The sequence below is a fragment of the Vulpes lagopus genome, chromosome 13 (genome assembly GCF_018345385.1).
Source record: "Vulpes lagopus strain Blue_001 chromosome 13, ASM1834538v1, whole genome shotgun sequence".
NCBI lineage: Eukaryota > Metazoa > Chordata > Mammalia > Carnivora > Canidae > Vulpes > Vulpes lagopus.
This window is the reverse complement of record NC_054836.1, coordinates 43,964,287-44,541,002: the sequence shown is the minus strand read 5'-3', so window position 1 is coordinate 44,541,002 and position 576,716 is coordinate 43,964,287. Positions and strand designations below refer to the sequence as shown.

Below are 576,716 nucleotides of genomic sequence, written 5' to 3'. Positions count from 1 at the left end.
GTCATAGAGAGAGGAGAGAGAGGCAGAGACACAGGCAGAGGGAGAAGCGGGCTCCATGCCGGGAACCCAATGCAGGACTCGATCCCGGGACTCCGGGATCGCGCCCTGGGCCAAAGGCAGGCGCCAAACCACCGAGCCACCCAGGGATCCCCCGCCTTAGTTCGTATTATAATATAGTTATCCATGGTTCTCTTCCTGGAGCAGGTACTCTAAATTCTTTTAGGCAGTTGGGTGGAGTGGGGGTGGAGGGGGATATCTAAGTTTCTTTCTAAGTCTTTTGGGCCTTGATTGTTTTCAGCTTGAAATAATTTGCATGCCAAAGTAGCACATTTTGGGGTGACCTGCCCTTGGCCCTTACACCAACTAGTCACATGGTTTCTCCAGGGTGAAGTAAGTAGACAGTCCCTCTCTTAGCCTTCCCTTCAAAGTGAAGTCTGTCTGCGAAAACCAAAAACAACTCTTCTTTTAAAACCAACTGAGTGGGCCTCTCTTAATCTCTTTTGGTACTCCTCACCACTTATTCTACAGATGAGAAAATGGGGCTCCAAGAGGGCTCTCACTTCCCTTCTCCCCTCAGTGATCATCTCTAGGGTGTCAGAAGAAATAGGTGAAGCCAAGGGCTAGGAGGATATGAAGTTGGTGGGGTATATGGCAAAGAAGCTACTTCCTTCAAAAATGAACCTGGTGGTGTGGAAAATTCTAGGCCTGTACTGAAACGGTGTTGCTAACAGAGGGATGTGTTTCCTGTAGCAACTGCCACTAGCTCCCTTGCCCTATGTTTCTCTCTGTGAGGTTGTCCCAGAGGAGGAAACATAAGGGTCCCCTAGACAGCAAAGGCCCTGGGGGCTGGGAGTGAGGGTTCCTGTTCTGCTCTTGGATTGTGGGAGCTGGGAACCCATGCTAAGTGGAGGAGGCCTGCTAATGGATGCTTCTGTCACAGGGCTTCTGGTGGGGTAGCAGGACTCTGTGGTAAATGAGGCCAGGGTGACTTGGCTGTATGCCCTGGGAGTAGGGCCCACTCTCCAGCCCAGGTGTAGAGGCCCCCGGTCACCCTTGGTGCATATGGCTCAGAGTTTTCTCAGTCCAGGGCGGACTCAGTGCTCATGACTTGTCTGCTTTCCACCTGCCTGTCGGTCTGGGTGGAGGCAAGACCTTCACACTTGTGAAATGGGGAGTGTGAGTCTCAGTTATGGAACTGTGGTGAGAATCAGGTGAAGTTATGCAAGAAAAAATTGCTTTAACTCTAAAATGCCATCAAAAAGCTTCTTGTTATTAGGAAGACTTCATACTGATTAAAAATCGTGCCCCCCTCTTGACAGCATTTACATTCCAACAAAGGGCAGATGTATTGTGAGCTTGAGGAATGAGGCCCACACGATGGGGTTCTGATTGTCAGCCAGCAACCCGAGTACACAGTGTTAGAGATGTGTGTCTGCAGAGAGTTTGCATTTGTAGTGAGAAACCCTGAGCTTTGGAGTCACACAAATACTTATTGTGCTGGCTAGGCAAGTCAGTTAGCTTTTCTGAGCCTCAGTTTTCTTCTTAGAACGAATGGAGTAGTATCACCTTCCTTGTGGGTGGATCACATCCTGGACAGTGATGTGCCATGCCTGGTGCCTGTCTGTCACACTGTGTGTCTTTGCTCACTGTTCCTTTCCTTCACCTGAAATTATGCTGTGGCTAGAGCTGGCTCTGGCCAGGAATGGATGAGGGTTGGTGGTATGGTCTTGAGGGTTTGCGGGTGTGCTCTGGAGCAGGTTCAGCGATAGGTCAGCCTGTACTGGTGTGGGAGTAGCCACCAGGAAGCCCTGTACAACCATGCTGGTCCCCGGCACCAGACAGGAACACGAGCTAAGTGTGCATTGGGCACTCTTCTGCCATCCTATGGACTGACACTCCTCCCTAGGCCACACGGTGTACCTGGAAAGTTTACCTAGCCTCCTTGGACCTGGAAAGAATCCACCTGAAGCCATGGGGAAATTGGAGTAGTTCCAGCATTGCAGGAATGTCTTTCTGAGCCAGGCCTGTGGATCTGTCCCGGGACATAGAAGGAAAAGGGGACCAGAATGGTTATTAGAGTTTGGAATAGAACTAGCTCTGGAATTAGTCACTTGGGGTTCACAATTTGAACCCCATCTTCCTTTGGTTGTGATGTTGGAGAGGTGGCATCACATGGTTGCAGTTCAGTGTCCTAAGCTACCTTGCTGGATTGGAACATTAAATGAGATAAAATGCAAGTAGAGCTCCTAGGCATTGTCTTAGGCCATTTGGGTTGCTGTAACAGAATACCACAGACTCGGTGGCTTAAACAGCAGAAATTGATTTCTCACGGTTCTGGAGGCTGGAAGGCACCAACAGATTTGGTGTCTGGGGAGGGCCTGCTTCCTGGTTCATAGATGGCCATATTCTCTCTGTGTCCTCACATGACAGAAAGGTCAAGAGACCTCTCCGGCATCTCTTTTATAAGGGTGCTAATCCTATTTATGAGGGCTCTACCCTCATGACCTTAATTACTGCCCAAAGGCCCCACCTCCTAATATCATCACATTGGGGGTTAGTGTTCAACATATAGATTTTGGGGGGCACAATCTACAGCACTATTATTATTGGAAGTTAATAAACATCTGCTGAATATAGCACTGAACCAGACTCTGTGGAAGGGCAGGGCAAACCATGGGGGAAAATGCCTAGTATGATAGAAAACACACACTGGACTCAGAATTGGGAGTTGGGGTTAGTTTTTTACTAACTTTGCTCTTTAATCCTGGATGAATCACTTACCATGGGCATCAGTTTCTCCATCTGTAAATGAACTGGTTGAGTAAGGAAATCTCTGTGGTTCCTGCCCCTTGGGAAGGAGGTGAGCCTTGAGTCCTAAGGGCCATCATAACTTTCCCAGAGTGGGAAGGTGCAGGGGAATGGCTAAATGAGGTGCACTGGGATTTCTGGTGAAAGATGCTTCACAGAGTTCAGTGCAAAGTAGAGGTAAATTGGATGTAAGACTAGCGAAGGGTTAAAATTATTCTTGGAGTAAGTAACCTAGATTGTGTGTATATAATTTGGTGTGGTAATTCTGATTCACAGTGAGTTTGATGACCACTGAGCTTAGACTCAAGGGAGGAAGCAAAGGCAAGTGACCATGATATCAAATCCTAGTGGGAAATGGAACAAATGGGTGGAGATTTCCAAGTGTGTGTTTGTCAGCAAGGTTAGGTCCATTCTGATGGTATAGGAAGCCTTCATGGCTTCAATTCACGTTCCTAGATTTGTTTATTATGAACAATAAATGTGATAATAGATAGTAGTTATGGGAGCATCTAGCATGGGTTCTGCTTAATAAATGCTTACTGGTTTTGAGAGGAGGTATGTACAGAGGTTAAGAGCATGGATTCTGGAACTTGACTACCTTGCTTTGAATTTTGGGTTCAGAGTTTTTTAGCTGTGTGATCTTGGACAAGTTACCATCCAAGAGCATCTCGATGTGCTCATCTGTTAAATGGAGATAATTATATTACCTGTCTCCTGGGGTGTTGGAAGATTAAATGAGTTAATGTACATCAAGCACTCCAAACAGCATGTGGTACATAGTAAGTTCTGTATAAATGTTTATTATAATATTTTTATGTTATTATTATATTCATAATATATATCCATAATGATAATATATTTCTACAATAATATTATTATCATGAGGTTAATGGTAATAACCAACTCTCAGGCCTGCTTGATCAAATACTTATATGTACTGTTCTTTGAAAAGCTGTAATTATGGAAAAGCTGTAATTATGACCTTGAGCTTCTGTTTTCTGATGTTCAGAATTGGCATTTCTTACCAAAGGCATTCACTTTTGTGTCCTTGGGCATTGGTGTCCTGATGCTGTGTAGTTATTCTCGAAGAATTTATGGTGGACCATCTTCTCAACCAATTTGTCATCTTTTAGGATTTAGTGTGTCACTTGTGATGGCTTTGCAACACAAGTCCCTAATTTCTAATTTCTAGGCCATTTTTTAGATGATTAGTTCTCCCAGGCCAGGATGGTAGGTAGAAAGGTAGATAATATAGGAGACCTGGGCTCTAGGCCCAGTGCTGGCTCATCCTGTCCCTGTGACTGTTGGAAAGATCATGAATTTCTTTGAACCTCAGTTTCCGCATTTGGAAACGGGCATAACAGTTCCTTCTTTGTTGTGTTGGGAGAGTTCAATAGGATGAAGAATGTAAGAACCTAGCTCGCTCTAGGTGCCCAATAATTGGTAGCTGTTGGTTGTGATGATGGAGAGGCCCTGCAATCAGGGAATGGGCAAGTCTCCCAGGCCCACAGCTGCTTTCCTGGATGGTGCTTGCCAGCCTGCCCCCTGGCTGCCTCCCACAGACCCCCACCAGACACTTATGTTGAGTGCTGGCAGGGCTGCAAGGCTGTCTTTGTTTTAGGATAGGATTTTTGACCAGGCTGGTATCTGGAATGCCTGCCTTACCCCAGCCCAGCGCTTCCAGCAGGGTCTGGGTAATTGGTGCCAGCTGCTCTGGGGAGAGCTGCTTGGCACTTCCTGTGCCATTTGGTGGGCAGGCTCTGGAGTGTGGTGGGAGCTTGGCCTGAGAACCAGGCCTTCCCCAAGGAGCCCTGGGGAAGTGGGGCTTGGAAGCAAAGTTACTGGAAGTTGGTTTTTATTTATGGAAGGGCAGTATCTGCTGGACAAAGGTCCAAACTACTCAAGACTCCATCCATGAAGATCAGTCCACACGTGCTGCTATGGAGATTTGTTTCTCTGGGAGGAAATCATGTTAATTGATTGGCTTTTCCTTTCTGCTTCTCTAGTGTGCTTTTTCTCTTCTTGATGATGGCATAGAGTGACTCAGGTGTGATTCCATGAGCTTGGAGAAGAACATAAGAGAAGGATTAGCTATCTTGGACTTGCATCATTACTAATCACCAGCATTTGTTTAGCATTTAAGAAAGGGCCTTTAAGGTTGTTTAATTCAGCTTTTGTAAGTGGGGTTGCAGATGGAGTAGTCCCTGATGAGTGAGGGTTTCAATGCAGGCCTTCAGGGTTCAGGTCTAGTCCTCTTTCCTATTTTATTATTTTTTGGGTTAAAATGCTGTGCTGGATCTGCTGAATTATATATTTTATTCATTAGACATATTGTCTATTGGAGATCGTCTCAAAGAATTATTGTAGTGTATAAAGTAGAAAGAATGTTCCTTCTTTATTTTTGGACAAATCAGAAGTTGAATTGATTAGCTCTGATATTCACCATTTATGAGATATTTGACCACTCTCTTTACCTTTCTGAATCTTGTGAAATAGGAATAATAATATCTATATATGATTATGACATTTATCAAGTTAGCAACTTGATAAGTTGCTAAGTTACCTAACTTGCTAACACTGCTCACTCTGCTCCTCTGTGCTTCTGTGGATCCACCCCAGGTGCTTATAAATCTTACTTCGTTTACCTTCTCTTTTCTCTTTCCTTAGTTCATGCCAAACCTGAAGGTATTTGGCTGACTTAGATGCTTACCTTGTGGTCACAAAGTATAGCTCATTGTGTCTAGTGACTCATCTTTCTTAAACCGTTGGAAGTTACTTTAGATTTTCAAGTTTTAAGTCAGTAAGTTTTGAAGGGGAATCCAACATCTCTTAAGGAGGGAACCAGCAGAAGTCTGTGCTAAAGCAGATCCTAACCATTTGCTGGGCCCCAGGGAAACCCAACCTTCCGATGAGATGCCTTTTCTTCCTTTCTCATCTGGGTCATTCATGAGGTCAACTGTTTAAGACAGTGAGAAAGGTTTAAAAGATGCAGAATTTAGGCCATTTGTGTAAGAATTTAAGCCTAGTCTTAGAGACAGTTTCAAAGAGGTTGTTTTTTTGGGGTGATAATGCAGTTATACAAGTTGTTATCCCCATGTTGCTGATGATAATAACAAGGTTTTGCTATTTGTTAAGCACTTTTCCAAGCACCATCTTATTTGGTTGGCCAGTAACCTTGCAGGAGAACTATGAGCAGCTCCATTTTGTAGGTGGAGAAACTGGGGCTTCAAGAAATTTGAGTGCCTTGTTTCAGAACAGTGACTCAAATCCAGTTTCTGCATTTCAGAAAGCTCAGGCATCTGAAGCAGAAATTTGGGAACCTAAGATTCCTTTTCCTGCGTCCTCATCCCCATCTCATCTAATTAGCCATCATGTCCTGTTGATTTTCTTCCCTAAACTCATTCTGGTTTTTTTTTTGTTGTTGTTGTTTGTTTTTTAAGTAGTCTTCATGCTCAGTGAGGGACTTGAATTCAGGACTCTGAGATCAAGAGTCATATACTCTGCTAACTGAACCAGCCAGGTGCCCCTCTAAACTCTTTCCTATTCATACTTTCCCTTCCATCTCCCCTGCCGTAGTTCAGACCTCCTCTTCTCCTACTGAGTTCCAATACTGCAATATTTCCAATTGGCCTCCCCTCCAAACTCTTCTCAACACAGCAGCTAGAATGTTCTTTTGGAGCATACAACTGATCTCTCTGCCCTTCAGTTTGAAACTGTCCAGTATGAGACTTATGGGGAAAAGGCAAAGTAGGAAGATCCTAACTTCACCTGTCCCATAGATACAACTAGAAAACACCCACATCAGTGTAAATAACCCAGAAAATGACCCAAAGATGGGCAGAACAGACTCTCCACAGCTAAATGTAGAGAAGAAGACACATCAGAGTGAGTAGAAAAGGCAGAGATGCAAATGGGAGCTCAGTAGGCCCACAGGGACTGTCTACAGGAGGGAGAGATGTTTCAGACTCAAAGAGAGGAAGGAAACAGACCCTCACATCAGCCCCAGGTACTAGGAACTTGCATGGAGAAGATAAATCTCCATAATATTTGACTTTGAAAACCAGAGGGGCGAAATTTCATTAATTGTTATAACCAGTGAGGCTTAACACCTGGAACTTTAAAAATCAGTAGACTGGGCTCTGGGAGAGCTGGAAGGGGGATAGGAAACTGAATCCCTGCCCTTAAAGAGACAGCACAATCGTCCTGCTGAGATACAGCATAGAAGCAGCAATTTGAAAAACACCTGGAGTATGCAGGGAGGAGATTTGTTTACTAATCTTAGAGCATGTGTTGGAGGGATCATTCAGAGACTCCTCTAGGAACAAAGGAGCTGGTGGGCACCGTTTTGCTCCCCTGCCCCTTGCCTAGACACACACAGACACCTGCAGGAACCAGTGTGATGCCAACACTCACTACCTAACTTGCTAACACTGCTCACTTTGCTCCTCTGTGCTTCTGTGAATCCACCCCTCTCACCTCCCCTATACATTTCCTGTCCCTGGACCTTTCTGGCACCATGCACTTTGCCCCCCATGCTCTCCTGAGGACTTGTCCCCTCCAGTCATGTGGCAGGAGTTTTCTAAAGCAGCTCTGGGTCTCCTTCTACAAAAGACCTATGCAAATCTTGTTAACACTGCATACCCTGCCCCCATGTTCTCCTGCAATCCTTTGCTCTCCAATACACTCTTGGCCAAAGCCCATTTAAAGTGGTGCCATAAGCCTAGCAGTGTGCAAGCAGCGTTGACAGGGGACAGTATAACTCCAAAGTGACTCCTGCCCTGGGGAGATAACCGTACACACCAGTCCATCTGTAGCCCCATCAGTGGGCTAGGGACAGACATCTGGTCAGACTACAGGTGCTGCCCCAAATGAAGGCTTCTTAAGAGACAACACAGGAAAAGTACCCTGTAGTTCAGTGCTACTGCATCTCTGGTGAATGCCTGGTCTGACTCAAGTCAAGCCCAAGCAGCCTCACAACTGGCCCACTAACAACATGGAGACAAAACCCTGCTGACATCAGGCAAAAAGAGACCTTGAAGTCAACTGGACTGAAGGCAAATGCAGCTCAGCGACAACAGTAGGGTGTACACAATGTGCATAAGAGACATCCCTGAAGCACCAGGTTCTGGTAAACAGGGAGACATTGCTTTGCAGGGCACCACAGGATCTCTTCTTTATCAGGCCACTACTGTAAGAGCAGAAGAAGTAGCTGACTTTCCTAACACAGAAACAGACGCACAGAATTAGACAAAATGAGGAGACAGAGGAATATGTCCAAAATGAAAGAATAGGACAAAATCATAGCAAGAGAGCTAAATGGAATGGAGATAAGTAACATGCCTGATAGAGAATTTAAAGCAAAAGTCATAAATATATTCACTGGACTTGACAAGAGTGGAGGACCTCAATGAGACCCTCAACAAAGTGATTGAAAACATAAAAAAGAACCAATCGGAGATGAAGAACTCAGTAACTGAAGTTAAAAATACACTATATAGAACAAATGGTAGAGGAAGCAGAAGAATGGATCAGCAACCTGGAGGATAGAGTAATGGAGAGAACAGGAGAGAGAAAAAAATAATAAAAAATGAAAATAGACTTAGGGACCTCAGTGACACTATCAAATGTAATAAAATTCACATTGTGGTATCCTAGAAGAAGAGAGAGAAAAGGGGACAGAAAATGTATTTGAAAAAATAAGAGCTGAAAATCTTCTGAATCTGGGGAAGGAACAGAAATCCAGATATGGGAGGCACAGAGAGACCCCAACAAAATCAACCCAAAGAGGTCAATACCAACACACAGTAATTAAAATGGCAAAAAGTAATGATAAAGAGAGAATTTTAAAGCAGCAAGAGAAAAGAAAACAGTTACATACAAGGGAAACCTTATAAGGCCATTAGTGGATTTTTTTTTTTTTTAGCAGAAATACTACATGCCAGAAAGGAATGCCATGATAGATTCAAAATGCTAAAAGTACCTGCAGCCAAGAATACTCTATCCAGCAAGGCTATCCTTCAGAATGGAAGGAGAGATAAAAAGTTTTCCAAACAAACAAAAGTTAGAGGGATTTCTGACCACTAAGCCAATCCTACAGGAAATGTTAAAGGGAAATTTTTGCGTGGGAAGGAAAGAACATAAATGGAAGTAAGAAAAGTAGTAAGCACAAAAGCAGTAAAATTAAGTTTATCTATATATATCAGTCAAGGGATTCATAAAATAAAGAGATGTAAAATAATGATATCATATATCTAAAATGACAGAGGAGGAGAATAAAGAATGAGTTCAAACTTAAGCAACCATCAACTTAAAATAGACTGCTATATGCATAAGATGTTATATATAAACTGAGTGGTAACCACAAATGAAAAACCAGTAATAGACTGGGAAAAAAATAAAGAGAAAGGAATCTCAAGAAAGCCAACAAATCATGACAGAAAAGAACAAGAGAAGAAAGGAACAGAGAACTACAAAAACAACCATAAAACAAGTAACAAAATGGCAAAAAATAAACACATATCTATAAATAATTACTTTAAATGTAAATGGACTAAATGCTCTAATAAAAGACATAAAGTGAATGAGTGGATAAAGAAGCAAGACTCAATTATATGGGAGACTCATTTCACATCTAAAGGCAGATACAGTTTGAAAGTGAAGGGATAGAAAAGCATTTATTCATGCAAATGGAAGTGAAAAAAAAAGCTGGGGTATCAATACTTAGACAAAATGGACTTTAAGATAAAGACTGTAACAAGAGACAAAGAAGGATACTATATAATCATAAAGGAGACAATCCAATAAAGAGATATAAAAATTGTAAATATTTATGCACTCAACATGGGAAGACCCAAATACATAATGAAGCTATTAATAAACATAAAGAAAGTAGTTGATTGCAATACAATAATAATAGGTGACTTTATAACCCCTGTTACATCAATGGATGGATCTTCCAAACAGAAAATCAACAAGGAAACAATGGCTTTGAATGACATTGGATTAAATGAATCTAACAGATATATTCAGAATATACCATCCTAAAACTGCAGAATACACAGTCTTTTCAGGTGCACATGAAACATTCTCCAGAATAGATCACATATTGTGCCACAAAACAAGTCTCAACATATTTAAAAAGATCAAAGTCATTCTATGCATCTTTTATGACCACAACACTATGAAATTAGAAATGAACCAAAATAAAAAATCTGGAAAGAACACAAATACATGAAGGTTAAATAACATGCTACTAAACAATGACTGGGTCAACCAAGAAATCAAAGAAGAAATAAAAAAATACATGAAGACAAGTGAAAATGAGAATACAACAGTCCAAAACCTTTGAGATGTAGCAAAAGCTGTTGTAAGAGGGAAGTTTATATTGATACAGACCTACCTATAGAAGTGAGAAAAATCTCAAATAAACGATCTAGCCTTATACCTAAAGGAGCTAGAAAAAGAAGAACAAACAAAACCCCAACTATCAGAAGGAAGGAAATGATAAAGATCAGAGTAGAAATGAATGAAATAGAAACTAAAGAAACCAATAGAATAGATCAGTGATACCAGGATCGGGTTTTTTTTGAAAAGATCAACAAAATTGATAAACCTTTAGCTCAACTCATTTAAAAAAAAAAAAAGTGAGAGAGTGTGAGAGAGAACTCAAATAAACAAAGACAGAAATAAAAGAGGAGAAATAACAACTGACACCACAGAAGTACAAAGGATCATAAGAGAATATTTTGAAAAATTATTTGCCAACATACTGGACAACCTAGAAGAAATGGGTAAGTTCCTAGAAACATATAAACTACCAAAACTGAAGCAGGAAGAAATAGAAAATTTGAACAGACTGATCACCAGCAATAAAATTGAAGCAGTAATAAAAAAACTCCTAACAAACAAAAGTCCAGTACCAGATGGCTTCACAGGTAAATTCTACCAAACATTTACAGAACAGTTAATACCTATTCTTTTCAAACTATTCTAAAAAATAGAAGAGGAAGGAAAGCTTCTAAATGTATATTGTGAGGCCAACATTAACCTGATATCAAAATGAGATAAAGACATTACAAAAAAGAGGAAGTACAGGCCAATATTTCTTATGAACATAGATGCAAAAAAAAAAAAAAAAAAACCTCAACCAAATATTGGGAAATCTAATTATACATTAAAAAATCATTCACTATGATCAAGTGATATTTATTCCCAAGATACAAGTGTGGCTCAATATTTGTAAATCAATCAACGTGATACATTGCACTAACAAGAAAAAGGATGAAAACATGATCATTTCAATAGATGCAGAAAAAGCATTTGATTAGGTACAACATTCATTCATTACACAAACCCTCAACGAAGTAGGTCTAGAGAGAATATACCTTAACGTTATAAAGGCCATATGTGAAAAACCCACAGCTAACATCATACTCAATGGTGAAAAAATGAGAGCTTTCCCACTAAGATCAGGATTAAGACAAGGATGCCCACTCTCACCACTTTTATTCAACTTAGTATTGAACTGAGTACTAGCCATAGCAATCAGACAAATAAAATAAAATAAAATAAAATAATAAAATAAAATAAAATAAAACACATCCAAATTAGTAAGGAAGAAGTAAAACTTTCACTTTCTGCAAATGACATGGCATTGTATATAGAAAATCCTAAAGACTCCACCAAAAAACTGCTAGAACTAATAAATGAATTCAGTTAGGCCTCTGAATGGACAATCAATATATAGAAATCCATTGCATTTTTATACACTAATAATGAAGAAGCCAAAGAGAAATTAAGAAAACAATCCCATGTACAATTGCACCAAAATAATATATACCTAGGAATAAACTTAACCAAGGAGATAAAAGACCTACACTCTTAAAACTATAAAACATTGATGAAAGATATTGAAGACAACACAAACAAATGGAAAGATATTCCATGCTCATGGATTTGAAGAACAAATATTAAAATGTCCATGCTACCCAGAACAATCTACAAATTTAATGCAATCCTATCAAAATACCAACAGCATTTTTCACAAAACCAGAACAAATAATTCTAAAATTTGTATGGAACTACAAAAGACCCTGACTAGCCAAAACAATCTTGAAAAAGAACAAAATTGGAGGCATCAAAATATCAGATTTCAAGATACAAGGCTATAGCAATCAAAGCAGTATGATACTGGTACAAAAATAGACACATAGATCAATAGAACAGAGAGCCCACGGACAAACCCATGTATATATGTCAATAATCTTTGACAAAGGAGACAAGAATATACAGTGGGAAAAAGACAGCCTCTTCAACAAATCGTGTTGGGAAAATTAGACAGCAACATGCAGAAGTATACTGGACCACTTTCTTAACCATACACAAAAATATACTCGAAATGGGTTAAGGACCTAAATGTGAGACCTGAAATCATAAAATCCTAGAAAAGAGCAAAGAATTTCTCTGACATCAGCTGTAGCAACATTTTTCTAGACAGGTCTCCTGAGGTAGTGGAAACAATAATAAAAAGAAGCTACTGTAACTATATCAAAATAAAAAACCTTCTGCACAGCAAAGGAAACATTAACAAAACTAAAAGACAACCTACTGAATGGGAGAAGATATTTGCAAATGACATATCTTATAAAGGATTAGTAACCAAAGCATATAAAGAATGTATACAACTCAATACCAAAAACCCCCCAAATAATCCAATTAAAAATGGGCAGAAGACATGGACAGACATTTCTCCAAAGAAGACATATAGATGACCAACAGACACATGAAAAGATGCTCAACGTCACTAATCATCAGGGAAATACAAATCAAAACCACAATGAGCTATCACCTCACACTTGTCAGAATGGCTGAAATCAAAATCACAAGAAACAGCAAATGTTGGTGAGGACGTAAAGAGAAAGAAACCCTTGTGGGAATGCAAACTAGTGTAGTCACTGTGGAAAACAGTGTGGAGGTTCCTCAAAAAATTAAAAATAGAACTACCATATGATCCAGTAATTCCACTACAGGATATTTACTCAAAAAATACGAAAACACTGATTCAAAAAGCTATAGGCAGCTCTGTGTTTATATCAGCATTGTTTACAATAGCCAAATTATGGAAACAGCCTAAGTCTCCCTCCTTGAATGGATAAAGAAGATGACACACACACACACACACACACACACACACTCACACTGGAATATTTACTCAGCCATAAAAAAGAATGGAATCTTGCCATTTCAACAACATGGAGGAGTCTAGAGAGTATAATGCTATATGAAATAAATCAGAGAAAGACAAATACCATATGATTTCACTCATATGAGAAGTTTAAGACACAAAACAAATGAACAAGGAAAAAAGACAAACCAAACAACCCAGACTCTTAACTATAGAGAACAAACTGATGGTCACCAGAGGGGAGTTGGGTGGGGGATGGGCAAAATAGATGTGAAGGAGATTAAGAGTACACTTATCATGATGAGCCATGAGAAATATATAATTTGTTGGATCACCATATTGTACGCCTGAAACTAATATAACACTGTGGATTAACTATACTGGAATAAAAATAAAAGCAAACAACAAATAAAATGAATTTGGGAACATAAAAATTAAACTATTCAGTAGTTTCCCATTGCTTGCTTGGATCAGGCCCACATTACCAAGTGGGCCTCATAGGCCTTCCAGGATCTGATTTTGCTTTTGTCTAGGCACATGTATTGTAGTGTCCCTGGCTGCACATGAATTGTAATCATTCATTTAGCCTTTCTTTATGGAGTGCCCACCACACAACAGCTATTGTGTTAGGCACTAGGGATATCATGTGAGTAAAACCGACAAACTGGCTGAGCCCACAGACATTAGTGGTATAACTGTGCTCTGTTCTCTTGATGGAGTGGCCAGGGTGCTATGACTGCCCAACAGTGGGATAGAACTTAATCTGGGGGATTGGGGTAGGGTTCCCTTATGGAGGTGGGAGGAGAGGTGTAGGAGCATCCAGTGGAGCAGATGGCCTGTGCAGAGGCCCTGTGGTTGTAGGGTGGGTAGAGGAAGAATGTGGCCGAGAAGAGGCTAGAGGTGGGCCGAGGCTTTTCTGGCCAGCTGAAGGGTTTTGGTCTTTTTCCCCAAGAGCAGTAGAAGGCAATTTTTTTTTTAAATTTTAAAAATTTTTAAAATTTATTTATTCATGAGAGACACAGAGAGATAGAGAGGCAGAGACATAGGCAGAGGGACCTGATGTGGGACTCCATCCCAGGACCCTAGGATCATGACCTGAGCCAAAGGCAGACGCTCAACCACTGAACCACCCAGGTGCCCTGCAACTGGTTTTATTTATTTATTTATCATTCATTCATTCATTCATTCATTCATTCATTCGAGACACAGAGAGAGAGAGAGGCAGAGACACAGGCAGAGGGAGAAGCAGGCTCCACGCAGGGAACCCAACGTGGGACTCAATCCCGGGTCTCCAGGATCATGCCCTGGGCTGAAGGCGGCGCTAAACCACTGAGCCACCTGGCTGCCCGCAAGTGGTGGTTTTAAGCAGAAGTGACAGGATCAGATTTGTGTTTGCAAACGGACACTTTGCCTGTACTGGGGTGAATCAGCCCGTTGACTGTTGATTGGCCCTGTTATTTTGCTGCACCTAGCTGCTACCGTGTGTGGGAGTTCCTCCTCTCTATCTTAGCCTTCCTGTATCCTTCTGAGTATTCATTCTCTCTTCGGAACAAACCGGACAAACTTTCAGGCTGCCAGAGAGGCAGGTGGTCTGTGGGGGCTGGAGGCTATCTTCATTTTCCTAATTACTTAATTAATTTTTTAACAAAATGAAGATAGGCTTATTAATTTTGTTTGGCTGTAAAGATAATTCAGATTCATTTTAGAAACTCAGGAAAGAAAACCTTATTATCCAGAGATGACCTTTATTAGCATTTAGGTGAGTCTGCTTCCATATTTTTGTTTGTCCTATTGTTCACTTAATATTCTATTTTATATTTAAATGGGATCCTACATGTTGTTCTATTACTTGCTTTTTAAAATCTAATTGTATGTATGGACACTGAAAATTACTCCACTTACTCTTTCTTTAACTTAGTGAGAAATGTGCTTATCTCAGTTTTCCTTTGTGGTACCCCACGAGCCAGGTGAAACTTACCTGAGCCTTTCACAGCACAGCCTGTTTGGACAGTGATGTCTTACCAGGTACACACACACACACACACACACACACACACACACACACTCTCTCTCTCTCTCCACATATACTTATTCTCTCCTCTGTCTCTAATTGAGCACTTGTGATTTGCCAAGGCACTGTTCTAAGGGCTTTGAAAGTACCTGCTCATTTAACTCCCCATTTTCTGATGAGGAAGGGAAACACAGATACTTGCCTGAGGAAGTGGAGAGACCAGGACTTGAGTCCAGGGTATCTGAAGCTACTGTGGTTACGTGTGAGCCTAACGATGCATGGGGGATGTCGGGGAAAGGGCTCTTCCTTTTTTTTTTATAATAAATTTATTTTTTATTGGTGTTCAATTTACCAACATACAGAATAACACCCAGTGCTCATCCCATCAAGTGCCCCCCTCAGTACCCGTCACCCATTCACCCCCACCCCCCGCCCTCCTCCCCTTCCACCACCCCTAGTTCGTTTCCCAGAGTTAGGAGTCTTTATGTTCTGTCTCCCTTTCTGATATTTTCCATACATTTCTTCTCCCTTCCCTTATATTCCCTTTCACTATCATTTATATTCCCCAAATGAATGGAAGGGCTCTTCCTATTCCTGTGGGGGCATATCTTTGGTAGAAATTCAAAGTACTTTTGGGCATCCAACATCTCCTCTTATCCCACAGAGAGGGTTTATGACCTTTAGGAGGGAGGTAAACTGGGTATTAAGAGCTTAGTATCAGAATGTGTCTTACAGTTTATTTCAACTGAAAGCTCATGGTTACCCATTGCTGCATTTATTCTTCTACAGACATTTGCTAGGTGCCCATTGACCGCAAGATATAAGGTGACATTAGGTGAAATGTCCTTAAATTAAAACCTTAAATTAAGGTGAAAAGCATGTGAGCTGGTAGACTGATATTTAAAAAATAATGTCCCTGGGCCTGGTGTTATTTATAAAAATGGGGGATTTATAAAAAATGGGGCTAACAGGGATAAGAAGGCCTCACTGCCTGCAGCAGTCAGCAAAGGCTTGGACTCCATTTTTTCCTGTCTTGTCTTAGCTTTTTTCCCCTCCCTTTCTTTCTGTTTTACTGAGGTGCAATTTCCATACCATAAAATTCCCCCATTTAAAAAATACAACTCATGATGTTTAATAAATTTACAGAGTTGTGTGGTCATCACCATGTATAACTACTGCATTGTTTTATTTTTAAAAATTTTTTAAAATTTTTAAAAATTATTTTATTTTTAATTATTTTATTTTATTTTTTTCTTTTTTTTTCATTGTTTTACTTTTGAATAGTGCTCATCGTATTGATATATCCATTTGTGTTTCCATTCACTAATTGATGGACACAGGTTATTTCTATTTTTTGGCTATTATGAATAATGCTGCTATAAACATTCATATACAGGTATTTGTGTGGATTTAGGTTTTCACTCTCTTGGGTAGGAGTGGAATTGCTGGGTTGTATGGTAAATTAATGTATAACTTTCAAGAAACTGCCAGACTGTTTTCCAAAGTGGCCGCCCCATTTTATAATCCTGACAGCAATATATGAGAGTCCTTGAGCAGAGTTTTAAAGAAGTAGGAATTAGCTAGATCAGTGTTTTTCAAATACTGCAGGGGCAGGGGTGGCTGCATAAGAACCAAATGGGGGAACTTGTTAAATATTTCTGGTACCAGGAATTGGAGATTCTGCTTCTATGGTTACAACAGTGGAGCCCAGGCATGTGCATTTTAGAATGCTTTCTAAGTAACTCTGATGTGTAGCTTTGTTTGGGAATCACTGAATTGGATGAGGTTGAGGATGGAATGGTCAGGGGAGAGATTTTGGGAACATTATAGGCAGAGGAAATGGCATGCAAAAAAACAGCATGTTATGTCATTTAATGGTTAGCAGTAGGAGTCTTGGGATTTCATATTCATTGTAGGAGAATTTATCTTGCATTCTGATTTTGCAATTGATTCTCTCTGGCTTGCTGTGCAATCACTGCTATTTGCTCTTCTTTTCTGGAGATTGGAAGTGTTTTAGGTTTTCTCTAATGGAAATGAAAATATTTAAACATTCTAGGGAGATGCAATATAGGTCCCTTAGTTAAACACCTTGAGGCTTCCGTTTATGTCTGTTTCAGTACAAGTTGTCTGGCTCCTTCTTCCCTCCTGGTCCCTGTTGATGGAAGCTGCGTTTGCTGACTGTGCCGACACTTGACCCTGGGTCTCTGGTGACTGTCAGTCTGAGCTCTATAGAAGTGGGAGATTAAGGCCCTCTGTGAATCAGGAGTTGGAGTTCTGTGGTAGGGCTGTTTGCAGAGTTGGATGCATGACGAGGGGAAACTTGTAGTAATTACCGAACAGATGCCCTTAATGAGGTCTCTGCTGGATTTCCAGCTGGCAGTGAGAGCTCTGCATTGGGATGGGAACATTGCAGTCACTGGATCATTATGTGACATCACATCCTCCCCTTGTTGTCATAGCAGCTGTAATCATCTCACTGAAAGTGTCCCTTAGGGTGAGGGCAAGCCACATCTTTTTCCATTAATGGGAATCCGTGGTGCTTTCTTCCATGCTAAGGAGAAAAAGAAGTAGCATGTTCATGCTCTTTGAAAGGAGAAAAAGATCCTGAAAAAAAAAAAAAAAGAAAGGAGAAAAAGCTTAACAATTTTCAGCATGATTTTACTACTATTGTTGTTATTATTTTTAACAATTATTGTGCAAGTTGTACATGTTGATTGTAGAAAAATTTATAAAATAAAGATTGGCAACGAGAACTAGAAATCCTACTTGTAATATCAATGTTTACAGACAATCACCATTAGTATTTTGGTAAATATTTTTTTTCTGCTTGAATTTTAACACTTGTGTCCATTTATTATTATTTTTTAAATATGAGACCATTACCCCACTGTCATTTACCTTTTCCCCCTACCTAACAATGTATAATTAATATAATTTCATGCAAAGTCTTCTTCAACAGTGTTTCTAAGGTCCTGCGGTTTATTTAGCTGGATGTTTATGTTCTTTCTGTTTTCTTGCTGTCATAAAAACTATTCCATGACTATCATAATTTCTACATCTTTGTAAGTTTTTTTTGCCTTAGGATAAATTCTTTGAAGTAAAGTTATTGAGTAGAAATATTTTTGAAGCTTTTGAAATATGAGTTTGCCTTTTGACCTTTACTTAGACTGGATTTCAACCTTTTTTTAAAAAGATTATTTATTTATTTATTTGAGAGAGAGAGAGAGAGTGTGTATGCAGGAGCAGGGAGGAGGAGCAGAGGGGGAGGGAGAAGCAGACTCCCCACTGCCTGCTGCTGCTGTGGGGCTCTATCCCAGGACCCTGAGATCATGACCTGAGCTGAAGGCAGATGCTTAACCAGCTGAATCCCCCAGGTGCCCTGGATCTCAACCTTTTAAAAAAGTTGTACTCTAATATGTCAAGGAATTAACTCTTCTGTTAATTTATTTGATTATTTGTGGGTTTAAACCCTTTTATCTCATGTTCTTTTATAAGCAGCATCTGTAATTCTTTTACAAATAAAAGAATTCATTTTACAAACAAATACGTATTCATTTTTCTATTGGGATGTTTTTTAATATAAAATTTTTATACATTAAGGCTATTAATTTAAGTGATTTTGCTTTAGGTAATTTTCACCACTTGTAAATATGCCTTTTAACTTTGACGTTCAGGCATTATATTTTAAAATAAACCAATAAATTTTTTCGTTTATGGTTCATGTTTAGGAAAACCTTCTACACTAAAGACATTATGAAAATCTGCATCCTTGTTTTCTTCTAGGACTGTACTTATAGTTTTATTTTTATAAAATCTTTCATTGAAATCTCTGAATTCATCTAATATATATCTTGTAATAAGATAGAGATATAATTTGTTTCCCTTCCAAATTATCCATTTTTTTCTGCACTGATGTAAAACATCAATTTCATAATATAAATGTGAGCCATACATACATACATATACATATTTGAGTCTCCTTTTGGAATTTCTATTTCCTTTTTCTTCCAGTCTTTTCCTAAACCAGTGTAATGCTTTTTAGTTATTGTAGCTTTGTGATACATTTTAAGATCCAATATGGCAAGGCTACACTCATTCATCTTTTTCAAAATGTTCTTGGCTATTATTACTTATTTTTTTCTTGATGGATTTTAAATTTCTAGTTTAAAAGTCTATTTAAAAGTCCTTAGGGGGAGTGCCTGGGTGGCTCAGTGGGTTGAGTGTCTAACTTTTGATTTCAGGTCAGATCTTGATCTCAGGGTCAGGTTTGAGCCCCGTGTTGGGCTCCATGCTGGGTGTGGAGCCTATGTAAACAAACAAATAAAAAAGTCCTTAGGATTTTTAATAGGATTGTAGTTAAGAGCATGACTTAGCAACTTCCTAGGTGGTCTGATTCTAAATAAAGTTTAAAAAATGTTCCATGGGGGACGCTTGGTTGGCTTAGCAGTTGAGCATCTGCCTTTGGCTCAGGGTGTGATCTCAGGATCCAGGATCCAGTCCCACATCAGGCTCCCTGCATGGTGCCTTTTTCTTCCTCTGCCTATGTCTCTGTTTCTCTCTCTCTGTGTCTCTCATGAATAAATAAATAAAATCTTTAAAAAAAATTGTTCCATGGGCACTGAGAAATAGAGCATATTTTGTTTTCATATATATTACAGAATATATTTATTAAACTAATTTAATTATATTGTAATTATATAATCCTAACAATTAATTATCCAGATTAGTAATTATGTTAATACCATTATTCAGACCCTTATCTATTTTTTTGGCTTCTTGACCTGATGAAGACTGCTTGTTTATTAAAGCTTTCTCATTAGTATATCTTGTTCTTGTGAATTTCTCTTTGTTTTTAGCTTTATATATATTTTGTTACACTGTAATTTGTTTTGTAGAATTAATGAGAATTACATATTCACCATCAATTTAACTCTTTTTCAATATAAATGATCCTCTGGATATGTACCACTAGGTGGTTTTACCATTTTCTTTCTTCAAATTTGCACTATCCTTTGTGTGTATATGTGTGAAAATATTATATTCTCACTACTAAAAATTTAAGTTAACCAGGCCTCTCCCATCTGCTTTTCCAAAACAGTAAACTCTCCCTGAATTTACATCTGACATCTTGGTGAACACCCTTTCCTCTATTGGGTTTGTGTGTACATAAACTCCATATTCACAATTGCTATGGGATCGTTCTCTACATACTGGTGTATAATCTACATTTTTTTTCCACTTAAAAATATGTTGTCTTTTGGTTGCAATGAACATTAAAAAAACCCATTTTTAAGTGAAGTTCTTCTTGGTGTGAAATGTTTATATTTTTCATCAGATCAAAAAATTACGCTTTTTTCTCATTTTTGTCCCTTCTCCTGTTTGTTTCACTCTGTATCATATTTTGTTTTTTGTTCCAATTTGATAGTTTTAACTTTTTAAATTGAGAGATTAATATAATTATTATTAAAATTGTTATATTTGCTCTTTCTGACATAGGTGTTCTACTGAATTATTATTAAAATTGTTATATTTGCTCTTTCTAACAAGGTGTTCTACTGAAAAAATGCCATGTGTCTTTTTTTCCCTTTTTTTTTGATATATGGACTGTATTTTCTTTACGTGTTATCTTTTCTAGTGTTTCTAGACATATGTTGTAGGGGTAGTTACCTTTCATTTTTCAAAGCTTCTTTAATCAGCTTTTTCATTTTCAGATTGTCAGAGTCAGGTGTGACATGGCATCTTTGGCGATAAGGAATTTATTATACTTTTACTCATTTTGCCCACTTTTTAGGCTATGTTGATACAATCTGGGGCTTAAAAATCCAGGTTGTTTTTTTTTAATATGATTCTTTTTAGCATTATAGGTTTTTCTGTTCAGATAAGTTTTATATTTTATTTTGTTTTTTTTTTAAACAATGTGATGGTTAATTTTATACATCAACTTGAATAGGCTAAAAGATGCTCTGATAGCTGGTAAATGTTATTTCTAGGTGTGTCTGTGAGGGTATTTACAGAAGAGATTAGCATTTGAATTCATAGGCTGGGTATAGATCACCCTTAGTGCTGGTGAGCACCACCTAATTTGTCCCAGATGAGGGAACTCCTCTCATCCCTTAATGTGTGAGTCAATTCCTATAATAAATCTCCTTCTACGTGTATCTGTATATATCTGGTTGATGCTGTATCTCCGGAGAACTCTATTACAAACAGCTTTATTGAGATGTAATATACCATACAATAACCTGCTTTAATATACAATTAAATTATTTTTAGTAAATTTACAGAATTGTGCCACTGTCAGGACAATCCAATTTTAGAACATTTACATCACCCCAAAAAGAACCCTTCCTTATATCCATTGACAGTCCCTGAATCCAGTTTTTTTTTCATTAAAAAAAACTTTTATTTATTTAATTTATTTATTCATGATAGACACACAGAGAGAGGCAGAGACATAGGCAGAGGAGAAGCAGGCTCCCTCTGGGGAGCCTGATGCCAGACTCGATCCCAGGATCCTGGGATCAGGACTTGAGCCAAAGGCAGATGCTCAACCAGGTGCCCCTGAATCCAGTTTTATAGCCAGTTTTCTGCAGTTTATCTCTTAACGAGTTTTATTATCACTGCCAGTTATTTTTGTGCTTTTCTGGAACTCTTAATCTTCACATTGTGGGATTGCAAATTCAAGAAACTTTCTAGAAGCTCCTGTGTCTCTTAAGAGCTCATGTATGTCAAAATACCTTTCTAACATGGCAGATAAATTGGTGGCATAAAGTTGCTGGGTGGTAACTTCTTTCTTCTTCAAAATTCTATAGGCTTGATTTAGCATGTCTTTGGATTTAGTCTACCGTTGAAGAAATCTGAAACCTGATTGATTTTTCATACTTTATAGGCAATCTGGTTTATTCCTGAGTGCTTATAGTTTTTCTTTTTTAACTAGAAAAATTTATCCTTATAGTTAAATAGTTTTGAAAGTATAGGAGTAGATGTGAGTCTCTCTTAATTGACTTTTAGAGAAAGTTGAAGGTCCGTTTGATCTGCCTATGCAGTTTTTCTTCAGGTTAGAAACAATTCCTTCTATTGCATCTTTGATGATTACTTGTCTTCCATCAGTTCTGAAATTTCCTTCAGGAACACCCTTTATCCCTGTATTGACTTCCATTCTCTATTTTCCACAATGAGAATCACTTTGATGTCCACGTTCTTTCCCTCTGACCTCTCTTTGCTTTGACCACCAAATGGATTTTGTGCCATTTTGTTCTTTAACTGTTTCCAGTGTGTATTGTTTCTGCTATTGAATTTTTATTTTCTCTAGAATCCTTTCTCTTCTGCATTTGTTTTCTTTGGAACCTTAATTGCATTTTAATTTCCATCTTCCCATGTTTATACTTTTTATTTATTTATTTTTTGCCATGTAGTCCAATCCTCTCCTCATGTGTGGGGCATGTTGGTGTCATTACTCCCTGCCCAGTTTCCTCTTCAGTTATCTGAGGAGTCCTGCTTCACTGCAATGGCATCTTCCGTCTCTTCCATTACCTGATTCTCTGGCACTCTGAATATGAACAGCTACAGTCATCAGTGTGCTTGCCATCGGGGCTCATCCTGATGGTATTATGGCCTTTATCTAAGAGGAATGTACTGTCCTGCTACCCGGGCTCTTCTTACCCTCATCAATGTTGTCTTTTCTAGAATTTGTGGTTTCTGATTAGATTTGGAAGGGTTAAGAGGTAGAGTTGGGGAAGACAATGAGGGAACAGAACCTGAGGCTGAGAGATGAAAGGAGAAGTTTGAAGCATCTTTATTTCTGTCAGTTTCTCTCTCTCTTTGGTCTTGTGGGCTGTTTCATTCATCAAAGCTAGGCTGCATCAAGAGCCTTAGCAGCTGTTGTTTTAATCCAGTGCCATCTATTTTATAATCCTCATCAGTTCTGGTATTGGGCTGTGGTCTGTTTTAGTTTTGTTATGACTTTTTATCTTTCTCTGTGCCTTCTTTGCTATTAATGAGAACTCAGGAGCATCTGCATTGTTGCTTTATACCATTTTGGGTCAGAAGCATCATCGCTGATTTTCTGAGACTTGTGCAAAAAATTTTGAATGCCTATTGGCAATTGGTGAAGATTTTGCAAAAGTGAGGTTTAGAGAGGATTAAAAAAATAACTATTCATATCTGAGTAGTGCCATATGTTGCTTATTATGGGAAAACTTGGCATGTATGCAGTTTTTAAGTGATGTGCGGTGTAGGAATTTTTTATTTTTTAAGAATGAGTCCAGGAGCAGAATAGTGAAAAACCGTTTTTATAAAAGCCACGATTTTTGTTCTTTCTGTGCTAATTAAAGCTTCATTTCCCAGTTTTGTTCTTTCTCTGCTGGTGGTCGTAGGTCATAATAAAAGTAACTGATGTTTGTTAAGTGGTTCTTGTGGACCAGGTGTCATATGAAGGCTTCACATGTAGTAGATCATTTAGTCTTCACAACAGCACTGTGAGATATTATCCTTTCCACAGAAAGGTTAAATGATTTGCTTAAGATACCAGCACTTACAAGGGGGCAGAGCCAGATTTGGAATCCAGCTTGTCTTGTTCAGGAGCCCCGAAAACCTAACTGTCACACAGCACCATCTCTCAAAATAGCTGTGTTTCCTGTACTTAACCACCCACCTCCTAGATTCTGAGGATCCATTTAACCCTAAGTCTGGGATTTAATGTCTGCTTGCTCAACTGTTTTAAGGGAAGAACTGAAGATGATGTTTGAGATGTTTAAACTTTTTCTCTTACTGCTTTTTGAGTCATGTTTAGATACCAGTTAGTACCTAGCTAAGACAAATGCTCATATAAGGCTGTTTGTGCTTGTTTTGCCAGTTCTGATACTTTCTTTCTTGTCTTTGCCTTCTTTTGCTTTCTATAAAGTGGGACTGAAAACAGTACCTATTTCTTAGGGTTATGGTAAAATGAAAGAGCTCATAAGTATAGAGTACTTATAATAGTGCTTGGTACATAGTAAATGATCAATACATTTAGCTATTGTTGATAGTATTATTGTAATAAAAGTTTTTGCTTTCATCATGGTCATTTATATTCCAAGTAAATGCAAATATGTTTGCATTTTCACAAATTGGATATCTTGCCACTTATAGCTAAGGTTTGTTATAACTCAGTGAGCTGTCATCGACAATTACAGGGTCTTACTAAGTGAGCGTGGTTAGGTATCATGTCATCATGTCAGTGAATTTGCTTGATGTTTTCACCCATTGCAAATGACTTCCTGTTTTAGACTTTAAGTTACACTAATGAACAAGTGATTTATCAGCTCTCTGTGGTCATGAGTTTGAGAATAGGTATATAAGTCCAGTGCAAGGGGAGCTCTGTACTCAATTTCATTGCCCATTCCAGGAGCTATTTGCAGGGGCAACCTAGGAAGACTTGTGGCTTTTGTTTTATTTTCCCTGACATTCCTGCCAACTTGCAGTAGAGAAGTCTTAGGCTAGAGGCCAGGATATAGAATGAGGGTTTGGAGAATTATCATATTAGAGATGGCTATAGTTAAATTGAGCTCTTTGCCTGCTGCTGGTATTTGTTTGTTTGATGCTCAACTCTTCAAATATATTTTCAGGTTTACTTGCTTTCTTACTTTTGGTTCAGCAAGAGTCATGGAGAAAGTACAAAGTGTGAGCCACAGAGAAAAAGGCCATTAGTATGAGTGGCTGTGCAGATTATGTGCCTACAAGAGGAGTTTGTGTGAGACCCGCTGACATTAGTGAGAGCTGGCATAGGCATGCTGCAGAGAAGTTTTTATTTAGAAGGTTTTTTTCTCACTTTAAACTCTGAAATACACGTCAAGGTGTAAAAGTTGCCATCTAATGAAATATATGAGGTTATTTTCTTTGCTAGAAGTAAAAGACGTGCTTAATGTGGAAGAGGAACAACTTTAAAAAAGATTTTGTGTATTTATCTTATTTTTTAATTTTTTGAATATTAGATGCTTTATTTTTTATTTAAATTCAATTAATTAACATATAATGTTTTACTGGTTTCAGAGGTAGAGGTCAGTGATTCAACAGTCTTTTTTTTTTTTTTTTTTTTTTTTTACGATAGTCACGCAGAGAGAGTGAGAGAGAGAGAGAGGCAGAGACACAGGCAGAGGGAGAAGCAGGCTCCATGCACCGGGAGCCCGACGTGGGATTCGATCCTGGGTCTCCAGGATCGCGCCCTGGGCCAAAGGCAGGCACCAAACCGCTGCACCACCCAGGGATCCCTCAACAGTCTTATATAATACCCAGTGCTCATTACATCATGTGCTCTCCTTAACGTCCATCACCTCATTATCCCATCCTCCACCCCCCCTCCAGTGACCCTCAGTTTGTTTCATTTCATTAAGAGTCTCTTATGGTTTACCTCCCTCTCTTATTTCATATTGCTTTATTTTTTCCTTTCTTCCCCTATGATATTCTTTTTTTTGTTTTTGTTTTGTTTTGTTTCTTAAATTCTACATATGAATGAGATCATATGATAATTGTCTTTCTCTGATTGACTTATTTCACTTAGCATAATATCCTCTAGTTCCATCCACATCGTTGAAAATGGCAAGAATTCATTTTTTTGATGGCTAAATAGTAGTCCATTGTATATCTATATACCACATCTTCTTTATCCATTCATCTGTTGATGGACATCTGGGCTCTTTCCATAGTTTGGCTATTTTAGAGAGAGAGAAAGTGTGAGCAGGGGGAGGGGCAGAGGGAGAGGGAGAGAATCCCGGGCAGATTCCCTGCTAAGTGAGGAGCATGGATATGCACTTGTAACTGTATGACTTTGAGCAATAATCTCCCTAACCTGGGCTTAAATTCTTCATCTATAAAATTGAGGAATTTAATTTGATCAGTGTTTTTTAGACAGTAGAATTCTGGGGCCTAGGAGAGGTGCTGTAGAAATCAAGCAAATGTTTGATTTAAACATCAGTTGTAAAATACATTTTTAACTTTTGAAAAAACTGTTACAAACATTCACTTGTTCTTTTTTTTTTAAGATTTTATTTATTTGAGAGAGAGAGAGAGAGAGAGAGTGAGAAAGAGCACGAGCAGAGAGGAGAGGGAGAAGCAGCTCCCCTTGAGCAGGGAGCCCCACTTGGGGCTTGATCCCAGGATCTGGGGTCATGACCTGAGCAGAAGGCAGACAGTTAATGGACAGAGCCACCCAGGCATCCCACATTCACTTATTCTATCAAATATACTAACTTTCTTGAACACATCAGCAATTGTAAACATGTTAATTTATGTTGTAAGATTAGCTCTTTTCGAGTAGGACTTGGAATAAAGCTTCTATTATTTCAATTTATTGAAATTTTCCTGACATTACAGGGTGGGGAGCAAAGCTTATTTAGTTTGTCATTGCTTATAAGTACCAATCTGAATTTTTTAGATCTCATGTAACCAGTAACAGTACATGACAGAGAAATGCATTGGATACTGATGCTGATATAATCCACAATGATCATCCTTAACTCCCAATTTGAAATTTTCATGTCCAGCAAAACAGTATCTAATTGATTTCATTGACCCAATTTATTAAAATTTATGAGTTTTCCCTTTTAAATAAAATTATAATAAGTAAATATCATTATATCCATATTGGGGTTCTGTGTAAAATTCCATTTGAATAAAAGGTTTACTGCTAAAAATGTTTGAGATATTGTACTGGATGTTTCAGTGTCCTTCTATTCCAAAACCCTCTTAAGATTTAACTTTAAGCTTTGCTGTCGTCCTTTGGTGTATGTTCATTAAGTACACAATCCTCCCTAACCCTCTTCTGTAATGAGAATAGTACTCAGGTCATGTTTTGAGATCTCTAGAAAAGAGACAGAAGCATAAATTGATATTATATTATTCCTCTTAAGAACCCAACAAAGTTGTAATACTAAGATTCAGTGTCTTTAGATTTCAGACACCATCACATATGACTTTTGTGATCTAGGCTTCCACCACAATTACAGTGTTGATGCAACTGATTTTGTTAATGATTCAAGTGACTTCATGCTGATTAGAGACACAGACATAGCTATCATGTCCCCCCAGATTGGTTGTACTTGTCTTTGTTTTTTTTTTTTAATTTTTTAATTTTTATTTATTTATTTTTATTAAAGATTTTATTTATTTATTCATGAGCAACAGAGAGAGAGAGAGAGGCAGAGACACAGGCAGAGGGAGAAGCAGGCTCCATGCAGGGAGTCTGACATGGGACTCGATCCCGGGTCTCTAGGATCATACCCCAGGCTTCAGGCAGTGCTAAACCGCTGTGCCACCAGGGCCACCCTGTACTTGTCTTTGAAAGGAAAATTTGAATCCCCTGGTTTTCAAGGATGTCCTCCTCTGACTATTATCCTGACCATCTGTTCTGGCGACTGAACCCTGAAGTGAATTCCATCGTACTAACAAACAAATGCAAGGACCCACAGAAGAACTCCAATGGGTTCTGTAATCAAGTACCAGTTCTTGTTCCTATAACTCTATGTCCACTGTGGCTAAGGAAATAGTTGTGGGATGACCTATATCCTCTGGTGTGGCCCCAACATACTTTCAGAAGTACTATAATTACAGGAGGTTCTTGGTTTATGTTTATACATTGGCTCAAAGTACAGGATCAAGACTTTATTAATTAATTTTTACGGACAGCTTTGCTTTCCTCTAATATGTTTTGCACAATGCTGGCTGTCTACTCCCCTGATTTATGGGACTCACTATGACATGCTATATACCGTCAACCTCTGAGTGGGTACACTTTTCCCTGTGTCTGTCCTTGCTGCCACTGCAACTGCTGTTCTTTTTTGCATCAAATGTTCTTTGAGAGCTGTGTTGGAAGAGTCACTTCCTGGGTGTGATCCAAGCTGAAGTAGATTTCTTAATTGCCAGGTGTTGAGACATTTCCTGCTTAATATCCTGAAAGACCCCCCCAACCACACCTCTATCTTGAAGCAGATGCTACAGAGGTTACTGATGAATTATTCCATATCTAATAATATGGGGTTATCTAAGCATATGGTAGATGCTTAATAAATACTTGTTGAGGGATCCCTGGGTGGCGCAGCGGTTTGGCGCCTGCCTTTGGCCCAGGGCGCGATTCTGGAGATCCGGGATCGAATCCCACGTCGGGCTCCCGGTGCATGGAGCCTGCTTCTCCCTCTGCCTATGTCTCTGCCTCTCTCTCTCACTGTGTTCCTATCATAAATAAATAAAAATTAAAAAAAAAATACTTGTTGAAATTATAGCTTGGACCTGCCCTCTTTTGCCCAATGTGCTGTCACATTTGACATGTATGCTCAATGAAAATAGCTTGGATGGGTGCTTGGGTGGCTCGGTTGGTTGTTTGACTATTTTTTTTCTTAAGTTTTATTTAGCTATTGAGAGAGACTGCATGCACATGTGCACATATGAGCAGGGGGAGGGGCAGAGGAAGAGGGAAAGAGAGAATCTCAAACAGACTCCACGCTGAGCACAGGGTCCCATCCTACAACCCTAAGACAAAATTAAGAATCTGGTGTGCTTGGATTGCTCAGTTGGTTAAGCTGCCAACTCTTGTTTTCAGCTCAGGTCATGATCTCAGGGTCCTGAGATGAAGCCCTGCGTGGGGCTCTTCACTCAGTGCAGATTCTCCTCGAGATTCTTTCTCTTTCTCTCTTTCTGCCCCTCCCCACCATGCTCACTCTGCTTATCTCTAAAAAACAAAACAAAACAAAACAAAACAAAACAAAACAAAAAACCAGCTTTGCATTTCTTTTTGTTTTCCTGCTCCTCATTTAATGTGGCCAAATGGCTGCATGAGCGCTTACTTCTTTGAGTCTCATTGACTAGAACTGGGTCACATGCATACTCATAGACCAGTCACTGGCTTCTTAGAAAGGTATTGTCATTATTGACTTAGACCAATCATGAATCAGTCCTTGCCTGGGTCCACTGCACCCAAATGTAATCAGGATTCTGTTTGCTAGGCTTTGAAGGGAGAATGGCTGTTGGTTAGAGACTCAAAAATGTCTGTCATAGACAACCTAACTAAATTTTTTTGTGGTTGAAAGTCAAGATTTTTCCTGTGTAATAAATCTTACTTCAGGCCGTGAACTTTGGTCATGAATCTTACTGTAGGCTTTGAGACTCTCTGATTTGTGCAAAAAAGTATTTGGAATTTTCAGAATTTACTTAAGTGGGAGAATTACATCTTCACTGGGTCAATGAGAAGCAACTTATCTTTTGCAATTTCCTTGTGAAACAGGTAGCTGTATGTGTATACAATCTGGTCTGGTGGGATGTTTTGAATGTTTGTCCTAGATGTGTGAGAATGTAATCATTTTTTGGTCTAGCTGCATCTCCCAGCAAAGGTCAGTCAAGCTGGGTTATGATCTTCCACTGAGTCTGGGCCTCATCCTGCTTGGATGTGCCCCTCCCTTATTCATTGCTGGTCCTGCTGTTCTTTCTAACCTGTAAGTCTCCATTCTCTTGGCTGAATCACATGGGGCAGAGAGAGCTACCCAGGTTTCATTGTGCATTGCTACACTCCCCAGTCTACTTACCCAAGCCAGTGAGCATCTTCATTTCTCAGGCAACGTCCCTCCCAGGCTGAGATGCTACAGGAGTGAATAGGTAAAACACTGTAGAGATCACTAATTGGCATTTGTTGCAGCTAAACCAGTGGAAGAAATGACAGGCTGCAGCACCCAGGCATTCTGCAGCAAGAAGACCCAGTTTATCTTGTCAAATTCTTCCTTCATTGTTCCATCCTTTATTTGCAATGGAAAGGCACCCTAGATGCCTCCCCAGTCATTCTTCAAGGTGGAGCTAGATAGACCACAAGAGGCTTTTCCTCTGATTGGTGTTCATTTCCTTGCAAGCATTTTTCCATCTACTGTTATCCTGTGGTGGAGGCCCTGTTGCCAAATAAGGGAGGCATGGTGCAAAACCTGTGACAGGTGTGCCAGCTTCTTCCTGTTTCCCTTATTTGTCAATAAGGTCTGTGAGGCCCTATTAATTCTCTAAATCATCACAGGTAACTTATTAAGTTCAACTAATATGATGCCATAACTTCCTCCAATATAATGGATTTCCTTCTGACTACCCATTTCACAGCATCATTTTTATTTCAGAAGTGATTCTGTTCCTGGGTAATTTATTTTTAAGCTTTTTCTTTAAAAATTGGTACCTTTTTAAAAAAAAGATTTGATTTATTTATTCATGAAAGACAGAGAGAGAGAGAGAGAGAGAGGCAGAGACACAGGCAGAGGGAGAAACAGGCTCCATGCAGGGAGCCTGATGTGGGACTCGATCCTGGGACTCCAGAATCATACCCTGGGCTGAAGGCAGGTGCTAAACCACTGAGCCACCCAGGTGTCCCTAAAAATTGGTACCTCTTATTGTTTATCTGTTCTAGACTATCATGGCATTCTATCCTCGTACCAACTCACTCCAAGGAAGGAAAGTATACCCAATTTAGCACAATATGTACTGAGCTTAAAATTCTTCCACAGGCATCATCTCTGCCTGCCAGGTGGATTAGATTGTCCAGCAGGCTTCCCACCTGGCAGGTCAGCATCATGGAAGGGACTTCTCAAAGTACATCTCCTTGGGAATTCATTCAAGCCCTGTTTGCGCCTCTAGTTTGGATGGGAAGAAACTGATACAGAGAGGTTAAGGGCCTTCTGCTAAATGGCAATGCGAGATTCCACCCACTCTAAAGCCTGTGCCCTCTGCACTGTGTATCCCCAAGTACCACAGGATTGTTGAACAGGAGTTCTAGGATCATGGCATCCAGCCTGGGGGCACCTCAGGTCTTGAAGCCAGGTAGCATCTTGGTCACTATTCCTAATTAGCTCCTTGTTTGTTTGTTTTTTTAAGACTTTATTTATTTATTCATGAGAGACACAGAGAGAAAGGCAGAGACACAGGCAGAGGGAGAAGCAGGCTCTGCAATGGGAGTCTGATGTGGAACTCAATCTCAGGACCCCAAGACCCTGGGATCATGATCTGAGCCAAAGGCAGACACTCAAGCACTGAGCCACCCAGGCATTCCCCTAATTAGCTCCTTGTATGTGGAGTTTCAGCTTGTCATTGTGTAAGATATTTTTCCTTAGGTCAGGCCACTGGAAACCTATCTCCTTTTCTAAAAGTCTTTGGGGCACCGTGATGGGTGGCGAGGTCATATTTGAAATTAGCTTGGCCTCCTGAGAGGTCTTTCATTTCTTTCCTTTCTTGATGTGCCGTTTATATATTCTTGCTTAATAATCCCAGGAGAAAGCATTTTCCTGGGCCTCATAATCTCTTACAGATTTTCCTTTCTTTTTTTATTACTCAAATGCTACTTTATTATTGTAAAAAGAACAAAAATTATAAAATACAGTTGCACAAAAAGAAAAATTAATTAAAATCACTTTAAGTTTTACCACCTGGAGATAAGTACTATTAGATTTTTGTAGTGCATTATTTTAGATATTTTTACATGCAAAATTTGCATATAAAATAGGATTGTTTTATATACTATATATATACTGTTTCGTGCTCTGCTTTTTAAACTTTTTAATTGGATAGCCTGCTTTTATTGCTTAACAATGTATCCTAAACTTCCTTTCATAGGAATGTATATAGATATATATAATCATTTTTAACAAGTACACATTATTCTAATATACATCTGTTATAGTTTAAGCAAGGCCTTGCTACTCAAAGTGTGGTTTGTGGGCCCATCAGGAAGCTTGCTAGTAATGCACAATTTTGCCCCTAGGCAGACCTACTGGCTCAGAATCTGCAGCTTAACAACCCCCATCCCAGGGCTTTAAATCAATTAAAGTGTGTGAAGCATGGGTTTAACAAAGTTATTATTGAACATTTAGGTTGCTTCCAACATTTTAACTCTAAACAACAATATGATAAACATTTAGCAGGCATTTTTAAGGACTGCAACTGTTCTAGCTGTTATGACAACCTGAGTTCAGCAATCTCGGGTTACTAGTGTTTTATAGCTCACTGCCTCTTTCAGATCTCATGGGGAAGAATTCACAAGGTATAAGTGGTTCTCTTCAAGTGAGAATAACTAATAGTTTGTTATCAGGGGTGCTAGCTGGTACTGCTCCCTCTCTTGCCCTCTCCCTAACCATCACTCAGGAGTCCTTCCACATGGCATGTGTTTGAGGATGGAGAGGAAGAGAAGGATGAGGGAGGTCTAGTTCAATGCTATTAATTAGTGAAAGGTTGCATATTATTTGAAATATTACCTATTATCCTAAGTGCATTTAAATACTAGACTCATTTTCCCCATTCCAGTGAAAAGCTGGAATTCAAATCATTGATATTAAAAAAAAAACTAATAAATTGCACTGTAGGCAATTTTTCCTCATTTTTTTCTCCAGCCTCTCTGTGGGACATTGAGTTCGTTTGTCACTATTTTATATGACTCCAGTCAACAAATATTTACTGTGTCCCAGCTGCTATAACTCTCTTTTGGAACAAGACAAGGTAGAAAGAAATAAATGTAGAGCCCTTGGTTTTTAAAAAAATTTCACAGTAGTATTTTTTGTATCCTTTATGTGCTGGGCTATCTATATATTAGTCAATCCTTCCATCATTCCAGAAAGAGAGATGTCATTAGTCTCATTTTCTAGTAGAGGAACTGAGACTGGAGAGGTTGGTGATTTGGCCATAGCCATCGGGTCAGCATTTGGCGGGGCCAGGGTTTAAAAGCAGGTCTGTCTTCAACTTCCACTCCTCACCCCATCACCAGGCCATGCTGAGCAAGGCACTTTCCTAATAAGCCTTTTGGAAAAACGTAGGCATGAATCATTTAGACACATCAAGACTCAACTGGATGTAAAATTCCCTACATCAGGTCTTACCCTAAGTACCTCAATGCTGTGTCTAGGAATGGATCTGCACAGCTTGGGGTCCTGACCTGTCGAGGCCTGTGTGGCCAGGTTGACAGCCCTGGAGGACCCTGCTCCTTTTCTCATTTTCCTAGACCACCATATCTGGTGTGCTTATCCAGATAGCATGCTAGCCTGACTTCTTTTACTGACAGGCACACTGCATCACCTTTAGGACATTTGTCTTCACTAAGCCATTCTGAACCTTTGTTTCCACTTCTGTATAACTGGGAGAATAATCCTTAATTTCACGGATGCAGATAAAATGCCTTGAGAGCTCCATAAATTGGAAGCATCATAATTGGTGTTTGTGGATCACCCCTGGTGGGCAGAGAAATGAAGCCTTGATCAGGAGAGAAAGAAGCAAAATCAGAAGGGTTTTCCTCCCATTGGGACATTATATCCCTTTCTAGTGACTGACAGGGGTGTGAGAAGAGACCCCACTTCAGGTTGGTTGGGGGTCTGGAATATTAGAGTGAGAGAGAGAGAGAGAGAGAGAGAGAGAGGGAGAAGGGGTTATTTTTTCTGTAGTTTGAGGGGAAAAGGCCCTTTGGTTTCCTTCTTCTTCTCCAGGCCATTCCAGCCTGCAGTGCTTGATGGACTCCCCCATTCCTGCCCCCAGGTTTAACTCTTAGCCAACCGTCTCTCTTTTATTTATTTATTTATTTATTTATTTATTTATTTATTTATTTATGATAGTCACAGAGAGAGAGAGAGAGAGAGAGGCAGAGACACAGGCAGAGGGAGAAGCAGGCTCCATGCACCGGGAGCCCGACATGGGATTCGATCCTGGGTCTCCAGGATCGCGCCCTGGGCCAAAGGCAGGCGCCAAACCGCTGCGCCACCCAGGGATCCCCAACCGTCTCTTTTTATTGGACTTGCCCTGAGTGTCCCATTCACTCCAAAGTGTTCGCTGCTCCCTGCATGCCAGACATTCCCAGAGTTTTCTCCTGAGCCCTGAGGTCACTCTGAAACTCCAAAGCAGCGCTCTCCACTGCCCACTTGACATCTCCACGGTGGTGTCTCCTACTGCACCCAGATCCAGCAAGCCCCAAACTGAAGACACCCTTAACTCCTCCCTCTGCCCTTAGATGAAGGAACCACAGCCTGTGATCTGGCCTGTGCACTCCTTTCCTTTCCGACCTCCTCTCAGCTCTGGGCCTGGTTCAGGGGGTGATTTGGGTGGGAAAGCCCTTGGGACCTGTAAGTCGGCCTGTAATTGACCAGGGCCTCTGAGCTGCGCTTGGCCAGGAGTGGGCGCGCAGGCTCCGCCCCCAGGGCCTCGCAGCCAATGACCGGGCTGCAGGGAGGGGGGAGCTGCGGGCCCCGCCTACCGCTGGTGGGGGCGGGGGACTAGCCCGCCACCCCTCCGTAGGTGGCCTGGAGGTCCAGGGTGCTTTCACCTGCCTTCCCCTCCTCCCTGCTCCCCTACAGCTGTGGGCAGACGGCTCTTTCAGCCTTTCCAGCTCCCTCCCCCCATTTACTCACAGGCATCTTAACTCATCCTCGCCCATTTAATCCCATTTTTGCACTGAAGACCGAGGCTAACACACCACTATTCGAGCTCATTCTTTGCTCAGAGCCTTTTCCCTTGTACCCTCTGCCTCGAATGTTCATCCTCAAGGCCAGCCCCATCTCTTCATTCAGGTCTCTGCAAAAGTGCCATATCCTCAGACAGGCCCGCCCTGACCATTCTATCTAAAGAAGTCCACCCCCCACAGGTGGCCACGGACCTGATCTATCACTTCACAGATTGTGATTCCTTCATACCCTTCTGAATTCTTTGTATTTTGTTGCTTACTGCTCTCTCTCAGGCATCATTTAGGAAGTAAGCTCCACAGGAGCCTGGGTGGCTCAGTTGGTTAAGCCTCTGACTTGATTTCAGGGTCCTAAGTACAGACCCTTGTTGGGCTCCATGTGGGGCATGAAGCCTACTTAAAAAAAAAAAGTAAGTAAGCTCTTGAAAGGACAGATATTTTTATCTGTCTTGTCTGCAAGTGGGTTCCAGCATGCCTGGCATATGGCAGATTCTCAAAAATGATTTCTTGATTTCTTGTTCTCCATCTTCTGCTTCTGCTTAGGGTGCCACTTGCTTACCCCACTCTTAACATTATCAGAAAGTTAGTATTCCTCCTTGATTCCTCTTCTAGAGATTTTTTCTCTTACATGTGTTTCAATCCCCCCCTTTCCATTTCTGCAGACTCTTTGCTGTCTGTGTTTCTCACCAAGATCATGGCTGTAACCTCCTAACTTGTCTACTGTGACAGATCTGTCTCTTGTACATTTTGGAGAGTGATCCTTTAAAATAAACACCACTGGGCAAGCCCTCTGGTGCCTGGCTTGGATCCTGATTTGAACAGAACAAATGTAAAAAGACAGTTTGGGGTTCTTTCTAAATTTTGTTGAAAAATACAGTACGTTCTTCTTAGATTACATATTTCAGATTCATGAAACTCAATTATCAACTACAGCAATGTTTTGGTTGCCACAATGTGGAGAGTATTGTCTTATATATTTGGGGCCACATGTATAAAAGTATGAAACATTGGGACTCCTGGGTGGCTCAGCGGTTGGGTGCCTGCCTTCGGCTCAGGGAGTGATCTCAGGATCCAAGATCGAGTCCCACATTGGGCTCCCTACATGGAGCCTGCCTCTCCCTCTGCCTATGTCTCTGCCTCTCTCTCTCTCTGTGTCTCTCATGAATAAATAAGTCTTAAAAAAAAAAAAAACAGTATGTAACATTTTTACTTACACACAAAACTTAAAAATAAAAAAATAATACTTTCAATAATTGAGCTCTTTTCATTCATAACCCTTAATTTTATACTTGTTGTTTGGGTGTAGTTGCCACACAATATTGTATTGGTTTTGGTTACACAACATGGTGATTTGACAATTTTGTACATTGTACAATGCTTGCTGTGATAGGTGGGTTTGCCGCCTGTCATCATACAAACCTATTACAGTGTTATTAGCTGTATTCCCTATGTTGTGCTTTTCATCCCTGTGACTTATTTATTGTACAGTTGGAAGTTTGTATTTCTTAATATGTATTTAGTTTTTTTTTTACAGTAAATAATGATTCTTTACAGTTTTTTTTTTTAAAGGACACTTTGGATATAATTGAGAAATTGAGCACAGACTGGGTATTAGATTTTTTTTTTTTAAGATTTTACTTATTCATGAGAGACAGAGAGAGAGAGAGAGAGAGAGAGAGAGAGGCAGAGACACAGGCAGAGGGAGAAGCGGGCTCCATGCAGGGACCCCGATGCGGGACTCGATCCCAGGATTCCAGGACCATGCCCCGGGCTGAAGGCAGGTGTTAAACCTCTGAGCCACCCAGGGATCCCCAGGGTATTAGATATTATTAAGGAGTTGTTAGTTTTGTTGTGTATTAACAATGCTGCTATAGTTACATTTTAAAAAGTTTTTATCTGTTACAGATAGGTATTGAAGATTTTATTGGTGAAATTATGCCTGCAGTTTGCTTCAAAATAATGCATGCCTTTGTTTCTCTTGTTCTTCTAGTTTGATAATATCTCTTTCTCTCTTGCCATTTCCCACCTCCTCTTGGAGGGGAGATTCTTCCAATGATTCTACGTATCCATTAGGAGCTTGCTCAAATACCACCTCTTTCATGCAGCCTTCCCTGATTGTTCTGCTAGAAGTGATATCTTTTTTTCTGCAGACACACATAACACCATACGTTCTTAATTTCTGACAGTATGATTCTGACCCATTTTTCAGTTATTTGGTTATGTATCTTTCTCTGTTAGTCGGATTCCTTTGGTTGTAAGTGACTCAGTTGAACTGACCTCAGTGAAAAACTTTACATATTGACTCACAAAACAGAAAATACCAAAGAGTAATCTAGATTTAGGCATAGTTGGATTCAGTGGCTTAAATTATATTCTCAGGCTTGGTCTCTATCTCTGTCCCTTTCTCTCTTGGTTCTACTTTTCTCTGCATTGGCTTTACCTTCAGGCTAACTGTGTCCTGGTGCTGGCTTTCAGTTACATTATCCTTAAGCAAAAGAGAAAGAACATTCTTCTCTTGCCCTCTTATTCCAGCCTAAAGTCTTATGATAGAGACTTCTTGGCCTGGATTGGATCATGTGCCTATCTCTGAATAGATCACTATATCTGGGGGACATTTGGATACAAGTGGCCAAGCTTAAATCAGGTCACCCACCCATAGAGCTGAAGGATGGATTGACTTCATTCATGCCTCAGAGACTGAGAGGAGTCCAGTGACTTGCTCATTAACCATTAGCAGCAATGTAATTATCTGGGGCTAAAGGGCAGTGAGACAGAACAAGGTACTGATAAAATGAGTTCCCTTGACTCTTATTTCTTCTTTGCTAATCTTGCCCTCTCTGGAGCGGTCCATCTTTTCTGTTTTGTTAACTGCTTGACTCCATTATTAATGTTAACATTTTAAAAATTAATTTCTGAGATATAATTGACATAACATTATATTAGTTTTGGGTGTGCAACATCCATTACTACTTTTAATTTTGTATATCTGAGGGACACCTGGGTGGCTCAGCAGTTGAGCATCCGCCTTCGGCTCAGAGTGTGATTCTGGGATCCAGGATCGAGTCCTGCATCGGTCTCCCTGCATGGAGCCTGCTTCTCCCTCTGCCTGTCTCTCTCTCTCTGTGTGTGTGTCTCTCATGAATAAATAAATAAAATCTCAAAAAAAATTCTTTTGTATATCTGAATGAGTTCATCACAAACTGGACTATTGCCCTTGCTTCTTGGCAAAGCTGTCCCAGATTCCAAAGGGAAATGTAATTTGGATTAAAGTACAATAGGGGATATTGTAGCGTAACTGGCAGAACAAAAAAGCATCTGTTTGGGGCATTTTGGAAAAGCCTACTTGAAAAGGAAGGGAGGGGTGCAAAAGGCTTCTAGACAGAACTTTTTAGAGCTATATGGTTGGGTTTTTTCTAGCTCCATGATAGGCCCACTCTGCTTCGTCAACTTTAAGACAGCTAGGAGAAGGATAGGATCAATGTAGGCACTGAATCCAGTGGATCTATTTGAATAATTATTGGTGGCCCTTATCAGCCTTCCGTGAGTATGACATGTGGACTGTACCCAACCAAAGTCCTGGATGGCATGGAGTACTTGCTTTTCTTTTCTTTTCTTTCTTGAGAGAGAGAGAGAGAGAGAGAGAGAAGGAAATGGAGGGGGTGAGGGGCAGAGGTAGAGCGTGCGAGAGAAATGGGGCTCAATCTCACAACCCTGAGATCATGACCGAGCTGAAATCAAGAGTCAGACGCTTAACCAACTGAGCCATCCAGGTGCCCCAAAGCATGGAATGTTTTCTGAATGAGAGCTCCTTCCCCAATGGGCACAATATGATGAGAGACCTGATAGCTTGGATCCATTTTGGAGAGAATCAGAAACTAGCTATGAAAGTAGGAGGGTATAAAAGGCATGGGTTTTTTAGTCAGGTGGACCTACATTCAAATCTCAGTGCTGTCACTTAGTAAATATTTGACTTTGGGTGTGTTAGTTAATCCCTCTGAGCCTCAGTGTGTTAATCTGTTAAAGAAAGGTAGTCATGAAAGGTCATTGAGATAATGTATATAAAGTGCTTGAAGATAGTAGGGGCTTGATAAATGTTGGCCTCTTTTCCTTTTTTTGATAAACAGGAACATCTTCAATGACTCCTGTTGTTTGCACATTAAGCCTTCAACTCTTCAGTGTTGAAGAGTTTTGGGGGTTCTCTATCTAGTGGTTCTCAATTGTTTGGAGTGTAGAGGTACTCTAGTGATCTGAAAAGCATTTACAGTCATCACTTTGCAAGCATCATAGTAAATAGTTTCACATCAGGCAAGAATTATCAGTGGATACCAAATCTAGAGGATAGGTGGGATTTTGAGGAAGAGCAGGATATTTGCCTGGTCCTAAAGCATCTTGCAAGAGAAGAAATAAAACAGTAGGGATATTGTGAAAAATATGACATTACCTTTGATTAGGTGACCAAAATTAAAATGGCTTGTGAGAGACAGATGGACATTGTGTGCCTCCAAATGTGAGACCTTGAGAAAGGAACACCGTCTATATGATGCGGCTGAGGATACAAAACCTCAGTCTAATCAAGGAAACATCAGATATACACAAAATGGTAGGCATTCTCTTATATATTAAAAAAAATTGTGGCAAGGGCAGGGCTGTATTCTTCAAAAATGTCAGTGTCATAAAGGATAAGGGAAGGCTATTGGAAATGTTCCAGATGCAAGAAGGCTAACAAGGTATTATGATAAATGCAATGCCTGACTCTAGAGTGGATCCTGTTCTTGAGGGGAAAAACAACATAAAGAATATTATGAGATCAATTGACAAAGTTGAAATATGGATTGTGGAGTAGATAAAAGTACTTTCAGTGTAAATTTATGAAGTTGATAACTATATTATGGTTATCCATGTTCTTAGGAAATACATCCTGAAGTATTGAGGGTAAAAGGCCATAGTGTATGTAACTTACTCCAAAATGGTTCAGACAAATAAATGTATATATACACCCACAGCTACACCCCCATCCCTATACGTAGTACCGTATATATGAATATACACATATGGAGTGGGGAGGGAGGAGGACAAAGAGAGAGAGAGAAAGAAGGAGAGAATAAAACAAATGGGGTAAAATGTTAATAGTAGATGACTCTGGGTAAAGTATTTATGGGTGTTCTTTGTACCATTTTTGCAATCTTGTGTAAACTTGACATTATTTCCAAAAAGTTAAAGATAGTATATCATGTCCTTCTCTCCTTCTCTGTCCCCAGAGACTTGGGTTGCTAGGGATGCTGGGGTGGTGGTCATGAATAGATGTGAAGTAAAAAACTTTCAAGGAGATTCTGGTACCTTCCCAACCATGCCTTATTGAAAGGAGGAAGCTGGATTCTGTAGTAGGAATCACATTTGACATCTTAATTCTTTAATTATGACTCAAAGGGGGTAAAACCAAGAACCACAATTTTTCAGCGTCTTGAATGAAGTGATTATTTGTGACTGAGGGCTAAAGAACCAGGAAGGCAAGGGAGAATGAAGGCCTAATAGGTCAAGGAAAGCCTTTATATGGAAATTTTCACCCACACACCTAGGTGTGCAAAACATAGTATTTTTTAAAAAATCTATTTAAACTTAATTTCAAGCTTCCATTCCAACTGGTTGGCAGGAAGTTCAGAGTCATTATTGGGGCTCTCCCTTCCTAGATTTTAAGAAGAAGAGCATCACTAGTTCACACTAGGGACCATGGAGCTGCCTGGTTCCCCACACGAAGGTCTGGTTGGTGGCTTTGCTGATTGTCCACCAGGTTCGGTACACAGAAATCTTTGGCCAGTTTGGAAACCTGCGTGCCAGGGGAGTTGCCATGCTGGGGTCCTCTTATAATCACCCCTCTGAGGTCCTACCACTACCTCCCGGTACACTGCCATATAGTGGGCTGTGAGCCACTGCCACTCATGGATCCCATTCCCAGTCTGGATCTTCTACATTTGGGAGACTGTCTCTCCTTTGCCTGCTTTAGAACCTTCAAAGTCTCTTAGAAGCCTCTGTGCCATCCTCCTGGACCACCTGCCCACCCAGCAGTGTGTAACATTTGTGGTGAATTTACGATTTTATACAAAGACAAGAAGGGGCCACAGACTTAGCTTCCTGGTTGCTTGTTTGGAATTGAGTGTGAGGTGGAGGCGGGGACCGCAGAAAATGCAAATTAATACAAAAATATACAAATGAACGTCAAAAACTATCCTGACATAACTTTTTATCTCCTATCTGTAGTCCAATTTAGAATCTGAAAAATTCAAAAATATTCTCATCAATATGGGCAAACCAGAGGAGGCCCTGCCTGGTCTTTGGCAGCTGTTTTCTCACGTGTAAAATCACTAGATGTCACATCTAAAAATCCCAGAGTGGCTGTAGATGTGAGCCACCTATCTCAGGGTCAGCACATAATTAAAAACAATTTTTTTTTTGGTGTTCAGAATGGAAGGCTGAGGATAATTTTAGTCCTTCAGTGTTTTTTTTTTTTTTTCTGCTTAAGAACAATACTTTAAAACCGGTGGCATGTTAAAAGAAAAATCTACAAAGTGTAGATGTTGAACTGATGCTGGAGCATAAATGATTTCAAAATAGTGAATGACATACACCCACTAAAATATCTGTCTAGGTTTTCTGATTCTGATGATTTCGCTGTCACATTAGTAGAGACTTAAGGGCAGGCTCAATGTAAAAGTCAAAGTTGAATTAATTCCTGGGTTTTGATCCAAGAAGCCAACACTGAACTCATAGAGCAGGGAGGGAACTTTCTGGCTTCTCTCAGTCTCTCAGGGTTGAAGAAGATGAGATCTCTCCATAGAGAAAACCCGCAGTGGGCTGTCCTCCATGGATTGACCACTGTGTTCACAAAACAAAGAATTGAGGGAAAAGTGACTTTTTTGTGTTTTATTGAGACCTTCTCTGTGCCAGTTGTTTTATATACATATCGTCCCATAATGCTTATGGCAGTCTTGAAAAGTAGAGATAATTACACATCTTCATTTTACAAATGGGAAAACCAGAAAAATCATATAACTTTTCCAAGACTGTGTAGCCAGTGATGGGTGGAGCCAGGCCTTCTGACTGTCCACTTATGATTGCTTTGTTCAGTTACTCTTCTTCTCTTCATTGCCTCCCTCCCTGACCCTGACTCTGGTTTTCACAGACTTCCAGCTTTGAGTCAGACTCGAAGCCCAAGTTCTCACCACTGAAGGATCTCTGGTGAGATGATCCTCATCAGTGGGCCTGGAAACAGGAAGATCCATGTGGTAGCTCCCTGAAGACTGGTTAGGCCTAGTCCTCAGGGTCTGATGACACTTTTTTGGGGAAGAGCCCAGTATTTAGGTGGAACAAAGAATATCCAGCTTGGGGGAAGATAGGCTGTGCTGTGGGTTTGTGTTGTATGTTTATGCAGTGACACAGGTGTGTGTAATGGAAGTTGTTGAAGAATGAGCTTGCAGAATAAATTGACTCATCCTCTTCATGGAGGCCAGAGGAGCTTGTTGCAGTGACAAGTGGCCTCTGTTGATGCTGTTCTCTCTCTAGATTAATTGGATCCACTTCAGCTACTGTAGCAAGGTCACAGAGGGTGAAAATGTGATGATGTTTGCTTTAGAAATTTCCCTTGGGGTGGATGAGAGAACAAATAAAATTCTTCCTTAAGAGCAGTGTTTTTGTTTGTTTGCTTGCTTTGCTTTTAAAAATTTCAGCCCAGTGTAGTGAGAAAACCATGAGATTTTAAGTCAAATCCAGATTCAAGTCCAAGAATGCCTCATCATCCTTACAAGGACACTTAGATGTTTGGGAACTTGTCCAAATTTTCCCAGCTGTTGAGAGGCAGAGTTCAAGTTGAATCCACTTGTTCTGACTCTAAGGCAGTATTCTGTCTAGAGCAGAGACTTGCCCCAGGCCCCAAGCACATGAGACATTTGTCTTGCACCTTCAGAGAAGTTATCTAGCCATGCTCACCTATGCTAGCGCATAGGTGGAATTTAATGAACTGCTGATGAAGTTGGGGTCTCAGTGCTGCCCCTGGCTAGCCTCAGACCACTATTCCTCCCTGCTGAGAATATGGGCAAGTGGTTTATCAAAACTTCCATTTGGAGGAGAAAATTGCTGATAGCATCTCTGGGTCTGGGGAGTTGGGAAACACACACCATTTGAAATGTTAAAAAAATCAGGACTTAAAAAATATTGTTTTCCTCTTGATAAATTTTTACTGACTGCCTACCATGTGCTGTGATTCATTGAGGTCCAAGCTGTGCAGTGAGATGGGGGGATCCTGCAGAGAACCTGCCATGTGCTGGGGGCATGGCAGATGTTACCTCCTTCAGTCCTTACAGTGGCTCCAAGTGGCAGGTCCTGTTGTTTCCAATTCACAGATGAGTAGACTCTTGAGGCTCCAAGAGGGTAACTGATTTGGGCCTAGCTGGTTTTTTAAAAGGCAAGAGTGGGAGCTGCTTCTGGAAGGAACTAAGCCTTTAGAAGGATTCTTAAGAGTATAAGGACAGATGTTTTTTGGCTTGAGTTAAAACAACAACAACAACAACAACAAAAACACCAAAAAACCCCACAACTACAGAAGGCTGCAAGCTTGTCCAAAATAAAGTTTCAGAAAGTTGGCTGCCTTGCCCACTGGGCTTCTTGGAGCTTCTATGTGTGAGCGAGTCCCCACTTAAATTCGTTGACCTGGCTACATTTTTTTTTTTTAACATGATGGTTCCTCAGGGACTCCAGAGTCTTGAATTCCCTTGGCTGGCACAAGGTGTGCTGGGCACGTGCACAGCTTGTTGAGAATCCTCCAGGGGTGTGCCCTTGCCTTTGTCCCTCTGTACATCAGCCATCCCCAGGCCATGCCACATGAAGGGCCCAGCTTTCATGGGTGAGAAGGGAAGCAGATGGCAAATGTGTTGGGAAGAGACTAACTGCTAGGCTTTGTGTTTTGAAGAGGCTGATTACCAGACAAGACAAGGGCTAATATTGATACCAGATTCAATATAGACTCCATTTCACCACACAGTTTGGAGTGTGTGTGATGGGCTGGCCCTTGTGCTAGTATATGAATGAATTCTGAGAAGTAGGTTTTATTATTCCCATTATATATAGATGAGGACGCATAGATTTTAAGTGGTTAGGGAACTTTCCAGAGATCCCCCAGCTCCGCAGAGGACACAGAGAGCAAATTTGAATTCGGAGGCGTTTGTCCTGTGTCTTTAGGGGACTTGTTAGTTCATCTGCTGCTTCTGGAAACTCTGCTAAGGGACCTGGTGTCTTTGAATTTACCCATCTGGCTCCTTGTAGATTGTCCAACTTGCCCGAGCAGGTAGATGGAATGGGCAGCAGGTAACGTGTTGTACTGGTCTCCATTGCTGCAGAAAGCCCTTGTGGTCTCTGCCTGTATCTCACAGTGGCATTGTCAGGATGCACTGAGGATATTTGGTTCTGCTCCCAGACACAGAATGTGGCCAAGGAAAGTCAGAGAGCACCCGGCAAAGCTTTGCTGGCGTCTTCTTGGCCAGGAGCAGCTCCTGAGCTGGGGCTCTAACCTCATCAGGAGCCAGTGCTGGGCTCAGGCAATTGAGTGGCATGTGAACTTGAGTGACATTTTCTGTCCTGCTGCCCAGGAGATAGCCAGCCACACCTCTTCTGTGTCATGATTATATTATGAATTGATAATAACAGTGGTAGTAATAATAATAGTGATGATAATAATAATAATAAAAGCACTCATAGAATGATTACAAGGTGCCAAGCACTGTTCTAAGCATTTTATAAATACTGATTTTAATTTTCGTAACAACACTTTAAAGTAGGTGCAATCATGATCCTTTTATAGATGAGAGTATTGAGGCAGAGATGTCACATAATTTGCCTGTGATCACACAGTAAATGAGGGAACTGGGATTTGAGTTTAAGGAGTTGGTTCCTGGCACATCGTTTAGGTGTACATAAGTCTGCATTGAGTCTCCATTCTCTTTCAGGCACCTTACCAGGCCTGGAATAGAGGTGAAGCAGACACAAGGCAGGTGGGGGTATTGCTGACACCCCAAATATCCCCGTTCCTCTTTTTCATTTGTTTTCCTCCTTGACCTTTTCTCTAACTTCTCTAAATTCTTATGTTTACTTTGTCTTTGTCCTCATTCTTTCCTCAGTTCTGCATTGGCACATGGTAGCTGGCTATTGAACTTTGGTTGGTGGGGTATGTGTGAATTCCCAGAAGTCAGGAACCATATACCTTACAATCCCAGTAGCTGCATGAAGCCGGATGCATAAAATATGTTTGTAGAACAGAGAGGTGGATGGATGGACTGATGGACTGATGAACTTCAGCCCTGCTACCCAGTGATCAACTTCAAAATGACCTTTCCTTGGTGACTGAGGGGATGGAGACTGGCTAAAAGCAGGTAGAGACAAAGCAAGAGGCTGAAGCCAGAGACTGGGCTGGAAGTAGAGAAAAGGGCAGCACTTACTGATTTGCAGCTCATAAACATTTTTATATACGTTGTCATATTTAATTCTCACAACAGCACACATTCGAGGTACAGCAGATGCTGTTACTTCATTGTACAAATGAGCAATCTGAGGCCAGGAGGAGCAGTGACTTGCCCGAAGTCACATTACTGTGTTTTCAGTGTTTCTCACTCCTCCATGGGACTGACCCAGAGAGCTGAGCAGCCCCGAGGCCGGCTGAGCCTGAGTGGGCAACAGGAATTCTTTGGCAAGGCTGGTAGAGATGTTGGCAGAGAGAACTGGCTGCTTGTGGGAGAAATACAGCTCCTGGTGAGTTGGCTCTGGTGCTCATGCCCTGGAGAAAGGGCAGCTAGGAGGTGGATGTTCAGGGCTTTGTCTCCAGACAGCTGGTGCTGCAGTCCCTCTCTTGGGCTTTCCACTCCAGTCACCTGGCAGGACAGTCATACTGCCAGGCCCACAGTGGGAGCCCCTTCTCTGGAACTCCAAACAGCTTTCGGAAAACTCCCTTAAACAAGCTATTTATACCTTACAACCACTTGAGTGAAACCTGGGAGATGTCTAGTTGTTCAAGTTTAGATCTCAGGTCTCTGAGCTGGATTCTTAAAAAAAAAAATTTTTTTTATTGGAGTTCAATTTGCCAACATATCACCCAGTGCTCATCCCGTCAAGTGCCCCTCTCAGTGCCCATCACCCAGTGACCCCATCCCCCCTGCCCACCTCCCTTTCCACTACCCCTTGTTCTAAGTTGGATTCTTGATGGGGACCCTACCTTATGTGAAGTGGCAAAACATGTTGAAACTAGTTTGGGAAATGTCTTTTGATTTCTTTCCCTCATCTTCTTCCTTGTGAATCACTCTGGGTCAGACTTTTACCAGCTTTTGCCTTCTGAATGGTTTCCCTTCCTCCTCCTCCTGCTCTTCTTCTTCTTCTTCTTTTTAAAACTTAGTTACATCATTTTATTCCACTTAGATTTTAAAGATTTTTAATTTATTTATTCATGAGAGACACACAGAGAGAGGCAGAGACATAAGCAGGGGGTGAAGCAGGCTCCCTGCAGGGAGCCTGATGTGGGACTTGATCCCAGGACCCCCAGGATCATGACCTGAACTCAACCACTCAGCCACCCAGGCATCCCGGTTTCCCTTCTTCTAAACCTGGTCCTCTCGTCCTCTACAACTGCCACAGTGCTCCATCCAAAGTGCAGGGATGGTTGTGTCATGTCTCTGCCTCAGCGTTTTATGTGCCCTATTTCCCTCATGAGGGATCACTCCCCATCATCTACCAGGCCCCTTGTGTATGTGATCTGGCCTCGCCTCTCCTATCCACACGTACTTAACTCTGGGCATAAAGCAGTACAAGCCACTTCTCTCCCAAGCTGCCATCTATTGTCCTGTGTCCGGGCTCTTGTTTCTGCCAGGGTGTTCTTTTTCCTCTTCCTGTGTATCCTTCAGGGCTCACTGTAAATGTACCATCCTTGGTGAAGCATTGCGAACCCTTTACTTCCTGGTTGGCCGACAAATAGACTTTCCTCCTCCGTTTCCATAGCATTCATAATATTTCCAATGTTGTATTTAAAATAATGCATTTGCTTGTGTCTAGCTGATGATTTTCTCAGGGGCAGGAGAGGGGGCCCGTTCAGCTCACTCTCCAGCTGGTACAAACCCTGGCTCCATCTGATGAATGTTTCATAGCTGATGACAGTGAAGACAGACGCCAGTGGGGCAGTCCCTTGTAGCTGCATTCTCTTTCCTTTTCTCGAGAGCAATGAAACCTCAAGGAACCCATAGAACTGATAATATTTCAGTAGATGAAGGTGTGCATGTGTGTGTATGTATGTGTGTGTGTATGTGCGTGAACGTGTCCATGCAATACTTTCTTTCCGAGATTTGGGTTTCAGGACCCTGGGATTCTACTTGTATTACTGTCTTGGGAGCTCATGGCCTCTTACTACAAAACTCCAGATTCCATTTATCAAATGCTTCTTATGTGCCAATCATGGAAAAACAGGTTCTCTCAAGCACTGCCCATGGTGACTCTAGGGAACAGGTATTATGCTCATTCAAAAGATGAGGAAACTGAGGCTTAGGGAAGTTAGATGACTTGGAAAGGTCACAGAAGTAGTATGTGGTAGCCCAGTGTTCAAAGGCTGGCTGCATTGGCCTCACCTGGAAGCTTGGGCAAAATGCAGATTCTTGGGTCTACACCAGCCTCACTGAATCAGAAACTCTGGCCAGGAGGCCTAGGAATTATCTTTTAATAAGGTCTCCAGGTAGTTCTTAAAAACTAAAGTTTAAGAACTTTGAGTCGGTCTAGCTATATTCAAGCTGAGCTCCATGCATCTCCAAGGCCTGTGCTCATTCTCCTGCTTCCTTAGTGAGAAGGGGGAAGGATGTGGGGCAAGACACTCTGACACAGAAAAAATCTGGGCAGTTTATTTTGGTGTCTTCCATCTGAGTGGCCTCGAGTCCCATGAATTTATTAATGCTCTTAACAGCTTTGCAAGGTGACGTCAGCCACCTTGGGGTCATGCCCTGGGCTCTCACCAACCTCTGGTACCACATGTTATCAATGTGGATGATTTCCAAAGCAGAGAGACTTGGGTTTCATAGCTCTTCTGGGAATAGGTTGGCAGTGGGGAAAGGTTCAGTGTTTGAGCCACTTTAGACTGGCTGCTTTCAACAGAGTCCTAAGAAGAAAGGGAAGTTGTTTCTTTGATATTTTTTTTTCCTAGTCAGATTTCAGGATGTGCCTTTGACTTTCTGGGGCAGCCATTATCTCCCAAGAGAATTTCCTCTGCAAAAAAGGCCTTGGAAGCATAGAGTTAATTGTAGGGTCCTGGAGCCCTCCTTAGAAGTAGACAACTCCTTTTAACATGGGTCTCTGAGGTCTCTTCAGCCTTCCCCTTGCTCACCTCTGCATGTGCATACACACATGCATGCATGTAGGTACATGTTCACACGTGACATACGCACAGATATGTGCACAACACACACAGTGACTCACACTCAAATGCATCCTTGGAGTCTAGTCCAGCCCAGATCCTCAGATATGGTCTCATTTAGGGCCAGCTGTGGTTCCTCTGTTTCTGTTCTGCCTTATACCCTTTCCCTAATTCCATACATTTTCTAAGTAGTGAGCTACGTGTGGTTTTCAAATGCTTCATGCTAGTTCCTCTCCATAGGATGGTGTTCTTAGGCTTGTATGCTTGGGAATTTGTTTTGTCTGCTTTCAAAGATCAGCCACTACCTCATCCAGGAGTCCTTCCTTGACCCACTGACCCTTTCCTGGGAGTAGACACTGCCTCTTCTGGATGCTCCTGTGTGTGTGTCTGTGCAGTGTTGTGTTTACCATGCAGCATTGCCCTTAATTATTTACACTTTGCCTCCCATGTGTGTCACCTCAGCGTCCAGTTCGATACCTGGCACATTGCTTGTGCCAGAAATGTTGGGTTTTTTTTATTTTTATTTTTATTTATTTATGATAGTCACAGAGAGAGAGAGAGGCAGAGACACAGGCAGAGGGAGAAGCAGGCTCCATGGACCGGGAGCCTGATGTGGGATTCGATCCCGGGTCTCCAGGATCGCGCCCTGGGCCAAAGGCAGGCGCCAAACCGCTGCGCCACCCAGGGATCCCAGAAATGTTGGTTTGAATGACATTGAAACTGTCTTTACATCAGTCCTGCAAATGAGCCATAGCAGAAATTTTTGGCTCCATTTTGTAGATGTAGAAACAGGTTTAGAGAGACTGCTTGATAAACACTGGGTCTTCTAGATGACATGTGATGGATGTGGGTCACAGGTGCTTCCCGCTTAACAGCAAAGTCCTCGGCTCTTGCTCTTGAGCTGAGCTGCCTCCTGGCCTTCCCTGAGCCTTATCCTTCCCCAGCTGCATAAACTCAGTTGTCTTTTAAAAGTCATCAAGACCCATTGGAAATCCATTATTTTCAGAAAGATGAGAAAATACTAAAAACAACAGCCCATTATAAGCAGATTCTTGTTCCAAGTCCAAGGTTTCATTCATTGCAGAGCATTTGCATGAAGAATGGCAGCTGTGTTCTCTGAAGTCTGGGTAATGCTGATCGGTTATCATGGGGTTTCAATTAAGGCTGCTTTGGCTGTGAATGGCATAGAAAAGCTATTTACAGAAACAGTAAAAAGGATCTTGTTATAAGGTTACCAATAAGATGGCCCTAAGGATTGTATTTAAATACTATTTTGGAGAGTCTGGATTCACTAGGTTTTTGGAAATGTGAATTCTATTTCTAGAGGTAACCTTAAATCTCAATAAGCTGTTCATAGGTTGTTGCAAACATTAAATATCATTCCCTATAAGATATATCATCTCTCACCAAGATGCCTATAATAGCCCCAGTTGGCCCTCCCATCCTCAACCCATTCCCCATATAGTCACCAGAATGATCTTGGAAAAACTCAATTCTGAATTTACCTTATCCATTCTTAAAGTCCTTTGATGGCTTTCCATCCAACAGGCTACTAAAGTGTGGTCTGTAGCTGGGTCCCTGTTTGTTATCAGTAAGCCATGACAAATGACACAAATTGAGAGCAAGCATTTAAAAACTTTTATAGTAACTGACATAATAATTTTATGTCTGTTTAGTAGTGAAAAAAAAACGGGGCTTGTATTTTGTATGTCTTTTAATTTTAATTTCTCAGTGATACATTTTTATGGGTTTTTACAAAAGTGTCGGCACATGACATATTGGAAATAGTCTGAGCAGCACTGGCCTGCTAGGCCTGAAGGCTCTGGCCCTGCCTGCCTCTCCAGTTTTGTTTCTTGGTCCTCTCACATCCTCCTTTGGCCTCCCCACATTCATTTTCCCTCCATGGTTCTTTGCGAACATGGTTCTTTGCGAACTCTGTTCCTGCTGCTGGGAATGCCTCTTCTCTGCCTGTCCTCACAATGGATTTAAGTTCTGCTTGGCCTTCAAGTATCAGCTCTCATACATCAATTTCCCAAAGAAGACTTTTTTTTCTTTTTCCCTCCAGACTCACTAGTCATATACTCTCGTTGCCCCTGGTTCTTCTTAGTACTTTACAAAACCATCATCAAAGGGAAGGAGCTATGCCTGTTTTGTGGCTTGTGTCCTATAATCATGAGATGTTGCACAGTGCCAGGCACAGAGTAGATACTCAGGAAACAGTTACTAAATAAATGAATGAAGAATCATTTGGAAACTGTGCTTGATACATGGTTTATATGATTGTATTAGCTATAATTTTAGAACGATGGCAGTTGCCTAAGAATAGGCAAGTCAGAGAGGAGGGGACACAGGCGATCTGTATAACACATAATTAGATTGTCACTCCCAAATAATTGGCAGTTGCCTAAAAGATTCATAATCCCTAAGTATCCACTTTATTTATAGGGAAACACAAAATGGAATCCTCCCTGGAGACATTAACCATCAATTGGGTTGTCTTTACAACCCTGGCACTGAGATCTGATTGATAAAATCAATCAGATGAGGTCTCAACTAGAAGAACTTCACCTTGGCTGGAGTGCTGAGAGGGAGGGATGTGGCAAGCATCAGGTGACACTCCTGGAGAGATGACTATGACCAACCTTTGTAAGCAAAAACAAGGAGTTTGGACTTTATTTTAATAGCAAGGGGGAGCTGCAAAATTTTAAGGGAGGTAGGGTAGAGAAAGGAGAATGGAGAAAAGGCAAGAGGTTATAAATATTTAATTATGCCCTTAGTATTAATGTGTGGACGGTTTAGTGTGTCTCTTCTGAGGCAGGCACCTCCTCTGTGCAGGTGCCTGCGAGAGAACAATTCACTGACATGGATGAATCTTGAGGCTACAGAGCAGTTAGTAGCGTGCAGTGGTGTTTGCAAGAGGGAGCATGGCATCGGAACAGGAAACCAGGAGCATCCTGGCAGTGGCGGGCTGGAAAGGGGCTGGCAGATGAGAACAGTTGGTGATGGATTTGATGTGGAAGGTGAGGGAAAAGGAAGAAAGGATGATGGATGCCCAGGTGCCTGGTCTGGAAAACTGGATAGATGAGTCAGCTTTTCCCGGAGCTGAAGCTTCAGGCTGCTTTTGCTATGTTTAGCTGAACACAGCTTCAAAGGTTCAGGCAGAGGTGGGTTGGAAGAGGGCCTAAGGGGCTTAGTCGTGGGCTGCCTGACTCAGGCCCAGCTCTGCCTGGACTGTGGACATGCCAGCTGTAGGTGAATGAATGCCAAGTATATCCAGCTCTGAGAGGTTGGGAACTGCAGAAGCCAGGGAACAGAAATAGGCTGCTGGGGAATCTGCTACTACAATTTAAAGAATTTAGCATTAGTCGTGTGTGTATGTGTGTGTGCATGTGTGTGCTGGTAATCCATCATTTTCTTTATCTGCATCATGCTTCACTAAAGCACTTGACTTAATCCGGCTTGACTTGTACAAATGTCACCATCTGGCACTAGATCATGCGCCTTTTCAATCAAAAGGAGTGGAATGATTCCATTCAGAAATGCAAGTCCATGACTGTACGCCTTCGTGGTATGTTACGGCCAAGAACTTGTAACCAGCCTTTGAGGTATTTTTTTAAGTAAAAAAGCTTATTTGGATTAACTATGAAACATTTCACGCAGGGAAAGGTCTCACAGTTTCAGGGGCTGTCCTCTGCCCTGGATCATTAAAACAAACCCCAGGCAGCTGGGCGTGCTTATGGAGGGACTTGGGGCATGTTGCTTCGGAGATGAGTCGTAAGAGGATGTGGCTATAGCATTATCAGTTGTATTCATCATCCTCTAGCATTTTGTTAATAGCCCTCAAAGCACTGGTCAGGGAGCACTGACATGGTTTAGTAGGAAGTGCACTAAGCAGGGGAGTTAGAGCCTGCAGCAGGATTTCTCCAAGTGTGGTCTGTGGACCGTACATATCAGAATCGACTGGGAAGGAGGCTGGGATTCAGAGTCAGTTGGTCTGATGGACCTAGGAAACTCTACTTTTTTTAAAAGATTTTATTTATTTATTCCTGAGAGACACAGAGGGAAGCAGAGACATAGAGGGAGAAGCAGGCTCCTCACAGATAGCTCCTCACTTGATTCCCGGACTGGGATCACTCCCTGAGCCAAAAGCAGACGCTCAACTGCTGAGCCACCCAGGCGTCCTGGAAACTCTGCTTTGAGCAGACTCACTCCTCAGGTGATTCTGACACACAGATAACTGGAGAATCACTCCAAAAAGCCCATCCTTTTGACTCAGACAGACCCTTGCTCCAGCTCTGCTCCTTATTGGCTGTGTGTGTGACCCAGGGTTACCACTCACTGTCAGCCTTTATCTATAAAATGGGGTAGTAGCAGTATCTACTCCATAGATCAGTAGTTGAAAGGAGTCAGTGAAGTACTAGACACAGAGGTTGGCAGGTGAGTGTCAGTAAATGGGAGCTTTTGTGTCATTATTCAGCTTCAGCCAGGTCAGCCGACCTGGGGCCGCTCATCTGTCTTAATACAGTGCTACAGAGTTGAAGATGCTGTGCATATGGTGGAGTGGTAGCAAACGCTCATTTGGCCTGTGTATGCTTCCATTTTTTTCTCTCTTATATAATTCAAAACTCCCTAAGTTTATATTTTGCATGTGCATTCTTTATTAAATGCATGCCTTGCTGCATGCATTTATCTTGTGCACTGTTTAGGATTGTATACATAAGACCAAAGAGACTACTTACAACTGACTTGAGGGATTTTCAGAGGCAATCCTTGAGCACATGTGATCTTTGTTTTCTGAGCTAACTCTAGAACCTCACCCCCACAGAAGGTGTGACTCCACTACTATCTTAAGACGCAATGATTGACTTATTTTTGTGCCTTTGACTTTTTTTTAATCTGCAAAATGGAAATAATCTCATGGATCGTTGGGTGGATACATGAGAGAGCAGTTGTGAGAAAGGCACTTAGTTCTTTAAAAGAAAAAGTTTTAAATTACTCCAAAGTAGAATTGATGAAAATAGCCACCAGTGTGGTGGGATGGCCCTATAAGAGCAACTCCAAGAAACTGAGGTTTTCTGTACCATATTTGATTCTGTTCCATAGCATGCCTGTTAAGAGTTTATTCAGATCTGGCTTAGACACTTCCAGTGATAAAGGGGAACTTGTTATCCTCCATGGCAGCCACTTCTTCCCAGATATCTTTGACTATTGGACATCTTTTTTTTTTTTTTTTTTTTTAAATAATGTTTTATAAAACATTTGACTCCCGAGAGAGAAGAGCTCTCTCTCATCCATTAGCACCTTAGAACATATATCCAATCCCTCTTCTGTTTGACAGCTGCATATATTTGAAGACTATGCTTCAAATGCTTCTCTTTTTTACCATAAACAATTCTGCTAAACTCCCACCTGCCATGTCTCATGCCTGTTCTTTGCATATGTAGTAGCATTTATGTACAATGCACAAAACCAAAAGGAAGCTTTTACAAAATCTTTTCTCTCCAAATATTCTGTTTGCCAAGCATTGGTGACATTCTGCCCATGAGTGTGGTTAGAAGTTAATTATGGTGCAACACTGGGTCAGAGAGTATTTGCTGCAGCAGAGGGTCCTGGCATGTCTATTTGATGAGAGGAAGTAAAGGTTGTTTGCAAGGGTGGAATTGTTCCTTTTGTAAGTCTTACCTGTCCTTCCAGTTCTCGATAGAGCTTACCTTCTCTCGGGGTCCTCTGTCAGTCTGTTGTGCCCTCTGGCTTTTTAATCTCTGTAATTCACTGGGTAGGTGCTGTTCCATGTTCTGAAAAATCCCTTCTGGGGCTGAACCAAGCTGTTGTTTCAATTTTACATGTTTTCATTCTCCCTATGTTTATTTCTCAACTCCCTTGCTAAATGAGCTATAAGCTCATTTAAGGCTAGGAGTCTGGCTTGCACATTTAAGTATTTCTAGTCCAGTGATTTTGCACATTCTTGGTGTTCAATGATGATAATATTGATTTGAAGAAGGTTTGGTCTTCTCTTCAATACTAAATTCTCTCCTTTGGGGACCTCAGCCATTTGATTTTATGAAGTGGTTCCTTTCTTTCTTTCTTTCTTTCTTTCTTTCTTTCTTTCTTTCTTTCTTTCTTTCTTTCTTTCTTCTTTTTGTCTTCCTTTTCTTTTTTAAAGGATTTTATTTATCTATTCACGAGAGATGCTCCCCACAGGGAGCATCCCCCACAGGGAGGCTCCCCACAGGGAGCCTGATGCAGGACTCAATCCCGGGGCCCCAGGATCACGACCTGAGTGGAAGGCAGACACTTAACCACTGAGCTACACAGGTGCCCTGAGCCGTGGTTTTTGTATGGAGCCCCTCATTATCTATATCAAATTCCAGACTCATGTCGCATTGCCAACTGATCTATTTATACACCCCAGAGGAATCTCAACTATAACATGTATAGTACTAATTATCTTTTACACCCTTACCCGGGCCACCCAACTCTGAATGGCAACATGTCTTATTTCAACTAACAGCCAATGCTTGCCTGTGTCCACATAATATATTCAGTTATTGAACTGAGCCAATTCAACTTTGGAAATGTCTGTGAAATCCATTTCCTCCTCTCTATCTCTGTGGGTACTTCCAGGGGGTGTATTTCATGCATGGATAGGAAAAGAGTTTTCTAGTCACATACACTATATTCATCAGGTTTCTTTATAGTAGAACATCATGAGCCTTTAATGTGCCCTGCATGTCTCTGGGATGGGGAGGTTATTTGGAGGGTTAGCTAGCATTATCTAACAAAGCACTTTCCTGTATGGAATACCAGCAAGATATTCCATAGAATATCCATTCCATAGAATGCCCATTGGAAAACAGTGCTTCAGACTGAGGGAGCTGGTGATTAGGTGAAAATACTAAATACCCACAAAGGAAAAAGGAACTAAATGGGATTCCATTTTCCATGTTCAACACCACGGCTTATGGATCCCTGCTCTTGGAATGCTGATTCAGAGCAGAGCCAGCCAGATCAGGGCAACTGGTTCTGGAATATTGAGAGCGCTCTGGAGGCCAGACTTCATGTGTGAGTTTGGTTGTATGGCATTCAAGTGTCCTGAAAACTTTAGGAACCAGCCCAAGGTCTTTCTTTCTTTCTTATTAGTTAACACTACTGCTTGTTCCAGGCCTAGTGACTGGGTCCCCGACTGCCTCTGTACTCCTTCCTTGGGCCCTATGTGGCTACTTTTACTTGTCATTGTCCTTTCTCTTCCCCCATCTCTGAACAGAGGAAAAACACAGCACTCACTCATTCATTCCACAAATTGTGGGGATTTTGCTTTCGTACCCTGCTTTTAGGCCTCTTCCTCCTACATTTCCATCATTTGTCAGAAGGCAGAAGGAGCTTGCTGAGAGCAGGAGCGTGATGTTATCTTGTTTTTGTAGAGGGAGTGTGTCTCATAGTAACTTTTGTAAAATCTGTCTCCTTGGAAACACACTGACACATAAATCCTCATCTTGAAAGGCTTTTGAGATATGCTTCATTCTATCACCAGTTCTGAAGACTCTTATGTCTAAGCGTCCTTCCTGATCAGGAACACTGATACTTTCTTGTCTTTTTGGTCAGGTCTGTAGGTCCCAGATTTCATGGTTTCTTTCTGGGAAAGAAGATGGTAAAGAAGAAAGCACTGATATAGTCCTAAAAGCTCAATAGACTTTGCTCTTCACAACTACTCTCAAATGCTGGTATTATTATCCCCCACGTATCCATGAAGAGGCACTAAAATTGGATAGATGAAAAAAAATTAAAAAAAAAATTGGATAGATAACCTCCCCCAGAAAAGAGGCAGGATTTGAACCTGCTGACCCTGACCTCCAGCTGTTTGATCCTTAGAAGTTCTCTTCCAGGCCCACCATGACCACCTCCCACCCCAACCAGGATGTTCTTGAAGACCTCAGTTTCCTTCAGGTCTGTGTGATGGGTGGGGGACTCTATTTTGGTATTTCTACCATCCAGTTTCAACCATTTTAAGTCCACCAGAGCCATTTCCCTTGACATGTGGGTCAAGGAAGGTGTGGATCATTAACAATCACAGATCATTTCCATATCTCATTTTAAACTAGTGTTACCAGCTCCCTCCTGCTCAAAAACATCACCACAAACAGGTGAACTGGGAAGGCTCAAAGGACTAATCTGAGTGTTCCCCATGCTCCCTGCCTTGTGAACAGTGTATGCATATCATCAGAGAAAGCTAGGCACTGCCAGTGTGTGGAGCCACCTCTTCCAGTGTTCATTTGTAGGAAGCTCTTTGTCTCAGAGCCATTTCCCTAAGAAATACATCATGCATATACTCATTACACAAGCGTGTAATGCTTGTGTGATCCAGATAAACCTATTTTTCATCCAGATAAGCCTCATTTTTCCTCCTCCTAACATTCTTCCTTTCAACCTCAGTTGCCTAAGAGATGGTCTCTCCACAGTTGTCCACCAGGAGAAACTCACTGGTGTTAGGCACTTTGGGAAGCCAGACCCCGAGTCATCCATCACCATCTTCCAGACACTTATCTCCATATGGCTCTTGTATCCTTTAACTGGACTCAGTGTCTCTCTCTTCTCCTCTTTCCCTTAAACCTTCCACAGGAGCCAATGGAACCCTCATTTTCCTACTCATAAAAGGCCCCTGTGTCCTCACTCTTTTCTCTGAGTGGCCACTTACCTTTTTGCTCCATCTAGGATTGGGCTGTCTTCAGAGGACACAGCTTCCACTGGATGTTTTATTATCCCATGCCCCACCAAGACCAGAGATGTGAATGTGAAGTTCTTCTCCCTCATTGCTGCTTCTGGCTACTGTTCTTGCCTCCTCCTGAGAAGCCACCAGGTCTTGGGAAGCTCCTGCCTCAGTCTGTACTACCCATGACTCCTTGTTATAATCTTGTGTAGATCATCTCTAGTCATTCCTTGAAGACTTTTTTTTTTAATGGAATAGTTGAATATTTATTTTATTTTGTATTTTATAGCTTATAAGATTTATGTTGTGTCTCAATCCTCATCAGAGCCCTCTAGATAAGGATATATGTAGTTTCTGATTTAAAAGCAAAGATAACAAGAGAAAATGCCTCCAGCAAATTACGGAAATAATCAAATAGTGGAACTTCGGATTCAGGTCTTCTAACTAAAGAGCCAATATGCCTTATGAGACCTGGGGCTATTTTTTTTTATTTTTAAAAAATGTTTTAAAGATTTTATTTATTTATTCGTGAGAGACACACAGAGAGGCAGAGACACAGGCAGAGGGAGAAGCAGGCTCCCTGCGGGGAGGCTGATGTGGGACTTGATCCCAGGACCTCAGGATCATGACCTGAGCTGAAGGCCAACACTCAACCACTGAGCCACACAGGTGCCTGGGGGGCTCTTCCATAGGTTGAATGTCTGATCTTTCTATTCCTCCATATTCCCTCACTATTAAACATAAATGAAACCCAGAGTCCTTGAAATAAATACTTGTCTTCCTTCTGCACTTCTGTTTTTTTTTTTAAAGATTTTATTTATTTATTCATGAGATACACACAGAGAGAGAGAGAGAGAGAGAGAGGCAGAGACATAGGCAGAGGGAGAAGCAGGCTCCATGAGAGAGAGAGAGAGAGAGGCAGAGACATAGGCAGAGGGAGAAGCAGGCTCCATGCAGGGAGCCTGATGTGGGACTCGATCACACAGGATCACACCCTGGGCCCAAGGCAGGCGCCAAACCACTGAGCCACCCAGGGGTCCCTCTTCTGTTGTTTGCTGTGGATGAAAGCTGTGATAGAGGGTGAGGGGGGAGAAGTGTATGAACTAACTTAGAAAATCTTGTCAAGAAGAGATTTCTTGAAAATTGCAGGTTTAGATCTGTCTTTTCACCATGTCATTACCTTAGTTACTATTTATTAAAATGGCATCGTGTTATTTCTGAAAATCTGACAAACTGTTTATTAACTCCAAATCCAGGATGATCCTGAAATTCTTCATTGTTTTTTTGCAAATATAACACAGGAATATTTTTCTCTGATGAGTGGGATCTACAAATTCTGTTATTTTCTTTTTTAAAGTTTATTTTTATTTTTTTTATTTTCCTGAAGACTTTTTTATTCCTGGTCTACTATTTTTACAATGTTGGGGGGTTTTGATACACAAGTAGATGATCCTTCTAATATTCTACTCTTTCTATTAATTTATTTCCTCATCTTGAATGATCTTGTCCTCTCTTGGCCACTCACTCCCATGGGCATACTCTAGGCTTTGTCATTACTAATCACTGTAGATCAGCCCTTCCCCCAAATCCCACTTACAACATCCTGCATATTGACTAATCCTTTCCTTTCTTCCAGACCACTCCTAGGAGCAAGCCTACCTCCAACAATTATTCAACCTCTTGGGAACTCCAAACTATTGACCCTATCTGCTTTTTGCTGGCCAGCACCTTGTCAGGTCCTCCATTACCTCCTTACTCATCTTGTTTCCATGTGCCACCATTGTAATCACTCTTTTGAATACCCTTTCTCCTCACCCTCTATTCTACTTGTTTGGTAATACCACATAGCCAGGGGAATCACTAACTTTGTCTACTCTCTGGCTGCGGAATGGTCAGAAAAAACATACAAACCATGCTGACTATCTTATTGAAAAATTCATGACCACTGAGTCTCATACTGGACCCTTGTACTACCTGGAAAATCTTAATACCTTTCTTCCCTTTGAGAGACAATTAGTTTATATCCTCTCTTGTCTTTTCAGAATTTTCACAAATCTTACCACCTCCTCATTCTCTGCTGATGCTCTTGCTTCTTATTTCCTTGAGAGAATAGAGGCAAACAGAAGAGAACTTCCACACGGTCCCATTGGCACATCTTATACTTTTCCTGTATCTGTACTCACATACTCTGCATTCATACTTCACACTTGCTCTTTCTCCCTGAATACTCTGTTGTGGTACAGTGGATAGACTGTGTCTAAGGCCAGTATCTCTATTATACAATGGATTCTACATTCTCTCACCTTCTCAAGAACTTTGCTTGCGATCATCCCCACTGCATCATCAATTTTTCTTTTTCTTCTGGATCATTCTCACTAGCATGCAAACATGCTTTCATAGCTTCTACCTGTTAAAAAAAAATCCTGTATGGACATAACATTCTCCTCCAGTAATTGCCCCGTTTCTTGGATCTCCTTGGTAGGAAAAATTTTCAACATAATTTTTACACATGAGGACTTAGTTTTTGCTCTTTGGTCTGTGCTAGGCCCAGTCTCCACCACAACTACAGTGGTATTGCTTTTGTCAAGATGGCCACTTCCACATTGACCTTCACATTGGCTAAATACAGCAGCCGTTATATTTGATCCTCAGTGGCATTTGACACAGTTGCCCATTCCCTCCTTCTTAAAACTCTCCTTTACTTGGCTTTGAGATATTAGCCTCTATTCTTCAGTGAAGACTCGTTCTCTTTTTGCTGTGCTGCCTCAGGGTTGAGTCTTGGGGTCTCTTCTCTACCTACATTTACTTTGTGAGTAAGCTAATCCAATCCATGGCTTTAAATACCAGTGATGTACTGCTCACTGTAGTCTGAAGTTCTCCCTTGAATTCCAGATTGCCGATTTGATATCACCACTTGGATTTTTAACAGGGAGCAAATGGCCAAAAACAAACTTCTGATCTCATCTTTCCCACCTTAGTCTGATTTTCCTCCAGTCTTTTCTACTCAGTTTATGGCATCCCCATCCTTTCAGTTGCTTGGGCTAAATGCTTTATAGTCATCCTTGACCTGTCTCCCTTATATTACACATCCATCCCATCAGCAAATGCGGTCATATTTACCTATAATCCTGAATCTGTTTCTCCCCACTTCCAGCTCTTCCTTTTGACCAAGCCATCATTTCCTCTTAACTGAACCATTGCAGTAGCTAACTATCTGGCCTCCCTGTTTCCACCTAACAAACCTTTAAATATTCTTCACACAGCAACCAGAATGATCCTTTTGAGACATATGTAAGATCCTATCCTTCTTTTGCTCAAGACCATCTGATGGCCTTCCATGGTCTAGAGGGCCCTATCTGGTCTTGTTCCCAGATTGTTCATTCAGTTCCAGACACAGGGGCTTCCTTGCTGTTTTTTTGCCCTTACTTTCCTTTCCCTGCAACCCCTGCCTCCACCCACTGCAAGTCTCTGTATTCTGATCTCTGTTCAGATATCTCTTTATTAGAGACTTTCCTGACCATGCTATTTAAAATAGTACTGTTTCTATGTATCTCTACCCCTTTAACTCTGCTTGATTTTTTATTATAATAAGTAATGCCATCTGATTTATTAAATATATCTTAGTTTGTTTTCTGCTTCCCCTCTCTTAACCTCCTCAAAAGCTATGATGTTTTTTGTTCACCGTTGAATCCTGAGCACCTAGAACAGTGTCTGGCACATAGTAAGTCTTCAATTGATATTTGTAGAATGAAGGCATACATATTCTACACTTACCCTAGATAATGATTCATTACCATCACTTTAAAAATTCATTACTATCATTCTTTAAAAATTATAAAATATTTTAGGCCTACAAAGTAGAGTGAATAATATAATGAGCATCCATATACCCACCATCCAGGTAAAGGAATAAAGTGCTACTCTGTCAGGGTGGGCTAGCTTATGCTGCTATAACAAACAGCTCTCAAATCTAAGTGGCTTAAAATGAAGAAACAAACAATGAACAAAAAGTTTTATCTCCCATTCATGCTTTATGTCCATATGTGGGTGAAAAAGGCCCTGTCCAGGATCCAGGTTGTGGGCATTGTTGTCAGTCATGCAAAGGGAAGGAAAGGTGACCAATTACATATTTATTCAAAGGTTTCCACCTACAAGGGACACTTCTGCATGCATTTGCCTGGCAGAAGGAAATCACACATATTTGCTTAACTTAAAGAGGTAGGGAAATGCACTTAAGGGAGGGGAACTGAGGGGATCCCTGGGTGGCGCAGCGGTTTAGCGCCTGCCTTTGACCCAGGGCGCGATCCTAGAGACCCGGGATCGAATTCCACGTCAGGCTCCCGGTGCATGGAGCCTGCTTCTCCCTCTGCCTGTGTCTCTGCCTCTCTCTCTCTCTGTGTGACTATCATAAATAAATTAAAAAAAAAAAAGGAGGGGAACTGAAATATTTTATTTTTATTTTTATTTTTATTTTTTTTTGGAACTGAAATATTTATGAGTAGATTTAGTGACTGTCACAGTTACACATTTTGTTAAAGCTCTCTGTGAACCATTCCTGGCCTCATTTCTCTCCCTATCTCTAGAGAACATCACTATACTTAATTTGGTGATATTTCATTGTGGTGTTAATTTTCATTTCCCTGATTATTAGTGAGGTTGAGCATCTTTTTTGTTTATTAACCATTTTGGTTTCCTCTTCTGTGAGTTGTCTATATGATTTGTCTAATTTAAAAAATTACTACACTATTTATTGGTTTTGTATCGATTTATTGGAGTTCTTTGTGTAGTTTGGATATAAGCACTTTTTGGTTATATGAATTATATTATTTTGCTTGATGGCTTACATTGCACTTTATTTATAGAATCTTTGAAACACAGAAGTTTTTAAATGCTTTATTATTTTAAAAAAAATCTTTTCTTTTTATGGTTTGTGCTTTTTGCATCTTGGTTGAGAAATTCCTTCCTACCCTGAAGAAAAAACATTTTCTTTAGAAAGTTTTGCTTTTCACACATAGGGCTTTATTTTACCTGGAGTGGAGAGTTGTAGATGGTATGAATTAGGACTTTATTTTTCTCCAGTATGGATAATAAACAATTTCAGCACTCACTAATTTGCAATGCTTTATCTGTCATATATCAAGTTTCTATACAGCAAATATTTGTATCAGGACTCTTTATTCTATTTTATTCTTTGTGTCTCCTCTTGGGCCGATAAAACATTCTTAATGGTTTCATAATTAACTGCTAATATCTGATAGAATGAGAATTATCTTTCCTCCCACCTCTGTTCCTCAAGATTGCTTTGGCTATTTTTGGACCATTGTTCTGTTTTAAAAATTTTAGAACATGCTTGTCAAGCTCTATGAAAAAATTCGTTGGAATTTTGATTTATTTGTTCAACAACAATTATGTATCACTTACTATATGCCAGGCACTGTTCTAAATGCTTTGCAAATACTTATTCAGTTAAAATGTATACTTTTATTTGGAGGGAACAGATATCTTTATGCTGCTGAGTTTTCCCATTTATAAACATAGCAAAACTCTGGACTTCTTAAATATCTTTTAATAAAATTTTGTAATTTTCTCCATAATAATCTTGATGTTTCAACTACATTTAGTTATTGACACCTTGTAAATTTTTAGTGCTGCTGTAGAAGATATCATTTGAAAAGTTATACTTTTGGGCAACCCGGGTGGCTCAGCGGTTTAGGACCTGCCTTCGGCCCAGGGAGTGATCCTGGGGTCCCTGGATCGAGTCCCACATCGGGCTCCCTGCATGGACCCTGCTTCTCCCTCTGCCTATGTCTTTGCCTCTCTCTCTGTGTCTCTCATGAATAAATAAATAAAATCTTTTTTAAAAAATGAAGAGTTATACTTTCTAATTATCCATTGCTAGTGTAAAGGAATCCAATATAGATTTTATTGTTAACCAGCAAGTTTGCTTAACTCTCTTACTAGTTCTAATTCTTTGTCTGTGAATTCTCTTGGATTTCCTAGGTGAAAATGATAACCTGTGCTGGTCAAGACTCCTGGTTGAGCAGAAGTGGTTATAGTGGGTATCCTTATCTCATCCCTGACTTTCAAGGGATTCCTTCTTATTTTTCACCATTGAGAACAGTGTTTGCTCTTGGTGACTGGTTGGTTCTCTTTGTCAGATTTTGGGAGTTTCCATCTATTTTTAGTTTGCTGAGAGATTTTTGTTTTGAATTTTATTTTTTTAAAATTACAGAATTTTTTCTGGTGTACAGTTCTAGATATTTTAACACATGCTTAAAATTGTGTAAGCACCACTCCAGTGAGGCTATAGAACAGTTCTATCACCCCAAAAAACCTTCCTGCTGACCTTTTATAGTTAAAACCTCTCTCCATCCTTAGCCTCTGGCAACCACTGATCTCTTCTCTGTCATATAATTTAATTGTTTCTGAGAATGTTACACAAATGAATCATATAGTACATAGCCTCTTGAGCCTGGCTTTTTTCATGCAGTATAATGCATGTGAGTTGCATCCAAGTTGTGTGTATCAGTAGCTTGCTGCTTTGTATGGCTGGGCAGTATTCCGTTGTATGGTTGTAGCAGTTGGTCCATTTACATGCTGAGGGGCATTTGGGTCATTTTGGTTTTTGATGGTTATGAATACAGTTGCCATAAACATTTGTATACATATTTTTGTGAGATGTAACTTTTTACTCCTTCAGGATAAATACTTACAGTAAGTGATGTATGACTTTATAAGAAACTGCCAAAATGTTCTCCAGAGTGGCTGCACCATTTTGTTTTCTCACCAGCAATATTTGAGACTTTCAGTGTTCTGGATCCTCACTAGCATTTGGTATTGTCAAAATTTTTTATTTTAGCCATCTTACTCATCCTAAGAAGTGTGTTGTGGCATCTCATAATGGTTTTAATTTGCATTTCCCTAATGGCTAATGATGTTAGTCATCTTTTTGTGTTTTGTAGTCTTGCTATATATCATTTTTGGTGAAATGTCTAAGTCTTTTGCCCAGTTTTTTATTGTGTTGTTCCTTTTATTACTGTTGAGTTTTTAAAGTTGTGGTAAAATTTATATAACATAAAAATTTACCATTTTAATCATTTTAAGTTTACAACTGAGTGTCATTAAGAACATTGAGTACATTAAATACATTAAGTACATTAATACATGTTAAGTACATTCAGAATGTACTGTCCATTTCCAGAACTTTTTCATCATCCCAGACAAATTTTTTTTTAATTTTTTATTTATTTGTGATAGTCACACACACAGAGAGAGAGAGAGGCAGAGACACAGGCAGAGGGAGAAGCAGGCTCCATGCACCAGAAGCCCGACGTGGGATTCGATCCCGGGTCTCCAGGATCGCGCCCTGGGCCAAAGGCAGGCGCCAAACCGCTGCACCACCAGGGATCCCCCAGACAGAAATTTTATTCATTAAATAATAACTCCCCATTCCCTGCTCCCCTACTATCCTAGCTCTGGGTCACCTCTATTCTATTTGCTATCTCTATGAATTTGCCTATTCTAGGTACCTCATATGAGTGGAATTATACGACATTTGTCCTTTTGTGTCTGGGCTTATTACTTAACATAATTTTCGAGGTATATGGTTTTCAAGGTATATACATGTGTACCCTGTACCAGAATTTCATTCCTTTTTATGAATCAATAATATTCTACTATATGGGTATACTGTATTCTGTTTATCCATCAACAGATGAATAATTGGGTTGTTTCCACCTTTTGGCTATTGGAAATATTGTTGCTGTGAACATTGATGTATAAGTATCTGAGTCCCTGCTTTAAGTTCTTATAGGTATATACCTTGGAGTGAAATTGCTGCCATGTGGTAATTCTACGTTTAACATTATGAGGAACTGCCAGACTTTTCCTTAGTGGTTGTACCATTTTGCATTCCCACCAACAACTTACTACTCAGTTTTGAGAGTTTTTTATATATTCTGAATACAGGCCTTCTGTTGGATATGTCATTTGCAAATATTTCCTTTTTAAAAAAATAAATGTAATGTTTCTCTAAGATTTATTTTAGAGAGAGAAAGTGAGAAAGGGAGAGAGAAAGAGAGGGCACACATGAGTGGAGGGGGCAAAGGGAGAGGGAGAGAATCTCAAACTGTCTCCCTGCTGAGTGAGGAGCCAGATGGGAATCTCAATTCCAGGACCCTGAGATCATGACCTGAGCTGAAATCAAGAGTCAGACACTTAGGGATGCCTGGGTGGCTCAGCGGTTAAGCATCTGCCTTTGGCTCAGGGCCTTATCCCAGAGTTCTGGATCGAGTCCCACATTGGGCTCTCTGCATGGAGCCTGCTTCTCCCACTGCCTGTGTCTCTGCCTCTCTCTCTCTCTTTCTCTCTCTCTCATGAATGAATAAATAAAATCTTAAAAAAAAAAAAAAAGAGTCAGACATTAACTGACTAAGCCACCAGAGGCCCATGTTGCCTGTACTTCTGGTGTCATAGCAAGAAATCATTGCCAAGACCAATTTCAAGAAGTTTTCCTCTATGATTTCTTCTGGGAGTTTTATGGTTTCAGGTCTTCCTATAAGTCTTCAATCCCTCATGTGTTGAGTTTTGTGTATGATTTAAGATAAGGATCCAGTTTCATTCTTTTGCCTGTGGATTTCTAGTTTTTCCAACACCATTTATTGAGTAGGCTGTCCTTTTTCCATTGCATATGCTTGGCACTCTTGTCAAAGATCAGTTGATTGTATATTCATGGATTTATTTCTGGGCTTACCATTCTGTTCCATTTGTCTATATGTTTGTCTTTATGTTAATGTTCTTTATCTCTGGTAATTTTCTTTTTATGAAGTCTATTTTGTCTGAGTAATACAACCACTCCTTTATTTTGATTAGGTTTTTCATGGTATATCTTCTCTTACCCTTTTAATTTTAGCTTTTCTGTAGCATTACATTTAAAATGAGTTTTTGTAGACCTCATATAGTTGGGCTCTTTTAAAAATCCATCCTGGGTGCCTGGGTGGCTCAGTTGGTAAAATGTCCGATTCTTGGTTTTGGCTCAGGTCATGATCTTGGGGTCCTAGGATTGAGCCTTGCCTCAGGCTGTGTGCTGAACATGAAGTCTGCTTGGAATTCTCTCTCTCCCTCTCCCTCTGCCCCTCCCCTTGCTTGTGCTCTCTTTCTATCTGTCTCTAAAATAAATAAATAAAATATTTAAATAAACTCCATTCTAACAATCTGTCTTTTAATCGGTATATTTAGACCATCTGCATTTAATATTTTATTGTTATGTTTGAATTTAAATCAATTTTATTATTTATTTTCTGTTTCCTCTGTTTTTCTTTTGTTTCCTGTTTTCTGTTTACTTTTGGGTTATTTGAACATTTTTTGGTATCTCATTTTGTTTTTTCTACATTGTTTCACTGAGACTATCTTTCCATTATTTCAAGAGTATTTGCCCTTCCTTGTTGGAGAGTTTTTATAACACTGCTTTAAAATTTTTGCCAGGTAATTCCAATATTTCATCCCTGCAGCATTGATATCTGTTAATTGTCTTTACTCATGTATGTTTCTTCATATCCAGATATACTTTTGAATTTTATCCTAAACATTTAGAATATGTGAGGTGAGACTTTGGGTCTTATTTAAATCATATGGAGAATTTTGATATTTTTGTTTTGGCAGCTGGAACCAAGTTGTGTTCAGACTGAAAGTTCTGACTTGCCTTCTGTGGGTTGTGATTAGAACATCAGTTCTATTTTAAAGACTTGACAGTGTTACTCAGATCTGTCCCATATGTACCACTCAGCAGTCAGTCTGGGTTGGGTACTAGTTCATCTTTTAGTTCAGCTTTTAAGGTCTATGCTATTCTGTTTAGAGTCAGATTCATACACGTACTGCTCAGAAGTGAGCCTAGAATAGGTCTTATAGCTTTCATTGTTTTGTTTCCCTGAACTTCTCCTTCTCCACAATTCTCCTCATACTTTATGATTCCTTTAGGCTCCCCTTTTAGGTCTCTGGCTAGAAAGCTGGAGTTTTATTTAAGCTCTACTACAACTACCACTCTACTACTCACTTTCCATGAATCCCAGGCCAAGGGGCAGGAAGATGGAGAGAGAAAAATAATGCAAGGGGAATTTATACCATTTTCTTGGGACCACAGATCCTTTGATCAGAGAAGATACTCAATCCTCCTTTAGAATTGTAGGGACTTGTGGGTGTCTAGGGGCTGACATGCAAGAGAATATACAAAATAAGAAAAAAAAAGTATGGATTTCTCCTACTCAGATATTAGAAGACTCATTTCCCACTCTTGTTCCAGTCTTGGAACTATTCACTTAGAGTTCTCTTTTTCTTTCTTTCTTTCTTTTTTTTCTTTTCTTTTTTTAGAGTTCTCTTTTTCATGGTGATGTCTAATCTCTATTCATTTTGATATCCACTTGACTGCCTTGAGGCAAGGCTAGAGGGCAATAAAAGAAAACTAGAAGAAAACCCAGAAAATTTACCACTGGTCTGGTGGCACTTTGAATTGTCTTTTCTTTTAACCTGCCTGCTACTGTTTACTTTCAGCATCCTCAAATAGGTGCTCCATGCATTTTGTTCAGGTTTCATAGCTGCATTCAGTGGGAGAGATAGGGTGGTGTGTGCTTATTCCATCTTACTTGGAAAGAGACATCATCTTTTTTGTTTTGCTTTTGTTTTCTTTTAATCATAAGAAAGCCTTGAGTTTTTCCAAAGACTTTCCCTACATCTGTTGAGATGATATTTTTGTTTTCTTATATAATCTCTTAGTAGTCCGAGAGAGAGATTATGAGATTACTACATTCTCTAATAGTATTCTTATACTTCTGTGATAAGCATGATTTGTTTAAGCTTTATAATAAATACATTTTTTGCTTTCAGTTTGCTAACTGGTGTCGGATCTGGTGTTTGTTTACTATTATTTCACTTCTGTTCATGTTCATATTAGTAACATCATAGAAATATTCAATTTTCCCATACTCTGTTTCTCTTTTAAATAATTATTCCTGCATGCCAGCCTTAAGATTTCATCAGCTCTTGTGAAGTGATAAGTTGGTCTTCACTTTACGAAAATCAGATTCTAAGTATTAAGGAACCGACTAAACCAGAAGACAGCCGTGCAGAGACGTGTCAGTGGTAACTAGCCCCCTTTTCTAGAGTTGTGTGACAGCTTCTTCCAGTATGAGTTTGCAGGTGATTCAGTGGGCTGTTCTTCCCTGAGCCATGCAGGGTGTGGAACCTGGGAGTTTGGAGTCCTGGATCTTCCTCCTGCATGGCTCTGAACCAGCTATGTACAAAGGCAATATCAGTGACTTATGCAGGAAAATGTGTGGACCAGGTTTACATAAGGTGGGAAGGACTGTTTTCAACGATATTTAAAATGTCATTTAACATTTAAACATTTAACATTTTAAATGTTAAATGTTGAGCCAGGACAGACTAGCTGAATGATTTTAGGTGGTCACCCTGTCTCCTTGAACTTCAGTGTCAAAGTGGGGGTCTCTGTGGCTCTAGAAGTTTGTTTTATTTATTTATTTATTTATTTATTTATTTATTTATTTAGGACTCTAGAAGTCTTTATGGCCAGCATGCCTTTGAGCCTAACTTGGGATTCACTGGCTGGAAAGGAAACTGGGTAGGCGTTGGGCGGTGGACGGTGGCGGAGGGAGTGTCAGAAGGGGCTATTAATGAAGCAGCCCAACAGGAGCAGGGCTGAACAGCAGCCTCAGAAGGGTGAAACATTTTAATTGGTACCTTCCACAGAACAGCAAATTGAGTGCTCGGATTTCCTCCCTGTATTCTTTCTCCCTTGGCTCCTGTCACCCTGGCTACCTAGGGGCCATCGCCATGGTGTTCAGGGACTCCCAGCGAGGCCTATGCAGAATCTGAGCTCTCCCTTCAAGGTGGATGCCAACTGCCTGGAGGGCCACCAGGGAGGGCCTAGAAACTTCCACTTAGCAACAGGTTTCCCTCCCAGGACCTGACAGGCCTGCAGAGGAATGCACTTCTTGCCTATTCTGGAGAAACTTCTGAGCTCTGGCCCTTTCAGCTCCCATTTCCTTTCAGCCCTCTTTTAAGCTTGGATTTCAGAAAGTTGTCAGGTGAAGGATGTTTCCTTGAGATCCTTCATTTGCTACCTCCACCTACAACTGAAAAAGTGATTGTGATGCAAAAAAGAGTTGAGCTGACTAGCTTAGATAATAAAGCTCTGATCACCTATCGTTGTGCTTAGAACAACTTTATATTGGGGCCAGATCTACCTTCAGCTATGTGGGATGCAAGTCACAGCTATGCCACACCCAGCTGTATAGTCTTGGGCAGCTCACTGGCCCTCTTTGGGCCTTGTGTTCTTCCAATACAGAGGGAAGGTTTTGATGTAGATTATTAATTGCCAACATCTTTTCCAGCTGGAATATCTAGAGGTCTGTGGTGCCATCTTTGCCAGTTGAACTGTGAAAACTTTGATATGGAAATACATGAAGCTATCCCAAGGAAGGTATAGAGGTCTGGTGGAAAGGGCAAAGGCTTTGAAGTCAGACAGACGTAGGATCAAACCACTACTGACCAGGAGGTTGGTGGTTGTCTAGTAGAACCATATGTGCCTTTGTGCAAGTTGGAAAATTATACCCCTTTTGAAATTACTTTTTTTTTTGTTCTCTAGAATTGTGCAGGGTGCAGCCTGTCCAGCTATACACAACTATTGTCTTTGTGTTTGGGCAATTTATTCAACCTCTTTGGACCTCTGTTTACTCATCTGGAAAAAGAGGATAGTGATGCCTGACTCACAGGGTAACGGTGAGGATAGAGATATGTATAAAATGCCCAGGAGTTGTACAGAGTAATTGCCCTGGAAGCACAAATTTCCTTTTTATTTTTCTAGGAACAATCTTCCTGAGATGTAGGATACATGACTCAAGGTACGTCCCCCATTCAAAAGAGCAGCCTAGTGTTGGCCTAGTGTTTCCAAGGTGGGTTTGGAGCTTGGAATCACATCCTGTCAGTTTGCCTCAGATTCTGCACTGTTTTGGGTATTCATTCCAAGATGCCTTGGGATGTTGCCTCTGTTTGCCCTGCAGGAGGGAAGGGGTGTGTGTGACAGGGTGATCACCTGGGGCATAGAACAGCGTCACTGTTGCCAGGCAGTGGGGAGGCTCAAGAGAGCCTCGGCCAGAAAGGAAGAGTGGCACAGACTGTGAGGAATTTTTCCTGGCCGGGGTTGGCTCTGGGAAGGGAGAGACACAGGCTGTTCATGCCTCATCCTGCTCTTCCTGGCAGGGTCACTGGGTCACCCACTGAATTGGGGGAGCTGAGATGGAGGCCACTGTAGCCCCTGGTTGAAAAGTTATGGATTTCTCCTAACAGAGGTATTGGGAAGAATATCAGCTCTGGTGTTAATTCCTCCTGCATTTCAATTTTGGGACTACCATGTTTGCCCCCATCCCCACCCCCAATTCATATGCTGAAGCCCTAATGGGATGGTATTTGGAGGAGGTGTGCCTTTGGGAAGTAATTAGGTCATGAGAGTGCAGACCTGATGATTGGATTAGTGTGTCCTTTAAAGAAGAAGAAAGAGAGCCGCTTAGCTAGGTGGGTTTTGGCCTACAGTCTCTTATGAGGTCACATTCAAGATGCTGGCTGGGATTATAGTCATCTGAAGCCTTCACTGGGGCTGGAGGATCTGCTTCAATGTGGCACACTCACATGACTGGCCAGTTGATGTTGGCTTTTGGCAGGAGGCCTCAATTCTCCACCATGTGGAGTTCTCCACAGGGCTGCTTAAGTCTCCTCACAGATTGACTGTGTGGTTCCTTCAGAGCAGGGGATCCATGAGAGAGGTGTGAGTAGCAGTGTTTATGACCAGAACTTGGAAGTCATACAGCAACCATTTACAATAATCTGTTCATCTTGTGGTTAGTCCTGACGTACTATGGAAAAGAAACACACGAGGGTGTGAGTACTAGGTAGTGAGGCTCATGGGAGCCATCGTGGAGGCCGATATCATGTTTCCACAACAGAATTAAGTGTTCTTGTGTTCAGCAGAAAGAACACCATTTATTTATGGTGTCTTTCTGTGCCCCTGCCACATGCTAGCCATGTGTTAGGTGTAAGGAATGTGGGTATGGACAAGACAGACAAGGTCCTTGCCTCATGGGGCCCACTGTCTAGCAGGGAGATAGATATTAATCCCTTAAATCATTATTCCATTACAGTTTTTATAAATGCTATGAAAGAAAGGAAGGAAAGGAAGGGAGTTCAATGAGAGCATATGATGAGGGGACCTCGTAGCCTGGGGCAGGGATGGAAGGTGGGTTTCCCTGAGAATGTTCTCTTCTCTGTGCTTCCAGGGCATTTTGCACTAAGGTCCACCATGGCACTTCTTCATCCAGTTTTTTTCTCCACCCCTAACTTCTCACCCAAAAGTGAGCTCCCCAGGAGCAAAGATGTCATCTTGATCCAGTTCAGTGTCCCAAGTGCCTGGCCCAGAGCTGAAGGCACACTTGGGGCTTAGCACGTGTGAATTAAGTTGACTGCACAGTCTGACACCTGCAGAGACCTCTTCTCCTCAGAGGCTGTGTTTGGGGCGAGGGAGAGGGCAAGTGTGGAAGAGGTAGGATCCTATTGAGGGTGAAATGGAGTGAATCTGCTGCCCTCCTGTGCAAGTACTACTCCTTAATGGCCTCTGCCCCCATGTGGCTGTTTTCCGTAGCAGAGTGAAAAGAGCCCCCAGAGCTGAATTCTGATGTGGAGGCTGTGATCTGAAGGGGCTCTGGCCAACATCTGTTGTAGTGCATTGGGTTTCCTTGGCTTCGACTCATCCACCAATGGAAACTGCCTGTTTTGGTAGCAGTGAGAACGATAGTCATTATCACATGGCTCAGGCTTATTGCGTGCTTATTATGTGCTGGGCACGGCAATGTGCATTCTCGCCGTCATGTTGTACCTCAGGGCCTTTGCATTAGCTGCCCCTTCAGCCTGCTGTGCTTTTCTCTGGACCTCCCCACTTCCTGTGGGTGCTTGCTCTGATCTCCTCATCAGAGGCCCTACCTGACCATCCTGTCTCAGGCTGCACCCCAGGCCCTCTTTATCTTCTCACCTGGCTGCCCTTCTAATCTTTATTGTACTAATCATATCTACTTATTTTAAATATGGACTCTGGGGGCACCTGGATGTTTCAGTTGATTAAGCATCCGACTCTTGCTTTCAGCTCAGGTCATGATCTCAGGGTCCTGGGATCAAACCCCACACCAGGGCTCCACACTTAGCAGAGAGTCTGCTTGAGATTCTCTCTCTCCCCCTCCCCCTCCCCCACTCACTCTCTCTAAAAATAAATAAATAAATCTTAAAGAAAATAAATATAAACTCCGGCATCTTAGTCTGCTTGGGTTTCTATAACAAAGATACCATAGACTAGGCTGGAGTGGGGGTTTTTAAACAACAGACATTTATTTCTCACAGTTCTGGAGGCCCGGAAGTCCAAGATCAAGGCACCAGTGGGTTCTTGATGAAGGCCCAGTTCCTGGTTAGTAGACAGCTGCCTTCTTATTGTATCTTCACATGGCTGAGAAAGAGAGGGGGCTATCTCTCTTCCTTTTCTAATAAGGGCACTAATCCCATCATGGGAGCTCTACTCTCATGACCCAATCACCTCCCAAAGACCCCACCTTTAAGTACCATCACATTAGGGCTTCAGTGTATGAATTTTGGGGAGACACAAACATTTGGTTCATGGCACAGAGAGATAAATAAGGGGGCCACAATGTTTGTCCAGAGGAGTATAAAACATTAAAATTCTCTGTTAGTTGAGATATAAAATTTCACAGTGTGAGCAGTAGTCCTGTTATACCCTCATCCCTTTAGGATTGATCAAGTGTTTTTTTTTATGAGGTAGCTCATTTAGCCCTTTCTTAAAACAACCCTGTGAAGAAGGCAGGACATGTCTCTTGCCTTTAAAGCTGTTTTCTAGAAGCAGCTCTGGCCCAGAGAGGCTGAATGAGGAAGTCAGGACCAGGCAGAGAGAGGCTGGTATCCTACATCAAGCCCTGGGATTCTAAATCCTGAGCTCTGTTGCTGTTCCGTGTTATCAGTGATAAACTACATGTCTGCAGTCCCATGAAAATGCCTCCCATGATGCAGCTTTGCTAACACCCTGCCTGAAGTGAGTAGACACAACTGTTTCTTCCGCTGTGTTTGTCTTCGGCCTCTTCCAAGGTTCCTCTCTGCAGCGCCATGCAGAGGCCCCTGAGGGAATGGTGAAGATGCAGAGGCAGTGGATTTTCTCAAATCTCATCATGAGATTAAATTTAGTTTCCCTAGAGAGTCCTACTCTGCTCTCCAATCTAAAATCTGCGTCCCCACTACCTTCCCATCTCTGAGAGTGCCCTGGACTTTCCTGTCATACTCACATTACAATCCTTAGCTAGGTTCCAAACCTCATTAGCAGAAAAACCTAAGACAGAGAAGGGGAAAACTACCATGCTTCCACCCTGCAGTCAGTGGGGCATGTGAGCTTGTGTGTGTGCTGGGAAGAGAAATTGGGAATTATATAGGAAAAAAAGTGGGGCAGCTGGAGGGGAGGCGGGTGGGGGGATGGGGTAACTGGGTGACAAGCATTAAGGAGGGCACATGACATGATGAGCACTGGGCATTATATGCAATTGATGAGTCACTAAATTCTACCCCCGAAACTAGTAATACAGTGTATGTTAACGAAACTGAATTTAAATAACAAAAATTTTTTTAAAAAGGGGAATTGTGTAGAAACTACAAAGGGAAACAGAGAGGAAAAACACATCAGTCCTGTCCCTTGAAGGTTTGGAATCTGCATTCCAGAAGCACTGAGGCTGCCTTTTCTCCCCTTAACACGACTTACTGCAGGGCCCTCTTAGCGGGAATGTTGTGGAAGTTTAATCCAGCCAGGTGGCGAGACATGATGAGCAACGCCCCCTCTCTGAAAATGGATAATCATCAGTTTGCCCCTAATGCTTCATCTCTTGCTCGTTCACCAGCAGATTGTGGTATATTTTAATAGTTTTTTTTCTTAATTAATAAAGCTGGCCACCGAAGGCCAGCTCCCTGGGAGAGTGCTCTTCATCTCCAGCTCATCCTCTTTGTGTCCTCCCAGAGACCACAACAGCATCCTCCTTGTCCCCTTCCCTAAGTCAGTTTTTCTAACATAAGATTAAAGGTCCTGTAGGTGCAGTTTCTGTCTGTCTCTTAGTTTTTTCCTTATTAGTAGTAAAGCGAAAGGACCAGAGGAAGCTTTTGACCTCCTATGATCCCGGAGTTACCTGGAACCAGAATCTAAAGATACCCATTCATGCATTTCTGCAGTAGATGGTTACTGAGAGTCATGTGTCATGCATGCACTTAGCTATGAAGATTAAAAAAAAAAGGCTATTAAGAGCGTGTCCCTACTTTCATGGAACACACATATCGTTGGAAAGGTGGACCCTAAAGAGGTAACACTAACACCATCATCTACCTTTCCCTGAGCATCTCATTGTGACTGTGCTAAGATGGTGCTGAGTGTTCCCCACATTTCATCTTCCACCTTGACAACCTTGAGAGGTTAAGCGTTGTGACTTAAGTGTGCACATGAGGAAAATGACTTGGAGAAGTGTTGGCACACAGCAGAGGAGCCAGGATTCCAGCTGAGGCCCGTCTGACTGGAAAGCCTGTGGTCTTTCCACCTGCCATGACAGGACGCTGGTGTCAAGAGGACAGGAGCAGGATCACAGAGGAACTTGTTCTTTGGGGGTGGTTGCATTGGCTCCCTGATGCATGAGTGGGTGTTCGTTAGTTGGAAAAAGTGGAGAAGAACATGAAGTCAAAGGGAGGCCGTGAATAAAGGCCTGGGGTTGAAGTGTCCAGAGTGGGACTCACAGGTAGAGAGCCGGTGTGCAGGGGTGTGTGGGCTGTGGTGGGAGCTGGAGCCACCTTGTGCAGGGCCTTGGCATCCGGGCACGGATGCTGTCCTGTGGAGCAGGCCGTGGGGAGACTGCAGATAATACTACAAGATAGGACAAAATGGAAGATTGAAAACCCAGATGCCTTCAAAGGCGTGGCAGGAACATAAGCCAGGCAGTGGACTGGTTCATATTTGTCAAGGCAGCTTTGTGCCAGGCACTACTCTGAGTCCTGGGGCTACAGAGAATAAGGCTGCTGGAAGCTGCCTTCCGGGAGCTTATACCCTCTTGTGTTTGGAGACGTGTTTTATGATGGAGACGTGTTTTAATTCCAGATACTGACAGATGCCTGAGAGAGGATGAGGGTCAGAGAAGGATCTGGGGCCATGCCATTTGGGTTGAGACCTGAAAGGTGAAGAGGCTGCTGTGCAAGGGATGAGATCTATAAGAAGCAGGGTATGTAGTGGTTCAGAGCAAGGCCTTGGAACTAGCCTGCACAGTGATGACTCTGGTTCTGCCATTTACCAGCTGTGTGGCTTTGAGGAGGTCACCTAGCTTCTCTCTGCCTCAGGAACATCATCTAATAAGTGGGGATAACTATAGCACTACCCCCAAGGGTGGGGAAGAGAACTGCCTGAGTTAGCACATGTAAAATGTTTCAACTGGCACCTGGAAGGGCCTGGAAGGGGAACCGATACTATGGGAATCCTTGTTACCAGTAGCACAGCATTCCAAGCAGGAAAAACACTAACATGGGAATAGGTTTGGTGGCTTTGGGAGCAAGAAAGGGGGCTTGGGTAGCTACGGCTTAGTCAACTAGCACAAGAGGAGATGAGGTCAGATCAGGGAGGGATGTGGAGGCAGCAGTTTGAACACAATGAGAAGCACTGGAGGCATTTAAGCAGAGAAGCCAGGCAGTCTGATGGACTCGTGGCAGGCAGAGAAGAGGCAAGAGTGGAGGGAGAGACCCCGGGATGATGTTGGGGTCATCGAAACAAAGGGCCAGAGTTTTAGGAGAGGAGCTAGAAGGACTGGAAGGAATTAGGATACATTTTAGAAATAAGTACTCTAGGGTTTATTGGCGGAAGAGCTATGGGTATGAAGGAAGGAATGGAAATAGGGGTAACTTCACATATTTTTGTCCTGATCACCTGTGTTGGGGAAAGGAGGGTGAGGGATGGTGGTGGCACTTATGGGAAATGCGTGGGGAAGAGGAAGTTTGTAGGAGAAACACAGTTTTCCTCTGGCATGTGTAGTTTGAGAGCCCTAATGCCCGTGTCTCAGGTAGGCAGCTGGGATGAAGCCCGACTGGTGAGAGCAGCGGGGATCCATGCAACTGTGGTGAACTCTTCCCAAGGGAATTCAATTTAAACACTTGCTTGCCAAGCTTAGGACACCTGCCTCCAATTTATGACCCCTCTCCGGCAAATGGTTCCCAAACATCCGTCCAGCTGAGAATATAAATTGCCAAGCTAAGAGCCAGCCTTTAACTAGTTGGCCATGGGGTTTTGGCGTCAGCAGAGGAGGAGAGCTCCCAGCCTCCTGCTGGTCTCTGCCCCAGGGTCTCTGTGGCTTCATGGCCGGGCCTGGCTTCCTCCACTCCTTCCTAGCCCTCCATTCAGCCACATAGTGTGCAGACCCTGCGCGAGCCCAGAGGGAAATCGCCTGGGCAGATGCGGGCTCTGCTATGGGGAGCTCAACCCAGTGGACATCTGAGTTCCTTGTCCAAGGGTACAGTGACCTGTGCCTAGTCTTATTTGTTTGATGCTTTTGATCTGCTCAGCCTGCAGCCAGTCAGTAATGGCGTGATGATCTATGCTGCTGGACAGAGCAATGCTGGACAGGCCGTGTGTGCCTGAGCCAGGCTCGGGAACTGAGTGTGCACGCTCGCTCTCATGAGCTCAAGGTCCTGCAAGGAGCTTGCATGAAAATGGAGCAGCTCCAGCGAGTCCTGGCTGGAGGTTGACTTCTTACCTTGGATCTGAGGAGCTCTTTGCTCATTTTGGGCTTTGTGCCCTCCCTGCTGGCCGCGTGCTCTGGATGGGGAGTGATTTGCTAGTTCAGCTCTGGTCTTTGTCGTGCCCGTGGAGGAGGCTGAGCTTCCCCCTCCCTCTGTGCTCAGACTCTCCCTCTTACATGCATACACTCTCAGTACCTGTCCTTCGGTAGGTTTCAAAGTCCTGCTGTGAACAGTTCTTTCTGATGAAACTGCTAAAAGAAACCAAGGGAATTGGACGTTAAACTCCATAGTGTGCATTTTCAGAACCATGCTGGGGCTTTCCAAAGTGCTCTTAGAAAGTGTGCTTGGCTGCTCCTTTTCAGAGTGGGTTATGTCCTTTAACACCTCGCCATTCAGAGTGGGGTTCCTGGACCAGCCCCATCAGTATCACCTGGGAGCTTGTCGGAAATGCAGAGTCTCGGGCCCCACGCCTGACCAACTGAAACAGAATCTGCATATTAACAAGCCTCAAGTGATTTGTATGCACAGTGGAATCTGAGGTGGGGTGCTTCAGACAGCAGCCTTCCCGAAAGTGTTCAGTCCGTTTGGACAGCTCCAGATTATAGTCTGGAAGATGGTTCCCAGGTGCCCTTTGTCTTCTGAGAAGCTGAGGATTTGGCTTGGCCTGAAGACCATTGTGGAGGTGAATGTCGTTAAGCAGTGGGGTGCTGAGGCATATTTAAAATAACACATATATTCTCTTCCTCTGGCCCTGATTTAAGTGACTTGACTTTTATGGGAGAAGGCGTCTAGTTATTTTTTGTCAAATGAGGAGGGAACTGGGTGACAGTGTGGGGGTGAGATGGCTCAAGGGGCTGAGGCTATGACAGTTGTCATCAAAGGCTGATTGAGCCCTTAGATGTCATCATTGCAAAGAAGAGCCCTCTAAGGTGTAGAACGGGTTAAAGGTGAAGGGGCCTATCTCCAGGGGTATGTGCTCCCATCCCTAGGGGCGATTCAGGTATGAAGTATGCCATCCATATGTCTGGGATGTTGTAGGGAATCCTAACAGGATGTGTGGGGTTGGACCTTTTAACATGCATTCCAGCCATGGCACCTGCAGAGAAGAGAAGGGTTCTCAGAACTGGGTTTCAAGCCCAGCATTGCCATTTACTAGCCCTGATTTGGGCAAGTTACTTGCCTTTTCTAAGCTTCAGTCCTCTCATCTATAAATAGGGGTAATAAGACTCACCTCATGGGATGGTGTGAAAATTAAATGAAAATTATGGATCTGAAGTTCCTGTGAGTGCCTGGCATGATGTAGGGTTTTCGTGTTCCTCCTCTCCTGTATACTTTTTTTTGCCTTGTCTGGAGTGAAGTGTAATTAGCCAACAGTTTGAGCAGCCAGCTTGATCCTGGATTTTAATCCCATACAGTTCTGATACTTGTTCTTCTATGAGCAAGGACCTTTCATTTAGCATTCAACAGAGTTTGGATCAGGTCATGTATTAATATCATGTTTCCCCAGCTAGGCCCCAGGCTCTGTGAGGTCAGGGCCTGGTACCTTGGCCAGGTGGTTTCCACAGAAATACGCATTACATTCACATTGCAACAACTCTACCAGTATCCACGTCAGGAAGCTCCGTGCCTGACCTTTGGGCCTCGGCTGGACTCCAGGACACCAGTAATGTCCATCCTTGCATTCAGCACAGTGACGAGAAAGAGTGGGTGCAGGGCAGACTCAACAGAGGTTAATCAATTGTTTGGTTTAAGTCACAGGAAGCCGCGAAAAGTCAGTTTGAAACCGACAACTTGGAAAGAAGGATCAGGAAATGGAAGCAAGGACGTGATCGAAATAAATAAATTTCACTTTTTTATTAATATCCCACTTTGTTCCATAGAAGGATTGGTACATGCAGCAAAATAGAAATAAAACATAATTTGTGGAATGAGGTAGGATAGAGGTAAATAAGCAAATATATAAAATCAGGACCAGGGAAGAAAGAAATACATTTCGTGAGTCTTCCCATATGACCTAAATTCCTCCAAATTAAAAAAAAGAAAGTAAAGGAAATATGTTTCCCAAGCTGTCTTCTCAGATTGGCAAAGGCTTGTGTGATTTCCCTTCTGTGTGTTTCGTCGCACCCTGGGCCGAGTGAGCCAGCGAGCCATGCTGCCTTCTGGCCGGCAAGCCCTGCCCTCTGTAAGGGTTTGGCTGTTACCCTAGGAGAGAAGGGCCTGCGAGGTGCACCATCCCTGCCACTCTCAAATTATCAGCCCTGATGAGTCATCACTACAAATTGGTTTTATTTTCTTTTGTGCAAGAACTTGATTCAGAGTCGACTTGACAGCCAAATTGGCCCGGAAGGTATAATGAGGCGATGCTGAGCATCTCTGAATATAGAAGGGGGAAAAGGAAGAGGCTGAGGGGTGGCGATGTCTTTTATGTCATTTGGACACAAATTCCAGCTGGATTGCAGAGCTCTGTTCTGTTTCAGGAACAGAAGAGCAGGGGTACATTCCTCTGCGAGCTTCTAACCTGAGGCTGAGTTGAGGGGAGACAAGGGCCTCCCCGACCAGGCCTGGGTGGTGGTAGGACTCAGCAAATAGTACTACCATTCAGGTGCTGACAGTGTTGGAAGTGCGAGGGAGAGCACCGGGGTTTAAGAGCGCTGGCTCTGGAGTAAGGTAGTGCTGGATTCAGTTTCCAGATCTGCTGCTCCCTGGTTGTTTCAGGCAATTAAGGTCTCAGAGACTCAGTTTCCACATCTGGAAAATGGGGAAATAATAGCAATATCCTCAGAGAGTTGCTGTGAAGATAAAATCAGGTAAGAAATGAGCAGCGCCTAGTCTGACCCTTAGTTATTATATAGCTCGCACTTCTCTTTTTAAGCAACCCCAATAACATATTTTATATAAGTGTTTAACTCAGTTATCTTTGTGAATTATACACTTTGTGGCCCTATTCTTTGATGTGCCATCCAAGCTGTCAGGGACTTTCCCACGTTGCCCTCTGGCCTCCCCCACCCCGGCCACCGCAGGCTTTGATAATACCTCAGACCCGGCATCAGAAGCCTCCTCCACACAGCACTTTTGTCAGCCTTCGTTGTTAATTAGAGTTACACATTTTTGTGCTTAAGGTGGATCCTGGGGGTGTCAGGCATTGGTATTTATCAAACCCAGTGGGGAAAAAGGAAGCCAGACCCTTTACGCCCCGCTGGACACACCACGATGCGGGACTTAAAGAGATTGACCGCATCCTCTTCCTGAGAACGCTGGGCTCGGAGCTGGAGAAAAGGATGTTTCCAACTCTGCTGCTTGGCTCTGGTCTGATCTTGGACAAGTCACTTGATCTCTTGGAATGTCAGTTTCCTCACCTGTTAAAGAGAATAGGCCTCCCGAGGCTCTTTTTATGAGTTGTAGTGCTTCTCATGCCAACATGAATTTGATTCTTGTTTCTATTCCCTTGTCACTATTTTCTACCTAAGGAGGCTGTGGGAGGGTTAGGGAGCCAGCTGGTAGCTGGGGCTCTTGCATGAACAAGGCAGTGAAGCTCTTTTGTACTTAGCGTCTCCCTATTCTGGATGCCATTGCTGTGGGTCCTGGCACCAGCACCCACCTCGCAAAAGGATCCCTCTCTGCTGGCAGTCTCTGGGTTTGTGGCAGGTATGAGGTCCTAGGCAGGTGACCTCCCCCACTCTCAGTAGGCCAGTATGTGGCTCTCACGGGGCCTAGAGGTGTGAGGGAGACGGGAAGGCCTCAATAAGACCCTTACCTGGATGCAGCCCTCTCTGAAGCATGGCTCCTCTCTGCCTACCCTTTTTGGAAAGCAAAAGAGGCTAAATGGAAATGGACTTTGGAGCCAGGTACAACTAGCTTTGGATTGGAGTTTTGCCACACAACTGTGTGGTCTTAGTAAAGGTACCTGACCCTTCTGAATTCCAGTGGCTTGAATATTTATCAAATGGGAATGGCAGTCTTGCTGGGGGCGAAGGCAGGGGCCAGGACTGGTTGTTCACAGCCTTACCTGGTATCTACAGTTTAGTCAGTGCTTGATAAATATTTCTGAAGGGCCGAATTGGTTCTTACAGAACATATAAGTGCTCACTCTGTGCTAGTGTCCTTGCACTGTCCCCTTCCACTTCTCCTTCCAGTTCTTGGCCCCCATTGCACTCTGCATGGTACATTGGTAGAAGATTGGTCATTGATTCATATGATAAATATTGTGTGCCAGGCGGTTAGGCCCTGTGGATGTAGTAGTTCTTTCATTGACAGAGAATCCATGCTCAGAGTTTGGATCACATCACCATGATCATGTGATCATGATCATGACCTTCTTCCCTGGTGCTGGTCCAGAGAACCCATTGTAGTGGAAGGAGAAAGGCAATGAGCCCAATGAATAAGGTACAGAGCATATGAAAGGTGACAGTGCTGGAGGGAGGAATAGAGAAGGCAAGGGGAATGGGGGCAGAGGAAGATGGGGAGTCGGGGATTGTGACCTTAGTAACGGAATGGTCATGGAAGGCCTTACTTAGAAGGTGACAGCTAAGCAAAGATGACGATCTTGGACCAAGTCTCTCTCCCCAGCATCCATCCAGTTGCTGTTGCTTGGGATTTCTCAAGCTGACGGCAGTGTGAGGTGAGGCCAAACAGCTGTGGGTTCATCTTTTATAGTAACTTAGGAAGGTGCCTAGAACCTCATTCCAAGCCTCTCTTCTCTGGGAGTCCCTTGTGCCTGGCCTTCCAGCCACCAGGCTTCTCAAAGGACTGACCTCACCTTGAGAGGGTCCCTGGGCTGGCCTCAGAGATTGTGGCAAAGCAGCAGACAGCCAGTGCATTGGGGAGATTTCCTTTCAGGAGGCCAGGCTCTGTTCCCAGCTTGCTTGCTTACTGTGTGTTCGCCCTGGCACCCAGCACCCCAGCTGCGTTTATCCTCACCCAGGTGCCACAGCTTTCAAAACAAGGGTGGCAGTGTTTTGGTGCTAGTTTTGGTTACAAAGCAGTGTGCACCTGCCCAGGTCACCACCACAACTGTTTGGACCACCCTCCCATCCTGTCCTGATGGCCTGGATTGTTTGTAGTTTAGCTCGGTCATCACCACCACCTTCATTGCCTGGGGTTGGGGTGCTCATTGTTCTGAGTTAACTTCCTGTCTCTCCTGCCTCCCTCTCACAGGTCTCCATGGCAAATCTTCCTTTAAGATTTGCTTCTGGCTATTTATTGGAAGAGGGTGGGCGGTGGAGGGTGTGCAATACAACAGACATATCAGGGGCACACTTTGTTTAGAACACTGCTTTTCACATGTGACTAGCTTCTGAGGCAATTGGTTAAAACCCAGACTCCTGTCCCCACTTGCAAGGATTCTAATTTAGTGTTTCTGGGCTGGATCATCATCATCATCATCATCATCATCATCATCATCATCAAATCAATTCCCTAGCTCATCAGGCTGGGATAAACCCAGATTGGAAGGCATAGCTTTCTTCCCTAATTTATTGGTATGTCAAGACTGAGTGAAATCTACTGTTGCAGTCCAGCCAGAGCCTTGCCCAGTGCTGAGCTCATAGTTGGTGCTCGGTGCACATGTGTTGGAGGTTGGAGGCAACCCTTTTATAAGAAATCCTTAAAAAAAAATCCTTCACAGTCTGAAGAATTGCTCACTAATGGGGCCCCATACTTATATTTGCAGTTTTAACAGTTGATATTTTTTTTTCTTAAAGCAGAGACATGTCCCTGTTCAGGATTTTAATGACAAAACAAAAGCGTCTTGAAAAGAAGATCTGAATAGGGGTAATTATTTTCGAAGGAATTTGAGCCACACCTTCCTTCCTGAATGTTGCTTTGATAAAGATGTATGAAGTTACACCATCTATCAGTACTTCTCAGCTGCTCAGTGGAATCACCTGGCGGCTTAACAGGTTTGATGCTTGGGTCCTATCCCCAAGGCTCTGTTTAATTGGTCTGGGGTGTGGCCTAGGCATCAGGATTTTAAGAAGTTCCCCAGGTAATTCTAACGTGTGGCCAGGACTGCAAATCCCTGACCTAGAAAGAGTGGAACTCCTTGGAGAGTAGAGTGAAAGATTTGTTTCTTGATTCTTACAGGGAGTGCTCTTGGACTAGAGATGGAAAGTCCCCTGGATTCTGTGATCCAAGACTACTCTAGAATCTGAATCTAAAACAAGTGATATAAATGAATAAATAGACATACACACATAATATCTAAATTTTTAATGTATATCAGATAATAGTCAATTGTTTTCTACCCCTTTAATAAAAACATTTTTCCTAATTATAAACATAGTGCATGATTATCATAAACTATTGCGTTTATGGAGAGAAGTATAAAGTAGGTTAAAAATTTTCCCAAATGCCAGCATACAGGAGAAATAATTACTAATATATCTGGTACACATCTTTCCACTTGTTTCTCTGTGTCTGTCAGCCTAGATGTACAGTTCAGTGTTGATGGAATAAATGGTATATAATGGTCTCTGTGTTTTGCCGAACTACATGATATGGATAATTTTCCTTAAATCGTCATAACCCCTTTTATGAGATTTTGCCAAATTCAAGGTCTAATTGCATCTGATAAATGGAACATCTCCTTTGTTGTTAAAATTTGTTGTATATATATATATTTAAAAATAAAGGGCAAACAGCAGCATATGAGAGCTCCTGCGCTGGTCAAGGAGCCTGAGTGTGTCTGAGCAGTCTCTGGAGCATACCTGGGTAGTTTGTGGGCTGGGGACAGAGGGAGCTTAGTAAGCTTGGCTATAACCGTTTTTCGTAGTGCTAGTCTCTGTTGAGTTTTAGTTTCATTCTTTAGGCTTTTACTCTTTTTTTTTTCCCAAAGATTTTACTTATTTATTCATGAGAGACAGAGAGAGAGAGAGACAGACAGAGAGAGGCAGAGACACAGGCAGAGGGAGAAGCAGGCTCCATGCAGGGAGCATGATTTGGGACTCGATCCTGGGTCTCCAGGATCACACCCTGGGCTGAAGGACATGCTAAACTACTGAGCCACTTGGGCTGCCCGAGAGAGACTCTTAAGTAGGCACAGAGCCCGAAGTGGGGCTTGATCTCACGACCCTGAGATCATGACCTGATCCAAAATCAAGAGTTGGATGTTTAACTGACTGGGCCATCCAGGCGTCCCCCAAATCTCTTGCTTTTTAAATGTTTTAGAACATTGTGGGGCCAAACAACATACTTGGGACTTAGGTTCTTGGTCTACTAAGCCATCTGTAGCAGTAGTATTGATTCAGTCTCTAGATTTAGTTCTAAAAATATATTTTTAAAGACTTATTTATTTTATGATAGACATAGAGAAGCAGAGACACAGGCAGAGGGAGAAGCAGGCTCCATGCTGGGAGCCCGACACGGGACTCGATCCCGGGACTCCAGGATCGCGCCCTGGGCCAAAGGCAGGCACCAAACCGCTGAGCCACCCTGGGATCCCTTCACCCCAGAATCTTAAAGGATGAATAGGAGTTGGCAGGTGAAGCAGTGGGAGGGGTGTCTGGGGAAGGGAGCAGAAGGAACAAGGGTAAGGAGGAGAGAGGATGAGTAGGGTGGGTTTGGGAATTCAGTTTAGAGCATGTGACTGAAGGGTGCTCTGGCAAATAGAATGAGCTGAGAAGAATAGATGGGATCAGGTGTTGGATACCAGGTCACGTTGGCTGGACTGTGTCTTGTAAATGTTGGCGCATCCCTGGAGACCTTTAAGTAAGGGAGTGTGGCACTGGGTCTGCGTTTAGAAAAATAATACCGCTGGCATAGTTCAGATTCCTTCTGGGTAGAGCCAACTCTCTGGGTACTTCACTGGCCTAGATCTTGCTTCCTGCCTCTCCTGGTGTGACTTGGATCTGGGTCAGCAGTCCCCATCCTTGGTTTGGGTGGCAGGGAGAGGAGGAAAAAGCTCTTGGGCCAGGAAATAGTCACTGCTGCTTGTAAAATGGTGACAGTATTGTCACTGCTCCTCTTCCTTCCCACAGGGAAAATGTTCACTCTCCAAGTTGAACATTTTAGTGGTTGCTGGTGTTTTCAGCAATGGCAGGGGTCTTCATTTTCCTGCTTTAACAGCAGCCCATCAATTTCTGCAGCAAGTATTTTGAGGGGGGTAAAAGCCTTGCTCTCTTTCTTTAGAGACCAATGGTGTCTAAAGAGGAAATAATTTGAACTCAAGGTCAGGGAAACTCATGTCTATACTATACTAACTAGGGTTGGCTTCTCCCTCCCTCTCTTGCCCTCTTTTCTTTTTGAAATGCTGGGGTGTGGGAGGTAACAGGAGCAGGATGCAATGTCACCTCCCTCTGCTGGTCGTTTTGTATAATATCTTGTTTGTGATCCACAAAGTGCAGACAATGGGCAATGCAAATGACGGAAAGGTAGACGGAGACTGGATCCGTTAACTTTTAAAATCTGCCCACGTGTAGTGAATTGTGAAGTCATTACCTTTGTGAGAGGGTGAAAGGTTTTTTTTTTTTTTTTTTTTTACTCCTTCCATTCTTTGCAAATTGATGTAATGTTTATGAAGTAGTTATTTCTTTTATCTGGCTATTGCAACTTGCCTACATTAAGGATTACTCCAGCAATCTCTTTTGTTCTGCCTATATAGTGAGTCAGTGGTCTTTTTTTTTTTTTTTTTGTAAGCTAAAGTGAACAGGTTTTTCCGATTAATTGCTTTGGGTGCTCTGTTCAAGTTGATCACAAATATTTGTGCCGGTTTACTATGAATATATCAAAAAACCAAGCTGTTATCATTATGGGCATTAAAAGTGATATTTGAAGTGAGTGAAACTTGTGTTTCTACTTAATGATTGATCTCTATTTTGAATCCCAAAGATGGTGTTTATAAATATAAGGGCTATTCATCATGACTCTACCCTGCTTGTTAGTATCTACATTTAAATATCCTCCTAATAAAAACTAACCTTGTTGTTGTCTTCTGAAATCCTGTCTTAGCTTTGCCCCTGTGCATCTAAGCAGACTGGATTTATGGGGTGGGTGCATTTAACGGCCTGATAAGAGGAAGCTTGAACATACACTGACTTGGAACTCAGGCATTCACCATACCCTCTTATGATGTGGGTATAAGCCAACGAATACCTATAGGCATAGTAAACTATATATTGTGTAGGTCCTCTCCAGCTTTATTCAGATGTACTCATCAAAATTATTAAGACGTTTCCCTAATTTAGACATTGAGAACAGCTCTAGAAATACAGAAAGAGAGGGAGTGAAGTTGCTTTTATTCTCTTACAAAGATCCTCAAACATAGTTTAATGTCAAATCCTCCAGAGGGTTAGCTATAGGTTGGGGATATTCTGTGGACTATGTGCTTTGTTCTTATTGCATTGTCTGCTTTTTTTTTCCAGTTGCAAATGAAGCTGGAGACAAGACTGCCAGACCACTTGCCCGCTTCTCTCGTGAGTAGAACTTGTATCACTCCTTTCCTGGGCTCCTTCAGAGGCCTTTTTGCCTGCATGGTACACCTTTGTAATGCTGCCAGGTGTCAGTAAAACAATGTCAATAAAAGAGTAATATAAGAGATATCTTCAACAGGTTAATATTTCATTTGAGCCCCATTGAGAATGAGCTATTCATTGCTATTGCCTTTTCAATCCTTAGAACTGTGTGTCATTCATCAAACTATGCTCCAGTGTTTTGCTATTCTGAGTGGGGTCCTGGGAGCTGGAGAGTTGACATCACCTGGGGATTTTTAGAAATGAAGAACCCCAGGCTTAAGGAATCAGAATCTGAATGCGACAAATCCCTGGTGATTTCTGTGCACATTTGAGTTCGCGAACTGCTCACTGGGAATCCCCTCAGCGAGCCCCACAGTAGAGGTGGGCTTTTTATGAAGATAGTGTGACAAAGAGTGTATGAAATGCTTGTAGTTGCCAAGGTCCACACATGTGTGAAAGCATCACACATGTGATGCTTTATGGGCTGCCTCCACTGGCTTTACCTCGTTTAGGTGACATTTTGAAGCTCAGATAGATTGAAAGATTGAATTGTTTTCCTTGGGCACAGGGATCCCGTAAGGGCCTTGGAGTTTCCCATCGATTTCTCTTGACTCTTTCATCTCCAGGTCTGGATCATAATGGGAGAATAGGAGCCAAACGCCCTCAGTGTTTTCTGTGCCAGTGTGACCAGCCAATTAATGCTCTCCCTAGAAGGAAAACCCAGATGCCAATAAGGGAGCAGAAATACAAGAGGTTGAGCAGGGCTGGGTGGGTATGCTCCCCACAGAGTAGAGAAATGGTGAACTGTCCATCAAAATAGATGGATTTTTCTTTCCAGCACTATCACTACTTGCTGCCTTTTGCTTAAAGTAGTTTTGCTGATGCTTTCTGGCTTCAGTTTTTCCATCTGAAAAATAGAGAATTCATACCCATCTTCTCTCCTTTATACAAAAAGTTACCTATTTTTTTTTTAAGTTACCTATTTTTGAAGTCATGGTACACAAGTGCTCAGTGACTGCATTGTTACAGAAGGTCGATCAAATAATGCAGATCAAGTCTTGAGTGTGGGTTCCGCCCATAGTAAGCCTTAATGCATAGAATAGAAAGTATAATTTCTCTATTTACAGGGCCTCCTTCTAGAATTATGCCTTCCAGCTCTTTTGGGGGAGGCTTCAAAACTTTGGGATTGATTCCTAGAAATGGTTTTTATAGAACTGTAATAATACATGATAATGCACAAGCATTAAGTGCTCACATTTTAGGAGCTGTGTAATAAAACCCTCGCTTCTCACGGCCCTCCTACCTGGAGCCATTACTTCCCAAAATAGGGATTTCGTCCCACACCTCAACGAGGAGATGAATATACTTTTAGTCCCTTTGTTTCTTATCTCCTGAGCAGTAGTCAGGCAAATTAATAAGCTGGAGTGGTAACCCAACCACGCTGTGTGCATTGTGCTGTGTGCGCCTCTGCGGGAGTGCCTGGTGCTTTTGATGCTCATTGCGACATGTGGGAAGGGGATGGGACAAGGGGCATCACCATGAAGTCAGAATGAAAGCTGGAGCAGCTGGTCCCTTCCCAGGCAGAAGAAGGTGACTTCGCTTGTAAATGACTTTCACAAAACTTCTGAGTTGTGTGTCTGGGTTGGAAGGATATGTCACTTGAAAGCTTATTCATAGCAGATAAGTGAGGACATGAGAGCAACAAAATATACAGGCTAAATGCAATTAGTGGCAAACCACTGAAGTTGGGCTGATTCTGGAACCAAAATAAAGGCAAAAGAATTTCTTGACTGTGCAATGTCCCGGGTAGGGGGGAGTCGGATGGTACCATTAGTTCCTAAATTGTTTTCCCCCCTATATTTTTTTGTAGCAAATACTAGAGAGAGAAAATTAGGTGGCCTTTAGAAGAAAAAAAAATATTTTCTTTTTTTTGGTGGAGATGATGGAGAATAAACCCAGAACCTCGTGTAGAAAAAAATAATTCTTAATGTAGCATTGTCTCATTGGTACTCTATTTATTTAACTATATCGAAAATGACCTTGAGGCTGTGGTATGGTGTGAATGAAATGTTCAATTTGGGGAGATTGGAAGGATTTGGATGACAGACTTTTCTTTGGAGGCTAGAAGATGAGGTTCTGCAACATTCTCTAAAGACACACATAGAGCCCTAATGTTGTGCACTGCCCAGCGTGGATGTAGGCCTGATGGGATGGGAAACAAGAACATAGGCTGTAAATGCTTTGAAAACTGTACCCACTGAGTTGGGGGGTGGGATGGTCTACAGAAAAGAGCTCAGGGCCAGAAGGGAAGGGCTGGACCTGTGGCCTTCCAAATCATACCCAGTTTCATTCCCTTTGGGGGTCTCACAGTCTGATTCCTGATGCTTCTGGAGTATGCTTCTCATTTCTCTATAGATTTTGCCTATGCTTGAATCAGTGTACTTTTCTCAGCTTCCCCATATTGCAAGAGATGAGCTGTGTTGATTAGATCAAGAAATCCTAAAGGAGAACAAAAGGGAAGTAGAGTGTAGGAATCATGAAAACATTTGGCTTTTCCAAGGGGTGGTTTCTGATTCCGCCTTAGCCAGCTGGTTTAATAGCCTCACAGGCCTTATTCTGATCACTTCTGCAATAAAACCAACCTGTGCTTGGCTTTCTTCTTGGAACCCCTATCTCTTAGTGGTTGACACTACTACCCAGAACTATTGAGCCTTCCTCAAAGAAATCAATACCAGAATCAATACCAGGTCAAGCTCAGTTACTGTCACCTTTAGATTGGAGACACTCGATGTGGCATCAAATAGTAGTGGTAGTGGACACTGCGGGGTGAATCTTGTGAGTCTCTGTATCCTATCAGGGCCCTTTTATCACCTTGTGCCCATCATTTTATGCTTAGAAGTGGTTTTTGATCAACCTGACCTTAACCAGAGCATTTGTTTAACAGCCATGGGCATGGAGAGTAGCCAGGAAGTCATTCCTCTAAGAGTGGAGGTGAGGAAGGAGAAGGAAGGAGAGGGAGGGAGGGAGGGGCATGAGATTCAGAGACAGTGGAGAATATTATCTTACCCTCCAACACCTACAGAAGAATGATGATGTCAAGAGAATGAGGAATTGAGAGTGACCCTGATCATAAGGTACTTTGTGAGCCCAAGATACATTGGCTTTGGACCCACAAATGGTCTAGAATGGCAGCTGTCATGTGGCTAGCTGTCCTGGGGCTGGAGCTCCTGTGTGTGGGGACTTCCCACCCCTGCATCAGCACCAGGGTTGAGGGGTGATGAGCCTGTAGAGCACCTCACCTCAGTACCGCCTGCAGAGCTGATAGCGGGTGCTCACATCAGCCTCATGCTATCTCTATTTTACAAATGAGGACTACTAAGTTGGGAGAAGACATCAAGAATTGCACACTGATGGAATTCTAGGTCTTCCAACTCCAAATCCTGGCTGTTCCCAGGTCTGAGGGCTGGAGAATTTCCTAGCTCTGTAGCTCAGGGATTTGGGGGTCTGCCAGCTTGGTAGTAGAGATGCTCAAGCTTCAGCTCAGGGCAGGGTTTGAGGATCTACACTGCAGTGACCTTCTCTAAGTTGATTCCATTTGGATTAGGAAGACCTTTCTTCAAACATCCCATTTTACCAGCTCACGGATGCCAGGAATTCCCTGAAATAAGTGAATCACTTGAAGACTTGAAATGCAAATTCCTTTTGGAGTGAGGACACAGGGATTCATTCTTACTATGATGAAAATGATTGATATCAGACCTTTTAATTTTCTCCCCAGACATCTGAAAATATATTCTCAATATGTAAAACAGAGGGGACAAAGGAGAGGCAGCCCAGGGAGGGTCTTTGTGCTGGCCCATGGAATGTACCCTGATTCTGGGAAGCCTTTGAAAGGTTTTCACAACTGGCACTCAGCCTTGTTTTAGAGCCGAAGGTGTGGCCTTTGGGGACCATGAAGAGGTGGCCTTGAGGTGAGGAACTCTTGGGGCCCCCCTGGGGTTGGAGCTCCTGACATCCCAGGACTTCTGGGATAAAGTCAGCTGGCTGTGGGGCTGGGTTCCCTGCTGGTCCAGATATCTGGGATGTTGACACGGCTGCCCTCCAGTGCCAGCTGGAAGAGTCCTCCTCCCTGGAGATGTCTGCTTTATGTGTGTGTCAGTCTCCCCATTAGAGAGTAGGCTCCTAGAGGCCAGGAACCCCACCCCACCTGCTTGAGTTATACTAACCATGCCTGGTGTAGGAGCAATGACTTGTTTAGGGAAGACAGCATAAACTTGTACCTGCCAGCCCCATTCCCCACTTTTCTCCCTCATCCTCACTTCATAAACGGGGGCAGGCTTTCCTGCTGCCAGAACACACACTCCAGAAACCACTCCTGAGTATGTCCTCAAGGGTCTCCGACTCACTCCTATCAGGGTGTTCAGAGGCCATTATGGACACAGGCTCTAGGTTAGGCTGGGGCTTGGGTTCTATGTCCAGGAGTGCTGAATTCTGTGTGAATTCAGCCTGGTAACTTACCCATCCAAGCCAAACCTTCTGCATCGGGATTCCAGGCCATTATTAGAGCTTGCTTCCAAATTGGTTGTGGGTGATGTCATGCAGGCGTGAGTGCTAAAACACTTAAAGACATGTGACGTGGTCACCGATCTGTTAGAACAAATATTGGTCATGGGTGATAGGAAGGACCAGGGTCCAGGAGGCCCCCAATGAGCCAGTCACTGGATGATGCTGGGGCAGCTGAGGTGGCTATAGCCCTGATTACCCAGGATAAATAATATGAAGCATGGTGTCTGCACACTGCTCAGTAAGTATGGGTGATGGTCACTGCATATATTATCACCTTTCCTGTCCCCTCCCTCCTTCCCTTCTTCCTCCCTCTCTTCTGTCCCTCTCTTCTCTCCCTCTTCATTCCCTCCCTCCTTACTTCCTTCTTTTTACATATTTTAATTAAGAACTTTTCCATGCCAAGCCCTAGAAACACACACATGAGTAATTTTGTCTTCAGAGAGCTCACAGTCTGACCAGATGATGCAGAAGTAAACGGCTCCAGTGCAGCGTGTGGAGGGAAATGCTAGAGGTTGCTACAAGGAGCCGCGTGAACCAGATGGGGAGACCTCATCTGACCTGGAGTGAAGTAGATTCAAGGGAGTCCCTCTGGAGGAGACCAGCATTAGCTGAGGCTTAGGGAGTGAGTGGAGGTTAACAGGTAGAAGAAGGTAACTTCTAATCTTAAACAAAAAAACCCTCAAGGTCCATCCTATGGTGATTATACTAAGTGAAATAAGTTGGGCAGAGAAAGAGAAATACTGTATAATTTCACTTCCATGTGAAATAATAATTACCACCCCCCCCAAAAAAAACCAAACTCAGAACAGATTGGTATTTGTCAGAAGTGGATAGGGGATGGGATGTGGGGAGTGGGTGAAGTGGGAGACGGTAGTCAAAAGTACAAACTTCCAGTTATAAATAAGCAATGGGGATGCAATGTGTAGCATGGTGACAATTGTTAATGATACTGTCTTGGATATTTGAAAATTAAGAAAGTACATCTTAAAAGTTCTCATCACGAGAAAAAAAATTTGCAGCTATGCATGGTGACAGATGTTAGCTAGATTTTTTTGATGATAATTTCACAATATATACAAATATTGAATCATTATGTTGTACACCTGAAACTAAGATAATGTTATCTTAAAAAAATTAATTGAAAAAAAAGGGCGGTACAATCTTTTAGAAATAAAGGCTGCATGCAGTGTTCAGCTGTGGCCACAGCATGGCAGCAGAAGTCCAGAATTTGGTGTGTATCTCAGCTTGCGGAGACTCAGGCAGGCATTCAGTGCAGTGGACTTTTGTGGAGACAGTCCAGGGCTTTGGAAGAGCCTATGCTTGGGAGGCGAGCAATGGTTGAAAAGAAAATAGTGGGATCAAAAGCAGTTAAGGAAATGGAGCCCCATTTGACCTCTTTTGCTTTTGGAAGTAAAAATCCAGGCAGCGTTGAAAACAGATTATCCTGTTGAAGAGCTGGAATAATTTGTGTGGATGGATTTTAAAGCCAAAGGAGAGTCCCCTGCTATTTTTGTACTGGGTGTATAATCTGGGTGAATGATCCCCTTCCCCGGGTAGAGAATGGGCAGAGGCAGTACAGTGAGGGTGAGCTCTGGGGTTGGGGTAGAGGGTCAGCCAGCACCTATTACATGATGATACCTACTGTGGAACCCCAGGGCAAACTCAAAATTATATCCAACAGAGTGCTGGAGTCTAGCCAGAGAACTTTTTGAAATTGCTTGTCATAGCAAGGAGGGTCTGTTGTAAGCATTAAGAGCTTGAGTTGGAGTTGGATGGGTTATGGAACCATGATGATGAAAATAAGGAAAAGAGAAAATGGGTGGGAGGAAGGGCTGAGAAATGCCCTAAACAGTGGGCTGTGGCTGATTCTGTGCTTTCAGGAGTGGGGCATGTAGTATGGATGAGCCAGAGCCATTTACAGAGCCCAGGATAGGGCAGGAACTAGATCTGGAGATTTTCTGATTTGTATTTTTTTTTTAAGATTTTATTTATTTATCATGAGAGACACAGACAGAGACATTGGCAGAGGGAGAGGCAGACTCCCTGTGGGGAGCCTGCTGTGGGACTCCATCTGAGGACCCCAGGATCACATCCTGAGCCAAAGGCAGACTCTCAACTGCTGAGTCACCTAGGTCTCCCTTTCTGATTTGTCTTAAACAACTCTTAACCTTTTCTAAAAAGTTCAGATCCTGTATAGAGCTCTAGGTCTAACCTCAATGGTATTTAATGACTGAACATCTTCATTTTCCACTTGTTACAGCAGAAACTGGAACTTTATCTTCAACAGTGGCAGCCCTAGAAATTCTGTGCATGAAGGGCTTAGGGGTAGCAATCTAGCTCAGTGGTCCTCAAAGTGGGGTCCCTGGAACTTGTTAGAAATACAAGTACTTGGACCCCTTACCAGATCTGCTGAATCAGAGACTCCTGGGGTGGGTCCTATCAAAAAATACTGGTGATTCTTATGTAGGCCAGTTTCCAAACCACTGCTTTAGTTGTGATGGTGGTGATGAGGGTAGAAGCAGAAGCCAGGGTGCAGTGAAGCACCCTGTTTATAGATCATAGAATAATAATACAATTAGCATTTTTCTATAGACACTTAAAATATATGTACATATTATATTTTTCTGTAGACACTTGTTTATATATATGCAAATGTTAATTACCCTTATCAAAGAATAGTGTCTTATTAATTTAATTTAATTTTAATTGGGAGGGATTGTAGGGGATGACTGAAAGTGATTATAGGAAAATAGTCTAATGATACCCCTTAATTCAACCCTTACAACTGGCATTGCCCTGTAACATCTCTTGAATATAATTCTCTTTTTCTCTTTCTAAGGTCATCTCCTGTCTACTCTTGGCCTTTCCCTATCACAATAACATCATTATAAGAGCTGCCTGGCTGGCTCACTTGCCTCTTGCTTGCACCTCCAAATCACCTGTACTGTCATCCTCAAACTCTAGCTTTTGTCATGACTTATTTGTGTTTCAGAACTATAGACAGTTACTCCCCAACTTTTGTTAACCTAAGATTTGTCTGCCTGACCACAAGGGATTCCACATTGTATCTTACTCCTTTTTCTCCATCGCTTTCCTCAAATCCAGTCATTATCAGCCAAGCAAACCTGTTTGGTTTAGTAAACAGATCCATCAATTCATGATCTTACATTTGAACAATTTCAAGTTAGACTAGAACTTAAAACAATCCAGTCCAAAGCTCACTACCTCTTGTAAAATCAGATAATCTTTAAAGCATTTCTGTCGCGGGTCATGAGCTCTCTGCAAGAACCTGTCTAGTGGGGAAAACTCAGCTTGGCCTGGAAGGGGTTGATGGTCACAGTCATAGTGAAGGACACATAATGAAGCATGTGTGTTTGGGGAACTGAGACTCACTTTGATTTTCTTGTTTTGAGTGTATATATTTGGGTCTTTGAATATAACCACTATATCACTTGGTCCGCAATATCTTAGCCATTGGTTCATCAGTGGATTGTTTGGTGATACTCTAAGTAGCTTCTAGGAGCCTGTGGATGATATGTAACTCAGATGTCAGCTGGAGGTCCATTGAGATTTAGGTAAATAGGCCCAAATTGCTATTGTATGCCCTTTGGAATTTCAGAGCACTCCTCAATGTTTCTGTGAATACTAGGGATGATCTAATATTCTCCTTGCCCTGATTTCCTACCTCTATTGATTGTTTCCTTCTATTTGCTTGTAGCTGTCTTCTGATCTGCTCTGACATAGACTCAGATGTGGAACAAAGCCCCTTCTCTTTTTTTGGAGTAACCAAAGGCTGTTGGTGAAAGCAGACCTTGAGTGAAGATTAGGGATCCATGAGAGATTATAATATGCAATTGCATGCAGACAATTTTAATTCATAGTTTTGTTCTCAGTAGCCCTTTCATCCATCTCACCAACAAAATTTTTTTTAAAGACCACTTTGCTCATGTAGCTCCTGGTCCACCACCCCTGGATCCTTCTTTGCCTACACTCCTCTACTTTTCCCCCTGTTTTTCCATTTCCCCCTTAGGAATTGAAAGACACTCCTCCCAGTTTCTCATACAGAGCAGCTCGATCATCACATTAATTGCATTGCTATCTACTGACACCTTTCCCTTCAGCATTTCACCTCTATTCCTTTAGACTTTTTTTCCCCTTTAAATGCAGACTAATTTCTTTTTCCTTCATGGGAATTGTAGTCCAGCTTATTGAGATAATAGCAAATATTTAGTCCTTACTACATGTGTACAAGCTTATACCACTTAAAAATATGAATAGAAATCTTTTTTTGTGTAATGTAACCTCAGGGAGGGCAAGGAAGACATGGGTTGGCTATTGTATGCCAAGCACCTCCTCTTTTCCTCTCTCAATGTATGCTCCTTTGAATAAAGTTTGGATGAAGTTTCTAGTTCCAGCAAAAGATGGACTAGGATAGTCTGGAAACCTCCCATTTTTCATAAGCATATAGAAATGCTGAGTAAAATATTTAAAAAAATACTTTAAAATGCATAGTTAAATTTGCAATAAAAAAGGGAACTCTGCAGGTGGAAATGAAGGAAGAATTTAATATTAGTACAGCAAGCTATAAACATGCCTGCTGATTCTGTAGCTATGCTGCGTGAGAGTGGTATTGCCAAGGCCATGGGATCTAGTACATGTGCTAAAGATTTCAGGCTTTGGGCTGTACAGAGTGAGGAGTTGGATCTGAGACTTCTGCTTGAACTTGGAGTCTTAAAAACTTAGATAAAATGGATCACTTTCTTGAAAAACACAAACTACTACAACTTACCAATTATGAAGTAGCTAATAGCTTTATAACTATTAAGAAAATTAAATTAATAATTAAAAATTCCCCCAAGGAAATCTCCAGACCCAGTAAGTTTAGCTGGAAAGATCTACCAAATTTTTAAAGGAAAGTTCGTACCAATTCTACATAATTTCTTCCAGAAAATAGGGAGGAGGAAACATTTCCCAATTCATTTTATGAAGTTAGTAGTATCCTGCCTGATACCCAAACCAGAGAAAGACAACAGACTCATATCCTCATGAATGCGAATCTAAAACTTTTTAAACATAATATTAGCAAAACAATTCAACAACATGTAAAAAAGAATAATGCACCATGCCAGGTAGGGTTGATCTCTTTCAGTATTGAAAATTAAAGTAATTCACCATATTAACAGGCAAAAGAAGAAAAAATCATATGAGCATATCAGTTGATGCAGAAAAAGCATTTGACAACATTCAACATTCATGATAAGAACTCTCAGGGAAATAGGAATATAGGGGAATGTCATCAATATGATAAAGAACATCTACAACAAAACCACGGCTAACTGTAGACTGATGCTTTACCCCTAAAATTGAGAATGAGATGAGCATATCTGCTTACATCCTTTTACTTAGTATTGTGCTGGGAGTTCTAGCCAGTGCAATAAGGGAAGAGAATGAAATAAAATGCATACAGATCAGAAAGGAAGAAATCAAACTGTCTCTGTTTGCAGAAGACATGATTGTCTATGTAGAAATTTATCAGGAATCTATTAAAAACCTTTTAGAATTAATAAGTGAGTTCAGCAAGGTTATAGGATATAAGATAAACATAAAAAATCAAAATAAAAAATACAGTGATGTTTTCAATTGCTCAGAAAAGGTGAAATGTGTAGGGGCGCCTGAGTGGCTCAGTTGGTTCAGCATCAGACTCTTGATGTCAGCTCAGGTAATGATCTCAGGGTTGTGAGATTGAGCCCCACATCAGGCTCAATTTTGGGTGTGGAGCCTGCTTCATATTCTCTTTCTTCTTCTGCCTTTGCCTTTCCCCCTGTTCCTTCTCTCTTTTCTAAAAAGAAAAAAAAAGGTGAAATACATAGATGTTAATCTAACAAAATATATATGACTTAAATGAGGAAAACTACACAAAGGTGATGAAAGAAGTAAAAGAAAATCTAAATAAATGGAAACAAATACTGTATTTGTCGATTGGAAGACTCAACATAGGGAAGATGTCAATTCTCCCTAAACTGATAAACAGATTTAACACAATTCCTATGAAAATCCCAATGAGAGTTTCTGTAAATATAGACAAGATTATTTTACAATTTATATGAAAATTCAAGGACCTAGAATAGCTGAAACAATTTTGGAAAAGAAGAACAAGGTGCAAGGAATCAGTCTATTTGATTTCAAAGCTTAGTGTATAGCTACAGTAATAAAGACTAGGTGGTACTGGTAAAAGGATAGATTCATAGGTCAATGGAACAGAATAGAGAAGCCAGAAATAGATTCATTCACACAAATATGTCCAACTGATTTTTGACAAAGGTACAACAGCAGTTTAATGGAGCTAATATAGCCTTTTAAACATATGGGGCTCATGTATTTGGACATCCACAGTCAAAAATACAAACCTCAACCTAAGTCTCAAACTTTATATAATAATTCACTTGAAATGGATTATGAACTTAAACATAAAACATACTGCTATGTAATTTTTAGAAAAAGAGATAGAAAAAAATCATGGGATTATAGTGCTAGGAAAGAAAGACTTATCACCATGATCCATAAAAGGAAAAAAAAATTGATACATTGGACTTCACCAACATTAGAAACCTTTGTTCTGCAAAAGACCTTGCCAAGATGTTGAAAAAACAGGCCAAAAAGTGGGAGAAAATATTTGCAAATAATTTTGCTATCCAAAAAAGTTCTAGTATTATAATATATGAAGAATTCTCAAAACTCAAACATAAAAAAGGAAACAACCCATTCAGAGTTGGCCAAAGACAGGACATTTTACCAAGGAAAATATACAGTTGACAAGTAAGTATTTGAAAAGATATTTAACTTTGTTAGTCATTAGGGAAATGCAAATTAAAACCACAATGAGAGGGATCCCTGGGTGGCGCAGCAGTTTAGCGCCTGCCTTTGGCCCAGGGCGCGATCCTGGAGACCCGGGATCGAATCCCACATCGGGCTCCCGGTGCATGGAGCCTGCTTCTCCCTCTGCCTGTGTGTCTCTGCCTCTCTCTCTCTCTGTGACTATCATACATAAATAAATAAAAATTAAAAAAAACCTTTAAAAAAAAACACAATGAGATACTGCTACCCATTTACCAGAATGGCTAATATAAAAAAAAAAAAATAGTGACCACACCAGATCCTGAGAAGGATGCAGAGGACCTGCATCATTCATATATTGCTGGTAGTAAGCCACTTTTTAAAAAGTTTGGCTGTATCAGAAAGGATGAATACCCACCATTTGCTTCAACGTGGATGGAGCTGCAGGGTATTACGCTGAGTGAAGTAAGTCAGTCAGAGAAGGACAAACATTATATGGTCTCATTCATTTGGGGAATATAAAAAATAATGAAAGGGTATAAAGGGGAAAGGAGAGAAAATGAGTGGGAAGTATCTAGTGAGGGTAACAGAACATGAGAGACTCCTAACTCTGGGAAACAAACAAGGGGTAGTGGAAAGGGAGGTGGACGGGGGGATGGGGTGACTGGGTGATGGGCACTGAGGGGGGCACTTGACGGGATGAGCACTGGGTGTTATGCTATATGTTGGTACATTGAACTCTAATAAAAAATATACCAAAAAGAAGTTTGGCTTTTTTTTTTTTTTTTTAACTAAACATGCAAGTACCATGTGAGTCAGGAATTGCACTTCTGGGCATTTATCTCAGAGCAATGAAGACTTATATTCTTAAAAAAATTTTTTTAAAAGATTCTATTTATTCACGAGAAACACACAGAGAGAGGCAGAGACATAGGCAGAGAGAGAAGCAGGCTCTCCACGGGGAGCTCAATGTGGGACTCTATCCTTGGATCCAGGATCATGCCCTGAGCCAAAGGCAGACTCTCAACCACTGAACCACCCAGGCATCCCTGAAGACTTATCACACAAAAACCTGTACATGTGAACTCACAACTATTAGGAGGGCTAGTACAAAAGAACAAAACCCAAGTGTTGGCAAAGATGTGGAGAAATTGGAACCCTTGTGCACTATTGGTGGGAATGTAAAGTGGTGCCACAGCCATAGGAAACAGTTTTGTAGTTCCTCAAAAAATTAAAAATAGAATTACCAAATGATTCAGCAGTTCTACTTCTGAGTATGTATATACCCCAAAGAATTGAAAGTAGTAGTTTAAACATATATTTGTACACTCCTGCTCATAGCAGCATTATTCGTGGTATAGCTGGAAGCAATCCAAGTGTCCATCAGTAGATGAATGGATGAACAAAATATCTACAGAATAAAATGCACATACAGTAGAATGTTACTCAGCTTTAAAAAGGAAGGAAATTCTGACATAAGCTACAACATGGATGAATCTTGAGGACATGATGCTAAGTGAAATAACCCAGGAACAGACAAATAAATACTGTAGAATTCTACGAACATGAAGTACCTAGAGTAGCCGTTCATGGAGATGGAAAGTAGAATCATAACCATGCCAGGGGCTGAGAGGAGGAGGCAATTACTTTCATGGGTACACAGCTCAGTTTTGCAAGATGAAAAGAGTTCTGGGGGCAGCCCGGGTGGCTCAGCTGTTTAGCGCTGCCTTCAGCCCAGGGCGTGATCCTGGAGACGTGGGATCGAGTCCCACGTGTGGCTCCCTGCATGGAGCCTGCTTCTCCCTCTGCCTGTGTCTCTGCCTCTCTCTCTCTCTCTTTCTCTCTCTCTGTCTCTGTCTCTCTCATGAATAAATAAAAATAAAAATCTTAAAAAAAAAGTTCTGGAGGTGGATACAACCTGAATGTATTTAATACCATGGAACCTGGTTACACGTAAAAATGGTTAAGATGGTAAATTTTATATCATATATATTTTACTACATTTTAAGAAGCCCTGTATATGAATAGTCATAGACGTTTTATTCATAATAGCCACAAATTGGAAAGAACTCAGATTTATTTATTCAGTGTATGGTTAAACAAACTGTGGTATATGCATACCATGGAATACTGCTCAGCAATAAAAAGAACAAGCTGATACATGCAACAACATGAGTTGTTGAACTATGCTGAGTGAAAAAGCCAATCCCAAGAGTTTATATGTATACTGTATGACTCCATGTACATAGCATTATTAAAATGACAAAATTATAGATAATGAAGAACAGATTAGTGGTTGTCAGGAGTTAAGGAGGGAGTGGGCTGGGAAGGAAAGTGGGTGTGACTATAGGCAGGTACCTGGAAGGATCGTTGTGTGATGGCAATGCTCTGCCTCAGTGTCACCATCCTGGGTGTGATATTGTACTATAATGTTACAAAATGTCGCCAATGGGGGAAACTGGGTAAAAAGTACATGAATTATCTCTTACAAGTGCATGTGAATTTATAATTTTCTCAGAGTAAAAGTTTAATTAAAAAAAAAAAAAGCACCTTTAAGATGACCCTTCATAGCCTACAGAGTTAAATCCAAATCTTTGGCACATCACACAAGGCCCTTCAAACTGGCGCAACATGACGTCTCCTATTAAGAGGCCACCATTTCAGCTTCAGAAAAATGAAATTAGTTGCCCTCTCATGCTGTTTCACTCCTCCATGCCTTTGCACGTGTGGCTCCTTCTGTGTCATAAGCCACCTTTTCTGAACAGCCTCGCCTGACCTCTGGAACAAAATGATCACTCCCTGCTTTGTTTCGCATCAGTATATTTCTACATAGTTGTATTATTGCTCGCTTTATACTGTATTATAAATATCTCTTTAATGACTATCTTCCTACTAGATTTTTGAGTTCCTCAAAAACAGAAACTGTGCCTTGCCAGTCAGTACATAATAAATGTTCAATAAATGCTGAATTGAGTTGAAAGCAGAGGGACTAGAACTGTTCCAGATCTGTAACAATTTTTCTTTTCTTTCTTTTCTTTCTTTTCTTTTCTTTTCTTTTCTTTTCTTTTCTTTTCTTTTCTTTCTTTCTTTTCTTTCTTCTTTTCTTTCTTTCTTTCTTTTCTTTTCTCTTTCTTTTCTTCTTTTATTTTTTTTTAGGATTTTATTAATTTATCTGAGAGAAAGAGTGAGAGAGCATGAGCAGGGGGAGGGGCAGAGGGAGAGGGAGAAGCAGACTCACTGCAGAGCAGAGAGCCTGACATGGGGCTTGATCCCAGGACCCTGAGATCATGACCTGAGCCAAAGGCAGACGCCTCACCAACTGAGCCACCCAAGCGCCCCCAGATCTGTAACAATCTCAAACAAAGGGATAAAACCACTTATCACTTAGACAGTTCTTAGAGATTCATATTTAATTACCTTACTAGAAAACAAGCCAGATAAATTGTAAATTATGGGACTTCCATGATTTACCAGTCATAACTTCCCGTGATAGCTTCTTTTCAACAAATATTTATGGAGCGCCTACTGTGTGCCAAGTACTATGCCCTGTCCCTCCTCCCCACACCCCCCCCCCACTGATAGGCAGGTAGACTAAGGAAGTGCAGTGGTTCCTGCCATAGTATGCATTAAGCCTTGACTAAGCCTTGGGTTGAAGCCCAGGCTGGACACATCCAGTTTTGTAGGCTATAACATGTGCAACTGTAGGAATCATCATCCTGTAGATTAAGCTATTAACAATTCCCCTACAAGTATGAAGTTTTGGGGAAATTCTCATATTTAGAGCTGCAGTTGTTGGAATTTATGAAGGAATTGCCTAGCTTCCAGGTCAGTAAATTTTATGAAGCCAAGTTCCCTAGTACAATAGGGCAGGATAAGGAAGAGAGGTCAAGGTGCGAAGCCATTTGGGTGAAAAACAGGAAAATCTATGCATGATACGATTGAAACCCATAGAAGGGAGAAAAGACTGAGAAATTTATTAGAGTTTCTTAACGTGTTCTCTACAGCCTCAGAAGCAGGTATCTTAGAAGTACATGAAAAAGTTAACTTTGAAAGGACATTTTGGGTACAGGAGTATAAAAATGAGTAGATCACGGTTCTTTCCCTAAAGGAGCTTATCACCAACAAATGATCCACTGTCTTTATTACCAACAATGGCTAGTTTGGGCCAGAATTTGAAGGAGCTCTTCCCTGTGACTAATATGTTACCCCAAAGTCTCTGTTTTTCTGGAACTCTTGATTAAAACACCAAATCTCAAAGCAATTACTTTCAAACACTTTTATTTTTTATCACAGTACACATACCATTTCAACATGTCTACGATGGATGTGGCACATTTTTCCAAGTGCTCAGAGCACTTTCATACATACTATATTACTAAATTCATTCCTACCAAGTTTTTATAATGAGATTAAAAATCCGTGCTGAAACTTCCCAAAGGAATACTAGGCAGATTTACAAATGAATCATCCAGCAGATGGTAAAACTTGGATTTTTGCATGCTTTGCAGACATTAGCATACTTCAAGGTAGTTATGCATTGAAAAATTTTCACTTAATTATGGAGGTGGGGCTGGTGTCTGAATTAGTGAAAGTCATAATTATGGAAAGCTTAAAAAATGCTATCTTTTAACACCCAAGTACCTAACTTACACTGACCATTAACAAAGTGTTTGTCAAGTAGATTTCACTCTCAATAGATAAACTTCTCTTTTAATTAGTATACTAAATGAATGCTGTCAAAGTTCTTGAAAACAGCCTCCCTTTAATCTTGTCTACATCATTACTCTGGTGAACAGACTCATTCTTCTGGTGTATGACAAAGAGTAATTGAAACCTTTCCTCTTGGAATTGATGGTCTCACTATATAGTGATCTACTGTACCATATGAATTTCTAAATAGGCTTTGAAAATTAGATGGGAGCTGTGCCCATCAATTGGGTAAAGACAGATGCAAGGCTTTACTCTGAAGCAGGTTGGGCACCATTTTTTGTGCTTACTCTTTTGGCTTGGGTTATGCATTGCTTATTATGATGACTGTCTGGATGTAAATGTCAATTTTACTCTCGGTTCTTTCTGCTGAATTTATCCGGCAGCGCAAGGAGACAGTGAGTGAAACCTAGAGTAACCTACATACCTTGCCTTTTGGAAAACAATAATCTCTGTATGAATTCTTTTGCGTTCCAGAATGACCAAACTAGGGTTAAGTCCAAAATAAAACTAAACAAAATATGAAGAAATAGGGAAGTGAAACACCATCATAAAGATGTTGGGAAGAGGTGGCTTTCTGAAAAATGATTTAATGTAGAAGGCAAAAGACAATATGTAAATCCTACTTTATATTCTCCATAAGAAGCAGGAAGACGTAGCCCTTATAACACAAGAGCAGAAAGCCATAAGAAAAGAAGCAGGTTGATTTTGAGTTAAGATGCAAAGAAAGTAAATATGCAACATGGGAATTAAAAGTCATGTTGAAATATAGAAATGACACTGAAAATAATTTAATCAATGATTGGAAGATAGACTTGAGAAACAGTGTCTTACACAATAGATAAAAATGATAAGCAATTGAAAATGGTGAGACAAGATAATAAGAGGCCAGAGAAGAACCAATACATGTAAATGAATCATAGATGTTCTGAGACTGAAGCCAAACAAAACAATTGGAACAGAAGCAGTAATCAAAGATAAATTTGAAGGCAATTTGCCTGAGTGGAAGAAAGTAGGGCTTGGGTTTCCATATTGACAGGGCTCATTGTGTTCCAGAAAAATACATTTAAAAATTGGTAAAAATAACTCACCATTATAAACATGCTAGTAAAATGTTTGAAATACAAAGGTAAAGAAAAATGTTTGTCTACAAAAGAAAGAAAAACTATTTCAGACTTGGCTCCTAATTCTCTTTTATAGTGCAAGATAGCAGAAGATAATTAAGAAATATCTTGAGCTTAATGTAAATTCAATAAATCTCTACTTAAATTGTTGTTCATGTGTATCTATCCCATTAACCATGTCATTCTGGAAAGAATTATTTGAGGGTGTTCTTCAGCCAATTGAAACATGAATCAAAATAAATTCTGTAGAACAGACTATTGCATAGAATATAACTCTTGAGCACTTGAAATGTGACTAATGCTAACTGAGATGAGATGCACTGTAAGTGTAAAATATCCCCTGGGTTTGGGGAAAGAAAAGAATAATACAAAATCTCATTAATATTTGTATATTAATTACATATTAAAAGGATAATATTTTGGACAAAATTTCTGCAAAGTTTTCAAAATCAAGAATTAGTATATTAAAAGTAACAAGAACAGTGCCTACATGACTGATTTAAAGATATTCAAGTCTTTATCGATACCTTTTTTTTTTTTATTTTTTTTTTTTTTTTATTTATGATAGTCACAGAGAGAGAGAGAGAGAGAGGCAGAGACACAGGCAGAGGGAGAAGCAGGCTCCATGCACCGGGAGCCCGATGTGGGATTCGATCCCTGGTCTCCAGGATAGCGCCCTGGGCCAAAGACAGGCACCAAACCGCTGCGCCACCCAGGGATCCCTCTTTATCGATACCTAATCTTTTTCACTGCCATTGTTTGTTCTTAGTGAGGATAAAACTTTTCATCTGGGTTTTATTAGGTAATTCTTGACCTCTGTGTTCCAGCTCCTGTTTTTCTACTGGATGGGAATTTCAAGACCCATATCCTCCCAGAAAAAGAGGATACCTACAAACCTGTGTCACAGATATTTTGAGAATCATTGATGGTTTCTAATAATTTTTTTTCACCTTTTTGGAGATTTAACTCCCTCTCCTTTTTTTTATTTTTAAGATTTTATTTATTTATTCATGAAAGAACACAGAGAGAGGCAGAGACATAGGCAGAGGGAGAAGCAGGCTCCTTGCAGGGAACCTGATGCGGGACTCAATCCTGGGACTCCAGGATCATGGCCTGAGCTGAAGTCAGATGCTTAACCACTGAGCCATTCAAGCATTCCTCCTCTGTGCTTTTGCAGGACTCTAATTTCTCAGGCTTTTGTCCGCATTATCTTTGTGTGTTTTTTTTTTCAAATCAGGAACTGAGTTGTTAAGTCACTTGTCAGATTTAAATAGAATTACCACGTGACCTTGAGCTCCTCCTGCCAGCGGTTTATCAGACTGCCACCATTAGACACACTTCAAAAATGAATCTGTAGCTATTTCTTATTTAGATCCTTCTCATCTCATTTTCTTGCTTTCTTAAGAAGTCTTTTCTCAATCCATTAAACTTACCTGCATTATTCATCTTTTCCTGCAGCCCAAACTTCCTTCTTTAAAGGAAGCTGCTAACTGCTTCCTGGAAGAGATTTTTTTTTTTCATGGAAGAGATTAAGCAACATCAAGGCTCTCCCTAGTTGCAGATAGAGTGTATCTTATTTCTTTTGTAAAAAAATGTTTGGTTCATAATAACAAATATGGAATATTATGCTTGATCTACAATATGCATCTGTTTATTTGCTCAAAAGTAAAGTACAAACAGTGTGACATATCACCTGGAGCCTTGATAAGGAGAATGAGAATTTCAGGTCAAAGCAATCTGTTGTTTTCTAACTGTGCGATCCAGTTTATTTGATCTCTTAGAGTCTTAATAGCCTAGTGTTCAATAATATTTCAAAAATATTTACTTTGAGGGGTTGATTTGACCATTGAATAAAGTAACACAGGTGAAGCCCTCTTTACCATGTCTAGCATGTAGGAACTGCTGAACAATGTATCATCTGAACCCGAGGACTTGTTTTCTTGATAAGCTCAGTGGTACAGATGCGGCTACCAGAATTTGTGAATCCAGAAGATTTATAATCAATCTGGAGGGTTCATGGGGTATACAAAAAGTTGTCTTTGTGAAGAGGAGGGAGAGGATTTATCGCAGGGACAGAGGAAAAATAACAGAAAAGGAGAATGTAATTAGCTTCAAATGAGAGACAGGAACAAGTCAAAGGAGACAGGAAAGCAGGGGTGGGGAGGGGACAGGAGGAGGCAGAAGCAGATGACACAGAGTGGGCTGAATGGAGCTGCTCATCTGCACCTGAGCCACATTATTTTTGGTACCCTGAAGGCTTAGTTTATCTATGATTTCCCTCATGGGGTTTTTGATATTATTGAGAGAGACCTGTGTGACTCTCTCTCTGTTTCCTTTTTTTTTGCTTCTGTTTAATCAGAAACATTTCATGCCTTCAAAATCAGCTTAAAATAAATCAGAGCAGTGGAATTTTTATTTTTCATTTTGTCAGGGCAGACCATCCCAGTGTCCCTGGAGGGTGCTCTGCCCATTTTGTGGAGACTCTGAAGAAGCATTCTTTCCTGCTCTCAGAGTTCAACTTCAAAAGGCCCACATCAAATTGCCTTGGGAAGAGCCATGGCAAGGGCCATTGTGATCCTTTTAAAGCAGGAATGAGTAGCAGATGGGATTCTGGTCATATAAACGAATAAAATCATATATATATATATATATATGATTTTATTTGTTTATTCATGAGAGACACAGAGAGAGGCAGAGACATAGGCAGAGGGAGAAGTAGGCTCCCTGTGGGGAGCCCAATGTGGGATTTGATCCCAGGACCCCAGGATCACAACCTGAGCCAAAGGCAGACACTCAACCACTGAGTCACCCAGGTGCCCCTCTGGTTGTATTTTTTTCTATACAAAAACTGTGTGGGAACTCTATGTATTGGGGACCTCTTGAACCCAACTTCACATCCTTTTGGCCCACTTTTTAGGTTCCAGTTGTACTGTTTTCTCTTGATTTATGTCCTGGAGATTCTCTGATGGTGTGGGAATTGTCCCACATTCATGCATAGTGGACCCAGAAAGCCTAGAGAGTTAATATCCTGTCGGGTTATACTTGTCCCTGGGATGAGCGCTTGCATTTAAATGTTCCTTCCATTCTTCAGGAGGATAATTCTGAGCATCACTCACAGCTCTTCTGAAGATTTGACAGCAATGATACAAGGGACAGGAGCAGGAATTAGGATTATTTTGTTATTATAAGGTACTAACACTGTGAGTGAAGTATTATGGTGGTATTTGAAAGTGGACTTGGATTAGCTGTAAATGTATGGTGTGAACTCTATGGCAACTACCAAACAAAAAAAAAAAAGAAAACAAACAAAAAAACTATAACCAATATGCTAAGAAAGAGAGAAAGTAGAATTAGAATCATCTAAGATGCCCACTAAAAAATGACATGAGGTAGAAAAACAGTGGAAGACAAAAATAGGAACAAAAAAGGGAAGAACAAACAGAAAACAGTGAATATGTTAGGTTTTAATCCAATTGTGTCAATAATCATTTAAAATATCAATGATCTAAAAAAAAAAAAATATCAATGATCTGAATGCACCAGTTAAAATACAGATTGTCAGACTGGGTCAGAAAATAAGAACCAAATAATTGCCTATAAGAAACCCACCTTAAATATAAAAACTCATATAGATTAAAAGTAAATTTATGGAGAATAACATACTGTGCTAACACTAATCAAAAGAAAGCAGTAATAACTATATTAATTTCAAACAGAACAGACTTCAAACAAGGAAAGTTATTAAGAATAAGAGGAAATTGCATAATGATAGAAGAGCCAATTCTCTGAGAAGAGTTAAGAATTTTTAATGTGTGTATGTCTAACAACAGTGTCAAACTAGTAGGAAAAAACTAATAGAATTGTAGAAAGAAATAGATGAATTCACTATCAGAGAGGAAGACCTCAACAGTCTTCTCTCAGAAATGGACAGATTCATCAGACAGAAAATCAGCAAGAACATAGTTGAACTCACCGCACCATCAATCTGGTGGAATTGAAAATCTGTCTCTAAATCACAGGCATATACTTTTTTATACTGAATTATGGACCCCTTTGAAGATTTAGTAAAAAAATCTGAAACCTCCCCTCAGAAACAAACCAGAGATTTATTTATCAAAAAGTTGCTATAAATAAAAATGAGTTTTTTTATACTCTAAAGATTTCATCACAAGACAATTTTAATAGTAATACTTATAAATGGATAGTTGTTTAGATGTTAAATAGGAAAAATAGCTGGAAATATTTTTTCCAAAGTATCATCATAAATCTTTAGAAAGACTTCTTTTTCTCTGGGATTGGGTAGTGAGAGGGAATATATCATAAAGTTATAGCAAGGAGTCTGGGATTCCTTATGTGCATCAAGAATGATCTATAAACTGAATATATACTAACTCTTGTATGTATATAAAACTCTTTATATATATATAGGTGATGTTTTAATGAATGAAATAAAATTCATTTAAAAAGGAAAAAAGCCTTTTTTTATTTTTTAAAGATTTTATTTATTTATTCATGAAAGAACACAGAGAGAGGCAGAGACATAGGCAGAGGGAGAAGCAGGCTCCTTGCAGGGAACCTGATGCGGGACTCAATCCTGGGACTCCAGGATCATGGCCTGAGCTGAAGTCAGATGCTTAACCCCTGAGCCATTCAAGCATTCATCCTCTGTGCTTTTGCAGGACTCTAATTTCTCAGGCTTTTGTCCGCATTATCTTTGTGTATTTTTTTTTTTTAAATCAGGAACTGAGTTGATAAGTCACTTGTCAGATTTAAATAGAATTACCACGTGACCTTGAGCTCCCCCTGCCAGCGGTTTATCAGACTGCCACCATTAGACACACTTCAAAAATGAATCTGTAGCTATTTCTTATTTAGATCCTTCTCATCTCATTTTCTTGCTTTCTTAAGAAGTCTTTTCTCAATCCATTAAACTTACCTTGCATTATTCATCTTTTCCTGCAGCCCAAACTTCCTTCTTTAAAGGAAGCTGCTAACTGCTTCCTGGAAGAGATTTTTTTTTTTTTTCATGGAAGAGATTAAGCAACATCAAGGCTCTCCCTAGTTGCAGATAGAGTGTATCTTATTTCTTTTGTAAAAAAATGTTTGGTTCATAATAACAAATATGGAATATTATGCTTGATCTACAATATGCATCTGTTTATTTGCTCAAAAGTAAAGTACAAACAGTGTGACATATCACCTGGAGCCTTGATAAGGAGAATGAGAATTTCAGGTCAAAGCAATCTGTTGTTTTCTAACTGTGCGATCCAGTTTATTTGATCTCTTAGAGTCTTAATAGCCTAGTGTTCAATAATATTTCAAAAATATTTACTTTGAGGGGTTGATTTGACCATTGAATAAAGTAACACAGGTGAAGCCCTCTTTACCATGTCTAGCATGTAGGAACTGCTGAACAATGTTTGTATCATCTGAACCCGAGGACTTGTTTTCTTGATAAGCTCAGTGGTACAGATGCGGCTACCAGAATTTGTGAATCCAGAAGATTTATAATCAATCTGGAGGGTTCATGGGGTATACAAAAAGTTGTCTTTGTGAAGAGGAGGGAGAGGATTTATCGCAGGGACAGAGGAAAAATAACAGAAAAGGAGAATGTAATTAGCTTCAAATGAGAGACAGGAACAAGTCAAAGGAGACAGGAAAGCAGGGGTGGGGAGGGGACAGGAGGAGGCAGAAGCAGATGACACAGAGTGGGCTGAATGGAGCTGCTCATCTGCACCTGAGCCACATTATTTTTGGTACCCTGAAGGCTTAGTTTATCTATGATTTCCCTCATGGGGTTTTTGATATTATTGAGAGAGACCTGTGTGACTCTCTCTCTGTTTCCTTTTTTTTTGCTTCTGTTTAATCAGAAACATTTCATGCCTTCAAAATCAGCTTAAAATAAATCAGAGCAGTGGAATTTTTATTTTTCATTTTGTCAGGGCAGACCATCCCAGTGTCCCTGGAGGGTGCTCTGCCCATTTTGTGGAGACTCTGAAGAAGCATTCTTTCCTGCTCTCAGAGTTCAACTTCAAAAGGCCCACATCAAATTGCCTTGGGAAGAGCCATGGCAAGGGCCATTGTGATCCTTTTAAAGCAGGAATGAGTAGCAGATGGGATTCTGGTCATATAAACGAATAAAATCATATATATATATATATATATGATTTTATTTGTTTATTCATGAGAGACACAGAGAGAGGCAGAGACATAGGCAGAGGGAGAAGTAGGCTCCCTGTGGGGAGCCCAATGTGGGATTTGATCCCAGGACCCCAGGATCACAACCTGAGCCAAAGGCAGACACTCAACCACTGAGTCACCCAGGTGCCCCTCTGGTTGTATTTTTTTCTATACAAAAACTGTGTGGGAACTCTATGTATTGGGGACCTCTTGAACCCAACTTCACATCCTTTTGGCCCACTTTTTAGGTTCCAGTTGTACTGTTTTCTCTTGATTTATGTCCTAGAGATTCTCTGATGGTGTGGGAATTGTCCCACATTCATGCATAGTGGACCCAGAAAGCCTAGAGAGTTAATATCCTGTCGGGTTATACTTGTCCCTGGGATGAGCGCTTGCATTTAAATGTTCCTTCCATTCTTCAGGAGGATAATTCTGAGCATCACTCACAGCTCTTCTGAAGATTTGACAGCAATGATACAAGGGACAGGAGCAGGAATTAGGATTATTTTGTTATTATAAGGTACTAACACTGTGAGTGAAGTATTATGGTGGTATTTGAAAGTGGACTTGGATTAGCTGTAAATGTATGGTGTGAACTCTATGGCAACTACCAAAAAAAAAAAAAAAAAGAAAACAAACAAACAAAAAAACTATAACCAATATGCTAAGAAAGAGAGAAAGTAGAATTAGAATCATCTAAGATGCTCACTAAAAAATGACATGAGGTAGAAAAACAGTGGAAGACAAAAATAGGAACAAAAAAGGGAAGAACAAACAGAAAACAGTGAATATGTTAGGTTTTAATCCAATTGTGTCAATAATCATTTAAAATATCAATGATCTGAATGCACCAGTTAAAATACAGATTGTCAGACTGGGTCAGAAAATAAGAACCAAATAATTGCCTATAAGAAACCCACCTTAAATATAAAAACTCATATAGATTAAAAGTAAATTTATGGAGAATAACATACTGTGCTAACACTAATCAAAAGAAAGCAGTAATAACTATATTAATTTCAAACAGAACAGACTTCAAACAAGGAAAGTTATTAAGAATAAGAGGAAATTGCATAATGATAGAAGAGCCAATTCTCTGAGAAGAGTTAAGAATTTTTAATGTGTGTATGTCTAACAACAGTGTCAAACTAGTAGGAAAAAACTAATAGAATTGTAGAAAGAAATAGATGAATTCACTATCAGAGAGGAAGACCTCAACAGTCTTCTCTCAGAAATGGACAGATTCATCAGACAGAAAATCAGCAAGAACATAGTTGAACTCACCGCACCATCAATCTGGTGGAATTGAAAATCTGTCTCTAAATCACAGGCATATACTTTTTTTATACTGAATTATGGACCCCTTTGAAGATTTAGTAAAAAATCTGAAACCTCCCCTCAGAAACAAACCAGAGATTTATTTATCAAAAAGTTGCTATAAATAAAAATGAGTTTTTTTATACTCTAAAGATTTCATCACAAGACAATTTTAATAGTAATACTTATAAATGGATAGTTGTTTAGATGTTAAATAGGAAAAATAGCTGGAAATATTTTTTCCAAAGTATCATCATAAATCTTTAGAAAGACTTCTTTTTCTCTGGGATTGGGTAGTGAGAGGGAATATATCATAAAGTTATAGCAAGGAGTCTGGGATTCCTTATGTGCATCAAGAATGATCTATAAACTGAATATATACTAACTCTTGTATGTATATAAAACTCTTTATATATATATAGGTGATGTTTTAATGAATGAAATAAAATTCATTTAAAAAGGAAAAAAGCCCACACCATAAATCAACTGGATATAATCAACATCTATAGACTGCTTCATCCAACAACATCAGAATACACATTTTTCTCAAGCTCAAATGGAATATTTGCCAAGATAGACCACATTCTGGGTCATAATGTATACCCTAACAAAATTAAAGAAAATAGAAATCATGCAATGTCTCTTCTCAGACCACAGTGGAATTAAAACAGAGATCAATAATAATCTCCATTTGAGACTCCTAATAGAAAAGAGCTTAGGTCACATGACCCTTCTGAGTCACTCACTGAAAATATGGTGAGAAAGCTATTATGAACTCATTAGTGCTTTTATATGAATTTGTAATTTATTGATCACATCTATATATACTAAAAACTAGTCATAAGTACGTGGTAAGGCTTTATTTCATGTACGGATGAGATGGGTGCATGGACCTTTTCATACTACCTTGCTATTCCTCACCAGTTCACTGCTCTATAGCATGCCAGTCTCCTTTCTCAAACACAGATGTGGCCTTAGTTCTTATTCATCTAAAGAAAACTTTCTAAATGACTAGCATTTTATTCAAGGCACTTTACAACTTGTCCAACCAGCCTTTGACCTTTGCTCTGGTCACCGTCCCTTCTTACTTTGCTCCAGCCTTTACAAGCTACTTTGGTATCCTCTGAGCCTTTGCATGTACTGTTTTCACTGAATGTTCCTTTCTCTGTTTTTCACCTGCTGAAGATCTGTCCCTGATTTATTTATTTATTTATTTATTTATTTATTTATTTAAGATTTTATTGATTTATTCATTCATGAGAGACACACAGAGAGAGAGAGGCAGAGACACAGGTAGAGGGAGAAGCAGGCTCCATGCAGGGAGCCTGATGTGGGACTCCATCCTGGGACTCCAGGATCACATCCTGGGCTGAAGGCAGCACTAAACCGCTGAGCCACCCAGGCTGCTCCGTCCCTGCTTTAGATCCCTATCAGATGTGATGTTGTCTGTGTATCTTTCCCCCGGGGCCCTGAAGCAGAGTGGGTGAGCTCTCTTCTGCCTCCTAGAGCACTTCATTTGCCCTTAGTATGGTGCATTGCCAATTTATTGTGATTGCTTATGGGTTAATATTTCTATTTCTAGGGCCCAGAATGGAACCTGGCATATGGAAGGAATTAAATATGTCTATATTGAATGAGTAAATAAAAGAATGAAGGGAAATGGGCAGAGAGCTTATTGAAAGGCCTCCATTTAGATCAAATTTAAGAAAACAGGCTGCTGCTATTGTTTTTCCTCCTAGAACCAGATCTTACTTAGTTAACATAGAACAGATCTTTATTAACGTAGAACCAGACCTTCATTAATATGACCAGATCTTATTAAGATATCTGCTTAGGACTTTAGAAAAGCTGTCCTGCGTTTCAGGAGTTAGAGGCATCTGTTTCCTGGCACTAGTATGCTTTAATTTTCTCTTGATTAATACAAAAGCAATTTGGATGTGGGACAGCCCAAGGGGAGCACTCAAAGGCATGGTCATTGAAAGAGTTGCTTGCTGACCCTTATGTGTGTTTTTAGTGAAGGTTCAGAGATGTTTGTGAGATGTGTGAAGTTCTTTTGATCTTAGGGATAAAGCTGTCCTTCAGGAGATTTCTTCTGTTGTGGGCTGTAGGTAGCTGGTTGGGGACTTGAGGAGGCATCCCCATGCGCATATAGATTTATTCTCTGCCCATCTATCACATGCATATGCATTAGCTGGCGGTGTCTTTTACCAGTTTGCACAAGACCCCCCAGACCCCATAAAGAACCTTTTGTAAGTTAGAAAAAGGTCCTCCCTCTGCATGGTTGGGGTAGAAAAGGCCAACCCCTTCTGGATGGACACAGCTCCATGGGTGTATGACTTGGCAACCCAACAGTATCTTTGTGCAAGAATATTCTCTTCCTGTGGGAAGAGAATAATAAGCACAAACCAGTGGTGATTGGATAATAGCAATAGTAATATTCCCAGGCTCTACTGTAAAAAGTTTTTTTTGCTCATAGACTTCTTTTATAATAGCTATTTATTTATAGTTTTTATTTATTTGCATTTTTAGAATAACTTTTTATTTTATTTTATTTTATTTTATTTTATTTTATTTTATTTTATTTTTTTTAATTTATGATAGTCATACAGAGAGAGAGAGAGGCAGAGACACAGGCAGAGGGAGAAGCAGGCTCCATACACCGGGAGCCTGACGTGGGATTCGATCCCGGGTCTCCAGGATCGCGCCCTGGGCCAAAGGCAGGCGCCAAACCACTGCGCCACCCAGGGATCCCAACTTTTTATTTTAGTATAGTCTTAGGTTTATGGAAAATTTGCAAAGATAGTATTGAGGGTTCCCAGATACCCCTTATCCAATTTCCCCTATTATGAATCTTATATTAATATGTTACATTTGTCAAAATTAATGAACTAATAGTGATGAATTATTAACTAAGGTACATACTTCATTCATGTTTCCTTAGTTTTTACCTAGTGTCCTTTTAAGTTTCATGATCCTATCAGGACACCATAATACATTTAGTCATCATGTCTTCTTAGGCTCCTCTGGGCTATGAAAGTTTCTCAGACTCATTGTTTTTTGATAACCTCAACAGTTTTGAGCAGTATTGGTCAGGTGTTTGGAGAATGTTCTTCATTTGGGATTTGTCTGATGTTTTCCCCATGACTAGACTGAGTGTTTGGATAGATTTTTTTTTTAAGAATGTCTTTTTTTTTTTAAATGTTTTAAAATTTTTATTTATTTATGATAGTCACAGAGAGAGAAAGAGAGAGAGAGGCAGAGACATAGGCAGAGGGAGAAGCAGGCTCCATGCACCGGGAGCCCGATGTGGGATTCGATCCTGGGTCTCCAGGATCGCGCCCTGGGCCAAAGGCAGGCGCCAAACCGCTGCGCCACCCAGGGATCCCTGGATAGATTTTAATTATTAGTTAGGTATGGTAGGGCCAACAGATCTGGAAATGACTGCCATTGAAAAGATAATTTTGTGATACTTGGAGATCCCCAAAGAGGGGCTACATGTCTCATCATGGAGGCCATCCTGAGAAGTTATACGGGAGATCTAGGGTGGAGGAAACTGTGGACAAGTGTCTTTATTGTGGCTTCTGTACAGAGTAATGTGGAAGGCAGGGTAAGTAGCCTCAGGATTGGCTAGTTTGAATAATTTCAGTGGGCTCTGGAACTTAGGGACTGTCCCTAGTTGTCTGGTACCTGCCCTGAGGTGAGGAAGGCAAGTGAATAATGGTCCAGAGTATGAAAGCTCAGTAAGGGACATAGTGGGGGTGGACTCTGGTTTGATTGGTTTGTATTTGAAAAGCAAGATGACTCAGATACATTATTATTGTCCATAACAAGGCATATCTGGTATATGCACCTAGGGAAGAGGTTAAAGCATCAGGTTAACAGAGGCTAGCAATACTTAGTACTTAATACACTGGGCTATGTGTTTTGGGAAGGAGGACCACAGGGGTGAAGTGCCATTCTCATCACATAGTATCAGGGGTACGTGATATCCATGTAACTCATTCCTGTTGATATTGCCCTTGACTACGTGGCTGATCAGGCCCTATTTTATGACACTATTACCACTTCATGTTTGCCTTTAGTGTTCATCTAATATATTTGAAGTGTTTATTGATTAGAATATCAGTAAACATGCAGTGTAATTTTCCTTGGGTCTTGATCTTCTAGAAGACTGAACTTGCCTAGAGTGAGTTCTGGGTTTTAGAGGTGGGGCCCTGTTTGAGGTGGGTGTCTCCATAGGATGGAGTCTTGAAACTCAGTCCTTGACCAAGCTGAGCTCATAAGGGAGACTTGTATCTGAACATCCATCTTCTTCTCTAAAACAGTAGTCCTTTGTATACTTCCAATAGCTAATTAAATATATCTGTAAATCTCTACAGCTCTATCAGGAGTTGGAATTGATCACCACTGAAACGAAATGAAATATATGTCCTTAATACTTGGCTGTGGATCAAAATATTCAGGGTATTAGCCTATTTTCTGCATATAAATTTAAAAACTCCTGGTTGCTCCATAAGTAGCCTGACCCATATCTTTTGGAACCCTTGGATGTTGGTGGAGATCCTGAGAAATATGTAGTTTTCCCCACTTTGCTTTGGAATATCCTGAGTTGGGCAAAGCAGGACATGTTGTTGGTTGGTAATTGACTGCACACATTTCTCCCCTCATACCTCAGGGTCCAAGTCACAGAACTGCCTGTGGAACTCCCTCATTGATGGGCTCACGGGAAACGCCAAGGAAAAGCCACGGCCAACGATTGTCCATGACCCTCGACCACCAGAAGAAATCCTAGCTGATGAATTGCCTCAGCTCGATAGCCCAGAAGCCTTGGTGAAGACATCCTTCAGGTTTGGTGGATGGCAATCAATTTGTTCCTTCTGATTTGCTGTGGAGTTATTTCAGTCCAGTTGGATGCATCGTCAGCGTGGCCTGCAAATTACCTCATTTCTCTGCACTGAGTAAATTAGAATTGATGAGGAGTGTTGGAATTGATGCTAGCTGGACTTCTGGCTGGATTTCTTGAATGTAGTGAAGATCTTACCAGTAGTTAAGTTGCTGTTGGTATTTAATTGGTATTGGCATTTAAGTGCTGAGGCGAAGGATTTACTGATGTTGGCAATTTGAATTGGATTAATGAGTCTTTTGCTTCAAAGGAGGATGACGCATGGAGATAAGTATACAGAGAAAAAGCATGTGTGGGAATGAATTCAGCCCCATGCCTTGAGAGTCTCTGGCTGGGGGAAGGTTTCTAGTCCTAAGAGATGTGAGAGCTGCTGCCTCCTGAAATGAACTGCAGATCTTCCTGTGTGCTTTCCCAGGTGGCTGCTGACTGTGTTCTTGTTCATCATTTGGTCTTCCGTCTTCTGTAGAGGCCGCTTACATTTTCTTCCTGTATGGTACTCTGCTTTGTCACGACTCTGGCACTTACCTTTCCGCCATGTCAAAGGAAAATCAATCTGAGTGTGGGACATGGTCTATAAAACTGATTTATTTCTTCTCCCTGAATGAGGCTTCCAAGTTCTCTTTTGAAATATACAGCAGTGCTGGTATCAGAAATTAAGGTTTAATTTTTTTTTTTGCCAGCCTGCCTTCCTCCCCTCTTTTCTCCCTGTTACCCTAGTTTTATGTCTTTCACTTTTCTTTCCATTATATAAGGCTTTTGTACTCTCCACATGGCTAGTAGAACATATAAACCTCACTTTTCTCCTCTCATAAACAACTCAGACAACTCTTGGCACCCATGAAAAACGTGCTCTCTTTTGCATCCAGGTGACGTGTGTAATCGCTCAGTAAAAGCCATTTCATTGTGTGAAGCTTCTTAGTGTAGACTGAATTATAGATGAGCTCTGAAAAGCAATGATGAATAGGGGTTTGGATTTCTTTATGGAATGTGACTGATGCAGTGGCAGGACAAGAATTGCAAAGCAAATGCTTTTCTTACGCCTACTAAAGGTTTGGTTATTGCACTGTGTGGTTTTACATAAAATAAAACCCACTCAGGTAGAGAGAAGTAACTTCCATGAACCTGTGTTTCTCTGCACTTGACTGTGGTGGGAGGAGGGAGTGCAAATGGCATTCTTGGGCTATATGTTCTCATTTTGGAGTGTCTCTGGTGGAGTCTACCCCTTCCCATGTAGTCTTCTTGTAGCTACTCCTTCCAGGCCAGACCAGCTTCATTGTCCTCTTAAATGAACAGCTAAAGAGGCATTCTCATGAGAAGAACATCTCATTTGCTTGCCAGTTTTATTACCATCATCTCTTCTCTTGGCATTCAGTGCTCTTTAATAGAGAAAATGTATTGATGGTCATGAACTTCATTTGATCTGCTAGTTGAATTATGTATCAATGTCTGGGTTCCAGAAAAAACATTAAATTATGTTTGTTAATATTGGGACTTATTTTTGGCTCCTTGTAACACTTGGTGCAGCAAGAGAAACATGGCAGGTGTAAATGTACCAACCTTTCAGCAATTGAAGCTAGAAATCCATTAGCGTTGATTATTCATTTATTTGTCTCCTTGTCTGAAGAAGATAAGTGATTTCAATGGCAATGTTAGGAGGGAAATATTCTCTAACGTGGTTGTCCTTAACTGTGGTGGTCACATCAGTTGTGGAGTTTGTTGTACATAAATTATCATAAGCAACGTATTAACATGTGGGGAACAGTTTATTTATCAAAAAATAAATTAGAGCAGAATCAAGGTGACCCATGTAATAAGTGCCACTTATTTTCTATATGCTTTTTGGATTGCAAAGAAAGAAATGAGTCATCGCTGAATTTAAATAATGCTGATAGGAATATATCACTTTTGTGTGTCCCCCTCCCCATTTCCCTTGAGTGAAAAATCACGAGAATTGCTGACTTCTCAGTGTTAGTGAATCTGGGAAATATAGGACAAATGGTGTGTTACACTCACACATTTTAACATTTCCAGGTTGCATCATAGATCAGCGCTCTCAGTCCCTGAGAGAAATCCTTTTACTAAGCAGTACAGTCTTCTACCAAGGTTAGGATGTTAGGTTCTTCTTTCTCACTCTGAAAATTGGAGCTGCTCACCCCCTGTAACGTGTGTGTGTGCACGCATGCGTGTAAATATACATTTGCACACACCTATACACACAATTAAGACATCTGGGCATGTGATTGTTAACATCTGTCTTTCTCAGTTAGGGTGGGTCTTGTTTGCTGAGGAGGAGCACATGGTTCTCATCAATTTGCATTGTCCGTCCTCATAGCTCCTCTGTAGGATTATTACTGCTGAGCACCATAGTGGCAACTTGGCTTACTCCCATCTCTTTCTCCTTGTTTCTACTTGGAGGGCATTAGGAATCCTGGGTTGTGAAATACGGTCATCAGCTTTTATTATCAAACAAGATCCAAACTGCAATACAGTAAGCCTAATGTGCCATATTATCAGAAGTCTAGACTTTTCTTGGGGGTTTGTCTCCCTAACTATACCCAGGGACTCCAGGCTCACTGACACTCAGCACTTAGCCTGCTCTGCCTCTGGCACCTGCCAGGGCAATGGGATCTCGCGCTGAGGGTGGACTTTCTGACCTAACTGAAGTTCTAAGTTCATGTCCAGTCCAGATCTCCTCTTTCTTGTGCTGCCTCCTCCTGCTGGCTTCTGTTGTCCTTTGCTGACATCTGGCTTCAGTTAGTGCTACCCCAGTTTCTCAGATATGTTCTAATGATGTTGCTCCTCAAAAGGAAGAGGTCAGATGCTTCCTATCACATTTCCTAGACATCTTTTCTAGCTCTCTGCAAGTAGGTGGCGACAATTACATACAAGTCACCCCCTGGACAAAGAATGCATACTTGTTTATATTTGTATAATATTTCCATTCAAGTAATTCCTTCTAGATCAAAAGGAGAGTCTGCCCTAAAGGAAATTCTATTCTCTATTTCCAAAGGTAGGAAGTGTCTATAAATTTGTAAATGGTTAAGTGTTTTTCAAAAAAGCTTCTAAAGTTTGTATTTTCAGTCTCCCTGAGGCTCCCTGTTACAATAACCATAGAATTCTGAGATTGCCAGGCATGACCCTAAAAACCCAAACATGATGCCCATTTTAGAAATGGAGAAACTGGCTCAGAAAGGAAGAGCCCATAGTTCTGATTGAATTCAAACACAAACGAAAAAGGACAATGGCTTGCCAATCAGTGGTCACCAATGGCAGAAGCAAGGGGTAGCTTGAGTAGACTCTAGGTCCTGTTTAGTCTTTAGCAGCCCCTGGAATCCCATCCCAAATAAACATGTAATCTATAAGCTCACAGAAAAAAAGCATGCTTGGGGGGACACCTGGCTGGCTCAGTCAGAAGAGCATACATCTCCTGACCTTGGGGTCATTGGTTAGAGCCTCACATTGAGTGTAGAGATTACTTAACAAATAAATAAACTTTGTTAAAAAACAAATGCATGTGGCTTTTATTGTAAGCGTGGCTTCAGGACAGCTCCTCGTCCAACCAAATGGCCCCTGGTGGCCAACACTCACTGTTTATGTCAGTTAGCAATAATGCAAGGGAGTGTAGCAGAAAATGAGAATGTGACACACAGATTTAAAAATAGAGATTTTACAAAATGAGAGGTACCACCTCTTTCCACTAAGGCTTGTAAGTCAACAGTTGAGGGTGTGCAAATGTCATCTCAATTCTGCATGTGTTCCCTGGCACGCTCCCCTCTAGTCCTCCTCTTTACTGGGCAATAGGGATGAGACAAATGTTCCATGTCTCAGAGCAGACAGCTGGGGAGTGTTTTGAGAGAAAGTGACCAATGGATGAGGGGAATGGGCTCCTCATTTTTGTTCAGGTTCAAATCCCAGCCTATATCACTGCAAGTTTTGTGTGGTTGTCCTATGGACTTTAGTTTTTACTCTTCATGAGTGCGATATTCTAAGCTTCCCAGGTAGGAAAATTCAGCTCCTGAAAGTGGCTGTACTGGCTTTAGTCTCCACTGAGTTACCAAGGCAAATTGTGTCATCTCTTTGAACCTCCATTCTCTTAACTGCCACACCTGAGGGTAGACAAGGGCAGTGGGGCTCATACATGGGGTGCATGACAGTCACTGGAGAGTTATGAAAACAGATTGTTGGGCTCCTCCACCTCAGGTCTGGGTGGGGTCCTAGAACATGCCTTTCTAACAAGGTGGTGCCAATGCTGCTGGTCCAGGGTCCACACTTAGAGAATCACTAGACCAGATGATATTGAATATTCCCTGGAACTCTGAAGTATTTTGCTGTGTTAATTTGAGTGGGTCAGTGATCTAATCTGGCCTCGTTTTCTCCATCTTTGAAATAGGGATAGAGGCGCCCACTTCCTAGGAATGGTGAGAGGGTTTAAAGGAGGTAATATAAAAGAATGAGACAAACACAGTATCTGGCACCCAGATAGGTGCTAGTCTCCTCTCCCTACCAGCTCTCATTGAAAGCCTTATGTGCCTTTGAGTAAATAGGATCAGACTTGGATTTTGTGACTCCAGATGCAGACGCCATGTTGCTCTGAAAGTTTGCTAAGCCTCTGGCCTGAAAAATCTGCTTTTAAGACCTGAGACTTTTGAAAAGAAGAAGGTGGGAACCATCACACACACACAGAAAACACACACACACACATACACACACACACACACACACACAAAACAAAACAAACCAAAAAAACTTCAGTGTTTGGAAAGTAGATACTCCTGGGGATTACACCCCAGATGCCTGTTTTCCTTCTTCCTCATGACTTGTCTCTTTAAGCCTGTTGTTCTGCCCAGGATTTTCTTAAAAGAGATGAGATAGAAAACGGAAACTGGAGCTTGAGGTAGACAGACAAGCCCAGCCAGTCTGATCAGTGATAGGACTCAGAGGGCCCAGAAAACAGGAAAGAGTTGGCTGCTGGCAGCCTTTTCTCTCCCCAGCCTCCAGTGTTCACACCAGTCCTTTTGCAATGGGGGGCAAAGAAACCAATGTTTATTGAACACCTGCTATGGCCAGGAACTGTACATTCATTTGCTCATTTAATCTCTCCCAAACCAGGGCAAGGCAAGTATTGTAATCCCAGTTGTACAGGTCAGGGAACAGGTTCAGAGAGATCAAACAGCTTATCCAAAGTTACTCAGCAGGTGGTAGAGCTAGGAATCTCAGCCCAGTCTACCTGGATCCAAAGCTATGACTTCTTCATCACGTTCTGCTCCTTGGCTTCAGGCTTTGTCATTGGTGAATAAGATAATGTGATTGATTCTACTAATTTGGATGTGGTGGCTGAGATATAAAGTTTGGTGCTTCTCCTGTGAGACATACCCTGTTCTTTTGTGCTAAATCCTTCTTCTAGTCCAAACTTATGTTTTTAATCTACCCATGCTTTTGGATAGAACCCCTTTAAGGGCAGCACTTCTCAAACTTTATGAATGAATTCTTTCAGGGATCCTATTAAATTCATATCCAGACTCAGTAGGTCTGGGTTGCAGCCTGGGAATCTGCACTTCAAACTAACTCTCAAGTGATGTGAGGGTCTGAGGACCACCCTCTGAGTAGAAGGTCCTGGGCTTGGCAATGCCACAGGTATGAGTTTGCAAATGCTCTTCTGACCCATGTGATTTGAGTCTCAGTTTCCTCATTTTACAAATGGAAACTGAATTGACAACGCAGGCCTTGGGGACTGTTGCTAGGATTAAGAGGACTAATGAATCTGACAGCCATTAATTCCTTCTCTCCTAGTTTTCAGCACCCTGTTTAGCAGTGGATTGATCCTCCACACCTTGACCCCTGCTTATATGACTAGATCGTGCAATGAACCCCAGGCTGGAACATGAGCCCTATGGGTGCTTTCTAAGCAAGACTGTCCCGGCCTGACCTCCTTAGATGCAAGCAGAAATTCTGAAGCCATCCAGTGCATATGGGCCATCTCAGTTACTTCCCTTGAGCCATGTGACTCTCAACATGGGTTGAGTTACCAAATTTTGATAATTTTGCATTTGGAAGAATAACATGTTTGTTCCCCCAGGGAATCACTGGGGGCTTGATGAGCTTCTCTTCCCACTTAGAATGGACTTATTTGGGCTTTGGCAAAAGTGTTCCTGATTCTATACATAGCTTACCAAGAATATGTTGCAGAGAGTAGAACTGCATTGAGCCAACGCCCTCAGCTATGGATGAGATTAAGGCCTTGTCAGATCCCATTTAACGGATTGTATTTTCCATGCAGAATTAAATCATTGAACTCATCCTCATTTTGGTTTTTGGCAGTCATTTTTCCACTAGGGGCTACTGCCAAGAAGCCAGTTTCTGACTTGATTACTTTCAGGAAATGTGCAATCTGGCTGATGATACGACATGGCGTGGGGTGGTGGCCCCTGCAGCTTCGGACCCCACCCCAGGATGAGTCATGGGTTAAAATTCCCAATTAGCTCATGGGAAGTCTGGTCACACATCTTTTTCTATCACCGTATGTTGGTCACCCACTGGGACTTTTGGGGACACCTACTTCCCTGACTTAATGCTGCCTCCTTGGAGTTGACATTTTTCCCTTCTGGTCTTTGCTAATCCCAATTATAGAGTCTTCCTCAAGTTTGTGAAGGGGAAAATGAAATAATGAATTCTGAGGGCTTTTTGTTGTTGTTGTTTTTAAACTCAGAGGAGTTTCTATTGCAAAGTTGGCTTCTCATAAAGGGAAATATTTAGACTTCTTTCGTTAGTAAGTTTTTATGGAGAGATTTTTTTTTTTTCACTGTTTGGAAATTGACAAAGCATGGAGCATGCAGACACTATTCCTCTTGCATTCTTCCTGTGCCTTCCATGGTATTTTGGGAAAGAGGAGATCTATCTTTGTGGCAGCCATGTGAAAGCACCTTTCACATCTCCAGCCACAGGGAGTGTACTTGGTCCAAGGTCCCAGCTTCTGTGTGAGAAAATTTGTTTTGGTGATGGCTGAGGCTGTGTTTCCCAAAGGTACTCTCAGCCAGTGACTGAGAGCATCAGAGATGCTAAGACTGGCCATTCCTGGGAGACATGGGACTTCTCTAATGGTGACATTGACTTGAAGAGTCCATGATGGCCTTGCTGAACTTTCTGTGGAGCTATGTGGTCTAAGATATTTCCATTCAACCTTCCTTCCTTTTCTCCTTCACTGGGAGTCAGACTTATATCCTGAGTCTCCCAGCCTCCCTGGCTTCTTCCCCATTTTCTTTTATAGATGTTACCCCTGATATATTTCTTGCACGTCTTGTCTTGTCTTGGAGCGTCTCAGAAGACCTGGGCTAACATGGTCCCCTGTCTCTCTGTGATCCTCTGCTGGTTTACCACTGCCAGCTCAGTGCTATGGGTACAGATCCAAGGCTACTGGCCTAGGAATCCTGGGTCAGTCTGTATTTGATTTTATATTTTATACTTGATGTTGTGCCTTTGCCATGGGCTCTGATGCTGGGGTACTTCTGATGCTGGGGAACTTCTGCCCTTGGCCACAGAGACCTGAAGTGTGCAAGGAATCCTTGAGGTTCCGTCTTAAATGCAGGAAGGCTCTCCACCCCTAGCCCTCCTCTGGAAGTGCTTTGAGATCCACCGAGGTCTGGTTGTGATTCTAATATGGTTCTGATCAGTTGGTCCAGCCTTCTGCCCTTGGCTACTTTGTCCCCATGTCAGCCTCACTGGTCAACTCTCCAATCACAGTCCCAGCTTATTTCTGAGGTTTGGCCTGAGGAGCTCAGGGGAACATCATGGCCTGGCCAAACCTCACAGAACCTAAGAGACAACTTTGGAAAGCTAAAACCTTGCCCCTCCTAACGTTACTGGCCACTAAGTGTACTTGGATATGGACCCTCTGGTTTATGGGAGGATGTCCTTCTAGAGAGAGAAGAGGACATATAGGCCTCACCTCTGCCTCCTTTTCTACACTGGTTTCCCTTTTCCCCATAATTCCCCAAGCCAGAAAAGCTGGACCCTGACTTGCTACTTCTCCTACTTTATATCCTCCTCCTTCTCAGTATCTGGCCATGGGCTAAGGCTTAATTTAATGGTAGATGAGGTCAAGAGACAGATTGGCTTACTGATATGGGACCCTACACTGAGAAATATCTCAAAAGCACCATATGTTTTCCCTTATAAACTTTCTGTGTGATGACTGACTTTACTGCTTTTTTTTTTTTTTTTTTTTTTGCAGTACAATTAAAGAACCTGAATAAAAATAAAGCAAAACTCTCTAAAACCATGCCCAATGATAATGAAAATAGGATGTCCCTTGATTGGTGATTGGTCTCTCTCCTCTGCAGTGGGGCCTCTTGCTTACCTCATAATAATGTGACCCTGTATTTTACTCTTTAGAAATTTTTGTTCCCACTTGTAGCATTAGGGCAAGGGTTCTGCTAGCAGGGATGGAACAGTTTCCTTCTTATTAGAATCTTTCTCATACTGGATGCTGTCTTCCCATTCAAATGCTCACTCTGCAGTCACATCTTGTACCATTCATTGGAGCCATATGGGGTGAATTGGATCAGTGCATATTCCACAGCCCTGGACCTCACATCAGTTGATGAATATATGAATGGGACTTGGTGTAATCATGCAACAGGTGACCTTGGATCATGGTGGACATAAAAGCGAAGTGAAAGGGACAGTTTGTGCCAAGGTCAGAGGCAGGGAGACATGCTGAAGGAACTGCTGGATTTGTGTCTAAGGCATGTGAAAGGGAAGTGGTATTGGAAAGGTAAAGTTGAAACCAAATATGGTAGGTTTACCATGGGAGTAAGTTTCAGTTGTATTCCATTCGCAGAGATCTTTGGAGCTCTTGTAAAATCTTTGGGGAAACAGAAAGAAGGTTGCATTTTCCATTAAGTTACAGAACTAGGAATTATATTTCCACGCCTCAGTCCCCTACACACAGAGATCAAAACAAAGGTTTCTGGCCTTCAGCAGGGGTGGAGTAGTGGAGCTAGAGAGTAGCATGGGGTCTGAACACCCATGGTGCCTGGAGGAAGTACATAGGCAATTTGGAGAAGAAACCTGTGAAAATATGTTTTCCACGTGGATTGGAACTGAGACCATTTTTTTTATTCCTTCTAAGTACAGTGGTAGCTAATGGCTATTGACTAGGCAGCCCCATAACTATCACCTAGCTGCTCTCCATTTATTGATTACTATTAAGTGCAGCCAGAAGTGAATTTGCTACAATAAATTACCTCCAGACCCTGGGTGTCAGCGTAGTTGGGGAACGATTGTTATTTGAACAAGAGCTGCAGACATGCTTGCCCTCATTCAGGAGAAGTGTTCATTCTGGCTCTGGTGATGGGGCTCAAATACTTGGAGGCAGGCATAGTGCAGATTGCCCAAGAGCATGATTTGAACACTGTCTGCAAAGTCAAAACCAGGAAGATGTGAATCAAATAACAGTCTTGGGTAATGGGTCCCGAACTTTGATCTGTTCATCATTTTCATTCTTTGAAAATGGTCCAAATGTAGAATTAGAAGAGTATATGAAGGGGGTTTGAATTATATTTATTAAATTATGTTTTTCTCTAATGTTTGGCTGATTATTCCATCCTTGAGTGTGACTGGCAATGTCAGGGTTTAGTTTTCATGGTGGTTAAGTTTCTAAGGGTAGCACTGAACAAGGCTGTCATGTCTAGTTCTAAGCTAACCGACAGGTCCCTTCTATTTAAGAAAAGTCATTGGATTTGTTTTTTTTAAAAAACTATTATGGCAGTTTTTAAACCTCCAGAAAAGTTGCAAGACTAGTAAAATGAACAACTGTCTAGCCTCTACTTAGAGTCGCATTCGCTTACTTGCTATCGATTATCTATCCTATCTCATCCCATCTTATATCATAATCTATCTTTTTTTCTGAATTTCTTGGCAAAAGTTGTAGACATCATGATCTTTCAGCTTCAACTTCAGTTTCTTTGGATTGAGACCATTTTCTTACATGGCCACAGAAGAATACTAAAACACAGGAAGCTTAGCATTAATATAATACCATTACTACATAATACTGAATATTCAGTACTACATAAGGCTGAATACTCAGCCCATTCTCTAGTTTCACCAAATGTTCCCATAATGTCTTTTATGGCAATCTTTCCTTCTGGCGCAGGACCCATTCCTGAAGCACACATTACACTGAGTTGTCACATCTCCTTCGTCTCCTTTAATTTGAAGCAGTTTCTCAGCCTTTCTTCGTCTTTCATGACGTTAACATTTTGAACCAAATAGGTCACATGTTTTGTTTTGTGGAATGTTCCTCAGTTAGAAATTGTCGGATCGTTGCCTTGTGGTCTGATTCAGGCTGTTCATGCTGATAATACTACGTAAGTGGTGTTGTGTCCACAATGCAGCATTCCACTGGAAGATTGCTAATTGTCCCTGTTACTGGTGATGTACTCTTGAGCATTTTCCACTATAAAGGTACCTTTTTCCCCTGTGTAAGTAATAAGTTGCCTGTGGGGTAGTAAGTAATAAGTTACCTGTGCAGGTAGCCTCTTTGCTAACAAACATTTATGCAGTGGTTTTAGCACCATTTGATGATTCTTGCCTGAATTAATGGTGACTTCTAACTCTGTCATCCCTTCACATCTGTTAAATGACATTTGACTGTTGACAAGACCTTTCCCTTCCCTTCTCTTTCTACATTTTAGTATCAGTACAGGTTCTGAATTCTTCTTTCATCTTAAGCCATGTGTCTTTATCCCACCTGGAATCTAGGGCTTTAATTATGAGAGAAAGTCCACAAAGGCCAAACAGAGGGGTAGTATGAGTTGTTTTGCAGTCTCAAATGCATTACCTCTAGTGGGCAGAAATAAGTTCTACCTGGAATATGAAGATGTATATAGGCAAATCCAGAGCGTAAACCTCTACCCTGCAGATAGGGGCTCTTTGGGGTCCTCTGATCTTGGTGGAAGGCAGTGTCCTTACATGGACCTATTGATGCCACAGGAACTATGGAAAATTACAGAGTGGAGAGAGTCATGTGGAGTGGGCTGGGAAAGGTGTTACTTAGCCAGAGAAAGGAGTTCAAACGTATTATCTAGACTTTAAGTAGGATCTCCAGTTCTTTCCTTCTCATCTCTTTTTACCATAATGCACCACTCTCTGCTTCCTGCTCCTGCTGGCCGGTATCTGATGCCTCTACCAAACACCAGTCCAAAGAGTTGCCTGTATCTTATCGGTAAGGTATAGTGGGAACACTTGAGGTCTGCTTTTAATCCAGCTTCTCCTTGCCTGCTGTGTGACCTTGAACATGCAGCTTAAACTGACGCTCAGTTTCTTCATCTGTTTAATGGGATTAGATATTCTTTTCCTCATGGGATACCTGTGGGGAGTCAAGAAGATTATGCATGTTGAGCAACGAGCACAGTTTCTGGCATCAGCAGGTGCTTGCTAATTAGTACATAATATGATTCAGCCTCCTGTTTAATGCTCTTGGAAGGTATATACTCTGCTCTAGTCCCTGTGTTGGGTGAAGCAGTGGACTTTATTTGACCTTAACAGCAATGTTCACATGTCCCTTAGCACTGAGTTGCTGTTCTGACACCTAGGAACTTTGAGGTACCCTCTGCCTCTCTTTCATTTCTAGAAGTGTGCTTAATAATAGCTAACCTAGCTCACAGTTGGAGAAACTAAGGCATGAAACAGTTAACTAATCCAAGCTCATACTACCAGTTGGTAAGTCTGGGATTCAAAGCCAGACAGTTTGGCTTCAGCATCTACATTTTGTATTATTTTATTATTTATTTATTTGAGAGGGGGAGTGAGACAGAGAGAGAGAGAGCACCCCACAAGTGGGGTGGGAAGGGGGAGGAACAGAAGGAGAGAGAGCCTGATGACGCAATGTGGGGCTTGATCCCAGGACCCTGGGATTGTGATCTGAGCCAAAGGCAGATGCTTAACCAACTGAGCTACCCAGGTACTCCCAGAACTCACATTTTAGTCACTAGGCCACACTGCTTTCTCAGTCTAGCATTGAGGAATGGGTCTGTGTCTTCTGGTTTTGTGGCTAATGTGAACCTACTTTCCAGTTAGGTTTCCCATGCATGCCTGCCTCCTTGTTACTCTGATGCAATGCTAGGTGCCAACATTAGCCTGCTTACATCATTTCCTGCCATTTCCTAGTACCTAGTGTGGATTTTCACCACACTACCAACTGACCTGCTGCCTTGGGCTTCATTCTTTGCCCCTTCCTCCTATTGTACTTTATTCAGCCTGTGAATCCAGCTTTAGCTGCTCATAATGGAGACCTAGAAAACCCTTCCTAAGACTTCCTGCTCTCCTGGTCATGAGCCTATACACTTGCTATCATAGGCCTCTACTACAGGCTATCACCAGCATCATCTCCCTGCAGTCTCACCAAAGCCCTTTCTCTCTCTAGGGACCATGGAACCATGGTGGTATGCTCTGTGCAGTATGGGGACCTGGTGGAGGAAGGTGGTATAGACCTGGGATTTGGAATCAGACAAAACTGAATTTCCCAGTTGTGTCACTTACCCCCTCAGGAAAGTTACTCTGCTTCTCTTGCCCTTAGTTTTCTTTTCTACAAAATGGAAATAGTAATAATGGAAGGGTGGAATGAGAAAGTATATGTAAAAACATCTAGTACAAAAACTGACATCTGAATATGGTTAGAATCCGGGGAATTGTATTGTGTCAATGTCAACTTCCTGGTTTTGATAAAGTACTGTAGTTATGTATGATGATGTCATTGGTAGAAGCTGGATGATGGGTACATAGGAATTCTCTGTACTATTTTTGCAGCTTGTTGTGGATCTGTAATAATTTTGTTTTAAAAGCAGGTTAAATAAACTTAGTATAGTCCTTAATATCTATTAGTTATATTTTAAAGATTACAAAATATCACCAGGAATTCTATTATTTGGTTTAAGCTGAACTTATTGAGGTGTGTGTGTGTGTTGTCTTTGTGTGTATATGGGAGAGAAAGGGTAGGGAGGGAGTAGGAAGGAGGGGAGGAGAGGGAAGGAGGAAAGGGAGGGAAAAAGAGGGAGAGGAGGGAAGAAGAGGAAGGGGAGGAGGGGAGGTGGGGTGTCTACCCAAGAGAAAGTAGAGCAAATGAGTTCTAAAATTCTATCCCTTTTCTAACTTATTGAACAAAATCAGTGCATCACAGCAACCACAAGTGGATTCCCTCCATGCTGTAATTTCATCTTCTCCCAGTTGAAAACCTTGCCTTTTTACCATACCCAGTGGTCTCTATTCTCTTCAGATTTATTATCTACCTTCTATTTCAGTGGTTCTTAATCCAGGCTGCACAAGATAGTCACAAGTGATTAAACCAGCCTCCCCGGGGTGGGGCCCAGGCAGCTGTAGGTTTTAAAAGCTTCTCTGGTTAAGCTGAGTTCAGCAAGCCTGAGAACCACTGCTCTGCCTGCTTTGGTCTTCCTTCCTCCCCTACATTCTCCCCGATCCATGTTGCCTTGGTGTATTAAAACATTCCACAGGGCACCATTCTTCCAATGGCCATTAAGACCTTTCCTGACCATAGTCACCAGATACAGACTTTGCTCTCTTCCTACAGTGTGTATCTGGAACAGGCGTCTAGCGTTTTGGAATGATCACAGAATGAGCTCTCCCACCCTCCGAGATGCCATATGTCCATGCCATTTTCGATAACTGAAGTGTCACCAAATGTTCCTTGTGTTGTCTTTCTCCAAAAGCCAATTCAACAGAATGCAGGCGAGTTGCATGTTTTCTTTTGGGAATGTGATATGTGGAAGTTTTCAGAAGCCTGCTAGGCACGGACTATTTTTACTTACTATTTCGGTGGCTGACATGTTTTCACCACCTTCAGGATAAACTGACTTTGAGACATTGCTTCACTTTCTTAGTCACCAGGCTCTCCTTTCTTCATCTTTCCAAAAGGAAATTTTGTCATAAAAATAATATACTTACCTTGTAGAACATTTGATAAATGGTAAAAGAAAAAAAAAATCCTGACTCTAATCCATGCTATCATTTTGGCATCCTTCCTGAAGTCTTTCTATCTATGCCTTATACTTATAGTTGTAATTATGATGTGGATATAATTTTGTATCCTATTTTTTTTTCACTGAACATTTTATCTTAAGCATTTTTCTATGTTGCCACATAATGTGTATAAGTGAATGTGTGTTGGGCAGTTGGGTTGTTACCAGTTTTTCATTCTTGGAAAGAAAGCTATGATAAAAATCTTTGTGCATCTAGATATTGCCATATATTAAGCTGAATCCTAAGGGTAGGTATCTAGAAGTGGAAACACCGACTCAAAGGGCAAATTGGTTCACAAAACCACATCAACAAAGAGCCCTGAGTAGCCTCTTCTGATGGGGCTTCTTCCAGCCATTCCCGTCAACACTGAACCCCTTAGATTGAGTGTGACAGTGCTCATTTTTCACAGCTTGGAATTGAGTATTATTATTATTCTCAAGGTAGCCTGCCCTTTCATTAAAGCCGTATGGTGCCTACGCTGACAGTTTCTGTATCTTTTGCTTACATACTCTTCATGGGAGTAATATAGTCACTCTTTGTTCTGCTCCTAGTAGATATCAATATTATCCCTCCTGTATGTATTAGCAAAGTAACGTTCAGAAAAAGTAAATGATTTGCCTGTGGGCACACATCTGAGAAAGAGCAGGGCCAAGACCCCAGAGCCTTTGCACTTCCCACTCGACTTGACTCCCTAGCTTGACTCCCTAGCGGGAAGCTGGAGCACAAACAATGGACTCATATATTGTTCTTAGGGTAAGGAGTTGGGGGCAAAGGAGAAAATATGACATGTACCTAGGAAAGACCTCATGAGTTCTTGCCCTCAGGGAACTTAGAGTTTAGTGGGGAAAATATAAAGGTAAATCACTGTATTTTTACAAACAGCTTTAATAAGATATAATTGGGATAGAAAAAAACCTGCACATATTTAAGTAACCAAATAGATGAATTTGACATTTGTATACACCTGTGCAACCAATTGAGTTTGAATGGTTCTGCCTGCCCCTTCGGATGACCATCAGTAAAGTGTGAGATTTTTGTTATTATGGTAGGGATCTTTCTGTATTTTAGCCTTTATTTATCCTTGGGAAATCCCACTGACTTTAGAACAAAGGTGGTCAATTTCACAGGCAAGGCAGGAGGGGAGCCTGGGAGTTTTGGAGAGTTTGGGAGTTGTCTTTGCCAGCCCCTGGCTTGCTCCAAGGACATTTCCTATTTCAGGCTCTTTATCACTGAGGACTTAATGTGGCTGACTCTTAGAATAGTGTGAACAACATCTCCCAGAGCTGGGTGGCGATTATACAAGCGTGTAAGGTGACCCCACATTGATGTGGCCCAGTGTGAAGTGTGTCTACTGGAAGTCAGCCAGGGCACTTTGGGAATATGAGCAGCTTTGCTGTGGCAGTTGAGTTGTATCTGTTGCCTGGACTCGGTTCTACAAAGCTGTGTGGCCTTGGGCATTGAGCTAGACTGTTGCTGAGCAGTTGCCACATCCTTCCAAGGGGTGATGATAGTTCTTGACCCACCCAGTAGCTTAGATCAACAACTCAGAGAAAAGGATTATCTCCTTGATTATGAGTGGAAGCTCATTTTCTAGACAGAAAGTAAGAGAAGCTTTTCCTTTACTTGGGCTTCCATTATCCATGCTGGGGAGTGGGTAGGGGAGACATGAGCTGTATTTGCCTGTTTATTTGTTTAAAGGAAGTTTTAAATATATATATATTATAATATTTATAATATATATATATTTAAAAGTGATGCGTATTCATAGAAAAGGAAAAGGGGAAAATATCACCCATAGTTCTTCTTTTCATATTTGTTAAAATTTGATTCATTTCCTCTACGGATATGTTTAACTTCTCTTTAATCACATAGTATCATATTCTAAAATTTAATGGTATAAACCCACCCAACATTTCCCCACATTTAAACTTTCATAAACGTCAAAGAACTTTCTCATTTAGTGGATATACCATAGTTTAGCCAACCATTTGTTGATCCTTGGATACTGAAGTTTTCCCACTGTTTTTGCAAATATAATATAAGCAAGTCAGTGACAGACGTCTTTTCATAAATGGATTTTAATAGATCTAGGGTAATTTACTTGGTTAGATCCTTGTATCCTAGGCAGAATTTGTGGAGTTCCCCAGATGAGCACTGTGTTTGTGATCAGAGGTGCTCTGGTTAATAGTATTGTTCTTCTTTGGATACTGTTCCAACCCTCCTTCACTCAGCATTGTATTATCAAACAGGTATTAACTGTAATCTCTTTGGTCTTAGAATGTTTTGCCTTGACCCTTTATTTAATTGATGCATAGAATTTATGTAATGTTGATATTCATGTTGTATATTGATAGAGGACATTGCAGGAAATCCTTTCTCAGCTGTACTCAGCATATTTTGTGTGCTCTGAAGTATTTAATTCAATTCCACATACATTTGTTGATCACTGAAGAGCGGCTGTGAGTCAGTTGAAGGAACTTTAACTGGGATTCAGAAAATCTAGGTTTGAAATCTGGCCCTGCCCTTTACTAGCGACCTTACACACAGCAACTGAGCTTTCTGAATCTTGTATTTTTGTTTCCCACCTGAAAAGTAGAAATGATATCTTTCTCAGTGGGTATTGTGAAGATGAATAGATGATGAGCTTAGTAAACTGTTTAGCATTATGTAAATGAAAGGTACAATTATTATCACATATATAGACTGTTCTGTTGGATAGTTATGGTGAGACTAAGATGAGCAGTTCATTCATTCATTCATTCATTCATTCATTCAAAACACTTTTTGAGTAACTACTACGCACAAGGCAATGACCTGGGTACTGAGCATACAGTGGTGAATAAGGTCCTGTAAGCCCTCGAGAAGTTTTAAATCTAGTAGTGGAGACAGCTGGGTTGTCCTGTATGATAGCCATTTACTACATGTGGCTAGTGCCACCAAGCAACAGCTTTTTAAATTTTATTTACTTTTAATCATTTAAATATAAGCTTTAAAACTGAGATCACTTCAGTTATGGAAAACTATTCTATTTGAGTTATATCTAGAACAGCTTGAGTATGTGAATCTACATTTTCAACTGTACATTTAATAAAGTCTAAATGCAAACAAGTATTTCCAATGAGTTGTTAGCTTCCATATTGAGATATGCTACAAGAGTAAATTATGCCTGATTTCTAGACTTAATATATATATATAAGATAAAATATTAATAATTTCAATATTGCTTATATGTCATAATATTTTGATACTTTAGGTTAAGACATATTATTAATTTACCTACTTTTACCTTAAATGTGGCTATTGGAAAATTAGATAAGTAGCTTGTGGCATATTTCTACTGGCAGCGCTGAAGTGGGTAAAGAGATACATGATCACAGTATGAAATCTAGTGCAGACAGCACAGAGGGGCCATTGCTATGGGAATTCTGGGGTTGGGACATGATGAATCATTCCACTGGCAGGGGGGTCAGCAGGGCTTCTTGGAACAATGTAATTTGACTGGGAATTGAAGACAAGATATATAGCTTTACGGTTAGTTTTTGTGAGGGTGTAGCAAGTTCCAGTGAAAGGAAGTAGCTTTCGCAAAGGAATAGTGGTCAGAGAGTTTGGAGCCTGGTATTAGGAAGTATAATGGCTTATCTTTTTTTTTTTTTCCTTCCTTTTAACTGCCGTTAGCTTTAGCTCTGCCTTATTTGAAGTCTGGTAGGTTCAAAGACTTTCCATGCCCAGGCTAGGCCCAGATATCCTGCAGTATCATCCTAATCCCCCAGAGGGCGATAGAAAACACAAGTGGGAATTTCCGTTGCTGCAAACCCTAGAGGTGGGGGTAGGGGAAGATTTTAAGATCCTAAAATGCAAAAGACAGCCCAATACAAGGAAGCATTGTTTTGCCCCAGATGCCAATGGCAACCCCATGAGAACCTCCTGATATAACCAACTGAACTGTTTTGGGAGCTTTTTCTACTTCCCCTAAAGTACCTACACATTTTCATTTCTCCCTATTTAAATTTTCTCCTCGGGAAAATCTGAGTAACTAAAAACCTAAAAGCCAAATGATAATCCGGTTCTCAGATTGGGGATACAGTTTATATTTATTAATTTTTACTGAAAATAGTGAGTACCAAAATGAAGTAGAAAAATCATGGTCCTAGGTGTCAAGAAACCTGTAGTTTCAACCTTTTCCTCTGCCACTAATCTGTTTCAGAATTATTGTGAAAACAAAGTAAATGGAGATAAATGAATGCGTAGAGTGATATAGTGCTATTAAACCTTAAGGCACTATTTTGAACAGTTAATAACTATTTTTATAATAATTAACAATTGTGATTATGGCTATAATTAATAATGCCCACACAATCATTCATAACCACCTAAAATCACCAACATTTATTATGTTATTACTTATTATATATATGTAAAGATTTTTTCTTATTTATTCATGAGAGACACACAGAGAGAGAGAGGCAGAAACATAGGCAGGGGGAGAAGCAGGATCCCTGATGTGGTACTCAGTCCCAGGACCCTGGGATCATGATCTGAGCCAAAAGGAGATGCTCAACCACTAAGCCATCCAGGCATCCCTATTATATTTTAAATTACAATCAAGAAGCAGTTATGAAAAAAACCCCCACTCCTTCAAACCTGTAAGAACTTTGCTTAGACAGGAGTCCCCACATCTGCCCCAGTCATGTCCTGTGTTAAGTGTGTATGTACTAGCTGGTGGGCAAGTGAAAGAGTTAGTGTGGGGAGGGGGTGAAAATGCATGGTTTGGGAGCTGTCAGGCAAATCTGAAGCATTGCTTTGGTGTTCTCCACTCAGTAAGTAGTGACATCCTGCGCAGTACCCCTGTAATTAGTTTCTCCTTTGCCATTCTCTCCAGCTATTAGTTTGGCTCAAGTCCTTGGCACCTCTCACCTTTCTATCATAATAGCCTCCCAACTGGCCTGTCTGCCTTTCGAATCTCCTCATCTAATCCATCCTACATTAAAAAACCTTCAGTGGCTCCTCATTGCCTTCAACATCTGTGCTCAACTGAGGCACTGGGAGACATTGTTGAATCAAAGTAATTTGTTAGTACTAATAATTAGAGAGCAGAAGTCTGTGAATAATTTATTCTCTTTTCGTTTTACTCTTTAAAAACCAATTAGAGCAAGGTTCACTGTATCATTGCTGTCTAGCGTGAGAGAATAAGGGTGGAATTAGAGCTAATGCATGGAAAAAAATCACAAATAACCCCCGGATATGCCTGCAGATGGTGTCATTCATCATTTATGTTGTGGGAGAAAAAGTAGCCTGAAGAATAAAATCCACATTCCTTTGCATATCCAAAATGGGATCCACGATATGGTCCTGATTTTGTTTTGATTTTTCCTTCCCAACACCTCACCATTCCTGTCTTCCCACCCTCTATGCTATGCTCTAGCCACATCAGTTGTACGACATTTGTTTCCTACCCAGCGTATGTTCTTTCTTCTGGTGGGAGCAGCATCCTGGCTCCGTTTGGGGAAACTCTGTCTCTGTACTTTGAGCCCACACAGCTTGGCTGGGGCTGCCTCACCTTCAACCTTCTGGATTGGGTCTTGTATCCCAGGCCTGGCTGGTGAAAATACAGGATTAGAGATGGGAGGATGCCTCTAGCTGTGTCAGTCAGAACCAACCTGTGGTTTTGCAGGAACTATTGTGAAACTGGTGCTGAGGTGGTAGGAGGTGTCTGGTCTTCCCAGGGGTGATGTAGCCCCCATAGGGTAAAGCCTACCTCAGTATGAAGCTGACGCGGAAGAGAGGAGCACCAAGAGATAGGTGGACACAAATTCTTAGTAGCATCGTTTGAGCCCCAGGGTCCATCTGAAGCTAGATAAAGCTTGGTTTTATGGGCTAGTACTGTGTCTGTCTCTTCCTCTCTCTCTCTCTCTCTCTTTTGAAGATTTTATTTATTTATGTATTTATTTATTTATAGAGGGAGCATGAGTGAGGGGTAGGGGCAGAGGGAGAGGAAGAGAGAGAATCTCAGGCAGACGACATGCTGAGCATGGAGCCTGATGCGGGGCTTGAACTCACAACTCTGAGATCATGACCTGAGCTGAAATCCAGAGTTGAACTCTTAATTATCTGACCAGGTACCCCTCAACCCAGCAGTATTCTATGTATCTGTCCAGGGCCAGGTCAGATATCCTCACTTCCTTTCCATCCTACCTGGGCAGGATGAGTCTTCTCCTTGTATTCCTATAGTTCAAGGTCACACATGTCATTGCACTTCATCTTTGGTTAGCTACATGTGTGCTGGAATTTCTGACTCCTTACTGTGGGATACTTATTTTCAAATACTTTATTATTTAAATTTATATTCCTAACAGTTTTTTTTCACAGCTTTTGTGAATATTTCAACAAATATTTGTTGATCTGAATTTAGTCTAAAAAGAGAAAAACTGAAAAGGAAGAAATAAAGAGAGAAAAGAAAAAAAGCGCATTTTACCGTTTGCAATGTGAGCCTTGGGCTTGAGCTGTGGGTAAAGGAAGATGGGAACAAGTTGTTGAATAACAAGTTAAACCTATTTAATCTCTTTTTCTGGGAACTGTTTGTACTTGACAGCTGCAAAATATATGGTAGCCTGTGGATGGGAGGGTTTTAGCATAGCACATGGGGGTGGCAAGAAGAGAATGAAGTGATGATTCTTTCTAAGTTACATAAAGTCATGGCCAGTGATACTATGTCCTGCACAGCTGCAAAGTCCTACCAGCTGATGGGATGGTAGCTTCTGGAAGGTCTCTAAAGACTCTTCCCTTCTGACTGTCCCCTAGTTCAGGATGTCCCCACTGGACTACTCCTATAGTCTTCTCACACATAGTTCATTCCGTATGTCAGGTTAGAATGACCCTGTAGATCCACTGGCGTGCCTGGGTGGCTCAGTTGGTTAAGAGTCTGCCCTCAGTTCAGGTCATGATCCCAGGGTCCCAGGACTGAGCCCTGCATCGGGCTCCCTGCTCAGCAGCTCCTCCCTCTCCCTCTGCTGCTCCTCACTGCCTATGCTCTCTCTCACTCTCTATCAAATAAATAAATAAACTCTTTAAAAAAAAAGCCTTAAGTACCTAAGATAGCTGTTTAAAATGTCACTTAGGATTTGCTATAGTATGGCCTGGACTTTCTTTCACAGACTCATTTCCCAGCAATTCCTTCCTTCCCTGTAGTATTCCAGATAAAGTGATGCATATGCCAGTCTGCTCTTGACCATGCCTTGCTGTTTTCTGTTTTGATAGCTCTCTTAGGGACATCTCTTCACCTGGAATATTCAGTTCCCAGCTCTGCAACCACCCCCATCCTTTGGAGCAACAGAGTAATAGCAGCTTTTCCCCTTTCCACATTCCAAGCTGCTCTAAAATGTTTTGGTCAGTAGAGTCATTTATATATATTCTGTATTAGGATAGTCTGGCTGCTCTGTAACCTACAAACCTCAAATTTCAGCAGCTTGACCCAATGAAACTCTATTTCTCATTTGGCCACCATCCTTTGCAGTTTGAGCATCTTTTGTCTGGCTACTTCCAATCAGAGACTCAGGAATCTGGGCATCTTCAGAAGTAGCTTTGCCATCTCAGAGGCCTTAGCTTCCAACTGCCTGTTTTTAGAGAGCAAGGGAGAAAGAGACACGATGGTGGATAGTATGAAACATTTTAGAGGCTAGAGTGGGAAGTGGTGTGTGTTATTTCTACCTACGTGCCACTGACCAGAAGTGTGTCATATGGCACCAGTCTAAAAGCAAGGATGTCTGGGAAATGCAGTTTTTTTTCTGTGGGCCCTGGAAGAGAAGATGGGATTGGTGAGCCTCTGGCCAGTCACTGCTGCCTCTTTACCGGAGAACTTTGTCTCATCATTTCCACACCCTGTGGCAGTTCTGAATACAGTACCCTGAACATATCAGACATCAGTGAGATTGACGTCCCAAGGACCTGTGTGTGGGCAGCACTGTATATACTGCTTTTTGCTCTTTTAATTTTGCTTCCTTGCTCCTGAGTTTTGTCCTAAGGGACAAAACCTGGAGTGCCTTACCCTTTTTGACCTTTCCCTCTATTTCTATCCCTCTTCCACCTCCTCCTTTTGCTAAAAAAAATTGAAGTACAGTCGACTTTTTTTTCCTTCTAGATCTTTCTATACTTCTCCTGCTTATGATCTAAAATTTTCCTATTTTCTTAGGGCACCTGGGTGGCTCAGTCAGTTAACTGTCTGCCTTTGGCTCAGATTATGATCCTAAGATCCTGGGATGGAGCCCTGAGTCCTGTTGGAGCTCCCTGATCAGCAGGGAGCCTGCTTCTCCCTTTGTCCAACCCCTGCTTGTGTTCTCTCTCTCTTTCTCTCTCTCAAATAAATAAATAAATAAAATCTTAAAATTTTGTTTTTCCTATTTGTTTTCTCTTAACTTATTTTTCATTCTCACTGAAAACCCAATTGTAAAAGGCCTAAATGTACAGAGTCAAGGATGGACATGTGTATGTTCTGGGGTGAGGGGAAAAGAAGGAAGCTATTCTATTTCCTTTTATTTATTATTATTTTTTTTTGGCAAGGGGAGGGGGTTGGAGGGGGTGTTATATAAACTTTTTATTTGGGAATAATTTTGAATTTACAGAAGAGTTACAAATATGATACTGAATGTCTCCATATACCTCTTGACTTGGTTTCCCCTAATCTTACATTTCTGTGGTACTTTTGTCAAAACTAAAAAACTAACATAGGTACATTTCTTTTAACTGAACTCCAAACTTTATTTGGATTTTGCCAGTTTTTCTCCCAACGTCCTTTTTTTTTTTTTTTTTTTTCTGGCTCAGAATCCCATCTAGGGTACTGCATTGCATTTGGTTTTCATGTCTTCTTAAGTCTTTTCTGGTCTGTAGCAATTTTTGTCTTTCTTTGATTTGGATGACTTTGACAGTTTTGAAGAATATTGGTGGGGCATTGTGTAGAATGTCCCTCAATTTGGGTTTGTTTGATGTTTTTTTAATGATTAAGTTGGAAGTTGGGGTTGTAGGTTATGGGCAGGAAAACCATAGAGATGAAGTTCTCTCTTCATCGCATCATATCCGGGGATACAGGATTCATTATGATAAACCCGACCACTTGTTTAAGGTAGTACTTGCCAGATTTTTTTTCACTGTAAAGTTACTATTTTCTCCTTTCCATAAAGTCATGGCCAGTGATACTATGTCCTGCACAGCTGCAAAGTTATTCATTGGATACAGGCCACTAAGTCCATCCCATACTCAAGGGGGATGGGATTAAGCTCCACTTCCAGAAAGGAAGAGTATCTACTTAATATTATTTGGAGCATCCTATTCTTATGCTTTCTCACTTAAATGCTTTCAAAGTCCCTAAATAGATTTGAATCTCAATGGCGGACGTAAATCATGGTCTCAAAAGCTATCTCCCTGACAACTAAATGAAGAGCCTTGCAAATTTTTATTCCACGGGTAAGAGAAAGGGTCCATCCCAAGGAATCAAAACAAAGCAAGCAAATGAACCTATTAGCATATAATCATTCTGTGAAGTAGCACACCTTGGAGTTGGCTAATAACTGCATAATGCTGCCTGACTCACTCACGGCCTTCATTATTCATGAATGCATATCCTTACTCTTGGGTAAAGTGGTGAGGCATCTAGGCTTTTCAAAATTACTCCCAACCTTTGTGGCAGGCCAAGGTGTTGAGGTGCTCTGTTAGTTGGCTAGGGAGTTAGGCAAGAAGGTGCATTTTGCTGCTGTAACAGCCACAGTCATGCCCCACCTGGGCAGCTAACAGCATCAAGCATGTTAGAGATGAACCTGTATAATGTCTGATGGAGGTGGAGTTTCTGGCTTCAAAGCCTGCTTTCTCAGCTGTCAGGAAAAGTATGAAGGGAATACTTTTGAAATAAAAATTGAAATGAATCACAGCTCTAATTGTTTTCCATTTATAATCATAGTTGGGTGAGATCATTTAGGCAGATCACTTTATTCTACATGTGAGGATCTACAGATGATGTGAAAAAGTAATGCAACTTAGTTAATAGAGTGAGGCCATTTTAAGACTTATCTGCTAATGCACGACCTCGGAGGGACATGCAGTTCTGAGAGACAGGGGCTGGAAGGGAATTATGGGGGTTTGGTATTAGGCAACCCTGAGTGTCAGTCCCGATGCCACCCCTCATTAGTCAGGTGACCTTTGCAACTTCATCTCTCTTGAGCCTCAGATTTCTCAGCTGCAAAATGGAATTAATGAAATTTTCTTTGGATGATTGTTGCAAGGATTAAATGAGATAATGTCTATTAGATACCTACCTGGTACTTAACAAATGGAGGTTGTGTCAGAATGCTTTTGGTGTAAGTAACAGAAAATCCAACCCAAAGTGGCCAAAGAATTAAAAAAATATGTTATTTTACGTAATATAAAAATAGAAGAGCCATAGTAGGATTGCTGCAGGATTTGTTGGTTCACATGCTCAATATTGTCATCCCAAGCCCAGATTCTTTCCATCTCTCTGCTCTGTCATCCTCAGCAGGATGTGTTAATCCTCAGACCAGCTCCCATCACAGTCATAATGTGGCAGCTGAAGTTCCAGGCATCACATTAATAGATGGCAAACCTCAGAGGAACATGAGGAGCCTCTTCCAGTGTCTTTCTTAAGGGTGAGAAACCATTTTCAAAAGCAACCCCATACCCACCCTTCCTTTCCCAGTCGACTAATCTTCATATCAACAGAGTTGATTAGAATTATATCACAGATTTGTGTCTAAATTGTGGGCTGCCCTAATCCACTTCTGGGCCAGTATAATTGGCTTAGACTAGTTAGGTCTGCCCCTCCTGAAGCAAAAGCTGGTTCTAATGCAATATAGCCACATTTACCTGAAAAAACAGATCTAGATTCTGTTGAGGAGGAACATATGAATATGTCAAAACTTTAGAAGATTCAGCAAACAAGGTTACTGAGATAATTCATGAGGCTGGTAATTGCTATTATTGATAAAGATGTAGATAGCTCTTCTTCCCTTTAAATTGACCATTTGGTTCCTTTAGTGCTGTAGAATATCAGACTTGACAGGAATCTCTCTGATGCATATCTAAAGAATGGTTATTCCCTCATCTTGAAGTCTTGAGTCTCTCCCTGAAGCAGGCTGAATGGCTTCTGGAGCACCAACCACAGAGCTGTATCTTAAAGTGCTTATTTACATCAAAATTAATTGAAATTAAGTAAAACTACAGGGATGCCTGGGTGGATCAGTGGTTGAGCTTGCCTTTGGCTCAGGGCATGATCCTGGAGACCGGGATCGAGTCCCACATCAGGCTCCCTGCATGGAGCCTGCTTCTCCCTCTGCCTATGTCTCTGCCTATCTGTCGGTGTCTCTCATAAATAAATAAATAAAACCTTAAAAAAAAAGAAATTAAGTAAAATTACAAATTTACCTCCTTAGTTGCACTAGGCACATTTCAAATGTTTAATAGCCACATGTAGCTAGTAGATATTATATTGGACAGCATAAATTATATGACATTGCCATCACTGTAGAAAGCCCTATGGTTCTTCAGATTTTTCCACTTTTAAAATTCTGAAGGAGTAAGAGACTCAGGACTACTGATGTCAATGTATGGATTTAGTAATTTGATGGTAAATTGATTGGTTGAAAAATAGAACAAATAAAAATGATTTATGGGTCAACATTTAGAAATTCTTATCATAAGTTGTCAGTTGATCTATATAAATTGGAATTAATGATTTTCAATGTGCCTACATTTGCAATATGAGTTTTAATTGATTAGTATTTAATATGTTTTGTGCCTACTCATTTATGCCCACAAACCTCAACTCTTGGGCATTCTGGGAATGATAATCTCTGGCTTTATCATTTTCTCTCTTGGCTTGGTCTGTGCAGCACTCTGCATTTCCCAGTTGTTGACATCAACCAGAAGATGGGGAAAAGAGAGTTGATTAAATTCAAATAGTGAAAAATTGGAGCTTGTCAGTGTCTTGGGTAAAGGTTCGGAGGGAAGACATTGGTCCAAATGAGTTTGGATAATCTGTTGATTTAATTATCTCCTAGTATTATTAATAATAGTACCTTATATTGGAATATCCCTTTCATATTTGTTATTCCATTTAATTTCACAACAAATCCATATAAGTTATTATATTATCCTCATTTTTAGACAAGAAAAGAGAGTAGATTACTACTGTGTAATGTGGTAGATTAGTTGAAGTTTAATTTTTTTAAAATAAGTATTTGAGCTGTGGACTGTGGGCCGCTGGGGTCGGTGAAGGATCTCAAGATGGCTGGGCAAAAACTTGCTCTAAAAACCATTGACTGGGTAGCTTTTGGGGAGATCATACCCCGAAACCAGAAGGCCATTGCCAACTCCCTGAAATCCTGGAATTAGATGCTTACCTCCAGGTTGGCTACTCTTCCTGAGAAACCACCTGCTATCGACTGGGCTTACTACAAGGCCAATGTGGCAAAGACTGGCTTGGTAGATGACTTTAAGAAGTTTAATGCCCTGAAGGTTCCTGTGCCAGAGGATAAATACACTGTCCAGGTGGATGCTGAGGAAAAAGAAGATGTGAAAAGCTGTACTGAGTTTTTGGCTCTCTCAAAGGCCAGGATTGAAGAATATGTAAAAGAGCTGGAGAAGATGAAGAACATAATTCCATTTGATCAGATGACCATTGAGGACCTGAATGAAGTCTTCCCAGAAACCAAATTAGACAAGAAGAAGTATCCCTATTGGCCTCACAAGCCAATTGAAAATTTATAAACTTGAGTTGAGGAGAAAGCCCCGGCCCTCATATTATAAACGTTGGACATTAAAAATAATGATATGGAAAAAAAAATAAATAAAAAATAAAATAAAATAAAATAAGTATTTGGGTCAATAAAACTCTCACTGAACATCTACGATATGTGTTTCAAATGATTATAAAACTAAAATTTGAACCCAGAACTTTTTTTTTTCAAAATTTATTGCTATTTATATTATCCTTGGCTACCTTTTTAGTTAGTAGCTTTTTAGTTAGTATCTTTTTAGTTAATATCTTTCTCCTTTGCCAGAGATATTTAAAAGTGACCATGCTAACTAAACTCTCATAGGAAGTTGTGAAATACAAAATTCGTAATTCAATTCATAAGTAATCATTGAGGGGCTTGGGGATCTTGACATGAAAGGTGTGCTAAATTATGATTATATAAAAAGGCATATAGGGCACCTGGGTGGCTCAGTCAGTTAAGCATCTACCTTTGGCTCAGGTCATGATCCCAAGGTCCTGGGATCAAGCCCTGCATCAAGCTCCCTGCTCAGTGGGGAGTCTGCTTCTCCCTCTCCCTCTGTCATTACCCCTGCTTATGTTCTCTGGAGCTCTCTCTCTGCCAAATGAATAAATAAAATCTTTTTAAAAAATAAAGAGGCATATAAATTATAATAGCATTTCTTTGATCCATGAAATATAAACACTTATGGATTGATACAAGCATCTTATTTATTGTAAGTAACCATTGCCGTTTGCATGCTGGGATGATGTCAAAGGGAGTGGAGAGTATGAGTAGGAGATTTTGAGTTGAATGGACAGATAACTCTGCCCTAATGTATTCCCTGTTAATGTTGTTTCCAACATTCTTTCAACCGATGTAGACAAAACCTGAATAATAGGTCGAGTGAATTGCATAACAAATATTGAAGTGGAGAATGATTATTGGCTCTTTTCATTATTTAATCTGATGATGAACAGCCTTGGTCACCCCCTGTCTGCTTCTTCTCCAGGGGCCAGAGGAGATACAACAGCTGGCAATGAGTCTATCCCTCACTTAGTTGATTATTCAATTTTAGAGCCTTTAGTTAACTGTGGTTGCTAATCAGCTTTTTTCCAGGCAGTCTTCACATTGCTTTTTAATAATGGTGACACCCAAGCAAAGCATGTGACAGGGATTAATTTGATTGTGTTGTCCAGAAAGTGGAACATGGGCTCAAAGAGTGCTGCAATTGCACGGTCCTTGAAGAACCAGGTGATGCTGACGTTTTTCCTAATGGAGAGTGAAGATGGAAAGTGCAAGGGCTGGAGGTGGACCCTGGTCTATTTTTAGATAGCTGGATTGCTTGCTATGCATCTTCGCTTGCAGTATGAAAGCTGCTTTCTGGAAGCAAACTTCCCTTCACAATACGTATTGTGTTTAGTATTTTGTAGGATCTTTATTGAACCAGACTCTTACTTTATAAAAATACTATGATATTCTTATGCTGCATCCTGGATTACTATATACAGGAATAAAATGAATGAATGAATGAATGAATGAATGGTTACATGATTCTGTTAGGGTGAACTACATGAAGAAAATACAGTGCTTTATAAATGTGGGGTTTAAAAGGAAAGTCTTCTGGATGTAATTGCTTCCTTCTTTTCTATTAAGGACTGCTAAATACACAACACCAAACTACTTCCAATTGAACAAGTAAACTTTGCACATCTTTTTCACATAAAGGTATCTTTTTTGAAGAAGGAGGCACAGCAATTTTAGATTCTCTTAGGCCCAGATACTTCCTCTGTTTAATTATGATTCAGTAGAGATTTATTTTTAAATTGAGATACAATTGGCATATATCCTTACATTAGTATCAGGTGTACAACATCATGATTAAATATTTCTACATGCATATTGTGAATGTAGCATATATTTACCCTAGATGCAAGGAACTGAGCAAAAGCTATGTCAACATGGATCAACATTTCAGCAACTTTGGCCTTGCAGCTATTGCTACATGCTTGTTTTGGCTCCTCTCTCTTTGTAACTAAATATACATTTTTGTCAGAAAGAGCCCTTTGATAAGTAAGATATAAAATCCAAGGGAGAAGTGACATAGGGTTATTTTGAACCAATTCATTCTTTCAGCAAATATTTTTGGGCATTTACTATATGGTGGACACTTCTGGGAACAGAGGAAGCAAAAATAAATGAATGAATTAGGGTAGTTATTGGGGTTAACCACAGAGGACTATACTGTCTTCAGAACCTCCCTTGAGATGCTTCAGTTTTTATCATCATTCTTACAAGTTTTTCAAACTATTCTTTCCAACAATTGCTATGAGAGGAGTTCTGGGAACAAATTATTCATGTTGCATCACATTTCCCTTGATGTCTTAGTGTGCCTTGTAGATTGGTATGTTGGGAAACAATACTCAAGACCCTTACCCCTTAAGGGTAAGTAGTAGCTGTGAACTACTACTACTCTCCTCCTCCTCCTCCTCCTTCTTATTCTTTTTTTGAGGATGTTTAGGTCTCTGTATTCAGGTCTGCTGTATGGCTTTACTTAGGAGTAAAGCATAATGAATTTTGCAATTTAGAAGTTCTCTCTCATCAGAGTGAAGAATGAAGTCCTTGCCTCTCTTCTTGCCTTCCTTTCTTTCCTCAACCTCTTTAGGCTCTTGCACTTTTTCCTCTAACCTTTTCATTGGGACTGCTCTTGTCTAGGTGTTCACTGATTCCCATGTTGCCAGATGTGATTGCTAGTTCTTTGCCTTCATCACACTTGGTCCATGCTACCGTGCTGCACACAGTTAATCATTTCCTTCTCAAAACAACTTTACTCCTGGCTCATGTGATTACCACATTCCTCTGGTTTGGTTTTTGTTTTCCTTTTAATACCTCATTGGCCATTTTTTTCCTGTTTTATATCCTGGCTCTTTATCTTCTACTTGACATCTCTGTTTTAGAGAATCCTGTGGCTTAGTCTTCATCTTTTTCTCTGTCCTTACTTTAGGTGATTTTATCTGTTCCAGGTCTTTATTTTAACACTTAGACTATGATGTACCTAGATGTGGTTTTCCTGAATGTGTTATTCTGGAATCTGTATATTTTTCTGGTTGCACTATGTGTAAGTACTGCATGCTAACAGATTTTTGCCAGTGGAGCTCCTTAATCTATAGATTTTTAATCTATAGTATTTTATTAAATTTGGGAAGTTCTGGCCACTTTCTATTATTTTCTTCTGGCCTAATTTCTTTCTCTTCTCCTAGGACTCCAACTACTTTTATGGGAGACCTTTTGAAATTTCCCACAGGTCCCCAAGCCTCTTTTAATTTTTTTCAGTATTTTTCTCTGTTCTTTACATTAGTTGATTTCTATGATGTCTATCTTCAGAATCACTGAAACTTCTTTGTCTCCCCCTACTATAAACTCCACGAAGTTGGGGTCCATGTCTTTCTTGTTCACTGCTGTCTCCACTGTCTACAACAATGCCTGGGAGTGCTAAATAAAGAATTGTTGAACGAATGAAGGGAAGAATGTTAAACAATTTAGAAGGTAATGTCTGTGGTTTAGAGACAAGGAGAAGCTGAACTTGGGCAATGGCAATTAGGAGGAAGAGAAGACAGACCCAGGAAGATACCTTATCATGAATCATATTATCAGATCAGTTTGAAATTCAATATAAGTAAATTATCCTAAGTCAGAGAGTGAATGAATTAGGCCTAATAGGCCTCATCGACTCTAATGAGATGGCTTCATTAGGGCTCCTGAGGGTCACTAATACATTAATGGGAACCCAAGGCTCAGCTCTGATGTACAAGTGACCAACCATTTGCTTTCTTCTATACTTTAAGGGTTTAAAGTTTTTATTTCATCCCTCCAGTGAATCAATCAACCAACCAACAAATTATTATCCTTACAGAGAATTTGATCCTGGGCCAGAGTCTAGAGAAACAAGAGGTGATTACATATATACCTGTTGTGAGACTAGTAGAGTCAGACGTTCAAAACAATCAGTGCCATGCAGCATAATAAAATGCTCTAATAAGGGGGTTGTGCCAGGAGCTCTCACTCTGAGCATGAGTATAAAAGACTCAGGGAGCATTCTGAAAGAAGATGCTTGAATTGTGACATTTGAAGGACAAATGAAAGCCTTTCAGACACCAAGAGGAAGTCTCGTGTGCAGATCCATGTGGGGAAATTTTTAAGAGGTTCAAACTGGTAGGAAAATACCAGTACCCTCTGGTGCAATGTAGCAGCTTTGATCTACGTAGATTTATCCTGACTTCCTCAATTTCAAGAGACTAAATGTGAAACAGGGCTTAGAACATAAAATGCCTGATAAAAGTTAGCAATAGTAATGTAACTCACATTTGTTAGTGTAATGGCGCCTGGGCAAAGCATGAGCTCAGGACATGCTTTTGTAGTTCCTGTTATCACTTGCCCAGTTGGGAAGTTGTAAGTGGAGAGAGGCTATAAATTTTCAAGGTCTTTGCTCTCCTCATTTGCCTTGATATGATGAACATGATGATGTTCTTTAAGTACTTCAATATCCCCTGCACCTGCAAAATATTAATATCTTAACCAAATTTGAAATATACTTTTTTTAATCTTCATTATTTACTTTCTATATTTTATAATGGAGAAATGTTAGTTCCCATTTCTTCCAGAAAAAAAATCTATAGTATTTTTTGCCTCTGAAGGTTGATAGCTAGCTTCTGTAGTGAGAGACAGAAATAGTTGTTTTGAATGTGGAAGAGACACGAGACATTGTTCTTGTTGGCTCTGCCTTTCCTATTTGCACATTTGACACTATGTTCTGAAGATAAAAACAATAATTAGAAAGAGAAATCTATGCTATTGAAAAAATAGTATAAGTAAGCAGTCAGATTGTTTTTTGTACTTGTGTAGTGGAACTGTTCTTCCATTATGATAAATCATGTGTTATCATTGTGTGAGGTATGTTGTTTCTAGGTAACAGAGAAGGGAAAACTTGGAAGCTCAGAATCACAAGTTTAGAATTCTCTAACTTTGTAAGGTACCATATAAGAGAACTTTAGGCCTAATTATATTGGAACAAAGTGTGCTCTACTTTAATCCTGAACTGAGATAACAGTCATTGGGAAAATTATTTCTGTCTTCACTCAGAAGAAGAAACATATAAGCCCATTAAAAACAATTTAAGGTCTTTGAAAGCAATAAAGAAGTAATACTATTGCAATATTATTTTTGTGTTATTTCAAGTTAATGGTGACCTGAAGAGAGTAAATGCAAAGGGTTTTGAATCTGATGAATATTAATTAACTGGAAGGCAAATAAAAAAGCTAGAATGATTCATTAGTGTTATTTTGTTCTTTTGATTAATCACTATCTTGGTAAGGAGAAACTTAAAAGTGATTATCTATTATATTTTAAGAAATTAAAAATAATTTGTTTTCCTGTTATGAAAGTGTTCTGTTACATGTTTATTAATATACTAAATCAGGGGCTCCTGGTTGGCTCAGATGGAAAAGCATGTGACTCTTGATCTCTCAGGGTTGTGAGTTCCAGCCCCATGTTGGATGTAGAGATTATTAAAAAAAGAAACTTAAAAAAACCCTAAATTTTGTAAACAAGTATATATTAATATATTGAAATTAATATAAAATCGAAAAGAAGAAAAATTTAAAAGTATAATTCTAATACCCAGATATAACTGTTGCAGTATCTTTTATATCTTTATACTTTTGGTGTATGTGTTTCTCAAAAACAAATAATTTTATAATTTAAAATTATAAACTATAATTAAATTATGAATTTGTAACTTAACTGATAATTACAAAGCAAATCATAATTTGCCTCCTCCATGAACAGTGTGTCAGGAGCATCTTTCTTTGTCCATAAATGTGTATTTTCATAAACTGCTCTCAACCATTTTTTTATTCTAGCACAATTGAGGGATTGAACACAGTCTTGAGAGTGATATTTAGTGTCAACTTTTTTTTAAGGGATGAGGAAATAGGATGCAGAGGAGAGAGCAAAGATGGTTAGTTATGTAAAAAAAAATGTGACAAATACTAATCTGCTACATCACTTTTAATGATAGTGTAAATTATGTTTTAAAAACAAGCCCCCAATTGTTGATCATTTAGATTATTTCTCATTTTAAACCACCACAACATTTAATATTGTGATAAACACTTTTTTTTTTTTAAATGTCTGACTGCTTCCCACATCTAATTATTTCCTAACAATGAATTTCTAGATGTAGAGGTACTTTACCAAAGAGCTTTTCCTACACTAGCCGTATATTGACTTTAGGGCATTGCTGTATTTTTCTTTGAAGTGTCATACAAATTGATATTATTCTTATAATAGTTTAAGAGATTGTCCATGTTCTGCCATTTAGGCCAAGATCATTTTAAAAAAAGCAATGCCAGTTTGATGATTGAGAAACAATATCATTGTTTCATTTACATTTTAAAGCTGAACATTTTTTTCTTTAAGATTTCTTTATTTGAGAGAGAGAGAGAGAGACAGTGACAGCACAAGTAGGGAGAGGGGCAGAGGGAGAGAAACCCAAGCTTATTCCCTGCTGAACATGGGGCCTGACATGGGACCTGATCACATGACCCATGAATTCATGACCTGAGCCAAAATCAAGAGTCAGAAGCCTGACCAACTGAGCCACCCAGGCACTCCAACACTTTTGTAATCATATAGACCATTTGAATTCCTTCTTTGTATATGTATCTGTCTTTTGGTAATATCTATTTATCTTATTGAATCAGGTCTAATTACTACATTATTCCATTTGTATCTCATACATGTTGTAATTTCTCTATAATATGTTGTATGCTTTTAATTTTATGTCACATGTTGACACAAGAATTCTTACAAAGTCAGATTTCTTAGTCCTTTATTTTTCATGCTTAGAAAAATAAATTTTCTGAACAAAACTTCTAGATAAAATTTCCACAATTTCATGTTATGTAAGCAGTTCCTTAAGCTGTAATTTAGCATTCATGTGGCTTCACTTTTTAAAAAAGATTTATTTCTTTTGAGAGAAAGAGAGAGAGAGAACAGGTAAGCAAGGGGAGGGGCAGAAGGAGAGAGAGAGAGAATCTCCTTGCTGAGCATGGAGCCTGACTCAAAACTCCATCCCAGGACTCTGAGATCATAACCTGAGCCAAAATCAAGAGTAGAATACTTAATTCACTGAACCACTCAGGCACCTCTCATGTGGCTTCATTTTCAAAATTTGTATCTTTAATACACTCATGTTTATTTTGGTGTCTTGCATAAGATAGGCAGGCACTAAATTACTTGTGGGTTTTTTTTTCCCCAAATTGCAATATAGTTAACAGAATACCAACTCTTAAAACTCTATCTCCTAAAAAAAAAAAAAAAAGAAAAGAAAGAAACGATCCCACTGTGCCATGCTTGCCTTGGAATGGACAACAATCCAGATGCTACAGACTCTGGCTGGAGTGAACCTGGCTGGCTACGTGGTGCAGGTTGTCATGGTCTCCCCTCCATAGCCATGAATGGGAGAACACAGGAAGCAGGACATGGGTGACATCCTCTACCAGATTGTGACCATCACTGACCAGAACTTGAATGAGGCACAAGCAAAGAAACATGCCTGAACTGTCACAGAATGAAACCCTTGCTCTTCAGCACCCTGTGTGAGATCAAAGAGAAAACAAGTCTCAGCAGCAGAGGAGCCCAGGAGGAGGACCCTCACGATCCCCAGCTAATGAGATTGGACAATATGCTTTAGGCAAAAGGGGTTTCAGGTCCTGAGAAAAGTAAAATATCAATGGCAGTAGCTGCAGCCAGGACTCCTGGGAGGTTCTTCAGATAACTCTATTAAACATTCAGATTACAGAACCAAATTGACCCAGATCATACAAATCTATCAGAGAACTGCAGAAATATGAACAAGTCTGCAGTCACCACTCTCAGTCTTGCACAAACCCTCTATTGCTCTTCTATTAGACTTCACTAACCAATTCTGAGGGCTGCGAAGAGTAGGTGTTAACACAAAGGGCAAAATAAGTAAGGTCGATGCAAAACTCTCCACACCCCCCCTCAAAAATAAAATTCTATCTCTACCAATGTTAAATGCCACATTTTTGTATGCTAAATTCTGAAGTCTGTTAGAGCTCTTTTTTAAAAAAGATTTTATTTACATATGAGAGAGAGAGAGAGAGAGAGAGAGAGAAAGAACATAAGCAGGGGGAGGAGCAGAGAGAGAGAAGACTCCCCAGAGAGCAGGGAGCCCAAAGTGGGGCTCCATCCCAGAACCCTGGGATTATGACCTGAGCTGAAGGCAGACACTTAACCCAGTGAGCCACCCAGGTGCCTCTATTTCAGTTCTCTTTTGATTTTCAATTCTAATTCATTAATTTGCCCATTTTTCTTTGTCTTTTTTCTTTTTGCATTAGCATCACATTGTTCTATTTACTGTAGCTTTATATAGAGTATCTACTAGGGTCTGGTCGGGTAAGTTTCTTCCTTTCATTACTATTCTTTTTCTCAGAAACATTTTAATCAATGTATACATTTAATATTTCAGGAAAAATTTAGAGTCTCTTTGACACACATCCCCCCAATCTTATTGAAATGGCACTAAATGTATAGATTATTTTAGGGATAATTTACATCTTTATAATACTGAATCTTTTAGTTCAGTAATTGATGTGCTCTCTGCTTATTCTAGTCCTCTTTTATATTCTTCAGGAAGGTTTTATCAATTAATATGGTTCTTGTCATGCTTATTTCTTATGCTTATTTCTAGGCATTTTATATTGTTGCTATTAGAAAACCCTACCTTCCTTCTGCATTATATTATCTTGATTATTTTTGTTTTATACTATTATTGCAATGTATTTTGTTACTTTGATGAGTTCTTATTTATTCTCTTTTGAGTTTTCCTGGTAGATGGTCATAGCATTTGCAGATCAAACCAGAAAGGCTGGGATGCTTGGTGGCTCAGTGGTTGAGCGGTTTCCTTCAGCTCAGGGCGTGATCCCAGAATCCAGGATCAAGTCCCACACTGAGCTCCCTGCGAGGAGCCTGCTTCTCCCTCTTCCTATGTCACTGCCTCTCTCTCTCTCTCTCTCTCTCTCTCTCTCTGTGTGTCTCTCATGATGAATAAATAAATAAATCTTTAAACAAAATCACCAAACCTGAAAAGTTTTCTTCTATTATATCTTTGATTATAACTCTTATTTCATTGGTTCTACTCTTTCTTTAGAACCTCCTATTATATTAAAGCACTTTCTTGGTGTTTTTCTTTGCATTCTGAGGAGCTCTTAAATTGGTTTTCCACATTAATTCCTGTGGAAGTTGGGGTTTTCCAAAGATAGAGAACAAATAGAATATATGTATAGATAGAGATTTATTATAAGGAACTGGTTCATGTGATTATGGAGGCTGATGTGTCCTAAGATCTGTAGTTGGCAAGTTGGTGACCCCAGAGAGTCAACAGTAGAGTTCTAGTCAAAATGCCAGCAGGCTTGAGACCCAGAAAAGCAATTTGAGTCTGGCAGAAAAGGACTGATGTCCCATCTTAAGGCAGTCAGGCAGAAGGTATTCCCTCTTACTCATGTTATGGTCAGTTTTAGGCTGTCATGGAAACTGGAGCATTTCTCATTACACTGTTGCTTTTCTGAAACCCCTCTGGCAGCTTCCAGTAGGAGCCTTAAATGAAGCAAATCTGGAGGTATGTTTAAGACTTTGGCTTAACCTGGGGATTTTCAATGTCATGCTGTATGTTTCCAGCTGACAGTTTTGGCTTAGTAGCTTGAGTGTTTGCAGTCTCCCTTTATTTTTTCCAGTTCCCGGAGAATCCTCTTGAACTTTTTGTAGACTTGGAATTTTAGTATAAACAGAGTATGTCCAAATATATGTATGAATCAGTGTGGAAAGCAGGGATTCAGTGAGAAAGGGACAGAGGAGAAAATAAAAACTTATTTTCAGCTTGCCATTGAAGCTGGCACCCTTTAGCTTCCCAGTCTCCATGTCCTGGGTACCCTCTCATACATTATCTGGCTTGGAATTTGGTACTACTCTTCATCCTGGAGGGGTCCTTCTAGTAGGAGTTCTGGGTAGGATCCAAAGTTAGTCATATCACCATAGCATCATAAATAGCATATAGCAACTGCAAAATGTTTTGACCTAGAGATACAAGAAAATGTCATGCATTGTTTTGTTTTTCTAAATGAAATCAAACTTTGCTTTAAACTTGACTAGCTATGGTTGGTGAGGAATTCTAATGTTCATTTTTATTGGGGTTCTCTTCTGTATGGAATCATGCAAGGATCTCAGTAATGATGTCTATCTTGAGAAATGAAGGAAGGACCTGACTTTAAGTCTGTGGTGATCACCATCATTGGTATCCTTCCATTTGTTCCTAGATGCTCCAGTGGAGACCTGGTCCTTTATGTCTGTCAGGCTTTGCTTTTATACTTGTCTGTGGTGGTGCCCCCAAGATGCCTCCTTACAGGCTTGACTATGGTGATGCTATGCAACTTTCCACTTCCTCTTCACTTACCCCCTACTTTCCAAACATACTCACATAACTTCCCAGGTTCTAGAAATCTAACCCTTAGGGAAAAGAGAAGTCTCTCTTCCTTTTGTTGCACCAGTGTGCATCTGTCCTCCCCTTGGAAATCTCTCTTTAAAGTATTGTCCTTCCCTGAAAGTAACAGAAACCAGCCTTCAAGGACATAGAGCTTTCCTCACTCTTGAGAGGAGAAGGGGGAGAATAGACCTAATTCTTTAGGCTAATGAGTTCACAACTACATCCTACCCCCAAATTAAAAACATGGAACCAATTTAATTTCTCAATGAAATTCATTGATTCATTGTATTCCAGAATTTCTGTAGTCATTTAGGAGAAGAAGATGAGCAGTGGATTTTGAACACTTTGACCACAACCTGCCATAAGAAATATACCTCTTGCCACACTGATCAAGAAAATAAGAGAGAAGACAAATGAGCAATATTAGGAAGGAGGAGGGGATATCACTATAGATCCTGGAACACATATGTATGTATATGCCCCCATGTGTATGCCCACATATGTAGTAAATTGACCATTTGTTATAAGTTTGAAAGACTTAAAGACACAGAGAGGTGAAGCAGTATTATACTGGAGTTGAAGGCTTAGGTTCTACTTATAGCTCTGATAATAATTTTGAGCACATCTCTCAACTGCAATGGGCCTCAGTTTTATTGTGAATAAATAACCACAGGCCCTGAGGCCCAAAAGGGATCATGTACACAGAATTCCCATACAAATTATGAAGTCCCATTTACATATGAGATAGTTTCTCTGTAGTTATTATTATCGGTGAAGTTTGGTCAATAGATGTTGGTCAAAGAGTTAGAAAGCCTAGTCAGCCAAACTTCTTGAAATTAGTATTTTTTTCTTGACCTTTAAAACAAAGTCTGTCTGAGGGATTGGACAGAAAGAAAAATTATCATGTCAAGAGAGGTATAAATTTCACGGATGTTTTCCCTCTGATGGGCTTCCAGATGCATACTGAGCAGGGTTTTGATTTCTACATCCTGCATCTGCATATTCCCAGGAGCAGAGAAGCAGAGGTTTTCACTTGCATAGTTGAGTAATAACTTGCAAGCAAAAATGCTTTTTCCCATATGGTTGAGGAAGTCACAGTGAGATGAGGAGTGTTAGCACTCCCTTGTAATGGCTTAGCTTATTGCCATGAAATAGGCCATAGGGTGCTGTTGATGAACTTGTCCAGAGAAGTGACTGAAGCTCTGGAAAGAAGTAACTATATGTTTGTAAGGATCTCAAGTTTTATAATTCTATAGTTTTGTAGTCCAAAGCAATAGCAAAAGAGGACACAAATCACCTAATAGGGATTATAGACTACAAGGGCTTTCAGACCAGCCTCTCTTGTTCTGGTTTCCTCTCACTCTTCTAGTGAACTACTCCCTCAGCTCCCAGCTTGGCTTTCCAAGGTTACTGCACCTTCTGTGTTTCCCACAGCTCATCATCATTCTCACCCCAGGTGGTGGAATTGGGAGAAGAAAGTACAGGTGGCAGAAAAACTCTGGCACCTTCTTTTTTGTTGTTTTACATATGTATGTGCCTATTATGAGCAGCCCCCCTGCCATTTGGGGAGGTCATTAAGGTGTTTACTTGGAATAAATCTGACAAACCCCTGCCTGCTTCTTAGTTATTATGATGCATCAGCTTTAATCTGAAGCAGCAAGGACACACTATTCCCATCCCTTGAGAATAGCAGGTGTACTGTCTTATGGGGTGTGATGAGCACATTAGGAGTGTCTTTGGCAATGTGGTAGGTACAGCTCTACTAGGAGAAAGAGAAGTACATCAAGTCTTCTACAAACTGAGTAGTGTATGAGCACCTCCTAGCAAACCTTGCTGCAGAAATAAAAGGGGGAAAGGGTTGACTGAGGTAATGCTATCAAAACATTACCTCAAGGTTCAAAACAACCTTTAGTTCCTCCCCAGAGATATGTCACATTTAAGGACAAAACTTTCTTGACTCACACTTCTATAATATTTTAGGGATTTTGAGGGCTTAGTCTAAGAATCTTCTTCTAACATGCCCTCATTCTCTCATTTTAAGACTCTAATTTCATGGGATTTTCTTGCACTTTTACTTGAGCAGATCTCTCACATCCATGCCATTTTGTCCCCTCTATATTGGTTCCTTAGTTATGTGTAGCTTTTCAAGATAAGTTTCTGACAAGTCATATCTTTCCACTGTGCAAAGCCTTCTGGAAGGTGTAGTTCTTTTGTCTGATGGCTATTCTAGCAGAATCTGCCCATGCACCTTTCATCTTATCTTCATAGAGTTGTGGACAAGGACGAATCTAAGGGACAAAAGAATTGGAGAAATATCCTATATTTATAACTGTATCCTATAATTATTAAGTTATCACATTGTTGTTGACTGGCCAGTTAGCGCATTGCCTGAACTCATTGGCTTTTTTTTTGGCTTATCTTCCTTTATTAGGAATACTTAGCCCCACAGAGTTTAGAAATTAGAAGATATAGTGAGCTCAGTATTGCAAATGTTGATTATGATTTTTTGTAGAAATTACACTTAAAAGACAACTAGTGGCCAATCTCATTTCTGAATATATACACAAAAGTCCCAAAACCATTATCAAATTGAGTCTTGAAATATCATAATCAAGTAAAGTCTAGGCCAGATAAATTGATTTCAAAAAGCAACATCCATTTCTTCCCCCCCCCAAGTTATTTTATTTTATTGTGTAAGAACACTTAACACAAGATCTACCCTCTTAGCAGATTTTTAAGTGTAATGTTGGCAATGTCCATTTCTGAGCAAATCTCTTACAAAAGTAGAAATAGAAGGACAATTGTTTTTAGAACACAAAGAATAATAATGAAGGAGATTTCTCACTATTGGAAAGATGCATTATGAAGCTGTAATGATTAAAACACTGTGTACAGATTCGAGCATAAACACAGATGAAGAAAAAAGAGTAAAAAGTCCAGAAATGGACCCAAGTGTATGTACAAGTTTTACATATAATAAAGAAGGTTTTTTAATTGATGTGTAAAGGATGGCTAATTCACTAAAATGTTGGACTATTAGTGAAACATTTGTTAAGAATGAAGTTGGATCACTTATGTCATTCATGCAATAAACTTTAGAAGGAAAAAATGTGAAAGGAAGAGGAAGAGGAAAGATGAAGTTAAAGAAGCATGAAAAAGAGGAAGTGGAGGAAAGTAACGTAAGCAAGTAACATCATTTTGAAGGTGAGGAAGGCTGAGTGGAGGGCTCTGCAGCAGCCTGCAGTGAGTGCCTGGAATTGGGGCAAAACTCATGAGAGGACATAACCTCCTTGAGGGAGACACAATCTTCAATACAGAGATTCCTTTATGATTCCCAGGGTGTTTAGAAAGTTTAGGTTCTGACAACTCCTCTTTGGGCAACAGAGAATTACCAGTTTTTTGGTTGAAAGGTAATATTGTAGCCACAAATGAGTTCAAGCAGTATTAAGTGAAGATACCAAAATGAGGTTGGGAGAACATCAAGGAAATCCAGCTTTTTAGAATTTTCCTGTGAAGTGGGCAGGCAGGTAACTTAGAAGTTTATTACCAGATCTTGTTTCATCTGCCTTTCTTCTGACCCTGTACCATTCATGTGCTGACCAACGGGGGTACACCCCGCCATTCCCAAGCTTCCTTGTTTTTATCTTGTCTTCTTAGCTCTGGAATCTTTTTCCTGGAGTTCTGGCTTCTGCTTGATTGTAGGTCAAAGGTCTCCTGGTCTGAACCTGATTTTCCCCAGTAGACTTTCACTTGATAGGCTCATGGCTCCCAACACTTCTGTGGCTCCAGAAGGACCCAACTCTCAACCGTGGGGTGCCACAATCTTGGGCTAATTGGTTGTGACTTGCCACCTCATTCCACTTCTATTTTCTGCACCATTTTGTATTATGAGGGCGAGATTCCAACAAATTTAATATAACCAGCACCTCACACTCACCTAATTCGGTGTCTTACAAGGCTATGAAGTTGCTGATAATTTTTAGAAGATTTCAGGGTCTATAATCAAATCTACTGTCCTTGATGTCTCCGAAACATCTTTATTGTCACTTCACACTTGCCTCTCTGCTCCAAGCTTAAAAATCTAAGGACTTTGAACTAGTGATATGTAATTTTAGTACTTTCTGGTTTCATCTGCTTACATTCTTCAGACTCTTAAGAGATTTCATCCTTTTGAGTCTGACTCAGAGAGTGCTCTTGAGTTTGCTGTGGGACCAAGAAGTGATGGGAAGAGCCCCTTACTCTCAGAAGCCTTGTTCTACCATCTGGTTACAAACCCTGTTTCCTGCTGTGGTGTGTGTGAAAGGCCTCACTACAAGTGTAATTTGTGTCAGTCCACTGCCTCCCAACAGCACCCTCCAGCTTTGTTTGCCTAATGAGAGTATGTTCGACGTGAGATGTTTTATTTCTAGCAAATGTGTAGTTGTGCTTCAGGCTGCTCTGGAGTTTTAGAAATTTCTCTGGGGATTTTAAGGAGATTTTTAGTTTCCTTTCAGGCAGTTAAAGTCATCTTCTAATAAGTTCAGTTGTTGTTTTCCCCACCTGTTTCTGAGATCTTAAAATGCAGTAGTTTGGAAAATACCACCCATCAATGGGGTTTAATCAGATGGCAGTCTCTGGAAGGCTGCTGGGTTGGTGGCAGAGGCACCATCTTGAGGGACGATGATTCATCAGCATCATTGTTATGGTGGTGTGTTGATTGAGGTTCATCTCTCACTTTAAATTGGGCAGAGAGATAGAGAGGGAAAGGGTGGGAAGGGTAAGAGATAATGATGGAAAGGGCCAGCAGAGTGGGACTTGGGGGCCAAATATGTAGCTGCAGTCTTCTTTTGGTCAATCAAGGGAAAGACCCCCTCTTCCTCAAGCGTCATGGTTTCTTCACGCAAGGCAGCAGGATTTTCTGATGAAAACAATGCTGATATATGTATCTTCCTATGTGCTAGGCATTGTCTTAAGCTCTGAATAGTAGATTTCATTTAGTAGAAAGTCTATGGGTTTTGAAGGCAGACACAGCTGGATTTATCACTTTTGTGTTGTGGTCCTGGGTAAATGACTTTTCTAAACCTCAGTTCCTTTACATATAACCTAACCCTGAAGGGTAGTAAAAAAAAACAAAAACAAAAACAAACAAACAAAAAAACCTGCTGTAACAATGGCCCATGATAGGCCCTGCCCTTCATGGCACTTTTGTTTCATGATCCTTCATTGATTTCTCCTGACCTGGGTTTGGCACACCACATCTCGGCCCCAAACATGGCCTTTTCGACCCCTGTAAATTATACTCCCTCTTCTTTACACATGATCTAAACATACTACACCCCTTTCCTAGTAGTGATTCTGTTTGCCCCCTGTCCTGTGCACATTCACGTGCCTGTCTTGCAAAGCCTTGCAGAGGGCACTGGTCAGCTCTCTGCGACTTCCTCTTAACAACCAGGCAGAGTTAAGTGGATAATGAATATACCTTGACAAGTATCACAAAGCTTAATGGGGATACTGAGTGAGAATGCATGCATACTTTCCCAGTCAGAAGTGGCTCTCTGGCTATTGCCTCAAGAATTGTGCTGAGCATTATATAATGTATAGAATTGTCGAACCATTATGTTGTACACCAGGAACTACTATAACATTGCTTGTCAACTATACTTAAAAAAAATGCCAGTACAATAAAAAAAGCCAATTCAGGCATATGTATGAGTATATTGGGAGGGACATATGTACCCATGGTGGTGAATTCGCATGCTTGATATTTATTTATTTAGAATGTTGCATGTGCTGGGCATTGTCCTAGGAGCTTGGCATAGAGCAGTGAACAAAACAGACAAAAATTCCCACTAATATTTAGCTCACATATACTCCTATAGCTAGGAATAAATAGGCAAGACAGAGTGTGTCCATGGAGAGGAGCTATAGAAGAGTCACATTGGGAAGCAAATGGGTGGAGAGTGCTGGGGTGAGGTGAGGGGTTCTAATTTCACTTAAGGCCTCCCTGAGAAGGCATTTTGCCCATTCTCCACACCCCTTCCCTCTGGCAACCATCAATTTGTTCTCTGTATTTATAGGTCCAATTCTGCTTTATATTTGTTTGTTAATTCATTTGTTTTATAACTACTTTTATTTAAAAAAAAATGGATTCAGAGGTATATACTATTTTGTAATAAGTTCCCTTGGCAGAGCAATAAGCTTCTATCCATCTCTCCTTGTATATAAATTCTCTGTTGTTATTAAAGCCTGTGTTATCCCTTTCTTCATATGGATATATTAGGATTTTAAAAACCTCTTCCTTATTATCAGATATTTAGGTTATTTCCTTTTTTTTTTTGGCTTTTGTGATCATAAACAACAGTATGAAGAGAATTCTTGTACATAAATATTTATGTGTTTGATAAATTTTGTACCCCAGTGATGCACTGTGGCTAGAATAGGATGAGAACTTGATAGATGTGCCCCAAGGCTGAGCTTCCACATCTCTCTCATTCCTTTGCTCCAACAATATTTGTGGCCAATTCCCTGCATGTTCCTTTGGCCAAGGGGCCTTATTTTACCTCAAATCCTGGAATGTGGACCAGATGAATCAGAATATATGGGTACCAGGGGTAAGGCTGAAATGAAGAGAAGGCACAAACATTGGAACAGAAGCATATGGTAGCCAGTGTACTGCACTGAGTGACTCAGATTCCATTTAAAATCTCCATGCTCTGGCACAACCCATAGGCCTGGTATTGTGGGCATGGGTTGATATCTGACAGAGGGGCCAGAGGGGCCAGAGGGTTGATATCTGACAATGTGGGATGCAGGAAGAAACCATGGCTAGATTTTCTAAATTATGAACATTTATATGCTATTATGAACATTTACATACTTATTAGCACAAGGAGGGAGCAATTTGATAAATGTTTGGAGCCACATGTTGATGTTTTTCATGGTACTAGGAATATCGTCAGTGTACAAAACATGTTTAGGGAAGGATTAAGGCTAAAGATCTTGCCTCTCTATAATTTTCTTCTAGAGTCATGACTTGGGCAAACCCTTGGAGCCTTCACTATCTCCTGGATTGATCCTCTAATTATCTTTTCTTTTTCTATTTTTGTTTATGTGTGTTTTTTTCTTTTTTACTCTACTCTGTAGAAGAGTCCTTCAACCTGTATTATGACACATTGACTGAATTTTTCATTACATTGACCATATCTTTAATTTCCAAGTTATTTCTTATTTCCTTATCTCACTGAAGGTAAATATAATAGTTTTGTTTTTTGTAGGCACATGTAGTTGGGTTTTGTTTTTTATTCATTATGATAGTGTCTTTCTTTGAATTGGTTTACTTGCCCCATTCACATTTAAAGTAATTATTGCTATAGTTGGAATTATTATCTACCATACTTACAACTGTTTTCTCAACCTTGTTCTTTGTTTCTTTTTTTGTCTTCTAATTTTTCTACCTTCTCTAGTTTTATTTATTTATTTACATTTATTTTTTAAAGATTTTATTTATTTATTTGAATTTTATTTATTTATTTACATTTATTTTTTAAATATTTTATTTATTTATTTGAGAAAGGGAGTGGGGGAGAGAGAGAGAGAGAGAGAGAAAGCATGAGCAGGGGGAGGGGCAGAAGCAGAAGCAGGCTTCCTGCTGAGCAGGGAGCCTGATTTGTGGCTCCATCCCAGGACCCTGGGATCATGACCTGAGCTGAAGGCAGATGCTTAACCTACTGAGCCACCCAGGCGCACTGAGCTATCCTTCTCCAGTTTTAATTGAACATTTTATATGATTGCATTTGTCTTGTCTTAGTGTATCAACTACATTTCTTTAAAAAAATTTTCTTAGTGGTTGCTCCAGAGTTTACAATATACATTTGCAATTAATTCAAGTCCACCTTTAAATAACTCTATGCTACATCACAGGTAGTGCAGGCTCCTTATACCAAAGAATTCTGAATTTTTCCCTCGCATTCTTTATAAGATCACTGTCATTCATTTTACTTAGCCATAAGGTATAATTATCAAGTACATGACTACTCTTACTATTTTGTACAAATTTTTATCTGTTAGATCAATTAAAAATGAGAAAAAATAGAATATTTTTAGATCCATTTATTCCTTCTGTAATGTGTTATTTTTTGATGTGTATATACAGCCAGGTTTCTGACCTATGTCATTTTTCTTTTCTCTGAAGAATGCCTTTCTTTTAACATTTCTTGCAAAGTAGGTCTATCGGTGACAGTCTGTCAATTATAGTTTGTCTCAGCAAATCTGTTTCTCCTTTACTTTTGAAGCATAACGTTGCTGGACACAGATTCTACGTTGGTGTTTTTGTTTTTTCATTTAGCACTTTAAATGAAAGTGCTCTACCTTCTTCTTGCTTTGCATTGTTTATAAAGAGAAGTCCAGTGTACATCTTATTGTTTCTCTGTGGTAGATGGGATACCCCTCCCTTGGTGTCTTTCAAAATTTCCCCTTTGTCTTTGATTTTCTAAGTGTAAGTGTAGATTTCGTATTTGATATGCTAAGTGTAGGTGTAGATTTGGGTATTTATACTGCTTGGTGTTCTCTGAGCATCCTGGACCTGTGGTTCAATGTTTTCTTGGTTAATTTTGGAAATTTTTCAACCATTATTACTTCAAATAATTTTGTTTCTCTATTTTCTTCCTGATATTTTCATTATGTATATGTTAGACCCTTTGCATTTGTCCCACAGTTCTTTGATATTCTGTTCTCTTTCTTTTATCTCTTTGCATCTAAGTTTTGGAAGTATTGATTGACATACATTCAAGATCATTAATTTTCTTTCTAGCTATTTTCAGTTTACTGGTAAGCTCATCAAAAGCATTCTTTATTTCTGTGACAGTGTTTTTAATTTATGACATTTCCTTTTTATACTTCATTGGAATTTCTGTCTCTAAGTTTACATTATCCACCTATTTTTGTATGTTGTCCATTTTTTCCATTGGAGTCCTTAGTATATTAATTATAGTTATTTTAAATTTCCTCTCTGATAATTCCAAAATCTGTGTTTGATTCTCATGTTTATTTTGTCTCTTCAGACTATGTTTTGCCTTTAGTACGGATTATATTTTTTTGTTAAAAGCCATATATTACGTATCAGGTAAAGAGAATAGAGGTAGATAAGCCTAATTCTTTAAGAATTAGATTATGTTTACCATAGCTGTGGTGTCAGAGGTAAAAATTTTCTGTAGTGTCTTTGTTTTTGTTGCTTGTTTTTGGGTTCTTCTGGAAGCTCCTTAAATGGGATCTGAGGCTTGTAGTTCTTTTAGCTGTAATCCCATTTCATTATAGAGGAGCCCTATTGATACGGTGTGTGTGTGTGTGTATTTGGGGGGGGGTAGGGAGGGGGGTTGGGTTGTTTTTAATTTAAAATTTTAATCTTGGGGGAATCCCTGGGTGGCACAGCGGTTTGGCGCCTGCCTTTGGCCCAGGGCGCGGTCCTGGAGACCCGGGATCGAGTCCCATGTCGGGCCCCCGGTGCATGGAGCCTGCTTCTCCCTCTGCCTGTATCTCTGCCCCTCTCTCTCTCTCTTTCTCTCTGTGACTATCATAAATAAATAAAAATTAAAAAAAATAAATAAAATTTTAATCTTGCAAAATCACTTTTTCTTCTCAGTCTCCTCCCTCTCACCCCTGATCTTCTATTTTAGAGACTGCCTTCAGATATCTGATACTCCTTTATTGACTGTTCATATTTAAGAAAAGGGCACTGAAATGCCACTTAAAAGCTCTATACACGGGTGGGTAGGGAGTGGTGGGATGATTCTTCTAGATGGTGAACTTTACCATGCATGATTGGTTGAATTGTTTGGGGGCAGAATCTGATATCGATGTATTTATTTTTTGTTTTCTTTTTATTCATCACCAGTATTCACGTCTTTATTTTATCTTGATATGAGACCTGAGAAATAGGAAATCCAACTTAGGAGAGAAGTCGAGAGCTGTGGGGGTAACATATCCTATATAGCTGCCTGAGAAAAAGGATACAAGTTTTTAAACCTTGTATGTCTGAAAATGTCTTTATTCTATTCTTATACTTGTTTGAAATTTTAGCTATGTTTAGTTTTAGGTTGAGGAAGATTTTTTTTCGAAACAATGAAGTCATTGTTTTATTGCCTTCAAGTTCTTGGGTTATAATTGAGAACTATGTGCTCTTGGATTCCAGTTCTTTTTATATGAACTGTGAGCTTAACCTCCTCCCTGAAGTTTTTAGTGTATTTTTTTTAGCCCTGGTAATCTGATATTTTATGATGATATACCTTGATATATGTCCTATTTCTCATTATGCTGGGCAATTTGAGGACCTTTTAATGTAGGAACTTGTGTTCAGTTCTGGGGAATATTAAGGAAATTATTCCTGTGATAATTTCTTTCCATTATTCTCTCTCCTTGATCTGGAAGTCTTTGTAGTCAGATGTTAAATATTCTAGATTATTCTCTTATTCTTATTTTCTATGATTTTCCATGTCTTTGTCATTTTGTTTTACTTTATATTGGATTTTTCCAACATTATCTTCTATCCATTGTGGTTGAATCTTTTTATTTTTTCATATATATATATATATATACATATATATATATATATATATTGCTTTTAATAGCTCTCTACTTTTGACTCTTATCATGTTGAAGGATTTTCTTTTTTTTTTTTAAGATTTTATTTATTTATTCATGAGAGATACAGAGAGAGAGAGTGAGGCAGAAACATAGGCAGAGGGAGAAGTAGGTTCCATGCAGGGATCTGACATGGGATTTGATCCTGGGTCTCCAGGATCATGCTCTGGGCTGAAGGCAGTGCTAAACCTCTGAGCTACCTGGGCTGCCCGACGGATTTTCTTTTTCTTTTTTTCTTTTTTTCCCCAGACGGATTTTCTTAAATACATGAAACCCATTGTCTGTTCATTCATATTTAAGAGCACTAAAAGCTAATTGCAAGCCCTCTCTATGTGATTGGTCTTTTAACCTTTGGGCTTTACTGTAGGGTAATTGGGCAGCTTTCTGGCTGGTCCCTTTCGGGAATCCCATGTTAGTATCTAGTGATATTTTCTCTGGAAAATATCTCTGGATATTTTCTCTTATTCAGTTTCTCAAGAATCTTCCAGCCTCCTGCCTGAGCAAGAATGGGTGGGAGATATCTCTCTGGCTGTCAGCACCACAGAGATAGAGAGTGGGCTAAGACCCCTATCCTCAGCTTCATGTTCATCCATACCTTCCACTGAACTTGACAGCTCAGGTTTTGGGTTTTGGGATTTTTGCAGGATGAATCAACTCATTCCTCTTGTAGAAGAGTGCTAGTATTTTGATTGTAGTATTCTTTAGTAGCATAGTCAGACTGTACCCTTGGCCCTTTCCTGCTTCCAGATATCTGTTGGAATCTTTTACCGTCTCATGTCTCCTTCACATTCTATTTGTCCATTTTTATGCTTATGGGTGGAGTATTGGGTGGGAGAGGCAAGCTGATAAAACCCTCAATGTAATTGATTATATTTAACCAGTATCCCCTGGACCTTTTAATACGAATAACTCTATGTACTTGTAAGTGGCAACTGAGTTTCAGCTGGCCTAGGCAGAAACTTCTCTCCTTATTGAATAGGCTATGGCTTTATGTAGGTTGTCATGTGCTCCTCAATCACTGGAGGAAATCCTTCAATCCTGACTTCTCTATGTGAAGTAGTCCCACTGCGGCAAAGGAAGGCCTGAAAGGTCTCCCATGGATGCATGTGCAGCGTGAAAAATGTCTACAACAAACAAGCTTCTCCAGGGCCTGCCTTTGGCAGCAGGTGAGGGGTCCATGCCTCTGGCAGTAATCTCTAGGAGACCACACCAAAAATACAATGGCTAAATAGCAGTCACCTCAAAAGTTGCTCTTTGCCCCTCTGTCTCTCTGTTGGTAGTGTGCTATGCTATAGAAGCAGTTGTCACTCCAGACCTCTCAGGAGTGGGTACAGTTTTTCCTGAAATGTTGCCTCCTGCCAGATAGGAAAGGAAGGAGGGAAAAGAGTTGACATTTACTGAGGTAGGCAGCATGCCAGGTGCTTTATGTAGGCTTGCTAACCTCATTCTTGTATAATAACCCTTTGAGAATAGTATTATTACCCTCATTTTGTAGAGGAGGAAGCTGAGATTCAGGAAGGTTAAATAGCTTGCCCAAGGGCATGGTAGCTAAGTGGCAGAATGGGTATTTGAACCCAAGTGTTTCAAGCTCAAAAACAGTAGACCCTCAGTAGACTACTGTAGATGAGGATGATAAAGGCCTCTGTTCCCAGGAAACTTCAAAGGAATCCTGCTCTGTGTTCAGTGCACACCCAGGATATGCTCAGTAAATGTGGTCTGAGGGAACAAATACAATGGAAGGGTTCTCTTGTTATTTAAGAGCTTGAAGAATACCTGGTATTATAGATCCTTGTCTAGAAGAATACAGGAATTTAGATACCCAACCAACTTTTAATTGTCTTTGACCAAGAAATATATCTTGGTTATTGGACCAAATTTTTATCATTATTTTCAAGTAATTCTCTCTATGGGAAGGAAATCCATTGTAAGAATAACGTTGTTGGTTGATGTCACGTACATATGCTTGAGAAGCAGGTTGATCTCTTTTTGTGACAGTTTTTAAAAGGTCATTTTAAAAAGTAGTAAGGAAAAACTATTCAAGGGCAAGAGAATTTGGATCTGGACTTTCTTAATTTCCAGCACAATGGTTTTATGTTTAGCCAGGGATCCCAGTGTGAGAAGTGACATCAAGTGAGGAAAGCATTCAGTTAATCCTATGTACTACGCCTTGTGGACATTACATTAGTTTGAATAAGGTAATGTTGAATCATATCAACCAACTCTTAAGGTTTTGAATCAGTTCATGTTTGTCTGATTCTTTTTCCCCAGCAAATATTCAAATATTGGGGAGAACATAGGAACACCAGATCTGGCCCCAGGTAGGATGTAGGTTGGGACTAAGTTGTTCACCAAAGAGAAGGTCAGGAGCAGGATAACAAGCATGTGTGTGTGTGTGTGTGTGTGTGTGTGTGTGTGCATGTATGTATCTGTATGCATGTGTGATAATCTCAGACATTGCTTTAGATACTATTTGGTCTTTTGGGATCACCTTTCTTATTCTGGCAAGTGGGTGAGGCATGGATAGATCAGTCTAGGTTAAAAGGGAAGGTCAATGTCTAGACTCTGTAAGGCATTATGCATTGCCTTAGCTAGGATCGAAGTATTTACACTGGCTTTCTGAAAAATTCAAATAAAACATCATCTTCACTTTTCCCTTAATTTAGTAGATATTGGCATTTGGGCATAAGTATGTAATTTAGGGAATAGTAGATTAATATGCCACTGGGCAGGAGTTAAATTTATGGAATTAGATGACTAATGGGAGCAACCAGAACTATGTATTTATTTTCCTATCAAACACAGCAGAATTTATATCACTGATTTCCTCAAACAAGAAGTTCTTTAGGAATGCCATAGTAAAGCAGCCTGCAGTTCAATGGGACATACAGAAATGCTGCTTCCCTCTCTCCCTTCCTTCCTTCTTTTTGTACTGTCCACTTAGCTGAGAAAAGGCCATGTTCCACTTGTTGTGCTAAGTACCTGGGAGTGGAGTGGAGTCTGAGGGGCCATCCCCTGGCACAGACTCATTCACCAAGGAGGCATATTTAAACAAGTGCATTTTGAGTACAACTGTTAGTGGGAGATGGAAAGTAGGGATGCACAATGTTAATTAAATTTATTGTGGTCATCATCTCATGCTATCTACAAATATCAAATCACTGTGTTGTACACCTAAAACAAATGTAATGTTATATGTCAGTTATATCTCAGCTCTAAAACAAAGCAAAATGAAGAAAGAAACACCAACAAAAACTCTAAACAAACAGAATGAAGATGCAGGAGGTAGCACAACTGCTTTGATGTTGGTGGTGATGATGGAGGATGGGGGAATGAGATGGGGAAGGGCCACAAAGAGCTCACTGGAGATGTACTACTGAGCTGGGCAGGTCAAAGGAAGACTCAGAATGAACCAGGGGGAAGGGTACCCAGGTCGAAGGTAGGTGTGAGGGCAGGGGAAGGCAGAGCAGGTATCTCTAGCCAGTGGAGTGAATATACTCAGAGGCACGCTGGATAGTATACTTCAGAAAAGGGGGAGATTCATGGGAGGGGGGAGGCTAGAACAGCAGGCTTACGAACATGGTCAGGACTCAGAAGGGATTTTGCAGACAACAGTGATCCAGAAGAGGTTTTGTGGTTTTTATCTTTTTAATCAGTCAATTTGGTATCTATCTAATCATATAAAATATAAGGAATCATATAAAACATGCAAAAGATTCCACAATACGTAAATGTTAGAGTCGAAAAAGACTCAAAGTGTCACTTATCCATGTTTCTCGTCCGGATGACAGCATTAACATGGTGGAGGTGAAACACACATGAACAAGCACACAGTGATTTAGGTGAAATTTTTAGAAGCAAAATCAGATGTAGTCCAGGCTTCTTTGTAAGGCCACAGATGACATTTCCTCCATTTGGGTGCTTTCTTCTATTGAAATCAAATGATCTGTGTATAACTTTTTTTTTTCTTTAAAGACATAAACCTTTTTTCTTTTGGTCTGGCTTATTTAATATATTTTACTTGTTTTTTTCATATTTATGTAAAAATATTTTAAAAGTTATTTTTTTGTTCTGTCCCTTCTGTGTATTTTCAAGAGCAATTATCACTGTTATAGCAATTTTTCAGAATAATTCAATGTTTCTCTCTGTCTCTTTTTTTAGTTCAAATATAGTAGAATAACATAAGATTATCATTTTAACTCTTTTAGAGTGTCATATTCTGTGGTATTAAGTACCTTCACCTTGTTGTGCAACTATCACTACTATCCATCTCCATATATATTTTCATGATCTGATCTTTCATTATCTTAAACTGAAACTCAGCCCTTCTCCCAGCCCCTGGCCTTACACTTCTCTATGAATCCCCAATATATTTTTTAAAGTTTTTATTTATTTATTCATGAGAGACACAGAGAGAAAGGCAGAGACATAGGCAGAAGGAGAAGCAGGCTCCCTGTGAGGGCCTGATGCGGCACTCAATCCCAGGACCCCAGGATCACAACCTGATCCAAAAGCAGACACTTAACCACTGAGCCATCCAAGTACTCCAAATCCCCAATAGTTTTAATAAAGAATTTTAAATATGTAATGAAAGTGATAAAATTGTACAGAGAACACTATATATGCACTACCTTGACTCTGTAGCTAACAATTGCTATATTTGCATTTCCATAGATCTGTCCATCTGTCTGTTTCTCTGTCATCCATCAATTCATGTTATTTTCCCTCCATGTTTTATTATGCATTCAAAGTAAGTTGTAGACATCAGTGTCTTTCCCCCTAAATACTGCAGCATGCACGTCTTACCAAGAGTTCAATATTTGTGTATGGCCATAAGTAGATGTTTTAAATTTCCACAGCAGGGACCAACTTCTTCAGATAGTTCAGTGATTTATAAAAAGAATTCTAGGCCCATGTAATAGGGGAGATAAAATGGGAGTGATCCTAGCGGAAATTACTCAAAGGTTTATAGCAGGCCCAAGATATATATAGATCTAGACTTACCCTAGAAAATCCTGATGGGTACTTAAACAGAGTAAAACAGCCAACCAAAAACTTAGTTCAACTAAATCTCTCCAACTTAATGAAGTAAAAGGAATTAAAGCTTTGGAATCAGAGAAATCTGGATCTTCATCCCAGATGTCTTATGTGTCCATCTTACAACCCATCCTGGTTCTACGTTGATTCATAATGGATTAGGTGTGGCTTATAGGGGCATAAGAAAAAATAGACATTAAAATCTATAAGCAGGGATTATGTTAAGATCATTTGAATTTGAGTTTCCTGGCAGCAAATACAATCATTTATATAATTCTCATTGTTCATGAGAAGAAAGGCTCTTCAAGGTCAAGTCACTTAACTTGTGTGAATCCCAGTTCTCTCATCTATGAAATGGGGAATGTAAATGCATATCCATCTCAGGATTGTGGTGAGAATTTCGTGGGTCATTGTCTTTAGAGGGCTTGGCACACTGCTGGCACATCTGTGCTCAACAGCTGTTAGTCCCTCTCCCCTTTCCTGCCATGTCACCTTGCCACTTGTGCTCCTACTAAAAGTGGAGTGTGAAGAGACCAGCAGAAGAGAGGTTTTAGTTAGAGACTCATAATTGAGGTTCTAGTGCCCATGGCAACTGTTTTCCCATTTACCCACATATTTCCCAGTCTTGTGTATTGTTTAATTGCTCATCTTTTCAATGTGGGCAGAAGTTTGCTGGGGTGCTTCATTGTTGTTGTTGTTGTTTTTAAGATGCACCAACAGGATAGAGTTTTATGACTAAACAAGCAAAAACAAGCAAAACATCGCTGTCAGTGTGGGATGCTTTATTTGATGGCTAAGAGCATTTTCACTTTCATTTACAGTTCTCCAAATGTTGGTATTGGAGTTGGAGGCATGATCTGCTGATCTTTGGGGGTTAGTCAGTGGGCAGCAAAGACTGTTGAATAGTTCACTGTAGCCAGATTATTAAATGATTCCTCCAGTTATTTAGGCATGTTGGCACTGGAGTTGGCTTGTCATTTGGCATTTCAGTTTGCTTCTTGGCACACTGGTCTTCTGACAGCCCCAAATCCCAGATTTACTCAACCTAGTTAATTCAGTAGCTTTATTTAAATGTTGTGATGGTTAATTTTATGTTTCAACCTGATTGGACTATGAGGTGGCCAGATGTCTGGCCGGTTATTATTCTGAGTTTGCCTGTGAAGATGTTTCTGGATGAGATTAGCATTTGAATCAGTAGATTGAGTAAAGTGGATTGCCTTCTATAATGTGGTGGCCTTCAATCCAGTAAATTCAAGAGCTGAGCATAAAGCCTGAGTAAGATGGAACTTCTCATGCCTCCTGTCCCAGGGGGCTAGGACATTGCCTTTTCTGGACTTTGAACTCAGACTGAAATATCTGTTTTTGGTTCTCAAGACTGCTGCCCTTCAGAATGGAACTTACACCATTGATTCACTTGGGTCTCCAATTTGCCACCTACATATCTAGGGACTTCTCAGCTTCTGTAATCTTGTGATCTAATGCCTTACAATAAATATACACACTCATAGTATATCATATCTTTACATATATCCATATATAGTTGATCCTTGAACCATGCAAGGTTTAGGACACTGATCCATGGCACCACCAAAAATCCACATATACGGGGCAGCCCGGGTGGCTCAGCAGTTTAGCACCACCTTCAGCCCAGGGCCTGATCCTGGACACCCAGGATCGAGTCCCATGTCCAGCTCCCTGCATGGAGCCTGCTTCTCCCTTTGCCTGTGTCTCTGCCTCTCTCTCTCTCTCTCTCTCTCTCTCTCCTTGTGTCTCTCATGAATAAATAAATAAATCTTTTTTTTTTAAAAAGAAAATCCACATATAATTTTAGACTCCTCCAAAACTTAGCTACTAATAGCCTACTATTGACTAGAAGACTTATCAATAATATAAACAGTCAACATACATTTTGTATATGTATTATATGCCATATTCTTAAAGTAAAGCAAACTAGAGAAAATGTTAAGAAAATCATAAGAGAATAATACATTGGTAGTACTGTACTGTATCAAAAACAATCTGGGGCAGCTCTGGTGGCTCAGTGGTTTAGCACCGCCTTCAGCCCAGGACCTGATCCTGGAGACCCGGGGTCGAGTCCCACGTTGGGCTCCCTGAATGGAGCCTGCTTCTCCCTCTGCCTGTGTCTCTGCCTCTCTCTCTCTGTGTGTCTCTCATGAATAAATAAATAAAATCTTAAAACAAACAAACAAAAACAATCTGTGCATCAGTGGACCTGCATAGTTCAAATCTGTGCTGTTCAGGGTCAACTGTATATACATATATATGATCATTTATATATCCTATTAGTTCTGTTTCTCTGAGAAGTCTTTATTAATACAGATTTGTCCTGTACAAGGCCATAAAGCAGAGCTTGGAATAGAATCATCACTTTTATAAAGACAGAACATGGGCTATTTGCATAAGACATAGTGGGATGTTATCCATATCATAGAAAAATAATAATTTTAAGTCATGAATTAATTGCTTTTTGTTATGTGATGGTATTCATTGTCTTATGTAATTCACACCACAGCCCCGTAAGGCAGTTTAGAGCCAGTGAACAGGAGCAGAGCCAAGATATACATGCAGGTGTATTTAATTCCCAAGTCTATGTTCTTTCTACCATAAGAGAATCCTAAGATGTCAGGAGGAATAAATAGTTTATTCTCTTGGCAGGATTTGATGCGCTATTTGGCTTTATAGCTTAGGATTAAAAATTTTTGAAGTTATTTAACATTTTCTATTTAACATTCTGTTGTCTGACTTCACCTTGTATGAGGGCTTGAAAAAAAAATCTTCCAAAACATTAATGCTTTCTTCTTGGTATTGATTGAAGTGCCTCACCTGCTCAGTGATTGAATGAATTCATGAGGTTAGAACTGGATTCTCAAAGTTATATTGGGAAAGCATCAGTCCCTACAGGTGAGTGGGCATGTCCATGGTCCATTAAGTCTGGGGAATACTGCATACTATACCTCATTTTGGAGGTTCATGATACACATTAGCATGATAAAGTTCTCAGATGTCCTCCAGTAAACCCTCTTCCTGTTTTGTAACCCAGCATTTCTAGATTTATTTGACCAAAGGCCATTTACGATGCCAGTTTAGAACTCCATGCAACATAGTATTATGGGAAATATTGGCCTAAGCATGGGATAGATGTTTGCACTGGGTACCTGTTGAGACTGGAGAGGGGCCAGGTGTGAAGGACCTTGTGCTATTCTATAGGCATTTTACTTACAGTCTTGTTTGTTGAAGTCTCATTTGGGGTGAAGACCTGGAGGACATATACATTTGCATATGCACCCTGTTCTAAAGTTTAAGAAGCAGAAACAGCAGCTTCCCTAGAAGCAGCAATCTGATTGCAAACTTAGTTGAACATCCATGCTAGAAGCAGCACATTGGGTGCATGAGAAGGATGACACAGAGCCACACATTGAAGCCTGCCAGTGGGCTGTAGAACTATGATAACAAATGCTTGTGTCTTGTTTGGTATTCCCTGACCCAGTGTGATTCTGGCCAAGCCACATAACCTCTGTAGCTGCTCATGGTGGCACAGCAGTGAAGGCCAGACCAGTCCTGCTGGGAGTGACACAGCTCCATTGCCATTGTCTGAGAGGAAGAGACTGTCAGTGAAGGAAGGACTTGATGTGGGCCCATAGATGGTGCTGGAACTGCCTGTCCTGGGAACATGGTTTTTGACTGTTGTCTGGCTTCAGCCTCATCAGAAATGCCACCGCTGTCTACTTGCTTTCCCAAGGAGATTTCCAATTTAAAGCACGCAGAAGGGGTCCCTGGGTGGTGCAGCGGTTTGGCGCCTGCCTTTGGCCCAGGGTGCGATCCTGGAGACCCCGGATCGAGTCCCACGTCGGGCTCCCAGGGCATGGAGCCTGCTTCTCCCTCTGCCTGTGTCTCTGCCTCTCTCTCTCTCTGTGTGACTATCATAAATAAGTAAAAATCAAAAAAAATTATTAAAGCACGCAGAAGTCTTTCTAAGCAGCAGGACTATTTTTTAAAAATATTTTATTTATTTATGAGAGACACAGAAAGAGTGGCAGAGACATAGGCAGAGGAAGAGGCAGGCTCCTTATGGGGTGCCCGAGTGAGGCTTAATCTCAGGACCCCAGGATCATGACCTGAGCCAAAAGCAGACACTTAACTACTGAGCCACCCGAGTGTCCCAGGACTATTTTTCTAAATAAAATAAAAGGGTGATTTCGGCAGGTAAACATTTCTCATATGTTCTGGAGGACAAACTAGCCCAGCCCTTGCCTTCAAAGAGTTTACTTAGTTTAGAGGGGGCAGAGTGCCTTTTAAAGAAAAAAGAACAATAAGTTAGTAGAAATCTATGTAGATCTTAGCTGGAGATGGTGGATGAATGAAAGGAGGAGTGTCCCAAATAGTGGGGGTGGAAGGTATGACTTGAGGCCAGATTGGGAAGGAACCAGTCATTTTATGAAAATCCCAAGTATTGTGGCTGGAGTTTAGATGAGATTGCAGGGCTGCTGAAAAGTGGGATCATGGCCAGATAGCCTCTGTGCCATCCTGCATACGTATCTGGGACTTTATCCTATGATTGATAGGGAGCCAGTGGAAGAATGAAAACAGGGGAGCCCCATCATCATACCTATACTGTAGACAGAACCCTTGGACTCCTCTCTGGGGAGATGCAAACAGATGAATAAATAATAAATAGGGCTCAGGACTCAGATTTAGTTGTTCGGTTGGCAGTCTTACCCACTTGGAGGTGGTCTCCTTATTTGTGTAATAATAACTGCTTCCCCTCTTTCACAGCAGTTTTGTAAGTTGTACTGAACTAAAACATGTGAACTTGTTTAGCACAAGAGAAAGAACTTCCTTGGCTTGAAGTAGTAGAAATGCACACACCCTCCACTCTCGTCAAGCGAAGTGTCATGCACTCCCTCGTCTGCCTTTGTGGTTCGGTCATTCTGACAAAAGCACAGTTTCCCTCCTCCATCATTCAAGAATAGGAAGAGTGGCACTAAAGCAGGATAAGGCACTGAGTTCTTGGTGTGGGGGTCTCAGGGGCCGTGTGCTGGACGTGACTTCGCATTTCTTCCCAGCTCTGTGTTCAGTGACATCATATGGGTAGCTTGAACCTGGCCACAGTGGGAGTATTTATACTGCAGAAATCAGCAAATGCTACAAAGAAGGGCTCACCCTGCACCAGATTCAACATTTATCAGCACATCATTATGATGGGGGAGACTTGCAAAAGCACGACAAGCAGAGATAAGCAGGGGGAAGAGATTCCTGCTGGTGGATTCCCTTTCCGTCTATTTCTGGGTCAGAGCGACACACTCAGCCTTCTTTGCCTTTTGGGCATTAGCCCTGAGATTAAGAGGTGAGCCAGAGAGTGTGCCTTCCTATGCCCCCAGCCCGTGGAGAGGGTGTACGGAAGGGCTCTTCTGTCCCTTGGGCCCACCCTACCAGCAGTGTCCAAAACATGTAAACTCACATCTAGCGCCTGTCACCCCAGGCACAGCTGGGCTGGCTGTTCAAAGCTCGCAGGACCTGGTGCAACAGTTCAACTATTCTGGCTTATTTTTACCCCTCACTAGATGAGTCACTAGATGATAAAGAAGAGGATGAATCTTTGATTGAGTCACTAGATGATAAAGAGGAGGATGAATCTTCTGTGTCAACTGTCAAGTTCTGGGTCTCAGGACCCCTTACCAACGAGACTCCTTGAAAAGAGGGTCCTTTGCCGATTGACAAGTTACATGAAGACAATGACACTTGGCTTGGCTCAAAGTTGGCATGAATGTCTGTAGAATGAGTTAGGGAGCAGTACTAGCAAATGGGGAACCCGGGCTCTGGAGAAATGCTACCACCTTTCTAAGCCGCTGAATTTTATCCTGGGGAGCCGAATTCACTGATGGCCCTTCAGCAAGACATTGGGTAGATTGGTCAGGGGTATAAATTATAATGACCTGAGCAAGAGATGCAGTTGACATTTTGCAGCAAACAGATGCAAAAGGCAACTGGATGTGGGAACGCTTACAACTGGCAAGCTTGCTTTGGGAGCCAGCTGGAGGAACCAATCCTAGTGCGGAGTTGAAAGTGTAGGAAATTGGGGATTAATGTTCTGCAGCAGATTCTCACCAAGGCCTCCCTCTTGTGATTGCAGAAGATGGGCTATTAACCGGGTGGGAAAGAAACCTGCTCTTCTTAAAGGCAGAACCCCCTTGGAGCCCGTATTTACCTTAAATAAAAGTGTGCATTTAAGATTTTCCCAATGATGTTTTTATTGAATTTTCTAGGTTATTCATGAAATGACTGCATTTTTGTGGGCATATTTTTGTTTCAAGAGGCAGTAAGGGTGACTCTCTTGTCCCAGTTTTCCCAAGACTTTTCTGCATCTCAACCGAAAGTTTTGCATCCTGGGAACCTTCTTAGTTCCAAGCACATAGGGGATGGCCGGTCATCCTAGAGGCAGCGATGGTGGAAGCTGTTGTTTGTGGTCAGACATCTGTACCAATTTGCTGGGTCACTTTGGGCAAGTTACTTGACCTCTCTAATCTTTCCTTCTCAGAACAATGGTGAAAATAAAGCTGGCTACTGAGGATGTTGTGTGGAATTCAGGAAAATAATAGTGTCATGTACACAGTAGACGTGCAACACATTTTTTTTTTTTTTACAAAAATACAGTTTTTCTATCATCCTGGCTTTTCCACTTTAGCTGCTTTTCTTTCTTTCTTTCTTTCTTCTTTCTTTCTTTCTTTCTTTCTTTCTTTCTTTCTTTCTTTCTTTCTTTCTTTCTTTCAGTGAACCCTTGATGGAAGTAAGTGAGAGACTTACCCTTTGCAAACCCTTCAGCACTTTTGCTTTAACCTCCAGTAGACTGTCTCCTTGGCCACACAGTGTGATCCGGAAGCGAGCTCCACATTTACTTTTGATTGTGTCCAGAGCTGATGGCTCGACATTTGCCTGGCAGCCCAGGCTAGCCAGGAATGCCTGTGTTTTTCATGGGAGGAGAGGGGACAGCCCTGGCTTCTCACTCCTGGTGTCAGATTCGGGTCACCTGGAAGTCAGCATCCGCCTAGAGCTCCCTGTTTCAGAAAGCTGTTTGGAAGCTCTGTGTTTAGTGGCCAGCAGGAGCACATTCAAGTACTGGCCTGGCGTCCAGCGGAGCAGGAGAGAAGGTCATGCAGCCTTAGATATGAAGATAGGGAGTAAGACAAAGGAAACATTTTTCGAAGCTTGCTTTCTAAAACTCAAAAGTGAAAGAACATGCAATTTTTTTTTTTAGAACATGCAATTTTTAAGAAACTCATTCCTCTTTTCTCATAAGGCCACACACAATATCTCATGAAAAAAGAAAGAAATGTACTCTGAAACTGTAAATACATTATTTTTCTCAGGTTGGTTTTGGGGTCTTGAGAATAAGAGCAGGCTTTTTTTGCCTACTTAGAAGGTAGGGATGAGCCTGAACGGATGTCAGTTTTGTTTCTTGGGCTCCGAACCTTGGAGTCATCCTTAATGCCTCTCTTTTCTCACTAGTCCAGAATATACTTCTCTCCATCTCCACTGCTACCACCCTGGCCAAGTTATCATCATGTTTTGCCTGAAAATCTGGATGTGGCCTCACACCTGGTCTCCCCACCCTACTCTCTGCCCTGCTACCCTCCATCCTCATGTCAACAGCCAAAATGGTTTTTGCAAAACGGAGGTCACATCATGCCTCTGCCCCACTCCGAATCTTGCAGTGAGTTCCCATTTCACTCTGTATAAAAGCCACAGTCCTTGTCATGACTGACACATGAGCTTTCTGCAGCTCCCTGCCTGCCCATCACCTCTCCAACCTCACTTTGTATGACTCTCCCCGTCTCTCGACTTTTCCTTGAGCTACCAGGCATACTTCTGATTACGGCCTGGCCCTCGCTGTTCCCCTCTCTGGCATACTCCTCCACTTTGCATGTCCTCTCATTTCCTTCCAGGCTCTGCTCATATCTCAACTTCCAGAGATGACACCACGGACTACCTTGGTCCCTGTACTGAGACCTGCCCTGGCCCCTCCTCATATTCCCAGCCCACCTACTCTGCTTTTCCTCCTCCCCACAAGTCTGGCTATCAACACAGCATCTCATTTTTATGTCTTTGCTTTAGTCTCTTATACCAAATGTTCATCAAGGTACGGGGGAAAGAGAACAAGCAGACCTGAGTTCAAATCCCATCCCTAGTAGCATTTATTCCCTGTCCGATTTGTAGAAGTTGCTTAACCTCTCAGAGGCTTAGTTTCCTTATCTGCAAAATAGTAATAATTCATTCACTCAGCAAGTAATCAGGGGTCCCACTGCTGTGAAAAGCACTGGGGAGGGAGAGGTGAATAGGTAAAACAGTCCTTGTTGAATGGTTGTAAAGAAGATTAAATGCACAAAAATGTATCCTATACTTGGTAGAGAATTTGGCATGTGTTTGGTGTTCACTAAATACATTCCCTTTTTGAAAACTTGAATTATATCTTTTATTAGTTATCTTCTCCTTTTAGTTCATACCATTTTCCTTTTGGGGTAAGAAGAGCAAACTATATTAAAATGCACACACACACACACACACCTCATTAAACCACAGGATTTTTGGGAAAGGAGCCTGGATGAGTTCCAGGAGAGTCCAAGAGTCTCCTTATATATGCAAATCAGAGTGTACACATTTCATTTAAATGGGTAGAAAGAAACTCTGTGGCTTTCATCAGATTCTCAGAGTGTCCTTGATCCATAAAAGTTTAAAACCACTCTAAAACCCCATGATTGGTTCACTATTCTGGGCTTCTCTAAACAAAGATTTGTAATGGAAACTCTGAAATGATGATTAATTCCAGGGTGGAAGGTGGCTTTTGTGTGGTATTGGTGCTGAGCCCCCAGCTTCCTGGGTGGTGAGAGGAAAGCCTGTGTATGTCAAGGTCATTGCCTTTTGAGTCCCTGGTGCCGCTGGAATTTAAAGGCTTGCTCGGACGCAGATGAAACCAGTCCTGACATGGCTGGGATGACAGTGTGAGAAGTGTAAGCACAGGTGTTATGAATGCTTCATTAATCTGGGTTGAGTAGAGATCACAGAGGGCAGAGCCCCTCGGGGTCTCTGCATAATTCCCTGTTCTGATTTGGGAAGCCCGAGAAAAGGACCGTCCCACAGGGAGATAAATGCAGAAGTGCTGCTGTTATGATTATTATTATTACTATCATTAGTATTTGTGTTATCAACGTCGAGCTTGCTGGCTCACTTAGCTCTGTGCCTTGTCAGCTCTGTGCGTTTCATCTCAGCCTCCCATCACTGTCTCTTCATTTGCATGTACCATTCCAGAAACACACTTGCTTTTCATTTCTTGCAACAGAGAAATTAGATGAGAGGAATGAGAGAAGTTTAAAAGACAAGAAAATGATGCCAAGAAAGTATTTGTCCTGCTGTAATGAAGCAAGCCAGTAACATTTTTACTGTGATCTCTGGAGGAAAGTGCTGCAGAGGCAAAAGCAAGACCACGGAGTGGGTGAGAGAGGTTTTCCTGGGTGTGTGATATGCAGGGTTTCCTTCTGGAGTCCCTCACAGTGTGTTCCCTTTTAGTCACTGGAAACCCTTGGGAAGAGAGCATGCCTTCTTGGGAAACCCGTATGGTACACGGCATGGCTGTGTCGTGTCTTTCTGAAGGTGAGGCTCTATTTGTAGACCTTCAGAGGAATGACTGACCCAGTTCCCATAATGCCAAGTATAGGCTCTTTTTCCCTCCAGCTTTACTGAGGGAAATATAATTGACAAATAAAAATTGTATGTATTTAAAGTGCACAATGTGATGTTTTGATACATGTATACATCGTGAAATGGTTACGACAATCAAGCTAATTAACGTACTCATCACTTCACTCACTTTTTGGGGGGCTGGTGAGAACACTTAGGATTTACCCTCTTAGGGCAACCCCGGTGGCTCAGCGGTTTAGCGAAGCCTTCAGCCCAGGGCATGATCCTGGAGACCCGGGATCGAGTCCCGCATCAGGCTCCTTGCATGGAGCCTGCTTCTCCCTCTGCCTGTGTCTCTGCCTCTCTCTCTGTGTGTGTGTGTGTGTGTTTCTCATGAATAAATAAATAAAATCTTTAAAAAAAATTTACCCTCTTAGCATAATTCATAAAAGCAGAGAGTCAAGCAGTGGCTGCCAGGATGGTGAGGAGGGCAGGGGAAGGGGGAGATGCTGGGCAGAGGGTACAAACTTTCAAAGTTTTAGGTAGGGAGGATGGACACATACTGCAGATCTAATGTGTAGCAGGGTGGTTAGGGTTAATTCTACCCTCTTGTATACTTGAAATTTGCTAGGACACTAACTGTTAACTTTCTCACTGCAGGGTCCTTCTCATTTCAGCACATTGCCACTGTCTGCAAGTGTGGTCTTGGGTCAGTGGTCACTTCTCTACTCTCCTACTCTCCTTATTCTGGTCTATAAAGCTACTTAAAGATGGCTTGAGGGCAGCCCAGGTGGCTCGGTGGTTTAGTGCCGCCTTCAGTCCAGGGCCTGATCCTGGGGACCTAGGATCGAGTACCACGTTGGGGTCCCTGCAAGGAGCCTGCTTCTCCCTCTGCCTGTGTCTCGGCCTCTCTCTCTCTCTCTCTCTCTCTGTCTCTCTCTCTCTGTATTTCTCATGAATAAATAAATAAAATATTAAAAAAAAAAAGATGGCTTGAAATGGTGTGCAACTGCAAAATCATCAAACCGTTGTCAGAAGGCTGTGGGTCAGAGGGCCATTTGTCAATCAGACACAGTTAAGCCTTCCAACTTACACAAAAATATCTGCTTTTGAGAGACACCACAGTGGGTGGGCCAGTGACAAATTTCAGTTTAAATCCTGTTCTGCCACTTACTAGATGACCTCGGGCAAGTTAAGTTTCCCCGTGAAGGTGTCATGGGTTGCCATGCTTACAAAGAGGGTGGTACATACTATGTACAACGAACAATAGCTATTATAATTATTACTCTCCTCCTCCTACTATTACTAACTCATACTGGTAGCAAATAATTACTTTGGGGGGACAGGAGAGATTGGAGGCGTCCTCTGGATACTACGCAGGGTTAAGAGCCTGCCCTTTCAGTAACAGTGAAGGCTCTGTACGCACATGGCCTTTTCGAGCTCTATTTTGACAACTGCACAATTACCCAGATAGCTGAAAACCATGTCAGCCACTGTCCCCACGCATTGTTGATGTTGGCCCTTTCCTTCCAGCTGCATGGGCTGGTCCTTGTCAGCACGGAACAGGAAGGGCATTCTCTCTCTCTCTCTCTCTCTTTCTCATGTCCCTTGGAGGCAGGCCAGAGTGGAATCCTGCTCCAAAATGTTACTTCCCTTCAAAGGTGAAAAGCATGAGTCACAGCTGGTCGTCCCCGTGGGTTCTTTTCACGCTGTCCCTGCCCCTCCTCTGCACCACGTCCCCCTGCACCATTTCACGGGTGATTAGGGACAGGCCAGAGTGCTCCGCTGGGAGCGAGGACACAGCTGGCGGGGCAAAGGGGTTTTCCTCCACGGAGCACCCCCCCAGCCACCCTCCCCCCGCAGCCACTCTCCCATCCAGCCACCCACCCCTCCAGCCACCCACCCCTCCAGCCACCACCCTCCAGCCACCCTCCCCTCCAGCCACCCACCCCTCTAGCCACCACCCTCCAGCCACCCTCCCATCCAGCCACCCAGCCACCCTCCCATCCAGCCACCCAGCCATCCACCCCTCCAGCCACCCACCCCTCCAGCCACCCTCCCCTCCAGCCACCACCCTCCAGCCACCCTCTCCTCCGGCCACCCTCCCCCTCAGCCACCCTCCCCCTCAGCCACCCTCCCCTCCAGCCACCCTCCTCCTCAGCCACCCTCCCCCCCAGCCATCCTCCCCTCCAGCCACCACCCTCCAGCCACCCTCCCCTCCAGCCACCCCCCTCCAGCCACCCTCCCCTCCAGCCACCCACACCTCAGCCACTCCCCCCCCTCCCCCAGCCCTGGCAACCTCCGGAGCCTCTGGGGCGCTATCAATTGCAGCGCTGAAAGCACCTTCTGACGGCTTGGTGATTGCGCTCCGTTGGCAGCAGCCAGACAAATGGAGCCTCCTGGTCCTGTGGGGTTCCGGCAGCCTTGGCCACCCGCCGCCACCGAGGAAGAAAAGCAGGTCCCGAATGTTTGCAGACCCCGGGCTCAGCCAACAGGCGCGAAATGATGCGGCGCCGGCCGCTGCCAAGATGCCCAGAGTCGTGCGTTCGCATGTACCGTTGGACAGCGAACTCTCATAAGCACCCAGATGGAAGCACCTGCTTAACTGGTTTAAAAAAAGAGAAAGAAAAGTCCAATCGTTATATTTTCAGAAGTTGTTTTTTGTTGTTGTTGTTGTTGTTTTTGGCCTTTAAATTTCCGTAGCTTTTTTTAGGAGTGGTTTTCTTTCCTTCCTTCTCTTCCCCTCCCCTTCCCCCAACCTCCTTTCCTTTAGGTTTTAGATGATTTATGATGATGCATTTATTAGTTGTGGTTTCCCCGGGGCTAGAGTGTAACCGTGGGCGGTTGGTTATCACTGCAATTTTAATCAAATTTATAATCAAACTGAATGATGTAAGTCCCCCTGCCAACATTCTGACGTACGCACATTTTCACCTTGATGAGACTGTTGTTCCTAAGAGCCAGAGTAATCAAGTAAAGCGCCCGAGATGACCGGTAGTAAATGACCACCCCTCTGTCAATAAACCCTTAACCAAGTTTGATTTTGCAATGGGAGGTGGAGGGATTTTCAGAGGGTCGTGCATGCGTTAAAATTTCCTCTCTGACCAGCGGGTTCTAGAAGGTGGTTAGAGATGGATAAATCCTGCAGTCAGTGAATAGGAAATGTGGTCCCAAGTCGCAGGCAATGGTAGTATCTTTAGGAATTGCTTGGAATTGATCCAGCCGAATGGTTTCTGATAGATTGAGTCATCTATAGAATAGCAGTATATGGGCAATGGATGCTGTGATCATTACAACTGGAACCTCCATAGCAAATGAGACTGATTTCTGCGCAGGATGGAGAGGGTACTCCTGCTATGTTGTCTGGATGGGTGAGGTGGGGACTGATTTTCACAATTCCCTTTTGTGACCAAGTTGGGCACAGGAAGTATGAAGTGGAATCTTTGTTACCTAGAGAGTGGGGTGGGAGGCTGTGTTTGGTTAACCCACAGTGAAAGCAGAATGGCTGCTAACAGGATCTTAACTGATGTGACTTGGAGCTATGTCCAAGGGCTCAGCACTCTTTCTTTTCGGTGTTTTGGCTTAAATTCTTAAGAGCTTCTGAAATCCCATTGAGGAGAATGATTTTCATTTCTTTACTTAGATTTAGCCCAGGCGGTGGAGAAGCTACAGAAGTATTCCTGTGGGAGTCCGCGCAGTTCCATGGTGGTACTGGTGGCACCCAGGGCTTGTAGAGCCTCTGGCTAAGATTTGCTGCGCATGCTAATTACTTTCAAATTGTGCCCATAAGTTTCCATTCCTCTTGGTAAATCAGATCCCACTCCCTGCTTATAGGAGTCTATTTATATCTCACAAGTAGAAATATAAGCGTTTACCAACTTCTGATGAGTCTATCAATCTCTATGTATGAGGGTTATGGGCCAGATCAGGGTGCCTTCAGGGTCTTTTTTATTAGCACGAATCTGTCAAAAGTGTATGGGTGGAAGGCATTCATGGACACATTATTCTTTTAATTCTCCTGAGTCTTAAAAATCCTTTCACTTCTGAGAATCAGAGGGAATAGAATGGGCCATTTAGGTGTCCTGGAGGACATTTTGAAAATGCTGCCAGGAGTATTTTCCCTAATTCTCCTTATGTTTTTAATCACACAAGAAGTAACATTTCCCTTATCTGGAGGTACAGCTGCTAGATAACCAAAAGTTAACCCTTTATGCACCAAAATATAACCCGACCAGCGCCTTACGGCCTTTCCCCAAATTAGCTTCTGGTCTAGTTGAAGATGTATTTGTTTCCATGTCTCAACTTTGCTCTTTGAATATAGTTCATATGGCAGGAATTGTTTTGGACCAAAAATGAAATAAATTTCATAGTCCTTCTCTGAGAAGCCCAGTTGGCCATGGGCTAGTTGGTCTGTTATGCCCTCAGGGACGGTGGTGGACAGGACACTTGGGATCTCTGCCCTCTGGGACACTAGTGTAGTGAATCCTGTAGTAACACTAACAACAAGGAAATTAATTCTTCATCACTGATTGAATTAGTTCAGTATTTTCACTGTGGGTTTTAGATGCTGGGACTCATAGGTCTAGAGTCTCTCCTCATTCGAGTTACTTTTTTTTTTTTTAGGAGAGATTTTATTTATTTATTTTAGAAAGAGAGAGAGAGAGAGAGAGAGAGAGAGAGCAGGGGAGGGGCAGAGGGAGAGAGAGGGAGAATCCTCAAGCAGTAGTTGGCTGATGCTAACCTATTTATAAATAGGCCCCACCCCTATTGTTTTCTGTACTGGACTCTGTTAATTGTCTTGTTAGCACTTTTCATGATTTATGATGATATATTTATTATCTGTTTCCCTAATTAGACTGACATTCCATGGTGCAGGCACTGGATTTTTTATTGACCACTGTGTACCTATCGTCACAGAGCGCCTAACACATAGTAAGCACTCAGTAAAGTTTGTTTTGTGGAACGCATGAATAAATTTTAAAAGTCCTAGCGTTTGTTTGTGGAATTGTGTCTATATCACCCCACCCACCCACCCCTCGTCCTGCTACAGAGACAAGAATCTGCAAATCTCTTTCCTCTCATGGCAATTTAAAGACAATTTTTGAAAAAAATTTTTATCATTCTTTATAAATTGTACTTGTTAAATCGCAATTCTGCTTTGTATCTGTTATACACATACTCAACAGATTTTAATGATTTCCTACTGACAAGAGTGTAAAAGAACTAAGCTTTCTGAGTATCTGAGTATCTGAGGCCCAATTTGCATATCCAGTCTTTGAGGGCTGGCCCTTTCTTGGGCCACCTACACCTGTCATACCAGATTCCTTGCCACTACCCTGTGCCACCACAAGCATTTTCACTTTCCTGGAGTTTCTCTTCTTTAGTTTTTCCCTTTAGGAAGCCTTTGCCAATGGCCTATACTTTTAGTGGGCATTCCTCCTTCTTTTCTTTTCTTTTCTTTTCTTTTCTTTTCTTTTCTTTTCGTTTCGTTTCGTTTCATTTCTTTCTTTCTTTCTTTCTTTCTTTCTTTCTTTCTTTCTTTCTTTCTTCCTTCCTTCCTTCCTTCCTTCCTTCCTTCCTTCCTTCCTTCCTTTCTTTCTTCTCTTCTCTTCTCTTCTCTTCTCTTCTCTTCTCTTCTCTTCTCTTCTCTTCTTCTTTTCTTTCTTTTCTTTTTTTGCATTCCTCCTTCTTATCTGTGAACAAACCATTGAACCAAATCCTCAGATGGGAGGTAGAACCATTCTTGAGATCCAGAAAGGAAGCTCAGGGATAATGGAGCTCTGGGACATGGCTTCTGGTCTCAGCTCTGCCACTGGGCCTTTTGCACTGGGCCTTATCTAACCTGGTTGGACTGCTTGTTCGTCTCAATATAATTAGCAACTTGGCTAAAAGGATTGCTAAGGTTCCTGTCAGCACCGAGGTTTTCCACATTCAAATTTGCTTTACAGCAATAGGAAGACAACCCACTGATTTATGTGCATTTGGGTCAGAATTTGGCTGACTGTGGCATCAGCAGTTTTACATGAACAAAATTTTCAATTTCATTAGTATAGCCAAGTTAATTCTGCTGGGTTGGCAGAGTGTTCTGAGAGGTAGAGTGGGCACTGGGGCCAGGAGTCAGGAATCCTGGTACTGTCATGCTACTTAGCCAGTAGCTGGAGGGTGACCAGTGGAAGGTACCCAGCAGACCTCTTGGACCTCATTTATGTGACTTCTAAGCTGGAGATAAAAATAATGTATTTTGTTCACTTCAGGATTGTTTTGAGGAACTAACTTCTATAGTAACGGCAGTGCTTTGGTAGGCCATTACTAAGCTGTTATTGAAACAAAATTATTGGGGTATCTATCAAGATAAAAAGTCTCCTTACATTTACCTTGGGTGCCCTGCCCACCTCAAAGTCCTATACCATTTCCTGTTTCCTTCCTTTCATGTTGTACTGGATGGATGAGATGGGGGAGGAGCTACTATGTTAGAAGAGCTTTCGTTGTTTAAGGCACTGGCCGTACATTTTTTTTTTTTTAAACTCTACAAAAATCCTCAATGTGAGTTCTATTAGTCAGGATTTTTATGGTTGTCAGTGACAGAAATCTGACTCAAGTTTGCCTAAGTGAAAAAAAAAAAACATGAGAGGACAGGATATTTATTTGGTTCATATAATTTAAAAAAATCCATGGGTAGCCTCTGGCTTCAGGCACTGTAAGATAAAGGGGCTCCAAAGATCCTTTAACATTCCTTTCTTTGTGTCTTCAGCTATTCTCTCTGTTTTTCTGTGTATCGGTGTCATTTTTCTGGTATATTCTCTCTACATGGTAAAAACCCCAAGCTTTATAATGTTATCTCCAAGGAAAAGCAAATAGACTCTCTCTCTTTCCCAGTGGTCATATCAAATCTCTCATAAGGAACCAGTATTAGATCTCCTGTTAGTTATCCTTTGACTGATCACTTTGTTCAGAGATACAGGGTGGAAGGCTCTGATTGACCAACTTAAGTTATGTTTATTATAGTCAAATCTAGCCAGTGGTCAGACTCTAGATTTTCCTATAGCTTTCTTGGGGGCCCATGAAAAGCTTGGTTATCTCAGGCGAGGCTGTGGCTGAGAACTGAAAAGTGATCCAGAGGTTGCTAATCCTAACTCAACCCATGGCCAGAGAAGAGAAGTATCTTATCCTAGGTCACATGTGATTCAGTGCTCCACTTAGTCATCCACTTTGCAAATGTCATCTCCATTAGAAGCATTACATGAGTTTGTCACAGCAACTGAAGGATCCTGCCAGAGAGATGGGCAAAAACTGAGTCACGTGAAGGTTACATGAGACCACCCCGAGCTGGGACTCCATCCCGTTTCTTCTCCTATCTACTCTCCCTACCTGACTTGGCCAAACTCTGGATAGTTGAGATGGTGGCTACTCAGAGCCCCATTTCAGATGGGCCAGAGAATGGAGGTCCCCTGGGCTTAGCAGTTCATCACCTCTTCTTGCATTTTCTTTTTTCTGGTAGAGGTGATTCCTGACACAGAGTCTGCCCCAAATTATAAGACCAAAATGAGAAGACATCAGAGAGAAAAGGCCCTGTGACTGTCACCAGAGAGGCCCCTTGCCAAAAAGGGAAGCCAGTGGGAGAGAAGAGCCTCTGTTGACAGTATATTGTAGGGCTGGCTCACATCTGGTGTGAGCAGGAAGGAGGGGCTCTGGTGCCTGGTGGTGTGACTTCCCATATCCTAAATGCTTCTCCAGAATTTCCCCCTCAACAGACTCTCTGGACGATGCTGCTGCCAAATCATGAAAAATGTAACAAGGACACTGATTTGCTTCATGAAGATCAAAGCAAACAGTCCTAATTTGGAAGCTGGAAGTTGGGTGTTCATGGGAGGCAATACTGTGCCTTTTCTGATTTTGTCTTTTTTCTTTGTGCAACTCTTCCTTCCTTGTAGGCTGAGGAGCCTGATATCGGATTCCCCTGATGGAGTCCTGGTTGTCAGTTGCCCCATGGTTGTTGCATATGCCCATGGCAGGTTCCCGGAGAGCTGACCTCAGTGTATGCTGTGTATTCAGGGCAGTGAGTACCCTCGACATGTGACCATGCCTTCCTCTACCTAGTGCAACTCCATTTCTCCATCATCTGGAGAGAGCCTGAGTTTCTTCCATGACCCCAAAGTCTGGCTAACCCTTTCAGCATTTTCTCCTGATTTTCTGAGTCATGCCATGTGAACCTGTTTTGAGCAGCTCCACACTCCACACTCCATACCTTCTCATGCTTGTGTTTCTTTTCATGCAGTGCTCTTTCTGGAATCACCTGCCTTCACCCATCTTCCATGTAAGCAACTTCTACTCATCCATTTTTTTAAAAAAGATTTTATTTATAAATAGAGACTGTGAGAGAGAGAGGATGAGTAGGGGGAGGGGCTGAAGGAGAAGTAGACTCTCCGCTGAGCAGGGAGCCCAATGTGGGGCTTAATCCCTGGACCTGAGCCGAAGGCAGATGCTTAACTGACTGAGCCACCCAGGGACCCCTCTACTCATCGATTTCAAGATCCAGTTTGAATGTCACCTCTGCTTTCCAAATTCCCCCACTGTATCAGTGACCTTTCTTCATCTGTGCTCCTGCAGCCCCACCCTCTTTGTTCTATTCCCTTTTATTTGTCTTTTTTTGGTGTCTGCAGGGAGGTGGTATAACAAAGGGAAAAGAACAGGAGCTTTGCACTCTGGTCTGGGTTTAAGACCTGGCTCTGCCGCTTATTAACCATGTGTCTTTGCAAAAGTGATCTGATCTTTGGGAGCCTCTTCTGTCTTTACTTGTAAATGGGCATGATGAACTCTTCTCAAGTGTTTTGTTGAGGCTGAAATGAAACAACCTGTGATGTGCTTAGGTGATGCTTGGCTTATAAGAGGGTTCAGTAATTGGTAAGGGTAGTGATTGTGGTTATTATGATTATTATTGGGTTATGAAATCTTAGAGATGAAAGGGGCCTGAGGGGTCATTCTTATGTCTACACAGCCTGACGCCTACTCCCTTGCCTGATAGTCACCTAGGTTCTTCTTGAACTCTGCCACAGACAGGGAGCTCACTCTCTCTGATCTTATGATACTTAATGCTGATGATGCAGGGGCTTGCTAGTACTTAGACTAAGTTACTCTATGTTTATTTGGGGAACAATTTTAAATTGGCAGTTATATCCATGTATAAATATGTGTGTGTATATATGCATATGTGTATTATATATTTATTATGTATGCATGTCTTATATATATTTAGTGATGTTTCACCATATAAGATTTCCTAAAAAGTCTTACTGAAAAAGCTGGGTAAAGAAGTCACAATGGAAATTAACCTCCCAAGCAAAGCTGTGAGTGGCTTTGCATTTTCTTAGATCTTTTGTCTCTCAGTGGGTCTGCGTCTATTGCTTGTCTCTGAGTGGACTGCCTGTGGAAACTGTGGCTTGTAATGTTGCTGCAACTGTCAAGCATATCTTGTCCTGTGATAGATGAAAAGAATGAAATCTGAGTGACATAGTAACATGGTGGATCTAAAAGGAGTAATACTTTTTTTGGCAGAGAGAAGACAAATTTTTCCTAATGTGGCTTAGAAACAACTCTGTATTAGGAGCAAGAAATCCTAAGATGGTCTATGGTACTTTGGACTCAGTGTTCTCATCTGTGAAGTGGGAATATTCATCACACAGAGATGGGATATACAGAAGGTAGAGGTGGACTCTGTCCCTGGAGACTAAGCACTACCCCCCGCTACTCCCCATTCAATCAGAGCAGTTCTTTCTTTAAGTTTTCAATATGAGGTGTGCGTTGGAGTCCCTTATAAAATGTTATTCTATATAAAAATATTCCGTCGCTTAAAACATTTGTAAACTTCTAAACCACATTATTTTTAAGGTCCCTCCAGCTCCAAAAACTATATGGCTCTAAAATAAAGAAAAAAGATATATCCTTACTTTCTGATTCATGTTCGCTTTTAAAAAGTCCAAAAAAAAAAAAAAAAGAAAAAGAAAAAGAAACAAAAATACTTCTAAGAAACCGTTTTCAATAATATTTTTGTCTTCCTTCTCTGATAGACTTAATTGCAGTGAAAGGCTATTCCTTTTCTTTTTCTTCAAAATTTGCTTTTCTCTGACTTAATCTAAATCCCACTCATACGAGGAAAAGGTGACAGGTATAGTGGAGGGCAGGAATACAAATATGCTTTATTATTGCATCCTTTCATCCCAGGCTGGCCCTCGGAGAAACCATACCATACCATAATTAAAATATGTTTCCAGCAATATGCATCTCCCTTTTCAGAATTCCTTTCTCCCCGTTCTCTCCAGATGACCTCATAGAATCATTAAGGTGGAACAGTTGTAAAAAAATCTTTATGCCTAAATTCTTTACTTTAACCATGTGGAAAATGGGACCCTATGAGGGGGACAGATTTGTGCTGGATAGGGTAATGAGCCATAACTCAAACGCTTGTCTTTTCCAGGGCAGTTCATTTTCTAGCAGGTCTGGATAACTACCTGTGCTTCAGCTCTCCTATTGTAAAATGGGGATGATAATAATAGTATTTGCCTCCTAGAGTTGTTGCTGGTATTATGTGAGGATAGAACCTTAGAGCAGTGCTTGGACTATAGGAGGTTTTGGATACCTGTTTGCTGTTCCTATCATTACTACACTTCCATATGCTGACAGCAGGCTGCCCAAGGTGCACAGAGTTGGAAACCTCATTTGGGTACCATGCTGCCTCCCATCTTGCATCCCCAAAACAAGCTGTTAAAATAATGTCTTTTTTTTTTTTTTAAACATCCAGTTTTAGCAGGTCACTGTTCCCTGTGGGGTGACATCGGGTAGGTAATTGGTTCTTTTTAGATAGATGAATTTCATGTTAACACATTGGCTGCTTAATCCTATCTTTGTCTGGTAGTAATGTGTTAACTGAGTGATAATGTACGTGCTTCCAGAAAATTAAGGACTGACTTTAATGAGGCGACTTCAGATTGTATGGCAGGTGAGCATGTATGTCCTTTTCCATCAGATGGGCCAGTCATCTCACCTTGGGAAGGTACCTTCTTCCACCGGAACGAAGAGGGTTAGTCTTGCCATCCTCATTACTCTCCCCTCTAATTTCTGGAAAATAAATGCCAACTACCAAATGGGTGATGATATAGAATTCAGACACTATCATTGTATTCTTTTATCAAGGTTGCATGAAGGTAACTTTGCTGGAGCAATCAAGAAAAACTAGCTCTTACCTTTACTTCTATCCTACTTTTGAGAAGCAGGTGTATGACTAATGGCTAGTCAAAGGAATAGGGTACCTGGCAAGCTACAGCCAGGCTTTGAAATGGCCCAGGGAGGTTCTAGGGCTTCCTCTAGATGGGAGTCCGTCTGCCAATTCTGTGATGTCAGGCAGACAGACTGACTTTCTTAATCCCACCTTCTTCCTCCTTTCCCAACTCCATACCTGGTCCCATTCTTCTAGAGCACTATGCTTTACTGACATCGCGAATGACCTGGGGTCGGGGGTGGGGGGTGGGGGTGGGGTGGGGGACACACAAGGAGTTGCCACTTTGTGGAGCTGAAACTTTTTTTTTTGGCCGATCTCAGCGTCTGCCCAGCCATCGCCCTGCAGGCACCTCTTGAGGAGTCTGGCACATTAATCGGTGCAAACTCCCAGCTCCTCGCCATGGGTGGGTGGGGGCGGGGCGGGAGGGAGAAACCAAGCCTCGCAGTAGCAAGATCAGGACTTTCCAGGTGTCTCGTGTGGCTCCTTTAGCTCCTACCAATTGCCTGAATGTCGCCAAGCGGAGCGGGCTCCCGGGCGGGCGCGGGGTGAGCCCTACCTGAGAGCTCGCAGCACCGGCTCCGCGGAGGCTCGGGCGCGCCTGGGCCGCGGCCCTCGGGTCCCGGACGGGGTCCGCGCCCCTCCCTGCGCGCCCGCGGGTGCCGCACCAGACGCCAGCCCCGGCGCGCTGACGGTCGACTTTTCTCAGTTGTCAGTTTTCTCGCTTGTCAGCAGAGCTGCTGGTAAGTGAAGGAAAACAGAGACGGGGCGCGAGGAGCGAGGCGCGGGCAGAGAGCGCGGGTGGGACGCGAGGAGCGAGCGGGGCCGGGGCGCGCGGGCGGAGCGGGGGCGCGGCCTCCGGGTCGGACACCCCCCCCGCCCGGCCCGGCTCCCCGGGGCGCTCCCCCCACCCCGTCCCTCCCCTTCTCACTGTCCCCCCGGCCCCACTCGGTCCCCCCCAGGGCGCTCCCCCCATCCCGTCTCTCCCCTTCTCACTGTCCCCCCGGCCCCACTCGGTCCCCCCCAGGGCGCTCCCCCCATCCCATCTCTCCCCTTCTCACTGTCCCCCCGGCCCCACTCGGTCCCCCCCAGGGCGCTCCCCCCATCCCATCTCTCCCCTTCTCACTGTCCCCCCCGCCCCACTCGGTCCCCCCCAGGGCGCTCCCCCCATCCCATCTCTCCCCTTCTCACTGTCCCCCCGGCCCCACTCGGTCCCCCCAGGGCGCTCCCCCCATCCCATCTCTCCCCTTCTCACTGTCCCCCCCGCCCCACTCGGTCCCCCCCAGGGCGCTCCCCCCATCCCATCTCTCCCCTTCTCACTGTCCCCCCGGCCCCACTCGGTCCCCCCCAGGGCGCTCCCCCCATCCCATCTCTCCCCTTCTCACTGTCCCCCCCGCCCCACTCGGGCTCCCCCAGGGCGCTCCCCCCATCCCATCTCTCCCCTTCTCACTGTCCCCCCCGCCCCACTCGGGCTCCCCCAGGGCGCTCCCCCCATCCCATCTCTCCCCTTCTCACTGTCCCCCCGGCCCCACTCGGTCCCCCCCAGGGCGCTCCCCCCATCCCCTCTCTCCCCTTCTCACTGTCCCCCCCGCCCCACTCGGGCTCCCCCAGGGCGCTCCCCCCATCCCATCTCTCCCCTTCTCACTGTCCCCCCCGCCCCACTCGGGCTCCCCCAGGGCGCTCCCCCCATCCCATCTCTCCCCTTCTCACTGTCCCCCCCGCCCCACTCTGTCCCCCCCAGGGCGCTCCCCCCATCCCATCTCTCCCCTTCTCACTGTCCCCCCCGCCCCACTCTGTCCCCCCCAGGGCGCTCCCCCCATCCCATCTCTCCCCTTCTCACTGTCCCCCCCGCCCCACTCGGTCCCCCCCAGGGCGCTCCCCCCATCCCATCTCTCCCCTTCTCACTGTCCCCCCCCGCCCCACTCGGTCCCCCCCAGGGCGCTTGCCCCCCTCCCACACCCCTTCTCACTGTCCCCCCCGCCCCACTCGGTCCCCCCCAAGGCGCTCCCCCCATCCCATCTCTCCCCTTCTCACTGTCCCCCCCCGCCCCACTCGGTCCCCCCCAGGGCGCTTGCCCCCCTCCCACACCCCTTCTCACTGTCCCCCCCCCCGCCCCACTCGGTCTCCCCCAGGGCGCTTGCCCCCCCCACCCCTTCTCACCCCCCGCCCCCCGCCGGGCCCGGCTCCCCCAGGGCGCTTCCCCCCTCCCCTTCTCATCCCCCCCTCCGCCCCACTCGGTCTCCCTTTCTCCCCCAAATCCTTCAGCTGCTACACAGATCGCTTCCGTGGCTTTGTTAAAAAAAAAAAAAAAAAAAAAAAATTCCGGATAGGTCCGAGGTGCTTTCTCCTCGAGCGGAGCGCAGTCCCCCTGGCTGGCCACTGGCTCGGGACCACGGCGGGTTCCCGCGGCGCCCCCCGGAGGCACCTGGGCCCGGTGGCCCGCGCCGCCCGCCCGCAGGGAGCGCGGGGTTGGGGGGCGCAGAAGGCGGAGCGCGCAGGGGCCAGGCTCCAGGGCGCCCCCACCCCAAGCCGGGCCGGGAGGCGGGGAGGGGAGGGGCAGCCCCAACTCCCTCAGCCTCACTCCCAGCGCTAACCTGCAGCTATGGAGTCGCCGACCAAGGAGATTGAAGAATTTGAGAGCAACTCTCTGAAATACCTGCAACCCGAACAGATCGAGAAAATCTGGCTTCGGCTCCGAGGGCTGTAAGTAAATCTAGTATTTACTTCTCTTTGCAATCGGTGTTTTACTCCCCAGCCACAGCCGTGACCGCTCACCTCCTTCCTGCATGCAGGGCCCTTTAAATACAGCCCCAGAAGTTCCACAACTGCTTCTCCCTTAATTACAGTCACTGCTACCTTTTTCCCCCCTAACTGAGACTTGTTTTCCTGAGTGCTTTAGAACGCCTTGCTGTTTCCAAAGCATACTTTCTTTGGGGGAAGAGGAAATGTCCTTAGATATCAGTTGTAGTAGTAGCTCAGTGCCCATGGAGATGTTTCTGGTCCTTTTTTGCCCAGGGAGAAAAGTCTGGGGACTCAGGCCACAGACTATTGATCAAAGAAAGATATTCTCTGCAAACATGCTTGCAAACGTCTCTGCAGGTGCTCTAAGAACTTACCAACAGTTCAAATTCAACATTCATTCTGGCTGCTGTGTTTTCCTCTCCCTTACCCCAGCCTAGTTCAACTTCTGATATTTTCTTAGGATTCTTTCTGTCCAGACATAATTACTGGAAGGAAGGGCTATTGTTGGAGAAAGTGGGGGTCAGAACCAATATTGGAATTTCCTAGCAATATTGGAATAGTGAATTAGCATATTTGCTTTCAGTATAGTGGCCAGAATTCTACTTGGACTGATGGACAGAGATCTCTGAATTTCATTCACTTCATTGGGTTCTGTCTGCTTTTGCGTGCTGAGGAGAGGTGAAAATACATGGTGTTTGGTGAAAAGATTTCATAAACAATAAACAGCTGGTCACCCCAGTCAGGAAGCTATAGTGATAGCTGTACATTTACAACTTGCTCCTCAGCTGCCCAGGCGTATCCCAAAGACACCTTTCATAACTACCAGATACTCATTTTATTAGACATTTGGCATCGAATATCTAGTGCAGTAAAAAAAAAAAAAAAAAAAGAAAAAAAACCCCACCACCAACAACAGTTTTTCTCTAAGTATATTCTCTAGACGTTCTGTTCCTTATGGACAGTGATAGGAATACTGGCTCCTTGGCAGTTTGTTTTGTTGTAGTTGTGTTTGAAAGCAGGAGAGCGCATGTGCACACAGGCACACGCACACACCCCAATACAAAATAAAAAGGCCACTGATAGAAGTTAGCTTCATCTTAGAGGAGACCGTATCCCGACTAGACTAGGATATTCAAAGTTCCTAAGGGGAAGCGATAGGTAGTCTATGTTTCTTTAAGGGATCCCCATTTAAAGTGCAATTTATAAAAGCCCTTCATCAATAATCCAAGTGAGTTTCATTGCCATTGATCTAAATGGGAAACCATGCCAAATAATATGATTTTTGAGTTGTCTGGCTGCTGTAGACAGAGGCGGTAAACTTATTTGGAGATCTTGTCTTTTTGGTTGGCAGGCTCTCCTGCCAGTTGAGATGCATGCTGGGCAGCACCTCTTTCAGAGCCGTGTTTATAGTAAACTCCTGTCATATGTAATGAACATTACATCTGATCATATTGCACACAGAAAAGTTGTTGTGTCTGCAAAGTCTGGGTCTGAGGTATGCAATGTCAAAGTGCTGCCAGGCCGGTCCCCCTGCCATCTCGGCCGGAGGGGCTCATCTGCACACACTCAGGAACTGCTTCTCTCTGACTGCTTTACAATTACAGCTGACTCCATGGAGCTACTCAGGCAAAGAGGAGTGTTTGGGTAAATCAGCCAGGCTGAGAATGTGTGTGAAAAAGCATTTAGTGCTTATAACACACTGTCTTGTAGCTTTCTGCTTCCTATCTCTTAGGATTCTCTCCCCAAGGTGTTGGGGTGTGATACAACCACACTTTGGGTTCTCCAGTCTCTCGCATCTACTCAGCATCCGGTGCCTTTGAACGTAAAAGGTGTGGGTTGATTCTTCTCCAAGCTTGTGTTTTTGAATTCCTCTCTTTACCCTTCCTACTGAAATGCCCTGCCTGACAGCAATCCTAGGAGATCTGTTGCTCCACTTTCTATTTTGAAAAGGACATGTTACTATCGTTATTATGACATATTTTTCTTTTTTTTTTTACTACTGTTAATGGTTCTTACTGCCTTTTAAAAAACCCAAAACAGTAGTGCTATGATAAGTTGCTAAAGACTCTGGAAACCAAAGGCATGCTTATTTATACCACTTGGAATAGCACTCTTGCAGTTCATAAAATAGAAACCCTTAGGAGGTGGAAGGGTATGTTTCTGTTTGTCCACACAACAGACTCAGTCTCTTGCAGTCAGTAAGAGAAAGGAAGCAGCTCTTTCAGCATTTTAGAAAGACTCAGTAGTCACAATTGGATTTTCATATCAATTTATAACCATGTGACCCCTTTATAGACAGGGCCTTATAGGCAACCACAGATAGTCAAGAATTCAGTTCTGCTTGATTGAGAGCCATCTAAGTCCAGGACTTGATCATCTCATACCCGGACTGTTTAATGGCATCAGTCTTCTTGTCAGTATCATCTCTATTCAATCTACTATTGAATTTTTCATCTCCTCTATCAGGATGTAAGTTGCTTGAGGACACTTTGTGTGTCTTACTTACTGCTGTACCCGCAGTGCATAGAGCAGGGTCTGGCACATAGTAGGTGTTCAATCAAAATGCGATGAAGGAAACATCAAGAACCAAATATGAGCTTTTTAATCATCAGAGTGGAGATAAATACAAATTTGGGTCAGTGTAGGCCACATGCCCTACCAACACACTATTCCATGAAGTAGATGGGAGGCACGTTTTCATCATTACCCAGGTTGGGCACAGAAATCTAAACTGAAGTAGGAACAGGATAAGATGTGGGAAAGCCACAACCCAAGGCTGAATCCCATTCTTTGGTTTACCTAGGTTCTCTTTTTCCCTCCCCATATATCCTCTCCCCTTTTGTGCACTGGCCAGGAGTTGTCTTTACCAGCAGTAAGAGGATTGTTGCCACTGTTATTATCTGCCAAGAACCTATAGCATAGCAGAATATAGGGGAGGATCCTCTGTGTGTTACAATCTCCACTCATACCCCTTCCATGCTTTGTTTTTTCTCTTGCACATCTCACTACCTAAATGCCATGTATTCTATTATTATGTTTATTGTCTGTCTCCTCCAACTACAATATAAACTTCATCGAGGACATAGTTTTTTGGTCTGTTTTGATCACTGATGTATCCCTACCACCTACAGTACCATCTGGTATATAGTAAATTATCAATACATATTTGAAACCTAGAGCTCATTCACATATTTCTCTGGGAAAAAAATTGGGAAGAACTCTTAATCTAGCCTTGTAACAACATCAAGATGCTAATAGCACATCGACTATCAGAAATGTGAATTTTAAACGCTGTCTGCCCCAATTGCAATTGCAAAACCCTGCAAGCATTGGTGTTTACTATAATGATGACTCTCATCTCCCTTGAGTGAAGTGCTGCACACCCCTGCACAGAGGCTGACTGTGATTCAAGGGTTGTGGTGTTCCTCAGCCTCCCTCTGCAGCCCTGCGACCCTCTCATACCCATGTTCATGTTCCTCTAAGCTGGGAGGAAACAAATACTGCACACCTGAGCTCTTTAATGAACTCTATCCAAGGGCATGCTATCTGCTTACATTTCTATGAGGAGCCTCTCTTTTTTTCTGTCGTACCCATTTCTGTTTCTGTAGACCTGGGTTATCTCCCAGTGCTGTTGTCATCTCTCTTTCTTCTGTAGAGTGAGTAAGATTTGTAAGAGCCCCTCCCAATGGCTGTTTTGTCAGGGAATCTTCCAATAAGGGAAAATATGACAAGCGTGGCATTTTGTTCCTCTGGTGATGGGTGGGAGGCAGGCGGGGAACTTCATAGGTTTGGGTCTTGACTTGTACCTTGGGTCCCAACCAAGAGTTTTCGTATTGCCAGCCTGTTCTATGATGATAAAAAGTGTTTCTGTAGCTTTTTTTCTTTTAATTTGAGACCAAGCGAGCAGGTTTCACTTACTCCTTGGCATTTATTGTCACAATTATAATTAGGCCGTCATTTTTATTTATTTGTTTATTTTTAAAGATTTTATTTATTGACTCATGAGAGACACACAGAGAGGCAGAGACACAGGCAGAGGTAGAAGCAGGCTCACCGCAGGGAGCCTGATGTGGGACTCGATCCCAGGATTCCGGAATCATGATTTGAGCCAAAGGCAGATGCTCAACCTCTGTGTCACATAGGTGCCCCAGTAATTATGCCATCATATATTTATTTTGCTCAACTATGAGATAGTCAGCATAATAAATTTCATGCTTATATAACACTCTATTTGAAGATGATTTTTCTTTTGCATTATCTAAAACAATATTATGATGTAAAAGGAGGTAAATGGCTGTCAAGGTAGCAGACTGGGACTATTTTGTTCCTGTCTGTTCAGTGAGCTTTCCTACTCCCCATTATGGTAATAGACCCTGCCTTCCTCCCTACCCTCTATCCCTAGCTTAGGGATGAGCTCAAGGTCCAGGACTAGCCAATCTTAAATTTTCACCTTTGTGGCAACAGTGGCAGGTCTCTGGTATGGCCCAGAAACCAAGCAGGAGTGGTAGTGTCCTTCATGGAGCTTGGTCTCTTGGCCCTTGGAAAATGCTGCTTTCCTTTCTGGGTTTCCCTGATTGCTGCCACTGGCTCTACTTCCAGACTTCATGAAGAAGACTTTTCTGTGAGAGGAGAGAGTAGACCCAACACCTAGAGAAAAGCAGAGGGGAGACCATGCAGTGGAAATCCCTGGTCTGCTTTCAGAGGCCCAGTTCCTGCACTTGTGTCTCTGATTCTGTGCTCTGCCAGCTACAGGACCAGTCGGGCTGTTTTTGCTTAGGTTGCTTTGAGTCTGGTTTCTCTCAGTCTTCACTAACACCCCATCGAAGCACGGAGAACTTAATTGACTCTTCCAAAGATGTGGGGGTAAAACCATAGGCAAAGAAGCGTGGGTCTTTGGTTTCATATTTCTTATTTAATTAAGCCCTCTTATGCTGTATTTTCTCTGTACTCATCAGACATTTTTAACAGTGCCATCAATGTTCAGGCAACATTAGTTTACTCAATTAACATTTACTGAGTGTCCATTATATGCCAGGCACTTTGATAAGCTCTGGGTGTGCAAGGGTAGATAAGATACCTGCCCTTCCGCACTTGGCAAGCTAGCAGGAGAGATTGAAAGGAAAAGCCGGAAGTGTTGACTATAGTTACAGAGGGATGCACAGGGAGCTCCTCCACCTGGGATGGCCAGAGATGGTGTTGCAGACTAGCAGTGAGCTACAGATTTATTATAGCAGAGTCCTCAAAATCACAAGGAAGAAACTTGCACAGATTCTTTTTACTCATATCAGCCTTCTGCAAAGATGCAAAAAAGTCTTTTGCAAAGATTCAAGGAAACAAGGAGTCTTCTAGTCAACCCAGAATAAATCATCCCAGAATTCTGAGCTGATTTTATGGAAAATTAGGAAAGTGCTTCTACTTACTAAGGATGTAGCCTGAGTCCCAGTGCTCTTCTCTATGCTCATCTCTCATTGGTAATTGACAAAAGGAGAGGGTGTGGTTGGGTCCATTTGCTGTTATCTAATGTTGAGCTATTGGACAGAAATCTCTCAGGTCACCTCAAAAGCAGTTGGCTCCCAGTTTGTTCTCTGGTCCATCAGGGACCTCATAGGGTTACCTTCCCTTAAAAATCAATTCCCAAGAACCTTACTTTCCTTGAAAGGTAGCTGTGACTTATCGAGTACAATATTGAGGGATAGATAAAAGCTAATGAATGGAGGTAACAGAGTGTACAAAGGTACAGAGGCATGGGAGACTTGGCACATCAAGGAGATAGTGTTGGAAAGAAAGGCATGGGCCAAGTATGATACATGGAATTTTTTAAAATTTGCTTTTTGTTTTATTCAAAACTATACGTATTTATAGTTTAAGGAGGTAAGTATTAGAATACATTTTACTATATTACACATACACGAAAATGTCCCATTCTCCATTCATCTTCCAGAGAATTGTTTTTATTTTGCTACATGTAATTTTAAGAAATTTACATTTTTATCTCTTACATTATAAGGAATTGTTAAAAGACTAAGCTGCAGAGTAAAAATTGAGACTTGAATTTTAGGATGGGCTATTCTGGAAGAAATGTGGAGGACAGACTGGTGATGGAATTTGAGGCCTGGAGACTGAAGAAGATTCGTGAATTTAGGGTAGTGCACTTAGTTTTGGAGTAGAGAGAGAGAAAGGAGCAGTTGTCTTCCACGTTTGTTTTGGCTTGGATGTCTTAGTGAGTTTGATGCCATTTGCCTTGTTAGGGGCCATGGAGAGAAGAGCAGGCTTGTATAAAGCAGGATGATAAACTTGGGTTTAGACATGTTGAAATGGAGCAGCCTCTGGAAAATCCATGTAGCTTTTAGTGATGGCAGTGTGGAACTATGGAGAGACCTTTGGCCTGGAGCAGTGGGTCTCAGAGTCATGGTTCCGAGGTAAAGCCTTGCAAACAGATGACTTAGGGAAGAGGAGCTTCACCTGAATCTCACTAATAAATCTCACTAATAAAGCAATGCCAAAAGAATAATCTAAAAAATTATTTATTTCCTCCAGATTACATATTTTAGTGTATTAATCAGTTCTTCCATTCTCTCATTTAATTGGAAATGTCAAGTGGCTCAGCATATTTTTGTTGGACTCCAATTATATACCAGATACTAGGAGCTTCAGAAGAGATATAGAAATATCAGGAGGAAAGCCTTGCTCTCAGGAAATTATGCTAGTTAAGGAGATAATTCTTTATACATGTTAAAAGTTAAAAAATAACAATAAAAGTATACACAATAATTAATTGCTAAATAATTAATTGCTAAATAGGGTTCAGAGAAGGAAGATATTTGTGTCTGAGGAATTGTTTTTGTCTTTATTTTCCTTTTTTTTTTAGAGTTTTTTTTTTAAAAGATATTATTTACTTATTTGAGAGAAAGAGAGACAGAGATAGTGAGAGAGAGCACGAGTGAAGAGAAGAGGGAGAAGCAGGCTCCCCACTGAACAAGAGGCCCACGCAGGGCTTGATCCCAGGACTCTGGGATCATGACCTGAGCAGAAGGCAGACACTTAACTGACTGAGCCACTCAAGTGCCTGTCTTTCTTTTCCTAATAAAAATCAAGTAAGTCTCACCTGACTACTTTCTTATTGGGTATTAAAGGGAAGAAAGGTGAATAGAAAAAAGGATAAATAGGTTCTTATATGTGGAATAAAATTTCCTTTACTTGAATACTAATGCAGTATCTTAATACACGATTGCTTGCTTAACATAATTGGGTTGTGCGACTTATTAGCTAATTACAACTTAATATTAATCAGTTAAGTATTTATTATTTTGACCAAGTTTTACAGCCTCTGTTGGCTGGGAAGCAGCCCTAAGCAGAGAGATTTCTGCATTTCTATCTCGATTTTCTGTCTAATTTTTCTTTGGCTCATGAAAGACTGCTTGGTTCCAGTTTTCCTATATAGGGGGAAAGTGCTCAATGACCTAACTCATGGATTTTCAATAAAAAAATAAGAAAAATAATTGTTGAACATGGGGCCCATAAAGTAGTCTGTGATGGCTTTGAGAAAGGCCATCACAGTTTCTCATAGGTAGTAAAAAATGAATTCTACAACAAATGAAATACTCTATTTCTGGAGAAAGTATACTGAGTCCATGTATAGCTTTGGTATTCTTCAGACTTATTGGAGTATATTCTTTTGACAGCTTTTATTAAAGAAAATAAACAAGGCTTCATGAGTGTAAGAAGGTTGGGAAATAATGAAAAGCTTAAGAGAATAATTCAATTGAGAAGACATAATTTATAATTATAGGTAATGAATTTTATTTATATATTTGGATGAATACACATACATCTATATGCGAGAGACCCATCCATCACTCATTCACTAAGCAAACATTTCCCTGGCACTTATCATGCACCAGGCACTAGAGAGTGGGTAGCAAGATAAAGGCTCCCTCCCTTATGGAACATTCAGTCTACTGGTAGAAGCAAATATTAAACATGTAATTCCACAAGTAATTATAGTGATGAGTGCCACAAAGAACTATAGGGTGCTGCAGAACCATATTATGGGAGGTCCAAATCTGGTCCAAGAGTCAGGAAAGGCTTCTCTCTAAAGAAGGGAGATTTAAGCTGAGCTATGAAGAACAAGTAGGTAGGTATTAGTTTAGTAAAGAGGTAAAGAAGAGTGTTCTCAGGTATTCAAAGCCTGGGAAAACGGCACGTGCAAAGAGCCAAATGAATGTGGAACCTCTGAAAAAAACCTGAAGGCCAAGTGGCTGTAGCCAAGACTGGAGACAGGAGGTTCAAGACACAGAGAGGGATCAGATCTTGCTTATTTTATTTTATCTTTTCTTTATCTAAGACAGCAGAAGAGATTTATTATACACTTTATTTTATATATACATGTGTATGTATATATATATGTTATACACATATTATTTATTATACACATGTTATATTCAGCCACAAATGAAAACAGAATTAGTCCCAGAAGTCACAGGTCCAGGGAAAGGACCAAAAGAGATTGTTTTGGTAGAGCAAAGTGGGTCTCTCAAAGGTGATCATTGTGATCAGATGGTGATGGATGCTCTAGATCCATTGAATAAAATTCTACAAAGTAGGCATGTGGTCCAACAATTGGTACTAGTTTCCCTGGCCTTTGGCTTTCCTTGTTTCTGCTCCTGTGACTTCCATGCATGCACAAGCTGGCAGTTTGCTTGGACCCCTGTCTCATCTTTCTTCAATGATGCTTTAGCCTACGCATTCACTTCTACTTGCCTCTTATGGTGTAGAGATTTCCAAGAAGATGGTGCTAAGGCCAAGAAGCTTCTTCTTTTAGACCAGGGTGTTTTAACAATGGGAAGCCATTGTAGGTCTGTAGGAATGCATTTGAGAGATTTTCAGGAGGTAGACTCAACAGGACTTGGACATGAAAAATGAGGAAGAGTGTGGAATCTAGGATAACTCCCAGATTTTTCGCTTCATTCCCAGATGCTCTTTACCTAGGTGAGGGCCATTGACAGGGAGCAAGATTACAGGTTTCATTGTGCATGGGAGCAGAATGAATGGAGATTAGAGATAAGGAGTTCAGTTTTGGACATATTGAATATGAGGGACCTATATGATGTCCTTGAGGAGATGAGGAGAAGGCATGAGCAGTTGGATAAATGGGTTGAGAGATGAAAGGAAAGTTCTGGATTGGAGGTATAATGGATAGCCTGACAAAGTAAGAAGAAAAAAATTATGTATATATGTATACATATAGACATACACATGTAGAGAGAACACAGTTTAGTGTGGTGCCCTAAATAGTCTGACAGAAGGTGCCAGAAGACTTAAGTTTATATGTTATTTTCTCATTGGCATTTTCTTGTCCAACATATGTGAAAGGCCAGCTAGCCATCAGTGTACCTAGCTTTGCTTGGAATCCTCATATTGGCCGCTTGATGCTACACCATAACATAGTTTTGGAGCAGAGACAGAAACCTGAAGGGTAGGCAGGATCATTCTCAGTATTCTAAAGGAAGAAAGAGATCATGACCCAAGAAACTAAATGGAATGAGGCCCCATTTTAGAACTTCTGGGAAAACAGCATGAGCCAGGCAGTGAGACTGAAAGCATGGGGCCCAGGCACTGCAGCAGGACCTGTTGAAGATTGGTCAGGTGGGGGCTCCCTGGAATCTGCAGGAGGCCTTCCTTTGTCTAGGCTTGCCCAGTGGTGCCCTGTGATGGGCATACCAGGTCTCGCTTGGGGCAGTGTGTAGGTCCTGCTGTTGCTCTCACTCTCCACACCACATCTGCCTTGTTCATGGCCCTTTCCCTGCTGGTTAAGGCCTTCCCCAAAGTTCCTCCCTCCCTTCCCTTTCCTTCTCTTCCAGAAGTCTATTGTAAGGACCCAATATTCAATATTGTGCTGAAGCATAGCTTTCCTTTCCCTTAAGGACACCAGAAGAGTGAAAACTTAAACAATCAACATAAGAATGCATTGAATATTTTGGCTGAATGTCACTATTAGATATCCAAAGAACATTAAGTTCTGTTTATCCAGATTCCAAACAACCAAAATGCTGAAATAACCAAGACTTTTCCTGCACTCTAGAGACACTGAGTAAATCCAGTAGTGAGAGATTAGTTTTTGGAAGCCACTTCCATGTGTGGTTTAGGAATAGTTCAAATTCAGGCTAATATCTGACCCCTTTTCCCTCTACTTCTCTGACTCTTGTCTGAGGATGTCTCTGATGGGTTTTATAATATCTTTAAATTGCCTCCCACAAAGTATTTTATATTTAGTATACTATCCCAGGTGGTCGCTATTTGGAAATCCAGTCTGCTAACTATGAGGAACCATAAACACTTTCATGAATAGACCCCCATTGTATTGCCTATTTGTGAAACAAAAGGATTAATTCTCATAAATGGAAGCCCCATAAATATTGTTTAGAATTGTCATTCTTTCTATAAAACTGTGGACTGAAATTAGTCATCATTAAAAAAAAATGAAGGAATTGTTCAAACCAGCCATTAGTGGGAGTCTTTGGATAGTTTCAGTAAAGGTAACTATCCGTAAGGAGAATTTGGTTTGAAGATTCAGCTGATTTCTGGAGACAGTAGAGCTCAAAATGGTCCCTGAGAGTGCATCTGCCGGTTAATCTTTTTTTCTTTTTTGTTCTGTAATTTGGATATTGGCCTCATTTTTACCACATTCAGATTGTTGAAATTTACAGAGTCTGTGTCTAGAGAAGAGTCTTACGTGGGTGATGTTACTGGGAGAGAAGGCTTTAGAGGAAATAGGAAGAACCTCTGCTCCCTGGGAGCAGGTGTATTGATTTAAAATTACCCTGCTTTCTGCCAGAAGGAGGTGTTGATAAGAGCTGGGAGGAAGGGCGTAAGAGAAGAGAGAGGGAAGGAATACTACTAGACTAGATGGGGGAAGGCTTAGAAAAATTAGACTGAAGTTAAACTTGGCAGAAGATAGAGTTTTTGTTCTGGCTAAATATACGTGGGGAAGAACGAAGTAGAGAGCTAGAGCAACGCTCTGGATAATTCAATTAAAAAATTCTACCCCTCCCCTAATTATAGGGATGTATCTGTGAAAAGTAAGATTTTTGTCTTAATCCTTTGGATTTATCCCCACTTGGGCAGTGTTGCAGATATTAAGAAATATTTTTGTTTTCAGCCTTTCTCCCTGATGTTTATCTAAATGGGAGCCAGGCTCCCAGGAAAGAGGTCACAAAAAGCTCTTCTATCCCTACCGCACGGTTTTGCTGTACTTCTGACACAGCAAGTGGTTGTAAATACATGAATAGAGGGATAAATAATTTATGCAGAGAAGTACTACCTGGACTTCTACAAGCAGAACATTTACTTTCTATTTTCTTTCGCTAAAAACCTTTTCCATATTTTGTTGTTGGTGCCAGGGATTAGCTCACTGCCTCGCTTTAAGCGAGAAGGAAAAATAATGCCTGGTCTGCTCAAAAAAGCCTTGCTTTCCAGAGGAAGATTTTGGCTTTCTTTGGGGAGGGGTTTCCATTTGGGTGCCTGTTGGACAGTAATTTGAGTGCTGGAATTTTTAACTCAGGCCCAGGAGAGAAGCAGGCATGAACAAGAGATTTGGATTTCTGGATTTCTGTGTCTGGCCAGCTGTCTGCAGGCAGACAAGGGGGCTGGGGAGGGAGACAAAGTAGAAACAGGGCTTTGGGGATGTGGGAGCCTGGGTCATGGTGTGCCCTGGCTGTGTGAATTGAGGTGGGCGGCATCCTGTGGGCTTGGTTAGTTTGTATTAAACCTTTGCAAAGATTTCTCCTCTTCTCAGTGCCCAGCCAGCTCTAGCCAGAAACATATTTGCTTCCAGGAATGAGTTAAACATTGTCTTATTTACAGCCCTGTTTCAGATTAGCATTCTCTCATCCTTTGGATTCACCATCTTTACCCCCAAACTTCACTTCATCATTTGAATTTGATCTCGTCACTTTGGGTTAGACATATCACAGTTTTGTGCTTTGGGGATTGCCGACTACGAATGTGATTTTCCTTTTCTAAGAAGGCTAAATGGGAGGGTGGGAGTCTGGGGGACACATTTTCCCCAGCTAAAAAAACAGGCAAAAAAAATTCTCTTAGAAGATTTAAACAAAAACAGTCCTTTCCTAATTCTTGGGTTATTCCAGGTGAAAGTGAGTTTATGTCATTTCGCTATTTTTTACTTTTTGTATTGCCTTGGATCTTTGGCCAAGCAGGAAAATAGAATCGTTGCCCACATGGATTTTCATTCTGTAGCTCATCAGTTAAGAAATATCTGAGCTACGAAGGGAAGAGAATCTCTCACTTACTCTAATATCTTTTCCCCCTCCCTAATACTCTGCCAGAAGGTGCCAGGAGACTGCCGTTTATACACATTTTCTTATTGGCATTTTCTTGTTCAAAATATGAGAAGCGCCATCATGCAGTCAATATATACATAGCTTTGCAGGCCTAGGTTTTAATGTATGTAACATGGAAATGAAATCACTGGTAGGAATAAGAGAATGTATACAAGGACCTTCCATTCTCAGCGACATAGAGTAGTTCATACAAGTGATTTAAGACGTGTTCAGAAGTTTCTAGAGATATCCCGTTCTGTTCAGTCTATACCCCATATGCCAATGAAAAACAAAACTAGAGGATCAGATGATCATTCAGGTCCTTACTCATTTCGTGGGTATTTGTGACATTCTATCTTAGTCTCCTGTCCCGAGAGGGAGCTACATGTGACCTGAACTCCTGAGAACATGTAGTTAACTCCATTCAGTTAACTCTGAGTCTTGCTGTGCACTTTGCTTTTCTGAGTCTTGCTGTGCACTTTGCTTTTCTGAGCCTGTCCCCCAATCTCTTCTTGGTTGAGGGAACTGAGGGCCAAGAACCAAGATTTCCAAAGCTGTCTGTGCATCGGCAGCAGTGGTGACCTTGGTAGGGGAGGATGGAGACGGGATGTGACGGGATCTGGACCAGAGTGAGTCATCATTGCCTGGAAGCGCCAGAGAACACCAAAGGCAGAGCTAGAGTCCTCACTGTGCATGTACAGTGGTTGCGTATTCAACTTCTAGTACCAGAAAACCTTCTTGTGCCCAATTGGGAGGTATCTTGCTGTCAACTTTGAAACTGAACACAAGTTTTTTTTTTTTTTTTTTAAGCCAGCTTGTTTGAATATTAAGCCTATTTATAAACCTCATTTTTGCAGCACCCATATGGCTCTTACTCAAAGATACTCACTTTAAAAAAAGGAAATACTGCCAGCCTCTTCATAATTTAACATCAGTGCTTAATCAACTCTCACTTATCCAGGCTATCAGGAATGATTCCCAAATCATCTGTTTGACTTTGGAGTATGTGAAACTTACATTTATTTGATTGTGGGCATGCCCAGTACTTCGGGAACCCGTAGCCATCCAAAAGCAAATAAAACCCTTCAGAAACATCCTCACTCCCACCTCATTGCTGTTTCTTACGGTTCCCTTGCTGTCTGTGCTCTGCTCTCAGGCAGGTCCAGGTTTATAGTGGACAGAATTACCCCTTTTATGCTTGCTTAGTTTCATCTTCTCTCTCCCTGGCTGGGGCCAGGAGAGGTAAGATGAAGTTCAGAGTCTAGAAGCCTCTGCAGATGACACAGCTGTGGAGAGCTTTGGAGAACTTTTAAAATATTGGGGTGGAGGTGGGGGTGGGGGTGAGTGCTCTTTGCTCTTTGATGATGCTCCCATCTCAGTCTTCACTTCTCCAAATGTGATCAGCTAGATATAAAAGGATTGAAGCCTTTGGCGGAGATTTTCCAACTGCTGACTTCCTGTTTTTTACAGTACATTTACACACACACACACACACACACACACACACACACAATCATTTGGTAGTTCTTGGGCAATCCATGGTTCCATAGAAACATTCCAGACTTAAACAGACATTGATTTTTAGTGAAGAGCAGGAGTCTTTTAATTTGCCTAAGAAGTAAGTGGATGTGGACTGATCAATTCTGCTTACGGTACATCCTGTCTCTGCACTGAGTTACAACTCCTGGAAGGTGCTTAGGGATTCTGGGAAGCAACTCACTGGGCTTCTGTTTTTAGGGAATTGTCATTGATTAAAAATAATCTTTTTTTTTTAAAAAAGACTTTATTTGTTTATTTGAGAGAGAGAAAGCAAGAGAGAGCACAAGCAGGGAGGAGAGGGAAAAGCAGGTTTCCTGTGAACAGGGACACCAACGTGGGACTCAATCCCAGAACCCTGAGGTCATGACCTGAGCCAAAGGCAGCGGCTCAACCGACTGAGCCACCCAGGTGCCCTGATAAAAGAATCTTTATCAAAAGATAACTTTAGCTATTTCTAAAGATTATTGTGGTGTCCAGTTCATAAGGACCCAATTACACTTTTTTTTCTCCTGCTTTCTCAACAATGGCCCTACTTAAACATTAGAAGGAAGTGTATCATTCTGCTAGGTTAACTGAGATCACAGAGAGAGTAGGTGGCAGGCTGTATAGCCTGCAGGGCCTCTTGGGCCTGGAGGGAAAGCTGGACAGCTTCAGCTCCACCTCCTCTTAGCAGGACTCTGATTAGCCCTGCTTTCTTTGTGGTTTAAGTGTTCTAAGATAAGAAGAATTTCAAGTATTTAAATTTTTTTTTTTTTTTTTTACTTTTAGAAAGCAATCTGCAGCCTTTTTTCTTTACTTCTTTAATTAATGAAAGGCTTTTTTTTTTTTCCCCCAAACAAAATTTGGAAATCTGAATTAAAATACCATTATTATTCATGCAGTACTGTTATTAATACGGTAGCTGACTCTCAAGCCCTTTTTGGGTACCCAGCACTGTGCTAAAAGGCTTTCCGTTGTCGTACATTTGATTGTCACGGCATCTTATGAAGTGAGTGTTATTGTTACTTTTACAGATAAGGAAACTGATGGTTGGGAACATGACGTCAGTTGCTTAAGGTCATGTAGCTTATTGGACGCAGTAAGTTGGAGGAGGCTCTGAGCTCAGACAAGGAATCTTAAGCATTATGCTGTAATGCTTCTCCAAAGAGTGCGGAGGGCTGAACCTGTTCTAGGGAACAGTTGGCAAAGGGCTGCCCAAGACCTTCATGGATGCAGTTTCCTCAGCCTTGGCCTTGTGCAGATGACCAGTCTTCTGCAGAGCGTGAAGCCATGCTGTCTCCATCTCTCATACTTCCAGCTTTGCCAGATCCCAAAGCATAACAGCTCCTGGTCATTCTCTTAATTTTTACATTGGCTTAGCCCAGCTATGTGAATCTTGAGATTTGTGATGTGTTGCTTCAGGTTTCAAAAAATGGTAAATATGAAGTAAGTTTGAAAAACCAAAACAGAACATTTAAAAACATTCCTTTAGTCTTTCAGGTTATGAATCAGGAATAAATTCTGTTGAAGTTCTTAAAAACAAAAGGCCAAAAATAAACTGGGTTCTTTTCCAGCTCATTTCCTGCATTTGGAAGGAAGGACACCATTTGTTTTATTGTTGTTGGTTTTGTTTGTTTTTAGGTCTAGTGTCTAAAGTTCCTCTTGGCATCCTTTGACTTTTTTGCATAATTCTCTCAATTTACATTGAAGGCTTCAGAGTTTGCTTCCTCTCTCAACCAGTTGAAGGTTCTGTATCCTTAGGCGAGTTACTTAACCTCTCTGAGCCTCACTTCTATCAACTGTGAAGTGAGGTAGACATCCCAGGGTCCGTAGGTATCAAAGTGAGTTAATTTGTGTGATAGGCATGAAACAGGATATGCTCCACAGCCCACTGTCATTGCATTCCTCCTGTGTGTAGAAAACTATGACTGTGGTAGGCGTCCTCACCGTTCATTGTAAATCATTGCTAAACAGAAGGAAAATGAGTAGAAAGACAGTATTTTTTGATCAGCTTCCGGAAAAATTCACTTATTCATTTTCCAGTAATATATCGAGCAGCTCCCATTTGCTAATCACTGTGTAGGAAAGAGAGAAACACCAGCAGGTAGCAGACAAGCCATCATTGCCATCAGTGTAACAGATTGTACCTGTCTGGAGTAACAAGTGCAGTGATGTAGGTGAGCTCATACCAAAGGGGTACTGTGCAGTTTGGGAGACTATGGAAGGTCTCCAGGAGGAAGTGATGTCTCAGCTGAGAGCTGGAGGATAAGTAGGGTTCCTTCAGTCCTCACTCATCTTGCCCAGTCCAAATGATCTGTGAGCTGGATCTTGAGTAGGATAATTTCCATAGAAGTAAATTTTCTCTTGTACTTTAAGTGTTCACGTTTCAACTCCAATTTAAGATGACCCTGTTTGGATTGGGTCTATCTTGATTCTGAAGCTATCTGTGTCTAAATGGGACAAAATGGGAAGAGAGAACTTAGGACTATGATGCCAAGCATGCATCTGTGAAGGTGGGGAGTGAGTGTCAAGAAGGTGGATAATATTAAAAATCAGATTTTTGGTCTCTCTTTGGGTCTGCCAAATGTACAGCCAATATTTTATAAGTGTGAGTGGCAGCTGCATATGATTCATTTATTTTGCCAACAGACATGTCTGCCACCCATGTGCCAGTTGATGTGGAAGCCCTTGGAGTAGATATACAGATCCATATAACAAGACCCCTGGCTTCAAGAAGCTCAAAATAAGGGGTAAAGGGTCCTAAAAATTTTTTAATGCCTACATGGCATGCATGTATGTGGCAAATTCAAAACACTGTGTTCCTCTGAGATCGGTCCTTCTATTTTACAGATGTGGGTACTAAAGCTTGATTTAGCATAAAGCATGCCTGAATTTGCACAGCTGGGGTGGGATTGGATTTTGAAGCCAGTCTGTCACATTCCAGAGCCCTCTTGTCTTTCCACATAATCAGAGATGAGACAAAACAATGCCAGTGGTGACCCCTTCTCCCAGATATCATCTTTTTAAAAAAAGTATAAATTGTGTCACTTAACTTTGGCCTAAGCATTTTCAGCTTTGTTGCTTGCTATCTTCTTCCATATCTGGCTGGGCTGGGCTGCGGGTGGGCTGGTTTGAGGTCACTAGACATGCTCTCCTTACCAGCTTACCTCATATTTACGTGTTTCTCCTTCTGAAATCCCAGCCATCAATCAAGACCACCTCTTTCACAAAGCTTTCTGAGCCTCCCCCCTTGTACCAATTGGTATCATAAAGTAACGCTTTAGGTACATGTCTTAACTTCCATTTTTAGAATTCAGATTCTTTCAGAGAGTGAATTTTAACAGTGCCATTATGTGGATTTACAATGTATGTTAAGTGCTTGTTACTAGTAGGTGCTGAAAATGGAAGCCTTCCCTATTTTTGTCCATCTTTGATTGTCTCAGTGCTCCCAGCAGTGGCTTTATATGGTTCTTGGCAAATTCTGGGAGAATTCTGTGGAAGCCAACAACAAAGATTGTCTTCTTCTGACCTTTGAAGGTAGATAGAATTAGTTGGACTTCTGGTTTGAAGCCAGGGGCATCCATCTGGCCTGCCTGCACCCCCCTTCTCTTTGGTCTTTGCATACTCTCAAAGGGTTATTTTTTGATCTCACCTTAAGAGACTCCTTAGTCCAGTATTTTTTTTTTTTTTGTTCTTGTTTGTTTGTTTTTAAGATTTTGTTTATTTGAGAGAGAGAGCAAGAGTGAGAGCATGAGCAGGGGTAAAGGGAGGAGGTGGGGGAAGGGAGTAGGGGGAAGGGGCAGAGAAAGACAGAAAAGCAGACTCCCTGCTGAGCAAGGAGCCTGAAGCAGGGCTTGAACCCAGGCTCAGGATCTTGACCTGAGCTGAAAGCAGATGCTTAACCAACTGAGCTACCCAGGCACCCCTTTAGCCCAGTTTAGAAGATAGTAGTCCTAACAAAGGTCAAGGGCACAGGCCACACCTATAACTCACTGTACTCCATGCCTGTAGTGAAACCTCTGCCCTTGGCTACTGCCTGAAGAAGGATCTGTTATTGCTGATGGGGTCCAGGCACAGCTTTTAGAGGGGGTGCAAGGCACCATTTTAGGCCCTAGGTTACCATGGGGAACCACACAAAGAATCTGCCTTTATGGAACTGACATTCATGTGGGTTGTTTTGTTTATTTCTTACTATAAGGTCTTGAGAGAGGTTCTCCAATTATTCCCACTTAATAGATGAAGAAACTGAGGCTCAGAAGGTTTGAATAACTGGTCTCATACTAAGTGCCAAAATCAAGACTCGAACAGTTTGTTCTAAAGCCCAGGCCTTAACCCACTCTGTTAGTTGACCTTCCTCTCTTTATATATGGCATAATTCAAACATACAAATATCTTTATATATTCATATATGTATATGTCTATATATGTGACTACATATATGTATAAAATAATAGTAAAAATAATAAATATAAAAGCAGTGATCCATTAATCTACTACCCTGGAGTCATGGTTTTCAATCTGGTGTTTCCTTTTAGATAAATATTTGATACATTAGGCAAGATCACCTTGTAGGTTTTATGTTGCATGCTGCTTTCTTCACTTAACACCCAATGCCACTATGCATATGTTTATTTGAACAGAGTTGTAACAGATCATAGTGATTCTGAATTTGAAAATCCTTTTAAAAAATGTGTAACTTATAGCTCTATGAGCAAATTAGTGCCTTGGCTTTCTGGACGCAGTGACTGTAATGGGAACGCAGGTGTGGAACTAAAGACACTTGGGAAGCAGAAGGATGCATTTTCCTCTCCCACCACTTTCTTTCCTTGAATCTCCTCCAGTAAAGAGCCTATTCAAACTCTTTGAGATACTTCAGAGTGTGGAAAAAATGACACACACGTGAAAACCATTGAGATATTGGGATAAGAAACTTGATGGCCACTTTGCCATTGAATGCCACTATGACCTGGGTGAGATAGCCAGGGCAGATGTTATCTCCATTTGATAGATTAAGAAGCCCTATGCCCTACTGGGGCATTTGCCCAAGGCTAAATAGTCTAGTGGACTAGAACTCTAGCCACTTCTGCTCCTGGGGAAGTCTTCTTCTAGGAGACTAGCCCACAGCTGAGCCATTAGCACGTTCCTACTGCTTCTCTTACCACTTTTGCTTCTAGACTTTCTCATTGTCCCTTTCCTCTCTTCTTCCTTCTCTGAAGAGCTTATGTCTGATCTTATGACTTAGCTGCATGATTACTCATTTTCATTGTAAAAGGCATGTCCGTAAAGGGACTTCAGTGCTATATAGTGGAGGTAGTAGTAATAATAGTGACAAAACAAATAGCCAGAAGTTATTGGTCATTTAATGTGTGCCAGACAAAAGAAATGCTTTACAGGACCCTGTCCAGTTACCCCTCACCAACTCCATGAACCTAAGAAGTGGAAGGGCTGAGATTTGAATCTGGGTCTTGCAGTCTTTAAACCTTGATCTCAACCCAGATACTATAGTACCCTCAAAGGGAAAGAATGAACATAGGAGGGCAGAGGCATTGAGCTCTGGGGATGCTATTTTTAAGACTGGTTATATGCATCTGACCACAGTATCACACAATGATCCCAAACTTGTAGCTGGGCTTTGAAACTCATAAGCCTCACAAAAAGAACCTACCACAAAGTTTTCCCCTTCATGCCCATCCCTGCTGAAGTTCTCTTTTCTAACTCACTGCCTGCCACAAATTCTTTTCTGATGTGTGTTTATGCTTCTTTTCCTACAGGAGGAAATATAAGAAAACATCCCAGAGGTAAGAGTATCTTTCTGAGAAAGGGGAGCTCGTTGGTTGAGTCATTTGTGGTGCAACTCTTCGCAAGCCTGGCTCATGGTGGATGTTCAGTGTAATGAACAGTCTTTTGGTTCCTTCTCAATAAGCTGCCTGCTTCATCTTTGGATCACTAGTGCTGCTGTAATTAAAAATTGACTTCAGACATTTAATGTGGCACCCGTGAGTGTATACCTTCTTGTAAGAGTGGATCTCGTGGATGAAAAGGCTTATTAACTGTATATCTGCCTAGTGATTTTACTAAAACCTCAACCAGAGAGGGGCTGGGCTGGCAGGTGTTGAAGGTTTATGGATGAGAGCACAAAAAGCGCCTTTAAGTACACTTTTAGTGTTTGAATTCTCTTTTGCCTGTAATTCCTATTTGCCTGATTCTTTGATAAAATGCTGTAGAGCCCAAAGCATAGGTACAAATTCCTGTAAGGGCACTAATGATCTTCTTAAAAATTTAACCATGGAAAGGGTAATTTAAAGTAGAATATCATCCTTTATCATCCTCCATTACTTCATTTTATTGAGAAGAGTTTGGAAAGCACATTCCAAAGAAATAGAGTTGCTCAGATCTTTTGTTTGCCAAGCATTAGAAGCCCATACAGTTCAGTCTGAAAGTCTAGTGTCTGCTTTTCATTGATTGTATTTGATTTTGGTATTATGACATTAAACAGATTATAATTAGATAAAAAAGTCACCAATTTTTTGGTGCAAAAAAAACATTTTTGTGCAAACCAACCAGATTGCACAAAAATGCAATCCGGTTGGTTTCAGGAATGTTATTTCAGATGACTGCTTTAATCTTACCTTTTCTAATGAGCATCATCTCATGACAGAGAGTCCTATCCTGTGGTTTCCAAATGAAGTCAATAATCCAGAATAGTAGTGTTATAGTTTGATATGCAGTGTAGAGGTGCACACATCATTGAGAGGAGATGAATAAAAGCTTAGGGCTTCCTATACTTTTCTAAATATAGTGGGTTTATACAGATGGCTGAATAACTCTGTCTTGTTCAGGCTCATTGGGTTCATGGTAGTAATTGCATGTGAACCACTGAACAGGATGTAAATTAATCACTCAGATTAAAGGGCATAATAGTCTTCAGTAGTAAAAGGTAATTTATCATTTTTATATGTAGTTAACCTGGGTATGAAATATTTCAAAGTTGCTTCAATTTTATTTTAAGAAGAGATAAATAGACAGGTTAAAGGGAATTTTATAAGAGAGCGGCTCAACCCTGACAAATTTCAAATTACTATGTCGATTATTTTTGAAAGCATATTTTTGCATATCTTACATGAACTTGTTATTATGTCAATGTAATAAAAAAATAGACTGTCTTGCACCAGCTTCACTGAAGTCATGTAAAGTACAAATTAATAGTGGTTGGTTTGAGCTCTTCTATTTATAATCACATACATATTTGCATACGAAATCATCCATGTCTACCAATCTTTCATTGATAAGAAACCATCCCTAAACTCATGGCTTGAAACAACCATTTTATTCTGCTCACAGTGTTACAGGTCAGGAATTCAGGAAGGACTTGGCTGAGTGATTTGAACCTGACCCAGTTGGAGTGAGCTGTGGCTACTTGAGATGGAGGGTCTGCTTCCAAGATTGCTTCTTCACTCACATGTGCAGAGTCTTGGTGTTCCTTGTGTCTTTCTCTCTTTGTACACATACCTTTGATCCTCCAGCATGGAACTCAGACTTCTCACTGTATGGTGGTCTCAGGGTGATTGCTGGCTTCCTAAACTATGTGTTGCAACAGATGAGACGTGGAAGATGCTGCTCTCTTAATTACAGCCTGGGCCCTGAAACTGGTGCAATGTCACTTCTGGTGTATTTTATTGGTCAAGGTATCACAGAACCCACTCAGAATCAAGAGAAGGGGGGACATAGAGTATGTCTCTTAATGGAAAGATGTTGAAGAATTTAAGACCTTCATTTACTGAATTTATACCCTTTTTTCAGAATGACTTATTTGAGAACTTTTCTAGGGATCTGTAAATTTGGATTAAGTGGATACTTCATTTGATGAGTGGTAGACACTTTTAGGTATGTCTTGATGCCTCTGTCAGATATTGGTCTGTTTCAGACATGCTTGTCTATTTGATGATTCATTCAGACTAGGGGTAGCTTGGTTCCTTTTTCACATTAGGGGTAGACATACTAGTGTGACCTCAATGGATTATTTGAGTGTAGTCATTTGGCTTCAGTTAATAATTAGATAAAGCTGGTGGCTTTATGTAGGAAAACTAAATGACATAAATGTTATATTAAAAAGCTTTAGATCTCATAGGTTTGCCTTGGATATGAGGGAAAAGAGAGCTTAGGATACAAAAATAATCTACTTTTGTTTAAACTTCTTGTGTGAGGCTTCATTTAATTTCACTTATGTATTTATTCACCTTTCAAAGCCATGTTAAAGAAAAAAATCCTCTGGCTTTCAAAGTTCTCATCATCCTATTACAAATCAACTGAGCTAGGTATCTTTTTAAAAATAGTTTATCAAGTACTAGGCAGATCTTAGTAGCCCAAGAGTATGTTATGATAGTGATTCTTCTGAATCTCACTGTTAGTATTAAGGGAAATGTACTCTTCTAAGACCAGAATTTCAAACAAAAGAATGATGTTGTAAAAACTCTTTACTGGGTTAGCAGTGGCACCAGTAGGTGGAAGATAAGCTTCTCCCTGCACAGAATCCCTTATTGGATTAGGCTTTAAATCAACACAATTAAGGGGAACCATCCTTTTGCCTTGTGATTCAGTCTTGTCCACAAAGGTCAGTCATTCCAAGAGATTTGTTGAAGTGGTGACATGGTAATTTGACACCTAGAGAGGATTACCTAGGAGACCTGCTTCCTCCTAAAATTCTCATCAAATTGTTTTTAATACAGCTGCAGCTTCAAGTTATCATGTCTGGCTCTGAGAAGTTTATATCTTTGAGAAAGAATGCCAGATTGTGTACAAAATAATCACAAATACATAGAAGTAATCTAATACTTCCAGGCTGCTGCTAAAGAAAGGAATTGCTATCAGAGATGGTGTTATAAGCCGAATCTGTGTTAGAAGTGCTTCCAACACCTCTGTACACCCACACCCCTATTTTAGTATGCCTGGAAATGCTGTGATTGGGTCAGCAGAGGTACAAATAACAACTTTTCCACAAACCTCAGTGTCTGGACGGCAGATACGTGTCCAGTTTTCATGTCTGGATTGGTGAAATACTTAGGTCAGAATGGTCAGGAGTTGGAGTTTTAAGCCACACCAAAGAATGAAAACTTTGTTAGAATAATGGTTTTTGTTGATTTATTGGTTATTAATTCTAGCTTGGTTGGTTGGTTGGTTGCTTGATTGTCAAATCTTAGCTCTGTTTAGATAGTGTAAGAAGTTCTGGTTCTGGCTATCTCTGATTTACTCATTTTATAAATCTAGACATTCTGTGATCAAATAGCTTTTTGATAATCAAATTAGATTGGTAGTCACCTGTTTTGAATCCCCAAAAACTTAACTACTAATAACTTAAACTGCTAAGTACAAGCTTTACCAATAACATAGTCAATTAACACATATTTTGTATGTTATATGTTTTATATACTGAAATTCTTAAAATAAATGGAGAGAAAAGAAAATGTTAGTAAAAAAGTCATAAGGAAGGGAAAATACATTTATTGTACTGTATTTAACAACAGCAAAATATGTATGTGAGTGGACCTGTGCAATTCAAACTTGTGTTGTTCAAGGGTCAACTATACAAGAAATTGCCTCTGTGAAGAGGTATGTGGTTTTGTAGTTAAGATACATGTGAACAAAAATAATTAGAATCTAAGTGCTATAATAGATATAAGTATTGAAGGTCATTGGGAACAATTGGGTCATTTGGGAAGATATTTACATTATTATATACTCTTCTCTCACTAGATCACAAAGAGAGCCTATAGTATTGCTTCTTACTCACAGTCCTTGGAAGTATGGGCATATTAAAGTCTAATAGGATAGCTGAGAATTATTTCTCTCTGTTTTCTTCATGTTTTCAGTTATCTTAAAAATGTATGTTTTGCTGATTCTTTAGGTTTTCTCTCAAAGGGGCAAATATTTCAAAAATTTTCTGGATATTCGGAGGAAGACAACAAAGTGGATATCGCACATATAGATAATGGAGCAGCCTCTATCTTTTGCAAGGCAAAACAAGGAGATATTTTTTCCTTCAAGTGTCTAATGCCTTCTTTCACTTGGATTTTTATGTGGCTTAGTAATCACATTTGATGAGCTCAATAATTGATTAAATCCAGCAAATGATTCCCTTAGTCAGGTCTGCCTTTGCTGTCACGAATCAGCATGCTTAATGAGTCATCAGCAGAACCACCACCTTGCTGTTAATAATAGATTGTCATTTGTGTGTGTGTGGCGGGGGGGGGGGGGGGGGGGGGGGGGGGGGGGGGGCGGAGAAGACCAGTGGATCTCCCCCTTTGGGAAGGCTATCTGCCAAGCAATTATATCCTTGTGTGAGCAAGTGGATCTTCTGCTGAGCTGGGCCCGTTCCTCATTCTGGGGACATAGTAAGACTCATTGGTGATTTTTGAAATTCTTTCAGCGTCACAGAATCAGTGGCCTGTTGTCTCTTTTGCAATGAAAAATGACAATCAAATAATTTTTGGGGAAAGTTGAAGGGGGTATACGATTAATCAAGGCACATAGTTTCGCATACTTATGGGTAACCAATTTTGCATACTACTACTTAGTAGTATTGATACTTAGAGCCTAAGTGTTAGTGGTGTCATCAGGGACAAGAGAGCCTTCTAAGAGATAAAGTTCTTTGAAAAATATTTTCCTATATTTGTGATGACTATTACATTCTCAAAGTAATAAGGACATGTGCATCAGCTGTGAGAATATGTCTAATTTATATTCCAAGATTGCCAACTGAATCAAAGTGACTTTACAGTGAATGGTGGCAGGTCAAGGTACACCAAAAAAAGCAGCAAAGTGGTTTGGTTAGAGCACAGATCACAGATGGACACTGAAACGTGGTCACAAAGAATAATACCCAATGCAGTTAACATGGAAAATGGCCTACAGGTACTGTAATTTCAGGGGAAGCACATCCAGGGGAGAAAGGTGGGTAATGGAAGGTCTGCCTAGATAGCTTGGTCAGAGGTCAGAGTATCAGACAACTACCACTCACTTATTCTGTGACCGTCACTCACTTTGTCACCCTCCTAATATATCAGCAGAAGGTGGGGGAGCACAGGTATGGGGATCTTGAGCCAGAGAGGTGATGTAGTAGGAGTTAGAAACTAGGTGTGGAGAGAGAGGATGCTGAGATATGTTAAGTAGCTCCTCACTGAGTCTGTCTAGATATTAGTCGAACTAATGACCTTGTCATTGAACTGCCATTTTCTGAGTCAAGAGGATCATCTAGACATGATTCAGCTTTCATTTCTCTTCCATCATCGAGTCTGATAATTACTATCATTCTCCCACTCACCCAGGATCAACATTTTTGAGTCACTTCATATGAGTTTCTGTTGTGTGTGTTTCTTCAACCGTAACCTTTGGTTCTTCCACTTCCCCCATGATAAATGGGTCTCTGATAGGTTGTGGGCTTTTCCTTCTAACTATTTTCATTCTCTTGATCTTACTCCAGTCTTATTACCCATCTCTCAAGGAGTATTGAATGACTTATCCTAACCACTCTCTTTACTCTGGTTTCTTTAGAATTTTTTTCTTTATTGAAGTTCAGTTTGCCAACATCTAGTATTTACTCTGGTTTCTTTGTCTGATTCTGCATATCCATGTCTGATTACTTTTTCCACAAGGTCTCTGATTATGCCATGTCAACAACAACACACCTCCTCTAGCTTCCTTTTGGCTAATAAAGGCTGTCTTCTTGTTTAGGATTTTAAGGATTTCTACAACTGCATCCACCTCACTTTCCTGCTTTGTCTCTGTTACTCCCTTCTGTTCATCCCAAGTTCCAGTCAAGCTGAACTCTTCACTGTCTGCCATATTTGCCTTATGTTTTCTATCATCCTTTCTCCATTGTAATCTTTGTAGTATTTTAGATGTTCTCTTTTACCTGTTGAAAGCCCATCTTTTCTTGAAGATGCAATTCAGATGTCATTTCTTTCTGTGGAACTTCTTAGATCTTACCACCTAAAAGAGAGCTTGCTCTCCCAGTTACTGCTGCTTTAATTCCATGTGTAAGACATGGTTGGGTGCATGTCATTCTTCTTGAAACCAGTGTGATTTTGTTGAATAGAGAATATGTTCCCTGGTATTGGTATTTGTTAAGTGTGGGTTAAATTTATGAGTGAATCAGATTGGGATCCTCTATATATTTTTACCCTGACCCAGAACTAAGGTCAGAATTACCAAGTGGAATTGTGGGTAAATAAGCTCAGATTGATAAATGACTCACACTTATAAATGGCTTTGCAGATCACCACATACTCCCACATCTAGACTCTCATTTGGTCCTTGCACTGGCCAGGGTGGAGTCCTATGAGGTCAGCAAGACAGATGGCATGCATGGTCAAGAACCAGAAAGTGTGTAATTGCTTGGATCATTGACTCTGCTTTTCTCCTCTATATGAGTTCTTTCAATGTGGAACTTTAGCTTTGGGTAGAGACTCTGAAAGTATTTTTTCTCTATTACCAATGCTTCAATCTTTATCTTTCCTCCATTCAGACCATTAATTCTAGAGATGTTTAGTACAATGGCAAATGTATTTGTTTGCCGTGCACTATTCTAAATATTTGATAACTGTGGTGTGCATCATTTGGCTCTTCTGTGGTATTTTGCCAAAATGTTTTTAAGAATCATTTTCTTAGATTGTCTAATAAGATTTAAGTGTGACTTTAAGACTTCAGTAGCACTCATGCTGGACATAATCACTGTGCCTCAGAAGTTAAACCCAGACTATATTGCCTGGATAGGCAAGTCTCTAATCTCTCCTAATCCAGTGGCTCTCAACACTAAAGAGGCAGAATTGATTGATTCAGTCATTGGTGAAGGCTTCCAAATTGGGGCCAAGTCCAACACCCAAAGGCAGAAGCCTAAGAAGCAGCTTTTGGAGTAACTGGAGGTGCTGGATCCAACAGTGTACATGAGAGTTCTTAAGCTTGACCCTATTGATATTTCCATTGTGAGACTATCCTGTGTATCATAGAATAGTAATATCCCTTGCCTCTACTCACTAAATGCCAGTAGCAATCCCCCATCCCCTACTTGTAATGATCAAAAATGTCTTCTGGGGGGCAAAATCATCTCTGGTTAAGAACCACTGGTATAGAGTAAAGAAATTAAGAATCAGATTTGGATTCTGTTGCTAGTTTAGCTTTGCCAAATTGCTCCTTTGTGGGCTCAGTGTCCTCATCTGTGAAGAGATTGAGTTGAATGTGAAGATTTCTCTGGTTCCTTTGGCCTCAAAAATGACTATTCTCTAATAGTCATAATCATAGTCTAATAGTCTAACTACTGAGGTCCTTCCACAAGAAATCCTAGGCCACCAAACAGCCTTTGCCATGATGGCAAGCACTGTAGGACTTAAGTTGAATCATGGGAGAGAAGCAGCATTATGGATGAGCATGGAGGTCACTGAGCAGGTAACATAGACTGGCCCCATAATGATAGTTCTTTGGCCACCAATCAGATCACCCTTGGTTTTGATATTTCTAATTTCACCTAATATGAACTAATCATGAGAAATATATTAAAAGGACAATTGGCCAAAATACAGATTTTGGACAAAACATACTATGTCTAAAGGGCACCCTATTGGTTAAATTTATTGTGTATCTACTGTGTGTCAGATGCTTTATATGCATTCTCTTACTTAATCTTCACAGCGATCCTGTTTCCAAATGAGGAACCTAGGGAAAATAGGTAACCTGACCAAGGTCACAAAGCGGAGAAGTGATTGGGCTAGGGTTTAAAGGCAGGACTTTGAGTTGGCAAAGCTTCTTGAGTTCTTTCTATTCAAGTAGTTTCATTATTTGTTTATAGCTCTGGAACTCCCTCACCCCCACCCCTAGCCTCCCAAAGGAAGCAGCTGAAAGCTGAATAAAATCAAAGGGTCAAAAAGAAATATCTTTTGGAGTTCATTTCCCTACTCCGCCCATTGTTCTTTTTACCATTGGGACATTTTACGTTTGAAAATTTTCATATTTGGCTCCAACCCAAAAGTTGAAGCTCTCAGGAAAGTTTAATGAAGTCTTTTTAAAAAAATACGCAACAAGATATATTTAAATAATGTGATTGAAGGAGGGAAAAATTCACCTCTACCACCAGGTTCTTTTTTTCAAAATCATCTATTTTGGTACAGCAACTTAAAGTACTTTGAAGCGATATAATCAGTCATACATGAATATGTAACTTTTTAAGCATAAAAAGTAAATGGTAAAAAGAGAATCAGATAAAAGAAAACTTATTCTGTATTTTTCTGTCTTCTGATTTAATAAGATAATGTCTTTTCGGAGTTCATGAGGTCACTGCCTGAATTTTTCCCTTTGTCTCTCCACTAGTGGACTGTGCTCAGCTCTGTGCTGTTTATTCCCTTAACTTTGGGATGTCAGGGAGAGGGGACCTGAAGGAAACATTTTAAGCAAGCTGGAGGAGTAGATTAAGCCAAGAACATTCTTTGGAACAGGCATGTCTGTAGTCTTCGCTTATCCATGAAATCCGAGTCCTGGCATGAAACCTTTGTAATGTTTGGGTAGGTGCCCATACCTACCAAACCTCAGTTTCTCCTTGGCCAGTAATACTTGGAAATAATGGTATTTCCTTGCTAGAATTCTTGGAAGCTCAGAATGAAATAGCATATATGAAACCTTTGGAAATTTTTGGCACAGGGATAGTGCTCAGAGTGATCCCTTATAGAGAAATCAGACTTCAATGGCCACTGCGCAAAGAGCCTGCACTTTGAGCATACGCTCATCTAAGGGAGAGGAAGAAGGAAGAAAATAGGTCCTGCTTTTTAGGAGCTCTGTGAGGGCAGAGACTGTGTCTTATTTACTGAAGAATGGAATCAGCATTAACAAGTGATTGGTGATTCTCTTTTGGGGCACATAGAACAGAACAGAAAGAAGGTTGGGGTAGGTGGGGCAGGGGAGCAAGCAAGCCACCCAAAGTCCATAGCTTTTAGAACATGGCCCTTAATTAGGGAAAAAAAGTTTGAAATGGCCCAGTCTGGTATAGTGTCATTGGAAGATGTTTCCACAGGAAGGTACCCATCGTTCATCATGCCTTTTCCAAAGAATGTCCTGGTTGATAACATGCATTATAGAATCAGTATTCCTGGCTTCTAATCCTTCCTTTACTGTTTCCTATGTATGACCATCATTGCTTAATTTCTCTAAGCTAGTGGTTCTCAAAGTGGTAGTGATGCCCCCATCAGAGGATATTTGGCAATGTCCGGAGATAATTTTGGTTGTCACATCTGAAAGTGGGATATACCACTGGCATCTTGTAGATAGAGGCAAGGATACTGTTAAGCATCCTACAGTGCACAGAACATCTGCACCATAATGAAGAATTATCTGATCCAAGATGTGAGTGGTATCAAGGTTGAGGGACCTCGCTCTAAGCCTTATTTTCTTCATCTGTACAAAAGAAGTGATAATAGTACTTCCCTATGTTACAGTGTTGTTGTCAGGGTTGAATGAGATAAAGATTGAAAGCATTAAGTGCACTTCCTGGCTTTTTGTAAGTGTAAAGAGTATTTAGCGATTATTATTAATGTTACTGTTTTGGCCTATGGTTCATTGTTTATGTAGAAGATTTATGAATTCTGTTTCATAGTTTATGTAGTTGACATATAAGATTTTATAGTGTATTAGATGCAGTTAAGTTTTATAAGGAATAAAATTTTAAGGTACTTTAAATCATGCATTAGAAGAGATTTTGAAATTATTCTGAAGAGATAATATTGTTTAGTTTATATAAATATATTCTGAAATAAATCAGAAATCATAAGTTCTACGTGCTGTTGTATTCTATTAGCCCTGAAAAAGCATAAAATCAGAGATTTTAAAAGAAGCACTTTGCTATTGTCACATATTGTTACATAGGAGGCAATAAGGCAAAACAAATTTACTGAGAAATGAAGTCCCATCTGTTACATGCATTATCAGTAATTCAATAAAAACTAGTAACTACAAAGTAAGGCCCAATATAAATTGGAATGGATTCCTACTTATACACCAGACAACAAAAATGTCCCTCGAGGTCAATACAAGTCCAGTAGCCAGTACGGTAGGTCTGAAAACATGGCTCTGCCTGGAGTCACAGGGCAAGCTCCTTTTACTGTTGAGTTTGTGCATTGCAGAGGTCTGCCACCAGAGCTGGGGTTGTCCCTGTTGTCTTGTTGCCCTCTGGTATAAATACAAACAGAGGACTTATGGGATGACATTGCTATAATAAGTTCCTTAATCTTTAAGATGTGTTTTATCATTTAGATCATAATCAGGAGTTTCTTAGAGTTAGTACAAAGCTTAAGAAAAGAACCTGATGTGTGCAATATAGACTGTAAGGTAGGCGATCATTCTCTGTCAGTATGCCAAATTGATCATTTCAAGTAATTTTGTGGCAATTTTGCAGTAATCTTACTAATTCTCATGTCCTGAATTTTTGGTAATAGGAACAGTAGAAATACATTTACTAGTCACCACTGTTTGCTCATGACCCATTATCAGGAGAAAAAGGTAGATGGGGCACCTGGGTGCCTCAGTTGGCTAAGTGTCCGACTCGTGGTTTTAGTTCAGGTCATGATAGTGCTCACTTCGGCAGCACATATACCAAAGTTCAAGTCATGATCTCAGGGTCATGGGATCAAGCCCTGTGTTGGGCTCCCAGCTAAGCCAGGAGTCTACATGGGATTTTCTCTCTCCTTCTCCCTCTGACCCTTTCCCCCACCCCCATGCTCTCTCTTTTTCTCTGCTTCCCGAATAAATAAGTAAAAAAAAATTTTTTTAAAGAGAGAAAGAAAATTAACTCTTTTGGTAAGGCAGAGTGTTTGATAGGTAAATGCATGTTTGATGGGTAAACAGAAGCCTCATTCCCTCAGGGGTCACAGTGCTGCTGAAGGGTGGGAACAAAGGTACTGAATAATAGTATCAGTGATGGCGGTGATGGTGATGGTTGCAGTGATAGTGTTGGTGGTGGCCCATGCATACAACTATTTATTATGACTGTGGTTTGTGCTCATTAGATCACACTACCTTCATACTTCCACCTGTTTGCTTTACATCTGCATTTTCCTCCTGCTGACTTCTCTGTACTGAGAGATATGTTCCAGGAGCATGATTTGGGGATTTGACAGATAAGGTGCAGATGAAGCCATTATATAGCTTAAATAGCATACCATTTAGTATCATTATTTTGAATAGAAAGAAATTTTCCTTAAATTAGTCTCTTGTGTGGAAAATGAATCATATTTAAAGGGTACTTTTGGTCTTTAGATTGGTGGGTAGATGATTCTCCCTCCTTGATATCAGTAACTTCTGCCTTTGGTTCATGTGGGGTACGGTAGGGGGCATAATTATTATAGAGGTCTGTTAATAAGGTAACATAGCATTGACACTCGGAACATGGATTTTGGGGTCTTAGAAGCCTATATGTAAATCTCATTTCCACCCCTCCTTAATTTTTTGATACTTCAGCCTGATAAGCATGCATATTCTACTAATAGTTCCTAACTCTTAAGGTTGTTGATAAGGATTAAATGAGACAATGTATCTATGGTATATGACTCAGTTCTAGGCATATAGTAAGTGACTAATAAATATTAGCTGTTAGTATAATACCCTCCCTCCTTATAAACATTCATGTCTATAGAATGCAACTTTTCCTCATAATGAAGAAGGAGACCTTGCCAACTCTACAATACTTGGCCTCCCTCAAGGACTTACTCCGCTTGTACAGGAGATTAATTCTTCAGGATCTTACTTGTCAGAGGCGTAGTTGGACCAGTGCCAGAAAATTGTGGACAGCGGTGGGAGAGTCTACCTTGTGCTTCAGGCCGATTCATAAAGTTGTGAAGATAAAGTACAGGTCTCTAGAAAGAGCCTAAAAGAAGGAATCCAGCTGTTTTAGTCAAAGATTCTAGATGTTACCGCTCATTGTTATTCTCTTGGTCCCTGTGTTTATCTTTTAAGATGTCCTGCCATGTACAGGTCAGGGGGGCAGGGACCTGCCTCCCTGCCAGAGATTTAAAAGGAGAAATCAAGTTGCAAAATGAAAGCTGGTCCACATGGTTTGCATTAACGATACTACTGAGAGGTGGAACGAAGAGCAAATTAAAAGTATTCAGTTTTAAAAATGAGTTCTGCTGGGGTTCCAGTGGCTCAGTTGGTTAAGCATCTGATTCTTGATTTCAGCTCAGGTCATGATCTCAGGGTCTTGGGATCAAGCCCTGCGTGGGTCTATACACTCAGTGGGGAGTCTGCTAGAGATTCTCTCTCTATCTCCCTCTGCCCCTTCATTCTCTCTCTTTCTAAAATAAAAGTAAAAAAAATATAAAAAAGAGTCATGCCAAAAGTATTAAGTAAAATAAAATTAGCATGTTTTATTTGCAGGTGTAGGTTTTGGCTTGCCTGACTTCATTCCCAGACTCTTCACTTTACTGCATACTTACTTTCAAGTATGTGATGGTCATGCACTGCAACACATTAAAAAATAAAAATAAAAAGTGTAAGATGTAGTTTCTACCCTCAAGGAGCTAATGACATAATGGGAAAGAGAGAGGGACCCAGCCACGTTATTTCAATATAAAGTTTTTGATAGAGGTGCAGAGAGATAGTTCAGGAGTGCTCTGCTTAGTTTGGGGGCTCAGAAAATCTTGTTGCAGATAACTCCTGATCTGAGATTTAAGGATGAATAAGAGGAAATAGCCAGATGAAAAGTTTTTATGAGTGTTTATTTAGAAGGAGTAACATGAGCAGATACTTGATTTTAATAGCTTTTGTTATCTGAGTTCCAGTCTCAGCTCAGGCCTGAGTGGGTTTTGGTATGCAAGGGTAGGGCAGGATCACTGTGCTGTGGGTCTCCTAGCGGGTGTGCCTGCCATGAGCAGTAGTTAGCTGCTGCACAGAGAAGTGAGCAATCACTTCTTTAAAGGCTGCAAGTAAAGGAAAGGAGATGATTGATAAAGACTTTACTTGAAGGCATGTACTGTGGCCACCTGGACCCCATGGACCACTTACTTGTCTGTCAGAATGGCCCATCCCAAAGAAACCAAGAACCACTTCAAAATAAAAATCAAAGGCAGATAAAAAGAATCTCCTACATCTTCTGTAAGAGAGTAGGGATTAAGAGTAATGATGGAAATTGTTCTGTCCTCTATTTTAGAAGGACAAACAGACTCCTTGTTGAATGGAGATCCCAACTTCGGGCTCTATCTCAGGACCCTGGGATCATGACCTGAGCTGAAGGCAGATGCTTAACTAACTGAGCCACCCAGATGCTCCCGTTACCAACTTATATTTCGTTCTTATATGTTTGATAGAATTCATCTGTGAAACCACCTGGGTCTGGGCTTCTCGCAGGAAGAACGTATTGAAACAGTTCTCCAATGATATCAGAAACACCAAGAAAGTCTATTAAAACACAGCTTACTGAAACTCACCCCCAGAATTCTGATTCTGTAAATCTGGAATGGGGACTGAGGATTTACATTTCAGAAAGCTCCCAGGTGTTGCTGATGCTGTTAATGTGGGGAGCCACACTTGGATAATCACTGTCTCAATAGGTGTAGGGCTATTCTGATTTTCTGCTTCTTCTTGCATCATTTTTGGTTAGTTGTGTTTGTCACAAAATTTTTCATTTCATCTATGTTGTGATATTCATTGATATGATATTGCTTACCATTATTTTAATGTCTACAAAATCTGCAGTGATACCCCTTCTTTCATTCCTAATATTGGTAATTTGTGCTTCATCTCATTATTTTTGATCAGTCTTCCTACTTGTTTATTACTTCTATTAATGTTTTTTAAAAACCTAACTTTTCTCTCTTTTTCTGTTGACTATTTTATATTTCATTGCTTTCTGCTCTTACTCCCTTCTTCTGCTTACTTTGAATTTAATTTTCTAACTTCTTAAGATGAAACACAGAGCATTGATTTTAAACCCTTCATCTTTCTAACATAAACATTTAAGCTATACAGTGCCCTATAATCCATACAGTTCCTCCTCTGTATCTTTGTGATGCCTCTTCTGTACCTACAGTGCTACATCATCACACTGGATTCTAGTGTGTTCATCTCCCTAACCATCTCATAAGCTCCTTCATAGAAAAGACCCTCAGTTATTTTTTGTTTCCCTAATAAATGCAGGATGACTATATCAGAGCAAGTAGATAAGTGAGTATGGTTGACCTGGTGACTTAGATGCCTCCTTTTTAGCCTTATTTCTTATATATGTGGTTCTCAGACACAGGAACACCATTTATGGAAGGAAAAGTCATTTTTGAAGCAAACTGTGTGGGAGTAGAGAAATCCTTGTTTTGAAAAACTGTTATAATAGGCAGCAGTAAGGCGCTTGGCACTCAGAGAACATTATTCCACTGCCTGAGTTGATTGAACTTTCTCTGAGTTACCCTCTCCCTGGCATTTTCTTTGGACGCCAGGCAGCCCTTCGTTCTCATTACCAAATGGGGTAAAAATGAAATTTATCTCCCTTCAAGTCAGATTTCACAATTGACCAGGTACATTACAGCTGAAACATGGGGCTGCTTTTGCTATTTCCACAGCAGCAGCTGGCGTATGTGGCTGTCATAGGCCAGAACTGCCCTCTGCTAATGTACTTATACACTAGAACAGATACGGACTGATCCCATTGGAATTTTGAGCTACTGGGACTTCAGAGATAGAAACTCTCATGCATGGCTTTTCTGGCTTTTGACAACTTGTTCAGGAGAGAAGCATTATGGTGTTTGTTTCCCCAGGGAAAATGAGAACTTCCTTGGAGTGTTGAGCTTGGAGGCCCATCATTATACAAGCCACTGACAATAAACACTTACAACAAAATATTATTTATTTCATTCTCATACTCTAAAATCCATACATGAGGTATCGATTTCAAAACAAGCAAATAAACTAGGGTGAGGAGAAATTAAAATGGATTTGAAATGATAATGTCGGTGATGATAAACATAATAGCTACGATGATACATGATAATATTCAATGTGTTCCTGGCACTGGGCTAAATGCTTTCCACACTTATCTTACTTAATTTTTACTATAACCTCTGATGTATGTGCTTGTGTTCTTCCTATTTTATGGGTGAAAAAAACAGTCTTAGAGAACAGGAGTAACTTCCCCAAAGTCAGAAGATAGTAGGACTTGGTTTCAGTTGAGGCCAGTTTGGCGTGTAAGTCCCTGTCCCTTTGGGGCTATGAGATATGGTGACAAGGTGGGGTTATAACCGTGCTGGCACTACAATTCATCATCAGAGCGGATGGCAGTCATTCTGATGTGGGTGCTTTGGGCATTTGCTTAAATTTCTCTGTTTAGTTTCCCTGTGCATTTGAAGCTGAGCGTGACTGGGGGCTACCATGAAGATACCTGGGGGAGAAAAGGAAAATAATCTTTGTAGAGAATGAAGACCTTAATGAAAGCCATGCCAAGGGAAAGGATCTCCAGATTGCTCAGCCTTTTCTTGTGTTGCTAAGGGGAGTCCACATGCCAGACTGGCATCTCTGTCCGAGGCACAAGTCTGTGCTGGCACAGATTGGCACTTCTTCCTTTTTGTGAGATCTGTGATGAGATGTGACTTGAGATTGAGCCACAATTGGGGGCTGGAGGGAGTATCTAGAAGTTCCAGTCCCATCTGTGGGGCCACAAGAGGACTTGATTTCTCTTTCTTTCTGCTTTTAGAAGCTCATTGAGGAAACCAGTTCTCTTCCCAAGATTCCTCCTTTTTCTTTCTAGCAAGAGGCTGATTTCCAGGTGCTCTAAATCAGCTAGTGGTTTTCCTGCTTACTGTGACCCACAATAAGAAACAATTTTATACTGTGATTCAGTGTGTGCTTACACACACTCACACCCCTACCCACTCACAACTGAAATAAAAGTTTATCTTATTATTAGTAATTAAGTCTCATATTTCATATTCTATTCTATTTTATTAACATGGTAAACTGATTTTATTATCCCCTGATGGGAAACAACTTATAATTTGAAAATTATTGGTGTTGATTAGTGGATGCTAAAAATAAGAGCATAAACTGTATCCTTTTGTGGATATATTCGAGTGTCCAGGTCCAGCCTAAATGCATTAATAAATCCAAGTGCCGTATTTTTTTTCTGGGGATAATTTAACATCCCTCCAGGGGTCTTTGAGTTTTCTGCTAACCGAAATTAGAAGCAAGTTGTTTGAACCTCTCTCAGATCTGTGGGTCAAACCAAGAGAAGTGTCCCACAGAGGAAGAACATAGAATTTCACCGTGAAGGCCCTAGGCCCTTGGCCTTTGCCTGCCTACATGGTGCAAGGTGAAAGCACAAAGTAATGGGAGTGGACTGTGTCTTGGGTGAATAATTCTTGCCCTAATAAGTGCCTGAGAATCTGCATTCTTTGGGAATTCACAGTAGGTAACACTAGTGATGGAAAGCAAGGGTTTTTTTTGTTTTGTTTTGTTTTTTAGTTTTCCTTTCCAAAGTACCAACTGGAGGAAGGATATTTATTTTCTTGATAACAAAGGGAATTGGGCTTCTCATTGCACAGGGCAGCATGAAATGCAAATGTTTTCCATATTCCATATGTGTGCTTCACCCTGCCTTCCAGACTGTGAGTTCATTAAAACTACTGAATGAATTCCAGAGTGAGGAAGATGAAGCTATCGTTTACTATATTTCATGGTTTGCTTCTCCCTTTTCTTTAAGCTCCTTCATCTGTGAGTGAGTCACAAAGAAACAGCAGATTCACCCCAGAGTATCCTGCATCTTTTTTTTAAATAAAGATTTTATTTATTTATTCATGACAGAGAGAGAGAGAGAGAGAGAGAGGCAGAGACACAGGCAGAGGGAGAAGCAGGCTTCACGCCAGGAGCCTGATGCGGGACCCGATCCCAGGACCCCAGGACTGCACCCCGGGCCAAAGGCAGGCGCCAAACCACTGAGCCACCCAGGGATCCCCGAGTATCCTGCATCTTCAGACGGCTTTGGGAAATGATGTTTGATTCTGCTGGGCTGCGGTCAAGAGAGAATTCACCCCCCTCTCTTGCCCCCTCCACCCCCCCGCTTATGGATTCAGTTCTCAGTTCACCATGGGAAGATGTTAGCCTTGTCCTTTGAATTCAGTTGAAGATAAGTTTTGAGAAGTCACCTTCTGAATTAATTGTGTTGGTAATAGAGTTTGTATTTTCCAGTTCTCAGGCTGGTGTTCCCCCATCCGCATCCCTCTGCTCACTTGTTAGTTCTTTGCATATACATGCTTTGCTGCTGCCTTAGTCCTGGGAACTCTATAAACAGTACTTCTGAAACCTTAATGTGATCACCTTAAACATGTTGTTGTTAAAATGCAAATTGTGATCCAGGAGGTGTGGGGTAGGGCCTGAGACTCTGCATGTCTCCTGGTCCTGGTCCCTGGCCCTTTGAATAATGAGGTTCCACAGACTGGTGTGTAGGTGGCTGAGAGGACACTGTGGATGTTAATTGTTTTCAGTACCCAGTGTGTGCCTAGGGGGTGGTAGATTTTAATCAAAATAAGAGAATCAGGAATCATTATTCCTTCTAAGGTGGAGTTGGTCTGTACCATCCAGTCTGATCACTCTTCTCTCTGCATTCATCTTGTATTCTATGTGTGCCTTTTGGAATCAAGGTCCTATTTCCTGTCCGGGTCTGTCTCTACACACCCTCAGCAGCATATGGATTAATTGAGACCGTGATTCTTGCCTTGGAATTGTGAGGACCAGGGTATGCCCAGATGGCAAAAGATGGGAAAATTCTCAAGGTGTAAGAGGATCTTGATAGTGATACACTTAACTAGAAAGAAGCAGCCAGGGCTTGTTGTGAAGTACCTGCTACCTGGAACACAACCAGACAGTGGAGTGACAGCAAGTAGTTTTGTTTTTGTCGTCAGAAAAGCTCCTTCAAAAAAAGCCTCCAAAACCCTCTCCCAAAAAGCCCTGGATGCAGCCTCTTCTCTCCAGGATAGTACATGGCTCTTCTAAATAGTTGTGGCATCCTGGATTCCTGTAACACATGTGATTAAAACTCAGTGTAGTACCATGATCAGTTTAAGAGGAAGCATATATGCTTCTTTGACATTGCTGTAGCTTTGGTCCTAGAAGGAAGGAATCCTAGGTGTCATTTTGTTCAGCCTCAGATGAAGCAGCAAGCTCATTTGGTAAAGGGTTGTGCCCAAGGTCAGATAGCCTGCATCTAATCTCTTGACTTCTAAGAAAGTAGAAAACTTGTTTCACAACCTCTTGGTATTTCTCCATCAAGCAGTGCTGTTCTTGAATTACAGACCTATGGCTTCTGCTCTCCAGTGCCCTGTGACACTGGATAGAGTCTCCTTGCTCTGTTTCTTTCCATCCCACGCCTCCTGCAAGCCCATGGACCCGCGTGGTCGGAATAGGACTCTGTTCTTCATATCAAATATCCACACCATCTCCTTGCCTTTGTTCCCTATGTCCTCCCAAGTCTGTTGATTCTATTTGTCTATCAAGGTTCTGGTCAAATTCAACTTCTCTCTTGAATCTAAGATCACTAGCCTGAGTGTCAGAAGCCCCAAATGGTAGTCCTTACCCAAAATAAGCTACATAACATGGATAAGATCTTTGGACCTTTGGACCTCAGTTTCCTCATATGACAAAGGAACTGGACCTTGATAATCTGTGATTTCTTGATACTCCAATACCATATCACTTACTCCTTTCTCAGAATGTTGCCCTTGAGACACTGTGGAGAAGATGTTAGCTAGACCTGAGTTAGATTTTCAGCTCTGTTATTAATCAGTGTGTGACTTTAAGTACATTACTTAATCTCTCTGGGTCTCATTTTCTCATTAGTAAAAGATAGGGTTGTTGGGAGGATTAAACGTATGGTAAAATTATCTAGCACATATTAAGCACTGTCAGGATACATTAGAAAAAGGTAAAATTTAATTCATTCAGATGTAAAATGAATATGTGTTAAAGATTTTTAAAAATTCATTATTAATGAAGGAACTGGTAAGATGTTACAACCAGTTCAAATGGCCATCCAAAGAATAGGCAAATGTATAGATTAGAAATGTTGCCAATGGAGGACAGAATGTTTCCCACAGTGCAAGAGGGAAGTTGATTACATCCCCACCAGACAGAATGTATTTGCATGTCTATAGACAAGTATTATTTTGTATTATTATCAGTTATCTACAACTTACAAAGTTGTCAAATGGCTCAAAGGCTATAGGAGCTGTGCCTCTCATGGTGAGGACAGAAGCAGGAGAGACAAATCACTTGGTCACCATTAAAGATTTGCTTCAGTGGAATATATCACAGCTCACCCTCCTTTGGGCAGAACGGTCTCATGGCTGAGTACAGCATCAGCAGGATGGAGAGGTACTCTTAGAGGGGGAGAAGAGGTCCATGTATTAGCAAATGACAATAATATCTACTGTACTTTGTATTTATTTTATAAATTCTTTTCTTTTAAAAATTTGTTTATTTGAGAGAAAGAGAGAGAGAGAAAGAGCATGCCCAAGTAGGGGGAAGCACAGAGGGAGAAGTAGATTCCCTGCTGAGCAGGAGCCCGACATGGGGCTGGATTCCAGCACCTTGGGATAATGACCTGAGCCAAAGGCAGATGCTTAACTGACTGAGCCACCCAGACGCCCCTATTTTATAAATTTTTAATCAGGTTTATCGTAAAGTAAGTCAAAGACAAAGAGGAGCTGTGAATCACAGTTGCAATCCTGCATAAAGCTCAGCATCCAGTTAATTTCTCCATTTTATGTTTATTTCACAGTATCACCAAGACCTTGATTCATACACAAGTAGAAGCATACTGATGTGTTCAGTTTTACAAGAGAAGATTTGCAGAGATGTGAAATTTTAAAAAATAAGCAATTCAAAGGAACTAATTCTCTGTATTCAGGGATATATCCCGATGTTCAGATATCTACACAGATATGGTGGGAGAAGCTTTATTCTTAGGTGAGCACAAATGCCTGTGAGTGTGGTTGGCTTCAATATATTAAATTTTTATTTGGGATAAATACATTTGAGAGTGTGCCTTGTTATTTTAAAATTCTATTTTTCTATATACATAAATTATGAATATATTTGCCCAACAAAAAATTGAAACATTACTGAGAAGGCCAGTCTCCTTTGACTTTCCCTCTGACCCTTTACCTATCCTGATTCCAGGTTCCTCCTGAGTTATTATAACTATTATCAGTAAGGGGGCATATGTATTTTATATACTATGTATTTTTCTGCAACTTGGTTTTCCATGCAATCGTATCTTGGAAAATATTTAAAGATTTTATTTATTTTAGAGACACAGAAAGAGAGAGACCACGCGCAAGTGGGGAAAGGAGCAGAGGGAGAGGGAGAGAATCTCAGGCAGACACCCCACTGAACACAGAGCCCAACATGGGTTCAGTCTCATGAACCTGAGATTATGACCTGAGCCCAAACCAAGAGCTGGATGCTTAACTGACTGAGCCACCCAGATGTCCCCATATCTTGGAAATTTTTATGTGTCAGCTCCTAAAAATTTATCTCTTTAAAAAATTAATAATATGGCTAAATCATAATTAGTCTGCTTGCCTAATGATAGGCATTTGGTTGTTTCCAGTTCTTTGGTCTAAGTTATGCTGCAATGAAATAGGGCCCATCATAGTGTTTATTAAGGAACAGTCTTTAAAATGCACAATTGCAATGGCTAAAGTCTGCTTTCTTAGTTTTTCAGAGGTATTGGTGTATATAATTAATGTTCATCAGTTTGAAAATCCCTTTTATAACATTTACACAATTAACAAACGATTACTTGTTTGTGTAGAAGTCATTAAATGTGAAAATCTTGATTTTAAACTCTTGATTCTATGAGTTTATTTCTATGAAATGCTGTGATATCTGCCACCCACCCCACTGGTCCCTCCTCCATTCCTTCTTTCCTCTCCTCCCACTCTTCACTACACCTCTCTCTTCCTTTTTTTTGCAGGCCCCTAGTTAGAATAGCATTGCACATATTATTTCTTCATTTATTCTGTTTCTATAAAATCTGTAGGTCATTGTTAAAACAGAACTATGTACAGCATTATTTTGAATCATAAAGATCAACTTGGGATGAGAAATCCTTTGCTTTTCCAAACAGGTTGGGAAGGATATGAACTGGAAATAAAATTGTCAACAACAACAATAAAACTGAGATTGAGCTGGTTTTCACATTGGTACATATCTTAAACTTGTTTTTTTTTTAATTGATTTGCATAGTTTGAAGGGATGACCTAAGTAAGTGCTCTTACTACTTACTCTGCTGAACTTTATGTTTTAAAGATTTATTTATTTACTTGAGAGAGATAGGCAGAACTTCTCATAGCAAGAATAATAAAATGATGAAGAGATTTAATAAATGCATTTGAATGAATAAATAAATATTTGAGAAGGGAGAAGCATGGGACCTTTTAGATTTACACTGAAAGTTCAAAACCTGTGCTATCAAATATGGTAACCACTAGGCACAAGCCGCTATTGAGCTCTTGAAATGTGGCAACCACTGCTGTGTGTAGAAATGATAAACATTGAGATACCTTAAACAAATAGTTAAATAAACTGTTAATATTAATTTTATCTTTTTATGTTTAAAATGCAGCTACTAGAGAATTTTAAATGCCACATGTGACTCAGTAAATTTCTATTGCATAGCAATGGAAACCAGGAGGAACCAGGAAGAAGGCTGTCCCTAGCCAGCTTTGTTTTTGCATTCCCCTCTTGGGTAAAGACATACTTAAGTTCCGATCCTACCCTTGGTCCCTAAAGGTGATTAAGTTGAAATCCCAAGAGGACTTGCCTGTGCTTTTTTTCTGGTTGGTTTTGAAGATTTAATAAGGTTTCAGTGTAAGACTTATTATATCAGATTTTTACTGCTCTGAAAACATGAAGTCAAGAATTGGAGGAAATGGTAATCACTACATTAGCCTAACAGATAAAAACAATTTCTTTTTAAGTTTTTCTGCAGTAGATTATAATGCAGCTCATAACAGTGAGACTCATCTTGGTAGAGATTTAGAGTTGTGATTTTTGATTGATAAAAATTCCTTACTTTAGCCTCTTTACCATTTTTGATAGGCTTCTCTGCCTTTGCAAAGAAAATTGAGGCAGTTACATTCATTTGTGGGATATTTGGAGGCTTATCTTTTCCCATATTGGTAAAGACAGCATTTCTTTGGAATGTTGTGACTTGTTATATATTCAAACACACACACACACACACACACACACGCACGCACACACACTACCACTCATTTTGCATGTCAGAATTTCTGGTTTGACTTTTGTCAGTCTCTGAAGATTTCTTTTTAATCAATAACTTTATTTTTTAGTTTTACCTTCACTGGAAAACTGAGTGCAAAGTACAGAGAATTCCCATATACCCTTGCCCCTACACACCCACCGCCTTCCCCGCTGTCACCTTGATGAATCTACACTGACATATAAATATCACCCGAAATTCATAGTTTATATTAGGTTAGGGTTCACTTCTGGCTGTACTTTCTATGGGTTTGGACAATGCATAATGACAGCTATCCATCATTATGGTATCATGAGGAGTAATTTCATTGCCCTAAAAATCCTCTGTGTTCCATCTATTCCTCCCTCCTCCAACCTCTGGCAGCCACTGATCTTTTTACTGTTTCCAAGGTGCCATCTTTTCCATAGTGTCAGATGGGTTGGAATCATAAACTGTATAGCCTTCTCAGATTGACTTCTTTCACTTAGTAACATGCATTTAAGATTCCTTCATGTGTTTTCATAACTTGATAGCTGACTTCTTTTAGCACTGAATAATGTTCCATCATCTGGATGTACCACAGTTTATTTTTCCATTTACCTACTAAAAGACATCTTGTTGCATCCAAAACATCTGTGTGCAGGTTTTTCTGTGAACATAAGTGTTCAGTTCATTTGGGTAAATACCCAGGAACATGGTTGCCAAATTGTAAGGCAAGAGTATGTTTAGTTTTGTAAGAAACTTCGAAACCATCTTCCACAGTGGACATACCATCTTGCATTATCATTAGCAAGGAATGAGAGTTCCTGTGGCTCTACATCCTTGCCAGCATTTGGTTTTGTCAGTGTTTTCGATTTTGGCCGTTCCAGGAGATGTGTGGTGGTGATGATTGCTGTAGTATGTCTGGATCAGTGATTGAGTTGGAATTCTCTTGTCTCAGCAGAATACTGCTCTTAGAGGACTGAGGTATGTTGTTGATATTCTGAGATGGACAGCAAGTCCCTTATGTGGTGGCTCTCGAAGGATAAGAGTTGATGGCAGACCAGATGGGGCACCAATATTTCATCTAACACTGCAAGCTGTGGCCAGCTCTGCTCTGTGGGTGATTATAAGTATAGCACAGGCTATGCACTTGGCAAGGGAAAAAGTGGGAATGCTCAGTTTGAGTTGGAGGCAGCCTTTGTTCCATTTGGTGCTGGATTCATTCTAACCATGATTTCTGAATTACATTGGGGAGAGAGTGTGTGTGTGTGTGTGTGTGTGTGTATTTGTGTGTACACACACGAGTGCTTGTGTGCATGTGGGGGGATATTGGTTACTTCAACACGTAGCTTTTGTTCTCTGAGAGCAGCTTGTGTAACCAGCTGTCAGATGGAGGGGCCTCATTAGCAGAGCAAATTCCTGGGAAGGTATTACAAGGAAACAGAAGCTGCCAGAACTTGATTGGCCTGAAAAGACACAGCTAGATAAGTGTTCTGATCCTCCTCCTTAAGATAGAAAAGAGAATATGCTCCCTCTTGAACAGAGCAGTGGAGTCGGGCCTGTACCCTGACTGTGTGACCTTTGGCTGTAAGTATAGATTGGGAACTGCATCTATAACATGGGTGCTGAATAAGTAATTGTGGATAAGCCAGTCTGAGTCAGCCAATAGTTGACCTTAACTGTCCTCTCCCTGTTGTAGTGAAATCCCACCCATGGCAGACCGACCTCATGGCTCTGCCTTGTTTCTGACGCTGTTAGAATTGGCTCACCCAGCGCCGCTATTCCCACTCTCCCTGGCACTGCCCTTCTGCCTTCTGGTTTCCTGCCCTACCTTGGAAGCCCCAGCCAGCCCTGCTGGGATCAGCTCCTCGTGTTCTGAGTGGTAGCAGGCAGCTGTTTCAGTGATGTCTTCAAGCCGTGAATACATACATGCTTCTAATTACCATCTTCATGCCCCATTGCCCATTGGTTTCTGCTGACTCTCATTCTCCCCATCATTGTTTCCTACCTCCACCTCCCCTCCACCTCCTCTCCACCCCCGCCTGGACCCTGGCCGCGGCTTTCAGGCTGTCTTTGTGCCTGACCTCTCTCTTATACTGTCTTTTTGGTGTCTGGCATCAAATGAATGTAAATAGGTAGGCACATTTGGAGATGGGAAAAAGGTTTCTGAAAAGATGGTGACTTTATATGAAGAGGACTCTTTGCATGGCCTGCTCAGCTGTTCTGTCTAAACCTCCTGGACGGATTCCCTCATTGGGCTGGTACTTGAAGACATCTCTTTTCTAGTGGTCTGTTTGCCATCTGTCCAGGTCATTACAATTCACTAAAAGGAGCAAAAGGTGGGGATTATATTCACTGAGAGAAGTGGAATTGCAATTACCTTGGGAAGGAGACCACAACAGAGAGCTTGAGTGTTAAGTGTTCAGAGCAGGGATCTTGTTAAAGTGCTACATTTCAGCCCCATGGCTGAACCGTGTAAGGGGATTCTGTGCTTCTGAGAGCTTACAGAACTGTCTCTTAATGGTTCGGTGATTAAACTTAGGCCTCCTTAAAACAGATGCACCTAAGATGAAATGAGCTCTGATTTTATGCTTAATCTTTGCTATCTCTGATGGTTGTTGAAGGAGGAAGAAATAATTTTTTCAAGAAGTAAGGTCATGCAATAAGAGTAAGGAGAGAAGAATAAAATGTTAGAGAATTTTTTTTCCTTTTTGCTCATTGGAAAAAAATTAATACACTTGACCTTTGAGCAATATGGAGGTTAAAGGCACTGACCCACCACATGCAGTCAAAAATCTGCAAATGACTTTTGATTCCCTAAAAAAAAAAGTAATTAATAGCCTACTGTTGACTAGAAGCCTACTGATAACAAAATCAATCAATATATATTTTGTATATGTATTATTCACTGTATTCTTACAATAAAATAAGCTAGAGAAAAGAAAATGTTATTAAAATCATAATGAAGGGATAATACATTTACAGAATTGTACTGTATCTAAAAAGCAGGAGAGGAGGCAGAGGGAGAAACAGACTCCCTGCTGAGCAGGGAGTCCCACTCAGGACTTGATCCCAAAACTCTGGCATCCCAGAACCCTGGGATCATGACCTGAACCAAAGGCAGGCATTTAACTGACTTGAGTCACCCAGGTGCCACTCATCAATTTGGGATCTACTAGGGATGTTATATATCTTCCTCCCTTCTCCTCTCATCCATATTTTCTTCAAAAAATATATATATGTCATAGTTTATTCTGCACTCAGTATTGATATCTCGGTAGAGATAACCTTGTGACACATATTGATATATATCAATCATGTATTTTAAGAACTTTTAATGTTTAAATAATGATAAATTCATAGGCTAATGTGCAGGGAAAGTCCTGTGTATCTATCATCTAGTCTTTCCTAGTGACTTACATGACTACAGTATGATCTCTAGACCAAGAAGTTAACATTAGTACAATCCATAGAGTTTATTCAGATTTTATCAGTTATGCATAAGCTCATTTGCATGTCATGGTATGGCTATACCGCTGTTTGACAATTCACTTAATAAAAGATAGCTTGGGTAGTTTTTGATTTGGAGTTATTACACATAAGGCTGTTATGAACGTTTGTGTGCAAATGCCTGCATGAAAAAGAAGTTAAGTTCTTCTGATGTATGTTTAAAAATTCATGTGTGCTTAAGCATGAAAAAAACTCATCATGTTGTGTGGGAAGCTTGATGGCCATAGAGTGAAAACTCAATTAGAACTTGATAATTGGGGACACCTGGGTTGCTCAGCGGTTGAGCGGCTGCCTTTGGCCCAGGGCGTGATCCCGGAGTTTTGGGATCGAGTCCCACGTGGGGCTCCCTGCATGGAGCCTGCTTCTCCCTCTGCCTGTTTCTACCTCTCTCTCTCTCTCTCTTTCTGTCTCTCATGAATAAATAAATAAAATCTTTTTAAAAAAAGAACTTAATAATCGTAGCTGTGGTTACTTTTCAGCAAGTATAATCTTTAACAAACATCATGCGTCAGAAGAGATTTCAACCATTGCAAGCAGTATGTTGAAGCTTTCACTAACCCCACTGGCTTTTATACTGATTTTGTTTTATCCATTTTATTCTAGAGTTAACATTTCTGCCAGGACCAGTTATATGGCAGTATGTTCTATTTTTTAGTTTTTTTTTTTTTTTTTTTTTTTACAAATAGAAATAACTCAGCCATAAAAGCCAGCAGGAGTGTAATTTATTGGCAAATTGGTTTGGCCAGTCTTTAGTGTGTATATGTATTAAATGGTGGGGAGTAAATAGGCAAGGGGAAGAGTAAGAACAAAGCCTTTTTTGGTTTGCTTTTAAGTGTTAAAAAATATCAGAAATAAAAAGAAAGGCAAGAAAAGCAAACTCAATACTGGATTATAGTGCTGGTAATAGGAAAATAAGAATCTATTTCATGTTGATTTCCCATATCTTTGGGATTAAAATAAAATGACATGCAAACACTATGAAATACATACAGTTCTCTCATTCATTTTTTTTTTTTTTTGTTCAAGGAGATCCAATTTAATGGAAGAAGGCTTTCCAACAATATTCTTTACAAAGTGATAAAGATGTAATTTGCAACTGACATCTGCAGATGGATAGCAGAAACCATATTCACGTTCTTCTTTTATTTTAAAGTGCCAGGCCTAAGCTAATTCATTTATTCATTTACTTTTTCATGTAAATGATCTCCTAATACTTCTGCTGTATTATGATATGCCTGGCTACTGAAGTGGCCCCCTCCCATACTGCATGCCCCCTTTTTCCCCTTGATTTCTCATATTCATGACTTCTTGGAATTACATTTGTGCCCTATGGCCACTTGACTGAAATCTACCTCTTCTTCAAGGCCCACTTCCAGTGCCCCCTCTATTGACTTGCTCCTGACTTCTCCTAGCTAGAACTTATGTAACTTTCTTCTGATTTTCCTCAACATTTTATCTGTAGCCCTTTAATCTTTTCTACTTTGTATTGTGGTTATTATGTGCATGTCACATCTTTGCCACTCTGTTGTTAATTTCCTGAGTGCTGAGTTCCTGTTGGATCCTTCTTAGTATTTATTTGTTCTCTTCTCCCCTCCCTTTCCTTTCTTCCTTCCTCTGTCTTCTGCCTTTTCTTCCATGTCTTCCACTGTTCATTTTTTTTTCTTTCTCTCATTGGTATTCATTAAATATGTGCTGACCACCTGCTATATGTCAGACACTGTAATAGGGGTTTTGGATAGAGAGTATAAAAACACATATTAGGTTCCTGGGGATAGCTTGATCATATATTTAAGTTAAACATTAGGAATGAAAAAAAAAATCTCTGATTATTAGATTGAGAGACTAAGAACATCCTAAGGGAAAATGTATTCAATATTCCTCTTCAGAAATTTTAAAGTAAAGTATTTTTTCCCCGAGAGAGAAGTGTATAATACAGTTTTTCTTAATGGCAGTAGACTGAATAGGACCCATTTCATTCCTATATCCAGGATTTTGTGAAGTTAAGAAAAATTATGTTCTTAAGTTTTGTTGATAGACATCAAGTGGATGTCCGCTGATGATATAAACTGAAAATGTCAAATAAGACATGACTGAAATTCAAATTATGTGTTAAAATAACTTCAATTCGTGCACAAAATGCTTCAGCCAAGCATTCTGGAAGCTCTGAAAATATAAAAAAGACACATGGAAGTAGAGAATAAGTATTTGATTTGCTCAACACTTACCTGTGCGGGATCTAATTTGTATCTTGTCTCATGGCTGAGGTGCCTGATAAACAGAAAACAGGAATTGTGTCTAAGCAAGGTAAGATGTGTTTTCCTTACGCCATCCTCTAATTCTTGTCTGCCTTTCTCCCTTCTCAAAGAAAAAAAAAAAAAATTGTGGAAGGAATGCAGCACACTCAAAGCTGGGAACTTCCACTGAGCATAATTTGTTTAGAGAGTAGTCAGTACAGTAGGGATTTGTAGGGCAAATCTACAAAGCTGTCAAAAGTTTAGAGCCTTAGATTTTAAGTGAAGAATATAAGGAGCTGGAGGAAATCCATTTCCAAACAATAGAATCTCCAGGAAACCTTCCTTTCAATGCAACGTGAGGAAGGCCTACGGAAGTATGAATGTGGGAGTATCAAGGACATGGACCAAGAAAGTAGAAAGTGAGGGCAGCCTTTAATGTCAGGCTTCATTTGGGATAAAATCAACAGTAACGGCCCTTATAAAATTGATCAGAGTGTAAATTAGGAAAGAATCTAGAAGAATGTATTGAGGAGTTGTTTCCAAAGTTGTCTTCTATATCCTCTGTAGATGTTAGTTTTGCATTTTCCTCTTGTGTGGAGTTGGTTTCTAAGTGGAGTAGAGCATTTGGCTGCAGAGAAGATGTTTGCCCCACCTGTGTCACAGCCATAATCGTTTAAACAGACTGAAGGTATAGAAATTACTGCAATGCAAAATATGGCTTTGGAATTTATGTTACTGGTGGTCTTGATGAAAACAAATAGTATATGATCTGTATTTTGTCAGGAAGATTTTGATTTGCTCCCCAGAGCAAAATTTTAGATTTGTGTGGAATTTGTCTGACACAGACTGAACTCTTGGGCCTTGTTTGAATACACTTTATCCTTGTATGGATTGCCAGGATTTGAGGCTCTTGTGTGCTTTTCAGAAAATATAACTGCAATTTTACACTAAATGTCTTTACTTTGTAAAACCAAGAATCTGTGGGATATTTTTCTGTCTTGATTTTAAAGTATCTGCAAATTTCTCTGCTTCAGATCTATGGGATTTGGCTTAAGTGCCCAATTTTGAGCAAAGGACCTATTAAAATTTTGGTATTTTGGAAGCCCTTATATCATATTCTGTGCTTCCTATTTCAGAAAAGCAAATTTAGAATTTATAAAATTAAATTACCCTTCTGTCAATAAAACTTAGGAACACAGTTTTTCTTAAATTTGTAGAATCTGGGATCTGGGAGTGAAATGAGTCCTAATCAATCTACTGCCATTCAGGAAGACTCCATTTACATACCACTCTCTCAGGAAAAAAAATAATTTACCTTCTTTTAAAATTTCAGATGTAATGAAGAGACTCAGAAATTCTAAGTGTGTTGGGAGATAAACTAACTACCTGGGAGCTGTTGATGCTGTTGGCCAGCAGAACTGCTCCTCCCATTACCAGTGTTTGCTATAAGTGTATGAGCATATAGCAAAGTGATTATAAACTAATACTTGTATTGCCCTTTTGAAAAGCACCCTGTTGAGTGAGACCTGGGATCTGGCTCATGGATTAGAAGTTTCTTTTTACTGCTTCCTTTTAGAAAGTACAAACCTCATCAAACCATCTCCAACTGAATATACCTCAGTGAGGTCCCCTTTCTTGAGATAAAAGGATTTCTTCACATGCACATTGAGCTACAGCCATTCTGAAGTACTTGCATTCCCCAAACGTTCCTGGGCCCGTTTTTACTTCTGTGTTTTTGATTTCTTCTCTTCCTTTAGAACTCACGTGCTGGAAGCACTCTCTGCTAGGGCTTGTCCTTACTTCTTTTTTTTTTTTAATTTTTTTTAAAATTTTTATTTATTTATGATAGTCACAGAGAGAGAAAGAGAGAGAGGCAGAGACACAGACAGAGGGAGAAACAGGCTCCATGCACCGGAAGCCTGATGTGGGATTCGATCCCGGGTCTCCAGGATTGCGCCCTGGGCCAAAGGCAGGCGCCAAACCACTGCGCCACCCAGGGATCCCCGTGTCCTTACTTCTTGAGTAGAAATGGGCTCTCCCTGTGGGTGTGGCCTTACTGGAGCCACTTGTTGCTGTGTCCTGATGTCACCTGTATGTTCTTTTTGTCCCCTGCCCAACTAGGCTTTGTCAGGGCAGGGGATTTGCTGGTGTCTTTATTTCACACCACCCAGGATGGTCCTTGGCATATAGCCTTCCCTTGGCATTCTTGGGATAAAAGTTCACTGAGGGTGCACAAAGGGGCTAGGGTGTCTGGGGGCTAAGGAAAGAAGACCAAGTTCTTCAGTGGTCAGACCCAAAGTGCCTGTGCTGACCAAGCTGACTACTGAGGTCCTTGGATGCTATAGGATGGACTGGGGCTCCTATGACTTTGGAGTTAGTGTTCCCTGGGGTCTGCCCCCTGCCCTCTTCATCCTTTTTCTTCACAACTCAGCTTCTCCCAGAACTTCATCTAGTCTCTTCAGACTCATGATTCCAAAATCCATATCCCACCATCTCTTTTCCCTAAACTTCAGACCTATATATTCAAACTTTGTCTTCACTTAGAAGTTTCATAGGCAGCTTAATTTATGAAGTCCAAATGGAATATGTTTAATAACTTCCATTCCAAATTTGCTGCTCTTGCATGTTCCCTATTTTGGTAAATGGCACCATCATCCATCCAGTTGCCAAAGCTACAGCTGGGGGTTGTCCTTTCTTCTTCTGGTTTCTCTGTGCCATATACAAAGTTGTATCCCATCAATTTGTGAAATACCTCTTGGATCCAGCTGCCTTCCTTTGCCCACACCATCAGTAGCACAGTTTGGGCTGGCATTTCTTACTTGGCAACCCCCAAATTCAGATATTTGCTTCTTACTATATTTCCTTTGGGTTGTGTGTAGCTATCCTGAAGCCAGAGTAATTTTTCTAGAACACCAATCACTAATGTTATCGTGTATGTTTTCTGTTTAATGGTTCTGCATTGTTTTCAAATTAATATCTGAACTCATTAACATGGTACATCTGGCTTTCCATGAAGACCCGTACTTCCTTTTACCATTATAGTGCACACAGTCTTCTCTGACCATATTGTACATCCTTTACTTCCCCAGTGAGTGAGCCTCCGGTCCCTTGTACGTGTTCCTTCTGCACAAATTGATTCCTTTTTCTCCAGCACTTTCACTTGCAAACTCTAATTTATCCTCCAGTTCGCCATGCAATGTCACTGCTTCCATGATGCCTCCTTTTGCCAGCCTGCCACATGCTGCCAAGTACCTTTTACTTTGCCTGTCTTGCATTAATGTGACTTGTTATGTCATCCTCATTCAATTGTAAACTTGATTAGGGTTTGATAACCTTTGTGTTCCATTACCTAGTGCTATGCCTGGCTTAGCACAGGTGCTTTAATAAAGAGTTAAGGAGTGAGTCATGGGGGAGGAGTCAGTCATGGTTGAATATGAAAAGGAAGTGTCTGGAGCCTTAACAGATCTTTTTAAACTATGTTTTTTTGCTTCTCATAAACTACTGGCTCTTCCAAGGACATTCTTTGGAAGTCAAGCTCAGAGTTGTTAGGGAATTAGAAAAAAATTTTTAAAAAATCTTTATTGAAATATAATTCAATACCAAAACATACACCCATTTAAAGGGTACAATCAGTATATTTCATATATTCAGAATTGTGTGACCATTACCAAAATTTAAATTTAGAGCATTTTGCATTTTTATTAGTTGAAAGGGAAATCCCATATCCATTTGTATTCATTCTTGCCTTTCATTCTCCCTCAGCTCTAGGCAATCATTAATCTACTTTCTGCCTCTATATATTTGCCTATTCCTGACATTTCACATTAATGGAATCATATAGTATGTGGTCTTTTGTGTTTGGCCTCTTTCACTTAGCATGAAGTTTTTGAGGTTCATCCATGTTGTAGCATGTATTAGTATTTTACCCCATTTTATTGCCAAATAATATTTTATTGTATGAATATACTAGACTCTCTGTTCATCAGTTTATTGACCTTTGGGTTGTTTCCACATTTTGGCTACTATGAATCATGCTGCTTTGAACATTCCTATATGTTTTTGTGTGGATATATTCTTAGTGTTTTCATTTCTGCGGATTATATACCTAGATGTGGAATTGCTGAGTCATGTGGTAACTCTGTGTTTAACATTTTGAGGATTGCCTAAGAGTTTTCCAAAGCAGCTGTACCATATTAAATTTTCACTGGCAGTGAATGAGGGTTTCAATTTCTCAGCATTGTCAGCAACATTTGTTATTATCTGTCTTTTGGATTATTGCCATCCTAGTGGATGTGAAGTAGTAGCTCATTGTGGTTTTGATTTGTATTTCCTTAATGGATAATGATACTGAGTATCTTTTCATGTGCCTGTTGGCCATTTGTGTATTTTTTTTTGGAGAAATGTCTATTCAGATCTTTTGGCCATTTTTAAGTGAGCTATTTGTCTTGATTATTATGTTTTAAGAGTTTTTTTATATGCTCTAGATAGTCTCATCAAATATATGATTTGGAAATATTTTCTCCCATTCTGTATTTTGTACTTTATTTTTTTTGATGGTATTCTCTGAAGCACAAAGGCTTTTAACTTTGATGCAGTCCTGTTTATCAATTTTTTCGTTTGTCACTTGTATTTTTGGTGTCATATTTAAGAAAATCTAAAGTCTAATCCAACTTTACAAGATTTACTCATGTTTTTTCTAAGAGATTTATAGTTTTAACCCTTACAATTAGGTCTGTGATCCCTTTTGAGTTAATTTTTATGTATGATGGAAGGTAGCACTCGTCCTTCATTCTTTTGTGTGCAGATGTCCAGTTACCCCAGAACCATTTGTTAAGAAGACTTACTTTCTCACTGAATTTTCTTGGCACCTTTTCCCCTTTCAAGGTATTTTTATCTTAATTGTTTTCAGCAATCTATCATATAAATAACACAAGTAGAAAATGATAATAATAATTAACATTACTGAGTTTTTACTAGGTGTCATGAACTGTTCTAGATCTACCATTTAGTACTCATAGTAATTCTGTAAGGTAGGCACTGTCGTTATCCCCATCTTACAGAAAGGAAGTGGAGCCATGGAAAGGTTAAATAGTTTGAAAAAGGACACAGCTGGTAAAGGCTGGAACCAGGATTTGAACTCAGTCAAGCTGACTGTACAGCCTGTGTTCTTAACCATTATGCTTTGTCTGACAGTATCTTGTTCACAGGAAATGTAAAAATATAGAATAAATTCTACTTTCCAGAGAACTAGAGTCAGCATTTTCATATACACAGTCTTAAACTTTGTTCATTACAAAATAATGTTATAAGAATGGGATTAGACTACATATACATTCTTGAAGTGGTTTTATTCATTTTATTGATATATTGATATGGACTTTTCTTGTCCATAAATCTCCTTCTAAAGCATCATTCTAAATGTCTGCAAAATATTATACCATACATCTGTGCAGTTATTGATTGAACCAATCCACTCTTGTTGGACATTTAAGTTGCTTTTGTTTTTCATCTTATAGACACTGATGCATGCATTCTTTTCCTTATTCTTCTAGGTTTTACCCTAGGATAACGAAAAAATCCTTTTAGTGGGAATTTGAGAAGTATGAAAAATCTGTAAAGCTTTTAATACATATGAAAGATTATTCACTAGGAAATTCCTATCTGCTTATCATTAATATTTTATATTTTGTATCTGATAGGTGATTTTGATCCTACATTGCTTTAGTACACATCTTTTTGATTATCAGATTGAATGTGTATCAACAATGATTATAATTTTTCTTTTGTGAATTACTGAATTACCGATTTGTGTTTTGCCCATATTTCCATCTAAAAACTGTTTGTAGGCTAAAAAACGTATGAATCCTGTGTCCTTTTTTTTTTTTTTTGCTCTCCGTCTAGTTTATCACTGATTTTAAAATTTTTTCTTATGATTTCTTTCGATGTATAGAAAATTTAAAATTTTCAGTAGCAACATATACTAGCAAAACATGTGTCAGCCTTTACCTTTATGGCATCTTTGTATTTAAAAATAAGATGTCAAAATGTTGTTGCCAGTACCTGGTTTCCATGAACTGAGAGAGGATATAAGAAATAAAAATAATTTTCCTATATTTCCCTGGCTTGTTTTATCTTCAATGTTGGTTATCTCTATTCCTTTAGCTTACAGAGAAATAAAGCGTCAGTTTAACCAATTGGCATTAAAAATGTTAGTGGTGAGACAGACTGGAGTGGAGAATTGGGGTCTCCTCTAAATTGTATGGTTTACAGCAATATCTTTTGCTACATAGTTTGTACTCATTTAAATTTGCTCCTAGCATTTAGATGTGATATCTTAAAATTCAAACAACTGGTTTGTATGAGGTAGTGTGGACTTCTACAGAAACACTGGTTAGAAAAATCACAGCCTATCCAGTCATGAACTTCATTCAAGTGCCACCTCAATACAACATGGAGATTTGGGATTTTCTGCCTGAGTGAATTGGTTATTTCTCAAGCAGTGGAACAATTTCTTGCTTCCTAATCTGATTTGTTGAGATGATGATGGCCACCAGACTGATTTCACACAATTGATTTAGAAAATAGATATTCCTCCCATTTTTTAAAAAAGATTTTATTTATTTATTTATTTATTTATTTATTTATTTATTTATTTATTCATGAGAGACACAGAGAGAGCCAGAAACATAGGCAGAGGAAAAGCAGGCTCCCTGTGGGGAGTCCGATGCCGGACTTGATCCCAGGACCCCAGGATCACAACCTGAGCCAAAGGCAGATGCTCAATCGCTGAGCCACCCAGGTGCTGTCCCCCCATTTTTAATCTGTTATTTCTGTATGTATGAAGTACATTTCTAATTTTGATTCTAGCTGCATTTCTGATGTAGTCTCTTCTGGAGGACTAGAAATGTACCTGCCTTAATTAGAAGCTAATACTAAGTACTTTTTTTTTTTGGAATACCCTGTGCTGAACACTTTAAACCTCATTTAATCCTCACAAAAAATATATTAGTTTTGCGCGTGTTTTGCATAAGAGGAAACTGAGACTGAGTGAGATTAAGTAAACTGCCCTAGATCAAAAAGCTGAGAAATAGTTCTACAGATTCAAACCCAGGTCTCATACTGTATGTAGGATTGTGCTATAACACATTACTCAGGAAAGAAAAGGAGTTAGAGAACTTTATTGACTTTAAGCATAGTTGAAACCTTACCCAGGTAGAGATAAACCGCAGTGCCTGTACATATTGGAAATCATTATTATTATAAGTATGTTTACATTTGTAAACACCTGCAAACTAGAGTCACCATTTATACTTTAGTTAAGCATCTGATTCCTCATTTTTCGGTCATTTGTTCGGTAATCTCTGTTTTGCCACTGCAAGTTCTAAATATACACGCTTTGAAAGCCAGGGTTTTAGCAGCACACATGTAATTGAGATTTCTATACAGAACTGCAGACCCTGTCTCTTTCTGTGAACTTGGAAAATACGTGCCAGGAATAAATGAGTACTTTCTAATCTCAGAGTTTGAAAAAAACTTTGATATATTTCTTAAAGATAGAGTAAAACAAAACTTCTTGAAGGTTTTTGCTCCTTAATAAACCAGATCTGTAGCCATTATAACAATGTCACTTTTTTCACAAACCATTGCTGTGAACATGTGATCCTTTGGGTCAAATTAAATCAAAAGTTTTTTTGTGTCATTGACTATATAGGTTATAAATGTTTTTGAACTGTCTTCTTACTGACTTGATGCTTGATGCCTTTTGCATGTGACTTTTCCTCATTTTGTTTTCCAAAATCTCAGCAAAGTACTTGTGTATGTTGCCTTTTTACTAATTTTTGCAGTGCTTAAGGATATCTTTCCATGCTGGGTCTTCCACTCATGTATTATAAGGATGCTACCCAGGCCTGTCTCTTATCTTTGCACAATCCCATAGGCCCATCCATGTGGTCTGTGTGAAGGAACAGTAATTATTAATGCTTTTATTCTTGAGGGTCTAAACTGCACATATGTAAAAAGACCTTTAGGTTGAAAAATTTGAGAGGTGTGTATGTGTGCACGTGTGTGTGCACATGTGTGTAAAATTGTAGTTTTGCCAGCTGCAGTTGAGGAAGGATTGTATATGTATAAAAAAGCACTTTGCTGAGGCTGTGTAACTAAGTCCATTGTGTTAATAGCAGGGTAGATAGCAACTTATATTTGAAAATATGATTTTAAAGGATCAGAAAAACACACTTTGACTTCTGCCAATGCCTTTTTTGATTTAGTAAAACTCATTTACATTAGCACTATCTGAAACACTGAATAAGAAAGTGGAGAACATTCAGCTTTCTAGGTTCTGAAAATATGGATTGTATGTCTTGTCTTTCAAGGTAGATTTTATGGGAAGTTAAAAAGTAAGAATGAGGAACTTCATTATTGTTATTAATAATAGCTATAATTTATTGAGTATTTCCTATTTCCAGAGACGGAGTTATCAGTTGATATGCACGATAGCCTTGGGAAATAAGTGTTATGAATTACCATTTTGCAGTCAGAGAATGTGAGCCTCAGAGATAAACTTGCCTGAGATGACAAAGCTAGAAAGAGAGAGAGCCAGGACTTGAAACAGAGGCCATTTGAATGGGAAATGAGTATTTTAGTATTAGCTTTATTGAGTATAATTCACACAGAATAAATTATACTTATTTAAAGTGTACAATATGAGTTTTAACCCATACATATTCAAAATAAAGAAATACCCATCACCTCCAAAACTTTGCTCATGATCCTTTTAATGCCTCCCTCTAGATCCATCTTGCCCCTCTCTCCCTAAATGTCCATTTCCAGTTATCTACCTTCTAGCACTGTAGATTATTTTGCATTTCCTAGAGTTTTATGTATATGGATTCATACAGTATGTTCTCTTTTTAAACTAGCTTCTTTCACTTATTATCACTGTTTTTGGAGTCATCCATGTTGCATGTTATCAGTGCTTTATTCATTATATTGTGGAATATTATTCCACTATGGATTAAATGCTACAATATTTTTATTCATTCACTGTTGATGGGCATTTGAATTGCTTTCAGTTGGGGCTATTACAAATAAAATTGCTAAGAACATTATAGGCAAGTTTTTGTGTGGACCTAGATTTCCATTTTCACGGACTATATACCTACAAGTGGAATGGCTAGATCACGTAGTGGCTACATGTTTAAAGTTTTAAGAAACTACCAAACTGTTTCCAAATGTGTGCCATTTTATATTCCCACCAGGAGAGTATGAGAGTTCCAGTTACTCCATATCCATGAAGCACTCAGTCTTTTTAATTGTAGCTGTTCTAATGATGAGCGGTGGTATCTCATTGTGGTTTTAGTTTATATTTCCATATCATCTAATTATGTTGAACATTTTTTTCATCTACTTATTTACTATCTGTATATCTTCTTTGATAAAATATCTGCTCAAATTTGTTTCTCATTTTAAAGTTGTTTATTTATTATTGCATCTTGAAGGTCTTTGTATAATTTAGACACAAATTCTTTATCAGACATGTGATTTGAAAATATTTTCTTGTACTCTGTGGCTTACTCTTTGTGTTCTTAACACTGTCTCAATTTTGATGGGGTCCAGTTTATCAGTTGTTTTTATGGATTGTAGATTTGGGAGTCTATTATAGGTTACATTATGTTACCCCCCAAAAGATATTTCAGAGTCCTAACCCTTTGTATTTCAGAATTTCACTGTATTTATACCTATTTATACCTATAGAATCTTAATGAAGTAATTAAGATGAGGCCATTAGGGTGAGCTCTAATTCAATATGACTGCTATCCTTATAAAACAGGGGCATTTGGATACAGAGACAGACCTATATGTAGATAAGATGATTTATAGAGACACAAGTTAAACATGGCCATGTACAGGCCAAAGAAAGAGCCCTGGAACATCTTTCTCAGCTCTCAGAAGAAACCAACTTGCCAGCAGCTTGATCTGGGGGTTTCTAGCTTCCAAAACTGTGAGACAATAAATTTCTGTTAAGCCATTTGATTCATGGCACTTGCTTATGCCATAGCAAACTAATGCAGTGTCACAATGATTTTCTCCTATATTTTCTTTTAGAGGTTTTAGGATTTGTATTTAGGTTCATGGTTCAGTGTGTGCTGATTTTTATATGTGGTTGTAAGCATGAATTGAAGCTTAAATTTTTGTGTATGAATGTCCAGTGGTTCCAGCTCCATTTGTTGAAAAGACTAGCCTTTCTTTGCTATGTTGCAATTACATTTTGTTGAGAATCAGTTTTCTATATATTTGTATGTCTATTTTAAGACTCTTGTTCCGTTCTCTTGCTCTATTTGTCTATCTTGATGCTGTGCCAAACTGTCTTTGTAATAAGCTATGAAATCAGGTTGCATTTCCAAAGTTTTAAAAATCCTTGCTCTTTTTCAAAGTTGCTTTTCTATTTTAGGACTTTTCCATTTCCATATGAATTTTAGGATGAGTTTGTCAATTTCTACAAAAAATCCCTCTGTAATTTTGGATTATGTCAAATCTATAGATAAATTTGGTGGAGATTTGACATCTTAACAATATCAAATGTTCTGACACAGTATATCTCACCATTATTTTAGGTTTCCTTTAATTTCTTCCAACAACATTTTGTAGTTTTTAGTATACAGGTCTTAATCTCTTACCAGATTTTATGTTATTTTATATTTTGTGTTATTAAAAATGGCATTATTTTAATTTTTTTCCTTATGTGTACAAACGCTTATGTCTTGATATAAGAAGTTACTTTGATGATGGTTTATATACAGTGTAGTTTCAATGAGTGAAGACCAGGCTAAAAGCTTCTATCTTAATGAAAGAAGACAGTACTTAAGTTCTTTTATACTAAAATGGCATTATTTTTTCAGTTTCAACTTCTTTTTTTTAAGATTTTATTTATTATTTGAGAAAAAGAGTGACTGAGAAAGAGAGAGTGAGAGAGTGCAAAAGCGGGGGTGGGGGAGGAAGAAGCAGGTTCCCTGCTAAGCAGGGAACCCCATGTGGGGCTTGATCCCAGGCCTGGGATCATGACATGAACTAAAGGCAGATGCTTAACTGACTGAGCTACCAGGTGTCCCTAAGTTTCAACTTCTTATTGTTCATTTATAGTATATAGATATACAATTGGCTGTTCTATAATGATCTTGTATCCCGCAAGCTTGCTAGACTGATTAGTTCTCATTGCTTTTAGTTTTAGGTTGAGTCCATCAGGTTTTCAACATAAAAGATCATGTTGTCTAAAAAGGCAACTTTATTTCTTTCTTCCAACCTATTTGTTTTTTATTTTTTTCCTCTTGCTTTAATGTACTGGACACAATCTCCAGAATAATGTTGAATACTAGTGAGAGGGGACATCCTTGTCCTGTTCCTGATCTTGGGAGGAAAGCGTCTGTCTTTTACCATTAAGTATGATGTTAGTCAGGAGTTGGCAAATTTTTTCTGTAAAGAGCAAAATAGTAAAATTTTGGCTTTGAGGGCCATATGGTTGCTGTTGTAACTGCTCGACTGTGCTGCTGAGGTACAAAAGCAGCCATATCTCCCTCACACATATGTACTGACATTACTTAGCTATATACTCAGGTCGGATTCTCTGTGGATCTCTGATGTTTTCTCTTTGTGCAGTTCTTCTTTCTCAGGTAGACTGCCCTGCACATTGTAGCTGCCTTGGCCTCTTTGGAATTTCATCTCTGTCTCCTAACTCAGGGAGACTGCCAGGCTCCACTTGGGTTCCCTGTCTCTGCACTGAGGCCTGGAAACTTTCTCAAGGCAGTAAGCTGTGGCAATCAGAGAGCTCCCCTTGTTTGTTTCCCATGTCTCAGGTACCACTCGTTATTGCCTGTTCTTTGTTGGTGTGATATCTAGTGTCTTGAAAACCACTGAATTATCTTTTTTGCCTACTTTTAGGTTTTATCTACAGGAGGGTAAATCTGATCACTGATATTCCAGCATGGCTAGATCTTTTTTTTTTTTTTTTTTTTTAATTTTTATTTATTTGAGAGAAAGAGAATGAGCAGTGGAGAGGTGCATAAGGGGAGAAAGAGAGAGAAGCAGACTGCCTGCTGAGCAGGAAGCCTGTGTGGCTGGATCCCAGGACCCAGAGATCATGACCTGAGCCAAAGGCAGACACTTAACTGACTGAGTCACCCAGGCCCTCCATTTCCAGCTTGGTTAGAAGTGTAATTCCTTATATTTTTTCTCATAGCCTTGCCTTGTACTGCATCTTTGTGAAGAGTCCATTTATTATTATCCAACTTGCATGCATCTACAACCATGGAGTAAAATAGAAGCTGGTTGGCAGCTAAGCCAATGGACACTAGATCCAAATGACACTAGACTATCCATAGCTTCCAGTTTTTGTACAAAGGTGGGTCAGGCCTAAATATCCTTAGGGTTATGCTAAAAGTCTGGAAAGGAGCTATTTTTACTAAATATTTATTGAAGGGATTCTGAGAAGCAATACTAAAAGCTACACTTGAATTGCTATCAGAAGATTTAGTTTGTAAAGAACATGTTTCTACCATTTACCTTGGAAGTCTCTCTAAACTCATTGTTTAGTATTGTCATATTATATTAGTTTTTTAAAAATTTTCATGAAATTCTTTTTTTTTTTTTAATTTTTATTTATTTATGATAGGAACACAGTGAGAGAGAGAGGCAGAGACACAGGCAGAGGGAGAAGCAGGCTCCATGCACTGGGAGCCCGACGTGGGATTCGATCCCGGATCTCCAGGATCACGCCCTGGGCCAAAGGCAAGCGCCAAACCGCTGCGCCACCCAGGGATCCCATGAAATTCTTTATATAGGGAGAGTCTCAAAGAAATATTAGATCTGGACTGGATATTAGATATTTAACAAATGTTTTTGAGTTCCTGCTCTGTGCCAGGTAGTGGCATAGGTTTTGAGGGTATAGAAGTGAAAACCAAGTGATGATTTCTTCAAGCCTCCATTCTAATAGAGTGAAAGATAAAGTACATAAGTAAAATATATGGAACCAGCAGTGCTACGGAGAAAAATAAGGCCAGTTGAGACTGGTGATGGTGGCAGTAATGTTAGTGGTGTTGTGTGCAAGTAAAAATAGTGAGGACAGGAAAGGCAAAGACCTGAAGTAGGTGATCATTATTTATATATTAGTAGCTGTTTTGATTATTTATCTTAGGATAAAGCTTCATGATATATGAAAAATAATAATTACAGTCCTTTTATAGTTCCTTTGAGTGGCCTCTTTCCCCCATATTCCTGATCCCAGCCAAGAGAATGAGTAGTATGACTGATCTGATTTATGATATTCTAAAAGCCAGTGGGCTGAGGCTTAAGTTAGAAACAAAGTCCAATTAGGAGGCCAGTATGGTAGGTGTGCTGAGGTGGCTCTTTGGGGGAAAAGAGTTAATGGGGCATATGTGAGGGTAAAGCTTGTTTCTTAGGATGCAAAGCCGATGTATACTTCAGACAGAAGTATTGAACAGACAACAGTATGCAATTAACTCTCACACAGGTAAGTTCTATTTTTAAAACCTCTCTGGATCCTAATAGAGTTAATTAGGCTAACTTAATGGAAAATAGGGTTGCTTATGGGATTCCAAATTCTGTACTCACTATTTTAGTCATGATGCATGTACTTGAATATTATAAAAATAAGGTAAACCTTGGAAGACATGAGGCGTTGATTACACCAAGGATTATCATAGAAAGTGAGTGGGGAGGAGAGAAAAGGAGACCACTATCCCTGAAGTGTTGATGTGCCAGACACTGGACTTGTTCCTATTCTTGTCCTGCCATATGGCAACGAAGCAGGAGGTGGCGGAGCTGGGATTGATGCCTGCCCAGGCTGACTTCATAGATAGAGCACTTTGTATCATGGTGGCCCTTCTTTCTGACTGCATTGGGTGGCTGCAAGGGCCACCAAGTCTTCCTCTTCCTCTCACCTGTTGGCCATATATGAACTTTATTGCCAGTGTCAACCATGTTTCTCTTTTATACCCAAGTTACCCATTAGTGGAATTTTATCATGTTTTTGTTTCCTGTGTTTATCAGCAGAAGGAGAACATTCCAATATTGAGCTCTTATCCTCCTATGGAAAATGACATTAATCTGTCTTGTACTGCTAGCACCAACTGTAGGTGAGGGGCCGAGCAAGGAAGCCCTCCTTGAACACCAGACTTCTGATCCAGGACACCCATCTACTAGTGATATCTGAAGGATTTGGGACCCAAGCTATGGTTTATGTCTCCTATAAACCTCCTCAACTATAGAAAAATTTTTTTTCTTTTGCTCTTATATCCTCTACCCCCATGAATTGTGTAGCATGGGAGAGCATTTTGTATTTAAATACGAATAAGACAATTTTTCTAAATTAATCAATGTAGAAAGTCTTAATTCTTCTGAGAGCATTGTACCCAAAAAGTGAAACTGCTTCACCAATTTAATGTGCCAGAAGGATAAGAAAGAGTCATTTTCAGGCAAAGAAGTAGAAATCAATTACTTGTAAAATTTTTGTTAATTCTTTTTTTTTTTTTTTTTTTTTTTGGTGATTTTATTTCTAGATTAAATAAATGAAACCCCTGTGTCTTTTCTTACCTGATTGGCTTCAGTCAGAACCAGTGGAACCAAAAAAGGGACAATAGATCTATCATTGATCTGCAGAAAGAGAATGCCACTAAAGAAAGCCAGCAATGACATTTTAAAGAAGTGACTTTTGAAAAAAAAAAATTCACGGATACTTTAAGCTATCTCCTTTTGTTATCCTGGAAAAATTTGATTTAAGTCTGGCTTCACTATTTCAGTGTGTCTGTAGATACCAACTGAATTTGTGCAAAATTTCCTGAAAATGACTGCATTCAAAGATGAGAAATCAGCAGTTGACCAGAAGCAATCTCATAAATTTTGGCTCTGTGCTTAGTGGCAAATGTGAAGCATCTGTTCTGAACTATACCTTTCAAACACACCAGCCAGTATGGTATAGCTTCTTGCTAGTGTGATTAGAGGAACTTCTTTTATACTTTTATAAATAGACCAATGGAGGGGTAGTGGGTGCTCACTAATTGTGAGGTTTGAGTGACTTCCCAGAATCTCAGCTTCCTTTGTTCAGTTGTGAAGATGCAATGAAATGATATGAGTAAGGGTTAGTGGGCACTTGATAAAAAAGGGCCATGTCTGGGGCAATGATGAGAGTTCATATACTGAGGATTTGGATGGATCTAGTCTGATTCTTTGTACCTGAAGTTCAATGTTTCAAAAAAGCTGTATATCTTAGAAAGCTCTATGGATAAGTAAAGCATTAGTAACGGTAATAGATTGTAGGATATGCACTTTGATGCCAGGGAAGCAATGCTTTATACATTTTCATCCTCTATAGAAGCTGGCACCAATATGAAAACATAATATGTGCCAACTAAAGAAGAATTATTGATTAATGGAAATCAGAAGAGACCTCGATTTTCTTTTGTCCCAATCTAGAATTCCTTACAAATGGCTCTTTGGATATATTGGGAAGTGTGTTTGGTTCTCAGTAATTTGGTATTAAGGATGATTTACCTCTGGTATGTGTTTGGACTCTTTCTGTGGCATGTGATAGAAAACCTATCTTAATCTACTTTAAGGCAAAAAAGGGATAATTTATTAACCAAAGAATTTGAGAATCAGAGAGTATGTTGGCTTTAGGTGTGGCTTGATCCAGCTGTTCAGATGAAGGCATCTAGGCCCACTGTCTTACTGTTTTCCAACATTCCTGCTCCACATAGGCTCTGTTCTCTGCCAGGCTTAGCAGCTAGGCCTCATGTACCTCCAGATTCAGTCCATCAGTTAGAAACATTATTTCTACTAACTCTTGCATAAACCCCAGGGCTTACTTGGAGGAGAAGCTTGGGCCACATGCCCATTCTACAACAGGTCCTGTGGAGAAGGGGTGAGTCAGTGTGCATGCTGGCCAGGTCTGGATAAGGCAGTGAAGCTGGCAGTGGGGTCTTCCTTTTAATGAGGTACTGACAGTTCAAAATAAACTGTTTTGTTAAATGAGTCCTATTTATTTTCAAGTGTCTTGGGGACCATTTAAACAACAGAGGCTTCTGCTAAGTATCTAGATCACACTCAAGGGTCTGACAAGATCTCTTTAGGGATCTAGGAAATCTGAAGATTTGGGTACATGGAATTGAGTTCAAGTTTTTATGATGCATCTTAGCTATGACTTTCTGGAATACTGAGGATGTAGTTCTTCCACAGAGTTCTGCAGAGATGTGACTTGAAGAGCCAGATTAAATTCTGTGCAAAGGGCGATCTTTGCATGGAAGCCCCTGTCATCATCCATATTTCACCTCAGGCCTCAGAAAGGCCTTCCTGATTCTTCTTAACAATACATCATTACCTGAAATGAGCTTTTGTTTAATTTTTTTGTCAGTCTTTTCTCACTAATGTTAAACTCCATAGAGCAAAAAATGTTTTGTTTTGTTTTTTCTTTCTTTTTTGGTAGCCACAGTACCTGGAGCAGTGTGTGGCACAAAGTAGACACTCAACAAACAGTTACTAGGGAATAAATGAATGGCTCCAAAAACCAGTCTTCTGCCTCCCTCAGAGCAAACTGTCCTTTGTAAACATGAGATTGGCTTGAGTAATCACAGTAACTGAGTCCAGCCATAGCTATGCTGTTGTAATGGATGGGCCGTGTAATGTAATGAAGTTATTAAACTCTCAAAGTTTGTGCTTTATCCCAAAGACATATTACTGGCTTTAGGCAAGGAATGAATCTGGCTTTCATGATGGATAGGGCTTATAGTTAAAGACAATAAGCATTGTAGTATGGAGTGTTTTATCTTGAACCACGCAATTATATCTGAGGACAAACATGATTGTACTATATAGAAATGGAGTAAGGTTTGCTGTTGGCACATTCTTGGGGCTCACAGTCTCAAAACCGGCTTGACAAAGATATCCAAGTAGTGACCCAACTTACAGAATTTTGCCATAGTGCCTGGAAAAAGAGGTAGAGTTTCCTTTGCTATACCTCCACACTGCTCCCACCAAGGTGTGAGAAAGAGAACTGATTTGAGAGATTGCCCTCGTTAAAGGGGATCTTCCTGTCTCCATTGCTGAGACAACCTGTTGATTGGATCTCTGTGTAGGTCTGTGGAAGCCTGGGCTCTTTGATGAATTGTATTCATTTCGTCCTATGTGTTGGCTTAAGCTTTGCAAGAATGAAGTTGAATGAACATCAAAGGGAAGCTAGAGGGCTGACGGTTTAGCTCATTAGTGGGCCTCAAAATACAAGTTAGCTTTATTTATAGATATTGTGTTTATGGTAAACTATCTAAAAAGACATCCACAAAATGAAAAGAAACTGAATTTCAATCTTTAAAATATTGTTTGCTGTTATATCTGTGATTGGTATCATGTTATCACCGAGTGATATCACTGTTATCACTGAGTCTAAATGATTCAGAATTTTTCATTCCACTTTGACATTTTTAGCAAACATGTATGAGCACTTTTCAGGTATTAAGAATTGAAGATATAAAATTGAATAAGATACAAATTATTTTGATTTTAGAAAACACTCAGTCTAGAAAAGAGACAGATCTGCACACAACTCATTTTAGTACCCTTGATAAGTAGTATGATAAAGTCTGTGCAAGTAATGGGGCAAGTAATTCTTAGGGTGGAGTGTGTGTGTGTGTGTGTGTGTGTGTGTGTGTGTGTGTGTGGTTATGTTCTGGCCATGGCTTTTTATCTCTAATAATAGTACTTTTTAAGTCAGGCAGTTTTCTAACTACTTAGGACCTTTTATCTCATTTAATCCGTATAGTGGACACTATGTGTTGGTACCTGGATCATCATCATTTTGCAAATGAGGAAGCTGAGGCTCACAGAGGATCAGTTTGTCCCAAGCCGTGTGGCAGAACCAGTATTTGTGTAGGTGACTGTTGGCTCCCCAGCACCAATGGGCTCATGCTTCCATGCTGGTTGGCAGGATTCTCCTGGAACTGCTTTCTGTGGATCATATGGGGTTGTTTCCTTTCCCTACAGATTACTGTTCTTGTTTGGAATCCATGCACATGTGTGTCCCCCTAAGGTGACTTTACTGGTGTGATGATCAATTTTATGTGTTAACTTCACTGGCCATGGGGTGCCAGATTAAATATTGTTTCTGGATGCTTCTGAGAGAGTGTTTCTGGATGAGATGAACGTTTGAATTGGTGGACTCAGTAGAGTAGATTGTACTCTCCAACTGGGTGGGCCTCATCTAGTTGGATGAGGGCTTGAATACAATGAGGGGTAGAAGGAGGAGGAGTTTGCCTCTTTTTTTCCTGCTTCACTGCTTGAGCTGGAACATCTCATCTCATTTCTCCTTGTTTTGGACTGGGATTTATGCCATCAGCTTCCTTGGTTCACAGGCTTTCAGACTTGAACTGAATTATACTGATGGCTTTCCTGGGTCTCCAGCTTGCAGGCAGCAGATCATCCATGATTGCATGAGCCAATTCCTTATAATAAATTTCCTTTTGTAGTGTATGTGGAGATATATTTATATCTATATCTAAATCATATCTATATCTATATCTATATCTATCATCTCTGTCTATATCTATATATCTCCCATTGGTTCTGTTTCTTTGAACAACCCTGGCTAATATAACTATCATATCAGGGGACAGTCTTACTACATATGTGCCTAATGAAATGGTGTTTGTTGGTTTGTTTTAGTGAGCTCACTTAGTAGTCCCAGCTCTAGTTCTCACTGGGTTTTCAGCATTGTCTCTGTGCTGGCACTGAGTTCAATCTACTTGTGTTAATGAGCTTGCCACAGCTGATGGAAAGTTCTGACTGGGAGTCTTGGGGACCTGGATTTTGTCTAGCTCCTTCCCCATTTTTTTTTTTTTTTTACTTTTGACCTCCCAACATGACCTCACTGGACCTCAGTTTCCACACCTGCAACATGGAGATAAGGATATATTTACTCCCTCACCCATGAGGTTGTTGGGCAGGGCAGTTATTCCTGTGTATATTTATTTAGTTAGTTAGTCTGTGATGATGATCCCTGCGGGAGGTGCTGTGTATGCCTAGAAGCAAAGGCCAGTCCAGATAGAAGCTGTTCTCATGGAGCTCACAGCCCCACTGGGGAGATCTGATGCACATGAATAAGCTTGAGCATAGTTACTACTACATTCGTAGTTATTATACAAATAATTATACGATAGTTTACTAATTATACAATAAGTTTTTTTTAAAAGATTTTATTTATTTATTTATCAGGAGAGGGAGCAAGCAGGGGGAGGGGCAGAGGGAGAGAGAATCTCAAGCAGACTCCACGCTGAGTGCAGAGCCCCATGTAGGGCTCAGTCTCATGACCCTGAGATCATGACCTGAGCTGAAACCAAGAGTCAGATGCTTAACTGACTGAACCACCCAGGCGCCCCTACAAGTTTTATTATACATATAATGATAGTAGTGGCAGTAGGCAGCTGTTATTTACCAACAGCTACTATGTACCAGGAAAACATACTTTTATTTAGACATTAGAATGAACTAATGAGATGGAATTTTTTGTTCATTTTTTAAACTTGTTAAAAAATTTAAAGTAGTACATATGCACAGTATAAAATTAAGACATGCAAAACTGTATTAACTGAAAAGGCTCTTTTTTTCACTGTAGATCTTTCAGTCCTACCCTCCAAAGAAAATGCACTGTAAAAAATTTCTTGTATTTTTCAAGAATTCATGTTCACATATGGGCAATGTCCTTACATCCATTCTTTTGCACAGGTGTAACCATATTACATAAAGTTCTAAACAAAAAGAAGATCAGTCTCTACCTCATTGTTTTTTATAGCAATTAGTACTCTTAGAAAATCAATAGGTTAAAAAAAATCAATAGGTTAAAAAGTCATATTATGTGAAGGTGTTCTGTAAAAGTAAAAATGCTAAAAAGTGAATATAACCCTAAGAACTGGGCAGCATATCGGAGCTTGAGCTAAGGGGCTTCAGTAAAGGACTCCCGATTCTGGGATGGCTTGACCCAATGAAGGCTGCAACATGGGTGTGGGTGTGCAGGTAAGTATGGAGAGGGTCTTCCTGGGCATGCGTGTATCCAGGGCTCATCTTTGGCCCCTGCTCTGTGATGAAAACATTGATTCTCATCCTCCTGGCTGGTATCGGAGTCTGGTGGGAGGGTCCTACTCTGGTTAGGATTGGCTCCAGGATGGAGTGGGACAGAAACAGACAGTGACAGGGACCTGGGAGCACAAGTGTTATCCTCTTGGGCCCCGGCCTTCCCACACCACTTTGCTGCTCTGTGTTTTTTTCCCTCTTTCTATATTTCCACCATACTCCCGCCAGTCTTACCTGAAGGGATCCTGCTTTAACTTCAAAATCTTCCCCAACACCCTCAAAGCTCCTTCCTATAGCCCTGGGAGTGCAGCAGTGATAAGAGCTAACTTGTGAATTCTCCCTACATTCCAGACACCACTCTAAGCTCTTTATATGAATTTACTCATTGAATCCTTATCACTACCCTGTAAGAGACTATATATCCCTCTTTTATGGATGAGGAAGCCCGAGGCACAGAAAGGTCATACCTTTAATGAGGGGAAGCCCAGTTTCAAATTATGACAGTCCGATTCAACTGTTTGACATAATAAGCCATAACTGCTATTATTTGGTCTTCACAGTGAACTTGAATAAGGTGTGGTTGTCTCCATTTTTACAGATGAGAGGCAAGAACTGGGCTTTCCATTGGATGCTCCTATTCATTCCCCTCTACCTCGCTGCCTTTGCACGTACGCCTTTGATACTGGAAGCCCTCATGCATGATCTACCCACCCCTATAGGGTCTCTTTCCTCTCTTAACAATAGCCTCCACGCTTGGCATTGCTCCTGGCATAGAGCAGGCACTCAGTAAGTAATTGTGGCATGATCAGTCTGTCTCTTGGTCGCTCTGTGAGGGTTCCTTACCTTACCTAGATTTAAAGGCATGTCTCACCATATATAATTCTGAAATTATATAAAGAAACGTGTAAAAACCTATGTTGACTTAATGTGGATGTCACCTGGAGTTCACCTGCATTCTTGCTGGAAAGTGTTTTTACATTCATGTAGGAGTGCCATTCCCTCCATATTCCTGACCTGTCGTGTCATCAGCAGATACAATAATTTATCAGTGTCACATGGGGCTTCTCATAAGCAGGGTGGGGAAGTGGCTGCAGGATCCAAGAGTGGTGGAACTGCGAGGATTCCTGGTGCTTCTTCCAGGCTCTGCTGTGCTCTGCTGAGTGTGGTTTGTGCGGATCCCCTGGCCAAACCTGTGCCTGGACATGCGGACCCTGTATGGCTGTTGGATGGGGTTGTAGTGGAGTGAATCAGTTACTCTGGCTCATTTACCCAAGGGCATGTTGAACAGGTGATGTGCCCTTATTGAAGAGCATATTTGCATATTAATGTGCCTGCATTTTGATTCTGAGCCTTTTATTTCCTTAGGACTATGCCCCTGAAGTTTGTGCTTAGGTCTGAGACTGCCTGTAAGCTCTGCGGAGCTGGTGTCTGATGTAACTGGCCCCTAGCACAGTACGAGGTACATGGTGAGCAACTGTAAATGTTGAGTGAATGAATGGTCATGTCTTTAGGGAGTGAGAAAGGTCCTAGGTAGGAAAGAGTTTCCGCAAATGCTCCTGTTGGTTCCTCTGTTACTGAACCCCAACATTTCTTTAATGTTTCAGTACTTGCAAATGATTCATGGGGTTTCTGACAGCACAGCCATTAGGAGGTGGCACAGTAACCTTGGCTGTGACCTTGGTTGCAGTAGCTTTTGCACAGAGAGATGCTAAAATTAAACTGTTGCTTTGGCTTAGTGCTGTTGACCTGCTTTCATCATTTGAGAAAATGTGCAGATACTAGAAAATTTGCCAGGGGCTGGAATTTGGCTGTGGAAATGAATTTCGGATAATCCTCCGTTTAGCTAAAAGAACTTCTAGTATTACAATTTGCATACGTTACCAAATTGTTAATTACACACAAAGCAATGTGTATGGTGACTGAATTACCACAATTTTGTTACAAATGGTCATTTTCTGCTTTAGTCTCTTTAATTGTATTGTGAACTGTATGCATGATCCTGTAGCATTTTTTGTTTCTGTTTTTTTTTTTAAGATTTTGTTTATTTATTTTAGAGAGCAAGCAAGCATAAAACAAGCAGAGGGACAGAGACAGACTCACTGCTGAGCAGGGAGCCTGACTCTGGGGCTGGATCCCAGACCCCCGGATCATGACCTGAGCCAAAGGCAGACACTTAACTGAATGAGCCACCCAAGTGACTCTGTAGAATTCTTTTTTTTTTTTTTTTTTTTTTTTTTTAAGATTTTACTTATTTATTCATGAGAGACACAGAGAGGCAGAGACACAGGCAGAGGGAGAAGCAGGCTCCACACGGGGAGCCCAATGCAGGACTCAATCCTAGGATCCTGGTGTCACGACCTGAGCCAAAGGCAGCAGCTCAACCACTGAGCCACCCAGGCATCCTGACCCTGTAGCATTTTTTAATTTAGTTTAACAGTTCTTTTATGGATCACTAATATAAACTCACAGTTGTACCTAGATATGTACAAGCATAATTGATGATAATAATCCAAAGTATTGGGCAGCCCCAGTGGCGCAGCGGTTTAGCGCCGCCTGCAGCCCAGGGCATGATCCTGGAGACCCTGGATCGAGTCCCACGTCAGGCTCTCTGCATGGAGCCTGCTTCTCCCTCTGCCTGTGTCTCTGCCTCTCTCTCTCTCTCTGTCTCTATGAATAAATAAAAACAAAATCTTAAAAAAAAAACAAAAACAAAATATTAACCTGTCCAAATTACAATGAATTAAAATGAGAAGAGATGGAACACATAGAGATCTGGTGAGAAGGCTTCTATAATAAATCAGGCAAAAAAAGAACAAAGACTTGAACGTGGTTGGTAGCTGTGAGGAAACTAATAAAAAAAACAAACAAACAAAAAAAAAAATAATCCAAAGTATTACCTTAGCTTACCAGCACAGAGTCAGACATATGGGAAAGGATTGCTGAGTATTTAGTGATCCATCTAATATGTGTACATCCATTTGTCCACCCAGGAATAGTACTATTAAAAATATTTTTTAGCAGCCATATAAAAGTATTTTATTTATTTTCTTAAGTAGGTGATATTTATTCTTATATATTTCAAATTAAATTATTGCTCTAGAGCTCTGTATGATAACAGATTCTGGAATCCCAATTTATTCTTGTCTAAGCATCTTAGAGGTTCATGATATGTTTTCTTTGAGACAAAGAATTGACTTTGTCTCTTTTTTTTTTTTTAATTTTTTATTTATTTACTTATGATAGTCATAGAGAGAGAGATAGAGAGGCAGAGACATAGGCAGAGGGAGAAGCAGGCTCCATGCACCGGGAGCCCGACGTGGGATTCGATCCTGGGTCTCCAGGATCGCGCCCTGGGCCAAAGGCAGGCGCTAAACCGCTGCGCCACCCAGGGATCCCTTGACTTTGTCTCTAATCATGCCTATAGCCAGCCCTCAATATGGAGGTAGGATGGCCCACTGTCTGCGTGAAATAGTAAAATAGATGTTAATCCTTGGCAATGAGTCTTGCAGCAACTCCCTGGTTGTGGTTGAGACCACTGTTAATCTAAAAGGTCAGCCACCATTCTTTCAGTTTCTTCAAAAATTTTTTTGTTGCATCTCGCCAGCAATTTATTTGGGCCATCATAATATCTTATTTATACATTTACACATTTACACATTTATTTAGAGTGCCTCCAAGGTCAATAGGTCTCAGACTTTTGTTCCATCCACATGGAGACCGAAGCCAACCATTGTGAGTGGGGCTGAGAAATGATAGATGGAACCAACATTTCTTGTGCACCTGCTGGTCAGGTACTGTACAAGGTCCTTTTCCTGTGTTATCTCATTTGATCCTCATGATAACCTTATGAGGTAGGTACCGTCACCTCCGTTTTAGAGATGAGGAATCAGAAGCTTCGTATGGTTTAATTAGTTTGATAAATGTCCTAATTACTAATTTGAACTCAGATTTATCTATTGAGAAATTCACACTCAAAACTTCTATGCTGACTTGTTTCATACAGCACTATTTGTTGCAATTTTATGTTTTATTAATATTTGTCGATCTGTCCATCCATCTTTACATTTTCATGCAATGAATTACTCCTAAGTTCAGTTCCAGGAAGACCTATCTTTCTGAAAGTTGGTAATACACCCTTTTATTACATCATGAGGGTTATTTTACTTCTCATGGTTTTTTTTTTGCTTGACTGGAGAGCCAAATTGAGTGCTCAGTTGCAATAATCCTCATCTCTGCTTTCTGGTACTATTATCTCCCCCTTTATATCTAGAATTTTACTGCTTTCTATTCTCTTATTTTAACTACCTTGTAAACTTCCAAATCATTTCTTAAAGTTAAGATATAGTTTTTAAAAATCATCATAACATTTTAGAAACAGTTAAACCATTTTACTCATCTTGGACATTAGCTTAACAATGCTCAGCAATAAGGAGATACTGGATCCGTTTAAGCAATACAGTTTGTGTCTTGTCCTTCCACACACATGTGTATAGAAGTGCATGCAAGTGCATGTGCACACAAATATTAGGAGGGCATGCCCTGTGATTCTGCTGCCCATGACCCACATCTGTCTGTCTTGTGTGACATTAGTCTCACTGACTATTCTTTAATCCTGTGATTGGACCAACTGCGGTGTAATGAAAGACCATCCATCTGAAGGACATTTTCCCTCTTACTCCTTTAAATCCCCCATGTGAGAGCTGTTTTTTAAAAGACATTTTCTGAGTGTTTGAAGAATTTACGGTAGGTCTGTGACCTTGAAATTTAATTTGGACATCATTGTGGATGATCTTTATTAAGTCTTTAAGGCTATAAATTACTAATCTACCATGAGGGCTGGGGCTGGATCAGGGCATTAGGGTGGGAAACTCTTTCTCCCATACAGAGACAAATCCATATAGTAATCATTGGTGGTTCTTCACTGTATGCTCCTTCAGCCTCTGCTGTGAGGTAGACATTTTATGTTACCATCTTCACTCTCCAACTTGGGTTTCATACCCAGTCAAGTCAGTGCATGGATGAGTGTGTGTGTGTGTGTGTGTGTGTGTGTGTCCTGAAGCATAAGGAGGCAGATGGTTCTGAAGGCTGGCACAGAGTGGTAGCTTCCTGCTGAACAGATGTCCCTCTTGGGGTAATGCCGGCTGCCCAATAAACCTGTTTCTGGCACCTATACCCATTGCCAATGGTTCTTTCACCTTTTGAATAGGCAACCTGTACCTCAAGTACATGGGGGGAAGGGAGGATTGTGGACCAACCAGAAACTGAAAAAATACAAAAGCATTTGTTTAGCCTAGATGCTGGTGACAATTCAGGAGTGATGCTTTTTTGTTTGTTTTGGTCCCAAGATTTGGTGCTTTTGCTAGGAGACCAGTTGGCCTATCAGCTATAAGCAGCACTCTATATAGATATAAAACTCCCCCCATGAAGCTCTTTGGGGAATTACAAAGTTGAGTAGAAAAATCTATTCTTGTTTATAAGGAACTGGTGATTCAATCAGTTTTATCCATGCCAAAACCTAGAGGGAATGAAAAACAAACAAGAAACTCCAAAACAACTCTTCAGTGCATAATTAGGAATGTAATAAAATTATGTTATAATTTTAAACATAATTTTAAACTGGCTTACTCTTAAATGGATTTAGATGTGGAGTTGAAAAATGTAAAAATGTTGGTGAAATATTCTCGACCGTAGAACAGGGCTTCTAGGCAGCAATTAAAGGTGTGGTAGAGAATGAGTCATTGGAAGATGAGTGTGTAAGTTTGTATTTTGTCTTCTTAAAAATTGCAAAATAGACTTACTTGTCCATTTAGTATTCTACAAAATAGACCTCCAACCAAAAGGCCTCACTGACTCTCTTCTGTCCCCTTCCCCTCCCACTATCATTTTATAAGACCCGTGGGCAGTAGTTACAGCTATAACTAAACAGGATACTCAGGAGAAAGAAAAATATGCCTTTCTGAATAAGAAAGAAAATGAAAAACATCGAAAATAGTATCTAGAAACAAGCATACCCATGAAGTGGGCAGAGATCATCTGGATTATTTGGGCTTCTCTCCAGGAAGATTTTGTTTAGGATAAACATCCATTCCATCCATCCATTGTTTAGGAGAACATCCATTCTCCTGATTTTCTTTTGTTTAGGATGGAAAAACATTTCTAGATGTATTATCATGATCCAGTCAGTCCTGCCACGTGGGTTTTGTTTCAGAGGGTGAAACCCCAAATCGTTACAGACTGGCTCCTGGCTAGTTTGATGGAACCAAGGATTTGCTGGTAACACCTGCCACCGTTGTTTCACAAGCCAGTTAAGAATGGTGACCAAGCAAGCCTCTAACGAGATGCCAGGCTTGCCTAAAGCTTAGATTGAATTTGCTTCTTTTGTTGATGTTCCTTTACTATCAGGAGGTCCTGAAGTTTCCTGATTCCTAATTGTTGTTGGACCTGTAAAACTTAATGTTGAAAGAGGTAAAAAATGGTTCCTAGGTTCCTCTGATTGTGATGAGGCTATCAAGAACCTACTTTTGTAGTTCAAAGATGCCAAACATTTGATGATCTTATTTGGATTTGGTAATCTTGGTGTGGACAGGGAAGATTTTACAGTTTGTCCTTATCAAATGAGAGAACTGAAAGAGAAAGGTGAGAATGTCACCCAGCATCTAGATAGTAAATCTCCTTTCAAACCAGTTTTTTAATTTCCAAGTTCAGTGCTATTTCCATAAGCACATAGCTCTTAAAACTAACACTTTTCATTCTGAAGTGCTTTGATTACGAATATGTCTAAAATATTAATTCTTTTTATAATAAGGCAGTTTAGATAATATTAACACATATCCAGATCAGAGAACAAAAGCATAAAGAAATTTGGGGGCTTGCTCAAAGCCATAAAATGAAATTAGAGACAAAGCATAAAAGAATTGTGGCCCCTCTACCATGCACCATGACTGTTGTGTGCCTTTGTATCTGGCTTCCTCTGGTTTGGAGCACTTGGCTGCTGCTTGTGATACAGAAGGGATGCAGTCAATGGGACTTTTGTATCAGGCACCAACAGTGATTCAGCAACATGGGCTTTTCACTTTCTGATTTCTCTTCCTTGAGGAGTAAATGATTTATTCTGTCTTCTATACAGGGCAGTTGGGAACACATCATTGATAAATTGGTTGTATGCTTTTGAGCGTAAATACTGTCCAAAAAGAGAAAACTCAGGACTACTGGATTTGGCCAGTTACAAAAAGGTTTTTGTTTGTTTTTAAGAGATCAAGTTTGTCTATCGTTTTCTTTTTACTGATAAGGAAAGAGATTGAGAGAGATGATAAGACTTGTCAGGGTAACAAGGTAAATTAGTGTAAGTTTTAAGGTCACAAATAAGTGTAAGCTTCAGGACTAGCATTTAGGCCTTCTAATTTTCTGTTCTATTCACTTTTTACTCATATCTTTCGCATATGTTGTCATTTCATTTATTTATTATTTTAATGTTTCTTATTGTTTGTAAGATTTTATGAGACTCTTCACCCCAAAATTTCTTCCTTTAATTTCCCATACACAAAGCTTTGATATCTATAAACTATTATGTCTTATAATAGAGAAAAAAATTTGTAGAGGATATCCATCCATTCTCCTGATTTCTAATTGATTGCTTAGAACATCTGAATATATATACCCTGAGGCCCTTTGTCTCCCTTTCTTGTTTTTCCTAAATTACAGTCCCCAATACCTGCCAGCTAGCCCCTCCCACCCTGTTTGCCCTCTTCCCCTGAGGCTACCTCAGACTGTGATCCTTTGCATAGCCCAGAGTGTCTTTAATTCAGCCAACTTGAGTGTTAGCCTGGAAAACAGTGATTATCTCTTGGGTTAAGCATTCATACTGAATGATCAGGAATGATTATGTTGGAGTTCAAAACAGATAGTGAGGCCACAGCCATTCTCAGTCTCAGACATAGCGGAGACATATTCAAAACACTGTTTTTATTATCTCAGTGTGAAGTCACTTAAATATTAACCAGTACATATTGGCTTGTATTGGAAAACAACAAAAGCATAATTATTGGATAAGAAAAGCTCCTCTAAGAGATGTTCCCAGAGCAACTGGGATAAACTAATTAGAGTTTAACTATTACGGACAATACACTAAGTAGGTACTGATTGTATAGTGTGAAGATTAGTGATTGTGTTACATATAAAATGCCACTGGAGAATGGAAAACAATAAAACTTGGACTGATTATAATTGATATTTATACAGTGTCTTCCTCCGGGGATCCTGACAAGTGCTAGCAAGCCATCATTATCTGTCATCTCTGTGTGGCGATGAACAATAAGGGTTTAGCAGATTTGCTTTAAAAAAGTCATAGTTATTAATATTGGTGCCATAATATTTAGAAACTATTATTTATATACCTATAATCTAACCATTTGTTCCATTCTGCTATTAAGCCACAGAATTCCCTCCGCCCCCTGTAACTGTGAGCATTGCTGCACATACACCTGACTGAAGACTGCTGGACTTTGTCCTTGGCTGTACCCTTCCCCCTGCACTCTCCTCAAACCCTTCCAGCCTGTGGATTGCCACTGAAGTCTCAGGACCACCTCCCTGCCCCTTAGAGAAGTCTTAACCTCAGATGAATGGGAGTTCCTGGGGATTTCTCATGTGTGATGAAATAATTCTCTCATGATTTTTCTCTCTGAAGCCTTTCTTCCCTGATGCCCACAGTGCTTGCAGACACTAGGTACTCATGCTTCATTCATCCTGGCCCTGTAATATTCCCTTTAGGAAGATGGCTTCCCCAAACTAGTATAGATTTCTGATTCTCCTAAAAGTGCCAACTCTGGTATAGTCCAAGTTGGTGTTGTGGTTCCCTGGGTATCATTGAGCTGAAGCCACATATGTTCTATGCATACACAGGAAGGGTTTCCTCTTTTCCACTGACTCAGACCCTGGGTGTCCTTTTGAAAGATTCTTGTAGCCTGTGAACACAGCCCTCTTCTGCACTGGGTTCAAGCCTGGTATGTAGGACCCCAATGGGGAACAGATATTCTTTCTCTCTTTATACTCACCCCAGCACATTTTACAGGCCAGGCAGATGAACTCATGGAAATCAATGTCTCTAAGCTGCCTCCATATGTCTTTTCCAGATTAACCCAGAAGTCTGAAACCAACTAGAAACTATCTAATACATTACCAGCCACAAAGACTATGGCTTTGTGACTATTAGAAGAAACACCATGACTCACACTCCAGTGGCCCAGGGACAGAATGGTGAGCAAGAATTTACAGGCTGTGTCAGTGGAAAAGGAAGCAGGCTATTCAGTAAATTAGTGGAAGAATAAGCCAGTATTTATGGAGTTCTTATTCATTGGGCCAGGTACTTAATATTTACTGATTTTATGCATGCATGTTCGTATGCACACAGTACATGTTGCACACATACACAGATGCATTTCATTTAGTTCTTTTTCTCCAGTCCTACAATGGAAGCCAATTTCTTCATAGTCCAAGACGTAGGTAACAGGTTCAGAAAGCAGAGAAAAGAATGGAAGGGAGCCAGAATTTACTGAATGGCTACTGAGTGCCAGCCCTTGTGGAGGTACACTGCATGTATTACCTTATTAATCCTTATAGCCATTCTTGTTTTGTAGGTAAGGACATGAAGATATGGAGAACATAATTCTTGATAGCCACAAAGTTAGTAACTGATGAATCTGAGATTCTGACTTTGGTCTGTTTGAGTTCAGAGCCTTAGCTCTCTCCTTTATGCAGCACAAGGGCCCCAGAGACCGCACTTAACTGTACCCACCATACTGGTTTCCAGTCTTTGCCTCAGAGGCCCTGACTTCATTTACCTAATCAGAATCAGAACTCTAGGCCTCTAAATTTAACCCTTGCCACATTTGCCCCATGGAGATGTTTGATGTGGTGACCAGATGCTGTGGTGTAATAGACGTTTGAGAGCTAGCCTGGGAAGCTAGGCACTATTAGGTAGAATTTCTGTAGAGAAATGTATGTCACTTTCCAACTAAATGGCTCACAAATTTTTACTATATAATATGCATTCAAATACACACACACCTACATATGTAAAAAAAACTTTGAAAATTTGAAAGTTGGATATTCATAGTTTAAACAGAGTTAAATTTATTAAAATGTAAAAATGTTTTCATCAGTGTCCACAACCATCTTTCTTGGTCAAGTTAAAGGACTGCAGGACTTGGGAGCCTCACTTACGTATGGAAGCAGCTCAGAGTTGCTAAACATGTAAGAGGTAAAAAACATGTAAGGGGCTCCTTGGTACAAGGAGAAACCTGTAGCAGCTTAAATATGAAATAAATATCATAGTAAGATCTCAATGATGTATTGAATTTTATGTATGTATGTATCTATTTTTAGAGAGAAGGTGGGGGGAGAGACAGAGGGAGGGGAAGAGAATCTCAAGCAGAGTCCCTCCTGAGTGCAGAGTCAGATGCGGAGCTTGATCCCACCTCCCTGATATGACCTGACCCAAAACCAAGAGTTGGACACTTAAACTGACTGAGCCACCCAGGAGCTCCAGTGTGCTGAATTTTTAAGTGTAATTTTAATTTAAGTTAATTTTTCCCCTGCATCTTGCTGCTCTAAGTGACTCTCCAGCAGAGCAGTAATTTAATTTTGAAGCTGAATTAAGTTCAGTAGTCAGACTCACCAAAGCAGATACTTTCTCTTTAAACCTAGTAGAATTCAAGCAAATCTACATTAATTTCAGTTGTGAAAAGGATCTCTCTGCTGTTGCAACTGTGACTGATCCTATTTCCATAATTCTCAAAATCAACCAAATTATCAAGGGTGTTTCTTCATCTAATTCCAACCTAGAATGAGGGGCTTGGCTCAGTGGTCCCTTCCTCTGAGAAGTCTTCTTTCCCGCACCGTATGTGTCTTTTTATTCCTCTGCGCCCTAACACCAGACTGCAAGGTCCTTGTGGAAGAGGCTGCTTCAGACTAATGGCCTCCCTGCACCCAGCCCAGTCTTTAGCAGGTCGTTATTAAATAATCGACTCAGTGAATGACTGAATTATTCCCATTTTTTTCTAGTTGAGGAAAATGAAACTCAAGATAGATAATTGAATATGATCATAAGTAATAAATGATGAAGCAGGCAGGAGAAAGTGCCGACTGGGTTAAATTTTTTAAAATATAAAAATTTTTTCATCAGTGTCCACAAATAAATATCATAGTAAGATCTCAATGATGTATTGAATTTTATGTATGTATGTATCTATTTTTAGAGAGAAGGTGGGGGGAGAGACAGAGGGAGGGGAAGAGAATCTCAAGCAGAGTCTCTGTCTCTGTCTCTGTCTCTCCCCCCACCTTCTCTCTAAAAATAGATACATACATACATAAAATTCATAGAAGGCTAAAGACAAAGACATAGCTGCTCTTTGGATTGTTATAGTTGGGGAGAGCAAAGGACAGTCCACCAGTCATGGGCCAGCAAGAGCTGTAATGAGCAGTGTCATTGGAGGGAAAGGGAACAAGGGAGAAAGTAAATGTTCTCTGGGTTAGCAGAGACACTGAAGTGTAAGAATGTATAAAATGTTTGGAAAACTACTTGACCAAAGGTGAAGACTTGTTTTATATCTATACCTATACCTACATCTGTGTCTCTGTCTGGACCTATCTATATACCTATCAAAATAGAAAAGGAAAAGTTGGTTTATCAGGAAAACATCAGTGTAGGACATATATGTAAATATATAATATAATATACATACATAAATAAAATCCAGATATGCATGTATATGAAAATATTCTTGGTTTTATGATAGGGAAATAACTGGAGATACCTGCCTGGCTAGAGTTTACAGCAGCAGCACACATTTAGTGAATATGTGTACTGACAGTGAACTAGTTACCGGTTGGGAGGGGAACATAAAAATTGGTACCATTCTGTCATTGATCTTAATGAGTTATTAGCCAGAGAAGGGGATATGACCTGAGAACAAATGAAAATAAAGCAGAATGAGAACACTACCAGAGTAAAGTTCAAAATAATGAAATTAAAAAAACAAAGAGAGAGGCTCAAAGGTAGAAGAAACTGTATGAAGTTAAAAAATATGTTAAAGATGATTCTTGAAGGATGGGCAGATATTCAACAGATGAAGGTGGAGTGGAGAAAAGACAGGTGAGGCAAAGTCATCCTATGAGTTGCTGTGATTACTTATATGGGTTACATGGACATATTTTAAATGGTCTTACAGATGCTGGCATTACCAGTCATGGCTCTGGCTAGAAACCAATGGCAAACCCAAGGGTTTGACACAGGGTCACTTAATAAAGATGCTCTTTACATATGAATTATGAATGGGCAAAGTTAAGAGTACCCAGAAGAATACTGAGACACCCAGGGACTGGCAATGGCAGGAAACTGTCACTGCCTGGGCCTGATGGGGCAGGGGATGGGTGAAGTGACTGGGAGTTGGAGATAGCTCAGAAAAATATGGAAGGAACTGCCTCACCTGGCACTGTCAGAACAACAGTGATCTTGGGATGGGTCATGTCCTAAGCACCCCATTCACCCCAGTTTCCTTCTCTTTCCACTCTCTGATCTTCTGCTGGTGCTTCCAACAAAAACTCAGCAGGGAGTGGAGGGCTACAGTGATTCCAAGGGAGTTATCCCCATGGAAGGCACACTGAGAAGGTGGAGAATGGTTCTAAGCTGGCAGACAACCAACGCTGATACATAATATATTCTACTCATGCCAGCTTTAAACTGAAAGTTCATTATGGAACTGTTGAAATCAGAGAAGAATTGAGCAAAAGATAGCCTCCTCCTATTTGCTATTTTTCCAAGGGATTTTATTAGTAAACTTAGCAGAAAGAACCTCTTTTAAGTCTACTTTGTATGCTAATGAAGCTAAAACAAGGTTCACGAGAACAAAAAATTGTAATGATGCTTCATTAAGTTAGTTTTATTAAGGAAGGGGGTATTTTATTATTCGAGAACATGTCCCTTCATTTCATCAGGGTATTTGCAGAGAGAGAACAAAGGCCTTCTAGGAGACTATAGCTGGAGACATATTCCTAGTTTCAAAGCTGATTCTTTTCCTTTTAGGCCTGGGTGTGGTTTTCTCTTTAGGCAATTAAAAAAGTCCCAGAGCTCTGTAATATCTTCCACTGCTTCTGAAAAAGGACTGAGGCAGAGGTAAAATGAGCTCAACTGGATGGGCCCACCCTGTTCTGGTTCCTAAATGCCACTGAGAATAAATGCTTTAAATTGCACTTCCTGTTTGCACCTCTCTGTTAACTTTCCTTAATCTCCTCAAGAATCCTTGGTTTATCAAGAATAGGTTCTTTCTTTCTTTCTTTCTTTCTTTCTTTCTTTCTTTCTTTCTTTCTTTCTTCTTTCTTTCTTCTTCTTTCTTTTCTTTCTTTCTTTCTTTCTTTCTTTCTTTCTTTCTTTCTTTCTTTCTTTCTTTCTTTCTTTCTTTCTTTTTTAAGATTTTATTTATTTATTCATGAGAGACACAGAAAGAGAGGCAGAGACACAGGCAGAGGGAAAAGCAGGCTCCATATAGGAAGCCCGATGTGGAACTCAATCCCCAGATCTGAGATCGCATCCTGAGCCAAAGGCAGATGCTCAACCGCTGAGCCACCCAGGCGTCCCTGTTTGTTTCTTTAGTAGAGATTTCCAGATAAAAAAAGTTAAAGGTCTCTCTTTTAAAAACTGTACTAAATAAACATATGAATGAATAAATTAAAAGCAAACAAATACATAAATATCTAGTAGCTTAATCCCAGTTCATTCAAGAATGTTTTCTTTCACATACCTGCTTAAGGCACAGATTCAATAAATTTAAATAGTTCTGCCTCGTATTCCTTTGGTTTAATCAGTGTTGACATTAAATTACATAGGTTTGAAGTTTGTCTTGAAACAGATACATTTCTCCTTAGTTTCTCGCCTCCCCTATTTTTTCTAGAAAATGGAAGCTCATAAAAGAGTTACAATCATTCATCTTCATCAACTCTTCATCACTCCCCTCCTCCCTTAGTTCCTGGGCTGCTCCAGCAAATAACCACAAATTGATTGGTTTAAAACAATAGGAACATATTCTCACAGTTCTGTTGGCTGGAAGTCCAGAATCAAGGTGTTGGTAGGTCATGTTCCTTCTGCTGACTCTAGGGAAGAATCTTTCTTTGACTCTCCCAGTTTCTGTCAGCTCCACATATCCCTTGGTTTAGGCCTGCAGGGCTCCAATGTCTGTCTCAGTCTTCATTCTGTATCTTTCCCACTTCTTATAAGGCCACTAGTCATTGGATTTAGGGCACACCTGAAACCAGTACAATCTCACCTTGATCCCTAACTAATTATATCTGCAAAGACACTATTTCCCAATAGGTCACTTAAGTCCCTCCCAAAATTCATGTTTCCCTGGAATCTCAGGATGTGACTTCATTTGGAAATTACAGATATAATTAGTTAACATGAGGTCATACTAGTCCTAAATCCAATGACTGGTGTCTTTATAAGAAGGGGATGGTACCCTGAGAGAAGAAGGCATGTGAAATAGGAGAGAGTGTGGTAATGCAACTATAAACCAAGGAACATGAAGGATTGTTGGGAGCCATTAGAATCTAGGAAGAGAAAAGAAAGGATTCTTATCAAGAATCTGCAGAGAGAATATGGCCCTGCTAACACCTGGATTTGGGATTTCTGGGCTATAGAACTATGAGAGAATAAATATCTGTTCTTTTAAACCAATGAGTTTGTGGTAATATGTTATGATAACCTGGGAAAACTAATAGTGTCATTCTGGCTTTCCAGGTAAACATGAATTTTGGGGAGCACTGTTCAGTCCACTATCACCCTTTTCCCCTACTCCTCTTCCTTGCCAGTTTTAAAACATCTGCTGAATGCCTACTTTTGCCAAGCGCTATGTCCATTGAAGTGCCTGAAAAATAAAAATAAACATGGGCCCTGTCTTCAAGGGTCTCACACAGTCTAGTGAGGGAAAGAAAGACATCTGAAAGAAATTACTACAATATTCTGTACCAAGTGCTATGATAGGGTGGAACCCAGAGAGATATGGAAGATTTTGGGAATGCCATCACATCAGGGTTGTTGCTGTGTGTGCGCATGCATGTGCACACACACATGCGTTTGGGAGGACTGTTAGAAGAAGTGACACTGTAACCAATATCCAAACTGAAATCTAAAGTATGAATCCTTTAGATTCAAGGAATCCTTTAGATTGAAGGAAACCAGGAAGCCAGAGCAGTGCATGCATTTTAGGGGTTTAGAAGAGCCACTGGTAGAGGACAGGCGGGGACTTGGCTGGGGTCACACTCTGGTTATGCCAATTTGGGGACTTAGTGCAGGTGCAAAGCCATGTTGCTGGTGAAGAACAAGGGATCAAGGCAAGGGGGTGGTGGTGCAGGGGCTGACAGAGTCCGTCTGAGTGAGAAAAAGAGGGTCTTAGGGTATCTGGGGTTAAGGTGAAGAAAGGAACTGTCCAATGTATAATGGCAGCACTTTTTATTAGTGATTAATTTACCCAGATTAAAAAGCTTTTTTATATAAATGAGCTTCTTATTTGGCCCTTAAGACAATCTCACAGTAAGAGGTGTTGGCCAGTGTTGTTCTTCCTATGATATAAATGGGGAACAAGGTACTAAGGGAGGGTGCAGAGCAAGGAATGGGTTTGATTTGATTTTGCAAATTGAAGCTCAAAATTCTTTTCTCTTGGGAATAAGAAGAATTTTTCAAGGTTTCTGAGAAACCATTCCTGTGTTGTCAATCATAAATTTAATTTACCCAATTGTATAAACAGCCTTGCTATCTAAAAAAATGTGACCTAGGACTCTGTGTTTTAGTGGAGTAAGGAAAAATCATGAAAAAGCTCACCCCTTTTTTGTGAAGATGTGGTATTATTTCATGACTGCTATAGTATCAATTGGCTGGTCTGCTCTCAGCCCTTGTCCCTGGACTGGTAAATCTTTTCTCAGAAGAGAAATTATGCACTCATGGCTTGAGGGTATCTCAACAGCAGTCTTCCAGTGTTTTTTCTTTAAACATTGATTTTTGGTCATTTCCCTATACTTCTCTCTATTCTTTTGCAGTGAGGGTCATCTTTCTCCTCAGTGGAGCTGAGGAATAGACATGGGGGCATTGAATGAACAGCTGCTCTGAAGGACGGTATCTTGTTAACTTCCTGGATTTCCTGTCTGAGGTTTCCACATTGTAATTTGTTGATTTACAGAACTTTATCGAGAGAAAAAGGGGTTTTATTCCTCTATGACAAGATCCACTTATGTCAACATTTGATTTAGCAGTCAGTGTTTTTATAAACACAGGTTGTAGACAATCCACAAACTCAATCAATTTTTAAAAGATCATTGCACCAGAGGTGACCTTCCTTAGAAATTATTTTCCAGAATTCTCTGTCTAGACTGGTGAATCCCTAAATCTTCTGGGCAGGACCTGCTATGTAATTTGCAAGATCCAGTGCAAAATGAAGATGCAGGGGCCCCCTGTTCAAAAATTATTAAGAACTTCAGGACGATGACATCAGAGCATTAAATCAAGTGAAGGGGCCCTTCTGAGTGTGGGCTGATGAATCTGGTCCTGCTGCCAGGACAATCACCCAGGGTAACATGGTAGAGTGGAGGGTACAGGTGGGAGAAGGTAGGTCAAAGATGCTAAAGACTGCCTAGAAGGAACAAGAAAAGAGTAAGGCAAAAAAAAAAAAAATCAAAAAACAAAAAACAACCCACCAACAGGGGAATAAAGGGCTAGGGGAAGATAGGCACTCAAGAGGAGAGGGAATGGGGTAGATCATCTGGGTGCTATTTGCTCTCCTCCCCCCCATCGCTTCAAAGTTGCCCTTGCTTTCTCTTTCCTGAGGATCCTCGTACCATCTCCCAACCTGAGTATCACCTTCTCTTCCTTGAAGACTCAGTGCAGAGTTCCTCAACTCATGGAGACCTTTCTATAATTCCTGGGCTGAGTCTGGGAAAGTAGGATGCTTTCAAGGCATTGCAGATAAGTCAGTATTTGCACTTTGGCTTTCAGTTATGCCTGTAGTAGACTTCTCTTCTTCTCCACCCTCCTGTCCTCCTGCTGTAGTGCATTCTGACTACTTGTCTTCTGGAGGGCTTAGTGCTTCTCTGGGCTGGAAGGACAATTCTGGAAAACAGAATCTTTCTTCTATAGCAATCAGAACTTACTTTGGTTATAGTTCTCATCGGCTGGTGAGGCAGTCCATCAGGTCAGGTAATGTGTCCGTGTTTTCCATTGTTCTATCTCCAGAGCCTAGCAGCATTGTACATGGTAGGGATTTCAATTAAGTATCAGTTTGTGCATGATTGAACACTTCAGATTATTATTGTTGGCTTACTCATATATTTACACTCTAGACTTTGAGTTTTTCCCTGTTATGGTGACTATCTTCTCTCCAAATTTACAGTGCATGCATGAATGAATGATTGGTGAATTCATTGATAAGGGCCACTAGACTGTGAGAAGGAAAAATAAGGCAGAAGATGTTGGAGGGGGAAGGTGTTTCTAGAACACTGATTCTCAATTTTGACTGCACATTGGGAACACCTAGGTAACTTTTAAGAATCCCAGTGCTCAGGCTGCATCCAGAACTCTTAAATAAGAATCTTATGCAGGGGATCACTGGGTGGCTCAGCAGTTTGGTGCCTGCCTTTGGCCCAGGGCGCGATCCTGGAGTCCTGGGATTGAGTCCCGTGTTGGGCTCCCGCCGTGGAGCCTGCTTCTCCCTCTGCCTGTGTGTCTGCCTCTCTCTCTCTCTCTCTCTCTCTGTGTCTATCATGAATAAAATAAATAAATAAATATTTTTTTTTTTTTTTAAAAGAATCTTATGCATCACATTTTTTAAAAACTCTCCAGGTGAATCAAACATTAAGTCAAATTTGAGAACTGCTGGTGTTGACAATGATTCTGATCTCTTCAGGGAGGAAGGACTAAAACTTTATCTGTTCCCATTGTTGTAAAGGTTGAATGAGTCAACATGTATAAAACACTTTTCACAATGTCTCATATTCAAGAACTCACCTACATGGTATTCTTTTACTGAATACCTTTCTACATATATTCACACATTTCTTCTTGCCCTGGTAGACAGGTGTTATCATCTTACTATAGGCAAAACAACAAAGCTCAGAAAGATTTAGTAACTTGCCCAAAGTTTCCTGGCTGTGTGGTTGCCCAAATCCATCCACTCCAAAGTTGCTGGTCTTTCTGTGACAGATACTATGATTGAGAAGTTGATAATCCTCAATTTATGTTTTATAGAGGGTTTTGGGTAACTTAGTTTTTAAAGCCTTGTATGTGAACTAAATCCCTTCCTCAACTAAGTTTGGTTGGGTTAGCCCCTTACTGAAAATTCATGTGCTTGTTGAAGATTGGTTTGCCAAGGATAAGCAGACCTCTTATTCTTTTTTCTCAACTCACTGTATAGTTTGTTTATTAATTCTATATAGTTTGGCCACTAACTTCTAAAACAACTTCCTGTATGGTTTGTTTATGAATTCCTGCAAATGTTATTTCTTTAGAACCAACTATAGCCATCTGGGATGGCCATGTGCTGGGGGCTGAAGGTTGCCAGAAAGGGGCACACAAAATCGAAAGATGAAAATGGAAAAAAATCCCAGAATAGGGAGTTGTTGAAGTAGTCAGAAGAGAAGATAGTGTATCTGAAAGGTGGGAAGGGAGAGAAGGAAGGGGAAGAGGGAGATATATGGAGAATAAAGTTTGGCACTCACAGTAACTCAGAGTTCTTTGCACCTCTGCTAAAAGTTGTTCTTTTTTTTTTTTTTTTTTTTTTTTTTGCTTATTTGGTTTTACAGACAAAATAAATAAGGTGTTAGAATTATAAATCAGAAGGCTGTCTAATGTTTAACTCTCACGGGTAGTGGGAGAAATAAGGAGACATTTGCATAATGCTACGGGACATAAGTGCTGTGCAGTAGCAGCAGTGTTCTTCCCTGTGAACCATAGCTCCTTTTGATTCTCATTTCATTTTTTTTTAGGAGCACTAGTTTCACTTTCTAATAGCAACAAAGTATTTTGGATGGTCAGCTATGATAGTAAATGGAATTCATGTTTCAGTGCATTTGCTTTTGTCCTTTTTTGGGGGGAGGGAGATTGGGGAGGGAGAGGTACAGGGAGAGAAAGAGAGAGAGAGAGAGAGAGAGAGAAAGAGAGAGAATCTTAAGCAGTGTCCATGTCCACTGTGGAGCTTGAAGCAGGGCTAGATCTCACAGCCCTGAGATCAGGACCTCAGCTGAAATCAGGAGTTAGACACTTAACCTCCAGGTGCCTCAACATTTGTACTATCTTCTGTGGTGTGTTAGGGAGTCATCCATAAGTTGGTCTTTTTTTTTTTTTTTTTTTTTTTTTTTTTAGTTTTCTTTTTTTCATAAGTTAGTCTTAAGTGAGACTCTATCTCCCTCCTCGTGGACACTTGCCGCCCTGGCTCTCATTTCCTTTCTCTTGTGTAGAAGCTTTCATAAAACTCTTTTTGATTATTCATTGTTTTGGGAAATTTAAATTCACTAGGGAGTGTGTAGTCATTAGAATGTTCATTGTACCTGTCTTTGTGTAGCTAGGAGCAACTGGGAGATTTTTCTGTCATTGCTTAGCCCTGGAGCAGTTTGTACTCTGACTTAAAAACAGTGTGACAAGGACAGTTACACGAAAAGGGGGATGGGTTTAGAATATTTTAGTTGCTATTCTAGTATATGTCAATATGACATGATTTGCAAAAGGAAATTTCTCTAAAGACTTGAACTCTACACCAGTCACATTTTATTCATTCAAAAGAGGTAGGAAGCAGTGTGGACTTCCATTTTCTCAGGTGGTAGATTTTATAAAAATTTTCTTGGGGTATATGTATGAACTAACTGGTTTGTGTGAATATGCCCCAAATTTATACAAATTTGTCAAAATCTGAATGTTTTAAAAGTATCTTACGAATTACCTTTTTCAATTTTACTTTTTTATTTCCAACTCTTGATTTTGAAATCATCTTTAAACATACAGGAAAATTAAAAGGTTACTATAATGAACACCCTTGTACCCACCACCTAAATACAATAACTGTCACAGTTGGTTCTTGATTTCAATTAGGCAGTTTGTGTGTGTTTGAGTTATTCTCAGGCCCATTTCAAAATCTCTGGTTTTGGGTAGTACATAGAATTATCCAAACTAAAAAGGACTGGTTGACTTCTGCCTATATTCATGGGAAAAAAAAAAAGTAGTGTGGAACCTTCTCTAGTAGTATCTTCGATGTCAGGAATTTGTTACACCTATTGATTCCAATGAACATTCCTATAATCTGTAAATTTTATTTTTTTAAGATTTTATTTATTTATTCATGAGAGACCCAGAGAGAAGGCAGAGACATAGGCAGAGGGAGAAGCAGGCTCCTCACAGAGAGCCCAACGTGGGACTTGATCCCAGAACTCCGGGATCACGCTCTGAGCGGAAGGCAGACACTCAACCACTGAGCCACCCAGGCGTCCCTGTAAATTTTATTTATTGTTATCCTTTTATCTTTTCTTTTTTTTTTCTTTTATCTTTTGTATAGGCTACTGAGAGTTGACCATTATGCCTCACTGAACACAGGGTTTTGACATTAAGTTCCTGGTTTGTAACTTACCATAATCGCTCCCAGGACAAAAGTCAGATGCGTGTCATATGGAATTGTTCTCATTCTTTTGAATTCATACTGATATGCTTGTTGACAGAGAGAAATCTTTGAAAAGCAAGAACCTCAGTGTGACCTCTGTTGGAAGAGCCACTTATCCAGGGCACCAGGACTGAACGGCTGCCATGTCAGGGGTCAAGTTGAAAGCCATTTTCAGGGTTGCTTTTGGTTCCCTAGAGGAGGAGACACTTAAACTCCACATAAATCTGGTTATTTTCAACTAGAAAGAATAATGTTCTACTCTGTACTTCAGGTGGAACATCAGACAAAACAGTGAATGAATTGTGTGGTACAGCTTAGAAGGGCGTTATCTAACGTAACATAATAGGCTGTTTTTAAGACACTGACAAAAAATATATTTGAGAATGATCGTTTTAGTAGAGTACCTAGAACAAAGTCTCAAACATGAAATGTACTCAGGAAATGTTCTATTCTTGTCCTGCTTCCAAGGCATCAATTTCATCTGTAAGATATGAAACTTTCCTTTTTTCTGTCTCATTTTTAATTCTCAGATATAAAATCTAAATTGCTTTGACATCATCAAAAGATAAAATATATGCAGTTAACACTTTCCCTGTTATCTCCTCTTTTCTTTTATGTGTATTGACACATACAACTATATATAGTAATATGTGTATGTCATCTATTCAAGCTAAGAAAGTAGTCATGACTGTCTAGAAAAAGTGCTTATAGGCAGATATACTTTTAAAACTAAGGCATTGATAAAATGTTGTCACTTGAGGTAGATCATAGTCTGAAAACTCTTTATCCTTGAGTAAAAGTATTATTGATCAAAATCTAGGGAGAAGGGCAGCTTGGGTGGCTCAGTGGTTTAGTGTCGCCTTCAGCCCAGGGCCTGATCCTGGAGACCCGGGATCGAGTTCCACGTCAGGCTCCCTGCATGGAGCCTGCTTCTCCCTCTGCCTGTGTCTCTGCCTCTCTTTCTGTGTCTCTCATGAATAAATAAATAAAATCTTTAAAAAAAAATCCAGAGAGAAGACTTGCTTTAGATTCATCATTATTGAGACATTTGAGTATGAAGCAAATTAATTTAAATTGACTTTTTGTTAGCAAAGAGTTTTATAATTAAAGTATGTGAAATGGACCAGTTAAAGACAAGTGATATGTTATGTTGTTAAAATTTACTTATAACCTTAGCTACCAAATCTCAATTATCGATAAATCTGTAGGAATATAAATATACAAAGGCAGAACTTAAGATTAAAAAATTTTTGCTATACTTTTTGTCCTCCTGTTTATATAGATGGTATTATAATGTCAATATTCTTGGCTGTAGTTTGACATAACTTAGGATAAAATCGAATTATTAGATAAGATCTGCAACTTATAAAGTTGAATTATTAGATATGGTGATGTCAAAATATTGGATATATACAGTTGCAAAAATAACTTAGAATTCAGTTATTTTGACATTTAATGGCCTCATAGGGCAGAAGAAAAGACTTTAAGAAAGTATTAAGGATCAATATGATAGGTAGAATAATGCCCTCCCCATAGTTGTCCACATTTTAGTCCCTGAACTTTGTGAATACATGACCAACTTGGTTAAGTTAAGGATCTTGAGATGGGAATATTATCTTGGATTATCCAGTGAGCCAAATGTAGTCACAAAGCTACTTATCCCAGAGAGGCAGAATGTCGGAGATCAGGAGAGATTTGAAGATGTCACGCTGGTTGGCATTAGAATGGAGGGAGGCACCATGGATCATGGAATGCAGGCAATCTCTGGAAGATGGAAGAGGCAAGGAAATGGATTCTCCGCTAGAGCCATCAGGAGTGTAACCTTGCTAATGCCTTGATTTTAGGCCAGTAAAACCCATATTACACTTCTGAACTCCAGAACTGCAAGATAAGAAAATTGTTGTTTTCAGCACTGCGTTTGTGGTAATTTGTTACAGCAGCAGTAGGAAACTACCACAGTCAAGAAAGCAAGCTGGTCATAGGTATAAATATTTTTTTGACTGGGAAAGTGAAAAACCCTCTTGTGGCTCATTTTGTTGAGTATCAACCCAAAGGTCTTGTGAAATATAGAAAAAAAAACTAATAATCTTGCTCTCGGGATTTACTGAAGCCTTGGAAATCATCATCTAGGAGGTGTTAGACAAATTCAAAGTACTTTTATCAAGATTATTCATCATAATTATATTAGTAGGTGGAAATTAAGCCAGAATTGAAATCATTCTGCTCAGGATAAAGCTTGAATTTCCATACTATTAAAAATCAAGTATTATTTCTGAAAAATAATTGCTTCCTGAAGTCTTAACCCCTGATACTTAAGGGCTTACTTTTTACCAGTGACTCACCTGAAATTTTGTGATGAAGTGGATCTGTGCTGCTTTATGCTGAGGTACCAGCAGAATGCTAGATTGACTTGCTAGAAGAAGCCAGCGTCTGGTTGGCTGGAAGCCTCATCATCTGCAGAAGAGAGGAGAGCTGACAGCTGTAGGTTAGGGTACTTCCTGCCTGAAGTCTAAGCACATGTGACAAAGGCTACTTTTTCCTAAAGGAGCTCTCTCCTGGAACATTTACTTAGGCCTCCACCTCCAAATGGTGATATACATATTATTTCTCCCCTACTGTCAGGATACGATGAGTTCTTTGAGGTCTTATTATTTAGAGTATTGGTACTACCTGTCACCTGTCAGGGAGATGGAGACCAAATGACCAATAGAGGTCAGTTGTTGACCTGTGGCAAAATCATTATATAGGACTTGGGTCCAGTAAATTCAGCTGCTTATATCTCTTCTTAGCTGGTGTTTGGATTAATAAAATAATTCTTTGTCTTTTTCTAGTAGCTTTCATATGGAGATCTCAAAGCAAAGCATGCACATATTTTTTATGCACTTTCAGGAAGCCCTAGCAGAAAGCTAATGAACATGGAGATTGGAGATTGTCTTCTTAACACACGTGGCTTATCCATGTGGACTCTGGAACCAGGATGCCTAGGTTTGAATCATGCCTCTGCCACTTACCGGCTCTGTGACCTTGAGCAAGTTACTTTGCTTCTCTGTGTGCCTATTTCCCAAGAGGGGGATAAGGATACTTTCTTTCTCATAAGATTGTTTGAGGATTAGATGAGTTGATATGTGAAAAGCACCTAGAGTAGTACTTAGCATTTCCTTTTAAAAATAAAATACTATCTGCTTAATTGAATTATTTAATCTCTATAACCTCCATATAATGAACTAGGGACTTTTTAAATTCCATTTTACAGATGGAAACCGGCACACAGTGGATATTTGTTGAACTTCAGAGCAGTGCTCTTAACTGCCAATCTATGCTGCCTCATTTACTTCTTTATTTCCAAACAATTACTAGTGATAGGGAAGGTCCATCATTTTTGAGTGCTATTATGAGTGATGGATTAAGGACTCTAAGGTTGTGATTTATTAACGATGTTTGCCATGACTCCTGCAGTTGGGAAGGTGAATGCTCAGCATATTCGCCTACACAAGATTCAATATTTTTACCTGAGGATTTATTATTCCCACTTAGTCTTATAAGCAGATATGTGTGCAGCATCATTTGATGACCAACACATATATTCCAAAAGCAATTTTCAGAATGAGATTTCATAATTTGGAAATACACTCAATCTTTCTGAATGCAATGAAACCACTGAATGAAAATAAAGAAACAGGTTTAAAGAACCTCAGAGACCATTGCCTCCTCTAGAAACACATCGATGGATGATATGAATATGTCCTTGAAGAAGTAGGATCTCATTCATTTCTCCTAGTTTCTGTTGAAAAATTTCTGTTGAAAAGATGGAGTTCTAAGACAGTCTTAATATCCCCAGCATCAGATTATTGGTTAAGAAAACATTCCAGATTTTCTTCCTTTTTTTAAGGCAGAACAATATTCCGTTGTATACCACATTTTAAAAATTGAGGTATAAGTAACAAACAGTGGTATATTAGCTTAAGGTATATAATATAATGATTCAACAATTCTATAAATGGAACTCAGTGCTCATCAGGATACTGTACTGTTAATACCGTTTATCTGTTTCACCCATCCTCCACCCACCTACCCTCTGGCAACCACCAGTTTGTTCTCTGTATTTAAGAATGGTTTCTTTGCTTGTTTATGTCTTTTTTCTTTCTTTCCTTTTTTGCCTCTTTTTTCCTTTGTTCATTTGTTTTGTTTCTTAAATTCCACATATGAGTGAAATGCTGGTATTAGTCTTTTTCTGATTGACTTATTTCACTTAGCATTATACCCTCTAAATCCATCTATATTGTTACAAACAGCAAGCTCTCATTCTTTTTTTGTGGCTGGGTAATACTCTGATATATATATTCTGATTATGTATATATATATATATAATATTCTGATATATATATTCTTTATTCATCTTTATCCACATCTTCTTTATCCATTACTTTATGGATGGACACTTGGGTGACTTCGAAATCTTGGCTGTTATAAATAATGTTGCAGTAAACAGAGTGCATGTATCTCTTTGAACTAGCGTTTCAATTTTCTTTGAGTAAATTCTCAGTAGCAGAATTATTGGATCATAAAATTTTATTTTTAATTTTTTGAGGAATCTCCATAGTCTTTTTTTATAGTGGCTGCACCAATTTGTATTCTCACCAACAATACTTGAGGGTTCTTTTTTCTCCACATCCTTGCCAATACTTGTTATTTCCTTTGTGTGTGTATGTGTGTGTGTGTGTGTGCATTTTAGTTATTCTGACAGGTGTGAAGTGACATCTCATTGTGGTTTTGATTTGCATTTCCCTGATGATGAGTGATGTTGAGCATCTTTTCATGTGTCTGTGGCCATCTATATGTCTTCTTTGGAAAACTGTCTATTTAAGTTTTCTGCCCATTTTAAAATCGGATTTTTTGTTCTTTTGGTGTTGAGTTGTATAAGTTCTTTATATATTTTATGACTTTTGCAAATATTTGCGAATATCTTCTCCCATTCAGTAGATTGCCTTTTTGTATTGTTGATGGTTTCCTTCATTATTCAAAAGCTTTTTAGCTTGGTATCATCCCAGTAGTTTAATTTTATTTTCATTTTCCTTGTCTGAGGAGGAGTATCTAGAAAAATGTTTCTATGGTCAATGTCAAAGAAATTATTGTCTATGTTTTCTTCTAGGACTTTTATGGCTTCAGTTCTCATATTTAGGTCTTTAGTCTATTTTGAGTCTATTTTTATGTATGGCGTAAGAAAGCGGTCTAGTTTCATTCTTTTGCATGTAGCTGTCCAGTTTTCCCAACACCATTTGTTGAAGAGACTATCTTATTGTATATTTTTTGTCTCCTTGGTTATAGTTTAAGTGACATATAAACATGGGTTTATTTTTGGGCTTTCTATTCTGTTCTACTGATCTATATCTTTTTTTTTTTTTTTTTTTTTTTTTTTGCCATTACCATACTGTTTTGATTACTACAACCCTGTAGTATATCTTGGCATTTGAGATTGTGGTATCTCCAGCTTTATCGTCTTTTCTCAAGATTGCTTTGGCTATTTGTATACCATACTTTCTTTATCCATTAATGGACATTTGGGTTGCTTCCATGTCTTAAGTGTTATGAGTAGTGGTGCATTGAACATGGAGAGGTTGTATCTCTTCCAAATCTGGATTTTAGTTGTTTTTGATATATACCTGTAAGTGGGATTGCTGGACTACATGGTAGTCTAATTTTAAGTTTTTAAGGAACCTGCACACTCTTTTCTACAGTGGCTACACCAGTTTACATTTCCACCAATAGTGTGCAAGATTTCCAGTTTCAGCCAAGCAAGATGAAAAGAATTCTAGAAATCTGCCATGCAACATTGTGTTTATGGTTAATGATAATATACTGCACACTTGAAATTTGTTAAGAGGATAAATCTCATGTTACATATGTGTAATATATATGTATATTAACAGTACAAATAATATATATTTTAACCACAATTTAAAAAACAAAAACAACATTCTGTTGTGTTGTATTCTAGTGCTGCATCTACAAGCTGCTGAAAAGTCTTGGCAGAAGAATCCATTCTCTTTCCACCCCATCTGAAAGCCTTTAGCTCAATCCTTCATCCCCAGGGGTCAGGCCTCCTACTTTTTTTGTTCTCTGGCAAAGCTGGGCTTCTCTCACTGATTTCAGAGTTACAGGACCACCTCTGAGTAACCTGGCCTACTTAGCTAGCACACATTTCTCCCATCCCGACCCAGCTTCTGAAAGGCAGACCAATTTGGTTGGCCTTAATGTCTGGTTAATGCTTTCTAATTTGACACTAATCTTCTAAACATCTGTACTCAATTTGAGTCTTCTGAAATGTACATTCTCTAAGTACCCATCAGTTAACATAATTTTGTGAGGCTCAGATGACAGAATTGGCTATCCCTCTGCCTAGCTTCCATATGAGATCTGACTTGGGAAGACTGCTTCCTTGCTGGGGGGCCCCCTGTGGGGAGACTACTGAAATCTGTGTTGAAAATATCTGGGCAGATGCCTTTTTCAGCAGAGTCAGGATAGGGTGATGGTAGAGAGTATGAACTTTGAGTTAGCCTGGGTTTGAACTCTGGTTCAGCATATATTGGCTCTATAGTGTCCGGTAATTTATTTCACTTCTCAACATCTCAGTATCTTCATCTCTAACATGGAGATGATGTTTCTACTTCATTAGCTCTAGGGAGAATTAAGGAAGAAGATGCCAGAAAAGATTTAACCCAGGGAGTAGCTCATAATAAGCAGACAATTTGGATACTTGTTGTTATTAATCAGTTTTGAGTCTTTATTGCTATTATTATTCTAGCCTTATGTTAAATGGATTTATACAGGATTTATTCATTAATTTATTTTGTAGCTGTTGAGTAACTATTGTTTGCAACCCAGTAGGGCTCCAGTGGTTAATAAAACAGGAAAGATCTTTCTTTTTTAAATTAATTAATTAATTATTTTAGATCTTTTCTTTCAAGGAGCTCATGTTTTAGTGTATAGACAGAAAATCAACACATGCATCAAATAAAATGAAATCAGATCAGGCTAAGTGTTATAACCGAAACACTGTCCTATGATAGAGAGTAGCTGGGGTCAAATGTAGTTTTTACATAGTTGATGGAGAAGGAAAGAGTAGGAAACAGACCCAGCTTGTATTTTCAAACAGGAAGCAACATATTCTTTATCTTTTCCTTTTAACAAAGCTACAAGTTGTTACCTCTTCAAAGGATGTTTTAATTCAGACTAATTTTAAATGCCTTTAATATTTACTAAAAGGAACACTTTTCCCTGCTACCTTTTACCCTTTTTCTGTATAGGACATTTCACTTTTGCACAATCTGACTTGGATCCCCTAGCAGTGCCTGTGAGGGTGATATGTGCTACTTCAAAATACGTAACTTTAAATAGTCCAGTCTGCAAATTACCCTCTTCTATGCTGTATTGTAATGAAGCAACATCAGTAAATTGCAATGAAGGGTGATTGTTACACAGGGATGACTACTATATTTGAGGTCCATTTGCACCAGATTATTCTTTTTAATGTTATCACTACTTCCTATCTTCTTTACTCTCTTGCTGCTGAACTTGGTATTGGCCACTGGTGCAACACAGAGGGGATCTTAAGGAACATTGCAGGCATCATTTTTTCTCTTAGTTGTATACCAATCACTGTTCAGTTCCAAAGTCAGATATTCTGAGTGGCTTTCTGGGTCTTTATTGATTCTACTTAACGCTGTAGACATCGTTTGTAATGTTCCTCATCTCTATCTTCTTAGAACAAATTTACTGTGAATAAAAGTGACCCATTTCTTTTCAGATGTTTCATGTAGATGTTATTAATTTATAGTCAGGATAATCAGCAACTTGGTCCCTTCCTCTAAAGAGGTTTAATAATTTAATTTGATAGATGTTTTCAAAGATTTACTCTGCCATAGGGAAGCCAGTTAGGAGACTACCAGAATTGTCTATATTTGGGACTCTAGTGGCATGGACCAGATTGGTGGCAGTGAAGTACACAGATTCAACATGCATTTTGGAAGTAGACTTCCATGCTTGATGAATGTTTGATTACGGATAAAAGGAAAAAATACTAGTTAGGATCACTTAACTAATATTGAATACTTAATGGAAATTCTGTATCCCTAAGAAATGTTCATCTTAGATCATTTCATATACTTATCATTAATTTAATCATCATTGACCCTGAATCTTTTGTTTACCTGCTGAAATCAAGGGCCCCGAAGCATTTCACTTATGCTCTTTTGTAGCATACATTCTACCTGCAGATCAGAGGTTACCACCTTCTAGACTGGTTCTCTTATCATTTTATACTTCATTTGTTTAACAAATGCTTGAATGGTTGTTGAATGATTAAATTTCTTCTTCCTACACTGAATTGCAAACAGAGACCCCCATAATAATTCTTTTACTCTGGTGCCTGCAATGACGTATTATTTAATTTCCCAGGTTATATGCTAATTCTTTGTGTACTAAAATGTTAATTTTCCTTTGAAGGAAACCTGACTATAGTCAATATATATATTCCCTGCCTTCCTACCCAGGGTTCTGAGCAGAGGTTAGTATTTACTTGATATCTCATGGCCTCAGAACAAACATCGTTCACTGGAATAATCTCTACAGATGTGTAATTTTAAAAGCAGATGGAGATGCTGTGGGATGGGAGACTGAATGCTCATCAGTCTCAGTAGTGATGCTCTGTTGGTTCAACTGAGAGTTCGAACCTAGGTCTTGATTTAGGTTTTTGGCTGTTTTTTTGTTTTGTGTGTGTTTTTTTTTAAATTCATTCTTTTCATTGCTGCTAACATAGTTTTTTGACTTGTGTACATCAATCTTTATTCTTTTGCTCCTTTCCATCATGGATCAGCATCTTGTTAGGCTCTGTGTATCTGCTGATTATCTTTATAGGTCTGAGAAGGATAGGATTGGGGCTAATGGATATTTTGATAGAATTGCAGATGTCTTTGTTACCTTAAAGGAAAAAAAAATATTTATAGACATTGAATTACTGGGTTCCTTGGGGGTGCACAAGAAGTAATAGCCAATTCTACCAAGAGGCTCAGGAAAGCTTCCTAGAATAGAATTAGGTTGTACTGTGTTTTTGACACCATTTGGTGTTTGTTAGGCAGCTGCAGTGAAGAAGACTGCAAGGCAGAAGGTAAAAGCAAAAGTGAGCAGATACATGGGGCTGTAAAACCACCTCAGATCTTCTGGAAACTGAAGGTTGTGCAGTAGACAGAAGCTGAGTGGAGTGGTGGGTTAGAGGGCTGGGGAACTTGGGTGGTAAAAAAGATAAGATGTGAGAGAAGCAGGAGCCTTATCAAGGAATGCTTTTATGAACTTGGGCCTTAATCCAAGGGTAATAGGGAGATTTTTTAGAAACAGCTTTATTGGAGTATAATTTACATATCATAAAATTAATCTAAGTGTACAATTTGGCCATTTTTAGTAAATTTATAGTTGTTATACCGTCACCACAGCAGTTTTAGAAAAATTCCATCATCTCCTTTCATGCCCCTATGCAATCACTCCAAGAATTCTAGGAGTGAGGTGGGATTTGACAGAGTTAAGTCCAGAGTCTGGGTTTCTCTCCATCCCTTTCTTTCTCTCTTTTGTCCATTAAACTTGCATTTATTGGACACTTAGTATGTCTCAGTATATCCCAGTGACTTCCTCCAGTACCAGAGTAAATGTCACTCATAAACAGTGCTGTCACATACAGGGAGTTGTTAGGGTAGTTTATGATGACAAAACACTTCAGTTTCCTTTTGGTTTACAGGAAACCACATTTCTGGAAATGGTTACATATTAGAACAAAAAGATATTATTGGCCCGGCAGTCCTAAAAAGGACAGTTTCATCTTGACACCTATACTATTTTCAAATTTGCAAAATATTTTCATTGTTCAGTGTGCCTGTATTGTTTAGCTAATTTTTTTTGCATGTGTGTGTGTATGTTTTCCCTTTTAATTAATAGAATTAAGAGATCTGCTTTCCATATTTGAGAGTGTATCTGTTTTAATGAAAATCATTGAACATACTGGCATGATTTAAAGAATCACAGGTATCTTTTACTGTATGTGATTCTGGTTGAAAAAAAAGTATTGTTTTCATCAAGTACAACTTCGGGTTAGACTCAGTTCTGAACAATGAAAGTTATTGCTATTTAAGTCTGTATAAGCCATAATGTCCAGCCCTATATATTTTAAAGAAAAAACTTAAAATACCAGGAATCAAGTTCTGTATTACTCCTTGTCTCATTGTATAGTTTTTAAAGATCTTGTTCTTTTCAGTTATTGATTATACTACTACTTCTGTGCATAGTGGAAACTCTCAGACTGCTTGAGTTTGAATCCTCAGCTCTGCCATTTGCTAGCTATGTGACCCTGGGCAAGTTAATGAGGATAATGATACCTACCTAATAGGATTGTTTTGAGAGTTGATTGAGTTAATAATTGTCAAAGGGCTCATAATTACCTGACACAGTATAAACGCTATGTTGTATTATATTTATATTGATATCTGTCTATATCTATATATTTGGCAAAAATCTATTTGCATTCTCAGTATGCAAAGACTTCCCAGTGCATAATATCAAAAAACTTTGACATGTAAAATATTAATCCTATTATGTTTTTTGTCCTTAGTTTTGAGAAGTTTAATTATGTTGTATCTTAGTGTGAATTTCTTTTAGCTTTTTCTGTTTGGGGTTCTCTTAGCTTCTTGAATCTATAGGTTTGTCTGTCCCCAAATTTGGGAAGTTTTCAGTAATTATTTCTCTGAATATGCTTTCAGGCTATCTCTATCACTTCTTCTTCTGGAACCCTCATGATAAAACTATTAGATATTTTGCTCTGTCTCACCAGTGTCTCTTTTTGTTGTTCTGTTTTCAGGATCACTTATCTTTTTCCTCTGTCTTATGTATTCTGACATTGAGTACTTCCAGTGAATTTTTAACTCCAGTTATTGCATTTGAAGTTCTGTAATTTCCATTGGGTTCTTTTATATCTTTATTTTTTGTGTGTAAGATTTTCTATTTTTATTTGTTTCAAAGGCATTTATAATTCCTTTATTAAATTAAAAAATGAAGTATTTCTGTGCTGGCTACTTTAAAATCCTTGTCAGAATTTGAACATCAGATTTATCTCAGTGTTGGCCTCTGTTGATTGTATTTTCTCATTCAAGCTGTGATTTTCCTGATTCTTGGTATGGTCTGGGATTTCTAAAATTGTATCCCAGACATTTGGATATTATGTTAGGAGATTCTGGAATCTATTTTAATCCTCTGTTTTAGCAGACGGTTGCCCTATTTAGATTTAGAATTGCAGTTGGAGTTCTTTTGCACATGACAATAGGAATAAGAATTATTCAATACCTTACATGTTTGTTAGCAGTTTCTTGACGTTATCATTTCATTTGGTCCCCAAAACAGGTCTGTGAGGTAGTAGCAAAGGCTAGAACTGGCTATATCATCTCTCCCCCACCCTATCATAGAGGATGACTCAAGACCTAGAAAGGGGAAGGGACATTTGTTCAGTCCAGCTTGTAGGAGCAGGCAGCAAGGCTGTGGATGGAATTAGGATTTTGATTGTTATCTGGTTTTGGCTCAGTGGGTTCATTTAGAGTGCCCCCCCCCTTCATCTCCATAGTTCTGTAGTATTGGAGTCTTTTGAATTGGAAGATCTGCTCAGGCTGCCATAAAAATTACTACATAGGCTGGGTGGCTTATGTAACAGAAAGTTATTCTTTCACAGTTCTGGAGGCTGGAAGTCTAAGATTGAGGTGCCAGCAGTATTGGTTTCCTGAGGCCTGTCATCTTGGCTTGTGGATGGCGGATGGCTAACCTCTTGTTGCCTCTTTTCCTTGTCTTTGCTCTATGCTCATGGCCCTGGTTTCTCTCTACGAGTTCTAATCTCCTCTTCTTATAAGGACACCAGTCAGTTTGGATTAGGGCCCATGTTAACAGCTTCATTTTAACATAATCACCTCTATAAAGACCTTCTCTTCCCAAACAGTCACATTCTGAGGTACTAGAGGTTGGGATTTCAATATATGAATTTTGAAGGTAAACAATTCAGCCTGTGATGACGGTTGGGAGATTATCACGCACACCTTGACAAATTCTGAACTACTAGATACCACGATGCTTATCAGTGAAGGGGTGCAGTGCAGAAAGAACTGGTAGGGGGGAACATTTTTAAAGTTTTGTTACTCTCTTATTTACTCTTTTTGTCATGAAGTGGTTCAACCTAACTTCACTTTGGTCTTGCTTATCCTCTGTTCTTCCTTCTCCACCCTCCCTGACAATCTATAGAGCCAGAAGCTCAATGTATGGCCCAGACTGCTAGTTGATTAGGTGTGACTTTTGCTAATGAACTTCACCTCTGTGGGCCTGAGTTTCTTTAGCTTTGAAAAGGTAGGGTCTGAATGAACTCTGTGCCCTGTGCTTTTATTCCAAATGGAAACAATTCTATGATTTTATTGATATCTCCATGCCAAATTTTCTGTTTTTCTCCTTGTGTTTTGGCTTGATATCAACTGTGTAACTTTATCTGCTATTCTTTCCAAAATGTAAATGACTTCTGTGAAAAAGATATGGGTAAAAGTTGACAAGTGCATTTTAAATCACTAATATAGCACTCGGATAAGGATATAGCATTTGTTAAATGGTTCATATGGACAGTTGTGAACATTTATTGAGCAATGTCTATATACCACATATAGTTCCTCTTGTGGTGGCTGATTGCAATGGATCTGGCATGGGTAGACAGGAAGGGGAGCTCTGTGAAGGCAGAGTGGAGTCCCATGGGGTGCCTTTTTGAACAAAGCAATAGAAAACTGATGTCACAGTGGGGATAAGGGTAAAGCAGGAGCCAAGCTTGTTGCTCTAGTTGAGGCAGCAGGGATACCAAGTGGAGCCATAGGCTGGGTTTTCCAAGTATGTGCAAAATTGGGTAGGGTCTGATGGCTGTAGGATGCTCATGACATTTGGTATAGAACAATGATGGAAGAGTAATTAGAAGGCAAAATGAACAACATTTTGGGACATCCAGGTGGACTCATTTATTCATTCATCCACTCATTTATTCACTTGCCCATTTATCAAGTATATTTTTGCCTATGTTCTAGGAAATAACTCAAGAACTAAGTAGGGGTTGGCAACAGGAAAGGTGATTATAAATATAGAGCCACTGTGACAAAAGGATGAATATGCCTGGATGAATAGAATGTGAATGCAGGGTGGCACAGATGACAAGGAAGTATACCTGAGGTGGCCTCTCTCTCTCTCTCTTTCTTCCTATTTGTTTTTCTAATTATCTAAATTTATTTAGATTTATTTATTTATTTTAGGGGCAGAGGGGCAGACGGAGAGGGAGAAAGAGTCTTAGCAGGCTCTGCACTGAGCACGGAGAGTGATGTGGGGCTTCATCTCATGACCCTGAGATCACAACTTGAGCTGAAACCAAGAGTTGGTTGCTTAACCAGCTGCACCACCCAGGTGCCCCAAGACTGCCTCTTTCTTCATAGCTACATTGGACTCCAAAATATTCTTATAGCACTTCTCTCTAATAGGAAGAACTTTTATAGGTGATCCCTTAATCCTCAGTGAAACGCCCTAGCATCTGGGGCAAAAGCCAGCAGCTGTGTGGCTGTGTGGTACAGTGTATAGGGCAGGAAATGGGTAAAAGTTTTGCATCCAGCTGACATTGCAGCTGGGAGTTGGGATTGGTGGAATAGAATTATTGAAAATGGCAAGTTGCCAGGTTGACAGAGCTCATACTCTGTGCTTGCCTTGCCAACATGGAGCTTGTTGATGACCAGCAATTGTCAAGACTACTGGTTTATTGCTCCATTCCAAAATGGGAAATTTGCAATGATTCACTAATAATGTGGGTTCACTTATAAAATTGCTTCTAATCATCATAACTGATTACAGTCATGTGAAACACTGGGGCACATTACTTTGAACGTGTCATCTAATGTGCCTAAGCTTCACATAGCAAATTGTGCACCAAAACAAAAGCTATAAAAAGATCTGCAGGAACAGCAAAAAGGAAACACTGAAGCAAACACAAATTTGAGTCTTTGAAAACATACAGTACGCCTCTTTTGGATATTGCATCCAATATCCTTTGAGCTTGGAGGGTACAAATAAATGCCCATATAATTACTCTTTAACTGAGTAATTACATGCTTATTCATGCCCTGTGGATTGATTAGCAATTTCACTTGGAATTGCAAGGGAAAAAAATGAGACCTGCTAAAGTGGCTTCTGTCAAGTCCTAACTGAACATGGTTGAAAATGATGGTTTGCAAAATTGCTCTGGTGGTATTTTGATAATGGTGGTTTCCAGAGTTTGAAGTTTGTGATACAGTTTTCAGCAGGACTGAGAAAAACTGCCGCCTACAATTTGGGCATATTTCTCTAAGTTTCTGTGAATGTCTTTCTCAGAATGAAGTTAGATTGACATTTCTCCGAAGAAAGTTGAATTGTAGTTGGTGCTATGTTGAGGACTGGACTTGGACCAATCTGCATAATTGAGGTAGAGCTTTTGATTAGATAGAGAATATTTTCAATTATCATCAAAATAAGTCATCAAATGTATTTTTATTTGTAATTGCCAGCTATACTTTAACAATGCTCCTCTCCCTTCTAAGAATGGTTATTTAGTAATATTTGATGGTAAACTTCTGCTTTAGTTTAAATTGCCATTGGCCAAGTGAGTGCTTTGTAAAGCACTGGCAATGAATCACAATGGTGGCTGGATCCCTTATTTACTAACTTATGATTTTTGAGTCTGGATATCAGGGTTTGGCAGGGAACGGACTCCAACTCAGATGGGTCAAGAAATTTTAACAAAGAAACAACTTACAAATGTAGGCCAGGTCTAAGGGGGATCTTCTAGGGGTGTTGGTGTACCCAGAGACTAGTAACAATGGGAAGTTATTACACCTTTAGTTCTGAAAGCACAAGAGGAGGAATTAGCATTGCAGGAAGCCATTAAGAGCAGGAACTATGAAAGAGGGGCATCCTAACAGGAACTGAAGTCATGGAGGGTCACCATCACTGCTAGAAGATATAACTCAGAGGAAGAAGAAAGTAGAAATACCTGAAATTCTCTCCTCCTGCCCTCTCACCTGTTGTTAGTGGCTCACATTCATCTTATACAACCAGAGCTCCAGCAGTGAGGGAGCTCTGGTAATGCACCTTTAGGAAGAAGTCTTAGAATGTAAAGCAAGGCAGAGAAGGCAGGAGGATAATCCAGAATTGAAGTGCAAACAGATGAATCAGTGTAGATCTTCATATTAATGGCTGCTATTTATTACTAATAATGGCTGCCACCTATCAGATTCTTGCTGTATGCCTAGCACTGTGCTAAGTGCTCTATATATCTAATCCTCAGTGTCCCTAGACCCTCATTGTATCCTACATACATAATCTTCACAGGGACTCTGAGGTTTAGAATAGTTGCAGTATAACTCAGGTGTATATATAAAGGTGTATGAGTATGAAGCCAGGTTCAAATAATAGCTCAGATGCTTCCTGGCAAAAAAAAAAAAAAAAAAGGAAGAGTTTTCTCCCCATTTTATTGGTGAAGAAGCTAAGTCTCAGAGTGCTTGAATAACTCACTCAAGATTATACAGCTGGCAAGCAGCAGAGCTGGTACTTGAACCCTACCCTTATGTTCCCAAGCCTATATGTATATGCCTAGGTTATGCTGTAACTGCTCCAAGCTTCTGTTTTCAAGTTGTAAAATAGAGGTAATATACCCATTTGACAAGGTCATTTTGAGGGAGAGCTTGTACAACGTGAGCTGTCCTAGGCATATAGGAAATGCGCAATAGTGACTCATTCTCATCCCATCCTCCCCTTTAGTCATCTTCTTTCTAGATAAAAATGGGGGAAAACAAAATGTGGTCCGCAGCCCCATGAGGCTAGGATATTTACCTTTCCAGTGGAGGTGGAGTGCTTAAACAGTCTTTCCCCTTGTTCCTTCAAGGATTCTAATCCAGACATCAGTTTAGATCTAGTTATGTGTTGGACTAAGTGACTAAATAGAAATTCAATACAGGGAGCAAAGGTACTTAATAAGTGCCAGCAAAAATAGATGGCTTTACAAGTTGTTTATTCAACAATACAATTTTCATTTCTTTGGAAAAGTGAAACCACAATAAATTCTCAACCAAAGAAAAGAGATTTGTGTCTAAAACAATTGAATAAATTAAGACTCAAGATAGAAGGCAGCCCCATGCTTTTTGACTTATCCACATCTTAGCAACATGGTTCAACTCTGAAAAGCAGTTTCATAGATCTATTGTCCTCTTTCCTCCTTATCCCTGAGATTTTTCAGTAAGAGTATTATTGATTGTTTTCATTGTTTGAGGAGATAAAGTGATAGAGCTTAGTGGGTACTTGGGGTTCACCATAAAGATGTTATTCTGGTGTTAGAGTTTTAAAATCTCTGTGTTTATATTGGCTTCTTATCTCCCAGCTGCCCACTGACTCAGTGATAACATAAGCTTATTTATTTTGGTGGGATTTCTTTTTCCCAGCTCAGTGTTCTAGTTACTTTCTTAATACCTAGCACAGGGGGAGTCATGTTACACAATTTAGTATTTACTATCTCTATAGGTGCTAACAGATTTTCATACATGAACTTTCAACCTCCTGCCCATTTTGTAAACTCTCTTTCATGTCAAGGTCAGTGGTAACAGGATTCTTTTTTTTTTTTTAATTTATTTATTTATGATAGACATAGAGAGAGAGAGGCAGAGACACAGGCAGAGGGAGAAGCAGGCTCCATGCTGAGAGCCAGACATGGGACTTGATCCTGGGACTCTAGGATCACGCCCTGGGTCAAAGGCAGGCGCTGAACCACTGAGCCAACCAAGAATCCCCAATAACAGGATTCTTTTATAACCCTCTACTGTCTAATTCACTGCCAGAACAAATCAATCAGTGGGTGCTCATTGATGTTTACTGTATCTGCACTTATTTCTGTGTCTTGCAAAGAAACCAATTCAAATTAACTTCTAGTTACTCTTCCCTCCTCCATTTCCCTATGGCTTTTCATGTTTACGAGAAAATCTCTTTGGTCTTTTTCTTAAATGTGACTGATTACCCTCAAAATTACAGGGAACCCTGAATAAATATACAAACAATAGTATAATTGAGAGAAAAGAATCCCATTCGTAACTGCATCAAACCTCAAGAATAAACTCAACAGGGTATGGGCAGAACTTATATAACGAACACTATAGTTCTTTACTGCCAGAAGCTCTGAATAATTTGGGAAAGATTCATATTTCTTAATGAGAGGGCTTCAAATTTTAATATGGAAATTTTTTCATTGCTAAATAAATGCATATGTGCATAACAAATAAGCAAATATATCCTGAACAATATAACCTAGTGATTCAGCATGACATTTGATTTTAAATGTCTGTAAAATGTGTTTAACACTTTTTTTTCTTACCTTTTTTTAAAAACAAGTTTTACAGTAAGATTAAATAAGAATATATCTATAAAATGCTTATTAGATTATCTAGCATATAGTAATTGATTAATAAATATAGGCAGTTATTCTTATTTTGTTTTCATTATTACTTACACACCTAGTGGTTAATAATGTTTCTCTCTGTGGTGAGCATCTAGCTTGTTGTTTTCTTCTTTGTATTTTCTAATTTTTCTGATGCATTGCTTTTATAGTAAGAAGTTAACAAAAGTTGTTTTTAATCAGAAGGAAAAAGGAGAATCCAAAGACACCAAAAGCCAGGTATTCTTTAAAGTGGTTAAACTTAATGGTGGTGTTGACCTGGCTATGGGCCCTGGTCACAGGACAGGGAGACCTGTCTTTTCAGAAGACCCTTAATGTGCTCACATTCAACTTGTGGCCTCTCTCGGTTCTCAGGTAACTCATGGCTGACCATGGATCTATCCAGCTCCTGACCTGTGTATGTGGGTCTTGACAGGTGTGAAGACGGGAAGATGCATTAGATGGCACACTCATGTGTGAGTGCTGAATTATTTGGCTAAGACCAGTCCTAGGGAGACACATTGCCCTTCTGGAACCCTCATGTTGGTTTTTCCTATCCTCTCATTGGTCAGCCACATTCCCCTATAGGGTTCATTGAAATTAAGCATGTTATCTCCTTTTTCTTTTGTCTCCTGCTGAAGCCTTCTCTCTATTCTCTGATCAGAGAATTTTAAGCTCCCATAATTTCAGTTCTAATTTAGTGCCTCTCCATTCTTCTCTGACCCCCTCCAGCCTCGCCCATTCCCTCTGTAGCCCTTACGGAATACAGCTGTAGCAGAAGTGAGTCATATCTCTGAGAAGCCTCTCCACTACAAGGTTTATTATCTGTCTCCACAGAACTGTCACAAACTGGAAATCTTTGGTTTTCAATTATTACAAATAACAACCGTTAAAACTACTACAACTATTACAAAGGGCTCAGTGTGTGTGTGTGTGTGTGTGTGTGTGTGTGTGTGTGTGTGTAGACTCTTGGGGGTCATTGACACTTACCAGCCAAGGTGAAGCAATTCGGTGCTTACAAGGTAAAGAGATTTTAGGAGTAGCAACACTTTTGAAATATTACCTAGGTTCCTCTAGTTAGAATTGGTTTGCTTTTAGTAAAAGGCCCAAGAGGTCAGTGGGAACAAAGTGCCTCTTTATTTTGTGGTATTTTGACGAAGAGGTGCTGGAAGGCTTTTGAACATTTAGAAGCCAACGTTTGATTCCTAATTATGAACCTCTGGGCATGATAGAAAGATAGACATTGTATCAGGAATTTTCTTTTGACATTTATGCTGGTTTTTACAGGGATTGTTGGCTATACGTTTTGTCTTTGAGTCTTGAAATTTGAACTGTCTGTGGCTTATGGGCCATCTCAGCAACCTGAGGCAGAATTTGTTTTTGGAGATACCCACTTTCTTCTATTCACATATTCATTGACTCCTTTTGTTGAGTAGGACAAAAGGAAATAAACCGATTTCTGGAGATATTTTATCGGTGTTAGTTCATGCCTGAGTTGGTTCATGCCTGAGTTTATGCCTGGTTGGGTGTCATGATATATTCATGTTAACATCAATGTTAAATATATTCATGTATGTATGTTCACATCCATGTGTATATCATGCAGCATGTATATGCATGTAGATGTGTCTATGTATGGGGAGTGGGAGATTTCAGCATATCCCAGCATGATCTGTTATGGAACTATATAGATGGGTACCTGGGAGGGCTAATTCCTCAATTTAGTTGTACAGTCACTCTACATAGGATTTTATACAGTTCAAGTCTCTTGTCTCATTTTGCCCCAGTATTCTTATCTGTCAAATGGGATTATTTTCTGTTTCCTTCAGAAGAATGGAGTGGAGATAAATGAAAACCTATCCTGTATACTCTGAGACTGTTGCAGGGTTATTGGGTTCTTGTCTCATGGAGTCGAAGAATGAATCTCATGGACACAAAAGGGTGAAGTGAAGTGAAAGTTTATTAAGTGATGGTGAAAAGAGAATGTAAAGAGAAAAGCTCTCTAGGGTGAGAGGGGTCCTGAAAGGGTTGCCACTGTGGGCTTTCACGGACAGTCTTTTTTTTTTTTTTAAGATTTTATTTATTTATTTATTCGTGATAGACACAGAGAGAGAGAGAGAGAGAGGCAGAGACACAGGCAGAGGGATAAGCAGGCTCCATGCCGGGAGCCCGGCGTGGGACTCGATCCCGGGACTCCAGGATCGCGCCCTGGGCCAAAGGCAGGCGCCAAACTGCTGAGCCACCCAGGGATCCCCCCACTGACAGTCTTTTATTGAGAAGTGACTGGGAAGCTTGTGGCCTTGAAATTCTTGTGCTGTCTTGGTTTGAGCAGGGACTATTGATACTATCCTCAATGACTTACTTTGTAGTCTGGTCATTTTCTGTGATTACAATGTACCTGCCAAAAAAATATACTCTCTAACATCCAGGGCCAGGTGGTCTGGTTTGTTCCCTTATCTCTGGTTTTGTATGTCTCAGCATTTCCCCACAACTGGGATTTCTGTGAGCCTTGTCAGTAATTTCCCTTCCTGTGAGCCTAGTCAAGGGAGTCAGGGGCCTCCTATCTATCTCCCCCTGCTTATACCTTAACCCTTTCCTTACTTAAGACCACAGATATAAAAAGATGAAATATGCATTTAGAGCTACATCATTCCCTTTAAAGAGAAATTTCAATATTATACAAGGTATAAAATCACACTGTCACTGTACTCAATGCTCAATTATCTGTGTATGTATACTGTATATATAATACATATGAAATATCATATATATAGGCCATAGATAAAAGTAATTTAATGATAGTAAAGAGTTTTGGATACATTTTGTTTTCTACTGGGGGGTTTTTCTTTTTTCTCCATATGCTGACAATATAAACTCAGATTAGTTGTAGATCATTCGTCTTTAAACTTAATTAACTTGTTGCTTCTCTAGACAAACAGTTCATGCTTATTAAATAGAAAGTGATACTTCCTTTACTATTTCTTAAAAAGGTGGCAGACAGAGCGTGTCAATTTGCTAGACAAAATTGAGAAAGGAGGTGATAAAACTGAACATACAGATCTTGGTGGGGAATGCGTGAACAGGAGTTCAGGAGGGCAGAAATTGTATGACTGATAAGGATCTTGTTGAGAGAGAGAAGTAATCCAGAATTTGTAGCATTTTGCCAAATTTTGACCAATAATATCTGGTAAGATTCCGGAAAATGATATAGTCACTCCCATATTTTAATTTGACAGGTAGATTTTAGTTTATTTACTTTTTGTTTTGAAATAATTACAAACTCATGGAGCATTTCCAGAGTAGTACAAAGAACACTCATATACCTTTCACCAAATTCATTGTTAATATTATTAGCATTTTGCCAGTTTTCTTCTTCATTCATTATCTGTTTGCCTATCTATCATCTATCTATCTATCTATCTATCTATCTATCATCTATTTTTGTTTTTCCTTTTGAGCCATTTGAGGATAAGTATTATTCTTATTCTTACATACCTCAGTGTACATTTCCAAAGAATAATGACATTTCCAACATAATCACAGAAAAATTATCCAAGTCAAGAAGTTTAATGGATAAAATACTATTATCTCACTTACAGTTTTGTATTCAATTTTCACCACTTGTCTTCATGCATAGCATTTTCATCTAGTCCAGGATTACCTATTGTAGGAATCCAAGACAATTCCTCCATCTTCTTTGCTTTCATGACCTTGACGTTTTGAAGAGTAAAGACTAGTTATTTTGTACAATATCCCTCAATTTGGGTTTGTCAGAAATTTCATCTGATTAGATTCGGGTAAAGCATCTTTCACAAGGATTTCCCAAAGTGGTGCTGTGTCACTGTGACACATGAGGAGTCACAGGATACCAGTTGTCCCCTTGTTGGTCAGTTAACTTTGATCAATCTGGTCAGGATGGTGTCCTTCAGATTTCTCCACTGTAGTTACTCTTTTAATTTTAGTAAGTTGAAAACTATGTTATTTCTGGTATATTGTAAATATTAACAGTTTAAAATGAAGCTCTTACATCCATCCTTAAACTGTATACATCAGGATATGTGATTTTAATTTGATACCTAGTATTATCTTTAAAAATATATCAGGAACAAGTTCTTCACCACTTGGAAACTCTATTTTCATTCCATTTCCCCTAGAGAATATTATCTTATGTTTGAACATCTCTTATTGATCACCCTATCATGGTGTCTTATTAATATTCATATTAGGGGATCCCTGGGTGGCTCAGTGGTTTGGCTCCTGCCTTGGTCCAGGGCATGATCCTGGAGTGCTGGGGTTGAATCCCGTGTCGGGCTCCCTGTATGGAGCCTGCTTCTCCCTCTGCCTGTGTCTCTGCCTCTCTCTCTCTCTTTCATGAATGAATAAATAAATAAATAAATAAATAAATAAATAAATAAATAAATTTAATATTCATATTAATAAGTGCATTTATTTTCAATTTCATTGACCACATTCTTTAAGTATTAATTTTTTCCCCTCTGGATTGGGTTATCATTAGAATCATTGTTAGTATAAAATTGATGAAAACTATGTGAATGAATTATACTTTTTTTGTTTTTTGAATTATAATTTTTAAGATAAATTATCATTACATGAGAATATCAGTTAGCAATATATCTTTTAACAATTTAGACAAAGATGGTTATGGTATCTTGATTAAACAAGGTGTTGAGGACTGCTATTTTGTCTTGTCTTCTTGTTTGTTACTTCTTGAGTTTTTACATGGGGGAAAAGGAGTGGTAGGAAGAACTGGCAGGAAGCCTCAGCTGCAGGAAGATTAGTTCTGGGAAAAACTACGCATAGAAGTCAAGAATCTGGAAATTGATTTCCCAAGTGACTAGTTCTCTGCTGGTTAATTCAATTCAAAGATTTCTCTAAAACTCAAAAAATCCATGGAGTCATCTAATATCTGAAATATCACGAATGTGCCCAAATTATCCAAGGTCAGAAACTTGTACACAATTTTACAAAACGTATCTGGGTACACTATGATATATATATATATATATATAATTTTGTGGATTTTCTGAATCTGCACTAAGCCAGAATATGTATTGAATGACCACTGCCATGTGCTGTGGTAGGCACTTTTTGAATATACTTGATATATGAAGATTGGGAGTTACAATATAGATAAATCAGGCCTGGGTGTTCACATTGCCAAAAGGAACTTTACAAAAGATTTAGTCTTAGAGTTTCTGTAAATAATGAGCACTCTCCATTGCATGTTTAAATTTCTCTGTTAAAAAAAAAATCAGTTTACCAACAGTTCTTTAGGAATATTTTGACCATATATGTCAGATTCACCTGAAGCGAGTGTTTACAAAGGATAAAACATCTCTAAATATGACTGTAATTTTTAAGAGAAGCAACTGCTTCTACTAATGTTGACTGGAGGCTTACTAGGATAAATTGATGAGACCTGGAAAAACAACAGGACAGAATGAGGAAACTGAGATCAAGTTTTTCTCATTTGTGTCACTTAGCTTGGCTCTAGCATGACTGTAAGATAATTTGCCATGGAGATATTTGGAGAAGAAAGCATTGTTTGTACAACATTTAGCTTTAAAACAATTTGCAAACCCAAAAAGACATTTCATTTAATCACTGCAGTATATTCGATGTTTAGAACACCTCAGTGAATGGAAAACCAAGTCACTACCATATCCAGCATTGCAGGTGGGCCAAACTGGCGATCCATGCCTGGAAAGCACCCAGTAGATTTTCAGAGTTGTTTATCATTTAGATGGCAAGTTGTTAAAAAATATAAAGCATGTCAGGCTCTGGTTGCTGCTCAGTGGCTTGATGGGGATGATGTTTTCTACCTACTTTGCCCTCAACACCCACCACTGCCAGGAGTAACCAAAGCCACAGCTGGGAGGTGAACTGCTGAGAAAATGCATTTTGGCTGAGCTACCCAGGAAGGGGGAACACCAGTATATGTAATGCTGCATGAAAACTGTGCTAATGTGGCCAATGTTTCCCATTTTTTGAAAATGACATTGCTAATGAAGAATTCTCTTATTAGAGCTTATAGAGAACTAAACTAAATTTGCCAATGATGTCACAGTTCCCAAATGCTGAGTCACTTTCTTTTATCCTCTTGTTCTGCATCTTGACCATGTGAACTCAGTGCATCAGTTCAGTGGGGGTTAGGTGGTGGTTTGTTCTGTCCATAAAGGAGAGCAGTTTTTTGCAGCTGTTTTCAAGGATCATGTAGAAGGACATTTTTGAATGACAGAATTGAGTGATGCTAGGGTTACGGGAAAAGGCTTATATTTGTCCCTATTAACACCAAGTTAGCTAATGTTCTTCCAAGTAGCTTCCACATAGAAGAACAAATGGAAAACTGACATGTTACCCTTATGCTTGAAATGCCAAATATTGAATTGTGTAGGTACATAGACATATCTTTGTGTCTCTATCAGAGAAGTTAACTGACATGCCTGTCTAGTGTGAAATGTAAGACTGGGGAAAATTATATGTGTTTAAAATTTCTATTTTAATAGCACTATAGTTTTAGTATGGGACAATTACTTTATCTCTGTAAAAAGGATCATTAATGAATTTTCCCATTTTTATTCCTTAGTGTGCCTATTGGCCAATTTTGCCTTGCTTACTAGCATATGTTCAGATTTATGACCTCTCTGTAGAGAAATAGGTAGGCTTATTAGTAAGAATGTTTTATTGCAGGAGAAAAATCTCTTCTGTATAGTTGGGCATGCCAATTTATGGAAGAGAAGCAGACACCTGTACAAATATAAATTGGTTTCATTGTTTATCTACCCATGATTTTGGATGATTGATGTTCAATTTTCTTTTTGTGGATTTTTTTGAAAGACTCATAGTTGTGATGAAAGGAATTTTGGTTTGGTTATTGAGTCTTTGTTAGAAAACAAAGTTTAGAAGTTAGTTTTAATCTGAACTTTTGCTTAACTAATTGATTCTGAATTTTGTTTTTCCTTGGTGGCTATAGGTGATGCGGATATACAGGTTAAACAGAAACAAATGTCAGGACAGGGTTCCCCAAAGTGTGAGTTGAAGTGACTTAAAAGGTGATTCTGTATTAAGAGAAGAACTTATTAATTACAAATCACTTCAATCTAAACTCCAGTTAACAAAATTTAACTTCGCTTAACTTATCTCTTCTTACTGAGAGATTTAGATAGCCTATTTTTCTGGACAAGAATGTTCACACATGCCTATGGAAGTTTATTTTATTTGTAAATCTGTTAATGAGCACATTATGAGCATACATCAAACTCTGTTTTATGTATTAAAATATTAAAAGTGTAAATAGTAAAATGTTTAAACATCTTTCATCTCTTGTGACTTGCCCTGGAAGTCAAATTGATCATCATCACCTATGACCTGGCAAAACAAGCAAAGATGAGAATTATTGAAAGCATGAAATGTTGAATCAGAAGTAAAGTGTGTCATTGTCCAGGGTTATTCATAATCAATATTTAAACTTACATTTATGCCCCACATTACAACTCTATTCAATCATAATCACTTACATCAAATAATAGTAGTCCAGTATGGTAAGCCAAGTTGCTACAGATAAATGGAGAAAAGTATAGTTAACTATTTAAGTAAGCCAGAGGGACAGATTCTTGGCAATATGTATAGTACCTAAAAGCCAGGAATAGATCAGAGAATCAAACTTTTTGTTAGAAAGGAATAGACCCATTAAGAGACACATCCAAAGGAAAAACTGTGTAATACAAAGAAAACTGAAATAGAAAATTGGACTAGTTAGGATAATGGTAGCTGCTGTAACAAACACCAAACTCTCAGTGACCTAGCATTACTGAAATTTATTTCCTCCTCACATGTTCCTTGTCATGTGGGTGGTTAATTTCCCAACTGGTGATTTTAATACCCAGGCTTTTTGTATCTTGTGGCACATCCTGTGAAACGTCTGCATTCAGCCAGAGAATGGGGAAAAAGAGTGAAGAAGGGGCAATTGCTCTTTAAGATTTTTGGTCCCTGAGTGACACACATGCCTTCCTTTTGAGGACTAGTCCCACGGCCTCACTTCCCTATTAGCGAGTTGAGGCAGGTAGTCCCTGGTGGTGCAACCACTTCCCAGCAACAACCCTATACCATGAATGAGGGAGCATGAGTGTTTGGGAGATCCTCAGCCACTGGCTACACAAACAGGACCTTCTTCAGTCTTCTAGACCTCACATTAATGAGTTTTATTTACTTATAGCAGAGGATTGAAGTGGAAAATATATTTGGGAAAAGAACAAGGAAGATGCTTAACTTCAAATAACAAAGTTTCAAGTCATCACAGTTTAAAATGTTCCCATGAAAATATTGAGCACCAAGGTACTAAGATACCTTATTTCTGCAGTTCCACCTCTCCTATTTTGTTGTTAATATGTATATACATCTATATATTTTTTGCTTAATATTTTACAAACTCAAGAGAACAGTACTTATTGCCTCATTTTTTCCCTTTCTTTTTCAAGTAAGATGCCATGAAAATGGTCTCTGAGGTGTAGCTCTCGAAAAATGCCAAGAGTCCTTTTTTTTTTTTTTTAATGGCATCATCTGTGATAGTTTCTATTGCTGTTCTGATGTGTCAGATACATTTTTCTTAGCATGGAAATCCTATGTCAAAGTACCTAGTAAGATGAATAAATATTTTCTCTGGGGACACTTGTTTGAAACAAAAACAAAATCTGAGCTTATAGAAGAAATCCAGCAGGTAAAGTCTCCCTAGTGAAAGTGGTCTTGTACAGAGCCATCAAGTGCCCTGTTTTGGGTTTCCAGTTTTGACTCCTATACCTTCAGTAATTTTGCTGAGGATCTGTCCATATCACACATACACAGTGGGGTGAATTGTTTTGCATTTGCTTGGAGACTGAAGAATCAGAACTTCCCTCTTCTTTCTCAAGGTGCTTCCCTTCTGCCTTCAGAATGGAGTGTGGAAATTGGTCGTAAATGGTGGAGTCCATTAAACCGAGTTAGGTTTAATGGACTGCTGTGGTTACTAATTAAATGAACACAGTGGCAAACCTGTGTTCTTGTTAGCCCAAACAAATTCAGGCAGATAGGTCAAAAATAGAATTAGGAAACAGTTATTTTTGAAATAAATTTAATCTCTTGCTTTAAATGGATGCCAGTTAATACCAGCTTCTCTGACTGATGGTTGACACACATACTTATTATAATCCAACAACATGATAGTTTTTAAATATCTACCATATGGCAAAGCATGTAGGGCACGCTATTAGAAATATCAACAGTAGTGAACATAATATCTAATAGTGAGTACTTGTGAGTAATCCACATTTCTAGATAGATGTGTGTAAAAATTTTAATAATATCAGTTGTAGTGCTTGTTTAATTTTTGTCATAACTTATTCACATGCATCCTCTAATTTTTAGTTTTTCAGCTCTGTGCAGTGTGAAGAGCAGGTATTATTAATCTACTCTCTAGATCTGGAACTTGATGTCCAGGGAAGCACAACAGTAGCCCTGCCAGTGACACATAGTATGTGAAATTCAGGACTAAAACAGAAGTAGTACCTTTTCCACGAGACCTCTCTACCTCACTCTATAATAACCTTTTTTTTTTTTTGGTGAAAAATAAATTGCTCCCTCATCTCTATGATATATCTTTTAGATATACATTCTTATATCTAAAATGGGTAGGAAATTTATGCTGGAGGAAGTAGGAAGAGATAGTTAATAAAACTTGAGTGTTGGAGATACAGAGATTAGAATATTAACTCTGCCATTTATTAGTTGTATGATCCTGAGGGAGTTACTTAGCCTCTCCAAATCTCAGTTCTCCCTTCTGTAAATACATAGATTTGTTGAGATTTATAAAACAATATAAGGGAAACACCTAGCCCAGTGCCCAGCACATAGTAAGTGCTAACTAGTTCTTATTATTCTATTGAGATATAACTGATACATATCACTGTATGTTTTAAGGTGTGCAGCATAAATGTTTTAATTACATATTTTGTAGTTAACATCCATCATCTCATACAGATACAGTAAAAGAAAAAGCAAAAAAAGAAAAAAGACTTTTTTCTCTTGATGACAACTCTTCAGATTCACTCTTTTAATGACTTTCTTATATATCACACAGCAGTGTTTGCTGCAGTTTTCACGTTGTGCATTACATCTCTTAGTATTTATCTTATAACAGAAGCTTGTACCCCTTGACCACCTTCCTCCATATCGTCCTCCCCTGGCTCCCTGCCTTGGATAACCACAAATCTAGTCTCTTTTTTGATAAGTTCCGTTGTATTGTTTTGTTTAATTCCATGTATAAATGAGATCATACAGTATTTGGCTTCTTCTGTGTGACTAATTTCACTTAGTCTAATGCCTTCAAAACCCATCCATGTTGTTACAAATGGCAGATTTCCCTTTTTATCACTGAATACTATTCCGCTGTATATGCACACCACAATTTCTTTATCCATGTATCTATTGATGGACACTTAGATCATTGCCATGTCACGACTATTATAAATAATGCTGCTATGAATATGAGGGTTCAAATATCTTTTTGAGTTAGTGTTTTTCTTTAACTATGTTCCCAGAAGTGGAATTGCTGAATCTTACAGTAGTTCTATTTTTAATTGTTTGAGGAACCTCCATATTGTTTTCCATAGTGGCTGTACCAGTTTAAGTTCCCATCAACAGTGCAGGTGGGTTCTCTTTTCTCCATATCCGTGCCAGCATTTGTTATCACTTGTCTTTTTGATGATGGTCATTTTAATTGGTGTGAGGTGATATCTTTTTGTGGTTTGATGTGTATTTCCCTAATGACTAGTGGTGTTAAGAATGTTTTCAGGTACCTGCTGGACATTCATAAATCATTTTTGGAAAAATGTCTATTTAGGTCTTTTGCCTGTTTTTTTAATTGGATTTTTTCTCTTGAGTTGTATGAGTTCTTTATATATTTTAGATATTAATCCCTTATCAGAAATGCAGCTTTCAAATATTTTTTTCTCATTCCATAGGCTGTTCTTTCACTCTGCTGATTTTTTTTTTTCTGTGTCAAAGCTTTTTGGTTTGATGCTTTTCCACTTGTTTAATTTTAATGTTGTTACTTGTGCTTTGGGTGTTGTATCCAAAAATCATTGCCAGGGCATATGTCAAGGAGCTTTTTTCCTATGTTTTCTTCTAGGAGTTTCATATTTACAGGTCTTTAGCCCATTTTGAATCAACTTTAGTGAGTGATGTAAAATAAGGATTTAGTTTCATTCTTTTGCATATGAATGTGAATGTTTAGTTTTTCCACCACCATTTATTGAAGAGACTGTCTTTTCTCAATTGAGTATTCTTGGCTACCTTGTTAAATATTAATTTACTATATATACTTAGGTTTATTTTGGGGCTCTCAATTCTGTTCTACTGTTCCATTTGTCTGTTTTTATGACAGAACCAAACTGTTTTGATTACTATAGCTTTATAATATAGTTTGTAATTAGGAAGTATATTATTTTAATTTTAATATTCCAAATTATTTATGGATTTCATATTAATGAAAGGCAAGAACTGTAAATTGGTATTTTCTATGGAAGACTAAAGGGAGGTAGGAGTTGAAAGCTGCATCAGCCTTTCCATGGAAAGCACAGATATACACCAAGATTCTTCATCCTGTGGGTGGGGACAGTCCAGGTCATATACATGGTTTAGGCTTAACTGCCCTTGGGATCAAGTAAAACAAAAACTGTTCATCACAGAGAAGATCCATGAGGGAGTGCTGGATAAAGGAAGACCTGGCCAGATCATGGTTAGTTATGAGGGGCCAATCTCATCTGTGATACCCACAGTTGGGAAGAAAACCTGAGAATTGTATAGTAGCGACTGAAACAACTGTTGGTTTAACCATTTCTTCTCTGCCTCATTGCTCATACCTCCCTAGCTACCAGTACCTGCTGAGCAAACAGTAATAATAAACAGAATAAACTTGGGGAGGGGAAGACAACTTCATTGAAGGCTGAAAGAAGAGCCAGTGGCTGAACTGGCATATGTGCCTTGATGAGTTTGGGATCTACTCTTCTTTGCATGTATTCATGGATAATTTCTAGGTCAGATGAATCTTATTTTAATAGAAGTAATAGCAAAGCTCCTGGAGGTTTCCATGCAGTCAGGATTCCCTGTACTTTGGTGAATGTTTTAACTTTCTCTAACTCCTTTTCAAGTTTAAGTCTTATTGATTTCATAAGTAGAATTTACACTAGACTGGATTCTTTGGGCAGTGTCCACTGTGGATGGATCTTGTGAGGTGTCACAAGTAAATTGTTATTAATTGTAAAACCATAAAGTTTTGAATGATTCACTGGAATTGATGAGTGGACTCAAGGCTATTCCTAAACTCTTACTTTCCTTCAAATGTACTTTTCAGGAGTGAGGAGAAAGGGAATGGAATGATAGCAAGAATACACACACGTGTGTGTATGTTTAAACTATACTCACATATACTGAAAATCTTTTCCAAAGAGAGGCCTTTTCTTATATGTGGTTAGCAATTATGATAATATATATTTATTAGTTTTACTCTATTCTGCATATTCTTTAGATATTGTGGAAATTAGGGTGAGCTTTGAGAGTGTACTTCAGTTTATTGAAATTGAGGTGGTCTATAGAAGTGTCTTTCAGTTTATCAAAATTGGAATAAGCTATGGGAGTATACTTCATGAGAAATTTATTGATTAATGGTCAGCCCTTAATAAGACCTTTATATCAACACCCTGTTGAGCCCCTTGGGAGTAGGACTTGCATCTCCTTTGTCTTTGTATGCAATGTTAGTTGATCACAGTGCCAGTCAGATAGATTTATAAACATTTAAATGGTAGTTTAGATTTTTTTAACTTGAAGGAAGGATAGCTTGAGGACTAGGTTAGTTAACTGTTACCAAAATAAAGCAAGAGAAACCACCAAGAAACACTGTGTGCTCTAGCATATAGCTCTTCTTTATTAAGTGAAAGAGAAAAGACACGTACATTTTTAAGTGTGGAAGCTGAAAAATTATACTTTAAAGCCTATGAAGCCTCTAAACTTCACTGGAGCAAGTCTTTAAAAAAAAAAAAAAAACTATTATTTATGTAAGTAGTCTCTACACCCGATGTGGAGCTCAAATTCATGACTCTGAGATCAAGAGTTGCATGCTGTTCTGACTGGGGCCTCCAGGAACTCCTAGAGTAGGTCTTTAAAAATGTCAAACACCAGTTAATCAAGAAAAAAGAAAAGCTACTAATGTACACTAGCAACAGTTTGTGATAACCCTTGGCTGCCTTTTTGGGAGGTCCATATACTTAGGATATATAGTTCATTTATCAGGCATCTGTGAGGAATGTAGCTCTCTACATAGCTTAATTTTCTAGATTACCTCTTGTAGTCAAATTAAGGCTGTTATTTGGGGTGAAAATTTCTATAAAATGTTGAAACTCTCAATCCGGAGGACAGTGAACCCAATTCAGCTTTTTAACGCATATTCATTACCTCATTTCTTTTATTCTACATTGTAAGATCAACCACTACTGAATTTCATTAAAGGAAAGAAACACTATTATGGTAAAAGCACCCCCCCCCGCCCGCCACCCTGAGCACCCCCCGCCTGTCCCCCACCCTGAGCACCCCCCGCCCGCCCGCCACCCTGGCCCAGGTGTACTGTACTTGCCCCCAGAATGGAGAAGCAGTTAGGGAGAGAAGAGGCTGAGGAAGGGAGAGAGGGGGGCCCCTGCTCCCCCCGCTCGGCCCCGAGAGCACTTATCAGCCCCCGCGCCTTCCAGGGGGACAGGAGGCCTCGTCCAGACAATCTTAAGGGAAGGAAAAGCCAGACTTTGGTTTTGTTTTTTGGGGGAATTACTGTGTTCCTTTTTTTTTTTTTTTAAGTTTCTTTTGGAATTTTGTTTGTTGGCGAATTCTGTGTGATCTTTTTCATAAAAAAAGAGAAAAGAAAAAAATGTCACTTCTGTGACTGATTTCAATTTCGGAAACATTAAAAAGTGAAAACATACATGTAAGAGTGGAGGGAAAATGGTAGTAATGTTTTTTTTTTTTTTTAGACCAAACTGGGTAGGGTCTAAATATTGAATATAATTCATCAGTTTAAAAGACCCCAGGCTTCATTGTTTGAGCAATTTTGTTTGCTTGTTGTAAGTTTTTTTGTTTCCAATATAACCTCCCCTGGAGACACATGTCAGCCTGTTACCCTTGCCCACCCCTTACTGTTTGCAGTTTCTAATATGCTCAGGAGTGGTAAGTCAGGTTGTTACACAGAGTTAGAGCTATCTGTAGAAATTAGCAGCTTTCCAGTAAACTGCACAAATTTGAGTTCATTGACTTGGTGGGGTTCCTTCTCTGTTGTGCCTTAGTTTGGAGCTTGTCTTGGATCTTGGGTGCCAGATTTGTGATTGCTATTAAATTGCAACGTATAACTTAAAAAAAAAAATCTTCCTCATCTAGATGACTAAGACAGACTCCTAGGTGTTAGGATGATAATTAAGACAAACCAAAAACAAGAACAACAAATCCCCCCAAAACACTAAAACAAAAATTTCACTTCCACCCCACCCTCCCACACTATCCTCCTCCTTCCAAAAAGGATAAGTAATACTGAAGCATCAAGGAGAGGGACAAGTAAGGAAAGAAAGTTGGAAGCACGAAAAGGCCTGGAAAAGATATCAAGATGTGGTATTTTTGAATACCACTTTATTTTATTTTATGCTTAAAATGACAGTAGTGCTGATTGATTCACAGTCTTCATGGAGCTAAGTGAATGTAAAGAAATAAATAATTTCCAAATGATATTAATAAAATAAAATCAACTATCACTTTAAATAATTATTTTTAAACTTCAGATATTTTCTTCAGCCAATACCTAAACTATTGGAATAAAGGGAAACTGAGCTATACCTATGCAGAGTTTATCATTTACAGCTCCTTTTCCTGGTTGCCAGTCAGTTAAGATATCTCTGTTTACTGAATAAGAGAGTTCCTATTAGTCAGGTCCAAAGTACACATAACTGTATTGATAAGGGAGGACCTCTCAAATGAGTTACTGACACTGATATCTCTAGAGAAATTGGAATGTATCTTTATGTGGGGTTTTGAAAAGATGACAAATGGTTTCCTGTTGATCTGGGCTGTTAAAAAGTCCTAGAGAGGGCTCCTGGGTGGCTCAGTTGTTTAAAATCTGACTCTTGATTTCAGCTTAGGTCTTTATCTCAGAGTCATGAGTTCAAGCCCCATGTTGGGCTCCATGACCATCATGGACCCTACTTAAAAAAAAAAAGTCCCAGAGAGAAGTTATAGTTGAAGAATGGCAATGTTTCAGGTGCTGTACAAGTGGACAAGACCTCGTGGCTTATCTGGTTAGTGTTGGGTTTAGCCTCTCAATCTTGTTAACATGATCTTGAAAATAGAGGTACATTGTCCTTCACATTTTAACACCATCACCTGTGCATCTTATTGTGTTTTCTTTAGACTTATAACTTAGCTAGAGTGGACCTTCCCAGGTAAATGTACTTCATATTTGGACTTGGCCTCTTCTTAAGAATGTGTGTTGAATTGATGTGTTGTATATTGTCTCAACTATATTTTAAGTTCTTTAAGATATTTGCTTCTTTATATCCTCTACAATGACTTGATTATGGTAAATGTTTAATCAATATTTTGAGTGAATACTGACTTAATTTTTTAAAAGCTATTTCAGGACAGGTACTATGAGAATATTTACCATCGGTTACCCTACATACGTGAAGATCACATGGCTCAATAAAATGATACTTGGAGTCCTGTGCTTAGCAGTGGTGAATGACTGGGGGCTTCCCCTATGGTGAATGGGTACTGTGAAGACCTGGCTGACTTTGGAGGGGTGTAGTGATGCCTTTGGAAAGTGAAAGAGACCCAGCCTAACTTGGCCTCAAAGGCCTGCCAGTTGTTAAAGGTTATTATAATTATTTTATTGAGGTAAATCATGAATTTCATTCAAATATAATATGAACACATGTTGTGATGGTTAAATTTATGTATCAACTTGGTTGTCATGGGACCCAGATATTTGGCCACACATTATTTTAGATGTTTCTGTTAAAGTGTGTTTTAGATGAGATTAACATTTAAATCAGTAGACTTTGAGGCCAGCAAGTTACTCTTCATACTATGGGTAGGTCTTATCCAATCAGTTGATCTAATCAATTGAAGACCTTAATAGAAATAAGACTGACTTTCCTGAAGGAAAGGGAGTTCTGACAGTGGACTGCCTTTGACCTGGAGCTACAACATTAGCTCTTCCCTTGGTTTTCAACCTGCTGGCCCACCCTGCAGATTTTGGACTCATTAGACTCCATAGTTACGTGAGCCAGTTCCCCTCTGTGTCCATCTTTATCTACTACCTCTATCTCAATCTCTATTCCTATCTCTATCTCTATGTCTACCTTGATCTATCTCTTTATAGACATAGATGCATTTATATATATATATATATAAAATATATATAAATATTTATATATACACTGGTGTATATATAAAATATATATATAAAGTATTTTATATGGTGTAGTGATGCCTTTGGAAAGTGAAAGAGACCCAGCCTAACTTGGCCTCAAAGGCCTGCCAGTTGTTAAAGGTTATTATAATTATTTTATTGAGGTAAATCATGAATTTCATTCAAATATAATATGAACACATGTTGTGATGGTTAAATTTATGTATCAACTTGGTTGTCATGGGACCCAGATATTTGGCCACACATTATTTTAGATGTTTCTGTTAAAGTGTGTTTTAGATGAGATTAACATTTAAATCAGTAGACTTTGAGGACAGCAAGTTACTCTTCATACTATGGGTAGGTCTTATCCAATCAGTTGATCTAATCAATTGAAGACCTTAATAGAAATAAGACTGTATATATTTTTGTATATATTTTATATAGATATATATATACACACACACACACAGTCTATCATATGTAGTATATATAGAGATGTGTAGCTAACGAAAATTTATAAAACCAAATACACACTATCTCTTTATCTATCTCCTATTGTCTCTGTTTCTCTGGAGCCCTAATACACATATCAAATATATTATTTAACTCATTTGGGGGCACTTGGGTGGCTCAGCAATTGAGCATCTGCTTTTGGCTCAGGTCGCGATCGCGGGGTCCTGGGATCGAGTACTGCATCGGGCTCCCCACAGGGAGTCTGCTTCTCCCTCTGCCTGTGTCTCTGCCTCTCTCTCTTTGTCTCTCATGAATAAATAAATAAAAACTTAAGAAAATAACTAATGTAAATGAGAAAACTAGTAAGACATTACAACTGATTCAAAGGAGAATTCAATTCTGGAGTGCCTGGGTGGCTTTGCGGATCGGGGATCAAGTCCCACATCGGGCTCCCTACAGGGAGTCTGCTTCTCCCTCTGCCTGTGTCTCTGCCTCTGTGTGTGTGTGTGTGTGTGTGCCTCTTGTGAATAAATAAATAAATAAAATCTTAAAAAACAACAACAAAAAAACAAAAGCAAAGGAGAATTCAAAGCACCAAAACTTTGATAAGCGAAGAAAGTTTCAAGAAAAATTACATGATTATTTATGGTTAATCTAGGCCTTGGAAAATGGTAAGATCAGTCATCCAATTTGAGAGATCTTATTTTTAAGTGAATTCCATTTGTGAGAGTGAGTGTGAATATACGTTATTGACACAAGTTTAGCGACTGAATGAAACTGTTTATTATATTTCCTTTGTACCAAGTCTCTCCACACATTGCTGATAGGGCTCCTGTGGCTGTCCCACTTGAAAGAATTTAAAACTTTCATGTCCTGAAATTTGATTCTTCCGTATTTCAGCAACCAAATCTATTTGGCATCACTAGAACTTATATTTATACAGCTAAAGAACGTGCTTACTTAAATAATTTGAGGATGGAGGATTATGATTTTTTTCTGTTAAAACTTTTTTCCTGATCAGTTGATAAGTTGGTGGATTCCTAAATCCAGTTATAGAAGAGATCATAAATCATAAATGGCAAATCTTAATTTAAAAAAATCAAATGATAATGAGACACTAAAAGCAATAAAATGGTAAGATAATAAGTTAGGCAGATGCTAGTGTTATGAAAATAACTCACAAAGAGCCAGGCGAAAGCCTATAATAAATATTAAAGAAAAGCAATTCACTGTAGCTGTTAATACAAATGACCACTCTATTAATTTTCTATTGTTAAATTACCACAATCGTAACAGCTTAAAACAACACAGTCATTTTCTTGCTGGCTGCTGAGCAGGGGTGGTGGTTCTCAGCTTCTAGAAGCTGCCTCCGTTCCTTTGTGTGTGGTCCTCTTCCTCTGTCTTCAGAACCAGCAATGGTGGGCTGACTCCCTCATTGGGCATCCCTGAAATGCTTCAGATTTCTCCTGCCTCTTCTTCTGCCTCATCTTCTGTCTGCAACAGAGAAGGATTCTCAGCTTCCAAAGGCTCCTTTGAGTAGATCTGATCCACCAGGATAATCCAAGCTACTCCAGTCTAAGGTTCCTCACTTGAATTGTATCTGCAACTATCCTTTGTGTATTCAAGCGTTCTGGGGATTAGCATGTGGACATCTTTAAGAGGGGGCAATATCCTGCCAGCTTCTAGCCATATTGTGAATCACGTGCCACATGCGTGTTGTGCCACATGCTTAAGTGAACACTTGAGCATGACCATCCATGATGGAGAGAGAAAACCAGCAACCAGTAAGATGAAGTTTTTACAAAAGTTTGAAAAGTGGTAAAGGATGGCTTTTGGTCAGTCTTGTTCTGGTGATTTGAAAAGTGGGGTTTGCCCTAAGTGTTTGAAGCTTGTTTTAGTGGAGGGGAGGCCTTTGGGACGGGAGGGCAGCAAGCTGCGGTGGGAATGATGTAAGCAGCTTCCGTTGGAGACTTATGCTTGACCACAGGATGCTGCTTTTGGGGCCATTTCTGAAGACTAGGGGAGACTTAACAGATATGAATTTTGTCTTACTTGATATTTCTTGATGAGATTATTTTTTTATCTAGCTATCCATATCTTTAAGAAATAATATTTAGAGATTCCCCTATAGTTTTTCCAAATATACTGTTTTTTTTCAATGGTAGGGACCAACAAAGTCTTCTAATTGGTTTTGATCCCAATTTTGGAAGTTTGATCCTAATACTGAATGTATAGTTTATCTTTCCTTGAGAGAAAGCCCTCATGCATATGCCTCTGGAAAGAAGACCACCTGTGTGTACAGAAATTCTGGGGAGAATGAATTAAGTACATTGGAAGAATTACTTATTATTTATTTAGGGGCTTATACTCCTGATCCTTGATGTTTATGAAACTATTATTGGTAGACTTGCTTTCACCTTAAGATTTGAGTACTGATTTTAGGTTGGCAGAAAATGAGGAGCCTGATATCTCTAGGTGTATTACCCTGGATAATACAAATCCGTTTATGTATCTGTTGCAAAAAAAAAAAAAAGATACAAAGTGGATCAACAATCAATATAGTTTTTTGTTGAACAAGACTTCCTTTGTAGCCAATTCCCTGAAGTGGCTCCTGTAGGCTTTCTGACTCCCAGATGTTTGGTGAGCAAATACTGCAAGGCAGAGGTCAAATATGTGTTCTGAGCCTCACTGGGCTAGACTTCAGTTATCCTTTTGATGTTGGGAGCTAGATCTTAGACATATAGCTCTTAATTATAACCTTACATGGAACTAATCTGGCAGCATTTGTTCTGCATTTAGAGCTCTTCCACATGCATGCTGTACTCTGAAGCTCAAACCTTTCCAAACTGCTATAAGACAGGGCCTTTTTTAGGAGTAGCCTAACCAGTGGGGCACACATAGAAAGAGATTTTTCATGCTTTCAGGCATTGGAAATATCCTTTATACTGGAAATGTGGTCTTGGCCCACCTCAGACTACAACTACATATTCTTCACCAGTCATGGCCAATTATATATATATATTTTAGCATTATTGACATCTTGCTTCTGTAATAGCCCACATGGTACTTTTAAAAAAAATACATGGGCTTTTATTTTATTTTTTATTTTTTATAATAGCTTTATTGAGATACGGTTGGGGGGGGGTCGATGTAAATGTCCTAACTCACTAAATTATATACATTAAAAATGTGCAATTTTTGTATATCAAAAAGAACAGCAACAATAGCAAAAACTATGGTACAATTTTAAAAAAGCATCCCTAGTGACAAGAACAAGATTGTTAGATTTATCAGCAGAAAAATATTTCCTCAGTGAATGAAGAAACCTTTTGTTATCATATGTGAGGGGCACCTCTACTGGATGAAATATAAATGAGGACAATATAGATTGTGCTTACTTTCCACATTTGTACATGTCCCAAGGATAGCAAAAACCAACATGATAGATGTAATCCAGGCAATACCATGGTTTCTTACTACTGCCTCTAGATAGTAACTATCACTTGCCTCTCAAAATGAGTGGCTTCCAAGAAGAATAATCTCGTTACTAAATCAGATCCTTCTAGTATTTTGCATTACTGCTTACTTGAACAGCATCATTTATTACCTATGAGACAAATGGCAGCACACATCCATTTTAATACCCCTTAGATCAATTTCAATTCACACCATTTCTAGGGTGTATATCTTCTGGGAATTCAAATGGCTTTGACGTCATCAATTCTCCCAGGTTCATAAATTATTGAGGGCCAGAACTTTAAAAGTGCATCCTTTCCTGGGGGCAACCCTGAGCAGCATGAGGGAATTGGGTTATGTTAGGCTATTCGAAAGGCATAAGCTAGGAGCTAGCAACGCTCAAACTGACACTGTTCCTGGAGAAATTTGGAGGGATTTGTAATTCGGATCAACACAAAACACAATGCTTGACACAGTTTATGATTTCCCTCCTAAAGCTTTGAAATGGGGTATCCATACTCTTCAGCTGGAGTCCGTGTTACACATTTGGCTCTTATTGCTGTAGTTTCCTCAGGCTACTCTGGGAAGAGAAAAATGGGCTGTTCTTTTCTCCATTCTTAGAGAGATGTTTAGCTACTGTTATTAGAGGCAAATGTTCAAGGAAACCCAGAGGTTATCGACTTCCCCACTATATATTTACATGAGGAATGATACCTGTCTCATAGAGAGATAGCTGATTCTCAGTGTTACTAGAAATATCATTTCTTGTTTTGTGCATCTTTGCTTTTTTAATTTAAGTATCAACAATATTTATTGTATGACAAAATTCACTCAAAATACCACTAAATTGTGATTAACAGTGTTTAAAGCATTTTCACACCCCGATCTTACTTGAGCTACATAGGAACCCTCACATTATCATCGCAAGATCACAAATGTCAAACTCTTGACATAAGAAGATAAGGGTTGCACCTAGGTTACTGGGTTAAGGAGTTGTAGAGACAAAATTAGAAGCCAGATCCCCTGACAACTTTAGTTCAGTGTTCTTTTCCCAAAGTGTTGGGAAATTTTCCATTAGGAATGACTAGCAGGAGGGGGATGTTGGAAAGGTATCAAAATCCCTGTTATTTACATATTAAAATATTATTTACAGACATTATCTCATATGTCCTCCCTGGATCTGTCAAGATCGGGTTCAGTTCTAGCAGCAAGGAGTGTGGTAGGGCTGACAGGGTGACTGCAGAAGATTGCAAGGGAAGGATAGGTTCCCTTTCTGGGCTGTCCATAGAAACTTCTGTGCCTTTGGCAAAAGGATCTTCTCTGTCATCATCTAGCTCAGCTTTTGTGGGCTTAAGACCATTGGAATTTGTACTAATATCTTCTGCAGGGTGATTATCTTATTCTACAGATCATGAACTTGACTCTAGGGTGGAGACAGCACTGTTGAGCTGTCCTATCCTTCTCTATCCTTCAGCTCCAAGTCAGTGGGTTTCTTGTGACCTCAGTGAGGAGACTTCCTCTTGGCTGCCATCTTTGCTTGCCCATTACCATTGCTTTTAGGGTTCTACTCAATGTATTTAGAGTACCATCCTAGGATTTAGTTTCCAAAGGCTCAGTATAGCCAGAGTTTATATCATCTTTGCTCTACTGTGGAATGTTCTGGTAACCATGTGCCTTGGAAGGCTGCTCTGTGCTTGGGTGGACAGCTTGGGTAAGTGGCTGCTTAGTGTTTTAAAATATCTGTTTCCATTCAAAAGATTGAGTATTCTGGTTATTTTCTGTCATATGTAGAAATGGAGCTTTTGCCGGAATCATTTCTGTATTTGTAATTAACCCTGAATTTGTGTGTGGATGCATGATGTGGAAGGTGTATGTATGCTATGTTCTTGTAAGGGATGAGATAGGTAGGGGAAATTTACCTGGAAAGAAGGGAAGGATGGAAATGACCTGGTGAGTCTATGTGGCTGGAAAAAGAGGACCCAGTTAGGATGTTCAGGGTGAAACTCTGGGTTCACCAGTTCACACTGAGTGACTGGTTTTCATTCACCCTGTCATCCCCAATTCCTTACCAGAATTAGTGCTCTGTGAATGAGGACTAGTGAGAGATCAAATGTGCATATGGGGCAGGTTCCTGGACACAGTCCTTGTTGTCCTCCAGGGAAACTCTGACTCAATCCCTATTCTCAATGCTTCAAGGCATCTGTCTCCATGGATCTGTGGGGTCCCTAGACTTCCCTGCTCTTACTATTTCTCCTGCTTTCTCATCTCCTTCCCTTTCTTTAGGCTCTCCAGGTCAGCATCACTGGACTATTTGAATATTCTAGGGTTCCATTCTTGGTCTCAACTAGCCTTTGCAAATGTTTTTTCCTAGTTTGGAAGTGGATGAATCAATGAATCTACTGTGCATGTAAGAACTGGAAAATCATTCAGGGGAAAGCCTGATGCAAGTCTCTCCAGTCTGTTCCCCCAATTACTGCTTCCATGTTAGGCAACAAACTGCATCTTCCTGAGAGTATGTCAGAGGAGAAAATATAGTCTAGACAACTCTACCTCTCTAGTACAGTGCAGTTGGTCAGAGATTGATAGAGGCAACTTGGTACGATAGAAAAAAATGATAGGATTTGAAGTAATAAATTTGAATTCAAATCCTGTCTCTGTTTTTTATTAGCTGGAGCCTTGGGAAAATAACCCCATCCCTCTGACTCCCATTTTGTTCCTTGCATATAATAATTCTTCCCCTGGAAGGTGACTGTGACAGTCTAAGAGAATATATAAAATCTCTGATAGAGAGTATTTGATAAGCAAATAATATCTAGGTTGATCATGATTAATAGTAACCTCTTACCTTCCTGTACGCCTGATTTCTTTTAGGCCCTTGGATCTATTTTATCCCATTTATGATTTGAAACTGAGAATCAGAACCACATCCCAGCACTCAGGTCAGATATAGAAGGGTTATGAGACCACAGGCCAAGGCACCCAGAATGCTCAGTCCCCCTAGTGATTCACCAAAGGACATGAGAATGTGGGCCTTTCAGAAACAACGCAGAACTCAACTACTTGCTTCTTGGTCTTAAAAATGCAGACAAGGGCTTTCCCCAACCAACAGCTGGACATATCCCAGAAAGTGTTGGATACCCAGGCTAAGACTCTGCCCTGAAATTGGAGGAACCTCAGAAATGGTTGCTGGCCACCTTTGTGGGAGCCCTCATGGACTGGGATCTTGTTTCAGTCCTCTTGTGTTTCTGTAGGGCCAAGCAAAGAAGGTGGAGAGAAGAGGAAATCAATGAATGTTTGTTAACATTGGAGCTGCCAGTGAATAGCCAAGAAATGAAACATAATATTCATCTTTAAAGCCCTTTCATTAGAGTGTATGTTGGTTCACAAACGACACATTTGAAGAGGGTAGGGATCAGTTTTTTGAGAAAGGGTAAGTACACTTTTCACCACTTGACAGATGAGGGACTCAAGGCCCAGAAAGAACAGATACAGACCTGGGAGAGGGACTCTTATTTCTAAATCCTCCTCCTAGAACCCAGTATCTAGTTTCCCACACAAACATGTGTCTGAGAACAGCTATATCCTGCCCTGACACAGTGGGTCTACCTGTTGCATTCTGGGATGAACACTTTTCCCAGAGCAAATTCTTTGCTTTGAAAAGTTGGGCTTTCTACCTACAGGGCCACAGTCATGCCATCAGGGCTCTGACCTACTTTCCCACTTGCAAGTAGATGGTGTCCCTTGTCCAGGGTTTTACTTTCCTCTGCTCTGTTTGTAGTATTGCGCATCTTCCTCTTTCTTAGGTTCATTTCTTTTGCTAATCTGAGAATTCTTTAATTGATGGTCTGTGGAGGTCAAGTCTCTCAAAGCTAGAAGGTTTGAAAAATATATGTAAATTTTTGCCTTTCTATTTGAATGCTAGTTTTTTGGGAACCAGTTCAAAATAATATTCTGTGCACACTCAAAGAGAGTAGTCCTTTCTCTCCTGGCACTCCAGTGTTGCCAGTGAGAAATTTGACATCAGTATGTACCTTCGTAGGTAATCTGTTGTTTCTATTTTCTAGCTTGTACTATTTTATTCCTCACTAACTTTGATGTTCCAAAATTTCACCACAATATACAAACTATAATTTAATTCATCTTGTTTGACGCTTGAGCCCTTTTCAATTTGAGACTTGTGTTTTTAGCTCTGGGATTTTTTCCCCTAACATTCTTCATTTACTTCTTTACCTCTGTGTTTTTTTTTTTTCTCCTGAACACCTGTTAGACATATATTGAAATATCTTGAAATATCTTGATGCATCCGCTTGTCTCATAACTTTTCTTTCATATTTTAGAGGCCTGTTTTCTTAATTTTTATCATTGAAGTACAGTGGACACACAACGTTTTATCAGTTTCAGGTGTACAGCATAGTGATTCAACAATTCTTTATAATACTCAATGCTCACCACATGTGTAGCCGGCATTTGCCACCATACAGTGTTATGATAACTATTGACTGTATTCCCTATGTTGTACTTTTTGTATCTGTGACTTATTCATTTTATAACTAGAAGTTTGTACCTTTTAATTCCCTTCACCTATTTGCCCATTCCCTCATCCTTCTCCCCTCTGGCAACCACCAGTTTGTTCTCTATGAGTGTTTCTAGTGTTTTTGTTGTTGTTGTTTGTTTGTTTTTTTTTTTAAATTATTTATTTATGATAGTCATACAGAGAGAGAGAGAGAGAGAGAGGCAGAGACACAGGCAGAGGGAGAAGCAGGCTCCATGCGCCGGGAGCCTGATGTGGGATTCGATCCGGGGTCTCCAGGATCGCGCCCTGGGCCAAAGGCAGGCGCCAAACCGCTGCGCCACCCAGGGATCCCTGTTGTTGTTTGTTTTGTTTTGTTTTTTATTTTTTTTTTAATTTTTTTTTTTTATTATTTATTTATGATAGTCACAGAGAGAGAGAGAGAGAGAGAGAGAGAGGCAGAGACAGAGGCAGAGGGAGAAGCAGGCTCCATGCACTGGGAGCCCGACGTGGGACTCGATCCCGGGTCTCCAGGATCGCGCCCTGGGCCAAAGGCAGGCGCCCAACCGCTGCGCCACCCAGGGATCCCCTGTTTTGTTTTTTAGATTCTATTTTTTTTTTTAAAGATTTTATTTATTTATTCATGAGAGACACACACACACACACACAGAGAGAGAGAGAGAGAGAGAGAGGCAGAGACATAAGCAGAGGGAGAAGCAGGCTCCATGCAGGGAGCCCAATGGACTCGATCCCAGGACTCCAGGATCACTCCCTGAGCCTAAGGCAGATGCACAACCACTGAGGCACCCAGGCATCCCTGTTTTTTAGATTCTAAAAACTAGTGAATCATATGGTATTTGTTTTTCTCTGACATATTTCACTTAGTGTAATGCCCCCTAGGTCCATTCATGTTATTGCAGACGGCAAGATCTCTTTTTTATGATGAGAGTAACAGTGTATATATACACACACACACAAGACTATATTTTTGTTCTGCATTCTGGAAGAGTTCTTGACTTGTTATTTCAGTTTCCTAAGTTTCTAATCAGTTGAATACAATCTACTATTTAGCCCCCCTGTTTAGTCTTCTGTCCAATGATCAAAATTAATTTAAAAGATCTTGAATCTATTTTAAAAGATCTAGATTATGGATCTAATAAATATCAAATCCCATCTCTTGAAAATAGTCAATATATTTATTTTACATTTATCTTCTCTTTGTTCTGTTTCCTCAGGTGCTAGTTCTATTGAGTTTGGTGTTGGGTTTTCTAAAACATTTGGTGATTCTTGTTAATCTTTTTATCTTTGTGTTTGAAAATCCCTGTTTTCTTCTCTGTTTGGCCTACCATACTATATTTCCAGTTCATGTGAATGTTTATATTAGTGTCTTCTGGGTATCAGGGAATTGCTGTCTTTCTAGTGCTAACACCCCTCTGCTCCCTGACTCTAGCCCCACACTCAGTACTTTAACCAGTGGGCACTGTCCCTGCTGTCTATTGCTTGGCAAAGAGGAATAGTGGTGCAGGCTTAAATGACAAGGAACTCCGAACCCAGTCCCTGATGAATACTTCTGGAGCTTCTCCTGGTATCCTGCCTCAATTATCTGTGATTTGGCTTTCCCCAAATGTTTTTACTTTATAAGCAATTTTTGCCTCTGTGTATTTTGGGGTGTGATTTCATTCTGGTTATGCTTCTGAGTCGAACTGATCTGGTGTATATTTCCTTAAACTTCCTGTTTCACCATGGGAACTTTTATTAGTTTGCAAGGATGTTTTTCACATTTAAAAATGCATTTTTAGTTATTTCATGGGATTTTAAGAGAAAGGTTGGGGGTGGTAATATATGGTTCATCAGGCATCACTCTGCTTCTTCCTCACCCCTTTCCTGCTCTGCCATTTTTCTATTTCCAATGCGTGGAAGACATAGACTTTTAAAATTTTCTTTTTGATTAGTTATATCACCTATTGTAACATCAATAAGAAATTTCATTGGCGCCAGAGGCTTATCAGAGTATAACAGAACTAACATTTTTTGTGGTGGGCTGTGATAGGGATGGGTCCTCTGAGGTAGCAGAATAAGTGTCTGAGGGCAGCATTCCCTAGTTCCACCCTCTAGTGCAGGGGTCAGCAGAGTTTTCTGTAAAGGACCAGCTAGTAAATATTTTAGGATTTATGAACCATATAATCTGTCACAACTATGCATCTCTGCTGTTGTAGTATGAAAGCAGCCATAGACAGTATACAAATAAGTTAGGTTCAAATAAAACTTCATTTACAAGAATAAAAATAGTCTGGTGGATAGATTTGACTTGAGCCATGGTTTGCTGTCCCCTGCTCCGGTGTAACTTTGCTGATTCAATTTGTGGTCTGGAGTATTATTTAGAATATAAACTATTTCTACAGATCAGAATTTTATGAGAAAGTTGATCCATCAGGTAATCCCCACATATAGAATTTCAAGATCAACATAATATTAGAAATGTCGCTTATCTTTTTGTTTATGTCTTGAGTTATTTTCAAAGTCAAACATTACTGGAGAGCTTGAACAAGATTGTGGCCTGGGTCATATTTGAAAGTACTATCTTCTGATAGAGAATTGGTAGATGTTAGAGGAAGCTCTGTTGTGAATACTCAATTATGAGTTTCTGAAATGCTGAAATGGAGGACAGGCATCCTTTGTACCCCATGAATAAACCCTATGCAGGGAGAAGGGTGGCTGGGGCAGAAATGATAGTAATGTGAATCTGCTGGTAAATAAAAAGACTTTGCTAGCAACAATGAGGAAGACGAGAAGCCACTTTGGAGGAAGCTACCCTGGCAAGAAAATGGCCTCTCTTCACTGCCGAGGAGTTTGTATAACTGTCCAGCTCTTCACTTTACATTTATGAAGTGGAAAGCCTTGCCTTCGGTGATATAGATGAATCAAGACTTGGAGCGAGGCCTCTGATTTTCCGGTTTGTTGCCTGTTCCATGACAGACAATGTCAAGAGATGCCATGGGTATCCTTAAGAGAAAAAGATAAAAAAATCATTGGGGAAGATGAATTACAATCCCCCTTTGGCTGTAGTTTCTTCTCTGTTAAACAGTTAGAGTAGAAATCATGGTTCTTAGCTCTGACAATGAATTACAATCACCTGGACAGCTTTAAAATAATTTCTACACACATGTTCAATAGGAATCAAGTGAAGCAGTCTTTCCAAGACGGGCCTGGGCATCAGGATTTTGAAGGTTCCCATGTAATTCTAATGTGTCGTCAGAGCTAGACACCATTGGTCTGACATTCATAGACATCCATAAAGACATCCATAGACTGTGGTCCTAAGGGACTCTCCTAGATTCACAGTTCCTATATTGCTCTTCTTTGTGATGATGGTGTGGACAGCCAAGCGTGCTTCATCTCAATGAATTTCAGTTGGACCTGAGTAGACTGGGAGTTGCCAGTACTTTTTCTGCTTCTGGTTTACTTCATTCTGCCTTGACCTTGGTCATATACTATCTTATGTCTTCCCTTTTCCTTCCTTTCTGTTATTTTGATTAGTTTCTATCATGTTTCATTAAGCCATTTGGTAGAGAAGAGATAATTACTGTCCTAAGCATGGCCTGATGAGTCAGGCAGGGTGAGAACTTTTTTTCCATGTCCTGAGGCTGCTCTCTGAAATCTTTATTACATTCTTCATCACCTCCCTCCAATCAGTTCTTTCCTCTTAAAAATTCTTTGCTTTTCTCAGCTGTCAAACTTATTTCTTATTTGTCTCATGTAAGATGTTTGTCATTGTCACTTCTATTCTCTGCTGTGATGGTAATATAGTGGTCATATCACTAAATATTAAAGGAGATCATACCATTAAATATTAAAGCAAAGCAAGGATTTACTGTTAACAATTGTTTTCCTTTTAACTCTTGTCAAATTTTGCCAACTCTGTGGATATTGACCTTGAGAACTTAGTGAAATTATGTATTCATTGCCCACCCAAGTCAATGATGCTTAACTTAATAACCATGTACATGAGTTGGCTACTTTCTTTACAAAGAAAGTGACTGTGTGTGTGACTTGAAAAAATAAAAAGTAGTCTGCCCACATCAATAGTTTTGTTCCCACGTTGTTAAAGTAATAATTTTAAATTAAAAGTTTTGCTAGTGCTTGGGTTTGTTTAATTTGGATATTCCTAAAGGATTTGGATTGTATGTCCAGATTTTTCTGTGCGATACCTGAACGTACCAGTAGGAGCTAAAAATGCTTTGGTGCTGGTGGTAGTGGTGGTGTTGAGACCTTGATATTGCTGTATCCGCAATGCACTGTAACCATAATTAAGGTTAGAAATATAACCTAAACCATTTATGCAATTATTCACTCAACAAAAAATTTAAACTATTGAGTACTTATATGTGCCAGGAATTAATTATGATATATGAAGATAATTCAAAGTAGATTTTTATAAAGGTTTGCAGTAAACTTTTGTCAATGTTTTGGGTCTTAGTGAGGTAGAGGTAGATAATTTTAGCCCTGAACATATAATTTAAATGAAAGTATTCTAAAAGTAAATATTGTATTAGGTATAAAGGGATTTCCACCAGTAAAATTGGTTCTACCTTAAAGCTGTTTGGCTGTTGACCCTCACTTTATCCAGCTGGCTTGCTCTCTTTTGAGATATTTTACAAGATAAAAGCTACAAGAAGCTACATGGGATTACCAAAATTTGTGACTAGTTTTGGAAACTGCAAATTCTAGACCTCTCAAACCACTTTTTATTTATTTATTATTATTGTTGTTGTTGTTATTGTTATTACTATTTGTTTCTTTAGAGAGGGAGGTGGAGAGAGTGTACAGGAGGGTCAGAGAGAGAGGGAGAAAGAGAACTCAGGCAGGCTCCACACCCAGCACAGAACACGATGTGGGGCGTGATCTCATAACCTCGAGATCATGACCTGAGCTGAAATCAAGAGTCAGGTGCCTAACTGACTGAACCATCCAGGCACCCCTACAAAATACTTTTGAATTTGTTAGATGCTTACTGATTTTTTTCAGGATACTAGACAACTAGCACTGTTGAATCAAAAACAGATCTTCCAAAATGACATTCTTGAAAGAATTTGAAAACTGTAAGTCATGTAAAAGGTGTTAGACTATATCTACGCAATAAGAAATGTGTGGCGAGTAATTAGCCAGAGGGCTCAGTCAATACAGATCTCCAGTCTGTATGATTAAGGATAAAAAAGAGCTTTTTCTTCATCACAAGGGACTTTTCTTTTCTTTCTTTAAGGTTTTATTTATTGATTCATGAGAGACGCAGAGAGGCAGAGACATAGACAGAGGGAGAAGCAGGCTCCCTGTGGGGAGCCCAATGAGGGACTCAATTCCAGGACCCTGGGATCACAGCCTGAGCCAAAGGCAGATGCTCGACCACTGAGCCTCCCAGGTGTCCCAAGGGAGTTTATATTAAATGAATACAAAATACCTTTATAAATAAAGCAAGGTGGGGTGTTGTTTTTTTTTTTTTTTTTGAGGCAAACTAGAGAAATTCTCTATCTTGCCTTGTCTAGGAATGGAGTACCCCATATTAATGAATTTTATAAACAACTGAATTGTGCTACTGTAAATGCCACTTATAAAACTATTTTGTATTGGACAATTTTGAGAGTATGTATTGTGCCCATTCTTAAGCATAATGTACTGAATAAAATGAGTTTCTTAATTGTCAATATCATTAGCACTGACAATTTTTAGTGAGCACAATTGATATATATAAATATTTATTAGGACAATAAATGGTTCTGGATGTCTTTTTTAAAAAGATATTTATTTATTTATTATTTATTTATTTATTTATGAGAAAGGGAGAGAGCACAAGAGTCAGTGGGGAGGAGCAGGGGGAGAGGGAGAGAGAAACCTTAATCAGGCTCCATGCCCAGCGTGGAGCCCTATGTGGAGCTCGACCTCATGACCCTGAGATCATGACCTAAGCTAAAATCATCAGTCAGATGCTTAAGCAACTGAACCACCCAGGCAATTTAACCACCCTTAAATCTTTAAGATTTAAAATCTTAAAGAAGATTTTAAATTTAAAAACATGTGACAGATTTTATCATCTTAACTATTATTATGTGTATAGTTTAGTAATGTTAATATATTCACATTGTTGTGCAACAAATCTCTAGACCTTTTCATTTTGCAAAACGGAAACTATACCCTTTAAAGAATAACTTCTCATTTCTCCCTCTCTCCAGTCCCTGACAACCACCATTCTACTTTCTGTTCCTGTAAATTTAACTACTTTAGATACCTCTTATAAATAGAATCAAAGAGTATTTGTCTTTTTGTGACTGGCTTATTTCATTTAGCATGATGTCTTCAGTACTCATCCATGTCATAACATGGGACAGAATTTCCCTCTTTTTTTTCCAGGTTTATTGAGAAATAATTGACATACCGTACTGTATGAGTGTAAGGCATACAAGGTGATGGTTTGATTTACATATATAGTGAAATGATTACTATATTACACTTAACTAATATTCATCATCTCATACAGATACAACAAAAAGAAAGAAGAAGAAAGAAAAACAATTGTCCTTGTGATGAGAACTCTTAGGATTTATTCTCTTCGCAATTTTCTCATATATCACACAGAAGTGTTAGCTATAGTCATTATGTTGTACATTATATCCCCAGTACTTATTTATCTTATAACTGGAAGTTTGTAGCTTTAGATCACCTTCCTCCAATTTCCAAACCTCTACCTCTGGTAACCACAAATTGACTTCTCTTTCTACAAGTTTTGTTTTTAAGATTCCACACATAAACAAGAACATACGATACTGGGCAGCCCCAGAGGCTTAGTGGTTTAGCGCCGCCTTCGGCCAGGGGTGTGATCTTGGAGACCCGGGATCGAGTCCCACGTCGGGTTCCCTGCATGGAGCCTGCTTCTCCCTCTGTCTGTGTCTCTGTCTGTGTCTCTCTCTGTGTCTCTCTCTCTGTGTGTCTCTCATGAATAAATAAATAAAATCTTAAAAAATAAAAGAACATACACTACTTCTCTTTCTCTAACTTATTTCACTTAGCACAATGCACTCAAAGTCCATCCATGTTGTCACAAATGGTAAGATTTTTTTTTATGGGTAAATAATGTTCCAGTGTGTGTATATACCACAACTTTTTTTATCCATTGATGGACATGTAGGTTGTTTCTGTGTCTTGCCTATGAACGTGGAGGTAACTTTTTTCAAGTTAATGTTTTTGTTTCCCTTGGATATATTCTCAGAGGTAGAATTGTTGGATCATATAGTACTTGCATTTTTAATTTTTTTGAGGGCCTTCATATTGTTTTCAATGGTGGTTGTACCAATTTACAACCCCACCAGCAGTGCAGAAGGGGTTCCCTTTTCTTCACATCCATGCCAGCATTTACCTCTTGTCTTTTTGATAATGGCCATCTAATGAGTATGAGATGATATTTCTCTATGGTTTTAATTTTTATTTCCATAATGACTAGTGATGTTGACCATCTTTTCATGGACTTGTTGGTCCTTTAAAGGCTAAATAATAAATCTTTTTTTTAAAATTTTTTTTTATTTTTATTTTTTATGATAGTCACAGAGAGAGAGAGAGAGGCAGAGACACAGACAGAGGGAGAAGCAGGCTCCATGCACCGGGAGCCTGACGTGGGATTCGATCCTGGGTCTCCAGGATCTTGCCCTGGGCCAAAGGCAGGCACCAAACCACTGCGCCACCCAGGGATCGCTAAATAATAAATCTATGTTATATATACACCATGTCTTATTTATCCATTTTCATTGATCATCTGGGTTGCTTCTATCTCTTGCTATTATAAGTATGCTGCTATGAACATAGGTATGCAAATTCCCAACAGTGCACAAGGGTAAGAGTTTCGCCACATCCTTACTAATACTTATTTTTAGTTTTTGTTTTTGTTTTAGATAGTAGCCATCTGAATAGGTGGGATATCTCATTGTGGTTTTGATTTGTGTTTCTCTAATAGTGATGTTGAGCATCTTTTAATATGCTTGTTGCCTATTTCCATAACTGCTTTGGAGAAATGCAAAGTCCAGAATATATGTATATTATTAACCACCTATCAGATATATGATTTGCAAATAATTTCTCCTATTCTAGGTCTTGGATGCCTTTTATACATTGCCTATTGCAAGGCTATGAAATGTAACTCATTTTTTCATTCATTCATTCATTTATTCATTCATGAAACAAATATTTACAGTACCAGCACTGTTCATATGCCTAACTTAAGTAGTTTTTCTCTCTATCCACATTTTATTTCCTTGTCTCTAACCTGCTATGAGCTTTTAAACCAGAGAAGTAAAGTTCTTACACTTGTATGCAAAATATGAGTTCATAGGGTCTATGAAGCTCTAAATGTCTTGCTTGTTATCATCACCTTCATGAAGTTTAGTATCTTGACCTAGTGGGGAATTCTCTTGGCCCTCTCTGTTTGTGTACTTGCTCATATATATGTTTCTGATGCCTGTTAGGTTTCGGATAAATGAGATGTTAAAACTTTTGAGAATTCTTTTCTCTCTTGGAAGGAATAGAATTAGAGTGCCATAGGTGTAGTTTTTGAGCACATTGTTTAGTTTCTTTCTATAGACCTTTTTGTTAAAATCTCTAGGAAAGAGCATTTAAATTTTTGTCAGCAATTGGCAGAAACAGTCCTTTCTACTTGTTTTTCTTTGTTGTTGTTGTTTGTTTTTGCAGCATCAGCATCAACATAATTTGGTGTGGTGAAACTTGTTTCTCTGTCAACATATACAGTGAGCTTTCTGGGCCATTCCCTAATTCATCAAGGCTATTTGTCAAATATATAGCCATATGATTCAATCTTCAGTCTTTCCAGCTGTTTATACAAATATATCTATTTTGAATTTGAAAAAAGTTATCCTTTGTGAGACCATATGTCTCATATTTTTGGTTTGCAGAATATGGTCACTCTAGAAGTATTTAATGAGAAATAGTTGAAACTTAGAGGTTGCTGCCTATACCCCATGGGAGGTACTCTTTCCTATGTTCCCCTATAGAAAGTGGAGTGAAGCCTCCTCTCCTCTATTAAAATGTGAGAAGTGGAGGGGCACCTGAGCGATTCAATTGGTTAAGTGCCTGACTTTTGATTTCAGCTCATATCTTGATATCAGGGTCATGAATTCAAACCCACACTGGGTGTGGAGCCTACTTAAAAAAAAAGTGAGAAGTGGGGATAATAAGCCTTATTGTCCTCACTTCTCCCCAACCCACGTTCAGTGCAGGGAGCATTGCAGAAGCTGCTATTACTTCTAGAATTGTCTTTCTTCCCTACCCATTGCCCATTGGTGATGTTATGCCTTGATAAATGGGAGACACCAGAGGCAGTGAAACTTTGTGCAAAGGATTCCCAGAACCCTGTTCTTGGGACTACCATGCCATTTTATTTTGTATTGTTCTTGGCACATGTACCTGAACTTGAATTCACTTATTCTCCCCAACCAGATTTTAAACACCTTGATCCAAGGAACTAAATAATATTTGTCATTACATGTGTCTCTGGGGCCTAGCATTGTGCCTGACACAGAGTGGTTGCTTGTGTGAACAACAAATAAACAATAAATAAACAAATAAATGAATGAATGCGTCCTCATATCAGTGGAACCTTTGTTTGACCTTGGTGTTACTGGCTTTTCATTTGTACTGAGAGCCGATTTATAGGTTTTCTTTTCAGAGATATAAACTTCAATGTGAAAAGCTAAAGCCAGAGGAGAATGAACTTGTGCCCTGAAAATCAGTAAGAGGGAACTTCAGTATGGGCCTGAGGCAAGGGGCAGAGCTGAAATAACTAACTTGATTTGTTAAGGAGACAGGGAATGCCCAGGGCTCAGGGTTGACAGCCAAATATTTTTTATTTTAAAGTATTGATTTCAATTAAACAAAGGAGTTTTGTATCAGTATGTGAACCTTTTTATTCCTTTCCATCTACCCAGGATGCCTTCTCTTCACTATTTCAACCACTTCGCATTTTAAACTTTATAGACTCATCCTATATAGAGGATAACTTTATCCATCGGCTCTTTCCTTTTTCTTTTCTTTTTTTTTTTTTTTAAGATTTTATTATTTATTTGAGAGAGAGAGCAGAGGGCACAAGTGGGGAGAAAGGGGAGAGAGAGGCAAAGGGAAGGGGAGAAGCAGACTCTTTGCTGAGTAGGGAGTCCAATGTGGGGCTCGATTCCAGGACCCAGAGATCATGACCTGAGTCAAAGGCAGACCCTTAACCAACTGAGCCACTGGCTCTTATTAAATAAAGAAGGCATTTGAGCTTTTGTTACCTGTCATAAGGGAAGGTTATACGATAAAATGAATCCATTCATTTGACAATTTGATCCTCACACGTGTGCTTAAGAAATGAGATTTTTAGTTTAAAAATGCAGTATTATTGCATTTTTAATTGTACATAATTAATTACTGTCCTTTCCCCCACCCCCCTGCCCCCGAAATCAAGTGTTTGTATTATAAGAAAGGGAATTAGTATTTGAGGACTTTATTTCTTGTAGGACTAGACCCTCCTAGTCCTCTGGCCCATGGTGATGCTACAGAGAGTGGAAGGTGACCGTGGCCATCAGTCACCTTGACAACTAGTGCTACAAGGGACTTGACTTTTTTTTTTTTTTAAGATTTTATTTATTTATTCATGAGAGAGATAGAGAGAGAGAGGGAGATGCAGAGACACAGGCAGAGGGAGAAACAGGCTCCATGCAGGGAGCCCAACGTGGGACTCGATCCCGGGTCTCCAGGATCAGGCCCTGGGCTAAAGGCAGCGCTAAACCACTGAGCCACCCGGGCTGCCCCCCTACAAGGGACTTTAGCAAAAGTTCTGGTCACAAATGGGCTCTTGAGATAATGGTAGCATAAGGAAAAAATTATCTTCCTCATCGATACTACAAATTAGATCATTTTGAGTACTTTTACTATTAACTTTTAGACTGTGAAGCAAGAGAGAGTTTTACTATATAAACCTGACATCAACTCACATAAACTAGTGTAATATTTTTTACTGGATGTGTTAACAGAATTTACTGGAGATTCTAATGTCAGAAATTTATTACTTCAAAGAGGTTGTGTTGTGAACATAAATTAGTTTCAATGAGAAGCATGTTACACAGAGATGGGTGCCCCTGGAATAAATGACAGAATTACATTAATTATTTTGTTATTTTCTGAATTATACTTACCAGTAAAAATTTTGTTAATGAACTCAGACTAATAGTCTGTATTTGATTCAGGTGGGTGTATTTTTAAAAAATGGAATTATTTTTGAAATTGGTGTAGTTCTCACAGCAGAGATGTACATCAAATATGGCATCCCTTTTCATGCTGTGAAAAGCTCTTCTTACATGAGGGAAGTCCTACATTTCATGGTGTCATAGCATTGTGGCAACCAGGAGATACATAGAGACCTGGGAGGTAGCACTTAACCTTTTTGGGTTAACTCCACATTTTTTTCTGTACTGTGGAAAAGCGTAAGTGGAATAGAGCATGTCTAAGTACCTTGAAAAAGTAAAATTCATTCTTTGGGTGTGGTTTTTTAAAGAGTCATCCTAAAACTGTTATACACTTGTTTAACATAACAGGCCTATTGGCTGTCCTTGGCATAACAACCTGTAATTTAGGTAGAAAGTTTCTTTCCATTTTTTAAAAAATATTTTATTTATTTTTTTTTAGAGAGAGTGTGTGTGTGTGTGTGTGTGTGAGTGGGGGGAAGGACAGAGGGCGAGGGGAAGGGAAAGAATCTCAAGCAGACTCTACACTGAGTACAACAAGCCTGACCTGGGGCTCGATCCCAGGACCTTGAGATCATGACTTGAGTTGAAACCAAGAGTTGGATGGTCAACCAGCCGAGCCACCCAGAAACCCCAAAAGTTTTTTTTTAATATGATAATTGGTGTTGAAAAGCAAGACTCCTCAATTTCAGAAACTGAATTAAAAACTGTTCTTTAATGTCAACATTTACTGTAACATCACTTCCAGAAGTAGGTACTGGGTATTTACTGCATTCATGTTTTAATAAATTGAATTGATATATTGATTTGTTTACTATTTCATCAGATTTTTAGTTTTCTGTCTAAACTCTTTTAGAGGCTATGTTCTAAAATGCTCATAGGTTTGCATTCACTTTTTTAAATAAAGATTTTGTTTTAAACATTTATTTATTTGAAAGAGAGAGAGAGAGAGAGAATGAGCACATGCATACTGAGGGAGGGGCAGAGGGAGAAAGAAATTCCAAGCAGACCCCATACTGAGCATGAAGCCACATGCGGGTCTCCATCTCATGATCATGAGATCACGACCTGAGCAGAAACCAAGAGTTGGATGCTTAACCAACTGCACCACCCAGATGCTCCTCACTTTCAACTTATGTATTCAATATACTGATAGTCCACAAACATTTGCTGAGTTGATGATTTGTGCTGAGATCTGAGTTAAGTGAAGGGACTCTCATATGTTTCGTTTAGCTAATTGTCATGACAATACCATATGTAGGCTTGGACATTAGCATTGAAAATCTCTGAGTTGGAAATCATTTCATATCATAGGCCATTGAATGACTGAAAAAGAAAAAGTATTTGAGGACCTACAGCTGGCAAGGACACAAATGTCAGACTGTATATGTATGTAAAACTGCACAAACCCAGGCATGGGCAAATATAGTGTATTCTAATCATCCATCACGAATATAAAACATAGTAGTATGTTTATAAACTGCCATGTGTAGTAACAGGTATACTTGTGTTTACATTATAGCTATTTGAGAGGAATGGCAGCCTTGAATCAGAGTGGGCAGGAAGAGAGAGATTTAAGACATAAGGCACAGAGTATACACATATGCATACGTGGAAATTGGTGTTGAGGATGCATATGTGTATGATTATATATGATTTTGCATGTTTGCCAAATCTATAATCATTTATTGAATTCTAATTTTACTTGAAAATTTAGTCCTAAGGTTTAAAATATATTTGATCACTAGGTAAAATTATGAAAACTTGTGGTTTTTTTTAAATCATTTTTTTTTCATTTTCAGTAATAATGATGTCACTTTAGACAGTGGTGCTTGTAACTTAAGCATTTTTTAGAATATGAAATATGGATGTACACAGTAAAAAAATTGCAAACACTATGATGAAAGTTGGATTTCCCTTTTACCCCGAAAGGGCCGCACTCCCCAGAGATTGTCAGTGGTTTCTGGTGCACTGTACCAAAAGTTTTCCGTGTAATTATGTGCACATACAAATACAAATACAAACATAAATAATTTTTAAAAGTGCAAATGAAAGATACTTTGCACATGATCATATCACCTTTTTTTCCCCTTGAGTTTTCCCCTAGCATCCTGTATAGATTTTCCTCATTCTTTTTGGACTGTGTGGAATTTTATTGTACAAATGACCTAATGTCTTAACTAGTACCTCACACATGACACTTAATAAACATTTGCTGACTTAATATCTTAATTGTTTTAATTGTTCCTCCTACTGATGAAGAGGGTCAGCTAACTGAAAACAGACATAGGGAAAAATTAATCAGTCAAAGTGATAATGGGGTTCAATTCATCATTACAGACCTCTGTCCTTTGGAGTCCACTTAGTGGTGGGGCTCTAAAGAAATTCTTCAGCTTTGATGTCAGTAGTAAGAATCTCTGTCTCTCTCACACAGAAAGAAATATCTCTTCTTAGAAAGTGGCTTCAGGCATTTGAACACATTTTCAACCAGATATTTTCTATAAATCTGGCTGACTGAGCCATATATTTGGAAATTTTACATTATTGCATGACTGTTTTTTTGTTTTTGTTTTGTTTTTTTTTTCTGCTCTGCAGTAAAAGCTCTTTGATTACTGTAGTTTGGTTGGGGTTGATTGGACACTGAGGCTCCATCTTTTTGCATCTCACGAAGGTATGGTTCATACTTAGATGTATAGTTATATTACCAATCACTCATTTGTCTTCCATCTTTACTATATTTTGGCATTTGGGGTAGTATGTATCAACTGACTTGGCAAATGTAATCGAATAAATTATACTTCAAAAAGAATACTGTCGACATGTAAAATAGTTACAGGAATCTAAGACTCATTCTTTGCTGATGGTTTTGTGCTTGAACTTTCCTTTTTTTGGTTCCTAAAATTATTTTAATAACAGTACCACATTGTCTGCAAGGCACCAGCATTTCTCCCTGGGGAGAGCACAGTACTTTGGACTTTCCAGTTGCTTCCAGCAGCAGAACAGAGTGTAAACCACTGTCTATCTCCTTGAATAAGGAAGGTATTAGAGCAAACAATGTCACAGTGTCCTCCTTCTGAACCCTGCCTATATATAAACGTGGAGTCCCCAAAAGGAAGGAGCAGCTGCTGGATCAGTGGAGGAAATGAAGAGTCTCTTTACATAGACCAGGTGCCTGTGGCTCCCATTGATTTGTTGATCAAAGCTGTCTGAAATGCTGCAAGGCAGGGATTTATCAGTGCCAGTCATGTGCCCGCAGGCGACAAGCCAGTCCCTTCTGTTTCCTAGGTTGGAATCCAAAGGTAATCATGTGAGAAGAATGAGAAATGCTTGTCAGCTCACAGGAATCTTCTGAGATTTACTGCAAATTGAAGGGGGTCACAACTTCTTTCAGGGAGAAGACCCTACATACCCTCCTCTACTGAAAGTACCCAAAACAAATAGCGCGAGCCAAGATGATAGGAACCTTTACACTTGCATTTTAAAACTCAGGTTTTTATTGACTTAAAATCAGAGCTACATAGTAATGGGATCCTCTGTAATCGAAGAAAGTTCATTTTAGGAAGTTGGGATTATTATATTACACTTGTTACTGAGAGAATACTTTGTTGAAAGCACTGGACTTGGATGACCTCACCTTGGCTTTGCTGGGATCAAATCCTACTTCTGATCTGTAAAGTCCTTACTTTTCCATGTCTACACTTCTTGGTAGTATACTGTATGGCACAAACATTGATAGTTGATATAAAATATTTTCAGTTATTTATTAGAAAAATATCATTTAACTTTGCATAATACCTGCTGGTCTCTTCCATGTTACTTAGGAGAGAGAGAATTATTAACCATCATTAAATAAATTCTGGCAGCTACTCAACCCGTGCTTCTCAATTCTGGCTACAGCTTAGAATTACCAGGGGAGATTTTGAAAATGTTGGTGTCTTGGGGCTACTCATTTACCCCCCAACTCCCACCCTTCCCATAATTTCCAATTTAACAGGTCTGGCTCAGAACTGGGGACCCATAGTCCTTAAAAGTCCTCCAAATGATGCTAATGTGCAGCCACTGTGTTTGAATCATGCTGTGCGGCTCAGGTGAGAAAAGCAGCTTAATCCAAAATCAGAAGGCCGGTTCAGAGCATTTGCCACTGGAATTATTGATTTTGGGACTTAGGTTTAACACCTCTGTTGGGTTTCTCTGTTTAGAGAACCTTAATGTGTGTTGCAGGGACCTCCATCCTGTGCCTCAGCATCAGCTGCTCTGAGTACCCCTCTATCTCTCTGCCCCAGTCGATTCAGCATATGTCACTGGTCTATGTTTAGCTATAGCTTCCTAAATGTACACTCTAAATTTGATGAAAATGCACCCAAGCTGACAGAAGCATCTTTATAAAGAGAGCGACACACAGAAAGAAAGAAGAACAGAGGCGTCCAATTCTGGAACAGTGGAATTGTCCCAATTGTCTTTATAAATTGTGTTGTCTTTTACGTTCTTTCAAGGACTTTTGTAATGATTTTTTTAATATAAAACTCATTTTTGACTCTACACTTTTATCATGAAGATTAACATCCTTTTTTTCTCTTTTGCTTATAAACCACTAAGTGAATGATTTTATTTGCTTCTTCAACTGTTTCTCTAAACATAGCTTTCAGCCTATACAATTGTAAAAATGTCCCATAAACAGGATGCAGTTCATACATTTTGTCCACCCACATCACTTTGTTATATCCTCATTTGCTTCAAATACCCTAATGTAATTTGGTTAACTGTAAGAGAAAGATGTGCCAAGGAAGTTTTATGACAGCCTATGCTTAGAGTAAAGCTTTCAGAATACATTTTACCTCTGAAATATGCTATTTAAAGAAAATAAACATTTATACGCATTCAGAAAAATAGGCATACAGCAAAGTTAGTAGGATTACAGCCTCCAGATTGACATTTTTGGAATGTAAATTCAGAATTAAAACTCTATAAAAGCTGTATCTCTATGCAAATGATGGAGAAAAAAAGGACTATTAAATTATAAGCAAAATCTGGCTCTAATTTCATAGAGCATTCTTGCCTGGGGCGATGAGATTTTATATGTTTCTGCTGATGTTTCCAGAGCATTTTCCTAAGATTGTTAAATAGAGTCTACCCAAAATAATCAGAAGTATTTGTAAGAGAGGTCATGGATATCAGACAGAAAGTATTTAAAGAAAAGTTAAATACTATCAATGTAGACTCCCTTTTCATTCTTCATGCCATGGAATTTCATATGCATATTGAGGCCATATGATAAGGAGGTCAGTAAAGAGGTGAACTTTGGAGGCTGATTGGATTCAGATTATAGCTCTACCACTTCTCAGCTGTGAGACTTTGACAAGCTATTTATTAATTTCTCTATTAATTCCAATTTTTTCACCTCTACATTGAGTATTAATAATACGGGCCTCATTTGGTTGTGAGGATTAAATTAGTTAATATACACCAAACATTTGGCATAGTGCCTGATAGAAAATAAATATGTGACAAATAGTTATTATTTTAGTTAAATATCATACTTACTAAGAGCAAAAGCAGATTGATTCTTTTTTTAACCTTTTTAAAAGATTTATTTATTTATTTTGATGTGGATGGAAGGGCAGAGGGAGAGCGTCTTAAGCGGACTCCAGGCTGAGCACAGGGCCCGATGCTGGGCTCATGACCATGAGATCATGACCTAAGTGGAAACCAGGAGTTAGCTGCTTAACCAAGTGGACCACTCAGGTGCCCCTACATTGATTCCCTTGATTCCACTGAGGAATGAAGAATAACCTTTCACCAAGGAAAAATAAAACTCAGACCATGGACCAAGATAGTGATGGAGGAGGCTCCTGAATTCCCTCCTCCCGTGGATGCATTGAATAATGTAGCTACACATGGAGTAATTGTCTCTGAAAGAAATCCAGAAACTGGCTGAGTGACTCCTAGACATCAGGCAACTGAAAAAAATATATCAAATTGGGTAGTAAAGGCTGAAACACACTCTGTCATAAATCCTACCACTGACACAGCATATACAGTAATGGAGAGGAAATATCCAGCTCCCAGCATTTCCCTGAGGCACAAAGGATTTGGACCACATATCTAGCACTTCAACTTTTAAGGCTATTACTGCCGAGGGACAGGCCCTCAAATCACAGAGCTCTGAAAGCCAACAGGACTTGCACTGATGAGTCCCATAGCACTAGAGCAAACAGAGAAGCACTTGTTAACAGGAGAGAACACTGGTAGCTGGCTATCCCCCCAGGGCTTAGCACAGAGAGGGGCAGATAAAAAATGCCCATCTCCCAGTTTCTCTCTGGAAATGGTTTAATTGCTTACTTTACAAGCTGCTGCCTGAGGGTCGGTCTGGTTTATAATTAGCATGGTACTGACTGATTCTTCCTTGAGCCCAAAAGAGCTGCTGGGCACTTCCTGTCACTTGGTCCAACAACAAAACCAAGTTCCCAGCATCTTCCTGGAAGGAGCTTGTCCACACATCTGGCTCCCCAACTTTTATGACTGCCACCTGAGGAATGGGCCCCTAATCACCCAGTTCTGATAACCAATGATACTTGCATTTATGAGTCTCATAGGACTATAGCAAACAAGCAGCTTTTAAATGGGTGTTGGAGCACCCCCTGTGGCTTAATGCAGAGGGAGAAGGCAAAAATGTCCTTCTTCCAGTTTCCTCCAGAGCAGGTTTGACTGCGTAGTTTCCCAGCTGTTGCCTGAGTGTCTGGCTTCTGGTCAGCCAGCATCTGGGTGCTGACTGTGATCCTCCCCTTTGTGACACCCATGAGTCTTGGTACACATTCAACTACTGGGGGCCACGAAGAAAACAGATGGTAGCTTGAACAATCACAAAAGTTTAAGAGGCAAATAGAAGCTCAGGATAGGTTGATTGACAAAGTCCATTTCCTATAGGAGACCAATCTGTCAAGACTAGGAGAGATAATCGTTTTTATCTAACGTACAACACAGAGAGTCAAGGAAAAAGGAGAAACAAGGGGAATATGTTCGAAACAAAAGAATAAGGTATATCTCCAGAAAATATAATGAAACAGAGATAAATGGTTTACAGGATAGAGAATTCAAAATAATGGTAAGAAATGTCCTTACCAAAGTCAGGAATGCAATGTGTGAACAAAGATAGAAATGCAACAGAGTTAGAAAATATAAAAAATAAAAATAAATAAAGTGAATTTTATTTTATTATTTTATTTTAAAGATTTTATTTATTTATTCATGAGAAACAGAGAGAGAGAGGTAGAAACACAGGCAGAGGGAGAAGCAGGCTCCATGCAGGGAGCCGGTGTGGAACTCGAATCCTGGTCTCCAGGATCATGCCCTGGACTGAAGGTGGTGCTAAACCACTGAGCCACCCGGGCTGCCCGAATTTTATTTTAAACAAGACGTGAATAACAAACAAAAATAAGTAAAATTAATAAATAAAAAAGTACTAAACAAATTAAGAATATGAAGACTACAATAATTGAACTAAAATTGAATAGAGAGGTTCAACAGCAGCCTAGATCAAATGGAGGGAAGGAAATGGTATTTTTTTTTTTTTTTTTTTTTGGTCAGGTCATCTTTACTCCATGAACTGCACTCTTTTTACTCCACATATGACAATATTGTCTGTTAAGGATTGTATAATGCTGTGATTATGTCTCAGGTATTTCTGTTATCCTAAGCCCTATTTTTAGGGCGTTTAATATCTTAATCAGATAGTAAATAATTGGCCAGATATTCATATTTGAACTTTGAGCTTTATCTGTAAATCCTGCCATAATATATGACTTGACTTTTTAGCAGTGCTGCTGCTGATCATTACTTGCATATAACCTGATCCATGGAAACAGAGGAATAGGAAAGAAGACAAGGAATGCCGTTTGCTTCTTAAATGTTCAGCCCACCTTGGAAATCAGCCATTGTGGGTCAAATTGATTTAGAGTATAGTGGTATGCTATAGTACAGAGGAGACTTCTGGCCAAATTTAACAGATTAAACACATGGATTTACCTCTACTCCTTTATAAAACTGTTCCATATGACAGCAAAGCAATGAAGAAAGCATAAATGTACAAGAACAGAAGGAGAGGAAATGACAGAAGAAAAGAGATGCCAACAAAAATGTGAAAACTGGAAATTGCATGAATTGATGCTAACTGTCATAGTGTACTGGACACAGAAGAAAAGCCTTCAGAGAGGAAAGGCAGAGAGAGGCGAGTTCATATTGGCTGCAAACCCACAAAAAGACTGTTTTCAGGAACTGGGGACACAAATGAGCTCTGAATGACTAGTTCACAGTCTTGACAGGAGCAGTCAGACATCTGGTCCCCTTTGCAACATGCACAGCTAAACATCTCACCCTTTATCTCCCTCTCCCTCTTCCCTTCCCCGCCTCCCCATCTCTGTCTTCCTTTTTACTCTGAGAGGAAGAAGAAGTCATTTGGGTTTTCATGGGTCTGTAGAACTGGCTTGGGCATACAGGCATGATGTATACATAGGTACAAATGAATAACATGTTGCCTCAGAGTTGACAGTTCGGTGCAAATTTTGTTTAGTGTGGGGTATTCTATTTCCAAAACTCGGAAGCCAGAATGGCATAGAATTGTGACACAAAATGTCCCTGTCTTGGTTGAATGAATCCAGCACACTGAAACTAAAAATGAGGTGGGGGAATTCTAATTAATATTTAATTGATAGCTGTCAAGGAAATAGAAAATGAGCATGTTTAAAAAATCAGTAGCTACTCATGGATCTGTTTGATACAATAAATCAAAAAATGAATTTACATTCTAATTAAGAAGGTCCAGTCACCTTGACCTCTTATTAATCTCCTGGGGCTTAGTATTGGAAAGGACTTCAATATTAAATATCTTTGACGGTCTTTGATGTATGGGGTTGTGGGTAACACTCAATTATTTATATTATTTATAGTATTCTTATTATTTACACATGGTTTAAATCAGGGCAGTGATTTGAATCTAAACTATTCAATATATCATTTCTAACAGAGACTTTTCCAGAGCAGAGGTTAGATATTTTTAACAGGTCCTTTGGCAAGCCTTTGATGTTTAAATATCAAACATGATTGAAGAGTAATATATTACTTGATTTAAGAGTATAGCTATTTGGAAGAAATGGAGAATTATGAAGAGTAGATCAGTAGCTTGCCAGGTCCTGAATGCAGGTTTAATGTAGTAATTTGGGAAAAAAGAATTTTATTGATGATCTCTCCTTTTTTGTGTGTTAGGTTTTGGGTTTTATTTTTGTTTTTACATTCAGATGCTATATGAAAAAGCAACATATCCAAACCCAATATCAAGACAATTAATGTCATTAAGTAAAAGATGTCTTCAGCAGGCTTATTCAGGAAGCTAGAAAATTAAAACTAGAAAAGGCTTGGTTTTGGCAGTGTAATTAACAGTAATGCTTAGAAACTCATAGGTCTGACTCATTTATACTTAGGTTGACATTAATTTGCTTTAAAGAGGAATACCCATCTGTGATTGTTGAATTGATAAAAGGTCATAAAATCTTGAAGGTGCCTCAAAACCTTCAAAATGAAATTGATGACTTAAAATGAAAACTTTTCTTTTTCTTTAAAATAATCCCTGGGATTTTAAAGCACCTGATGTCATATAACATATCTTCTATTTGTAAAAAGAGAATTATTTCTGGGGCATCTGGGTGGCTCAGTGGTTGAGTGCTTGCTTGTCTTTGGCTCCGGTTGTGATCCTGGGGTCTAGGATCGAGTTCCAGTCAGGCTCCCTATGGGAGGCCTGCTTCTCCCTCTGCCTACGTCTCTGCCTCTCTCTCTCTCTCTTTCTCATGAATAAATAAATAAAATTTTAACAAAGAGGATTATTCCTACCAAAATGAACTCTTGTTTATCTTTTGGTTGTATTTGAGATGGGTCCTGGATCAGGATTGGGACATTTACTTCTCTACCTGTGGCTGAATAGAAGTGATATTTCTCCCCTATCCAGGAGAGCTGCCTCACTTTGAGCAACTGAACCTCCATAGGGCCATTTATGTTTCTGACCATCACCGGTAGTGGGGTTATTCCTCAGGCCGGCTGTGAAGTATAGACTTGGCAGGAGGACTGGCAGCAAAATAACAATATTATACCCTCTTAGCATCAAATCAATAGACTTCTCTTCACCAACTAGGTGTTGGAGGAAACTTGTCCAGTGATTCTTGAAAGGGATATGAATAAATGGAATGGGAACTGATAGTATCAATGTAGGCCATATAATGGAGCAGTCCCTCAATATTATGATTCACATTTACTACAATTTAATTTTTTTATTGTCTGCACCCCTTCTATTCCGCCCCCCTCTCCCCCGCCAAATGTAAGCTCCATGAGGCAAAGCTTTTTGTCCATTTTATAGTGGTCTCCTTACACCTAAAACAGTCTGGCACAAGGCCGTTTAATAAATACATGAATGAATGAGCATACCTAAGCTACCCTATGACATATCCTTGCCCAAGGAGAAGTAAATTTACATAAATAAGGTCTGAGTATATACATTGGTTCTTATATCAGGTTCTTATAACAGTATGATATGAGGACAGTGCATGGAACCAGAAGTATGGGCTCTTGACTGTCTTGCTCTTTTAGTGACTTTATGTCTTGAAGTAGGCAATTTGATTTCTGTGGTCTTACTTTCTACAGCTAGATGATAGACGTAATATTCCTACATATCTTTGGTAAGTACTCAGTAATTCAATTTTATTTGACAACCACTTATTGCCTAAGATATGCAAATCACCCTTGAGATCTGAGGGTTTTTTAAAAAGATTTATTTATTTATTTATGATAGACATGGAGAGAGAGAGAAGAGAGAGAGAGAGAGAGAGAGAGAGAGAGAGAGAGAGGAGGCAGAGATACAGGAGGAGGGAGAAGCAGGCTCCGGGCCAGGAGCCCGACATGGGGACTCGATTGGGCCAAAGGCAGGTGCTAAACTGCTGAGCCACCCAGGGATCCCCGAGATCTGAGGGTTTTAAGAATGAAATAGCTGCAGGATCCCATCTTCAGGGATCCTGCAGCTTACTGGAAAAGGTCAACAATAATAGTACTAGTAATACTAATAACAACACTTATAGAGGTATTGTTTGCCAGACACTATTGTAGATTTCTAAGTTTTATATATTTAAAAACATATAACATATACATGTTTTATATACTTATAAAAATATATAATTTAGTCTTACACTATTGTCTGTGGTGGATACTAACATTATTCCCCTTTTACAGATAAAGAAACCAAAACACAGAGAAGTTAGTGTAGATATTTAAGGCTCAACAAGCCCAGACAAAAATTCTATGGAATCAGTGAAATGTGCAGGATATGTATTTATCATTAATCCCCCAAATAAATAAGTAGCATCATCTAGGCCAATTTTGTCAAAATCAAAGCTGGAGGTTGGGCAGATTTTCATGGTGAAGTAACTTGGCAGCAGACAACAGGCCCAGTGGGCAAGCAGGGATTTTTAGGAAGATATAGTAATATTCAGCCAAGACCTAGGTGGAAGACTGTGACTTGGCAGCTGAACCTTGAATATTGGTAACACTGGAGAGCAAGGCCAAGCCTGGGTCTAGGGCTAGTGGGGAGCATCTAGGTTGAGCTATTATGATAGAGATTGGGGCATGAAAGGCCAACTCTTATTAGGTAAGGCAGGATCTTAATAAAGGACACAGGTTCTGAGTCCACAGATCAGTCTACACAGCAATTAAGACTGACTTTTGATTAATTAGATTCTTGGGGAACCTTAAATCTCATAGCAAATGGATAGCAAATGGATTCGTTTTAGAGGGATAATAGAATAAATGAATATTTGAATGAATGAATGAATGAATGAATGTCATCTTGGTGAGGCTTAGCAAATAGAGCTAAATGAATTGGAGATACTTAGGGGCAGACAGACATCATTGTTACATAGTGGTTTTTCTGCGATAATGGATTTATTCTTGAGCAAACCCTCTTACAACTTCAGAGGAATAGTGACTGTCTCATGATTAAACTGGGGTGTTATCTTCTCAACTCTTTTCAACTGGACAGTGGCAGTTTTTGTTATTATAGATGCTAAAAGGCAATATTTAAATAGAAGAAAAACCTTGAGATAACTCTAAGTTATATTTATGTGGCATGAGCACCTTTTACCAAAGTTGTTTCGAAGCCATTCTTTTTATGCATTTGGTAGCTTAGTATTCAACCTTTGTAATGATTGACAAAGACAGCTGATAATGAGGAAGAAGGAATTAATTTGCTTAATCCACATCTCCTTGCCTTGAAAACTTGTATTTAGGGTGAATTGACTATAGTTAAAGATGTATTATGTTAGGTTTGCCATTTGCTTTCCCTATATTCTTTTTATTATCCTGGCCAGTGTAAGCATCCTTATTTAATGCACAAGTAGAAAAAGCAAGCTCCATGTTGAGATTTGGGTATAGATGGATCAAGTTGGATGTAAAATTGCTAAATCCTTCCCTGAAATCCTTGCTATCAAGTATTCCTTTCCTGCCTGTGCTTATTTTTTACACATAAAATCCAAACTCTTATATTTGCCTTGATATGATAGGATTTTCCAGTAATAACCTCTATATTCTCTAGACTACATTTTAAATAAGATCTTAGCCTTTGACTTTTTTATGGTTGTTTTGGCAATATTTGTGTAATTAATTCATACTTGATATAGAACCAACTTTGAATCTGACTTGTAAATCAGATTGGAGCTGCTTAAAAATTATCTGATTTTGAGCCAATCTGAGTTATGTTTATATGACTTTATTTTAGGTGGTATATGTTTTTCTTTTTGTTTTTACTTTGGAACTAAACCAGACTAACTGTATGGAGTGTCAGTGAGAAGGAATGAGGATAATTGCTGGTTTAAAAATATAATTGCTGTGGATTTAACTGACATACAACCATGAGATGTAGGCGGAAGGGTGATTAATGAAGTGGACTGTGCAGGTTCTTTTTGAAAAACTTTACTCTTCATGCTCATGAACAGAAATGGCAAACCAGCACACAAGTGCTGCTCAATAGTCACAGCCAAACTAGTTTTATGAGGCTAGGATTGGAGAACTCTGTATGAGGATGGATACTAGTTTGTACTCGCTTCTTCCAAAGGAGCACCAGGGGGATCTCTTGAAATGATTGGACTGTTCTTGTCTTGGTCTCAGATCACAAATCCCAGACATGATTGCTTGGGTTGCCTTTATACCTCAAATTTCCCCAATTCTTGCCCTTTTTCTGATTCTGGTGTCTTACCTGCTGTTCTCAAATTCATCCATTGTCATATCTCTAATATGACACCTGCTGCATAACTCCTGCCCTTGTTGACTCCACGTTTTGGCTTTGGCTTTCTCTTTCTGGCCCAAGGTTGATTGTTACCTAATGGTAACATGCCTCTTTCCTCCTTTGTGACCCAAATTGGCCACAACTTATTATTTATGGTGTTTATTTCTCCAATTCACTCCCTAATAAAATGGAGCTGGACACAGTGCTTGTAAAGCATTGGCTAGTACCCTGGGGATTACTTTTCTTTTAAGTAGTCTCAAATTTCACCGAAAAATTTTTATCGAAAATTCATGTGATTGGCTGTGTACCAACCATGTGGAGAGCCAAAGTGAAAACTGAAAATAGGGCTTCTGAATTCTAGACAGTGTGGACAAAATGCAGCCTCAAATGTGTGCATCCTCTCTAATGATCACAATGAATTCTTACTACCCCTTTTCAGAGGGAGAAAGCTGAGGTCCATGATGTTTGTGGTATATCAACAGGGTTGTGAAGACATCTCAATTCCTGAGCTCTAGTGTCTCTTGACCACCAAAACTACAGGTTGAAATATGATAGCTTAGTTCCATTAGTTCCATTATCTGCTCTGAATAAATGTAAGCAATTTGCTTATATATTTTTGCTTGGTTTATGTTTAGGATTTTGATGGGAGTATTCTACTTAAAAAATTAGGCTGACAAATTGGAAACCAGACTATCAAGCTAAACTGAAAACATACCTCAATTGTTTTTAGAATTGGGTTCCTAATGATCACACATTTATCTGTTCTTTGCATAGACCAGGTGTTTTGCAACAATTGCATGAGATGGGGGCTCTATTTTCCCTCTTGACAGAGGAGGACACTAAAGCAAGGGAAGATCAAGTAGCTCAAACTCTTACAGTTTTTGAGCAGCAGAACTGGGATTGAAACCTAGGCCATTAAGCTGTAGAAGTCATGTACTCACCCACCACGTATATGTCCTCTCCACTTACAGGGTTTTGAGAACAGATACGTCTTCTCATCAGAACATATTGCAGTCAAATCATGTTCTTTATTTGCCTGGATTTTATCATGCTACCAGCTTTTGAAAAGCCTCTGCTTGGTTTCCTAATTTGACCAAAGCTAGAGCAAGCAGATAGTTCCCATTACCTATCCCTGGGGTGTCGCATGGAGCTGGTACAAGGCAGCAGCAAGGAAGCAGGGCACTCTCCCCTAGCAAAAGGCAGGTGCAAGGATAGGGGAGCAAATGCTTTCAGCACCTCCAGAAGTGCTTCTAAATTCCAGTTCACCTAAACTGAAAGTGAAAACTTAAGAGAGATAAGACATGGCAAAAGTATGGAAAGAATACTGCTTAGAAGATTGTGCAGAATTAAAATGGGGGAGGACAGTAAGAGTAGGGTAAAAATAAAATAAGAAATCAGGAGAAAGGACCATCTTACGGGAGAAAAGTTAATCTAAGCAGTGGTCTTGGTTTTTGGAGAGGACCCAACATTTTTTGGCTGTAGTGGAAGTCACTCTACATATGTCTTCATTTTTAGAGAATATATATGCACAGTGATTGAACATACTCTAGAGCAATGATTCTCAGTCAGGAGTGATTTTGCCCACCGGGGGACATTAACAATATCTGGAGACATTTTTTGGTTGTCACAACTTGGGGCTGGGTGCTACTGTCATCAGATAGGTAGAGGCCATGGTTACTATTAAATATACAACAGTGCACAAGGCAACTCTTCACAACAAGGAGCTAGCCCAAAATGTTAATAGTGCCAATTTTGAGAAACTTTATTCTAAAGCCAGACTATCAGGGTTCAAGTCTTGACTCTGCCCCTTACTATTTCTGTGGCCTTGGGAAAGATACTTAGCCTGTGTGCATCAGTTTCTTCATTTGTGAAATGAACTGAAGACCTAATTTCATTTAAAATAAGATGCTATCAAATGTAAGGTACACCTTCATTTTATGGAAGATAAATCAATGCTGAGTAAGTCATTCTATAGATTGTACAATCTGTATCCCTGCTTCAGATATGTTAAAATGTCGAATTAAATGTGTCTTAGACTTGGTAATATATAGTATGATCTTTTTAATAGGATTTTAGAAAGATTAAATGGATATGTCTTCTTAGACAGTTCTTAGCTCACACATAGTAGGTACTATATGAGGTTTAGGAGCAATGGGGAATGAAGAAGAGAGATTTCCTTTTCCTTCCCTCTTTTTCCCTCTTTGGTGTTAATGAACCTAAAAGAGCCAGCACCCTGGGGCTTTATCTATAACACTACACACATTCTGGATCCTCGTTATCAGCTCCAAGTGGTGCAGAATGAGAGAGCTAAATATGAAGCCCAAGAGAGTCCAGGCAGTTGATGGTCATGGGTGTGATAGGAAAGGTGGCTACTGATTCCTCACATGGGAGGGCACGAAACCTTATTTAGAAAGTTCCAGTGGCATGTTTTGATATTAGAGGGTGTCCAAAGATCTGTGAGTTCTCTGACAATGATTGGATCAAATCACTGATGACCAGTATGTAGAAATAGCCATCATGGCCAAAGCCATCTACTTACTTAGTTATAATTAGAAACTGACATCTGGGCAACCAACTAAGAGGACTTAGGCCACATTATTTTAGAAGTTTTTATCTTTGACTGGCTCATTTTCTTATTTCTCAGTGGTGATAACTATGTTTTTATATTTCAGAGATTAGGTCAGTGGAATTCTGAGTGGGAGAGTTATACAGTTTGTAGGTTAGGTGCAAAATGCTGTCTTAAAAATGGGAAATTCATGTGGGATTTCTGAGGAATGAAAGGCTTCCAAGCAATTATTTATCAGGATCTATAGTTTCTGTGGTAGGGTCTGGCATTCTTTGTACCCCAACCATTGCAAGTGAAGAATCTAAGGAAGCACAAGAGAACAGTCAGCTGAATCAATTCACTCACTTATAAGGTATTTGTTGTGCACCTACTATGTAATAGCCACTGGAGTTATAAGGATGAATAAGAGTGGTCATTAAGGGTTATTAAAGGTAGTTATTAAAAATTCATGTCTGTGTTTTGTTCTTTAAAATTTATTTTTCATTAAAATGGTGGTAGGAGTCCCTTAGCTGTTATGACGTTTTATATTGCTTCCAAACCCTGTGTTTTTTCTTGAGTAAAGGCTAATGAGCTGATTAGAATCACTACAACTCTTTGCTATGTAAGAATACAAGAGTAAGTCTGCCAGTTGGTGTTCAACCTGAGAAGTGGACCCCATAGGAGGTATATATCAGAGAGTGATTGCTCAGAACAGGCTTGCTCATTCTGGGGGCTACCAGGTACAGCCCAAATCCATAGGATGGCCATCAGGCAGCCTAGAACTTTTAGGCATGATTGAAGCTGCTGCCCATAGGCAAAATTACTTCTCCTCTTGGGAAGCTTCAGTTCTGCAACTGAGGCCTTTCAACTGGTCCACTCAAGTTGTCTAGTATATTCTCCTTTATTTAAGGTCTACTGATTATGGCCTTGAGTCATGTCTACTTTAACAGCAACACCTAGATCAGTATTTGATGAAGTTATGGAACCAGACAAACCAAGTTGACATATCAAAAAGACCATCAAAAAAAATAAATAAATAAAAATAAATAAAAATAAAAACAAAAACAAACAAACAAACAAAACCCAAAAAGACCATCACAGGAATGTTTGAAAGAAATTTGGTTTAAACTGTATATTTTGGTTAGATTCCCTCAGTTCACTATTAATTTTCTAGTAGTTCTTTGACATTATTACATTATTTGGGCTATGTTTATAAACCATCACAATTAGTTGATAGAATCAATGAAATGAAAAAAAAAGAGGCATTTTTGCATCAATTTGGTCAACTTATAGACTAACATGTAAAAATGTGTCATTAGTTTTGTTAGCATTTTAGGGACAGATTGTGACTACTAATATTTCTTTTCATCATTTAGCTCAATCATTGGATGCCAGTGTCCATAGTACTGGGCATGGTCTTTGGGATCTAATTTTAACTTGGGAAACATACAACTCAAAACTTAAAAATATTCTATCTCTAAGGAAGTTGAGAGGCTGAATAGGAACATGGTCACGGTGTTCGATTTGTTTTAGTATGTCTTATTCATCCATTTGGTCATTTGATAAATCATCCAATCTTTGTTACTTATTGAATTACATCATGATTAAAACACAGGCTCTGGAATCAAATGCCATCACTTTCTAGGTGTGGGACCCTGGAAAAGTTAGGTACACTGAGCCAATTTTTTGCATTGTGAAATAGGAATAAAAATATTAACTACTTCATAGATTTGTTTGGAGGACTAAATGAGGTTATCCTGCAAAGACAGAGTGTTTACTTCTTGAAGTCATGGACCTGATTTTCAGTTTCTGTATGTCTTGGCACAGCACAGGGACTGACCGGCAGAGGAATACTAACTGACCTTCACAACACACCATGATGCGCCTGTTAATGGTGGATGGCCAGAACCTGGCGGAAGCCCCCTGCAATGAGAATACCTGTATATTCTCACTGTGGTGGAGTGGTTTGGCCATCCACTCCTCATACAGCGAGCCTTAGTACCACCCTGAAAACTTGGCAGTAAGGTTAATGACATGATAAAAGAGGAACTGTTCCATCAAGGAGCAAAAATTAAAGAAAGAAAATGATATTGAAACTTTTCATGGAACGTAAGAAGTAAATTTAAAGATCCTAAAGAAATTTCTAGATTATAGAGCAATATTACTAAATGACTGAATATCACTTTCTTAGAGATTTACCTACTGAGAACTGTCAATGAAATCAAGATTATTGGTATCCTATAATTAAATCATTGTGTGATTAGTGGGCCCATTTTAACTTTTAACATTTTAACTTCTTTAAATTAGATGTAGAGTCAATTTTATATCTTCCCCTCTTACCCACCCTCCACTTTTTTTCAGTACACTCATCTAGTTCTCCCATAAGATTTTATTTTGCTCTAGTTATTTGGCTGCATATAAATACTTCTTGACTTGTAGGAGTGATTTTTACCTGTTCCCAGGTGATTGCTGACATTGAAGGTAAATGACTCTGTCAAGTATATTTCCAAAGAACTTCTGCACAGAGAACTTAACTCACTTTATGAATGCCTTCATATAAGAGATATATTTTCCATCTTTGTATAATAAATCTGCTTATATCTTTGGGATATTTTTTCATATTCACAGATTTTATTGTTTTTTATTAGATTACTTTTCACCCTAAAATAAATTGCCTGCCAATGAGTTGCAATACATTAACTTTCAATGAAGAATGAAATGAAAGGGAGGAATATAAAATTATAAATAGATGTATAAATGGCATTATTCTAACAACAGGAGACTTATCATAGTCTAGTTTGTGGGGCATGTGATTACATTTCCCATCATTGTTCACAGGCTGAACCACCTCACAATACTTCATATAATCCTTTTGTTAGGCTCATGTTCCATAAAATGGGACTCAAACACCTGCTTCCCATAAAGTTTTACGGGTTCTAATTTATTAAATACCTTTTATGCTTGCTGATTTTTCTTGGTGATAGTCTGTATAAAATGAGTTATGACTCACAGTCGACCTTATCTATGGAGGCCTATATGTTTGGGGAAGGAAGGAATGGTGCCCAGCAATGCAGATGAGACTGGATGGCCGTATAATATGACTTGGATGCCATTTTTCTTGCTCTTTGCTTCCTTGGACAAGGATAATTATCTTGATTCTACCTGTAGGCTCAGAACTTCCCACCCTCTGAGGTTAGTTCTGATGCTACACACACACACACACACACACACACACTCACACGCACACACACGTGCATGCACATTCTCATGACATATTGGGAGGTTGTTGGCTTCTTCTCAAACCCTATTCTTGCTCATCATTTACCTCTTTTTAAAATATTGCCTTGCATCATAGTTATTTATATACCTAGCAGAGTACCTGGCACAAAGTACACACATATGTGTGTGCATACACATAGCAGCCGCTAAAGATTTAAAAGCACTCTACTAATCTTTCCACATGCATTATTTTATAAAATTATCACCAAACCTGTGAAGTAAATAGTCTTGTCATCCCTACCTTATCAAAAAAGAAATTGAAATACTGGGAGTTTGAAAAACTTGTACAAAGTCATTTAATGAGTAAAGGAACAGAAGGCTTTATATTCCAACAGCCACACGCTAGACTGCTGGGTGATCCCTTGTCTTGTTCACTTACTGTTGCATGAACAAACGCGTGTGCCCCTCACTGAGCTGGAAGCTTCTTGTGCTTTTTCTCTCAGTAGCCTGTATAGCACCTGCCATGGACTTGGCAACAACAAATGCTGTTGCCCCAACAGTACACTTGGCCACAGGCATGGGGATTTCGTATCTACTCTTCTGACATCAAGCTCAAACCAAGGAAAATGTATTTCACTGTACAGCTAATTTATTGAAAGGAAAGGCTAAGATGGATTCACAGAATGACCCCTCATTCTTATATTAGTTTATACTGTAATATACAAAGTTAGCACACTCTTGGGAATTATGAGAAATTGACATTTGGGAGATAATAACTTATTAGAATCTCATGAGACTAGCACTTTTAAAAGAGCCTGAAAAGACTGAAAGAATTGTGTAAGAATGAGATGATTGAAGGTGTTACATGTGGTGTTTGTGAGGAAATGACATGCAAATACTTGACATAAAGAGAAGTTATAGTTAGATAATGACTTCAAATATATGAGGATTTAGGGAGAAACACAATGGTGATCAATCAGTTTACACATGAGAGAAAATGTACTTAAACTAAAATGCTTGGCTTGCCATTTATTATTTATCCAACATATTTACTTAATGTCCACTATGATCTTAGCACTACAAAGGAAATTTCAACCATAAGGGCTTCAAAAAAAGACAAAAATTTGCACACATTAAGTTATATAGTCCCCACTCTCTATTTGAAGTAACAAATTATTTCCTGGTTCTAAAATATAGAAGGGATTGGGATGCATGGGTGGCTCAGTGGGATAAGCATCTGACTCTTGAACTCAGGTCTTGATCTTGGGGTTGTGAGTTCAAGCCCTTCATTGGGCTTAAAAAGCAAAAAATGAAAAAAATGCAGAAGAAACTTATTTCACAGATAATTTTTCAATAAAAGACATACTTTTTCTAAGTAGACATTTTCATCTCTAAAAATTTTCTAAAAATAGATGGCATAGCATTTTATCTTCATTTGATATTTTTTTCAGGAAGTCAAGATAGCTAAGTCCAGGTTCACTGATACTTGATTGTATAATATAGAGACAACACTTAGCTAATCTATGAGAATAGAGATGCTCATTCTTATTTGTATGTCTGAAACCAAATAGAATACTGTCAATTTGTGACCTATTTGCTTTTGTCTCCTTGGGTCTAGCATAATGCATAACACATTGGCAGTCTTTGGATGTTTATTAAAATAAGTGCAAGCAATCATTTGATGTCTTGTAGTGAACTTGCACTGTTAAGCTGTGAACGATATGGGACCAAGGTCCATGTCATAGATTCCTCTGTTCTCCACAGTGTCTAACACAGTATCTAGCCTAGAGTAAGTATGTTCCTCTTGTATACAAAAGAACAAAATAAAAGAAGTCTTAGCAAAGATTTTACCAAGTTTTTCAACTGAATAACAATTAAGGTAACACATTTGACTGCTGATTAAAATGCTCCTAGTTTATAATGATAAAAATCGTCTCATCAACAAATAATGGTCAGTTGACAGAGCTTCCAAACCATTGCCATAAGTCTTTAATGTATTTAATGTATACTAATTATAGTCATGAACCATAGTGGTTGGGGTGCATAATTTACTGTTAAAGTATTAATTTTACTCACTTCAGTTGAGTGGCAGGTCTTTATCTAGTTGGTCCTTTCTCAAATGAATGGTGGAAATTCAGTGAATATTGGAAAAAATTCTTACTCATTTCTATAGTGAGAAGCACTCACTATAGTGCTTCTATAGCAATCTAAGCAGTACTTAGCAGTCATCAGTAGAAGAAAAAGTATACATAAAACCTTGCTTCCTTCATATTTATGTGTCTGGACACACTGGATTTAGGTATTTTTAAGAAGTGAGTGGAGATGCGGTATCTTCATTTAGCAATTGTCATAGGACCCTAAATTTAAAACCTTTACCTTTAAGAGGAGTTTCTTTGTGTACAGACTTTTTTTCACTTTCAGTGATTTTGCTTGCAAATTTCATATTGTCTCCAAATCCAGATTCATTGTTATCCCTAATGAGAAATGCTAAAGGTTCCCTTAGAATTACTAGTTCATTAAAGTTTAAAGTTGTTTCCCCTTGCTTTTTCATTTTGTTCTGTGCTTCTCTTTGGTGCTTATCAAACCAAGAAATGAAATAGATTATTTACTGTTGCCTAGTCCTGCATCACTAGAGGCTGGATTCTGCTTCCATCCAGGGATGGAAGCTAGAAGGAGAGGCATTCCCCAAAAGACTGCACATAGAGCCTTCTATATTCCTGTGCACTTTGAGAAGGCTGCCATGAAATTCAGAACATTCTTCTCACTGTCTAAATTTTCTTTTGAGTATAGGTTCATTGCTCTACTTACATGTTTAAGTAAAAATAGGGAAACCAAGATTGAGGGTCAGAATAAGTTTAAGAGGGAAATGACCACTTACTGTCTTGTCTTAATCTTATTTTTCTAAATTATAGAGATAACCAAAGAAGAACTGATTATTGCATAAGCATTAATGCTGGCCCTTTGATTAAAGTTGTAAATGTAATTTACATTTAGATGTCCCATGGGCAGCTGTAAAATGTGATTAGATTGTAATAATAAATGAGTTTGACCAATTGTTTTCTTATTGACTCAGGCTGCTATTTTTGGAGAAATCTCCCCTAAGGGAATAGTCTTCCCATTATGTGTTCTCATTTTGAAAGCTTTGGCAAAAGAATGGACCATCATGATATTTAAATTCTTACTATTATTACATAAGGTATAGACCAGCTAGAGTATTTAGGACTCAAAGACTGACAGGTTTTACAATGAATATAAATGCATGAATTGATTTAAGAATCTGACCTTGTGAAAAAAAAAAAAAGAATCTGACCTTGTGGTATTTGAGTGCCATTTACAATTCACTGAAGTACTGATGTACATGTACGAAAAGTTCCCTCATTAAAATTCCTCACTGATTGAATTAATTTATCAATGGTGTACGTAAGATTAAAATTTTTTTTCTTGTATTTTATGGCATATTTATAAAATTATGGTGTCTCTAGTGCATATAGAAAATAAAATACAATTTATTAGCAGTTTTAGTCATCACATATATCTTCAGATATTTTCTGTGCTCTATGGAAAGATTTATTTTAATATTTTAAAAGTTTCTTTGTAGAATCCCAAATGCCAATATTTTCAGACGCTTTATTTCCCTATCAAAAAGTCTTTTTTTCTTGAAAAAAATTTCAATATTTTTATTAGATAAGGAATGACTTCATAAAAAGCACTGTCCTGGGATCCCTGGGTGGCGCAGCGGTTTGGCGCCTGCCTTTGGCCCAGGGCGCGATCCTGGAGACCCGGGATCGAGTCCCGCGTCGGGCTCCCGGTGCGTGGAGCCTGCTTCTCCCTCTGCCTGTGTCTCTGCCTCTCTCTCTATCTCTCTGTGACTATCATAAATAAATAAAAATAAAAAAAAAAAATTTAAAAAAAGCACTGTCCTTATTAGTGTTTTAATTCTTTGCTAATGGTTATTTTCTTAAGGTTAGTGGTATAGCTTTGGTGTTATTACACATTAGCCCATAAAGTTTATTTGTTCAAATGAAAAATGAAATATCCTAAGATGTAACATAAAACACAATGTAACACTTTGATTTTAGAATGGAGACATACTTGTTTGGTATTTTCAGCATTTCATTTGAGAAGGCTAAGAAAGATCTCTTATTATGTGGATTCTATAAGGTATCTGATAACTATGTATACTTAACCCATTTCATTTAATATGTGGTGAGCATCCTTCAGCATTAATATTATAAATTATTATACTATGAACTGTATAATTTAAAATTTTGTTTTGCAATTATAATACATAATGATAAAAATTGAAGATTTCCCAATTAATATAATCAATCCCATATTAGTGATAACTATTACTTCTCTGCTGTTAAAGGAACACATGATGAACATCCTTGTAGATGAATAGTTCAGAAGATCCTTATTTATTTTATTAGGATAAGTAAATAGATGAGAAATTGTTAAGTGAAAGGATACTCATATTTTTTGAATTTCTGACAAACAATGCCTAGTTGTCCATGAGAAGATCATACAATTTATAGACCTGTCAGTAACTTATGAGAGCAACTGTTTTCCCCTATTCTTCTCTGCACTTTTATTATGATTTATGATTCTGGCCAATTTAATAAATAAATGGAATCTCAGTGAAATTTTAATTGCATTTGTGAGGCTCATCAATTTTTCTAAGCTTACTGGACATTTATATTTCATCTTTTATAAATTATTTTTGCTCATTTCCTTTGCATATTCTCCCTAAAAAGCATGTTTGTATTTTTTATTGATTTCAAAAAATCTTTTAGGAACAGTTCTTTGTGATATGCTGTAAATAAATTTTTCTCATTTCATAATATAACTATAAATTTTTTGTAGTTGTTTGGTTTGTTGGTCTGTTACTTTTATGCTTGCAAGCTTTAATGTCATGCTTAGAAAAGCCTAGTTTCACTCCCATATTATACTAATATGTATCTTATACTTATTTTGAGTATTTGCATGGGTTCATTTCCTGCATTTAAAGCTTCAGTCCATTTAGAAAACATTTTGGTATAAGGTGCAAAATATGCATCTATCTTATTTTTTACAGTTGCTTAAGAAATTTGTTACATACTATTTTATTTGTTCAATCAATAATTCCAACTTCTACTGTTAAAATAAGTTTATCATATATTGTCATTATAGGACTTATAATAAATTTTTTCCCTGGAAATTCTCTTCTAAATTAAGCTAAAACCTAAATGTTTTTCTGCATTGACAAGCCATAGTGTTTTTATTTTCAAACTTTCTATTTTTGATATCTGGTAGGAAATTGTAAAATTGCTTTTCTTTTGAATTCCTTTTTGTTTGACGATTTCTGGCTGCTTAAAAAAGTTTAACCCTCTAGATTATCGTAGAATAAGCTTCTAAATTACAGCAAATTAATAGTTTATAATATAATTTGAGAAGAAGTTCGTATCTTTAAAACAGTAAGCTTTCCCATCCAGAAACATGATATAGGTTTCCATTTATTAATATTCATTTGATATTCCCCACTAGAATTTTCTTCTCATGGAAAAAGGATATTTCTTTTTGTATTTATTTCTAGATATGACATAGTTTTAGTTGCTGTATTGAATTTCTTTTTAGCATTTATCAAAACGATCATATAGATTTTTCTTTCTGACATTAATTTGGTACATTGTATTAATGGGTTTTAAAATATTGGGCCATCTTTGGTAACACGAATTTTAAGAATTTTTAAAACAGTGGAGGGGCACCTGGATGGCTCAATCAGTTAAGCATCTGACTCTTAATTTCGGCTTAGGTGGTGATCTCAGGGTCCTGAGATGGAGCCCCACTCCGGCTTTTTGCTCAGTGCAGAGCTGGCTTGAGATGCTCTCTTTCCCTTCCTGCCCCTCCCCTCACTCGCATGTGTGTACTCACTCTAAATAAATTAAATCTTAAAAAAAAAAAGAACTTATTAACCAATGGAGTCATTGAAAAAGTTTCATTTTTAGATTTTCATTTTTAAAACACCAGATTCTGAAATAGGAAGTTTTAAAACACTCAGGATGTCAATAGAGTGCTATAGGGAACACTCTTATTTTGTTGTGATGTATCTGCAATATATGAATGCATATATGACATATATATGATATATAGAGATATATATTTATGTATATGTGATGTTACTGTGCTTTTGTGTCTTTCACATAGATATTACATAGAATGTTGGGCAGATACATAGTATATTCCTGACACATGTTTTATTTACATACTTATTATATTTGTCATGACTATATAAAGTGAATTTTAGCCAAGCATGAATAAAAAGATGAACTATCTATAACTTAAACTTTTGGTGGTACTTTCACAACTCCCAGTAAAATATTGTATATTACAGTAAAAAAGAAAACAGGAAGAGAAAACTAATGAATATTACCTCATACCTAAAACAATTATTCAATAAGTAGAAAGTTTCAGCTATGCTAAGTGAATAAATTCTAGAGATCTGCTATATAATATAGTACCTATAGTTAATTTGGTAATGTACACTTCAAAATCTGTTAAGAGGGTAGATCTCATGTTACATGCTCTTACCACTTAACACATAAAAAGAAACAAAGCAAAGAAAACTCTGCAGGGTGTTGGATCTGTTACCTTGATGTGGTGATAGTATCATAAGTGTTATCTGTCCAAACTCATCAAATTATTCACATTAAATATGTATAGGTCTTTGTAGATTAGTTATACACCAATAAAGCTGTTAAAAATAGAATAAACAAGAAAATCAATTAAATAGAGAGTATCTAGGGTCTGTTAGAGATTTTTTGTTGTGCTTATTTTGTATTGCCTTTTTTTTTTTTTAGTTGAAGAGACAGAAAGCCAATGGCATTTCTCCAATAAGAACAGATAACTAAACTTTAGTTTTCTTTGGAGCAAGGCTTCTTGGTGTTACTCACATATCAAGTCAAATAACCCTTTGTTGTGGCGGGCTGTCCTGTGCATTGATTAGCAGCATTCTTGGCCACTAATACACTAGATGCTAGTAACACTCTCTTGCTATAAGAATGTTGCCAGACATTACTAAATTTCCTGTGGCCAACAAAATTGCCTCTGCTTGAGAATCACTGCCTGAGGATGAGATAGTAATGATGTACACATTCAAGAATCAAGTTTAGTCTAATGGAAACCTTTGGGCAAAATGAAATAGGTAACAGATTAACCTGCTTCCTGTCACTTGTGGAGCGAAATACAGGAATGCTCATTTCTACAGGTTTATACATTTTTTTCATCACTCCTTCCTCCCCTGAATCCATCTTTCTTTGCCTGCCTCCCTTTCTTTCTTGACTTTATTCTTTCAACCTCTTTTTCGTCTCTTGGTCCCAATACCTTTCTCACATAATACCTAAAATCTGTAATTTTAAAAAATACTTCTGTTAATAACTGGGCATTTAGGGATCTTCTGAGACTTGCAATATTGGTTGCCACTTTTTGATGCTTTTTATGTACAGTCAGGACTGATTGGTATAAATGGGACATCCATGCTCTTGGTAAAGACTGAAACCATGAGCAGTGCTATGCTAAGGGCACTCTGGCAAGAGGCTAGACTGCATGAATGATGGAAAGCTTTTGAGTTGCTAGGCAGAGAAGCCCGGAGGATCGAACATGACTTCTTTACTGTTTTATATTAGAAACATAAATAACTTCCTTCAGTTAAAATCTAATTGGGCTGGAGGGGAGCCATTCCAGTCAAAGATGATAATCTTATATCAAGTCCTTTATTTTCCCCCTTTCTAAAATTTCCATTGAAAATCCAAGGAATAAAAAAATGAGATAAAACATATATCTATGCAAATGTACTTCCATTGCCTTTCAAACAGTCTTACCAGGTATTTGTGAAAATCTGGAGAAGTAGGCAATCTCATGTTCTGCTGGTGAAAAAGAGAAGATTGTTATACATTTTTTATGGAGAGTTTAGTGATAAGCGTAAAAAAGTTTAGAAAGATTCTTTTCCTTTAATACTGATATTGGACTTTTAAATTTTGTCCTAATAAAAAGAAGTGCATAAAAATACAGCCATAATAATTTCATTTAAATATATTTCATATTAGAAAAAATTAAAAACAACCTGAATGTCCTTCATTAATAGAGTGGTTGTACAAATTAAGGTATATATTTAGTGCCAAACTGTGTTTGTTAAAATTATGTTGAAGAAAAACATTTATAATGTGGGAAGAGATTTATAGCATATTACATATAAAAGCATTCTATCAAATAATTTGTGTAGAGAAGATAAAAAATCATCACTTAAAAAATCTATGGATATATGATAAAATATTAATAATTATTATCTCTAAGATAGAACAATTTTTTAAAGATTTTTATTTATTTATTCATGAGAGACACAGAGAGAGAGAGAGAGGCAGAGACATAGGCAGAGGGAGAAGCAGGCTCCATGCAGGGAGCCCAATGTGGGACTTGATCCCCAGACTCCAGGATCACGCCCTGGGCTGAAGGCGGCGCTAAACCACTGAGCCACCTGGGCTGCCCTAGGTAGAACAATTTGATGTGACTTTTATTTTCTCTTCATTTCTAATGGGTATTTTATAAGTTTTTTGCAATGACCAGTTACTCTTTTTGAAATACAAATAAAGCAAAGGTTTTTGTGAAATATAAGGAAGTCTAGTGGGGTACTATATAGGGAATGCCAATGACAAGCGTGTTTATCATTTTTGAAATACTTATTTCATTTGGAGTCTTCTCTGTTATTTTTTTAAAGAACATAAACTAAGGAAAACTTTGTTTCTATCTCACATTTGTACATGTGTTATCGCAAACACATAGTAAAACAAAACAAACCCTGAGTTATTTGGAAGAATGTTAGGAAAAATTTAAATAAAACCCAAGGAAAATTACTAGTTTGTGTTGAAAATGTTCTGTGGTGGGTAAACAACTTATCATTGGTTTTCTGACTACTGGAAGAAAGAAGTAAAATATTAATGCAGGTCAGGTTATTCGAGGTTTTGAAGAAATTCTTCTAACCCAAAGCATGTGAATGAGGGAGAATAGACAGGTTGTGGTGATTCTGTGTTTAATTCAGGGACAATTTTCTAAATGTGGAATAGTATAGTCCACTTGAGAATTGGCAGTCATAACAATATGCCCCTTTGTCCTTGTAAATTATGGTAGCTGGTCATCAGGGAGTGGCCAGGGAGAAAAAGGAAAAAATACTAGAGAAAAGTCAGAAGGGACAAAGGGAAATATTTTTTTCAATTATTCTTCTATCATTGCTGAGGTAAAAATGAACTACATCAAAATATCTGAGTAACGTATGAAAACTTTGGTTAATCATGCGATAATGTTGGGGCACCTGGGTGGCTCAGTGGTTCAACCTCTGCCTTTGGCTCAGGTCATGATTTCAGGGTCCTTGGATTGAGTCCCACATCGGGCTCCCCATGGGGAGCCTGTGTCTCCCTCTGCCTGTTTCTGCCTACATCTCTGCCTCTCTCTCTGTGTATCTCATGAATAAATAAATAAATAATCTTTTAAAAAATCATGCGATAATATAAACTAGAAAAGAGTAGACGACATGTTCTTAAAATAGAAACTGGTTTCAGGGACAGTCACATGTTGTGGTTCATGTTTCCACGAATGCATAATCTTGCATGATTTTTGCATCTTTATCTTTTTCTCTCGATATATAATAGAAAAGTTTAAGTGCATAAAAAGGAGGGAAACTGTCTTGTCTTATAATTGTTATTTCATCCCAAGTTTGCTGGATCCCTTGTCTGCAAAAAATGTAACCGGCTCATCTAACGAGGCAGAGCAGGGTGACTACAGAGAAGTGATCCCCAAATCCCATACAATAGAACCTTCCAGCTCTGAGGGATTTAAAAGAAAAGCACAAACCTTTGTCAAATTTAGTGGGAACATACTTTACACAATAGCCTTACCTCAGAGAGTCACATGGGTGTTGCATCCAGGGAAAAAGATTTGAGAAGATAGAGACGGAATAAAGTCTCCCTAACATTTTTTAAGCAGGATTTTCACAACATTTCCATCCTGAAGGCTTCTTGTGAGCCATGCCTGTTAACATCCTGTGGGCCAAGTGTTCTATGGAATGCAGTTTAGAAAGCACTGGTCAAGATGATTCAGACCTCACAGCCTTTCACAAGGCTGTTTAATTATTCACATTGTTTGTCTGAAAGTGTTACTACCACCCTGCAAGGTCAGAATTATCAGCACGATTTTGTCATTTCATACTTCGATCTAAAATCTGGCCTGGGTTTCTGTATTTTAAAAGCTCCCAGGAAATTAGAATTCAGGGTAGGTTTTGGGGATCATTGCACTAGAATCAATTTAGGAAAATCTCAATATGATGATCAATCTTACTCTTCCTAGAATAGTACTATTGCTATCATTTCTTCAAAACTCTTTTGTCCCTGCGTATCTCATTATCACTGCCTGTTGACTAGCTGTCATGAAGGCACATAGCCCACAAAAATGTGAAGGCAAGCACTCTGGACAATATGTTTAGTAAGGTCCAGTTAGCTGCTCTCATTCTTAGACTACAGTGATAGGAAAAAATCCTTACCAAGTGGATCACAAGAGCTGGTAAGCTGTCTCTAAGAAAAAGAAGACTTTCTGGGAGTTGGGTGATCCATCTTCTCCAGCCTTCCCCACTTTTGTCCATTCTGTGTGCAGGTCCAGCCTCCCCCAACCCTCCCTGGGGTCTAGGAGCAGACATCTCCCACCTCCCTGCAGAAGCCTCAGTACAGCAGTGGTGCCCAGACACCCGCTCACCCGGCATCTGGACATCTCAGCTCATCTTGGGCACCCAAACAGCCTTTTGGAGGGAATCCCTAATAGATATTTAACATCTTTCTGCCTTTGCATTCATCTCTGTGAAATGGCCCCATAGCTTTGCCCCAGGGATACATAGATTTGTAACCTGCTTGAAATTACCAACAGAGAGTCACTTTCCAAAGTAGGGATGGTCCTGTCCCACATCTGCCCTTTACTCCTGAGACTCAGATAGGACAGAAAAATGAAAATAACAAGAACTGCCATACTTACTCATGCCCTGTCCTTTTGAAGTCCCTTCTCCTCTTACAGATGACATTTTGGAGTAGAAGAAATTTTCAAAAAAAAATTCCTAACTTTTTCTTTCCCATTTCTTTATCTCTTTGAGACAGTGTCCACTGCCACCCATAGGACGTCATCTTAAGTGGGCAGTACTGTCCTTGCTGGCCTCCCCCTTCCTCTCAGTTTATGTTTATTATTCTTCTGCCTTCTCTGGAAGGGGAGCAGGGCTACTGGTTGGCAGATGTGCTGTTTATGCCCTAGGGAGACATAAACAGTATACTGGACTCAGAGTTACTGTCTTTCCAAGTGGGGCCAAAGGTATTGTATTCCCAAATCTGAGAGGAAGAAATTCAGGAAGTCACTTGGAAATTATCTCACATTCCTCCCCTTCCTCCTTCTCTTCCCCTGACCTCTTCTTGTAATACCTATTTTAACGTGCTCTTTTCGCCTAAGCAGGAGATAGAGGGTCCAGTGAACTTTGTGATTTTCCCATAATGCCTGAAACACTCTATTTTAGGACTTAATGTGTTTTATAGAATTTATCTCTTCATGCCTGCTGTCCCTACCAGACTGTACCCTCAAGATGCATGGGCCCAGCACAGTTGCAGGTATATATAAGGACACGTGAAATACTTGTTAAATTGAGCTGTTGAATCTCGCTTGCATGTCTACACCTGTGGAACCTTGTCCTACCTCTACCAGGAGTAATTTCCCTCTTCCATATGCCCCAAGAATATTTGGTTATAGCTCTGTCACGGGATTTACCAAAGAAGATTATGGTGGTTTTGCATTTATCTCCCATGCCAGGTGTGAGAGCCTTGGGATCTGGCATGCACTGCATCTGTCTGTTTCTTTCTTTCTCTTTTAAATATTTTATTTATCCATTCATGAGAGAGAGAGAGAGAGAGAAAAGAGAGAGAGAGAGAAAGAAAGAGAGAGGCAGAGACAAAGGCAGAGGGAGGAGCAGGCTCCATGCAGGGAGCCTGATGCGGGACTCCATCCCAGGACTCCAGGATCACACCCTGGGCTGAAGGTGGCACTAAACCACTGAGCCACCCAGGGATACCGCATCGGTCTGTTTCTTTTCTTTTCTTTCTTCCTTTTTTTTTTTTAATCCCTCTGTTTCTCACGTACCCTGCCTGCCTCTGAGGAGCTGCTCAGCGCTGTGAGTGTGGAAGGGCAATCATTTATTCCCAGCATACTCAAGATGTGCAAAGAACCTGTGGCTTCTTTGCTTCCTATGTATGATCTGATCTTCTTCATAAGCTCTCTATTCTACTGGGTCTGGGTCTGTAATGGGTGTGTGTGTGTGTGTGTGCGCGCGCGCCTGAGAGAGAGAGAGAGAGAGAGAGAGAGAGAATTTGGTGAAGGTGGAAAGAGAGGAACTATAATACAAGTTATGAAACTCCACCCAATCTAGTAATTTAAATGGTCCTTTTAGGTAACTCATGTTTAAAAATATTTTAATCAGATATCTGTATTTCTCTCCCTATTGCTCTCCCAAGACAGCATGGGGCCTTATGTCGTTGCATTGTTCTCTGGCACCTCTCATTTCTCTTGTCCACTTGGTCACTGCAAGTCTTAGTGACATCTTTAGCTAACGTCTGTATTTCTCCCCACCATTTTAGCCCTGCTCCACTCCTGTGGCACTGTTGTCCTGTTGAGGTCTGGCTGTAACGCCCACTTGGTTCCTGTGGCCCTCAACCATGGTAGCACTCTTTGTACTCCCACCAGCCAGCTCTATCAGCTGTCCCATGGCCTTATGCAGGGCACTGGGGATCTCTCACACCTTCCTCCTTCCCAACCAGGAGCCAGGAGAGACTTGAGTGATCTGAACCGTGGCCTCCCTCTGTCTAACTATCATACAGTAGCTGCTTGTATTGTGATGTCACTGTGCTGGGTTGGTGTGAGAATGGCCTGGGAGTCACTTCAGGAGTAATGCCTTGCTGAGCCCACCAAAGTCTAAAGTACTCAGCTCTCAGTGTTCCCTTGACCCATCCAACAACCTCCTGCCACAAGATTTTGGACTAGCACACTACCATGTCCTAGACTCTTCTTTCCACCACCTCCTGGGGACTTGTGGTGGGAATGGCCGTTGGTAGCAGTTGGTAGGGTTGGGGAGGGGAGATGAAAACACAACATAGTCTTTTTTGTTATATACCAATGAATTTGGGTGGAAGAATTTCCTGCACGAGGGCGAACTAGGGTTTTAGGTGAGGGAAGTGTAAAGCAGAAGGTCAGTTGGGCCACAGGTTTTAGCTTTTCAGTTCCAATTTGATGGCATCTTTGTGGAGGGAAATGCGAGAATGCAGGGGCTTGGAGAAAAAAGGCAGAAGGTCCATAGCAATTGAGAGTAGATAGCCCAGGGCCCAAGGACACATGGAAGTGGCAGGTCACTGAGCCATATGTGTGACTATCAATTTTGAAGGCCCGTCCCCAACTGTAGTAGAAATGCTCCTGTTGTTCGTCGTTCACACTAGCACTGGATGGACCAAGCTCAGCCACTTCTCAGGTTCTGCAGGGACTTCTCAGGTCTGGCTGGCCTTGTCGTCCTGTGGACAGAGCAGGTGTCCCCTCTGCTGCTCTACCCACATCAGGGAGATTAATGAGCCCCAGTTGTGCAGGTTTGCAGACCGTTGGGAGAAAGGACAACTCCTCTCCAGAAACCCTCGATAGTGTAGTTGTGACTGCACCACTGCTTCTTGAGACTTGACAGATCTCATGTACTCTTCCAAAGTCAGGATCGAGGGTTGAACATTTTGTGATTTCCCTTGTGTCTCTGTTTCCTTTGACAGAGAATCATTGAATGGAACTCTTTCTTCCTCTTTCTAGTCTCAGGCCCTAGTCTGAAGCTCAACAAAGAAAGTTCTTCTTTACACATTCAATAATAAAACATATTACAACGTCACAGAACTTCAAATGCCATTAAAAAAAAATCTTACTGAGTATGTACAGAGTTTTAGAAGGTTTTCAAAATGTGAAACAAGAGAGTCCTGGTGCCATCGAGGCTCACACTGCTCATGAGGGGAGGAATCCAAAGCACTGGACGGTATTTTTAAACGGTAAAAATTACCATCATGAATGCTGAGGAATATTCTATCTGGAGTAAGCAGAGTGCTTTATCCATATTGACCCATCACTACTTGCTATGATTACTGCTAATTCCTTTGTAAATCAACTCTTCTTATAAATTATTACAGAAAACAGCTAACAGGAGATGACCTGTGTTCCTAAATAATTTGGGGAGTTTTGTCCTGTATTAGCATTTACTTTGCTTAGCTACCTGACCTATAGCAAGCTTGAGTTTCTAACCACAGAGAAGGTGGGGGCACACTTCTAATAGAAGAAAAAGTATAACAACAAATCTCAGGCCTTGAGTACAAAGCCGGGGAGATAATGCTGGTGAGGGAGATGATAACACCTGAGTAAAAAGTCTCCTCAACTCTTTTTTCTATAAATATATAGCAAAAGAATGAGAAACTTGTGGCTTTTGACACATTCAGGGATTAGAATGTGCTAGAGCAGACCTACAATGAGTGATAATGCACTACAGGTCCAGATGCCTATTTGCCCCTCCCCCCACCCCAAAGCCATTATAGAATGATTTACGGTTGGCAGGAAATTGAATGGTAATTATGTGGAAAACAAACTTCAAATGTTAATAACATGCAAATTGGTTTCCTGTTTGATTGGAAATGACTGTACAATACAACACAATCACCATGACAGGTTCTTTCACACCCCTGCCTACTCACCTTCACTCCATCAGCCTCATGCCTAACTCTGAATTTCCTTCTTCACAGACCTGGTCAGCCTGCCTTAGTGAAATTACCCTTAAAATGAAACAGACTTCTGAAGATGAGCTGGAAAGGTGGGGCACAAATGCTGGGAGGGAAGGTGCCTCACACCTTAGAGCTCCACAGGGATCCTGGCCAGGAAAGGTGGAATCTGGACCCTTCAGGAAAGTCGCTGGGGTTCTTCTTCCTCGTCTTATTAGTGTGCCAACCATCCGCTAGTATCTCCGTTTCTTCAGCTGATCCTGAGAATCTTCCAGCATGAAATAGCTTTGAGTCTTTCCCCGGTTCTTACCATGCTCTGAACATCACTTGTTTTAAGCCCTTGTTGGATCTTCTCCAAGGCCATCAGACAGTTAACAGCTCACCTGTAAACATTACTCTCTTCCTCTGCTGAAACCAAGCAGAAGGATCTAGGAGGTAGATACTGAATAGGCCACTTGAACAGAGAGACCCCTGTAAGACCAGCTAAGGAAAATGTAAATCCAGTCTATTATTATCAATATTCCATTGAGCTGGAGGGCTGTGTCCCTTTTTCTAAATTAAACTTTCTCTTTTGAGATAGATTCAGATTATTATGAGAAATAATATGGAGAGATTCCCACGTACTGTTTAGCAGTTCCCCCAATGGGAAAATCTTGTAAAACTGCAGTACAACCAGGATATTGACATGAGCACAATCTGCTTGTTTTCCTCAGATCCCCCAGTTTTATTGTACTTGTGTGTGTGCATGTGTGTGCACATCTGTTTAGTTCTATACAACACACGTGGGTCTGTGTATCTTTATTACAGTCAGGATCCAGGATAGTATCATCATTACAGGCTCTCTTTTATGCTCCCATCTTTGTCCGGCTCTCTTCCCCCTCCCACTCCTGGCAACCACTAATCTGTCCTTCATTTTACAATCCTGTCATTTCAAGAACGTGATACAGATGGAATCCTATAGTATGTAACCTTTGGGATTGCCTTTTCTCACTCAGGATAATTTCCTTGAGAGCGATCTCACTTTTATCAGAAAGTTTGGGATGTTATCTCATAATCAGCATGATTATGTTTCTCAGTTTAGTAGGATTATAACTTTAGTAAGCCACTTTAATATACAGTATCCCACGTGATCCTCTCAACAAAGTAGAAAGAAAAGAGTTAAAAGGAAAAAACACTGTTTTCTAGCTGTGGCTGAGGTTGACTGGCTCTCCAGCCACCCAGCTCCCTCACCCTGCAGGGCACACAGCCCTGCAGCACACAAGACTACATCTTCCAGCTTCTCTCTTGGAAAGGTGTGGCCATGCGACTGGATTCTGAACAATGGAGAGTGACCAGTGGTGATGAGTTCCAATTCCAGCCTGGTTCATAAAACCCTCCCACAGGTGTCCCTCCACATTCTTTTTCCTTCTGTGACCATCTTGGAGCCTATGGTGAACCTAGTGGAGCCACAAGGTGTGGCAAACAACCCTGATTGAACTCTCTCAAATCTCTTGACCTTTAGTGTTCTGAGTCATCAGAGTTATGGGGGTGGCCACTGTGGATTTGGAGGCAGTGGAAGGGAGGGGTCAGTTGCAGACTATAACGCTTTCTCGCCTATCATTTCCTCCCTGGGGCCTTTGGGGCTGTGTCCTGTCCCAGCCCAAGGAGACACACTGCACTGCACTGTCCTCACGCAAAGCACCCCTGAGTCACTTTGGGAATGAGTCATGGTTTTCTTTGAATTTTGGTTTTTTAATTTCTTTTGTGCATGTTTGTTTTTTATTGTTTATTTTTTAAAAGGTTTTATTTATTTATTTGTGAGAGACACACAGAGAGAGGCAGAGACATAGGCAGAGGGAGAAATTGGCTCCCTGTGGGGAGCCCGATGCAGGACTCGATTTGGGACCCCCGGGATCACGCGGGAGCTGAAGGCAGACACTCAAAACTGAGCCACCCAGGCGTCCCTATTTTTTTATTTCTACAATTCTTCTGGAATTAATCTTAAGGAAGGGAGCTGTGCTAACTCATTAGCATCTTGTTAGCCATTCTTTGTAGGTTTTTATCCATGAATTAATTTTATTTATTTCTGTTGTTAGAAGAAAAGAAAACCAAAAGTGGGAGGAAAAGGTAATCTTGGATTATCTTATTAAAATATACTATGTTTCTAGTATGGTAGAGTTTCTGTGATTTTGTTGGGTGAGTGAGCTTTAGCTTCTCTGGATCATCATTCCAACACAATGAAATTCAAACTGAATAAGGAATTGAATTTAAGGAAGGGAAATGAGGAGGCCATGGGGCTCAGTTGACTCTTAAGATGTAGAGAAACTTGGCTATGTGTGGTTTCAACCTGCCTAAATCTTCCTGCAGACTTTCCTCTTATTTCTGCTCATCTTCCTTTTCTCATTACCACCATTCAAAGATGTTTTTAGTCTTTCTCATTTCTTTGGTCTATCGAAACAGATGTTTTTGAAGTGGCATGTTTATCAGCCGAGAGAAGTGATGGTGATTCTTTTGCACATGAATAGCTGCAAATGAAAAATGGCTTCTGGAACTTACCTTTTGGGAGCCTGGCGGGATTTCACCTCCTTCCCCCTGCACAGTACCCAGCATGGCCTGTGGTGAATTCTGAATGATGCCTGTGGTGAATTCTGAATGATGCTCTGGGTTTTCTTTTTCATTCATTGTATTCCTTTTTCCTGAAGAAAACTGGCCAATAAAGTGTGTTCTTACATTAGCATCCTTTCCTCATAAGCTCTGTTTAGGGAGGCCGTGTTTTCCTTCAGGAATAAAGATTTTCCTAGCATAATTGTGCATCTTGCACTTTTTTTTTTTTGCATTATCTCCTTTTAACAGAATGTGCGAGTTGAGTGACAGTAAAAACAAGTGAAGGACAAACTGGTTTTTAAGAATTATTTCTCTGTAAGACCATGAATGACTAGAGGGGGCCCCTTTCTAAATCACTGCGTTATATTACTACTACAAGAACTCCACAGGAACACAGTCAAAATTGACAACTCAAAATGAATTGAAACTTGACCCATGGGTCATAATAACTCCTGGAATACCATAAAGACGTAAGGCTTCTCTTGGGCTGACCAGCGCTTTCTGTCTAGTGTTGATAGTTGGTGAGCTGGCATGCTTTGTGGATTTACTTTGTAGAACAGACCGTAGAAGAAGACTGAATGTGCAGGTATGTCTCATGATGGAGCTTCAGGAAAACAATGAATGCAGATATTCATCAGAACACCCACAGCAACTAAGAAAGTCTGTAGTGATACCTTTGAGTGGGCATCCAAAGATTGGGCCCATGCTGATGGACGAGAACAATCACATGTAGAATATGATAATTCAAAAGCAATTTATATTTAGCTGTTTTAATTATTCTTGTGGCAGATTCCCTTGCCTACTTATGTTGTGCTTGTATTAATATAAAAGGACAGGTGCACATCCCTACACACACCAGCTGGATGTTGAGAGGAGAAGGCTGGGATGGCGAGGTGGTTGAGGAACACAGGCCCGGAATTCAATGCTTTATAATAAGTCTTGGTATTTGGGAGTATAAGTTCTTCAGCTTTGTTCTTTTTTATTCAAAACCATATTGGGTATATTTGGTTGCATTTCCAAATGAATTTTAGAATCAGCCTGTCAGTTTCCACCAAATGACCTGTGGAGAATTTGTTTGGGAGTACATGAAGTCTATAGGTGAATTTAGGCAGAATTCGTATTTCTTAAATACTGCATTTTAAATTTATGAAAATGGATTATTCTTTAATTTATTTAGGCCATTTAGATATCTCTTAATAATACCTTACACTTTTTCTATACAGAGTTCTTTTTTGTGTTTTATAAGGTTTATTTCTGGATACTTTTTATTTTGATGCTTTTATAGGTAGTACTGTTTTCTAATGATTTATTGCTATTTATCCAGTGACCTTGCTAACTTCACCTTTGAATTGTATTACTTTATTTGCAAATTCTTTTAGATATCCTGTGTATGATTTCATCTGTAGTAACAGTTTTATTTTTTCCTTTCCAGTCTGTATACCTTTGATTTCTTCTCATTTCCTTCTTGAGCTAGTGAGAACTTCCCATATAGGCTTGAAGGGAAGTAGTGGTAATACATGTCCCCATATTAGGTAGCTCAACAGGAAAGCTTACTGTATTTCAGTATTATGTATGATGATGTTTGCTGCAGCATTTTTATTTTAAAGACCCGGTATCAGATTTAGGAAATTCACTTTTGCTTTACAAAGATATTTGTCATGAATAGGTATTTCCTCAAACATTTTTTTCTAAATCTATTATGAAGACTGTATGATTTTTCTCTTTCATTCCTGTTAAAATGATGAACAATATTTATTCACTGATTTAAAATATTAAGCGACCTTGCATTCTTGCAAAGTGTGCTTAGTGTTTGCTTTCCATTTTATTTATCTCTGGATTGAATTTGCTAAAATTTAGTTTAGGATTTTTGCATCTATGTTTGTGAGAGACTGGTTTGTAATTCTTTTCTTATAATGTTCTCGTTTGGTCTTGGAAGCAAGGATGTGAGTTGGAAAATGTTTCCTCTTTTGCTTTTCTCTGGAAGATTGTGTTATTTCCTCTTTGAATGGTTTAGATGAATTCACTGATAAAGTGATTTAGCACTGCAGTTTTCCTGGTGGTGAAATATTACACTATGGATTTAATTTCTTTAATAGATACAGAAATATTTATAGTGTATCTTTTTTATGTCAGTTTTGTTAAGTTTTCATTCAATTTTAAAGTTTCATCTAAACTTTTAAATGTACCTATCTGCACAAAAGTATTTATGATATTTTTTAGTGCTTTTTAAAATGTCTGTAGGATCTGTAGTAATATTCTGTCTTTTGTTCTTGAACTTAGGTTATTTATGCCTTTTTTTTTGTCTTGATCAGCCTTGTTTGACTAATCCATCCACTTCATTAAGCTTTTCAATTATTTAAATTATTGAATATTCAATAAAGTTTTATCCAACTTAGCTTTTGGCTTCATTATTTTTAGTTATTATCTTGGCTTAATTGATTTTCTTAAGTATAAGTTTGTTTTCTATTTAATGAAGTTTTATTTACTATGTGTATTTTTTGATATAGTTTACTTTTTTGGGTTAACTATTCTAATTTCTTGAGATGTATAGTGAAAACACTTATTTTCAGATTTTCTCCTTTTCTGATATATTAAGTTGTCTATATATTTCCCTCTTAGCACTGCTTTACCTGCATGCCATATGTTTTGATGTATCATATTTTCATTAACATTTAGAATTATTTTCTCATTTAACCTTTGACCCATGGTTATTTAGAGGTATATTCCTAAACTTTCAAACACTTTAGAATATTTTAAATCACTTTTTTGTTATTGACTTCAAGATCAGTTCCACTGTTGTTAAAGAACATTATCTGATTTCAGTTATTTGAAATTTGTTGAGATTTTTGCTATGACCTGACATATGGTTAGTTTTGATAACTGTTACATTTGTACTTGAAGAGAATGTTGTAATGTGCAACCGAGTGTAATGTTCAATACATGTTCAATTAGGCCAATTTTGTTGATGATGTTATTTAAAGCCTTTTATAAGCTTATTGTCTTTTTACTAGTTAATAATTTATATAGTGAGGTATATAACATACAGATATGCATCTAGTCACCTGGGTATTTGTTTTGTTTTTGTTGTTGTTGTTGTTAAGTGAAAGAGTGATTAGAACCCGATAATCTATTTTAATGTATTTGGTCATCTCCCTAAGCATGTGTAATTGGGACCCATAAAAGCAAAATTCTCTTTTATTTATCAGATAAACAAAAGGTAAAAGTTACATAACAAGGCTATTCTTGCCAGTCATCATTTTATTCATGTTCTTGCGTTTGGTTTGGAGATCACTAAATTAGTAAATCACATGCCTAAGAAATTATTAAGACCAACAATCCATACTACTACCAAACTCATGCAACACCCTAACATGTGTCCTCTACTCTGCTGCTAGATTGATCTTTTAAAATGCAGATCTTCTCATACTACTCCTCCACCCCATTTAAAAATTCTCCAGGGGATCCTCATTATCTCCAGGAGAAAATTAAATTTTTTCAGCTTGACACGATAAGCCCACCAGAGTCTGGTTTCTTTCTGCCTTCTAAAGTTTTGTCTCGGGATCCCTGGGTGGCGCAGCGGTTTGGCGCCTGCCTTTGGCCCAGGGCGCGATCCTGGAGACCCGGGATCGAATCCCACATCGGGCTCCCGGTGCATGGAGCCTGCTTCTCCCTCTGCCTGTGTCTCTGCCTCTCTCTCTCTCTCTCTCTGTGACTATCATAAATAAATTTAAAAAAAAAATAAAGTTTTGTCTCTTCACATATCCCTAAGCTCCAGCTACCAGTGGAATTCCCTGAATGGATCACAGTCTTCTGGCTGCTTCCTCAGTCCAAAGTTTGCCATTTTTTTATTCCCAACTAGCTTGCCTGGCTGATGCCTCTCTGGCCTCCAGTGGCTCTGATATTACCTCCTTAGGGGAGGACCTTGTGTTTTGTACATTCCTCTATCCTCTTCTTTCTTAACACCCTTGTCCCCTCTGCCATCATGCTTGCTGTGCTTCATGATAGGTGCCGATTAGTTGTCCATCTTCCCTAATTAAGAGAAAGCACTGCATTTTCTCTCTTTGGATTATTAGAGCCTGTCACAGTGCCTGCACACAGCAAGCACCCAGTAAATGTTGAATGAGTGTTTTAAGTGCAACCATCTTAAGTATAAAAACAAACAAATCACCAGAAAAATACTCAGATGGCATTGCCAGATGACATGAAGTATAAGCCTGAAGGTCACTTAGAGTATCCCATATGGAGGAATTGTTTTAATTTACTTTCTATGGCATTTAGGTAAGTGGCAGGGGATGGGAGTGACATGGAGGAAACAGGTGTGTGAAAAGTACACAGAAATGCCTTTGCCTTACAAATACACGGATGTGATGAACTGAAATGTTGAGTTTTTTATTCAGAAGAGTTTGTAGGACTCATGATTCACTGGGACATGTACGGGAAGTGTTTTAAAAGATCCAGTTCCCTTTTACATTTTGTTCAAACTAAACAAAGCCTGTCAGAAATAACAGCCATGGTTGGCCATACTGGCATTTTAGGAGCTGCTCATCCATCCTCGGAGGGAATAACCTTGAGCAGAAAGGACAGATATAAGAAAACATGTTTCCTGGCTTTTTATTGCAGTTTATTTTTGCTCAGGAGGCTTTTATGATGATTTCATTGTAGTAGTGTCTAAAGCTCAACAAAATTGTATGCTTCCAAGGCATGGTAGTAGAGGGTTTCTGGGACCTCACTTGGGTGGGGAATAGTGCCTCGTCCATTGTAGGGCAATTTTCTGGGTTATGAAGTTGAGTCAAAAGTTACTTCCTGGGGTACCTGGGGTATCAGGTGGCTCAGTAAGTTATGTGTCCAACTCTTGATTTCATCTTAGGTCTCAATCTCAGGATTGTGAGTTCAAGCCCAGCGTTGGGCTCCATGCTGGATGTGGAGCCTACTTAAAGAAAAAGTCAACCTCAGTGATCCTAGAAATTGTCTTTGTGGGGGAAAAGAAAGACCTTCTCTTTTCTACTCCAATAGCCTTTCAAATTCCAAAATATGGTATTGGGCCTTTCCTTACTTAGTTCCTGTCTTCGGACGCTTTTATGCATTTCAAATAATGGCATGGTCTCAAGCTAACTCAGCATCCAGCACTTGCTCTGGGCTTGAGGGACAGAAAACTGAGGTAACATGGCATTTCATCATATGCCTTGTAGCTGGGAACCTGTAGAAAACAGAGTTTCTGTGGAGAAATGGAGGACTCACGTAAAGCTGCCATGGCTTATCCACAATGAAATTATACACTATCATAACAGAAAGACGTGTTGCCAAATTTTGAAAGCATAAGCTATTCCTTAAATGGTGTTGCACTTCTATATTGGAACTATTATCTGGCAGCCACGGTGGCAGAAATAGATGAAGTGCTGGAAACTATGAACATTCACTCAGAAGGGAAACTTTATTATTGTGATTGTAGTTATTTCCCTCCCTCAACTTCCTTCCTCCTTTCCTACCTCCTTCCCTTCCTTTAGATTCCTGAACCAAAAATCCTTATGAGTAGTATTAAATAGCTAGTTATACAGAATGAAGCTCACCAGGGGATCTGTCCTTGGGGACATGGGCTTTTAGGTGAAATGAATCCATGTGGAAAAATATCCACACAGATTTCACGAGGAGACCAAAGGAAACATCTGAGCCTTCCTGCCTTAGCTAGTCTTCTCCAAGGTTAGCAAAAATACTTTATAACATGACTATGAGATACTCTATAACATGGCTATTTTCAGACCACCCTTCTTAAGATGGATTCAGATCTAGGGAAAACCTGTACTATGATAGAAAATAGGGAAGGATGCCTCCTTATTCCCAGAAACTTCCGGAGATTTTTTAATTTTTGAAACTAACTGGTGGCAGTGGTGAAAGAGCTCATTTGAAACTCTTCCATTCACGAAGCAGCTGTTTCACCAAGAGGTAGGTGGTAGGTAGGGAAGGACAGGGCATCACATTCCAGAAAGGATAAAGAAGAGGGTGGACTGAGAGGCCAATGGAGGAACACCCACTTGAACGCTATCTTAATGCTCAGCAATACTTGAAAATAAGGACATCTGGAATTTTCCAAGGCTTGTGTGGCAGTTCCATAAAGCATAAAGCCGGCAGCTATGTGGACAGGGACAGCTCTGGCTTATATCTGATGGGTAATAGGAGCTGGGTGTCTCAAAAATTGGTTATCATTTATTAATTTTTTTTAAAGTTCCTATAGTCTTTCTGTTGTCATGTATTGTTTCTTTTTAATTTCTTTTCCTGTCTCAGTATATTTGCTTTTTATTACAATATGATTTCAGCTTTCACTTTGTTTCACAAATCCATGTTTTCTTGAATTTTATTGATGTTCCCTAAAATTTACTTCCGTTGCCATTAGTAAATTTTTTCTTTTTTTTTTTAAAGATTTGTTTATTTATTTATTCATGAGAGACACAGAGAGAGAGGCAGAGACATTGGCAGAGGGAGAAGCAGGCTCCTCAGGGGGAGCCCAATGCAGCTCGGTTCCAGGACCCCAGATCATGCCCTGAGCCAAAGGTAGAAGCTCAAACACTGAGCCACCCAGGTGCCCCAGGAAATTTTATTTTCAAAAATGATTCTTTCTCTGCATTTTGAGTGCTATATTCTCTGCTCTCTTTAATGCTGAATCTTTTTGTTGACATGTATATTTTTTTCTGTTTAGTTGTTCTATGAATAAAGCAAGGCGAATGAATCTCAGCTGGGTGTTCTCCATAAATGCACTGGGTGTGTTCCAGGTTTCCTTTATGTCTACCAGGGTGTTGATAGAATCTTTTGCTCATCTCATAAGCTAGAGAAACGGGAGCAGATATGAATTTTTAGTGCTTCTTATGCATCGTAAAGGTCCTTTATTCTGTCTTATTTCTTCTCTAGGTTTGTTGAAGCCGCTAGGTTATGGGTTTGCTTCTGTTTACAACTTTATGTCAGGGCAGACCTTTACACCAGATACATAAATGTGACTGTGGCCAGTGTCTGTCTGGCACCACTGGTGACTACGTGATGATGGAGCCCCACACTCTTGACTTTCTGCTGTTTGTGGCACCGAGCCTGGGACTTTCCAGGGGGAGATGATTTTCAATGCTCTGATCTGAACTGTTGAGTGGGATTCTGGGTAATGCTTTTGCTGGGTGCCTCACTCCTGCTTTGGCCTAGGGCCCTGGCTGCTGGGTCCCAAGATGATAGGAAGCTCTTCCAGACTTTTTTTTTTTTTTTTAAGACTTGACTTTGATGGCTTTTTATTTATTTTATTTATTTATTCATGATAAACGCAGAGAGAGAGAGAGAGAGGCAGAGGGAAAAGCAGGCTCCACGCAGGGAGCTCGACGTGGGACTCGATCCCGGGACTCCAGGATCACACCCTGGGCCAAAGGCAGGCGCTGAACTGCTGAGCCACCCAGGGATCCCCCAGCTCTTCCAAACTTGATTGCCCTGATATCAGGCTTTCCCAGGAGTGGGAATCGTTAATAATTGTGGATTCAAAGTCATTCTCTATATGATGTTCTTGATAATTTCAGTTGTTTTTGACTGATTATAATTGGTTTTTATTTCATAAATGTAGGAAGCCCTTGTACTAGGAACAGGAACTTCTCTTAGGAAAAGAAGTGTCAGTCATTTTCATATTTAGTTGACCTTGCATAATTAGCATTATATTTCATCTGCCAGTTTTTAAAAATCTTTTGGAATTCCTTGTCAATTTTGTAAAGACTGGCTTAGTTAAATCTAGGTCATCAATCCACAATCCGTCTAATGGGAGATCCAGGAATCTACTCCCATCCTTGAAAGATCACTGTCCCAGTGTTTTTTGTTTTTTGTTTCCGTTTTTTGGAAAATCATGATTGGAAAATCATATTAATGATGAGTCATGTTAATGATGAAATTTTGAACTTGTCCACACTTGAGAATATATTTGTTGGCAATTCTACTAAATTTGGGTATGGACATAGATATCTTCAATTACATCACATTCTTCTCAAAAAATGGTATTACTGTTTTTTGTAATACTTTCTGGTATTTGCCATGATAGAATTCTATGACCAGCTTACATTTATGTTACTTGTAAGTCATATATATTATTTTCTAAGATTTTCAAGTTCTTTTCACTGTTCTTTGAAATAAAAAATTTCAACAGTATACGTTGGATGTTTTTATGTTTTTTTTCATCCCTGATTTTATCTGATCCCTTTTCATCTGGTTTTTCTTCCGTCTAAGAAAACTTATTTGATTGAAGCTACTTCTTTTTATTTCTTGTGGGAGCCCTATTACACGTAGACCGGATAATCTGGTTCTTATTTCTGTTAGTCTTATATTTTACCTAATCATTTTTTACTTTTTGTCATTTTCCTTTCAGTAAGGTTTTGAGAACTGACATAGGTCCTATTAGAGATTCATATCAGTTCCTTGGTAGAATTTTCAAGCCCCAAATGAAGGGAGAAAAATTTTTAAAAATTCCTTAATTTACCCTCATTTTACTCTGTCAGTTGAGAGTCCAGACAGCTTGGGGGTAGTTGGGCCCCTGGAGGTGAGAGTCAAAATTAGAGGCAAACTTAGCCAGGAATGTGTTTTGCTAGAGCTTCCAGTCCTTATTTGGAATAGCTCTCAGGGCTCATAGCTACAATCTCCCCGTTCTTTGGCAGACTGGCTGTCCACTCCGTGTGAGTGACTGGAAAGCCCTTCCATGCCAACTCCCTGTCCTGCTGCCCCTGAAGCCCAGAACACTTCCTAGTGCTGCTAATGGGAGCCACAGGGCTGATCCTCTCTTCCAGGGCCTTTGCTGCTTTCCTTTGTCTATATCCCTGTCACATGTTGGAGATTCACAAGTCAGGTAGTGACCACCCTCAATCTAATTTCTTCTATATTTTACATTGTTCAGATTCCTGGGAATTTCTTTTGTGTGGCTGACCATACTGTTTAAGGTTGACCCAGAGTTTTTCTTCAATCTTTGTTGCTGATTATTTTCATGTAGATCTGAAGGGAGGTAGTTTACACCTTGCCAAGAAGTCAGCCATTCTCTCTTATGATGGCAAATTTCGAGGATATTTTGAAGTCTGGAAAGTTGAAATAGCCTTGGATGATGAGACTTGATACTAATCTTAAATATATTGCTAGAATCCTTCCCATCTGGTTGCCTATGATGATCAAGGTCATTGAATCACAATCACGACAATAATGGTAACAATTGCCTTTACAAAAACAACCAGGAAATGGACAGATGTTGATCAAGGAGTATAGACTTAATAGTTTTAACGTGAATAAATTCTGGGGATCTAATGTGTTTTTGTGATTAGAGCATGGTGATTAGAGTTAGCAAGTATTAGTTTCAAGTAGTGTATACTTGAAAATTGCTAAAAGTGAGTCTTGAATGTTCTTGACACGAGAAAAGTTATAATTGTATGAGATGATGGATATGTTAACTAGCCTTATTGTGGTAATCATTTTGCAATATATACATGTATTAAATCACCATGTGGTACACCTTAAACTTACACAATGTGAAATGTTAAATATATTAAATAAAGCTAGAAAAAATGACGTGGTTGATGTGAATATATTAATATCAATTTGATTTAATTTTATAACAACTCAGAAAATTTCATCATTGGATTTCCATTTTTTAGCTGACACTCAGAGAAATTAAATAACTTGCCTGGTATTGTGTAGCTAATATGTTGTGATGTGGGGCTCAAACCCAAGGTTGTCCTCAAAGTTTCTGTTTTTTTCTTTGTTGGTTGTCAAACAGCCTGAAGAGTTGTCCAACCTCTACATCTGTGATATTTACAGTGTTTTCAGTTACTGAACTTTGATCATCTGTTGTCATTTCATTGGTCTCATATATACTAACTCTTTCTGTGGGGCTAATGTTGATCTAAATAAGAGCATATTTTATCATTTTTCTTATATTGTCTGGAACACTTGATTAGTAGAGGGGAAGATCTTGTCTTCAGTACTTTGGTTTATCAACCAGCCTCTCTCTCTCTCTCTTTTTCCCCCCTTAAAGCTGGGGCATTTATCTTCCCCTAGTGGAATTCCTCCTGTTGAGTAAAATAGTTTATCTTCATGTATTCCTTATGTAACCTTCTACGGGTATTTTGGTGCTCTAAATCTCTTCACTGTCTTGGAACACCCATTGACCATGAGGTTGCTTATGCAGGCTGGGTGCTGGTGAACAAACATAGTATAATCTTTAACACAGCAGAATATCAAGTGGTATTTGGTGATGTTGGTGCTGCTCTTGTTTTACTACATCCAGTTAGAACCATAAAATTGAAATTAGAGAAGCAGGAAAATAATTGCTAATTTAGGGAACACCTAGAAAGGCAAAAAGGCAGCTGGAAAGTCAGAGGTGGTCAGTGCCTGATGGATGAGAACATTTTTGTTCTTGCTTCACAATGACAAAAATGTATGTATTTATTTTATAACTTTTTCCTTTGAGAAATACTGGTCAGCTACATGATTAGATTTGTATTTTCCTTTCAGGTAAATTGGAATAAATAAAAATATTATATGGCTATAAAATGTGTCTCTAACTGTAAAATTATTCTGTTTCCTCTATTCTAATTTAGTTCTGTCTTTTTTTCCTCCTAGGTTACGGTCTTTGGTCAAACAATTAGAGAGAGGCGAGGCTTCGGTCGTAGATCTTAAGAAGAATTTGGAATATGCAGCCACAGTGCTTGAATCTGTGTACATTGATGAAACCAGGTAAGCCAAAAATGAGAAGTTCGTGCACTGAAGGTGAGTTTTCTGTTATGCGGCTTTTCTGAAATGTCCTCTTTGGCCTGTAATGGGATAGCACTCAAATGACTGGTGATGGAGCTTTCATTTGCACAAACAAGTCAGGTAGATTTGGACCTCTCATAGCCTCTCTACCTCCTCATCTGAGAAAGGAGCTAAATGAACTTATCTCACATGGCCATCATGATAATGAAGTGCAACAATATAAGCAGAGAGAAAGTAATTTTTAAAAATATGATAAGGTTTCTTATCAAGTGTAGCATTCCACTGTAGTAATTGCACAGTTAGCCTAAAAATTATGTTCATGTGTTAATGCACATAATCTATAAGTGGAGGCTCCTGAAGTGATGGTAAAGCATTTATTCTCTTAAATTCCCAGAATTCCTTCTTTAATCTTAACTGTTACCGATTTTCTTCATAGACTTTTCCCAACTGAATTATCCAAAGGTATGAAAGCACTTCCCATCACCAAATGCATTTGAAAGCAAGATAGCTTTTCTTTGGAAAAATGTTGACGTGGTGAATTTGAAAGGCTTTTCTTCTCTTTCCTAATTCAGACAGTTTCCTCTATTAGCCTTAACTTCTCTTTGCCAGATTCCAATCTGAAAGGATTTCCTAGTAACCCAAGAATTTTGCATGTGGCTTAGTTTTTGGTGACATGCTTGTTTCCTAATTTAAGGAAATTTGATATAATAGTTACTTCCAAATGTTACATTTTTCTGTCCTGCCCCCCAAATTGTCTAAAGGGAAAATAAAACCTTTTTATAAAAAAAACTCTTTTTATTGACACCTGTTTACCCTGCTTATTTTTAGTAGGACTTAATATAAGTATAAAAGACAATTTTATTTTAACTTATTACTGTTTATATTCTCTTCTGGTGGGCTGACCTATGAATAAGTTTCAAACATCAGTTAAACACCTCTTACAGATGACTTATACCACTGAGCTCAAATAAAGAACTACATTATTTGGATATTTGGAAATTTTGCTTGAATTTAGAATTTATGTTTCTGTAATATTCTATCAAATTAGAAAGAATATAGGTTGACATCATTTGGAACCCAGAAGGCTGGGTTGATGTGGTTTGGGTAATATTTTACATAGTATTTCTTTTTCTCTTTCAAATTAAAATTTGTTCTCTTTAAAAAATATTTTTATTTTGTCTTAAATTTATTTTTATTAAAGATTTATTTATAACTGATGTATAACCTTGTGTAACTTAGTTGTACAATGTATTGATTTAATGTACTTATATATTGTAGTATGATTACTATCAATGCATCAGCTAACACCTCTATCATGCCACAGAATCGTCATTATTTTTTTGTAGTGGGAACAATTAAGATTAGTCTCTTAGTAACTTTGAAGTTTGTGATTTGTGATGCTGTATTGTTGTCCATAGCAAAGTCTTTATGTTCTTTCTCTTTTAAAACACAAAATAGTGCCACATGGTCCCTCTGTGAAATAAACCTCCCTGTGAATGCATTTTTAAATGGAAGATTTAGATCCCATTCAAATTCCACAAACCCAGGAATGAAGATACTGAGTCCTCCTTCCTGAAGTGGTTCTGAGACCCATAGCCTGACACGGAGTATATTTGACTTTCTCTGATCTCTTTGTTTCTTTGTACAGTATGGTAGAGAGAACCATCCTGAAACAGAGTGGTGAGCTTTTGCAAGCCTTACCAAAAGAGTGCTGAATTTTTTGTGGCCATTTTTATTTGGTCTCTTCGTACCTGTGTGTGCAGGTGGGGTGGAAAGAAGGAGCAGCTGTTTTGAACAGAGAGCTCTAACTTCCGATTTAAACTCAGTGTCCTGGTTGTGTTTCTTGCGTTCAGGCGACTCCTGGATACAGAGGATGAACTCAGTGACATTCAGTCAGATGCAGTGCCTTCTGAGGTCCGAGACTGGCTGGCCTCCACCTTCACGAGGCAGATGGGGATGATGCTCAGAAGGAGTGAGGAGAAGCCACGGTTCAAGAGCATCGTCCACGCAGTACAGGCTGGGATATTTGTGGAGAGGTAAAGATAGCTGTCATTCAGTGACCAAAGCAGCAAAAGGGACACCAGTCTACAATAACTGGAAGCTATGCTCTGATTAATTTTGGTATCCTTATAAAGACGAAAAATTCTGGTGGAAACAGTCTTGAACGAGGGGTTGCCAAAACATATCTATTTAGTCTCTGTAGCATCATTAAGACAAGCTTTTGCCTTTGCTCAGCATTCTTTTCATTAACTAGAAAAGATTTGGTTTAAGTCCAGTCTCCCGATTTTTAAAAGGGGCATCATCTAATCCATCATCCTTTGACATATGTGGATGATGTCTGCATTTGGAATAGGTCAGGTATGCCTTGTGGTTGTTGACTTGGAGTGGTGGGGGGACAGTGCATTTAGAGGCTTTGAATTCCCCATGATGCTTTCCAATTTTGTTAACCATTTTGCTCCTTAATTAAATTGTCCCCTTCCCCAGAATAGATTCCAGAAATTGATTTATTCTTCCTACAATCCTTAATGCACAAATCAATTTATTCTTCCCATAATCCTTATTGCACATTCACAGGTTTTAGAAATGCCACATTCAGTTCAAAGTTCACCTGGGACATTTTTCTTCTTGTTTTTGACAGCTCTAAAGAACAAGCTCTTCCAAATGGGTTGCCCATAGGAGTTCCTCACTTAGGTTAAAGTGCCACTTCACATACTGTCTATGTGGAACTATAATTCACTTCTGGCAGAAGAAGTGACCCATTTTAATAATTGAATTTCCAATTGGGGGCACATAAATTAATTTTTGTTTGTTTCCAATGATTCATGTATCTGGGATTGCTTTAATTTCTTCCAAATTTAACCCATTTTTAGGCCACTTGAATGACTATGAAAATGATTATAAAAAATTGTTATGTTTCTTGGTTCCACTGGGTGACATGACTCATTGTTTGTCAGTACTTAGTATAAGTCTGTGGCCTGCTAAGTCTCCTTCCCAAGATATAATATTGTATTTTCCCTGTCTGACTTTGCCAGAATGTATAGACGGACATCAAACATGGTTGGACTGAGCTACCCACCGGCTGTTATTGAAGCATTAAAGGTAATACCAATGAAAAGGTCTTATGGTGTACATGGTATCCTATAGAAAGTACAGTTACATTTATTGTTAGAAACTAAGAGGCTTTCATTTATAGTTCACTTACAGGTTTTCCAGTCATTCCTGACTTACTTCTTTTGTTATTTTTTACTTATCTGTTCTTACAGTAACATTTTACTCCATGAATGTGTATCCCCCAGAATGTATATATCCTACTTTTTATCCAAGACTCACTGAGCCTGAAAGTTCCATGGGAAGTTGTACAGGTGTTTGAGTTTAAATGAGCTAAATCTTGTAGAATTATTCCCAATCAGGCAAGCTCTTAGAATTGTATAGAATAGAAGAGCCTCAAACTGGATGTATTCCTCTTAGGTATGTGTCAATTTAGATCCACTGGCTTGAGGCTGTCCTGGCTGTGCTAAAGCGGCTTTGGCTTCCAGATTTGAGGGTGGGGCTGTGCTAAGGGCCAGGATCACTAGATCTGTTGACATTGCATGGTGTCCATACATGGAATTGTGTCATCCATTTGCTCAGGGACATCCTAGCATATTATCATGTGTGCATGTTTAAGATGTATTTATTAATTTGAAAACCAGAGAGAGAGAGAGAGAGAGAGAGCACATAAGCCGGAGGGGTGGAAGGAGAGGGAGAGAGAATCTCAAAAAGACTCTCTGCTGAGCAGGGAGCCCATGAGGCTCAATCCTTACAACCCTGAGATCATGACCTGAGCTGACACCAAGAGCAGAAGCTTAACCGACTGCCCAACCCAGACATCCCATTCTGACTATTGTTAAGTCTGTTGTCTTTCTCTGAAACCTGAAACATATATTACCTGATGATGAATTCAGAAGGTAACTTAAATTACTTACTGATGGAATCAGAGATGGAAGCATTTCATGATCAACTCTATGTCAAGAAAGCCTTTTAGAGCCATTTTGATTATATATATCCTTCTTTTTCTCTCGCCTCAAAGACATTCACTAATTGAATTTGTGAGACCCTATATTCAGATTCTCAGTTGTCCATTTTCTGTCTCTTAACTCATCCTAAGAACAGGAAAGATACTCAAGAAGGGTATAGCAAGAAGACCCATGTTTCCTCTTACTCCTCTTCAATGCCCCACCCTCGCCCCAGAACCTACGGCACCAGTATAATTTACAGCCACATTTCACATGTAATCAGTGAAATCACTGCATGAGATCTGATGTTTCATAACACCCACTAGGAAGCTGCATTGATTTTCATAACTGAACCTGAAACATTCAATTAAACTCATAAGGACATTAAAAGAATCCTTGATCTTTAATGCCTTCTCTTACCATGAACATAAATACAGGTGATTGTACCAGTATTAAGAAATTTATAAAGATATTTCTTCCAGATTGGAACATCTTTCCTATGCAAAAATAACTGAAGAAAATGTGGAACAACTTGGGATGTGCATGGACTGTTATTTTATGCTTAGAGAAAAGTCATTCTCAGATGCACACATGTTATCTTTCTGAGGGGAAAGGAACCAGAATGATTCAGACGATGAATAAGTGCTAACTCTCCAAATTGCTATCCTTCTGCACACGTACTGCTGACAATGTGCAGAAGGGTAAAGCTCTACTTTCTCTTGATCCTGTGCCCTGTTTACTGGGGAAGTTCAGGATCTTTTACAATATAATGCTTTCCCCCCTCCCTAGACTTGGTTTTATATAAAGTGGATTGAAAGTGAATTGGTGGGATCAGACAAATATTTTTTTTTTTTTTTACTTTTTTAAGTAGTACCTGTTAAAAAGGTTATTTCTATTTCACTGCCAGTAGTTTATATGGAATCACCATTGTCTTCTTCTGTTATTGGAAACTTCCCCAAAGACTGAGAGAATACAATCCAATAAAATAACCATCATGCCACAGTCATGTTAACCTTTGTGATTAATGTAAGGAAATGGCATGAAATCCCATATAATTAAGAGAATAATTAACTACCACCAGTCTCTAAATTTGAAATATATGTCGCACTTTTGTTCTTTTAATTTTTTCTGTTCAATATATGCTAGCTTCTGATTTGGGGAATTTCTAGTCTTTTTAGGTGGGGTTATTGAAATTATAGAAGTGTGCTGTTGTTTAGAAGGTATCTGTTGTGTAACTTAGGAGGAGACACCCTGGGTAGACTCCAGCTTTAAAGTGGGAGGAAATGAGGAAGTTCAGGCTTCCATTACGTTAGACTGATAGGAAGTTCATGAAGTTTTTCCCCAGGAATGGGCCTTCAGCCAACTTTGGTAAGAGAGGAAAAATGGCTTTGGACAGTTAAATAAGACGCTTGGTAAAAATGGAGATTTTAGCTTGCAGGCCAGGATTCTGCAAGTCCCTCAGCTGAGAATCAGCATTTTTTTTCCTGAGTACCTCAAGTGTTTCTGAAGAACATTAAAATTTGAGAATCACAGCTAAGGCCCTTTTAAAAATGAGTAGCGGGAGAGAACATCCAGCTGACCATTCACACTCATCCTCCTGTTTGTCTAAGTCCTAATACTCAGAATAAATCATGACTTCTTACGGTGATCATTTCTCTATTTTCAGTGATAGCCTTTCTCTTTTTTATTCATTCTGGAGAATAAGATTAAAAATTGCAAACATGACAAAATGTTTTCTCACCTATTGAGTTGTCAGGGGACTTTTCCTCAGGGTTAATGGATATCATGACAATGTCAATTATAGTAGCTAAGGTGAAGCTTTAGGTCTTGGGTTAATCTCAAATGGCCCCACTATCTATGGCCTAGGCCCTATTGGGGTATTTAGAGCAGGAGGTCTGTGTCACAGCATATATATACATGGAGTTTACAATGCCATCTGTTGGCAGTAATATTATCGCTAGAAGTGTCAATGAGGTTATCACCTGGTTCTCCTACCAGTTGGTATTAGACACTTCATTTCATCTTTCTGAGGTTGCCCTCTATAAAAGTAGGGAAAGTAACACCTATTTCTACTGTTGTGAGTTGACAAATATATAAACACTTCTCACTGTGCCTGGCACAGAAACTGTGCTCAATACTTGTAGCTATTTCTTTAGTTGTTATAATGGAGGAGAAATTTTAGAAGGTTGAGGTGAAGTTACGACTGAGTGTCAACTGAAACAATACAGTTGAAACCCTTTTGGAAAAGTTTGGTTTTCTCTATATACAATTCAGTTTTCCTGTGCCTGGGCATCCATGAGAGAGACCCTTGATGACCTTGAGATGATCTTTGGTGGTTGGGATGTTTGAAAAGGGACAGGATCAGGATAGATGGATGTGGTTGGAATGCATTGAGCCACTCAGACCAACAGTTCCAGACAGCTAGCATCTCTTCCCAGGAAACATCTGACTTTGCCTGGACCCAGTGCAGTCTCACATGTGTCCTTAGTCTCATGCTTACAACAGTACACTTTCTTTAACTACTGAAAGTGAAACTCTTGACACAAGAAACCAAATGACTGTTGCTGTAACTATTGCTTAAAGACACCTCTGTTTAATACATCCACAAGTAGCTGGTTATAGGTCAAGGAGACATCAGACAATGTTTATGTATATTTTGGTGGCTATAGACATTAAGGTTTTAAACTTCAAGAAACTTATGTGAGGAGTGTGTTCAGCTTAGTTCTTGCTTTTACTTTTTTAGTAAAGTGACTTACAGATTTGAGCACTAGGTTCTCAGATCAGTGATTTCAGAAGTGGTAGCATTTTTCTGTTTTGTGAAATGAAGGCTCTCTCCGTGGTTTTAGCTCAGCAATTTGAACTGAAGGGACATATTATTTGTATTCTGTATCATATTTGTTTCTGAATACATTTAAGTGGGTTAACATTCTCAGCTGTGGACTAAGAGGAAGTCAGTACATAATAGTAAGGGACTGGGAAGAAGTTTGGAGTAGGGAAGCACCCTAGCTTGTCATGAAGTGAAATAATCATTTGCAATTCAGCAGTGGTAGGGGACAGGCTTGATGAAAAGAGCCTGAGCTTAGGTATCTGTTGACCATGTTTGTGTCCTGGCCCCACTTGAGTCCCTAGCACTTCACTTGTGATGGTACTTAGGAAAATTAACTTGTTATCTCATCTGTAAGAGGTGACTAATAATACCTACCCCTTAGAGTTATTTTCAGGATACATTATATATTTATCACTGATCACAATGCCTAGCATATGATAGGCACTCAATAAATTACGGCTATTGTTTTAAGTAGTAAGACTATTTCATTATTTTATCAGTAAGTGCTATGCAGGTCGGGCAAGTTGGGAAAAGTTTGAGGGCAGAAATGGTGTTAGAGACTGGGCTATGAAATCCTGGGTGAGGGTGGCAGGGTGACTCCCAAGCGGGGAAACTGGTAACTGTGCAAGTGGCTGTGGACTAATGCATTCTTTCTCTCTACTCAACCACACAGGATGTGGACAAGTGGTCCTTTGATGTCTTTTCCCTCAATGAAGCCAGTGGAGATCATGCACTGAAATTCATTTTCTATGAATTACTCACACGTTATGATCTGATCAGCCGTTTCAAGGTCAGTGCCTACTCTTAAACAATGCATGCATTTGTCTATCCTTCTGTGACTTTTGGGCTAAGACCAAGGGAATCCTTTGAATTTACACTGAAAAATTCTATGAGTGACTGAGGAAGCATCATCCAGAGAGCTGCTGCCCTGAGCTCCCTGGTGGTGGGAACTTTGACTTAAGCCCTTGCTGGGTGGGGCTCACAGCAGGTGAGAGGCCAGAAGCACACAGTGTGATCCGAGTCTTCCTGGAAGTACAGCCCAAAGTGTGGACTAGTGGGACTCTTCTATGGCTCTGCCCACAGATCTCCTATCAGCCTGATATCATGTACTGAGACCACTGCTGGTGCGGAGACAGTAATGGAGACAGTGTGCATCTGCTGTCTCTGCAAACTTTTTTTTCCCACTACTTGGCTCAAATTCAGACAAATGCTCTCACTTATCATCCATGACAGATCATTGGTATTTCCCAGCCATTCGTGCTTCAAATTAATTCTTCATCTTTAAGTAAAGAGCATGAATTGTTTCTAGCTTTCAGTCCCTTCTGCTTTCTAATACCATGGACTCTAGAGGTCAGGCCAGATTCTCCAGGGAATCTGTGCATTCATCTGGCAACATCTATCATATCTCTCGTCATATTGATGAGCGTCTGGAAAATGCAGGGTTTTGTGAATATAACGTATTGATTTCTGTAGACAGCACAGTTCTTTATCACTTTCCTAAGGACTATGTACTTGGGGGCATATTTTTACATAGCCATAAATGCTTTATGGCAGTGGTTCTTAATTTCTTTGTGTCAGAAATCTGCCTGAAAATCTGATGGATGCTCAGGACCCTTTCCAGAGAACAAAGCTCTTGTGCATGTACACATACCTTTACGTAGCATTTCAGTGGCTCATGGACCTCTCATGAACAGCCCAAAGAACCTGGGCTTATTGGATATTCATTTTTGAAAATGATAATTAACTAATCTCTGACATATAAGAAGCAATATTTAAGTTTTTAAAAAACCCAGAGATGGTAAATATGGAAGGATGTGGTTAAGGAAGAACATGTTATAGACTCTCATGAAACATTAATATACAGTGTTTTCCTTATTTTTTTTCTTCCTACCATGATTATTAATCTCCTGGAACACATACTCTCTCTTTTTCCCCTAGTGTTGTATTTGATAATTAGCCCTAAGCCAAGGAATTAATCCAGAAAAGAAATCCAGTGAATGTTTTCAGGGTCCCCTTCTCTTGTACAGATATTTTACAGTTGTTCTTTATTTTCTGCCACATAGAGAAAGAAGATATGTATATTATACATATTTCAGACAGAAAAGGAATTAAACTAGTAGTAAATGTTATTCCAAATGGCAATGCAACAATAATAAATTGCCAAGTAATAGACATAAGAACACATTTGGTTTCTGTTCTCATATATAACGGGATATCACATGTTTTGTTTTGTTTTGTTTTTTCCATGTGTCCAGTGCATACAATCACTCCTTCTAAAGGGCACAGTTTTCAGGAAGTGGCAGCTTGTATTTGTTTTGCAATCAATTTATACCTTACAACATTTAGGTAATTTATGTTTTTCCACAAAATAAATGAGATATGCTACACGGTATGGATCCATTTATTTCTCAAGAAATAAAAGACTTGAACATTTGCTTGAGAAATAGATGAACACATACCTTTCTGCCCTAACTGCTTTTGAGATGATTCTGTTTCATTCTCCTGGGGTTCTGGACTGAAAACAACAACAACAAAAAATGTATAGGGCGGATTGTTCTTGAACCAAGGACTTCCTGTGAGATTTTAAAATAATCTGATGATTTCTTCAGTAATTCTCACTAATCTTGTAAAGTTCCTATTTCTTCATGTGGTATGTTATGTTTCCAGAAAGCAGCAGCTCAGGTGCCTTAGGTTTCTGCTTCCTCACTTAGTTATCAAATCACTGGCTACTTAACCTTACTGCTCTCTTCCAGATCCCCATTTCTGCACTTGTCTCATTTGTGGAGGCCCTGGAAGTGGGATACAGCAAACATAAAAATCCTTACCACAATTTAATGCATGCTGCCGATGTTACACAGACTGTGCATTACCTCCTTTATAAGACAGGAGTAGCGGTAAGTATCGATATGAACTCTTAGATTACACAAAAAGATGTGGTGACTTTTTATTAGAGGCTGTTCCTATTCTGTTGAGGTTGGGTCCACAAGAAGTGCATTGATGTGTGGCCTTTCTGCTCCCCAGGAATTGCCTAATCAATCACCGAAGGTCTTGGGGTTCCTAATTGCCTCTGATACTTTTTCCATCCTGGACTTGAAATAAATATGTGGTAGTGACTTGCATCTTTATTAGACTATGGCCAAATTAAAGATAATTTGTAGAACTAAATATGTATTTCCAGGTACGGAGAGTGGTATTATCAACCTCTTGCTATAGTCCAACACAATGCTATCCATGCATACTGAAATCATATCAAGTATGCCTGACAACCACATTCCACAAAGTTAGCTTTTGGTTTAAACCATTAGATCTTTTTCACAAGGATTGCAGTTAATCTCATCCTCTTTATGTGTGTGCAATTCATTTGACCTAAAGGGCAATCTTTACTTCTAATCATTTGAAATTTTTCTTACTTGTTTTGGCCCAACATTTCAGCTCTTTAGATGTTTTTGAGTCTGTGTTCTGTGATCCATTGTATGAACTGGCATCCATTGTTTAACTTGGTTATCTGTGCCTTTTCCCTCTTTGCCTTGATGAAAGCTATTACTTTTACAGGATACAGCTATTAGTGACAAATAGCTAGGTCTCTGTGTTAAGTCTCTATGACTTTTTCCTTTGAAATCTTCAGAGTTGACACCAAGGTAGACATTGTTTGGCTATGATTATGAATTAGCCCATAAACTGAACACATTTGTTATTTTTTTCCTCTAGGGCATGTTGAAAGACTTTGTCTAATATCTTACTGAATTAAAAATGGAACACAGTGGGAGGAGTGTTCCATTGGAGTGAGATAGAGTGGGATATAAATCCTTGAGTAATTACTTATTAGATTTAGTGACCTATGATAAATCACCTAAATCTCTGAGTCAGGATTTCCTCATTTTTAAAATGGTGAAAAATATTCTTTCTTGTAGAAATACTGTGGTAGTTAGGAATAAACTATCAAATATATGAAGTGCTCTGTCTGCCTCCTGAAGGAAACTCAATAGTTAGGAATTGTCGTTAGTAAAACTTTGCTGGATTTCCCTGAAAGCTCTCAACAATTCTCAGTTTTTCCTTATTGTAAAGCAGTCTTCTTAAAAATATTATTTTAAAAAGCAATAATTTTTTAAATTATAGAAAAACTATCAAGGGGACCTGTTCAGTGTGGTAAACAATTTTTCCAGGAACATAGAGCAGATTTAGTTAATGGTAATTCCGTGAAAGCATGGAGCAAAACAGGGATGGCCACACTAGTGTTGCTATTGAGCATTTTTTCTGGAGGGCTCAGCCAACACAATGTAGTGTCTTAAAAAGTTGAGGAAGTATTCTGTGAAAATAATTTGACCATCTCTTTTTTAAAAAGCAATGAAATCAATTATAGATTATTAGGTCAAATGAAAGGCCTAAATTGGATGTAGATAAAATAGCTGTCCTAGGGGCTCTGCAGTGAGTCCTGCCATAGTTGAGAGTTTAAAAAGAAGGTAAAGAGGAGTGCATGGGTGGCTCAGTTGGTTAAGCATCTGCCTTTGGCTCAGGTCATAATCCTGAGATCCTGGGATTGAGCCTCATGTTGGGCTCCCTGCTCCTCAGAGAGTCTGCTTCACTCCTTCTCCCTCTGCCACTCCCCCTGCTTGTGTATGCTCTCTCTCAAATAAATAAATAAAATCTTGAAATAAAATAAGATAAAATAAAGGTAAAGAATTAGAGCCAACAAGAGTAACTAAAATGGAGTGGTCAGTGACATTGGAATAAAAACCAAGAGAGTGTAGAGTCATGGAAACCAAGGAAAGTAAGCACTTCACAAGAGAATAGTGAATTGTACGGGACATGCCAAAATGTCAGGTAGGATGAGAATAGACAAGTGACCACTGCCTTTGGCAACATGGAAGTCATTAGTGCCCTTGACATGAGTGGTCTCAGTGCTTTGGTGAGGATGGAGCACTGACTAGAGTATAATGAAGAAAGAGTTCAGGTGAGAAGGTAAGGACACATCTATAACCAACAACATTACAGGGAAAGTGACTCAGTTCAAAAATGTTCTGGGAACTATTGTTCATTTGGGGACAAAAAAGAATGTTTTTGTTCCACTTTACATCAGTTACCAAATATGAGACAAATGGGTTAAAATTTGATCATATTAGAAGAAAATTTGAGAATGTTTATTTCTTACATAAACCTCAAGACACAAAAGTTACATAAAATATTGATTAAACTGAGTATATTAGAATTAAAAACTGTAGGATAAAAAGAATCATAGTAATGCTGTAAGTACTGGAGGAAAATACAGAGCAAGGATTAAGATCTGGATTATATAAAAGAATCGACGAGAAAGTGACACATATTCAGTAGAAAAGGAAGAGGAAACCCATTCACAGAGTTAAGATTGCCCCATTATAAAGTCTCTGTCCTAGGTGGAATTTTGTCACCCCTTACCCCCAGTTTATATTGTCAAAAGTCCTAATCTCCAGTGAGATTAAGATTGCAGACATGCACACGCATGGAGGAAAGACCATGTGAGGACACAGGACAATGACCATCTGCAACCTGGGAAGAGGGTTCTCACCGGAAACCAGCCCTGCCAATACCCTGATCTAGGACTTCTAGCCTCTGGAACTGTGAGAAAATGAAGTTCTTTGGTTTAAACCGCCTAGTCGGTGACATTTTGTTATGGTGGCCCAAGCAAACAAGTAGAGGAGCTGAGCTACGATTTGATTCCAGGACTGACTTCTGATGCCGTGCATTTAAAAATTTAGCCATACTTCTACAGTGCCTGTGGGGGGGAAAAAAGAGATCCCCTGATACTCTTATAACTCAGTATCCTCATGTGCTACTAGAAAGTATCATATCATGGTAAGGATCAACATAGATGTGTAGATGTGCTTTCGACTCATCTATTCAATATATATTTAGTTAGTACCTGCTGTATACAGTGTCCTATGGAGATATAAAAGTGAATCATACACAGCTTTTTTAGCCCTCAAAAATTCCCGAGTATTTATGCTAATGGAAGTTATCATTAACACAAATGTTATATTATAGCAGCCAATGATCATGATGTACCGCGTGCTGTTCTTAAATGAGCTCATTTGCCATTGAATTTTCATTATCAATTCAGGCCATATTCAGAATCATTCTTAAATATAGAAACTACTTCCCACCCACTCTCTCTTGGAAATGCAGCTCAAAACAAACCTCTTTCATTGCGAGTGTACAGAAACAGTGGAGAGCATTCTCCACTGATGAATGGAGAACATATTGTTACTCTAACCTTTCATTACAAACCAAGAGGGGGAAATGCTTTAAATCATTTCAGTTTTATAAACTGTAAGACACATAGGGAATCAAAACATCCAATTGATAAAGTGATGTCTGGGCTTCAACATCAACAGTATTACTCATTGTAATCTATTTATACTACTCATTATTGCATTACTTAGCTGCCAAGAATATGCTTGGATCCTTTTGGAATTATTTTGCCCACTTTTAAGGGAAAAATCTTTGAACAGAATTAGACTGAAAAGTTGTTGATTGGATAAATTTGAATCAGACTCTGAGCTCCGGTCAAATTGTGATTTAGGTCAAAAGATTCCAACATCCAAAGCCATCTGTTGGCCCCTTTCATTGCTTTTGTCAAGCAAGTGCCATTAATTTTCCTTTTGTGTATTTTTTGTTTTTAGAAGCGAGAGGCTATGTATCTTGTTCTTTTGGTTATAAATGCCATCATTATATTTATATGGGAAACACTAAATGGCTAAAGAGTGCTAAATAGGGGCACCTGGGTGGCTCAGTAGTTGAGTGTCTGCCTTTGGCTCAGGTCATTATCCTGGGATCCTGGGATCAAGTCCTGCATTAGGCTCCCCACAGGGAGCCTGCTTTTCCCTCTCCCTATGTCTCTGCCTCTCTCTCTGTGTCTCTCCTGAATAAATAAATAAAATCTATATAAAAAAGAGTGTTAAATAATTTTATTAGTGTTTGTGGTCAGCAGAATTTTGGACCCCATGATCTTTGCCCTCTTTTGTAACACTTTCTAATGTTACATTTGATGACAAAACACTAATACAGTGAAGGTTACTAATCAGAGGTCCGTAGAATAGAGAGGTGAACCTGGATTCCCTAAGTGGAAATCTGGACCATATTAAAATATGAAGCCTTGAAGGGCACCTGGGTGGCTCAGTTAGTTAAGCATCTGCCTTCAGCCCAGGTCATGATCCCAGCATCCTGGGATGGAAACCCCCATCAGGCATCATGCTCAGTGGGGAGTCTGCTTCTCCCACTCCCTCTTCCCATCGTCTCCCTCCCAGGCTCATGCTTTCTTTCTGTCTCAAAGAAATAAAATCTTTTAAAAAAATGAAGCCTGGTTTCCCTCAAAACTTCTCATCTCTGTCTCTATTAATGATGCCACCCTCATTTTGTTTTGTTTTGTTTCGTTTTGCACTTTTGTCACTCAGGCTAGGAATGTTAGGATTATCTTTAATTCATTCTTCTCCTTGACTGCGACCTCTTCCTCCCTCCTGCATTCAGTTAATTGCTAACCCATATGGATTATTTCTCCAAGTTGTCTATACGTCCTATAAGGACTTTCCATCCAAAAGTACTGCTCTTATTTCTCCCCCTCAGTGGCATGCTGACCATGTTACTTTTGCATGTAAACTTTATTGCCCCTTGGACCTGGTTTGTGTTCCTCACTGTAGCCTCTAATGCCTGACACTACAGGGCTCAATTCGTTCTAACTGCCTCTCCAGTAAAGGGAATCATTTCCTTACTCATGATGAATCATCTTTTGACACTGGGATTGGCTCCTGTGTTCATTTTTCTGGAAATGCACACTTCCATTTCTTGTTCTGTCCAATCTTCACGGCCCCTGGGTGAAGATATTTATCTTCTTTTTTTCTTTTTCTTTTTTTCTTTCTCTTTTTCTCTCCTTCCCTTCCTCACTCCCTCCTTTACTTCCTCCTTTCTACTTCTCTTTTTTCTTCCCTCCCTCCCTCTTTCCTTCCTTCCTTCTTTTTGTGCCAGATACCATCGGTCCTTTCTTCTTATCCTCAAACAGCAGAACTGATTTCTAAGCATCCACAGGGTTTTTTGAAAAGCAAGGTGTTAAAATGACTTTTAAAAGGCTATGGTTTTATTTTTTGTTATTTGCTTATTTAAATCATTTGTTGAAGGCCCTGGATGGCTCAGTGGTTGAGTGTCTGCCTTAGGCTCAGGGTGTGATCTTGGGGCTCTGGGATCAAGTCCTGCATCATGCTTCCTGCAGGGAGCCTGCTTCTCCTTCTGCTTATGTCTCTGCTCTCTCTGTGTCTCTCATGAATAAATAAATAAAATCTTTAAAAATAAAGAAATCATTTGTTGATTTTGGTTTACTAAAAGTAGGTTATATGTAAGATAGGATCTTGTTGGTGTGTTTTGGTAAAAGGGAGAAGTTACTGTGAGAACCATGATTATGTAGTTATTTAGACACCTGTAGTCTAGGTTGATGCCCTATGATTCAGATTTATTTAGATGGTATATTGGCTCTCAGTCATAATCCTTTTATTGATTGACTTACTGATTTATTTATTTCACAATAGAAAAAATATCTACATTTTTTATTTATTTCTTTTTCCATGAGTTTTAATCCTCGAAGGGTACAGCATAACATGAGTTCTGTGTCCAAAGGCCTTAGCAGAAAGGTTGCTTTGGGATCTGGCATGAATCATGTCACTGTTTCCATGAGTATAAGGTACATTTCCTCAGACTACTCTGGTTTTGTTGGGTTTGCCACCAGGAGTCATCTTTCCGTTGTACTCGTGAGCACTGTCTTGCCTAGACAGAATTCAGTGTCATCTCGAGTATAAACACCTTCAGTTTTAGGAAGAGCTATGTGCTTGCAGAGATCCTACTTATAGCCAACAGAAAAAGTCTTGTACTATAGTGTTCCAGACATATTTGTCATTTTAGAAGTTCTGTTCCAAGCATGGCTCGACTAGCTCCAAGGTAGCCTCATAATCTTATTTTAAAATGTTAAGTTAACTTTGCATGAGTTTGGAGAAAGAGATATATTGGTCGGGGGGAAGTGGGGGTAGGTAGAGGTAGTCAAGTCTAATGGGTAGTACCAGGGTACAGGGAAGGAAAAGAAAGACATTGCCAAAATGAGAATGATATCAAGAACAAGTGTGTAAAACATGCATGGAAAATATAAAGAAAAATATAAAATTATACTTCTAATTTTATGCAAAATGGAGAAAACACATGAACCATGACCAAAAGGAAATGTGAGAAAGATTGAGCAGGAACTCTCGAGGCTATTCACATGACCAGCTGTGTGACCTTGGGTTAGTTACTAAACCTTTCCCAGCTTCAGGTTTCTCATCTAGTACCTACCCTTGTGGAGTTGTGTGTCTGGCATGAGTTTCTATGTGCAAAATGCCTGGAGTAGCTTCTGACACAACACGAGGCTCCGTAGTCACTAATCACGTTAAGAAAGCCCTTCACTGCTTCTAGGGTAGGCTTTATATCTTCAGTTTACTTGCAGATCTTAATTATCTTAAACTGGCATTTCATTTGTTGGTTTTTCATCTTAGTCTGCTTTTTTCTTTATGTCTTCCTGTTTCCGATAGATCAGCTTGTATTTTTGAGGTGCAATATCAGAGATGCCAAAAAGTTTCCTGACATCTCATGCTGAATTCTACTAGAAATCATTTTCAAAAGTATGGGCTTATTTTACCCTGAGTTATCACTATGCTTATGCTTTTCCTTACTGTAGAGTCTTTTTTCTTTTCTATCGGTTGTTATGTAGTTTATTTATTTTGCTTTTAGTGATCCTTAAAAAGGTAATAATTCTCAGGAAATTTTCAAGATGAATATTAAAATTAGTAGTTAATTTTAAAAAGTTAAGGTGGGAATTATAAAAATGTTTGTGTCCATCCTTTTTTTTTTAATTTGCTCTTATTTATTCGTGACAGCAGAGAGAGAGAGCGAGAGAGAGTGAGAGAGAAGCAGAGACACAGGCAGAGAGAGAAGCAGGCTCCATGCAGGGAGTCGGATATGGGACTCGATCCCGGGTCTCCAGGATCACGCCCTGGGGCTGAAGGTGGCACTAAAGCACTGGGCCACCGGGACTCCCCTGTATGTGTCCATTCTTAATCATTTTCTACTAACTTAAGTCAATTTTTAAAAATTTTTATTTATTTATTCATGAGAGACAGAGAGAGGCAGAGACATAGAGGGAGAAGCTGGCTCCCTGTGGGAGCCTGATGTGGGACTTAATCCCAGGACCCCAGGATTACGGCCTAAGCCAAAGACAGATGCTCAACCATTGAGTCACCCAGGTGCCCCCAAATTAAATATATTCTATTCACTAATCTTTAATTCTGACCTCTTTAGTTTCTGAATTCTGCTGATTTGGGTACTCATATCAGTCTTGCTTTAACCTTGACCCTATCTAAAAATTTTAGTTTTGTTTCTTCAAAGTGAAATGTGAACTTCAAGATACTCATGAAGCAAACTGAGTGCAGAATTGATCTACATTTTTATAATTATTTTATTCTGTTTCACACTCACCACACCTGTTTTGACAGCAGCCTCTTAGTGACTGTCCAAATCATTGAACTTAGATTCTTTTTTTAATTTATTAATATTTATTTATTTTTTAATAATAAATTTATTTTTATTGGTGTTCAATTTGCCAACATACAGAATAACACCCAGTACTCATCCCGTCAAGTGCCCCCCCCTCAGTGCCTTCTATAGGCGAACAGCTCCACTTTCATGTTTGTATTTTATTGGTTTTATGTCATATTTAGTTACATAACTATAATAACAAGTGCAACTTGCCAAAACAGTCTTTTTTCCAAAACTGTTTTTATTCCAAAACAGTGTTTGGAATAAACCACACTGGAACTTGTAAGTATCACTTCAACTGGTAACAAAAGTGAGCTGAGGGTCCCAAAGGTTGGGCTAGCAGTCATGGATGTTCGGTCATGTGGGCATTGAGTAGTATGGTTTACAGGAAGGTTGGGAGGCATCAATGAATCTATAGTCATGGAAGAGGAAGTCAGTTATGGAAACTTTAAACATGCAGTGGTTCTCAAATACTAGCATACATCAGAATTATCTGGATTGCTTGGTAAAACACAGATTGGTGGTAAAATCCAGAGTTTCTGATTTGGTGGGATTGAGGTGGGATTTCCATTTTTGACAAGCTGCCAGGTGACGCTACCTCTGATGATCCAGGGAACACAATCTGAGAACCTTGAACTACAGCCAGTTTTGGTGGTGTGGATGGGGGTGGTCTTTTCAGACATCAGCATGCATAAGGCAGAAGGCCAGGTGTCATCTTCCCATGTGTCTACCTACCCACTCTCTAGTAGAGAGACATTAGGTTTTCTGTTACGCTTAGTTCTTGGTATTGTGTTGAAATTCTTAATTTTTTTTCTTTGTCTATGTAGGAATTTACTTGGAATTTGGGAACGAATACAATGAGGGTTTTTAAAGTCTTCATGTTCCTTGTTTTTTGCTTCCTTGAAAAAAAAATGAAACTACTAGTTCACTTTTTCAACCTCGCTGGGTGTGCTACTTCCAAATCACATGCCCCCCAGCCTCCTTCTAGGGAGAAAAAAAAATCCATCCATCAAAAAACGTGTGTTTGGCAATAGCGCACCAGCTGCAGGGTGGAAAGGCAACGACGCGTGTGTGTTGTCAGCAAGCTGAGGACTTTCTCTGAGAAAGAAACAGATTATCTGATTGCCCTGCAATCTCCCTTTCAGAACTGGCTGACAGAGCTGGAGATCTTTGCTATAATCTTCTCAGCTGCCATCCACGACTATGAGCACACCGGAACCACCAACAATTTCCACATTCAGACACGGTGAGGATGTTGGATGTTTGGAGAGGAGGCAGGAGGGGTCAGGCGTAGAGTTTTAGAAGTCAGAAAGGTGTTAGCTGTCTTTCTTTTGCATGGTTACTCTATTTTGCATTTCTGAAGAAAGGAACTTTTCGACAAGAGATCAGCCTGGTCAGCTTTGATCAAGATTTAGTTTGAGAACCCGTCTGCGCCCAATTCTCGTATGTTATTCACATAGTATATGAATATCCTTTTCTTCTCTATTCTAATGCTAGCTATTTATTTACTTATATATATAATGTGCATATGCTACCTATTTCTACTAGGTGGTAGAAGAATTTACGTAAAGGTGCAGTTATCATGTAGACTGCATCAGCGAGGATGGCCCAGGATCAGGGTGTTTCTGTTAACATGTACGATAACTGGGCCTTCTTGCCCTATGGCCTCTGGAATTCTGGGGACACTCTTCTCCTTCCTGATTTCATCCTTGTTCTGTTTAGTGCTCGCATTGCTCCCTGGCAGAGGGTTTGGGGAGCTGGGTTGTCTCATGTAAACAGCCCTCGCCATAGATAACCTGTGTACCCACTATGATGAACTGCACAGGTGAACACAAATCTCTGGGTGTGGGGGTTGGTATTAAGTATGGGTCCAGGTACCTGACTCTGAACCTCTTGACTATAACAGACATCACTAATCAATTTTTTTTTAACCAAGTTTCATTTTTATCCTCAGTATTCCTCTCGACACAGCATTCTAGGCAAGCAGTACCAGTCAATTGTCTTTTCCATTTAGGATGAAACTTCATCTGTCCTGTCCTAACCTAATAACATACCTTCTCTTAAGACAGTTATATGAAACTGGAGAGACTCTAATAGGGTTAATTGGGCCTTGACATAGTAATCAAGAGAAGCTAGAATTTGGTGAAAGATGGCATGTCTAAGAGGAAGAATGTAGTGGGGAGCAATGAGAATTTAAAACCAAATAAATACTTGAGGTTTCACTTGAAAAAGCAGGTGCATAGTCCAGATAGGTTTGTGTTCATTAAATCAATCTACATTTATTTAATGAACCGAACACTTAATTATGAGGTACACAAAAGAAGGCAGTATTGTTTGATCTCTGTTCAGAAGGGGAATTTCAATAGAATGTCAGCAGACAAAAGGATTTAAGCCATTAGCTTCATTGTCTACTCCCCGCTTCCTCGCAGAGGGGAGCCTCAGCTGCTGGGAAGCAGCCTTTTGTGGTTCTGTTTCAAGGGCTTTAAATACGGGGAATTCCACAGAGCAGCTCTGTTGACTGGATATCTATGAGTGGGATCTTTGCTCTGAGGACTGAGGGTGCGATGATTAGCACCTGCTGAAGAAAGAGAGGCGGTTAGAGCAACTGTATGTGAGTCTTTGCTGGAGACCAATATCAAAACGCATCTCAACTCAGAGGAAATGGCTTCATTACAGCAGCTGGACAAGAGCTTACCATCACAAAATACACATCAGTGGGAACCTTACTTAGCAGATACAAGATAAGACCTTTCACCATGGGGTTTGCGCGTTTTGTGTTATCTCCATAGGAGTAGGAAAATTTCAGTGGATTCTGTTATGCTTGGTTCGGAATAAAATGGAAACATTGGCCTTCTTTAATAGAACTTTATTCAAAGCATCTCAGCCTGTGTGATCCCTATACAGCAAACTAAATCTGTAACCAAGTTCTTTGTCCCTTGATGATATGTTAAGCTTGACACTTTAAAGGTATACTAGCTATATCCCAAAGTTTGGCCAGTGACAGGCACAATTTATTGTGAGGAGCAGTGGGTGAAGTGTCAGAAGACCTTGCCTTCATCCCAACCCTGACCCGTAGGCACCGTGGTCTGGGAAGTCATTTTACATCACTGAGTCTCCACTTCCTTGATGAGAAACAAATAAGTTATAATAATCTAAGGCAGTGTACAGATCTGTGTTTGGTGCAATGGTCTATGAATAAGTGACTAGCAACTATCATATAATCCTTATATTCTTTACTCTCAATTTTATACACATGGCTTCCACATGGCAAAATTAAGATCAAGGTACTACCAGAGGCACTTGGCAGACTCTACCTAACAGGTGGTATGTGTTCAGAGAATTATAACAATAATAAATAAATTCTTTCACTGAATAAAATTTTTAAAAATTAAAAGCATTCCAGAAAATACAAGGACATTTGAGTTGACCCGTGTTTTATGAAATCCACCTATGCTACTAGTAGAGATCACTGAGATCTGGTTATGGAACAGCTTTCAGAGAGTCCTACAGTTGGATATCACATATTTCACATTAACATATTAACATTTAAATACCCTACAAATACCTATTGATGATTTGTGGTGTTGGTTTTAGTTAATTGGTTGACATAATGGCATGGGGGCAAATATAATTGTTAAACATAGGAAAAAAGGTGGTGCATTCTAGCTTGAGAGAGTTACCTGAAAAATCTCAACCGTTAAACATCCTAAACTATTTTGTCTTTCTGTTCAGGTCTGACCCTGCTATTCTGTACAATGATAGGTCTGTATTAGAAAATCACCATTTAAGTGCAGCCTATCGCCTTCTGCAAGAGGATGAGGAAATGAATATTTTGATCAACCTCTCAAAGGATGACTGGAGGTAAGGATGAGATAGAAGAGAGATTTGGAGTCCAGGAAAAGAACCATGAGGAGAGATTAAATATGCTGCTTTTGGAGATACAGCACCACTTGAAATGTTTATGCCACCTTCTCTCTCTGTCTCTTCCTACCCTGGTATGTCCTCTCCCTCCCTCCTCCTCCTCCTCTTCTCTCTTTTCTCTCTCTCTCTAACCCACCTTCTCTCTCTCTTTTTTTTTCTTAATACAAATATTCAAATATCAAATATATTGTAGGCATTTTGGAAATACCTGCTGTTTTTTACCTTAGGAAACTGGTATTGCTTTTGTCTTAGCTTCTTAAATCTGGGTTTTTTTCATTTAACATTTGTTCTTCACCTTCTATTTGATTTGAACGTCTTTTAAAAATCTTTCAAAATTTGCTAAGGAAATCGTTTTGGCACTCAAAACAAATCATGGATATCTAATTCTGTTGCCTAAATGACACTGTGTGTCTCTGAATGAATTTAGGCACACCTGAGTTTGAATATGGACATAGTTACTAGTTGTATGGCATTTAGGAAGTTACCTAACCCTTCATACTGTTGTAAAATTTAATTTCTATAAAATAGATAATAAAATTTACCCCATGATTTAGTTAATGTTATAGTAAATGATATAATCCATTTAAAATGCTTAGCACATATTGTAATGTATGTATATAGCAAGCCTGCAAGGCTTTGTAGCTATAAATATAGGTCAAGATATTTCAAAGATTAGAGACAAAACCATTTAAATCTTTATAAAGTTCTGAATCTACTGTGATGCAAATAGTACTTATATTATAATTAAATGCTTGGCTGTTCATTGTGCTAGCCATTATGTAAAGATTCAGAAAAGTAAGCCCTACTGATATGTATGTTCCACATGTCATATTCCTAAAAAATGATTCCTTAATCCTTAACCTTCACTTATTCCTCCTAAAAAAAATATTCACCTAAATGGTTCAAGTTGATTAGAAATGTCACCATTAACTGATTTTGCTTAGAAGTGGCAAAAAATATAAATAAATTTTTACTTTCCTTTTTTTTTTTTTTTTTTTTTTTTACTTCCATGCTTCTCTCTTCACGGGGTGTCCCTGAAAGGGAGTTTCGGACCTTGGTAATTGAGATGGTGATGGCCACAGACATGTCCTGTCATTTCCAACAAATCAAAGCAATGAAGACTGCTCTGCAACAGCCAGAAGCGTGAGTGGACCTGTGACATCATGTGTTTTTATAGGTGTTTGAACTGGTTCTTGTCCATGTTTTTGCACCTTTGAAGTGTCCCTCCTTCAGAGAGCTTCCTTGAATGGTCTCACCATGTGGGGATGGTTGAGGAGAGGGCATTACAGTTGTACATATCACAGATTCTCATCAAGGTTGAAATAAATAATAGGGCCAGTAACAATTTGACCCCCCACATTAGATTTTAAAATCATTCCTTGCGGGAAATTGAACAAAGATTCACTCAGTATGGGGGCAACAAAAACCAGTGAGTGAATCTCTTAGATTCTTGTTTGTTTGTTTGTGTTTTTTTTGAGTGATGCAATTATTCCAGAAATAGTTTTGAGTCCATTTATGAGGTGTCCAGCACCATAAACATGGAGACTAAGCTGTTAGATATCCCTGTGTGATGAAATGATGCTTCCCCCCAGTTCAGCTGAAGTGGGGGTGGAGATGAGAGAATGGGAAGAGATTAAGAAATTAATGATTTTTAAAAACTCTTATTGAGGTTCTGAAAGTTTGTTTGTCATGTGTTTGGGTCCTTTGGGTTTATAGAATTGAAAAGCCAAAAGCATTATCCCTGATGCTGCACACAGCAGACATAAGCCATCCAGCAAAAGCATGGGAGCTCCATCATCGCTGGACAATGTCGCTTCTAGAAGAGTTCTTCAGACAGGTACCTTGTTGTGCTATTCTCAGGGCTGTCAGCACTGGATAGTTTCTGAGTTTTATATTTCAGCAATGCTATAAGAAGACTATTGGCATTTCAGTTATTTTCTTTGGGGAGGAAGGGTTCATAGCTTGTGTGTGTGTGTGTGTGTGTGTGTGTGTGTACGCGCGCGCGTGTGTGGCCTTTTAGTCATATGATGTTTGACTCTTACCTAAATTTTGGTTCTCAGAATATTATGGTATTTCTGTCCTATGCATTTCTGTTTGGAAAAAAAAATTCTTTTTGTCCGTTTTTTGGTCAAGGTGTCATCTGGTTACTTTCCCTTTTACTCCTATTCTAATGGGTTGACCAAATGGTGGTTGCTTTTGCATCACCATGTGGGATTAAGATGTTAACCTTTAACTCATAATAATCTGTTATAATTGATTGGGTGGTTTCTTTTGAGCGGATAAGTTAGATTCCAAAGTGAGGTGTAGCAATTTGTGGTCAGGAAATCACTAGAAGCTACTGTTTCAATTATATTTAAACGTACTACATCCATCCTAAGACCCAGGATTGTGTTTTCTACAAGGGTAGCCAGTTTTTAGTGAGTAGGCAATACTTTAAAATTAAATAAAAAAAAAAAGGTACACAGAAGTAGAGAAATGGAGAAATAAATGCATTGTACCAAAACTGATGTCTTCCAACAAGAGCTGCCACTAAAACATTTGCTTTGAGACATGAGGTCCTGAGGTTGGAAGCCAGATGACATGCAGGCTGTAAGGACCTAAAATATAGCAAATTCACATCAGCATAGCTAATTCAGTTACTTCTGCACAAGACACTACTCATGATGCCAGTCTCAACTTTGTCCCCTAAACTGACAAGAGATAGGCTCTTTTAATGGTTACTCAATTTTTGGAAGTAAATTACTCCTATGATTACTGTTATTCTGTGATTCTGATTTGAATGGAAAAGCTGTAGGAGGCATCTACATGTGTGTATTTTTTCTTCTGAAACTGTACACAATATCTAGTGATGAGGTGGGAGCGGAGTCAACAGCATATTCAACAATATCCAGAAGACCCTTTATTGGCGCTTTCATTCCAACTGGTTTGTGGGACTAATCCAATCCCTCTTCTAGTTCTCAATGGTCTTTTTTTTTTTTTTTTTTTTTTAGTTCCCAATGGTCTTATCTGTGATTTGTATTTTAGGAGGTGCTGGCAGTAGGAGGGATTTAGGAGAAGGTTGAACCATATGTTTCCTTAGGGTCCTTCTGGCATTAAATGTTCTATACTTCCTTCACACTGTCTAGGGGTGCACATCAACACATGCACATACGCATGTTCCTCTAAACTGTTATGTGAATATACCCTAAGGTACCCGATTCTACATGTGGGCATTTCCCCTTGCAAAGTCATTGCTTGGTCTCTCAGGCTTGTTTTCAAGGAGAACCCAGTGGTGTGCGAGGTACTAGAGCGATACAGGTATGGCCTTATATATACAAGAATGACTGCAAATTCATCCTTAATCAAGGCCTAATTTTGAGCCAATTTTCTGGAAGCTGTTTTTCTAATATTAGTGAAAGGATTTTATTATATGCTTTCTTTAATATTGCTTGTGTGATAACACCCCCTATGGCTGAGAGTATTTAATCCATAGCCAAAGGTAGGTGATAGCTAATTCATTTAAGTTTGAGGTATAGGAGTGATTCTTTCTTTTAATTGTGAGTGATTATGAGAAATTGCTTAAATATGTGCACAATTTTTCCCATAAAGGAAACCTGGTTTGCATACACATATGCTTTAATTGAATGAAAAGGTGCTAGAGGCAATATGAAAATAACCTTATTGAATTTCTTGCCTATTGGGAGTGGAATGTTAGCTCACTGGACTGGAACCATTTTTTAGTAATTATGATTCAGTAAATTATTTTTATCGACTTAATATTTTAACCCAGATGCCATGAGCCATTTTAAGTAACCCATGTAGGAGAAATGTTGCCTCAGCTCTTAACTATAGATTTTAAATCAGACAGTTCAAATGGGAAATCTCAATGGGACTATAGAGTCTTTGAAAATATTACATTTGAAAGCTGGGCTATAATTCAAAATAAGGGCATAGCCTCAGTGTTGATAGACCAGACCTTCCATACTTTGCTAAAAGAGTAAGTTACATCTTCAGTACTATAACCATATTTTACAAAATCCAAGCTATGGCCTGGGGTGCTTCTCAATGAAATATTGACTTTTAAAAAGTAGAAGTTTGCCTCTTTGGTAAATACATGCTATAAAAGTCTTGAGGTTCATTTCCTCTGTATTTCTGGTATTTTTTTTAATATTTTGCAAAGATCCCCTACAATTCTTTAATATCCTCTGTGTCTGTGGTTGTTTCCCCATTTCTAATTCTCATTTCATGTATTAGTGTTTTTCCCCTTGCTTCCCTATGAAATTGGCTAATCATTTGATTAGTTTTTATTTTATTTGATAATACCTTAAATGAGATTTTCATTTTTACTAATTCATTTGTTCTGCTTGAATTTGTTTTGTTCTTTTGCTAACTCCCTGAGTTGGAAGATCCATTCACTTATTTCATTCTGCCTGTTTAGAATTAGAAGATATAAGGCTAGGAATTTGTCTTTTTCTTATAAATCTCATAGATTCTGATATACAATATGTTCACAATCATTCCTTCCTAAATATTCTGTAATTTTGGTGTAGATTTTTCCTTTACACAAGAGTTGGTTCAGATAGAAGTGTTTGTTTATATATTTTAACAGTGGTGCGCTCTTTTGCTCTCTAGTTTTATAATTAATTTGTGGCTTATTGAAATTCAAAGAATTTTTTCATTGTTTGGATTTTATTGTGAATCATTTGTCACCTACCATATAATGTTTTGTGAATGTTCACTGCTCTTGAAAAGTAGATTCATCTTCTACTTACAAGGCATAGAATTCAAAGAATACCATATATGTCTACCTTATGAATTATGTCACTTAGGTATTTTATATAACATTTGAAAAATTGATCTATTGTGGGTTGACAGGTGTTTCTATTTTCTTTTCTATGTAGTGTGAATGTTGAATTCTGTATTATTTGATTCTTGGATATTCATAATTATTAGATCGTCATAATTTATTGTACCCTTTATCATTATAAAGCCTGCTTCTTTGCCTCATCTAATGCTTTTACCTAGAATTCAAATTTGACTCATTTTAAGAATATGACCCTTGTCTTTGCACAGGCCTTTACCTTTAACCTTTCAGAGACAATTTGGTTTGGGTGTGCCCTTTAAACACTGAATATAGTTGAGGTTTTTTTTATGAGGCCATCTAAAATTATTTTCTTTTATTATTTGAAATCAGCTGTATTCATATCTATTGAAATGATGGGAATCTTTGATCTTAGATGCCATAGTATTTTATATTATGCCTTCTGTTTTTATAGCTTTTTCGTAAATAGTTCATTATATTGGCTGTGCCATCTGCTTTGTTCTCTATTTCTTCTGATGACTTGGAAGTTTTATATAGTTTTTAGTTCTTCCAGTGGCTAACTTGATGATAAAAATTCTACATCCTTTATTTATTTATCTATTGCCTCCTTGTTATAAAAAGTAGTAAACTTCTGCTTCCTCTCTCCTCTTCTCCAGCATCTAATTTTAGCTGGTTTTATTAACTTGTTTAATTCTTATAGTCTATCCTTTGTTATTTAAATATAGTTCTATTATTTTATATATCAGATTTAAATGATATATTCTTATCCTCATCTACAGCAGAAAGCCAATATTTATTCATTACCTCCAGACATTATTCCTCATTTCACTTCTATAACATAATTAACTCCTTGTTACTACTTGTTGGGCATATTATTTCTAAATTGTCCTGATTTTTTAAATGAGCATTCCATGGCAAGTACTACATGCTGCTTACAAAAGATATGTGCTAAACAAAGTGACCCAGAACAGTAGAAAGCATATCTGGCAAAAGCATAATTTTCTAGTTGTTCTTGTCTTGGTTCTACTCAGTGTTGGTACTTTCTAACATCTACTCAGTGTTGGTTGATCATCCACTGATTGGCCAACATTGTTCCTCAAGCGATTTCTTCTAGAAGAGCTAATGAAACCACATTTTTGTGTACTTGCCCATTTTTCTACTACTGTTTTACTTGGGCCATAGTTTGCTTGGGTAAGACTTTTTTTTTTATCAAACTTTCTTTCCCTGAGTCCTTTTTAAGATTTCACTCAAGTGTCTTCCATCTGTGAATATTGCTATGGAGAGGTTGGAGACCCTGCTGTAATTATTTTCCTGTCTAGGTGACATATCTTTTTGCTTATGTGCCCTAAAGGATTACTACTTTACCTTTGAAGCTTACTGATCTTACTAGGATAAATTTCAGTAATGATTGTTCTGTAATAGCTTTTCTTGGGAACTAGCATGTTCTTTTCTTCTATAGATTCAAGTTACATTGATTAAATCTTTGAATGCTTTTGTCTTCCGTTTGTTCAGTTCTCTTCTATAGAGAAAACAGTTCATGTGTTGCTCTCTTTTGTTTTTCTTCCATGTCTATATTTTAACTTTAAATCTTCATTAACTCTTTGATCAGTGATATTTGTTTGGTCTGCTTTTACATTCCTGACCTTCATGCCCCTTAATATTGTTTTCATCAAGAACGACTCATTTGTGCTGCTTCCAGGCAATCTTCTTTTATGCATGATTCTGTTTTTCTTTTCCATATCTTTCCTGAGTTCTGCTAGCTCCTGTTTGCCTGAGTCCCTGTTCTTGATAATTTCAAGAGTTTCCTTCTATTCATGACAATGTTTGATCATTACTGGGTGGCACTATTTTTTTCTGGTATTTCCTATCCATTATTTATTTATTTTTGTTTCTTCCTTTATTCCCTTTTTCCCCCTTTTTCACTTGAAATATCTTTTCGCAAGTTTTTTTTTGTTTGTTTGTTTGTTTGTTGGTAGTGATGGTAGTGCTCCTTCTTCCTCCTTCATTTTATTATTATTATTATAATTATTATTTACTATCATTGAATGAAATGTATTGTTTTTAGACTATTTGCAGGAGATATGTGCCCAGGAGGAACCAGAGCAGCAATATTCTAAAATAGCAGAGATTCTTCATGGTTTATTTTGAGGTTTCTGTGATGTGGGATGTGTTTTGTGTGTGTGTGTGTGTGTGTGTGTGTGTGTGTGTGTGTTAATCTTTATTTCTTCCCAGACAATAGTGGGCAGCAATCTCTGCCATCCATCATCCTCTTGCCATGCCTAATTATTTCCTCATTCAACTTCTCCTTTTCTACAATTCCTAGGGACTAAATAGGGTCCAGGGTAGCTTCTCACACCAGAGAGAACCAGGAGAACTATGTTCTTCAAGTTTTATCTGAGATCTTCAGCCATAGGCTTCTTCTCTGGAGATCTGACCTCATCCTTATCTGATATTCACAACATTTAGTAGCCATTCCTCATATAGTTTGATTTGAGAGGACAGATTTTTCCTAGTATTTGTGTTTCTGATTCTTGCTCTCCTGCTTTGAGAGGATAATTTCTGAGAAGAAAGGACACAGATGTCTTTACTATATACTATCTTAAATCCAAAATCACAATAATTTTCTTATACTTCATATTTATAACTTTTTCTCCTGGGAAAGAAAACTGTACATTGCTGCAATTTTTTGTGTGTGATACTTTTATTACCCTCTCCAATAATATACTATTTCTTCATTCAACCTGGAAATACTCACTTAAGACATCACCTGCCCTTGAACTTACAATATAGAAATAATCTTTGTTTCTCTTATTTGGTTTGTTGCTTACATATGGCTGCTGTAACACACAGAATATATAATAACACACATAAAATGGGAGTTTATTACCCACTCATGTGAAGTACAGGACGTCTTTCTTGATTGGCAGGTAGTTTATAATTAGCAGTGATTTTAGACCCAAACTCTACATGGCTTCCATGTTGCTTATCTACATCAAGCCAGCAAAAAAGGGAAGAACATGGACAAGTAGGCATAGGAGATTTTATATGCCATAAGTATGGTAGAGATACATCCCCTCTCCTCTTGTTTTATTATCTAGCACTAACAGGCAGAGATCCTGGAAAACATAAAGTAACTGTATGGACAGAAATAGAGGAGGAAACAGAGGGAAGTTTTATGAACAGCTAACTGCCTCATTGTTCCCCCAGCCTGCCTGTCATAATGTAGCCAAAGGAGCTTGAGTGTTTCTAATCAAATTAACTCTTCATTCATTCAACAAATATGCATTGTGTTCCTTTTGCAGATTGACTAGATGACTTTATTAGTCTTAAACCCCACCATGGGAATAATACTTATTTTTGTGCATTGTCCTAGAGAAAAAAATGAATTAGTTAAAAAAAAATCCTTCATGCTTAGACTTTTGCCCTTTATTTTCTTTAGAAAATATTAAGGTCTTCAGTAAAAAGGAAAGGGTATGAATAATTCTACATGGACCAGTAGTTATAGTCATATGATGTTTTTGAAATCAAGTTGAATTCACCTGTACAAGTACATCCTTTCATATTACTTTCTGCACATTTTTTTCCAATTCATAAATGTGTCTGTCCTCCAAAGGAAATTCAATGACCAGTACTTTAAAATAGGCTTTTAATAGTTGAGTCTACTCAGCTTAATTACATCCAAAAACTGTAAATGATGTGTAGATATGGGTATGGATAAATCCATGGGATGTCATTTCATAGCTTATACTTTTTTAATAATAAAATCCAAATTGATGCTTATACCTTAATAGTCAAATGGTTAATGTTCACCACCTTTTCTTCTAAACCACCCCCCATTAAAATGTACCAAAAACTCACCTTGTATCCCTGCTTCATAAGGAATTAAAATGAGTTTTATTTGTCTTAGCTGAGTTATCCTGCTAAACCATCTACACAACAACAGTTTATGTTATACTCTTCCTTCTTTGCATCCTGTCCAAGTAGAAGTAGCTTAGGGGTAAATTATTTTTATCATGCCACTTGAGAGATAGTACAGTCCTTAGCAAGGCATACTCAGAAATAGAAGAGCCATTGTGTCCCATGAGGTGTCTATACAGGACACCCGAACTGAACCACTTCAGGACTGTTCCTAAGACCCTTGGATGACCCCAGCACCTATTGTGACCCCACTATTCAGCTTCCTCAGACACCCATTCCTTTTCCTTCCTTTCAGTAGATGTTCTGTATATGGACCAGCATCCCTTCTCTTTCGTAACATGCCTTAGAAAGAAAAAGTATTGCGTTTTTAATCCAGATCTAGTTTTTGAATAAAGTTGTTATTACTTTTTATTTACTCTTAATGTATTGTTAATATTTATTCTAATCAGAGTGTATTTGATATAACAAATTCACTAAATGTTTCTCAAATCTTGACTTAGATATTAGAGATACCTAAGATATCTAATATCAGAGAAACAATAATAGTTCTTTTATTTATTTACATATATTTCTCAGTTAATCCTCATCACAACCTGGTGAAATAGAGGGTATTATCTCATACTTTATAGAACATAAAACTGAAATGTAGAGAGGGAAAATAAGCTTACTATAATCACACAGCTAAGGGGAGAAAGGCCAGATTCAACTCACATCAGTAGCCATTAACCTGAGCAGATTCTATCCTAGTAAAATGAATCAGCACTAATTCACTGCTATAAGAAGGGTGCCATCTTCTCCCTTTCCTCTAGGTGTGTGACTAAAGCTTTTGGTTCAGGTTTTCAAAAATCATTTCCCTCATTATTCAGACTTTCCATAGTACCTACTTGTTATAGTGATGCTTTTGGTTAGATTGAGAATATATTGGCCGGAGAATTATTACTGTCTGACTTGAGAAACAAAAGCAATTATTTACTGTTTCTTTTTTGGTCCACTTTTCATTATGGACTGAGCCTTGTGCTTAAGACCCTGGAAGCACTTACCTGAGTTGTGTGTAGGTTTAGATAGCAACACTAGGAGAATAAAACCAAAACAGTCCAGTTTGAATTTGTGTCTTGGAGACTGCCCACAACACAGGGGCTTCACTGGCTCATGAAAGGCCACAGATCTACACAACTTGAGAACACATAGGAATCCTGAGTGCAGTGTTGGCTCTAGGCCACAGGACGCAATGGCTTTTCTTATTTTCCTCGGGGGACCTATTGCTGCCTGATGAGGCTTTCCATACAACAGCATGTGCCTTTGCAGTTGGATGGACTGATTGGACTCCAGAGGGCTTCAGTTTCTTGGTGCCTTTTATGCAGAGGAGCAGGCCCTAGAAGGACTTATTACATAATGTAATTGTAATAATTATAATAAAGACCAGTGGCCTTTGTGGCAGTTGAAGGTGCTAAATAAAATCTGGGTAACTTCACCTACTGATCTTAATTTACTATGGCCTCCTGTTTTTCTAGGGTGACAGAGAAGCAGAGCTGGGGCTGCCTTTTTCTCCACTGTGTGACCGAAAGTCGACGATGGTTGCTCAGTCGCAAGTGGGTAGGTGTTACAGCCCTTTGGATGGAAAGAATAAACAGAGAGGGATACCTAAAAGTAAGCTCAGATGTTCCCAGTGATTCTTTGGCAGGGAACCTGGCCCCATTTTGCTGTGCTCATGGTCGGTTGGATTGATGGAGGTGTTCTCCCCACTCTTTTCCCTGGAATGTGGCTGGTTTGTGGGGAGATTAGAGAGCAATTCTCTGCTGTTTCTATCATTCCCCACCAAGAGCAAAAGGGGCCTCAACTTTACAATGTGATGACAAGAATCAGTGGCAAGAAGCCCATTCTATTTCAGCCTCTCCATTCTGCATGCAATACCGGAAATCTCCTTGGCATTTCTCCTCAATGATACTTCCTCTGGCCCTGTTTCCAGGACAGTCCCATTTCCTAGATAACGCTACTTTCAGGATTGGCTCATTTTAAATGTTTCCTTCTTTTTAGAAACTTTTTAACACTTTTTTTTTTGGTAGAGGTAATTTTGTACTGCTAATTACCATAATATATATGCATTTCGAAAATCCTCAGATATGAGAGAGGTTACCAGTATCACACATAAATTAAATATCATCAGTGCTCTTCATTTGGAAGAGTCTGATATCATTCAAAAAAGTAAATTCAACAAGGATTTACTGATTTTTTCCACTTGTATTTTGAGTACTCATTCATTTTTTTCATGATAATATATTGAGTTTCTGTTAGGTGCAGGGCACTGCTAGGCACTGTAAGAGAAGTATGTCGTAAAAAACAAATAAAAATTATATATGGTATCTGCTCCCAAAGACATTGAACTAGTATTAGGTGGTAGGCAAGATGTTAGGAAAACAAAATCTATTTGAGTGTTACAGTGCAAAGATAGAGTTCTGTATATGGTATAATCAGGTCCAGAACAGAGTGTGTAGACTGTTAGACTCAGAAAGACTTGTTGGAGGGTGCATTTGAGTTGAGGCTTAAGAAATAAGTGGGCAATATCTAGGCAAATGGTGCTGTATTGAGAGGTATGTAATGGGTCGGTGGAAGGGCATTGCAGATAAGAGATCAGCATATACTAAGCAGGGAAATTTAAAACAGCCTAGTGTGATCAGGGCACTACAAACAACTCCTGGCTGGAGTAGTGGGCAGATGAAGTGAGCAACATGTCTAGAGAGAAAATCAGGGTATATCTAAAGAATTGTAAGTAAGATTTAAAAATATGGAAATTGATGCTTTAGAGTAAGAGTCATTAAACTGTAGCCTGTGGGCTAAATCTGGCCTACCACTTGGTCCTGTAAATGGTTTTATTATAACAGAGCTAAGCTCGTTCATTTGCATATTGCTATGGCTACTTTTAAACTATAGTGACAGAGTTAAGGAGTTGTCATAGATTTGTCCTACAGAACCTAAAATATTCACTTATCTGGCCCTTTACAGAAAAAGTTTGTCAACCACTGTTTTAGGAAGACTTCTCTATTGGATAGCTGGAGGATTTTGAATAAGGCTAGAGGCAAGGAAATCAGCTAGGTGCCTTCTGCAGGATTACAAGCAAACAATGATGAGTGATAGAACTGAGGGAGGATGGAGACTTTCCAGAAGAGAGGTGGCATGTAATATATTAAGAATTCAGCTGAACACAAAACTAAGGTGAAGGCAGCAATCCAGATTAAGTGGTCCTGTTTATAAGGGTTGGAGGGAAAGCTGATGAGTTAGTTCTGGTTTGGACATGTTGACTTTAACTTGTACAAAAGCAAAAAAGGTGAAAACTGTCATCAAACACTTCAGTTTCAGCTTGAACTGAAATTATAAAATTCTACCACAATTAACTAAGAATACAAAGTTGGACATCAGTGTTTCTTTATCAGGATACTATGGGTATTTGGGACATTGCTTGTTTTGCCAATTATGTTGTAGGACTTTTAGCAACCTTTATTGCTAGGCATTAAATGCCAGGATCACCCACCTTGGTCATTATGAAAACCAAAATAGCATTTGCACCAAACAAATGCTTGATTTGGATTTCATTTCCTCCCAACTTTCATGTGGCTGCGTAACGAACTATCACCAATAGTTCCAGATTATATATTTTCTACTAATGTGTTATAGAACACCTGGGTATTTTTTGAGCCATTGATACAATAACTCTAGCCTAACATCAGCTGTCTCCCTGACATGGTGATATCTCTAAGGTACAGTTCCGAATCTGACCCCTCTCCTAATTTCCAACCCTTTTCTTCCAATTCTGTTTGCTCTCTCCCATCTGGACATGTCCTCTGTACCCCAGAATCAGCAATCTAAGACCAAGCCCATCGTCCTTTCCCCAGCCACATTCTCCCCCATCGACTCTGGGCTCTCTGCTTTGCTGGGGAAGTCTCTGACAATTCCCACTTAGAGGCAGCACCACCTCCTGCTGTGCTTGCACCTATGCCTCCGTGACACCCCCACCTTACAGTGGCACTGGATCCTGCCTTCCTTTAGCTATTGCAACAGCTTCTGAAAGATTTTCCCAGCCTCATCCCCTCCTGCTCTCTCCCTTCTTGCCAGATTAAGTTTCTTGACAAATCAATTTTCCCAAAGAACATTTAAAAAAACCTGTGAGGCTGCCCAAACATCTCAAGGGGCTTCTAATACCCATCGAAGTCCCAACTCCTTGGCCTGACCCTTAGGAGCCTCCCTCCCTGTGCTGATGATGACTTCCTGCCTTCTCAAGCTTTGCCTCTCCAACTCTAAAAAAAAATCCTTAAGCCCCAGTTATTCCTCAGACACATCCTGTATTTTCTCTCATCCTCATTGCTTTGCTTATTCCATCCCTTCCACCTAGTGTGAAGACACTTAGGGCTCAGCTCAAACATCACAACCTCCATAAAGCTATTCATAGGCCTCTCAGTGGGTGGGAAAATATCCTCCCTCCCTTATCTTCCCCGGGGCCTTCTTTGGTCTTCTCCTTTGGCCCTTGCCATATACTCTAGGGGTCATTTTTCTGTTCAGTTAATCTCTCATAAACTCTTTGAAGGTAGACAGGTTGTGTTCTACATCTTCATCTATATGCATCACCGACCACAGCATTTGTTCCATTGTGGGGGTTGAATATGTGTTTCTTAATCACTTGATTGAGCTAGCTGCTAGAAAATCATAAGAAAGTTATGCAGAAGAAATGGAACTGACTCATGGTATTCAGCTCAAGGAATATGTTAAATGAATAAGACCAACCTACTCTCTCCTAATCTGATCTGGAGCTCCTCTGCGGATAAATTTTCAAAAAGAAGAAAGATAAGATTCATTAGTCTCCATTGGAAAATGTAGAAAGGCCAGGTAATATGTAGCTCCTCTGAAGTGTTGCTGTCTCTCTTCAGGTTTTATTGATTTCATTGTGGAACCCACCTTCACTGTGCTCACGGACATGACTGAAAAGATTGTGAGTCCCTTAATTGATGAAACCTCCCAAACCGGCGGGATAGGACAGAGGCGTTCAAGGTCAGTGGGGAAACTCGATGGTTAGAGGTCAGGTTGGCCTGTCCACGAGGACGGAGTGGTTCCTTTGGTAGAGATGGGGGTATTTCCTAATGATGTTTGCCCTATCTTTCTTATAAGAGAGAAGTCTGCCTCTTTCTTTTTCTCAGAGGAATAGAAGGTGTACTGTCTGTGCTCTACAGGCTGGCCTGGAAGGAGGTAGCCATGCTCTACACCATGACTGGTGGGTTTCCAGTACTGGTCCTCCACCCCATTCTCTCTTCTGGTGCTTTTGCTCAAGATAGCACCTATCACGACACTTTGACCTCCTGGCCCAGACAGTCCTTGCTCCCCATACTACAAAAAGAAAGTGCTGCTGATCAGAATTCTCTCAAGAAATGAAACTGATTTTCATTTCTAGGTTTAGGGAGAGAATGAAGTGGAGGAAGGGAAAAAAAAATCCTGAAAATTTTAAATCACCTTTTGAAACAACTTCATTATATTGAGCATAGATTAGTAGCAGGCTCTGGAGTCAGAATCCACGTTAAAAATCATAGTCCCATTACTTGGTAGCTGTGCCATCTCAGGCGAGTAGCCTCAGTTTCCTCATGTGGGGTATAATATTCCTAGGTTGGAGGGAAGATTAAAAGAATTCTTCAGTGTAATAAAGCCCTGAACACAGGGTTGGGCACGGAAAAAGTGCTTGCTACAGTAAAGCTAACCCTTGATTTTTATTAGCGGTACCACTGCTAGTCCTATCACCCTTTTCCACTTGTCCAGGTAAAACCTAGGGCTTTGTCATATAGGAGAAAGGAGAGAAATAGAATTAGTGGGAAAATAAGAAAGGTGAAGCAAGAGAGGGAGTCAATAGAAGGGAAGGTAAAACAACTGTTAAGACAGTGGGGAAAAAAAAAGACAGTGGGAACCCGGGGATACTCAAGGTGAACGGGCTCAGTGAGGACTACTCTCACGGAGGACAGAAGCCTTCCACCTGAGTCCCCTGCCCCACAGCCCTGCAAGCACTAGGCGGAAACACAGCCTACTTATCTAGCCAGCCTCAGTTATGGTTGTCAGTGGGTTTGCATTTGTGTGGGTCACAGCGCTAGCCATCTGGAAGTGTGTGATACATTCAAGTTTCCCAGAAGATGATACTTCCTATATTTGCAAAATCGCCCATGGTTAAAGCTTGAAGTAATAATATTCATTTTAAAAATGCCTTTTGTACAACTCATTTCCCCACAATCTCCGAGGTGTCTGTGCCTTTTCAGCTTCCCCCAGGAACATAAGAAAATCCTCTTACTGTGGCCTTGGGGACTCTGGGGACAGAGACACTCCAGTCCAGTGGGAGGTGGAGCTGGAGAGAAAGAGGTACAAGTGGCTGGGTAACCTGGAAAAGTGGTCAGTGTGGAAGCAAGTGGGTGCACTGGGGAGCCAAGTAGAAGCCCAATTTCAAATTAATTAATTTCAGATTAAAGAGAGAGAATTCATGTGAGGGAATTCTAGTCATTGAATAAGAGGACACCAGTCAACAGGGAAGAAATATGGAGAATATTGATGCTCATGAGGCTGAAATCTTGATTTTTTTTTCTCCTGTTGAAAATACAGAATTTCCCATTTGTCATATATGGAAAATAGGAATTGCAAACTTCAGGACCCAGGAATTTCACAATACAACTTGAGAAGTGTTAACCAATACTTTCTTGGGCTCAGTCATTGGCATACATTTTTTTAAACACCTTCCTCTTTGATATGATTTTTTGTCCTCCAGTTTGAACAGCATCAGTTCGGCAGATGCAAAGAGATCAGGTGTCAAGAGCACTGGCTCAGAAGGAAGCGCCCCCATCAACAGTTCTGTCATCCCTGTTGACTACAAGAGTTTTAAAGCCACTTGGACTGAGGTGGTGCACATCAATCGGGAGAGATGGAGGGCCAAGGTGCCCAAAGGTAACATGCCACCGGGGAATCTTCCAGGAGATCTGTCCAAACCCACTTAAAAAAACATACTTAAAGGTATTGCAAATGAAGCGCCATCTCAGGGTATCAATTCAAATGGCTTAATATTAGGATCCACCTCAGCGCATAATAGAACGAGGCTGACCGCCACGCCCCCACTTAGGCATGACCTTTGTGTTATTTGACTAAAGTCCTTTTTTTTTTTGTATAAAGATCCTACAGCAGATGGGTTTGTTATTTTTTGGTTTCTTTGATACCAGCTTGTCATTCTCACTTCATGTCATGTGACACAATGATGAGGCTTTCATTACTTCCTTTATCTAAGTAAAGCCTAGCCAATAGCCACCTCTGCCATCACGCTGGGCAGAGTTTTCATATCCTTGCGTGCATTTTGATCCTCCTTTCATATTCTCAACTTCTCTTCAGTCCTTGCTTCATCTCAGGAGACTCAGATCTCCTGAGATGAAGCAAACTTGCAGGTAAAATTCACTGAGGCCAACATCAGAATTCAGATGAGAAAAGTCATGACTCTTGGTATTCTAAATAAAAGAGATTGAAACCCGTGTGCTTCTTGAAAGCCGACATCCATTGGCTCACACATGTATTCGTGTTTCTTGAGCATGTACTGCGTGATCCATACACACCGTATGCTCATCCTGTAGCCCAGGGAGGAACACATACCTGAGATAAAGGTACAATGCTGTGGCGCCAGATTCCAGGGAGAGACACAAACATCCATGGCTCCAGGAGCTCAGCGAGGGGGTTGATCCCAATGGGCTTTGTGGAGGTGAGTGTTCGTCAACAGTCAGTGTCTGTTAACATCTACCAAGTGCCTCCTGCATGCTGAGAGGACAGAGATGAGTATCAGACATCCCAGTCCTCAAACCTGAGGGTAGGGGGGCATTAGCACAGAGTTTCAAGGAAAGAAGTGGAATGCCAGCCACTGCAGCTTGTTCACAAAATCCTGTCCAAGTGGCTGCTCCTTTCAGGTGGGGCAAAAGGTTTATGTGTATGGCACTTTTAAGGCATAATTGGGCCCTTATCATTTCAGGACAGATGTTGGACCCTGAGCTGCGGAGCCAGCACCTCTTCCATATCTTAAGTGTAGCCTCTCACAGTCTATTCAGATGCTTTAAACATTTAAATTCTCCCTGCTGGCAGCCGATGCAGGCAGCAATGGCAGCTACTACATCATCTCAAAAGAAGCATGCTCTTATAATCAATTAACACTCATTACATTTGAAAATCCAATTCCTGGCAACACACAATCTAAAGAGGTACTTCGAAATAATTTGTTTGCCGTTATCTAGTTTACTTAAGTTACCTTCTGAAACTAATCACCGAGGGGAGCATTAGACGGCTGCTTTCCCAGCAGAAAACTGGCACTTCAAGAATGACAGATGAATAAACGCTAATAGTTAACAAAATGTTAGGTATGCCGATTGAGATATGACTAAGCTATTTTGGAAGTATAAAGGGACTTGTCCCTAAATCTGCTGGGGGTGTTTGGGAAGGCATCTTGTAGCCAGGACTTCAAGGATGCCTGAGGTTCGTCCTGCAGGAGGTGTTATATTTTAAAATGGGGAGCGAGGAGAAAGGAGGTGGACAGAGGCACAAAGCCTGGGTTATGTACGTTTTGTGGGAGGATGGTTTGAATATCAAAGCACATTTCAGTTAGTGGGGAAATGGAGAATTGAATCCCTGCTTGCACTGTGCTTTTTGGCAGATTCATGCAGATTCTTTGCGAAAATTACCTTCTGAGGATGATAATACACATCACAGAGTTGATGCAAAGAACAGAAATAAATCTGTAAAGCACTGAGAATGGAGCCTGTGTGTGGTTGGTGCCTGATAACTCATAGCTGTTATTTGAAAAAAATCGGAAAAGAAAGTTAGAGGCTTGGATGCAGAGTTAGGAAGATGGTGGTAAAAATACCAACCTATATCTAATACTCTGTAACAATTTTAGCCGCCCAGTAATGCTGTTGACTAGTTCACTGGTGGTTAAGAGATTCAGTTTACATCTTTTTTTTTCCATTGGTGATCAGTTTGTACTAGATTATCCTAAGCTGTTTTGCTCATTCTTCTTTTCTACCAGAAAACCATGATTTCAAGAAAGCCTGACCTGCATGGGGTACTTGAACATATGTTGGTATTAAATTGATTAGAATGAGATCGAAAGTCTTGGTTTTATTAACCAACCCGATACAAAGCTAGCTGGACCAGAACCCATAGTTGTCAGAAAAAATTAAATCAGTATTTCTTAACAGCTCTCAGGGCTGAAAATCATTATTATTCCCAAATAAGATGAATAAGTATAATAATTTGCAAGTCTGATCAATATTGATCAATTTTTTATCAATATTTAATGCCTTATAAACATTTTTTGTGTTTAGATTATAATGCTGAAATACATACATACATATATATATATTTCACTTTCACTTTTAATCTTTCCAGCCAGACATTGATAAAATATATAAGTAAAAATTTTCCCCATAAATTGGGGAATAGCATAATAGCATAATATTGTTCTGAATTTTGTTTTACTATTTTTATTTTAAGCATTTTATCTCGATACTGAAAATTCTTGAAAGTATGCTTCAAATGGCTACATTGTATGTAGTAGTATTCCTTTATTTCTGCACATTTTGGTTTTCAGTTCTTCATTATTGTATATAACAGTTATAAACATACAAGGTCAAAAGTCTTTGGGCCAATCTCTGATTATTTATTTAGGATAAATTTCTAGATGTGGAATTCCTCTGTCAAAGTAGATGAAAAACTATAAAGCTCTTGATGTATATTATTAAATTTCTTTCTATAAAGTTGTCTTTTTTTTAATGTCTTCCAATAGAAGTGGAAGGTATTTCATTGTGTTTTTGCCCCCTTCATTTTTTCCATTAGGATGTTTATATTTTTATTATTGATTCATAGTAGCTCTTTATATATAAAAGATAGTTAATCTTCAGTTGACAAAATATCTTGCAATTTCTGCCCTATCTAGTTTATCATATGACTTTTAATTTTATGTTCTTTTTTTGGATGAGTATAGTCACCACCTGTCAACATACAACATTATTACAGTATTATTATTTTTAAAGATTTTATTTATTCATGATAGACACAGAGAGAGAGAGAGAGAGGCAGAGACACAGGCAGAGGGAGAAGCTGGCTCCATACAGGGAGCCCAATGCGGGACTTGATCCCTGGTCTCCAGGATCACACCACGGGCCAAAGGAAGCACTAAACTACTGGGCCACCAGGGTTGCTCTATTACAGTATTATTGAGTATATTTCCTATACTGTAGTTTTCATCTCTGTGACTTACTTATTTTGTAACTGGAAGTTTGTACCTTCTAATCCTCTTTATCTATTTGCCCATAACCCTACTCACTAGCTAGCTTTGTAAATGGTCTCTTTAAATATATCTTATTTTTCTTTTACCAGAGATCACCTTTACATTTTTGTTGACTTATGTGTCAATCAACAAAAATATGAAACGGTATATAATGCCACTCCTTTGCAAATGCTGAGACATTTATTGTATTTTTATTTATTTCCTCCATAATCACTGTTTTTGTTGAAATACCATGAGATTTTTAATCTAGGTGATTATAAGTAAATTGTTATTTTTATAATTAACCTTAATATTATTTTTAATATTTGCTTCAAGTTTTATATCTAGCTTAGCAACAGTTATTTTTATTTGACACTAAGAGTTACCAGTTTTATTGCACATCATTTATATATTTTCCTCATTCTTGAGTTTCTTTTTTTTTTTTTTTCCATTCTTGAGTTTCTAATACTGATTGAGTTTTGCGGTCAGCTGGAGCACTTCTTGGCTTCCATTTTTAGAAAGATCTTGTGTGAACATCTTCTGAGTCCTTAGATATCTAGAAGTATTTTTGTTTTTATTTTCATATATGACTAAGTTAACTATTCAAAATTCATATAGTATTTTGGTTGGTTGTTTTTCTGTTAGTATCTCTCCTTTTCTTTCCCTCTAGTTTCCCCTAAATATGTTATCATTGGAACAATTATCTATATCCATAGATAATGTAAGTAGGCAATTCAGAAAATTATATCAAGGGATAACTAGTTCAATATCATTTTTAATCAAGAGACTATAAGCCATTATTCGGAAAAGGAAAATGAATGAAGCAAATCAATGTACTTCTCTCAGAATGCATAGACATTCAGTGTGGGATAGAACCAGCTCTCAGGAGGAATGAGATTTATGGATCATGAGGGCTCTACTCTGCTTTTCTCTACCATAACACATTAGCTTCTTGTTGGGGCCAATTTCATAGTGAGTCAAATCACCACAGATAGTCTGAAATAGGAAGCAGAAGGAATGGAGTTGCACTATGACATTTGCTTTCTGCTAGTCTAGAAGCCGACAAATGCCACAGATGCTAAACCTAAGAGCTGAACAGTTAATTCTAAATATATTATCCTTGGAACAAATTAATTGCATGCTTGCCTACTTTTTCTCTTTGTAGGAAAGATTTCTGTATACTAATAATTTCATCCTGAAAATATACGGGAATCTGAGTACAGTGGCACAAACATACCTCATCTTTTTTTTTTTTTTCTTATTTATATGTTTGCTTGTTTTTTCCATACCTGTTTTGAGTAATATCACTGTGTACTGATGGCTGGTCACATTAATACCAGATATTTCAAAAAAAAAAAAATACCAGATATTTCAAAGAATCAAGGAGAGATGGAAGTAGAGTAGTTGAAGAACATTGTAGAGCCACCTGCTGGAACACAGTTGGTATAGTGAAAGGAGTCATACAATGGGGCAGGCTCACCTAGGGTCTGATTATGATGTCGTAAGAGCTACCATTCATTAATTCAAACATTAATTGCCTGCTGTCAGCAGTACTTCAGCAAAAACAGATTTGTTTTTTAAAATGTACCTCCTCCCAGGTTTTTTTTTTTTTGCTAGACTTTCCATAGAAAATTGTTCTGACTCAGTTGTCAAATGAATTTTTCTTGCCCAGATAATATTTTATGCTCTTCTGTAACAAACCAGAATTTAATACCTTCAGTTTTTATCAGTTACTTTTGACTTGTGGATATTTTGAATGTTGAAAGTTTGCCACGGCTTCATTGGGGATTCTGTGAGGGGACCATGAATTAGTTAACCTGATACCTGAATATGAGTGAAAATGCTCTTCCTCCTCACTTTTCCTCTCTGTGTAGTGAGTACAGCCATCTTTTTACTCACTTGTATTGGTAGTTAAGAAAGCCAACATTTGTCAGATGGCTAAGTCTTCCAGGATAGAATTTGTATACTTTCTGTATTTTACACAGAAAATTACAGGTGATGGAAGATGTACAAGTCAGGTTCATTGGCAAATAGGGTGACTCATACCCCTGTGCACATTTTATTTTAGTTAACCAATTCTCCATGAGTATCTGCTATGTGTCGGGTACTGTACCAAGCTGGAATTGGTACATTACTGGAATCCAGTAATGGAAATGACATTTGACCTCTGTCTTCAGGACACTATGGGAGGATGAAAGAAAGTCTGGGTGAACATTTCAGGGGGCCATTCTGTGACCCTGAAGTCTACTGAGAATGCCATCTCAACATTTGCAAGGGCATTCTCTTACTCTCTAGTTGTACCTTTCTGTAGAAGTCGGAAGACATATTATATTCTATATGTGCATAATTATGTTATTTTGTAAAGAAATCTTTCCTTACCTTTTCATTGTAAAGTATAAACACACCCTGTTGGGAAGCAGAATGTCAGGAAATTTTGAATGGCAAACATTTAAAATTTAAATCAGCTCTGTCAATGCTGATTGCATGTTAGAATCATCTGGAGAGCTTTTAAAATATCCCATCCTTGTCCCTCTCCCTCCAGAATATGATTTAATGTGAATAGGGTGAGGCCAGGGCATTGAGTTGGATGGATTGGATAGATGATCAATGAAAAGATTAATGAAAACTTCATAGTATATTAAAGAGGACATTTGAGCCAGGCAAGTGTAGGGGCAGGAAAAGCAAAATGAAGCCAGAGATCACAGACATCCACAAAATACGATGCCGTAAAACCCTATGAACATGTGAACGGGATCAGATTTGGGCTTTGTGTTCTTAAGCAGTTAAAACAAGGGGAAACATAACCACTCGGGTGCCTATTAGATTAAAAACAAACTTGTTGTCTATGAAGGCTAGCTTTTTCAGGAACAAGACTAACCAAGGAAAATGAAAAGGACCCTTGATAATGAGGTGTAGGCTATTTTTAACATATCTAGAGGAAAAAAATGCAATAATGCTTTTTATAATAGATGCCACAATCTGGAAGGCCTTTTGAATCAGTTGGATGCTAAGCAGAGCGAGTCTCTCCCCTAAGGGAGGATTGGCTTCTGTTAGGTGTGTGTTATTTCCTACAACCCAGCACCACTTCATTGCCTCCAAGGCCCTGCAAGGTCTCAACTCTGCATGTCCTTGGTTGTTTGACCACATCATCTGTCACCAAACTCTTCTAAATCTATGTTAGCCATACTGACTAACTTAGTATCTCTTGAACATACCAAGCTCATTCCTACCTCATGACAGGACATTTGACATTTTTTATTTCCTTTGCCTGGAATGTGATTTTCCCTGATTATTTCATGGCCAGCAATTCATCATTAAGAATTTGTCAAATAGCATTTTATTTACCTCCTGATCTAATGCCACCTCCTTCTCTTATACTGATCCTGTTCCATCATATTACTTTGCTTTACCTTTTTGGCAAAGTCCTTTTTGCCACCTGAAATTATCTTAGTGACTTGCTTACTTAATTATGATCTTTTCTGTTCCATTAAATCTTGCTTGCTGCTATAATCCCAGCGCCTAAAATGGTGCTTGACACTGTCACTTCTCAATAGATATTAGTTGAATGAATGAAACAATCTTGTCATGAATGCTTGACCATATGCAACTACCCTATGTTTTTGATGAAACACAGAGCCAGACCGTTTCACAGTAAACAGAATTGGAAACGAGGCTGACATTCTCTCATTAAAGGGGAAGACTAGGGTATCTGCCCAAACTAAAGACTAACTCTAAAAAAACAGCAACAACAACAACAACAACAACAACAACAAAAAGACTACCTCTAATCTTGTGGACAGTTTGAAGACCATGCTTTTTGTAAGGCTTGATTATCCTCTTCCTACTTTTAAATTCATAAACACTAACCTGAAACTGTGTTATTCTAGTGGCAACTATTTTTCCTGTCTTTCTGTTTTGTTATCAATTGTCTATGTTTAAACTCCAGATCCTAAGCAGATATCCATGAAACTCCAATTTCTACTGGGGTCATGGAAGGGTTTTGTAATGTTCCAGAGCCTTGATTTCACATTTGTAAAATAGAGCTAAAATGAAAGTAGCTACTGCCTAAGGCTGTTTTGGGAATGAAAAGAAGTAATCCTTGAAAAGCACTTAGTGTAATACCTGGCATGGCAGGACACACTCAAGAGAAGTTATTGATGATAAACATTGAAAATGCCAATTGTTATATTGGTTTATTAATTATTATGATCCTTATTATTACTTTCTCCCTGCTCCTTTTTCTCACCCACTATTTTCAGAAATGACATCACCATGAACCTATATTATTGGTTTCCTGAATGTACACACTAACCTGACTTGAATTAACCAAAAATAGATCCCAAACACTCAGTGCAAATACTTGTTTTTGTTTGAAGAGGCAATTCTCCTAATAGCGTGACCTCCTTTCATCTTTTCTGTGTCTTTCCTGACTTGCCATGGATACAGAGGAGAAGGCCAAGAAGGAGGCGGAGGAGAAAGCTCGCCTGGCTGCAGAGGAGAAGCAAAAGGAAATGGAAGCCAAAAGCCAGGCTGAAGAGGGTGCGGCTGGCAAAACCGAAAAAAAGACATCTGGAGAAGCTAAGAATCAAGTTAACGGAACACGCACAAACAAAAGTGACAACCCTCGTGGGAAGAATTCCAAATCTGAGAAGTCCTCAGGAGAAAAACAACAGAATGGTGAGTACAGTTTCACTGGTGGAACTCTTTCATTGGGATGTCAATGACATAATGAACAAAAACTGGCAAATAATGGCACCTATGTGGTTGGCTCTCTGAGCCAGGTGTGTCTGGTCTTCCCAGCTGCTGCTGATCACACCTCACTGGGCCCTGGGTCGCATGAGGATCCCATCAGATGAAGCCAGAGACTGGCTTAGGCCATTCCCTCTGGGGAGACTTGGAGCTTCTAAGCCTTTCCCAACCATTCTGGAGACTCTGGCCAGTGCCTGCCTAGCCATTGAGGAAGTAACTCATAACAATCTCAGCATTTTCCTGAGTGCTCACTGCCCAGATGGGTGGATGGAAAGTCCATCTGATGTGGGTACTATCCCTCTAGCAGGCAGGGCTGGGGCTCAGGTCTATCTAGGGTCTATTCCAGTAGAATGTGTCTGTATGTCTGTAGGTGAAAAAGTATATACATTATGGTGACCACCTTATCCCATTTGCTTGGTACTGGGGAATTTCCTGGCATCCAGAGTTTTAGATTCTAAAGCCAAAAAAGTACCAGGCAAACCAGGTTGTTCTGGTCACCACCTTGTGCCTTGTGCTTGGCACTGAGTATTTAAAAATGGAAAGGCCGGGACACCTGGGTGGCTCAGTGGTTGAGCGTCTGTCTTTGGCTCAGGTCATGATCCCCGGGTCCTGGGATTGAGTCCCACATCAGGTTCCCTGCCCCCCTGCAGGGAACCTGCTTCTCCCTCTGCCTATGTCTCTGCCCCTCTCTCTGTCTCTCATGAATAAGTAAAATCTTTAAAAAAAAAGAAAAAGAAAAAAAGAAATGCAAAGGCCACAGGAAGTCCACAATCTCAGAGAGAACATAGACAGCCTCAGAAATAATTCTGAGCAAATAAAAGTCATTGCATGGCAGCTAAAATGATCAAGGATCATGTAAAAAAAAAAAAAAAGGACATTAGCTTTGTTGCTCTGGGGCTCATGGAATGGAGAAATGTCAAAGAAAGCTTCAGGAGGTGGTGGTGCCTGAACTGTGTTTTAAATACTGAACTTTGCCAGTCAGATGGGGGACGGGGCCTTCTTCACCAGAGGAAATGAGATGAGCTAAGGCAAAAGGGCATGGGATTGGCCACCTTGTTTAGGGAAGAGCAGGAAGGCCAGAGTCTCTGGAGCCTTCAAGGGCCAAGTTGTGGCAAGGTAGTTTTGCAGTTCGACAGACCTGGATCCAAGTCACAGCTGTGCCTTTCACTTCCTGGTGGCCTTGGCCAGGTTCCTTAACTTTCTAGTGGCTCCGTAAAATGTGTATAATGATTCCTGTTCACAGCAGGGCCACCGTGAGCCTCCAGTAATGAGAATGATAGCAGAAACAATGACAACGGTAGAATAACTAGCATCTATTGACTGTACAACAGATGCTGCTCTAAGTCCTCTCTTTACAGGTTTGTTCTCTTATCCACCTGGTAGGCCACACTGTAGCTGTTATGTATGCTACCCAGCCTGGGTGAATGAGGAATATGTAGAAGGTGCTTAGCACAACACTCTCCAATTATTTTTACAATGAACATACAGAACATATAGAATCCAGAAACAATATTTTAATACATATGATAATATTAAGAGCTCCTATCATGTTCCAAGGGCTTTGCATAAATTCCCTCATGTGACCTCATGAGCACCCTAGGAAATTGAGAAGGCCTTCTTCCACCCTGTGCTGCACCTCAACAGCCTGGTTCTGGAGACTGCTCCTAACTGGTTTGCTTTGCATTCAGCTGCATCATTGTCCAGAAAATATCTTCAGTTTTATAAGAATTATGATATACCTCCTGCTGTTAGAGGGCAGTGCAGAAGATCCCTTCTCATCCCCTCCCGAGTTCAGAACCTCCTGAGCTCTCTCAGAGAGAGATACAGTATCAGAAAGTCCGTGATCAAAATATTAGCTCTACTGCAACTGGAGTTGGATTGGAAAATGGGACTCAGTCTGCTGAGCACATAGGCTACTTCATCCATCAGCCTTGAACTGAGCTTAGCCAACCAGACACTGGCAGAGCAGGCAGGCCTAGGAACTGCCACCTCTTTCCCACCCCAGCACCCCAGCACCCTGGAGGGCTGCTCGTGGAGTGACAGAAAAGGTGTGTCTTGTGGAAAACACATCTCAAAGGGGTTTGGGAACCAGAGAATTGGGTGGCTGAGCTGAAGCTATGCATTCTCAAACTCCTCCTTCTAGATGAGTATCTCCTTCTCAGAGAAGGAGTATTGAAGGGCTCCTGAGAGGGGCAAGATGTGGTTTCTTCCCTACTTTTTTTTTTCTTTTAGAAAAGTGGGTTAAAATGTCTTCCTTTAACAAAAGTATTACCAATAACATTTATTGAATGCATAATATGTGCCAGATGTTTACATGAGATTTTTACCTACACTAAGTCATGTAATAAATGCTAACAGCTCTGTGAGGTAGATATATCATTCCCATTTTGCAGATGAGGAAACAGATTCAGGTTAAATCACTTGCTTAAGGTCAAGCAACCACTAAGTAGAGATTTCAAGTCAAATTTAGGTCCAAGTCCAAATTCTGTATTTCATAATCAGCATATCCCTACTGTTTGCAAGTTTTGGCATTATTGGGGAGACTAGGAAATCAGAAAAATATTGAGGCTCAGCTGAGGTCCACAGTAAGTTTATAATCTATTCCAGGGTTTGGCACACTTTTTCTGTAAAGGACAAGATAGTAAATATTGTAGATTTGGGGAGCCATGCAATCTCTGTTGCAACTGCTGAACAGTTATGTTTTAGTGTAAAAGCAGCCACAGATAATATATAAACAAAGGAGCATGGCTGTATTCCAATACAACTTTATGAAAATTCAAGTGTGAATTCTATATAATTTTCAACTGTCATTAAATATTCTCTTTTTTCAACTATTTAATAATATAAAAACTATTCTTAGTTTGTGGGCCATATAATATCAGGCAATGGGGCCATGTTACCAACCCCTGGTCTGCTGAGGGAGAGAAACCAATGAACAAAAACATGCCAATCATAGAGAAAGTTATGAATTCTATGCAATGAGTATAAACAAATACCCAGAGAGGGTAGAGGTGGCAGTAATCTATTTTGAAGACCATTAGAGAGAGACCCTGAAAGAGACAAATAGGAGACCAAATTTTCAACCAGGCTGGGTTGATTTCACAACTGTGTTTATTTCCCAAAGTAATCAACAGTCTACCATTTCCCTTAAAAATTAAGTATTAAATGAGACATGGGAAAAGAAGTCAATTTTGAGCAATAATAAGAAAAGCTAATGGTGGTTCGGGACTGTGTTACAGCAGCCTAATTAAAATGATTTATAACTGTGCAGAAAGGCTCTTTTGTTTCCTCTGTTTATTGAATAACAGCTCACATCAGCCATTACTCCATATACAACCCATGGGAAATTACCTAATGGATTCTGTTCAAGGAACATCATCAAACAAATATGTGTCACTTTCCCATAATCCTTCTTTGTGGTCACCAAGATACTTCTGGGATAGAACCAGAGAACCTTGGTTAAGTGGGGTTCTAGAGGTGTTCTCATCAGCATCTATGAGATACCTTAAGCTTTGGTTTCCAACAAGGTACTTCCTTTCTCAACCTCCCCAACCCTGACTGAGGAAAAGGCAGGTTGCCACAGGCTGCTGCCTAGAATCCAGCAAATTGAACCCCTCTATGACTTCTGGAAGACATCCTGATCTTGATGCAGCTGTACATAAAGCTCCAGTCCATGGAAACCTTGAAGGTGTAAAGTATTGTGCATTAGGAAAGATTTTTTTCTACAGAGAATTAGTTTGACGATAGGGCTCAAAATCCTTGAATCCATCTCTGGCATCCTTAAAACAAGAGCCAATATTTTGAACTGTTCATGGGACCTCCAAAGGAATTCTCCCTTTGGCCATTGGTGGTGGTAAAGGGTGATGACCATGCCCTTCACTTGAATTCCTCCTGCTTACACCCTGCCTAGAGTTGACCCCCTTTTACCTCAATCCCTTCAGCCAGTTCATCCTATTTCAGAATTAAGAGTAAGAGAAAACTTGGAGAATTTATTGACTCTTAGCTTAGGATTTATCAAATTCCATTGAAAATACTTACTATGTTGAATATATCACAACCCAAAATGGTCTTGAATTATGCTTAGATAACCATTTCTTTATAAATATGTAGGCCAAAGGCATTTAGAAATGGCAGCAATAAACAGAAATTGAAAACTTAAGCTTCATAGGAAAGTTGCAAGATACAGTGGTTGAAAGCTTAGCTTCTAGACTCAAAGCCATCTGTGTATATTGTGGTAGATTACTTTTTCCAAGCCTTAGGTTCCATAGCCATAAAATGGAGATGGTAATATGAGTTTCATGTCCATTCTTCACAAGTCTGCTTAAACAAAATCACTTTGTGGAAAGATCAGTTGGCCATATATGCAAAAACTGTCAGACAAATTGCTTAAACCAGGTCTGCAGAGGCCAACAGGAGCATTTCTGCTGCTGGAAGGAGAAACACATGCAAGGTTATAGGCAGAGGTGGGACCAGGATGGTGTGTGAACCATTGGCAGCCAGCAGCCAGTGCACTGCACTCAACACAGCAGGATTGACCAGCGTGTGACACAGTGGCTGCAGTGAAGCCAAAGGAAAACCCACGCTTGGAAAACATCATTTGATGAGTTTGTTATTCTGCAAATTGATAATTTACCGAATTAAAGTGTGATGAATTTGTCTACTTGCAATAACAGTACTTTCATAATGGGGTTGTTGAAATAATTTAGTGAAATGCTGCACACAAAGCATTTATCACACTGCCTGGCACAAAGAAAGCAAAAAAAGATAGGACCTCTATCTTTTCTTTAAAAAAAAAAAAAAAAAAAGATAATCCTCCCTGGTTGCAAATATTCTTAGGGTCTTCTTGCTTTAAGAAGTACTGGTATTTTAGTTGCAATGTTGTGTATTCTGGGTTTTATGCAGGCTAAAAACAAAGATGCTATTAGTAAGATTGTAAGAAGAATCTCCAAAACTTGAGAATAGGGCTGGGGGAAGGGATGCCATGTCCTTTCAATGTCACAGTGACATACTGGTGGACAAACATGGCCAGGGATTATTTAATTCTCTTAGACAAGGGTCAGCAAGCTTTCTCTGTGTTAGCCCAGCCAGTAACTACTCCTAGTTTTGTGTGTCTCCATTGCAACTATGTGGCACCTACCACTGCAGCATGAAAGCAGCCACAGACAATATGTAAACAGATGGACATGATATTCCCAAAGATCTCTATTTCCAGATTGGCCCATGAGCTACATTTTGATGACTTCTGCTTTATTTTTTTTTTAATGTTTTATTTATGTATTCATGAGAGACACACAGAGAGAGAGGCAGAGACACAACCAGAGGGAGAAGCAGGCTCCCTGCAGGGAGCCTGTCGTGGGACTCAATCCTGGGTCTCCAGGATCACACCCTGGTCGGAAGGCAGTGCTAAACCGCTGAGCCACCTGGGTTGCCCAGTGACTTCTGCTTTTGAACATGACTGTGTTTAACCTTGTCATTTACCTTGACTCAAGCCTAGGTACTGTAAAGTTACATGCTAACTTAGAGATTTTTAACTGTTAGAAGAGATTCCCCCCCTCTCACAGGTTATTATTTTTATTGCCCTGTAAGACATGACCAGTTTTGTTTCTAACACATCAATCTTATTTTAACAGTTTTCTACCTATAAATACCCATTTCCCTAAATGCCCTTAGCACCATCTCTCTGATTCCTTTGTGAATGAATTAAGTTTTTGACATGTGTTTATTCTACATTTGTTTGCATAGTGTTTTTTTTTAAGACTTTATTTATTTATTCATGAGAGACACACACATAGAGAGAGAGGCAGAGACATAGGCAGAGGGAGAAGCAGGCTCCATGCAGGGATCCTGATACGGGACTTGATCCTCGGACTCGATCCCAGAACTCCAGGATCATGCCCTGGGCCAAAGGCAGACGCTAAACCACTGAGCCACCCAGGGATCCCCCTGCATAGTGTTTTTTTAACATTTACAAATCATATTTTGACAAGCTCATTACTTAGAATACCATTTATAACTGTTTTACAGTTCAGTTGTCATTGTATGATGTGCCAGATATCACATTCACTAACTTAAATACATTTGTCCTTTTATTATGTCTATAAAGTAGCTATTATCATCCCCATTTTGCAGATGAGGAAATTGAAGCATATAGAGGTTAAGTAGCTATTAGCTGGGATAACTTACATTTGACCCAAGTTTTCCACACTCCACAGCTCAGTAATAAAGCTGAATTGCCTTTCTTGGAAAATAAACATTATTGGCTTAAGTGTAATGTTGCTTAACAGGAACTTTGTTTTAATTTCTAGATCATAATCTAGCTTTTAAGACCTAATATATGGATTAAAAAGATATTTACATTCAGACAAGTACCCCCTTCATGACTAAAATTACGCATTTTTTTCATCTTTTTACCTTGACAAGTTTAAGACTAGTTATAACTTCCCTTTTAACTATATACATATACTGTTTGTCATGTTTATTACTTTCAGGTGACTTGAAAGATGGTAAAAATAAGACAGACAGGAAGGATCAATCTAATGTCGGAAGTGATTCAAAGAAAACAGATGGTAAGAACATAATTCCCAATATATTTTTCCATAAAATGTGCAATTTAATGCAGGTTTGTTAGAATTACACCTAGAATTGAAATCGTGGTTGTTAATATATTCTTATATTATACCCTGAAAAAACCCTTTACTACATTTAAGAAGTACTCAATCCCTATTTCAATAATTTACAGATTGTCGTTGTATCTCTTCCCCTCCACCATTCTTTCTCCATCACAAATGCATTCTACACTCTGTCTTTACCACTTGGCATTTTTTCATTTTAACTTTAAAGTTGACTCTAGACTTGCTGGTTGGAATGAGATGGAATACAAGTCTTTGATTGTGAGTTGTGCAGCATAAATGGGAAATGTTCCATGTTTTCAATTTTCACATTTTCTCTTTTAATGAGGAATTATTACTTTTGATAAGATGAGAGATCTGTCCAGTGTTATCACTATGTTGGAAGGCCCACATATTGGAAAACAGACATATTTGTATAATGCAGTTTGGTCAGCAAGTCTCAAAGGCAAACTTTGGATGGCAATCCCCACCAAATCCCCAAGGTAGAATGAACCTACCTTGTGATGTGCTCCATGAACATTGCTCTTACTTTTCACAAAGCATCTTACTCTTTCTAAAACCTGAAAGTTTAGATTTTATTCTCTTTCAGACTTTGTACTTTGTACTGCTCCCGCCTTTTATATAAATCTCCTGGTTCACTTGTAACTTGGGCTTATTCATAGCAACTCCTTCATATGTGTACATGATAAACTGAAAATGCAAGTTTCTAGGTAATGGTTTGTTCCAAAAGTCCCAGACTCTCTTTGAGTTATGCCTCCCTTGGAGACATTGTGGATGCTAAGCTGTTCTTTGATAGTTTGGTTTAAACGTCATTGAAGAACAAATACTGTGTATTCAGTTCGAAGAGTAAGAAAAAATTTGAACACAACTCCACCTATTAAAAAAGAAGCAGCCCTTCTAGCTTTCATCTTCAAGCCACTATGACAGGTTTTCTTTACTCATGTGTGAAATCAGTTCTTAAGCCTTTTCTTTTAAGCTCATTCAAGGTGTCTTATCACATAATATCTAGAAAACATCCATATGCAGTTTTGCGCCAAATTGTTTATGTAAGTGGAATCCATGTACCTAATAAAAATACCTTCCTCAAATGATTGTGACTAAGACATGAATTACATGGGAGACAAAACAGAATTCAAAATGGTAGTCATCCTAGCTAGACTCTGTTGTAGGGTAAGATTTGTTGCCAGATATCATTAAACCAAGTCAAGGTAATGCAAGCCAGAAAATGTACAATATAAATGTAATGTATAAACCCCCAGCACCTGAACACCTGGCCCATCCTGAATTCAGTGGCCTATCTGAATTCCTATAGCATAAAAGCGCAGAATAAACTGAGTCCCAAATCTTTAACATGGGATCTTGTTGCATATTGTGCTACAAATACCTATTATGATATTATATGGGCATTGTGAATTAGATTTTATCACCTTCATGAAGCACTTTTATTTTACCTGAGCCCTTATAATTTAATTGTCCCCAAGTATTTAAAATAATTAAGCAACTTTTTTATAAAAGGGCGGTATGGGAGAGGGTAAATAGGTATTATGTTCTATTGGACAAATAAATGTAAAGCTTGATTGTTTAATGAACAGGATTCTTGATTCCATAGGGTGGTGAACAGGGTACAGTAAATAAGAAAAATTCTTTTTCCCTCCATAACTTTCCACTGCTTTAAATGGGTCTGGTATATTCATAATACTAGCAAGTTTATACACAAAGTTGGACACGAACAACTTTGTATTTTAATTTCATAGATGGGCTAATATGATATCAGTTATTCTTACTGCTTTGATATCATAAGGACATAGGTCATTGGGCTTTAGTTACTTGTGCTATCTTAGCCAAAAATCTTTACTAGGATGAAAGCTATTCTTGGTGGCATGAAGTAGAAAAGATTTCAGTCAGTCTCATTTATCTCTTCAATTTTGGTCATCGAAACTCTAGGAAAAATTTTAAATGATACATGAATAGTGGGTACATTTATTTTTAAAAGCTGTCTAGTAACAACCACATACATTTTGTCATTTCTTTTTGATAGATCCTATTACATTTGATGACTAGAGGAAGTCAATTTAACTATTTTTCATGCCTCTCCCCCTGGGAACCAGTGGTGACCAGCTCTGTCTAATTTTTGAGAGGAAATATCCAAGCACAATTCAGTGCCCAGTATGACCAAACCCACTATGGTTGGAAATTGCAACATTGTATGCATTCAGAAAGAAGCTTGATGGAAACTGGACCACAGTTGGTTATTCCCAAACCCCAGTGAGCTGAGGCACTCACAGAGGGAAGGGGTGTGTGCTGAAAGCGTAAATTATATCCTGGCATAGTGAACACATTGCAGTTGTACATTATCTCTGTCAGGCTACTGAGGTTCTCCTTAGTATCCTGCAGCACTAATTTTCAAACTGACTTTAAGGAATGAATGTCCTTTGAAACTACCTTGTTTACCCTTAGGGAGAAATGTACTAACATAAAAAGGCCTGAGCCTCTGAGCCAAGATTCTCTTAGGGCCTAAACTTTTACAGTGTCACTGGGAGACTTGTGGGGTGTCAGTGAATGAGTTCTTTTTCAGTGTGATTTTAGCCATTTTTGAAACAGCATAGCCTCTTGGACCTGCCAAAATTTTTAAGAGTTGCTCGGAAATATGAATTTGCCCTTAACTTTATTTGACTACATTAACAGAGATATAAGAGATAGCCACCATTTTGTGTCTCTTAAAAGATTGATTATAATTAGGCCCTACAGGTTGTTTGCCAAGCTCCAGAGGAGTTCAGCAGGAATTTCTCCTTCACTGAATGTTCTGGGAATTGGAATATTTAAAGATGTTCATGAAATTTAAAAGTCAGCAATATAAAGTGAAAAGAGTAGACAAAAGACTATCTATGGACCTCTGCTTCTGCCAAAGAGGACTAATAAGAATTAGATTCACCCTTTCACCTAAAACAATAATAATCATAATAAAAGACAACTTATGTGGAAAAATAGTCTTCAAGATACTGGATATTAAGAAATGAAAGATACTGTGTTTCTCTCTCTCTCTCTCTCTCTCTCTCTCTCTCTCTGTGTGTGTGTATGTGTGTGTGTCTCATGAATAAATAAATAAAAATCTTAAAAAAAAGAAATGAAATGAAAGACAGTGATCTTCAAGAAACAGGAAACAAATGAAATAAGCACTGTGATTGCTTCAGTGTAGTCCCTTGAGAGGGTTTCCAGGCAGCATAAGGAGGGAGAACCCAGGCAGACCTGATGGACTTCTTGAGTTGAAGAAGTGAATAAAGATCCAGGGAGAGCTGCGGTGGTTGAAGTTAACAAGATAAAGTACCAGAGAGGAGAGATCTGTAGAGATATAGAAGTCCAGAGATCTAAAGAGCATCCACTCATCAGAGTACTGATTGACCATGCAGATAGGAAACTGCCTGAGATCAGGAAAGAACCATTCAAGAAGATTAGAAGGAATCTTCCTAATGTTCACACTTCCTATAAGGCAAGAAAAGTGCCAGTTACCACTAGCTGGACTTGAAGACCTCATCATTTAAAGAGAATTGTGTAGAATCCACCCGATTGTCTTATTTTATTAATGGGGGAGTAGGTAGCTGTAGGCTAAATACTGCTTTGGTCTTATCTAATAAACCTTGAAAGCAAGACATAAAAGGATCAGAGTGTTTCCAAATAACTTAACTCTACTCCAGACTAAAGTTCAGAGAGAGAGAGAGAGAGAGAGAGAGAGAGAGAGAGAGAAACAATGGAAGCCAATCCAGAACTGAAATAGAAGTTAGAATAGCAGACAAGAACATTAAAGTAGTTCTTATAACTATAGCCCATATGTTTGGAAGTTGATTAGAGACATGGGAGATATAAAGAAGGGGAAACTTCTAGAGATGAACAGTACAGTGTCTGATGTGGAAAACACACTGGATGAAATTATCCAAAAACATTGGATAAGATTAATAATAAATATAGTGAATGAGATAAACACTGTGGAAGAAAAGAGTAGTGAAAAACTATCCAAAATGAAACCAAAAGAAAATTGTAAAGAGCATCCATGAATTGTAGGAAATCTTCATCAGCCTAATGTATGTGTAATTGGAATCCCCAACATAAAGAAGAGGGAGAGGAGGAAAGAAAAATATTTGATGGCTAAAATTTGGCTCGGTGATGAAAATTATAAATGCACAGACTCAATAAGCTCAGTAAAGGCCAAACACAAGAAATTTGAAGAAAATTACACCAAAACATGCCATAATCATATTATTAAGAACCAGTAAAGAAAAGAAAATTTAAAAACAGCTAGAGGAATGGAAAAACTCAAGTACATTAAACAAAGATAAGGATAATTGTAGATTTCTTATCAGAAACAATGCAAATAAGACAGTGGAGCTAATATGCTGAAAGAAAAAAAGAATTCAATTAAGAATTCCATACATGGGGGATCCCTGGGTGGCGCAGTGGTTTGGCGCCTGCCTCTGGCCCAGGGCGCGATCCTGGAGACCCGGGATCGAGTCCCACATCGGGCTCCCGGTGCATGGAGCCTGCTTCTCCCTCCGCCTGTGTCTCTGCCTCTCTCTCTCTCTCTATGACTATCATAAATAAATAAAAAAAAAAAATTAAAAAAAAAAAAAAAAAAAAAAAGAATTCCATACATGGGATCCCTGGGTGGCGCAGCGGTTTGGCGCCTGCCTTTGGCCCAGGGCGTGATCCTGGAGACCCTGGACTGAATCCCACATCGGGCTCCCGGTGCATGGAGCCTGCTTCTCCCTCTGCCTATGTCTCTGCCTCTCTCTCTCTCTCTGTCTGTGTGTGTGTGTGTGTGACTATCATAAATAAATAAAAATTTTTAAAAATTAAAAAAAAGAAAATTCCACACACATCTCATGAATAAATAAATAAATAATCTTTAAAAAAAGAATCCCATACACAGTAAACATATCTTTCAGATATAAAAGCTGAAAGAATTCATCACCAGTAGATCCACACTACAAGAAATGTTAATGAAAGGCAGTAGGATAATTATGCCAGGTGGAAATATGAACCTGCAGAAAAGAATCAGGCACACAAAAAATGATACCTAGATGGATAAATATACAAGATTTTTTTCTTATCATTTAAACCTCTTAAAGATTGCTATTTGAACAAAATAATGATAAAACATTGTTTGATTTATGACATATATAACTGAGGGGTGCCTGGGTGGTGCATCTGGTTAGGTGGTTGACTCTTGGTTTTAGCTCAGGTGGTGATTTCAAGGTCATGAGATCAGGCTTCATGATCAGATGGAGTCTGCTTGAGATTCTCTCTCTCTCTCTGCCCCTCCTGTACACTCTCTCTTTCTTAAATAAATAAATAAATAAATAAATAAATAAATAAATAAATATAAAATAACATATACAACTGAAATAGCATAAAACAATAGCATAAAAAGACAACAATAGCATAAAAAGCTGGGAAGAGAGAAAGTATACTATTGTAAAGTTCTAATATTATACATGAAGTGATATATATAATATTTGAAAGTAGACTGTGATAAATCAAAAGCATATGCTATAACCCCTAAAGCAATTAAATTAAAATAACAAAACACAGACATATAGCTAATAAGCCAAAAAAAAGAGATAAATCAAATAATAAAAAAACTTAATCGGTAAGAAGGCAAAAAGTAATAAGGGAACAAAAAACATATGAGACAAATAGGAAACAAATAGCAGGATCATGGACTTAAAACTAAGGGTATCAGTTATGACATTAAATTTCCTAAGCACCCCAATAAAAAGGCAGAGGTTTTCAGATTGTAAAACCCAATTATAGTCTACCTTTATTAAAAAAAAGACACAAATAGCCCAAAAGTAAAAGGATGGAAATTGGCATACCAATTAACACTAATAAAAAGAAAGTTTGAGGCCTGCATTAGTATCTTACAAAATAGATTTCATTGCAAACACTATCACCGGAGATAAAGAAGTTCATTTCATAATAAAGTTGCCCATTTATCAAGACTATATGATAATCCTTTATATTTATGCACCAAAATACATGAAACGAACTGTAAAAAAATTTTTAATCCATGATTTTATTAGAGACAGTAATATTCCTCTCTCAATCGTTGATAGAATATCTATTGATACAAAATCTGCAAGAAAGGAAGATTTTAACATTACCAACCAACTTTACCCAAGTGGCGTTCCTAGAATACCCAACAATAAAGAATACACGTTCTTTTCAAGTGCACACAGAACATTTATCAATACAGACCAGATTGTAAGATATAAAACAAGTCCCAATAAATTGAAAAGGACCCAAGTCATGCAAAGTATATTTATAGGTCATACTGGAATTAAATTGGCATAAGGATATTCATACTATTTTATTATTCTTTTATTATTTGTAGAATATGTAGGGACTTAATCTATTTTTCTATATTGGTAATTTATCTTTTTTCTCTTTTTTTCTTAGACCAGTCTGGTTAGAGGATTATAAGTTTTATTAATTATTATTATTAATATTCCCTGTTGTTTTTCTGTTTTTATTTCATTTATCTTTTTTTTCTTCTGCTTACTTTTGGGTTGAGTTTGCCTTATGTTCTAGGTTTTTTTTTTTATGTTCTAGTTTTTTAATATGGAAGTTAATGTGATTAATTTGACTTATTTTTTTCTAATGTAGGCATTAAGTGCTGTAAATTTCTAAGTACCACTTTAGTAGTATGCCATAAATTTTAACATGTTGCACTTGTATTCACATTTAGTTCAAAATACCTTCTAATTTCCATCTTGATTTTTGCATTGATCTGACAATTATTTAGAGGCATAGTGTTTAGTTTCAAAATACTGGGGGATTTTCCAGAGATAGTGAAAATGTAAGTCCTCTCCAAATTGATCTACAGATTCATACAATCCCAATTAAAATTTTACGTTTTTTTTTTTGGTAGAAATTGACAACCAATTCTAAAATTTATATGGAGATGCAAAGCACCCAAAATAGACAAAGCAACTTGGAAAAAGAAGGGAAAAATTGGAGGACTAAAAAGGTAGCCTTATTTCAAGACTTACTGTAAAGCTGTAGTAATTAAGGCAGTGTGGTATTAGGATCAAGATAAACAGATGGATCAATAGATTAGAGAGTCCAGAAATAAATCCACATATACATGGATAACTTATTAACAAAGGGCAGGGCATTCCATGGAGAAAGGTAGTCATTAACAAATGGTGATGGAACAATTTGATACTGATATGCAAATAATTATCTCATATATTACATCATATGGAAACATTAAAATAGATCATAATCCTAAATTTAAAATGTGATACTATAAAACTTATGGTTAGGAAAACAGGAGTAACTCTGCAATCGCAGGTTAGGCAAAGGTTTTCTAGGCATGACACAAAAAGTACAAACCATAAAAGAACAAATTGACAAATTATATTTTATCAAAATTAAAAACAGCTGCTCTTCAGAAGCTTCTGTTAGAATGAAAGGACAGCCCACAGACCTGGGGAAAATATTTGCAAAGCCTATTTGTATTGAAGGAGTTATATCCAAAATATATACAGAAACTTCTATGTTCAATAATAAGAAAACAAACAACTTAATTAAAGACATGCAAAAGATTTAAACATTTCACAAGAAGAGATGTACAGCTAGCAAATAAGCACATTAGGAAATCATAGACATAAGTAAGAAATGTGAATTAAAAGCCAAATTAAAACTCATATTGAGAGAAAACAAAATAAAACTTAAATGTGGAGAGATGATTTTATACTTGTATATTATATTCACTAAAAATTTCTTAGCTGTTACTTGCCTTTGTCTGTCGGGGAAATGAGTCTCTAAGCTCATTTCCTTATAGGCACTTTTTCTGTTTATTTCTTAAGTTGCTCATGTTCTCATCTCTTGGATCTCAATACAGAAAACAAAAGACAATGGAGCCAATATTCTTGTTGGGTCATGTAGAACAACTACTTGAGATTAAAAGGTTTGTTGTGTACATTCAAGCATTTTGCCTGGGATGTGATTCCTCATATTTGGATCTATTTTTCCTTTTTTTTTTTTTTATGTAGCTGATCCTACCAAAGTAGTTTGAAAGTGGGTAAATAAATGGAATGGATGACTTTGACTTTGTTAGATTCCTTTTGTTCTATTTTAATAGATGCACCAAGTTCTTAATGAAAGCAGTGGAAGGATATAGTCTGAACCTTTACACTTGAGTCTTACTTGATGCTCTTATTTTTTAGCTAGAGTTGAAAATATTTTGTTAGTTGCTTAAAGGGTGGGGTGTCATGTCTTGCTTTGCAGTGGAGTTCATAGTGAGAGAGATAGTTAGGGCCTTTGCAGACCTTCTCTGCAAATCCAGGGAGGAAACAGTCCAATAATAGGTGCCTGGAAAACTGAGACACATGTCTGTCTTTACAGCAGAGATGGTTCCTAACTTAAGTTCATGTTCAGAGATTTGAGAAGCAACAAACACACTGGCACATATATCATTATTCAGGAGCTGTGCATTTGTTGAGGCCATCATCCCTTTTCAAGTCTGCATGGATACCTGTACCCAGTATTTTCTTCTCAGGGAATTATGCTCACCTCATTCTTTCTTCCAAATATTTTCCCCCACACTACGCAGGACAGTGGTTGTTAGGCTGTCTTTATACACCAAAATAAAGACCTGCCCTATTTCAGACCCTCAAAACCATAGCTTGTAGCCACTGCCTCCTTTTATTTCCTCTTTGTTCCAATCTATGCTGTTTCTTCCCACAGGGCTTCGTTATCACTTGCAGCTGATGCTGGCTGTGCCTTGGTCCATGTAGAGCTATAGAAACAATTGAACACATTTACCCATCTTCAGTACATTCATATTTGAATCAATTCCATATATCCTACCTAGTCATGGGGGACTTTAAAGGCATTTATACTCAGTTAATATTTTCCTCAATTTTTGACAGATTGACTTGTTTCTAAGCAGCTATCAATATGGTTTTATTCAGAATTCTGATGGGTTCACAAGTCTTAAAGAGCAGTATCTTAATGATCATCTTAGTTCAAACTTCTATCCCAATTTGTGTTGCATAAGGTACACATAATACAATTTAGTAATAGAAGAGATTATGGAATCTTGAAAATTCTTGACATAGGATTTTTGAAGTGAAATACACTTTATGGATTTTTATTCATTTTTTTTCTCTATATAAGAACTATCTTATTTGGAGAAAAACCCAAGCAGTTCCATCATTTGGGAGCCTGTGCTATATATGATAATATAAAGGAGGCCTGCTGATTAGCAAGAAGGGCTCTACACAATGGCAGAGGAGTTTCAGATTGACAGTAAACCAAGAGTTGGTTATGCTGCAAAAGATTTGTTGACACTAACACCAATACTCATAACCAATGTATGGTTTTGACTGCTAACTTACTGATGTACCCTGGAATATTTGTGTCAACTGTCCAGTCAGTGGTTTCTTTCTCCTAAAGGAAAACCTACCTGGGAACTCAAATCATATAAGAAAGTTGCTTGACAAACTGAAAACACAAGGGGAGTTACTTGATGAAAAAGTGTGACTTCAAAGTAGAATATCCTGATGCATCTGTCTCCACCATCAGGATAGCCTTGCCAGGAAGAATAGGTGGGGGCCATCTCGAATGCCCTGCATTCTGACAGTGTGAGAGGCACTCCTCCATGGCACCTCTCTTTCTAAAAGTGTCTCTTTGACCACACATTCAACCGTCAGATGGGTTGATCTCTTGTTCACTTTTAGTTGTTATTGATCACATTTCTGGCCTTAATCTTGCAGAAACTTCTTTGTTTTTAAGGCATTGTTTTTGATTCTCCACCATAGGCTCCCAGATTTTCATAAGCTTCACAGATCTCCAAAGGTATTCTCAGATCATGAACTGTGGTGGGTAAAAAAGGCCAAGGATGGTGAACAGTTCTGACAGCAGTAACTATTACACTGTCCTTTCCTCTCACACCCAAGGCAGTGCTACTGTAACAATAACCTTGAGTCCTTTCTAATTTCCCTTAAGGACAAAACTTATAAAACTTCAGTATTTAACTGTTTTTAGCCATGAATCATTTGCAGTACACCTCACTATTGATCATGCCACTGAAGTCAACCTCTGCTGTCTCAAGGTAGTTTCTACAAATAGTTAATCCCATCTTTTGGGGTTTTTACTTCTTTCCTTCTCAGAGGATAACATTTTTTTTCTTAGTTCTGGGAAGATATTACACTGTAGCCCTTTATGTTTTGACAAAAAGAAGGCCTATTTTTTAAGAAGAATGTTACCTCAACATGAGAACGCAGCATCCTTATGAATTATTTTCCATGCGTGTACGGGGACCAAACATCTGGAGTCCCCTGAGTCCCAGTTAAGATAAGTCATCATAACAACACATGTTCTGATTAATATCCCATTTCCCTTAGCCATTTGTCCATGAAAACTCCTGTGACCCATTTACTTAACAAATTTATGTGTATATATTAACATATGGAGCATCAACAATAAGTAAACGGTATGGTTTGGCAAGAAGAGCCATGAAATATTTGTTTTTCAAAACATTTTTACACCCTTATTTTCTCAAGTTGTGTGATAACCCAAGGGTCTAAATCCTGCACTCCAACGTCCCTGTCAAAGGAAAACCATAAAAAGTTTGATAAATGGAAGAGAAAATCGCAATATTATTTTAAAGATGCCTGTTATCCTCATGTTCTGGATAAAACCTCACTAATTAGATTTTAAAGGGTTTTGTTGCTAAAACATTTTGATTGATATACTTAAGTGTTATTTTTTAGCTAATTTCAGAAGCTGTGCTGTAGGTTGACCCAACAAAAATTATTGTGAGTTCAGCAATTCTGAAACCCAACATAATTGTTTTTTGGATGGATTTTGGGGAAGACTGTTAACCATTCCATGATACGTGGTAGAAAATGGTCAAATAGGGTGAACTACAAAATGTTCCTGCTCCTTTTTACTACAGTGTTATATTCTTGGGAGCAAGGAAGTACAAAGCCTATTACACATGGTTCTAGCATCAATGAGTCACAGTGAATCAGAACAGTTAGCTCTTTTGGTTACAAACATCCATTTCAAACCAAATAGTATTTTTATATACTTTTAGGTTTAGTAAATATCTTTGTGCTTCTCAGGAAGGGTGTATAATAGATATCCTCATGGTAGATTATAAGGGAACATGTGGCATCCTCCTGTACATTCTTGTTTTTTTGAAATTCACATTTGTAGTATTGAAACAGCAACTGAAATATATATGTTATACATATGGGATATGTTATAGATAATTGTGTAAATATATGTGTAGTATATAAACGTATACATATATTGCATTTATAGGTGGTATGATCCATATAATATGACATAAGGTTCGTGGGTTTAATATAATTAAATTGTGTTATGCTAAAGAAAACTAAAGTCAATTCATGTTTTTTATATAGCCATTTAGATTCCAGTCTCTAACCAAATAACTACATAGTAGAAATGTCAAATAAAAGTATATTATGTATACTTCGGTAATGACAAAATTAATCTTTTTAAACAATTTTTCCCTTGGAATTATTGGTATATAAGCTTTCATTGTTTCACTTTATCTTCTAGACATTTCGTTACACTCTTAATGTACCATTGTATTTTTAAAGGAACCCAGTCTGACAGAAAGGATTATAATTTTGGAACTGTGGAAAATGTGATTTTTTTTTCCTTTAACACTGATGTTCAGGATTAAAAATAACTTTTTAGTATTCATGAAATAAATACTTATCTGTTTTCCCCCTTAAAAAATAGATTTTGTCAGATTCTACACAGGGATGGGAAAAACACAAGTAGCAATGCATTTGTCAAAAGAAACTCTATTAACATTATAAAAAATCCTTTAAAATAGCAGCTGCCTTTGCCATAAATATGTGCCAGTTCCAGGAGCTAGCACTGTCTACATTGTTAATGCCATTTCTTTTCTAGACACCCACATGCTAGGAGAACCGTTAAAAATGCAATATCAAGCAAGTATCGAAGCTTCCTCTTTGTATTTATTCTTAGCATTCTCACAGAAGGGCACCACGATCTTCAAGTGATGACGTCTGTACTTCATAAGTGTTAGCCCTCTACAATGCATGCTATTTTTATCTTCTACTCTGGAGCCACAGTGAAAACTTGAGAGAAAATATTTGTTTTTTTCTCTCACTTATCTTGAATCTTATATTGCTTTTCCTAAACTAACAAAATTGAGAAAAGCATGAAGAGCAGTCATAATGTTTCAGGTTTAAAATTCCAGCCTCACTTAACTTTCTCTGAAGGACCTTCTTGGTCTCTACAGTCTCTGGCTTCTTGTTGGCTTCAAAAAATAGCAGAATGGGAAAGTCATTAGAGAGGGAGAAAAGTCATTAGAGATGAGAGACTCTTAACACTAGGAAACAAACTGAGGGTTGATGGAGGGGTGGTGGGTGGGGGGATGGGGTAAGTGGGTTATGCGCATTAAGGAGGGCACGTGATATGGTTATAGCACTGGGTGTTATACATAACTAATAAATCATTGCACACTATATATGAAATGAAGAATGTACTTTCTATTGGCTAATTGAATTTAAATAAAAAAAATAGCAGATTCAAAGACTGATCAGAAACAAAACTTTTGTATGGAGACAAATCTTGGTTGTCTCACCTGCACCAAAGAGTGTTAAGAGCTGCTGATGCCTGATGTTTACTTACCTTTTAAGAGTGGGCCAGACCCTGGAGCACTTGCAGAGTTGGATGTTTTCATTATTTCTTGGGTGTTAAAGTACTAAGGTATTAATACAGAGAGTAACAGCAGTAAAATACCTTGGGCAACATGGGGTAGAAGAGAGCGAGTTATTGACAGATTTTAAGTTTGGAAAGAAACACCATGCTGTGTAAAGGGAGGGAGAAGGCAGAAAAGTTAGAGACTAAAAGTTTAATACTATCATTATTCTCAATCATAGCACAGATGCTGTGGATCAACTTGAGAGAAAATATCAAAAGAAAAGAAAAAAATGGGCAAAGGTGGGAGCTAAGAACTACTATCTTTTGTACTGTTCTTATTCTGTGTATTTGGATCAAATGGCTAAATTTTAGGAGCTCATCATGTTGGCCTAGGCAAGGTTTCAGTAAGTTATATTTCCATAAATTTACTTACTAACTCTCTCGGTCTGTCCATCTGTTCATCTATCCATCCATCTGTCCATCCATCCACCCATCCACCCGTGTATCTTAGCAGGACTGTAGCATTAGTATTACATGCATACAATTAACTTAGAATAATCATACTGTAATTATATCCTTTATCGTTTGGGTCATGGAGAAAGGAGGCAATATATGCTTTTGGATATTTAGTGATAACCATTTAAAATAGCAGTTATGACCTAAAACAGTGAAATCTGTGCCTAGATCAATTCTAATAGCTGTATCTAAAATAATGTGGTTTTTTTTGTTTTTAGCATTTTCTCATAATTATTATTCCAAACCAGAACCCACTTATAAGCCCCAGAAATTCTACTATACATCCCAAATTGAGTTTGGTTTTACCACATTTAGTCTTCCTTTCCATTGCTTACTGTATCATTTTGTGGTTTTCGTAGAAAGTCAACTCCATACGGAGGCAGCTATGGTAGAGTTTCTGGAACCTAAAAATCTGGTTTGAATCCCAGGTCTGTTCTCAGCCAAGTCAGCTTTATTCTTTGAGCTTGGATGATAGTTGAATCAGGCTGTAAAAAATCAAAACCAAGAAAAATGAAAGAGAAAAGTGTTTACAGTTGTTTTTCAAGCTTGGTGCCAGATTTCTGTGAGGCCTGCCTCAGAGATGATCTAGGAATAAACATTATGACAGATAAACACATTTTTAGAGTCAAGTAACATTAAATCGAAATTTAAGCCTCTTCTTAAAACAATTATCTTTAAACCAAATGGTTTCATACAGCATCTCCACTTACCTGGAGGAGGAGTAACGTGGGAAGGGTAGAATAAACAAGACCATGTTGTTGTAAATTTCCACCTCTTTTTCTCCAAATGAAGTCACTGAAACATTTTTACATTTTTTTCTTATTCATTTCCATAGAGTAAATATATTTCTGTGAATTCATACATCATGTGCTTCAGGATTCAGGGCTCCAATGGCTGCCCCTTTGCGAGACATAAGAAGTCTTTGGTCAAGGGGTGGGTGGTTGGATGGCACTTGCTTAGATATTTTCTCAGATTTTTTTAAAAGATTTAATTTACTCAAGAGAGACACATGGAGTCCGAGACATAGGCAGAGGGAGAAGCAGTCTCTCTAAGGGGAGCCCAGTGTGGGACTCGATCCCAGGACCCCAGGATCATGACCTGAGCCAAAGGCAGATGCTCAACCACTGAGCCACCCAGATGCCCTGATATTTTCTCAAATTATCCCAAGTTAGGTGAAGATATTTTCCATTTCTGTTTATCAATCATAAAAAGGTGGGTGAATTTTACTGCTTTTTGTGACCTCCAAAAGGCAACATAGATTTACAATCAATGGAATTCAAAGACTCTGTAACAAAAAATAATCCCTTATCTCAGATACAGAATGGCCATTTATCTAGTTTCAGGAACTTATTTTCCTAATACTTTGTAGTCTTACCCAATTTTAGCTTAAAATGCTTATCTAATTTTAGTTTAAATTGAAAACAAAAACATAAAACCAAACCACAACAAAGCAAATATAAGACACTCAAAGTTCAGAGGAGGAAGTGTGGAGTGAATGAGGAGCAAGCCTGATTTACAGACCATGTCAAAGCTACCTGCACAACAGGTGACTCTTCTCTGGGATATTAGTCTCCACAGTGGGGCAATTTCTGCAAACGAAGTATACATTTTTGACATATCATGCCTTGCTATTGAATAAAATATTAAATAAATACATTTATGATTTTCTTTTTAATTTTTATTTCCTGCTGTGAAAAGATTCTCAAAAAGGGTAGAGAGAGACTTCCTACTCGTTATTATGCTTCTATATCTGTCCCATCTACCTGATGCTTATTTAGTTCACTTCCTTTCAGTTAAAAAATACTTGTTGAGCATGTGCAGTGTGTTGGACATTGTAACATATGCAAAGAGTTATGAAGATAAATGATGTTTTCCCTACCCCCAAGGAGTCTATGATCTGGGTGGAACATCTTGCAGATAGCTATGATAGTAGTTACCTTATAGTAAGTGCTCTAAGAAATCTATAGACAGAAACTACTTTAGAGAGAACATGTGTTTGGGAAGGCTGGGATGGTCATTCAGGTCACAGACCCAACTACAGAGCATCTTTTACTGTTGGTTATACTTAACGAACACAGGTGCAGCTTAGACACACATTTCATTTATTTACCCGTCCGTCCATCTCTTGACTAGAAGACTGTGGAGGGATGGTGGAGATCCACAGCCAGTCCTTCTCATCTTATTCAGAAGCAATGACTAGGAAAGGAGAAAGGTATTTTTTCAAGGGCCTTTGGGTTCCATTAGAGATCCTAGATGGACTTCTTTCCATCTCTAGAACCCTGTAGGCTAGACAGCTGGCCTCTGCTAACCCAGGCCACAAGGAGGAAGATGTGCATCACTTCCCTTGTTAGCTAGTTGAGGCACGCTGGGTGTAACAGTGGTCCTTGTCAGCTGTCCCTAGCATCCTTCCAACCAATTGATCATTTATTAAAAAATCAACCTCAAACTTCTATCATCACAATAAAATTGGGTTTTATATTTGAGGGCCTGGGGACATCTCCTAAGGTAGTTAGTATTTTGATGACTGTCTAAAAGGAGTCTCATTACAGATGACCTCAAACAGATAATGGCAGGGCAGGAACACCACTGAGGAGTGCTGTCTTGCAACTCCCACACAGACCAAATTGCACATAGACAATCAGAATCAAGGGAAGATTTCTAGGCCTGGATTTCAGCTTTTGTTTCACCCCTTTCTCTCACTGGCAAGTTGCAGAGAGGCGCCTGGTGACTTCTTCACCCACAGTGCTTGTATCAGAGTAAACTGGTCAGAAGTATTTCTCTTTCTGTTACTTCTCCAAAATGGGTGAAGGTGCTGATGGAGGATAAACATACATGGGACTAGAATGAAGAAAGAGGAACAACAGAGAATTGGATCACTGCCCTCTAGCAAATTGAGAATTGACAGTAATTACAAGAGATCAGATAGGGCTCCCCTATTTCTCAACTAGTTTGCTGCCTGATTTCAACTAAATCTTATTTAGGACAGTATCTTAGTCTTTCAAGTTGAGTAGGAAATGTTCCTTATCCACTAATGACTCCTAACGTTTCTGTAGAATGGTGTTATCCTTAAAATCTAAGCCACAGTACTCCTCTCTCTTTTGAACTCTACACAGGAAGGAACCCTCTCTAACCTTAAGGCACAATGACTTGCAGACCATGCAACACTCGTGGGAAGAAATAACATGATGGTTTTTGTTTGTCTGTTTGCCTTTTAGAAATTCTACCCAAGCCCAGTGAGTTTGCATGGGGTAGAGTATGCCAGGCAGGGAAAAAAAATCCACTATTGTCTATTTTCATTAACTTAATTCTGTTTCCATCTTTGTCTTCTTCCTCTACTGCCTCACTCTCGGCCCAGTAGAGAAGTCAGGTGATTTACCTATCTGTGTAATGATTTCAGTTGGGACACATCTTGCTTTAAATCTTCCTGAGGAGGCTTCTGAGGGGAGCAAGTGTGCAAAAATTCTGAGAGAGGATCGTTGCTTTGGGTATGGAAATGGCTGGGATTTGATGACTCTGATTTCTTCCAATCCCACTGACTCCAGAGGCATATCAGCCCAGCTTGGTGGTCACTGTCATCTTGGTTGCAAAATAAAGTATTTTAGTGTACATATTGCATGAACCAAATGTTTGATAATCAAGCCAAAAGTAACTATGAAGATTTTGAGTGTAACCAGTGTTTGAAATTCTCCACTGAGAGTTTCCCTTTATGAACAGAGCAAATGATACTACAAAAGAGGCAGCAATGACTAGTATAAAAATGTTTAATTGATCCTCCCCCCTTTCTTTGATTCCTCAGATTTTCTTCTCCTCAGACCTGGAGGGTGGAGAAGGGGTGGGGGGAAAGGCAGCATTGACACTTTTCTTTTTCTTTTTCTTTTTTTCAGATTCAGAAGAGTAAAACACACCTCACATACAATAAAAGAGGCTGCCAGTGTCTTGCATCATTTTAGCTGAGCTTCTTCACTCTCCTTCTCCTCCTTCCACAAAGACCCATATCTGGGGAAGGTGTCCAACTTTCAGAAACAAGTTCCCCACACTTGCCTTCCCTCATGCCGCCTCCTTCCGAGAGATGGCTCTCTGGGAGCTGGTTTGAGGTCTAGGAACTCTGGGGAGATCCTCCCCCAGGCAAATAAAACAACTTGAGTTTTTGGCACAAACAGAAACAAAACATGAAGGGACTTCCTCAGAATTCTTTGCTAATGCCCTGGCTTTCAAGGCACCTGTCTGGCCTGCTGAGGATGGACATCCTGGATATGCTGAGGGAGGCCTGAAAAAGCCACATGCACAGTAATTGCCATTTTACTACTGTCGATGCCGTTACTTTAAATTGGTTTTGTTTTGTTTTGTTTTTTTTGGTACTGGCTACTGATGGTGGATACAGCCATGCTGGCCCTTCATCACAGATGAGATGATGATTCCAGTCTCTGGTTGTTTCCTTTCCTGAGTCAGGAACATTCTTTTTCTCCAATTTTCTTTCAGACTTAAAAATTGTTCTTATGCTTGTCTTTCCATTTATATACGAAATTCTTTTTTAAAAAAGAGATTATCCTATAGGACTTTTTATTTGTAAATGCTTAATTTATCTGTGCATTCATTAATATAAACCTGAATGTTTTAGCTGATGACCATATTGTATAGGTGGGAGGCACATTGTTTTCATTGGGTAGCATCCATAACTAAGTGGTTACTGAAATTTTTACCACTGGCTGGTCCTCTTCTGTTGGATATTTATGGTTTCACTTAATCACTCTTCTTTCTATTCAGGGAAGTGCTAAGGGAATTAGTATCAGGGAGATATGTCAAATAATTCTTCTCATTTTAGTGAGTCTTTAAAAATAACACATAGGAGATAATTAATAGCACAAATCAAGAGAAAGAATCGTGGATGTAGCATGGAAAGGGAATAAAGATACACCTCCTGAATCCAAGTAAAAAATGGGATCCAGTAGAGTATAAGTGAAGGGTAATGTTATGGGTCTAAATGGTGTGATTTGGATAAAACTGATTCTTAAAAGGTGGTTATGGTTCACAAGAGAATCTTTGAGTCCTCCCCAAGGGGAAACCCCATGATTATGCTGGTGATGGAGTGGGGTTGGCTAACAGGGAGAGAGAGAGCTAGATGATAGGCGTAGGTGTAGTCCCCATCGCAGATTTAATTTCTACATGAAAAACACCAAAACAAACATTTAAAAAATCTTTTTATTGCTAAGGCAAAATATTCCTATTTCTTCAGACTGAAAGGAGACTATCTATGTGGTCTACAAGGCTACTTTCCTCGCCAAAATACCCCCAACAGAAAGATCTGAAGAACTCTTGTGAAGAATGCATATTTGTGTACTGATATTTAAACACAGTTCTTTGTCAGCTTTACATTTTGCCTTGTAATAACACGTGTTTTTCTCTCGGTCTCTCTGCTTTTCAGTGACCACAGTAAATAATGGGGTCACAAACTCAAGTCAGGGGCCTAGTCAAGTAAATGAGTAAAAGCAAGCCATGTCATATCAGAGTTATCGTGATCAATGACAATTGGTGCCAGTGAGGCAATAAGGAACAGGAGGGACTGTGAGGAATTGGAACCTTTTGTATGTTGAGGTGTGTGTTGTGGAAAGGGGGCAATTACTAGTCAGCTACAGGATCAGTGCTATGTACAAATGGGGGTCCTCTACAGATACCTAGGATTTTATATAAACCCTCTCCAAATTTTTAAATATTGGCAATAAGTTCAGAAATCTCCAAAGACTGTGCTGGTTGCAAGAAGCATGCCTATGACCTGCACTCCATCCATGGGACATCAGTTTGCAAACTATGCTCTTTGAGGTGGTATAGTTTTGTAGAGGAATGAAATACAACCAGGGCATGTGGAACTTTTCATCTTGGAAATTGAACCTCTTACCTCATTTCTGTCCTGTACTTTTGTATATAGAGCTTTGCATCTGGTCAAAATAGAAAGCTTACAACTTCCCTTTTATACTCTTAACTGGAAAGACTAAACAATATCTGAAATAGAAACAGGAATATAGCCATTTTTTTCTAGGAACAATAAAGATGGTAATGTTTTCCATTTGCTTTAAGTCATTAATAGCTGAAAAAGAATGAGAAGAGAATTTCATGCAGTATAGAGCTCTGCTTGCAATTCTCAGTGTGGAAAAGCAAAACTCCATGTAACTCATTTTTTTTAAATCCTTAAGAAGTATTTTGAAGGGACATTGAGAAAAATTCAAAATTATCTACTTTTTAAAAATGTAAACCAATGTATTAATTGTGGAATAAGTTGATACTGCAGTTGATAAAACATTGAAGTTGTGATCCCAGGTCAGTATTGACTGGAAGAACAATGTTTCCAAAGCTCTAGCACAATTTCTGTGGTCTTTTTGTTCTCTTGAAACAGCTGCCAAAGAAGCAGCGACATGGGCCACACATTCTTCCACTGCATGGAGTATGACATCTTACTCAGTATTACATTGTCAGGTAGAAAGCAAGGGCTTACGCACCTGAATTAAGAATTGACCAGGGGCATCCCTGGGTGGCTCAGCGGTTTAGCGCCTGCCTTCGGCCCAGGGAGTGATCCTGGAGTCCCAGGATCAAGTCCTGCATTGGATTCCCTGTCTGGAGCCTGCTTCTCCCTCTGCCTGTCTCTCCCTCTTTCTCTCTCTCTCTCTCTCTCTCTCTCTCTGCCTCTCATGAATAAATAAATACAATCTTAAAAAAAAAAAAAAAAAGAATTGACCAGTATGTGGAGAAAGCAGTAGGGACATTTCCACCATTGACAAACCGTAGTTTCTACATCTCCCTAGGTGGAACATTTTCCAAATGAAGTTGACCCTAAAGTTTGGGTCCCTATGTGACCACATAGCTCTACACCCAGGTTTTGTGGATGTGGTATGTTTTGATGGCATAATGACCGATCCATAGGGAGGCCTTTGTCCCATCTTTTATCCATGCCAACCTTTCTTAGTTTATGAGCCCTAATAACTTATGGCAGCAGGCAAGAGACTCATTTCTAAATCATTAAATTTAAATGGATTTTCCTCCATTATCCATTTCATTCTTGGAGGTTTTAAAAACTATTGGAAACATCTGATAGGATTCCTGTTAAGGACCCAATATACTTAAACAGTAAAATAGTATCTAAACATCTGAGAGCCAAAGAATAATCTAGTGTACCTGTTTATTTCATTTGCAGAATTAAAGCCATATAATGACTTTACATTTTCCACCTAGAACCATGCCTTGAGTAAATTTGAAAAGTGAAAAGGTCAAGAGCAACATGGGGAAAACAAAAGAAAAAAAAAAGCACTAAATCTTTTTCTCCTAATGAGAGAAGATTCTGAGATTAAAGCCCAAGTATGCAGTATTATGTCCCCAGTAAAGGGGATCTAAAGACTCCAGGCAACCTTTTTATTCCAGTTGGAAACTGTTCTGATTCTGAGATCCCCGCGCATCCCAACAGGAGTCGCAGTGCTGCCCCCCACCACGGGGCCTGGCACACAGCCAGCATTCAGGGAGCATGCGCACAGTTGTCTAGCTGCATCCCACTATGTACCTGTGCGTGCCAACAAAGCTCCACATCACCTATATGCCAAGCGTGTCACTAAAACTTGCTTTCTAAGTATATGCAGACATACTCTAGTGACGTAAGTAGCTTGTGAAAAGGGATACAAAACTGCAGGTAGTTTGGGGAAAACCATCAGATCCAAGTTTATGAATAAATAAAAAAAATAAAAACTCCTCTGCGGCTTTGGATTTAAGAAAAAAAATAAAAACACAACAAAACAGGATTTGTCCGAAATTGTTCTTCCAAAGGGGATGACACCGATCTATATGAAATACCAGTGGATTTATTTATAATCGAAGTTGAAATATTTAAAATCCAAAGTGGACTGTCTTGGAGCAAATAGGGGATTTTACACGTGCAGTGTGGGAATCACTGCCCAGTTTTGCTCTGCTGATATTATGGTTGGGGTACAGAACTGAACTACAGCAAAATTGGACAGTAATGCAATAATGATGTTATATTGGATCTTATGTGTGAATAAATGGAAAGTAATACTTATGATTCATCAGCAGAGCTCCATCATTAAAGGCGTCATTATCACTTAGAAAATGAAATTACTGAAAAAAATATCATGAACATTGCAATATTTCTATGATACATCCCTCTGAGAACCAGGGACACATTACCTGCCAAGACCAAATTTCAGTTGTTAAGATTTCCTCTCGTCGAAGAGACTGAGCATTGAGGTAACACTAGAATTAGAATGGTAGCAGAGCCACCTAGGCCGTTGGACAAAGTTCAGTTAGTTTGGATTCAGAGAGGTTTAAAAAATGGGAGGTGGTCCTCTGGATGTTTTCATTAGTCATTTGTAAAAGACAACATACTTTCCCAGGAAAAGTCTGCAGTAATCAAGGATTGTTTCATTGAAAGAACACCTTGTTTTCACATTAAACAACAGAGAGTGCCATGGAAAACCCAGACTGAAAAGTTCATGAAAGTCTGTTTCAACATGATTAGTTCCTGGTTATTTTAACTAATCCCCCACACACACCTCTCCCATTTTTCATTAAAATATTGCAGATGTATTTGAGATGAATTTACATTTATTCTGGTTCCTGTTTCCAAGTGGAAGCGGATCAACACTGGCGATGGCTGGCTTCACTCAATGAACTTGGGCCTCACCTAGGTTCCTAGCCACTGAGCTGGGAGAAGCAGGGGTTGGTGTGTGGGCCCTTTCAGCTCACTGGGAGCACACTTACCCAACCTCCTTTGGGAAGATTGCTCATCTCTGATGGTAAATGCCGGCTGGAGCAGGCTGGTCAGTGCCATCATGGAGGCCTTCATCTTTAGTTAGCTTCAGCCATGATCACTGAACTTCATCCATGTGTTTTCATGGGAGCAGGCTTCTTAACCTGCAGAAGTATTTCTCTGTCAGATTATGGTGCAGGATAATTCATTTAAAATAAAGCCCATTAAAACTCAACAGCTATGGATTGGCCTTGAGACACATTATTTGTAAAGTCTTTGCTTCTCTGTCATGATCTATCTTGGGGTTGGTTTTTGTATACTTGTGTCCTTGTCTTTGAGTGGGTATATGTATGATGGTAGAGAGATAGAGTCACACACCAATATACATAGACTTGTAGTAAAAACTTACAGCTGTAGGTACTGTCCAGTAACTGATTCTAGAGATGGAATTGTAGAGTATACATTTTCCTTTTTTTCTTGCTTTGATATTTTTATACAATTTTATATGCTGTAAAAAATTTTTAAAAATATTTGCTATTTTCATTTGTAGTGCTCGGTTAGGTTTTTATCAGCTCTGGTGCGCAGTGTACAGCCAGACTCCTCCCCCTATCTAATTTAAGAATCTTCTTCCTTTTTCATACCTTTCTTTTCCCTTTCCCGTCTTCTCTTCTCTCATTTTTCTACCTTTCATAAATTCCTTCTTTTGCCTCTGTCCAGGCAAGCCATTCTGCCTGTGGTATCATTTTAGCACAAGGAAACACAAAATAATGGGGGAAAGAAAGGCACCTTCTTCCAGTGTAATTAACATGAGGAAATGTTGGGTGCCAAGGGTGGGGTAGGTAGGTGGGGAGTATAGGGAATAGATTGGGGAAAGGAAGCAGGATACGGGAAATCCTCATGGGAGATCAGTTACCCAAAGTAAGGTGAGTCACTTCGAGGCTAATGTAATGCTACCATCTTCCCTCAGTGTAGAGTCCAAGCTTTGCTTTCCCAGGGTTTTTCCCCCTTAAGATGCCATGCGCTCATCATCGTCGATAGATCTTCTCCCTGTATGGGCATTGGCCCAATGTGAATGGCTAACTCAGCACATCTCAGCCTTAGATTTTGCTGCTGTTCAGCGAGATTTGTGGGCAATGTCTGGATTAATACCAAGAATGTTTAACAAGACTCAAAAAAGGGAGGCAAGCAAACCAACCCCCCTAAACTCAGTCCAAATCGTGCCAAATAAGTAATTCTTTGGAGGTATAAGGAAGAGATTTCTGGATGTGTTCTGAGAATGCTTTTCCAAAAGGGAAGATGGTAAAATGGACTTGTGTTTATTTTTACAGCAGTGATGGAATGTATTTCCATGATGTAAAATATGTTTCTAGTAGATAAAATGCAGGTGGCAATTTGCATTTGTGTATCAAAGGGCAAAAGAATGGCCATCCATTCTAAAGAAGATTGTTTTGTTCCCTATGATGCTGGTTTGTACGAAAACAAACTATTCAATTGCCATAGCATCATGTCTCCAAATGGAAAAATAATTCCTAAAGATTCATGTAAAACAGAAATGCGAAACTACTCCCAATAAACTCAAGATGTGTTTATTGTAAATCTTTATTGCACAGATGAGGCTGACAGTCTGTCTATGTATAATTTTCCCCATCATCTAGTAATGAATAAGTACCTGTATGTTCTTCTGATTACCAAATAAAAACAGTGAGTTAATCTCTCCGTTGGAATTTGAAAAACCTAATGCTGTTTTTCTTTCTTTCATGTTTTGTTGTTGTCTGCGTTCCATGCCAGATATGGGACTGTCCAAACTCACTCAACCATCTATCTCTTTCGTATTCCTCCAAACGCCACATGACACTCTCTTACCAAGTGTCTTTGCCTGCACACTAGAAACTATACACAGTAAAGCTCTCTCGTGTAATCTTTTTTGAGGGATGAGGCGGATGGGTTATCAGAAGGTCCTCGGGGCATAAAAAGTGTCAGCATTCATGGAATTAAACTGGCATCCATATGTTCAGTTTTTTTCTGGATACAATGACATGGTTTGACAATCCTGTGATGCCAGTTTTCAAATTCCAGACTTTTTGTCTCTCTTTTTCTCTTGAAAGGCCTACCTGGCAATATTTTTTTCTCTTCAGCAGTAAACATAAGAAGTCTGATGAGGGAATAGTCATTACCCCTGTTTGTGGGCATACTAGTGGTTTATGTACAGGTTGGCACCCAGCCCACCTCCTTCAAACCAGCCATGGAGAGGGACCTTTTTAGTGGTGAGGAGGCGTATTACCAGATACCACCCTCTTAACCCGGGCCACCTCCACGTATTGTTCCTGCATAGTGACTCCACTGGATTACTTCTCTGACAAAGGGGGCTGTGATGTTCCTCCAAAGTGATTGTGTTTGCCATGCATTAAAACAATTAAATTTTTTTTCCTGAAAACAGAAAAAATTCATTTAAAAAAATACAGAACTTACTCATTTTTTAAAAATACAGGAAAGTATAATAAAATTAAATTCACTAGTAATATCCTATCTAACAACCATTCATTGTCACTTCTTTCCTCATTTCCTTAGAGTTTTTTGCTATGTGTTTTTAAACAGCTGAGACCATACCATGCAGTATATTTAATTGTGCATTACAGTTTGTTCATGTAACATCAGATTTTAAGCAGTGTCCCATTAAAAAAACCTCCATATTAATATAATTTCAGTATCATCTTAATAATTCATCTAATGGCTCTAGCACATTTTACTTAGCCAACTTTCTGCTGTTGGACAAGTTACATGTTTTTAGTTATTGGTTTGTTTGCTGTTGTAATTAATATAGCAGTGGAGTTCTTTGTACATAAGGCTTTCTCCCATTTCTATCTCCATTGGACAAATTCCTAGATGTATAATTACTAGGTCAAAGGTTGTAAAATTCATTTGACTTGTCATTTGCTGGCCCAATTCCAAAGCATATTGAAATTAATATTTGAAACAGTCGTATTTCAAGAGCATAAAGAACTGCGTATCTGAATAGCTCTTGTATTTTAGGTCATTGTTCTTTGTAATGAACAGAAGCCCGCTTAAAAAGTAGGCACAGTATTGATGTTGGATGTATGGAGCAGGAAAAATTGTTATTAAACACTGTGAATATGCAGCTCTAATTTATGCACTATTGGAAAACAACACTAAGGGAAGTATGGGTGGGTTTGAAGCCCTCCAAAGTCCTTCAGTGATGCCACGCCCTGAGCAGAATGTGGACTTCCCTTGATACTCTGTGTCAAGGATGAGAAGAAGCAAAACTGGGGATTTGTTCCAAGGCGGTAGGCAATGGCTTCTTGCTCTCTGCCGCACCCCGGTTGGAACACGGAGAAGGTGTTGGTAGATGGGCTTAGCCATAGAGATCAGAGGCTGTGGGTATCACAAAGGCAGATGTTGCAAAATGCTAGAAGAAAGGGATTGAAAATGCCCAGTAGGATGATAGATACTTTTCCTACTCCCGTCTTTCAGCACCACCTCTGCCCGTGGGATCTGTCCTCTGGCATTTTAACAACATTCCTATTGTTGCACCATTACTAATGTTGACGCTTGATCTCAAGGGCTCTTAAAATACCCTTTCCCGGCAGACTTGGGCTGTACCCACCCTGTTTTGCAGAAGGGAAATAATATCTTTGAATCAAGCTCTATATCACTGGGGTTTACTGCTAGCCTCACGGTCCTGCGTCTTAGGTGTGTTTATCGGCCCCAAGGTTGGTTGTCACTTCCATCAGTGTCCTCTTCTCCATACTCTTGATGAATTAGAATCATTGCCCTTTAGCTGAACCAACCAAGGACATTAATTTGAAATATCTGAAAGCTATTCGTTTGTCAAAAGATACTTGCAGTCACAGAGACTGCAGTGATGACATTTCTGCCCCAAGCTGACTGATTGGGTTGTTTACTCTTTGAACATTCACATGCCGTGGGTCAAGGACGATGTAATCTGTGACCTTAAAATGCTTATCTTCCAAAGATGACATATTAGCTACATATTTACACACACACAAACATACACCCCTCTCTTTTGAATATAAATAATAAACACTATATTGCACCGCACAGTTTGCTAAGCACCTCCACATGGGTACTGTTACTTGATCCTCACGATTCTATCTTGAAATTAGTGTTTTTAAATTTTTAGAGACGAGGAAAAGAAAGCTTGGCAACATCAGCCCTGATGTAGTTGTTTATTTATGTTTTCATTTTACCTACTTCATTTAAAAACCATTTTGGAATTCTAAAATCACGGAAACACAATCAATTTGTTAAAAAAAAAAAAAAAAACAACTAAGAAAGCAGAATAAAATTAGAGACAGAAAGTAGCTGGTGTTGGAGCAAACCAGGGCAAATGTTGGTATGTAGTCATGCAGGCTGAATAGGCCTCCCCAGTTCCCAGCATTGTGTCATAAATTGGATCTGAGTTTCCTGGAAACCTAAATAAAAATGAAAAGAAACCATTTACAAGATTCATATCGTCCATGAGGATAAAGCACATCGGTTGTTCAGAAGAAAGAACCCTTCCCCCCGACAACTGAAAGAAATGTCTTCTCTAGGTATTCACTGAATGTGTGCTTCTCACTCATGGCTGCAGAGCGGGCTCAGCTGGGAGCTTGAAAAAATGCCCATGCCCAGGGCCCCACCCCAGATCCATTAAACAGTGTGTGTGGGGGGGAAGTGCCTGGGTATCAGCATATTTTCTTTACAGCTCCCCAGATGATCCTAATGTGTAGCCAGGATTGAAAAGCCCTGACAGTGAATTCCCAGTCACTCACAGAGCAGCAACCCAACTAGATTTCTACAATAAATCCTAGAGAGAGTTATAGGAGTCCCAAGGCGTTCTGCTGGCCGGCAACAGTAGGGCACAATTTGGAAGCTGAGCTGGACCTAGATCTTCCAGCTCAGTTTCTGATGTTTTTCCTGGGAATGGGAGCAAGGGAGGGGTGGCGTTTTAAAAAATGAAACTTACATTAAGTATTATTCCCACAAATGGAATGGTGAGTAAAGTGTTTGTGATTTGGTGGCTGTGGCATGGAAAATGACTTCAGGAACACAACCTCAGTTAATGGGGAGCCAGTGGGAGGTTGACTCAGAACCTAACCACACCCAGTCGTCCATGATATCACCTAAAAGGCTGGAGAAATCACAGGTTTATTTTATGTGTCCCCCACCTGCTACTTGTTTGTGAGGTATTGGGCATTTCATCAAGCACACAGAAAAAATAAATCCATGTCCAGAGGGCTTGCAGTTCTACTTTCCGGTGACCCAAGGCTCCCAGAGATTATCTCATTCAGCTACTGCAAAGAAAATAGCAAGGGGATGAAAATCTGCCTCAAGAAAAAGCCATCAAACCGCAGGCTTTTGGAAGATCATAGTACGTGATTTTTAAAAAAATTGCACCAAACATTTCTATGAAATCGCCTGGCACTAGGGAATGTTCCTACAACTAATAACACTGATAGCTTGCCATTCAGTGCTTTGCAAGTTTTTGAGCACTCACTTAGGCAGTTACATTTGATCTCTCAAGTTCACGAGAGTGTCCATGGAAAGCAGAGTGCCATATTTTCCAATAGTGAGACCAAAAAAAGGAAATTTATATCACACAAAGTTTTCCAAGCCTGCTTGAAGATCAGAATCACCTTGGGGGCACTTGTCAAACATCCAGGCCCTTTAGGAAATGCTGGCTCACCAGTGCTTGGTTGGTACTTTTTTTCTTTTTTGTTAAAACTATTGCTTAGGTTTTTCTTATCCTTAGGCAAATTTAGGATACCTGCACTTGATGGAAGCCTGGATAATGGGTTAGTCGAAAAATAGCAAGAGTCATGGGGGAAAATTTCTCTAGGTTTGAGCTCTGAAGGATCCTGACTTAACTATTTTCCCCAGATGCTCAGTAGCTGTGTGCAAATTACTTAAACTCGTTTGGCTCCAAATTCCACAAAATGGGAATTATTTTATTATCAGAATGTTAATAACAGAAAAGATAACTAATGTACATTTAATTGTCTATAGCTAATAATGTGCTTAGAACCTGCAATTACCTCATGTGCAACAGTGACTATTACTATTACTAATGACCAAGTGGTCAGATTGTGAATCACCTCTCTGATAAAAAACCTGAACCTAGCCTTCATCCTGAAGCAGTGGTTCTCACCTGAGAGCAGTTTTGCTCCTAGGGAACATTTATCATTGTCCAGGTCCAGGGGACATTTTTGATGATCACGACAGGGGAGGTGCTACTGACACCTAGTGGTAGAGGCCTAGGAATGCAGCTAAACATCCTACTATGCACAGGACAGCCTGCTCCTGCAGCCCAGGGGTGCCGCTGTTGAGAAGCCCTATCCTAAAGGGACAGTGAGACAAGTAAAATGTTTTGTGAGCAGAGGGATAAGTGCTTTGAGTCATTGGCATCCCCGTGTAAATGCAGATTCAGTGGGACCCAGAAGTATTTCTGGTGGATCAGAAGGGCCTCTGGACAAGGTCAGAGGCATGGCTCTGCATCCTGGTGGTATCCCCAAGCAGAGCTGACTTGTTACACCCAGGCCCACCATTCTTTGTGTAGGATACAGCATGAATGGCGCCTTCTGGAGTTGTGCAATGAGGCAGCCGTGGCCAAAGTGATACTTTGGGTAATTTCTCCCCAGGGTGTCTGAGACACCTCATTCTACTGATGGTCATTAAAACCACCTGGGGAACTTGTTGACATGCAAACATCTACCTCCATTTCCTGGATATTTCACTTTAGTAGGCTCAGGAAAGGGCCCTGGAAGCCATATTTATAAAAATCACCTCAGGGAGTTCTGAATCATGGTCATAACCAGGTTAGGACCCTCTGATTTCCCTGCCAATTAAGATCTTCAGGGCATATACAAGACCTGGACAATGGAGACATGAAGTTCTGCCCTAGATAGCTTCTCTCACCTCATGCAAATTAACCATTTTTGCATCTTTAAGGTATTTGGATTAATTTTGTGTTTTCTATTTTTACTATTAGTCCTCCTTCCACTGTTAACACCACTATCTCTACTACTGCCAGTAATAATAATAATGAACAACAACACAGGATGTCAAGGGTGGTACCATGTTCTTTAAGACTAAAATGAAACCTTCTCAAACACCATTCCGGGTGTATTTCTCCACATCTCACCCGCGACTCTAGGGTAGAGAAAGTTTGCTTCCAGCGCCAAGTTTCTGCTTCCTCTGATGTGGATCAGTTGATGGCTCATCTTGTTATCTTTCCTCATGATTGCATTGACTCAAGAGAGTTTCTCAATTAACACAACCTCCATAGACACCAGGCCTGTGTGTGCAAAGTGGACTTTACAAAAAGTTTGAGTAGGTTCAGGGGCTTGTAACACAAATAACAAGGAATCACAAGAGCCTTCTGTTCAAGAATTCTCTCTGCACCACTGCCAGTTCAGACTCCAGGCATCTGGGGTGTGGCTGGATTCTGACATCCAGGCCTCTTTGGCCCCACTCTGGATGGCAAAATAAACAAAGAAATGAATGAATGAATGAATGAATGAATGAATATTTGTATACATGTATATATAATTTATATGTATCTATGTGAATGCGTATATATATATGCCTGGGTGTATACGTGTGTATAGACCCATACACACACATACTTATATATTTATGTAAATGTTCTTTTGCACAACAACTCAACCTCCTCTTCATTTTGCTCTCCTTCTCCATCCTCACTCTGGGATCTGGCTTGTCACTCCTTCATGGCCCACGAAACTATTCATATGCACAAAGATAGATAATCCCTTTCCCGGGAGGAGTTGTGATGCCAGCTGCCGGGAACTCACAGACCCCACTAACCTAGCATTTGTGTGGCCTTCTGCACACTCTCATATACTGTGGTCCCTTTCATCCCCACCAGAACACTTTGAGGTCATTGTTATTTCCCTCATTTTGCAGAGGAAGACCTGAGCTTCAGAAAATTCACGTCAATTGTTTCAGGGCAATAGCGTGTAAAGGGTATAGGGACAAACTCCCCGATTCCTCAATTCTAAATCTAGAACTTCCCCATCCACAGCAGCAGTTCTCCACCCTAGAGGCACATGAAAATCATCTGGGGAACCGATCGTGGAGTTCCACCCTAGTACAATGAAAACAGAATCTGAGGGTGGTGCTCTGGCAACTATACATTTAAAAAACTTCCCTGGTGGTTCTAAAGTGCAGCCCTGTTCTAAAGTGGACCCCAATATACCAATCTGCCAACCAGTAGACTCGAAACCATCGTGTACACAGAAGAAATGGCTGTGCTCCTGGCTCTTCTGGATCATGGAATCTGTGCTGCTCCCATGACCTCACCTAACCTTCTTCTAAATGTTGTTTTCAGACCCAAACATTTGGATCATTTGATAATGTTTCAGATGAGCATATAGCTGTTCAACAAGTGTGTCCACAATCCTACTCCTCCTTACCCCTTGTTTCTCTTTCCAGGAACCAAGAAGCGCTCTCATGGCTCACCAGCCCCCAGCACTAGCTCTGCAAGTCGCCTTACCTTGCCAGGTGGGTAGATGGCATTGTACCATCATCTTAGCAATCACAGGTAACAGAAAGGAATAGTTTCCCAGTTGATTTTGACAATTGATGAACTGGGAATCTGGCCTCTTATCTATCCAGTCCACCCCAAGTTATCAGAGAGCTTTACCCCTGTCATCAATATTTGTAAAGTTCCTTCAGGAATGGACATAATGTACTCATATTTGGGTCCTGGTCTTTCCTGTTCATTGATGCAAAGAGTAGAATCTTGTTCTTCCTTGATGTTCATCAGGACATGCTATAGAAGAACTTCTTTGAGAGACAGATGGTGCAGGGGAGTGTGAGCCTTTGCAAGAGACTTGAGTTCAAATCCCAGTTTTGCCTTCTTCAGATTGTGCAAGCTCACTACACTTATTCAGCTTCTTGGAACTCTTGTTTCTCATATGTCTGCATGATGAGGATTGGAGGCAATGCTTGTAAATTTAGCGTAATACTGACTTGTAGCTAATCTCTACTTTTGAGAAATATGGAAGTCATGTATCATCTGCACTGGGTACCATCTAACATTGACCAGAAAATTTTAAGCATTCATGATGATCCTGTATAATCACTATTTAGTATAAGGGACACCTGTTGGTCGTTCTGTCTCCATGCATAGGGTTACACTCTCTAACACAGTTTAATTTTTACTAGTAAAATTTGGAAGAACACATTAGTTTGGGAGGAAGGAGAGGTCATAAATATGGACATTGGCAAATTTAAAAAGTAAAAATTATAAGAAAGAAAAATGTTAATGCTAGCACTCAGAGCTAAGATTACCCCTCCTTCCAGTCTTTATTAAATACTTTTTTTCCCTAGATTAGAATTCTATCCTACATAGACATTTGTATCTTCTCTTTTAAAATTTATTATTCCATTATATTTCCTCCATGTTATTAAATATTAAACAATATTTCAGAGACTAACATTTCATAGTATACCTCAATTTATTTATATATTCATTGATAAATTTGGCTTTTATGTAGCTTACATTTTTGCTATTATAAATAACCTTACATTCCTGTCCATAAATCTTCTGAGTCTGTACATATTGATTTAAGATAGATTCCTTTAGGTAGGGTTACTAGCTCAAAGAATATGTATGTATGTATTTAAGTTCTTGACACATTATTGTCAAAATGATTTCCAGAAAGGTAGTATTATTTTATACTTTTAGTGATGTTTGCCTTTTACTACACTCCTGCAAATGTTAACATTAATACTTTACCAATTTGATAAGAAAAACTTATATTCATATTCAGTTTGCACTTACCGCGTTTTAAAAGAATCTTTTTTCTTTTTGTTATTTTTTATTTAAATTTGATCAATTAATATATAATGTATTATTAGTTTCAGAGGTAGAGGTCAGTGATTCATCAGTCTTATATAACATTCAGTGCTCATTACATCAAGTGCTCTCCTTAATGCCCATCACCCAGTTACCCCGTCCCTTCCCCCCACCCAGTGACCTTCAGTTTGTTTTCTATAATTAAGAATCTGTTTTCTAATGCTAATTTGTCTCCTAAATTTCTTCTTTTGGGAATTGCTGAATTTCATCCATTCTGGGAGGGATAGTGCCTTGCGTTTTAGTCCGTCTGTGTAGGAATGTTTTGCAATCACTGTTGTGTTATAATTTGATGAGCAGCATTTTTTTCTTGGTAATACATGAAGTAATAGCTGACTTTACAATCAGTGGTATCTTAGATTAGATGAAATATAATCTATATCTATCTGCTTTTTCAGCCTCAACTTCTGTAGCTTTACTACCGCAGTCCAAAAACTGCTCAGTGTCCACTGAGTAGCCCTTGAGCTTTCTTGCCACTGTCACTCTGCCTGGAATACTCCTTACCCTTTTCTAATTCTGGATAATTTCTCTTTGTGGTCCTTCCAAATCAACTAGGTAGGATTAACAGTGATGTATAATGATTTGCTTGTAAATCCCTTTACTCACTGATTGGTGGCTTTTCCAAGGGTGGGGACTATCTTTTTTTCCTGCCCCAGGGCCTATCAAGGTGATAAGCACACATTGGGTGCTCATTAATGTTTATAAGACTGGGTCTGTGGGTGTATGAGCGAGAACTGTCCGATTTCATTTATGACTATATAGCAAGCAATCACCTTCAGAAAAGACTCATTTTCAAATTTGGACTTGTACTAACTATATTAATTTGTTTTTTTAGTATCGATCAGACCTTTTTCTGTAGTCTCTGCAAGCCTCTTTTATCTTGTTCCTGCTTGTAGTTTTGGTGCTTTTAGGACTATAAACATTAGGAGGAAAACTGCTCCAAATCAAACAACTCCAGTGTGTTGTAATGGTGTTTGCTTTTCTCTGTAAGCTTATAACATTCCTAGGTCACGTGGCACCTCTGACATCATTCTGGACAACCACAATAATATGCAGAGCTGACCTGGTTCCCACCTGCTGTGCTGGTATCCTACTGCTGGCCTGCTAGGTTTCCAAGGCTTATGAGTCTGTGTTGCAGCCATCTTGTCTTTGGCCTTAGTTTGGCAGTTTAAACTGGTCCTAAATTGGGTGTCTCAGGCACATTTCATATTATACCATAATTTGTTAGGCACTGAGTTCTGACCATTCCAAACTCTATAGAAATGGAAGGGTAGTTCTCAAAACACTTCACATAAGTAACCATGCGTTGTTTAGCAGACACCCTTTACATCAGTCTTTACAATGGCCAGCTCTCTACTTCTTCCTACCCCAGGAATACCACATACTGCCTCCCTTGACTCAAATGCCTCTATCACAAACTGTTGGTGTCAAACAATTTAAAATATCGTGTTTAAGGATGCTCAGAGAACCAAATAGTGAAATAATAATCCTTGAAAAGTAATAAAATGAAATTGTGCAGAACAAAAATACAAGAACAGAGATATGCAAAAGAAGCAATTCAAAATCTGAAATTTATTTATTTTTTTTAAAGATTTTATTTATTTATTCATGAGAGACATAGAAAGAGAGAGGCAGAGACACAGAGGGAGAAGCAGGCTCCATGCAGGGAGCCCGACGTGGGACTCGATCCTGGGACTCCAGGATCACACCCTGGGCCGAAGGCAGGTGCTAAACTGCTGAGCCACCCAGGGATCCGCAAATCTGAAATTTAAAAAAGCAAACAACAGTCATTGGAACTTAAAAAAAGAAAAAAAAAAAAAAAAAAAAGAAAAAACTCAAAATGAAACACAGCTGAAAAGAGAATTAATGTTGGAAGTTAGCTCTTAGGACAGGATAGCAAACATAGTATAGAGAGGAAATTATATAAAAAATGAAAGCATGAACCATAAGACTTTTAGAAGACGATGTAAAGATAAATCTGTATGACCTTAGATTAGGCAATGGTTTCTTAGATATGACACCTAAAACCTAAAGAAAAAAATAGATAAGACTTCATTAAACTTTTGTGTTCCAATGGATACCATTAAGAAAGTGGAAAGAAAATCCACAAATGGAAGAAAATATTTGAAAATCATATAGCTGATAAGGGTCTAGTATCCAGTATATGTAAAGAATTTTTATAACTCAACAATAAAAAGATAAATAACCCAATTAGAAAGAGGACAAAGATATTTTGGAAAATATCTTTTCCCCAAAAAATATACAATGGAATATGAAAAGATGCTGAACATCATTAGTCATTGGAAATGCAAATCAAAACCATAATGAGATACTGCTCTACATGCACTAGAATTGTGACAATAATAGCAAGTGTGATGATGTGAAGAAATTACTAGCCTGTGCATTGCTGGCGGGAATGTAAAATGGTGCAGCCACTTTGGAAAATGGTTTGGTAGTTTCTCAAAAAGTTAAACATATAGTGACTATATGACACAGCAATTCCACTCCTACATGTATTCCTGAAAGAACTGAAAACATATGTTTACACAAAAAGTTGTCCACAAATATTCAAAGCAATATTACTTATAATAGCTAAAAAATGAAGAAACTAAATGTCCATCAAGTGATGAATATATAAGCCGAATTTGCTATGTCCGTACAACAGACATATTATCTATTATCTGTCTAAAGGACTGAGTATTGATACATTCTACAACATGAATGAACCTTGAAAACATTTTGCTAAGTGAAAGAAGCCAGGCACAAAAGGCCATTGCATTGTATGATTCTATTTATGTGAAATATTCAGAATAGGCTTTTCCATAGAAAGCAAAAATGAACTAGGGGTTACTAGAAGCTTGAGGAGAGAGAATAAAGAGTGAATTCTCATGGGTATGGAATTTCTTTTTATAGTGATGGAAATATTTTGAAATTAGATATTGGTGATGGCTGCACAGCCCTGTGAATATGGTAACTGAATTACATACTTCAAGTGATGAATTTTATGTTATGTGAATTATATCTCAATAAAAAATGAAAGAGCATGGAAGATAGATAAATGGCTCTAAAAACTCACCTTAGGTGGAAAATGCAGCTCAATTGCAATACCTAAAACCAAATAAAACTAAATGCATATCTAATGATATTGTGGAGATTGCCTAAAACTACCTCAAGAATGAGAAATTCTTTTTTTTTTTTTTAAGAATGAGAAAGTTTTTAAATGCCATGGGAAGCTGGCTTTATTCAAACGGGTTGCTTATAATAAAATGACAACCAACTAATGGCAAAATTTGCATTCGTAATAGTTGATGCCAAAAGACAATGAAAATGTGTCTACCATGTGTTGAGGGAAAGTCAACGAATATATAATAGTTAAAATAGTTCAATTATTAGTTATGAGTGAAGGCAAAGTAAAAACATTTTCAGGTATGTAACGACATAATTTACCAGTTACAGGCTTCATTGAAAGAAAAATTAAGGGGATATACTTCAACAAAGAGAAAAAATATAAAGCTATAAAGCTTGAAAGACATTGTCCATTTAACATCTGTATAGTAGCCTATTATATAAATGAGCCACAGGATGTTTAATCATTCTCCTATCGATGGTTGCTTTCCATTTTTTGCCATTACAAACAATGCTTAACGTAACATCCAGTAAGAAAAGCAGGTTGCAACAAAATATATACCATCTAACACAACTTATATTATCTTTTAAAACAAGCAAAAATATTACATATTTAGTGGATGCATACAAATGCAATATATATATATATATATATATATATATATACACACACACACACTCAGGGATAATAAACATCAAATTCTACATGATGTCTTTTGGGTGGTGGGGAGAGAGAAGTATCATGGAAGAGTGTAGTAGGTACTTCCACTCTATTTGTGACATTTAATCTCTTTAAATGAACTTATGAGCTAATATGCAAAATGTTAAGGTTTGATTAAATTGTATTGAGAATGTATGGGAATTTGATAATATTATTATTATCCATATTTTTCTGTATCCTCAAAATATTATATACTAAAGAATTTTAAGTGAAAAACCTATGGCTGTCTTCCAAGACAGTTTTGTTTGGTTTCATCCATGTAAACATGATTTTACATATATTTAGGAGAAATTTAATGTTTTCCCTTTCTAACATATTGGGAGAGATGGGTATTGGGATATGAGGATTCAGATATGAAGAAAGTCCTGCTGGCAACATGCTTCAATCCAGAAGCCACCAGAGACCCCTTCATTAAAGGAACTAACTCCTTGTGTAATTTCCGAAATTATCAAAGGGGTTCCTCTAAAGCTCCCGCACCAGGAGACTCTTCTGGGGACACACCTTGATTCTTCGCGTATCTATAGCAAAGTGACTCTTACGTAGTAAAGTAATAGCACCTGCAGCTAATTTTTTTCTAGAGCCACCTTCAACTATGCCCCATGAGGTTTGTGAAGCCAATCACGCTCCATGGGTGGGCTGTAAATGATGGAGAGCTGAGGAAATGTTGGCTCTCACTGGAGGAGTTGCCCAGAGCTTCAGCACTACTTACAGTCATGACTGCTAATGATGGACACTAGTCAGTGACTTACTTCTGAGCTGATTCCTCAGGGCGTCTCAGTCACATCATTTTCCTGAAGTTATCCTTAGATGGAAAGGTACAGTACTGTCACCATTCGCTGATAGAGATAGCTGATTGCTCCCCTGTGTGTGCGGCTGCTGGCGGGCACGGTAGTGTTGGCAGTAGATGCAGCTCTGCTTCTAATCTCCATGCCCGAAGTAGAAAAAGAGTTTGTGTGTTGAGATGCCAGCTGGCTTGCAATGACATTGTCGTGTGTCCTATTTTAGGGGACTACGGATAAAACGTCCATCCAGAGGATTCCTCCGAAGAGAACTGACCAGCTCTGAGGTCTGAAGACATTTTAGGAAGCTTATGCTTTTTTTTTTTTTACCAAGACAAAGTATTATGTATATCATGTTATTGAGAGGTAAACTACAAAAAATAACTTCTGATCTCCCTAATACAGGTTTTTTAATAATAAATACTTTGATATGTATTGCACATCTATTGAATATCAGGGACAGTGCTAGATTCTTAACATGTATTACCTCGTTTAATCCTCACGACAACTCTGTAAGGAAGGTACTTTATCTCCATTTCACAAATTAGGGAACTGAAGCATAATCGGATAAGTAGCTTGCCTGAAGTTAGCAGGCAGCAAGGCAAGGCAAGCCTATGCTTTTTGCTTAAGTTTCATTGCTAATGGATAAAGACTGGTGTCAAATCATCCATACTGTAACCACCTTTCTTACTCTCCCGGGGATTAGACCAATTACCCATGCACTGATTTCAGGTGCAACTATGGGTGCGGAGGGATCCCACACTGTCTTTTTTTTTTTTTTAAGATTTTATTTATTTATTCATAGAGACAGAGAGAGAGAGAGGCAGAGACACAGGCAGAGGGAGAAGCAGGCATCATACAGAGAGCCTGACGTGGGACTCGATCCAGGGTCTCCAGGATCACGCCCTGGGCTGCAGGCGGTGCTAAACCGCTGCGCCACCAGGGCTGCCCCCCCACACTGTCTTTTAAGTGAAGATTCCAGTGAGTGCTCTCTTTTTGATTCTTTCATCTTGAGTTCTGTTTAAGGGATGGTGGTTGTCATTCTTCCTGTGGACTGGATCAAAGCTCATTCGTGATGTATTGAGTTGGCACTTCAGAGCTCTACAAACCTGGTGAAATTTAGCTTTGCAGGCTTCTTCTGGCATAGGTCCTTGTTGGTATGAACAACGGGCAGAGCTACTGACTGAGCCTTACACTTCCCATTTCATATGCACATGTGGAAAACCACACACATTGATGGAAAAAGCTCAAGAAAAAGACTTAGCTTTTCTCCAAAATATTTTTTTCTCGTTTGAAACAGCATGCCTCACATACATTGGGCCTGCCAGGGCAAACAAAATGAAAGAGCTAAACTGAAGATGATCCCTCCTTGAGGGAGGACTTTTTTGTTCTTTTTTTTGTTGTTAGTTAAAATAATAATTTTATTAAATGAAACCATTAATCATTAAATCATCAGGTTGCAGGGCATTTAATAGCCAGCCATTGTTTGAAGAAGAGAGCTTGTTTTCCAGCCTTACTTAATTGCTCCTCCTCTTTCACCTCTCTGTCAGAGGGAGAGGGGTTTGAACACCATGCCTCAGTGCCTCTCCACACTCTAGGAAGACTTTTTTTTTTTTTAATAATAAATTTATTTTTTATTGGTGTTCAATTTGCCAACATACAGAATAACACCCAGTGCTCATCCCCTCAAGGGCCCCCCTTCGGGCCCGTCACCCATTCACCCCCACCCTCCGCCCCCTAGGAAGACTTATAGAAAGGAGCTGAGGTTGAAGTGTTTGTGTAAAGCAAGTGTGTTCGGGCTACAGACTGGAGACTTCAAAGGGAAGGAACTTGCTGGCACCCTTCGATGGCAACCATGGGCAGCAAATCTAGGTATCGAGACATTGTTGACGCAGGGGACAATGTCAGGGCCTGTAGATGCTGTTCAACTTTGCCAGCTGGTGTGTATCCTAAGTGATTCATTTTTATTCTTTAGTAAGTGGGAAATCTGTGAAGGTTACCGAGTATGATGCAGAGTAGTTTACTCATTCATTAAATGTTTCTTAGCACCAACTGTTACCAGTTCTGTGATTAGGTTCTGGGGATGCAAGTGTGCATAACACCCTTTCCCTATCCCCATGAGGTTCGTAGCCAAGTTTAATTATCTGTGGAGTAAAGCATAAAGAAGCATTGAAAAAAAAAACCAAGGCGTCAGTGATTTAAGAATGGCTTCCAATGAAGGTGACTTGAAGAATTATTATGCCTCAGCATAATAAATGCAAAGAGTCTTAAGAATCAAAAATGTCCTTGTTATTTTCCTAATTGTACCCAGATTAGAATTCAGGGACTGAAATTTCTTTCATTCTGGTTGGTTGTCTAAGTCACACTTCCCATCCCAGCCAGGATTTCCAGCACTCACTCACATTCATGGTTAGGCATCGCCCAAAGTGATTTCATGAACATCCATGCATGTTGTACCTTGTGTAAATAGTTTAGAATGTGGGCTGAATGTTTTTGCTTTGCTCCAAATGGCCCTTAGTTTCAGCAAAGGGGTTCCCTCAGTTAGCTGATAAATATATTTCCATATATATATATACATGCACATTTTGGATAATTAGTCTTTCATGAATCAGAATGGTCTGTTCTCTGCCGAGTGTTCACAAATAAATTCATTAAGTTAATCTCTTCATTGTTTGGTAGGGTCTTTCATGTAGTAAAATCCAGTTGTGCAGGGAATTGTATGACTTTTCTACACTATAATAACAAATCCATCAAGAGGCACCATTAAAAGGCCCTCAGTGATGAGCATTCATCCCCTGTGCTAAATTTTAATGGTAGCCACATACCAAGCACCTACGACATGGTGGCAGTCTGCAAGGTTACAAGTTACTGTACATATGTTATCTCATTTACATCCCCTTTAAAATCTTCAGAGCACCATGCAAGGCGGTTACTGTTCTTCCCATTTTTCAGAAAAACAGAAACAGAAAACCTGAGTCCCAGAATAGTTTATCTTCTTAGAATCTTACAACTAGTAACAGCTTAACCCAGTTATGTGCTGTCCCAACTCATGCTTCTCTTGTAATAATACCACACCACCTGTCCCCAGAATATATTTTCATGGGTTCAGTTCTTGTCACAGATCTTAGCACATGGCCATGGGTTGGAAACTCCTGCATGTAATGACAAAACCCTGCCACCTGCCCCAGGCATCCCTTAATGCCCAAGTATAAGGTGACTTAGTCTCAGAACAAACTTGGATCCTAAGCCAGTGTTTCTCAAACTGGGTGCACGTTAGAATCACTGGACATGACAAACATACTGATACTTGGGCTCCACCTTAAAATAATGGATTGTTTCGGAGATTCTTAGGGGTAGGGCTTGGGCATCAGTAAACTTTAAAGCTCTCCAACTAATCTGATATGCAGCCAGGTTGAGAACTGCAGGTGGATGCAAACAGCTTCAGTCTGGATGAAGGGCCACAAAACCATATGGTTTATCTTTTCCCTATGGACATATGTTCCTCTGGGGGCCTAGAAATGCTGATGGATCATCTTTCTATCCTAGGTAGTGATTTGGTTCATGCAGTGTCTTCTCAGCTCCTTCTGGATAGCTTCTCAGACAGCAGGTTTCCTGTTTTTGTGCTCTTTGCTCTGTGAAGTGAAAATGTGGATCCAGGAGGTTATTGAGCATTCTCATGTTTTTGAGGTTAAGTCCTTGGAGAGCCAGTGTCTTTTAAAATGTAGATGATGGGTTTCGTTATTGTAGTTTTAATATAAAATACACCTTGAAGAGCATAAGGGTAGATCATCACCTTAGACAACAATACATATGATGGGTATGGTTTAAGAGTGATTTTCTGGCTGGGTTTATGTTGCTAAATTGTATTTCTATGAAAGGAAGAGACACTAATCAGTGTGGCCTCAGTATAATGCTTTCTGTGCCTTGAGACAGATGAATTCCCTAGCTGGGAAACTATACTACTACTGAATTTTCCTGGCAATAGCAAATCTCCCAGCTAATTCCTGAATTGTAGGGTCTTCATCTGAGGAAGGATTAGAAATAGATAGCAAGATAGCACCTACCACATGTCAGTGCCATGCTGACTGTTCACTTACGTGATTTCCTTCGCTTATCATCACAGCTCTCTGTAGTGAGAGTTATCATCTCTTTTTTACGTAGGAAACTGAAATCATGTGCTTGAGTCATAGGGGAGTAGAGACGGAACTGAATCTGGCCCCTTCCAAGGATGGGGGCAGCTGCAATAACGGATGTGAAAACACTGAATGGTACAGAGGACGGAGACCATACTACTAATCTTCTTAAACAGTATAGCCTTGGGTTTACAAAAGTTGTTATGTTTCACTTTCATTTTTCAAAGCACCTCATGGGAAGCCTAGATAATGAACAAGAACCAAGTCTATTCTGTTGAAATGTATTAGTATCTTCCATTTACCCTTTAAGGAAAAGACCAGCTTTGGAAACCAATTGATCGAAACTGCTAGAGGTTTAAAGGGTGTGTTTCTCCCTTGGGAATGGGATGAACCCTTCTTGTTTCAGTCCTCCATGGAGCTGATACTAGCATTGAGGGGAGTCTTTTGGCTGATTCTGTGTTTTCTCATGAGCTCACCTTCAAAATGCCACTGATTCATGCCAAATTAGCTAATGAGGCTGACCTGACCAGAATCAGATATAAACCCGGTTGGAATTGCAGACAATCTGAAAAGATATCCTAGAAAGAAGCTAGAAATAGTCCAAAGGGGAAACACATCCAGAGGCATAAAACATCAGGCAGATTGTCCCAAAGGGTGGATTATCTCAAATTGAGCAACACTATAACTAGCGGCCCAAAGTCAGTCCTGTAAGAAATGACAGTGCCTGTCCTAGAAGTCTTCCTGGCATTCGGGAGTTCCCCTTGGACATGGTCACTCTCCCTACAAGCATCTTAAGAGAAGTCATCAGGAACTGCAGGCGTTCTTTATGCCAGACGCTGTAGGAAATCCTTTATAAGCCCAATGTGGCTGACTCCTCCCAGCAGCCCTATGAGATAGGCAACATCGTTATACGTGGGCTGCAGAGGAGAATCATGAAGCTTATATAGGGGAAGTGATTTGCCCAAGAAAAAACAGGAGTGGTAGAAGCGGGCTTTAAGACTCCTAGCTTGTCCATTGGCAGAATGGGCCAAAAGCTTAGTGTTGCGTCCTGTCTTAAAAATAAGATATCTTGAAATAATTAGGCATTGGGGAATTTTTATAGTGTGCCCATTCCAAATGGCTCACCTTGAATGTGTTTTGTAAGTGGGAAGTGATGTTTCATCCCACCAGCTGAGAAAATTCTCCCAGAGGACTTAGAGTTGGTGGTTTTCAATATTTTAAAAATCCATCCAAAATGCCACCTTCCTGCTCAGCATTTTTATTTCAAGTACAGGAGTCTTGTATAAAGTTTGCTGTGGATTCTCACAAAGAACAGTGGATTTAGTCCACATGTAGGTAGAAGGAAAAGCACGGATGAGACAGGCTGTACCCCCTGCTGCTGACATGGCTCAGCCTACTCCATGTGTCCATAGAAGTGGCTGTGAAGGAGTGCCCAGAGCCCTTTGTCAGCTGCCTTATGTCAGGGCTGGGGCCCAGGGAAGGCCCATGGAGTCCCCTGAGCACTGCCTGCAGGACAGATGTTCCCTTCCCACTGGTCCTCTCTCCTGGGACAAGTTGCATAGCCACAAGTCAGGAATGTGTTATAACATTTGGCAGTCAACTTATTTTAATAAATTCAACAACAATTTAAACAACAACAACAAACTAGATCTCTGCCTGCAGAGCTCTCACTCTTACCCCTCAGACAGACATCAGGAACATGCTCTTTGTCTTGTCTTATATTTTTCCTTTTCTGAATGTTAGATTTATTTAGAAAATAATGGCGAATCTCAGGGTTGGCTCTTGGTGTGGATCTCCTTACAATCCTCAGATGATGGCACTGAAGTTGTTTTCTCCAACAAAAGAATGCCTTTCATTTCTCAGAGCTTTTGTCTTCATGGTAGGCCCAACAAGAAGAACAAAGTATGGTAGACAGGAGCAGGGGGGAAGCATAATTCTGAAGACTGCAAGTAACTTTAACAGATGCATAAAGACTCCTCCCCACCCAGGCAGTTTGTTGTGATCAAAATATAGCAGCAACATTGGCTAGCTCTCTACAGTTTACACAACACTTTGTGTGTGCAAAATATTATTAACTATTGTTTCTTTTGTGAAAAAGGAGATGTTTGGAGAAACCAAAACAGTAGTTTTCAAACACACACAGTGGAATTATCTGAGGAGCTTTAGAAACTCCTGAGGTCTCAGGCTAAATGCCCCTAGATTCTGCTTTAATTGACCTGAGCTTTGGGATTTTTAAAAGCTCCCCCGGTGGTTCTCATTTGCACCCTGGGTAAGAACCACCAAATTAAAAATTTCACCCAAAATCCTGAAGCTCTACCTGGCTTGACTGTTCATCAACAGTGGTTGTGACTTCTGGAATTCCTATTAACATTCCAACCTGGCATAAGTAAAGCAAGAGACAAAAGCAGTTATTTAAGAGACCTGTTAGCCAGGACCTTTATATAATTCCTTCCTGAGCCATTATCACAAATTATATTAGGTGCATGTGTAGGGGGCAAGAGGATGATTTGCTTTTGCTTTGGGGGAAGTGTGAGTATACCTACTAACAAGTGTGTTCAAGAAGAATCCTATGTATTACACGGATTCAATACTCAAATATTGAGAGTATTAATGAGGTAACAAGTTTGACTCTTTTAACTTATTATGCTACTTATTAAAACTTACTCTGAACTTGGGTCCAAGGTTACTTTAAATATCGAGTGAAGGCTCTGAAGTTGAGCCACTTGGATGTGAATCCAGGATCCAGACTTCCTGCATACCAGCTGTGTAGGCTTTGGCAAGTTACTTAAGCTCTCTAAGCCCCGGTTTTCCTCACCCAAAAAGGGGGTGATAACAGTGCTTACTTCATAGGATTGTAAAGAAGATTAAAAGCTCGTTCACATTAAATTCTTAGCATTGTGCCTAGCACACAATGTATGTCAGGTATCATAGCTATTTTACCATGGTGAATCCTGAAATGAAAATCACAAGCTCGGTTCTTATATCATTCCATCCTTGATGGAGCTGATGTTAGCATTCTGATCCTTTTGCAATTCAGAACTCATGAATGATTTTTGCGCATTTTTATAAGAGCCTTCCATCCGCTTTCAGGCAGATACCACAAGTAGACATTGATTTTAGAAATGAAATGTATGGCAGTGGCATTTTATTCTTCATGTAAAACAACATTTCAGAAGCAACAAATATTTTTTTTTTAATTTGTTAGGGTGTGTGTGTGTGTGAATGCAGATAGAAAAGGTCTAAAATGGAAATGGTTTTTTTGCAAAGATCATATCACGGCATTATCTTTGAAAGGGCAGAAAACATAATGTCCAACACTTCTTATTTTAGAATGGTGCTAATATTAGAATTTATTCAGAAGCTAAGGGTAGACCAAGTTGCTGCCCTCAGAGGTAGTGCTCTGCAACAGAGATTCAGAAAATCTCCATAAGGAGTTGCTACTCCTGCAGTGCCTGGAAGCAGAAGACCACCGTGAGGTCAGAGAGGATCAAAAGAACAGAGACAGATTCTCACACAGATTGTTATTTAACTCGTGGAGAGTGGGCAGGACCAGCAGTAGCTGAGGACCAGTGATAGTTCTCTGTGGCCTGTTCTCACTTTGCGCGAAACAACAGGGTGTCCCGAAGTAGGGATTTATGACAGTAGATGATATGATACCATAAGATAAGGATAATAATGAATTAGGCCAGTCTTTTCTGAAAGTGTCTTCTGCTGAACACTCTGTGAGATGAAGGGAATTTCTTAACCTAATAAGATTGAGAAAAACCACAGGCTGTCGGCTCTTCTTAAGGATTCCTAATACACATCCCCATTATTTGGGTGTCTGAGAAGTCCTGCCACGAAGATAGTAGTTTGACTTTAACCCAGTTAAATTTCACTAAGGAATCTCCCTGTCCCTCAACAACACCTATTACATTCACAACTTTATTGAAGGGTACTTTGAGAAACAATAATAGACTAATATAATCTTAAAGAGCTTTAAAAGTCCTCTTTCACATTGCAATACCTGAATCCAACTAACCGTATTAATTTGATGTAGGACTAAATCTGAATCTATTTCCAGAAGAACAATTCTATGCACTCATCTCCCACACCATAAAGAAAGTAACCACCAAGCAAAATGGCCTCAAGGACAGAGACAGAGGCAGACACAGAGAGGGAAAAACAAGTCGGTGGTGGCTGAGGAAAGGGAGATGATCACACACACTTTTGGGAGAACTGTGGTGTTTACCAGAAAGATGAGATTTAAACAAACGGGGATTCAAACTCCTCCTCAAAGAGGCCTGCTTTTATGAAAAACAAATTATTGTGTGTAATTGTGAAATAAAGGATGGTGATGTGTCAGTTTTTGTCTTGCACTTTTCTTTTGCTAAGTGCATTTGAAACTAATAGAGATAATGACTCTCCCACGTTCAGGCTCTGAGCAGCGATATGTGCCTTTGTCAGATCTTCAGTAGCTAATTAGACCATTTCCACCAAGTAAATTGCTCTAAGAGATGAGAGCAGACTTTGTGACTATGTCCCCAAGAGAAAAAAAAGGTCCAACTTGCTAACAACCAAGCATATGGAGGGGAGAGGGATTCTGTTCTCAGTTCGGTTATTTTCTACCCACCCCCACGCCCCCCCGGGGGAAGAAGGGGGTGGATTTTAATGCTCAGGTTCAGCTGTGGAATGTGTGCAGTTGTTGAAAGGGGAAGGATCAGATCCTCTTCCAGTATCTCAGCAATAGCCAGTATACAAATGAAAGGGCCTTAGGAGGCCACACGGGCACCCCCTAAACCAAAGTCTCCTCTAAATTCAAGATGGTGGCCTCATCCCTGGTTCTGCTCTTTTGCTCTGTCATCAAATCATGTTCCCCTGCAGAGAGGAAAGGTAATCAATGCATACAGAACAGCACTGTATGAATTTTTCTTTTTTCCAACATTTTGAGTAAGGGTGACAGCAGGCATGTAAGTATTTCCACAATCTTGGTGGGGAGCCGATCTCTATCAGCAGGCTCAACTCTATTTGCAGCGACTCCAGTGGCAAGGGGAGTTTTTGTTCAGACGATCAGAATTCCAGCAAACGGTAAATGTTTCTTCATGCTGAGAAGTGGGAAATTCAATAATACTTTGGCTGGGTTCATGCTGAGTAGTGAAAATAGAATGAATATGGAGAGGGATTGTGACTTGAAGAGCAGTAAATCAGCTAGCCCAGATGCTTGCAACAATCCGCTTTTAATCTGAAGCCTCTCTTGTTTCTACCCCGTTCTCCAGGGTAACAGGGCTGTTTTTACACTTGTTTCTAGAGTGTTTTGTGCTGTTCGCCATAAAGCACGGAATTGAGCGCTCTGAGGTCTTTCAAAAAAACCTCTCTGTTCTTCCGCATAGATATTATTATGTCACTACTCGACCATTTACTCCAAGTCTCTACTTCGTGTTAGCCTAACTCAGAAGGCAAAGGTAGTGTGGGTGTTATGGTAGTAATAGCAATCCCTAATTATGCCTGAACACTTTTTTCTTCTGTAAGCGAAGTGACAAGTTTCAGTAGGGGTCACTAGAATGGAAGTCCTACAAGGGCAGGGATTTCTGTCTGTTTTGTTCACTGTTCTATCAGCAACACCCAAGAACTCTAAGAAGTCAATGAATGCGTCTTAGTGTACAGACTGTGAAAAAGTATAGTCAGCTCTGAGCTCTCGGAGATGTCTCAGACTAACACCCAAAATGACCTCAGTTTTGCTGGCTTTTTATTATGCATGGTTTTGTAGAAAATCTCTGACTTGCAATTCTATGGAAAGAAATTTCAGTAGTATGTTTCTTTTTCAAAAGTTATGTCACCAAAAACTGATCATCATAGAAAAATTAGAAATAGAAACAATGAACCAAAAACTATGTTTCTACTCCTCTGAGCTAATCACTGCCAGGATTTAAAGATGTGATCTTCTGGATTTTCTGATGCACGTATCGGTACATTTTTATTGTAATAAGATTAGATTATATTTACTGGGTTTTTTGTTTGTTTGTTTGTTTGTTTTTTGGTTTAACAGTATCGCATGAACCTCTATTTTTATTAGTAGATATCTATATCGGCTTTTCCGTAGTATCACAGTAGTATATTTTAAGAATGTACCAGAACTTAACTAACCCCTATGATTGTATATTTAAGTTGTCAAGAAGGGGAAGAGCTGGGTGCAGAGGGAGGAGGAATCCAGTAATACTTTCTGTCTCTATGTGGCTTGACTGCTCATTTCTTTTTAGCACTGAATAATAACCCACTTATAGATGTTCTACAACATGTTTATTCAGTTAACCATTGAAGGAGTTCTTGGCTTATAGTTTTTGTCAATTATGAATAAACTTTTATAAAATTCATGTACAGGTTTTTAATGTGAACATCAGTTTTCAAATCATTTGGGTAATACCTAGCAGCGCAATTGCTGGAACATGTGGTAAAACTATGACTAGCTTCATAAGAAACTGTCAAACTCTTCCAAAGTGGCTGTAATACTTAACATTCCCACCAGCAAGAATGGGAGTTCCTATTGCTCTGCATCGTCACCAGCGATTGGTGTCATCTGTTTTGTTTTGGATTTTATCCATCCTGATAGGTGTGTAGTGTATATCATTGCTGTTTTAATTCGCAATTCCCTAATGACATAAATTGTTACTTTTTTTTGCCATATGCATATCTTCTTCTGTGAGGAGTTGGTTCAGATCTTTTGCTCCATTGTAAATTGCATTGTTTATTTCCCTTTGCTGAATTTTAAGAGTTTAAAAATATATATTTTGGATACAAGACCTTTATTTGTGTGTTTGGCAAATATTCTCTCAGTGATGTCCTTTTTTTTTAGCACTTCAGGATTGTGTGCCATTTTGCTGAACCTAAAAGCTTATAGACATTGCTAAATGCTGATTCATGGTATGACTCTGCTCACCTGTGTTTGCTTTGCTATTCGCTAAAGTGATCCCACTGCTCCTCTCACTTCCTTAACCCCAAACATTCATTGTCAAAAAAGCACTCGTATTCTGGGGTCATCATTGTCCATCTCTAAGAATTTGTCTTTATTTAAGTAAATGACCAAGGTGAGAATGTCTTTATTCATCTGTCTGCAGTAAGATTCCAGTGAGGGTCCAACTTGTTTGTGTCCTGGTTTTAAAGAAAACAGACAGGCCTGGGGGGGAGCACATTGCCCACAGTGTTTACGCTGGGCAGTGTCATTGGTGAGGCTAATGGTTGTCTGTCTTCCTTTGCATGGCCGCCAGTCATCAAGGCTCCTCTGCGTCATTTTAAACGCCCTGCTTATGCATCTAGTTCCTACGCACCTTCGGTCCCAAAGAAAACTGATGAGCATCCTGCGAGGTACAAGATGCTGGATCAGAGGATCAAAATGAAAAAGATTCAGAATATCTCACATAACTGGAACAGAAAATAGGTCAAGGGGACAGTGAAGGAAAGGCCCACTCAACTTCCTCTCAGCACTCACCAGCCACGGTGGGATAGGTTTCCAAGACCCTTGGAGGCCTTGGAGGGCTGGTGCTTTTGTGATGGACTCCATCAAGGCAAAGTGAAGTCCATATGTGATTTTCCCCTTTGTTCTGTAAAGGACGCACCTGTAACTGGACCTGGGAGTCAACACAGACTCCAATAATAAGACAGTAGTCTCATGTGGCTTTTATTTGTATAGATCTTTCAAAGTCTAAGTTGGACCCGGGTTAAAATAATGCATCTTCTTTAGAAAGTTCCTCCCACTGACACTTCTTTTATCCCTAGAAGTTGACTTGCCACAATAAGAATATTGGCTTAATAATATTATTAAGTTAAGAAATGCACTTCTTAAAACACTTTTGTAGTTAAGAAATGCACTTCTTAAAACACTTTTTCCAATTTTAAATACAATGGGAAGAATGTTTTTACAAGTGCATTCCTTAATTACAGTGATTATTACAATATTTAAAATTCAGGTAAATACATAACTTTCAAAGTAAGTGCATTAAAGTTAAAAGTTGTGTTTCTGAATGTAACAATTGCAGAGGGAAAATAAGACTAATGAATAGTTGAGTTCATGGAGGATTCTAAAGTGAGGCTTCATAAAGCAGATATAAGTTAAAAATAAAGATCCTTGCTTTGGTTTTCATGGCAGGCTTCCTGCCTCATTTTGTCCCTTTGGAGATGTGAGAGTTTGCAGGAAATAACATTTTGGCTCTACTTCTAATTTGTTACTTTTACTTATAGTTGACAGTGCTAGAAATCAATGGGATGCCCATGCCTCAGAGACTCCAGGTTTGAGATCTACCCCAGGAGATGTCCATTTTGTCTCGTGGTCCTGGGGCAGGAGGGTGTAAATTATTGAACCTAATTTGAATCCCTTATTTGCAGATTTTTCTCCATAAATTTGGAGATACCTCTAAGTTAAATTTCAGATCATCCTCTCAGCAGACCATATAGCATAGCAAAGGCCCTTTGGGATCTCAGTTGCTCTTACAGCTCTTGGTGGAATGGAAGTCAGTAACTCACTTCTCTTCCCTGTGACATTTTTAGCTCTCCTGAATGTCTCCTAGACTTTTTACTTTGGGACTAAAATCACACAAAATGGTAAGGAAATGTTCAAGGCCAGAAAAGACTTTTGAACTGTTCAAGAAATGGTCTGAGGCAGTGGAAAATTTTAGGTATGTTGTCTGGCAGTCCTGGTCTCTAGTCCTGTCCCATCTATAACTAGTTGCATGTCCTCAGTCTAATGGCATAATCTTTAAAAGCCTCAGTTTGCTTAACTAGAAAGTGGGATTCATAATACCCATTGCCTTTTGTGGTGAAGATTGAGGATAACACGGATTTGGATTGTTATTGCTGAACTCAGTGAGTAATAAGAGCACGACAGATGTAACTGTGAACATTCCACATCCAGAAAAAAAACTCTCAGGCTCCCCTGCAAAGAAGGAGCTGCGCACTGATGGCCACAGCCTTTGGGGGTCTGATCGTAAAGGGTTTTGAACTCTTTGGCCACAGTTCACTTCCAGTAAACCACAGTTATGCAAGGTGAGCCAGCTCCAGAGTTTAGTGCCCATCATGCCATTGAGCAATTTATTTAAAACATGCTTTACGATGGTATTGCAGGGAAATTTAATTACTATACAAAAAAAAAAAAATCACTGTGACTTTTTGTTAGGAAAGCAATTGTAATTCTTAACTCCCTGCTTGGTGCCTAAGCAAAGGATCCTTCTGCAGGCTGGCAGTGTCTATTCCACCTGAATTAGGTTAGCTCAACAGGTAGTTCCTCTCTGTTTGTATACAGATGCCCCAGTGTTGCTTCACAGAGCCATTTAGCCACACAATGAAACTGCCCATGGGTAGTGGCCTCCTTGCTCCCCAGGGGATCATCGATGATGTTCCTCATCTATCCGTCAATTCTTTCAGTCTTAGGCATTGAGACAGCAAGGTGGCTGTGCTTTCTTGATGTTAGAAGCCATGATCCTAGGGAAGACAGTTGGCTCCTTCTGTATTCTTTTATCCCAATATATTATTTTTCAGCTTTGGCTAATATCTTGATTGAACACATGTACAGATACCGAGATTCTGCTTTGCTTGTAAAATGCCTACCATGTTTTTTTGCATGATGGATTGTATAGAAATGCCAGATTATATTCTTATAGCAAATAAAAATATGCTTTTAAAGGACTTTCTTGTATGAGTCACCTTTTTCTTCTCCAGATTTCTGGGATTCACTTGAAAAGAGTTAGATTTTCCCTATGCTTGGCACTACTCAGTCCTGAATATCTTGTCAAGATGAATAGCGTAACAAGCTTCTCAGTTGGCTTCCTGATTGTATAGGGTTTTTAAAACCACCTTGCCCCTATACCAACCCAATCAATTAATTTGTTACTATGAATAACCCAGAATACCGGCTAGTCTATGGGTAAGCACCTGTGTTATCAACTCCGTTTATATCATCCCAGGCCAAGCTATATACTTGGTAGTTCAGAACTGGCACTGTGGGGCTAGAAAAATCTAACATTAAATCTTGGCTCTGCCTTTTGTTTGTTCTGTGAGCTCTAGCAAGTTTTGGAATCCCTCTGAACTTCAGTTTCCTCGGCTGTAAAATGAGGGTAATATTATTACCTGGCTCAGCACAGCACAGGGCTGAGAAAACAGTTAAGGGCATCAATAAATATTTGCTATTATTTCTTGGAGAAAGAGTAAAATGTAGTAAAAAGAAGTTAGGCTTTTGAGTTTGACAGCAACATCCCTTACTGGTGCTATGACATCAGATAGGTTGTTTGTATTCTCCGACTTCAGTAAAAAGAAGTTCATACTTTAACTAATAAAGTAATTAATAATATTTACACACACACAGACACACCCATACCGATTTCTGCCTCACAGGGCACTGCAGTCTGTAATATGCATTTCAACATTCAGTGGGAAACCTGACACCCCCACCCTTGGTACTCCCTTCACCCCTGTCTCCCTGAGCTCTTAGGAGTTCTTGACCTTCTATCTTTTATTATGGCCACCTCCTGCTCTCATATCCCACTTCTCTGAACCCTTGACCACCGTTGGCATCTTACTTCTACCAAATGCCTTTATTTTTCTGAACTTCCACCAACACAAGCCTACTGCATAGGACGGACTTTCCCAGAAGGTTGGGATGATGGCACAGCAGTGGGTGTTCACCCACATAAATTAAAAATCCAGCCACAATCAGCTAGTCTTGTTTTGTGGAGGATTTCTCATGGTTGTGTCTAACACAGATTTGCCTGTATCTTCTTGGATTTCTCCTTCTACCAAGACCTTTCTCCCCTCTTGAACTTTAAATTTCTGTGAATGTACAGAGCAATCTGTCTCTTACTCCCTACACCATACAAGTTCAAGGCATTTTTAAAGCTTATGAACTCACTCTGCCAAACAAAGGACATTTACTCTGGGTCCTGCCTCTCTAAGTACAAAGAATTGACAGAAGCTTCAAAATGGTGTTTTTTCTTTGTATATAATCCAGTTCTTAGGCAGGAGACCAGCCCCTATAAGAAAAGAGCAGTATAAATTGTTCTCTCTCTTCCCAGCACACCTCTGCCCAGAATAAGACCCAGGTGTTCTGTGGATTTGGGGGGGTTTTGTTTTGTTTTGTGTTTTTTTTTTCCATCTAGTGGTAATACTAACCTCACATGGGTAGAGCAATGACTGTCACTAATAGGTGCTCAGAGAATGCTAATTCCCTTTGCTTCCTACCTCTTTATACCAGGAGCCAGTTAAGCCTTACTGTGAGCTCATCCATTGAGCTTTTGAAATAGGGAGGCATTCCAGGACTCTTATTGTTATGATTTCTAATCCCCCGAGAGGTAGAGGGAGAAAAGTGGAGATGGTTGATAACCACTATTTTTAAAGTATAGGATTTCCATAAAGATCCATGTTCCTAAGACAGATGGAAGGACACTTATTTATCCATAAAGTTTGAATTTATTTTCCCAGTGCCTGCAAATTTCACTTAATCAATATACTCTTTTTGATCCATTTCCAATTAAAAAAAAAAAACTATTGGGCTGACATCTTGGTTTATTGGGAGTCTGTCAAATTAAGTTAAATATGAGGATGTGTTAGGACTGAGAGGGGGGTGGGTGAAGAATTAACGACTTGGCTCCAGGTTTAACCTTTGGCAAAGTCCCAGGTGCCCATGGAAAGGCCAGTTGGGGCCAGAAAATGTTCTACAATATCGTAGATGTAGGTAGTAGGCTTTTTTGGTGGTATTGTTCAAAGACTAATTTAGGAGATTCATGAGCATTCATTATACTTTTGTTATATTTAAAGAACATGAAAAACTGCTTTTGGGGAATGATAAGTGATAATAACTACAGTATACTGTATTCAATCATGTCTTTTAATGTTCGGTTGAGATTCTCTGTGAATGTTCTATGACATGCTTTATTTTGTGCACCTGAGGAAGTGACTCAGCTGACCTGTGCTTATAGAAGCACCTTGCCTAGAAACCAGGCATAATGGAAACAATTCATTTATGATTATTGCCCTTTTAGCAGCATCTCTTATGACTCACTGGGTATAAGAAGATTCGAGACTTTAAGACACAATGGTAAAAGGATATTAAGCAAATGTAACAACAGGGACACATATGTCCAATTACAGCTGTCAAAAAACTTAAATTACGTAACATTGCTCTAGCACAACAGACAAAAATTTAGTTAATATTTTTTGAGAACCCACTAGGTCTCAACCACTTTAATATGTACTAATATATTTAATTCTTTTTTAAAAAATATTTTATTTATTTATTTAGTTGAGAGAGAGAGATAGCAAGAGCACGCAGGCATGTGCACATGAGCCAGGGGCAGGGGTGGGAAGGGCAGAGGGAGAAGGAGAGAGAATCCCAAGCAGACTCCATGCCAAGCTCAGAGATTGACGATGAGGAGCTAGATCTCATGACCCTGAGATCATGACCTAATCCAGAACCAAGAATCAGATGTTCAGGCTCAACCAACTGAGCCACCCATGTGCCTTCTAATACATTTAATTCTGAATAAACCTGTGTGGGAAGCCTTATTGTCCTGGTGCTAATCAATAAATTGGGATGCAGAAGGGTTAAATTTTTGCAGAATGTTTGCAGAGCTAGCGGAAAAGAGTAGAGAGAGGATTCAGTTGAGGTCCTTTGATTATAAGAGTATATAATTGTTTCCACACATTGTGTTGCTTGCAGACTTGATGTACCTCTTCATGGAGCCTGCTCACCATAATTACTCATCTTCTATCATTCAGCATGCTCTCACATGGCTCCAACACAGAATCCAGGACCAGCATGATCATTCCCAACACCAGACTGGTGATGCCCTTCTTCAATCTGGACCAGTATTGTGCCCTTTATTGAAACTTTTTCATGAAACATTACAAGGAGAAGCCCCACAACTGTTTTAACATGACCCCTTACTCACCCGTAGCTTAGTCTTTCATAGACCATTGTTCATTGGATGCAACTTCCTCATCTCCCATCAGTTATTCCAAATGGATGGCTCTTTCCTCAACTTCCTGCTTCCTTTTCCCGGTCCTCTCTACTAGAGCGTTAAGAAAACACAATCCATGGGGAAAAAGCATTTCTTATTTTGCTCCCCTCCCCTGTGGCCATCTGACTATAGCATTCTCTTATTTGTTCCTCATATCTCAGAGGAAGACATAGTTCTTTCTCTCTTTAAAACCAACTTCCTCCACTATTGAAGCATATCCTTTTTCTACTGCCACAATAGGCTTACATTTGATTTTCATATGGGAAATCAGCAATGAAATTCAATAGTCAAGTGGGAGGTATCCAAACTGCCTTAAGCACAATGACATTTACACAGGCTTGTTCCCTTTGAATTTTTTGAAGTCTCTCACATTGTTGCCTACATCATTTCATCTAGAAGCTCTCCTCCATTGGTCTGTGAGCACTGCATCTTCTGATTTGTCTCTTTACATCACTTTTGGACTAGTGGCTAACCATTTCTCTTCCTCATAGGATTTTTTCCAAGATTCCCATAAATTGTATCTTTTCTCAGGATTTTAAGCACCAAATCCATCAGCTTGACTTCTGATTCTACAAATCTGTCTCTATTGCTTTCTCACCTACACAAGCATTCCCAACTACCTGTTGGACTTCTTCACCTGAATGTCTTGAAGATATTGTAAGCCTCACTCTTGAATTCCTCTCCAGCTCTCATACTGTGTTCTCCCTCATGTCTATATTTCTGTTATTGCTATCTCTATTTCTTTAGTCACCCATCCTCAAAGTCATTTCTCTCTTTTATTTCTCCAAATAAGTTTTCATATTTTGTCACTGATGCTTCTCTGGAATTCTGCTCCCAGCTCCAGATTTCTTCCTTAGGAATTATGGCTTTTCATAGCAAGAAATGATATTCTCTTCCATGTCAGATATATCCTAGCTCCAGAAAAGTTGACTTTCAATGACCAATGGTAGAGGAATGACCAATGGTATCAGGAAAAACATGAAGAACAAGTCTGCCAATGTGCCTACTTCCCTGTTGGAGAAGTTTATGGACTGCTGTCTCATCCAGCGGGCTCCTCACAGACTGAGATTCAACACCTGTCCATGAGGGCTGAGAAGTGTACAGAGAGGTCTGGGTATCCGAACAAGACAATTGTATAGAGAGGTCTGGGTATCTTGTACAAAATCTCCCTTGCCCTCTCTCTCCCCAGCCATACTCAGAGGTCAGATAAATTGCCAAAACATTTGAATTCAAGCATTTTAAGACATAAAGGCATGCAGATATCACTGAGTGATTCTATTTAATGAATGAATATATGGAGAATATATTAATTATGCCTTTTCCAGAAAACAGAGTCCATGAAGTGACATCTATCACCTGCAACACTATTTTTTACCCCTCACCTTCACATGGAACTATTTCCTGATGGAACCATGCCTATTCTCATGTATGTTCACATCACTCTTTTTTTTTTTTTTTTTTTTTTTTTTTGAGGATGTGCCTAAGACTTTAATGTCGTTTCTAAGGGCCTTTAATCAATATTTACATTTTAAAACAAACACTCTTAAATCTTAATGGTTAATGGCTAAAGGCCTTTTCAAACAATAGAGATGAATCAATCTGACCTTTAAGAAAATAGTAGAAGATACATCCAAATTCATATCAAGAAGTTCTTTTAAAAACATTAGCCCAAAAGTAGAGATTGAAAATGTCCTAGATCCATCCTTTCTAGACAGAGTGAGTTCCAGAAGAATCAATCTATTAAAGATATCACCAAACTTGAAGTACAATTTTTTTTTACTCATGATTGTATCACATCTAGCTATGTTTGGATTGGTATGGCCAAAGCTATAACCTTTTTTTTTTTAAAAACGATTTTATTTATTTATTTGAAAGAGACAGTGAGCACAAGCTGAGGGGCGGGGTAGACGGAGAGGAAGAAACAGACTTCCCCCTGAGCAGGGAGCCTGATGCAGGGCTTGATCCTATGACCCTGGGCTCATGACCTGAGCCAAAGGCAGACGCGTAACTGCCTAACCAACTGAGCTAACCACGTGCCCAACTATAACCTATTTTTTGATGTCTTAGGCATGTGGCAGTAGCCCACAGTCTAGTAATCTCCAGGCCCTTAATTGCTTTGCTTAAATATCTGCTTGAAGCTGATACGGCTCATTCTATTTGTTGTTTTCTGAGCATCTTCATTTACATAAGGAAGCCCCCAGTTACCTAAAACTCCACATGGTTCTACCTCCAGGCCTTTCTCGTTAATAATCTTAGGATGGAGGTCAGGGAACCCTGAAAGCTTTTTGGAGCTATCATGGACTATGGCAAGGCAAGTGAGGCACTGATCTTAGGTGTAAAATTTAAAGAGGAACCAAAAACTCAGTTATTAAGATAAATAATATTTTAATGCAGTATTTTAAAAAATAAAGATTAATGTAAAATCCAAAATAAATAAAATAAGTAAATTTTAGGTAATTACTATTGATTCCTTTTACCTCAGAGGCCAAAATGGTTCTGCACAGCCGTTATTTAAATTTTGATTTGATATCCCTTACAATATCCTTGAAACTTTTCTAGCATATTTCCATTTCTTATTAATGGAAAGTGCACTAAAATGTGCATTCCCAACCTATCTCATCCCTTTTCTTTCCAAGTCCTTTGCCCAAAAAAGTTGACATGAAACAGAAGGCTATAAACTTCATAATAAACCTTTTGGCAGCATTCTGCATCTCTTACTCTGACATAGGGCCTAAGGCAGCAAACTAATGTCATTCCTATGGGCTCCTACTCCATGTATCACTTGTCAAAGACTTTCCTTATCACGTTAGATCTCCACGGTCTCTAAAATTACTCCCTACAGTTCCGAAGTTGTGACCCATTTTAATGTATAATCATACAATGGCAACCTTTGCTGCCTGACACGTATGATCTCTGAAGGACAAACACTATGAGCTACTTGAGGCAGTTACCTACTTTGTGTTCTAATACAAACAGTGAGCTAGCACATAAATATTGAAAACCCACAATCTCCTTTCTCCTGGAATCCAGGAATACGTCTCTTTGCTTCTTGGCACATATACCTTTGGAACTTGTGACAGTACAATGAACTCATCCTTTACACCCACAAGACCTGTTATTCATACTCTTCCTGATGTTATCTCAACTAGGAAATGTTCATGTAGCCTTTTAGATGTGTTTGAAGTTAATGCAGAATCCAGAAGCATTCTTCAAAGCTGCAGGTGGCAAATAGAACATTTCTTCTGTCAAGGTTTTACCTTCAAAATGCATGACAATTTTGCATTCTATTCCATAATTCACTCATTCAACAAATATTAGATGCCTATTCAGTGCCAGATATTGTCATATGGATACAGCAGAGAATACACATATTTATATTTGTTTTTAATCTTATAATATTTTATACAATTTAGCATAAGTAGAGAAACCAGAGCAAAAATTATCCCAAATCCAAGAGCAAAATTGGTAATCTGAGATGGCCAATTATTGCTTCACATACCACCAGTCATGCTTTTTGCACATCCTGGGATCATGTGTGCTCCAGTCTGAGAAGTAGAGTCTTTCATTAATTCCCAGAAAACAAAAGAAATATTAACATTAATATTTATTCCAGATGAAAATACTTGGGAGTATCATTAGAACTAACTCTTTGTCTTCATTTCTGTACATTAGGTTCTGCCTACATTCTGAAATGACAAAGATAGAATCCATTTCAATACCCACAGAAAATATATAAAGCTAATACTTTAAAAAAAATTATGTGTGAGGAGGAGGTAGTCTCACTCTTGACACTTTAAGGTCAAATCTTCATTGACCTCGGTGCTACATTGTTCATCACTGTTTATCTTACCCTTAATTAAACTGCTCTTAAGTTCTTAATGCATCTACTGATCAGCTTCAGAAAGGATCTCTCCTTAGAAAAAGCTAATTCTCACACAAAAGAAACTTTTAGACTTGTCTCTGCAGAGAAATGCTGAACACTACTGCTGTGCCCTTTTACTGGTCGGAACCAAAGCTAGTGAAAAAGAATTATACTCCTCAATGATACTTTTGTCTTAAATAATCTGATTTTAGCAATAGGCCTAACTCCAAAAATAAACACGTGGTACTGCTTGTGCTTGTGGATATGTAGTATAGGCATTTTTGAAAGAAGGCAGTGATTTGCAATAGCACAGTAATTTCCTGTTAGGATTAAGATTCAATTCTCCAAAACTACAGTGACTGGATAACTTGCATGAAGCCTGGCTTTCCTACCTGAAATCCTCATGTCAACCATTCCAAATTATTACAAAGAAGGTCTCATATGTGTATTAATGTAGATGTGTGTTCTCTTGCAGACAGTGTATAACCTCAAGAATTCAGATCTTTTCAGACTGTTTAAACTAGAAAAGTACTGGAACAACACAATATATATATTTCACAACTATAGAACAGGGATTCTTACTAAGGAGTAAGTAACGGAATAATCTGTGTCACTGGCATGAGATCTCACTGTTTTAAAATTCAGATTAAGGTCAGTGTTTAATAACCTAAATTGAGGAGGGCCTAGGGATGCATACCTTTTAATAACTCCATAAAGGATGCTGATTCAAATACTAACATAAGACTAAAGTCCACTTTAATCCTGAATATAATTTAGCTTTCTGGTTTTGTAAAGGTTTAAATTTATCATGCCCAAAAGCTAGAATTCCGCAGGTTTAATGTTCTCTTCACTTCTGTCTTCTAATATTTTATATTAATGATGGTACTCAGAAGCATAAACCACCACTGTCCTCAGCACAGAAATCCCAAGTTATTACAATTCCTTATATATGAATCCACACCTGCACACAGCTGCATTCTATCCTCAAATAGACCTTATTCCTACCAATAAGAGGAATTGAACATTTTATATTTGAAACTTTAAGGTCAGTTTATTAAGTTCAATGATGAAAGCTATCAGAAGAATATTCTCCTGAAAATTATTTTTTCTTAGAAAAAAAGAAAGGAAAATCAACACCTCCACACAGCCACAGATGCTGTGGCAGTCACACCTCTCTGTAGATGGGGATAGTCCATTAGTCAGTCAGATCACTCTCTGGGTCAGCAGGATTATAGTCTGGATCATCCTCATCATCCTCTAGCTCCAAGTCATCCATTTCCTGGAACAGGGATTCATCTACCTCCACATTGTTTCCAGCATCTTCCAAAAACTGGATATCAGATGTGTCAAGATTATGATCTGTTTCAAATAGCTGTTTCCCACTTAATTTATTTTTTCCTGCTTGTTCTTCTTCTTTCATTCGTTTCTTTTTAATTTCTAAGAGTTCTGCATCAAACTTGGCCTTCCAACTTAAGAAATTCTCAATTGTGACAGGAGTGCCATGAAATAATTGCTTTTCAGCTTCTTCTGCCTCTTTCTCTTTTTGTTTCTTTTCTTCTTCTCTTCTAGTTTTTATTTGATCTACTATTTCATTTAATTTTTCTTGCACAGCTGTCACTAAAGATCATTACCATACCAAGGTTTTCTTCCGCCTGTAATGCTAATAGTTTTAAAATATCTGAGACATCATTATCTTCTAGATTTTCCTGGGAGAATATTTCATAAAGAGGGGCTTCATCTGGGTATTTTTCACTGTATGTAAACTTGAGGGTAGTCTGGACAGTTTCATCATTTTCTCCAGCCTCAGATGTCACAGTAATGGTGGAACTGGGTGGATTTTCTGATAATACTGTGAAGGAGTCGGGGTAGATGGACTCCAGGGCCTCCAGCTCGTTGCGCTGCTCCTCGCCGTAATCTGTCATCGTGGCCCTCGCTGCTGCCCATGGGCCGCCCAGCCACCCAGGCGGCGCGCTGCAGCTGGGACCGCCGCCGCGCCGGGAGCCACATCACTCTTTTTATGCAATTCATTCTACATCTTATGAAAATCTTACTCAAGACTCAACAGAAAATTTCATCTCCTCTGGGTCATGTGCTCTGATCCCTTTGATTAGAATTGGTTTTTTGTCCTGGTTAACCCTCGGAATGCTCTATTTTGCTTCTTTTGACACTTTCATGATCCTGCTTCAAATTACATAGATCTTAATTCTTTCTTACTATATTATCATCTTTGGGAGAGTAGAGACCATTCCCTCCCCAAACCCCCACTTTTTCATATTTGTGTTTGCTATGGCAACCAACACAGTAGTTTATATAAAATAGGTCCTCAAAAAATGTAATGGCTGAAGGTGGCACCAAACCAGAGTAAGATAGAAATAGGAAATTTGTCAATGTGTGACAAATGTATTACTATCCCACCTCTCTTCACTTATGACTGACATTACTAATCAATCAGTGTAGCTTTTCTCACCAAGTCCAAGCACAGCCAGAAAAGAATTCCCATCACAGAAATCCATGCAATTGGTTCAAGTCCACTGGAGTTTCTATTCTGTTAAAAATCAATGTATCATCCCTGGATGCAGATATAACCTAGTTTTGCCTTTACTCTAATTCTCTGCTGATTCAATATCTCTTCATGTGTCAAAATCTCAGTTGATTCAGAAAAAGATTTGTACGTTTGCAGATTGAAGTATCATTATACTTTTCTAAAAAAGAAAAAAAAAACCTTACTTGATTGCTCATATGTGTCTGTTTCTTTAGACTCAAAATTCCTGGAGAAGAAAGGAATACAATTTTAGACCTTAGAGTCTCACCCTTAAAAATTGGTAGTTTACCCTAGGCCATTCTTTCTTTCTTTCTTTTTTTAAGATTTTATTTATTTATTCATGAGAGACACACAGAGAGAGGCAGAAACATAGGCAGAGGGAGAAGGGGGCTCTTAGCAGGAAGCCTGATGCAGGACTCCATCCCGGGACTCCAGAATCACACCCTGAGCAGATGCTCAACCGGTGAGCCACCCAGGCGTCCCAACCTAGGCCATTCTGTCCCACAAACATCTACTCATGGAGGTCCCACAAGATCCAGAATTTGGGAAACAAATATCAGAGTGTGATCTCATCATTTCCTAAAACAGGTTAAAAGTGCCTGGGGCGATGTTGCATTAGACAACACAGTTGTGTTTTCAGTCAGGTCTTCATCTGAAAAAAATTTAAATGTTAATAAGCCAAATGAAACGTGTCACTGAAAGGGCATTCTACTTTGCTCATTCTGGAGATGAAGTTGAAGCCATGATAAACTGGTGGCACAAGGATGTGGGTAAGGCACTTAAAAATTAGACTGATTTAATTTGTGGAATTGAATGAGTGCCCTTGATCACACTCATTTCTTATGCTGCACTGCCACCTGGTGTCTTTTAGAGGCATGAGCTGTTAGCTGAGTTCCAGGACACTTAATGGGGATAGTTTTTAGCTGAATGAATGTTGAATCTTCTTGAATTCAAAAGAGTAGACAGGCTGGAGAGAATACCATTCTCATTCTGATAATTCTACATTTCTGTATAAGTATATTCTATTATCAAACACAGGGCATAGGTTCTTGAATAGTTTTATTGTTAAAATTACATATATATATAATTATATATAAATTCATATATGCATATATATAAAGAAGTCTTAACATATGAAGAAAATGTAGTTGGGGGAAATATTGGGAAACAAATTGTAGAAATCCTAACATAATAAAGACAGAGCTCTAATTTAAAAAATATAAGAAAGACAATTCTAAATAAAAGACAATATCCATGACATTTTGTATAGGGAAATAAATAACAATCTATTATTTATAGCATCATTTAATTGTGTTGCTATCACAGCACCATTAATTTCTATTTATTATCCCTAGTATGCTCATAAGCTGGCACAACCTCTGTGGCTCCCCGTCATTTAAGGGTGGTCAGGTGACACAGTTTTTGCTAACGACATACAAAGCTGCCTCTTCCAGTTCTTTCCTGGAATACTGACTTTAGCCTGGATTTACAGCAGCTGTTTTGGATCCATGAGGCAATAAGGAGCATGGAAATGAAATCCAACACGCTGACTGAACGGGAGCAAAAAGGAAGAGGCTGTGTCCCTGATTATATCACTGCACCACTACACCATCCCTGGGAACTTAACTGTTGCATAAGAAAAATAACCTATTTTTTTGAGTTACTGTTACTATTTCTCTTACTACTTCTGAAGCCTATTTCTAACTAAGTAAAAGACTCTGCTTCTCTGAAGTTTCGTTAAGGTGTTTAAATATTTGTTTTACTTTTTTGCAGAAGTGTGTGTGTGTGTGTCCAGAGCTGATATGATCTTTTCACTTCAGTTGTTGACACCATTGAAAACAAGCTGCTATTTCTACTTAGAAATACTTGTTGCCTCCTTCATCTTACTTGCTTGTTAGTAGGCCAGTTGCAGGCATTTGAAGGATAGATAGAAATTAAGAAATGGAAGGGTAGGTAGAGGAGATGAATGTGCATGAACAAAAGCATACACTTGGTAAAATGCTAAAAGGCCCATATTACAAGGGCATAGTGACCAATGGAGAGGCTGGTGTGAGATGAACCTCTCTGAATAGCAAAGGCTGGATCATGTAGTGGTCCTAGAGGCAGACTGAGGATTGTGGACTTGATTCTAAAGGTAAGGGGAAAGTTTTAAATTTTCTTTACCAATATTCCAGCAGGACAAGGTTCATATTTTACAAAGATCACTGTGGCTGGAGAATGGAGGATGGGTAGGGAGCGGTAAAGGGAGGAAACCAGCAAGCTAATAAGGGGATCTTAGACGTAGGGCAGGTGGGGGGAGAATTGAGGCCAGGCTAGGAGTGGTGTTGGAAACAGCAAGGTAAGTAGAGTTGATTCTAACTTGAAAAGTAGAATCAACAAACCAGGGATGGGGTGTTGAGGAAGGAGTGTTGCATGGATGAGGGCAAATGAAGGCAGCAGTTTCTGAGATGGATGACCATGAGGGCAGGTGGAAGGGAGAGATAAAGAGGAAGCATCTAGGGACAGAATGGAAACGGGTTATTCCATTTTGCACCTGTGGTTTATAAGACACACAATTAGTAGTCTGATTTACTGGTTGGGAGCTCAGAAGAAGGTTTGTATTAGAGCTAGACATTCCAAGGGGACCACATTACATAATTTTGAAACGTTCATGATCTATTCACTCTTACCCCGAATGGTACTCAGCGTTACTTTTGATGATATAGGTGAGTTCTGTGAGATTAAGCTTGGAGAGTGTGGAAAGCAAATATCTCAGGGCCAATGCAGTGTGTTTCAGTGAAGGACAGCTGGGGACCATGTCTTGAATTCAGTTAAATATAATCCTAAAGTGCTGATTCATAAGAAATATGTAGGGTTTAAAAATTTTTTAATTTATTTTTAATTTTTAAAAATTTGAGCACAAGCAAGAGGAGTAGCAGAGGGAAAGGGAGAAGCAGACTCCCAACTGAGCAGGGAGCCTGATGCGGGGCTCCATCCCAGGACCCTGGGTTCATGACCTGAGCTGAAGGTAGATGCTTAACTGACAGAGCCACCCAGGTGCCCTATAGGGTTTTTCTTTTTTTAAGATTTGATTTATTTATTTGAGAGGGGGAGAGAGAGAGGAAAAGGGGGGGGAGAGGGAGAGAGGGAGAGAGAGAGAGAGAGAGAGTGAGAGCATGCACTCACAAACAGGGTGAGGGAGAAGCAGACTCCACACTGAGCATGGAGCCTGATGTGGGGCTCCATCCCAGGACCCTGGGATCATGACCTGAGCCAAAAGCAGATGCTTAACTGACTGAGCCACCCCTGCTCCCAAGAAATTTATAGTTATTAACAGAACAGAAACTGCAGTCTAGAGTCATCATCAAATAAGAGCTTAGGAAGATGTTGGCTTATTAGTTGATGTTAACAATGATTGATAGCAGCAGAACAGAGGGGGCCTTAGGACTTAGCAAACAGAAGTCCTGTGAGATGTTTGTTCTTTACTGAGTAGGACCAGGGCTCTCATAGTCCTCACATGCATACACAAGCCACGCCACTTTCATTTTCTTTATTCATGCCTCTTGTCCCTGGCATTAGTTCATTGTGTCATTGGACAGTATTGATTGAGTCCTCTTACTGTGCTGTATTCTGGGAATATGCAGCCATGGTGGGGTTACAGTCCTTGGTGCCCATGGAGCTTCATCCTGTGGGGAGGTAGCTTTTCTTTTTTAAGATATTATTTATTTACTCATGAGAGACACACAGAGAGAGAGAGAGAGAGAGAGAGAGAGAGAGAAGAGAGAGGGAGGCAGAGACACAGGCAGAGGGAGAAGCAGGCTCCCTGCAGGGAAGTCTGATACAGGGCTCCATCCCAGGACTCCAGGATCATGACCTGAGCTGAAGGCAGACACCCAACCACTGAGCCACCCAGGTGCTCCGGGGAGGTAGCTTTATGAATGAATCACTATCAAACAGCATGATGAGTGAGGGCTGGGCTCCCACTGTGAATAAAGCATTTCCAGAACAGAAAGAGTTGTTAACTCTGGGTAATGCTTTAGGAGGAGAATGGGGCATGTGTGACCTGGGCCACGCTTCCTCTCCAGTATCCCCTGCAGCCAGTTCTTACCTCTGATCCCTTGCACTCCAGTTGTACTGAATTCCTCCTCATCCCCAACTCAGCTCCTTTTTTCTTGGCCTTTTGCTGAGTCACACACTAGGGGGATAAGAAGGACTGTCCCGGAGGAAGAGAAACCAATGCTGGATGCAGGTTGGTGGAGAGGCGGTCACCTGGTTAGGAGAATCTTAAAAATGAAAATGAGCTCCATGTTCTAGGAGGAATGCCATTTGTAGTTTTATTACAAGTTCTGTTAAACACCTAGAAACAATCTACTGGATTAAGGAATAAAAATACAGATCGACAGATGAATTCAAAGTCACGGCCACGGGCAGCCCGGGTGGCTCACTGGTTTAGCGTCGCCTTCAGCCCAGGGTGTGATCCTGGAGACCCAGGATCGGGTCCCACGTAGGGCTCCCTGCATGGAGCCTGCTTCTCCCTCTGCCAGTGTCTCTGCCTCTCTCTCTCTCTGTATCTCTCATGAATAAATAAATAAAATCTTAAAAACAAAAGCAAAAACAAAGTCATGGCCACTAAAACTACCAGAGAGATATTTTTCATTACAAAGTTAATCAAGTCGTTTCTCCTGCCTAAATTGCTCCTCTTCCCATTGCTTTCAGAACACTGATGGTGGAAGAAGAGCTTAGGTGCTTCTGGGATCTGTGCCCGCCTGCCCCTTCCTTGCCTTGCCTTAGTCCTTGCCTCTCCTGCACATGCTCCATGAGCTTCAGCTGCTGGAAATACCCACAGTCCCTGGGTTCATAGCATTTACATGCCCTGTTCCCTCTGCTTGGTTTGGATCCGCTAGGAAGCCAAGATTGGGGATAAGGTGGTGCAGGAACCCAGCAGGTAGGGGCAGCCCCTGGGTCAGGGTCCTGGGTGGGCAGAGCCAGTTGGGATCTCACAACATGGGTAGAGACTTGTGGTCACTGTAAGTCAAGGTCACAATCCAAGAGGACCAGTAACCCTGCTCATGAAGAAGAGGGAGATGAGACAGGGTAGTCAGAGGGCTCAGCAGTCCACCCTGCATTGTGAGTGTGTTCTTATGTGCCCCTCAGTAGGATTCCTGTGAGTGCCCTGGGCACCTGGGCATACCACCATTCTTGGACTTACCTCACAGCTCCATGGTTTGTTAGCAGTATGACCTTCAAACAACCCCTTCCCTATTGATTAAGTCCACATAATTGTGGCTGGAATGACTATGTTATAAAATGCACGTAGGTCATAACACACAGCCTGGAACATGGTCAGTACTCAATAAATGGGTATTTATATTCCCATCAAGACTATGAGTGCTTCCAGGAGCCTTCTTAAAATAAGAGCATTATCTCTCATTCATGGCATAGATTTCTAGGGCCTCTGGGAAGGCTTTCTAGCTCTCTATCCTTTCCATAATTTTTTCCTCAGCTGACTGACGCCTGAGTGAGGCTTTACCCATTCATTTGAAGATGTGATCACAATGAAAATTCCCTCTAGAAATTCTGGTTTTTTGTGTGTGTGTGTGTCTGTAAATCATTGCCCACATCAGTCAATAGTGTCTCCATAAACAGGAAATCTTTGAGGCTCCCAAAAAAGACCTCAGTAGATCATTGCACAGCACACTCACTAAGTTGCCACTGAGTTTGGAGGTCAAGGATTTGAGGCTGGGGGCTGGCAGGTGGGGCATCTGTAGGGGTGTGGGATGAGGTCTGTGTATATATATATGTGGGGGTGGCGGGCGAGACGAGGAGAGGCACCTGGCATTCTCCAAAGAGAACAAACCCATTTTGAGCATGTCCTATGAGAAGGCCTCTCTGGGACAGGCTTTCATAAGTTAGTCCATTGTATCCTTACCACGTCACAAGTAAGAATCCTCATTCCTGTTCTAATAAGAGAAAATGGAGAGACTAAGAGCATTCATCGTCCTGCCTGGGGCCATGCAGCTGGTGCCTGGGGAAGCTTGTGTCTGAACCCCAGTCGGCCTGAGTCCAATGTCCTGCCTTCTTTGGCAGCTAACTACATCCCTGGTGTGTGTGTGGGGGAACCCGTGGGTTTGCTACCCTCCGGGACCACTGAGGACCTCCTTTGCAGGGCTTGGTGCTGTGGAAACAAGGCCCCTTAGAATGACTTCTCGGAAACCTCTCCTCTCCTAGCTGTTTCTTATCAGGCAACACCTGTTTTCTTTCTTTCTCTCTTTTTTAAAACACCTGTTTTCAAATGAGATGGCGTTCACCCCTGCTCTTCTTTTCCTCTTTCAACTCACACAATCCCTCTTCCTGGCTCAGTTGGCTGAGCACTAAAACTGATAAATCCCCAGGACCCATCCCATCACTCAGGGCACCCACAGGACATCGGTGATATGGATCGGGGGAGGTGGGGCCCATATGGGGGAATGGAAGAGAAACTCCAGCCCGGTAAGAAAGCAAACAAATTTCTGTTGAGCACCTACTCTGTTTTCAGGCTTTATCTTTTCTTATTTAACCTATATAATATATATACCTATATAAATAGTCCATGGAGGCAAGACAGACTTAAAACTCCTGTGCATTTCTCTCTTTAATAATGACCAAAAGCTGAGTATTTTGAAATAGTTATTGCAGAAGAAATAGAAACATGTTTAGGCTTTAGGCTTAGTATACTATACCATGACGTCTTTGGAGTGGAGATGGTATTTTATATGTCAGAGAATGGATTCAGACTGTTACCTTGGGAAGGTCAGTTTGAACTACTGAAAAACTAAATTCTTTTTTTAAAAAGCTAAATTCTTCCTTCTAGGCTTCAAAAGTCATAGTTTTATTGTATATGAATAAAAGAGGCCAAGCTCAGTTAATGGTGGTGGTGTTCATTTTTTTTCCCTGCAGCTAAGGTATAATTAGAATTGTTATAATGAACAAATAGTTTGTATTTAGGACATCACCTGCATTAAGTGGCCTCTTCTCTCTTTTTTTTAAAAAAGATTGTATTTATTCTTGAGAGACACAGAGAGAGGCAGAGACACAGGCAGAGAGAGAAGCAGGCTCCATGCAGGGAGCCTCATTGACGTGGGACTTGATCTCGGGTCTCCAGGATCGCGCCCTGGGCCAAAGGCAGGCGCCAAACTGCTGCGCCACCCAGGGATCCCCGACATTTTTATTTCTGATTTAAAAAATTTCACAAAGCAAAAGGAAGCCTCAACCTGTCTAAAGGATCACAAAAATCTGCACAGGCAGTTTCCAAACAAATCAACGTTTGCAGAGTATTAGAGGCGCAGGCATTAGCCTGGCAGCTGCAATGTGAACTGTCTCCAGCAGGTGGCGGTGGCGTGTAGGAAGAAAAGCTGTACTCTGTGACAATGGTCTTCTTGATGGACATTCATTCATTCACTCACTCATTGATTTTACTTTGACAAGATTGATTGATTGATTGATTGATTGATTGATTCATGAGAGACACAGAGAGAGGCAGAGACACAAGCAGAGGGAGAAGCAGGCTCCCTGCAGGGAGCCCGACGTGGGACTGGATCCTGGGACCTGGGATCACACCCTGGGCCACAGGCAGTTGCTCAATGGCTGAGCCACCCAGGCTCCCCTGGAAACACTCCCTTTGAGTCTGCAATCCTGTATTGAGCTCCTCTACTTTCCAGGCACCGCCCTAAGCGTGCAGCGGATTATGTCACTTAGCATAATGTCCTCAAAGTTCATCCTTGTGGCAGGATTTCCTTCCTTTATAAGGGCCCCCATATGGGCCCCATTCCCCCATATGGGCCCCACCTCCCCCGATCCATATCACCGATGTCCTGTGGGTGCCCTGAGTGATGGGATGGGTCCTGGGGATTTATCAGTTTTAGTGCTCAGCCAACTGAGCCAGGAAGAGGGATTGTGTGAGTTGAAAGAGGAATCCAAAAACTGTAGGAGTGAGGCAGGGTCACCCGGGCTGGGGACCTTGCAGTCCTAGGGGAGAATGTGTCCTTGTCTCTCAGACAGGGTCATTTCTTCATGCTGCTTTTGGAAAACAACTCAAAAACAAATCCCACACTTGGTGCACTACTGGTGGGAATGCAAAATGGTACCACTGCTGAAAACAGTAGAGCAGCTCCTCAAAACATTAAAGATGAAATAAGCACATGATCCAATCCCACTTCTGGGTACATACCTACAGGAAACCAAAGCAGGAAGCAACCTAAGTGTCCATAGACTGATGGATGGATAGGCAAAATATGGTTTATCCACATGATGGACGATTATTCAGCCTTATAAAGGAAGGAAATCCTGCCACAAGGATGAACTTTGAGGACATTATGCTAAGTGACATAAGCCAGTCACAAAAAGACAGTGCTGTGCACCTGCATGCATACCTAGAGTGGTCAAGTTCTAGAGACAGGAAGTAAGAATGCTGGGGGCCAGAGGCTGCGGGGAGGTAGACTGGGGAGTCTGCACTTAATGGGTATAGAACCTCAGTTTAATAGATGAAAAGAGCTCTGGAGGTGGATGCTGGTGATGCCTACACGACGTAATGCCACTGAACTTACACTGAAAAATGCTTAAGATGGTGATTGTGTGTATTTTACCACACACACAAATCCCTCCACCAGTCCTGTGCCCTGGGCCTGCCTGCAGTGTTTGCCCTCCTTGTAGGGACATAGGCACACAATGAAATGCCTAAGGCAAACCTTACACATTTCCAGGCAACACCCCTTGGTACAAGACCTGAAATGACAGTGCCACTTGTAATCGCTTGGTTATTGTAGTAGATGTGACCTTCAATCAGACTCGATTTCTTCTGCAACTGTGACCCTTTATTTTATTTTATTTTTTAAAATATTTTATTTATTTACTCATGAGAGACACACATACACACACACACAGAGAGAGAGAGAGAGAGAGAGAGAGAGAGAGAGGCAGAGACACAGGCAGAGGGAGAAGCAGGCTCTATGCAGGGAGCCCGATGTGGGACTCAATCTGAGGACTCCAGGATCACACTCTGGGCCGGGAGGCAGGCGTTAAATCGCTGAGCCACCAAGGGATCCCCGACTGTGACCCTTTAAAGATGCACGTGCATGTGTACACACACACACATATAAACACACCACACAAACACAGGACAAATCATCTGCCCTAGAGCCACAGACTCAGGAAGCAAAAACAATTGTTTTCTGACCATATCCTCAGGGCCAGCCATTCTGCTTTGTATTACCTCATTTAACTTTTATTACCACCTCAAAGAGCCAGGATGTGGCCATTATTCTCACTCAGCGATTAAAGAAACAGAGGCTTAAAGGGCACAGAATAGCCCAAGATCCATAGCTAGTGTGTGGGTGGGATCCTGACTCCAGGGGATGCTAGCTGTGTGGTCCCTTAAGGAGCCAGCGGTCCCAGGCTTTGCATACACTGCCCTTAGAACTCTCTCTGCAGAGCTTTTCAAATGTGAATCAAGTGTAAGAGGATCACCTGGGGCCCTTCCACCTGGTGCAAAATCAAATTCTGGTTTGGGTTGGGCAGAGAATTCTGCAATTCTAATGAGCTCCCCGGATGACGGATGACGGGGAAGAGGTGCAGGAGCACACTTCCAGGAGCAAGGCCTTCCTCTGCAGAGGTTCCAAGACTTTCTCTTTGTCTCAGCAGCTTTGTCTCAGGACTCCAAGCCAAAAGAAATCCGCCTTCCAATTTTCAAGTGGTCAAGTGGTTAGCTTCACACAGTATTTTAAGTGTTATGTTCTAACCCCTTAGTAGCCATTTGAAAAAACTGTATAGATAAATCAAAAGTAAACTGTGATATTTTACTTTTACTCTTAAATAATCACAGTTACTTACCAGTGGGATATATGTGCACCCCAGCCCTGCACAACTTCTCAAACCTTGGGTCAGGGTGGACACCAACACCCTCATTTCCTGTCCCGTATCGATTTTCTGTGTGTGTGGTATTTGCACATTAGCACAGCAACAGTCAAAAACTCAGCTTTGGAAAGATAGGACATGTTGACATTGTGAACTACCTGGCACTAGTAGTTCACACGGAGTCCGGCAGGTATCAAGTATTGCTGTTATTTCCCTCAGACATTTAAAATATCCTGTGGCACCCCTGGGGTTCCTTGGTGCATAGTTTGGGAAGCGTGTGTGGCTTTCATGCACTCTGACTTGTGCTCGAGAAGCAGTGAGGAGCCTGAGGAAGGCTTGGGACCAGGAGCCAGGATACCCTTTCACCAAATTATTTTGTGACCTCAGCAGGTTGCCAAGGTCTTGGGGCCCTTTTCTGACCAGAGTGGGGACCACATGAACTAACCTTTATGATCCTTCAGATAGAAAATCCACGATTCTAATAATCAGTGGACACATCTCGGTTCCCCTGTGAGATTAAGCTCCAGGGCTGCAGCTTATCATCAAATCTCACAGTCCCTTCTTCATAAGAGTAAACCCTTTTTAAAAAAACTTAATTTCCAAGAGGATGAGGGTGGGTGGAGATTTTATTATTTTTGAAATATCCAAAGCATTCTTATATGCGGAAGAAGCATGCTGGTGTTTTATGAATAATTTTAAAAGGATACATGCATTGTGGGAACATTTGTCCTGTGAAATTCCAGATGGGCAGGAATATCAATGAGCCATCAATAAGGACTCAAAGCAAAAGCGAGGGTTCCAGTTCTAGGACAAGTGCTTACTTATGACCTGTGCGGATTTGGGCAAGTCACTGGGTTCTCTGTGCCTCAGTGTCTTTTTCATGGGAATCATAATAGCTGCTCTCTGCCCAGGGGATATTTTAAAAGGTACCACATGGGAGTGTGCCTTTCCTGGTGGGAATCCTACTCATCACACCATGGTCCCCTCTCCAGCCCCTCTGCAGAGGGGTGACACAGCTACATGCTACATTCAGTGAATGACATCAGCTCTCAGAAGCCCTAGCCAGGAGGGAGATCCCTGCCCAATGTCACTATTTCAATGCTGGGGCTCAGATGTTATCCGGGTAATTCGAAAGGAACCATTGGGGTGGACAAGGGGACATTCCCCTATCCGTTTGAGAGGTAACACATCAGGCATTAGAAGTCAATTTATTTAGTGAATATTGATGTGTCTTTTGGGCCAGAAACTTTCACCTTTGTCTAAGGAACAGAAGAGAATGGATGTCAGCAGAACGCCAACTATTCTTATTCTTTTTGTGTGTGACAACCATGTGGAATGACTTTCCCTCAAGAATGGAAATTCCAAGCTTAAAGCCTGACACATGTCCCTAAAATAAATGCTGCACCTTAGAGTCTCACCTCAATCTCAGGATGAATCACTATTGTCACCCACCCAACTCAGCAACCCTCCCCTCCCCTCACTGATGAGGCTTCAGGGCTCTGCCAGGCCTGTCTTTGAAGAATCAGATTCAAGAACATCCACCAAATTAATCCCCAAGGTCTTCCTTGGGTTTGCAGTTTACCCTTACTGACTTTAGCCATGTTGTTAAATACGAAATAGACCGAACACAAATTGTGGAAATGAAGAGCTCTAAGTGTGTGGGCGCATAAGTCGGGGTTCTTTAGAGGAAACAGAACCGTAATAGAGAGAGAGTGGGAAATTTGAGGAATTGGCTCATGTGATTGTGGGGTTTGACAAGTTTGAAATCTCCAGAGCAGGCCTGCAGGCTGGAAACTCAGGCAGTGTTTGTATGTTGCAGTCTTGAGGCCAAATTTCCTCTTCTTTGGGAAACTTCAGTTTTTGTTCTGAAGGCCTTCAACTGATTGGCTGAGGCCCACCTACATTATGCTTTACTCAGACTCTGTGACTTAAATGGTAATCACATCGTCATAATACTTTCTCAGCAACATCTGCACTGGTATTTGATCACACAACTGGGCGCCGTAGCCTACCCCGGCTGACAAATAAAATTAAGCCTCACCATTGGTGTCCAATAATGCCCGAGTCTCTCAAAAACAGCCTAAACTCAGCTATTTATCATAATTTGGCTGCTACCGCTAGGAGATAAATAAAACCGAGAGGGAGAAAAAATTCAGGATGGAGGAACTTTTTCAGGTAAATGTCACAAGAAAATGAAATACTGAAGTTCCTCCTCCAACACCCCATATCTGGGTTTCCTGGCTTCACACCGTGCATGGGAACATCTGAGTGGGTGTGGGAGCATCTGCATGTGTGTGCTCACCGCAAGGCAATCAATCTTTGGGTTGATGTACCCTTTACATCAACACTTCCTCCTCCCCCAGGACAAGTCCTTCTATTCAGTTATTCAACACCCTGCTTTTTCAGATTCAGAATTGAAGGAGGTATGGAGCCCTGGCCAATAGTCATTCGGGGAAGGAATGTCCTCCATCCTCACAGCTCCCCTCCCCGGGCCAGAGTCCGGGCCGGATCAACCCCTGGCAAGAGGTGAACTTGGTGGAAGTTCGGCATCATGCCTGGAGTGCTGGGAGAAAAGTATTCCTGGGAATATTTTGCCTTAGTGCTTAGTGAAAAATGCCACTTCCCCCCCACCCCACCCCGACACCTGTTGTACTTAGTTGTACTAGGTGATTTCTGATCAGTGATTGGTGGGAGCTTCTGGGAAGAGCTAACTATCCCCACCCATTGAGCCTCTCAGCTCCCTTTTCATCCTTAGGGTCTTGTAGGTTCCCGTGAGCTTTGTGAGTCCCGGTACCTGATGGCTCTCCTGCCTCCGTCAGGCCTCCCCAGCATGCGGCGAGGCACAAACCAGTCAGCCTCATTCCTTTCTGCAATACCATCCCAAGGTTTTCCACCAAACGGAGGACGAGGAAGGTCTGTTTCCTCTGCTGGCCTGCACGGCCCTCCAGGATCTACACGGCCCTCCAGGATCTGCCTCCCTGCACTTTGCGTTTCATGAGCCCCAAACTCCCTGCATTATCTGATCTCATCTTTAGATCTTTGGACCTACCAGGCTATCTCAGGTGTGTTTTATTTGTTGCTTCCATCCTCTGCTGTGTCATTTTTCTCTTCTGTGCATCCTTCCAATCCATTTTCCTCTGTCATCTCATCCTTAGGCCTTCTCTGGGCCACTCACACCCTCTCTCAGGGGTGACGTCTGCCCCTCGCATGGGTGTCTGGTACTGCATGTATCACAGTGAATCCCGTCTACGCCTTTCCATGTGTGTTTCCCCTTCCTCAGGGAGGACAGAAACGATTCGGCCTCTCTGTGTGCAGCAGCTAATACAGTGTTTGCCACAGCGCATGCAGGCAATCTTCAATTGAAAAACTAAAAAAGGGGGCACTTAGCAAGTGCTTCTTTAACTGAGTTGACCTGGAAGCCCAGTTTTTCTCTCCCACCCTGCAAAGGGGTGATTCTAATTCAGAAGAGCTCATGGACTGAAATAAATCACGTGCACTCAGTTGACAGCTCAGAGGTCAGAGAGGTAGAGGGGTGGCAGGAGGATGGCAAAGGCGGCTGGCATGAACTGGTGAGGACTGGTGAGTCCTGGGGGTGGCCGGAGGCTGATGAAAGAAGTGAGGAGGAAGCAGAAATTGAACCCAAGAACTGAGACTTGAGGTCAGTGATCCTGAAATATTTCTATAGAGGTGAAAGGATCAGTGTGTGTGTGTGTGTGTGTGTGTGTGTGTGTGTGTGTGTTGGGTATGTGCTCTTGTGCGTGCACACACATGTGTGAGTTTGTGCAGCACTGGATCTGCTGGGGAGACCACAGACACCAAGACAAAGTGGGTAAGAGAAATGAACTAAAACTGAATTACCATCTAGAGGAGCCAGAGGCTTTAAATGCAGGATCTCAATAATTTGTCCCATCGACCTGGTAAGGGAGATACAACGAAATCGCTTTTACGGATGAGGACCTTGAAGCTAAGGGAGATTAAGGAACTTGCCACAGCAGACGTAGCTGGTGGATGACCGAGCTGTTCTTCATTCTTAGCCATACCCCATGGGTGGAGTTCCAAAGCTCCCGTCGTATCACCTGTCCTTCCCAGGTGCATACCTGCTCTCAAATTCGATGTGCATGTTTTTTATACAGAACAGTCCCAGTGAAAGTTTAAATTATTTGGCTTCCTCAATCAGAAAAACAACCTGTCCTGTAGCTATTACAGATCCTGGATTAAAGGGAGAAATCTCCGGTATTTTCTCCCCAAGCCCCAGTATCCCTCACTTGCCTGCCCCTGTTCTCTTTCCTGGACGGAGCTTAGGATTTGGAGCTGGCCTTCAGCCAGCATTCTGGGGAGGAATCATTCGGGTTATAGTCCTGCCTTTCTCTGATACCCTTGGTGTGAGCAGCTTTTCCTTGATGTGAAACAGTGAATCATCTACTGATATTTTGGATTCAGATTCAGTGGGTTTTGCTGAGGTTCAATTTACTGCTACTGTTAAATTTAAAAAAGGTCACACAAGAGGCAAAAAGGTTAAAAAATGCAAAACCTATTTTACTATTTTCTCTTATTGGCTCCTCTCCAAATGGTGACTGTGTGTCTTTCTTTTCTTTCTTTCTTTCTTTCTTTCTTTCTTTCTTTCTTTCTTTCTTTCTTTCTTTCTTTCTTCTTTCTTTCTTTTTCTTCTTAAGATTTTATTTATTTATTAATGAGAGACATACAGAGAGAGAGAGAGAGGCAGAGACACAGGCAGAGGAAGAAGCAGGCTCCAAGCAGGGAGCCCGACGTGAGACTTGATCCCAAGACTCCAGGATCATGCCCTGGACTGAAGGCGGTGCTAAACTGAAACTGCTAAGCCACCGGGGCTGCCCGACTGTGTGCCTTTCTTGTGGTGTGTAGGACTTGAGGCTTTATGAAATCTGTCATTCATGCAAGAGCAAAGCATTTGGTAGGGAGAGAATGAAATCCATTCATCCCAAGCTAACTCCAGACCAAGCCCACTGTGGTCTCTGGGCGAGGGGCAGCCAGACAGAGGAAGGCCCTAGTGAAAGAATAGTTGTTCAGTGGCAGGCACAAGGAAAATCAACTTTTTCGGAAAAGCTTCTATTATTTTGTGCCTCTTTTATGACCAAGTGCCAGAAACTTTCACATATTTTTTTTCATTTAATCTTCACAAAAGCATAGCAGTCTGCATTTATCTCTCCTTCCTTTTCTCTCTCTCTCTCTCTCTCTTTTTATGAGAAAGCAAGGCTCCAAAGAGGTAAAGACCTAGGTCTAAAGTCCAATCCCATCCAATCCCAGGTCAGTGGTAGGGAGCTTGGCACTGACCCAGGTCTTTCCAATTACAAAGTACAAAACCCAGACGCTACATTGGAAAGATTTATCACCATAGGCTGTGGCATATCTTTTTCAGCTTCCACCCTTCTATCTTTCACTCAGGTGTCATTAGAACTGAAATTCTCACCTTTCGTCTTCTCTTTTTCAAAGCAAGCTCAGATTTCACCTCCTTTGTGAATTCTTCTAAGACCTCCGTGGCAGTACTTAGCCTCTCTCCCCACCCCAACTCTTCTGAGTTCCAGAATCGACATTTATCTAGCACATGGTAGATCATCAGCATCTGCTCACTGCTTCCTCTAAGATGGTATGAGGTCAGCTAAGGCTGGGACCATGTCTTTTTTTATCTCTGAATCCTCAGTGCTCGAAAACAGTGGATGATCCATAAATATCCCATGAATAATTATTAATACAATATATTTATATATCTATGTATAGTATATAAAATATATAAATAGTTATATATAAAATATATATAAACTATAAAAAATAATGTGTAATAGAAGTATATAGTCTTAATATATTATATTATATTATATTATATTTCCTGTTAATATAATATAATTTATGTAACTTCCAGAACTTCCAAATAGAAAACTGACCACAAGGACTCTGACATAACTTCCAAAATGACACAGTCCGACCCCCAGCCAGGTTCTCCCAGCTTTCTCAGGAGCGTTTCACCTGGTTAACACTCATGTATCCTTCAGACCTCAGTGCAAATATCATTCCCTTGGGGAAGACTTTTCTGACTGCACCTTCCCCTCCTAGATGAGGCCAGGCTCCCTCGTTATAAGCTCCCATAACCCTGGGTTAGTCAATATGAATACTTAATTGAATTGTTTCTGTTTGATACCATTCCTACTGGTGGACTATAAACTCCCAATGAGCAAGGCCCTTCTTTACCTTTCTGCCACCGTGTCTGGTGTGTAGACCGTCCTCTGTTCAATTAAGTAGTTGTTGGATGGATATGGCTACTAAATTTTACACCAAAAGAAAAACATAGAACTTTGTGTCAAAGACCATAAAAGCAGTCAGGTTGATATGACCCTGGGCTCGGGATGGACAGGTGGGAGTGAAGCGAGAGCAGCATGCCGGCAGTAGCCATGGAGGGCGTGGGGACCGGCACTGGTGGGAGGGCTGGAGGGGAAGTGCAGGGGGCTCTGGTTCACAGATGGTGGGGCTGAAGTGTGCTGGGAGTGGAGGGCAAGTCCAAGGCTGGGCCGCAGGTACAAAAGCCATCTGCTAGAGGAAGTCCTTGTCAGCAGAGAGACATGGCACCTTCTCAGGGATTTTGGTGCAAATATGACAGACTTTGCATCCCAGGGGTTATACTTATTAGTTGTGTGAGACATGGGCTCTTACTTTTCTGAGACTGTTTCCCCTTCCTGCTGCCTGTGAATGGGAGGGTTGTGAGGACAAAATGGGGCTCCATTGCACAAGCATCCTGCATAAGGCTGTTATTCAGATGGTCTCATCTCTCCCCTTTCAACTGAGCCTTCTCTGTGCAACCACAGCTGTGGCTGGACATTTAGCCTGGCTCTCTTAAGACCAGAGGCACCTGAGCATGAGTTTGTCTATGGATTGGAGCTTCCAGTCCAGAGTTTTCCCAAGCATTGTTGGAAATCGAGTTCCATTATTGTGGTTACTTAACATCTAGCATTTCACTTGGAGTTTCTAAATCCCACTGTCTCTGCCACGTGAGGATGCTAAGGTATCTTCCAAGTTAAAATCATGTGCTTCTCTATGTCCAATTCGACTGCTTGGATGGTCGATTCTATTTCCAACCAAATTAGAGAGCTTTACATTTCAAACCTTTGCTTCCCAGTATGGTAGGCACAAGGGTAAGGTATGCTCACAGAGCTAGAGCATTTCCATCTTTTCAGGGAGTTCTGTTGGTCAGTATTGTTCCAAATAATTGGATGTCATTTCCTCATTTAAGCACCATGACAAGGGAGCCCTGTTGTTGAGAGCCAGTCATCTCCAAATGGCGAACATTTTCTCTCTGCTAGAATTCTATTTCTGTTGACCTCTCCCGATTAGGGTTGAGCTTGCAGTGAAATGGGCCACAGAACGTTCTGCCTTTTGCCAAGCATTGTGTGCTTGACATCAGTTAGAGTGAAGATTTGAGGTGAGATCTATATGTGTATGCTCACACACAGAAGCATGCAATTGAGGATTTGATCATGGAGCCTAGGTCTTTTTTTTTTTTAAGATTTTTAAAATTTATGTATTCATGAGAGACAGAGAGAAAGAGAGAGAGGCAGAGACACAGACAGAGGGAGAAGCAGGCTCCGTGCAGGGAACCTGATGTGGGACTTGATCCTGGGACTCCAGGATCATGCCCTGGGCTGAAGGCAGGCGCCAAACCGCTGAGCCACCCAGGGATCCCAGACCCTAGGTCTTTAAACCTCTTGTGAAAAATCAAGAATACTTTTTTTTTCCCTCAGAAATTAATATCTGTGGCTGTTAGGAATTTTATTGCAGAGGCAGGGTTTGGTAAATCAGGCATGGATTTTCTGTAGCTCTGCTACATCTGAAGTAATGCTTGAAAGTACTAAAAAGTATAAATATTTGTACTGTTGGCAAATGTACACTGCTCCTTCACCAAATACCCAAATGAAGGAAAAAAAAAATAAAAGCTTCCTCTCTGTTTTGGGTCGTTAGAGCAAAGCTCTAGGAGGGGATTTATAACTACACAGTTACAAATTATGAATGTGCATTTGTTCAAGAACTACACCCTGTTGATTTGCTATTTAGTTTTTTTATTGCTGGCTTTTTGCTTTGCTCTATAGGAGACCGGCTGCAGATTTGGCGGCTGCTCAGACTGAGGAATCACCAGGGACGTTGTTCCTATTCAGAAATGCATGGGGTATATCAAAGACGGAGCTTGCAAACATGTATATTAAAACCCATACATTACCCACACAATGAAAACCTGCATCCCACTCAACATGGGAGGCTTGGGGCTGAGCGTGAACCGAGGACTCTCACGTTGGAGGCAGCTGAAGGAATGCTTGGCCTCCCTAATTATGTAGTTGCTGTGCTTTCTAACCCTGCTGGGCAGAGTCCTCAGGGTTTCCATAAAGGCTAAAGGAGGTGATGGCGAGGAAGGGAGGAGGGTGGAAATGCAGGGCTTCCCACCCTACTCTCGCTTAGCACCTCTGCTTCTAGGTGCTCTACCTAGGAGACTCACTATCATCTCCTTGCAACAAAAGGATCCCTTGAGCACATGACAATGGGAACAAGAAGCTTTCCTGTGGAATTAAGGGGTTCAGGGAAGAGCAGACTTGGTCATGCTGCTTGTTTCTTCCTGAGTAGAAGCCTTAGAGCAGTGAGTATGGCCCAGTAGGCCTCGAGCCCTTCGTAGGTGTGATGGGTCATTTCAACAAATATGTGAATTTATCTTTGTGTGATGGCTGCCGGTGAGACAGGGCTCAGAGTCATGTGGTTGAACACAGAGCCACGTGGTGGTGCTTTGCGATGGGGAGGGAGGGGGCAACAGGTGCCTGGGGAAACAATCCACGGACCACGTCAGGGGAAGAGCTGTTTCTGGGCACGCGTGAGAACCAGACACCAGGAAAGTATAACAGCATTGACCTGGGCAGTGAAGAGTTGTATTGGTCCCCCAGCATTGAAGGGCAACCTCGTCAACACTCCAGAGAGTTGGGAAGATGTCTTTTTAAACATTTCCTGAAGCAGGTACTCTTGACTTTCTTTTTTTCTTAAGATTTTATTTATTTATTCATGAGAGACAGACAGAGAGAGAGAGAGAGAAAGAGAGAGAGAGGCAGAGACATAGGCAGAGGGAGAAGCAGGCTCCGTGTAGGGCACCCGACATGGGACTCGATCCTGGGGCTCCAGGATCATACCCCAGGCCGAAGGCAGGCGCCAAACCACTGGGCAACCCAGGGATCCCCTACTCTTGTCTTTTTAATGTTCATCAATCATGTTGCTAAAAAAGCTGCTCAGTGGCAGTGCGGAGGACAGAGGATTATTTGAGTAGCAGGGCAAAAAAGGGTGCAAAGAAGCAGGTGGCCAGATTTGCCGGGCTCTCAGCAGCTCCCGTGCCCTGAGTGCAGACAGCCCCTGTCTCTTGGGCACATAGAGGGGCAGACTTACCAGGAAGCCACTGAGGCTTGAGCTCTGCGGCCCTTTCCTTGCATGGGCCTTCCTGAGTGCTGGGGGTGGCTGGGAGCCAAAGAGTGTTCAGGGAGGAGGGAAAGCCAGGCTGCCTTCAGGAGGCATTTCTGGTAAATTGCTAAAGAAGTCACAGAAGCAAAGGACCTTGATAGTCAAGATCTTAGGACTTGGATTTACCACTGGGATCAACTCTCCCCACCTCTGATGTCCTCCTCTCATGCATTTCTGTCAAACTCCTGTCTCTCAACCTGCCTTTACCTACATCACCACCGCTATTTGCAGCCCCCTGTTGGTAACCGATGGGTCAGGCTGTGGTTCTAGAACTCCAAGAGCAGTCTGGACTTGAGGATACCCACCCTGGCGGGGGGGTTCAGACACTTTCCCCTAAGGGGGTCCCAGAACCCATGACCAGCCCAGAGGAGCTACCCTGACAGCTGCTACTAGTTGCAGAAGCTTGTATGCAGCAGTCATTCGACCCCCAGCTGCCAGGATCGTAGCACCAGGTGAGCAGTTGGTCCTTAGCTGTACAAAACGGTCAAAAGACTAGGACTTTTTGTAACAGGAGGTCCTAGAAAACCTCATGGCAAATGTGAATTCTTCCAAGATGCAGGCACAGGTGAGCATGGGCTCTCGGGGCTTTGATACCACACGACAAGCTGACTCGCCTAGAAGTCACCTGGAACAGCAGGGATGATTTGGGCCTGATGAGCCTCAGTCAACAGTTTCTGTTTCCCTGCAGCCTGTTAAGGCATTTGGTGCACAAGGGAGCTGACATTCTCGGGACAGGACCTGGGGCTGGAGACAACCGGATGCACTGAAACGCTGCAGGCCCAAGGTCAAGCTGGGCCTGATGGAAGCGGCTCTAATAGCTCCGGCCTCCTAGCCTAGGCTGTGCTGTAAACAGACCAGAAAAGGGATCCAGAGTACAGAGAAGTTCCTTCTGTGATTAGAAAAAAGATAAAACAAAGATGCCTTCACACGTAATTAATGAGGACCCAACTGCTAGTGCAATAATAATAATAATAATATTACATAAGAATAATAAACTGTTCCTACAAATTACATGGTCAAACCAACATCTTAGATTTTCTCCTGTCACTTCACCAGCTCTCAAATGTCAAGGATGATTGACATCTTCTCCTTATACTGTATAACCACTAGGGAGAGCATGTTAAGGTGATAATGCAGCTGCTTAAAAAGCAGAAGCCCAGTGTGCTGGAACACAGCCACCCCGCCCCATCCCTCATGCTGGAACACCCCTACTGCAGCATCTGAAGTCCTCACCCTGTCACCTCTTAAGCCACGACACTTATACCCTCAGGTTACTGGGTAGCTGCCCTTCCCTTCGACTGCACCATTGGTTCCCCAAGCAGAGAGGACTTGATAACAGAAAACTCTGCCCTTGGGGAGGTGGGCTGCCAATTGAGAGAACTCTCTGGTGCCAAGGGGTCCAGAATGCAGCCCAGCTTGCTGTGCCTGTTGTGTGCATTCAGCTGTAGTGACTTTCTGGTCTTCGCAAGAGTTTGTAACCTTGTGTACCTTCAGTTTGGCAGAAGGCATGGCAGCCTTGCACCATCGGGCTTGGCGTCTCACAAAGTTCATTCATTTACCCACTCACTCACTCACTGGTATTTCTTGAGCATCTATAGCATGCTAAACTATGCCAGGTACAGGGTGTGAGTGTTGCAAAGTCAGATGCAATCTCTGTGTTTATGGGCCTCTGCTCAAGAGCAAGGAGGCCATGGTCAGCCAGTGTCACAAGTGGACGATCATGGAAGATAAGGACCCTGACAGAAAAGAACACGGGGCTTAGAGAACCTGTGAGTAATGGCCAAGCCTGACCTGATGAAAGAGGTGAGGCAGGGCTTCCCTGGGGAAGTGTCATTTTGCTGAGCTCTGAAGGCTGAGCGGGGCTTCACTGGATGTCACACAGCCCTGGGGTCGGGGGCGGGTGGGAGGGAAGAGTGAGGAGCATCCCTGGCATTGGCAGGACGCTGAGGCAGAGGGAACACCGCAAGTGTCGCGAGGCCAATGCCCCCGGAGCTAGGAGGGTGGAGGGAGCAGTCCCGGGCTCTAGATCTTTGCCTTTATTCTAAGCCAGGAGAAGACACTAAGGAGAGGTCTAATATGGTCAGATTTGTGTTTTGATAAAGGTCACTCTGGCTACAGAGTAGAGAATGCATAATCAGGACGCTGGAGTGGAATGAGAAGACAAACATAATCCACTCACCTCCCTAAAGCATAGGACCTGCTACCCATTATCAAATTTTAGGTGTTGGGAAGTTGAACATTTATTTATGCTTTTATTCAAAAATTAATCTCTGCAGAGAGGGCAGGGGAAAAGTCACTAAAAGAAACCATTCACATATTGCACTTCTGTCTGGATCACTGAAAAATCTCCCTCTTTAACACTCTCTATCGTCCAGACCCTGCTTGTAGGGGGCTTTTCAGGACAGTTTCATACTATACAATGAGCACTGGGCTAGGAGTTCAGAGACCTGAATTCCCACCCTGGCCTCTCCTCCACATCAATTTCCCTGCCTACTTAGCTTTCTTATAATGGCTTTTGAGGATCTGCTAAGATGATACAGGAAAAAAGAGCAAATAAATGCAAGGGCTCCCAGCATGCTGTTCCTTTTACGAAGGGCATTATATAAGTAGCGTTTCATAAATTTTAAATATAGTTTATTATATGATTTGGTTGATAAATACCAAAGTATATATTGTTCTTCTGAAGCTCTCAATAAGGACAAGACGATCTGTCGTTTGCTGTTTTATTCAACCCTGAAAGTTCACATTTTTGGCATCAGGAAGAGTGACATTGGTTAGGATGAGCACGATGGTGTTCCATTTTCTGTTTCTTCTTCTCAGGAGGGTGGGCTCATCTTGCTGGCAGGACCTGCTACTCTAAGTTAGGAAACACCTACCCCTTTCTTCTTGCGAAAGGTAAGCTGATACCTGTGATGTTTCGAGGGCAGAGATCCTTTCAACTGTGAACACATTTATCTATGAAGAGTCTTCTGCTTGATTTGGTGGGTCAGGGACTATGGTGGCCCCAGGGCTCTGACACCTCCATACAGATGATACCTTAAAGCCGGTTCGAAGCAGCCCTGTGTCCAGGAGAGTGGGGGTGGGTGGGTGGGTGGGGGGAATAGTCTCAGTTCATTGGTTTCCTACGTATTCATTCTCTGTCTTAGGGAGTTTTTTGGTTTTTTTGTTGTTGTTGTTGTTTGTTTGTTTTGTTTTGTCTTAGGGAGTTTTTGAGTAACATTTTCACACTTAGCAATCACAAGGGGCAAGGGAGCTTCATTTCCACAAGATGACAGAGATTCTGAAAATCCATCGTGGAACTAAGCCTCTCATTCTCGGCTAGGAAAAATACATGCTTGAATTTCAAAGGAAACACTGAGTTCTTTATGGTTCTATCCTCCTCCTTCAGCACCAGCTTCTTTCTGCCTCTTCTAGTGATAATTAAACATGAGAAGTCGGCTGTGTGATCTCAGGCGACAGCTTTTAAAGAGGGTCTGGATTTAAAGAAAGAGACCAGTCCTGCGTGGGGCTTTGGAACGAGAGCTAAGCGTCTCACATCTGGTGCCTTCTCATGTCAGGTAGCCTGGGGTCGGTAGATGCCTGCAGAAGGAACAAATGGCCAACTGGTTTGCCGGGTCTCTTGGGATGCCTTTAATTTGGGCTACCATGTAATGGTTTTATTTTCTTAATTCTATTATGTCGGGGGGGGGGGCAGTTATTCACAGTGTACCGGGAACTATTTTAATCAGAATGTTTCCTCGTTATTAAGCCTCTACTTTACCTGCCCAGAAAAGGGTCATGTGGGTCAAGAAAAGTAAGGAAGATTAGACTTTAATCCAAATCAATCCAGTGATGTCCAGGGTTGGTTGCAAGTTTGGTTGGCTTTACCCTCGTTATTTAGTGAATGCTCCTTTCCAGCTGGGACTGTTACAAAGGCCATTCCCAGAAAGAGGAGGACTAGTCTTGCAGTTAGGGCTGCAGAAGCCATGGCATCTCCTTATTGGAGGTTCTTCTTCAGGTGCTGGGATTAAATTCTATACAATTGCTGCCCATGTAATACCCCAGCAGTGGGGACTTGGCGATAGAAAAGGTATAGTCCATGCTCTGAAAATGTCTTAAAAATATCTTGTGTTACACATCACTTATAAAGCCCTTTGCCATACATTATCTCATTTAATTCTCAAACCATTAAGAAAGCCAAATAGGAATTATTATTTTCATTTTCAAGATAAAGAAACAGAGAGCTTCTGGGAATTGCTCAGTGTCGCACAGCTGGGGTTGGAAGCCAAGGCCTTTGTCTCTACAATGGCCAGTCTATTCTCCACATGCCCAGAAATCAGAAATGGGTTGCGCTTTCCCAGACTGGCCATTAAGTTTATTGAATATATCCTACAGCCACAGCTGCAGGACACACCATGCTTATCAGCAAATCTGATAGCATAAGACTCCATCTGTGTTTTTCTAGCGAGAATCATTTGGTAAAAATTACTGCCGGTGGTGATATAATCCTATTATATACATTAATTGCTTCCAGCTTCTTAAAGAATTTATGGTGGCCTGCTGCACCACTTATGCCTAAAACAAGAGCCTGGCCACATCTTATTCGCTTCCCTCCCCGCCTCCGCCCTCCCCACCCCCCCCCACTATGATTGAGGCCATCAGAAGTGAAAGGGGAGCCCTGGGATCAAAGAGGCAAGAAATCATTAGGAATATCAAGTGTGGGTCTTCCCTTAGGGGCTCTAAACCCAAATGTGAAGACTGGCCAGGAAAGTCAGCAGGTGACATACTCCAGGTGGGGCAGAGGATGAACTGGAGAATGTGTGCTCCTTCTAAAAGGACACCTACTGCCCAGCATCAGCTGATAGTTGTCATGCTTCCAATCAAACCCAAGGTTGTCAGATCTTGAGGTGTTTTTCTAAGAGAATCTGGAAATCGAGAATCTTACACAAATTCTTCTGATTGAATTGTTACATATTAATGGCTGATTCAGACATTTTTAAGCCTACGTGGGTCAAAACCAAACCAAAAAATCAATCAATCCTGTGATTCTCTTTTGCAACCTCTTCTCATTATATTTGTAAGTAAATAATTTTTAGAAGAAATGCACCAGGATATAAAGATCTGGTTAGAAGCATTTTTATTACCAGCAGTGTCCTACATCTTTCCCACATTTGTGAGAAAGACAGCCTCTTGGAGCCAGGGTGTATACAGAGCTTTGAAATTACCACTTTCAGGCAAGATCTGTTTGAATATCCACCTTTCTTTTTTTGAACAACAATTTTTGCCTTTCCCCATGTCCAGGATCTGGTGATAAGGCCCTCCTGCAAAGGCTTCCCATGGCATCCACAGATAGCAGGCTGGGGTAGGTGTTACATAGAGGTTCTTGCTCAGTAGCAAACTCTGCATCTTTCCTTCCCATCCAAGAAAGCATATGGGGGTCTAAGTAAGTGAGAATGCTAAAAATATAGGAGTGGCCTTCCACTGGCCTTAATTTTTTAAGAAGTAAATTCATCTCAAACAATATCCTACCTATCATTAGTAATGGTTCACCTGTGACACAGCTCACAGATTTCAGGACAACATGGTTAAGAGATGTTTTAAAAAATGAAAACAAATAGGATATAATTGTAAGCGTCTCAGTAGACCAGCACTCCTTATCTCTGGTATTTTCAGCCAAGGCATGGTTGGTTGGGTTGACTCCTCCAGTTCATTCACCTTTATGGTATCAGTAACAAGGGCCTTAGAAATGTCACCAGAGACACATGCTCTTGAGGAAAGATAAAGAGATAAAAGACCATGTTCTCCAAAGCAATCAGTGAGTCTGTACCCAAACATTCTCACCTCCTTAAATGGCAACAGGGAGTCCCCACTTGAACTGCTGTTTGGATGATGTGAAGTCAAGTCCTGCCCACCAGCATAAACCGAGAAAAATAACACTTCCATGATGTTCTTGTTCTTTGCTCCATAGATTGATCCAGAAGATGCAGAAGCTGCGCACTAGAGCTTTCCCTGTTACCTCCTAATTTAGAATGATCTGTTTCCTTTCCACTGCATTAGAAAATGACAACTCAAGGGGCGGGAATAGAAACCAGATTCAAGAAAGAGGAAAGAGACAAGGAGGTGACTGGCAATCTGATATAGTATGCCTCTTGGGGGAAAGGTGTCTGGATCTCAAAGGCAGACTATCACAAAATGAGAGCAGAAGCAAGTCTATTTTTTTTCTAGGTCACCACAGGGAACCAATCTAACCTATTTACAGGTGGTCTCAGGGGAACTCTCTTTAAATAGCTATCTTGTCACCATCCTTTTCGTCATCTTCCATGATCACCTTGGGTCCTTCATCCCTGAGCAGTGTCACACCTGCAAAACAAAGCACCAATCTGCAATTAAGTGCCTCTAATTAAAATATTAGACAACCTTTCTGTGTAGACACAGCACACAGGGGCATGGCAACCCAGAAACCCTTTAGCATCTGAAGAGCCAAGAGTTAAAGGTGCCAACTGAGTGAGGGAGTGTGATGCCTTTGGCCCTCCCAGAGGAGCTGGGACTCAATGAGGCAGCATTCTGGTGACCAGAAGCCCCTCAACCTAGGAGTCAGAGGCAAATTTTACCTTACAGTCTGTGTTTAAGCTTATAGCACAGGAGGATGAAAACAAACAGGTTTGGGAGTCCACTTGTTGTGGACCTCTTATTCTGCTACTCCCTCAGTCTGTGTTGGGCCAATTAACACTTTCACACCTGAATTTTCCTGGATATAAAATGAGCATGCTGGTTTTGTGCCAATTGAAGGAGAAGCGCAGACAGTGTTGAGTGAAGCATCACCCTGTGAGCACCAAGTCCCTTCCCGTTCCTTTCACATTTGCTAGTTCAGTTCTTTGAAAACAAGGGTCACTCATATGTGGAATATAAGAAAATAGTGAAAGGGACCATAAGGGAAGGGGGAAAACTGAGTGGGGAAAAATTAGAGAGGGAGACAAACCATGAGAGACTCCTAACTCTGGAAAACAAACAGAAGGGGAGGTGGGTGGGGGGATGAGGTGACAGGGTGATGGGCACTAAGAAGGGCACACAATGAGATGAGCACTGGGTATTATACTATATATTGGCAAATTGAATTTAAATACAATGAAATAAAATAATTAAAAAATTAAGAAAAGAATAGGTCAGTAGCATGAAACCAAAATTAAATACATTTTACTAACATCTGGGGGAAATATTGAGCTGAGGCTCTGAACATGCCATTCCTGAATGTCAGTACTGGTAGGTGATAAAGTTTACATTGTTCAGAGGAAAAGGAGAAATTTAAGAAAGTGCTGTGAGTTTTAATAAAGTTTTGTGGTTGCAATTTAAAAAAGTTGTTTTTTATTTTGAGATGATTCTTTTTTTTTTCTTCTTTGGGGGGTTAAAATATCATTTCTTTTCTGAAATTTTAGGAGCATCAGGTGTTTTTTTGTTTGTTTGTTTTTTTAGCATCCTTACTACACAGAATTCAAAGTTGCTATCCCTATGTTGGGCTCCAATATATTTTGCTTTTTAAAAGTTTGCTGGTGAACTTTAGAAGACTGAGTACAATATTCTGGACTGATCAGCCCAGTTAAGACCATCCAAGGAGGTCTAGGTGGTTCTGCTCATCCTGTCAATTGTAAAGTAGGGTCATTATAATAAAAAGATAAAGGAAGCTATGGTTCAAGGCCAGTCCTCCATGATTTCTGTCCATCCACTTCAGCCAACCACCACTGCCTTGCATCGCCCCCACCGTCTCATAATTAGAGACCTTTCAGTTCATTAAGCATTTCATAAAGATCTAAACATGAGGGTAGAAAGCTGTGCACCACAAGAGGCCTTTCTACAACACTGGACTCCGTTCAACAGCAGCAAATTAATGAAAACTATGTGTTGATCTTAATGACTATTCATTTGATTCAGTTCCTAGTTTGTTCATATGGGTTTTTTTTTTTTTTAACCAATTAGCAGATATTTATTGGAGGAGAAAAACAATTTCAAGAGTCTGGTTGAAAATGAGGATTTTGCATAAATCACTTATGAAACACAGTGGGAGATATTTTCTCTTCTACCAGCTGCAAAGAGGTTTGGATTTTCATTTGGAAAGAAGGTTAGCATGGGAAGAGAACAGAGAGTTAACTATGCTAAGCCCCCAAACTTACTATCCTAATTTTCTTTGATATCTTTTCACATTAAGCCAAAATTTGAGTTGATTCAAAGTAGGCAAGAGCATTTAAATTCCCAGATCCCAGTCAACTTTCTGATTATTTGGGGTATCCTTGAAACCCAGTCAGATGAGCATCTGGGTCAAAAAAAAAAAAAAAAAAGTTCTGGGATTTCAGGGAAGGGACGATCCTGTTTAGCCATCAAGGTCAACCCTTCCCAAAGTAGGCTAGGCTTTCCACAGGGACGTGGGAGATCTTCAAGTAGAAAGTGAACTAATATTTATATTAGTAGAATTAAGCATTATTTTTAGCATCTTACAATGAAGAATACATATGGTAGCTCATGAAAATCCTGATTTCATGGCTGTGACTGTGCAGGGTGAAGCTGAAATCGGTAGCATGTATGTCATCACTGTATTTTTACTCTTGATAGTTCAAATCGTCAACTTTGTTCCTTTGAAGATGAATGAGGTTTGATAAACATGGGTAGTTTAACCCAGTCTTGATCCTCTGTTCTCCTGTGGGAAACAGAGACGTGTCATTGAAGGAATGAGGTCTAGAGCCAAAAAGTTTTGCCTTAACTTGGTGGTCATTTAACTTTGAGCAAATCACTTAACCTGTCTGAGCTTCAGTTTATTCATCTGCGAAACTGGAGGAAAAATAAATCCTATCTCCCTCAGGGAGTGATGCTGCCAGGTAGATTTAGACCAACATTCGTTTGTGCTTCAAGCACACTTTTACATGAACCTCCATTAAAGCACATATCCCATTGTAGGAATCATTGGGTAATATATCCACCTCCCCTACCAAACCTTGAGGTTCTTAAAGGGTATTCTATGATCTATCACAGGGTGTGGGGTACAGTAGGGATTTAGAAAATGTCCGTTTCTACCTTTCCACTCTCTGTGTAGGAGAGTTTATGGAACTTGGCTGTTTGTTAGAACCAGGTATGTTTTTAAGGCCAAAGCTGTCAGTCCCAAGTCTCTAAGGGTCAACCAATTAGACTTGCAGCAAGCTGTTTTAGGCCATGATCCCATTCAGAGCTGGTCACCTGCATTAAAGATGTATGCCTCTGATCTAAGGGAGCCGAGGCTAAGACACCACCTGTCTTGGTAAGCCACATGAGAGAGAACACTCTTCCCAGCAGAATAGAAGCGGTGTCACTTTAAAAGGACATAACAGTCCCCTTTCTACAAGTACATTATTGAGCTTTGATCTCCAAATATTCATAGTTTATGGGCCAATTATCCAAGAGGCTTTGCTTCAGTGCTTCTGGCCTCATTATTCTTTACTTTCCTTGGCTCCCTTTGCCACAGACCTTAACTAAAGACTTCTTTTTCTTTTAAGCAAGTCTAGGCTACTCAGATCTCACTAATCACAACCCGGTACACCCTGCCATGTAGTCACCAAGATGGGGGGCCCTGGAAAATGTGGGCCAAGTTGGGAACAAACCTTGGGTTGGCAAGGAAGCCAGAGATGACTCCTCACTGAGGAGTTGTCTGGCAGTTGGAACTTGTCAAATAAGCTCATTAACCTAGGGGAATGGAGGTAGTTAGCAAGAGATTTAGAAGAGAGAGATAATCCTTGTCCAGTCTTCAGTTGCCAAGGGCTAATGAGAGGAGATGTCTCCAGAGTGCATTTGTCTGTGAGTTCCTCTCAACACCCTTATTAGAACCAATATGAGTCTCTCTGAACATCTGCCGAAGGCTCTATCCTTATCAGCTTAACTAGCATTTCGATTACTGCCAAATCTTTAGATACTAAAAGGCTCTTCAAAAATAAAGTGCTCCAGCTAATATGCTAATAAAAGCTAGACTCATAGAACAACATCTATAATTGCAAATATAACACAGAGATTTGCTGATTCAAAGAATTCCATAATGTGATTAGAGTCCACGGATATACAGCCTCTCTCTCCAGCTCTGTGTACTTCACCTTGTTTGAGAAACACTTTTTTTCATTCAGCTGGGAAGCTGATCTCTGAAGATAGAGATATTGTGATGCAGGCAGCATCTGTTGCCAGATAAATAGAGCTCAACATTTTAGGAAGTACCCTGAATCAGTAGATTTATAGAGAGAGGTAAAACATTGCAGCTAGGAAGATTCTCACCTTTAGAAATGGTTTAATTCATCTCAAGGAACATAAGGTTGAGAGGAATGGAGGGGAACTAACATTTATTGAAGACTTTCAAAAATCCAGGATCTGTGCTAAGTGCTTTATGTGCTTTATTTAATTATGTTAACAATCCTGGGAGACAGACTTTTCGGTCTTCCTTTCAGAGATGGATGAAATGAAGGAGGCTCTTTTGTTTGTGCTAGTTGCCCAGGGTCACAAAGCTAGAATGAGCAAAACCAGAGATTAAACTTAGACCTTTCTGACTCCAAAGTCCATCTTCAATGCTGTGTGCTAAGGTGACTCTCTGTCCATACATATTTTTGTTTTACGAAGTCTTCCCCTAGGAGGACTTCAATAAAAACAAATACAAGAATGGGTTAGAAACAGGGTCTCCTAATGAAGAACTTGGAACTGCAGAATTGTGATTGCCAAATAGAATATCAAATCCATAGATATTTATTGAGCATTGCTATATAGAAAGGACTGGACCAGATGTCAAGGTTAACCTCAGCAACATAGAGCAACCGCCGACCAGTTCTCATGAATTCATCAAATGTAAGTCAATGTAAAGAACAGCTGTAGCTGTTCTTGGAAACTAGAGCCATAAAATACTATACTGAAAGAGATGACAAAGTTTGGTATTGGCCTGCCCATGTCTACTACAGAGTTAGTTCAGAATAGAAAAGGTTCATTTTGGACCTAGAGGAGTCTTTTAGCAGAGACTTTGAGCTGACTGTCTTGAAAGGTGACTGGAAGACTGGTGTCTTGAAAGGTGACTGGAGGCAGAGCTTGGGGGAAACGTGTGATGGGTTGGAGGATCAGTGCAGTAGGGATGCTTGTAGCTCGCGAACAGCATGTTTGAGGCAGTTCAGATCCTGCCAGTTGGTCCTCGATCTATTTCTCCAGAGAAGTCCCTCCTCATGCTCCAGTCCTCCTTGCTTGGCTCTGCCCCACAGAAATCAGTAGCCCTTGTCTGCTGCACCTGACTGCCTATTCATGATGTCTTCTTCTGAGGCTTCTTTCCATTTTTTCTTTATTAAATAAAACAATGGGGAAACACAGTTCTATAACGACAAAATCTCATCTCCTCCCAAAGTGTCCCTTCTGGATTACCCTAGTGCTGCAAGTCCCAACTATACCACAGTACGGTAAAAAGTTGCCCACAGGTGAGACAGCCCTGGATTCAAGCCCCAGCTCTATGACATCCTGGGGTTTAATCTTGAACATAGTTTGGTCCATTTATCTGTCCACCTAATCACCCCCGTTATCAATCCATCAAGCAGCCAAGCAGCTATCCATCCATCAATGCCATCCACAGAAGACTTTAAGTGACTTACATTCTTTCAGTGTCTTTATCTATATAGGGAATTAATAGCTACTTTCTTGTGCTATTCAGCTGATTTTAAAAAATCTGTGAGACTTACCAAACTCAGTACCTAATATTTAGTAGGCTCTCCATAAACATTAGTACATTTTCTTCCCTGCCACTCCCCTCCAAATATCTATATAAAACACACACACACACACACACACACACACACACACACCCCACACACACACATACTCAGTCTTATTATAGTTTAATAATGACCATATACTTCTTATTCCCTAATATCCACATAAAATTCTCAGGAATAAGACTATGTTCACATACTGGCTGCTGTAAAGCCTTGTGCACAGATTTCAGCAAGATTTTTGGGTTTAATTTGACACATGTTAAGATAGCTCTCATTAAGATGATACTTTCAGGATCAAAAAATATAAAATCTTGCCATTTGCAATTGTGGATGTAACTAGAAGGTATTATGCTAAGTGAAATAAGTCAGAGAAAGACAATTATCATATGATCTCACTCATATGTGGAATTTAAGAAACAAAACAGAAAATCATAGGGGAAGACAGGGAAAAATAAAACAAGATGAAATCAGACAGGGAGATAAACCATAAGAGACTCTTAATCATAAGAAATGAATTGAGGGTTGCTGGAGGGGAGGTGGTGGAGGATATGGGGTAACTGGGTGATGGATATTAAGTAGAGCATGTGATGTAATGAGCACTGGATGTTACATAAGACTGATGAATTACTGACCTCTACCTCTGAAACTAAAAATACATTATATGTTAATTAATCAAATTTAAATTTAAAAATAAACATTTTTATTATGGGAATTTTCAAAATAGACAGAAGTACATAATTAATAATTATTAACATTTTATCAGTTTTGTTTTACCTAGTTTATTTTTCATTTTGTAAAGCAAATTCCCTATAACACGTCTGTATGTATCTCTAACACTAAAAGCTTTTTTTTTTTTAAAAAAAGATTTTATTTATTTATTCATGATAGTCACAGAGAGAGAGAGAGAGGCAGAGACACAGGCAGAGTGAGAAGCAGGCTCCATGCAGGGAGCCCGACGTGGGATTCGATCCTGGGTCTCCAAGATCGCGCCCTGGGCCAAAGGCAGGCGCCAAACTGCTGCGCCACCCAGGGATTCCCCCACTAAAAGCTTTTTAAAACCATAACTAAACTGTCATTATCATACCTGACAAAATTAACAATAAATACTCAATTTCATCTGAAAAAAAAGGTGATATTTTCAGAGATCATGTCTATAGTTTGTTACTAAAGTTAGCTCTCACTATTTCTGCATCTCCCTTTCTCTCCCTCTCCCTCTCTCTCTTGTTTTGAAGACTTGGTCAGTATATCCAGCCAGGTGTCTTGGGAGAATCAGCCATCAGTTGTAGGGTGCATGATCCATAGAAGGCTGGGGAAGAGGGTATTCCAGCTCTTTTCAAGGACCCACTGACATTTCTATTTCTTTGGCTCAGTGAATCTGACCAGTTCTGCTGAAGCATGAGTAATGCTTTGAACCTCCCCAGCTCCAAGTCAGCCCTGGGGGAGCTGCCAGTGAAGGTAAGCCTGAAAGGCAGCATAAATGCTGCTCCCCCCACAGAGTGCTTCTGTGTGACACAGATTGCTGGGCCAGGACAGAGGCCATGCCCGTGGCACCTCCAGATGGTAAGGCTCTTGACCTGTTCCCATCACCCCCTGCAAATACCTTGCACCAGCTCTTTTACCTGCTGCAAAGGGGGACACGTGCAGGGCAGGTGTGTCTTTTCTCCTTGGTTTTTTCTGGTCCAGGTCAGAGTTATGAAGAGCTGGACTCATTTTGCCCTTTGGGTGTATCTCTTGAATGTCGTAGCTTTTAATTAAATGTTCTGAAAGCACACCTGCATGGTTAGGGGAACAGAGGGAGAAACAGGGTCAAATACATACATCCTAATACATAAGGTCTATGCATTCATGTTTGCACATATACCTAGTGATGGTAATCAATGTATCTTTCAGACTTATTTTAAGAAAAGCTTTTTTATATTAGGAATTAGTATCTATTGAAGTGACACAAAGGGTTTTACAGGCCTGATTTTATTTTAGCCTTACAAAGCCCTGAGGAATTTAATATTATGACCACCATCACATATCTGAGGAAAGTGAGGCAAAGAAATGTGCCCACGGTAACACAGCTCGCAGGGGTCAGAGCCAGGAAGCGAGCCCAGGTCTGTCCACCTCTGGGGTCCATACTCCTTAGGGCAATGGATCATTTGCTGCTCTGCAAGCCACATGCTATGGTCTTCGGTGACTTGCCACCTTCTCACCTCTCTCCCATGTGAAATTTCTCTCCAACGTTTAGCAACTCTCTGCAAACAATCTCCTCAATCCAACTGTCCACGATTCACTGCCCTGGCTGAGCTTCCAGGGTCCTTCTGTAAGGACCTCATTACAGCCTTCCTGCTCACTGCATATTTCAGCCATTTACGTGCTTCCATTATTTCTTATAAAACTGAAAGCTCTTTCCCAGAAAGCTCAGTGTTCTCTTTGTTTTGTACCCCTTCAAGTGGGCTGTGAGTGGAGAGGACACTAAATAAATGGCCCAGAGGGAAGGAGAAAAGGAAATAAGAACAAATAAAACGTTGGGGAAATGAGAGAGTCCCACATCACGCACAAAGTTGTTATAGGGACACATTAGCTGTTCCTTAAACCATTTTGCTTTTCTGCTGGACACACAGCTGGGCTACCCTTTTCAGCCTCCCTTGCTGTCAGGTGAGGTTTGTGATGGAAGGAAGTGATATGTGTCACTTCCGGGCCTGCCAGTCTTCCATTCTGTTATTCCCGCCATCCCCCGCCCTGCCCCTGTGCCCCTCATCCCCATGCCTGCTGGATGCTGATGCTCATGGTGACTTTGAAGTCCAGGTGCTGGTGATGTCCAGATTGCCATCAGCCAGAGTCCCTCTAATTACTGTTTGGAGAAGAACCGGCCTCCTCAACTCACACTAGTGATGACTTAAAAAAACCTTGTGTTGTGCCACTAATAATTTGGAATTCATTTGTTATAGCAGCTGACCTTATTGTAATGAAGACAGATGAAGGACTAGTACCCGTGATTTAAAAACACCCACATATTTAAGGAAAAAGTTGTAAGACCAATGTGATCTAGTGGCAATGGTTCCCCTTTACAGACATGCAAACTGACCTCATTGCCCTTTACCTGGTATGAAAGGTGGGATGTGCAGTGCTGGTGTATCTTTCCTCCTCGGTTTTTTTTGCTCTGACTCAACATTCAGGGCAACCTGTACATTTTTCCCCTTTCTTGGCTTCTTATTGAGATCACAGTCTTTAATGAGCTGGTCTGAAAGGTCATCTGATTTTGATAGGATGCAAAGAAAAAAAAGATAACATGAGTAAAGGAACTGGGCATTTTCAATTACTTGCAGAAGCCATTTGGTCTGAAAAAAGAAAAATATTTATATATTTTGGCTTAGTCTACAGAGGACTTTAGTAGTCTTGCACAAATACATATAATAAAACAGAAAACTAGAATAGTCTGTAAAATTTCAAATAAAGAAAGCTCAAATGGACAGATAATCAAAATGAAGAACTTTAAAATATAGTTAGGCAAGGCACAGAGTGGGTTTGAGTTAAATTTCTGATAGAACAGATTATCTGTGCTAAATGCTCTTTCTTAATTTCCTTTGATCAAGGTTTCATCTCTTGAAGACTCCATGGGCCAGTAGGGGACCTAGAATGCTCTTCAGTCTTGTAGTAACAAATTCTTCACCCTCCTTCTTGTCTGGGGCCCATTGGGTCATGCTGACCATGCACATTTGCCTTCAGCAGTGGTGTCTTCATTCACTTCCCCACTGCCGTTGCAATTCTCCTATTTGCTCATCCTCACTCCAGATCCTCTTGTCTTCTTACTCAGCTCTTTACCTTTCTCAGTCCCTGGAGCTTGTAAAGCTGGAATTCTACATCATGTCCATCAGATGTCAGTGTGTGTGATGAATCCAATCTGATCATTCTTCGCCCACGAACAATGTGCTTTTGCTGCTGATGTGCTTCTCTGAGCTTCTCTGTGGTTGTTCTAGACAATGACATTTGCTTGTTCTATAATGGCTTGTCTCCTGCTTTTGACAGAGCCTTCTTGGAGATTATTATATTCTTTTGATGTTTTTATTCTTAGTAGCCTCTACCTCCAATAAATGCATATTGAATGGATTTAAGTGGAGTAGACTGATCTGAGTTCAGTTGATGATGTTATCACTTGTTAGTTCTGAAAACTTGGGCCTTAATTTCTAGAAAAATTAATATTGCTTCAACTTTTAAGGTGGAGATAATATTAAACCAGTGTGTGTGTGTGTGTGTGTGTGTGTGTGTGTGTGTGTGTGTATGACAGAGAGAGGACTAAATTTGTTAATGTTGGAAAAGCAGTTGTTTCATTTGATGTATTTCAGATCCTCAAAAGAATGTTCGCTCTGGTCGTTGCTCAGCCCCTAACCTCCTATGAGGTCTAAAGAAAAGCCCACCTTCCTGCCCCATATCATAAGTCTTTCCCAGTCCTTGGTGTCCTTTCTCATTTTCAAGATATCCACAGGATTTTTGCTCATGTAACACCTTTTTCTGCATATGTCTTTCTGCCTTCTTTGATGGCAGATATCTTGTGTTTTATCTCCTTACAGAAATTAATAAATATCTGTTGAATGTATGCTTGAATGAATGAACTCAAACATGTTATGGGTAAGGAAATAGTCTGTTAGGGTTCAAAGAAGCCACAAAAAAATGGAGTTATCTATCTTCTCTGGAAACTCACTAAGGCCTGGCTACAGTCTGGTACATCTACAACTGTGAATGGATTTTCAGAAATTCAGAAATTAAATGGATCTTTTCAGCCCTTTTTCCTTCCTTCCTTCCTTCCTTCCTTCCTTCCTTCCTTCCTTCCTTCCATCTTCTCTCTCTCTCTCTCTTTTTTAGATTTATTTATTTTAGAGAGAGAGAGTACACGAGTGATGAGGAGCAGAGGGAGAGAATCTTCAAGCAGACTCCTTACTGAGTGAGGAGTCTGATGTGGGGCTCGATCGCAGGACTCCCAAGATCATAACCTGAGCTGAAATTAAGAGTCAGGTGCTTAACCAACTGAGCCACCCGGGTGTCCCTCTCTCTGTTTCTTTTTTATAAAAATATCTGGGTCAGTGTCTTTAAAATGTGGAGGTTTAAATGTGCCAAACATGTTCACTTCAGTTTTGGGGTCTAGCTATATCCTGTGTCACTCATAATGTATTTATTCAACAAACATTGATGAAGCTCCTCCTCGATGCCAGGCCTTAAACGAGATTCTAGGACTAAAAAGACAAATGAATGGTTCTTCCTTTCAAGTTGCTAGGGTCTATTGAGCTTTATATCTGGACGGTCCTTTGTTTATATACTCAGTATGCATGAGAAACCTACCATTAGAAATACTTAGCAACCATACATTATTATGCCTGCATCCTCCAAAGATCACAATACACAATCAAAAAATCAAATAGCACCATTCCCTTCAGCCATATGTAATAGAAATACATATTTCCTTTCACCTAAAGGATTTGAATAATTCAACCCAATCATTTCAATTTAATAAGCATCTATTGAGATCATACTATATGTAAGGTACTTAATCATATGCTTTTAAGTGTACAGATACAAAAAAAAGAGGTGAGGGGAAATTCCTTGAATATTGCTTATATACTAGATGATTTCATATCCTTCTAGTGTGTGGGAATAACAAACCCTTTCTCTGGTTCATCAATGCTTGTGTTTTCTAGTTGTCAAATATTCATAGCACACCCTAAATACATTATCTTGTTTAGTTTTCACATTAAGCTCACAAGGAAGTATACTATTATCCCCAATTTGCAGATGAGGAAACTGAGATTTAGAAGGCAAGATGAAAGGCTAAAGATCACATTACTGGCAGGTTATGGCATCAGGAGTAAGCCCAGGCTCTTGGGACTATGTTTCTTTTTTACTATTATTATTTTTCACTTAAAAATTTTTTTATTTAAATTCAAGTTAGTTAACATATACTGTATTATTAGTTTCAGGGCTAGAATTTAGTGATTCATTGGTTGCATAGAACACCCAGTGCTTATCACATCACATACCCTTCTTTTTTTAAAAAAAATATTTTATTTATTTATTCGAAAGAGAGAGGCAGAGAGAGAAGCAGAGAGAGAGAAGCAGGCTCCACACAGGGAGCCTGACATGGGATTTGATCCTGGGTCTCCCGGATCAGGCCCTGGGCCAAAGGCGGCGCTAAACCACTGAAACACCCGGGCTGCCCTTACATGGCCTTTTTAAAGTTCATCATCCAGTTACCCCATACCCCTATGTTTTTCAACGCTTGACTGAAAATGAAATTTAAAAAATTTGTTGCCACGCATCACAGTTAATTTCCCCCTATATCACACTTACCACAGACATTTGTTGAATGAATGAATATCACTCAGACTGGGTGCTGCCCAGCTGTGGGATCTCTGGAAGTATAGGCTGGGTAGGGACCAGTCATGGGTCACCATTTCACCCTAAGATCCAATTCAGTGCACAGTACAGAGAGCAAGACATTTGCTTCAATTTTGACTTTTACTTTAATTGCACTTTTTCCCACTTTTGGAGAAATCTTGAACATAAACTATCTTGATGGCAATTGGGGAGAGGGGAGAGGAGGGGGGAGTCATAACCAAGCAAGACATAAACAAAGGCTATGAATATGCAAAAGGCCCATCCATCAAAAGTCTGAGTGTCTCATTTTTAGAAATGGGTAGAGGCAGAAATGTTTCTGGTATTTTCATTACAAAGGTTATGCAAAAAGTCAGTTCTGGAAAGGAAACAGATTGACAATAAAGCAGAAAAAGGCTATTTAAAATTCTGTCTTGATAGGCAAAGAGAGATATTTGAAATATTTTATTGGCACTGCACATGGGGTTTAAGTGTGCCGGCAAATACTGGAAACAAGCTCTGCTGACACATTCCATTTATTGCCTCAAAAATGCTCTGCCTGGGACTCTGTCAGACCCCCCAAAAAAGGACAATGCCTTTTCTCTCTTTTTTTAACCCTAATGAACCTCTCTCCAGTGCTTCAGCTAATATTTACAAGGCAGACCCTGCAAAGCCATGCTATTTGCCTGTCCATCTGTTGTTGGCTGTCACCAGAAGGTACAAACGATCAGGTTTCAGGGAGCCTCCTTCTGACTTGCCTGCAAACCGAATGGCAAGAGAATGACAGAGACATCTCCTTTCTGACTTCCACTACTGACATTCACCCTGGAGCATTTACCTAAGGGGTCACAATGAGGGTCTAGCTTGTCCAGTCTGTCTTCTGAGAGCTCCAATGGCTGCATTTGCTCAGTGGACATCATCGAAGGAGGTATTTCTTCCCCAGCACTACAGGAATATAGGAACAGGACCATTAGTATGTCTTCTGTTCATTTGTTCACGTTTTAAATAAGCATATTTATTGAGCACTTACTATTGCATTCCCAATTTAATCCTATTTTTCAAATCTGCCTCTTGTACTTACCTACTAGGAACTCTAACTTAAGATTAAGTTAAAATAAATGAAACACACACATACACATAGATTTATTGGTAATCATCATGCATCAAATATTCAATATTTATCCTCTTTCAGAAACGCCGTGGGAGTTTCAGAATGAATACTTGTCAATTCTGAATTAGATATGAGTTAGCTGAGATTTAAAAAAAATGTTGATTAAATCTTGTCTATATTTTCTGTTGAGTTCTGTGAAATAGGATTATCATGCCTACTTTGCAGACGAAGGAACCGAGGATCAGAAAATACAATTAATTAATGTAGTCACACAATTATTAAATAGCCAAGATCCAAGTTATTAAATAGCCTGGATCCAAATCCAGTTCTGAAGACTCATTAGACACCCAAGACTCTCCAACAGTGATTCTTTTGAATCCAAATTGAACCAAGCTTCTGGCTCTCTATTGCATGTAATATACAAGTGTATACATTACATGCTATAAAATAGCTATAAAATATAGGATATAGTATACAAATATATAATATAAAATAACTACAAGATATAGCATGTAATATATAAATGTATAATATAAAATAACTCTAATGAGCTTTCCTCTCTATCCATATTCTAGGTTGTAGAGATGTTGGTAGGAAAAACTCTAGCTCTTGAAATGGATCCCTATTATTTTCTCCCTAGAGATTTCTGACATTAGAGCAAATCTGTTTCCCCTTCTCTCATTTTTCCTAAACCACAAATCCATTGAACTTCTCAGAGCTATTAGTTGTAGTCATTGTCCAGGAGGAGTGGAAATCCAGAATGGACATGTGTCAGGTCTGAATGAGAAACGCATTAGTTGAGATTTATAGAATCCGATTCTGTTTCTTTTAGTTTATTACTCATGTCCTATCATTATAAGAATGCTTAGAGAGGAATAAGATTAAAATGACCCAAACTGATCCTCTTTTCTTGAGATTCCTGGATCACTGGCATGTGGATGAACACAAAGGTGGGTTGTGTTAACATTTCAGGCTCGTAGACTTAGTCGTCTTCTGAAGAATAAGCCAGTTTTCTCCGGGTAGGCTGGAGGGCCTCTCCCCCTACGAGCTGGATGACTGCATAGCAAATGGAGCTATTAACAGATTACTTGAGCCGGCTTTTAGTGTCACCCAGCAGACTGATTAGACTGAGTGACTTTAGCAGAAATCAATTCTGACCATTGTTTTAGTTTTTGTATTGGGACTGCCAACTCCCCAGGACCATAAGGAAGTATGCTGTTCACCTGGGTGGCTAACCTCGGCCTGCTTGAGTGGAGAAGAAAGCTTTGGGACTCCCAGACGGGATGACTGGGCTCAGCGCGGAGGTCTAGAGGCAAAGTTACAGCCTCAAGTAGGGCCTGTGCACCTACTTAACCGATCTTCCACCTTTTTGGGTAGAAAGTCGTGGGCTCTGTCATTGACTTGATGCTGTAAATCACTCCATGGAGGACCTAGTCAAGAAATACTCATTCTCCAGGAGGAGAACTGAAGCTCAAAGAGATTGAAGTGACCTACTATTAGTTGCACACGTAGAGTCAGTGTGATCATTTGAACTTAGGCCTCCTGCCTTCTGCTTTAGGTCCTGCCTGGAAATGGGCCCCCTCTCCTTTCCTCCAACAGCAGTAAGCTGTTCTTTGTACTTGGATCATATGGTCTGCTCCTGTGCTCAATCGAGGGTTATTTAATTTGAATCTAAGCTTTCAGGTTCCAATGGATCTAGATAAAATCTCAGCTCTCTAACTAAAAAGCTGTATGACTTTGATGAAGTAGCTACATCGTCATGGTGGAGTGAGGTAATTGGAGCCCAAGTATGATATAATCATATTTGCCCTTTCTGCCTACAAGCTATAGCTGTTATGATAGAATGAGCAAAAGCTAGCATCTTTGTGGTGCACCCACAGATGGACACCCAGGAATGTAGGTCCCTGTCTGTCCCCCTATCCTATTCTTACCTTCCCTTTTCTTATCTGTAACATAATAGTATGTACCTGACAGAGTTACCATAAAGGTTAAACAGAACAGCTCCCTTCTTCGCACGTTGCAGGTACTGAGTACATGGCAGTCATTGTTCTGTAACATTAGTGTTACCATAGCATGTGACTTGGTGAATGAAGACCTGCTTGTATAACCAAAAAGTACCAAAAAAAAAAAATCAAATCTTTCATTTTCATCCAGATGCTGAGCCACAGGAGGGCCAGGCTTCATCTGAACAAAACGCCTTTCAGAGTCCTGGACTTGAGAGAGGGAAGCCTGCCCTTGGCAAGTGAATTGTGCAAGTGTGGAAGTCCCTGGACAAGGCGAGGAGACGTGCTTTCTTTCCCAAGATAGCCCCTTAGTGTCCATGGGGGGGAAACAACACTATTTTCAACCAGTGTGACTGCAAGAATGCTGGTGATGGACTGACAAGCCTCCGTTGGCTACAGGGCTGAGAGATGGTTTGCAGATTTGGGATTTTTATAGCACAAAAATACCCTGTGCTGGCGGGGTCACGTTTTGCCCAGGGGATTAAAAGATACTTATATCCTAGATGATGTCACTAAGGTCTCCTGGGCAGAAAAGCTGCACACAAAGAAAGGAACAAATACTCTAGGAGAGAGAGGTCTGGTTTAGCGTCACCTTATTAGTAACTGTCCTCTTACCTGCGTGTTGAATGTTAGTATAAGATAATTGGGTCTCCCTATCCCCTCCCCATTCCTCTCCTCAGTAAGAAGAGGTGCTCTTTAAGAGTGAGCCACTGTAAGACACCAGCCAGTCTAATTCTTGAGCTAAGAAGTGGAATATTTCCACCTATGATTCCTGACCTTATCCATGCTTTCTTTTCCTTAATTCAGCCTCCCCACCCCAAGCCCTGGCCAGGGGACCCTGCCCTCCCTCGTCTTGCTGCCCTGGAAGTTTTCATCATCTCCCAGAACAACTTGCTGTAATTTGGGAACTTCTGAAGCTTTCGTACCCAAAGACCTGGTCCCTTGGGTCTTCAGATTCCACCCAGGAGGCTGGGGACTGTCAAGGTGCCTTGTGGGTATTACATAAACTGTTCTCTCCTGCAAAGGTTTGTGACCCTTTAACATTCGTTCTCTTGCTGTTTCCTAGGTGTTCAGTGTAGTCTGAATTTTAACACTCACAGAGTGATGGTTTGGATGATATCAGGCTGCCTACCCTCACCTGAGAAGCCTGGAGCCACAGGAGCCGTGGAAATCGGGACATTTGTCCTCCGTGACACCCTTCAGAGGGGACGCAGGAATCACCACAATCGCACGCACTACTTCCATAGCAAAAATCTGAACGCTTGCACCAAATGATGTGATTAAAGACCACACCAAGACTCATCTCCTCTCAGCTCAGGTCTTGCTACCGAACAAATTTATGTTGAACTTAACCACAACAACAAACTTCTGGTTTTCAGAATTTTTTCAGATTTCTCCATTAGAGAGTAAAGGCTGGTGGATCTGTACTAACTTTCTTAATGTTTGAGAGCGTGAGGGTGGCTTGGTGTAGCACGTACAAGAAGGAAACCAACGATGTGGTTTCAGGGGTCTGAGGTTTTCAGGAGCCTGATACTAAACTCTGGCAATTTCCTCTTGCTAATTTTTACTTTTCACAAGGGACAAGTCTTTTTTCCCCCCACAGAGAGACACTTGCAAATGGAAATACCACTGAGGGAGGAGATCTATTAACTGACATCACACAGTACACAAGGTCAGCTGTGCATTTAATGATAAGAGTCACTTTCTCTTTTGAGAACAGGAACCGGGAGATCAGGGGCCTGGGAAGGACCTCCACCACTTTGTGGAAGGACAGACCAGCCAAGGCAGGCTGCTGAAGCCGAGGGGGGAGCCGCCTCCACCAGCGCAGTGCCAGCTCCTCCTTTAGGGCAGTTATACCAGTTCCTCAGCTAAATAACATTGGTCAGTTCAGTCTGAGGTCAGAAGTGGGTCTGGCCACTTTGTCCTTTCTCTTAATACCCAGTAGGATTCTTGGTTGGATGTTAGAATATGAAGTTTAACTCAAGGTCACTGACTGCAAGCATTTGGTGCAATATGGGGTGGAAGAAGCAAATGTTTGGTTACTTGCACCACTCCCTAGCTGAGCGAACTTGGGAAAGTGGTACGTCCTCCTGGAAACTTAGTTTCCACATCTGTAAAATGGGCTGATGGTGGCTCTTCTCCAGGATTGAAAGTATTCACGATACAGAGTGTGTAAAGCTTCCAACCCAGATTGCTGCACATGCTGGCACTTGAAGAAGTGTAGGTTGCTTTGTTTTCGCTGCCCTCCCCTTGGGTTTACAAAGTGTATATCTCAACTGAACCACTGGAACCAGCTCCTTGCCCCATCTCTGGCTTTCTCTGAAGCTAATAATGAGATTAGAGCAATCCAAGTTACAAGCCAAGGGCAGGACACCCCTTTCCAAGTCTGGGGAACATGGTGCTACTGACTCTCAGGAGCGAGCTGACACTTCGCCTAGTCATGATGAAATTCTAAAAAACTCTAAAGAATTTCCCCAAAGTAATCATCTCTGGATTTACTTGATGGAATAAAAAGTGAGAAGGTTATGTCCACAGCTCAATGTGGCGTCTGATTATGTAAAATTCATATCCTTTGTCACATTTCGTTCTAACTAGAGGATTTAATTCAGGTCAAAAAGTACTACGGTGTAAAATCAAGTTTGTTCATTAAAAGACTAAATTTGCAGTATTCCTCGAGGAGTGACTCTTACTTGAAGTAGGGCATGGAAAGGTTTCTTTGGTAAGCCCACTCTCCCCAGCCTTAGAAGATAAGCCTCCCACACTGTGCGGATATGCAGATACACCGCCTTTCTTCTCGAAATTTAGTAACCGAAATTTAGTAACCTAATTTTCGAGAGCTGTGATTTTCACAAAATCCGGGACTCTACTTCCCTTAGAAAACATGTCTTGAAGGTGACGACTTTTCCTGCTCCCCACCTTGCCCCAGTTTAGCCTGGCTCCACAAAACACACCCTTGCCCCGGCACCCCCTCCCCTCCCCTTGCTTCACCAGCGGCAGACCTCTTTGTCCCAGCAACCATAGAGAAGCTGTAACTTATTGGAAATTTGCTTTTCTTGCCACAAAAGTTTTTGGAGTAAAAATCTGAAGCACTTACCTATCAGTGCAAGTGCCGGGATAAGGCGAGAGATGGGGAGGGCAAGCCTCCTCCCTGAAGCTGGGCCGGCTTCTCTGCAGCAGTGGCTGCTGCCCGGCTCCAGCTCCTCTTATCAAGGGACCAGCTGCCTCTGTTGCCATGGGGATGCTCCGTTTCACAGGCGCCAGGGCAAGGGGGATGGAGAGGGAAGGAGGACTGATCTAGCTGCTGCTCCCGACTGCAATAATTGTCTATTTCGAAAACACAATACGGAATTGTGCTTTGAGTACCTCGTGTGCAAGGCTGAAGAGATCAGACAAGCCAGCTAGACCCTTCAATCCCTCAAACAACCCTATGCAGTAGGGGTTTTTTGTTGTTGTTGTTGTTGTTGTTTGGCTTGACTGCAAATACGGAAGGTGAGGCACAGATTACGTGACTTGCCCAAAAGACACCACAGCTAATTTTAACCCTCAAATCTACTTGAGATTAAATTCAAAACACTTTCACTCACCACCTGGGCCTCTCAGTGTGGTATCAGGGTGAGAAGAATAGCAATCACTGGCATTTACTTGAGGCTTCCCATGAGCGAGGCACCCTTCTTTACACCTACTGACTCATTTCATCTTCGTAACACTCTGGCCAGAGAAGAGGCTGTCATCATCCGCATTTCACTGATGGGGGGCCGACTTGATTAATCATCTGCGTAAGACCTCACTGTTTAGAAAGTGGTAAGGCTAGAGTTTGAACTGGGCAATCGGAGGTAGAGGCCATGCTCTTAACCAATTGGCAGTATGGCTGGCCAAAAAGAGCATTTTGGAGAGGACAGCCCAGAGAGAAGAAAGCAGCCATCACTATCTAGATTGGGGTGTGGAGGCCAGGAAAAAGTTTTTCCTTCAGAGGAATGAAATCAAATGTTTTAATATGAGGAATTCACTCCAGGATGCTGAAGCAAGGCTGTGAGTGTGCTGTGCTGTCATACGGAGAGGCAGGCTCTGTGTTTGGGGCAAGTTCACTGGAGGAAATGTCCTATGCTGATCAGAGGAGCAGTTTAGAATCAGTGATCTGGGCATGAAGAGCAGGAAGGTTAGTGTAGGGGATGAAGTAGGGATCAGCTGGAGGGGCTTAAGACCCCTGAGGGCAGCCAGAAGATCACGGGCCCAATGACACCCAACAGCTAGTACTCACAGAAGAGGTATGAGTGGAATCCATGCATGCGGGTTCCTCACCTTCCAAAGGCTACATGCAGGGCAGATCTTGAGAAGTCCCTCACTGGCTTCAACACCTGTTAGTCACCGGTATTGAGTGGTTCATTCCCCCTTTCCATTTTCCAGCATCCCAGAAATAGGGCTGGGATGATATTAAACTCATCCTGAAGGTTGACTCCCAGGATTAGAATTTATTCAGAGGCCAAAGTCACAAATTGGCAGGGAGCAGGCTTCCTTTGTTGGATCCAGTTTGTCTTGGTCCTTAGTGGAACCTCCTTGTAAGGGATGAAAGCATTACCAAAAAGTAATGCTCCTGGCTAGAAAGGGGGGCTCTGGATGCTAAGAGAAAGTCCCTAGAAGCAGCTCTCTGTTCCCAACCATCTGCTTTATCTTCTTATCAACAGCCTTTTTGGCCAGTGGGTTAGCAGCATCTTTATTTCCAAACTTGAGTAGAAAAAATACACTTTATTCCTAAACTCTTCACTTCTTTTTTAATATTAAAAATTTTTTGAGATAATTTAGATTCACAGACAGCTATAAGAAACAATACAGAGAAGGCTCCTGTACCCTTTAAGCAATTTCTTCCAGCAATATACCAGTTGACAGTATCTCAACTGGTATATTGGTATTGATACAGTCAAGATATAGGACAGTCCCATCACCACAAGAATTACTCATGTTGCTCTGCCTCCCATCCCATTCCTTATTCTCTTAGCTCCCCCCCACTCCTTAACCCCTGCAACCTCTAACCCGTTCTCCATTTCTATATTGTTATTTCCAAAATGTTATATACATGGAATCATACAGTAAAAATTTTTTTGGATTTGACTTTTCCGCCCGCCCCTCCTGCCCCCCCACCCCGGCCCAGCATTATTCCCAGTGATTCATCCAAGTTGTTCCTTTTTAATTGCTGCCTAATATTCCATGGTATGTACCAACATGTAAGCATTCACCTGTTGTAGGGCATCTGAATTGTTTCTAGTGTTTGGCTATTACAAATAAAGTTGTTAAAAAATTCATCTATAGACTTTTATATTAATGTGAATATTCATTTCTCTGGGATAAATGTCCAGGAGTGTAATTAGTGGATAGTATGGCAGTTGCATGTTTAATTTTATAAGAAATTGCCAAACTGTTTTCCAAAGTGGCTCTACCATTTTATATTTCCACCAGCCATTTTTGAGTGATCCAGTTTCTCTGCCTACTTGCCAGTATTCAGTGTTATTATAATTGTTTAAAGTCATTCTTATAGGCATGTAGTGCTATCTCATTGTGGTTTTAACTTGTATTCCCCTGCAGACTGATGATGTTAAACCTCTTTTTGTGAGTTTATTTACCATCTTTATGTTTCTTTGGTGAAATGTCTCTTCATGTCTTTTGCTCATTTTCTAACTGGATTGTTTGTTTTTTTTTTTACTGTTGAGTTTTAAGAATTTCTTATGTATTCTAGATACTAGTCCTTTATAAGAAATATAGCTTTGCAAATGCTTTCTCCCAGTTTATGGTCTGTCTTTTCAAACTCCTAACAGAGTCTTTCACAGAGCAAAAGTATTAAATTTATATTACGTCTCATTTACCAATACATTTATCAATAAATTTTAAAACATATATAGTTGAGAATATTTCTGAAGCTCTTCAGAAAAGCTGAACTGTTAGGAATTTTAAAACACTCTTTTGTCACTTAATTTCCCCAACTCAAAGGGAATATTTCAAAGAAAGAAGAGAGTATGAATTGCTTATTTCCTTTTTGGATGGACATATGTACTTATCCCAAGTTCAGGGTGTTGTGGTGGTGGTGTTTTTTTCCCAGGGCTTTCTACAAACACTTTAATTGATTATGCCCAACCCCCTCCCCCCTTTTAAGGCAGATGCAAACAGCAACTGAGATGGCAGATGGTAATGTAAATCTATACCTCAGAGAGCTCTAAATAACAGCTACATATGTGCAGTGTTGAAGTCATAGACCCCTTGGCCTACAAAGCTCCGAGTGTAAAGTGCAAGGAGCCATTGTGTCCATGACATGATTTGTAGGTCCAAGAGCCCCTGATGTGTGGCTCAATTGGCTTCTGGCTTCATTCCTGATGGATGGCTAATGGTAACTAGCTTTAAATGAATATATTTTCATTTTAATCACAAATATTCAATCTTTACGAATGAGAATGATCACAGTGATGAACATTTCCAGACAATTTATTTTAGTCAATAGCCTATCAAGTGTGCACTTGAAATATTTGCCTTCCAAAATCAATCTAAGGCAGTTTCTGTGTTGAGGGGTGATGGGACTCTAGTTTCCCAATCAAGGGACAGAGAGAGAGAGAGAGAGAGAGAGAGAGTGTGTGAAAGCAAGCTCACTGAAAATTTGCAGGCTGGTTTTATCCCAGACATCTCGCTAGATCTCTTTGGTTGTCTCCTTCAGCCATTAGAGAGGAGAAATAACTGTTTTAGATCAATATTTTCTGGTAAATAAATGTCTATGTCTTTGCTTTGGGCAGTTCTGAATACCTTTTAGCTCTTGGTAACAGAAGATTATTTGAATTAATCAATAAATCCTGATATCATTTATTCTCATTGGATTAAAAATGAAAAACATTCAACATTTCAGGAATTAACTGCCAAATACCTAATAAGTGCTTACTGAAAAGAGGGATAATGTTATTTGCTTGAAATAATTATAGATGCACATGAAATAAACAAAGAGATAGATATACTGTCTTTCGTGCTGTTGTTTGCTGGTTTTGCTAATTAGTGCTGACCTTATATAATGCCTTGGGAAGTATTCCTTTTTCTTTCACGTCCTGGAAGAAACTATGATAAGCTGGTGTTGTCCTATTCAGATGTTTAGTAGATTTTCCATTAAAACCATCTGGGCCTAGAAAATTCTTTGGGGAGCCTTCAAATTACAAATTCAACTTCTTTACTGATTCCAGGACTATATTTCATCTTGGTTAAATTTTGGTAGTTGGTGGTTTTTCAAGGAATGGTCCATTTCTTCTAAATTATTGAATGTATGAGCATAAAGTTGTTCCTTTGTTATCTTTTCAATGGCTGTAGGATACATAGAGATAGTCCCTATTTCATTCTTGATTTTGATGATTTGTGCCTTCTATTCTCATTAGTTTTGCTAAAGGCCTATCAATTTTATTGATTTTTTCCCCCAAAGAACCAGTTGTGTTTCATTGATTTTCTTTATTGTTTTCCTATTTTCAATTTAATTGATTTCTGCTCTTATGTGTATTACTTCTCCTTTTCTGCTTGCTTTGAATTTATCTTGTCTTTCTTTTACTGGTTTCTTGAGGTAGGAACTTAGGTTACTGATTTGAGACCTTTCTTCATTTTGAATGTAAGCACTAATGATATAAATTTCCCTCTCAACACTGCTTTAGCTGCATTCCACATATTTTGATGTGCTATAGCTTTTTAAATTTAACTTTAGGTATTTAAAATATTTTTTCAAACTTCTCTTTTGATTCATGGGTTATTTAAAAGTGTATTATTTAATTTCCACATGTTTACAGATTTTTCTATTATCTTTCTGTTGCTGATTTCTAGTTTGGTTCTGCTGTGGTTGGAGAGCACACTTTATATAATATCAATTCTTTTAAATTTGGAGGCTTTTCTTATGGCCCAAGAAATAGTCTATCTTGGTGAATATTCTATGATTTCTTGAAAAAAATGTATATGGAGTGTTCTATATTTTTCAGTTAGATATTGTTCATTGATTGTGTTGTTTAGATCTTCAATTTCTTTGATAACTTTTTGTCTAGTTGGAGAGACAGGAGTGTTGCAGTCTCCAACTTTTATTTTGGATTTGTCTATTTCTCCTTTCAATTCTGTTAGTATGTGCTTTATGTGTCTGAGACTGTCATCTGGTGCTTAGGCAATTAGGATCATTATGTCTTCCTGATATATTAATTCTGTTATTATTTGTAATGCTCCTCTTTGTTTCTAGTAAATTTTTGTTGTTGTAAAGTCTATTTGGTCATATTAATATGACACTCATGCTTTTAAAAAATTGGTTGCAGTGCATATCTTCTTCCATCTTTCTATATTCAACTTATCTATATTGTTGAATTGGAAGGGAATTTCTCATAAGCAGCATATAGTTGGGTAGACATTCTTCATCTCTGTTATTTGATATATTTAGACCATTTACATTTAAGATAATTATTGATATATTGGCATTTAACTCTGACTTTTTATGACTTGTTTTCTTTTTGTTTCTTCTGATTCTTATTCCTCTGTTTCTTTTTTCTTGCCTTTCCTTCAAGTCAATTGAACATGTTTTAGGATTCCATCTTCGTTTATTTAGAGATTGTTTGAGCATATCTCTGTATTAGTCAGGGTTCTCCAGAGAAACAGAACCAATATATACATTGAAAAGGATTTGTTTTAAGGAATTGGCTCATGTGGTTATGGAAGCTGGTGTGTCCAAAATCTTCAGGGTGGGCTGTTAGGCTAGAGACTCAGGCCATTCAAGTATAAAGGCCATCTGCTAGCAGAATCTCCTCATATAGGGGAGGTTATTTTTGTTCTATTTGAGCCATCAACTGATTGGATGTGGCCCATACAGATATGGGGGAAAGTCTGAGTTAGTCAAAGTCCACTGCCTTAAATATTAATCTCAGACATAAACATGCATAAAAACATCCAGAAACATTAAGACTAACAGTCTACTGGTATCAACACTTTAATCCTTCAAGTGAAGTGTGGAAACCTGAGTTTCACTTACATCCCTTCCCTTCCCCACTTTTAAGCATCATTGTCTAAAATAACAAATGGTGTTCTAATTTTTTTTTAATCATCAAATTTATTTCATAAAACTTATAAGGAAAAAGTTAGGCTCTTATAAACTTCCATATTTCTATTCTTTCCAATGTTCTTTCTTCTTTCCGGATGTTCTGAGATTCTTTTATCATTTCTTTTCTGTTAGAAGAACTTACTTCAGTTAAATTTTAAAGAATGTATTTGATAGTACCACATTTTTTTTAGTTTTCCATTGTCAGAGAGTGCATTTATTTCCCTTTAATTCCTGAAGGATAATATCACCAGATATAGAGTTTGAAATGGACAGGTTTTCTTTTTCTTTTTTTTTTCATTTCAATACTTGAAGAATATTACGCTACTTCCTCTGACATCTATGGTTTCAAATGAGAAATTTGCTATCACCTAAATTGGTATTCCTCTATGTGTGATTTGTCATTTCTTCCTGGCTGTTGTCAAGATTTTTCTGATGCCTTTAGTTTTGAAATTATAACTTGATGTCATGCCTGATATTAAGTTAACCCCTGGTTAAAGAGTGAAACATAAATATGATTCAGTCCCTACCTTTTAGGAGCTCATAATCTGGTAGAAATGAAGGTAGACAGACACAGAAAAAATTATGGACACAATGTGCATTTTTGCAGACCTGAGTCAAGTGGGATCATCAGGAAAGAAGCAAGGGTCGGTTTCTTTGGAGATAACGTGAGGTCTTTGAAGAGAGAAGATTGATTCTGAGTGAAAGGCAGAAAAAGATAATCTAGACAAAGGAGTGATAATGTTTTCAGCTATCCATCATCCATTTAACTACCCATCCATCAATCCAGCTGAATGTTGAGGAATTATGTGCAGGAAGTGTGTTAAGCACTGCCTAACATCCTTAGACAGTGTGGCAAATAAAATACAGTGTCACCACAATCTCAAAATTCCTTACATGGATTATGGGAGAGGATGATGGCCAAGGACAGCCAAATTTTGAAATTTGGAAGAATATAGCAGTTATTTACCTATCTTTCCAAGAAAGAGCAAAAAATTCCGGTCTTTCTGTAGGGACAGTATTATATGTGGTTTTAAGAACAATCAATTTTTCTTTTTTGGATTTACTCAAACCCTTTTTATTTACATAAGTGAAAGTCTCACTGTGTGCAACGGCTGTCCCTCACGTGCACAAGACGGTGCAGCTGAGCAACAGGAAGCATACCACTCCAAGGGTAAAAGGAACAATCAAATTTCAAATAAAACTTTGAATTATTTCTGGTATTTTGGCCTTGATAATAACATCTCCCCAGGAATGTGGGTGAATTGCATTGAAATGGAGTGGGTTGGGGTACCTGGGTGGCTCAATGGTTAAGCGTCTGCCTTTAGCTCAGGTCATGATCCCAGCATCCTGGGAATGAGCCCTGCATCAGGCTCCCTACTTGGTAGGGAGTCTGCTTCTCCCTCTCCTTCTGCCTGCTTCTCCCCCTGCTTGTATGAGCTCTCTCTCTCTCTCTCTCTCAATCACTAAATAAATAAATAAATAAATAAATAAATAAATAAATAATAAAATCTTTAAAAAAATAAAGGGGGTAGGTTTGTCCCTATTTTCCAATATCAGCTGGCTGCCTGAATGCCTCTGATGATATGCTACTCACCTGTCAGGACCTGACACTGACGTCTTCTGATGCTTGACTAGATATTTGATTTATGCTATATCCTCATTTTCACATATACCCCCTTTTTTTTTTTTCTCTTTTTTATCTCTACCTTGATTTTCTCTCATTCCCTGCAGCCGATTCAGTTCTAAGACTTGCTCCACTTGGACGCATTTCTATCTAGTCTCCAGGTCCTGGCTTATATTGATTTGTCTTTTCCTATAGAAATTTAGAGCTATGAGGTCCTTGAGCCTCATTCTGACTGAAAGGGCCATAGTCCCATTAACTTTGAGCGGCATTTTGACTCAATGGGACGTAATCACATTGACTGATCTTGAGCATTACTCTGATCTAAACAGCAGTCACTCTGATCTAGCTACATTTTATTAAGTTCCTATTTCAATCTAACTATATTCTGGTTAATTCTCATCACATCTCTATCAAGTATATGTTATTTTAGGTTACAGATTGAAAACCTGATTTTCGGAGACTTAGATCACTTGTCAAGGCTGAACAGCTACTAAAAGCAAAGAGTGACTTGAACCCAGGTCTTTCCTTTCCTGAGCCAGTGTTCTCGCCTCTACCTTGCTCTTTTATGGGTGTGACACTTCCCTCAGCTGCATTGGTGGTCTTTCCATGCTTCATGCTCTTCTATTCTCCTGCATCAGTGAAACAAACAAATCTGACCCATCGTTTGCTCCCTTCTGAAAATCAAGCTATTTTATTCTTTTTGAGTAACATGCTCTCAAAGCTGGACATCTGGCTACTGTATAAAATGGTGATCACCACTCAGCAGAACAGCAAGGGAGCCATGTGGCTTTTATTCGGTTACTAATCCAAAGCTTTGCTTGAATATTAATTCTATCATGGCTTCTCTGATGCTCGATTAAGTAAGTGTACTAAAGATGAAAAACATGCTGAAAATATGCTGACTAATGCAGCTCTAAGTCATTAAGGGCGCCCGAATACTCTCTGGTCACTGGTTATCTCTCACAGCACGTGAGAATGAATAGGCCTGCGGAGAACGAATTCATTGCCATTTCCATGCTTGCTTCCTTCCAGCTAAGCTGTTATGAGTTCTCCAAATCTGAGACTTTCCTGAATTCTGAGAAACCTCTACCAGAGAGGCAGGAAAATAAAGGAACTGAGCCTAATCCCCACTGTGTCACCAAAGCCTGTCAAATGTTACTGCAAGTGTTCATATAAGGCTGCCTTGTTGGAGGAAACCAGCGAGGGAATTGATGTCAGCTACCAGATGGTAATAGTGGCAGACACGCCACACTGTTTATGGGGGTTTCTAAACACAGAGGGAGCAAGCACATATATTTTCCCAAAGGGCACATAGAATTTTAAGGTATGTGCAATGTAGTTTAAAGCTTCTGTTGCTCAGGGAGAAGTAGTTAAATGAAGGGTTATCATGTTTGAATTGTGCTACAAAAATATTAATAAGTAAGTTCATTAACTCTATGAGCATAAGGAAAAGTGTTGACTCAGGTTTTTACGATGTGGAATTTTTTTTTTTAAGTTTTGGGACTTTGCCTCTTTAGTTTCAACTGCATGAAAAATGGCACACAATTTAGGAATATGTGAAAGCAAATTTTAAACCCAGCATGTATTTAAAATAGCAGCTATAACTTCTGTACTTGATTTCAAGGAAATTACATGCCTCATATTACTACCTTCATAAAGCCCAGTGGGAAACTCTCCAGCCTGTTGCCAGTGAGAAGGTCAGCTACACGGTTTCTGGCAAGGGCCTCTAGGCAGAGCTCTGGCCCCTCCTCCTGTATGTCCAGTCCACCCTGGCTTGGCAGCAGTAGCTCTAGAATGCCTACAGAGGAGTGGCCCTGGGGGTACACTCTTATGGGAAGGGGAAGTTACAGGATCTGCTTCTAAGCTGCATTTGCAAACAAGCACATGGTTATTACTAGATCATGTGTTCATTTGGGTTTGGATTGGTGGTGCACACAGTGTGAAGACTGAGTCAACCAGCTCTTGTCTCTGCCAGTGTTTCCCGGAAAGCTTTTCTCATCTTCCCATCACAATCCAGGAAATTAAAATGATACCAATTGCCCTTGAGGTCAATTTCAAACATCTACAACTAGAATCAAGGTTCATGTGATCTGATTCTGTGTTACCTTTCCATCCTGGTCACCCACTACTAACTACATGACTTCCTTGCTCTTCCCCATACACGTTCTTGTCTTGAGCATATAACATTCTAGGAAAGAAAGACAAGATGTGAAATTAGAGAAAACTGGGCTTAGATTCCATCCTGTCGAATTACACCCTGGTGAGCACAGGCAATTTAGTTTCTGTGACCTCAGCCTCCTACCTATAAAATGGAGGCAGTAATATACGGTTGTGATCAGTATTAAGAGAGAGAACACCGCAAACACATCTGATATGCTTACCTTATAGCAGACACCTAACAAACACTCATCCTCTTCCCTTTTCTTTGCTTCATCTTTTATTTTCTCTTTCTCATTAATAGTAAACTCAAGTTTAACTTGTCAAATAAGAATCTCCTGGATCAATTTAGACAAAAGGTGTATTTGGAGGTTCTGTAGAACTTTGAAAATCATGTATGAGAACATTTATAAGAGGTTAAGATTCCGTGACTATTCAGAGTGCATTCATTAAAATTGAAGGTGGAGAGAGAAGTCTGCTGTTAGAATATGGAAAGTCGCAAGGTCTTAAAAATGAGAACAAACAAGATAAGCCACAAAAATCATAGATTTTTTTAACCTATCAGAGTGTCGAGGATGCAAAGAAAGCTAAATAAGCTAAAAATTAGAGAAAGTGATTAATCTTTCCTAGGAGAAAATAGAGGAGTGGCTGCCTTTACCACTTGGGAAAGGAGAGGAGAAAGAAAAATTTGCTATAAATGAAAAGAAATTGTAATGGCTGGATAGGAGCTGGAGGGGTGAATTAGAACCCTGGCCAGAAAGCACTACACTTTCCCATGGGTTTTGTCTTGAGTGCAAGGGGATGGATAGTGTGCTTCTGGCTGGGGCAGGGCAGGAGGGCTGGAGGAAAGCCAAGATATTTTATTTAAGACTTATGGCACCATCTCCAAGTTAAGTATAGTGGTCCACTCCACTGAAAGCTGCATGCAGGGCAGGGGAGGGAAGAGAATTTTCCTTGAGGCACTGGGGCCATCACTTAGTCCAAGGCAGGAGCCCACAGAATGAATGCAAAGAGCAGAGCAGGAAAACCAAGAGAAATCACTCCAGTGCACTTCAGGCCATCACCACGGAGACCTTAGAGACTGTGAAAGGTTCAAATTAGGGCAGCAGGATGGAGAGAGATCTTACAGAAGCCCCCAATGACTCAAAAAGCTGAAAGCTGAGCTGTTGAGCGGAGAGAGCTCTCCTATGGTGCTGAAGGGGAGCAGCTGGACAGCGAATCTTAAAGAGATCTTGAAATCATTAATGCATCAAGCTCAAGTCCTGGTGAAGAGAAGGTCCTTATACTACCCTAAAAATATCTGGAGTCAGTGGTGAATAAAAGCTATTAACAAAGTCCCAACCCAGCTTGACGTCAGGTTAGATTTATTTAGGCCCCCATGCTGGTGTATGACAAAAGAGTAAGTGTGCCTTTTTCTTAGGGCAAATATTATTTACATTGGTTTCTATTGTTTTTTTACCCATGTTGTGTGGCATATGGTAAAACATTGTGAGGCATGCAAAAAAGCAAGAAATATGACCCATGGAAATAGTAAACGTGAACAAACATAAAATCTATTTTTCTCATTTTTAAAAATTTTATTTATTTATGATAGTCATACAGAGAGAGAGAGAGGCAGAGACATAGGCAGAGGGAGAAGCAGGCTCCATGCACCGGGAGCCCGATGTGGGATTTGATCCCAGGTCTCGGGGATCGCTCCCTGGGCCAAAGGCAGGCTCCAAACCGCTACGCCAGCCAGGGATCCCTATTTTTCTCATTTTTTTTTCTTTTTTTGAGTTTTGAGAGAGAGAGAGAGAGAGAGTGGGAGGGATGGGCAGGGGGAGAGAAAGAATCTAAAGCAGACTCCATGCCCTTCCATGCCCAGCACAGAGCCTGAGGTCGGGCTCGGTCTCACAACCCTGAGATCATAACCTGAGCCAACATCAAGAGTCAGATGCTTAACTGACTGAGCCACCCAGGTGCCCCTATTTTTCTCACTCCTTATTTTTTTAAGATGACAATTGGGTAGTGAAAACATAAAGAATAACAATTTATTGTTGAGATTATATCATACAGAAGTAAAATGTATGACTCCATAATAACAAAGGTTGGAAGAGAGGTAATGGGAAGAATATGTTATAAGATTCTTACATTGTATGTAAAATAACATAATAAAACTAGAAAGTAGATTGTAATGTATTAAAGTTGCATATTACAAATCATAAAACAATAACTTAAAAAAACAAATTGGAGTCTCTAGTAAATTGAGAGCCGTGATGAAATGGAATTTCAAGAAATAATTCAAAAGAAGGCAGGAATAGAGGGTAAATGGAACAAAGAACAGAGGGGCTACTTGGCAAATATTAAGATTGTAGAATTAAAATGAACCATATTTGTAAATGTGAAATAAATATGAAGGAAATGAACACTCAAATTAAAAAGCAGAAATTGTCCAACTGCATGAAAAAGAAAGGTCAAACTATATATGGTTTATAAGGGACAGACTTTATATATAAATACACAAATAGAATAAAAGGAAAAAATTGGGGGGAAAATAGGTCAGAGTAGACGTAAGAAAGCTCAAATGAGAATATTAATATCAGACAAAATATACTTGAGGACAAGAAGCACTAAAGAGGGACATTTCGTAATGACAAAAGTTCAATTAATCAAGAATACACATAAGTCATAAGTATATAGGTTCCTAGTAACAGGGTTTAATGAAATAATAACTGACAGAAGTAAAAGAATAGAGAAATCCACAATTATAGTTAAATATTTTACCATTATAGTTAGAGATTTAACCCTCTATCAGTAATTAATAGTATAAGTAGAAAAAAACAGTAATACAGAAGAAGGAATCCCTGGGAGGCTCAGTTGGTTAAGCATCTGCCTTCAGCTCATGGTCATGATCCCAAGGTCTTGGGATGGAGCCCAGTGTTGGGCCTCCTGCTTAGTGGGGAGTCTGCTTCTCCCTCCTCCTTGGCCCCTTCCCAGCCCCCTCTTTCTGCTAGTGCTCTGTCTCTTGCTTTCTCTCTCTCTCTCAAATAAATAAATAAAATCTTAAAAAAAATAGAAATACAGAAGGCTTGAATAATATTATCAACCAAATTAAATTAACTGACATTTTAGAATGTTCCACTCAACAACACATTCTTTTCACAAGCATATGGGACATTCCCAGTATAGACTATATGCTGGACCATAAACACACACAGGCACACACACATCCTTAATTTCTAAGGATTGAAATAATACAGAGTATATTTTCTGACCAGTGTGGAATGAAATTAGAAATAAAGAACTCAAAATGTTTGGAAAACCATCAAATAGTTGATTATTAAGACACAAATTTCAAAATTGTCCATTATACAAGAAATAAAAATCAAAGACAACTTTTTTTAACTGAATGATAAAAATTTGTAGAGTGTCATTTGTGGAGTGTCATTAAAGCAATGCTTGATGACACAAATTACCAAAATGAATGCAAGAAAAAAAACTAGAAAATCTGAATAGCCTTTCGTCTATAAGGAAATTTAATTCATAATTAAAATCCTGCACAAAGAAAAACTGCCAGTCCAGATGGCTTCACTGCTAAATTTACCAACATTGAAGATAGAAATAATACTGAGTTTACATAAAATCTTTCAGAAAATAGAAAGAAGGGAACACTTCCCAAAACATTCCATAGGGCCAACATAATTTTCATACAAAAACTAGGCAAGGACATTACAGGAAAAAAAAATCTATCAACTGATACAGCAGCCAGGCGCATGTTCATGGATTGGATGACTTAGTATTGTTAAGACAACTGGGTTCTCCATTTATCTAAGGATTCAATGCAATTTCCATTCAAGATCCTAAGGTTTGAATGACCAAAATAATCTTGAAAAAGAACAAAGTTGGAGGACTTACACTACTTGATTTTATTGTCATTTTATTTTGATTTTTAAGAAGATTTATTTATTTATTTGAGAGAGAGAGTGAGTAGGTGGGAGGGACAGGAGAGAGAGTCTCAAGTAGACTGCACTGAGCTTGAAGCTCAATATGGGGCTCCATCTCTTGACCTGGGATCACTATCCTGAGATCACAACCTGGGCTGAAACTGAGAGCTGGATGCTTAACTGATTATGTCACTCAGACACCCCTTGATTTTAAGACTTACTATATAGCTACCATAATTAGGGCAGTGTTGTATTGGTGTGGATCGATGTTTCTCAGCCTTGGCACTTTTAACATTTTGGGCTAGATAATTCTTTGTTGTGGGCATTGTCCTATACAGTGTAGGATGTTAAGCGGCATCTTTGGCCACTATTTACTAGATGCCAATAGCCACCCCCTTTCTGAATTGTAACAATGAATAAATTTATCCACACATTATCAAATGCCTCCTTCCCTCTGTCCCTCTAAGGGCGGAGCGAAATCACCCTGGTTGGGAACCACTGGCATAGAGATAGCAAAGAGAGATAAATTGATTAATGACATTGACCAGACAGATCCATAAACTTCTATCACAAATTGATTTTTGACAAGGCTGCCAAAGCAGTTCAATGAGAAAAGACTTTTCAACAAATTTTCAGAAAAAAAAACAAAGCAGATACAGCCCAATGTCTACCAACAGGAAAATGGATAAACAAATTATGGCTTAACTCACACAGTCGGATGCTACACTACAGTAAAAAGGAGTGAACAACTACTGCAACAAATGATATAAATGAATCTGCGGGGGGGAGGGGGGCAAAGAATCCAGATAACCTAGAGTATGATTGTATTTTACATTAAATTCTAGAACAAACAAGTCTAACTTATGATGTAAGAAACTAGAAAGTTGCTTATGGTAGGAAGGTTGCTAACTGAACATAGAAAACATCCTGGGTGTGATGTAAATGCTCTATATCTTATTTTGGAGAAGATTCCTAGAAGTGACATGATTGGATCAAAAGGAAAAGACATTTAACCCTGGGCTCTATATTACACTACCCCCCACCCCAGTTTGTGTTTTAATTCCAGTTAGTTAACATACAGTGTAATATTAGTTTTAAGTGTCAAATTTAGTGATTCATCACTTACACACAACACCCAGTGCCCATCACAAGTGTCCTCCTTAATGCCCATCACTTATTTAATCCACCCTCCACCCACCTCCCCTCCAGTAATCCTCAGTTTGTTCTCTGTAGTTAAGAATCTGTTTCCTGGTTTGTTTCTTTGCCCCCCGCCCTGCCATGTTCATTTCTTCCATTTCTTAGATTCTACATATGAGAGAAATCCTACAGTATCTGTCTTTCTCTGACTGATTTATTTCACTGAGCATAAAATTCTCTAGCTCCATCCATGGTGTTGCAAATGGCATGATTTCATCCTTCTTTATGGCTGAATAATATACCATTATATATATATAATATATATCACATTTTCTTTATCCATTCATCAGTGGATGGACATCCGGATTTTTTTTCATAATTTGGCTATTGATAATGCTGCTATAAACATGGGGGTACATGTAACCTTCAGATCAGTATTTTTGTATCTCTTGGGTAAATACTCAATAGTGCAATTGCTGGATCATAGGGTAGTTCTGTTTTTAACTTTTTGAGGTAACTCCTTACTGTTTTCCAGAATGGCTGCTCCAGTTTGCATTCCCACCAACAGGTGTTGATGAGGATGTGGAAAAGCGGAACCCTCTATACTACACTTTTATGGTCACACTGGTACTATTAAGAGAAGTGTCTGTTTTCTCATAGCCAATTAACAGAATTGCTGTCAAATTTAGGGATTTTTGCCAAAATGGCATCTCAATATATTCCTAATTTCTTTCATTAGAGTGAAATTGAATATTCTTTCATATAGTTAAGAGACATTCGTATTTCTTTTCTGTGAACAATCCATTCATCCTTCTGAGGTCACTTTTCTTAGTAGCTTTTATGTTAGGGTTGTTTCCTCTTTATTTACAATAGAGGTTGCAAATATGCTTTCCAAACTTGCCATTTATTTTTAAATTTGCTTCCTTTTTGCCATGTAGAATTTTTTTAAAGGTTATGTAGTCAAATATATCAATTTTTTTTCCTTATTGCTTCTGGAATTTATATCATAGTAAAAATTTCTCTACGTTCAGATTACGGGATAATTCTCCAACCTCTAAAAAAATATTTTTATGGTTTTGTTTTTTGACATTTAAGTATCTGATTCATTTAGAAACTGGGCTATCCTAAAAGAACTGGGTTCAATTTCAGCTTTTTACATATGACTCTCTAGTTATCCACTTATTTAAAAGTCTACTCCCTTCCTGCACCTTCATTTTGAGATGCCACTTTTGTATACACACACATATATACAGCTACATATACATACCTATATACATATATATGTAGCTTTATGTATATATATATATATATGCGTATATATGTACTTTATAACATGTCCTAATACCTGGTAAGGTTCTAATATCCCTTGTCTCATTGTTCTTATTTTTTACTGACTATCCTTGCTTGTTTATTTACTTATTTATTATTTTTTTAAATAAAGATTTTATTTATTTATTTACGAGAGGAGGGACACAGGCAGAGGGAGAAGCAGGCTCCATGCAGGGAGCCCGATGCGGGACCTGATCCTGGTACTCCAGGATCACAACCTGAGCCAAAGGCAGATGCTCAACCACTGAGCCACCCAGGGGCCCCTGCACATTTATTTTTTTCCAGAGAACTCGATATTTAATTTACCTCCTCCAGAAAAGTGGCATTTTTATAGAATGGAGTGGAATTCATAAATAATTTAGGAGGGAACTGACATCATATCTTTATGAGTTTCAAATCTACTTTTTTTTTGTCTTTTAGGACTATCTTAGTTATTTTCATATAGTTTGTGAATATTTCTTGTTAAGTCTAGCTTTAGTATATGTATTTTATTTTTGTATTGCAGATAAGACTTTTTCTTTTATGTTTTCTAACTCGTTTTTTATACATATGAAAGGTATTGATTTTTATGTGTTAATTTTAAAATGTGCTATTTTATTAAACTTGAGGTTTTGCAGTTTTCCTATCAATTCTTTGGGGTTCTCTGATATATAATTATGTCATCCGTAAGAGAGATATTGCTCTTTCTTTGCAATTCATGTATCTCTAATTTTTTTTTCTTTATTAGTCGTATGGGGTGACCCCATCAGTGGAGGCCAGCTGGTGCTGAAAGAATTCACTCAAGGCAGAACAGAGGAGATAGAAGTTTATTGAATATACTCCAAGGGAGCTGTGGCCAGGACAGCAAAGCTGAGACTCTATCTACCAGGAGGCAGTGGTGTGGGAGCTGTAGTTAAGGAATGTACAGACTTTTCCATTTTTGGTAACTGTGCCTGGTTTTCAATAGTCCATTGGTCAGCTAGGGTTTATGGATATTTTGAGGTGGGTCACCTAATTGAGCCTGTTTGCATTCACCCCAGTGGCCACTATGTGCCCTTTTACCTTACTCAGTCAGGCTCCCATTGCTCAAGCCTGTCACCTAAAAGCAGCCTCTACAAATAGCATTGCGTAATATAATATGAAAACAATGTTTTAATAGTTGAGGAGATAGTAGGCATTGTTTTCCTGTCTTTAGAGGGAAATTCTAGAAATTTTCCAATATGTGCGGGTACCACACTGGTTATTGAGTGATTGAGTAAGCATCCATTAATTTTTATATTATCAAGGGTTTTTTTTTAATGGGTTTATTCTGAGTTTCATAAAATATTTTTTCTGCATCTATGAAGACAAAAATAACAATTTTTCTCCTTAGCTTTATTGATATGCTGAATTATTTAAAAGATTTCCTACTATTTAACATGCTCCCCTCCTGGGAGGGGAGACCACTTAGAATATATACTTTTTTTTTTTTATTGTGCCATGGATTCTATTGGCTAATAGTTTAAGTAGTTGGCATTGATATTTATAAGTGAGAATGGTTTATTTTCTTTTTTGGTATAATCTTTTTGAAGTTTCAATGTCAATCTGCTTCTTTCATAACTGAGTTTGGAAGTCTTTCTACTTTCATTGTGTTCTGGAATAATTTAAGTAACATTACTATTATTTGATCTTTGAAAAGTTTGGTAGAATTTCTTTGTGAAACTTTCTGGTCTAGGGATCCCTGGTTGGCGCAGCAGTTTAGCGCCTGCCTTTGGCCCAGGGCGCGATCCTGGAGACCCGGAATCGAATCCCACGTCGGGCTCCCGGTGCATGGAGCCTGCTTCTCCCTCTGCCTATGTCTCTGCCTCTCTCTCTCTATGACAATCATAAAAAAAAAAAAAAAAAAAAAAAAAAGAAACTTTCTGGTCTTGGTGGATATTTGGGGAGAATCCATGTAACCAACTTCTCTTTGTCTTCCAAGGTAATTATCCTATATATACTTTCTGTCTCTGCTGTGGTTAATTTTGCTGCTTATAGCATTTACAAAATTATTCATTTCAATTTGGGTTTCCGAATTTATACAGAGAGCTGTGCAAAATTAGGGTGACCGAAAAAAACATTTTCCAACTGAGATCTAAAGTGTGTGATCGGTGGAAGTGATACTGGGACAACAGACATGAACTGCCCTGGGGAAGATGGAGTCCCATCTAATGACTAATGGTCACCCTTTGCAGTCATTTCTTAGGATTTGTTAGAAGTCCTTGATTGACGCTCCTTCTCAGTCATTTCCCCATTTTGCCTGTTTAATTAGTTGACTAATGGTTTGTCTATTTCACTTATTTTATCCGAAGAAACAGCTTTGTATTTATCTGATAATTCTAGATAAAATATCTAGAATAATTTATTCTAATTAATAGAATTCTAATTAGTAGAATAAATACTGTTATTTATTTATTTTTCTGTTTTTTTAACTTATTATGTTTAGTTTTTATCTTATTAGTTCCTTCTTTTGGCTTTATTTTGGTTTACTACTTTTTTCCTTCTACTTTTGGAGTTGGTAGTTAATTTATGTATATGGTACTTATACATGCATATGCTCTTGCATATGTATACTTATTTATTTATATAGCATACATATATGTCATTTTCTTTCTCATTTGTGCTTTAACTGTACATCATGGCTTCTAATGTGTAATGTTTTCCTTTTTGTCATTTTTAAGAACTTTTGTGATTTTGTTTTGTATTTCCTCCCTGATTCAGAGGTGTGCATGTGTTTATATCTCTTAAAACTATTATTATTTGAAATTGATTTCTAGTTTTATTTCATTGAAGTAAAAAATGCTCTTTGTACCATAACTGTCCTTGGGAGTTTACTGAGGTTTCCTTTGTGGCCTCAACTATTTCTAAATGTCCTGAATGTTCCATATATACTTAAAATGAAATTTAAAAAAAATTTTTTTAATTGGCAGGCTTCAGGGTTTGTATTGGATGTATCTTTGACTTCAGTTCACCCACCACTTTTCTCTCACTGTTCTTGACAGCCCTTGGCTCAGCTGCACTGGAGTATCTCTTCCTCTTTGCCGTGGGCTTCTCTGCCACTGCCATGTGGAGCATCTGCAGGAGGCTACTCAGCCATTCTGGCACATGTGCAAACCTGAAAGCATTGTGCTATTAACAAGGCATTAATATCTTCTGGGACAACTCTGGGAGATGGGAAACAGTGGTGAAATATTCTCATCTGTGTCTCAGGCAGTAGTTCTGAGATACATTTATTGTACTGGGTTCTTCAGATGGGTACCTTGTCACCTACTTTGTTGTAGATGTCAGTGGATTTTGGCTTTGCTATTCTCTTACCTTGTCATGTATTTTCTTTTTAAAAGGTAATTTAGTAAGATTCAGAACTACACCTCCACTGCTGACGTTTTCCAATGTTTTTTCTTTATAAATTTAGCATATGTTTATATCTCTAACCAATATATTATTCTTGCATACTTACGGAGCCTATGTAAGTGCAAGTATATTGATGGTATTCTATTACAATTTGCTTTTTTTAAAAATTTTTTTTTTAAAAAAGCTTTTTCAGATCCACTTGTGATGTAATTAGTTGTATGTATTGGTTAAAGAACAGAAAAACAGCACTCTAGGTATGAAACAAAAGAAATTTAATACAGGGCATTAGTTCCATGGATGATAAAAGAGCCGAGAAGTAGAGGATGATGAAGCAAACCAGCTTTTAGCAACAGCACAAAGACCCTCCACCACTAGGGTGGGAAGGATATAGCAGGGAGTCTACCCTCAGCCCAGAACCATGCCATCTGGTGAGACCTAGAACAGTGTCAAGAGCTGAAGCCATAGAGAAAAGAATCGTCTGGTGGAGAATGGCAGAGATATGGCCCATGCCAGAAGAAGTCCACTAAAACAGAGAAAAAAAAAAAAGAGAGAGAAATAACCTGGATTTCTATTTCCTTCCACTCCCCAGCTTCCGTCTTGTATATCTTATTGGGGAGGATGCACATCTAACCAGAATTCAGTTGGCAAAGGAATCCAGAAAATGTAATTTGCAACAGGGCAAGGAATAGATCTGAGGACAAACAGGCAACAAGTAGCTATAATTCATTCATTTTTCACTGTTGCATAGTATTTCATTGAACAACTATTCTGTGGTTCATTCATCTATGCTACTATTGATGAACATTTGGATTGTTTCTGATTTTTTGCAAGGAAGCAATGCTTCTGGAAACATTCTTACTTATATTTTTTGATCCATATGTATAAGAGTTTCTCAAAGATATACTCCTGGCAATGAAATATCTGTGTGATAGGGTATGCCCAGGTTGGACTCTTCCAGGTAATTAAAGACTCTTTTCCAAAGTTCCTGTAGTAGAATGCATTCTTTTCTTTTTTAAGATTTTTATCTATTTGTTCCTGTGTGTGTGGAAGAGAGATAGAGAGAGAGAGAGAGAGAGAGAGAATGAGAGAAAGAGAGAAGGAGCTGGGGGAGGGCCAGAGGAAGAAGTAGAAGCAGACTACCCATTAAACAGGGAGCCTGATGTGGGGCTTGATTCCAGAACCCCAAGATCATGACCCAAACCGAAGGCAGACCCTTAACCAACTGAGCCACCCAGGCACCCCAGAATACATTTTATTAGTGGTGTTTTAGATGCTGTTTTTTCCATATCCAAATATCACTGTGTGATCCACTATTTAAATGTTTACCAATCTGATGAGTTAGAATTTTATCTTGTGGTTTTATTTTGCATTTTGTTGGTTACCAATGAGGTTAAGTATAATTTCACATGTTTATGGGACATTTACTCTTTCTCTTGTTCATGTATTTTGACAACTTTTAATCCCTCTTTTCATTATTGATTCATTAGTTTTTTAAGAAATCCGTTTTGGATTTTAATCTCTACCAAGGATATGTGAAGCAAATATCATCAGTATTTTGTGAGTTTTTTCTCTTTTCATATTGTCTTTTGTTGAACAGAAGTCAGATGTGAATTATTTTGATTTCTGACTTGTCCAGTATGTATCCTGTTTAAGAAATATTTTCCCACTGCAAGACCATAAGGGTATTTTCTAATATTGCATGCATTGTTAGTCAAGGCTAAATGCAGGAAACATAATCAAGATATTTTAACCTGAAAGTGGTTTAAAAAGGTGTTCATTCTGATCAGATCTGGATCGACCATCAAAATAAAATCTATGATCCAGAATCAAAAATCTATTACACAAAACTGTCACAACCACCTAACCAGCCACATCTTGATAGCTCTGATGCATGGTGGCTGAAGAATGGAAGGGAATCCAGCCACTCCTGCCATCACAACTGTCCGTTCCACCAGCCAGTCTGCCTGCTGGACTCTCCCTGGGCTTGCCTGAAGCAGAAAGCAGCCTAAAGAAGTAGGTATATGGCCTTGGCCTCATTACTACCTTCTAAATCTCATGTCAGTGCACCTAATTGATTAAACCTAATTTTTATCCTGTTTCTTAGCTACTGGGAGTTTGAGAATTTTTTTAAAAAAATAAGATTTCTGCAATACAGGGATATCCATCAGAGGAAAGTGGAAATGGATTCTGAGCATCAGTCAACTACATCTTCAAAATCTTGCACAGTCTCATCTTCCACCTATATCCTTAACTCATGTGCTATTATGCTGTCAGGAAGGAATCTTACTTTATTTTTCCACATGGATGACCAATTTTCAGAGTACCATTTCTTGAAAAAGTTATTCTTCCTCTACTGATCCTCAATGTTATTTCCATCATAAGTGAAGTTTCTGCATTTGTGTGGTTTTTTTCTGGTTTCTCTGTTCAGTTCTATTGGTCAGTTTTTCTGTCTCTGTACCAACCCCACACTGTATTGATTAGCATATCTTTACATATTTTTTGATATCTAGCAATATTTCCTTAATCTTGATCCTTTACAGGGGTGCTTTAGCTCTTCTTTGGGCTTTTGCCTTCCTTTTTTCTTTCCTAACATTTTATTGTTTACATTTCCAAACATATAAAAAGTTGAAAGCATTTTACAGGGAATATACATATGCCTATTGTCCCAATTTTATCATTAACATTTTATTATGCTTGCTTTATCATGTAGGTATCCACCCATTTATCCTCTATCCTTCAATTGACATGTATTGCTTTTGATGCATTTCAGAGTATGTTGGCAGGAGAAACTGATGTATGATGGGGGAAAAATCAGAACAATGGTTGTCTCTGTAGGGATGGGGCACGGCTCAATGGGAAAGAATATGAGAAAGCTTTTGAGATGATCTTGGTATTCATTATCTTGATAGTAGTCTGAGGTGCACTTTGTCAAAGTCATCGAATGATGTAGTTAAGATTGTGGATTTCAAATATGTTTAAAGGACAAAAACTATAAACACATAATAAACTCATCAATGGGACACACACTTCTACCTTAGCAATTTATCTTGGATTTTCTTTTAACTGCTCGCTTAATGTGTATTAAGACATTAATACATTAGACTCTTCTTCCACATTAGACTCTTAAAGCTTAGACTTGAATTATGAATTCACAAAGATATTATAATCTCATCAAAGTGAAACTATTTTGAGAATCCATTGATGGGCAATGGATGGGTTTATTAATAAGTGATATTGAGGCAACTATCAGTTTGGATAAAAGGAAAACTAGTCTTTACTACCCACCTTACACTAGCACAAATTCCAATATATTAAAAAATAAAAAAAATAGTACAAGTATTAAAGAAAATACAGGTAAATACTATATAATTTTGAATATGAAAAATCTTTCCAAGTTTACTAAAGCAGAGGCTATGAAAATGAATAGTTCATACAAAATTTAAAAACTGATATAACATAAACACACTTAAACAAATTCAGAATTCAGATTCAATTTGGAATGAATCTCCTTACCTATAAAGAGTTCTTACATATCGAAAGAAAGAGATATCTTAAAAAAAAAAACGATTTTATTTATTTATTCATGAGCAACACAGAGAAAGTCAGAGACTTAGGTAGAGAGAGAAGCAGGCTCCCTGTGGGTAGCCCAATGTGGGACTCAATCCCAGGACCCTGATATCATGCCCTGAGCCAAAGGCAGACATTCAACCACTGAGCCACCCAGGTGCCCCAAGAGATATCTGTTCCCTCTTAAAGGACTGAAAATCCATATGGACAATGGCTAGACCACATATAAAAAAAGAATTGTGACCTACAGTCTCTGCAGCAATCAACCTCAAATGGCCATGACTTGGTATTTACTGTCACTTTCCCTAATTTTTGCTCAGCTCCAACTCAGGGCTAACCAGACAAGATCAAATACGTTCCCCAAACCAATCATAGGGATGGCCCACTTATAGTTAGTTCATTTCCAGCTTCACCATGCCAACAATTCCCACCCAGAGCACACTTGAAGACTTTCTTTTATTTCACTACAAAGCTTTCCCACTTGCCTGCCTACCCCTGAGTCACTGCCAAACACAAGTGATGGTGGCTGACTTCTTGTTATAGCAGCCTCTGAAAGGAATAGTCTTTGCTCACTCTCATGTGAGTGCTCTCTGTTTATTTCCACACTCCCAAACATGTACAAAGAACGTGAAAAGGCTATTAAAAACCAGGAAAGAAAAAAAAAAAGAATGAAGAAAAAAAGAGTCAAAAGTATATATGTTTGATTTCGCTAATATTGCCTTGTTAGGTCCCTGTTAGATCTTTGGGATTCCCTGACAGAGGTTTGGGAATCTCAGAGCACAGGGGACTTAACAGCTTGCTTCCCATTTGAGCTTCTGGTTGACCACCTATGTGTCTGTCCCATGGGTATACGGAGTGGATACAACAGAAATGCCAGCATGGTAGACTTAGGTGGACAGAGGGTCTGAACAGGGACCCATGATTCCCTTCAGCCCAGGCATGATGTTGAAGACAGCCAGACATTCCAGTGTGCCCCAGTTTGGTGATGGGTGGGGGATGGGGTGGGGAATGCAAAGCAGGTTCAGAGCCATTATCATCATGGCACAAAGAAATTAGTGACCAGTGAGGTACAATGGAGCTTTGTGACAGATGTGATAAGAGTCTCATAGCAGTTTATAGACAGGGCCTGGGCTGGAAGTTCTTTTTTCATTTATTTTATTTGACGGCGGCGGGCGGGGAGGTGGAGAAAGCACAAGCAGGCAGAGTAGCAGGCAGAGGGAAAAGGAGGGGAAGAAGTAGGCTCCCTGCTGAGCAGGGAGTCCAACATGGGCCTCAATCCCAGGACCCTGGGATGATGACCCGAGCAGAAGGCAGACGCTTGATTCACTGAGCCACCCAGGCTCCCCTGAAGTTCTAAGGTTTCTTGCCAGTCTACTTTAAAGCATTGCTTGATTTTTCTAGAAGACAATAATAAGACAAAAGTTATCAGAGAGATTAGGGCAAAACAAAGTTCACAGGGAGAAGTGCAGGATCATAAAAGAGAGAAACTGGAGGAAAATTGCACTGAAGCAGGGGCAGGTTTAGAATTGATAAATAGGCTCTGAAGTGGGTACAGTCACCAGTGCTTGGGTGTGGCTCAACCTTATGGAGGAGTGGGCATGTGGAATATGAATGTTTGGAGCTGGCTGAAACACTAGGTGTCAAATCACTCATACTTTCAAGGTTGATTGGCTCTTGACATAGAAATATCTGGGTCAGTTGGAGAGACACCTTGGGACTTGTTGCGGGATGGGAGGAGGGCTGGAGGAGTCCCAGGCGAGAGACTCAGACACTCCAAGGTTGAGCATAGTATTCTGCTGAGCAAATCTCCTCTATGAGATAAATTGAAGAACAGGAAATGCAGGGGTAGGGGTAGGGGTGGGGGTGGGGGCGGGGGTGGAGGTGGGGGTGGGAAAGGCGGAGCTGGGGGGCATTTTGCGGTCTTTTATTTTTAAATTATATTTGATAATCAAAATGTCTGTAGGCAGCAATTTAACCCCAGGGAAAGTGCCCACTGAAAATTGTGTTGAATAGCAGGCATCGAATCTCATTACATGAGTAATGGTCTAACAAAGCCTGCCTATTCTTTGCCACCCACTTGAGCTTCCACAATGCAAATAACCCCTTAGGCAAGAAGAGGAATCTAATGCAAATGCTGGTTTTCTACAGATGCCTTATTGTTCGTTTTCCAAATATAACCCCGAAGACTGGGGTTTGTTTGTGATGTAGGAAAATCATTTGGCTGCTGTGAGCTAGGAAACTGGTGTGGAAAGAGTTGTCACAGACACATGAAGTGGTCTAAATTTTACCTCGGCAGTGCTATTTGGAGTGAAAAGCAGGTTTTGATACTAAATTGGGATAATGGTGTTTTTTATATGGACTAATTATTTAAAGTCGTCTAAATTTTTCATTATTTCTAGACTGTTCTCCTGTGACCAGTGACGTACAACTTGTTAGAGATATTAAAGGTTAACAGAGGGTCAAATATTTTGGCTAGTGTCTTTTTCTGGGATAACTCATGAGAACTGTTCTGTTAAATATAAAGTGACCTTGTCTTCTGTGTATGATAAAAAGAAGAGCAGAAAAGAACAGATGGGGGGGGGGGGGGAGGAAAGGAAAGAATAAAGAAATCTCCTATATTTCTGAGTGTTGCCCAAACTGCCAAAATAAGTTTTGGCTGGTCTCTCTGCTTTCCCTTATGCTCCCTGAGTCAATCACCCACGAGGTGGCCAGACTCATCTTAATATACCTCACATCCTGTCACTATCCTACCTCAAACCCTCCGATGGTTTCTCTTTACATTCAAAATAAAATCCTAGCTCCCCGCCCCCCGCCCCCCACCACCCCGGGCTTAATAGACCTATCAGACCTGGTCTCTACTTGTTTCTCCTTCCCTAACTAGTTCCAACCTTACTTTCTCTCTGTTCCTCAAATAGGCCAAATTTATTCCCATCTCAAGTGACTTGCTTGCTGTCTCCTCCCTGGAAACACTTGGCCTCGAGTGTTTGCATAATTGCCTTATTATTTTTTAACACTTCCTTAAAAGATATATTTTACATACAAGTGGACAATTTAATGGTTTTTAGTATATTTATCGAGTTGTGCGACCATCACCTACAATCTCATTTCAGGATATTTTCATCGCCTCCAAAAGAAATCTTGTACCCATTAACAGTCCGTTCCATGTCTCATTCTTCAGGCCTCAACAACTGATAATCTAAGTTCCGCCTCTACAGATTTGATTATCCTGGACATTTTACACTAATGGGTTCATAAAGTATATGGTCTTTCTTGGCTGGCTTCTCTCACTGAGGATGTGTTTGAGGCTCACCACGTTGCAGCAAGCATTAGTAGTATTTGGTTCTTTTTTATTTTTATTGTTAATTAATTAATTAATTAATTAATTAATTAATTTTTGGTTCTTTTTTGGCTCTTATGAACAGTGCTTCTCTGAACATTCATGCACAGGTGAATGTTTTCATTTTCTTGGGTACACAAACACGGAACTAGTGGGTCAAATGGCTATCCTGTGTTTGGCGTTTTGAACAATTGTTTTCTATAGAGGCTGCACTATTTTCCATTTCCACCAGCAATGTTAGAGGGCTCCAATTTCTTTACATCCTTGCCACCATTTGTTATCTGATTGGTTTTATTCCATTATTCTGGTCTGCAGCCCAATGACAGAGCTGGTCCGTCTTGGTGAACAGTACAGAATAACCTCTGCAGTCACCATCATGTTGTTTTATGTGCTGATTACGTAAAACCACTTATTATTTGAAACTTTATTGCTTTTGTTTACTTGTCTATTGTCTATTTGTACCTTGACCTTACCCACTAGAATGTAAGTCGCATAAAAGAAGATGTTGTCTATCTTAATTTGTATGTATGTTTGAGGCTCTACATTGATGCCTGGCATATAATATGTACTAAATAGCTATTTATTGAAGAAACTAGCTATCTAAGTTGGTAAAGCATCATATAATTATCAAAGCAAGTTTGGGAGATTTTCCTCAAAATATACATTGACACGGGACAGAGAGCTGCCTGTGATATAATCTGTGGAATTTCAGGACGGTTGTTTCAGAAGTGTATGTTTAATGTTTTAAGAAACCCCTACACTGTTTTCAAAGCAGTAGCAGTTTGCATTCCTGCCAGGAATGTAGGAGACTTCCAGTTGCTCCAAGTCTTTGCTGGTACTTGGTCTTGTCAATGTATTAGCAGTATCATTGTTATGGTTATTAATATTCTAGTAGGCGTGTTCTGGTACGTTGTTGTGGGTTTTTAATTGTGGTTTTAATTTGCCTTTTTATTTTTTAAAATTTATTTTTTAAAAAATTATTTTTAAAAAATTTAAAAAGGTCTTATTTATTTATTTGAGAGAGGGAGACTGAGAAGGAGAAGTAAGCTGCCCGCTGAGCAGGGAGCCCAACATGGGGCTTGATCCCAGGACCCTGGGATCATGACCTGAGCCACAGACAGTTGCTTAACTGACTGAGCCACCCAGGTACCCCTAATTTGCCTTTTTAAATGACTAATATTTTTTTAAAGATTTTATTTATTTATTCATGAAAGAGATAGAGAGAGAGAGAGGCAGAGACACAGGCAGAGGGAGAAGCAGGTTCCATGCAGGGAGCCTGACGCAGGACTCAATCCCAGGTCTCCAGGATCACACCCTGGACTGAAGGCAGCGCTAAACCACTGAGCCACCCGGGCTGCCCAATGACTAATAATTTGAGTCTCTTTTCATATGCTTATTTGTCATCCATATGTTATCTTACTTGAGGTATTTATTTGAAACTTATGAGGTTTTTTTCCCAGCCGGGCTGTTTGTTTTCTCATTATTGAATCACAGCAGTACTTTACATATTCTGAATGCTGGTACTTTATTAGATACATATTTTCTAAGTAGTTTCTCCCCACCTACAGCTTGTCTTCATTTTCTTTCCTTTTTTAAAATTTATTTTTTATTTTTTTCAATTTCTTTTTAGTTTGGACACTGGTCTTATTCTCTCTCTTTAACAATCAACTTCATTTTCTAGAAATATTTTCAATTTCCAAAAAAATTGTGAAGATGGTACGTGTATGTTCTCATTCATTTGGGGAATATAAATAATAGTGAAAGGGAATATAAAGGAAGGGAGAAGAAATGTTGGGAAATATCAGGAAGGGAGACAGAACATAAAGACTCCTAACTCGGGGAAACGAACTAGGGGTGGTGGAAGGGGGGAGGAGGGCGGGTGTTGGAGGGGAATGGGTGACGGGCACTGAGGTGGACACTTGACGGGATGAGCACTGGGTGTTTTTCTGTATGTTGGTAAATTGAACACCAATAAAAAGTAATTTAAAAAAAAAGTTTCTTCCTATGTGTCTGAACCCAGTTTCATCTATTATTAATAGTTTACATTAACATGTTCTTGCAACTAATGAACCAATGTTGATACATTATTATGAACTGAAGTCTATACTTTATTCAGAAGTCTACATTTTATTGCTTAGTGTTTACCTGATGTTCTTTGTTCCAGCATCTCATTCAGTATAGCACAGTATCGTTGGTCCCCATCTTTCCACAGGTTCCTTCTGTCTGTGACACAGAAGTAAAATGTCACTTTCATGATATCATTTAATAATATGTAATATCAACATACATTATCACTATTAAAGTTGCCCTTGATCACTGGGCTGAGGCAGTATGTGTCAGGTTTTTCTAAGTAAAGTTACTTCTTTTTCCTCTTTTCTGTGGATGGAGTGTCTACATAAATTATTTGAATTTCTTCTGCACGGGAGAATTATCTCTTCTTCCCATTTACTTATCCATTCAGATCATTTACTTATATTGATGTGAACTTGTGGATATTTATTTTAGACTTTGAGTTATAATCAAGATGACTTTATTTACGTTTTTTCTCAAATTATTGTATCGTTTTCCACTGAAAGCTTTTTCAGTTGGTCCTGTGTCCCTGTGACACATCTCCATGCAATCAGATTGTTTTTGAACACTTTCTTATTTTCTGGCAACACAAGATGCTCCTGGCTAACCTTGTCTATTTCCTGCCTCAGTCCTAGAATCAGCCATTTCCCTAAACAGTCCTATTTTCTTTCATTGGAGAATAATGTTAGGATTTAAGGTCTACATGCTTGAAGTGATTGTTGCTATTGGAGTGCTTCTAAGTCCTTTCAATTCATTGGGCAAAAAAACATGTATATTTGCATCTACATTTATAAGGGATATTGATTGGATTGATTGGTAGTTTTTCTCTTGGAAAATCTTTAAACATTTTTTATATCAGGTTATAAAATCAATGCACAAAAATTAGTAGCCTTCATATAAAAAATTTTTTTCCTGCCAAGCTCTATCACAAGAGAGGCAAGGTGGGAGGTTGTCTCTCTTTGAATTCTGAGTTACTTGTTTGCATTGTGATCTCAGTTCGCTCATTGGCTTATAAAAATTATAATTTTTATCTGGCTTTCCTCACTGTTAAGAGTGTTAAGATTCAGGTTGTTTTTGTTTTTGTTTTTTCATTTTAAGAAGAAGGGAAATCTCTCAAAAATTAATCCCTAATATAGCTAGTTAGTTTTGAATTCAGACATTTCATGGGGAAATGATTTACAATCCAGGGAATAAGTTCACATGCTCACTTTCTATTCTTATTCACAAGACTACAGCAGAGGTCTGAATGTTTTGGGGAACTCCAGGAAACAGGGCCAGTCTGCAGAAAGCAGACTAGAGCAGAAGGTAGATCCTCGTGTGACATCAACATCTGTAGGTAAGGGATGTAATTTCTTGAAAAAATTAGTGGGAGTTCTTGTGGAGAAAGTTTGAGAAGGTGTGAGAGAAAGTCAACTCCTGAGGGCAGGTGAGCAAGGATACCATCTGGTAGGTATCTAGTGAAGAGACCTCCTAAGAAGTACTTAACTTGTAAGATGCTTCTCCTTTAGATTAGGAGAAAAGTCAAATTTGGTATGTTTAAAATGATGTCCCTATAAATTTAATTCCCTAAAGATTATTTAATCAATAGTTCTCAACTCCACATACACATTAAAATTACTCAGAGCAGGGCAGTCCCGGTGGCACAGCGGTTTAGCGCCGCCTGCAGCCCAGGGCATGATCCTGGAGACCCTGGATCGAGTCCCACATCAGGCTCTCTGTATGATGCCTGCTTCTCCCTGTGCCTCTGTTTCTATGAATAAATAAATAAAATCTTTAAAAAAAAATTACTCAGAGCATTTTTATAAAATATCAATCCTTGGGTCCCAGCCTAGGCCAATGATATAAAAATGCCTGGGTGTTTTTTTTTTCTAGGCAATAGTAGCTTTTTGAAAATTTCAGGTTATTTGAATGGGCAATCATATTTGAGAATCATTACAGATGTTTGACTATAATTTGAAAAATCCATATAGGCATGAGGTCCTAAAGATAAAGGAAACCTGTCCATACTACATTCTGCTTCGAAGCAGGCCCTTGGGAGGAAGTGGCTTTATAATAAGGAGGGTTTAGATAGCAACTTCCATGTGCTAGAGAAGCAAGCAAGAGCCTAGAGTGGGGGAAAAATCTTTGAGGTAGATTGTATAATATGGAGGTAGGTTTGTTACCTGCAACCAAGAGGAAACTCCTCTAATTTAAAAGGAGATATAACCCTGAAGGAAGAGTTATAACACTGTCACTTGGGTTGCATTCACTTTATTAAAGCCTTGCCATGTGTCCTAACATTTTTTTCTCTAGTTCTCCACTGTCTGGTGAAAATGATGATCCTGGGCTCAGAAACCTCGCTGTTGATGGGGAGGTTTTGAAAGATAAAAGCAAGGAAGTAACATGGAAAGGTTATTAGTTGTGTGTGCTTCCCCCCTCCACTAAAAATTCCTTGATGGATTAGATTGTGCCTTATTTGTGTATATTCAATATAAATGAGTGTAGATAAATGATTAGTTATTCATTTTCCTGCCCATCAAATTCTTTTATGAACTTATTATGTATTAGGCAGTGGTTTAGGCCTGTGGATAAAATATAGAAAGGTGACAGACAAGTCTCTTCTCCATGAAGCTTACAGTCTAATCACTGAACAAATAAATGAAGTAACAAAAGTCCAGATAATAAATGTTTTTTTAAATAAGATTTTATTTATTTATTTGACAGAGATTAAGGAGCTGGGAGCCTGGGAGAGGGAGAAGCAGGCTCCCCACTGAGCAGAGTATCCAATGTGGAGCTCGATCCCAGAATATTGGATCATGACTTGATGCCTAACTGACTGAGCCATCTAGATGCCTCCAGATAATAAATGTTAGGACAAAAACAAAATAGTTTAAATGTATAGAGAATATTCAGAGATATGTGCAGCAAGAAGCCTTATTTTGGGTAGGGCTGTAAAAGGAAGACTTCTGAAGGCATCTGAAGATCGAATGAGAAAGTACCATGTATATGTGTGTCTAGGGAAAGTGGAATAGCAAATGCAAAGAAGACACAGCGAAGGAAATCCCCCTGAAATGAGGATGGACTTAATTTGTTCAGGAACTGGCAAGACGATCCATGAAATTGGATCATAGTGAGAAAGGGAGAGAGTGGCATGAAATGAAGGCCTAGAGGTATGCAGGACTGAGTCATGTAGAACATTATAGATCTTGGTAAGGAGTTAGGATTTAATTATAAATGTACTGAAAACACCATTGGAGATTCTTGTGCAGGGGAGCAAAGCACTTGATTTGCTTTTAAGGGACTACTCTGGCTGTTGAGTGGCAAGGGAACAACTTAAAGAAAGAATAAAATATTATTATGACACTATTATGAGCATAAATATCTTGGTTAGGTGAGGTAGATTGAGTATTCCAAGACACAGGATGGAAAAATATTCGGTTCAGCCTTATCTCTGGGATACCATCATGATCTAAAAGGACTCAATTCATCTCTTTGAAGGGAAAAGTTCCTTTGGGATGCAATTCCTGTTGGATGATGTCCCATGCTGTTGGCAAGAGTCTATAAAACACCTTTCCTTCAAACCATCTCAGACATGGTAATCGAGGAGGACTCAGGTACTGCATCTTAATTGCTGTCATCATAAACAGTTGCATCTGGTTGCTGGAGTGCCAGACACATGAGTCTGTGTTCCATACCTATGGTAACTGGAACATCATTTTCTATTATGTTCCATTTTGTTCTGACAGACAAATGATTAATTAGCACAATCAGCATCTCTCCTTGAAAATGGCCATGGATCAGTGTGTTCCTTTCCATCATGTAATTGAATCAGAGCCCACACACCTGTTTCCACTTCCTTTAAACAAACACCTGCCCAATAACCAACACTAAGCAATATTAAATCTCAACCTGCCTTGTGCATAAGTACATCTTTCAACTTGACCTAATCAATGCTGAAAGCTATGGAAACATGGGTCTCAGGCTACATTGTTCCTGATCCTCACATGTAATCAGAGTGTCTGCAGCTCTGGCCTCAACCAAGCTGCATGATGGAGCTGGCCATAGCTATGTTGCAGAGTGACCCAGGGTTTGGCTCTGGGGTCAGACCAGCCTAGGCTTGTACTTGGTTTTCCAGTTGTGTGACATTGACCAATTCACTTAATTCCTATAAGTCTCTGTTTCCTCATCTACAAACTGAAGATGATATTTAGACAAATGTCTGTTTTTTTTTCTACATGTGAATCATTCATATAAAAGTTTTAACACAATATTTAGCATATAATAAGCAATTTGTTAGCATTATTTACTATAAGAGAATAGAATATGAAGAGCAATTAGATTGGCAAATTTCAGTTCCAGTTAAGAAGAAATAAATGCATGCTGCCCTACCTTTTTCACTGATTACAACCACAAGTCCTGAACAGAATGCATGAAACAATTATCTGATGACTCTGAAAAATATTTAATGACAAGTCAGCAGGAGAGGAGAATAAAAAACTCAAAGAACAACACCTATGAAGAAGAGTCTCTGCTTCTTCTCTCCTCCCATAATTCCTGACATAGATTTCAGGGAAGTCTGAATCATGAAACTATGCAATAGGTGCTAATAGAAAATGCTGCAAGAAAAATCTTCTCTTGGGCTAGAGACTGGGAAGGAAAGATTGTTACCTCTTCAAGCCCTACTTTGGACATGTCCAAGTAATGAAGTAGCATTTCCACAGCAGTGGCACTAGCAGCAGCAGTGGAGGTGACATAGGGACAGCAGCTATGGAAGCATATGGTTTGAAAGCTCTTTGCTCTTGCTACTTTGCTCTGAGGTAGACCTAGTTTCAGGAAGTTCCTTATAGTGATTGATGTTAAAACTATGATTTTCCAGGCAGAGCCATGAAAAGGAACTCCTAGGAGTCAGAGAATGAGGTGGATCCACAGAATGGAGGTAACTGGAGAAAGGGACCCTTTAAGTCTGTGTATAAAGTCTTGGGCTCTTCGTGAGTTGGGCATGGATAAAATTAATCATAAGCAATATAGCAAACACTCTGAAAACTGAACTATGGTGTAGACTGCCACCCAAGTTTTAGACTGAAATGGTGCATGCACAGGGTAGGGCAGATACTACAGAAAGATTGTGAATACTAAATTGATACTGGAATCACAGAATGCAAATGGGTCAGGACTGTGGTCTAAACCTAGCTAGGTTGATTGCCTACTGAAGCAAACAAATAAATAAAACAAAGCAAATCAAGAACACTCCCCAGAAAATTTTTAACCCAAAGTTAAACCTGGAACCCAGAGTTTCATAGCATAATATGTCCAAGATACAGTCCAAAATTACTTTATAGTGAAAAGACCCCGAGTAGCCAGGGGAATTTTAATAAAGAAAACCATAGCTGGGGGCATCACAATGCCAGATTTCAGGTTGTACTACAAAGCTGTGGTCATCAAGACAGTGTGGTACTGGCACAAAAACAGACACATAGATCAATGGAACAGAATAGAGAACCCAGAAGTGGACCCTAAACTTTATGGTCAACTAATATTCGATAAAGGAGGAAAGACTATCCATTGGAAGGAAGACAGTCTCTTCAATAAATGGTGTTGGGAAAATTGGACATCCACATGCAGAAGAATGAAACTAGACCACTCTCTTTCACCATACACAAAGATAAACTCAAAATGGATGAAAGATCTAAATGTGAGACAAAATTCCATCAAAATCCTAGAGGAGAACACAGGCAACACCCTTTTTGAACTTGGCCACAGTAACTTCTTGCAAGATACATCCACAAATGGAAATTTTGAACTGATAGATATTATAGCACAAATAGAAAGTCAGCTGTAGGACCACAAAAGCAGAAAGGAGATGAGGGAAAAAAAAGAATCAATAAACTTGGTGGTAGGTCAATAAACATTGTCCAATCTGGAAAACATAGAAGAAAAAATGTTTGATAAGATATTCACAGAGCTTCAAAGAACTGTAGGACAGTGTCAGAGTTTCTTATTTTGTTATTATTGTAACCTTGGAAGGTGAGGAGAAAGAAATGGTGCAGAAATATATTTGAAGAGATAATGTCTGAAAATCTTCCAAATTTGATAAAGGAACATATATTTTCAGATGCAAGAAGTTAAGCAAACTTCAATAAGATAAACTTGAAGAAAGCCATGCTCTGACTCATCATAATCAAAGAGCAGAAAGTAAAACAATGCAAAAAATCTTGAAAAGGCCGATGAAAACAACACATAAAAAGATGAGGGAAGTTTTCTCACCAGAAACCATGGAGGCAAAACAAACAACAAAAAAGGGATAATGTTTTAAAGTGTTGTAAGAAAAATACTGTCAATGCTGATTTCCATGCTCACTAAAAATATCACTCAGGAATTTTGTTCTGAGATCAGGTCCACTATTTAAAAAAAATATTATATATATATATTGCATATATATATGTATATTAGCAAATGCGCCTATCATGTTCTGTGTTCTGGTTATAGTTCTCTGTACAAGCAATACCAGAAAGATTAAGATTCAACCTCTCTTTTCAAGAAACTTACTCTAAAATCTGGGGGGAAGGTAGAAATGTGAGCAATTAAATGCCATGTAGAGTTTGGATTTAGGGTTGGGATCCATATAGGGTACTCTGGACACACAAAGGACAACACTGTTGTCTCTCTATTCAGGTAAAAAGAGAGAAACAGGTATAGTTTTAATAGGAGATTATGTTGAATATTCAAAGGTATGTCCCAATGGTAGGAACCTATCGTGTTTCTTAAACCTTCCAAACTACACACTAGTAAAATAGCCCCCCAAGACGTTAAGATTTTAAAAAGGAAAACATCCTGTGACTCTGATACATCAACAAATAAGCAATTATTGAAGGATAACAGGAATAAAAAAAAATTGTAGGTACAATTTAAGAATTGTTTTTGTTCCCTTCCATTTTCCTGGTGAAGCACTGAATTCTTGAAATACCCAAAGGGAAATGTCTTCAACGTGATTCTAAAAAGAAATCATCTTTGATGTGGAGGGCTCTTCCTTTACTTAATTGGGGGCAGATTCAGAGAGGACATATCCCATACTAAACTCTAATCTACTACTGCTTTAAAATTAGACTATCAGAGACTGAGTTTGGGTAGAGAAAGGTGCCATGAATTTGGGTAGAGAAAGGTGACATCCATATATTGGCTTCTGCTCTTATTCTCTCAATTCTCAAAAAAGGCAATTTGACATCATTTTTAATAACCCATAATCCCTGCAAATTTTGGCTGTTCTTTGTTGTTTTAATTACAATTTGAAATTAGACATGCAACCCACCAATCCACAATAAAACACTCTGAAGCTTTTCTTCTCAAAGGGAAACTACTTTTAATCTTTAAACTCTGCACAAACGTCCCATTTTATTTGACTAGTGTTATACTGCAGAAACGGATTACTTTCCCAACAAAGAAAAAACAGTTTAATAGAGCGGATTTTCATGTCATTAGAAAGTCTTCTGATCTTTTTTTTCTCAACAGAATTATTTGTTTTTGAAGACAGAATAACTCTGGTCCTGCAGACAAAAATCCACATATAAGGGAATATCTGTTAAACAAAATCTAATGGGACACTTTTCTGGGAAATGTTTATTTGTGAACAAAAAAAAAATACATTTTCTTAGACAAATCTACACAGCCTATGCATACGCTGTGATTCAAAGCAGTCTTCAAGGTTTTTGTCTTCATCATGCAAACTGGGTCTTCACTCATGCATAACAAAACCAAGGAAAGTATGTGACTTGAGTTCCCAATATTGTATCTCAAGTCAGTCTTCTCAATACAAAGCTTTGGCTTTGAATATTGAAATGGAATCTAATAGAATGTAATTAATACAGGGAAGTGACCCAAGTCTTTTGATATACAAGAGGATAAATAGTTCCTTTGCCAATTTCTAAATTTGAAAATAAACAGGTAGTATGGTTTTACCTTTTCCATCTTTTTCATTGAAACAAAATAACTCCAACCCTGAGTTGGGTTTCAGAATTAAAGAGTTTGCTCTTTTTAACTTTCAACAAATATTGAGATGATCTCCTGTTTTTCAAATATGTGATCTGGGTTCTCCTGAATATAGTCAACTTTAATAGAGTTAACTGTCAAAGAAAGAGAATTCAGGATCTTAGAACTTGATGATAGAACAAAAAGATTCCCCAAACAATTACTCAGAGGCTGCAAAGGAACTCTTGCCATTATTCCTGTCAGTGGGACAAGTGGCACTAAGCTGAGTTTTTAGGATGGTATGTTCTGGAGGATTCCGATGTTGTGGAAGTCATTTTCTTGTATGAAAGCAACTCAGAACCTGTATCTGACTGTAAGAGTCATGTGTGATTAGCATAGTACAGTGCTTTTCAAACTTTTCTATAGTAATGAGTTTTTTTTTTCAAAGAAAAATCTCTGCTAAAGCCTACTGTACAATGTCTTCAGAAACAGGGCTACTCCGGTTGATTTGGACCATCAGTTTCTCCACGTAAGCCCAAAGCTTGGCAGAGCCATAAATGAGAACCACTGGCAAAGCAGGGAATCAGAGTCAACTCAATCTCTTATTAGTTGTCAGAACTTAGAAAATTTACTAACTTTTTGAGTGTATGTGTGTGTGTTTTCATTCTTGCCTTTCAGGATTGTTACAAAGATAAGTGATAATGCACATATGATGTCAAGCCCAATACTTTGCATGGAAGAAGCTATTACAGAGCTGTCTCTGTTCTTGTTGCTATTGTCATCAGAATCCCAATCATACTGAGCCAGACTCAGTATGGAATCATCCTGAGCCAAGTTCCAGGCCTGTTCTAAAGGGCTGTATATGCATTAACTCTGATAATGTATAGAGGATGACACTGAATCTTAGGGGGTTAATTAGTTTGCCCAACACACAGAATAAGTACTGGAGTTGGATTTAAGTTTCAAAGCCTGGATTTAACTCCAGAGCTTGAGCTCTTAGCCGTAGCATGCAGTTGCTTCTTAATGATAAAACATAAGGCTCACTGTGTGCTTGTGTAGGCCAATCTCTCCGTATCTGAGCTTCCTCAGTGTTTAAATGGGGAATACTTCCCTTAGCACCAAGAGACTCAAATGAGGTAAAGCCTGTCATGTGCAAAGATTCTTATTTTTGTATAAACAAATGGTGACCTGCATGGTCTGCCCATTTTATCCAGTTTGATCATATAAACTGACAACCTCCAAATCTTCAGGGGCACCTGAGTGGTTCAGCGGTTAAGCATCAGCCTTTGGCTCAGGGCATGCCTGGGATCGAATCCCACATTGGGCTCCCTACAAGGAGACTGTTTCTCCCTCTGCCTGTGTTTCTGCCTCTCTCTGTATGTCTCCATGAATAAATAAATAGAATCTTAAAAAAAAAAAAAAAACCCACCTCCAAATCTTCATTTTCATGTTTGTGTGGAAGCATCTTGGGTCAAAAACACATTGAACTTTGTCAAAATACATCTGGACTCCAAAAGGAAATCTTATTTAGCTTTAAGTTAGGTTTCCTAGAAAAAACTCTTCTAAATCAAGGGGCGCCTGGGTGTCTGGGTCAGTTGAGAGGTTGAGCACTGGGCTCTTGGTTTAGGCTCAGGTTGCATCTTCATCTGGGGGTTGTGGGATCAAATTCTGAATGGGCTTCATGCTTTTCCCTTCTTCTCCCTCTGTTCCTCCCCCTTCTCACGCACTCTCTCTCTTTCTCTCAAATAAATAAATAAATCTTTAAAAAAATTTTTTCCCTAAGCCCAGTGAGCAGTTTTGCTGTGAACCCTTTTTTGAAAATAAGGGATTATAATGTAAGTGCTTGATACAGGACATTGTGTATCACACACTGATATAAAAGAATAGGCCAGTAAGGGATGCCATAAGTTTCGAGAGGGAAGGCATTTACTTTGTGGGTAATTCCGGAAAACACTTTGACATTCTTTCCATAACAATAATGTTTTATGATGCCTTAAGTTGCGTACATTGATATTGGAGTGAAACATGGTAGCTGTTATACATACTATGATATACACATGCATTTTTGAAGCTTATTTATGGAAAAGGTGGAAGGATGAAAGTTAGGGGACATCATAAGATCAGAGTAGTTGAGTCACCTGAGCGCTTGTTGTAGATTCTATCCTTGAGAGACTTGCTTCATACCTCGTGTGCCATAAATAATATTCAAAACACTCAGTTTTACATTTACATTTAGTGTTTACACTGTAGGCAATTTGTCTAATTGCTCACCTTTATAGAATGTTTGTGTTGTGTCCTAGTGGTGGAACAACCATATACATTTAGAAGACTACCTACATTTCCATAATTTTTGTAATTGGCTATTTTATACAGACATTTCCTGCAAGAGAAGGAAGGTGTTAAAGAAACGAATAATCCTTATACTGATCTACCTAATCAAAGATGTATATTTAATCTTGTTTGTCAAATTTGGAAGAGGACTTTTGGGAAAGGAAGGAAGACAAAATACAGTCATCTGTTTACTACTTCTCTATAAATAAAGATGAAATGTAGGAATTGATGATCAAGGTAGAAGTCAATGTTGTAAAAATAGAAATAAAGTCCACACATCATTTTTCCTTTCTCCTTTGTTATTCAGTGATTGCCAATAAATTGTGAAAAACGTTTTTAGCTGAGAGGGGTAGTATAGAAAGAAAAATGAGAAAAGAATAGAGGGACCCTAGAAAAACAATAGGAAAAATGGAATTGTAAAATGGAATTGTAGGGTAGCCTTTTCATCTAGAACAACAATCCTCAATTTTTTAAAAAAAGATTTTAATTTCTTTATTCATGAGAGACTCAGAGAGAGGGAGAGAAGCAGAGACACAGGCAGAGGGAGAAGCAGGCTCGATGCAAGGAGTCTGATATGGGACTCGATCCTGGGACCCCAGGATCACACCCTGGGCCAAAGGCAGGTGCTAAACTGCTGAGCCACCCAGGGATCCTGACAATCCTCAATTTTAACTGCATGTCAGAATCATCTGGGGAGCTTTTAAAGCCTACAGATACCTAGATCCCATCCCTGGGGATTCTTGTTTAATGGATCTTGGGTGACGCTTTAATG

General features: G+C 39.7%; 2 protein-coding genes and 1 pseudogene across 10 annotated transcripts; 1 reads left to right on the top strand and 2 right to left on the bottom strand.

The window, feature by feature from the left end:
• The first annotated feature begins 191,818 nt into the window (after positions 1-191,818).
• Positions 191,819-526,053, top strand: PDE1C (phosphodiesterase 1C). 9 transcript variants are annotated; one of them, XM_041728175.1, is made up of 19 exons: positions 191,823-192,149; positions 211,816-211,842; positions 381,679-381,792; positions 383,664-383,846; positions 384,843-384,909; positions 389,306-389,422; positions 391,386-391,526; positions 400,359-400,459; positions 402,946-403,074; positions 404,176-404,277; positions 404,851-404,971; positions 413,365-413,446; positions 416,770-416,890; positions 418,635-418,810; positions 426,606-426,836; positions 433,397-433,474; positions 463,977-464,045; positions 470,255-470,315; positions 481,403-481,529. In XM_041728175.1, the coding sequence occupies exons 1-18, from the start codon at positions 192,049-192,051 to the stop codon at positions 470,266-470,268; spliced, it is 1,974 nt and encodes a 657-aa protein (XP_041584109.1). In that variant the 5' UTR covers positions 191,823-192,048; the 3' UTR covers positions 470,269-470,315; positions 481,403-481,529. The 9 variants fall into 9 exon arrangements, with proteins under 9 accessions (XP_041584104.1, XP_041584106.1, XP_041584108.1 ...); XM_041728170.1 differs by lacking the exon at positions 470,255-470,315 and having other exon boundaries at positions 191,819-192,149; positions 481,403-483,806; XM_041728172.1 differs by lacking the exons at positions 470,255-470,315; positions 481,403-481,529 and adding an exon at positions 526,010-526,053 and having other exon boundaries at positions 191,821-192,149.
• Positions 492,032-492,996, bottom strand: LOC121475044 (annotated as a pseudogene).
• On the bottom strand, positions 518,019-537,939 carry PPP1R17 (protein phosphatase 1 regulatory subunit 17). The gene is made up of 5 exons (XM_041728179.1): positions 537,199-537,939; positions 531,829-531,935; positions 527,728-527,880; positions 526,259-526,411; positions 518,019-519,258 (listed from the first exon to the last, which is right to left on the bottom strand). Exons 1-5 carry the CDS (start codon positions 537,336-537,338, stop codon positions 519,179-519,181), a joined length of 633 nt encoding a protein of 210 aa, XP_041584113.1. The 5' UTR covers positions 537,339-537,939; the 3' UTR covers positions 518,019-519,178.
• Positions 537,940-576,716: the final 38,777 nt, after the last annotated feature.

Bases quoted from the DNA above. Each gene is read 5' to 3' on its own strand.
- PDE1C (XM_041728170.1), top strand. From the start codon at position 192,049: ATGGAGTCGCCGACCAAGGAGATTGAAGAATTTGAGAGCAACTCTCTG. The intron at 211,843-381,678 runs GTAAGAGTATCT...TTTTCCTCCTAG, and splicing joins TATAAGAAAACATCCCAGAG to GTTACGGTCTTTGGTCAAAC. The intron at 400,460-402,945 runs GTGAGGATGTTG...CTTTCTGTTCAG, and splicing joins AATTTCCACATTCAGACACG to GTCTGACCCTGCTATTCTGT.
- PPP1R17 (XM_041728179.1), bottom strand. From the start codon at position 537,338: ATGGCAACAGAGGCAGCTGGTCCCTTGATAAGAGGAGCTGGAGCCGGG. The intron at 531,936-537,198 runs GTAAGTGCTTCA...ATATTCCTGTAG, and splicing joins CCCGGCACTTGCACTGATAG to TGCTGGGGAAGAAATACCTC. The intron at 526,412-527,727 runs GTAAAGGGCAAT...CTAACCATGCAG, and splicing joins CATCCCACCTTTCATACCAG to GTGTGCTTTCAGAACATTTA.